General features: G+C 47.3%; 1 protein-coding gene across 2 annotated transcripts in view; it reads right to left on the bottom strand.

Moving 5' to 3' along the window:
* Nucleotides 1–566,540: 566,540 nt before the first annotated feature.
* The window catches only part of LOC146834646 (calcium-activated chloride channel regulator 1-like), a 1,200,823-nt gene continuing 1,190,647 nt past the window's right edge, over nucleotides 566,541–576,716 (bottom strand). For both annotated transcript variants that reach the window (XM_085602117.1, XM_085602118.1), the window contains exons 13-14: nucleotides 574,788–575,024; nucleotides 566,541–568,870 (exon numbers count right to left, since the gene is read on the bottom strand). In XM_085602117.1, coding sequence (XP_085458243.1) covers nucleotides 568,422–568,870; nucleotides 574,788–575,024 — 686 coding nt within the window. In that variant the 3' untranslated portion in view covers nucleotides 566,541–568,421. The remainder of the gene's footprint in view (nucleotides 568,871–574,787; nucleotides 575,025–576,716) is intronic.

Raw genomic sequence — 576,716 nt, 5'->3', positions numbered from 1 at the left:
ATTGTCCTACTCCAGACTCCATGAGACCCATTTTAGGCAAGGGGTACCCATGTCCTGTACTGTTCTTGAATGGGACTGGTTATGTAAGCATATCCAATGCTAAAGAGGCACATAGGGGAGTGGCCAAAAATGTTAATACATTTCTGAAATAGCATGTAAATATCTCTCAGACAGACAGTGAGGGAGGTGGGCTCTGATAAGTGGAATCTTGAACAATGCCGGAGTCACAGTCTCCATAATTTAGGCCCCAATAGTGGATGACCTAGCTCCAATGTCGGATCTCTTCCAAGCTTTGTCTGCGATGCCGGGTAAATTTTTCCTGTAGTCTTGATTTGTCTTTTACCTAGAAAGTATGTTAAAAATTCTTTGAATAAAGATGCTTTACAACATTTTTGGGTAGGCAGACTAAGGGTTTCTACTAATAGCTGTTTTATACAGTTGTTTGTTGTTATAAATATAAACGCTTACTTGCTTCAACAAAAGCAAAGTGCTGTGATGCTGTTTTTAAATAATACGTCTAAAGATATATTTAGTGTTTTTACATCCTTATAAAAAAGTAGGCATGAGATGCATAATAGCAGTCTGCCTCACTGTTAGTACCACTGATGTTGTCAACCACATCACATTCCTAAGTCACGTGCCAGAGATTCTGATCTAGCCTACTTGGTGAGGTTTCAAGAGGTCAGCTTTAACCCTACTGTTTTTTAAATGTTTCTATATATCCCCTTGCCCCTTGTTCTTATGGCTCAACATTCTACTATGTTGTTTGTTAGAAATCCGGTTTCTGGTTGGCAGACATATGCACCCTGCTCAAGCAGAAATCACCACTCTTGTCAGGGTAAGCTATATACACACTAAAAGATAACCTGTGCTCACCCTCTGGTAGCTTGGTATAGAGCATGCAGGTGTATCTAAAGAGGCAACATGCAAATTATTTATGCAACACACACAGTAACACAATGAAAACACAACAAAAATACTCAAAACAGAGTTAGAAGAATACATAATAATTATATGAGTAAAAAAAGACCAAAACAACAAATCCCCCCAAAATAGAACAGGAGTTATGAATTTTTAAAGAATACATGAAAATTTAGTGCTTAGAGCCCCAAAGTACCAAGCTGGGATATCTGGTCATGCTAGACCGGGGTAAATTCAAAGTTCAGGCCGACCGTGATAGAGGGCAGGTCGGCTACAGGACTCACGTTGGTCATGCCAAAAAAGTACATTGGATGGAGGAAGAGTTGATGTTGAAGACCCAATGCATGGAGCAGAGGAGGCTATGCATCGTTTTTAAATCCCTTGGATGTAGGTGATGTGTTGGTTCTGATCAAAGCAGTTGGCGAAGCCCCGTCGATGAACCCATTTGTGACGCAGGCAATGCGTCGTCCTCAAGCTGCGGTCCATTGTCAGCAAACCACACAGTGCATCGAAGTGATGACCTTTGTGGCTTTGAAGGCTACAAGGCTGTCCTACTGCAACTGGCTCACGAAATTCACCTGGCAAGACACTTGGGCCAAGACAAGATCTTTGCAAGGCTTGTTCCCCACTTTTATTGGCCTAGGATCAAGACTTCCTCAGATGCATTCTGTAGAACTTTTGTGGCCTGCCAGGCCAGTGGGAAGACAGGGCAGAAGCTTAAAGCCCCCGAGAATCCTTCACCTGTCTTTGGCACCCCCTTTTTAAGGGAGCGCATCACTATTGTTGGGCCTATGGATCCCTAGATTGCTCCAGGCATAAGAATTATCTAGGTTCTGGTGAATCATGTCACTAGGTATCCAGAGGCAATGTCCTCGGGCAGCAACTGCATCAAAGGAGATGCATTTTTTACGATTGGCACAAGGTCATAGATGCTCCAGATACTTCAGAACAGGGGGCAAACCAGCAAGCCTTTGAAGTCACTATGGATTCAATGAGATTGGTCCAGTCCTTTCCTCAGCAGGGCAGCGGGTAGCAAGTAGCAGACAACAGGCAGCATATCAGAGCAAAAAAGCAGTTATTCCAGAGCAGCAGTCCAGCAGAGTGTCATTTCTTGTAGCAGCACAGCATTTCTTCTTCTTAGCAGAGTTCTTCACAAGTCCAGAAGTGTACTGTCTTGGTAGGGTCAGAGCCCCAGTACATATACCCAGTTGTATCTTTGAAGTGGGTGTGACTTCAAAGAAGTGTCTTTAAAGTGCACAGAGACCCTTCCTTGGCAGCCCTGGATACAGACTGTTAGACCTGGCATTTCTTGGCGTGATTACCCCAGACGTTTTGCCTCTGCCTCCTCTATTTTTGATGCTGTGATGGATTTTGTTTGACTGGCTTAGAAGCTTTGGGCACTTTGCCATTGCTGATCAGTGTCAAAGTGCAAGTGCTCCCTGTGTAAAGTGTAATGGTAATTGGTTGTCCATGATTGGTATGTTTGCCTTACTAGTAAAGTCCCTAGTAAAGTGCACTATGTGTGCCAGGACTGGTAATGCAAATGCTACTAGTGGGCCTGCAGCACCAATTGTGCCACCCACACAAGTAGCCTTAAAGAGAGAACTCAGGCCTGCGACTGCAGTGCCTGCGCGCAGTTTGTTAAAATGCCATGTTGTCCTGACAAGTTCACCCATTTACCAGACTTTACCCTTCCCTTTTTCTGCACATCAGACACCCCTATGGTAGGCCCTAGGTACCCCCTGGGCAGGGTGCAGTGCATGTGAAAGGTAGGACATGTACTGAGGTGTGTACCATGTCCTGACAGTGAAAAACTCTCCATTTTGTTTTCACTGTTGAAAGGCTATCTTGCCCATAGGACAGAATGGGTAAGGCTGTGTAATATGTTTCCAGCCTATCTTCCCAAAGGCTTAAGATGGAGAGGTGAAGTTTAGTATGCCTGAACTCACAATTCAATAACACATCTTTTTGTGAATGTGGTTTTTGCATTGTGTGTTTAGAAACAACTCTTTTAGAAGTGGCTGGGTTTTTGTGCTCTAACATTTCTGTGTGTCTGTGCCTGGTTGTGGATTGACTGTCTGGATCGGAAAGTGATAGGATCTGGGGAATGTCTTGACCCAGCGGAGGTGGTGAGATAGCAACAAGCTGACCTGCATCTGGAGTGTAGGGGAGAGGAGTAGCTCCTGAAGGTGAAGAGGCCTGGGCTGCAGCCATAAAACAATGGCTCCATCCCCTGTTGAGTGATTAAGGATCCAGACCCCCTCTCTCAAAGGAATAAGGTGTCACTGGCAGGGAGACACCCAGAACTGGTTTAGACAGGGGTCAGTGCTCCCTTAACACAAATACTTCAAAGGCCCCAGGTCTTTGGAATGGAACTGTTCAAGATTGTAAAGGATTGAAACTACTTTGTGGCCAAGAGAAACCTCTGCCAAGAAAGAAACAGCTGAATAGACTGAAGGAAAGGACCGACCCTTGCTGTGTGTCTGGGGCTGGCCTGCAGTTTGCTGCTTTAACTAGGGAGAGGCTAAAGGGACTTTGCTGTGTGCTGTATCCCCTGCTTGAAAGGACTTGAAATAATTTAACCCCAAGGGCCCGAGGTGAGCTGGCTCCCTGTTGTGAAAACTCAGGAACACAAAAGTGTCCAGAAATGTCTCAGCGATGCTGTGTGCTTGTGCTTTGTGCAGCCTGAGACCTTCGTAAGCCGTGCCCTGTGATCGTGGGCACCTGAAGTTCAAGCGTGTCTCAGCGACGCTGTGTGAGTGTGCTTTTTGCAGCCTGAGCCCTTCGTGAGGATTGTCCTGTGATAGTGTGCACCTGGATTCCAAGTGAGTCTCAGCGACGATGAGTACATGGGCTTTGTGCAGCCTGAGACCTTTGTGAGGATTGCCGTGTGACCGTGCACACCAGAAGTTCAAGAGTGTCTCAGTGATGCTGTGTGAGTGTGCTTTTTGCAGCCTGAGACCCTCAGAAGAATTGCCCTCTGATCGTGGGCACCAGAAGTTCAAGAGTGTTTCGGCGATGCCGTGTGTGTGTGCTTTTTGCAGCCTGAGACCCTCAGAAGAATTGCCCTGGGATCGGGGTGCCAGGAGTCCAAGTGAGTCTCATGACACTGTGTGCGTGTGCTTCGTGCAGCCTATGACCTTCGTGAGGATTACCCTGTGATCGTGTACACCCGGAGTCCAAGTGGGTCTCAGCGACGCTGTGTGCATGTGCTTTGTGCAGCCTGAGACCTTCGTGAGGATTGCCCTGTGATCGTGTGCACCCGGAACTCAAGTGAGTCTCAGCGATGCTGTGTGCGTGTGCTCTGTGCAGCCTGAGACCTTCGTGAGGATTGCCCTGTGACCGTGCACACCTGAGGCTCAAGGGAGTCTCAGCGAGGCTGCATGAGTGTGCCCTGTTGCAGCCTGAGATCTTCATTATCGCCATCGGCCAGAATTAACCAAGACGCATCGGAGGCCCAAGTCACGAGAGGCGGAGAGGAGAGCGAGGTTGCACCCCCCAGGTAACGTGTGTCGGTGCCTGGGGTGGGGTGCGGGCTCAGAGAGAGACGCTCTCGGCCTCTCCCCTTCTTGTAGCGCGAGCCTCTGTTCCAAGTCGTATCGCGACCCGTACGTGCCAAGGAGTGGCAGTACCGGGGCCGGACCGTGGAGCTGCACTCTGGTTTACACCAGATCTGTGTTGGGGGCATATGTTGACGGAAACTGACCGCGAGTCAGTACGAGGGGCGGAGAGACCGTCTGAAGCACCATGATTGATGTTGGAGTGTATTACGCATTGCATTAATTCTGCATTACGAACTGCCTGATTGTTGTATAACGCATTGCATTCGTTTGCAGAACGAACTACCTGATTGTTGCATTACGCATTGCATTATTTCTGCATAACGATCTGCCTGATGGTTGTATTACGCATTGCATTCGTTTGCATCACAAACTGCATTATTCTTACATTGCAAAGTGCCTGATTCTTGTATTACGAACTGCATAGCATTACATTAGGACTACATAGCATCACCTAGAATTGCTCATTAATATCGTCAGAACTTACAAGAGCTGACTGACCTAATAACCGGCCAGGAGGTATATTACAAACACGTATATGTTGGATTTTTTTTTGTGTGGTCTCATCGTATATCTTTTTATATAAACTTATACTTGTTTTTATATGAAACTTGTGTGGAGTCCTTTTGTGGTGTCACCATTGGGTTACTGGGAGCGTGGTTGCAAATACTTTACACATTTGTCTTAAAGATATGCCTGGCTGCTCATGCCAAGCGACCAAGGGGGTGAGCAGGGGTTATCTGAGAAAGTGTCCTTTTTTTCCCTGACGTGGAAGCGAGGGTCCCTACTTGGCCTAAGTTGCCTACCTCATTCAACTAGGAAATCCTGGTTCTAACACAGACTATCAGCAGGGGGTAATCAGCCCTTTGTGTTGGAACAGGACACTGCCTATTCAGGTGAAAGTAGCAGCTCCCTCCTCTCTCTTGCCTAGGAAAAGCAAGGAAAATGCAGATGAGTTCTTTGTTACACCTAACTTTCATGTCTTTCTGACTGGCTTGAGGGAATGCACATAGTGTAGCTGTTACCCACTCCATACATGTATTGGAGACTGCTGCAGGCACAAAAGTCGCATTTCTAAAATAGCAATGTTAAATCCAACTTTACCAGTAAAGAGGATTTATCAATGCCATTTCAAATATATAAAACATAGAGCAAAACATGAGACAGCTACTCCTTTCTAATCAGGAATTACAACTCAAAAGGGTATTCAGGAATTCCCAATGTTACCCTATGAGAGAAGTAGGCCTCACAGTAGTGAAAAACAAATGTAGCTGTTTGCCACTACCAGGACATGCAAAACATAAGAGTACATGTCCTACCTTTTACTTACACAGCACCCTGCCCTATGGGCTACCTAGATCCTACCTTAGGGGTGACATGTGTAATTAAAGGGGAGTTTAAGGCTTGGCAAAGGGTTTTAAATGCCAAGGTGAGGTAGCAGTAAACTACATTCACAGTCCTTGCAGTGGTAGGCCTGAGACAGGTTTGATAGGCTACTTATGTGAGGGACACTATCAGTGCTGCAGGCCCTCTATTAGCATTGCAGTTACAGGTCCTGAGTATATGGTATACCACTTCAAAAGGTACTTATAAGTAAACTAAATGGGCCAATTGTGTACACACTAATGTTACCATGTTTAAGGGAGACGCACATGCACTTTAGCACTGGTCAGCTGGTGTAAGGTGCTCAGAGCCCCAAGGCCAACAAAAAGAATCAGTAAGAAGAGGAGGTAAGCAGGCAAAGGGTTTGGGGGAAGACCAACCTAAGAATGACATGTCTAAGAATGTTAATAATGCCCTGGTCATTCTGAGGCATTAAGAATTGGATCATAACAGACAGATTTATGCTTTACTGATAAGTAAACACCAGTAGCTGACCAACAACCACCTTGAACTGAGTTGCAGGAAGACTGGGAAGATTGTGCTCAACCCTAATATCCATCCTTGGTCCCATGACTTCTGCCCATTTTCTATGGTCAATTTCCAAGTACCTATGGCTCTGAATCTTGAAGTCATGTTTTATACATTTTACAAAAATCTTTGTTTCTTGCTGCACAAAAGTGAAGAAGCCCATTGGTGCTGATACCAGCAAGGATTCAATATCTTCTTTCAAGGTGTATGTTTCACGTTGGAGGTAATAATATATAGAGCAGCACCACAAATTGTGTGCATTTTGGCAGTGCTTAATTTATTAAAAAATAAGTGCAAGGACTTTTTCAGGTGGACATTGCAGCATTACAGCATGTACCACCCACTGCCCCTGCCAGTGCTGCCAATGACTGTACCAACACCACTAGGAACCATCACACTCCTACGAGTGAGACTATTCAGACTAGTGAGAGTCACCCAAAGCTATAAAAAGAAGTGGGTGGCAGCTAATCTATGTGGAATTATTAAATTCTCTATTGTGCTCTTCTCAAAATCAGACAAACAGTGACACCCTGTGGTGGACTGTCTTAAGTGGCACTATTGACAGTTAAGTCCTGGTGCAGAGCACCGGAAACCACTGGCTCAAATTAAGCACTGCATCTTGCCCTTCATAATCCACCTGAGTCAGAATTAAGATAGCTGCCGCCTGCAGTTTGGTACTCATGCCAAGCCTTGGTTGTTTACAGGCGCTATTGGTTGCTGTTTGTGTAAAGGGTTCAGTTTAAATTTCTCTGACTTGTTTATCAGCATTGTTTCTGGGCAAGGACAGACATTTCTTTCTTGCTTGAAGGTTTCACAAGGGACAATCTATCGGGCATGCACTTTGAAATTACAAAATCAAGAATGAGTGACACAGAGGAAGCCTGTGAAATCTGCTCCATGCTAGCATTAGAATTATCCCTCACCATCATGGCATGAGAAAGCAGCTCCAGTGCCTTATCATTAGTTATCAGGAACTATGTTTGCATTGTCATAGGGCCCGATTCACAGAACTAACTTAAGACAAAATCCTAAACTTACTACCATTTTGGTATTCACAGAAGGCACTTTCTCATTCTGGTATTCACAGAAGGCACTTACTCATTTTGGTATTCACAGAAGGCACTTACTCAGTGCCTTCTGTGAATACCAAAATTAGTAAGTGCCTTATGTGAATACCAAAATGGTAAGGATTTTGTCTTAAGTTAGTTCTGTGAATCGGGCCCATAGTATTTATTATCATCATTACATCCAGATTAGCTTTCATTGGAGGGAATGATGCGCTTACTAAGTATTACAGTATCATAACTTAGCATATAACACATCATATCAAAATATGACAATACACAAAATACCATAGCAGAACACATGCTATTTGATAGAAATCAAGCTTTATTTCTTATTTTTATCTAGCTGAGCAATATGAGACTTTCTGACAATTGACTCAGGTAAACCGAAAATAATACGGGATGAACAGAATCCAATGTAAACTCTATTATCTTTGGTGATTTAAGAGAGCCTTTGGCTTATGAGAGTTCAAATTCAAAGCATGTGTTTAAGCATCTCTTACATGCACTTCAGTTCAAGGCATTAGAAACACTACAATCGAGATGGAGAAAGAAGCAACAACTGAGTGTCATATCATAATGGCATGCATATTCAGGTCATCATTTGCCTACCTAACTGAATAACATAAGTCATTCCATTATTATACTTGACAGAGGCAGTCCTAATACGTTGAGACTCAGAAGTGCTGTATAATTTGATGTCTTATATCATGTCCACTGCATGGAAATTGTGTGGTAAAGTTGTTTATGCTTTACATGTTTTTGACTTGCTCGCCCTCCACTGGCATAGGTTTCACCTTATTTCTTACCAATGAATTGACTGGGAAAAGTAAAACAGCTATTTTGTTTATTCAGATAAACGAAAGCCTACATGATACAATGACTGTAACCTTGGATTATCTATTGACGTGAGTAGTGTAAAGTGATACCTTTCATCACCATTCATTTTTTGACAGGTGCCCTCCCCCTGGAAGTGACGCAGGAGCCGGAAGTCTCGCCCTGGAAGTCCCTCCCCGGAAGTTCAGCCCCCGGAAGTTCACCCCCGGAAGTCCTGCCCCTGAAGTTCAGCCCCTGAAGTTCAGCCCCAGAAGTGCGGCCCCGGAATTGGGGCAGGTGTAGTGTGTGTGCCCTCAACACAGGAAATAATGGATGTGTAGGTGTGTCATAGGTGTAGAACGGGGGTCAGGGGTGTCTAGGGTTAGGTATAAGCCACCCCAATGGGGCCTACTAGGGGTGTTTAGGGTTATGGGATGCGTAAGCAGAGACTTACCTGTGTGTGCCATGTTGGTGGGGCAAGCCGGTACATGTCTGGGCATCTTCAGCGGGTAGTTGTGGCTGTTGGCTGGTGTTGCTTCAGCAGTGGCATGGTGCGTCTGTGGAATAGGAGCCATAGAGGGGTGCTGGGGTCTTTTTGGAGGTAGACCAAGTCCCCAAGGAGGCGAGCCTGCTGCATATAGAGTTCCTGAGTGGTGGACTCTGCTGCAGGGCCTACCCACAGCCAGCCATGGGAGGAAATTCCAATGTCCCCACAAGAGGCGGGAAGCTAGACTGCGAGTTTGCAGATACAGTAATTTTACAGCCTATTTTTGAAAAAGTCTCTGATGTAAAGTGACACTAGTTATGAAAATAAAATAAATAAATAAATGCCAAGTCATGCCAAGGGCCTGGCAACATGTCCATGCATGGTTCTGTAACAGGGTAAAGGGTGCTGCCGCAACCCTAAAATGTAAGTTTGCTGGTGCAACATTTTGCACCGCCAAATTTTAAAGTCGCTGATGTAAAATGATACTAGTTATGAAAAGAAAAAATTAATAAATAAATAAAGACGTGTTATTTCGCTGATGTAAAAGGATACCAGGTATGAAAAGAAAAAATAAATAAACAAATAAAGACATGTGTTATGCAACTGTGGCTTCTTTCTACGGGGGAGTAATCTGTTAGGGTTGATAAACATGGTCATCATGTAAAGCATGAGCTGTGGCCCGGGTAACAGGCCCATGCATAGTTCTTTAACAGGGTAATGGGTGTTGCCACAACCCTAGACTGTAAGTTTTGCTGGTGCAACATTTTTACCCACTAATTTTAAAGGCTCTGGTGTAAAATGGTGCTAGTTATGCAAAAATAAATAAATTAAATAAATAAGACGTGTGTTATGCAACTGTGGCTTCGATCTACGTGGGAGTGAGGTGTCAGGACTGATAAACATGGCAATCTTGTAAAGTATGCACCGCGGGTATGGTAACATGGCCATGCATCGTTCTGTAATGGTAAAATGTGCTGCCACAGCCCAGAAAGGGATGGATGGAGCAAGTTCCACATAAGAGGCGGCAAACCAACCAGTCATAGTGATGTAACAGGGTAAAATAGTGCTGCTGCACCCCAGAAAGAGCGGGATGATACACAGCTCCACAAGAGCTGCAAACTAAAATGTTAGTTTGCTGATGTAACATTTTCAGCGCCTAATTTAAACGCCTTAAAAGAGTGCTAAGACACGAAGAGCCTTCTACATGGGGAACAGGTGTCAGGGACTGATAAGCATGGTCATCTTGTAAAAGAGTGGCGTGGAATACGCACATGGTGCTCTTAGGTGGAGGTAGTGCATGAGAGAGGCAGTGAGAGTGTGACATTTTTAAAGCTTTTACACCTTGGGAGGGTGTAGAAAAAAAAATTGAAGTGCACTGCGTAAACTCTTTTCCATGAGTTTCCCTCCTGTCTAGAGGACGACCCACATGGCCTATTTATCAGATTGTAACAGGTATAAAAATAGGGACATAACTTAAGCACACACTTGTACTCTGAAAATTGTCTGGAATACCTAATTGTATCTTTGCGGGTGAACAGGTTTTGGCGAAGACTACAGAATTAACTTGGCAAAGAGGGGTAACAGCCACGCTGATAAAACACATTTTATACTTAATGTAAGTAGCTATGGAATTTGTTTTTAATTTATAAGGCAGTTCTGGTATTTGTGAAAAACAAGGAATAACTGTAAATATAAGCATGCATATAGGTATTATTGTAGTACTATGTCATCAAGGCCTAACAGTTTAAGAGGCTAAAAATCACAAAATAACACAATGCCTTTTATACACATACCTTAAGTGTTGGTGGTCTTCAGGGTATGTAGGAGATGGTAGGGCTCCCCAAAATCCGGCGTCTGCTCACTACAAGGGGCCAGTTGTGGTATGTGCACTGGCTGCTGCTCTGCGCTCTACAAAGCCCACTTTAAAAAAAAAAGGGCTGCAGAGATGTGACAGAAGGGTGGGGTTCTCAGAAAAAGGAGTTGAGAATAAGCAGACAGCCCAAGCCCCCAGCCCTCAGACTCGTGGATGCCTGACACACAGGGTTGGTGGTTTAAAAAAAAAAAAAAGGAAATCTTCATCCAGTCCCTGGACAGCGTGGAATAGCTAGCGTGTGTCCCTCCTTAGACCACGGGCTCTAAAGAACTGTCAGTTGTAGAGGTATTGTGGAAGGAAACTTTTGTAAAGGACAGATAAGTGTGACCAGCAAACCCAAGGGGTTTTCAAGCACCAAATTGATCAGAATGGAGCAAGAATGGAGTATCCCAGCAAGACATGTAAAAAAACGAAGGCTTGACGCCGGTAACCTGTGTAAAGGTCAGCTAAGTGCCCAGTACGCCCTAGGCTATTACATGCAACATATGACTAGACTGAAGCAATGAGGGTGTATTCCATATTAGAGCAGTGTTTCTAAAAACTGTAAGGCCTAGTTTTCTTAATGCATGAAACCCTTGTAAGTCAGATAACTACGGCCGGCACTCCAAGGGGAATTTCGTGCAGATACACCTTTTCTATAGGAGCTGCTACCACCACCCCTATTATCTATGCAGCCCAGCCTGTCAATACACACTTCAAATAATTACATTTCAAACTCAGGTTTTCTTTTTTGTGCTTTCACAAGAGAAAGTAGGTGAGGCTAATTAAAACCAAACCCTCAGCACCTATTTCAGTGCCCAACCCGCACCAGAATAAGGCCTCTGTATAAATAGCAAATGCCCTGGGCTTTTAAAAAATGTGAAATGAACGGTGCTTGTCTCTGGCGCGTTTCGGCCACAAACGGTGGCCTTGATCACACGAAATACGCTAACCAGAAACGGAATTTAAAAGGAAAGGGATGCTTCCTGTGACATAAACGGCCCTAACAAACATAGAAGTAATACTTATACTGCGAGCGTCTGCTTTCCAATGCATGATGTAAACAGCTACATTGAGTACATATGTCGCTATGCTATTAATAACTCTTTTAGTGCCATAATTACATATATGGTTATACATCATTTTTTTTTTACCATATAAATGCACCCATTATAACATCAAATTGTATACCAACATGATGTACATACTCGCAAATGTCAAAGATTATACAATATTCATATATTCATATATATGCCAACACCTAAAATTCTAACATAAATATAATAAAACAAATCATAATATAACATATTCCCAAATGATTAAACTCAAAATGAATCCTAGCCGAAGTGCAAAGTGCATAGTGCAATTATTGTAAACTACATCGTTAGATACTAAAGTGCATAGTGCACACTGATGCACACTGGTGCAAGTTATTTAGACTTTAACATCAGTTTATAAAGTGCATAGTGCATACGTTGCTGTCAATATTGAAAACATATTAAAACAAACCTTGTATGTACACTGTGCAAATATCGCTACGCATTACTCAGATCTGACAACCAGACGATGTGTGACAATGTTATATCAAAGCGCTCACAGCAGCTAATGTCTTGAACAGACAAAATAAAATACATAGTGCATAGTGCAATCTGATGTTCAATGTATCATCAGAAACTAAAGTGCATAGTGCTTACATCGTTTCTAATATTAAAATCATATTAAAAACGATCAAGTATATAACCTGGGCAAACATAGCTATGCTTATGGCAAATGTACATATGTAACACGAATACTGATAGTACCTCTCTCTTGTACCTGTGTATTCATATAGCCATACACAACGACTTAGTGTGTATATATATATATATATATATATATTACCTACTGGCGGTCGCCAGTAGGTAGTTATAGTTAGGACAGTGTTTCCATAGGAAATCTCAAAATTCTATTTTGAATAACTTTGGCGCCGGTTGACGAATCCTCGCGAAATTTTCAAAACTAATGGGGCGCTCCGCTCAGCTCCTACCCTGAAAGTCTCGGGGTGATTCGTCAAGCAGGGGCTGAGAAAAAAGGGGGGTCCCAAAACGCGTTTTCCCCATGTATTTTTCCATAGGGACTTTAGTCGCAGCTACAGCCCGAACGGCTGAACAGAATTATGTGAAATTTGGCAGAGAGGTAGCCATAAGGTCCATGAAGTGCCTTTTGCAGGTTTGGTGTAAATCTGTTCAGTATTTCCTGAGAAATTAGCATTTAAATCAATATATATATCTGTAAGCGCGCAGCGTGCGCGCACTGAGCAAGTCCTGTGCGCGCACCCTGCCGTGCGCGAGCGCACTTCTGATTGGTTGTTAGATGTCAGTAAACATTCGAAACGGTGGAAATCAGGAAGCGGTGGCCGCCATTTTGTCTCTCACATAAAGAGGGGGTGATAAACAAAGGGGGAGAACTTGAAAAGGGGGCAGAGTGGGGAGATATTGACCCACTAGGCATTTTAAGGGGGTCACAGTAGGACCTTGTAGGGCCAAAAAAAAATTTATATTTTGAAAAAAAATATCGCCGAGTGCGCGCACCCAGCGCGCACCCGAAAAAAAACTTTTTAAAAAAAATAATAAAAAATCGCACTTAAGTGTTTAGATATAAGGTGGCTCTAAAAAGAGCCCTTGTGTTTATTGTTTGTTTTTTGGTACCTACAAGTAAGTACCGACGCAGAGTCTAAAGTTCAAGAGGAAGACTCTGTTGCCTTCATCAGTGAAGTGTACACCATCTCCTCTATAAATGTCTTGCATGTTGTAACGCAAGTTGTTGTGGTATATAGAACCCATACCATAGTCTCTGAGGAAAGCAGAAATAGATTTGTTGACGTGCTTCCTTGCTTTGTCAATCTGCGGACAAAATTGGTTGGACCAGTTCCACTTTTGCCTTTGGCATATGTTAGAATATACAAAGGCAGTTTGTGGAAAAAGTGACATCAATTGCACAAAGGTGTCCTTAATAAGCATTTCCAGACCTACCCCAGTTAAAGTGCCTAGGTCATTTCCACCACAGTGCACAATAATAAGGTTAGGCTGTGGGAGATGTAGAAAGGTTTTCACCAAAGGCATTAATTGGTGCCACTTTAACCCTCTCTGACCAATCCATTTGATGTCTACATTTGGCAAAGCAAGGTCTCTCACCATACCTCTTTTTTCTGCAAATTTTTCACTCCAGAAGACATAGCTGTGACCTACAATCCACACTGTGAACATCTTCAAAGGAGATCTGGATGCACTCAGGAGGTGTCTTTCAGTAGAAAGGCAAAAAGAAATGAAAGACAGTTGAAAAATGGGGGCACACATACTTTTTTTTATAAAAAGAACTCATTGGCTGTTTCAAACCATTCTACACTAAAAACTAGGCTGTATGTTTAAATTTTAAAAAGCATGTATTGTATTGGTTCAGAAAAATGTGTGAACAAAGAACATTAGTTTGGATTTGCTGTTAGGTTTGAAAAGTCAAGCACTCTTGCTCTTTGGAAATGAAACATTGTCTGTTGAACTTCTGACCTCTCTGCTCACACCTGTGTTCCATGACCTGTTGCTATGGTAGCAGGCAGAAGTCAAGTTGGGGGAAGGGTACATTTGGAAAGGGGTTGAAGTTTTCAACCAATAGAAATGTGTGATTTCATTTGAAAAAATGTGGGAAGCACTGAGATTTGAAATTAACATGTATATGTGTGAAAAAAGAGAGGGAAACTGTGCCATTAACTGGTTCTGCTGAGAGGAGAGAGGTGTTCAGCTCAGAGATTCTGGTCTGATAAACTGCTGTGTGACTGCCACATTTCTTTCACAACTAACTAATTTTAAAGGCGAGTTATGAGTTTGAGAGGGGGTGTTTGTGGTTAATTTTGATATAAATAAAAGAATTATGATTATTTGTTTAAAGTTGTGATTTACATTTTCTGTTTTGCGAGATATTTAACTGTTTTGAATATGTAAAATATTATGGAGTATGTTTTCACCATAAGTTAATGTGTACTGGTAACAATGAGGAATACTGTTTTGTGCCTACCATCAAACCATGAGTCTGTGTGCAGAGAAGAATTGTTGACAGAGATTTAATTTGTGTTGCTGATGAAAAGTAATACTTGCAGTTGAAAGAAAAGGACAGCTTCTTTTTAATTGTGATGGTTAGCATTTAGCAGAAATCACTTTGAAAGAAAAGAGAGGAAAATGGCAGCACATTCGAAAAAAGCATTAATTCTGTTAGAATTGATAACCCAGGAAAGGGGCAGCCTGTGTTTTGTGCCTACCAACACAGCATGAGTCTGTGTGTATATAGGAATTGTTGTCTGAGATTTAATTTGTGAAGTTGTTGTTCAGTAAGAAATGCAGTCCTAGGAAAGGGGCAGCCTGTGTTATGTGCTTAAAATGATGACATGAGTCTGTGTGCACACAGGAATTGTGGGCAGAGATTTAATTTGTGAAGATGTTGTTCAGTAAGAAATGCAGTTCCAGGAAAGGGGCAGCCTGTGTTATATGCCTAAAATGATGGCATGACTCTGTGTGCACACAGGAATTGTGGGCAGAGATTTAATTTGTGAAGATGTTGTTCAGTAAGAAATGCAGTCCCAGGAAAGGGGCAGCCTGTTGTGTTTACACAAATTATCCCTTAGCACACATGCACTATTACATACATCCCTGCAGTCTTCATGCAGTTCTGGAAGTCTCCTTGCTCATCTGTCTTGCACCAGACAATACACAGTGTTCAGAAACACACTCTTGGCACACACGCAGCAGCTTCTCCAACACTCTCATGTGTAGTACTCAGCTCTGTGTGCTGTTTCAGATAGCACTGTGTAATGCAAACACATTCAACGTCAGCAAGGCCTCATTTAAATTGATCTAGTATAATCACTCACCCTGTAACACATGGTCATTGTCTTAAGGAGCTGTTAGGACATGTGCTGTGTTCTGCTTCTGTAAATGATAAGGGAAATGTATCAGGCTGTAACAGTAATTTGGTACTATTCAGGGACACTGTTTTGTTCCAAAAAACATAGCATGAGTCTGTGTGCGCACAGGAATTGTGGGCAGAGATTTAATTTGTGAAGATGTTGTTCAGTAAGAAATGCAGTCCCAGGAAAGGGGCAGCCTGTGTTATGTGCGTAAAAAGATGGCATGAGTCTGTGTGCACACAGGAATTGTGGGCAGAGATTTAATTTGTGAAGATGTTGTTCAGTAAGAAATGCAGTCCCTGGAAAGGGGCAGCCTGTTGTGTTTACACAAATTATCCCTTAGCACACTTGCACTGTTACGTACATCCCTGTAGTCTTCATGCAGTTCTGGAAGTCTCTTTGCTCATCTGTCTTGCACCAGACAATACACAGTGTTCAGAAACACACTCTTGGCACACACGCAGCAGCTTCTCCAACACTCTCATGTGTAGTACTCAGCTCTGTGTGCTGTTTCAGATAGCACTGTGTAATGCAAACACATTCAACGTCAGCAAGGCCTCATTTAAATTGATCTAGTCTAATCACTCACCCTGTAACACATGGTCATTGTCTTAAGGAGCTGTTAGGACATGTGCTGTTTTCTGCTTCTGTAAATGATAAGGGAAATGTATCAGGCTGTAACAGTAATTTGGTACTATTCAGGGACACTGTTTTGTTCCAAAAAACATAGCATGAGTCTGTGTGCGCACAGGAATTGTGGGCAGAGATTTAATTTGTGAAGATGTTGTTCAGTAAGAAATGCAGTCCCAGGAAAGGGGCAGCCTGTGTTATGTGTGTAAAAAGATGGCATGAGTCTGTGTGCACACAGGAATTGTGGGCAGAGATTTAATTTGTGAAGATGTTGTTCAGTAAGAAATGCAGTCCCTGGAAAGGGGCAGCCTGTTGTGTTTACACAAATTATCCCTTAGCACACATGCACTGTTACGTACATCCCTGTAGTCTTCATGCAGTTCTGGAAGTCTCTTTGCTCATCTGTCTTGCACCAGACAATACACAGTGTTCAGAAACACACTCTTGGCACACACGCAGCAGCTTCTCCAACACTCTCATGTGTAGTACTCAGCTCTGTGTGCTGTTTCAGATAGCACTGTGTAATGCAAACACATTCAACGTCAGCAAGGCCTCATTTAAATTGATCTAGTCTAATCACTCTCCCTGTAACACATGATCATTGTCTTAAGGAGCTGTTAGGACATGTGCTGTTTTCTGCTTCTGTAAATGATAAGGGAAATGTATCAGGCTGTAACAGTAATTTGGTACTATTCAGGGACACTGTTTTGTTCCAAAAAACATAGCATGAGTCTGTGTGCGCACAGGAATTGTGGGCAGAGATTTAATTTGTGAAGATGTTGTTCAGTAAGAAATGCAGTCCCAGGAAAGGGGCAGCCTGTGTTATGTGCGTAAAAAGATGGATTGAGTCTGTGTGCACACAGGAATTGTGGGCAGAGATTTAATTTGTGAAGATGTTGTTCAGTAAGAAATGCAGTCCCTGGAAAGGGGCAGCCTGTTGTGTTTACACAAATTATCCCTTAGCACACATGCACTGTTACGTACATCCCTGTAGTCTTCATGCAGTTCTGGAAGTCTCTTTGCTCATCTGTCTTGCACCAGACAATACACAGTGTTCAGAAACACACTCTTGGCACACACGCAGCAGCTTCTCCAACACTCTCATGTGTAGTACTCAGCTCTGTGTGCTGTTTCAGATAGCACTGTGTAATGCAAACACATTCAACGTCAGCAAGGCCTCATTTAAATTGATCTAGTCTAATCACTCACCCTGTAACACATGGTCATTGTCTTAAGGAGCTGTTAGGACATGTGCTGTTTTCTGCTTCTGTAAATGATAAGGGAAATGTATCAGGCTGTAACAGTAATTTGGTACTATTCAGGGACACTGTTTTGTTCCAAAAAATATAGCATGAGTCTGTGTGCGCACAGGAATTGTGGGCAGAGATTTAATTTGTGAAGATGTTGTTCAGTAAGAAATGCAGTCCCAGGAAAGGGGCAGCCTGTGTTATGTGCATAAAGAGATGGCATGAGTCTGTGTGCACACAGGAATTGTGGGCAGAGATTTAATTTGTGAAGATGTTGTTCAGTAAGAAATGCAGTCCCAGGAAAGGGGCAGCCTGTTGTGTTTACACAAATTATCCCTTAGCACACATGCACTGTTACATACATCCCTGCAGTCTTCATGCAGATCTGGAAGTCTCTTTGCTCATCTGTCTTGCACCAGACAATACACAGTGTTCAGAAACACACTCTTGGCACACACGCAACAGCTTCTCCAACACTCTCATGTGTAGTACTCAGCTCTGTGTGCTGTTTCAGATAGCACTGTGTAATGCAAACACATTCAACGTCAGCAAGGCCTCATTTAAATTGATCTAGTCTAATCACTCACCCTGTAACACATGGTCATTGTCTTAAGGAGCTGTTAGGACATGTGCTGTTTTCTGCTTCTGTAAATGATAAGGGAAATGTATCAGGCTGTAACAGTAATTTGGTACTATTCAGGGACACTGTTTTGTTCCAAAAAACATAGCATGAGTCTGTGTGCGCACAGGAATTGTGGGCAGAGATTTAATTTGTGAAGATGTTGTTCAGTAAGAAATGCAGTCCCAGGAAAGGGGCAGCCTGTTGTGTTTACACAAATTATCCCTTAGCACACATGCACTGTTACATACATCCCTGCAGTCTTCATGCAGATCTGGAAGTCTCTTTGCTCATCTGTCTTGCACCAGACAATACACAGTGTTCAGAAACACACTCTTGGCACACACGCAACAGCTTCTCCAACACTCTCATGTGTAGTACTCAGCTCTGTGTGCTGTTTCAGATAGCACTGTGTAATGCAAACACATTCAACGTCAGCAAGGCCTCATTTAAATTGATCTAGTCTAATCACTCACCCTGTAACACATGGACATGGTCTTAAGGAGCTGTTAGGACATGTGCTGTTTTCTGCTTCTGTAAATGATAAGGGAAATGTATCAGGCTGTAACAGTAATTTGGTACTATTCAGGGACACTGTTTTGTTCCAAAAAACATAGCATGAGTCTGTGTGCGCACAGGAATTGTGGGCAGAGATTTAATTTGTGAAGATGTTGTTCAGTAAGAAATGCAGTCCCTGGAAAGGGGCAGCCTGTTGTGTTATCCCTTAGCACACATGCACTGTTACGTACATCCCTGTAGTCTTCATGCAGTTCTGGAAATCTCCTTGCTCATGTCTCTTGTAGCTGACAATACATAGTCTGCAGAAACACACTCTTGGGACACACGCAGCAGCTTCTCCAACACTCCCATGCGTACTACTCAGGTCTGTGTGTAATGCAAACACATTCAACGTCACCAAGGCCTCTTTTTCTTTGCTCTACTCTAAACACTCAGCCAGGTTGCAGATACTTATGGTATGAAGTAGCTGTTAGGAAATGTGCTCTTTTCTGCCTCTGTGATTTTCCAGGTAAAATGTGTAAGGCTGTAACAGCAATTATCACTTGATCTACCAGAGTAGTAAATGTGCTTTGAATTTGCAAATCAAATTCTGTTTTCTGCTTAGAAGCACACCATGAGGCTGTGTGTGCACAGAAATTGTGGCCACAGATATAATTTGTGTTGCAGTTGTTCTGTTAAAAAATGCACTTGCAGGAAAGGGACAGCTTGTTTTTTTTCAACTGTGGTGGTTAGTACTGTGCACAAATTAGCAAATCACAAATGAGAGACAAATGGAAAAACATTTGAAATAAATGAAAAGTGAAAAAAAATATTTAAATGAATTATAATTACAAAAAGGATTTTTTTTTAGTTCCTTGCAGGTATTGCTGAGCAACAGTGAAAAAAAAATGCCTTTAAGGACAAGAAAAAGGAAAGAAAAGCAACAACAAGTATATCTGGACAAAACTGGGGAAAAAAAAATAGCAGGAGAAGCTGGTGATGGCAAAAAGAAAAAGTCTACTGGTAAGCACAGCAGAGATTTCTTAAAAAAGATTTTCAAAAAACAAACAAAATGGCAAAAATAACTGTAAAACAAAGAGAGTTTTATGTACAAAGCAACAACACAGTCAACAGCAAAAAAAAAGCTAATGTTCAATCAGAAGTATGTCAAACAGATTTAACACGAAAATTAGATTTTAAAAACATTCGTCGAAAAATGTTTCAGAGAAGAGTGATGTTAAATTTGCTAAAGGATGTGAAAAAATATAAGAAAAAATCTAAATTTATTAAGAATTTTTTTTTTATAGAAAATATTGTAAGTAAGGCTTTGGAAATAAAAAGAAAACTTTTTATTCTAATTTTGAATAGGATGCGTAGATTAGAAAAATTAGTGAATGCAATGAAGTCACAAAGCAAAAGGAAAAGAGAAGTGAAAAAAAGTAACTTTTGTAAAGTGTTCTTGGGAGAATGGAAACACAGTTCAAGTACTGAACCATTTTTTAATGAAGAGAGTTATCTTCAAAGTAATAGTTTGTTGCATGCAGTTGACACTAATGGTAGAGCATATGAAGTTAAGGATGGTTGTGTGATGCAAAAAGAGAAAATGGTCCCTAGAAATGAGGAAGAAGTAATGGCTGCTGAGGCTATGGGGAGACGTCCAAAAGCCCCAGTGTACACTTGGAACTGTAGTAGTATTTGTACTGTGCGTAAGGAATCTATTGATAAATTACGTGACTTTCTAAGAGAATATAGTAAAAAGAGTGTAAAACAGAAGATGAAGGTGCTTCAAACACTAGATCCATGCAGAGTGAGAGAAAATACTGGTTTGCAGGGACATTCTCTGGCTTGTCTATCTAGAAAAGTGTGTAAAAGTGTTTTTCATCATTTTAGGATGCTGGCTGTTCATCATACTGAAATGAGAAAGTTTGTGAGAACATTGTATTTTGCTAAAAGTCCAGCAGTAAAGTTGAATGAGTTGAATAATGCTCTGTTCCGTGGATCTGTATCAGATGTAGTGAAGGTTACTGATGAGATGCAGTTTTGTTACTTTGGTCCAGAACAAGAAAGTGCAGAAAAGGACACAGTAAATGAGGAAAATGAGGAACAGAATGTAGAACTCATTATTACTAAAAATTTTGAGGATGAAATGACAAAATTTACTATCACCTCTAATGAAACACCAAATATTACTTGTATTTGTTGCCGCAGAAGTCATTATAAAATTCAAACAAGGAGTGTTGATCTGTATAAAAAAAGTGAAAATGAAGATAATTATAAGTGGAAGGATTTTGCAACATATATATTTCTTGAAAATTGTTTTGAATTGGGTGAAGATCAGCGTATTTGTAAATACTGTTATAATAAGTTAGAAGACAATAGAATGCCGACCAGAGCTGTACATAATAATTTAGAATTGGATGCTATTCCTGCCGAACTTTCTGAATTAAATACATATGAGTCTATACTTATTCAATGTGTTCATACGTTCCAGACCATAGTACGTATGGAGCCCAAAACTGGTAAATTACCTCCTTCTGATTTACTGAGAGGTTTAAAAGGAAGAGTGGTGTATTTGCCCTTGGATTTGAAAAAAAATATGGAAACTATTGATGCAGATACTTTGGAAACTGAACCATTAGTAATTCTGGTTAATGGTGTACCTACAAAGAATAAGAAGATTTGGCAAGAGCTGGTGGATGTACGAAAAGTACAAAGAGCAAATTTGTATTTGAAAAAAAATAATAAATGATATGAATCAATTTATATAGAAGAAGAAGAAGAAGATTTACAAGAAGACACAGAAATACCAACTGGTCAAATTGAAAAAGTGGACAAGTCAAAGGAAGAAGAAATTTATGAACATTTTAGCATACATCCTCTTCATTCAAAAGAAGTTATGGGAGACACTATTGATCTGTTTCAGATGAAGAAAGCAAAAGGAACTCCCGTGAGTGTATGGGAGGAGAGCTTGGAAGCTCGATGTTTTCCCCAGCTGTTTCCTACAGGAAAAGGAGGACGATACGATGAACGTCCAGAACAGATTCCAGCTTCTGAGTATCGGACTACAAGACTATATGCAGAAGATCCAAGATTTCGTCAAAGTATTGCTTATTTGTTCCATCTTTTATTTGAAAGCGACTTGTCTGCATTATCTTATGCAGTAAATCACATTTTAAAAAGTGGAGTACATTTACAAAATGTGTCTGCTAAGGATTTTATGGAGAAAGTGCTGCACCGAGATGATCATTTGGAAACACAACTGATCAATCTGATGGCTTGTCAGTGTGGGACAAATGAATATTGGTACCGACGCCATGGTGAATTAAAATGCATGTTACGGAATTTAGGAACTCCAACATGGTTCCTTACCCTAAGCTGTGCCGAGTACGCTTGGGATGATTTACTGGATTTTCTAAGAGAGGCAAATTCAAACATTAAAAACATTGAACATAAGACAGCTGGAGAATTGTGCTCTTTGGATCCAGTTAATGTTTGCAGATATTTCAATCATAGATTTGAGGCTATGATGTCCTTTATCTGCAATAAAAAAAATCCACCTCTTGGAGAAGTAGTGGATTTCTTTTGGAGAAAAGAGTACCAGGCAAGAGGTGCTCCTCATATTCATATGCTGTTGTGGATCAAGGATGCCCCAAAGTTTGGAACAGATACTGATGAAGCAGTGTTATCTTTCATTGAAGAATATGCAACATGTGCTATACCTAAAAGCACAGAAGAGAAAAAGTTAAAAGAGCAAGTTTTACGTTTCCAAAGTCATCGGTGTGGAAAATACTGTCGACGGAAGTACAAGACGAAAGATAAATTCTACACAAAGTGTCGATTTGGATTTCCTAGACCTGTTCTTTCAAAAGGAAGAGTCAACAGTTTTATGTCAGCTGTGCGACATACTATAACCAGAAAATCTCCCAAAAATACCTACAACCTAAAAAGAAATGAAGAGTCAAAATTTATAAATGACTTCAACCCAGTGATTTTATCCATGTGGAATGCTAACATGGATATTCAGTATGTGGCAGACAATTCTATTGCTGTTGCTCGGTATGTGACATCTTACATCACTAAATCTGAGAAAACAGAATTGAAGGAAATGTGGGAAGAGATTTCTCACGAGAAGACTGTCAGTAAGAAGCTGTACAGTTTCAGTTTAAAGATGTTATCGCATCGAGAAATTGGATCCTACGAATGCTCAGATAGGTTATCATCTGCAAGTCTTTACTCGAAATCCAGAAGAATAATTTGGGTAAGCTTAGTCCTTGCAGGAATGAGAAATCGGGTACTGAAATCTGTTGGAGAAATTGAATATTTGGCCGAGAATGACCCAGAAAGTACAGATATTTTGAAATCAAACATGTTGGACACATATTACCCAAAGAGAAGTCATCATCTTGAGAACATGCGTCTCTATGAAGTGCTGCAGAACTACATTTATTCACGGAAAGCCACAGAAGACATCAACAATGGAAAATATAAAGTCATTGGTGAGGAAGGATGTTTGGTGAAGCAAACAAAAGGAAGTTTGATAAATCACAGGAAGCTCAGTTGCGAAACTACTGACCTAAAGGAATTTTACTACTTGGCTCTTTTACAGCTGTTTAAACCATGGCGTTCAGAGGACGAACTACTGGGAGAATTTCAAAACTATGAAGATTCTTTTAATGCTAGCAAAGACAGCATAGAATGCAGTACTTTCACAACTTATGTCCAAATGTTAAATGAAGAAAATGAACAGGAAGCAAAAATTGCAGCTGAAGTAGCTAGAGACAGTTGTCAAGACAGCCAAAGTTCAGTAACACTTAGTCAAGATCCCCTAGGACAACCGATCATAGAAAATGAAGCTGCAGTAGCCATGACTGAAGTAGAAACGGCTATTAATCAAGCACAGGAAGATTCAAATCTTACTAAATCTGGAAGAACAACTGAATGAAGAACAAAAAGAAATTTATGAAGAAGTCATCAAAAAAATTGATCATGGATTACTACATGAAAAGAAAGAGTGCTCATGCACATCATTTGAACCAATCAGGATGTATGTGAGTGGACAAGCTGGAACTGGTAAAAGTTTCTTAATAAAAGTCATCAGAAGCTACCTACAGCAAAAAACAGCTTCAAATTTGTCTTGTGTGGTAACTGCTCCAACTGGGTTAGCAGCCTATAACATAAAAGGAATTACCTTACATCGCTTGCTAATGTTACCAGTGCAGTATGAGAACAAAATAGAATACCACAAGCTAACTGGAGAAGCATGCCTCGAAGTTTCAAGAGTGTTGAAGAAGATGCAAGTTCTCATTATTGATGAGGTGAGCATGGTTTCAAATTTAATGCTTGCCTTTGTGCATTTAAGAATGCAACAAATACTTAAGAGAGACTATGACGTGTTATTTGGAGGTAAACACGTCATAGTTTTTGGGGATCTTCTGCAGCTCACTCCAGTTAAAGGACAACTAGTGTTTAATACTGTGACACATGAAGACACGAAGAAGTCATTAGGAAGCATTGGTAATGCGAATATTTTGTCGTTCTTTGAGTACACAGAACTCACTACCAATATGAGACAAGCAAACGACGAAGATTATGCAAGTATTCTGAAAGATATCAGAATTGGACTACTCACAGAAGTTGGCAAAAAAGCATTACAGAGTCGGTTGCTACATAACTTATTTCCAAATGAAGAAATAGTTGCAGAGAAAATATACCAGAACATTGCAGAAAAAAATACTGTAATCTGCTTAATGCCAACACTACGTGAGTGCTCAATATTCAATGAGGAACTTTTGAAATTGGAAAACGAAGAGATTAAGAAAATGGAAGCAGAGGACAAAATTCAGCATGAAAGAATTACTTTTACATTAACAGGCAAACTGAAAAATAAATTGGATTCACTAGAGAAGAATATTTCCAAAACAGCTGGATTAGAAAAAAATCTATATGTTTGCATGAATTGTCGAGTGATTTTAAGGAGAAATTTGGATGTAGAAAAAGGTTTAGTAAATGGAGCTATGGGAAGAGTTGTGGGTTTTATTAATTACCAGAAAAAAGATGGAATTGAATGTTTAAAAATAAAATTTGATCAGATAGAAGAAGTTAAAGACATTTGTCGTTGTTCAGTTCGTTTCATGCTTGTGAAAGACTTATATGTACGTAGGAAGCAGTTTCCATTTTCTCTAGCATATGCTGTAACTATTCACAAGTCTCAAGGATTGACTGTAGATAGTGCTTTTGTAAACATTGGTTCTACTGTGTTCAAAGAAGGTATGGCATATGTTGCTTTGTCAAGAGTGAAAACATTATCTGGTTTATTTATGATAGACTTTGATGACTCAAAAGTTAGTGCTGATACAAACTGTGTAAAGGAGTATAACAGATTAAGAAGAACCTATGCTCCTCATTTAGTTCAGTATCCTGTGATTGAAAAACATGTTGTTTGTCGGAAAAGGAGATTTGAGAATATCTGTAATGTGGATGAACAGAACAAAAAAAAAAGGACAGTGATGTGATAGCAAGGAAAAAGAAAAAGGACAGTGTTGAAGAGGTTGTTGGTTGTCATTTTGAAAATAGCTCTGGTGTCAACTGCTATGCAAATGTAGTGCTCAATGTTGTATTTTATCTTGAAAAGTTGCTAGAACAGATAATAGTAAATCATGGAAAAAGATTGTGTTCTCTGCTGAGTCTCCTTTTTGAGAAGCTGAGTACTGATAAAACTGAAATAGAAAGTGCTACTGATGTTAGAAATCTTTTAGATGTATGTTCTGGATCTACACAGTTTAAAGAAAATGTCCAGCAAGATGCACAGGAATTCTTAATATATATTTTGAGTGTACTAGAAGATGAAGGAGTAGAAGTAGAAAACTTATTTGGTGTCTCTTACAAATGGGAACATTGCTTGAAAACTGTATGAACACATGTAGTAGTAATGTTGATTCAGAAAGGTTCGTATTTTTACCATTACCACAAAGTAAATCAGTAACTTTTAGTAAATTAGTTAAAGATGCCAATCACAACATGGAATGTTCTGAATGTAAATCTGACATGTTTTCCACGTTATTTTTACAGAAATATGGTCAGTATGTAATTTTAATGATGCAACGTTGTAGAGCTGATGGTTCAAAATTGGATACTTTAATAAAGAAGTTTACAGGACAGCAATTATCAATTTCTGGAAAAACTTTTGTTACAGTTGCAATAATTTTTCACGAAAGACCTACTGTAACTTCTGGACATTACACAGTTTTTCTTAAATGTGAAAAAGGCTGGACACTGTGTAATGATTCCCAATTGATTTTCAAGCAACGTTTGCCTTATGATTTACCCAATTCTTACTTTTTCTGAAACCTAAATTTTGAAAACTAAAAACTGCATCTGAAGGAAGCATTTTTTGTAATTTTAAAGGATTATAATTGAAGATATCACTTAAAAAGGATTTTGAAATTACTATTTGGCCTAAAGTAAAAGTAATAAAAACAATTGTGGACTCCTTTGACAGAAATTATTTTGGCATGTGTGCTTTTGCGACAAGGTTTAAAGACGGTTTGTCTAGAAATTTTTTATTCATCTAGAGAAGTAGTTGTAATATATATGTAATATTTCTAACAAGGTATATTTTAGTGAGGATAGTTTTGGGGCTTTTTTTAAACAATCTTTCAGATTGTTTTTTTTTTGCCCGCTGTTAAATGATGAATACAATTGTTTTCACTATTTTAAGTGAAAATAAAAAAATTCTGAAAACAGCAAAAAAAGGGCAAAAAATTGCTTTGTAAAATATGTAAAAACATGTAATGCTTTTTGTAATGTATGATTGAATATTAATACTTTTTTTCTTTTTTTGCAGAACTGGAAAGAAAAAAAAAAAAAAATCTGTTCCCTTGCAAAATACTTAAAAAAAATTTTTTTTTGAAAATGTTTATTTTTTTAAAAAATAAGTGAAAAATATTAGTATTACTCAATCCTCCCTTTTCATGCTTCCATTTCTTCACCTCTTTTTGTACATTAAATTTTATTTAAAAAAAAAAAACATTTTAAAAACCTTGGGTGCGCGCAGGGTGCGCACACCTCAAAACAAAAATAAAAAAAAATCCCTCCCAAAAAAGTTTTGGGGGTTTAGTTTATAAGTGGCTCTTGAAAGAGCCCTTGAGTTAATGGAGGGAAACAGGAAGAGAAAAACGAAAAAAAAGAAAAAACATCTATGGCCTACTTGCACTCATGGGCATCAAATTTTCTCTGAATGAGATCAAGACTGGTCTCAGACACAGAAATAAGTTTACCGCAATCAGTGCAGCATGTGGACAACCTAGCAAAACAAGGTGGTCCAAAACGAGGTGAAGAAGAAGGCAAAGGCACCACTGCAGCTGAAGTGCTCGCCTGAGCTGCCGAAGATGTGCTCGGCTGAGCTGCTGCAGATGTCGTCGGTAGAGCAGGTGGAGGGTTTGCTCCAGAAGCTCGACGAAAAGTTACTGGATGCATTTTGTTAACATGTCTCAACATAGTGTGAATGCTAAAAGAATATTTCTTGTTAGGATTCCCACGAGATAAGACTTTATCACAAAGTACACATGTAACTTTAGGTGCATTTACCTTTTCTTGTCCCTCTGGAAAAGTGAAAAACTGCCATATAAAGCTGTCTTTCTGCTTCCTGCTCCTCTGCCTCTCAAGAGTGTCCAGATCACTGTCTGAAGATGGTTGCTGTTCAGCCATTGTCTCTCAACAACAGAATAGCTCCTTCTCCAAAGGAATCAGAACTAATAATGAGGGGAGTAGGTGTGGTTTGGGAAGAATCTGGAACTGAAATTACTTCAAACCAATCAAAAGTGATGATTCTTGATCACATGACTTGCCATGAGGGGATTGGATGTGGTATTGAAACAATTAGAAACTGAAAGTAATGATAACCAATAAGAAGTGCTGTTTTATTATGCATAAACCCGAGGTGCGCGCACTGCGCAAGCTCCGAGCGCGCACCTCGTGATTACGTATGCGCGAACGCGTAGGAGCGCATGTGCATACGTCATATGCGTGTACCTAGCACGCATACGTTGAACACGCGTATACGCGACCGTTATTGCGCGTAATTTTAGCGTATGCGGATGTAAACCGCGTGGAGCGCGTAGGACGCACGCACGCATGCGTACGTACGTACGCATACGTACTGGGTGCGCGCTCCCAGTGCGCACTATGACGTATATTTGCGTACGTAAATAAGGTAAAAAACTTACGAAATTGTACTAGGAGCGCGCACCCCAAGAATTTATATAAAAAAAAAAAAAAGTGGAGAAAAATTAATTGCAAAAATTAAAAAAACTGTTCAACTTTATCCTAATTGAAATTAAAAAAAAAAAAAGATACAGATAATATATAAATGAATACATAGGAATTTTATTTTTAATAAATTTTTTTTTTTTTTAATTAAATAATACAAAAATTAGCATTTAAAAAACCTTACAAATTCACTGAAAAAACCAAAGGTTTCACACACGTTATAGTTAGGAATTAGCATTTAAAAAACCTTGCAAATTCACTGAAAAAACCATAGGTTTCACACATGTTATAGTTAGCTGGAAATTTCACTCGTGAAAAACCAATGAGATGTCATCAGTGATGTCATGAGTGATGTCACTGACCATGTCATGAGTGATGTAATATATGACGTCATCAGCAGTGCATTGCAGGGGCGCGAGTTATAGTTAGCTGAACTAACTATAACGGGGGAATTTCATTGATTTTTCACGAGTGAAATGTCCAGCTAACTATAACATGTGTGAAACCTATGGTTTTTTCAGTGAATATATATATATATATATATATATATATATACATAAGTGTGTTCGCAATTTCATGAATAATGCATTAGATTGTTTAAATAAGTATTCATGACATTCAGTTACCTTTCAGTTTACAGAGCTCTAATAATGCATCTTCACCGGGGAGTGTTTAGTGACAACATCTGAGGTTGTTAGAACAGTACAGGGAAAGTACATATAACTGTTTGACCTTTGAGATACTTATCGTTTATATGTTTAGTTTTCAGGAATTATACTTTCATAGCAAACAACAGACAGTTGATTATACAAAACCAGAGTTTAGGCATATCTATTCACAATTGTAAGTATGTGTATGTCTCTGAAAAACACAACACTTAAGCTATATCTTTGTTTGTAGGAATTCATTACAATCCGCAGACATTATTGACTAGTCAAATGACAAAGCAGAAATGGCTGAGTCCTGTTCCTATGCTTTCTATCTTTTCCCATTCCCCTTTGCCCACCTTTACCATGGGACCTCATATGTCGAGATATACATTATAGGCAGTGGCTGTGGTAAAAGGTTGAACTAGGTGTCACTTCCATTGGATATTGTGTATAAGGTTGGTGCGATCTGAGAGGCTAGACCACAACATCACCCACCCAAGCTTTGGATCCAGACACCACTCAAACAACATTTTTAGATTTAGAAACCAAGGCCAGGCAGGAGACTAGTTGTCATGGTCTGAGAATAAGGCCTTCCAATCAGAATTATTTATACTTAAACAAGTAATTGGTCCCATGCACTGTGAGTTCAAGCCTCACTCACATCTATAAATGTATATATGTATATATATATATATATCTGTAATGGATTCCGCCTTTCCTGGAAGCTCCGCCCGTAGATCGGTGGCGCGTGAAGCCAGTAAGGCACAGCTGGCGAACAATTCCGATCCAAAATGCAATAAATACGCGCTCTCAGAAGTACAAGGAGGATATTTAATTGAGGTACAGGCTACGCGTTTCGGAAGACAAACTTCCTTGATCACACGAAGAGCCGAATACAAAACACCCATTACATAGTGAAGGATACTAGACATAAACATAGGACAGCATAACAGCAAGTGTACTTCCGTGATTAGAAGTTTGTCGGCCATCTTGTAATGTCCACAGGTACATACATGCATATAATAAATGAAACTGACAATAATGCATATAGGTGCATAGTGCACAAGAAAACATAGGAAATCCTAGTTTACAATAGCTGTGTACAATCACAGGACACAGAAACGAAACAAAGCCAATGGGAACCAGACGTGGGGGCTCACACAAGAAGATGTAAATATGTGGGACGACACTATGGTAAATAAAACTATTGTTAATCTCACGAGCCGTACCTTGTCCAATTTAGAGAAGAAAACGCTATGTCTAGGTCTTACCTTTTGCCCTACTGCCATCTTCGACTATTCCGACACGAGAATAGACATTTTTAAGTTTATAAGGAAGTTAAAACTGAAAAAATGGCATGAACTGAAAGGGAATATGCAGGACAATGCCAGGGTTATGACTACCACTGAACAAATTGCCCTTACGATAGCTGATACCAATATGCTGCTCACCATGCAAGAACTTGAACAGAACACTGAAGGTGACAATATGAATGGCAATCATGAAATCCAAGATATTGTTATAGATAGAGCAGCTGCTACACCTTTCAAACCCCGTTCTATCTTTTATCCGAATCTCCCACACGATAGTGTGGATACTTTTCATGAGGTTGTCACTAAAGCTCTCATTGAACATAAACATGAGAAATCCAACCATAATTTTGTGTGTGGTAATCTCACATTTAAACAAAGATCTATTATCTCATCACTAGCAAATGACAAGGATATCGTTATCCGCCCTGCGGATAAGGGAGGGAACATTGTTCTACTTAGCAAATCCATGTACATAACGGAAGCACACAGACAGTTGAAAAACAACAGATTTTATGAAAGAACTAACACCAAGACTTACAATGACAGTATATTGGTTACCTGGGATAAACTATCAGCCTGGCAAAGAGAAGGAATAATTACGTGGGAGGAATACTTATATTTAAAGAAAGATTATCCCAAACTTCCGATTATATATTTCCTCCCCAAAGTACACAAAAATCCTACTGTTCCCCCAGGGAGACCTATTGTTTCATCTGTGGGAAGTGTTTTCGAAAATATCTCTAAGTATGTAGATTTTTTCTTGCAAAATTATGTTACCAAACTCCCCTCATACGTTAGAGATACTAAAGACTTTTTATGTAAACTTCAGAACATACAATGGCAAACCAACTATATTTTTATCACTATGGATGTTTCCAGCTTATATACCATCATTGATCATGATCAGGGGATTTGTGCGTGTACCCACTTTCTGAATGAGAGAAATATCATGTATTCTGAACATACTAAAATGCTCATTGATATGATGTTACTATGTCTACAGAATAACATTTTTATGTTCAATGGTGAACTGTTCAGACAGACCCTAGGGACCGCCATGGGTACTTGCTTTGCCCCTAGCTTTGCTAACCTCTTTTTAGGCCTATGGGAAGAGGAGGTGAGAAAAGATGTTGACCTCTCTCAGCACCTCAAACAGGTTAATACTTGGCTCCGTTACATAGACGATCTTTTTGTAATATGGGAGGGGAGCGAAGAAGAAGCAGTCGAGTTTATCCAGCAACTCAATAATAACACACTTAATATTGTATTGACATATAACATCAACAAGGAGGAAATAGATTTCCTCGATGTCAAAGTTAGAGCTGTCAACAATACACTTGAGACTAAACTGTTTCGGAAAGAAACTGCAGGGAACAGTATCCTACACGCTCACAGTCACCACCCTGAAACACTAAAGTGGAGTATACCATATGGGGAGTTACTGAGAGCAAGAAGAAATTGCAGTACTGATACGAACTATAAAATTGAAGAAATGATCATGCTGGATCGGTTTAGAGAGCGCGGTTACCCTAAATGGGTACTAGACAGAGCTGTCTCTAAACTCAAAGATATAGACAGAAAGAGTACCCTGAAAACTAAAGAGAAGCCTGCAGAATCATCAGAGACACGAGTTATTCTTACATACAACAGTAGCTCGAGCAGAATAAAGAAAATTCTCAATGACAACTGGAATATCCTTAAAAGTGACAGTATAGTAGGTCCTGCCATTAGCAATAGACCGAAAATCACATATAGGAAAGGACGTAGTCTAAGAAACATCCTGATGCACAGTGACATATCTGAACCACACCTTACATCCATGCATAACCTAAAGGGATTTTATCCTTGCGGTCACTGTAAGGCTTGTAAAACAAGTAATATGGTTAACGAATTCAGTGTACCACACACTCCCAAGAAAAATACCATATCACAATTCCTCACGTGTAGTTCCACCTATGCCATATATGTGTTAGTCTGCCCATGCCAGAAATGGTATGTGGGGAGTACTACTCACATGGCCAAGAAAAGGGTCCTAGAACATCTTAGGGCCATAAATAACAAAGACAGCCATTACCCAGTGGCTAGACACTTTGCTGAGTATCATTCATCTAACAGCTCATTACTCAAGTACTTTGTTATTGAACAGGTAGTGGGCAGTGTAAGAGGTGGTAACAGGGAGCTGGTACTCAGAAAAAGAGAATCCAAATGGATCTTAAATCTTGAGACAATGTACCCGCTAGGGCACAATATAGATGAGGAGTTAGCAACACACCTTATGGAACAGTGACATGTTTCTTTCTCTCTTCGCTCTTTATGCCTTAATTCAAGATGTATAGCTTGATGTTTTTGATGTTCATGAATCTGTAAATACTGCATGATACAACTGTAATTGTCATTTTTCTACTATATTATCTTTTTAACTTTGTTCTTTTTCTTTCTCTTTACAGGAGGAAAGGAAGGGGCCCTTTGGGTATTCTCTACACGTCACGGGTCACCTACCCTTTTCTTCCCTATCCCCAGAAGAAAAACATCACCATGTAGAGATAAGATTTTCTACTCACTTTTTTATTGTAGTTTGGATAGTGCTTTTCTATCCTTTTGTTTTTGTTGTTGCCAGTACTGAGACTAGTGCTAGACATGGGTTTGCATTTGTGATTCCATCTTGGATCACTTGCTCTTCTGAGCAGTAAGAGTGTTATAACCTGTTGGGTCATTTTTATCATTACTGTAGCATTAGGCCACTCGGCGCTAGTATAGCTTTCAGCTTTGATTTGGATTTCTATCCTGTTTATTCCACTTGCTGGTACATTGGGAGTATGGATTTAGGGCTTTTAGATGCAGTTGCGCTAAGCCACTTGGCGGTTATCCTTATCCCGTTATCTTTCTCTTTACTTTTTCCTTTCACTATGAGGAAATAGCAAAAGATTGTACACAGCTATTGTAAACTAGGATTTCCTATGTTTTCTTGTGCACTATGCACCTATATGCATTATTGTCAGTTTCATTTATTATATGCATGTATGTACCTGTGGACATTACAAGATGGCCGACAAACTTCTAATCACGGAAGTACACTTGCTGTTATGCTGTCCTATGTTTATGTCTAGTATCCTTCACTATGTAATGGGTGTTTTGTATTCGGCTCTTCGTGTGATCAAGGAAGTTTGTCTTCCGAAACGCGTAGCCTGTACCTCAATTAAATATCCTCCTTGTACTTCTGAGAGCGCGTATTTATTGCATTTTGGATCGGAATATATATATATATATATATATATATATATATATATATATATATATATATATATATATATATATATATATATATATATATATATATATATATATATATATATATATATATATTTGCAAGCATCACCCACCATACCTCTAATGCCTCCCAAAAGGTTGGAGGGGTTCAAAGAAATTCATTTTTACTTTTACTTACTCAGTGTCAATCACATTTTAATGTAAACCAATGTCATTTCCAGATGATAAAACCAATGTGGCATTGATTTCTCAAATTTAGGTGAGAATGCTACTAATTGGCCGGTTTCTTTAACCTCTTGAGTGCAAAGGATGAGATGATCTCGTCCTCAGCACGATTGAGGCTGGCTGAACTGAGGGCAGGACCATCTCGTCCTTAGCCCATAAGTGGCAAATAGAGAAAAATTTCCAATTTTTGTATACTTTTTCTGCCTTCTGCATGCAGATGCAGACTTTGTTTAATAGAAAATCGTATTCCCTCTCTTTGGAAAATTAATGGTTACATTTGGAAGCTGGACCACATATATCCATTTATGTAATTAAGTTTTGTTTGCCCAAAGAAAAACACATGCATGTGACAACACTTGAGGTCGTCGTTATAATAAAAACAAAGAGTCTAGTTTTCACGAAATTACAGTTTCATATTGAGCTACAGAGAGTTGGTTGCACAGAGATAGAGTTCAGCTACATCGATCCACAATTGTAAGCAGGCTTAGTTCTAAGAAAGAAAGAACACTTCAGCCATCTCTGTGTAGAAATTCATTACATTCTACAAACCTCACTGGCCAACCGAGTAATGAGGCGGAAGTGTAGTGCTACTTCTCTCTGTTCTACCCTTTGCCCAACTTTATCTCTTGCCATCATATTTCCAAATATATAATCAGTGACAGGAGTGGAGAGAGGCTGAACTATGCATCGCTGCTGCGCACAATGTTGGTGGGAATCTCATAAGTGGTGGAATCAATGAGCAGAAGTGAGGAGGGTCATCAAACTGCTACTGTGCTCCCGTCATGGTAATGCCATTGGAAAAACACCAGTCACTCAACCTAAAGTATGTCTGCTGAAGGTCAACAGAGCAACTTTTCAATGTATCCAAGGCCTACGGAGAATGATAGGAGCATGCTGTGTACCTGGTGCTTCAAACTTCATGCGTTTTACTTGATTCGACTTTTAGCAAGTGTGTGAAAACAAAAGTTGATTTGCCAAGTAAAGCATCTCTCTATACACCTGCACTGATAATGCCTGCATTCTCACAATGGATTCATCCTAGCATTCTCACAATGACCGGTAAATCTCTGTCAACAAATCAACAATGTATCCACCATGCATGCAAAGATGAAGCCAGGCATGAATTAATATTGAAAATGCAATTGGACGAGCAGATATGTATGCATGACTCCCAATCACCTGAGATGTAGTCGGCAAATATATGTATATTTTGTCTGTAGGGTCCAGAACAAGCTTGGGAAGGACAGGAGTTTCACCAGCAGTTTCATACTGGATGTCTGGACAGCCTGCTCTGAAAGTGTGGTCAAGGGAAACCTATGAAGAATCACAAGTAGCAACATATTTTGTCCAACCCTTTGATTTCAAATAACACAACAGAAAATGCTGTGACTTTGCAACTTATGTGCCCAGTTTGTGGTTTATATCACAAGTGTAACCCTTTTTCCCTCACTGAGTTTCATAAGACCGCCCTCTCTGTGGCATTTACTTACGTTTTGATCGTGTTTGATGCTGTGTGTGCAGAAGCGGATACCCTACCTGCTCCATGTGTTATACACATTAGAGGGACATGACGTGACATGTCAGTGTAAATGCAGCGCATACACTAAGAAAGCTAGCTGAGTGTCACTCTCCGTTTATTTCCAGCTCCTGCCACAACAGGGCAAACTATAAAGAAACAGAACCACAGCACACTAGCAAATCAAAAACAAACAGTAGGAGGAGGAGCCTAGCGCGCAACCAAGATGGCCGCGTAGGTGCGAAGCTCCCGAGGACCTCCGCGACCTCCTGAATTAATCCTGATTATATCCTGTCTTTGACGAGGGGACTGTGTCTGTGTACCCGAGCTGAGGTGGCACCCGTTTTCCGTTTTCGAATTGGACCCCGGACACTGGTGGGAGCACCGATCGAAGATTGCGGCCTTCTCCGCGCCGGCCCCCCGGATTGGAGTTGTGGGGCGATCCGGGGACAAAGCGAACAACAACGGCGGGCAGGGCTGGGCTACTCGCGTACCCCGCGCTTTCACTTTTGCTTTTGCGCCCTCCTTGCCCTCCAGCGAGGTAGGGTTGCGGAGCGGGGTGCGGTGGTGTGGCCTTGCCCCTGTGCCCGGCCGACCCGCCGGCTGTGAGTTGTCCTGCGGTGCAGTGGTCAACCCCCCCCCGGAACCTGTGAACTGGTTTATCGGCCCTTTCGAGGAGATTGGCACGACTTCGGGAGTGCGACATGTCCACAAAGCAAGATGGCGACCGGGCCAAGGTGAAATCGACCCGCCGCGGCCCGGCACAGCAGTCAAACAGTATGGACCGCTACACCCTCCAGAAGGGATCCCCAGAGGCACAGCGTACATCCCCCGCGGGCCCGGCTGAGGCGTCTGCTCAACCCGCGGATCTGACCCTCCGGGACGTCATGGGCGCCATTGCCGAAATGAAGGCCTCGGTGGACCAGCGCTTTGATACTCTGGCGCAGAAGATAGACTCGGCCTTGGTGGAGGTGGGCCTGGTGAGAGCCGACTTGTCTAAAACAAATGACCGGGTCGATTCCCTGGCCCACACCACCTTAAGTCTCACTACAGACGTGGCGGCCCTTCAAAAGGAGGTGCACCGGCTTGGCCAGGCGAGCGCCATGATGGACCGTCGATTGGAGGACGCCGAGGGTCGGGCCCGGAGGAACAACGTTCGTATTGTCGGGGTGCCGGAGGGACGGAGGAGGAGGCGGCGGATTTGTTTGTGGAAGACCTGATCCTCGCCCATCTCCAGCCCCGGGGGCTGAGTAAACTCTTTGCGGTGGAACGTGCTCACAGGGTCCCCGGAGGAAGACCTAAGGTCGGAGCTCCGCCGCGGCCTCTCATTGCCCGGATTTTTAACTTTCGGGACAGAGACGCTATCTTGCAGACTTCCAGGCTACAGGGACCGGTCAAGCTTGATAATATGGATGTGAATTTTTACCCTGACTTTACTCCGACGGTCCAAAAGCAGAGACTGAGTTTTCTCGGAGTTAAACGTCGCCTACGGGACATGAACCTTAAGTACTCAATGCTTTTTCCAGCTAAGCTGAGGGTAGAGGTGGATGGTCGCACGCATTTTTTTGACCGTCCCGAGGCGGCTGGGGACTGGTTGGATACTCTGCCTGGGGATCGGGGCCGGGGGGGTGGGGGGGGTGCGGTTGGCGGGGAGGGCGCACCGGATCAGAACTGAGGGGTGAAAAGTACCCGCTAGGGCACAATATAGATGAGGAGTTAGCAACACACCTTATGGAACAGTGACATGTTTCTTTCTCTCTTCGCTCTTTATGCCTTAATTCAAGATGTATAGCTTGATGTTTTTGATGTTCATGAATCTGTAAATACTGCATGATACAACTGTAATTGTCATTTTTCTACTATATTATCTTTTTAACTTTGTTCTTTTTCTTTCTCTTTACAGGAGGAAAGGAAGGGGCCCTTTGGGTATTCTCTACACGTCACGGGTCACCTACCCTTTTCTTCCCTATCCCCAGAAGAAAAACATCACCATGTAGAGATAAGATTTTCTACTCACTTTTTTATTGTAGTTTGGATAGTGCTTTTCTATCCTTTTGTTTTTGTTGTTGCCAGTACTGAGACTAGTGCTAGACATGGGTTTGCATTTGTGATTCCATCTTGGATCACTTGCTCTTCTGAGCAGTAAGAGTGTTATAACCTGTTGGGTCATTTTTATCATTACTGTAGCATTAGGCCACTCGGCGCTAGTATAGCTTTCAGCTTTGATTTGGATTTCTATCCTGTTTATTCCACTTGCTGGTACATTGGGAGTATGGATTTAGGGCTTTTAGATGCAGTTGCGCTAAGCCACTTGGCGGTTATCCTTATCCCGTTATCTTTCTCTTTACTTTTTCCTTTCACTATGAGGAAATAGCAAAAGATTGTACACAGCTATTGTAAACTAGGATTTCCTATGTTTTCTTGTGCACTATGCACCTATATGCATTATTGTCAGTTTCATTTATTATATGCATGTATGTACCTGTGGACATTACAAGATGGCCGACAAACTTCTAATCACGGAAGTACACTTGCTGTTATGCTGTCCTATGTTTATGTCTAGTATCCTTCACTATGTAATGGGTGTTTTGTATTCGGCTCTTCGTGTGATCAAGGAAGTTTGTCTTCCGAAACGCGTAGCCTGTACCTCAATTAAATATCCTCCTTGTACTTCTGAGAGCGCGTATTTATTGCATTTTGGATCGGAATATATATATATATATATATATATATATATATATATATATATATATATATATATATATATATATATATATATATATATATATATATATATATATATATATATATATATATATATATATATATATATATATATATATATATATATATATTTGCAAGCATCACCCACCATACCTCTAATGCCTCCCAAAAGGTTGGAGGGGTTCAAAGAAATTCATTTTTACTTTTACTTACTCAGTGTCAATCACATTTTAATGTAAACCAATGTCATTTCCAGATGATAAAACCAATGTGGCATTGATTTCTCAAATTTAGGTGAGAATGCTACTAATTGGCCGGTTTCTTTAACCTCTTGAGTGCAAAGGATGAGATGATCTCGTCCTCAGCACGATTGAGGCTGGCTGAACTGAGGGCAGGACCATCTCGTCCTTAGCCCATAAGTGGCAAATAGAGAAAAATTACCAATTTTTGTATACTTTTTCTGCCTTCTGCATGCAGATGCAGACTTTGTTTAATAGAAAATCGTATTCCCTCTCTTTGGAAAATTAATGGTTACATTTGGAAGCTGGACCACATATATCCATTTATGTAATTAAGTTTTGTTTGCCCAAAGAAAAACACATGCATGTGACAACACTTGAGGTCGTCGTTATAATAAAAACAAAGAGTCTAGTTTTCACGAAATTACAGTTTCATATTGAGCTACAGAGAGTTGGTTGCACAGAGATAGAGTTCAGCTACATCGATCCACAATTGTAAGCAGGCTTAGTTCTAAGAAAGAAAGAACACTTCAGCCATCTCTGTGTAGAAATTCATTACATTCTACAAACCTCACTGGCCAACCGAGTAATGAGGCGGAAGTGTAGTGCTACTTCTCTCTGTTCTACCCTTTGCCCAACTTTATCTCTTGCCATCATATTTCCAAATATATAATCAGTGACAGGAGTGGAGAGAGGCTGAACTATGCATCGCTGCTGCGCACAATGTTGGTGGGAATCTCATAAGTGGTGGAATCAATGAGCAGAAGTGAGGAGGGTCATCAAACTGCTACTGTGCTCCCGTCATGGTAATGCCATTGGAAAAACACCAGTCACTCAACCTAAAGTATGTCTGCTGAAGGTCAACAGAGCAACTTTTCAATGTATCCAAGGCCTACGGAGAATGATAGGAGCATGCTGTGTACCTGGTGCTTCAAACTTCATGCGTTTTACTTGATTCGACTTTTAGCAAGTGTGTGAAAACAAAAGTTGATTTGCCAAGTAAAGCATCTCTCTATACACCTGCACTGATAATGCCTGCATTCTCACAATGGATTCATCCTAGCATTCTCACAATGACCGGTAAATCTCTGTCAACAAATCAACAATGTATCCACCATGCATGCAAAGATGAAGCCAGGCATGAATTAATATTGAAAATGCAATTGGACGAGCAGATATGTATGCATGACTCCCAATCACCTGAGATGTAGTCGGCAAATATATGTATATTTTGTCTGTAGGGTCCAGAACAAGCTTGGGAAGGACAGGAGTTTCACCAGCAGTTTCATACTGGATGTCTGGACAGCCTGCTCTGAAAGTGTGGTCAAGGGAAACCTATGAAGAATCACAAGTAGCAACATATTTTGTCCAACCCTTTGATTTCAAATAACACAACAGAAAATGCTGTGACTTTGCAACTTATGTGCCCAGTTTGTGGTTTATATCACAAGTGTAACCCTTTTTCCCTCACTGAGTTTCATAAGACCGCCCTCTCTGTGGCATTTACTTACGTTTTGATCGTGTTTGATGCTGTGTGTGCAGAAGCGGATACCCTACCTGCTCCATGTGTTATACACATTAGAGGGACATGACGTGACATGTCAGTGTAAATGCAGCGCATACACTAAGAAAGCTAGCTGAGTGTCACTCTCCGTTTATTTCCAGCTCCTGCCACAACAGGGCAAACTATAAAGAAACAGAACCACAGCACACTAGCAAATCAAAAACAAACAGTAGGAGGAGGAGCCTAGCGCGCAACCAAGATGGCCGCGTAGGTGCGAAGCTCCCGAGGACCTCCGCGACCTCCTGAATTAATCCTGATTATATCCTGTCTTTGACGAGGGGACTGTGTCTGTGTACCCGAGCTGAGGTGGCACCCGTTTTCCGTTTTCGAATTGGACCCCGGACACTGGTGGGAGCACCGATCGAAGATTGCGGCCTTCTCCGCGCCGGCCCCCCGGATTGGAGTTGTGGGGCGATCCGGGGACAAAGCGAACAACAACGGCGGGCAGGGCTGGGCTACTCGCGTACCCCGCGCTTTCACTTTTGCTTTTGCGCCCTCCTTGCCCTCCAGCGAGGTAGGGTTGCGGAGCGGGGTGCGGTGGTGTGGCCTTGCCCCTGTGCCCGGCCGACCCGCCGGCTGTGAGTTGTCCTGCGGTGCAGTGGTCAACCCCCCCCCGGAACCTGTGAACTGGTTTATCGGCCCTTTCGAGGAGATTGGCACGACTTCGGGAGTGCGACATGTCCACAAAGCAAGATGGCGACCGGGCCAAGGTGAAATCGACCCGCCGCGGCCCGGCACAGCAGTCAAACAGTATGGACCGCTACACCCTCCAGAAGGGATCCCCAGAGGCACAGCGTACATCCCCCGCGGGCCCGGCTGAGGCGTCTGCTCAACCCGCGGATCTGACCCTCCGGGACGTCATGGGCGCCATTGCCGAAATGAAGGCCTCGGTGGACCAGCGCTTTGATACTCTGGCGCAGAAGATAGACTCGGCCTTGGTGGAGGTGGGCCTGGTGAGAGCCGACTTGTCTAAAACAAATGACCGGGTCGATTCCCTGGCCCACACCACCTTAAGTCTCACTACAGACGTGGCGGCCCTTCAAAAGGAGGTGCACCGGCTTGGCCAGGCGAGCGCCATGATGGACCGTCGATTGGAGGACGCCGAGGGTCGGGCCCGGAGGAACAACGTTCGTATTGTCGGGGTGCCGGAGGGACGGAGGAGGAGGCGGCGGATTTGTTTGTGGAAGACCTGATCCTCGCCCATCTCCAGCCCCGGGGGCTGAGTAAACTCTTTGCGGTGGAACGTGCTCACAGGGTCCCCGGAGGAAGACCTAAGGTCGGAGCTCCGCCGCGGCCTCTCATTGCCCGGATTTTTAACTTTCGGGACAGAGACGCTATCTTGCAGACTTCCAGGCTACAGGGACCGGTCAAGCTTGATAATATGGATGTGAATTTTTACCCTGACTTTACTCCGACGGTCCAAAAGCAGAGACTGAGTTTTCTCGGAGTTAAACGTCGCCTACGGGACATGAACCTTAAGTACTCAATGCTTTTTCCAGCTAAGCTGAGGGTAGAGGTGGATGGTCGCACGCATTTTTTTGACCGTCCCGAGGCGGCTGGGGACTGGTTGGATACTCTGCCTGGGGATCGGGGCCGGGGGGGTGGGGGGGGTGCGGTTGGCGGGGAGGGCGCACCGGATCAGAACTGAGGGGTGAAAAGTAGGCCTTGCTCTGGACAACATTTTGGTTACCATTCACTGATCGTGTATGTTCCCCTCCTATGGAGGTCGTACGGGGTCCGTTGGGGGCTTTCCCTCCTCCTCTGGGGGACTAGTTAGTTTTTCACCTATGGGGCGACAGGCACACTGCACTTTGGGGGGGCTGTCTGGGCTCATGCAGGGGTGCAGGGAGGGGGGAGTTCTGTTGGGATGGGTGGGTGGGGGTGGAGTGTTGTTTGTTTGCACCGCAAGGCGAACCCTTTACTGTATTGTTGTTTTTGAGATGCTCTTTGGGGGACGATTGATGGCTTCCATGTATGATGGGGGGTAGGGACCTGACTGTGTTATCATGGAACGTTAACGGACTGGGGGATAGGATTAAGCGTGGTGTGGTCCTGCAGTATCTGAAACGAATTTCACCAGATGTGATCTTCCTGCAGGAGACACACCTTATAGGTAATTCCTTTCACGCCATGAATCGGAGAGGCTATCGCTTGGTGGCCCATTCGGGCTTCACCTCGGGCTCACGGGGGGTGGGCATCATGATTAAGAACTCGCTCCCATTGGAGGTTGATGAGGTGCGCCATGATGAGAGGGGACGTTACACTGTCTTGGTGGGTAGAATGGAGGGCAGAGTGGTCGTTTTTGTATCAGTGTACGTTCCGCCGGGGTTGCAATCTACCACGTTTGCGGACCTGGGGCGCCTCCTCCTTGACCTCCCGGATGGGCTTCTGGTAGTTGGGGGGGACTTCAATGCGGTGGCTTCAGGGTCTATGGATCGTCATCCCCCCAGGGACCTCCCCCGGGCACAGGCGTGGCTGTCCGGCCTCTTAGATACACTAGGATTGGTGGATTGCTGGCGACTAAAGCATCCCGCTCAGCTGCAATACACCTTCCACTCGGGTGCCCATGGTAGCCTCTCGCGGCTTGATTATATCCTTGTTCCTGCGGCCTATGCTGGGAGGGTGGGAGAGGTGCGCCATTTGGCGCGGGGTATTTCAGATCACTCCCCACTACTGCTGCATCTGGATGTCTTCCCGAGGGGGGAGGGCAGGGTGGCCCCAATTAATGCCTGGTACCTGACCGACCCCACTATTCGAGCCGAATTGATCAAATCCTTGCAGCGGTACTTTGAGGAGAATGTGGGGTCTGTCCCTTCTGCCATCTCCCTTTGGGAGGCTTTTAAGGTAGTTCTTAGGGGGGAGGCCCTCTCCTTTATCTCCCATGCCCGGAGGCGCGAGCGGGAGGAGGTAACCCGGGTGGAGGCCGAAATTACTGAACTAGAGGGTGACCTGGGGAGCGGGGTGACGGACGCCACATTGCATGTTCTACACCTCAAGCAGGCGGCCTATAGGGCCCTCGTCACGGAGGCGGCCAGGGGCCTCAGTAGAGAGCAACAGGGGCGACTGTATGATGTGGGTGATAAGGCTGGTAAATTGATAGCGTGGTTGGATAAAAAGGAGAGAGCGAGTCGTGTGGTTCCGTTGATCGAGAGGATGGATGGTGTATGTGTCACCGAGCCGGACGCCATTGTCTCCTGCTTCGCGGATTATTTCCGCGAGGTATATTCCCCGGTTTCTCCCTGCTCGGAGGAGGATTCCCATGCCCTGCTTCGGGACATCGCGCTGCCCTCCCTTTCGGTGGAGGACAGGGATTCGCTGGACGCTCCTCCCACCTCGGACGAAATTGCCCTTGCTATCCGCTCGGTCGCATCTGGCAAGGCCATGGGCCCCAATGGCATTCCTATCGAGCTGTACAAGCTGCGACCGGATGTGCTGGCGCCCCACCTGCGCGCGATGTTCCTGGCGGCCTGCTCGCGGGGTTCCCTTCCGCCGGACCAGCGTCTGGCCACGATCGTGGTGATCCACAAGGAGGGGAGGCCCCGTGAGCGGGTCACATCCTATAGGCCTATCTCGCTCTTGAATGCGGAGCCCAAAATCCTCGCCAAGGTGCTGGCCAACCGGCTGGTCGGCGTGGTGGGCGACTTGGTCCACCAAGACCAGTCCGGCTTCATACCCCATCGTAACATGGCCCTTAATCTGCGACGCTTGCACGGGGTGCTCGCGCGTGTTCCGTTCGTGCGGGAACCGGCCATCTTGGCGTCCTTGGATGCCACCATGGCGTTTGATACGCTTGAGTGGCCATACATTTGGGCGATGCTGGCGAAGTTTGGCTTCGGACCGGGCTTCATCAGCTGGGTCAAATTGTTGTATTCCGGCCCATTGGCGCAGGTGGTGGTGAATGGACGAGTTTCGGCCCCATTCGCACTGGGACGGGGTACGCGACAGGGCTGCCCCCTGTCGCCTCTCCTGTTTGCACTGGCCCTGGAGCCCCTGGCGGAGTGGCTGCGGTGGCACCCTTCCATCCGTGGTCTCCGTTGGACCCCTGAGCATGAGGACCGTGTGTCCCTCTACGCTGATGATATTCTTCTATATCTTGCCTCCCCGCGTAAATCACTGATCGTCCTAGTTGATGTTTTGCGCTCATTCGGTCGCAACTCAGGCCTCGTCATCAACTGGGCGAAATCCTGTGTATATGTGCTTGCCGGGGAGGCTCCGGTCCTACCACGGGACTGTCCGATCCAGATCGCCTCCCAGGGGTTTCGGTACCTGGGTATATATATTACTCTGGACCCGGAGGCCCGCTACGAGCGGAATTTGCTGCCCCCCCTCCAGCGCTTGAAGGAGGACGTGGTGCGTTGGCGGCGTCTGCCGCTTTCGCCGCTTGGCCGAGCGGCCTTGTTTAAAATGATGTCGTTGCCGCGCTTTCTGTACGCTCTCCAGAACACTATGGATTTGGTTCCGGCGCGCTACTTCCGAGAGGTGGAGAGTTTGCAGCGTCGCCTGTTCTGGGACGGGAGGCCACGTATCGCCTTGGCTAAATTGACGCTCCCGTGGTACGATGGGGGGGTTGCCCTCCCGGATATTAAACGGTATTACTGGGCCTCCCAGCTAGCTGCGATTAATCATGGCCTTTACGGGCCCGCCCTGAACCCGGCATTTGAAATGGACAAGATGCTCCTGCCCGGTGGCGACTACAATCAGGCGCTTTACTCTGGCGTGCCGGACCCTCGCCTGACGGGACCGACGCAGGTCATGGTGCGTGTATGGCACGCGGCTAACGCAGCTATGGGGTGGAAGGACCGTTTGACCCGGGCGTCACCGCTATATGCATCGGCGAGGTTGGGCTCCTTGTGGACCTCGAAGGGCTTCGAGAAATGGGACACGATCGGCATCAGCACAGTGGGAGATCTCTGGACGAGGGGGGGATTCAAAACTTTCGAGATGCTGCAGACGGAGTTTCAGTTGCAAGGCAGTGAGTACTTCCGGTACTTACAAGTCCGCCACGCGCTGGGCTCCGTCTTCCCGGATGTCGCGTCCATTCCGGAGTCTTCCCCCCTGGAGGACAGAGTGCTGGATGGCCATGTCCCAGACAGCACGATCTCCCTCATATACAAAAAACTGATTAACGACCGATCGGGCCTGCTGACTGGCCTCCGCGAGGCCTGGGTTGCCGATGGGCTGGAATTGGACGACGAGGACTGGATGTTCGCGGTGGCTTCTCCGAAGGAGGTGGCCATCCCGGCTCGCCTTCGCTTCGTCCAGCTTAAGATCCTCCACCGGGTCTATGTGACGGGGCCAAGGCTTCTACGTATGGGCTTAGCTGAGGATGGACTGTGTAAGCGTGGCTGTGGTGCTTTGGCAACTTTCTTGCATATTCTGTGGGAATGCCCAAAGGTGGAGCGATTCTGGCGTGGTGTGCATGAGGTCCTGCGAGTGGTTACGCGTGTCGTGCTGTTGCCTGAAGCGAGGAGATGCTTGCTGAATGTGTGGGAGCCAACTGACTACTCGGTTCCGCAGACGCGGTGGGTGACTCTGGGATACATGATCGCTAAGCGTGACATTGCTCAATTGTGGGGATCCCAGAGGCCTCCGGCGGTGTCGGCCTGGAAAGAACACATGGATTGGTGTATGTTTCGTGAAAAGGTGGTGTATGTTGCGAGGGGTAAGCCTGGGGCGTGGGTGAAAATCTGGGGCCCCTGGAACGCCTATCGCGGGGGTATTTGCGAGCCGCCGCTGCTGCCGGCTGCTTCACCAGCTCCGTCCCCCTAGCCGACCCCCTCCCCCAGCCATGGGCACGTGGTTCCCCAGTCCCTGATCTGTTCTCATTCCCCTCTTCAGAGTTTGGCGATTGGTTGGGGTCCCCCACTTAAGGAGCGCGTGCTGTCACTTGGGATTGTGGGTTGCCTTGCGGGTGTGGTTGTTTTTGTGTTGTTGTGTTTTGACAAAAGGAAACCGTATTGTTGGTTCGGAGTTATGTGGCCTGCACTACTGATATCTCCTGATTTATTCTTTTCGCACCGCCAAGAGATTTTTCTGTATGTATGTCATATGCTACTGCTACTCTAGCGGCCGGCCAGAAGGTTGTAGGCCCATACTTGTAACTATTTGAGATTGTAATAAACGGTTTAAAAAAAAAAAAAAAAAAAAAACAGTAACAAGAACAGCATATACTCAATTAATCAGAATGCCTCTCACTGACTTATGCTCTATTGACTAACCTGCAGAAGGGATATAAAACCTATCTTCCCACACATTCTTGGACAGGGTTATATTCATCCTCCCGAAGGGCGTCAACTTCCCAGAAGTGTTTTACACCTGCTCTGGGATGTGAATTGCAAATTTGCCCTGGAGTCTCCTTTCAGTCTGCAAGTGTTGGTCTTTGCTAATGATCTCTAGCTGACAAAGCAAAGGCGTGCATCAAGTGTTGTGGGCAAAGGCTCGTGAGAAGGAACCACATGCCCAATAACGCATCATACAAGAAACCATTATCTCAACAGCACTTGCGCCAGTCTTCCTTCCTGGAGTACTTTCATTGCGAGCTTGCTTTCAGGCCTCCAAGCACATGGCTTGGCCTGGTGGTGAAGAAGTAAAGCACCAGCTGCAGTCTGCAAGCTCTCATATGCACACTTAACACACCTGCAGGGTAGGTGGCCCTGGACAAGCCTACAGCGACATATAGATGGTGGCTCAGAAACAAAAAAAAAGTGATAGTCGTTGTTGTAAACACACATCGCTTTGTATTGTTAGAGTGAAATGACAATGCCCCTGATGTACACCAGCAGCTTAGTATCTGAACTATTTGAAGGCATTGGGTCTTTGTTAAAATTTCATACTTTCACTCAAGGGTCTGGAAATATGCACAGTCATGGGGCTCTTAGAAGGGACAGTGTGTGAGAGGTCAGTGAAAGTATGACATTTTAAGGCTCCACTCTTATCAGTCCCTGACACCTGTTCCCCACGTGGAAGCCTCGGCGTGTCTTAGCACTCTTTTAAGGCGGTTTTGAAATTAGGCGCGCTTACCTCAACAATTATATGCTCTCCTCTTCTCGGTTGATATTGAGTACCTTCCAGAATCATTACAGAGCTTCCCTCAGACGAGGCACTCACTGTACATAAAAGGCGGTGCAAAAATTGATGACATTGAAGTGGCAGAAAAGGACATATTACTTGTATCAGGATTCATACGTTTTTGTGTTTTGTGTTGTGGCCTCTGAGGAGGTTTTCCTTGTGAATTGTATTTTCTTTTCTTTTGCAATGTCCTCTGTACTGTATGTCGCAATGTGAAACAGGCTGCCCAGAGGTTTAGAGGAAGTGATGCAAATGCCATTCTTAATTTAACCCCTTCACTGCTGCGGACATTCCGCCGCAGCGCTGGGGGGGGCAGGGGGGCAGCGCGGTGGGCCTGTGCTCATGACGGAGCCGCTCCGTCATGAGCCACAGTTGAGCTGTGCTCATGACGGAACGGTTCCGTCATGACTCCGCCCATTTGCGTTGTCCCCCCGCACAGGCGGGGAAACAGCGCCGCATAGGCGGAGCGGCCGCCAACGGGCGTGTCATGACAGTATTCGTGTAACATATGCACATTTGCCATAAGCATAGCTATGTTTTCACAGGTTATATACTTCATGATTTTTAATATGATTTTAATATTAGAAACAATGTAATCACTATGCATTTTAGTTTCTGATGATATATTGAACATCAGATTGCACTATGCACTATGTACTTTATTTTGTCTGTTCAAGACATTAGCTGCTGTGAGCGCTTTGATATAACATTGTCACACATCGTCTGGTTGTCAGATCTGAGTAATGCGTAGCGATATTTGCACAGTGTACATACAAGGTTTGTTTTAATATGTTTTCAATATTGACAGCAACGTATGCACTATGCACTTTATAAACTGATGTTAAAGTCTAAATAACCCAGGGCATGAGGGGGCGTGGCTTGGACGCCGAGCAAGATGGCCGCCTGAGCTCGGAGCTCTCCTGCACCACGGCGGACTTTTCCTCTCCTCTTCGTTAACTGCGACCGTTTCGTCTGGCTTCTTGCGGTCCCTTCGAGCGGATGTCATCGGGCTAAGGATGTGACCGCCAGACTTCCCCTTCAAGCAGTTTTTGCCCCGCTCTCGCTCCTGCATGTAAGTACCTCAGCGTGACCGCCATCTTATGATCGCCGCGACGCGCGTGCGAGGCTGAGGTGGGCCCAGGCATGTTTCTACTGTTATTTCCTCAGAGCCTGGACTTTGATGTTCCTGTTTAATGGCTTCTTCCCTCTGCCTATAATGCTTCTATCTCACCAATCCTCCAGCCTCTTGCCATTTTTCAACCAACACGGCTCTGTTTTTGGGATATGCTTGGAAAGAGCAATTGCCTCATGTTGACCTAAGGAGTGGAACGCTTCATTTTTTCTCATCAATGCTGCCTCACGGAAGACCCCTGCCTTTATATTCTCCTCACAAATTGTTGCTTCTGATGTGCTCTATTTGACGAATTATCTCAGTTTTTGCTTCTTTTTTCAGCCTTGAGGACTCCATATTTAGAGTGAAGTTTACCACATCCATACTGAGTCTAAGTGCTGGGTTTTCTCTGCAATTATTTTTCTAAGTCTCTGCGCATAAGGCATCCACGCTGGCTGGTGATTTCCCCGTTACTATTGGAAGTAGACTTTAATTACTTGTTGGAACTAACTCTGAATTTTGGTTTTTTCATGGTTTTTGCTGTTTTCCTTTACTGCTCCTGCTGACCTCTGTGTTTTCCAACTAAGAATATTTAAATTTTTGCTTTTCGCGCACGAGGCACTTTGCTGGGTTGCTTAATATTCATCCTGTCATTGGCACGTTCAAGCTTCTATGGGCAAACTACGTAACCCAAAGTTTGTGTTTGTGCCTTCGAAGAGCTCTCCTTCAGCCGCCTCTTCTTCAATGACAGGTCACTCTTCTCCCACAGATCAAATGGCGACAGTGTCTTCCAGCTGTTCTTCTCCATCACAGCCTGCCTTAAACAAGTCTTCTCCTTCTACTTCCTTGTCTAAGCGCTTGAAACAAGACTCTCCTCCTCCTCCACCTGAGATGCCTCCATCCCCTATATCGTTGGAAATGCTACTGGAGGAGATTCGCGCTTTGCGTCCGTTTGTGGAGGAGACCAATACAAAGATGCAGCTTTTTGGAGGCTAAATGGTCAAATATGGAAACTCGTGTGTCCTCCGTGGAACAGCAGGTTACAGAGATTCAGACTAATTCTCAGCGTATTTCCTCTCTGGAGAAGTCTCTTCTCATCCTCCAACAGCACACTGAGGATTTGGAAAATAGAAATAGGAGGAACAACCTGCGCATTTATGGCCTGCCGGAGTCTTTGGAAGGAGATGATCCTGTTGCGTTCTTTTCCTCTTTTCTTCTGAAACTTCTGGACATTCCTGCTACTACTTCTCTAAGTATCCAAAGAGCCCATAGGCTTGGCCCTCGTTCCTCCTCCTCAACTAAACCACGAGGGGTCATCATTCTCTTCCTAAAATTTACTGATCTTCTTCTGGTCCTCTCTGCAGCTCGAACAAAGCGTCAAGTATCCTGGATGGGTCAGAGAGTCTTTCTCTCTCAAGATGTCTCTAATGCCACTGCTGCAGGAAGGAAGGAATTCCTGTCTCTTCGAGCTCCTCTACGCTCTCTTGGGGCTAGATATGGTCTATTTCACCCCTGTACCTTCAAAGTGACTCACCAAAATAATACCTGGACTTTTCAAGACCCAGCTGAACTCAAGAATTTTATTCATATTCAGACTAGTGCTGTCATGGATACATCCAACCCCGCTAGTGGTTGATTATTTAACTTTCCAGTTTTTCTTGCAGGTTTTGCTGATATATTTTTATCTTGGCATGTGTTTTCTTCCTTTGATGTGGTTCCTCAGTGGTTGCCGGATTGGATTCCCTTTTTTCATATGTTGTTTGCCTTTGTGTTGTTTTCTTTAACATAATCTTTGTATTATCTGTTTCTCTCTTCCTCACCTAGATTGCTCGATGTTTTCCTCTTCATTCCATACGGTTCGTCTTACTCGTCTTCCGTCCTGGTGCAGTATGTTGCTCTCCTGGCTTAGGAGGTCACTCTTGTCGAATCCTCCCCTACCCCATAGTCATGTCCTTTTCCCCCCTCAGGTATGTGTTCTTCAGTCATCCTATTTGGATATGTACTGTCTCTTCTTGTACTTCTTCTTTCTTGCCTTTTCCCTTCTCTCCCTTCTCTTTCTCTTACTGTATCTCTCGAATTTCTTTTTGTCTCGCTCTTTTTTCTCATATATCGGTTGACACTTTTTATGACTTTTTTGTATTTATGGCTTTTCTTTGTTCCTTACATTTTTACTGTTTTTAATTCAAAGTTATTTCATGGAATGTGAAAGGTTTTGTTAACCCTATTAAACGACAGAGAATACTTTCCCATCTAGCTTCTTATAATCCTGATTTAGTCCTTTTACAAGAAACTCATCTCTCTGAGGCTGAGTCTCTTAAGCTGAAGAGAGGCTGTGTGGGAACGGTCTTATTCTCTCCTACATCTAATAAAAAGAATGGTGTGGCTATTTTGTGTCACAAGAAGCTCAAATGTAAAGTTCTTTCGCAAGAGAATGATGCTGAAGGCCGATGGGTTTTAGTTAAGTTGTTAATCAATTCTGTATCTTTGACTGTATTTAATGTTTATGGTCCTACCCACCCTGATTGCAATTTTTGGCCTTTAATCACTTCGAAATGTTTTCAATACAGTGATTCCATGTTTATCTTGGGGGGGGATTGTAATCAAATTGTTGATCCGTTTCTTGATCCCAAATCCTCTGCCCGCTTTACACCTCACAAATCACATACGTAATTTCAAGACACTATTTCTAAATCACACCTCATTGACTCATGGAGACTTTCCCATCCTGACACTCTAGACTACTCCTTTTTTTCACCTCCCCATGCCTCTTTTTCTCGGATTGACTACATCTACCTCTCTCAATCTCTTTCTCAAAATCTTCTCTCTTCGTCTATAGAACCAATAATTATTTCGGACCATGCTCCCATTGTCACAGTTCTTCGTCTTCTCCCTCCACATCCCAAGTCTTCTCGTTGGCGTTTCAATAATTCTCTTCTTATGGATCCTCTTTTTTCATCTTCCTTTCTCTCCTTTGCTACAGAATTCTTTTTGCTCAACTCCGATCCCTCTTTAGCCCCTCATGTTATCTGGGACTCTTTCAAGGCAACCGCTCGTGGTTTTGTAATAGACTTTGTTTCGAAGAAAAAGAAACGCTTCCTTAATAAACAGAAAGATTTGCTGGCTCATTTTAAATCCCTAGAGCATAAATTCTATACTTCCTCTAAAACAACTATTTTACCAGATCTTATACGTGCCAAACTCGATTTCAACAAAACTACTACCGATAATGCTTCTTCAATCTTACTACGGAGCAGTGCTCGTTACCACGGAGGTCGCAACAAATCGGGTAAACTTTTAGCTAACTATCTTAAGTCCCGTAGGGAGCGTAATTCTATAGATTCGATTTATTCTACCGATAATCTTCTCTTACACAAGGAACAGGATATACTTGCCCAATTCCAACTTTTCTATCAGTCTCTTTATACTCCTGAATCGCCTCCCTCTGTCTCTCTTATTCAGTCCTATTTCGATAGCATCCCTGCCCCCTCCACCTCTCATCTCAACCTCCCTGGTCTTGAGCATGATCTCTCTATTACCGAACTTGATAGTGCTTTAAAGACTCTAACTAAAGGTAAATCCCCGGGTCCTGATGGCTTCTCTGTGGAATTCTATCTGCATTTTTCAGACCTTCTGCTCCCTAAACTTCTCTCACTTTTCCAGTCCTTCTTTATCTCTGGCACAGCTGCTGGTACTTTCCACGAGGCTACGATCTGCCTTATACCCAAGGATGGTCGTGACCCCCAATTCTGTAAAAATTACCAACCAATATCCTTAGTTAATGTAGACTACAAATTATTTGCTAAACTTCTCGCCTTACGCTTAGATCCTCTTCTCCCCCATCTCATTGGCAAGGAACAGTGTGGTTTTGTTAAGGGCAGACTTACCTCGGATAATTCCCGCCTTTTCCTCAATGTCCTAAATAAAGTACCTTCTCTCACCATCCCTTTAGCCGCCATCTCGGTCGATACTGAGAAAGCGTTTGATAGAGTGGATTGGTCCTTTCTGTTTGCCGCCTTGCGGTGGCACGGCGTTCGCCCTAATTTTATTTCTCTTATTTCTTTACTTTATTCTGCCCCAAGGCGTCAGTTTTAGTCAATGGTCATCTATCCCCTTATTTTCCCCTTCAACGTGGAGTCCGTCATGGTTGTCCTTTGTCCCCACTACTTTTTGTTCTGGCCCTAGAGCCATTTCTTACGTCTATTAGGAATAACATATCTATTTCTGGTTTCCCTTATGACAAGACCCATTTGAAATTCTCTGCATATGCAGATGACATTCTCCTATTTATTTCTGATCCTGAAAAATCCATTCCTGCCTTATTGCTCGAGTTTAATTCCTTTTCGCAAGTCTCTGGTTACAAGATCAATTCTGATAAAACTGAGATTCTCCCTCTCACCAAAATTTGTCTCCCTCATCAGTTCTCTGCCACTGGCTTTGCATGGAATTCTTCTAAAATCAAATATCTCGGAATATGGTTTTCTAACTCCATTTCTTCATTCATTCGGTTGAAAATGTCTATTGTACTATCCCGTATTGATAATTTGTTATCCTCTTGGAATCCTCTCTTTCTCTCATGGTGGGGTCGGCTGGATTCGATTAAAATGATGATATCCCCCATTCTTATATATATTCTCTCCATGCTCCCCATACATATTCCTGATATTTATTTCAAACGCATCGACTCCTGTCTCTCTAAGTTTCTATGGAACCATAAAAAATCGAGGGTTGCTCTAGTTGCTCTTTGTAAACCAAAATCGAATGGCGGAGTCAATTTTCCGGACTTTCGTCTCTATCATAAGTCATTTTCTCTCCGTCAGGCCTCTAACTGGCTTTCTCTAACACCTTCCCCTCTTGCTCCTCTTTGGCTTTCTATTGAACGTTCATTGCTTTCTCCGTTCTCTTTATCTGAGGTTGTGCATTTTTCTGCTAAGAACTTAACCACTCCTCTCCCCTTGTTCAAGCACACTTCCTCTCTTCTATACGCTTTGGTCCGTCCTGATCCTATTACTCGTGAATCCTTTTTAGCCTCCCCTATCTGGTATAACTCGCTTATTCTCCTAAACAATCGCCCTATTTGCTGGAATGCGTGGAGATCAAAAGGTCTGGTGTGGGTTAACCAACTCTTTGATGGTTTTCTCCCATGCTCTTTTCCTCGATTCCGACTTTTGTTTCACTGCCCGGAATCCTTTTTCCGTAGATTCACTGTCCTCATGGCCCTTATACTTGATGTTTATTATTCCCTTCCTTCGTCGTCATCTCCCATATCTCACTCCCCCCTACTTCAGATTTTGTCTACTCTTCCCAAAGCCTCTCTTATTTATAAGTTTTTCTCCTCCCCCAATCCGAATCGTCCAAAATCTAAATTGGAGTGTGCTTGGGAGTTGGATCTGGGCTGTGACTGGCCTATAGCTCTTTGGGATAAAGTTTGGTCCAGGTCCTTAAAAATCTCTCGTTCTGCCTCCCTGACCCAATCTATGTTTTTTCTATACCACAGATTGTACCTTTCTCCAGTTTCTATTTCTCGCTTTTCTCTTGATAAAGATTCTAATTGTTGGACCTGTGCCTCCCCTAATGCTGATCTTTTTCATCTACTCTTTCTTTGCACTTCTGTTCTCACACTCTGGGGTCGGGCGTGGTCTTATGTCTCTCGCCTATTTTCGATCTCTACTCCCTACTCTATTCCTCTTCTCTTTTTAGGTAGTCTTTCTGATACTTTAGATATTCCTCCACACTCCTCTGGTCTATTAGATCTTATGCTTGCTCTGGCTTTTCAACACATATCTTTTAACTGGAAGGATCTTAATAAACTCTCTATACAATGTTGGTGGAACTCTCTCTGTCATTACCATAGGCTTGATGTGCGCTTTGCTGCTGCTTCCACCCCTACCCTTAATAGAGATTTATTTTGGTTGCCTCTCACAACATATCTTGACCGCATGGCTCTGAAACGTACCTCTCCTTTATCCTCTGAGAATTTTAAACCTCCATGAGCGGCTCTTTCTCTGTCCTTCTTCTTCTATCTTTCTTACATTTTTCCATTTACATCTATGTCTCCTACATTTAAATATTCCCTATCCTATAAACCTATACTTTACCTATTCTTTTGCCTGATTTTCTTCCTATTCTCTTTATAATGCCTTTTACCTATTCTTTTTCCTTTCCCTCCTTTCCTCTCTCCTCCTCTTGTCTCTTTCCCCCCCTTTTTCTGTCTATAAAATTTTTTTACAAAATGCTTTTTATGTTTCTTTTGTTAGCGAATATTGATCTGCTGTTTTCTTTTTTAATTCAACATGGACAATGTTATTTGAATGATCTGTATCTCGTTGTTCTCTCTAATTTTCTCTAATAAAGCATTTTCAAACTAAAAAAAAAAGCCCAGGGCATTTGCTATTTATACATAGGCCTTACTCTGGTGCGGGTTGGGCACTGAAATAGGTGCTGAGGGTTTGGTTTTGCTTAGCCTCACCTGCTGGCTCTTGTGAAAGCACAAAAAAGATAACCTGAGTTTGAAATGTTATTATTTGAAGTGTGCATTGACAGGCTGGGCAGCATAGATAATAGGGGTGGTGGTAGCAGCTCCTATAGAAAAGGTTTATCTGCACGAAATTCCCCTTGGAGTGCCGGCCGTACTTATCTGACTTACAAGGGTCTCATGCATTAAGAAAACCAGGCCTTACAGTTTTTAGAGACACTGCTCTAATATGCAATACACCCTCATTGCTTCAGTCTAGTCATATGTTGCATGTAATAGCCTAGGGCGTACTGGGCACTTATCTGACCTTTGCACAGGTTACCGGCGTCAAGCCTTAGATTTTTTACATGTCTTGCTCTAAACTGGGATACACCCTTCTTGCTCCATTCTGATCAATTTGGTTCATGAAAACCCCGTGGGTTTGCTGGTCACGCGTATCTGTCCTTTACAAAGTTTCCTTCCACAATACCTCTACAACTGACAGTCCTTGTGAGCCCATGGTCTAAGGAGGGACACACACTAGCTATTCCACGCGGTCCAGGGACTGGATGAAGATTTCCTTTTTTTTTAGCCACCATTTCACCAACCCTGTGTGTCAGGCATCCACGAGTCTGAGGGCTGGGGGCTTGGGATGTCTGCTTATTCTCAACTCCTTTTTCTGAGAACCCCACCCTTCTGTCACATCTCTGCAGCCCTGTTTTTTTTTTAAGTGGGCTTTGGAGAGCGCAGAGCAGCAGCCAGTGCACATACAACAACTGGCCCCTTGTAATGAGCAGACTCCGGATTTTGGGGAGCCCTACCATCTCCCACATATCCTGAAGACCACCAACACTTAAGGTATGTGTATAAAAGGCATTGTTTTATTTTGTGATTTTTACCCTCTTAAAACTGTTAGGTCTCTATGACATAGTACTACAATAATACCTATATGCATGCTTATTTTTACAGTTATTCCTTGTCTAAAGTTTTTCACAAATACCAGAACTGCCTTATAAATTAAAAACAGATTCCATACCTACTTACATTAAGTATAAAATGTGTTTTATCAGCATGGCTGTTACCCCTCTTTGCCAAGTTTACTCTGTAGTCTTCGCCAAAACCTGTTCACCCGCAAATATACAATTAGGTATTCCAGACAATTTTCAGAGTGCCAGTGTGTGCTTAAGTTATGTCCCTATTTTTATACCTGTTACAATCTGATAAATAGGCCATGGGGGCCGTCCTCTAGACAGGAGGGAAACTCATGGAAAAGAGTTTACATGTTGCCCTTCAATTTTTTCTCTGCACACTCCCAATGTGTAAAAAGCGCGCCTTTATAATGTCATACTTTCACATCTGTTACAATCTGATAAATAGGCCATGGGGTGGGAGCCCTCTAGACAGGAGGGAAACTCATGGAAGAGAGTTTACGCAGTGCACTTCAATTCTTTTTTCTACACCCTCCCAAGGTGTAAAATCGCACCTTACAAATGTCATACTCTCACTACCTCTCTCACGCACTACCCCCACCTAAGAGCACCATGTGCATATTCCGCGCCACTCTTTTACAAGATGACCATGCTTATCAGTCCCTGACACCTGTTCCCCATGTAGAAGCCTCTTCATGTCTTAGCACTCTTTTAAGGTGTTTTTTTAAATTAGGCGCTGAAAATGTTACATCAGCAAACTTCCATTTTAGTTTGCCGCTCTTCTTGAGCTGTGTTTCAACCCGCTCTTTCTGGGGTGCAGCAGCACTTTTTTACCCTGTTACATCACTATGACTGGTTGGTTTGCCGCCTCTTATGTGGAACTTGCTCCATCCAGCCCTTTCTGGGCTGTGGCAGCACATTTTACCATTACAGAATGATGCATGGCCATGTTACCATACCCGGGGTGCATGCTTTACAAGATTGCCATGTTTATCAGCCCTGACACCTCACTCCCACGTAGAGCGAAGCCACAGTTGCATAACACAGGTCTTATTTATTTATTTTTTCATAACTAGCATCATTTTAAACCAGAGCCTTTAAAATTAGTGGGTAAAAATGTTGCACCAGCAAAACTTACAGTCTAGGGTTGTGGCAAGACCTATTACCCTGTTAAAGACCTATGCATGGGCCTGTTACCCGGTCCACAGCTCTTGCTTTACATGATGACCATGTTTATCAACCCTAACACATTACTCCCCCTTAGAAAGAAGCCACAGTTGCATAACACATGTCTTTATTTATTTATTAATTATTTCTTTTCATAACTAGTATGATTTTACATCAGCGAAATAACACGTCTTTATTTATTTATTATTTTTTTCTTTTCATAGCTAGTATCATTTTACATCAGCGACTTTAAAATTTGGCGGTGCAAAATGCTGCAACAGCAAACTTACAGTCTAGGGTTGCGGCAACACCCTTTTCCCTGTTACAGAACCATGCATGGACATGTTGCCAGGCCCCTGGCGTGACTTGGCATTTATTTATTTATTTTATTTTCATAACCAGTGTCACTTTACATCAGCGACTTTAAAATTTGGTGGTGCAAAATGTTGCACCAGCAAACTTACAGTTTAGTGTTGCGGCAGCACCCTTTACCCTGTTACAGAACCATGCAGGGAAATGTTGCCAGGCCCCTGGCGTGACTTGGCATTTATTTTATTTTCATAACTAGTGTCATTTTACATCAAAGACTTTTTTTAAAATAGGCGGTAAAATTACTGTATCTGCAAACTCGCAGTCTAGCTTCCCCCCTCTTGTGGGGACATTGGAATTCCCGCCCATGGCTGGCTGTGGGTAGGCCTTGCACCACAGTCCACCACTCAGGACCTCCATATGCATCAGGCACGCCTCCTTGGGGGCTTGGTCTACCTTCAAAAAGACCTCAGCACCCCTCTAGGGCTCCCATTCCACAGACGCACCATGCTACTGCTGAAGCAACACCAGTCAACAGCTGCAACTACTCGCTGAACATGCTCAGACATGTACCGGCTTGCCCCACCAACATGGCGCACACAGGTAAGTCTCTGCTTGCGCATCCCATAATCCTAAACACCCCTAGTAGGCCCTATTGGGGTGTCTTACACCTAACCCTAGACACCCCTGTCCCCGTTTTTCACCTATGACACACCTACACATCCATTATTTCCTGTGTTGAGGGCACACACACACTGCACCTGCCCCACTTGCGGGGCTGCACTTCCGGGGCTGAACTTCAAGGGCAGGACTTCCGGGGGTGAACTTCTGGGGGGGCTGAACTTCCGGGGAGGGACTTCCTGGGGCTGGACTTCCAGGGCAGGACTTCCGGGGCGGGACTTCCAGCTCCTACGTCACTTCCGGGGGGCTGGGCACCTGTCAAAAAATGAATGGTGACGAAAGGTATCACTTTATACTACTGACGTGAGATACCACAATGAAACAAGATTCACACAATAAAACAAACATCCCCTACCAACAGTATTGGGAAGGAGGCATGACTAAATCTTCAGTCAAATAAGTAATGTTTAACCTCAAAAAGAAGTTTAGAATCTAATGGGAAGACCTGAAGGGTAAAATAAAGTGAAGAAGCGTACAATATGGTGAAGGAGAAGCCAAATCAGGGTTAAAACCTACCATGGGTGGTGCATGTAATTGGAGTGTGGATAAGAGACGTGTAGTTAGTGGGTCCCCGTACATCACCAATAAAATTGAGAAATCCACTGATATATGTCTCACTACCTCTCAGCAGATATAGCATAAAACAGAGGCCTCGATTATGTATGATAAATGAAAGTTAGGTCATAGTGGTCAGGTTCATGCAGGAAAATGGCTGTACAGGGGAAAAAATATAAGAGGAATTATGGTAGGAAATAGAATGGAATTAAATATTAAAATAGATGTGGTGGCCTACAGCAGAAGGTACCAGATCAGCTCGATCTCTCTAAACATGGTCATTTCTCTCCACACAATGGATCCCACACTGGGCCAATAGCTGACATCTGATTGCGGATCCTATAGATGATGCGTTCCAGGTGGGCTAACCTCATGAACTATATCAGCCATCTCTCTCATGGCTGGCTCTAGAAATGCCACAGTCAACTTGTGAGTGTGGTCAGAAAAACCATTAACATCAGAAATATCATGTAATGTGGCAAAGTGGGCAGAGGGTGGTATATGGAGTGTGCTGGTAAAGATGAATCTGCCTCATATATGCCACCAGTAAGAACGTAAACAAGGGCAATTCCATACCGCGTGCAGTAGGTAGATCACACCTATCCTGGTCGGGAAACAGCGTTTACAATGCTGGTAATACCACCCGGTAGTTACAACGCGGATGTTACATCGTCCGCGTTGTTACCACGCATGGCATTACATCACAAGTCGTTTCTACGACTTGCGCTTGATGCCGTGCAACACCAGGGAACGTGTTGGATTTTAAATTCAACACATTCCCTGCTGTTGCGCTAACTGGAGTAGGAATAGTAATTTATACTAGTCCTAAGTCCAGCGCGCGATCTAGCGCAAGTCATAGAAACGACTTGCGATGTAATGCCATGCGTGGTAACAACGCAGACGATGTAACCTACCGCGTGGTATTTGCCAGCGTAGTAACATCATACATTCATCTTGGTCACATCTTAAACAGCTTGAAGGACTGAGTAAGCCAATTTTGTGCAGTCCCAGTTCCAATATTCATAACATATAGAAGCTTAAGCCTTGTCTCTCGGACAAATTAGTCACTGGACAATAACAGGGGGCACTGCCTCAGGGGTCCGCTCCTTTTCCAATAGCAATGCCAAATGCTGCCAAACCGCTTTGTTCTAGGAAACAACTGACTGATGACAGCTCTCTATAGTTCAGAAATTCACAGATGAACTGGAGTCATTCTGGGTAAAGGAAGTTTTGGGAAATGCACTCAATGCGACACTCCATTTGATGTTATAACTTATTTGGAGACAGACCTTTATCATCAAGCAATGATTTGAATGTCAGTACTTTATTCGCTCAGAGCCATGACCAGCATTTATCTCTGGAGGAAAAGGTCTGCTAATAAGTCTGGGAACATAAACCAAAAATAGGAGCTAACTATATCTGGGACACAATACTTTTTTATTTAAACTATATTAAAACTCAGTTAATATGGCCCAAAGCTTCTAGGATCTGTCAGTGATACCAGTGGACACGGTTCTTGAGAATACCACTGTACAGTTAAGGAGAGATCGGCCTCGCACTATGATGGAAGTAAGAAGTTTCCTAATTATTTAAAACTTTGCTTTTCTTGAGGGAAAGGTGAAAATATTTTCAATCACAAGTAAAGTTACTTCATTTCATATGATATGTTCCTCATTTTCCCGTCTTCCTACTAACATGCATGTTTCACGTCTTCTATTTTTCCTGTTGCAGCTTGAGATACACAGGGTTATATTTACAACGATGAATAGGAGGAACAGCAGACGTAGCCATGAGGTATATATTAAGTAAGAGGTTTATTAGGTTGGTTACAGGATAGTAGTCACAGGTTGGTAGTACATTAGCAGAGCCCCACCAGGAGCAGCATCCTTGCTGCTCAGCCCACTCTCTCCAACTGTCACTCTCTCAAGTCCACCAGGCACACCAACGTTCCACTCTCTCATCTGCCATTCCAACATTCCACATACACATTGCATTCATACTGGCTGAGCAGCAGGGAAAGGAAATCAAGGTATAACAGTTATACTTATAATCAGGGAAATTATGACGACAGCAGCGCAGACTATTATTACCACCAATACCACATCATAGGAGGGAGAGTTGGGAATAGTTGATGAAGTGGTGGTAGTGGTGGCAGTAGGACTGAGAGTGGTCACGGGTGGAGCTGTGGATGTCGGTACGGTTGAAGGAATAAGCAGAGCTGCTTGGGCTGTATTTGATACATCGTTTTTGAGGGCTTTATCATCAATGGTGCGCTCTGCGAAGTAGAGGATGGTGCCATTTACCAGGGGCAGGTTCTCTGAAGTGAAAGAGAATGTTTCGACAGATCCAGCAAGTTGAGGTGTCAGAGTGGAGATGTTCACAGCAGTCGCCATCTCAAAGTTGTCTCTTAGTTCCCGGGAATTAATGCTCATTCTGACGTCATATGAAGCAGCTAAAACCAGTGAAGAAAATGTAAAATATATATATATATTTGGATGCATCTTGCTGTCCTGAAACATGTTCTAATGACAAAACAACGTTCAACTTCATAAAGGGCTATTATTCAGGGAACGCCAGGGCTTAATTTGTGCAGGTGGTTGCAGGTGTTGGGCACCTGCATTCATTTTTGGAGCCTAGTACCTATTTTTTATTAGGAGACTTTACCAAGAGGATGAAAGTCGGAAAAGTTAGAAAGAAGGTGGGAGTGAAAAATAGTGCAAAGTGGGAAGGCATGGATGGAAAACAGTCTGAAAGAGTGAGATGAAGAGGGAAGACGGCTAGTGGTGGAAGAATGAGGCCCGAGATGAAATAAAAGGTATGCAGGCTTGATATTCAGTAACCCGACATTTGATCTTGACAGCAATGGGCCACTAAGAGCAACTTCGTGCCATGGCATTGTTTGTTTTCTAATTGAGCAATGGGAATGATAGCAATGCTTCTTTTTTATAGCCGCTGTGGACTGCTTTGATATGGCTCTCACTACTGGTCTTTAGAAAGTGGCTAAAATCACACTCAGCACTGTTCACAACAATTTCGAAGACAAAAAACCTCACAAATGCTGGTGTTGTTCCTCCCAGTTTTAATTCCATTTTAGTGCAATCATTTGGTAATGCATTTGTAGTATCACTGTGATTCAGCCAATCTGATTACAGGCCCTTTTAAAGTGAGAATTACTTTATTTTTTGATAGTGTTATAGCTCGTTATTATACCACTTATCAATTCCTGCTAAAGGGTACATGACAGCACTTCCCGTGTTAGCATCCAGAATACAAAGGGCGTGTGGTGACGCTTTGTTATCCCTAGGTCTATTGCGAAATAATGCACTAAAAGCAGTCATAACAAACTTAGGCACAAAGCAGTGGATAACTGATGTCAGCCACTCCTCTGCTGCGTCACAGACCCTTTATACAAGTCTAATGAAGAGGAAGAATGTACTCCCAATTTGTGTCATGGGTGAACCCCTTTTGTGGTGCAGTTACAACGCAAAACATTTTTCAAGATTTACAATACTATGCAGTGCTTGGTAGGAATTACATGGACGCTGCAATGCATCCACTCATGTATTATGATGCAAACCCAGATTTGCTAAAGGCAGTATACCCGGGTTTGCATCAAAGTGGTGTGCCTATCCAAGAGAGGCGTAACAAGTAGAACTATCTTCATTTATCTGTGTTACTTTCTCCTTCCATGTGTGCTGCTTTCTGCAACACAAATAGAAAGGGAAATATGCCATGGTGAAAGGGTTGGCGCTAGAAAGCCTGAAGTGCACCAGTGCAACAAAAGTGCAGAAGTGCGCAATATCGTTTAAGATATGGTTCATTTCTGCGTTTTCCCTTTCATGCAATGCAGAGCAGCAAGTTCTGTCGCTGAGTTGCGTTGCATGAAAGGTTAGTAAATATGCTCTGTAGTGAACAAACTCAATATCACAGGTAAGCCTGTCACTATCTATGCACGCCTCCTAAATCAGTCTCCCGTTTATTCGCATATACTGCTTCAGTAGGCTGACAGAAGGATTTATTTTGCTCCACTTATCTATGCAAGTCCTTGTTTCTAGGATGTAAAGATGCTTTCACGTATGGGGCCATTTAGACCTATGAGGTAATGTAAGTGATAAAACGGATACCAATAGTTTAACAGACATTTGTTCACTAGTGCCAATTTGTGGTGAGCACTCCCGTTTGGACCACACAGATACCATCAACTTTTGAGCTGATGGTATCTGCCCATGCAAAGTTTACTAGTATGAAAAAAATGAGGTGAAATTGGACACAAAACCCATTTTGCTGCATTTTTAACAGAGAAGTGTACACTAGGTATCAAAAGCCCTGGGGAAGAGTTTACATGTGCGGGATGTTTTAGCACCCTCCATTTTCACTGTGCTGTACATAGTCTCATGAGATGTGTGAGGCAAACTCATGAAACTACCTCTGCAAGGGGCATAATAAACCTCATAACAGTGAAAACATTTCTCCTCGCTGCCCATCCCTACTCCTTCCCTGGGGAGGCGTAGTATTTTGACTCATTCCCAGGTTTACAAAAGGTTGTTAATCTGCTGCGTGAAAAGGGGTCATATTTACAAGGACATGAAAAAGCCACGCAGGGTGGCTTTTGGTGTCCTTGTAAATATGGAGAAGCAAACTGTGCTACCAGTGTGTCACAAAAAGTGACGTAACAGCAGCGCAAGAGCCTTGTAAATAAGCCACTACGTTTTCAAATTAATATCATGGTTACGCACCTGCGCGCTACGAGAGGTACTAGACCTGATAACGATTTTAGCAGCTTACACAGCAACCCCACACATTTTCCTACTCCCTGCTGACGAGAGGCAACTACCTCGAAACACGTGTCCAGGGATGGCACACGCCACGCATACTTGCATTCACACTCGAGCATAGGTGTATCCTCCGACGCTGACCTTCAGGGACCATTTTCATTGGGGGAACACGCCTGGTAGGTGTAGCAGTGTGCGACCAATCTGGTTTAACTTTATATTCAGGCTCCCTTGAGCCGGTGGAGTCGACGGACTCATGGTTACGCACCTGCGCGCTACGAGAGGTACTAGACCTGATAACGATTTTAGCAGCTTACACAGCAACCCCACACATTTTCCTACTCCCTGCTGACGAGAGGCAACTACCTCGAAACACGTGTCCAGGGATGGCACACGCCACGCATACTTGCATTCACGCTCGAGCATAGGTGTATCCGCCGACGCTGACCTTCAGGGACCATTTTCATTGGGGGAACACGCCTGGTAGGTGTAGCAGTGTGCGACCAATCTGGTTTAACTTTATATTCAGGCTCCCTTGAGCCGGTGGAGTCGACGGACTCATGGTTACGCACCTGCGCGCTACGAGAGGTACTAGACCTGATAACGATTTTAGCAGCTTACACAGCAACCCCACACATTTTCCTACTCCCTGCTGACGAGAGGCAACTACCTCGAAACACGTGTCCAGGGATGGCACACGCCACGCATACTTGCATTCACACTCGAGCATAGGTGTATCCGCCGACGCTGACCTTCAGGGACCATTTTCATTGGGGGAACACGCCTGGTAGGTGTAGCAGTGTGCGACCAATCTGGTTTAACTTTATATTCAGGCTCCCTTGAGCCGGTGGAGTCGACGGACTCATGGTTACGCACCTGCGCGCTACGAGAGGTACTAGACCTGATAACGATTTTAGCAGCTTACACAGCAACCCCACACATTTTCCTACTCCCTGCTGACGAGAGGCAACTACCTCGAAACACGTGTCCAGGGATGGCACACGCCACGCATACTTGCATTCACACTCGAGCATAGGTGTATCCGCCGACGCTGACCTTCAGGGACCATTTTCATTGGGGGAACACGCCTGGTAGGTGTAGCAGTGTGCGACCAATCTGGTTTAACTTTATATTCAGGCTCCCTTGAGCCGGTGGAGTCGACGGACTCATGGTTACGCACCTGCGCGCTACGAGAGGTACTAGACCTGATAACGATTTTAGCAGCTTACACAGCAACCCCACACATTTTCCTACTCCCTGCTGACGAGAGGCAACTACCTCGAAACACGTGTCCAGGGATGGCACACGCCACGCATACTTGCATTCACACTCGAGCATAGGTGTATCCGCCGACGCTGACCTTCAGGGACCATTTTCATTGGGGGAACACGCCTGGTAGGTGTAGCAGTGTGCGACCAATCTGGTTTAACTTTATATTCAGGCTCCCTTGAGCCGGTGGAGTCGACGGACTCATGGTTACGCACCTGCGCGCTACGAGAGGTACTAGACCTGATAACGATTTTAGCAGCTTACACAGCAACCCCACACATTTTCCTACTCCCTGCTGACGAGAGGCAACTACCTCGAAACACGTGTCCAGGGATGGCACACGCCACGCATACTTGCATTCACACTCGAGCATAGGTGTATCCGCCGACGCTGACCTTCAGGGACCATTTTCATTGGGGGAACACGCCTGGTAGGTGTAGCAGTGTGCGACCAATCTGGTTTAACTTTATATTCAGGCTCCCTTGAGCCGGTGGAGTCGACGGACTCATGGTTACGCACCTGCGCGCTACGAGAGGTACTAGACCTGATAACGATTTTAGCAGCTTACACAGCAACCCCACACATTTTCCTACTCCCTGCTGACGAGAGGCAACTACCTCGAAACACGTGTCCAGGGATGGCACACGCCACGCATACTTGCATTCACACTCGAGCATAGGTGTATCCGCCGACGCTGACCTTCAGGGACCATTTTCATTGGGGGAACACGCCTGGTAGGTGTAGCAGTGTGCGACCAATCTGGTTTAACTTTATATTCAGGCTCCCTTGAGCCGGTGGAGTCGACGGACTCATGGTTACGCACCTGCGCGCTACGAGAGGTACTAGACCTGATAACGATTTTAGCAGCTTACACAGCAACCCCACACATTTTCCTACTCCCTGCTGACGAGAGGCAACTACCTCGAAACACGTGTCCAGGGATGGCACACGCCACGCATACTTGCATTCACACTCGAGCATAGGTGTATCCGCCGACGCTGACCTTCAGGGACCATTTTCATTGGGGGAACACGCCTGGTAGGTGTAGCAGTGTGCGACCAATCTGGTTTAACTTTATATTCAGGCTCCCTTGAGCCGGTGGAGTCGACGGACTCATGGTTACGCACCTGCGCGCTACGAGAGGTACTAGACCTGATAACGATTTTAGCAGCTTACACAGCAACCCCACACATTTTCCTACTCCCTGCTGACGAGAGGCAACTACCTCGAAACACGTGTCCAGGGATGGCACATGCCACGCATACTTGCATTCACACTCGAGCATAGGTGTATCCGCCGACGCTGACCTTCAGGGACCATTTTCATTGGGGGAACACGCCTGGTAGGTGTAGCAGTGTGCGACCAATCTGGTTTAACTTTATATTCAGGCTCCCTTGAGCCGGTGGAGTCGACGGACTCATGGTTACGCACCTGCGCGCTACGAGAGGTACTAGACCTGATAACGATTTTAGCAGCTTACACAGCAACCCCACACATTTTCCTACTCCCTGCTGACGAGAGGCAACTACCTCGAAACACGTGTCCAGGGATGGCACACGCCACGCATACTTGCATTCACACTCGAGCATAGGTGTATCCGCCGACGCTGACCTTCAGGGACCATTTTCATTGGGGGAACACGCCTGGTAGGTGTAGCAGTGTGCGACCAATCTGGTTTAACTTTATATTCAGGCTCCCTTGAGCCGGTGGAGTCGACGGACTCATGGTTACGCACCTGCGCGCTACGAGAGGTACTAGACCTGATAACGATTTTAGCAGCTTACACAGCAACCCCACACATTTTCCTACTCCCTGCTGACGAGAGGCAACTACCTCGAAACACGTGTCCAGGGATGGCACACGCCACGCATACTTGCATTCACACTCGAGCATAGGTGTATCCGCCGACGCTGACCTTCAGGGACCATTTTCATTGGGGGAACACGCCTGGTAGGTGTAGCAGTGTGCGACCAATCTGGTTTAAATATATCAATATCACAGGTAAGCCTGTCACTATCTATGCACGCCTCCTAAATCAGTCTCCCGTTTATTCGCATATACTGCTTCAGTAGGCTGACAGAAGGATTTATTTTGCTCCACTTATCTATGCAAGTCCTTGTTTCTAGGATGTAAAGATGCTTTCACGTATGGGGCCATTTAGACCTATGAGGTAATGTAAGTGATAAAACGGATACCAATAGTTTAACAGACATTTGTTCACTAGTGCCAATTTGTGGTGAGCACTCCCGTTTGGACCACACAGATACCATCAACTTTTGAGCTGATGGTATCTGCCCATGCAAAGTTTACTAGTATGAAAAAAATGAGGTAAAATTGGACACAAAACCCATTTTGCTGCATTTTTAACAGAGAAGTGTACACTAGGTATCAAAAGCCCTGGGGAAGAGTTTACATGTGCGGGATGTTTTAGCACCCTCCATTTTCACTGTGCTGTACATAGTCTCATGAGATGTGTGAGGCAAACTCATGAAACTACCTCTGCAAGGGGCATAATAAACCTCATAACAGTGAAAACATTTCTCCTCGCTGCCCATCCCTACTCCTTCCCTGGGGAGGCGTAGTATTTTGACTCATTCCCAGGTTTACAAAAGGTTGTTAATCTGCTGCGTGAAAAGGGGTCATATTTACAAGGACATGAAAAAGCCACGCAGGGTGGCTTTTGGTGTCCTTGTAAATATGGAGCAGCAAACTGTGCTACCAGTGTGTCACAAAAAGTGACGTAACAGCAGCGCAAGAGGCTTGTAAATAAGCCACTACGTTTTCAAATTAATATTGCAATTTAACACACTTGTGTAACGTTTCTGATCTGTGCTAGTGCAGAAAACCTTGATCTGTCCATAAGCGTTTTAGAACTGAGCTCACTAGATGGTGGTTTATTTTCTACCTAAATCAACATTCTTGCAATGAAACAAAACAGTAACCATACCTTGCCCCTGGTCCAGATCACCTCCTGGGGCCGTACATGACAAATGGATTTTATTTTCAACGATTCGTGTCTCCAGGTCAGTAATTTTCGATGGCGGAAATAGATCTGGTATGGGCCCATTAGTAGGGACCCCAGATACTACAAATGAGCCTCCAGACGTGGTTCTGCTGAAGCTTTCCAGATTCGCCTGAATGTCCGCATCGGGAACTGTAGGCCTTGGTGGATTCATTTTGACGACACCTGGAAAATAATGATTCTCGTCTTCACTCTTGACCCATCAATACTGTCTTTATCTTAAGTGTTGCTCAAATATATTCTTGAACTGACTTTTAGTGGAGAAACGCAAACACATGACAAATATGGGCTTACATGCGCAATGACATTCATCTTTACGAAACAGATAATGGTGGAGGTAGCATGTGCACCTTAAGAGAGGTGGACCTCCATCACATTGTCTCCACATTAATGAGGTACGATCACAGAGACCCTCACATAATCTCCATTGTTGCACTCATCCATTACATTGACTTGGAATAGCTCCAGACCTCAGTTCCAGCAAGTGATCAGTTAAAAAAAAAGTCTATCATTCCCGCCAAAATTTTCAGATAATTGTAAAATATGTTCTAAAGTCCAATAAAAGAAGAAAGTACTATTTTCAGGGAATAAACTGCTGTTATAATCTAAATGCCTACATTCTCCCAAAGCTAAGGGGCCATAAAGATGGAAGACCAAGTGAGACAATATCCAGTAAAAGTTATCATTAGAAATAACAAAATCAAAATAAAATATAACAGCATTGTAGTTGACTAAGGGGCATTTACTGGATGAAGGGGTTTACTGGTTGTCTGTCAATTGCAAATAAAATAGTGTAAAATAGTGCAAGGGATGAAATGAAAAGAGAGATCAGGATTTCCCTTGTTAAGACACATTAAAAGTAAAAACACAAGTATTGGAGAAGCCAATAGGTCTGGCTTAAAGATACTAAGGGGCCAATCGCAAATCGTACCGACCGACATGGACCCGGACCGGATACCGACCAACACGAACCAGCGCCGTACGACTCATGCAGTACGATGCAACGCGTGTGAATTACAACCGACACGTACGGAATACAAGCCGTACGACCGAGCCGTAGGGTAAATAGTGGACCGGCCGGAAAACCAACATGATTTTCACCGACCGACACGAACCCGGAATTAACCCGACCGACCAGTACCCGCGATGTCTGATCCGCGCAGTACGATGCAATGCGTGTAAACCCAAGCCGCACGACCGACACACTCAGAAAACCGGGCCCACAAGTAATAGAGATCTCACGACCAACACGTATGAAACACAGAAGATAGGCAGCGTGAACGAGGTTGCGAAGCCCGCACGAGCCAACATCAGCATCCGTTTCCGTCAGATGAACGTCTCCTTCATGCTTACAAAACCCAAAGGAAAAAATACAAAAAAGGACCAAGCAAGCAATGACAAAGCCAATTAATATCAAATTAAAAAAACCTGGGACAAAGACACACCCACAACTCCAAATATATAAAGGACTACAATCACTACCATGATCCCTTGCAAACAGGAGACACAGCCAGCAGCATACACCATTACACAGCAACCACAGACAAACTCACAACTCACCCATCACACAACTCACACACTATCAGCACCTCATCCAAAAGCACACACACATACAGCCAGCAAAACCAACACCAACCCACCCTCACTTGCACCCTCACACACACATCCCTCACCACCACCACCCATCACCATGCCCCCAAAGAAGAATCCAAAGTTCACAGATAGTGAGTTAGAAGTGCTGGTAGACAAGATCATCAGAGTAGAGCCACATTTGTTTGGTACATTGGTCCAAAGGACCCCCATGTCACAGAAAACAAAGATGTGGGCGAGGATTGTGGACAAGGTGAACGCTCAAGCACCAGCAAGGCGCACAAAGGACGCTATCCAGAACAGGTGGTATGACGGGCGCAGGAGGATCAAGAAACTCATCGAAAAAGATCACGCCCTGAGTCAGTGCACCGGCGGTGGCCCTCCTGCCAAACCAGTCTACTTCAGGACCTGTGAGGTGAAGGTACGGGACATCCTACCACCAGAGAGCGTCCATGGTCTAACAGACATACCAGAGCCTGGTGAGTACACAAACAACATACCCAAGATTGTGTGGCAAGGGGACAGTGAAACCATGCACCGCAAGCAAAGCTACTGTAACCAATAGATAATCATCGCAAGATGTGTATGCCAGTCAGACAAACACAATACCTGCCATCTCATAGTGACTTGGAACTGTGTCATGACATGCACCAACCTACAAACAAATAGAGCAAGGCAGTGGCACAAAGCTAAATAGACACTGCCAGACAGTTTGCCACCACAAACACACTACCTCACAGTGCAGCTGACTGACAGGAAGGAATAGTGGGGATGCAGGTGAAGTGAGTGTATCACAAAGCATGATGGGCTTTGTAGTCACAGATAATGCTCCCCATCCTGATTGGCCCATCAAGACCTCTCTGAAACATGCCCACATCACAGGGAGTGGAAAATGACTGACAAGATGGCTGACACTGGGTCCTGCTGTGGGGAGCACAAGGCCCTGCTAGGGCTTGTGTGCAAATCAGAAGCAGAACACCACTGACTGACAGCCTGAAAGACAACTTGCACACCCTACAATGGAAGCACGTTTCATGATGGGAAGGAGAACTGACAGCCCTGACCATACTACTCAGCATGGGGAGACACCCCCCTCAACACAAACTCCACACAACTCACCGGGTACAATGCATTGACACACTCCTCATTGAAATATCAGCAAAGGATACCCCGTACTGGGTGCTGCTGTGTGAAGCACAGGGGCTCACTTGGGACTTGTAGCCAAACAAACACCAGAATTTCACAGTCAGCCATTTTGCTATTGCTGTCACACCCCCTCACAGAGAAGCAGAGTCAAGAGGGAGGAAGTATGGGCATGCTGGGAAGGGGGGTGTAGCCAAGAGTATTATGGGAGTCGCAGTCGCAGACAATCCACACCCACCCACATGGCCCAGCAATATCAAACTGAACCATACTCACCTCACAGGGAGTGGGAAGGGACTGACAAGATGTCTTACACTGGGCTCTGTTGTGGGGAGCACAAGGCCATGCTGGGAAATGGCCAACATCATACATCAGGACTACACCGTCAGCCATCTTGCCATTGCTGTCACACCCCCTCAGAGGGAAGCAGAGTCAAGAGGGAGGAAGTATGGGCATGCTGGGAAGGGGGGTGTAGCCAAGAGGATGATGGGACTCGCAGTCACAGACAACCTACACCCACCCACATGGCCCAGCAAGACCAAACTGAACCATACTCGCCTCACAGGGAGTGGGAAGGGACTGACAAGATGTCTGACACTGGGCTCTGTTGTGGGGAGCACAAGGCCATGCTGGGAAATGGCCAACAACAATATCAAACTCTGTCTGTGACAAGCTGGGAAAAAGCAGTGTACAGGCAGGCATCTGTTTGAAAAGTAGAAAATGTCATGTTTGTGAACCAACGATGCATGTAGAAACATAAATCACATTGTGTGTCTCTTCCAAACACAGGTGGTGCTGGGCACCCAGCACCAAATGACGAGGATACCTAGTCCCAGACTCTGGTGGACACTGAGCTCTCTGGTCTGACTCTCTCACTGTCCTCTTCGGATGACGACGACCAACCTGGCCCCTCCGGAGTGAGCCATCATGCAGCACCAGCAGCATCAACATCTGCCCCCCGTACCCACGCCTCCAGCATCTGGACACCAACAGGGCACCCCAGCCAACACGGACAGACCAAGGACAATCAACACCCACAGCACAGGGACACAGGACCCCCCAAATGCTACAGCCAACACCACCAGCAACACCACCCAAGGGGTCCCAGTGTCACCTGTGCGTACCACCGCTGGTCCTGGCTGTGTGGAGAGGGGTGCTGGGAGGGGTGGGAGGCACAGGGCGCACCTTGCAGAGGGGTCTGGACTGCATGATGACCCCCAACTGGCACGCATCTTAGATGCGTACCAGGATAGCACCAGAGGATTTGGCCAGGTAGTGGGGATCCTCAAGGACATGCCAAATACTGCAACAATGTGACCAACGTAAGGTGAGTCATGGAGATGTGACACATGTGAGGGGTGCACACCACTATGGCAACACAACAAATACTCACCATGGCCATGTTACTCATCACACACAATGATGTTGACCTGAAACACATAGGTATGCAAAACCACAACACCTATCCACAGTCAGTGGTAACAAGTCCACAGGTGAGGTAAGCAAATGTCAGTCAGATGTGGGAAGACAGACAACACACCTAACAAAGCATAGCACAGGTTCATTACACATCAGCAACATGTTTATTCAAAAATAGTTGCAAGGCAATTGTACGTTACGGTGGACACACGGTCACAGAGTGTCTGAGAATTGTAGTCCAGGGGTGTGTGGCACATCACTTGATGTCAATTGACTACTCCCACACTGCTGTCGGATTCTGGTTGTTGGGGGTCAGTGTTGAAAAAACAACAGGCAAATTACCCTGTGAAGGACAGACACAAGACACAGTCAAAAGCACAGCAGAACAGGAGGGAAATGCAATACACATGCACAAAACATGTCACAATAAACCTACACAAAAACAAGTTAGCAGTACTACCCAATTGTGGAGTACACACCACCTGAATGGACACATCACTGCACGCGTCCAGTCAAGTGGTACACAGACACACTCAGACATCAACAGAGCAGCCACAACACATTCCAGGCTAACTCCACTCAGACAGCAACAGAGCAGCCACAACACATCCCAGGCTAACTCCATACATTGACATAACAACCCTGTAAACTCACATTCAGGTGAAGAAGTTGTTGATGAGCTGTGAGCGGACGTCACCCTCATCCTCATCATCACTGGCATCTTGGCCCAGGCCGGGATCCTCCACAGGTCCTGGAGGTTGGTCATCGTCATCGTCATCCTGGATGAGAGGCACCTTCTTCCGCACTGCCATGTTGTGTAGCATGTAGCATACAAGGATTATTTTGCACACCTTTGCAGGTTCATATGGGAGGATCCCTCCGGTCTTGTCCAGGCAGCGAAAGCGGCTTTTCAGGAGGCCGAATGTCCGCTCAATCACCCTCCTGCTCCGACCATGTGCCTCATTGTGGGCCATCTCGGCTAGTGTCACAGGGATCCTGAGGGGTGTCAGCAACCACGGCATGTTGGGGTATTTGGAGTCACCTACACACACAAAAATGAACACGTATCTGAGTTTTGTAAGAGTGCGGAATACAACATTGACAAACACACACAATGATAAACAGTCAGTACACACCGACAAGCCAGGCATGCTGAGCTGGCATCTGTGACATCAGCGCTGCAATGCGACTACTCCTCATTATGTAGGCATAGTGTGCAGAACCAGGGAACCGTGCACACACATGTGTGATACACATGTCTGTAAGACATACCACCAGAGCATTGATCGAGTGGAAATGTTTCCTGTTATGGTATGCCTGCTCATGTGCCTGTGGTGGTATCAGGGCCACATGTGTCCCGTCAATAGATCCGATGACGTTCGGCATCCTCCCCAGTGTATAAAAGGCATCCTTTCTTTCAGGGAGTTCAGCTGGGCTAGGGAACTTGATGTACAGTTCAAGGAAATGCAACATCCCCTCCAAGACATCACGTAGCACACGACTAAACATAGTTTGCGACATCCTATCTGCTGTAGCCACAGTGTACTGGAAGGTACCAGTAGCAAAGAAGTGCAGGGCTGCCATCACCTTCACCTCTGGGGTCAGTGCTGTAGGGTATATCCAGCCAGGTAGCAGATGTGGCGCCAACTGCTCCGCCAACTCCTCAATCAGTGGCCTGGTGAAGCGGTACTATCAGATGCAGTCGCGTTCCTGCATGGTTGCAAGGTCTGGGAGCGGTCGATGGACAGCTGGTGCTCTGCAAAACAGAGATGAACAAAGGAAGATTGTCGGTTCATCCACCCATGTGGCCATGACCAGGCTCAATATCACCTGATAGATCATGACATTACACAATGTACTGAGGAGTGTGCTGTTGGGCATTGACACATATGTCACCTACATGACCATCACCTCACATCTCAATTCCACATTTTCACATGAGTCCCATGTAGCGCAATGGCCAATCATCTGGCTGTGTCACTCGACCTATGTACTGCTGTGACGTTACAGACACACACCACAGTGACAAGTGAGGCCTGATGTCTCCCAGGCATCACAGATCTTTGCCATGCAGATACCCAGGGTCCCTGTATTGCCACATCGACACTGGCATGGACATGGCGTAACACGTACACACCACAAGGCAAGCGTGAGTCCCACAGGTAGTGGCCACTGTTGTCCCTGCAGGCCGTACATGTACGTCTCTTAGACACACACACACCATCAAGGTTGATGCATATACCACATGGATGTGGAGACTGTCTCCCATTGGGCACATTTGATCAGGCACATCTGAGACACAACATGCACACAGACTGTGGGTGCACATCAGAATTGTGGCTACAGGTCTCACTGTGACATACATGCTAGGACTCAGGGTGTATGTGACATGTCCTAAACATATCCAACATGAAACTGTGTCCATGACGCATGCCCATTACTGTACATTTGCACATCACAGTGATAATGTGCATGACACAGAAAGGATTCTGCCCCCATGTACACATGCACAGCCTGGGAGTGGCTGAACAAAAGTGCCACCCAACAAACCAAATGTGGCCCCCCCAACACGCAGGGAATGCAGCCGTACATGCCATGGGACACTGTGTGGCCAATGCTGTAGTGTGGTATGTGTGCACAGGTGTCCCTGGCAAGTAATTGTGCGTTGAATCCATCGAATAGTCACACCAATGAGGTCTGACGCGGGTGACAATGCGTACGCATTGCACGGTTCATGACCGAGCCGTGCATACGCTTTGCCATTGACTGCAATGAGGTCCGACGCGAGTGACAATGCGTACGCATTGCACGGTTCATGACCGAGCCATGCATACGCTTTGCCATTGACTGCAATGAGGTCCGATGCGGGTGACAATGCATACGCATTGCACGGTTCATGACCGAGCCGTGCGTACGCTTTGCCATTGACTGCAATGAGGTCCGACATGGGTGACAATGCGTACGCATTGCACGGTTCATGACTGAGCCATGCGTACGCTTTGCCATCGACTGCAATGAGGTCCGACGCGGGTGACAATGCATACGCATTGCATGGTTCATGACCGAGCCACGCGTACACTTTGCCATTGACTGCAATGAGGTCCAGCGTGGGTGACTATCATGCATATGCGTCGGGCAGGCATGGTCCGAGACAGGCATACGCCTTGGCCATTGAATTGTATGGAGACGGGTGCATGTGTATTTTCAAAATACGCATTGTGCAGTCAGTTGACCGAGCCGGACGCACCCATTGGCTCTGGACTGTCATGGAGACGGATGCGGATTCAAAACTTGTACGAGTTGTGCGCTGGAAATTCAGTTGGATGCCTACAACAATGTTTCAATTACTAGTGTTTCATGAAGGTGAAGATTTGAACGATGCGGAAGGCGTGTACGAGTCGTACATTTCCATGGATTGGCCAGATTCATAGAATGCAACCGTGTTGTACCTATCACTTGGGACACATGGCACAGATTCTGCCTCTGCAGCACAGATATAAGGCTGGCTGGCCCCCAGGGAGCTCACTTGCCTGCACTACATGCTCCTGGACCACATCCCTGCTACCACTGCTGCTGTCTCTGCATCCTCTGGCTCCTTCTATGGCACGTACTCTGGAGAGGGCCCCAGCCTTCACTGAGGAGGAGAACCAGGCCCTGCTGAACAGGCTCCTTCGACAGTGGGAAACCAGGGGTGCAGGTGAGTGTGCAGTCCACTGCCTTCCTAATTGTGCATGTTGTCTGACTAGCAGTACTAGCAGTGTGTACACCAGTGGAAAGCATTCTCAATGACTACTTTCATCACCCAAAGTGTGTAGGTACATGTAATGAACAGGTGTTCTGCTGCTAAAGTGCATTAGTGTAAGCTTAAACTTCCCAGGTATTGTTAACATGTCAGACATGCAGGTGATTTGTCCTTCCCCATGGTTGCACTACCTGTGTAACTCATTTCCCTTTGTGATGATGACATGTATATCCAAATGTGTGCAGCACAAATATGGGGCATGTGTATTAATGTACTTTTAACTTTGTCATCCTCACAGGTTGATGCCGACCAGAAGCAGGAGATATGGCTGACCATCGCCTGGGCAGTTCGTTCGGTGGGGGACTACAAGCGCCGGATCCGCAACTGCCAGAAGAGGTGGCAGGACCTTCGGGGCTGGACCCGGAGGATAGCTAGAGTCCAGCTGAAGCTGTCAACTCCATGCAGGAGAGGCGGACACCGGACCCTGACCTCCCTCATGCTCCGGATCCTGGCGGTGGTCTTCCCGGACCTGGATAGGCAGCTGAAGGCAAGACAGCAGCAAGAAGGGGGTAAGTCCATGCCTAATTTGTGTACTATGTCTGACATGCTAATTGCAGTCTTTTGGCCTGGTCACACTTCCACATTACGTAGGTCTTGTAGTCCAATACTCAGGTCCCTCAATTGTGTGATGCACCCTACTCATCTGTTCCACAGGTGTGGACCCTACAGTCTGTTGCTTGTGCCACTAGGGCACTGTGTCCCTGCAGTCAGGTATGCTTCAGCTACCGGACAGCATATGTTCCCGTGACTCTGTTGTGTGTTTCATGGGTGGTTCAATTGTTTGCCCAATGCCTGGGATCTGACAGGTGATCTGTGTGCCCTTGATATGTGTTCCAATTGCTGGTCTGACTCGAAACATGTGGCTGGAGTATTTCAAACAAACCCATGCAGCAGGGGACTCTAATTTGGGGGCCTCAGGAGTATGTATATCAAGTATGCCACACTTGCTTAGCCACCTGACTACTGTCCAGGGCCAAACATTGTTTCACGTAGACCTGGGCAGTCATGCCTCCTCAAGGGCATTTAGAAACACTCTGTAATCCCACTCCTGTGTATCAACTTACAGGTTGTGCTTCGTGACATGTGCCTTCAGGTGTCTGCCTCTGTGTCATTATGGTGTGGCTTCCTGTTACATACAACTGGGTGTCCATGATTTTGAGGATCAGCAGGACATCTGAGATGTGACTGTGAGAGACAAGACCTGTGTGACAAATAGGTGTGCGATCATCTGACAGCGCACAATGGTGTATGCACCTGTGTACTTCAGGCAGCTAGGTTACATGCACAACGAACTGTGATGTGCTAATGTACATGGAGTTGTGTTGCAGAGACTCATGTGTCTGATTTGCATGATGTGGGGTCTTCTGGGTCCTGGATATGTTGTTTGCAGGGGATGGGCAAGTGCAGTTGTCATCTGCAGAGTTAGCTTTACCCCTGAGCTCTGATTGTGACACAGTGCTTACTGTTGTTGTCTGGATGCCCTGACCCTGTGACAGGAGACAGTGCTGACTGACTTTCCAGGCATGCCAGTGCCATGGCATTTAATTTGCTATGAGTGATCCTGTATTGTGTTCAAGTGTGCACCATGCACCCCATTGTAGCATTGACTATCAGGACATGAGAACATCATAGTGTGTGTTGCTGGCATGCATCACAAGCATGTGAAATGCCCATCCCTTCATCCGGACACCTGTACTGAGTCAGTGGCAAGAGATGTGCTGTGTGTATAGTGACATACTCCTACATGTTCACTTGCATGTCCAACTGATGTGTGGGTGGTGCATGTCGGGACATTGGGGTATTAGCATCCAACATGCAAGAGACGTATGGGTGCAAGTCAAGGAGGGATGTGTGTGCCATGGTAGAAGTTGAGAATGACAATTGGCTTGTTATAAACAGTGTTAGTATTTTGAGCAGTGTTCAGCTGATGATGCCAGGCCTTGCCCTGTGATGTGATGTACTCACTGTGGTGTGTGCAGTCAGTGCAGGTGACTGATGTTGTTCTCTTTCTTCCTATTCCTATCCAGATACATCCACGGCCACAGGAGGGGACAGCTCCATGGACCAGGAGGAGCTACAGAGCCTGACAGGGACAGAAGGAGAGGAGTCGGGGGGACCCAGTGGCACGGAGGGCGAGTGGAGCCACACGAGGAGTCGTCAGCACCATCCACCCCAGCTGAGGGCCACAGCAGCTCTGAGGATGACTCCCTTGTGGAGGCGGGTGTCAGCAGCCACCAAACCCCAGCTAGTGAGGCTGTCCCCGCCACCGCCACCACCATCACCACCCTCCCATCGGCTCCCATCCCGGTGGTCCATGGAGGCTCCCGTGTTCGGGAGCATGTCTCCTTTGTGCCAGGCACCGCACCCCCTGTCCCTGTGTCCCCTGCTGCCCTGAGTGGGTCTGTGGACATACTTAGACAGATCCATGTAGGGCAGACATCGATGCTGAGTGTCCTCCATGCACACACCACTCTGTTGACGCAACTGGTGTCGTTTATGGAGGGCATTTCGTCGGGCATGTCTGCCCTACAGAGGACCAATCAGTCCGTGGCCTCCTCCCTGATGGCAGTAGTGTCCCTCCAACAGTCCCGCACCCCTCCTACCCCTGCTCCATCTACGATTCCTAGCAGCCTACCTGTCCCAAGCACACACACATCTGCACATTCTCACAAAGCCACAAACACGGGCAGCACACAAACACCCAAACCAAGGGCTAGACATGCACACAAGCAAGCGCAGGGGACTGATACCACACTCACAGGGGATGGTTTGCAGACACACACACAGTCATCCACAACCACTCCGCAGTCCCCAGATACCTCTCCCTCCAAGACCCTTCCCTTGCCTCACCTGCAACACCATCTCCCCAGAAGCCCTTCCTCTGTGACCTTGGCCTCTTGCCCACCGACCCAGCAGATCCATCTTACAAGGGAAAGAGGAAGTCCCCACACACAGAGGGGAGTACCCCTCACACCCGGACACCCTCCCCCGGCGCAGTCAGACTGAGGCCCCTACCCGCAAGTCCCCCCAGAGCCGGAAGAGAAAGACCCCACCCTTGCCCCGCAGCTCCACGACAAAGTCTCTGTCCTCCATCCCCCAGGCCATCACTCCAGAGGTTCCCCCGCCACACCCTGCCCCAGGTTCCCCCACCCACAGATACACCATCCCCAAAATGCTGAGGCCCTCCCCCCTACCACTTGCTCCTCCACACCCAGTCAGATGGTTAGTGCCACTGATGTGGGGACCGTGTCCCCCCTCTGTCCTGCCGACCTCACCTGCACCCCATTCCACTCACATGGATTTAGGCACTGCAGTGGAGTCCACCACCACCCCGTCTGACTTGGGCACTGCAGTGGGGACCCAATCTACTCCATCTGACCTGCCCACTGAAGTTGTGCCGGCACCCACACCATCTGATTTGTGCCCCACAGTTGTGACGACTGCACCCACCACTTCAGTCAGCTCCACTGCAGTTGCAAGTGACTCTCCTGCATCCACCACCCCTTCACTGCCTCCTTCTGCTGTGCCCTGATCCTATCCCTGCGGTGCCTGGCCTGCCCCCATGTATGCCCCTCTGAGTTGATGTCTCCTGTCCTTCCAGTGCAGGCAAGCAACGTGTGACAGTTGTCACTCAAGTTCACTCCTTGTAATTTGATAATGGACTGGCCATTGGCCTTTTGTTTGAACAGACGTTTCAATTTTCATATGGTGAATAAAGCATTTTTCTTTATCCTTGTGAACTTCATTTAGCTGTAAATTAGGTTGATGATGTTTAGCATGCCCTTGCACCTGTAATGCTTGGTTTCCAATGTTGAATACTGAGGTGTTGATGTGAGGTACTCCATGTGGTCCATGAGATATGTATCCTATTCTGGTCGGTATCCATGTCATCCTCTGCAGCTAACTGGGTGTGTCATGATCAACAATTTGTGGACATCTCTGTGAAGATTTCATTTGCATGGTCACATCTGTGGCTTGCAACCATGCTCATATGATGTGCTTCCCATTATCCAATTTGTCTATTTCCCTGACTTTGGGCCCATCTCCACTGGACCTACAGGTGTGGGTATCATTGGTATAGGAGCAACTGGGTCCTCTGTGCAACTTGCTGTACATATGTGTTGAGTATGTGCAGATGACTTAGGGGAGACTCACGTACCCAGGCTGTTGTGACCAGAGCCTTCATTATGTGGTAACTGATGGCTGACTGACCAAGTGTTCTGCTGACATGACTGAGACGTGCTGTGACTATGTTTGACACAGCTGGACATACACAGGAGTTGGGTCCCCTCAGGCTATGTCACGGATGTGTTGTCCCGTGACATAGCCTGGGCCCATGGTGTGAGTTGTATGAGCATGTGTGTGTGTGTCCACATCCCTTTTCATACACAGGCAGTGTTCCCTTGATATGTTCCTGTTGTTGATGCTTGCTGAGTGGTACTGTGTTCATCCCACAACTTTCCCGTGGGCTACCAGATGTGTGGGTGCCTGACACACTACTGTTAATTGGTGGTTCATCATTGGGATTTGTCTGTTCTGAGTGGTGATGATGTGGTCAGACGCAGATGGGACACAGTCAGGGGTCCCCAAGGCACTTGTTTGTTCGCAATATCATGTAGTTGTCCCTAGGTGGTACCTTTCAGTGATTGAGAGATGTGTGTGTGTGTGTGACTGCTCTCACTTGTCGGGTTCAGGGCTGCAATGTTTGCAGGTGTCAGCATGTGTGCCTTGTGGTTCTCCTTGGGCTCTGCATTGCCCTGGGACTCTGGCAGGTATTCGGAAGGTTACGTGAGCTTTGACGTCATGGCCATGTGTTGCATACTGTGCAGTATGTCTGTCATTCACCAGGGTTGTAAACTGTCCTTGTATGATGAGTCTGTGCACCTTAGTTCCTCCCAACATTCCTGTGTTTGTCATGGGTGCATGTGCAATGTCACCTGTCCATGTGGGCTTCAGAGATGCACATTGGTGCAGTTCAGGGTGTGTGGTGTTGAGGGTGGACTGATATAAATGTTTGCATGGATGGACCCCTAGCTCCCTTTTGTCCATGGATGACGGGCCATGCTGAGTGATTTGTGTTTGTGTAGGTGTGATGTACATTTGTGGCACAGGACACATGTCTGGGTTTCCTAGTTTGTACGACATCTACCTTTGTCATCACAGTGGAGGTGTCATGCATGCTTGTGTCACCCCAATGCCTGGTCCCTGGGGGTAGTGCTGTTGTGTGTCAGTCTCTTTCTGTGTTAGTTGGTGTTCATTCCAGCTTGTGTCACGTGTTTGTTGTGCTTCCTCTCATCTCACAATGTCTGATTGCCCCCTAAGGGTGTCCCAATGATGGTTTACTCTTGTATGGCATCTGTGTCACTGTGGTTCAGCCCCCCTCATGTGTTGTGTAGTTGCCTGGGGATACTGAGACACACACACACACACATGTTGTGTCAGATGTGCAGTGTGAGGTTGCCTGTTCGTGTTTGTGCATCTGCATCAGTGCATTGGTATTGCTGTTGTGGGCCATTTATTGGATGCTGTTTCTGTGATTTTCCCTGCTGTCCCCGTGAGTCATATCACATCATTTTGCACATTCATCCTGGTTGTTAGGTGCCATTGCTGGCATGGAATGGGAGTTTGTGAGCTGACACCTACAGTCTACACAGGTTGTTTTGATTAGTGTGTCTATTTCCGAGATGTGTGTATGCTTTGTGATGGTCACTTCTGCTCTTGTGTCATTGTACACTGTATGCATTGTCAGCCCCCATGTGTGGTGCTTGTCTGCACATGGCCGAGAGTATGTTTTGTTTTCACTGCACCACATCTCTGTGGGTATGGGACACAACCACTAGTTTGCCCCAGAAGTGTTTAATGTGTTGGGAGCAGGGATCATACACGCTGTTTGGAATTTGCAGCTTTGACCATGATGACACTTACATTTTCGTCACTGTGATGAGGGGGGGGTATAGACCCCATCACCACAATGCTTGACATTTGCTGCAGTTTGGAATCCCACACTTAACTTTTGTTCTACACAGTGAGGGGGTGTTAGTTTTACATTGACACAGTGCTATAGTGATGCTTGCCTTGTGTAGGGCACACTCATTTGTTGGTCACACATGTGCTGTTAGTTACATTGTATGTTCAAAGTCATAATCACTGTTGTGGGCATTTGTCACAGACTACACACTGTTGTCATGATTTTAGGGGGGATCTATTTTGCTGACATACCTAATGTTGGAGTATTATGGATGTGTGGCGCATCACCCATCCTATGGGTGGGGGTGGCATGGGTGATGGGCAACATAAGCCCTATGGGTGGGGGTTGCAGGGGTGATGGGCAACAGGTCCCCTATGTGTGGGGGTGGCAGTAGTGATGGGCAACATGAGCCCTATGGGTGGGGGTGGCAGTAGTGCTGGGCAACATAAGCCCTATGAGTGGGGGTGGCAGGGGTGATGTGCAACATAAGCTCTATGAGTGGGGGTGGCAGGGGTGATGGGCAACAGGTCCCCTATGGGTGTGGGTGGTAGTAGTGATGGGCAACATGAGCCCTATGGGTGGGTGTGGCAGTAGTGCTGGGCAACATAAGCCCTATGAGTGGGGGTGGCAGGGGTGATGTGCAAAATAAGCCCATTTTGCCACCCCAATTAAAGACTCCCCAGGGAATCAAAGGGAAATGAATAATCCTCTTCCAATTAACCCAATTATTACAATTTGTACTCCAAGAGACGTAAATAATGGAACCAAGGGAAGTAACCCGTGCATCTATCAACCCAAGATTTATACGAAATTCTCCTTTTTGAAAGATCCAACTACGGCTATTTTTTCTAAGACCAGTGTGATAGAGGGTCTGCAAACACCTCTCTTGCCTCTTGACTCAACCAGTACTAATTTGTCATCACAAACCAAACCAGGCATGCAACAGACTATATTAGCTCAGCAAGGAACTGCCTTTAGAACAACCAGCATGGCCACCGATCCAGCTAGGCTGGTATTTCAACCAAATAATGAACCACCAAAAACAATAGAGACCCTTTAAGTGATAGACACCAAAACAAATAATGTTAGCACGCAATTAGACCACCAACTAGAAATGACTAGCAATGTAATTAGCTCCACATTAAACAGTCTGGAACATAAAAACCAACAGATATCGTCTTCTACACAAGATATACCGTTGCTTTTTGAAGATTTAAGCGAACCAACGTTCCAGTCGCAAAATGGCAAAAATGACAATGTCGACTTAAAAACACAGAGCTTACAAAACAAACAGCGTCAGACGATCGATATTCCATCTATGACAAATACAAAATCACCTGTTAATAAGAAAGTACAAGAAGATAAACCAACAGGAGTTCCCATGGGAAAACATCAACATGAGGAAATAGCAAAAGAAAAAACTTCTGAGAAGGAAAAAAGTAATGACATCAGAGTAAATCAACTATCCCCATGCACACTAATTCCGTATAGGGGTTCAAGAAAAGATCAAGAGCAATTATTAATAAACCAGGGGGAATTATCGTCACCTAAAAATATCCATTCAGATAACATCCACCAGATTACTTTAGAGGACGAATCAAATAAAAGTGATATGTCCTTTCTAGCCACGCAAGATTGGGAAGAAATGGTTGCTTCTTACAATCAAGAAACAATACCAGATAAAAACTCTCTGGTAGAAAAAAAACAATTAAGCAACAACATAATCTGGGAGGCCATGCTAAGTACAATGCAATATTCAACAGCGGCTCTACAATACCAGTCACATAAAATGGATTTACAGTTGACAATTTTACAGACTTTAGCGGATTTTACAGCGGGGATAGACAGGAAATTAGCCGGCCTGAATGATTTAATAAAGAGGGGCCAGGAAGGAACTTATGCTGTACAACAAGTCAGACAAGAATGCCCATGTGCACCAATAATTTACAAGTTATCTATACTGCCATCAATATTAGGAGATCTATTATTGGACTTAAAAAAAGCAATCATCGATCAAAAATCAATAAAAATCGAACAGCTGATGGAAAAAGATGTATCCCCACTAATTCAAAAAACTGAAATTTTTGTAGATAATAATTCTCCGCAAATACAAAAAGAATATCAAGAGCCGAGCGGGCGAACAGCGACTTTGGAAAAAACTGCTCTTGAAGTAAGAAAAGGCCGTAAAAGCAAAAGAAAAGGAAGAAAGAACAATCAATTAAACATAGCGCCCCAACCATTACTAGATCTTTCAAGAGAAAAGACTCCAAAATCCCAAAATTCTCCTGCTCAAACATCAAAATCAATCACGAATAAAAAACAACAAATAGTAATACGAGATGATAGCAGCTCGGAAATACTTTCCGTGGTCTCAGAAAATCAAAAGTCCTTATTAATTACTCAAAACCAAAAAGAAAGGACAGAAGGAATTAATCATAACCAAAATACAAATCCTCCAGGTAGAGAGAACTTACAAAAAGAGGAAGTAAATCAGACTTCAAATACTCAACTTAATCCTCAAGGGAATAAAACTGTGGTGCACAGAAAAATTACCGAAATGAATCCTAGGGCAATTGAACAACAAGTGGGGACTAACGACTTAGAAAAGATAGCACCGGTACAGAACTCCTGGGTAAAAATAAGTCACAAGACCGAAAGCTCATCCAATGATAACCATCAGTATGAAAATAAAGTAGAATCGAATAGTATTATACTCACCCGTTATATAATTCCAGAGGGCCAATGGATATATTAAACAGACAGAATATTTTACAGCTCTTACATTCCAATGCAAAATTAGAAAATATCATGTCCTCGGACTTATTATCAATTGAATTTTTACCAAAAAACAGTTACAACACAGAACCTACTAGAACAAAATGGCAAAGTTCCGAGATCACGAGAAAAATCTATTAGGAAAGGGAATGCTTTAAAAATTGGGGAATAGACATGGAATTGGTTATAAAATCACCGTATCCAACTCCTTTCCTAACAAAGAGAATAAATAATTCAAATCAGGCAATAAACTCAGTACTGAGAGGCGCAAGAAGTAGCACTCCGGGAGCTACTAGAGATGAGAATTTATCAACTACAATACCTACTATAGGTCCCCAACAATCTCAATCACAATTCTTAATAAATAAAAACTGGTTAGGAATACATCATACATTCACAATAGAGTCTAAAAGATGACCTGACCCGACAGCAACTCACCAATTACAAACTAAGCATGGTGGAATAAAAATATGTACTTGTAACATCAATGGTCTAGCAGCTAAAATGTCAGATCAGGAATTCATGAACTACATAGAAAAATTTGATATAATACTGTTAGAAGAGACATTGAAAGAGGAACTATTTAGCTTGAAGGGATTTGCATCACTTTCAGTCCCAGCAATAAAGACCTCAAATTTAGGACGTAGTTCAGGAGGTCTTTTGATATTGACCTCTGTAACAACTATTGGAGAGACAAAACCAGTAACTATTAAAATATCACCACCAAATGGTGTGCAGGCCATAAAAATAGCGCTGAAAATTGACAATCAAATGCAGACAGTAATAATAATTAACATCTACCTGCTCCCAAAAGGAAAGAAAAAAGCAATCTTAGAACTACCTGCGGAATTAGACAGGATGATGGAAGAGGAAGTTACGGACCACATAATTCTCGCCGGTGATTTCAATATGCACCTCATAGAAACGACTCAACCTTCAGATCTTATACAAAAGATATCAGAGGCATGGAATATACCAATGCAAGTTTTCGGCCCCAAAACTAAACTGACTTGTGGTGCTAAAAACCTTCTACAGGAATTGGAGTATCGTAAAATGAGGGCTGTGAATGGCCGTTTTAGCGAGGATCAGCCACCAGCGGCAACTTTCCACACGTTCAAAATTTCAGCACACTTGGACTACACTTTTGTGAGCCTAGGTCTCTTTAATAAAATAACTGTATTTGAGATTGGCAATAACGATCTAAGCTACCATTTTCCACAGGAACTAACCCTGGGAGCAATTCCAGCCGAAAAATTTCTAGCAACCACAACAATAGCCCAAATTGGTACCATCAATCTCAAGCGAATAAGGTGCAAGTCGGAAAATATAGATGTAATAGCGGACACCGCGAAACAGCTCTATGCACAAATGGACGAAGAAACTGGGAACCCTTTAGATCGTTGGTCCTACTACATTAAATCGCTTGGCGAGACTTTTTCAAATAATTTAAATAAGAAGGAAAACCCAGTGGCATATAACCCTATTAAAACAGCGAAAAGCCCTGAGTTCAAGAGATTGAAACGACTTATAAATCAATCACTGAAACAACTACGTAAACAACCATATAACTGGGAATTGCAGAATACCTTGCGACAAACTAGGAAAAAACTAAAACAAAGGAGATGGGAGGCTAAGCAAGAGAAAGATCATAAAGCTTGGGCCTTACTTTAATATGACGCAAAGCAACAAAACAGTGCCAAATTTTGGCAAAAGGTTACAATGCTGCTGAGACCAGGTCATCATGGGATCAGTTCCAATGTTACTGAAGCAGCATGTTATAACTATCTATTCAAGCACTTTATTGACTCAGAACTAGTTGTCGAAACTCAGACAACAAGCACAACAAGTAACAACTCTGCATATATAATAGCCGCAGCTACAAGTCATAATAAGATAAGCGAGGTTAAATTTGAAAACTGCTATTTGCCAGAACTGAATCAAGAACAGCAAACTAAAACAAACTCATTGTATTCAATTGAAGTGAACCCTGACATAGAACTACATCTAATTAAAAAACAAATAGCCAAAGGAAGGCAAATAGGAGCACCGGGCCCGAATGGACTACCTCCAATGCTATTCAAACAAGATCCCGATTTCTGGAGTAAAGTTCTTGAGCCAGTTTACAGGCATGCTTTAACAAGCTGGGCAGCTGAAAATAACATCATTCCTATAACACAGACTGGATTTCAAAAAGGCCAAGGAACGACAACGAACATAATGGCCTTGTCCATACTTATGGAAGCCGCAAAAGAGAATAAATATGCATTGTACCTCTGCTTCATAGACTATGCCGCAGCATTCGATCATGTGGACCGCGATACACTCTGGATCAAATTGGCAAGATGGGGGATTCCTTCCTCACTCCTAAATCAAATTAGACATCTGTACACAGACACGTGGATTAGGATAAAATTGCGAGAAGGTTCGCGTTTATCCAGAAGAATTCCAACAAATAAAGGCCTCAAGCAAGGATGTGTCCTTTCACCAGTGTTGTTTAACCTCTGTATGGCTGATCTGCCTGAAGAATTGGACAGATGTTCTTCTCATGGGCCATCGCTAGGAGGAAAAACCATGACAAATTTGCTTTATGCCGATGATTTAGTCCTACTCAGCCATACTCCTGTTGGGCTACATCGACTTTCTTAAAAATAAATTATACAAAAACTAAGATCATGGCAGTCAATTACCATAAAAAGTCACCTCTAAGGTGGTACGTCGATGGGCAAAGAATTCAGCAAGTAACTTCTTATAAGTATCTGGGTATCCTCCTGGACCATAACAATTCATGTAAACCACAGTTGGAGATCTTAAAGAGAAAAGGGATGACAACCTGTTTGGCACTCAAACCCTTAAAGAATCTGCTGCCAGACCTCTCTTTGGAGCCTTTCCTAAAAATATTAAGAGCGAAACTCCAACCTACAATCACATATGGGAGTGAACAAATGAGAGGAAGAGACGCTATGATGTTAAACAATATAATAACAACTTCATATCGTTCAATATTCCAACTTCCTAAATATGTTTCGCCGGCCCAACTTCAATTAGAATTTGGTATACAAAATCAAATAGTGGAGAGAATGGGAGCCTTTGTAAAAAGCTGGCATAAAATCAGACTAGCAGAAAAAGGCACGTTAAATAACCTTTTATGGACAGAGATTACACGAACCAATAAATCTCCAACCAGCAAATACCTCAAGGACTCAATTGGGAAACTAGGTTTAGAGAACCTATGGAATACTTCAACGACTCACACTGTTTTTAAAAAGTTAGCAACAAAAGCGACAAGAAGCATCTCCCTCGCATTAGACAAGGAAGCACTATCAAAACGAGCTCATGGATGGACAGTTCTTAACAATTATAAAAATAGCAAACCCCAAACCTACTTAAATATAGGAATAAAGATTCACACAAAACAAAAATTCTTGAAGTTAAGACTGGGGGTTGGTCCAATAAAATCTCTACTACCACCATGGAAAGAAAGAGAGCTAGATTCGAAATGTAGACTATGCGGACTGGGCGAAGAGAACATTATCCACATTATTTGCATATGTGACAAATTGAAAGACAGTCTGGCAGTACTTCTATGTTTTAATCCAACCATCACTCAATTAAACTGGCGTTTTACAAAATGTTTAGACATTGCAGAGAAAAGACTAATAATAAAAAATAAAAAAAATAAATGATGGGCAATATTCGCTTATTTGCACATTTTAAGAATATTAATCTTTTTTTTGCTTTTTTGTGTAAATTGCATAGTGATTTTTGGTTTTTAGAATATTGTTATTTTATACTGTACAAACACTGAATCAACATGTAACAGTCCCTTTTTGTTGTATAATTATTATATGCAATGATTTTAATTCATTATGCATAATAAATTTACTTACTTACTTACTTACTTACCTATGAGTGGGGGTGGCAGGGGTGATGGGCAACAGGTCCCCTATGGGTGGCGGTGGCAGTAGTGCTGGGCAACATAATCCCTATGAGTGGGGGTGGCAGGGGTGATGTGCAACATAAGCCATATGAGTGGGGGTGGCAGGGGTGATGTGCAACATAAGCCCTATGAGTGGGGGTGGCAGGGGTGATGGGCAACAGGTCCCCTATGGGTGGGGGTCGCAGTAGTGATGGGCAACAGGTCCCCTATGAGTGGGGGGTGGCAGTGGTGATGGGCAACAGGTCCCCTATGTATGGGGGTGGCAGTAGTGATGGGCAACATGAGCACTATGGGTGGGGGTGGCAGTAGTGCTGGGTAACAGGTCCATAATGAGTGGGGGTGGCAGTAGTGCTGGGCAACAGGTCCCCTATGAGTGGGTGTGGCAGTAGTGATGGGCAACAGGTCCCCTATGTGTGGGGGTGGCAGTAGTGATGGGCAACATGAGCCCTATGGGTGGGGGTGGCAGTAGTGCTGGGCAACAGGTTCCCTATGTGTGGGGGTGGCAGGGGTGATGGGAAACATAAGCCCTATGAGTGGGGTTGGTAGTGGTGCTGGCCATACAACCCCTATGGTGGCCTGTTGTTAGTGGCCAGGATGTGGATCCCCTGTGTGTGTGTGCCATTTTGCAGGTACATGTCGTTTGTTTGTGTGGTAGGTGTCTGACTTACAGTCTGCGCCGTCCGCGTCGGTTCCTGATCCGGTCATAGATGTAGAGTACTGGTATTGTTAGATCTGGGGGTCTCTAGTTGGCAGAGGTATTCACCTTAGACCAAATAGGGACCCTTGCTTCTAGTCAGGGTACAGGGACACACACGGTAGATAACCCCTGCTCACCCTCTAGGTAGCTTGGCCCGAGCAGACAGGCGTATCCCCAAGGCAATGTGTAAGGTATTTGCACGTAGACACCACAATGACCCCTCCTCCGCACACCACAAACTTAGACCACACAGGTGAATTATATCAAAAATAATATATCTTTATCTAGTTTCCGCAGTTGAAATCAAGCATCACGGGTTTACACAATAGTCGCTTTCTTAGTTGGTCGGGACCGTCAGACGATAGTCTCTAGTTTCTTGAGTGATTCGATACTCACTGAGAATGAATCAGTTTGTAGGCTCTCGATGTTTTAGGCAGCTACGTTGCTCCGGCGGTGTCACTGCGCTCGTTATACAAGCGCTCCTCGGGCTGTTCGGTGCAAGAATTCCACAACTCCCTCGACGAGCCCCCAGTGACGATGTCGACGTCACCGGAGTCAGCCACTCACAGCGCGGCTTCGTAGAGCAGGGAAATACGACTCTCGATCTGCTTCAGGCCTCCGGGTCGCGGCAAGGCACGTGCCGATGAGCACGTCGATCTTCTTGATGCGGCAACCGGTGTCGGGCCCGGCTCGGTGTGGTACTCTCTAGCAAGACAGAGAGCAGCCAGCCCACCTCACCGGCAGATGTTGAGAAGCTTGGTAGAACAGTCCACGGTCCCTGCGGCACACAGCAGCGCAGGTGGGACACAGCAGAGTCTTGAGTTCTTGGCAACCTTTCTATCCCTGGGTTGCGAAACAGGAGGCCAGCTCTTCTCAGGCCCTTGGAGATTCAGTTGAAGACACAGCACACAGCAAAGTCTTGTTTGGTCAAGCGGATAGGGTCAGCACACAGCAGGACCCCTTCTTCTCCTTAGCTTCAGTTGTACGCCAGAACAGGTCAGCCTTTAGAGCACACAGCACGGCAATCTTCCTTTAGTTCTTCAGCGGTCCGTCTTTCAGCAGAGGTTCCTCTCGATGGTCGAATCTAAAAATCTGTTGTCAGGGGTCTTGTACTTATACCCCTAGAAGTCTTTGAAGTCTTTGTGCAAGTGGGTCCTGAGCCCGGTCTGATCCAGTTCTGGGTGTTGCTGGAGCACTTTGTTTTCCTGGCTCCTACATTCTTTTCAGAGCGAGGGGCAAGGTCGTCAGCCGCCCAGCAGGAGGTGGAGCCAGCAGAGTGGCAGGCAGGCACAGCCCTATTCAATCCCAGGTGCTATCTCCTCCCTCCACTCTCCTTGCGATTGTCGCCATTCAGCAGAGGGCTGACTCAGCCAACCTCCCGGGGGATCCCCAGCCCCTGTCACTCTCAAACCAGACAGTCAATCCACAAGCACGCCCAGGCACACAGAAGGGTCAGACAAGAGAACAGCTACTCTCTAAAAAGTACTGTTCTCCAACTCAGGATTTAAAAACAATCTCTCCTAAAAGATGTGTTATTAAATGCTGAGCTCAGGGATATCAAACACTCATGTCTTATCTTGTTCGTATGAGAAGATAGGCGGATAGCCATTGGCACCCGCCTCCCTCATGTTAGCCTATGGAACAAGATAGCCTTGCAGTAGTGAACACACAAAATGGCCGGTGTTCACTACCAGAACATGTTACCTGCACTAGTACATGCTCTACCTTCTACACACACTGCACCCTGCCCAGGGGGGTACCTTGGGCCTTCCATAGGGATGACTGACGTGTATGAAAAGGGAAGGGTTAGGCCCGGCCAGTATGGACACTGGCCAGGGGGACATGGCAGTCCGGGGACTGCAGGCAGGCCTGCGGCGGCAAGCCTGAGACACTGTTTTAGGGCAACACAGGTGGGTGGTGCAATCAGCGCTGCAGACCCACTAGTAGCATCCGTCATCACCAGCCCTGGCACACACAGTGCACTTTACTAGGGACTTCATGGTGATACAGATATGCCAATCAGGTATATCCAATCGATACGATATTTTACACAGGGAGCACTTACACTCTGGCACTGATTAGCAGTGGCAGAGTGTCCAAAGCATCTAAACCAGCAAAACGAAATCCAGCACAGCATCAAAAATCCATGTAGCAGAGGCAAAAGATAGGGGAAAAACCCACGCCAAGGATGTCAGGTCTAACACGTGTCCCCTCCAGCTGAAAGCGGGGAGAACTACCCACCCTCTTGGGAGTTCTCATCGCTAAGGCGGAAAAACCCGGACAGACCATCAGCATTGGCGTGCTCTGTACCGGGACGGTGTTCCACCGTAAAGTCCATTCCCTGTAGGGAGATGGACCACCTCAACAGTTTTGGATTCTCACCCCTCATCTGCATTAGCCATCTGAGGGGCCTGTGGTCGGTCTGAACACGGAAGTGAGTCCCAAACAGGTAGGGCCTCAGCTTCTTCAGGGCCCAGACCACAGCGAATGCTTCCCTTTCAATAGCGCTCCACCTCTGTTCCCTGGGAAGTAGCCTCCTACTAATGAAAGCTACGGGTTGGTCCCCGCCCTCGTCGTCCATCTGTGAGAGTACTGCTCCCACGCCTTGCTCTGAAGCGTCTGTCTGCACTACGAACTCACTCGAAAAGTCAGGCGCCTTAAGCACCGGTGCTGTGCACATTGCAGTTTTCAGGGCATCAAAAGCAGTTTGACAGGCCTCGGTCCAATTCACTTTCCTGGGCTGATTTCTAGAGGTTAGTTCCGTCAAGGGGGCAACAATGGTGCCGTATCCCTTGATGAACCGTCTGTAATACCCGGTGAGTCCTAGAAAGGCTCTCACCTCTGTCTGCGTCTTGGGGGGTTCCCAAGCCAGAATGGTATCGATCTTCGCCTGTAGGGGCGCCACCTGGCCGCTCCCCACCTGGTGTCCCAAATACACCACTGATCCCTGCCCTATCTGGCACTTACTAGCCTTGATAGTGAGGCCTGCCTTCTGCAGCGCCCTCAACACTTCACAGAGGTGTTGCAAGTGTTCGTCCCAAGTGGAGCTGAACACAGCAATGTCATCCAGGTATGCGGCGCTGAATTGCTCCAGCCCGGTCAGTACCCGGTTGACCAGTCTCTGGAAGGTGGCAGGGGCATTCTTCAATCCAAAGGGCATGACTCGAAACTGGAAGTGCCCCTCTGGTGTTGAAAATGCCGACCTCTCCTTTGCCCCGTCAGTTAAGGCAATCTGCCAGTACCCCGAAGTCAAATCGAAGGTGCTGAGATACCGGGCAGCTCCTAACCGATCCACGAGCTCATCAGCTCTGGGGATGGGGTGCGCGTCAGTCTTGGTGACCGCATTGAGCCCGCGGTAGTCCACGCAAAACCGAAGTTCTGACGGGCCACCGGGTGTAGCAGATTTCTTGGGAACGAGGACCACTGGGCTAGCCCAGGGACTGCTAGAGGGCTCAATTACCCCTAACGCCAACATCTTGGAAACTTCTTCCTTGATGCTGGCCCTGACCTTGTCAGCTACTCTGTAAAACTTCTGTTTCACAGGCAGGCTATCTCCAGTGTCCACATCATGGACGTACCAATTGGTGACACCTGGTGTCAGGGAGAACAGGGAGGCAAACTGACCCAACACCTGGCGACAGTCGCTCTGCTGCTCCGGGGTCAGTGTGGGCGAGAGGACCACACCATCTACTGACCCGTCTTGCTCCTTCGCTGCCAGGAGGTCAGGGAGTGGATCACTATCCTCTTCCCCACCGTCATCTGTAGCCATGAGCATCGTCACTTCAGACCTCTCGAAGTGGGGTTTGAGGCGGTTCACATGCAAGACTCTAAGGGGCTGCCTAGGAGTCTTCATGTTGATCAGGTAGGTCACCTCACTCTTGCGCTCTACCACCTCATATGGCCCGGTCCATTTGTCGCGGAGCGCACAAGGCTCCACCGGCGCCATCACCCACACTTTCTGCCCGGGATGAAATTCTACCAGAGTGGTATTCTGGTCGTACCATCTTTTCATCTCCTCCTGGCTGGCTTCTAGGTTCTCCTGCGCGAGCTTCCTGAAGCGCTGCGTTTGGTTGCGGATGGCCAGCACATAGCTGAACACATCCTGGGGGGTTTTCCCATGGGATTTCTCCCACCCCTCCTTCACCAGGGTGAGAGGTCCTCTAACAGGGTGGCCATACAGCAGTTCAAAGGGGCTGAACCCTAAGGACTTCTGAGGCACCTCCCTGTAGGCAAACAACAGGCATGGTAACAAGACGTCCCACTTCCGTCTCATGGGCTCCGCTAGGCCCATAATCATACCTTTCAGGATGCGGTTGAACCTTTCAACCAATCCATTTCCTTGAGGGTGGTAAGGAGTGGTGAACTTATACGTTACTCCACACTCCTCCCACAGAGACTTCATATACCTAGAGATGAAGTTGGTACCCCGGTCGGAGACCACCTCTCGAGGGAACCCTACACGGGAAAAGATCCCCATCAATGCACGGCCCACCACGGGTGCTGTGATTGTCCTGAGAGGGACTGCTTCTGGGTACCGAGTGGCGTGATCTACCAAGACCAGGATAAACCTGTTGCCTAAGGCGGTCTTGGGATCCAGGGGCCCTACGATATCAATGCCCACCCGCTCGAAAGGGGTGCTCACTACAGGAAACGGCTGGAGGGGCGCCACGCACTTCCCTCCGCTCTTGCCACTGGCTTGACAGGTTTGGCATGACTTACAAAAGGTACAGACGTGCTTCTTCATCTGGGGCCAGTAGAAGTGGGTGACAAGCCTGTGATAGGTCTTGTCTTGCCCCAGATGTCCTGCGAGAGGCACGTCGTGAGCCAGACCCAGTAAGAAGTTCCTGAAGCGCTCGGGTACCACCAGCACACGGGCTGCACCGGGCTCAGCGAACTTAGGCTAACTATACAGTAAGTCATCTTCCCAGTAAATCAAATGTTCCTTGGACCCTAGGCCTGCTGCCTGGTCTGCAGCCTGCTGCCGCACACCAATGAGAGAAGGGCACTCCTTCTGAGCCTGGCAGAATTCCTCCCTGGAGGGGCCACCCTCTTGCTGCCAATGGGTCAGCTCAGGCAACTCCCCCAGTTCGGCCACCTGCTCCCCTGTAGGTTCCAGGGCATCCCCCTCAGGTTCCGCTTCCTCCTGGACCGTGGGAACAGTGGGGGCCGGTTTCCCGCGCCCACTGCCCCTTCCCCTCCTGGCAGGTTCCTGGGCCATCGTTCCAGGCTCCAGTTCTACCAATCCACCCTTACTGGCTGTCATGGCACGTGTGGATACACAGATCCACGCTGGCAGTCCTAACATCTCCAAGTGAGTTCTGTGCTCTACGTCCTTCCATGGAGAACTCTCCAGGTCGTTACCCAACAGACAATCCACCGGCAAGGCATCACTGACACAGACTTCCAAGGTACCAGAGACTCCCCCCCCATGTAAAGGGAACATGCGCCATCTTGCAGAGGCGAACTGAAGTGTCAGCTGCCACTACTGGGCGGAGCACATTGGGAATTACTTGCTCTTCAGACACCCACTGACACCTGACAGATGTCACACTAGCCCCGGTGTCTCTCAGAGCCTCTATCTCCCTCCCATTGATGGTCACCTTTTGCCCGTATTTCTTTAGTGTTAGCGGGTATCAAGGTATCCTGGACCATCTCTTGGTCTCCTAAAGAGACAAGGGTCATCATAGCTAATCCCGCTTCCCCACTGGAAATCAAATCCCCTCCCAAAGCTACACTAGCTAACCCTGGGACTGGAGCAGCAGCTGGTGCTGGGGGTTTATTGGGACATTTAGGGGCGATGTGCCCCACTTCCCTACAAGCATAGCAAGTAGGCGGTGGTCTGTTGCCCTTAGGGGGCCAAGACCTCTTCGGCTTGGGGGCTTGGGACTCCTTCTCCTGGGAACTGTTTTGGGGCCCTTTAGAGAACTCCTTACTGTTACCCTTGTCCTCCCCACCTTTCTGCTGGGGACCCTGTCCACCCTTGGCTGGCATACTTACCACCCCTTTGTTGACCCTGGTGCTAGTCCAGCGGTCTGCCTCTTTAGCAAGCTCGCTGGGATCAGTTAACTTGCTGTCTAAAAGATGCTGGCGCAGCTCTGGAACACATAGACTACTCAAGTGCTCCCAACTAATCAAGTGACACAACCCCACATAATCAGTAACTTTGCTGCCCTTTATCCAACCTTCCAGTGCACGCGTGTACATACTCACACACTCCACCCACGTACTCGAATCAAGTTTCTTGAAGTTCCTAAACTTCTGTCGGTACTGTTCTGGTGTAAGCCCATACCTGAGGCATAAGGCCTCCTTCATCGTGGGGTAGGTTAAGGTCCCTGCTGCTTCTAAGGGTGCTAAGACATCCCTCCCAGAGGCCTCAAAATGCTTCCACAAACCCGCTCCCCAACTTTTCTCAGGCACTTCATTCATCTTCAAGGCAAGCTCATAGGATCTAAACCACGCATAGATATCCTCACCCCTCTGATAATTCTGCACCAAATCTTTCGGTATGTATACTTTACCCGCCTGTACTGGTTGTGCGCTGCCACCATTCGGACTGGACGCCACCTGTTTGGCTTTAATGTCCAGCTCCCTCATGCTCAACTCATGAGCCAACTGGAGTTTCTTCTCTTCTAACGCAAGAGCATTCCTCCTCTCCTCCGCCTCTTTCTCACTGTCAAGGCGCAGTTTCCTCTCTTCCGCTTGAGCTTTGAGCTTAAAAAGTTCAATCTCATGGGCTCTGACCCTTTGGTTTTCCTCCAGCTCCTCTGGAGAGAGGCTCCTACTGGAATGGGCGCTGCCAGCCCTAGACGCTGGCCTATTCACTGGCAGATCATCGGATCCAAATCCGTGCTCTGGTGTGCCATCCCCTTCCGTAGTTTCCTCGGTTGCGCCATTCTTGGCCTCCCACCAGGCCCTTAGAGCTTTCTGTAGCTCCGTCTTGTTGGCGCTGCCCTTTGCTGGGCATCCAAGCTGCTTGCAGAATTGCTTTAGTTGCTCCTTCTTATACTCGAGCAACTTTTTCACCTCGAATTGCAACTCCAGCTCCTCGCCTACTCCGTTCAGAGACATGATGCTTCGTCGATCCTCCAAGAATAGTCTTCGCAAAAACTTCGTGCGATGCAACTGCTTACTAGATTAGTGATGTACAAAGAGTCACTGCAGGTCAAGTGCAAATACTGGTTCTAATCCGCACCGCTGACCACCAATGTTAGATCTGGGGGTCTCTAGTTGGCAGAGGTATTCACCTTAGACCAAATAGGGACCCTTGCTTCTAGTCAGGGTACAGGGACACACACGGTAGATAACCCCTGCTCACCCTCTAGGTAGCTTGGCCCGAGCAGACAGGCGTATCCCCAAGGCAATGTGTAAGGTATTTGCACGTAGACACCACAATGACCCCTCCTCCGCACACCACAAACTTAGACCACACAGGTGAATTATATCAAAAATAATATATCTTTATCTAGTTTCCGCAGTTGAAATCAAGCATCACGGGTTTACACAATAGTCGCTTTCTTAGTTGGTCGGGACCGTCAGACGATAGTCTCTAGTTTCTTGAGTGATTCGATACTCACTGAGAATGAATCAGTTTGTAGGCTCTCGATGTTTTAGGCAGCTACGTTGCTCCGGCGGTGTCACTGCGCTCGTTATACAAGCGCTCCTCGGGCTGTTCGGTGCAAGGATTCCACAACTCCCTCGACGAGCCCCCAGTGACGATGTCGACGTCACCGGAGTCAGCCACTCACAGCGCGGCTTCGTAGAGCAGGGAAATACGACTCTCGATCTGCTTCAGGCCTCCGGGTCGCGGCAAGGCACGTGCCGATGAGCACGTCGATCTTCTTGATGCGGCAACCGGTGTCGGGCCCGGCTCGGTGTGGTACTCTCTAGCAAGACAGAGAGCAGCCAGCCCACCTCACCGGCAGATGTTGAGAAGCTTGGTAGAACAGTCCACGGTCCCTGCGGCACACAGCAGCGCAGGTGGGACACAGCAGAGTCTTGAGTTCTTGGCAACCTTTCTATCCCTGGGTTGCGAAACAGGAGGCCAGCTCTTCTCAGGCCCTTGGAGATTCAGTTGAAGACACAGCACACAGCAAAGTCTTGTTTGGTCAAGCGGATAGGGTCAGAACACAGCAGGACCCCTTCTTCTCCTTAGCTTCAGTTGTACGCCAGAACAGGTCAGCCTTTAGAGCACACAGCACGGCAATCTTCCTTTAGTTCTTCAGCGGTCCGTCTTTCAGCAGAGGTTCCTCTCGATGGTCGAATCTAAAAATCTGTTGTCAGGGGTCTTGTACTTATACCCCTAGAAGTCTTTGAAGTCTTTGTGCAAGTGGGTCCTGAGCCCGGTCTGATCCAGTTCTGGGTGTTGCTGGAGCACTTTGTTTTCCTGGCTCCTACATTCTTTTCAGAGCGAGGGGCAAGGTCGTCAGCCGCCCAGCAGGAGGTGGAGCCAGCAGAGTGGCAGGCAGGCACAGCCCTATTCAATCCCAGGTGCTATCTCCTCCCTCCACTCTCCTTGCGATTGTCGCCATTCAGCAGAGGGCTGACTCAGCCAACCTCCCGGGGGATCCCCAGCCCCTGTCACTCTCAAACCAGACAGTCAATCCACAAGCGCGCCCAGGCACACAGAAGGGTCAGACAAGAGAACAGCTACTCTCTAAAAAGTACTGTTCTCCAACTCAGGATTTAAAAACAATCTCTCCTAAAAGATGTGTTATTAAATGCTGAGCTCAGGGATATCAAACACTCATGTCTTATCTTGTTCGTATGAGAAGATAGGCGGATAGCCATTGGCACCCGCCTCCCTCATGTTAGCCTATGGAACAAGATAGCCTTGCAGTAGTGAACACACAAAATGGCCGGTGTTCACTACCAGAACATGTTACCTGCACTAGTACATGCTCTACCTTCTACACACACTGCACCCTGCCCAGGGGGGTACCTTGGGCCTTCCATAGGGATGACTGACGTGTATGAAAAGGGAAGGGTTAGGCCCGGCCAGTGTGGACACTGGCCAGGGGGACATGGCAGTCCGGGGACTGCAGGCAGGCCTGCGGCGGCAGGCCTTAGACACTGTTTTAGGGCTACACAGGTGGGTGGCGCAATCAGCGCTGCAGACCCACTAGTAGCATCCGTCATCACCAGCCCTGGCACACACAGTGCACTTTACTAGGGACTTCATGGTGATACAGATATGCCAATCAGGTATATCCAATCGATACGATATTTTACACAGGGAGCACTTACACTCTGGCACTGATTAGCAGTGGCAGAGTGTCCAAAGCATCTAAACCAGCAAAACGAAATCCAGCACAGCATCAAAAATCCATGTAGCAGAGGCAAAAGATAGGGGAAAAACCCACGCCAAGGATGTCAGGTCTAACAGGTATGACCTGTGCGATGGGATTCATGATGTGTTCAGGTCGTACACGCTGCTTGTTGCTCCATCTCATACCCGTTGCAAGCTGGTCCATCTCGTAGCCGTGGATTGAGTTGTGGCACGAATCGTAGCTGATATGCTTGTTTTCTGGATGCTGTGACGTGCCGTACGTGGCGACCCATCCAGCGCGTAGGAAGCACACATCGTACTTGTCAGGGCGGAAACTGCTATGGATACTGCTTCCGGGCGACTCGGTTCGGCGTTCGGAGTTACGGCTCAGACGGAGAATGAAGTTTGAATCACAGCCTACGTGTCGGTCGTATTTTTGGCAGTTATGTGCATCGTACTTCATCTACAGGATGGACCGGCTACGGGTACATGTCAGTCGCACGGTAAGGCTACGGACAGCTCTCGGAGAGCTGTCTGACCCGGATCGGAATCGACCCCTTACACAGAGGAATTAAAGTTACTATCACAGGGGAAACATGTGTACTCACTTGTATTTGCTTGAATGAGCTCATTATAGCCAGCCTGAACTATTGGCTTTGGCAAAGCTTTTTACACATTAAAACAGATGAGTAGAAGTACAATGGGCAAAAAAGGTAGACAAAGAAAACAACCAGAACATTCATACAGGGAGGAACATCAGGATAAAAAAATAATCAAAATTCAATAGGACAGACACAGAGGGGAAAAAACAGCATTAAATGAAGCCAGATACAATTAATAAGAACAAAATATAAAAGGATAGCTTTCTGTACACACTGCATGCATGAGACACATAATTTAATGTGTGGTGATTTGAGGGACATTTAAAGTGTAAAATAGTCCCTTATGCAATGTAGTGCAATCACTCCATAGGTGGCATCATTATATATACTACTTAATCAATAACATGAGATGAGAGAAAAGTACTCTTCTTGGCAAAGTTAAAGTCCACTTTTTCTATAGTTCAAACAATTGACAACAGTAGGTTTGCAGACAGGGAAGATCAAACTTGGTCAACCGGATTGTGAGAGGGGAGACGCAACATGGACAAGGTGAGGTTGGGGTGGTAGTAAAGAAGCCTCATGAAGCAACGCAACGGGAAGAAGAAACTAAAGACTAAAAGAAGAAGCAACATGGAAAATAGTACCTCAAACACAGCACTAACAGCGGAAGGATAGTAATCAACTTTAGACTATCTCTACTTAGCCCATGCTCCCAAGGAAAGAAAAGGAAATGAATCAGGCACACGCTGCCCAATTAGTAGGCAGAACATAAGAATGATAATGAAGCCAAATAATTTTAAGCAATGGGCGGGCTCCAAGTCCCTTGTTGAGTACAATATGTCTCGTAAATCAAAGAGTATGCAGTGGATTCACTGTTTCAGGCAAGATCTAAAAAGGGCTTCATATGGTGAATTTAGAGTGCAGCGTAATGCATTTTTATTCTACAACATTATCATTTATAATTGCACAATCAGCTGACATACTGCATTGTGAGGCACACAACCAATGAAGCTTCTTTCTCTCAAACAAAAATGGTGACTGTGTGTGTCCCTTGACAACTCTAAACTGACTTTCAGGTGCAAGTATGACTGCCCCTTTTCACTGCATCCCCCCCCCATTTACCTGGATAGATAACCAGAAAAAGTAGTACTCTAAAACAGTGTAATTCCCAAAATGACCAAGGCAGAAGAGACTGCTGATGCAGCCAATCGTAGACCGCAGAAACAACTGTGGTTGCAGACACCACCCTCAACCATTTCTGTCAACTGGGCAGTTGTGGCCCGTGCAGGTAAGAGCGGTGGGGCCACGAGGGAAAATTAAATAAATAATTAATTTTACCTTGTCGTCGTCTGCTGAAATCCCCCCCACCTGGCCTCACCACTCTTACCTTCACGGGCGGCTGCTGCCTCTGAGGCAAATCTCTGGATGTGACTTATTGAATTTAGCACCTATGATTGTCAAATGTTATCATCAATTCCAATCCAGATAGAGATCTACCTCCACAGTGGCACTGTTCCCATGCACCAGGAAACGTATCCGTGAGTCAAAGCCTCGAAAAAGCCCCAGACCTGTGTGCGAAGATGAGGCAAAACACGCATTGGCTATTTTGTTGTTCGCTCTTCAAAGGAACAGGCATCAAAAGAAAAGAAAAATAAAAGGAACAGAAGAAATCCTTCAAATGGAATAACCTGGGATCCCTTTAGTGATAATGTGTGTTAACATAATAAAATAGTGACAAAACTATCACAGATGTGGCACATCATGCCGGATAATTTGCATTTTCTATCTTTCTAATTATGATTAGCAGGTGCAAACAGTAAAGCTCGGGTCTCCGAAATTGGGTATACCATGGGCAGCTTACAGGAGTGCTCATGTCAATGACGCTTTTGAATTGGAATCTTTAGGAGTTTGCATATGCATGTAGGTGCTGGAATTAAAATGTGTGAGTCTGAGATTAGAATCATGGTGGGCGTTTGGTCATATGTACCCTACTCTGTCTTCGACATCTGTAGACCCTCCATGAATCAAGACATATATTCTGCCTGGATTTTTAAGTTGATTAGTATGAGGCCAAGTCTTTTTGCTTGGTTGTCTCCAATTTATAAGGAACTCATTTGTTGGTGTTCTGCTGTTGCTTTGTATGCAGTGAGGGCTGGGTATAATGCTTTTTAATGCCTTGCAAATATGTTTCTAATTAGCATAATGTAGAAGTTGTGCTTAACCATACTGTGTTTGCCTTAGATGCTCCGACATGCAGGGCTGCAACTTTTAGCTGCCTTTAAATTTGGTTGCATTGTTGCCATGTGCATAGTGACAAAGGTTGTGTGTTTGTGTGGTAGTGTGTAAGTCTGTAAGAAAATGGTACTAATTTTAAATAGGCCCTCGCACTGTAACGTGGCCTGGGCTTCACTATTGCTACTGTGGAGTACTGAGTTCTTCTTTTTGGGCCTACACATTGTGAGGCATATTTACTGGTAAGGTGGCGAAGCGTGTCGTTAAGCCAAGAAGGCTAACGACACACCCCGCCACATTAGAAATGCAGGGCTGCACCATATTTACAAGATTATGGTGCAGCCCTGCTTTTCCCCCTGCGTTGGCACTAATTTTAACTGCCTAGCACCAGCACAGAAACCCTTGCACCATAGAGCAAGGGTACCTGCATTGTAGGGGAAGATTGTTTATGTGCAGGAAGTAAACAATCTTTAGATGTCGCTTCAAAACTTCTATGTGTGCTGCTTAATGCAGCACACATAGAAGTTGTAAAACGTATTTTTTGTAAATTGTTTGTTTATGTGCAGAAAGGGACACCTTCCTGCACGTAAACAACCAATGGCCTTTTGCTGTTTCCGTGTGTGCTGCACAACACAGCACACTTAGAAACAACAAAAATTAGGAGAAATGTAACATTTTTCCTCGTTGCGCCTGTTTAAGACCAGGTTTTCCCTGGTCTTAATTTTGGCGCTGCCCCATATTTACACTGCCCTTGTAAAAATGGGGCAGGGACAAAATCAATGGGTATTGCGGTGGAACACCCACCACAACACCCATTGCCCACCCCTTTCACACAAAGTATAGCATGAAAGGGGGCCTTATTTAAAAGGAGGCATTAAACCGCATTATGTGGCTTAACGCTGCCTTGTAAATAAGGTGAAGCCCATATTGCCACTGGAACGTCACTAAAAGAGACGTTCCTGTGGTGATAGGGGCTTGTAAATATGCTCCTGTGTTTGTCATCAATTCCAGTCTCTTTCATTTACAGAAGTGGTCATGTCTGTACACCTCTGCTCACATGTGGTGGTGAAGCATGAATATTCAATTTAAAGGCCAGTCATGAACTTATGGGTGTACCTTTGGGCTGTAATCACTGGAACTTTGTTGTGTTTTTATGATGTTCGCTTGTACTTGGCAGGGGCTGTGTTGTGGCAGTGTTTGGTGTGCGATACATTTCTGCTTTGTCCTAATTAGGCTCGGACAAAATTTCCATTATGCAGTGTAAACTTGCGTAATTTTAGGAATTTCATGTAATGTTTGTCACGTGAAATTCCCAAAATTACGCCACAAAGTTTAATTACCTTTCCTTTTTTGCAAAAAGTTGACACCAGTGCATTAGAACAATACAAACAACCAGAAGTTGCTATTGTTTGAGGGGCTTTTGTTTTTTGCATCCATAAATGTGCACAAGGACGCACTTTGTACTAAAATATAGTGCCAAATGTCGGTTTCGCATTTCCTGTAATTACTTGTAATTTCGCATAGTTTTTCCAAAATGTCGTGTCGTTATATAAGCAAATGAACCGAATTTCGAACACCAGTCTTAATGTCATTGTTTGCAGAGGTTCGTCTCCATGACTTTCTGATGGTCTTAACTCGTTTCAATGGCTTTACTCTATCAGGTTCTCCATCAGGTCTCATTGGTAATCAATTGAATTCAGTTTTATTGTTGATTATATAATATCATGCAATTAGTACAAATGTAAAAAATCATTAAACAAAGTAAAACAATTGAGATTTAAATCTAAGGCTTACAGCTCATTTAGGGGTGTCCAGGGGTCGCAACTTGAGACCCCTGGTTTGCGTCTTATGACTTTATGACTTTACCCTTTCTTCCTCTGGTCTGGAAGTACGCAAAGGCAGCTGCAAAAGCAGAGGTACTCAGATGTATTTTTGTTTAAAAACAAAAAGGGCTTCTTTAAATACAACTCCCAGTAACCAAGCTTTTCTGAGTCACTAAAACAAGTGTACATCGATACAAGGATGGTGTACCATCAGCCAGGCCAGATGCCGCCTAGCAACCGACTTTTATGATCTCTCTATCAAGGAGTGGCTGCCCCACCTCCAGTGAATTTACTTTCAATTTCTTTCTGCTATTGCTATGGAAGGAATTAGAAGTGCAGGAAAATACTGAGTCCTGCCAAAGGTCTCTCTCCGTGTTTTATTATGTTTAGCTTTAATGGGCCTTCATCTCTGGGAGTTGGCTGCACTATTCATGGTGTCTGGTCCAGTAACATTGCTTCCCTTAAGTCCCTGGTGTGTTTACTTGCTTCTAACTGTAAGCATTTTGCTTCAGTGAAAAGAGTTGCAGAATTGGATAGGCAAGTATCACTACATATGGGTTAAGAGCCTCAGCTGAAAGATTACTGCATAAGACTTAAATGTCCTTGAAAATGAACCTATTGAATATGCAGTTCACTGATAAGCTTCTATGTTAAAGCTCACCCCAAAAAGCTCAATTCCTGGTCTAGAAACGCACAGTGAGGAGAAATGCTTTATTTATCCTCGTTTTTGCTGTTTCTATGTGTGCTGCATTACAATGCAGCACACATCATTTTTATTTTGCCCAACGACGGTGCAAACAATGCAGCCAATTTACAACGTGATGCATCAAGGGAGATGCGTCACGTTGTAAAGCACTGTGTCACATTATACCTACACCAGGTATAATGTATGCAGGGTGGGCGTTCCCACAGAAAAAGACATGTAGAACTGACTCAGTGATATTTACAACATTTTACTGCGTCACTCTACGCCTTCACTGTGTCGAAATCCCTTTTTCCTTCTCAGACCAGGCGTAAGGAGTAATGCAGGGCTTTTGTTTGGGACTCACCTATCTGTTGTGGCACATTGGTGGAGTTGTGTAACTTTCATGAGCAACTCCAGCAATGCATTACCTTTGTGCGTCAGTATTTATTTTTATTTATTTTTTTTAAACCTTTATTTTCAAAAGTCAGGACACAGCTATTCAGCCGACAACCCGGAGGTTCGGCAGCATCGATATATAGGAACAGAGATGCGTCCCCAGTACCGTGAAAGGAGAAGTGCAAAGGTTCAATTTTAAGTAAACACAAAAACACACAACAAACCCCAGCAAGACAAGAACACTGAAAGCCCATGGTGAAGCCCCCCAGGGGAGGCCGGACCCCACTCATCTAGCAGTTACAGTACAGTGTAAAGAGGAAGAAGGGGGACAGCAGAGGCCAAAAAAGTCTTTAAACCATACTGAGCTGGAAAGAAGGTTAGGAGGAAAGCTGTTCCTCGGGAGGATCCAGATCCGGGGCAAGACATATTCCCCCCCTGTATTGATTCCACCGCCCCCAGATGGGGTGCCACTTCCGGGGGCGGCCTCTAGCGCAATAGACCGTCTTCTCCCTTAACATACTCCAGTCCATATTTTCTTTCCACATGCGTCAGTATTTATGACGCATCTGTTAATCCTTGCTCCATGGAGCACTGTATTGTAAATACAGCACATCCATGGTGGCGCAAGGACATTTGGCACTGGCGCAAGGAAACTGACGCATCTATGCAGATGCGTCAGTTCCTTGTAAATCTGCCCCATAGAAGTTAGGAAAGTGCCATTTGTGATTCCTGCACAGAAACAATCATTCCCTCAACACAAGCACCCTTGCACTATGGTGCAAGGGTGACTGTGTTGGCACTAGGCAGCTTACTTTAGCACTAGCGCTAGGTAAAACGCAGGGGCGCACCGTATCTTTGTAAATTGTGCGAATCCCTGCGTTTTCGAAATGGCAGAGCGTAGCGTTAGCATTTTGTACTTAATGTAATGCTCTGCCATTTTCTTGTAAATATGCTCCTCAGTTTGACCAATTAAATTTGAGTAGATGGGCGTGGCTCAGTGCAAACCAATGTCAGAGGCTCGCTGCAATATGTGAGAGCAAACAAGGTACACAGGTAACAAGTACGTACATATAGGTAAGGGAAATCTATGTGCACATCGGTGAGTGGTATAGTTGTTCATAGTTGTACACAGTTAATACCATTGTACATAGCTGTGCACACTATATAAGGGCAAGGCATACACGAGAGGGATCATGGCACACACAGGTGAGATGTGTCTAGGTGCACAAAGGTGAGAGAATGACCTACAGTGGGTCTCTTAAAATGGGGGCAGTAAATGTACAGAGAGGAGAAGTTGTTTTGTGAACGTAGGTACCAGCAGGCCAGTTGTTCATAAGCGAGGGGTGTCTGGGTGCACACATGTGAGAGAAAGTTCAGAGTGCACTTAGTTCACACAAGCAAGCAATTGAACATGAACCATTAGGCAATTCAGTTTGTGGCATGTGTTATGTATGTGGCTAACGTAATTAGTGTAAATCATCCAACAAAGGTTCAGGAACGCTGGAACCGTACCGTAGCTATACCAGATTTTTATGATAGCCAAATAAAATAAATATATTTAAAGTTAATCTAAATGCAACTTATTTTCCGAGTCGGCCATTAGTCTGAAAATCTGGCACATATCAAGGCTTCCTGGAGCTATGATGGATACTCCTGATGTATATAAAATAAAGCAGTATGAATTATTAACATTTACAGTGTAAGTATATGCCACACAAATCAATTAATAAACTATACATTCTCCTAGAACAGGCACCCAGGTTTTCTTGACATACAGGTAGTGATGACAGGAGAAATAAAAAGAATTGAGAATTGTGTGCGAGATGAGTTTATTCATATTTTGTTGGGCTAGTTGTACCTGGGTCTGTGGAGTCTGTAAGCAGACTGGCTGTGATAAAGTGATCCTACACGTGTTCTATCAAGGGCTAACTTCTGTTTATAAGGCTGTTCTGAGTCATTATTTAGCCTGGGGATATTGGTGGATATATGTTGGATTTGTCTTGGCATGCGGGCATTCTGTCTGGGAGTTTGAGGCAGTATTTAGGAATTTGAAGCTATGTTTAGGAATATGATGACTGTAGTGACCTGTGATGTCTTTTCCCCTGGTGCATGATGACTGTGGTCCTCGCTTTTTGTGGTTGCGCCACTGGCATATCATGACAGCAACCTATCCAGTATACGGATTGAAAACTAAAATGCATTTTAGCTAATTTACTATCATTCTTTGATTATCATTTATTGTGCGTTCTTTAAACTTCAGTCATATACTTTGCTCAACACAAACAGGTTCAACATTCACATGACATCTCTAATTTTGGTTTGTCTAGGGTCAAAGGTTATATGATGTCACTTTCTGTGATGTTATTGGGGGAGGGTCAAAGGACATGTGATGGCACTTCCACTTCCACTACCCCAAGCTTTTCTTGAATCGACGTCCATGACTTCAAATAATTTTCGTAACTGACACAAAGTAGTTCAGAGCCAGCAGTATCCATTTTACAAGATAACCTGTCATTTTAGAGCTCACCCCACTAAGTCATGATAATTTGGCCTTCCACCATAAGTGGATGCCCTTCTTATTGAAAGCCTCTCAGCTGGGAGAGACCCAATTATATAACTATCTAAGAAATTCACACATTCTTAAGCTGTAGAGTATGTTTTAAATGTAAATGTAAATGTTGTAGACTTGTAAAGCGCACAGCTGCCCCAGCAACGGGGCGTCCCGGCGCTGTAGACCGCTGGGGAACCCGTCCTGGCTATCCCTGTGAGATGGTCCCTTTCTGGGTATCTCCAAGGTGAAACCAGGCATCCCCGGCGTCTGTGGGGGGCCGTTGTAGAGATGAGGCAAGCTTAATGCCCAGAGTTGCCGAGTGTGTTCCTGGTTAGAGTAGGTACCGAGGCGAGAATTATCGAGTCGGTTTTGACCCTGGTCCACGACCCTGCCGCGTCGGGAATTGAACCCTGGTCCCTGGCCGATTCTCTGCTTACGGGTCTGCCGCCTCTACCCAGTGAGCCACACCTCTCCACAAGAAACCTCTCTTCTGATTTGAAACCGTTCGCAGATAATAATGAGTTTTACATGTAAATCATCATCATTTTGCATCATAGCTACCTTAGTAACCAGTACCATGGTTACAGTTGTTAGTTGCATCTGAGTGTAGGTTCTAGTTCTGAGCTAGGACAGTTACACCTAAGACATCAAGCTGAACAGATGTCCCTGCTTACCTTGAATAAACCTACTTCAAATCCTCTTTCCTGACTGAAGCATCATTACAATTTTGGCGACAGAGGATGGGATCACAGAATCAGTAAGGATCCACAAATTACATTTCCTCACTTCTTCAACCGGAAGAACATCTAACCAAATTGAGCAGTTGGAAGAGCAAGCAGAGAAAGGAATTGCTCAAAGGAATCAAACAACCTAAAAAAAAAAAAAGATGCACATTCAAGAAGCCTCCTAACTCTCCTCTAATACAAGTTTGTTCGTGACTACTACTCGCAAACTTAAAGAACACTTCATCTTTATTCAAACTGGAATCGTGGAGCAATCCAAGCTAAAACTGAAAAGACATCCGTTTTCTTAAAAAAAAAAAAGGAAGAAGAAGCAACATTTATGCATTTGTAAGGTCGGATTGTGGTTCTTACTTAAAAGTGACGTTGCAGCAGCCCACCTCGACCGCATCTTTCGAGCGGTGGCGATTCCCGAGGACGTTCCAACACCATTGTACCTCCATGTATGTTCGCCGGCTGCAGAAGCATCGCTGCGCAAGTCGGAATCTGAATGAAGATTCCTGCGGCGATCAACTGGTGTGACGCTTACTCAGCCCAAGGAAACCGTCTCGAGCTCCGTAAGGTATATGCGTCATCAAGCAAGATCACGTGACGTGATCTGTACGTAGCGGCCATTTTTGTTTGGTTTTTGTTTTGTTATCAGTATCGGTATCCAAGCAACATCGGACCGAGAAATTTATTACCACGGAAAGTTTAGCACGAAGCGCTTCTCATAAATACTAAATATAAAAAAAAAAAAGTCTGAGACAAATACAAAATAGATTTTATTCACAAGTGCAAGGCATCATTGGAGTGGATCTTCACGGAAAACATACGGTAACTAAAACATTAACTCTACGGTGATATGCACACCACATCTACTCATATCCATCACCATTGCACATCATTACAATAAGCATAATTGTTAAATTATGTATTGATAAAACACAGTAATATACTCCTTACTAGATAAAATGTGATTTTATACATTGATATTATTAATATGGTTGTACAGAGGAAAAATTGCATGTGTTTTATATGATATTGCAATTAATTTTAACAAGCTTAGGAGCATAGAAAATATACTTAAAGATGGCTAATCAAGGCTATGGCTTAGTTACCCCTGTTCCTTTCCTTACACGTCCTGGAGAACCTGTTTTGAAGTGGTTAGATTGGAAGGAATATTTTCTTAATTATATATCTGCCTTAGAAGAAGAAAGTGAAGATGAATGTTCTACATCTAGAAAAAGAAAAAATGCTTTTGCACAGTCTAGGACCAGAAGGTTCAAGGATTTACTACCAAATGGAAAAAAGCGAGAGTGGGAGGGAATGTGTTTCTTGAGGCCCTAGAAGATCTCGACGCACATTACCAACCCACTGTTTGCGTAGGGATTAGTAGATACAAGTTTTTCCAGAGGAAACAACATAAATCAGAACCTGTTGAAGATTATGTATCTTGTCTGAGACAATTATCTATTAATTGCGAATTTGGAGAACTTCAGGACAGTTTCATTAGAGACCAACTTGTTATGCATTCCAATAATTCTGCCATACAAGAAAAACTATGGGTATGTGGTGACGCACCTTTAAAAGAAATATTAGCCATAGTTAAAAAAGGAGAAATGTCCAAAGCACAGGTTGCACTTAAAAACAAGGATGAGAATAATATAGTTAGCAAAGTCTCTAGCAATATAGATGATAACAAAAAATTTGACAGACGTAATTTCAAGGATTCCAATAAGAAAGGATCTACTTTTTAAAAAAACTTTCAAGATGACAAACAGCTCACATGTTACAGATGTGGGTACAAAGGCCATAACGCTAATGAAAAATGGTGTCCTGCATTAAAATCAAAATGTGGTTACTGCGGGATTATGGGACACTTTACAAGAGCATGTAGAAGAAGAATTAAAAAGGGTAACAAAAGGGTAGTAAGTTGTATTGAAGACAAAAGCGAAGAACATAATGATGGAGGGATTTCATCTAGTGACGATAGTTTATTATGTATTATCGACATAAATGATGAAGATAATGTTGTACTAAATGTAAGCAGTTCTGAAAAAAACAAAACAGTTTGTGTAGTAAACATAGGGGGTGTTGATCTACAAATTGTACCAGACTCTGGTTCACCTTATACTATCATACAGCGCAATGTTTGGGAGAGCAAATTTGCAGATGTCTTGGAATCAGATTTGAAGCCTCCAGATATCCAACCAGTAACATACACTGGTGAAAAAATACCCATGGTGGGTTATGTGGAGGTTAATTTCAGGTTCAAAGACAGAAATGCAATTTGTAAATTATATGTTGCAGAAAAAGGACCATCCGTATTAGGAGGATGGATTGATCAAGGTGAACTTGGGATCATTATCAACCCAAAAAATGAAAAACCAAGTTATGCTTGTTGAAGAGTTTGACACTGGTTTAGCTAATGAGGTGGTTAGACAATTTGCTAATGTTTTTTCTGGTAATGTAGGAAAACTGTGCGGGTTCACACACAAAATAATACTCAAAGACAATGCGATCCCATGTTGCCATAGAGAAACATTCCCATCAACATAAAAGAGGGTGTTATGGCTGAATAGGATTTATTAGAAACAAAAGGGATAATAGAGCCTGTAGAAAGCTCTGAATGGCTCGCTCCGTTAGTCGTAGTACGCAAACCGGATGGGCGGTTGCACCTGTGCATTGATTTGAGAGATCTAAACAAAAACATCGTGGTTGATAAATTCCCATTACCAAGGATTGATGAATTACTTACGCAATCTAAGGGAATTAATTGGTTTTCGACTATCGATTGAACATAGGCGTACCATCAAATTCAGTTACACAACAGCAGCAACAATTTAACAGCATTCATAACTCCTTTTGGATGCTATCGCTTCGTTTGCATGCCTTTCGGCCTTGCTTCTGCTGCTGCCGTGTTCCAACGATTAATGCACAAATTATACAAAGGGTTGAAAGGCATAACATATTTTCAGGACGACATATTAATCATGGGACGAGACAGAAAAGAACATGATGAAAGGTTAAAAAATGTCCTCCACATTTTAGCTGAAAGAGGTCTAACTGCTGAACTAAAAAAATGCAAATTGTGAATGAAATCCGTCACATACTTAGGACACGAGGTAAGTGGTGACGGTATTTCCCCCCAAAAGAGCCTGATTGAGGCTATAAAAATGGCACCAGTACCCAAATCTAAGGACGAAATAAGATCATTCCTTGGGATGGCTGAATTTTACTCAACATTTGTACAGAATTTTGCGGCAAAAACTTATAATTTGAGTCAATTGCTTAAAATCAAACAAAAATGTTTGTGGAACAATGAACTTGATGAAGATTTTAAGAAAATAAAAAATTACCTTGTCTCAGCCTTTCCCCTACAAGCCTTTGACAACCTGGCGCAAAGTATCATCACAACTGACGCAAGTGGAAAAGGTTTGGGAGCAGTCTTGTCTCAAATAAATGAAAGGGGTGAAGATGTAACAATTGCATTTGCTTCTCGCTCCTTGTCTCCAACAGAAGAAAATTATTCTGTGATAGGAAAAGAAATGCTAGCCACAGTGTGGTCAACAGAGAAATTCAGGCAGTTTGTGTGGGGCACTAAATTCATCATTCGAACCGACCACAAGCCACTACTAAAAGTTTTAACTTCTGATGGTGTATTAAAGGCAACCCCAAGAATTGCAAAAATGAATATAAAACTCTTGGATTTCACTTATGAGGTGGAATACCTCCCAGGTAAAAGAAATCAGGTTATGGACTATTTAAGCAGATCTCCACTACCACATGAGCCTCTGGAACACAACGAATGGGATAATTTTAATGTAGCAGCAATATATGATCATACTAGTGCAATTTCAAAAGAAGAATGGAATAATGAGTACAAACAGGATGAAGTTCTAATCAAAGCATTAAACTTCATTACTCAAGGATGGCCCATCAAAAACTAATGTCAGGGAGAATTGAGAGCTATGTGGGAATTACAAAATGAACTATCCATTGACAATTCTGGATACGTCTGCAGAGGAGAAAGAATTGTTGTTCCTGCATCCTTACAACAGAAAATATTGGATTTAAACCATGAAGGTCAGTTAGGTATCCTTAAACTAAAATCTAGATTGAACATGCTATACTGGTGGCCGGGTATGGATGGAGAAATTGAAAAATGTGTCAAACAATGTTCCATCTGTCAAGATTCTGATAAGACTCAGCGTGTACTCAAACCCACTCTTGGCACCAGGCAACTTCCGTACCATCCTTGGGAAAATCTCAGTATAGATTGGCTTGGTCCAATTGATGATGAAGATGGCAACCACAAATATGTACTCGTAATTATTGATGACTACTCAAAATGGCCAGGGATAGAGATCACAGAAAACTTTGACACAAAACAAGTCCTAACATTTCTAGAAAGCATATTCTTATGTGAAGGAATTCCCAAAATAATTCTAAGCGATAACGGCCCACAATTTTCCTCCGACAAATACATCTAATTTCTTGAAAGAAATGGTATTAAAAGTAAGAAAACCCCTGTATATAATCCTGCTAGGAATGGCATTGGGGAAAGATTCAATAGAGTCATTATGGGCAGCATACAGGCTTTATTGAATGTTGGAAAAAATTGGGAAAAAGAACTTACTAGCACTATCTGGGCAAACAGAATCACCCCAACTGGCACAGGGTACAACCCTTTTAGAATATTGCGAGGAAGAGAACCATTCTCTAAAGACAATGTCGCGTGGAACACCATGAAAACTTGTGGTAAATGGTCACCAGCGGTTGTCAGGTCCAATTTGAGGAAAATGCATGAAACTAGTAAAAGCTATTTTGACAAAACACACAATACACAGGATGTGAAACTTAAGAAAGGTGATTGTGTTAAAGTGAAACTCAGTTCAAAAGTTAAAAAAGGACAGAGTAAATATTCTTTACCTCTACGTGTGGTCAAACCTTATTCCAGGTCGGCTGAACTTAGTGATGGAAAGATTTGGCATTATAATAAACAGTCAAAATATAGTAATATAAATCACAAGGAGATAGTGGGAAAACTACTTCATCAATGAATTGGATGTGGGATGAGGTTACAGACACCACAATTGCTAATCAAGACTCTCATTCTCAATCCATCAATAGTGCCCCCACTACTGAAGCCCAATCTTCTGGCAAATTCACACATTCTGCAAGCAAAACTGGGAAAGTAACACGCTTTGGTAGAGAGACAAGATTACCAACAAAATATGGAAACTCCGCTATGTAATCTTTTTAATTTTGCACAGAAGGGAATTCAGTATACAAACATGTATCTCAAAAGATAATCCTGTATCGCAAATGTTTCATATACTATTCTTTTTAATAACTTTCTTGTACTTTTGTTATCCTGAATTATATCTTAATAACATAATTAATTTTGTATAATAACTTAGATTTTAAGAGTATGTATTAATTAAAGTTTTGCATTAATTAAAAGAAGGAGATGTTGCATCATAGCTTTAGTAACCAGTACCATGGTTACAGTTGTTAGTTGCATCTGAGTGTAGGTTCTAGTTCTGAACTAGGACAGTTACACCTAAGACATCAAGCTCTACAGATGTCCCTGCTTGCTTTGAATAAACCTACTTCAAATCCTCTTTCCTGAATGAAGCATCATTACAATAATACGCCTCAAAGGTCACAAACCCTGTTAGTGGAAGGTTGTAAACAGCAGTAATAACTTGCTTATTTCCAAATTAATACATACTTTTGGATTCTTTTTGCCTTTTTTGTACATAAAAATTACAAGCTCATATTTTTAGTGAGACAATGGTCTCTAGAGAAATTGCACTAACAAGATTAAAATTAGCAAGACACTTGTATCGCTGTTCACTAAAGTTCACCTCATTGTTATGTCTCACGTACAGATAACTTTAGCAACCTTTAGTCTCTAATGCATTAATTAAATATATAGATATAGTGGACTTTGGGTCAGCCCCTTTTCTTTATTGATGTCTTTATTGTATATCTCGTTCCCTCAATTCTTTTCCTATTTGATGGCTTTACTTCCTATAATATGTTTGTACCACCTCTGGAGCCTTTTTTACCGTGTTCTATTGGATGACTTGAGTTCCACCACTGCTTACATTAGGGAACTACCTGTTTTAGGTGTCTATGGGTGTGCATGATTTTCGTTCCTCTCGCTACCCTCCCTCTAGTCTGTTGCTTCCTCATTCATAAGCACCCACTCCAACTCTCCGTATTGTTCGCCCAATCCTGAACTCATCCATTGCTTCCCTCACATTTCCTCACCCTGCTCTCCATTTTTGTAAATTTACCCCCCTCCATTGCTGCTTCCTGCTCCCTGTTGACACTGATCAGTGGCCTTTAATTGCTCCCTCTCCCACTGTTCCATTCCTCCCTCTCCTCATCTCTTTTTTAAAATTAATTTTCACTTCTTAGGAGAGCCTAGCAACTGCAATTGGTACTGGGCTACCCCTTTTGTAAATTAACTTTTGTGCACGTTTTCTCATTTTTTAGTTAATTTTGCAAGATAGGCATCTGCGATCATGGAACAGTAATCACAAAATGGTTGCCCCATTGTGTTGTATGTGCATGCATGCATGCACGGTGACGCATGCGCACACATCTGTCTGGGACCGTCTTAGCGCCATGAAGCATATGTGAACATAAGTGATGACACATGCGCACTTATATACCATTGCTGTTTATACAGGTATGTTCCCCTGCCTTGAGTGCCTGAATCTGCATGTATCTGGTATACTGTTTTTTTTTGGGCCGTAACATCTTAATAATATCAGACCTACATGTGCAGACACCTCACACTTCATTGTGCCTACGTTGTGGCTGCTCCATTTTGGAGACTTCTCTAGTGCTATGTGTAAAGATCACCCCAACCAGTGTTGGGTATGTAGGTTCTTTATTAGGAGCCCCTCACATCCACCAGCAAAAGGATCTTGGCTTAACTGCCAGATCTAGAACATTATTCATCTCACCTAAAGAACATGGAATTCAGTCCAACATTCTGTGGCAGCATTAGCTAATGGGAATCTTCTAGAAGATACCACACACCTTCCCCCCAACAACACAAACAATAAGATAACATTGCTAAATTGCTGATCCTAAACAAACGACTGATAAAACACAATACATTATACAACTCCATGAAGAGGAGCAAGGAAGAAAAACCTACATGATTCAGTTTCAAAAACACATACAAAATCTTTGGTAAAACCAGATAGGAAATAACAAAATAAAGAAATAAAATAATACTGAAATTCATCAAAGCATACAAAATGGATGCACACTTGCTAACTTTATGAAAGATGACGACCCTTTAAATGCCTCAGCTGGGTTCAGGTTCCAAAACCTCCCATTTTCTACCTTCACGGCATTGTGATATTTATTCACTATTTCGAAACGACCAAAGAATTCAGAGATTCAGCCAGTTTTCACTGGATTTTCTACCATTACTTGGTCACCCACATTAAAACCATGCTGAGTGACAGCCTTACGCAAATCTTAGTTGGACTTACGAATCGCAACAAACTTCATTTTTTTCCTCAACCCATTATTCGCATCCCACTGCACACAATTTCCTTTTCCCCAGGTCACCCACCAATTACACTTTTCCGTGTTTGCTATCCTTCCTCTAAATATTTCAAAAGGAACCTTCCCCGTTGTAGAATGTGGAGTAAACCTAACAGCATATAAGAAACTCTTGAGACCTTTTTTCCAATTCCTACCAGCACCCAACTCCAATCGCACACACTCTTTGATTGCTCTGTTAAACCTTTCTACTGTTCCATTCCATACAATGAGCATTTCCTGTGTTTGATTCCCTTCGTTTTGAGACATTCTTCCATTTCTCTAGAAACAAACTGTGGACTTTTGGCTGGAAGCATGATATCTGGTAAACCTTCTTTACAGAGCATTTAGTTTAGAAAATGTATAATTCTCTTTGTTTCTATGCTGAACCCAACTCCAATCTCAGCCAATCGATAAAACTGATCACTGAGGACAAGGAGATAACAATTAGTACCCTGATCATGCAGCAGACCTACAATGTCCACACAATGGTTTCCCACAGTTTTGTGGGAGCTTTTCTGATCTGCTTGGGAAGATTCCTTGTTTTGTATAACTTATCACTGCTCACATAGTCCAAACATTCTCCTATTACCCTCTCAATTTGCAGATCTATGCCAGGCTACCAATAGTTCAATCTCATCCTCGCCCACCTTGGTGTCCTTCATGTCCCAGCGTCATGACTTTCTCCCTTAATATTCTGGAACCACCAATCTCATACCTCATAACACCATTCCTCCATTCTCATATGATAACTCATTTTTCTCTTTCCAGTACCCTTTCACTGCACATCTTTACTTGAGTATAAACTCCAGCCCTCATGTAGGGCTTTTATCAACGTTTGTAACACGGAATCATGGCCCACTGCCTTTAACCATGCTTCTTCTGAAATCACTCCTTCAGAGATCACACACACTTTCACATATCACCCTTACTCTCTTCAATTACAGAGGTAAGTCTAGATAAACAGTCAGCTACATTATTCCAAACTCCTAGGACAGACTGGATATCAAATGCATAATCTTCCAATCTTACAATCCACTGGCATATGCACATGGAAATTGAAGCAAATGTTTTTCTTGCAAATGACTTCCACCAATGGTTTATGGTCTGTCAATACTGTGAATAACTTTAGCCACAAGATTTCTTTCAATTTATCTCACTTTGTGCACCACAGGCAAATAACCCATTTTGAGGCTTATTTGATGCACATACCCTTTCAAGCATCCTAGCTCCAATAAAGAACACTTCAAGAAACAAATCCCAGTTGAGTTCTCATTTGCAGAATCTTTTGTGCATCCTTTCCCAGTACTTCATTTATGTAATCTTCTCTGAGTCTAACTGGAGGAGGGGTATTGGGATTTCTAGATCTGTCTGGTGAGGCAAACTGAGCACACTGTCTCCTTTAATAGGAGTATACACTTTCCCTTCAATCCTACTACTCTGAAACGTTATTTCTGCTTCAAAAAAACCTTCAATTCCATGGTTTGTCCACCATAACCACCAGGTAGGATGTCCGGTTTCTTAAGAGATACCACTCAACTCTTTTCCTCTCCTCCAGTAGACACTGACAAGATAAAATATTCTATGATTTCTGTAGGTTCAGATAAAATGCCATTTAGCTTGCTAGATCCCTTTTGTAAGAGGCAACATTTGGCAAAGTGTCCTTTCTGTGCACAAATTTTGCATACCACTTTAAGAGCAGTACACTTCTTAAACAAAGTAACATGCCCAGGAGAACCACACCTGTAATACACTCCCTTAAATTTCGTAACTGCTGAAAGCATAGTTTTGTTTTCCTCCTCTTCCTTTACCCCCACCTTACAGATATCAGATTTCTTGTTTTTCTCCAGTTCTTCCACACAGGCCAAGAAATGTAACACACATTTGGCAATCGTAATTACTTCATTTGACGTGGAATCATCCATCAACCATAATTCTTGTCTTATCTTGTCAGAACGACAGCGCAGCATGAACTGATCCCTTATGCGTTCTTCCACTGTGGCCCCAAACATACAAGATGATGCAATTTTAATAAGACTGGTCACATATTCTTCTACAGTCTCCCCACTTTTCTGCTCTCTCATTCCAAAATGGTATCTCTCTAATACCGTGCTGACCTTAGGCAAATAATGTGAATCCAATTTCTTTATACATGATTCAAAATTCCTCCTTCTCATCATCTCTTTGTAGGTCAGGTACATTTTCAAAGATGTAATGCCCCTCAAATCCAAAGCAATGAATCAAAAGAGACCCACACAACTTTTCATAATGCACAAACGTGTTTTCCAATTTAGACCATTTGATGGTAGGTTCACCTGGTGAGTTTAAAAAAAATGGGGGAGGCACAATGTTCTGCATTTGTGATACCTGTGAATGAGGCAAGTAGTGCAGAACAACCTACTACAGCACAAATAAAGTTTAGTAGTAAATGTAAACAGCACCTAAGGCCATATATGACAAAAACACTAAAATAATGCACAAACAGAGAATATGTTGAACTGTTAGCACACCAGTTTTTTCCCCCTCAGGATCACATGAGTGGTGGAGCCAAATGTCACTCAAACAGGAAGGACGTTCCATCTGTAGATCTGTGCCTTAATGAGTCACAGCAGGAATCCTCCACATGATCATGTGGCTGGGGGTACACTGCAATCGGTCTTGGTCAAAGCAGAGAAAACACTGGGAGGTTCTGGTAAGGAGAAAGAGAGAAATATGCCTCATCTTCAAGTAAACTCAGAATAATTTGAGGCTTTCGATCCAAGAGCTAGGGTACTGAACGAAGATTTATAAGCATAGGAAGTTGTGTATGCATGCGCAATCTGCAAACGTAACAATTTTAGAGTGACGCATCTTTCTCCATACTGGCGGCTTTATGAGCCTGTGCTCACTGCACTGTGTGTAATTCAATATGAATGCTGTCTCCTTGATGTTTCCTTCACATGGCGCAGCTTAATCAGCACACACACACACACACACACACACCACCTTCACCATTAGTCTGTGTCACTAATGCAGCATGTGCAATACCCACAAGCACCACTCACACAGTCTAGGCTGCCCTTCAGCACGCATGTACATCACTTTTTAAATTGTTCTCCAAGAGACCGTCAGAACCCGTGCACTGCACATTAAAAACAGAGTCAGCAAACTCCTCTCCCCGCTATCCAATATTTCTTACCAACCAGACTTGGCCCACACAGCATATAATATGTTAAACAAAAAAGAAAATCAAGCTAGCTTGGCTGATGAGGGGTGGTGCCCCAAAACCTGTCCCAGGTTCTGGTCCAGGGAGGACCTGACTTGGCAGTTCGGGCTGGATTGTTTTCATGAGGGGCAGGGTCAAGACTGATTTGCATATGGCTGGGTCTGAACTGGAGTGTCATGGTGAGCAAAAGAATGATGGATTAAACCCGTATCTTTGTGACTGGGGGTGAATGTTTGCCTTGCTCAGCATTCGGTTCATCATTTGTTCCTTTTGTTTCTGTTGCCCTAAGTAGAAAGGGTATGCCCAGACATGGTAACTACATCAGCCTGGTTGTGGCTGAAACTGCTATGGTGACTGCATCTGCCCCAACATGGCTTCTACAGGTACCATAATGCTATGACAGACCAGTGTGGCATCTACCTGTGTCAGAGCTAGCAGAGAAGCCATGTCGGGGTTGTCTTCATCTCCTTAGCCAAAAGCCACACACATAGTAATCCAGGCCAGACAGGTCTTCCTTGTGACTTCTTAAAATTACCTTGAAACGTCATGGGCCTCTGTGTGCGGAAGGAAGACAAATCAATTTAGGATGAGTGCAGAACACTCAGAGACTAATTTGTCACTCACTTCACCACCAGGGTTAAGAACACTAGAAACACATGTACTGATCACACATTTGATTTTTGGGATACTGGAAACTGTGCCTGAGCCTGATTCAAGCTTCATCCATAATTGCTGAGGGGACAATCATACTACAAGCCACGTCAGTGGGAGTAGAATGAGGCAAATCAGTGGGTATAGGGCTGAAAGAGAGAATGATAACTAGGTTCTCTGTCCTGTGTACTGGATTAAATTCTATAGTAGTGTTTCCTAACCGTGAGTCATGAACCCATTTTTGGTGGTTCGAAGAAAGTCCAAGCAATAAATAATGATGCCTTTAAATTATGAATTTATCTTGTCATATTTGCTCTGCTTTAAAGACAGAGGTCAAATGCCATGCTATGTCTTCTGACAAATAAGTGTTTTTTTAATATGGGATTGGCGTTTACAAACGTGTCTCATTTTGCAGTTAGAAAAAAAAGTAAAAACTTGCTGGGCTACAGGTGTGTGAAAGGAAAGGCTGTAGAATGTAATTTGTTTTAGGACACACCAACATGTAAATACCTGTAAATGAACTGTGAGCATTCAGCAGTTAGAAAAGCAAACAGGAAACATATTTTTTGTAATACTGAAGTGTGATGGAAACAAAAATTTTAATGGGATCAAAACAAATTCAGACACTTTACTTGGTGGTGCACAAATTATAAATATTGACTGATACCCGATGTTGTGTGCAGTATAGTTCTATCCTTAAAACTGTATGTATGTGCAAATTTGTTGTCCATTTCAATGGTAAACGTGTTGTAAATGACAGTGCGCTACCACGCAAAGCTTTATTTACATAAAAAAATCACCATCCTCACGTCCATTAAAGCCAGGTGTGTCGTCCTCACGTCCATTAAAGCTAGGTGTGTCGTGAAAGTTTGTTGTTCTAAAAATTGGGTTGTGGTTCTAAAAGCATAGGAACCACCAGAGTAGTGTTTGGTTCTGCTGTGAGATAACATACATACTTTAATTTTTTTTTTAATGACTAGCACTGGGCTGGACATTAGAGTTATTGTGTCTGTTGAATGATTTTTGAGTTCTGACCTCATGTGCCCCACGCTACTTCTGTGAGAAGCCTGTGACAGCCAACCCTCACTCCCTGAGAGTCAAGTGTGGAAAGGGTTGTACTTGGCTCAGTTTGCAGAACCATAGCAGGATAGATTCCCAGAACACCAGTGGCAGACAACCTTAACCATAGAGGTTTGAGTGCCCAGAAAGCCCCGGTTTGCGCTATGGACCTCCAAATAGGGCATTTTCTTTTGCCCATGCTAACTAACTGACCAGCATTAGCAAAAAGCATTTGCAAAACCAAAAGGCTAGATCGATTAGCTTTGTGAATGTTTGTATTTCTTGTCTGAGCCAATCTGCCAAAACTGAGAAAAATATAATTTCAACTTCACAAAGGCATTAGAATATGATGCTTAGTAGTCAGCAAGATTGTTATCATGTGTATTGATTAAGACAATGTTGAATAGGCTGTAACATTACATTTCATTTCATTAATAGGTTGCTCCTCTGCAAGAGCATGTCAGGCTGCAATATTTTTACAATGATATAAACATTTTCTTAATGTAGTTTAATTGTGTATCGAGCTGCAATGCTGCTGATGACCCGGTAAGGAACTTCAGGCAGGATAATAGCTCCCAGAAATATTGAACTACTGAAGCTAAGACACCTAAAGAAATATGTGTGAATTGTTAAATTGTTTGCAGTCATATACCATAACTGCAGACCTTGTCTTCCCCTTCCTACCAGAATACAAGGGAAAATCGTCAACTAGCGGACAGAAGTTAACCTCTAGGTACAGAGAAACAGCTTGTGAAGTATATCATTTCCTTAATAATGTGAAATACTGGTGTTATACAGGCATCTAAAATTGATATACAAATAATATTTCTGTTTTTATACTCTATATTCATTTTGCTTCTTACCATTTTCAACGTATCCTGGTATATACAGAGCAACGGAGCAGGGCTTCTGTGCACTCTAAGTCCAAGTTTGGTGGTCTTATCCTTCCCCCGAACACTCACTTTTAAGCTGTATCTACCATTTCCACTGACAGCTGTGAAATACCTTGAATAAATACCATCATTCTTTGCGATATCACCACCTACAAGGAAACATAATGCGTCTAATGAATACCTTCATACAATACTCATGAGTTATCATTGTTAAAAAAATATACATATAACTAGGGTGTCCAGGCGTCCTAGATTTTCCCAGACAGTCCCGGTTTTTCGCCAGCTGTCCCGGCAGATTTCAGGAAATTAAGCTCATGTCCCGGTAGCTTATAGGAAGTCTAGACATGGGCTAATAATAATTATTTTCCATTCTTTTGGATGACTGATTGAAACATATTTCTTGTATCAATAGTGTAGGTTTCAGGGTGTGCACCCAGATCCCACTATTCACTGTCTGAGCCCAATACACAATTCTTAATGAAGGAGCAGTCAACAGGCCCGAAACCTGCAAACTCCTAAAAAAGGCCACAGAATCTATAGGCAGGAAAATGCTAACTGTCTAAAAGTGTCATTTTCAAAATTGTAATCTAAAATGTGACTTTACCATTAAAGAGGATTTTAAATTACAATTCATTTGAGAATAACCAGTACTTTTCAATCTGCCCCCAAACTGAAGTTAGCACTTAGTCAGTGAAATAAGATAACTCCATGTTAGACTGTGAGAAAGATAACCTTAGAGCAGTGAAAATTGACTATGGGAGTTTTTCTCTGAAGTGACATGTAGAACTTAAACCTGGGGGCACTGCAGTATGCCACTCCCTCACCTGCTGCTCCAGGCCCTGGACTTCTGCCTCGAGAGCCAGTGCCGCCATCAGCCTCAGGCAAACTATATTTCCCAGCAATCTCCAGAAGGTGGGTCTAGCTCTTTTGGCCTAGCTCTTTTTCACACCTCCCGGAGCTGATTTATGCCTTCTGCGGCTACTGCCTCGTGGGACGTGTGTGGGTGGCACCCGGGCAGAGCCTGGGCCAAGGACAGGCCCGTGCGTGCCTGTCAGAGACCGGAGAAGGCTGGGATGGGCCACCCCTCATCCATCATCAGTTTCAGGTACAGTGCCCAACAGCCTTGTTCCCCTGACACCATGCACCTGTCCTTGCAGTCTAGCTTCTTCCAATTCCCTCTCTCCCTGCCTGACTCGACATAGCCCTTGCCTCCATCTTTGCTGGGACCTCCCTTCTGCCATCTGCAGGCCTGCCGCTCCCCGGCCTTCACCTCCCATGTTGCTCCCTGTTGCGCTGCTGTCTTTCCCTACGGACTCCACCACCACCCCCCTCCTAGTGGCCCTGCCCTCCAGCATGCACGGACCTCGCTTTGAGCTAGGACTCCTACCACCAGAGACCACCTGCGCTTCACCTCATACAAACTTAGAGCCCTAAATCGCTATTGCCAGAACAACTGCTGCACCAAGGCCTCCCCAGGACTACCAAAGGCCCTTGCAGGGCAGGCTACTGCCTGTTGATCAACGCACGCTCTCTTGGACAACACCCTACAGAAATCTGGGACACCATCGCCACTCACACCCCAGACACCATCTTCATCACAGAGACCTAGCTGAATCCTGCATCAGCATCCGACATCACCACAGCCATCCCAGCAGCATACAAGATCACACAACGAGGCCGGAAGAATAGACACCACGGTGGCATTGCCATAATCTACAAAGAGACATGCAAATGCTCAACCACCCCTGACGACACCACCTCATTCATGAAGCACCTCAACTTCCACCTCCAAACAAACAATAAAACCACAATCTGAGGCACCCTCACCTACAGACCTCCGGGACCCCCAACCCTTCTGCAATGCCATCGCCGTCTTCTTCTCTCCTATCGCCATTGACTCCAATCTGTACATTTTCCTAAGAGACCTCAACATTCACCTTGAGAACACTGATGACACCAACATGGCTGATCTCCTAGAAAGTACGGCCAACCTCAGACTCAAATTTGAAACAAAAAACCTAGGCAATTAACTGGTCATACACCGACCTACAGCAGGCTCATTGATATATTTATATAAACTACAGTGCACTAAACAATTATTAAAATGTTTCAATTTGTATTATTATAAATCCATATTAAAAACTTTGTGAATCAAAATATATAAAACATCCATAATCACAAAAATTCAAGAAAAGTTTATACAAACAATTGTGACATAATTCAATATACAAAATCCAACCATAAAACACAAAAACAAATAGACATGAAAAAGCGTATTCTAATTAAAATATGGTGGCTAATTGTTGGACAAGTTCTTAGTTTGTCGGACTCAAGCAATTGGTCACTGACCCCACCCACATCGCAGGACACATACTCGACCCTATCTTTGCAGCTAGCAACAGAGTAAAATACATCCACTCTTAAGAGCTCACCTGGACTGACCACCTCTGCGTCCACCTCTTCATCTCGGGACCCCTCAACACCCTCAACTCTACCACCAGCGAAACACAGAGCAGTTGGTCCAAGGTATCAGAACAATGTTGGACCAAAGCTCTCAACTCCCACCTACTCACCACCACCGAGGACACAGAAGAAGCAGTGGACAACTTCACAAAATGTATCACAGCAAACCTGCCAACCCCAAGAAACGAACACAACACCCCATCTGGACAGAAGAACTAAAAACCAAGAAACACAGCTGCAGACAGACAGAAAGAATATGGCGCTCCACTAAGACCCTCGAGGACCGAATAATCTTCAAAGCTGTCCTCAACCGCTATGCCACCTCCTAAAACACACCAAGAAGGCCACCCTAGCCACTCACATCAATGACAGCTAACCTCCTTCTTGTCTGCTGTTGCTGCCGCCGCACTGCCGCATTGCTGCTCCGCCCACTGGTTCGTCCCTCAGCTGTTCAGTCAGGCTTTGGCTTCCGGGGTGAACTGGCTCCCATGACGGCTCCCTCAACAGCTCCTGTGATGGCGTTACTATTCAGCCATTGATTCTCCACGATTTTCCGCTTCGGCCCCGGTGCTTAACGACAGTGCCACTTCTAGTGCCAGTATTCACGTTGGGATCGGCGGCTGGAAAGGGAGCCTCTCGGCACCGCCCCTAGTACCCGGGCAATTGATTACAGGCTTTTCAGGCTTATCATTCCAGCCCTCCTCTCCATCGTCTTTGTTGGTCGTAATGTTACTTATGCAGACTACTTTGCATGGGATTCTAGAAATATTGGTATCAATAAGGTCAAATCAAGTGGACAAATCACATTTTTTGAATGATATTCGACATGATTGAAATCCTCTAAAAATAATCTGGGTGGTTCCATGAAAACTCAATTATCTGCTGCAGTAATGGCTACAGAGCCTTTGGGGATGCATAGTGTCATTCCAGGGAAACCCGAATGCCAGTTAAATATGGAGGGATCTGTTTATATATCTAAATACCCTATGCTTTTGAGGAAAAAGCAGCATGGTTTTATTCCCTCTAAATTCACCGCAAGGTTGTATCGTGCAATGGGGGTCAGGCCTTGGAATGGATTGCTTGGGTCCCAAGCCCCACGTGTAGGCAAAAAGAAACACCTGCATATGAAAGGGAAACATAGTAATGACACCTGTCCCCAAGCCCAACATCCCAGTCCTCAAGGTGGTAGCACCGCGAATGTACTCCCATGTAAAAAGACACATAAAAAGGTAAAACATAATGTAAAAACCAGCCCTATTACCAGTCCAGATCTCCTTCCTGTTTCCCCTGTAGTTCGCTCTACCACCTCTAATAAAGAACAATTAGCAACCCGCAATAAAACGGCTGAGCCTCAGCCTTTGAACAAATTGCCCAAAGAACCCCCTTCTGCCTCTGAATCCTTTATTAGATCGCAACTAGGAAGCTCAGAACTTTTGCTCACTATTACTTGTCATGGAAAAAAAGGAAAGAAACTTCCACCCTTGAATTGCTCCAAAATTCTGCAGTTATTCCAACAAACTCCTTCCCTCTCAGGGATAACCTCGTTGGACCTAGTGTCTGTGGGGTTTCAATTGGGCGACCAAGGTAGAGAAGTTTCCAGAGTTTCTTTCATTTCTCCTGTATTGCGGATCTAGTACTTAAGGCTGATGAAGACCTAGCAAAAGTAGGTCTACGGGCCCTGTGCCCTATAAAAAAGAGCCCTCAATCATTAGCACCTCAGTCGGGTTTGTTTACACCCGCCATTTTAAATATGCACAGAGGGTTATCTGCAACTCAATGGGAACGATCTATACCATATATACCGCCCCTATGGCCCGAAGCTACACTGCAAAGTAGCCATCCACCCACCGATTTGAGAGTGGTTATAGTAAACGATAGGCCATTCTCTCAGTCCAGGCAATTAGTATGGGCTCAAGGTAATAGGTTCTCTACCCTGCCGCATCTGCCGGAGGAAGGTGATTGGAATATTAGGTCCACCCTATCCTAGAACGAGGAGTCCTCTCAAAATCTAAGAATCCTAATTTGGAATATCCATGGGTTCAAACGTTTGAGGAACAGCAGTGTATTGGAAGAAAGTTTGAAACCCTTCCATCTGGTATTCCTTCAGGATTCTTGGCTAAGAGAGGACCAGTCAGTAGAAGGCTTCATGGCTTTGAATAGTAAAGGTCACTCTCGGGGTAAGGGGAGAGCATCCGCAGGCGTACTAACACTAATATTGACTAAGGTGATCAAGAGACCATTAGAGGTCATAAATGTTTCAAGTGGTCTGCAGTTATCAGTTGTGGAGATGGGCATGTGTAAAAATGTTCTTAGTTACTTTTTACTCAGAAATGTCTATATCCATAAATAAGACCATCGGAAAATGAAACGCTGGTTGGAATTATTTGAATCTCATTTCCAGCATTTGGTGGCAAAATATCCAGAAGCAGTGATAATAATGGCGGGGGATGTAAATGCTCGTCTCTTCCCCGTACAGCTAGACCAGCACTTGGAGGAAGCATTGGATTCCTACAATATTCCTATAGAACAGTTTCCCCCAGGTACCATAAAAAAAGAGGCTAAAGTGCTGAGTCAAAGGCTGGCAAGCCATGGTCTGATTTATTTAAATGGTTGTTTTAAAAATGACTCACTAGCAACAGCAACATTCTGGCAGGGCTACTCTCTGGGCCCTATTGATTACTTATTTACGTCCCTTTGGCCTCTTTAAGAGTTTTGAGGTGGCAAAATATGAGGGCAGTGACCACTGGGCAACTATGGCAGTTCTCGATTTGTGTGAACCAGTATCCCCTGAGAGGGTTTTGTCTTTGGAGATGTCCTACCCGCGTAGGCTCTCAACACGTTTAGACACTCTGCATCTTCAACAATTAGCTTCTCTTCAGTTAGAAGAGATGATCCTTACCCACCCTATCCATGTTAATGATGTAGTTGTGTGGTATAATAATATTGCGCAATGAGTTTTGGGCTGTATTTCAGTGAAAATATGTGAAAAGGGCATTCAGACACAATCTTGCCTAAAGGGCCTTACGGGCTGGTTCGATCTGGATTGGCAAAATCTGAAACGATTGGTGAGACAGAGAGCAAAGAGTGTTAGGCTTCATTGCGTTCCTTCAGTCACTCAAGAGCTGGACAAACTTAAACGGCAATATAAATCCCTTGTGCAGACAAAAAAGGTAGTCTTTTATTACAGTAAGTGGGAGGAGATGCAGGAAATGATGTCATTAAATGATCAGCAAAAATTCTGGACAAAGGTTATTGAGTTTAATGGTCAAAACAGGGGCACTCTGGCCTGTATGATTCCGGAAGCCCAGTGGGCTACTTATTTGACGGAGTAATATAGGGGACCTTCAGGCTCAGACAGCCCTCAGCATATCTGCAGGCAAACTCTCCCAGTCATCTTGTTTTCAGTAGAGAAAGTTAAGACAGGTATTGAGAGAATAAAACTCTCACACGCTGCCGTCCCTGACAATGTCCCAGCAGTAATAATCAAAACAAATAGTGTCTGGTGGGCTACAATTTATTCTACTTTGTTTTGCTGTGTTACAGGGACTGGCCTTTATCCTTTTACTTGGAAGGGGTCCACAGTGAAACATATTTTAAAAAAGTGGAGTGGTTCAGACCCGATGCACTATAGGCTTATAAACCTCCTGGATATTTTATTAAAGATATTCTCCAAGATTATCCTAGCCAAACTTGAAGACTGGGTCACTGAAACTAAGAGAATCCCACTAGAACAAGGGGGCTTTCAGGAGGGTCATTCCACCATAGACCACTGTTTTGCTCTGTGGGCTATTACTCGAAAGGCTCTGGAGGAAAATCAAAGACTGCAGTTGTTTTGTAGATTTCTGGACAGCCTTCTGTTGACAGGGATATTCTGTGGGGAAAACTTGCTGCTTGGAGCCTACCACCAAACCTTCTTGGGGTTCTTCAATCCTTGCACTCTGGTAACTGGGCTCAGGTCAAGTTAGACAAGTCGGTTTGGTTGTCCCAAAGAATCCCTATCGACAACCGCCTGCACCAGGGGTGTGTTTTAGCACCCTTACTTTTTAGCCTATTCTTGGCCGACCTCCCAACTGTTACTTCTCAATCAAAGTCTTTTTTGCCTAAAATTGGGGACCAGCATATTGCTTGTCTGCTTTATGCAGACGATTCAGTATTATTGGATTATACCCCAATTGGTCTGCAGAGGAAACTTAATGCTTTGGCATCTTATAGTAAGCAGGATAAGCTCTGCATTAATCTGGAAAAGACCAAGATTATGATCTTCGGTAAAAAAGTGCAACGTTTTAGCTGGTATTTAGGTTCACAGGTGGTGGAGCAAGTGGATCAATATAAATACCTGGGTTTAATTTTTAGGAGAAATTTGAGTTGGAGTGCGCATTGGGCTGTCATTAAGCAGAAAGCCCTATTTCAGGCAAGCTGTCTGTCCAGCTTCAATGGTAGATTTGTAGGGCAATCCAATATCCCATTACAAAAGAACTATGAAGGGAAGATACCACCGTTAGGCCTATATGGGGGAGAGGTCTTTTCTTTTGACCCAACCTATGAATGGGACAGACTGGAAGGGGTAGTGTTTAAAAGACATCTATCTAACCCTGGGCAGACAACTACGCTACGCTTGCGAAGTTTGCCTAGTTTGTTCTACTTCACACTACGCGAATTGCACGTAACACAGTGCAAAATCGCGTAGCGTAGATTAGTTGGCTTTTTTTGCTCGCTCGTGGTCCTCAACGTCAAGTTGGCGACCGCGAGCAAAATGACATCCCGGCGAGACTTTTTCCTCGTCCGTGATCAGCAACATCAAGTTGCCGATCGCGTGCGTGGAAATTAAACCTCCCAGCGAGATTCTCAACGCGGGGAGGTCAGGTTTCTCATTGCGAGTGGTCGCGTATGCTCGTGACTGCTCGCGATGAGAAACTACCAGTCCGCGTTGAGAAAGCTGCCGCTCGAGTAAAAATCTACTTGAGCGGCAGAAAACGACCGCTTGCACTGTGCAAGATGCCGTTTGCAATGATTGCACAGTGCGGACAAACATCCGGCACTGTGCAATCATCGCAAACAGCGGACTGCGCAGTTCGCGTAGTGCTACGTATATCTTGCATAGTGCGAAGTGCACTTTGCGTAGCTACGCGTAGCGCTACTACGCGAACTACGCCCAGGGTTACTTCTATCACTCCCCCAAGGTACCATGGTTCAGGCTATAAGGAGAGAGTGCAGTCTGGTCTCTTGGAATATGGCGGGCACTACTCGGGCCCTAAGATACTTTAGCACACTGTTGGAGGTTGATGAGGTGGTTAAAATCTTCAAATTGTGTTGGGAAGAGATCCAAAGTAGTGAAAGGATGTGGGCAGAGGCCGCCAGAAACAGAATAATTGCAATTAAGAACCTCCATTTAAAAAGTTACATCTTGGCTTCCTTTTCCAGGCAAACAATCACTGAGAGAATCCGCTGCTATGGCGTCAGAATCAATCGATCTAGTGTATTTAAGAAAAAAATAAATAAATAAGGCTTTTAATGACAGCTTAATCGGTAAATAAATAAACAAATACTGGCAGGGGCAGACAGATTTTCTTGAGATCCTGCCACAGATGCTGCTACCTAGTTTTTGACTCCACTTCTTGCCTCTTGTTTCCAGCACTCCACACCACCTCTCTATTAATTACAGTCTTGGAAGTTTCTTTTTATCTATGATGGCTCCATTTGTCACTGGTTTTTTTTCTGGTTTTTTTTTAATTGTCTTTATTGGTTTTTTATAATTTAAGCATATGACAAGTTATCATCTATAATATACAATATTATACTGTGACATTTACCATCTTGACACTCGGTGGGGAACCAGGTTACTTTGCATTCTGGTAACAGGTGTAGGAACAAATTCTCTGTAACGATCCTTGTATATTATCCACAATGTGCTTAACAAATAAAACAACAGACTTTCTTTGTCCCCATATTTTCACACCAACTAGTGCGTTATTAACAAAGAACAAGAAAACAGAAAACTATGCAATCTCTAATATTCCATGTGGACATAGTGATGCAGGATGTGTGTATGCTAGGGCATCTGCAGGTGTGTATATTTCTTAAAGTTGACGTGTGTAGCGAAGGGGGGGGGGGCGCAGGAGGAGCCAGAGGACCACAGGCAACACTCTCTTGTCCACCCACAGGGGTCCGAGGGCCCGTCTATCTAGGTTAGGCCCCAGCCGGGGAAGGGTCCAGCTCACGCTTATCAGTGTATCATCCCTTTGCCACCGAAGCCAAGGATAAAAGATCACCTCAGCCCCTCATGGGACAGGATTCATTCAATCTGCTCTCCACAAAGGACAAGTATTCTTGCCAATGCATGGGTTAGTTTGGGAAGTGTTATGGTGTACCATCAGTGTTTGTGCTGTGTGTTCCACCACCAGTCGATCTATTGAAATTAAAGAATAAATCATCCATTAGTTTCTCGCTTGCCACATTCGGCCAGGATAGTGTTTTCCCTTATTTATCACAGTTACCAGACCCAGGCTTAAGAAACTAATCTTAAGGGTAAGAGTGGGATGTAATCCAATTTACTCATCCCACCCACATAGGACTAGGGTGCAGAATAGTAGTGGTCTCTTTGAAAGATAAATGTACCCTTACGCATATCCTTGTGGACTGCGTCTTTTATTTCGCAAATTGAATCAAGTTTTTAAGACCTCTGTTTTTTAAATAGGATGTTCTTCATTGGAACAAAGTGGCGGTGTTATTGTATGAGATGCGACATTTAGATGTGGCAGTTGGGATTGCTCGGTTTTTACGATCTTTCAAACAGAATTTTAAGGATGAAATGTAATGGCTTGGGGGGCGGGCAGCTAGAAGGGGGGCTCTTTTAAAGGTTTTAATTGTTAAGTGTGTTTTTTAGAATGTTTTAAAACAAATGTCTAAATAAACGTGTTTCTGAACCTGAATGACAGCTCCAATAATTGCAAGGAACTTTTCAACATAGTCATGGAATTCACCACCCCTCAAGCAACAGAAACCAATATCACACCCTCGCAAGATGTCTGCGACACCCTTGCAGACTTTTTCCACAACAAAGTTAACACCATCTGCCAAGACTTCACAGCCCAACCCTTTGCTGCAGACAGCATCAACTTCCTCATGCCAACTGATGACTACCCACACCAGCTCACCTCGAGGACCCCCTTTACTGAGAAGGAAACAGTCCATTATGAGATCATTCCACTCTGGGACCCCTGTAGACCACTGCCCCACCACGCTTTCAACCTTGGCAATCAGCTCATCGGCAAAGAACTCCTCGATCATCACAGCCCACTTCAACCACAATTGGAAACACACCAATGTGAAGCCTCTGCTGAAGATGCCATCCGCGGACCAAGGAGAAGTGAAGAACTACCGTCCCATCTCTTTGCTCCCCTTCCTAGCAAAGATCATTGAGAAGGCAATCAGCATCCAGCTAACCAGACATCTGGAGAACCACGACCTCCTGAACCCCTCCAAATCCAGATTCTGAAAAAAACAGCACGAGACAGCTCTAGTCAGAGCCACAGAACACATCTGAATTTTGCACCAGTGAGAAACAGTGGCCCTCATCCTCCTCGACCTCTTAGCAGCTTTCAACACCACACACTGATCAACAGGATCCATTAGAATGGAATCCAAGGAGCAGCCCTCAAGTGGATTGCATCATACCTCACAGGAAGAATGCAGAAAATCCTCCTCCCTCCCTACTCATCATGCCCTAAGAAGATCACCTGCGGTGTGCCTCTAGGCTCAGCCCAACCCTCTTCAACACATACAAGACCCCCCAGCCGGCATCATCAAATGCCACGGAATCAACATCATCTCCTACACCGACAACACCCAACTCATCATCTCTCTGACTAACAACCCAAGAACCATCAAAGACAAGTTCCAAAGATGTATGAGAGATGTTGCTTACTGGATGAAGAACAACTGTCTCAATCGCAACACTGACAAGACAGAATTACTAATCTTTGGAAAAGGCAAGGTCACACACACAGGAACAATGAATGGTGACCTCCGGAGCTGGCCCCCACACTGGTACCTACAGAACACACCTGCAACCTCAGCATCATCCTTGACAACGAGCTATCTATGAAGAAGCAAGTCAGCGATGTCTCCAACGCCTGCTTCCTCACACTCCGTATGCTCAGTAAGGAATTCAGATGGCTCCCAACCAGCACCAGGTGAACTGTCACGCATTCTCTTGTCACCAGTGATCCAGCACCAATCAGGGATCAATAATCAATGAATTCACAACAACACATTCAACAGGCCCATAACACAACTCAACCCACATGGATCCACTGAACTGACGCTGTAATTTTAGTTTGAAGACTAAATGAACACTAAAATAAATCAGTTGTTCATTATATAGGCTCATACCTAATACTCTAATTAACTAACTGAGCCTGCATACCAACTTCTTTCCTCTGGTCGATGGACCTAAAGTTGAGGAGTTGATGGTAATAAAAATAACTCTCTATCTATAATTATCTAAATATCCACAAACTAGGTGTTAAGTTAATTTTGTTTATCCCCAAATAGTATAAGAATAAAGCTCATACATGTACAGAAATCACAAGCCAAACAATGTACTATTCAGGGGAGAGAGAGAGAGAAAACTTATCAATGCAAAATAGTTTCAAACTCATATCAAAATGAATAAATGCACATGAAGGAGTGGATAGATAGGCGAAGAGACAAAAGTTTCACTGTCAAAATACATTTGCAAATGATTATGCAAAGTACGAATCATCTAGCTAATACTAACCCAGGAAATAAAGAAATACCACCCCTGAGATAAGTTACAGGGAACAACGATCATCAAGATGCTTGGCAATAGGAGAGGAAACAGGTAGGCCTCAGCAAAACTTACAGCAACGGTCTCCCTCTAAGCTTCTCCCGCCGACCCAACCACACCTCTAAAGGCACCCAAGTTATACCCTAAAACCTACATGTCAAACAGACAGTAGTTGAAACACTTACTAAACTTCGGTCTCTCATTGGTTGATTCGGAGAGTGTTCTGTCACACCACCATAGTCACGATCACATTTTCTAAAACACTCTTTGTTTTCTATTCATTCACACTATACTATCCCCACATTTCCTCAAGTCTGTAACATGTATCTGTTTTCTACATTCTTATTACTCAGCATTGCTGCTTTTGATGGAAGAAGTTTGAACATTTCCTTTATTTCCCACAGTCATCTTTTGCGCTTCTTGGCAGACACACAGCATTCTTTAGCGAAGGTCAGCTACTGCCTGTCTCTCTTCTCTCTGTCAGTGCTCGATTTTCAGCATATTATGTCGTTCTTTTCACCAAATTAACTCTTTAACATTCATGCAAAGATATATGCCTGTATGTTTCTAAAGTAAATAGAACACAAACATTATTAATTTCACAAAATATACTTCTCACTGTTAAAGTCCCACCATTGTACTAATCCCAAGGTTATTTTTCATAGCAAGAGCATTAATGTGCAAAAGCAGAGTTATTTTATTTTACTTTAGAAGCAAGATGCAAAATGCGGCCTAGTCTAACATGCATTAATCTTAGTGCACGCATGCGCAAAGCATTGTATTCGTGTTGGTGCACATTAGTCACACATTACACTATTAGTAAGTGTTACTGGGGCATTAATCTGAACAGGTTTCGTACTTAAAATCCTGCTCCATCACCAGCAGACTTGACTACAGCAACTATCTCTATGTAGGAATAACTGCCCAACTCATGAGAAAACTCCAGATCATCCAGAACACAGCGGCCTAGCTCATCCTCGACCTCCCCAGATAGACGCACATCACTCATCACCTCAGGAAACTCCACCGGCTACCAGTCATGAAGAGATGCCAGTACAAGCTAATCACCCATGCATACAAGGCATTACACAATGAAGACCTACTTACCCCAACCAACGTGTGACCTTTTACCAGTCCACCAGGTAACTCAGAGTCAGATCGCTCACCCTAGCAGTCCCCATCGCATCCGTCGGACCAACAGTGGAGGCTGCTCATTCTACCATTTGGAAGCCAAGACGTGGAACGGCCTCCGCATGTACCTCAGAGCCTTACCATCGCTTCATCACTTCAGGAAGGATCTTAAAACTTGGATGTTCAACCAATAGGAGAACTAGCAGCATCATCCGACAGTGCCTCGAGACCCTCACAGGTGAAGCACCAGTGTTCTACAAATCATGGTTGATTGACATAGCCTATTTTTTAAATAACATGCACCCTGTTCAGTAAGCCTGTAGAACCTACCTAGCAAAAGGTTTATATTGTCAGATCAAAATGGCAGTTTAAAACTCCATTAGAGGCTCCAGCAGAAGGCCTGAGATATGTTAAAAAAGGCTGCTGTAGTGGGCAAATTAAACTTGGCAACTAGGTGTAGGCCAATTTTACCATGTTTTAGAGAGTGAGCACAAGCTCTTTAGCACCAGTTGTGGGAGAAACTCTGCGAGATTCTGTGTAGTTTTTCCAAAGAGTGAACAATATGCATATTGTGATGCTCTCACTGCTATTTAGCACCAGTTGCAGGAGCAGTGCACGAACAGCACCATGTGGTGTGCAAGAGCACATGGCCATTCAAGTTGATTTTGCTGTCGCTCGAGAAGAAAATGTACTCGATTGGCAGCAAATCTATTCAAGAATCATCCCTCTGAATGTGACCACTCACGACAGTCCACAACAGTCCGTGATAGAAAATCATACTAGGGGAGGCCCAAATCTCACTCTCATTTCTGGAGCCTTGCAGTTTGAAATTCCACAATGCGGTGATTGGCAGAATTTGGCCGGAACTCCATGTTACCAGTGTAACGCAGAGTTGTCAAATTCCGCTAATTCCACTTTTGGAATGAAACATTCCGCCCAACCCTGTTCAGCACTGGGATGCAGGGTCCAAATGCCAAAAAATGAGTTCAGCAAAGTGAGGGAGTGAAGGAGAAAAGTTTGGGAGAATACATCACCAATGATGTCAGGACTAACACAAATTATTCTTCAAACAAGTTTGAGGAGAATGACCTCTTTAAAAGACAATGCCTCATTAGTAGACTTTGACTGGTTCTTTTCCTAAATAGCTCTGCCTGTGTAGATAATGTCTATGCTTAATAGTCTTCCCACCTGTGCAGTTCCTGGCATCTGAAGACAAGCTGTTCTGGAGGCTGTGTCCACATCGAAGGCACCATTAGCATAGGAGTTTCCATTAGGGGCAGCAACGTTGATGGCTGGAATGACAGTCTGCCATGTCACTACAAAGAATGTGTCATTCCCCACAGTACTGTCAATAGCCACTATGTTGTTCAAACACTGGTTCTTTACCAAGCTGTTGCAGAAAGAAAAGAAGACACTTCTTTAGTATGTAATTAGGACTTCGCAAAGCAATGATTTGTACAGTTAGTGTACATATAGAAGGACCAATTCACAACACTGTATGCTGATAGTCAATGTAAATAATTAGGGCCTGATTACCCCTTTGAACTCATAGGTTTATCACTACACTTTCCAACTATTCACGTTGTGATTATTGTATATTTATATCTAGGTGTAGAGGACAAGTTCCCACCCTCTCTGTATAGTTACTTCTAGAAATGTTGCACCTGTATGCAGAGATCTCCCAGTGGGAAAGAATAGGAAAAAATATTAAAGCTTATTATTCCTAAAACAAACATTAAAAATATTGTAATGTATAATATAAAGGAAAGTTAATTTAAAATATGTTTTTTAGGGTAGAGCTCATAAAATAAAATGTTACAGCACATTAACACAAATTAAATGTGTTTTGCATTATACATTTACTTAAATATATGAATTTAATTTAGAACTAATAATTTTTAATTAATACTTTCTGTTAAATGTTGTGTTTAATTATTTTATTTCATTTTGAAATCAAAAATGTAAAGTGTATAATTCATTTTTAAAACGATAGACAATTATATATAATTTTCATCACTATATAATTTAAATGTCAAACTAATGTACTTTATGTATCATCATTTGCTTTGGAATGTTATTTCAATTCTCTACCTCCATTGTTTTCCATCGGGAATGTATTGCAGTATCTGTCAGTGGCTGTGTGTGGTTTCACTTACTCTAAGGATGGGCTTGAGTACATTTGAGCCCATTTTGACACTTTAGGGTTGAATTGGTTCAAGAAGTGTTTTTGTGAACGAGAATGGAGTTACTCATTTGTGAGTTTGTGCTTTTTATTAACAATGCCCTTCCAAACCCCTCCTTAAATTTCTCTAAAATCCTCCCATTTAATTATTCCTCATCTTCACACCACTCCCACTGGTCCCTCCCAAATTTACTACAAAATCATGTGTATGCAGAGACCTCCGCCACCGTGGCAGGTATCTCGGACAGAAAAGATAGGAGAGGTAGAGGGACAGGTTTCTTACCGTAGGTTAGTGAATTGCATTTTTTAGCATGTGAGTACACTGCCGTAGTACTACTCCACCAATTACAAAATGCAGTTCGTAGGTTGGACCCATTGTGCTTGCTTTATCACATAGTTTTACCAAGTCTAAGTTTAATGGCACAGATTCTCCTATAAATAGCAAAGCTTCTTGTCACCTATTTTATTGTGTATTCTGTCTAATGACTGACTAATACATTATTTTGCTTAACGCATGCAGGGCTTTATTCATAAAGTTAAAGTAACACTTTTGTGTAAATCTACAATAGCTTGCTATTCACACTTTTTTTACTAGTAATAGCTTTACACCCGCGTAGTCTCCGCACATAAACAGATAGGACAGTCCTACCTTGTATTTTAGTTAACCCAAAGCAGAGGAAAATGCAATGACAAAAAGAAGCTATGCATTATTAGAACATCTGAATGTTGAGTGCTCTATTGAATACAAAGGGGTGCTTCAGGCTTTTAATGGCTGGTAGAAGCCCGGAGCATCAACATTTCAATGTTTAACTTTTGTTTGGGATTTCAACCTCCTCGAGCTCCGTGAAGCCTCTGTTTTAAAAATTAGAACATTCTGCCCTCTAGTGGTGGAATGTTCTAATAGCCTTAGAGTTGTCCTTAGCAGGCTCTACCGGCCATTAAAGGCCCACTCCCTTGTTAAAGGTCCTCACCTTTGGTTCGGGTCTTTAACACTGGAGCAGGCCCTTGATAACCGGTTGAGTCAGCTACGGCGGGCTCTAAGCCTATATTGACTAGATACAGTGACATCTGTCCAACCAAAACATAGTTTGAAAAAATATGATGCGAAAAGGTGCATGATTTGAGAGTATCTGCAAGTTAAATAAAGGGAAAATCAAACCTGCACTCATTTTACAGTAAAGTAATTTGCAAGCACCCATTCACATAAAGCAACATATTATAGTGATACTAAGTGTAGGAAATGTGCCTTTTCTATGTGGTCTCCTGAGACTTTTCACCTATTGCTGGACCATATATTTTTGCAGGCTTTACCCCTGTGCACTTTGCCACCACTAAACAGTAGTAAAGTGCCTCTTTAAACATAATTAAATTGGCTTATTAGTAATTGGAAACTTTAACGTACCATTACGTCCTGAGCATATGTTGTCGAAAGTGCACCCAGGACCAGGAAGGGTAAAATGCCACTTGTGGGCGCCGTACTTCCTGTGCCACCAATAAGTGTCATTGTAAAAATGGCCTCAGGCCTACCTTGTATAGCCTGACTGCTGCAATGTTAATCTGTATTGTGATGTGTCAAAATAATCAATATTAACAGGAAAAAACCTTCCTTTAAATATTAATATGTCACCCCTGTGTAGACAGAAAGGCAGGGCGCATGGTAGTTAAAAGCAGAACATGTATTTATTTAAAGTTAAAATGTCCTTATAGTGGCTAGCAATCAAAAGCTATTTTCACTTTAGGAAGGCTGACTAAGCCATAGAGATAGACTGGGAAGTAATATTAAATACTAATACTGCTAACTTAGAAAGAAACCAACTAGAACAGTAATTAAATATTTCTTTTTATTAGTTAATAACAATCCAATTCAACGGTGAAGCCAGATTGCTAATAAATATTATGGTAAGGTAACTTTTAAAAAGTCACCCTTTACCTGACTGAAACATCAGACCGAAAGTTAGCATAAGTCACTCCCAACTTCCAGCCAGTGATTAGCCTTCAATAGGTGTGAAAAAGAGGTGTGAAATGCCTCCCAGAAGCAAACGATACTCTGACCTGTATGGGCAAAGTTGACTCTTGTCAGTTCAACAGAATATGCAGAGATGGGGCTGTGGGCTTCCTTTTGATAGCATAGTGTCAAATCCTGCTGGACAGGTCATTTTAGCCACATGTAAAACTTATGGTGCACTTGAGAAGGAGAGAACAAGATGACAATACACTTCTTGTGTATTTCCTGCCTGGTTGCTGAAGGACCCTGCTTTTGTCCTACAAAAATTCTGTCTCTGGGTTTGTTGTGGGTGCAGTGCCTGCTTCAAACTGGATTTTAGTGTTGGGTGTGGGAGGGTACTAGGATTACTATAGTACACTTCCCGGTCACACCCCCAGACTTTAATGTGGCTGACGATCTTGCCCATCTTAAATTTGCTTTTGGGGCTTATTTGTAGTAGGGCTACTACAAAAGTAGGTAGGTTGGGGCCTACGTTGGTTAGGGAGGGACCAGGAGTTACACATACCCACTAGCTAGAGACAGGCATAAAAGTGTCACCTCCAGGCATCCACATCAGAACACTTTCTGTATCTGCTGAAAATCAGAAGAGGAATGGACCTGCTGTCTGTGACTTGAGAGGAGCCCTGAAGACTTGGACCTTCTCCTTCTTGTACCCAGGACAAAGATGTGGACTCAGAGGGTCGCAAGGACATCCTCCAGTCTATGCTACAGTAATACAACAAGCTATGATGATAACAGCTTACACACACACACACATTAGAAACTGTAAAAAAGAGACAGTACTGCTTCCCGATGAGTTACATCCTGCCCTCTGCGTTGTGACCAAAAGATGTAACGGCATCTGCACGAGTCACAAAGAGGGTAGAATGCTGTTTTGATGCTTTCTTCCCTTTGTAGCTTACAAGCACGTGCAATGTGTACACAATGACAATTGTGAATCAAAATACACAAGCCCTATTCACTATATGGCAGCGAAAATGCCTGTAGTTTCTGTAGGCATGTTTATTATTACATGCAATGCAAGCCTGAATCGGAGCTAAGATGGTCACTGTGCTATGTTGATTAGGCTAAGTTGTTTTAGCTCATCTAATAAAATGTGTGCTTGAACTGCCATGTAGTTCCTGAACATTTCTGTTAAAGTAGAAAAGGAAAATCTAAATTCTTTGATACATACAGTGCTCATAAATATGGCATCTGAGATATAGCTGTAAGGGGAATTTACTTGTAAAATGAAATAAAAAATAAGGTAATAAGCGCAATCAGCTACCCAATGGGTGTCCCGGTGCTAAACAAATATCTTTCAGAGTTGAAACATTATTCAAATATTCTGCATAATGATAAGAGGTGAGCATGAGCAGTCCCCTCTTCACTTCATAGACCTCCACGCATATGAACGCCAGTGTCCACCTTTTAAGATCAGGCTGCTGCTGTGCAGATAGGGTAAAAGGGAATGGGTTACATGTGAACACATGAGCACAAACCTTTGCATGTTGCAGAAGGGACTCTTCAAGGATTGGTATTGACCTTATTTTGGCCTTGTAATCTGAGTCAGCATTAATAGTGTAACTCTGTAGTGCTTACTGAAGGTCTGTGGTTCTTAAAGTATTATAGATTATAAGGGAAATCTGCACTAGGGTACAGTTTCACCCGATTCAGGCCTACAGGGTCCAGCGAGGTATCAATCTAGTGGTAAACATGCACCCCAGTGTATATTTACCAATCCTAGTATCAGACCTACACTCCACTATGGCACTTTAAAAATGTTTATACTCCCCTAGCTCAGCATATAATTAGATTTCAGACCCCCCCTCCCCCTACTAAGCCAGGTTAATTTCTCTGCTCTCCAGCAGGAGGATCAAACGCCTCTGCACAAAATAGAGTCATTAACACAATTTTTAGGGTTAGGAAGAAGGGATACGAGAGTCCACAGGAATTTTTCCACCTTCTCATTTGCTAGAAACCATCTGAGGGTGCTCTTTTGATGCCCTACCCCTAGAGATTGAAAGTATGTGTCTATCCCTTGACCGTGGGAAGGTGGTCAATTATTCATTTTGACTTACAGGGGAATGCCATGTGTGGCAAATATGTTTTCTAGCTTTAGAATTAAATCTTCCTGTTGTAGTGGAGTGGATCAACTCTGTATATGGATCCCGGGTAGTGTTGGAAAGTCTGAGCTCAGCTGAGTCCAATGAGCAGTGATGCTGGAACGATTTTCAGAGTGCTGCCATGAATGTTATGTCAGTGAAGCCATGGGGTTGTGAATAATCCAAGTGTTTACTCTAAGTGCAGCAAATGGCCTATGCCTATTCAGCCAAAGAATGGTCTACGAATAGAGTGTGTCCAATTGTGCATTTTGGATCATAATGCATTTAAAATGAATGAACCATGCAGTGCTAGAACACGGCCATTTACACAGAACACATTTTCTATAGAAATTGACTGTTAAAATGGCCACTAAGTTTCTATCAGTCATTTTAGCTTTACTACTAAACCTATGTAGCGCACAAACAATAACATTTTGACCTCGAGTGTCAGAGCATGTGAGCTATGTCTACATGAAACCAGTAAAGTGCCTTGGTTTGTTTTGATCTAAATAAAATCTTTGTTTCCATCACACCTCAGAATTACACAATAAATGACTTCAATTGAAGGTTTCCTGTTGTTGATACATTCTGAAATAGTTGTAATGTTCACGTACAAGTATGTATATTTTAATGTGTGCTGGATAACATTTGACATTTTGCAGCCTTTCCTTTTATACATTTTACCAACGAAATGGTCAGTTGGTTCACGTTCTAAATTTCCCTCAATTTGCAATCATGAAAAGGGAAAGTAAGCCCCAAACTTTATTTTAAATAAGCAGCAATTCGTTAAAAATCATTGCATGACACTTGACCTGTGTCACTGAACTCAAAACAAAGGCAACAAGAGCTCCTTGGCGAGTGTGATGCACAGCTTGCAGGAGACTTGGTACCAGATGGAACAGGAGTATGAGGCAGCTTCCTCAAAACCGAATTCCATCTTCTGACACTGATAGTTTGATACAGATATTGTACTTGGCTAGGATCTCCCTTCTGGTTTTCAGTGTTTGGTTTGTCTGTTCCTTCATGGTGGGCCACCAGTTATTGTTGCTGATGTCTTAATTTATATGCCAAAAACAATTGTCTTCTTGGGACGCATGGATGATTACTGCTATTGAAAGGGGTTTGGGCCTCAAACTATAAGCTTCTATGCGGAAATTACATCTTGTTAGGCTGCAGTCTCAGCCAGGTAATGGCAGAATAAATAATCTTTGGGACTTTCGTGTCTTGGCTGGCACACAACACAGAGGAATACTCCTGAAGCTGCAGAATCAACTTCCCAATCCTAAGTGGTGGCTTAGACTTGGATGCTTGGAACAATGCTATGAGAGGTTTGCAATCAGTGCATACTCAGATGGTGTTTCCATTAGGTATAGAAGAAAGTGGCGGGGCGTGGCTTGGACACCGAGCCAAGATGGCGGTCCCGTTTTAGCTCCGCTCGTACGCGGAGCTTTCTCTCTTCAAAGAGCCTCTTTCAGTCTGCACAGGGGTCCTGTGTTTCCTCCCCCGCTGAGATGAAGTGGCGGTGAGTGTGAAACACGGTTTTACAGACCTGCAACATCTTCCTGGCACCCTGGAGCCGCGGTGGTTATTCTCCTCATAACAATGCGAACGGCCGCCATTTTGTTTTCGCTGCATTCACCACCCGTTTTTCATCTCGTGACCGCGCTCCTGAGATGGTGTTCAGCTGCAATGTAAGGAACTTTGCATAATTCCTCCTCAGAATACTTGCTAACGGTTTCTAACAAACTTCCATGCTGTCATAAGCTAACTGTTTCTTTTTTAAGGAATCATATGCTTATATTCTAGAATCACCAGCCTCTCCCTTGCTAATGTTTTTTTTTTTGACACAGCATTCTTGTTATGCTCATATTTTAAATGAGAGTACCTGCCAAATTTGATGCTGTCATCCTAACATAATGGTTGGTTTCTAGTACGACGCTGGAATGTTTGTCTCAATAGCTATCTCTACTTCTATATTGCACAGCGCCTGGATTTCTGCTCTTTCTCATATTGACTGGCTGAATCAACTTACTCCTACTGATATTGCTCTACTCTTCATTGGGATATATTTATAAATCTGCTACTTTTTAGTGATTTATACGCTTCCTCTGTCTGGTAATTGCATCAAGGAACATCTCTTACTCGTCCAATCCTTCTAGTGGATGGGCCGACAACGCCCTGCCCTATTTACGACGCATCGTCTTCTCCAACAATCTAAAATGGCTACTGATCATCCTAAAGCAGCCTCAACAGGTGCAAAACCAAAAAGACATAAAAATGATCCACCTTCCCCTATTCTATCCTCACAGAATCCAGTTCTAGACTCTATTCTAGATGAGGTTCTTGGTCTACAACCTTTTATGTCCAAAAACTGAAACAAATAGAGGACCGATGGATTATTATGAAGGGAAAGGTGTTGGAACTCGAGCAGCGTGTGGGAGATCTTCAAGATATCTCTGTTGAAATCCCTATACTAGACGAAGAAATCCACAAGCTGAATCTTCACACAGAAGACCTCGAAAATCGTAATCGAAGGAACAACCTACGTCTTTATGGTCTTCCAGAAAATATTCAAGGGCCAGACATGGTATCTTTTTTGCAGAAATTCCTTCCAGAACTTTTAGGTCTTCAGTCTTCTCCCCCTCTAAATATACAAAGTGCACATCGTCTGGGTTGTATTCACCCTAACTCCAACAAGCCTCGTGGTATCATAATGCTCTTTCTGGAATTTACTGAACTCATGCATGTTTTGAAGGCTGTAAAACTTAAACGTCGTCTTACTTGGTCAGGTCATAATATCTTCATCTCCCAAGATGTCTCCAATGCAACGAACGCTCACCGTAAAGAATGAGATGAGACACTTAAACATCCAATATGGCATACTTCACCCTTGCCTATGCAAAATTACGCATGAAGGAAGCTCGCGCTCATTCGATGATCCTGAGAAGCTCAGACTTTTTCTACATAACGTTTCTTCTTGTAACATGAATACTAATGTTTAACTTTTCTTTTCCGTAACAAATTGTTATCTATTGTTTTAAAGATTTATATATCCTGTTAGTCTACTATTCTCTTTTATATTTTCTACCTTCCCAATAACCTTTCACCCTTCATTCTCTTAAATATTTTTATTGTTTGCATTATACTGTTCTTTTTACTATTTTTTTTCTTCACTTTGCTTTTCCTCCATTGTTCTTTTTTAGTTATGAGGCCTTTTCTTACCTACTTTCTTCGTTCCGCAGTTGTTTGTTTTTGGCGTCACCATGCTCCTCTCTTGCCTGATGCTGTTCTTTCTTCAGATCTGGTTTCTTTTCCTTGATCTGTTTACTCTTCCTGTATACCTATCTCTTACTTCCTCTTTCGTACTTTTATTCTTTCATATATGTTTGTCTTTTCCCACATTTCTCCTTGATCTGCTTACTCTTTATTTTCTTCTTCTTCTATTCTTTCCTCCTCTTCCCTTTTTCTCTATTTTTCTTTATGTTTGCATTTCTTGTTTATTGTTGTTCCATTTGTTGCATGTGTCCATTAGTGCTGTTTATTGTTATATAACAATTTTTTTCCTTCCGTCTCATGTATGGTGTCTATTTCCTTCCAGCTGTTTCCCTGAAGTACATCATCTGTTTACATGTCCTACCCCTCCATCACTCCATTATGTGTAATTTTGTCACGTGGAATGTTCGTGGTCTTGGACACCCCGTCAAAGGACAAAGGTTATTTTCTCATTTATCAAAATTAAATGCTCAGGTTGCCTTTGTTCAAGAAACGGATTGTAATGAAATTGAATCGCTCAAGTTAAAAAGACAATGGGTGGGTCAGGTTGTGTTTTCTCCTTCAGCTGGTAATAAAGGGGGTGTTGCGATATTGTTTCATAAGTCATTACATGTACAAATGTTATCTACACAAAATGATACAGATGGACGATGGGTAATGGCTAAGGTTGCCATCCACAATAAAGAACTAATTCTTTTGAACATTTACTGCCCAGTCAGACCAGATCCAGAATTTTGGAACTCTATTAAGATTTTACTTTCCTCCATTGATTGTCCGAATATTGTAGTTGCTGGTGACTTTAATCAATTGATAGATCCCTATTCTGACAGACAATCTAAGTGTAAATTCAATCCAGATAAATCCCACAAAGCCATTCAATCTGCCATTACCTCTCGTTCATTATACGATGTTTGGAAAACTTGTAACCCAGACTCTCTTGAATTTACTTTCTTCTCAAATGTTCACCAAACTCGGTCTAGAATGGATTATATTTTGGTTGGTAAATCCCGTCTCCCATCTCTCCAGTCCTCGGAGATTGGATCTATTTTTATTTCTGATCATGCTCCTGTCGTTTCTGTTTTAGACCTATCCTTAAGTTCCCCAAAATGTAGTCGTTGGAAGTTAAATAACTTTCTATTATCAGATACCCTTTTCATCACTGAAGCCACCGCTTTTATTAATGAATTTTTCACACTCAATAACCCTTCCGATACCTCTATTTCTAATAATTGGGATGCCTTTAAGGCCTCTTTTTGTGCTTTTACTATTTCTTTTGTAGCAAAGAAAAAGAAACTTGCACGAAATAAGTATACAACGTTACTGCAACAACTCAAATTATTGGAACATACATATTTTTCTTCTAAATCCCCTTCTGCTCTTCACAAACTGATTAAGGCCAAATCTGAACTTAATAAACTGGCTACAGTTGACACTTGTAATGTCCTTCTTAAAATTAAATCTAAATATCATGGAGGCCAAATTAAAGCTGGTCGGATGTTGGCCAATTACTTAAAAATTAAATCTGAGCATAAGAATATTGGACCCATTTTAAATGAATCTACAAACTGCCTGGCAACATCGGACGAGGACATTGCAAATATATTTCATGAATATTACCAATCACTTTATTCCGATGATACAAATCCCTCCATTCAAAATGTAAATACTTTCTTTTCTGGCCTTCCCACTCCTCCTTCCCTACCTGACGAGTTTGACCTATTAGAGAGAGATGTTACTCTTCAAGAGATTACTGATGATATTAAGTCTTTAAAAAAATCAAAGGCACCAGGACCGGATGGCCTTTCTGTTGAATTTTATTCTGCTTTTTTATCTATTTTTTCTCCCAAACTCCTGGATCTCTTTAATTCCTTCACTACCAATTCCAGAGCCTCGGGTTCCTTTATGGAAGCCTTGATCGTTCTCATTCCCAAACCTGATAAGGATCACTCCCTTTGTAAAAATTATCATCCCATATCATTAATTAATTATGACTGTAAGATATTCGCTAAAATTCTTGCCACTCGTCTTGAGTCTATTATCCCATTGCTGTTTAAAACTGATCAAACTGGTTTTATTAAGGGCAGATTGGCCGCAGATAATGCTCGTATGTTTGCTAATGTAATTTCTTTTGGTAAAAAATGTAAATCCCCACTTGCTGCGTTATCCCTGGATGCTGAAAAGGCTTTTGATCGAATCAATTGGCAATTCATGTTCAAAACACTTCAATGATTTGGATTTGGTCCTATTTTTATTGCTTATGTTAAATTGTTATACTCTTACCCCCGCACCAGTATCTTTGTAAATAATCGTTTCTCAATTTTTTTTTACTTTATCTAGGGGTACACGTCAGGGCTGTCCTCTTTCTCCCTTGTTATTTGTTTTATGTCTCGAACCCTTTCTTGAACGTATCCGTGTTAACACACTTATTTCAGGCCTCACATATAACTCTATGGAAACCAAAATGTCGGCATATGCTGATGATATCTTAATATATATGTCTAAGCCCCAAACTTCCCTTCCTCCCTTTTTGGACGAGGTTCAGTTATACTCCAGTATTTCTGGATATAAGTTGAACTTCTGAAAAACAGAAGTATTGCCGTTGAATTCCCTATGTTACCAATACATGTTTGCTGATACTAATTTCACTTGGTGTCCTACAAAAATCAAATACCTTGGTATCTGGTTTTCTGCTACTTTGTCTACCACAATTAGACTCACGTTTAATGCTCTAATTACCAAAATTCAATCTCTCCTGCTTTCTTGGTCCCCTCTCCATTTGTCCTGGTGCGGTAGATTGGACACTATTAAAATGATGATTGTTCCCCATATTTTATATACATTATCTATGTTGCCCTTTCGAATCCCTGTTTCATATTTTTCACAGATTAATTCCATTTGCACAAAAATTTTATGGAATAAAAAACATCCACGCATTTCTCTTACAAAACTTAAACGCCCGAAATCTGAAGGAGGCATGCGTTTTCCTGATTTTAAAGCCTATCATTCTGCATTTTTGATTAGACAATGTTTTACCCTATCCTACGAATTTGCTGATATCCCTATACCCAGATGGATTGTTTTTGAACGCTCCTTATTGAAAGATGTTTCTTTTCGTAATGTAATTTATATGTCTAACTGTACTTTCATATCAAATAATCCTATTTTAAAATATTCCCAAAATCTACTATATAACATACTCGTTGATGGTCTTGACCCGTTACAATGTTTTTTATCCTCTACTATTTGGTATAATAAATACATCAAATGCAAAAGTAAATAATTCTACTACAAACATTGGAAGGAGAAGGGAATTATTTTTGTTCATCAATTAATTCACCAAAATTCTGTTCTTCCCTTCCCTGAATTACAATTGCGATATCATTTACCCACCACCTTCCTCCATGAATATACTTTAATTTCTACAGTATTGCAGTCCCACTTAACTTCTTTTGATCTCTCCAATGTTTACACTTCACTTGTTCCTCCTACACCACTATATAATATTTCTCAAGAGCACAAACCTAAAGCCGCACATATTTATAATTTATTGTCATTTCATGTTACTGAAAGACCTAAATCCCCTATAGAATTAGCTTGGGAAGCGGACGCATCCTTCTCAATATCGGTCTCTGCTTGGGGCAAATTATGGTCTAAGTTATTCAAAATTTCTGCTGCTGCTCGGAGAACTCAATCTCTCTATTTTATTTACAATAGAGCAGTTATTACTCCTATTTGTATATCCAAGTTTTCCCCTTCCTCTTCACCCCTTTGCTGGTCTTGTTCTGAATTTACTGGCACGTTAAGACATCAAATTTATGAATGTTCCAATGTATTGTCCTTTTGGCATCCTGTTTGGTCTACATGCATGAAAATCTTTAAATGCAATATTACGTTATCATCGCAAAATATTTTTCTAGGTTTATCCTCTCCTGACTTAGATGATTTTACTCCCATATCTTTATTATTCTATCTATTTATTGCATTAGCTTTCAAAGTTATTTTGTCATGTTGGAAAGATAATTCCAAGTTATCCTCATTGTCTTGGTGGAATTATATTTTTGATGAACACCGAATTGCTACTGTTTCCTCTTCTATATTATCTCAGAAAATTAAATCAGAACTTCTTTGGTTACCTTTCACATCTTATCTTGCTACACATGCACCTGTTTTTTAAACTATTTCTCCTTCTTAATTTCATATTTCATTCTATGCATTTGCATCTTTTTTTTCTCTCTTTCCTTTTACTTTTTTCTCTCTTTTTTCTATTATTGTTTTTCTTTTTATCTATAGTTATATATTGAATACTTATGTATTATTTAAACTATGTGTATTGCCTTGCCAATGCTGTTATCTTTCTTCTTGTTTTTTGTTTATCCTTAAAATTCAATAAAATACTTAAACAAAAAAAAACAAAAAAAAAGAAAGTGGCAGCGTCCCCCAGAGAACTGCAATGGTTTCTCTCTCAATTTGGGAGTATCTCTGTTCATGGCCAGTGAGTTACCGCCTGGTGTAGGTGACGGGAGCCCAGATGGCATTATGCAGCTTTTGCATCAAGACTGTGCAAAGCCCTGTGGGGCTGGCCGCTCACTAACAGTTCTGTTTTCTTCTTTGGGTCATAGTCCTTCATTGTTGTTTCAGTCAAGAGGGCAGGTATGGTGTCATTGAATGCTTTTTGCTCAAGTGGTCCCCATGACCACAAAGAGACTGATTTCAGAAAGGTCCCGTAGCACAGAATGAGCGTTTGTATGAATCTCCCACAGTACATGACCATGGCTATAACATTTCTTGCTTCGAATACATAAGTTTGAGGGAAGGCTTCCTGGACATCCTGTACCTTCCTTTGTGACACTCCTTCATTTAAGAAGCGATATCCAAAGAAATCAGTGTAACTTTTGAGGGATTTGCTTCTTTCGCAGTGTAGGGTCAGCCCAATTTGTTTGATTCCTTTGGGCAGTGCTCACAGCCAGCAATAGTGTTGTTGGATGGTTTAGCAAACATCAAAATGTAATTGCTGGCATTTTTCACTCTATACTGCTCAGAGAGCAATTCTTGGATGCCATTTTAAAACATCTCTTCTACTCTCGAAACGCCAAAATTCAACCTGCGGTAGTGCTCTGCCCAATATGTGTTGAGAATCTCGTTATATATCGTGACAGTTTGCAGAGTCAGATTTGATGGCAGCTAGACTTGACATCAATCCTTGGAAATCATTTGGCTCCATTGATGCTGCAAAGTCGCGGGATACCCATATGTTCTCAATGATTCCTGCAACTTTTTCCAACTTTCTTTCCAGTTGTGACCTTATGTGGAACAGAATTCTGCAGTGGTGTAGTGCAACTTGTTGAATGGTGGGGCCTATGTGGAGTTTGACACCCTTCTTCTTGAAGCATCTGATCCCTTGAAAAACTTCTTTAAACTCATCAAGCATTAACGAGACGAATGATCTTGAATGTAAAATGCAATTGCAATTAGCTTTAAGTACTCAGCCACACTGCAATTGATTAGAGCCACCACAAAATTTCCAGAAGTCTTTCCTGCAATTGCCAAGCTGACCAATTCCAACTAGACCTTCCCTGGATACTGCTGCTTGACTCTGCAGGACTGAGTTTTGAACCCACAAGTGCTGTCCCCGAGGTCCTGAATCCTGGGCTGGTGTCAAGGTGTACTTCTTCTGATGTTTCCTGAAACATCAAATTTGGAAACGTTTTGCTCTAAGAACAGATGGTAGACCGGAGACCTATATGCCCTGCTAATCCGTCGAAGGTGCACTGCAGTTCAGCCTAAGTTTTAGGTTACTTCCCCTACTAGGTTCTACTCTGCAGCAGCAAAACCAATCCAGCTGCACTTTGCGGTGAAGGTGTCTTGCCTTGTGGAGCCCTCTTTGGCTACATACTGCAGCCTTGCACCACTGGAAGAATCCGAGCTCCAAAAAAGGGAAAATGTTCAAAGGAAGAACTCTTCACCGTGCAAATGCACAAAAAGCATCTGGTCGGCAAGGGTCCTGGATATGAAATTCAGATTTCTCCTGCTCTGAGTTTTCTCACCAAACACCAACTGCTTCACTGAAATCTCAGACATTGGCAATCTGGTGACATGGAGCCCTCTTTGACCCCTGCCTGCTGCCTTGCTCAGAGGAGGATTTCTTACTTCTATCCCAGAGATTAAGGGGCCTATTGGGATATCTGGCGGATCGCCACTGCCGGGCCGGCGCTGGTCACCGTTGGCCCGGCGGTGGCGATCCGCCCGCCAAATATCCTTTTTCACCCCCTTCATATTAGTATGGCGAGGGGCACCACGGCGGACGGAAAGACCGTCTGCCGCTTTTCTGCCAGTCGCATTGCCGCCGGGCGGAAAAGGCAGCCAATATGGTGGCGGTGCCTTGAAGGCACCGCCATCCATATTAGCATGCCTGCGGTGACATGCCTTTCCATGGCGGAGACTCCGCCATGGAGAGGCTTGTGGAGAATGCCGGTTGGGGCGGTGGATGCCTGCACTTGAGGGGTACCCATGGTGCCCCCCCTTCATTGGCATGCAAAAGTTTGCAGGCACCACGCGGTGCCTGTCACGTTGTGCATGCCAATGCACTACATGCATATTTTGCATTGCATCGGGTGCTGCTGACAGCACCGCCCGCTGCAATGTAAAATGTGCTGGATGCGACTGCCAGGGTAGCGGTCGCATCCTAATTGCCATAGCGGGACCGCCGCACCTCTGGCGGTTGGTCCCGTTTACCGTTACGGTCGTAATAGGCCCCTTAGTCTGAAGGTAAAACTTTTCACTGGGATGAACCAGGTCCCTGTAGCAGACCTGCGCTGCATCACGGTCAACTTTAACTTTTGATTTTGCTTCCCAAATGAAAGCAACCTGATAACCTCAAATGGAGCATAACACTTTTTGGCTCTGTTTTGGACCTTAAAACTTAAAAATTCATATCTCCGGTCTAATTTTTTATGTCATATGTTTATTAAATATTCTCTATTTTTAATATTGGTTTGTGATTTTTTTTTGTGTTGTGGTTTTGCTTTATTATTGGTTAAGTGTTGTATAAAAACTTTACACATTTACACTATGAGTCAAGCTTGTACTCTTTTTTGCCAAGCTACCAGAGGGTTAAGCATAGGGTTATATATTGACCTATAGTGACCTAGAATTGCGATTATTCTTTGAAGAGATTTCTCATCCCCTTCAATAATTATTCCATGGCTTATAATCATTATCTCTTCAAAACTGAAAACAATCTACAAAAACAATCAGTTTTTGAGTTGCAGTCATTACAACTACTGTTGAGGAGAGGGTTGCTTTTTCCTTGCCTGCATTAGGACCGATGGCACTGATGGTGAGCCATTTGCACGTACCACTTACATACATTCTTCAATAAGTGTATGCACTCAGCAGAAACCACAGTAATCAATGTGTGCACACCATCTTTTGAGGCCCCTCTAGTGCACAAATAAATATTTTCATAAGAAAAAAGGATTGAAAAAGAATGAAAGGCAGGAATTTAAAGCCAAAGGGAGAAAAGGTAGTGCTGTGTGTAGGACAGGTTACATTATGAGTTGATGGGGTGATTGTTCTAGTATCCCACAACAGCAGAAGACAAAATGTATGTTGGCTTTAGGTAATTTTGAAAAACAATGCAAATGCCGTAGAAAGATGCTGCAGTGAGCTGGTATGCTTGAGTAGCATGGCATAAATTGGCCCTTGGATGCCTGACCACAAAAGGGGTAGTGGCTAGTCTGAGGCTGCTTTACATTTGACAGCTGAGCCAGCAAAGGAGACATGCCCTGGACCTGTCAGAAGCAGGCCGCTGACTAACGTTGAAGCCTGGATGACACCCAACACCTTGAGTGAAGGTACCACCTTGTTAGATCATGGTCCCTGGAGATGTATCTGGGACATATGAGTGTGATCTGTCTGTGGGAAGCTCAGGCAGAGGAGGATATGTGGGACTGAGCGCCGAACCTGGGCTAGGCACCTCTGGAGCCAAGCCATTCATGGCGAGCTGGCTGTGAGCTGCTGTTCACGTTGTAGAATATGGTCAGTTTGTCACTTGAAGAGTAACTTAACAGTAGGCCTATCATATCACTGAAATCCCTATACTGAAGTCAGTTCAAAACACCAAGCCTATCAGACCACTGATTGACCCAAAAAGAGAATGAGACCCAGATCACTGTGGCCATAAGGGCCAGCTGTATGGGGACACCCCACAAGCCATTACCACACATGCCTTTACAACGCATGTGTCTTTACTACGCATGTCTTTACAATGAAAATGTAGGCATTTTACAGGTAAATAGAAACCAAACTTATACTTGTGGAGTGCGAGTCTTTTGGCGTCTGAATCTGGACACTTCTCTATTGGGTTAAAAAAGGGTCCTGCACCCATTCACTCATACCAGCCTAGAGAGGCAGATGGGACCAGTCTTTTTGCAGGTCTTTTTAACTATATATATATAGTTTCCATGGATGCAGTGAAAAAGAAAGGCAAACAACGGCTGGCTGCAACCTGACTGGAAAGTTGCTGCTGTCATTTTATATCTTAGGAAATGGTCCGGGGTATGAAAATTTTAATGAAATGTAATAGAACGGGTCAGGGTAGAGGTGTCCTGATCCCCATGTGTGCAATATAGGGGTCTGTGAGGGACCACTGATGGGCAAGAAAATTCCCCCAAATGAATCTTTTTCCCACATGCAGGGATCTGCTGTTGCTCAGGCACGCTCCCATATAAAATAAGGCCAGATCCGTAAATCTGGCCATATGCCAAAAAAATACATCTACTCACAGACCAACTCATATACTAACATACACACTCACAAACCCACTCAGACACACACCCACTTAAAGACAAACAGACATATACACACATACTCATAGACACACCCACTCTAAAACCCACACATATCCACTCACAGTCACTCACAGACCCACATAGATACTCACATACCCATCCACAGATCCATAAACATACTGATATCACCACTAACAGACCTACACAGATACTCACACACCCACTTAAAGACCCACTCAGACACCCACTCACAGACCCACACTGACTCACACACCTGCTCACAAACCCACTCAGGCACTCACACACCAAATCACAGATCCATTCAGACACTTGCCCACTCACTTACCTACTCATACACTCACACACTAATACATCTTACTTACAGACACATACATACCCACTCACAGACCCACTGAGACACTCACACACCCACTCACAAACCCAGTCATATACTAACACACCAAACCACTGAGACACTCATCTTCTCACAGCTCACAGACTCAATCAGATATCCATAGATCCATTCAAATACTCACAGACCCATTCACAGAAGCACTCATATACGCACAAATCTATTGACACAACTGCTCACATACCTACTCACATACACACTTACAGATGTGCTCACATGCCCTCTCAGAGACCCACTCACATACCAACTCACAGACCCACTTATACACCCACTCAAACACCAACTCACAGACCCACTCAAACATCTACTCAAATATCCACTGAGATACTTATATACCAACTCATACACCCACTCACATACATACACTTCCAGACCCACACAGACACTCACACACCGACTTACAGGACAGTTCACAAACACACACCAACTCATAGACCCACACAGAAACTCATACACACACTCACAATCTTACTCAGACACTCACATACCTACTCACAAGCCCACTCAGATACTCACATACATAATCACAGACCCACTCATATACTCACATAGCTACTCACAGACCTGCTCACACACCTACTCACATACACTCTTGCAGATCTACTCATACACTCACATACCCACTCACAGATCCACGTATACACTAATTCATACACCCACTCATATACCCATTAGCAGACCCACTCACACACCAACTCATAGACCCAATTTTATACCCACTTATAGACCCACTCACACATCTACTCAAAGACCCACTGAGACACTCACATACACATTCACAGACCCACTCACACACATCGACTCACAGACAATCACGCACCAACTCACAGACCAATTCACACTCATGTATCCACTTGAATAACCAGTCACATACTCACACACCTACTCACACAATCACTCACACACCCATTCATATATTAACACACATCACTCACAGACCCATTTATACACCTAGTCACAGACCCACATAAACTCACAAACTCGCTCATAGATCCACATAGATATTCATATACTCACCCACAGACCCACTCACATACTCACTCACCTACTCACAGACCCACTCATACATCCACTCACTGACTGACTCACATACCTACTCATAAATCCACTGAGATATTTAAACATCTACTCACAAATCCATTCACATACACATATACTCACAGATCTAACCAGATACTCATGCACCCACTCACAGACCAATTCACACACAGACATACCCACTCATAGATCCACGCAGACACTCACATACACACTCATATTCCCACTCAAATACTCACACACCTATTCACACACCCATTCACATACTCACTCATACACTAACACACCCCACTTACAGACCCACACAGATACTTACATACTCAATCATAGACCCACAAAGATATTCACACACCTACTCACAGACCCACTCAGATGCTTACACACCAATTCAGAGACTCACTAATATACCCACTCAAAGACCCACTCACAAACATACACATCTACTCACAGATATACACAGACACTAATAAACCCCTTTACAGACCAATTCATACATTCACACACATAAAATCACAGACCCATATAGACACTCACACAACTACTCACTGACCCACTCATATATCCACTCACATACCCACTCATAATCTCAGTTACGTACTCACACAATCACACATACCCATTCACACACTAACACATCCCACTCACAGACCTATACAGATACTCACACACCCATTCATGGACCCACACAGACACTTACAAAACCGCTCATAGATCTACTTATTCACTCACATACCCACTTACAGACCCACTCAAAAACTCACACACCCACTCACACACTTCCTCACACATTCAGATAGCTATTCACAGACCCACTCACATACCCATTCACACATCCACTCTCAGACCCATCCACTTATACATAGACACTGACAGATCCACAATTGAGACTCACACAGAAATCCACATACCTATTCAAATATTCATATACCCACTCACACTCCCAGCCAAACACTCACTCAACTACTCACAGAACCACTCAGACACACACCCCTACTCACAGACCAACTCACACACTTATTGTTAGAATCACACAGATATACACAAATCAACTCGCAGACCCACTCAGACATTCACATACCCACTCACATACCCACAAATACATTTACCCACCCACTCATAGATCCACACAGACACTCAAAAAGCCACTACCAGACCACTAACACACACACTCCCTCTGACAGATCCACACAGATACTCACACACCCACTCAAATTCTCATGCACCCACTCAGATACCCACATAGACACACACACACACTCATAGACCCACTTAGATACTCATATGGCCACTCACATTCCCACATACTCACTCATCCACTCACAGACCCACCAACACACACAATCAGAACCCACAAAGACACTCACTCTACTACTCACAGGAATATATGACGTTGCAATGCAAACAATTGCAATGCATGCTTTTACAACCTGTTTTTTACATTGCAACTACCATTACATTGCATGATTTTACAACACATTTTAAAAAACTACCATTACAACGCATTCCATTACAGTGCATACCATTCCAACGCATACGATTACAATGCATAATACTTTTAGGGTAAATGTTGGATAGTTTAGGGGTAAAAATACTATTCCTACTCCAGTGAGTGCAACAGTGGGGTAAGTGTTGGATAGTGTAGGGGTAAAAATTACTATTCCCATTCCAGTGAGTGGAACAGTAGGGAAAGTGTTGGATAGAGTAGGGGTAAAAATTACGATTCCCATCTAACCCATACCCACCCTAAAAATAAAAAAAAATCTCTATTACTTACCACCTACTCAGACACTCAGACAACCACCCACATACCCACTTAGATACACACACATTCACACATACACTCACACACCCATTTAAAGACCCACTTACACACCCCCTCACAGACCCACTAAGATACTCACAGATCTACTCACAAACACATACATCTACTCACAGAATCACACAGACATTCATACACCCAATTATAGACCAGTTCATACTCACAGACCCACTCACACATACACATCCACACACAGACCCAGACAGACACTCATATGCCTACTCACATACCAATTCCCACACTCACACAACCATTTAGAGACCCACACAGATACTCACACCCACTCATTGACCCATTAATACACTTGCATACCTACTCATATAACTGCTCACATAGCTACTCATAGCCCAATTCAAATACTCATACACCCACTCATAGATCCAAAGATGCACACATGCAAAGTCACTGAACCTTTCATATACTCACACACCTAATCAGGTAATCACTCACGTAGCCGCTCACACACTAACATACCCTACTCAAAGACCCTCTAATACCTACTCACAGATGCACACAGACACTCATATACCTTTTCCTGGACCTACACAGACACAGACCCACTCACAGACCAACTCAGAGCCATACATACCAACTTAGAAACCCACTCATATATGTATTCATAGACCTACTCATATACTCACACACCCACTCACCCACTCACAGAGACCCACTCTTATACCCACTTGCACACCCAATCATAAACCCATTGAGGGACCCATTCACAGACCCACTCAGAGACCCACTCATAGACCCACTCACAGACCCCCACACACATATGTACTCTGAGACCCAAACAGACAATCAAACACCTACACAAAGACTAATTCACATACTTCCAGAAAACCTCAGTCACATATATCTCCTTGTTGACCCAATCACATACTCGCATACCACATGACCTACCTACTCACACACTTATACATATACACAAACATACTATCACACAGCTACTCATTTACTAATACACCCCACTCACATAGCTATTTATATACCCACTCACAGATTCCTACACTCACATACTGTTGGACCCGGCCTCGTAGAATGGCCCTCCGTGCCCCCGCACCACCGAAACCTGGTACCTGCAGCCCAAGCACACGGCCCAGCCGACCCTTCCCACCAGGACACCCGCACCAACCCCGGACATCCCCGTCCATGGCCTCTCTCCTTTCGGCCACCCCGGGCCCGCGTGCCCACTCCATGCAACAAGATGGCTGCCCGGCCCCAGCGCGACCCGGGCCTCGAGGCGCCACTCCGGCTGGAGGACATCACGCTTCCAGGGGATGAGAGAGGGAGGAGCAGTTTCTATCGCACCTCTAACTCCCCTGGGACGATGGGTTTCGATCGGCCCTCCGGCCTCCCTGCGGGCTGGCTCCGTGCCTGCTGGGTGTCTGGGACTCCTCCCGACCCGGCCCTGAAAGGATCAAAAGACAATAGCAGGAAAACCCCGACAAGCGGCCCCCAGGTGACAAGACCCCTGCCTGCGCAGACTCCGGACATCAAAGAGGGGTCGACCTATAACAAGGGGTGCTCTGAGACTGTCCGGCAGATTCGACGCTGGAACAACGAGAGCCTGCCGACGCGGTCGCGGCTCCTGGAACTTGAACCTACCTGAGCCCTGCTGAGTGACTCGCGGCTCCCTGAAGATCGTAAGACCTCCGAACTTGTACCTGAGCCCTGCTGAGTGACTCGCGGCTCCCTGAAGATCGTAAGACCTCCGAACTTGTACCTGAGCCCTGCTGAGTGACTCGCGGCTCCCTGAAGATCGTAAGACCTCCGAACTTGTACCTGAGCCCTGCTGAGTGACTCGCGGCTCCTTGAAGATCGTAAGACCTCCGAACCTGTACCTGAGCCCGCTGAGTGACTCGCGGCTCCCCCAGACTCTCACGGTCCCGCCGGACCCCGACTCCGACCACGTATCCCCCAGCTCGAGGATTGTGAGCTGTGCGCCGGATACGTCCCTGCTTTGAACCGTTACCAGAGACAGTCCCGCTACCCCCTACCTTTCCGAGACTCTTGAGCCCGTGCTCACCTTGTACATATTTGCAGTGATACCTATTTGATAAAGCTTGTTTTCTGAGAATACCCAGTGTGGTCTCTCTGTGTCGTGTGGTGCCAGAAGTACGATCCTAGTTGCGAGATTCCTCCCCCTGGGGAATCTCACGCCAGTGCCCGGCTACGATACTACACGGGTGGGACTCAGGGTAGTCAGGACCCCCCTTCCGGGCTCCTCTGAGGTCGCCGTCTAACACATACCCAATCAGAGACCCACACAAATACTCACATGACAACTCACACAACCCAGGCAGATACTTACAGGTTCACTCAGAGACCCACTCCTATACCCACCCACAGACCCACTCAGACACTCACTCACAGACACACAGAGATGTTTATGCACATACGTACAGTGTTATTGAGACACTCACATATCCACTTATAGACCCATTCACATGCTAACACACATACCTACTTACCAACCCACTTAGACACTCAGGCACCTTCTCACTGATCGACTCACACACTCACTCACCCATTCGCAGACCCATACAGACATGGATAAACCGACTCATAGACCAACTTAGTCACACCTACTCATACTCACAGACCCACCTAGACACTTATATACCTACTCACAGATCCACAGAGACACTCACACACCTACTCATATTCCCACTCAAATACTCACACACCTATTCACACATACACTCACTCATACACTAACACACACTCTTACAGACCCACTCATAGACCCACACATATACTTACATACTCAATCATGGACCCACAAAGATATTTACACACCCACTCACAGACCCACTCAGATACTTACACACCCATTCAGAGACCCACTCATATAACCACTCACAGACCCACTCATAAACATACACATCTACTCACAGATATACATAGACTCTCATACACCCACTCACAGACCAATTCATATACTCACACACATAAAATCACAGACCCATATAGACACTCACACAACTACTCACTGGCCCACTCATACACCCACTCACATACCCACTCATAATCTCAGTCATGTACTCACACAATCACTCATAATCATTCACACACTAATACATCCCACTCACAGACACACTCACAGACCCACACAGATACTCACACACCCATTCATGGACCCACACAGACACTTATAAAACCACTCATAGACCTACTCACTCACTCACATAACCACTCACAGACCCACGCAAATATGCACTTACAGACCTACTCAAAAACTCACACACCCACTCACACACCTATTCACACATTCATATACCTAGTCATAGACCCACTCCCACACCCACATACCCATTCACACATCCACTCTCAGATCCATCCACTTATACATAGACACTAACAGATCCAACATTGAGACTCACCCACAGATCCATATACCTATTTAATTATTCACACACCCACTCGCAGTCCCAGCCAGACACTCACTTAACTACTCACAGACACACTCAGACACTCACCCCCCCACTCACAGACCAACTCACACACCTATTAATAGACTCACACAGATATAAACATACAAACTCACAGACCCACTCAGACATTCACAAACCCACTCACATACCCACTCATACATTCACCCACCCACTCAGAGCCACACAGACTCTCACAAAGCTACCACTAGACCACTAACACACACACACATCCTTAGACAGATCCATAGATACTCACACACCCACTCAAATACTCATATTCCCACTCAGATACCCACATAGATACACACACACACTCATAGATCCATTTAGATACTCATATGCCCACTCACAGACCCACATACTCACTCATCCACTCACAGGTCCACTCACACACACAATCACAGACCCACACAGACACTCACTCAACTACTCACAGTAATATATGACCTTACAATGCAAACAATTACAACGCATGCTTTTAGAACATGGTTTTTTCATTGCAACTACCATTACATCGCATGATTTTACAACACGCTTTTAAAAACTACCATTACAATGTATTCCATTACAACGCATAGCATTATAACACATACCATTACAACGCATAATACTTTTAGGGCAACAGTAGGGTAAGTGTTGGATAGTGTAGGGGTAAAAATTCCTATTCCTATTCCAGTGAGTGCAACAGCAGGGTAAGTGTTGGATAGTGTAGGGGTAAAAATTACTATTCCCATCTACCCCAAACCCATACCCGCCCTAAAAGTAAAAAATCTCTAGTACTTACCTTCTACTCAGACACTCAGACAACCACTCACAGACCCACTGAGATACACACCCATTCACACGTACACTCACACACCTACTCACAGACCCACTCATATAGATACTCAAAGACACACTTACTTACCCATTCACAGATCCACTCACACAGACCAACTCACACACCGATTTAAAGACCCACTCACATACCCACTCACAGACCCACTAAGATACTCACAGACCTACTCACATATACACACATCTACTCACAGATACTCACAGACATTCTTATACCCAATTACAGACATATTCATCCTCACAGACCCACTCACACATACACATCAACTCACAGACCCAGACAGACACTCATATACCCACTCACATACCAATTCCCACACTCACACAACCATTCAGAGACCCACACAGATACTCACACACCTACTCATTGACCCATTTATACACTCACATACCTACTCACATAACTGCTCACATATCTTCTCATATACCAATACAAATACTCATACACCCTCTCATAGATCCAAAGATGCTCACATGCAAAATCACTAAGCCATTCATATACTCACACACCTACTCACATAATGTATTTTGATTTATTTATTCTGAAGGTTTTATATAGCGCTAGCTCCACCCAAAGGTATCAGAGCACTTTACATCATCAATGGTAATACACAAGAAAGCAGCAATAGCAATGCACAAAACCAATTCTACAGTTGATCAGACAAAAATAAATGGGAACCATTTGGAGTACAATGTGTGAGGAGCGCAAATAAGATATACAAAACATCAATTGAAAGAACAAGAATGTTGTTATAGGTAGCTATTTTACAGTGTGTCAAGGAGGACTCAGTGGACATCGTAGGATGTGGGGGAATATAATGAGGGGAGTGAGGAGGGAGGTGAGTGGGTGTGCGGGGTAGGTGGGGTTGCTTTAGGCAGGAAGAGGGACAATGTTCAAAAAGGAGAACAGGGGGCTAATTTCCCCAATATTTAGTGAAGAAGTGTATTTTAAGGTTTCTTTTCAAGTTGGCATAGGAGGGGTTGCATCAAAGGTCTTTGGGGAGGGCGTTCCAGATGGTTGGGGCCTTGCCAGAGAAGGAGCTTTTTTTGAGTAGAGGGGTATGAGAAGAAGAGTGTTGGTGCTTCTCAGTGTTCGGGCGCAGACAGCTTTTTTGAGTTTAGTTGATTGGTAAGTTGGAGTCTTCTGATAGAGGGCTTTGTGTGTAATACAGGCAATTTTATAGGAGGATCTACCTTCGATGGGAAGCCATTTGAGGGCCTTGAGGGCTGGTGAGATGTGGTCAAAATGTTTACAGTTTGTTGTAAGTCTGGTTGCGAGGTTTAGGGTGGATTTGATGGGGGCAAGGTGGATTTTGGGAGTACCAGAGAGAAGGGCGTTTCCGTAGTCGATTTTTGATAGGACAAGTGATTGTGTAATAACTTTGAAGTCTTCAGCTGGAATAAAGGGTTTGATTTTTTTGATATGCCGGAGTGTGAAAAGTGCACTTTTAGCTGAATTCTTAACATGGGAGTTTAGTGTAAGATTATTATTGATGGTGATGCCGAGTGATTTGACAGATTCGGCGAGGGAGGGAGGGCAGTTTAGGGCATTAAGGTCAGCAATCCATGTTTGAATGGGGAGAGGGTTGTTTTTGGGCGAGAAGAGGATGATCTCAGTTTTGTTAGGGTTGAGTTTAAGATGGTTGTTGTGGAACCAAGTTTGGATCTTGGTTAGTGCTGTGTTGAGGTGCAGGATGTCGGAATGGGATTTTATTTTATAGTACAGTTGGGTGTCATCAGCGTACAGGTGATAATTGATTTTGGCTTGTTGAAGTATCAGGGTAAGGGGTTCCATAAAGAAGTTGAAAAGGGCAGGAGAGAGGATGGATCCTTGCAGGATAATCACTCACACACTAACATAACCTACTCAAAGACCCACTAACACCTACTCACAGAGGCACACAGACACTCATATATCTTCTCATGGACCCACACAGACACAGACCCCCTCACAGACCCACTTAGAGCCCTACATACCAACTTAAAAACCCACTCATATATTTATTCATAGACCCACTCATACACTCACTTACCCACTCACAGAGATCCACTCTTATACCCACACACACCCAATCATAAACCCATTGAGCGACCCATTCACAGACCCACTCAGAGACCCACTCATAGACCCACTCACAGACCCACACACACATATGTACTCAGAGACCCAAACAGACAATCAAACACCTACACAAAGACTAATTCACATGCTTCCAGAAAAACTCACAGTCACATATATCACCTTGTTGACCCAATCACATATTCACACACCACCTGACCTACCTACTCATACACTTATACATATACATAAACATCCTATGACACAACTACTCATATACTAATACACCCCACTCATATACCTATTTATACACCCACTCACAGATTCACACAGACTCGCACATACTCAGTCACAGACCCACACAAATACTCACATATCAATTCACACAACCCATTCAGATACTTACAGGTTCATTCAGGGACCCACTCACAGACCCACTTAGACACTCACTCACATACAAACAGAGATGCTTATGCACACACTTACATTCACTGAGATACTCACATATCCACTTATAGACCCATTCACATGCTGACACACATACCTCCCTACTGACCCATTTAGACACTCAGGCACCTACTCACTGATCAACTCACACACTCACACACCCATTCACAGACCCATACATTCATGGAAATACCTACTCATAGACCCACTTAATAACACCTACTCATACTCACAGACCCACTCAGAAACATATATACCTACTCACATATCCACATATATACTCATACACCTACTCACAGATCTACTCAGACACTCATACACCTATTCAGAGAGCCACTCAGATGCTAACACACCTACTCATAGACCAAAAGACACTTACACACCTACTCACAGACCCATTCAAATATTCACATCCATTCACAGTCCTACTCAGATATACATACACCCACTCATAGACCCACTAACACACAAACATCTACTCACAAACCTACTCATATACTCATACACCCACTCACAGACCCACACAGATATTCACAGACCCACCAAGATATTCATACACCCACTGACAGATCTACAAATACACTCACACAACTAGTCACAGATACATAGACCCTTACATACCCATTCAGAGACCCACTCAGAAACTAACACACCTACTCACAGAACCAAAGACAATCACACACCCACTTACAGACATACTCACAAACTCACACAAATGCTCATACATCTACTCAAGGCAACACAGACACTCACATGTCCACTCACAGACCCACACAGATAATCACACGTATACTCTCAGACCCACTCACACACCCACTCATAGACCCAGACAGATACTCACATACCTACACATGGACCCACACAGACACTCACGTATCCCCTTATAAACATATTGATACACTTACTCGTAGATCCACACAGGCACTCATACATTCACTTACTGACCAACTCATATACTCCTGTACACAGACCCATATAGACATTACATACTGACTCAAAGTCCCACACAGATACTCACATACCCACTCACATACCCACTCAGACACTCACTCATTGACCCAGACAAAAACACACACATCTACTTGCAGACCCACTCAGACACTATTAAAACCACTCATACATCCACATACTCACAGACCCACTCATAAACCCACACTCATGTATCCATTCACAGATCCACGCAGGCACTCATACACCCACTCATAGACACACAAAGGTCCTTAGACCCCTCTCACAGACCTACTCAGACACCCTCACACCCACTCAGGCTCAATAAGACATTCACACTCCCACTCACATACCCACTTAGATACTTGCACACTCTCAGATCTACTCATATACTTACATACCCACTCATAGACCCACTCACTTACACAACCACTCAAAGACCCACACAGACACTCATACACCCACTTACGGACACTTCATAGACACTCATCTATCCAACTCTCAAATGCACTCACACTCACTCACAACCACTCAAAGACCCACACAGACACATACATACCCACTCACTGACCTACTCACCCTCTCATAGACCCACACAGATACTCACATATCCAATCAGAGCCACCCTCATACATCTGCTCACTGACCTACTCACACACTTACTCATGGACCCACACAGATACTCACACATCCACTCAAAGGCCCACTGAGATACATACACACACTCAGAGATACAGTCGTCTACTCATATACCCACTGACAGACCCATTCACATACCCACTAACATACCCATAGCGAAAACCACATATCTACTCATTGATACAGATAGGCCCTTACACATCTACTCATAGAGATACTCTAATACCCACTCACAGACCCATGAAGATACTCACACACCCACTCACATACCCACTCAGACACTCACACACCCCCCTCCATGACACATACACACTTACACACCCGATCACAGACCCACAAAGATACTCACACATCCACTCACAGACCCAAAGACACTTATAAACCTACTCACAGACCAACCCAGACACTCACACACCCACTCATAGAATCACTCAGACACTCTGACACCTACTTACTGATCCACTCACATATTCATACCCACTTGAAGACCCATACAGACAGTCACTTAACTCACAGATCCAGCCTCACACACCCACTCATAAACCCACTCAGACACACACATATCTACTCAGAGACCCACTCAGATACTCATACCCACTCACTCACAGACCCACTCACATACCCACTCACAGACCCACACAGACACTCACAGATCTATTTGCTGAATACTCCGACACTCAGATACTTCCTTACATACTTACTCAGACATTCACCCATTTACTCACAGACCCACACAGACACTCACACTTCCACTCTCAGACCCACACAGACACTCATACCCCTACTCAGTCATTATTACACCTACTCAGAGACCCAGAGACACTCATATACCCACCCACAGACCCACTCAGACACCCACTCACAGATACACAGAGATTCTTGTGCATACTTATAGAGTCACTGAGACACTCACATATACACGTACAGACCCACTCACATACTGATATACCCACCCACCCACTTGAGTTTGAAACACTCAAACACCCATTCACAAACCCACTCACAGACCCACTCACACACCCACTTAGGCATTCACATACTTACTTACAGATCCACACATATATTCACAATCCTATCCATAGATTCACTCACCCTCCCACTGATAGACCCATTCACATACCCACTCACAGACTCACTGAATAAATCACATACCTACTCACTGATATACATAGACCATCTACTCACATACCTACTGAGACACTCCAATACACACTCACAGATCTACTAAGATACTAAAGCATCTCCTCACATATCTACTTAGACGCTCACCCCCCCACTCACAGACCCATTCAGATACTCACACACCCACTCACATACCCACTTAGACATTCACACACCCACTCTCGGACCCACACAGGCCCTTACACACCTAATCACAGACCTACACACATCTACTTACAGACCCAAAGACACTTAACAAACCTCTCACAGAATCACTCAGATACTCTGACACCCACTTACTGACCCACACACATACTTATACCCACTTGCAGACCCGCTCAGGCACTCACATATCTACTCACAGACTCACTCAGATACTTGTACACTTACTCACAGACCCACATAGACACTCACACATCTATTTCCTGAAAACTCAGACACTCACATACTTCCTCACAGACCTACTCAGACATTCACATATTTACTCATAGACCCACACAGACACTCGCACTTCTACTGTCAGACCCGCTCACATACTCATACCCCCACTCAGCCACTTTCTCACCTACACAGAGACCAAAACACTCATACACCCACCCACAGACCCACTAAGACACCTACTCACAGATACACAGAGATGCTTACACATACTTACAGTCACTGAGACACTCACATACCCACTTACAGACCCACTCACATGCTGATACACCCACTCACAGACCCACTCAAACACCCACTTAGATATTCACATACTTACTTAAAAACCCACATAGATATTCACACACCTAGATAGTTCCACTCACCCACCCACTCACAGACACACCTACTCATAGACCCATTTAGGCACTCCTACTCACACTCACAGACCCACTCTGACACCTATTTATCTACTCACAGACCCACATAGACACTCACAGACCAACTCACAGATCTATGCAGATACTCACACACCCATTCAGAGACCCACTCAGACACTAACCCACCTACTCACAGAACCAAAGACACTCACACACCCACGCACAGACCTACTCAGATACTTATACACCTACTCACAATCCTACTAAGATACACATATACCCACTCATAAAACCACTGACATACTCACATATCCACTCACAGACTAATTCATACTTGCATACACCCACTCACAGATCCACTCTGAAACTCACACAAACGCCCAGTCACCATTACACCTATTCTGAGACCCAGAGACACGCATATGCCCACTCACAGACCTATTCAGACCCTCACACACCCAGTCACAGACCCTCTCAGACATTCACATATCTAATCACAGACCCACTCGGACACTCTCATACCTATTCCCAGATCTACTCAAATACTCACATGCCCACTCACTGACCTATTCATACACCCACTCACATACCCGCACATACACTCACATACCTACTCACATATCCACACAGATACTCACAGAACCACTCAGGCATTCACACTCTCTCACAGACCAATAAAGACTGTCAAATACCTACTCAGGGACCCACTCAGATACTTATACACCCAAAGACCCACACATATACTCACACACCCACTCAGAGATGCAGTCACACATCCATTCACAGACCTACTCACACACCCTCTCACAGACCCACTAAGGCATTTACATACCCACTCACAGACCCATTAACAAATACATACATCCACTTACAGTTACACACAACCATTCACATACTCAATTACAGGCCAATTCACACTCACACACGTACTCACAGACCCACTCATACACACATACACACATACATCCACTCACAGACCCAGACAGTTACTCATACTTCTACTCACATATCAATTCCAACATTCACCAAACCATTCATAGACCCACAAAGGCACTCACACATCTACTCACAGACCCAGACAGACACTCATATACCTACTCACATACCAATTTCCACACTCACACAACCATTCAGAGACCCACACAGATACTCACACCCACTCATTGACCCATTAATACACTCGCATACCTACTCATATAACTGCTCACATACCTACTCATAGCCCAATTAAAATACTCATACACCCACTCATAGATCCAAAGATGCACACATTGAAAGTCACTGAATCATTCATATACTCACACACCTACTCACATAACCACTCACATACCCACCCCTCCGTCTGCATAGAGGTCGACATGTTTCAGCTGGTTATAGGTTCTTTATCCGGCCTTCATCAGGACAGGTTGGATCCCTATCCTACACAGCACTGAAGGAGACTTACTATAGTGGCGGCGGGCCACTCTTGACGAATGTGTGACTATAGAGGTCGCCCTCTTCTCCAGTGCCATTTTTAGCGTTCTACCTAATCAACTTGTTTCCAATGGAAGAGTAATGTTACCAACGACTCCATACTCACAGGTGGAGTAAAACCCAATAGAGTGGGTATATTAGAGGGGTTTAGTTAGGAAAAACAGCATAGGGATCCAACCTGTCCTGATGAAGGCCGGATAAAGAACCTATAACCGGCTGAAACATGTCGACCTCTATTCAGACGGAGGGGTGGTGAGCACTTAATCCACTCACACCACCATCATCCGTAGGTATATTTATCATACCATTTTTAGCTCTGACTAGGGAATCAATGAATAAAAATATTATACTGATATCCCTAAGCCAGTTTTAAATCAGCATTCTTCTGCACTTTCATAGGATCCTGTCTTTTTCCTTTGTTTCTTTATCACTGTTGTATTGTGTACCCCTCCCTATTGCTCCGCCTCTAGCGTTGGTCTGTGCAGAGGTGTTAGTAGCAGCCATATGATGAAGCATGCCACAACTTGTTGTGGGTTAGGGCAGTTTTAACAACTTAGGTGTGCTCCCCTGGCTAACTACGTTCGTACAAACAGAATAAGGATGACTGTTATTCGCTCTACCTCTTTGTGTGTGTTTGCCACATAGACACTCACACACCGACTCACAGACACACTCAGAGCCTTACATACTGACTCACAGACCCACTCATACATTTACTCACTGACTCACAGAGACCCACTCTTATAGCCACTCACACACCCACTCACAAACAGACTTTGAGACCCACTCACAGACCCACTCATATACCTATTAACTTAACAGACCCACATACACCTCTACACAGAGACCCAACCAGACACTCAAGCAATATACAAATACTAATTCACATACTTACAAACTCACAGACCCACACAGACACACACATCTAATTGTTGACCCCATCACATACTCACACATCTACTCACATACCCATTCACACATTCACACACCTACATGCACACCCCATTACATAGCCACTCATACACTAATACATCCCACGCACAGACCTAGTTACACACCCATTCACTGGTCCACACAGAAACGCACATACCTAGTCATTGACCCACACAAATACTCACACACTTTCTCACATACCTACTCAGATACTCATATAGCTACTTAGAGACCCACTCATATACCTACTAACAAACCCACTCAGATACACACTCATAGACACACAGAGATGCTTATGTACATATTTACAGAGCCACTGAGACACTCACATGCCCACTTACAGACCTACTCACATGGTGAAACACCCACCCACTCACAGTTCCTCTGAAACACTCATACACCCACTCATAAACCCACTCACACAGCCACTCACACAGCCACTTAGACATTCACATATCTACCTACAGACCCACACAGACACTTACACACCTACTCACGGAACCATGCACATACTCACATACCTAATCCAAGATCCACTCACATATGCACTTACAGACCTACACAGAAATGGACACACCTACTCATAGACCAGCTTAGGCACTCCTACTCACACTCACAGACCCACTTAGATACTTATATACCTTCTCACAGACCTACATAGACACTCACACACCCATTCACAGACCCACTCAGATACTCGCTCACCCATTGAGACCAACTCAGACACTTACACACCTACTCACAGACCCAAAGACACTCACACATCCACTCAAAGACCTACTCATATAATTATACACCAACTCACAGACCCACACAGACACTCGCAGACCCACTCAGATACTCATATACCTACTCACAGATCCACACAGACACGCACACACCTACTCATGGATATACACAGACCCTTATACACCCATTTGCAGATCTCCTCAGATGCTCTCATACTATTGGTTTAGCTCCTATAAACCTATATTGGATCTGCACGTTTAGACAACATACACTGTGGGATTGGTGTCTAGATTGATTCCAAACACCACCATCAAGTATGTTCACCTGTATACCATCTAGCTCACAATGCCACTGTAAACTCCTCTTACCAAGGAAAGAACAGTTCTTGGCAACTATCCAACATGACAACTCTGTCCCATCAGGGATCGTGGCAACACTACAGTACTTTTTGCTCAGTCACTTGTGCTCACGTTGTCTCAGAGAGAAATACAGAATAAACGGTGGGGACGTTTTCCAATAAGCATTTATTGAACCAGCAACATTCTAGTGTAAAATAGGTGTGCTGAAGCAACCATAAGACAGAAAGAGATATAAATGATTCTAAGCACCAATGGAGTAAAAGGATGGTAGATTCCTACCATAGTGCTAAAACAATGAATACAGGCAGGTATAAAAACACCTACACACACCTAGAATGTCTGTAGATGTAGACCCAAGAATCCCCTAGGCTGAAGCCAATCCCATTACCTGAAGTGAGACACTGTAGGACCCCATCTTGGTCTTGAGATGGATGCCCCACGAGGGATGTCAGACCACTGCGAGCTGTAGTGTCTGCGTGTAGGAACCTCAACGTCTTGCATCAGTGTGTCAGCAGGGAAGTCTTTCTCCTTTGTCTGCCTTAGCAAAGGTGTGGTGTTTATATACCCAAAAGGTACCCTCAGGGGATTCTACCTTGCTGTGTCAGGTCGGTAGAGGATGACGGAAGGGATGACCCTTATATATAGTTTTTATACAGAAGATGGTAATCTTGCTTGTGATTCTGAGAATTGTCATGCATAATTAATTAGGGTAGATTTCGGGGTAAACCACACAATATTTTATGCAGCACTTAACTAGGTAAAAGGTCAATATCAAAACCCGTTAAGTAGTGTAATGGTACAGTAAATGTAGGTGAACCGATTGAAGAATACTCTGGGCTATATTGGGGTACTCTATGAAACATAACATCCACTCCTCATCTGACCGGATATACTAAAAAGGAAATGCCCTTCTAATTCAAGCATAAAAAACAGTTTAAAATATTTTCAAAAAGTCCATAAAAATGCTTTAAAAAAGTCCTTTATATATGGTAAAAGCTCTCTAAGTTCATTAAAATATGCTCATGTATATGGTTTGAGCAACTGAGAATGTCTGAAAGCCATGGTGCTCAGCAAGAGAAAAGTACTAGGACATTGTTTTGTTTAAAATCCAGTTTTGGTTGTTTTGGAAAAAGGCTAAATTCTTCCCAGCACATGGAGAGCCAAATGTTTATGTGTCCTGTGTGGGAGATGCAACATCACTGCTGCTTGCCTTCGCAGACAGTCCCCGTAGCACCTCACAGATCAGGTCAATTGAGCAAAGATGATCTTCCTCGGTTCCCACAATAATATGCAGAGCATGTGTGCCTGTAGTGGAGCCAGTATCCGATCCAACAGGAGCTGAAGCGTCTCGTGGGCGCTCTAAGAATGCCAATATCAACATAGGAATACGCTTGGTACACTGCAGTACGTGGGCCGTTAACAGGTCCAGCAATGCATCCACGTCCGGTGGCGCAACCAATGGCAATGTTAGACAGAGAACCAACACGCATTCTTATCTGTAGAACAAGCAGCGGAGGACAGGCAAAACACAATCAATCCAGACTGGTTGAAATGATAGGAACCAAGACTCACTTAGTTCCCGAAGTCAAGGTGTGCCAAGATGGAGTACCATGTGATCATGGTAACGGCTACAAGAGCGTTTCTTACATCTCCTTGGTGACTGGGATGTCTATTGGTAGCAGAAAAATTAAAATCAGAATACCCGCTACCAGTAGCAGGATTAGCGGAAGTCCTCCTAAAATGCTTCAGAATACGGAGTGTATGAAGGCTGGAATCACTCCGAAAACAGTCTGAAAGGTGCTTAACAGTCCAGCACCTATGGTCTTAAATAGGTGCACTATACCCTTCGTATCAAACATGTTAAAGATAAGTTGTACTATTTTTCCGAAAAGGAAAGGGCAGTTAATTCGTATTAGTGCCTGTAACTCAACTGAAGACCTTGCAAAATGGAGATCAAAAGTCTCTCGGGCGGAGGTTAATGGTACATCTTTCTTTAAAAGCATGGCTTTCATTCAGCTCAGAGTATCAAACCATATGAAGGAAACATTCAGCGAAGGCCAAAACGGTGCCTCCCTGACTGCGGGTCGGTGGAACCAATACTTGCATACAGCAAGTAACCCTGGAACTTACGGTGAGAAGATATGCGATGCCTGGAAGCATCCCAGAAAAACCTTGATCATTCAGCATTAAGTAACTCCCATTCGAGAGCAGCAGGAAAACTGGATTCATCATGGCAGCTGGGGAACTTTTCAAATGACAGGATATGTTAGCAACTGAACCATTACAGGCCCTGTGAGCCATAATGTTCTGGCAAACGAGAGAACCACTCAAAGAATTTTCGCAGTCTGTACCACTGAGAAACACTTCCATGTCCCTGTTCCTGCATCTAAATCTGTACGCTAATTTCAAAGATTCATGGACGAATTCCCGACCCTTTACTTCATACCTGCCCATCTGCTGGTGTTCTAGCCAATAGTGAAACTGGAAAGTTGTTATTGGCAATGTTATATGGCAATGAATTAACCATTCTGTGTACTGTGACTCTGCCACAGTAAAAGGTAATTGGTCTAATTTATCAATGCGCAGCATTGTATATTTCGCATCCATTTGTGCCATTGTTATCTGCTTTTCAGTCAAATTATATGCAGAGAACAGAGACGTTTTGTTGATATATCGCCAGGGCTCATAACCAGAGCACAAAGATTGTAGCGTCCAGCTTAATGATATAATAGAATGTAACTGTGATTGTCCATGTTGTAAGATGGTCAGATCCTGTTCTAGTATATCTATAGCGAAAGATATAATATTGCTCAGTGAATAAATCTGGATATTAATGCGGTCATACCATTATAAACCACTGCTAAGGCCTTTTCTACGTTAATTCTGTTAAATTTATACAATCTCTCTGCAGCTTCTTCTTGAGAGTTTCCAAATTTCATTGTAAGTGGCTGTAGGGGGGAAGGTTTGTTTTTGGCAAAAGAAGACACCAGATGTGGCAGGGGTATGTGTTATTCTTTAATTTTTATGTTTTTTAAAATTAATATTCAGAGAGACATTATATATATAATCATATACAAAATTAATTCATTTGTTATACATTGTCGATAATTATCTATTAATCCAAATTAATACTGTTACAAAAGAAAAAAAAACAGGAGAGACAATACATCAAATACATTTATATTAGCACAGGTTTAATCTATATACATTACCCTACCCCTTCTAGCCACTTCGCAACTGGAGCCCATAATATTATACCCCATTTTTTAGCCAGGTAACCCTTGCCAGTATATAAAGCCTGTTCAAGTTTATATACAGCTATAAAAGGGGCCAGGAATTCATGAAAGCATGGGGGCATTGGATCCTTCCATCTAGTTGCAATGAGTAGCCTAATTATAGTAACTGAAATAAATATGATACTGATCTGAGCTTGATCTAGCTCAGCACTACTGTCATATCCAATCATCATAAGCGAAGGGGTTAGTACCACCGTTTTACCAAGGATCCTCTCCCAGAACTTTACCAGTTCGGTTTTTATCAAATCAAGCTGTGGACACCCATAAAACAAATGAATCTCTTCTGCTGGTCCTACCCCACATCTAGGGCATTTGTCGTCCTCCCTTTTCCCCCATTTAAATAATTTGTCCAGAGTAAAATACAGATTATAAATCGTTTTATAATACTGTGACTTTAAATTGGTGGGTAGGAGCGTTTTCTTTACTAACTGTAACATATCAATATCAACATCTTCATTCTCTAATCTACTGGCCCATTTAGTTTCAGTTTTTTCAATTTCATCCAAAGCTTGCTCCATCATCATACTATATAAGGGTTTAATTTTACAGGCGGATCTCCCCATGGTTTCAAACAATGCAATTATAGCACTAGAGATTGCCTGTCTTCTTTTACCAAAACCCCCCTTTATTTGTAGATATTTACGATAGTGCCCATTCGGAATTCGGAATTCCCTTTGTAACTCGCAGAACAGACATAATTGGCCATTTGGCTGAACATCTCCCACTATCCGTAAACCTCATTTTGATGTTATAATCCTTTTTCGGGGAGACCGGGAAGAAAACAAAACCATTGTATTGTAGTGTATGTATTACTTATAAAGCGCACTGTGACCAACATGGTATCCTGGCGCTAGTTATTACCACTGTGTAAGAAGAAACAACTCATCGAAATCTGAAGCTGAAACAGGTTATTAATGGGGGAACAACCAGGTTTTCAGTAATCTTCTGAATTGGAATAAGTCAGAGTGAGATCCTAATGGAGCTGGTAGTTTGTTCCACACCTGAGCTGCATTTGCAGTAAAAGCACGTCCTCCTTGTCGAACTTTTTGAAATCTGGGTTCTTGGACATAATTGCCTGTGGGTGATCGGAGGTGTCTGCCGAGAGTATATTTTATTAGTTTAGCTGGTAGGGGTTTAGGTCCTTTGCTGAATAGTGTCTTATGAACAATACAGAGAGATTTAAAAATAATTCTCTGTTTAATGGGCAACCAGTGGAAATCATTCAACGCCTTTGTGGCAGAAGAGTGTCTAGGTCTGTTCAATGTTAACTTTGCTGTAATTATCTGAATACACTCTAGCTTCTTTAATAAATAGCTGGGGGCTCCTGATAAAAGGGCATTGCAGTGGTCCAGCTTACTTAGTATTACACCTCTATAGATCAGTGATCTGGCTGGCAGTTCGAGCAGAGGATATAGCTTCCTGAGGGCCCGGATCAGTGCGAAGTAAGTCCCGGTAAGCCCGTTCACTTGTGTTGCCATGGACAGACCTTCATCTATCATCACACCTAAGTTTCGTACCGCCGCTGGGTTGCCCAAAGGCAATTCCGTGGGTAGAGGCCAGAAGTTAGCGGATAGAGATACCCGGATTTTATTAGACGAGCAATAGAGGAGCTCAGTTTTGCTTCCATTCATCTTAAGTGAGTTCGCATTCATCCAGTCAAAGATGTCAAGACACATGCCTGAAAGTTGCATTGTGTGTCCCCCTGGTCTTTATTCAATGACAGAATTAGCTGAGTATAATCTGCATAATTAATCACCTTTATCCTTTGGGACTTGATAAGAAAGGTGAGGGGTATGATATAAAAATTGAATAAAATTGGGCTGAGGGAAGAGCCCTGGGGGACACCGTTTGTTGTCATTCTAAATTTGGATAAAAAAGGAGGGAGAGAGACTGCCTGACAGCAGCCTAACAGATAGGATTTTAGCCAGTTTAACATCGGGCCCCCCACACCCACTGCCATAAGCCTAGACAGGAAGTGTGGTGGTCCACCATGTCAAACGTAGCTGGCAAATCTAGGAGGAGCAGTACAACTGATTGTCGGTTGTCTACTATCCTCCGTATTTCATCGGTATCGCAAATTGGATCAGCAGTCTCAGTTCCATGACCAGGATGGAATCAAAATTGTTCTTCTCCAAGCCATGCATAGTCCTCCAAATATTGTGATAGTATTGAACTTACATAGTGCTCTAAACATTTTATTGGAAAGGGAAGAAGAGAAATAGGTCTAAAATGATTTAGATCGGAAGGGTCAGAGAGGACTGTTTTCAGAAATGGCTTAACCATGGCTTTTTTTCCAGAAGTTAGGCACATTCTCGGTTTCAAGGGAGTGGTTACAAAGTTGTAGGAGAGGACCTGCCATCTCATCTTCCCATTTTAGCTATTGTTTTGGTGGATTAGGGTCCAACGGAGACTCTGATTTCATGGACCTATACAAAGTTTTAAAAACCTCGACAGAAACAGGATCCAGCCTAGTCAATGTCACGGAAGTCGAGTCTGAAGGTAGAGGCAGCCCGGATAGAGCAAAACTATTAGTTTATGAGTTGATGTGTTTTAACGCCATAGGTTTCTCAATCCGATCTAAAATTGATTTTATTATGTTTTCAAAATATGCCGACAGAACACCACATAGTTTCTGCGAGGGTATAATTTCTCACTTAAAACGGGATGGGTTAGTGAAGTCTTTTAGTATTTCAAATTGATTTTTTTTTTTTTTTAGGGGCTGTAGTGATCAGCTCGCAGTAATAATTAGTTTTCACTTTTCCTAACTTATTTTTATATTCCTTTAGTGAAGCTTTTAGACTGATCTTATCTTCCTTAAAATAGTGGTGCCTCCTTTTCCTCTCCAGATGTCTACAATTTAGTTTGGCTTCTTTTAGAATAGGATCGTGCCAAGGTGCTGGAACCCTCTTTCGGGTTTTTGAGGTGGTCAGGGGTACAGTTTCGTCTAAGGTTTTTAAGATTTCTCTTTCAAATCTATGATAGTTCACTTCTATAGAGGCTACTGGAGAGAAGTGTGCTATGTTAACAAAAGGTTTAGATTTAATATTATTAAGTTTATGCCATGCTCTGCTTTCTACTGAGTATACGGCTGATTTACCCAGGGAGCCTTTCTTACCCACCTGCTGTAAGGAAAGTCTATCCTTGGATTCCCTTCTTGTCCCACAACGGTGTACCCAGAGACTTCCTCTAGGTTGCCTTTACATCTTGGGGTTCTGGGACTAAGCAGCACGTCTCTTCAGCCACGAAGCGGGGATTAGGAAAAAATAAACAAACAAAGGTCTTGTTTTAATAAAGGGTCCTAGACTTCACGTTTACTGTGTTACCTCCACTGTTTTCGGAATGTGAGGGAGCGGAAAAGTGAGGGTAATGCCCCTAGTGCAAATAAACCAAGTCACTCATGCTCTACCTCCTCGTGCCTTCCCAGCGCCCCCACCAGAACGCTTCCCTCAAAGGCACTTGCCTTGAGCCACGACCCGTATCCAGGGTCATGGCATTGGGACCTGGGGCGTCCGGGCTTGGTCACCATGTACACATGACTCAGTTTGTCTTCTTCTCTTCCAGTGTGCTCAGCTCTCTCTCCCTACTCCGAACGATCCCATCCTCTCTTCCTGTTCGAGACCAGCTTTTGCTTCCGCATCTGCATTTTCTGGGCTCGTCCCTAACGGTGACATCTTGGCGTCTTCCTCGGCTTTCCCTAGCGACACTAGATCGCTGGGCATTTCCTACCAGAGAGGTGTGTCAGTACGCTTCTGGTGCGCCTCATCCTCTTCACACATCTCCCCCCTCAGGAATGGCCGTTGGGGCCAATAGGAAAATGGGTGTCGGGACAGGAAGTCAGCTCCTATTTGATTCACCCCTGGCACATGAATTGTCTGGAACGAAAAAGGTTGTAACAATAGGAACCAGCGAAGCATGCGGGGGTTAGTACCTTTATTGCTTGCTAGCCAAATAAGAGGTGCATGGTCAGTAAGTACGAGAAATGGGCGCCCCAGAAGATAATATTGTAGAGCTTCTATGGCCTATTTGATGGCCAGACACTCTTTTTCGATTGTGGAATAATGGGTTTTACGGGGAAACTATTTTCTGCTGATAAAGAGGAGGGGTTTGAGATCATCGTTTGAGTCAGGTTGGTATAGAACAGTACCCAGACCTAGTCCAGAATCATTGGTTTGTCGAACAAATGTTTTGCTGAAGTTGGGACAATGTAAAAGCGGTGCTGTACATATGGAAACTTTTAAGGCTTGAAAACAAATTTTGGGCTCTGGTTTCCATGTGGGTATACGTGATGGGCATTTGTTCGTCAGGAGGTCAGAAAGGAGACTGGCCATGGCTGAGAAGTAAGGGATGAACCTACGGTAATACCCAATGAATCCCAAAAAGGAGCGTATGTCTCTCTTAGTGGTGGGGGTGGGAATTGTCCTGATTGCATCTAGTTTGCCTATTTGGGGTTTTATGAGCCCTTCCTGTATAGTGCAGCCTAGAGATTGAATGGTGTTTGTGCCTAACAAGGACTTTTTCTGGTTTATGGTCAGGCCTGCTGTTTGGATGGCTGTGAACACTGAGGCCAAATGCACCAAATGCTCCTCCCAGGTAGGACTGAAAACGACTTTGTCATCCAGATAGACAGCTGTGTAGTTTTTATGTGACCTAAGAATTCTGCCAATTAATCGTTGAAATGTGGCTGGTGCCCCATACAAGCCAAAAAGGAGTACTTTAAAGTGGTAAAGACCTGAAGGGGTTGAGAATGCTGTTTTTCTTCTGGCTTGTGGGGCCAAGGGAATTTGCCAATACCCCTTTGTGAGATCGAGGGTTGGCATAAATCTGGCCTTTCCAAGTCATTCAATCAAATCATCAATTCGGGGCATGGGATAAGTGTCAAACTTAGTAATCCCGTTCACGTGTCTAAAGTCGATGCAAAAGCGCAATTTGCCATCTGGTTTGGGAACAATTACCACAGGGGAACACCAGTTACTCTGTGAGGGTTCTATTATCTGGGACTGTAGCATGGCAGTTACCTCTCTCTCTACAGTTTATCTTCGTGCTGCCGGGATGGAGTAAGGTTTTAACCTTACTATCTTATTGTCTAAGGACACTATGTCATGCTGTACTAGGGAGGCCAACCCTGGGGTTGTGGAAAAAAGGCCTGGAAAGGAATCCAGCAAATCAAGTAATTGGTATTTTTGTGTGGGAGTCATAACATCCCCAGTTTGCACTGCTTCTGTCTTTGGTTCTTGACGGGACAGCAAAGGGATGTCTACCTGCTTAGCAGTACTCACATAGGATATCTTCTGTTCTGTGTATACGGGGTTCCTCCCATTTTTAGGTTGACATGGTATGTCTGTTTACACCCTGAACAAAGGGGTAAAAGGACGCTGTATGTAACCGGGGTTATTTTCTTCTCTATGACAAAGGGATCCTGCCATTGAGCCAGTAGTTTGTTGTCTGTAGAAGGGAGCAATATGAGCACCTTATTCCCAGGGGTGAACTCCCTCAGGCAACTTCCTCGGTCACAATACTTCTTCCCTGTCTCTTGGGCTTTCTCCATGTGTTCGCGTACTAGACCCCACAGCTGTGTTAATGTGTCTTTTAAGCTGGCGGCATATTCCAGCAAGGGCTTCCCTTCCTCATCCTCGCCCTCCCAGCGTTCCAGCGCCATGTCTAAAAATGACATGGTTTTTTCCTGAATAGTAGCTCGAAGGGGGAGAAACCCATAGACTGCTGTTCATGTGACCGTATTGCACACAGGACCAACGGCAGCTACTGATCCCAATCTTTCCCCGTTTCCGAGATGACCTTGCAGAGCATACTCTTGATGGCCTGTTATAACGCTCCACCAGGCCATCGGTTTGGGGATGGTACACCGTGGTCCATATCTGGTCGATGGCAATCACTTTACAGATATGTGTCATGAGGCGGGACATAAAGGGGGTCCCCTGATCCGTTAGGATTACTGATGGGAACCCTACCCTTGAGAAGAAAGAAATCATGACTTCGGCTACGGTTGTGGTGGTCATACTAGACAGAAGGAATGCGTCTGGGTACCAACTAGCGTAGTCTATTATAACAAGAATGTATCAGTGTCCCCTTGTAGAGGAGGTTAGGGGCCCTACTAGGTCCGTACCGACCCGCTTAAATGGGACGTCGATTACGGGTAATGTATAAAGGGGGGCTTTCTTTACACCGCCCATATTCGTGTATTGACACCTCACACATGTAGTGCAGTGTTTCATGACGTCCCTATACACACCAGGCCAGTAAAACATTTCCAACAATCCTTGCCATAATGCCCCCCTCCCATCTGGGTGTGGGCTAAGTGCAGGACTTGTCCTCAGAAGGGTGAGGGAACCAGTAATTGGGTAGTGTGGTGTGAGTGTCCTTTTATAGCCCTATACAACAAGCCTCTTCTTAGAAAAAAATAAGGTCCTACCTGCTCAGGTTTCTGTTCTTGGGTATGCTTCCAGGCGTGTTTGAGAGTGTTGTCTTCCCGCTGGGCTGCCCGAACACTGGCCGGGGTTAGTCTGTCTGTTTCTGTGTGAGAGAGAGCAAAAGCAGACTGTGGCTTTTGTAAACAATTATGGTTCCTCTTTTCCGTCCGTCTCTCCTGTCTACTTTTCCTGTTCTTTATGCTTGTGTTCTCTATGTTGCTTCCGCTAAATGGTGCCTCTTGTCGCCATGCAACATGAGCCCCTTTTGTTCTTTCTAAATATTGCTCAAATTTGGGATGATCTGTCCCAATTATGATGGCTTCAGGTAGGGAAGGTATACCTCCAACCTTTCTTAGATGGGGATCATTGTCAACATTTAACAGGACCTCAGCTACAGGATAGGCCTTAGTGTTCCCGTGTACACATGTGACGCATACTTGTTCTTTCTCACTCATCTGTGGCTGGGATACCAAGGAATGGTCTACCACCAGGACATGGCATCCGGTGTCCAACAGAGCCTGTTGTGTTCTTCCATTGAGGAGGACTTCTTTCCTATACTGGTGGAGCCCCTTTCCTGTCACATATATGCGGTCTCTGGAGTGCCCTATCTCTATAGGCTCAGCTGTCGGGGTTCGATGGGGGCATTGCCTGGCTATGTGTCTCCACTCTGCGCAATGGTAGCACTGGGGTCCATGTCCACTTGGAACTGGGGGGGTCTAAGGGGCATACGGGTAGTTATTACTGGTATTGCTTTGGGCATGGAGTGCCCCTAGGCTGATTGTAGGGGGTGCGTGGTGTGTAAGCCTTAAAGTCCGGGGACCTATGAAAGGTGCAAGCGAGCTCTGCTGCCATTGTGGTTGTGAGTTTGGAATGTTGCTTAACCCATGTCCGGGCTATGGTGGATAAGGTGTCTAGGAATTGTCCTAAGTATACCTTCTCGGTGAGCTTGTCTATGCTGGATATGTGGGGTGTTAGCCACTTATTACCCAGATCCCTGATCCGGTAATACAGAGCATTTGGATTATCGCCAGAGGTCCACCCTTCCTTTCTGAATTTGGCTATATAGTATGCTTGGTAACAGCCTAATCGCTCCAGTATAGCTTTTTTTATCTCTGGGTTGGCAGCCTGGTGGGCGACCTGCAATTCTCCTGACAGAAGAGGCGCTATATACTGGCACCACCTCTCCGGTGGCCAGGCTGCAGTAGTGGCCACTCTCTCGAAATTTATAAAGAAATAGTCCGGGTCAACCCCATCTTAGTACTTATGTAGTACTGATCTCAGAACGTTAGGTCAGACCCTAGGACTAACGATGGCGTCTGTGAGTCTTAGGATGGCCGTGTCTTGTACTTTCTGATTGTTAGAGATTAGGTAGGCCTGTTCCTTTAGGGCTTTCTGCAGCAGTTCCCAATCTCTTTGGGCGGTTTGTGCTTGTTGCTCTATCACAAGCGGCACAGGTTGTGTCATGGTTCGACACTGGGGGGGTGGGGGGGAATGAATGAATCCCACTTCTGACACCACTTTGTAGGGGGCAAGGTTTGCTTTTGTTGGAAGAAGACACCAGATGTGGCAGGGGTATTTTATAATCCTTTTTGGGGGAGACTGGGAAGAAAACAAAACAGTAACAGTGAGGAAAGTCTATCCTTGGATTCCCTTTTTGTCCCACGATGGTATACCCAGAGATTTCCTCTAGGTTGCCTTTACATCTTGGGGTCCAGGGGGAAAGCGGCACGTCTCTTGAGCCACAAAGCGTGGATTAGGAAAAAATAAACAAACAAAGGTCTTGTTTTAATAAAGGGTCCTAGACTTCACATCTACTGTGCTACCTCCACCGGTTTCAAAATGTGAGGGAGGGGAAAAGTGAGGGTAATGCCTGTAGTGCAAATAAACCAAGGCCTTCCCACTGCCCCACTAGAACGCTACCCTCAAAGGCACTTGCCTTGAGCCACGACCCGTATCCAGGGTCGTGGTGTTGGGACCCAGGGTGTCCACTCCTCTCTGTTGGCCACATGACTTGGTCACCGTGTACACACGACTCCGTTCATCTTCTTCTCTTCCACTGTGCTCAGGTCTCTTGACTCCGAACGATCCCTCTGGCTCTTTATCTCATCCTGTTCGAGCCCAGCTTTTGTCTCCGTGTCTGCCTCTTTCCGGCTGGGCCCTGACAGTGACATCATGGCGTCTCTCTAGGCTTTCCCCAGTGACTCTAGTCAGCTGGGCATTTCCAGTCCATGAGGTGTGTCGGCACTACCTGCAGTACGCTTCCCCTGAATCTTGACTGACACCTCTTCGTGTCTACAGGCCAAACTAACCATCCCCTCTAATTGGGGTCTGTTGAAATGTATGAAATGCCCTGCATGATGTTATCTAGTGTACCATCCCCCATTTCTGTGTAATTTTGCCAACCGCCAAGTGTGAACACGAGGGAATACTTGGTGTGTTCAAATCCTTAATCTTGGCTACCACAAGGCTAACCCAAGGCGACACTGTACAGGTTGTACAGTATCATTCAGGAATATGATTTGTTGTGGTATGAGGCATAAATAGTGCCTCCGTTCCCTGAACCTGCCAGTCCTTAGTACCTCGGGCAGATTCTGTCTTTTGTGTACTTCCATAAGTCGAAACCTTGTTCAGACAGTTGGGCAATAAAGGATGCAGAGTTTATCTGTTTCGTGTTAATTAGCATACTTTTCTTCGTAGATGTTGGTGCAAGCTTATAATATTATGAGCGTGGATTTGATGTATTAAACCCAGAAAAGTAAGCAAACTTCTGTGCAAATGTTTTTGAACTACCTTTCGGTGGTGTTGGGCAATGTTACCATTGGTGATATGTGAAAACATTTTGTGGTGCACTCGTTTTATGCAGATAGTGATGACCATAATGTTGATCACAGTACATAGTGTTAAAATCAATGGTGCCATCAAACATTTCATTCTTTGTAAATGCTGCAGACAGTTCTAAATCAGACAACATATATTTTACACTTTCAAAATCCCAATCGTCAGAGTATGTGCTGGAGGTGATTATATAATTTAAAGAAATTTTGAACACATGCGGTATTTTCAAAGGTTCAGCAGGACTAAATACATCATATGAAACCATATCTCAACCTATACCTTTAGCAACTGGAACTGCTGTAATGTTCACATGAGACAGGTCTCTTTGTTCACAATGTGATGACGTATGAGGCTTCAGTACCAAGTTCACATGTGATGCTGTGGTGCGTTCTGGAACATAGGGCCCGATTTACAGAACTAACTTAAGACAAAATCTGGTAGGCAATGAGTAAGTGCCTTCTGTGAATACCAAAATGAGTAAGTGCCTTCTGTAAATACCAAAATGGTAGTAAGTTCAGGATTTTGTCTTAAGTTAGTTCTGTGAATCGGGCCCATTGTGTACATTCACGAGCAAGAAAAAGGCAGTCACTAAACCTATCCAAAACAGTAGGAAAAGTATTCCAGTGAATATCCAGAGACTAGGTATGTCTTTTTCAGAAAAATGTAGAAATCATGAAGTTGTTTTTTGTGGGAAACTGGAGTTGGCGGTGACTCAGGTTCACTTGGATCAAGAGAAAAATTGTCAAAATCGAGGAAGTAGCCAGATGCAGTTTGATCTATCTTTGGTAGCCCAGCAGGTTTTGATGAACTGGCAGATGTCTCCTATAGAGGCATATTGATGTAGATGTTTGTGTTAGGCCGAATTGATATTTGTGTTTCACTTGAATTTTGTTGTTCAACTTCAATAGGAACAAGTTCCATTTCATTGTTAGTAACTTCATTAATTCGTATTGTAGACTCTTCAAATGTTATAAGTCTTTCTGTCTGAACTTCCTGTATGGCAGCGAGAGGAGAGCGGCAGCTACCATGGAGCCCACGTGACCTGCTACTCAGGATCGGCCACATAGTGTGGTTTGATCAGATCAATGGAGACAAATCTCTTTTCTTTTTTGCCAGCAAGAGGCGGAAGAAGTATAGCTCTTGTTCCTTCAACAGCCAGGACACGTACAGGCTTTCTGTAGGATGGCCCAAATTCTTTCTAGTCCACAGTCTTTTCTCTGACCAGATCCCCGACTTTTGGGATCTAGGCAGGTCTTGCCGTGACTGATTTGACTCCTCCAGAAGCAGTGCGTTTTACTTGCACATTGCTTTGTAATGCCCAGAATTCATTGAGATCCTGTAAAACCACTGTACTTTTATAATCGAGATCAGGAAATAGGACTTTGTGAGGTGTGACACCCCCTAGGGAACTTCTTGGCATATAATTGAGTGCCCTCTGGACCCCATATAGGTGATTGACCCAACTACCACCGAGCCTACTACCCTTGCTGTTAAAGATTACTTTAAGTCCCGGTTTTTCCTCTCAGAGTTTTATGATAAGCCAAAAAGGAACGAGAGGAACGTGTATCAGTATCTTGATACCTGTCAAGTTTCTTAATGTTATCATGATTCCTAAGGTTGTACATCCTTTTGGAGAGCTCCCATTGAGGAGGCCTACCCCTGGATTGTGACCTATTCTCTCTATTCTTTAGTTTATTTACTATCCCATTTCCTCTTAGAAGAATCAGGTGCTTGGTTGGTGTTATCCTTTTCAGGTACACCCAAGAGTTGAGGTTTTGCTGCTCTAGCTCACAAACTGTCTCTGTTGGACCCGGCCTCGTGGCGTGGTCCTTAACCCCCTGGATGGTGCCCGTTCCCCGCCCCGGCCGTCACGGGCCACCCGTCTGAACTGCACCAAGGCCCTTCACCCGGAGCTGCACGTGGACGCATACTCCTCGTGGCTCCGCCATCTTGTTGGCATCCACGTCACACCGTGCACCAGCCGGCGCGACCCCGCTCAACCCGGCCTCGACCCCAGCGAAGCCCCGACATCGAGGCACCACGAACTAGCCAGGGGGTGCCGCAGGAACCATTCATCGCCCCGGCGGAGGACAGTATCGATGGGACCCCCAACTGTCCTCCCCTCTCAAGGTGTGATCGCCCTGCAACTCCCATGGGCCTGGCGCCTCTCCTGCTGGGCGTCTGGCCACCTCCACCCGGCCACTCCGCCCCCTCGGGCGCATAGGTCCGGACATCAAAGGGCTCCAGACCTATATCTGGGGCGACCCCACCACAGCTCGGCAGTTGTATCCCGGAGTCGAGAGCCCTGCTGATTGAATCGCGGCTGACCCTACGGAGAAGAACTCTTGTCGGAACCATCACGAGCCCTGCTGACTGCGTCGCGGCTCCCTCCTGTGAACCCTTTTCTGAACCACCTGGAACATCGGAGCCCTGCAGACGCCGTCGCGGCCCAACCTCGCTGGAACCTTCCTCGGAGCCCTGCTGACGACGTCGCGGCTCGAGCTGAACAGAGACCATCTTGAGAGCCCTGCTGATTGAATCGCGGCTCTCCACGAACTGTACGCCAGAGCCCTGCTGACGCCGTCGCGGCTCGACCCCTCCGAGATCGGAGGTCCTCCAGCGTGAGGATAAGAACTGGGCCCCAGGTACCCTCGTACCACATTCCTGCCAAAGACTGTCCCGCTACCCCTACCCTTCCAAAGAGACATTGAGACTTTTGGTGGATCCCTCGATCCCTTCGTGTAAATATTGAGCTCGTAACCTTTTTATTGATGATAAAGAATTGCTTGTCTTGAGACAACCTCCTTGAGTCCGGTGTGGTGGTGTTACTGTGCTAGTACGGGATAGGAGAAGGATCTCTCAGGAGACTTCTCGGCAGCGCGCGGCTACTTCGTGCAGTGAGAGGGCCCCCCCTGGGTGGTCTCACCGACTCCTCGGGGTCCGCCTTCCAACATTTGGTGGCCAGCGACGGGATCCGAGCCGAACGCAGTACGTACCAGCCAGTACCCACTAGCTACCCATCCAAACGAATAGCATCATGAGCAGCCAGGAAAACAACGCGACAATGGAGTTCCAGCCCGAACGGCTGGAAGAATATACGCACAAAGAATTAAAACAGTTCTGCAGAGACAAAGGCATTGCAACCACCAGCCTCGGTACCAAGGAAGAGATGCAGAAAGCTCTGAGGGCATGGTTGGAGGCTGGGGCAGGCCCCTCCCAGGAAGAAGGGCCCTTGCCCCTGACAGAGACCACAGCAACCGCACTGACCCCGGCAACCGGAGGAAGAAAGAGCCTAGAAACCGGCCTCTCCGAGGAAGAGATACGAGAGCGGGAAAAGGTCCGGAGCCACGAACTAGAGCTCGCCCGACTGCGGCTGGACGGCGAACTCCAGCTGGCAGAAAAGAAACTGGCCCTCGAGCAGCTACGCCTTCAAGAAGAAATAGAAGAGAAGAGACGACACCGGGAGTTGGAGGAAAAGAAACTAACTCTTGAGCACGAGCGCAGTCTCAAGGAGCTCGAGATCAAGGCCAAGAACGGAGGGACCAACACCCCCAGTACTAGAGACACTCTACCGCCCCCCGAGGCCAAGGTGCATATCCCGAAGGAGGTCGTCAAGGAGTATTACAAGAATGACGATATCCAACAATGGTTCAAGGCCTACGAGGTGGCCATGACCTCCCATCGGGTGCCCCGAAAAGACTGGGGCGCAGGCCTGTGGGGGCGATTCCTGAGTGAAGGGCGGGACACGCTGCTCCAGCTACCGGAGGAGGTGATGACCTCCTACGATCACATGAAGGAGGCCCTGCTCACCCGATACGGGCTAACAGCGGAGATGTACCGCCAGCGGTTCCGAGACTGCAAGAAAATCCCGGGTACCACATGGGTGGAATATGTGGACTTTTTCAGTCGGGCCCTAGAAGGGTGGATCAAAGGCAGCAAAGTAACCACCTACGGACAACTGGTCGACCTCATCGTCTGGGAACACCTTTCCAATAATTGCTTCGTGGAACTGAGGCAGCACCTCCTCGACAGCAAAATGACCGACCCGCGAAAACTTGCCGTCGAGGCCGATCGATGGGTCAACTCCCGGGTCCCCCGGAGCTCAATGGGGGAGTACCAGAGGAACCCCAACGGACCCCCACGCCAGCGCGGTGGGGGGGGAGGGCCGAACAGGAACCGAGACCCTCCCGCTGGGGCCCCCAGGAGCCCCCCTCGAGGGCCACCGCAGCCACAGCTCTCCCCGAGCCTAGCGCGAAGGGTGGGCCCGGCCCGACCCGGACCACGGCCACCCGTGACCTGCTATGGCTGCCAACAAACCGGACACTTTGCCAGCGACCCGGCCTGCCCCCTGAACCGAAGAAACGGGGCCGGCGGGCCCCCGCCCCGGCAGCTGACAGCCGCCGCCTTGGGGGGAGAGGAGGAAGAAGAGGCCCTCGACCGAGAAAACACTGAGTGGGAGCCGGCGGCCATGTCCCTGGTCTGCCTGGGTAGCCGAGAGATGGTACCCTGCACCCCCATCCCAACCAACACCCAGAAGTACCGGCAGCAGGTCACGGTCAACGGACAACGGGCCGAAGCCCTTCGCGACACCGGCGCCAGTATCACCGCGGTCCGCTGCCACCTGGTGACCCCTGAACAGATTCTACCGAATGTGCTGTGCCCGGTGCGGACGGCCGACAACAGTGAAAGCCTATGCCAGATGGCCCTGGTCCCCTTCGAGTGGGGAGGGGTGACGGGCCTGCTGAAGGTGACGGTGCGCGACGACGCCCCGGTTGACTGCCTCCTGGGGAACGACTTGGAGAGTTCCCCCTGGGCTCAAGTAGAACGACGAGAGCACCTCCAAATGTTGGGACTGGCTGATTGGGCCTGCGCCATCACCCGGTCCATGACCGCCCAGGCCCCCCGCTCCTCCTCGACCTCCGGGACGGCCCGACCCGAGGGGCTCACACCCCCTCCCGCCAGCAGCGAGGAGGAGGCGGACACCGACCCCGGGCCCAGCGAATCCTCCCCCGAAGAGATGGCTTCTCCGAGCGCCCTACCAGAACTGACGCAATGGCAACATGAAGGGGGCCCCACCCGAGAGCAGTTCCAGCAAGAGCAGCAGTCCTGTCCCTCTCTCGAAGGGGTCCGACAGCAGGCGACCGCGCAAGCCAACGGTGACCAGACCGGCACCCACTGGATCTACTGGGCCGAGGGCCTGTTGTACAGTGAACAGAAAGTGGCAGAACTCGGGGCCGGCCGCGTGTTGGTGGTCCCCCTCCGCTTCCGGGAGTTCCTTCTCAACCTGGCCCATGATGTGCCCCTCGCCGGACACTTGGGGCAAGACAAAACGTACAGTCGTCTGGTGACCCACTTCTACTGGCCTCGGATGCGGAGAGATGTGGACAACCACTGCCGGTCCTGCCAGACCTGCCAAGCCAGCGGGAAGACGGGGGGTCGGGTCAAGGCCCCCCTCCAGCCCTTTCCCGCCGTCAGCACCCCGTTTGAACGAGTCGGAATCGACATTGTGGGACCCCTGGATCCCCAAACCGCCCTGGGCCACCGCTTCATCCTGGTCCTCGTGGACCACGCCACCAGGTACCCGGAGGCGGTCCCGCTCAGAACTATAACGGCCCTGGGGTAGGCCGGGCCTTGATGGGGATCTTCTCCCGAGTGGGATTCCCCAGCGAAGTGGTGAGCGACCGTGGCACGAACTTTATCTCCAGGTACATGCGGTCCCTGTGGCAACAATGCGGGGTCACATACAAGTTCACGACCCCATATCACCCTCAGGGGAACGGGCTGGTTGAGCGGTTCAACCGAACATTGAAAGGGATGATCCAGGGCCTGGAAGAACCCCTCAGGCGGAAATGGGATGTCCTGCTGCCCTGCCTCCTGTTTGCCTATCGGGAGGTCCCGCAGAAGTCCCTGGGGTTCAGCCCGTTTGAACTATTGTATGGGCACCCGGTCCGCGGACCACTCAGCCTGGTCAAGGAGGGCTGGGAGATGAAGCCCCGAGGCGCCCCTCCTGACGTCTACCGATACCTCCTGACCCTCCGAAACCAGACCCGCAAGTTCCGAGCCATAGCCGAAGCCAACCTCGAGGCCAGCCAGGAGGACATGAAGCGGTGGTACGATCGCAACACTTCTACGGTAGAATTCGAGCCAGGTCAGAAAGTATGGGTCATGGCCCCGGTCGAACCCGGCGCCCTCCAGGACAAGTGGACCGGGCCCTTCAAGGTGGTGGAGAAGAAAAGTCCCGTCACCTACCTGGTCGATCTGGAGTCCCCCCGGAACCCCCTCCGGGTCCTACATGCGAACAGGCTAAAACCCCACTTCGCCCGGACCGAACTGAGCCTGCTGCTAGCGACCGACGAGGGGAGCGAGGACGACTCCGAGCCCTTGCCCGACCTCTTGCAATCCGACAGCCACGATGGATCGATCGAAGGGGTCCAACTCGCCTCGTCCCTGACCCCGGAGCAGCGCAACGACTGCCAGCGATTACTGCGGGACTACGCAGCCCTCTTCTCTCTCACCCCGGGGGTGACCCACTGGTGCGTCCACGACGTCGACACCGGGGAGAACCCCCCCATACGACACAGAGCCTACCGGGTGCCTGACCGAGTGCGGGCCTGCATCCAGGCCGAAGTAGCGAAGATGCTGGCCCTGGGGGTCATCGAGCCTTCCGACAGCCCGTGGGCCAGCCCTGTCGTCCTGGTGCCCAAGGCCGCAGCTCCCGGTCACCCCCCCGGAGTTGCGATTCTGCGTGGACTACCGAGCCCTGAATGTAGTAACCAAGACAGACGCACACCCGATACCCCGGGCCGACGAACTGATCGACCGCCTAGGGGCCGCTCGCTACTTGAGCACGCTGGACCTCACCGCCGGGTACTGGCAAATCCAGCTCACCCCCGGAAGATCCGCCTTTTCGACCCCGGATGGGCATTACCACTTTCGGGTGATGCCCTTCGGAATGAAGAACGCCCCGGCCACCTTCCAAAGACTAGTGAACAAGGTTTTGGCCGGGCTTGAGGCCTTCAGCGCGGCCTACTTAGATGACATTGCCGTGTACAGCAACCACTGGGCCGAGCACCTTCTCCACCTGAAGGCCGTCCTGGCCGCCCTTCAGCGGGCCGGGCTCACAATCAAGGCCAGCAAATGCCAAATCGGCCACGGATCCGTGACCTACCTGGGCCATCAAGTGGGGAGCGGGCAGGTGGCCCCCCTCCAAGCAAAGATAGATGCCATCCAGACCTGGGAACCCCCCACTACCCAGACCGCTGTCCGGGCCTTCCTGGGCCTCACCGGATACTACCGGCGGTTTATCCGGGACTATGGGAGCATTGTTGGCCCCCTCACAGAGTTAACGTCCAAAAAGCAGCCCAAGAAGGTACACTGGACACCCCGCTGCCAAACAGCCTTCGACACCCTAAAGACAGCCATGTGTACTGCTCCGGTGCTGCAGGCCCCGGACTACCAGAAGGAGTTCGTGGTACAGACGGACGCCTCCGAGTATGGGATCGGGGCCGTCCTATCCCAAGCCGACGAAAAGGGGCTCGACCGACCAGTGGCCTTCATCAGCCGACGACTACTGCCCCGAGAGCAACGCTGGAGCACTATTGAGCGTGAGGCCTTCGCTGTGGTGTGGGCCCTCAAGAAGCTCCGGCCCTACCTCTTTGGCACCCACTTCCGGGTCCAGACCGACCACCGGCCCTTGCAATGGCTAATGCAAATGCGGGGCGAGAACCCCAAGCTGCTGCGGTGGTCCATCTCGCTACAAGGGATGGACTTTGACGTCGAACACCGGCCCGGCAATGACCACGCCAACGCCGACGGCCTGTCCCGCTTCTTCCGCCTTGACGAGGAGAATCCCCAAGGAGATGGGTGACTCTCCATGCCTTCGGCTGGGGGGGACGCCTGTTGGACCCGGCCTCGTGGCGTGGTCCTTAACCCCCTGGATGGTGCCCGTTCCCCGCCCCGGCCGTCACGGGCCACCCGTCTGAACTGCACCAAGGCCCTTCACCCGGAGCTGCACGTGGACGCATACTCCTCGTGGCTCCGCCATCTTGTTGGCATCCACGTCACACCGTGCACCAGCCGGCGCGACCCCGCTCAACCCGGCCTCGACCCCAGCGAAGCCCCGACATCGAGGCACCACGAACTAGCCAGGGGGTGCCGCAGGAACCATTCATCGCCCCGGCGGAGGACAGTATCGATGGGACCCCCAACTGTCCTCCCCTCTCAAGGTGTGATCGCCCTGCAACTCCCATGGGCCTGGCGCCTCTCCTGCTGGGCGTCTGGCCACCTCCACCCGGCCACTCCGCCCCCTCGGGCGCATAGGTCCGGACATCAAAGGGCTCCAGACCTATATCTGGGGCGACCCCACCACAGCTCGGCAGTTGTATCCCGGAGTCGAGAGCCCTGCTGATTGAATCGCGGCTGACCCTACGGAGAAGAACTCTTGTCAGAACCATCACGAGCCCTGCTGACTGCGTCGCGGCTCCCTCCTGTGAACCCTTTTCTGAACCACCTGGAACATCGGAGCCCTGCAGACGCCGTCGCGGCCCAACCTCGCTGGAACCTTCCTCGGAGCCCTGCTGACGACGTCGCGGCTCGAGCTGAACAGAGACCATCTTGAGAGCCCTGCTGATTGAATCGCGGCTCTCCACGAACTGTACGCCAGAGCCCTGCTGACGCCGTCGCGGCTCGACCCCTCCGAGATCGGAGGTCCTCCAGCGTGAGGATAAGAACTGGGCCCCAGGTACCCTCGTACCACATTCCTGCCAAAGACTGTCCCGCTACCCCTACCCTTCCAAAGAGACATTGAGACTTTTGGTGGATCCCTCGATCCCTTCGTGTAAATATTGAGCTCGTAACCTTTTTATTGATGATAAAGAATTGCTTGTCTTGAGACAACCTCCTTGAGTCCGGTGTGGTGGTGTTACTGTGCTAGTACGGGATAGGAGAAGGATCTCTCAGGAGACTTCTCGGCAGCGCGCGGCTACTTCGTGCAGTGAGAGGGCCCCCCCTGGGTGGTCTCACCGACTCCTCGGGGTCCGCCTTCCAACAGTCTCTACCTAATTCGGCCTAGGTATCTTCGATAATTTTAGTTATTAATCGCTCCTGTTGTAAAGGAGTGAAATCTCTCAGGTGTTGGCATATCGCCACCGCTGCTGCCTCCCCTTTAATGTTTGCCAGTATAAAACTTGTTACCTGGGCAAAATTTCCTAACAATTTCATCCCTAAAGTTCAGAGCAGGTTCTGCTCCATACTCATTCTGTATTTGTCTTAATACATGTGGTATTACTGCTATTGAAGGGATACCATGTGTTCTGGTATATATGGCAGTGAAAACTGTACCTCAAGCGGTACAATCCTCTATCTGGGGAGCTATGCCCATTGAAAAGCAGATTGTTAGCATTCTGTGTTTTTCTTGAGGGCTTGTGTGTGGAAATGACGTTTGTTTACGTCTAGTTGGCACATTACCCATAACTGCGTGTGGCATTTGTGGAGTAATTTTAATAGCGCATCCCTGAATTTGTCCTGCTGTTGTAGCCCTTTTTGACTGAGGTGTGAGTGTTCTCATAACAAACTTTGTCAGGTTTCTGTAAAGCTTTAATATTTCTTTGTTTAGTAGACTTAGGTCTGCTACTGGCATTGTGTTAATGTCTGGAGGCGGTGTGTAAGCCGCTAAGTCCGGCCAAGTGGCTCCATCTCTGCTGAGTGGACCGAGTCTTACTTTATCTGTTGTGTGTGGGAGGGCGCCTTTAAACCAGTTTATGTGCTCCTGGTAGGTGAGCGGAACTTCAATGTCCTTGTATGGACAATATTACTCTGGTGTTTCATCTTCAGTGTAAGAATGAAATGTGTTTGTGCATGCATCTGCTGATGTGAATTTGACCCATGAATAGAATACATCTGTTCTATATGATTCGCGTGCCTCAATCACAAATGTTACAGTACCATCCCTAGCTGTGACTCCATAGTCTGCTAGTTTTTAAGTAAAGGCAGTTCTGACATTTTCTGAAATCTTTATTTTGCCTTCTTGTTCTCCTTCCCCCACTGCATTTGAACATATGGTGGCACAGCGATGTCTTCATCAGCTATTGTTGACAAAGTTTCAAGTAAACTGGGATGAGGTTTTATGCACAATAGGAACTTGTTGGAGGGAGGACCACCGGGGAGTCAGGGGGCCCACTCCGGGGCACCTTCCTACCGCAAAGTTATAGCCGAGCGCCGCTGAGAAGCCTCCTAGGAGAGGTCTTTCTCCTATGCTCGTACTAGGCCCAGTAACACCACCACACAGGACTCAGTATCAGTTGCTTATCTAGGTACTTTATCAATAGTAGCACATTCGAAATATTTACAGGGGGATCGAGAGATCCAGAAAGAGTCTCAATGTCTTTGCAGGGACAGGGTAGCGGGACAGTCTTAGTACCAGCCTGGTACGGGGAAGCTCTGCGCCAGACCTTGCGTTAGGCCGAAGGTGGCTCCGGGGACCGGAGCGGCAGGTGCTGGTCTCAAAGCAGCTCGGACGTGGAGAGCCGCGACGGGGTCTGCAGGGCTCGGGTGGTAGTTCCGCTTGGGTCGAGCCGCGACACAGTCAGCAGGGCTCCGGTGGTAGGTCCGCTTCGGTCGAGCCGCGACGAGGTCAGCCGGGCTCTGATGGCAAGTTCAACAAGGTCGGGCCGCGACAGCGTCAGCAGGGCCCCAAGGGTTCGTGAAGGTCTTTAAGCATGGTGGAGCCGCGACGTAGTCAGCAGGGCTCAGAGCGTGGTTCCAGGATGAGTCTTTCTCCGTAGGGTCAGCCGCGATCCGATCAGCAGGGCTCTTGACTCCGGGATACAACTGCTGTCCTGTTGCAGGGTCGCCCCAGATATAGGTCTGGAGCCCTTTGATGTCTGGACCCTTGCGCCCGGGGGGGCGGAGAGGCCGGGTTGGGAGCGGCCATATGCTCAGCAGGAGAGGCGCCAGGCCCAGGAGAGCTGTGGGGCGATCGCACCTAGGTGTGGGAGGACGGTTGGGGGTCCCATCGATACTGCCCTCCGCCGGGAGTGGGAAAGTGTTCACGTGGTACCCCCTGGCCAGTTGTTGGTGCCTTGATGTCGGGGCTTGCTGGGGCCGAGGCAGGGTTGAGCGGGGTCACGTAGGCTGGTGCGCAGAGTCACGTACAATCCAAAATGGAGGAGCCCCGAGGTGCAGGGGACCTCGTGCGGCTTGGCGAGGGGGAACAGGACCACGCCACGAGGCCTGCTCCAACAAGCGTCCCCCCCAGCGGAAGGCAGGGAGAGTCACCCATCTCCTTGGGGGTTCTCCTCGCCGAGGCGGAAGAATCTGGATAGGCCGTCGGCATTGGCGTGGTCGTTGCCGGGCCGGTGCTCTACAGTGAAGTCCATCCCTTGCAGCGAGATGGACCATCGCAACAATTTGGGGTTCTCGCCCCGCATCTGCATTAGCCACCGCAGGGGCCGGTGGTCAGTCTGGACTCGGAAGTGGGTGCCGAAAAGGTAGGGCCGGAGCTTTTTGAGAGCCCATACCACGGCGAAGGCCTCCCGCTCGATGGTGCTCCACCTCTGTTCTCGGGGCAGCAGTCGGCGGCTGATGAAGGCCACAGGTCTGTCGAGGCCCTCGGTGTCCATCTGGGAGAGGACCGCCCCAACCCCGTACTCCGAGGCATCTGTCTGAACCACGAATTCCTTGCCGTAGTCAGGGGCCTGTAGTACAGGGGCAGCGCACATTGCCGCCGGTTTCAAAAGCGGTCTGACAGCGGGGTGTCCAGTGCACCGTCTTGGGCTGCTTTTTGGAAGTGAGCTCCGTGAGGGGGCCCACAATACTGCCATAGTCTTTGGTAAATCGCCGGTAGTAGCCCGTGAGGCCTAAGAAGGCCCGGACAGCTGTTTGGGTGGCGGGGGGCTCCCACGCCTGGATGGCATCGACCTTCAACTGAAGGGGCGCCACCTGGCCACTCCCCACCTGATGGCCCAGATAGGTCACTGATCCTTGACCGATCTTGCACTTGCTGGCCTTAATCGTGAGCCCGGCCCTTTGGAGAGCGGCCAGGACTTCTCTGAGGTGTCCTAGGTGCGCGGCCCAGTGGTTGCTGAAGACTGCAATGTCGTCTAAGTAGGCCGCGCTGAAGGCTTCTAGTCCGGCCAGGACCTTGTTCACCAGTCTCTGGAAGGTCGCTGGGGCGTTCTTCATACCGAAGGGCATCACCCGAAAGTGGTAGTGCCCATCGGGGGTGGAGAAGGCGGATCGTTCCTGGGCGCCGGGGGTGAGCCTGATCTGCCAGTACCCAGCGGTGAGATCCAAAGTGCTTAGGTAGCGGGCGGCCCCTAAGCGGTCGATCAGCTCGTCTGCCCGTGGCAGGGGGTGGGCATCGGTCTTGGTGACTGCCCCTGTAGTCCACACAAAATCTGAGTTCCGTGGGGGTGCCGGGGGCGGCGGCCTTCGGCACCAAGACCACAGGGCTGGCCCACGGGCTGTCGGATGACTCCGAGGGCGAGCATCTTGGAGACCTCCGTTTGTATGCAGGCTCGGACCCGGTCGGGCACTCTGTAGGTGCGGTGTCGCACAGGGGGGCTGTCCCCGGTATCCACGTCGTGGACGCACCAGGGGGTCACCCCGGGCGTGAGAGAGAAGAGGGCAGCGAAGGGTTGCAGCAGCTGCCGGCAGTCATGGAGCTGTTCTGGGGTCAGGGTGGTGGAGAGTTTGACGCCCTCCATGGAGCCGTCTTGGTCTGAGGACCCCAGGGGGTCGGGTAGGGGCTCGGAGTCGCTTTCGCCCCCATCGTCGGTAGCCAGCAGCAGGCTTAGTTCGGTTCGGGCAAAGTGGGGCTTGAGCCGGTTGGCGTGTAGGACCCGGAGGGGGTTCCTTGGGGACTCCATGTCGACCAAGTAGGTGACGGGGCTCTTCTTCTCAACCACCTTGAAGGGCCCGGTCCATCTGTCCTGAAGGGCGCAGGGGTCCACGGGCGACATGACCCAGACTTGCTGGCCCGGCTCGAACTCGATGGTCGAGGCATTTTCGTCATACCAGCGTTTCATGTCTTCTTGGCTGGCTTCGAGGTTGGCTTTTGCCAGGGCCCGGAACTTCCGAGTCTGGTTCCGCAGGGTCAAGAGGTACCTGTAGACGTCGGGGGGGGGGGCATCTTGGATGCTCGCCTCCCAGCCCTCTTTGACCAGGCTGAGGGGTCCTCGGACGGGGTGCCCATACAACAGTTCGAAGGGGCTGAAGCCCAGGGATTTCTGTGGAACCTCTCGATAGGCGAACAGGAGGCATGGCAGCAGGACGTCCCATCTCCTCCTCAGGGGCTCTTCCAGGCCCTTGATCATTCCTTTCAAGGTTCTGTTGAACCGCTCGACCAGTCCGTTCCCCTGGGGGTGGTAAGGGGTGGTGAACTTGTAGGTGACCCCACATTGTTGCCAGAGGGATCTCATGTATTTCGAGATGAAGTTCGTACCCCTGTCGCTCACCACTTCTCGGGGGAACCCCACCCTGGAGAAGATGCCCATCAGGGCCCGGCCCACCACTGGAGCTGTCACAGTTCGGAGGGGGATGGCCTCTGGGTATCGGGTGGCGTGGTCGACCAGTACCAGGATGAAGCGGTGGCCCAGGGCGGTTCGGGGGTCGAGGGGCCCCACGATGTCGATCCCTACCCATTCGAAAGGGGTGTGGACGGCTGGAAATGGTTGGAGGGGGGCCTTGACTCGACCCCCAGTCTTCCCGCTGGCTTGGCAGGTCTGGCAGGACCGGCAGTGGTGGTCCACGTCTCTCCGCATTCGGGGCCAACAAAAATGGGTCACCAAGCGGCTGTAGGTCTTATCTCGCCCGAGGTGTCCGGCGAGGGGCACGTCATGCGCCAGGTTCAGGAGGAACTCTCGGAATCGGAGGGGAACCACCAACACACGGCCGGCTCCTAGTTCGGCGACTTTCTGTTCGCTATATAACAAGTCATTGTCCCAATAGATCCAGAGGGTTCCCGTGGGGTCCCCCGTGGCCTGGGCGGCCGCTTGCTGTCGGGCCCCCTCGAGGGACGGGCAGGCTTTCTGTTCTTGTTGGAACTGTTTGCGGGTGGGGCCCCCGTCGTGGCGCCACTGGGCCAGCTCGGGGATCTCGCTGAGGGAGGCGGCCTCGTCGGGGGAAAGTTCGGATGGCCCGGCCTCATTGTCAGGCTCCTCCGTGCCGGAGGAGGGTGGCAGTTCTGGACCCGCAGGCTCGACGGGGGCCGTTGCAGCGGCTGGTTGGGTGGTCATGGACCGGGTGGTGGCGCAGGCCCATTCGGGCAGCCCTAGCATCCCCAGATGCTCTCGGCGCTCCACCTGGGCCCAGGGGGAGCTCTCCAGGTCGTTCCCCAGGAGGCAGTCCACTGGAGCGTCGTCGCGGACAGTTACTTTCAGGGTGCCTGACACTCCTCCCCACTCGAAGGGGATCCGGGCCATCCGGCACATGCTTTCGGTGTTGTCCGCGGTCCGGACAGGGCATAGGACATGCGGCAGGATCTGTTCGGGGGTCACCAGGTGGCAGCGGACAGCGGTCACACTGGCCCCAGTGTCACGGAGGGCTTCGGCCCGTTGCCCATTGATGGTGACCCACTGCTGGTACTTCTGGGTGTTGCTCGGGATGGGGGCTCGGGGCACCATTTCTCGGGTGCCGAGGCATACGAGTGACATGGCAGCCGGTTCCCACTCGGGGGACCCGACGTCGCGGTTTTCCTCCTCTTCTTCTCCTTTCGCCAGGGCTGCGGCAGCTATTTGTCGGGGAGGGGGCCCAGCGGTCCCGTTTCGTCGGTTCACGGGGCAGGCCGGGTCGCTCGCATAGTGGCCTGTCTGTTGGCAGCCGAAGCAGGTCACTGTTGGTCGGGGTCCAGGCCTGGCGATGGGGGTCCCCCTACGGACCAGGGTCGGGGACGTGTGGTTGGTGGCTTGGCCTCATGGCGGGCTTCGGGGCGGCCCGGCTGGGAATTCTCGACTGCGGTGGGACCCTCCTCCTCCGCCCCACTGGCGAGGAGGTCCCGTGGTACTCCGTTGGTAGTCCCCCACGGGGTTCCGGGGGACCCGGGTGTTGACCCATCGGTCGGCTTCGGCGGCGAGCTTCCGGGGCTCGGTCAGTTTGCTGTCATGGAGGTGTTGCCTTAGTTCGACAAAGCAGTTGTTGGCGAGGTGCTCCCAGACAATGAGGTCGAACAGTTCGTTGTACGAGGTGACCTTGCTCCCTCTTATCCACCCTTCAAAGGCTCTGCTGAAGAAGTCCACGTATTCGACCCATGTGGTACCAGGGAGCTTCTTGCAGTCCCAGAAGCGCTGCCGGTACATCTCGGCTGATAGTCCGTAGCGGGTGAGTAGGGCCTCTTTCATGTGGTCGTACGAGGTCATCACCGCGTCGGGGAGTTGCAGCAGGGTATCCCGGCCCTCGCTGAGGAACCTCCCCCATAGGCCGGCACCCCAATCCTTCCGGGGTACCCGATGGGAGGTCATGGCTACCTCGTATGCTCGGAACCATTGCTGGATGTCGTACTTTTTATAGTACTCCTTGACGACATCCTTGGGGATATGAACCTTTGGCTCGGTCAGTGGCAGAGCGTCCCGGGATCCGGGGGTGCTGGTCTCCCCCGTTTTGGATTTCAGTTCGAGTTCCTTGAGGCCCCTCTCATGCTCGAGGGTTAGCCGTTTCTCTTCTAGTTCTCGATGCCGTTTCTTTTCTTCGATTTCCTCCTGCAGCCGTAGTTGCTCCAAGGCCAACTTTTTCTCCGCCAGCAGGAGTTCACCGTCCAGCCGGAGTCGTGCGAGTTCCAATTCGTGTGTCCGGACCCTCTCTCGTTCTCGCATTTCTTTGTGGGATAGGCCGGCTTCTGGGATGCTTCGTCCCCCATCTGCCGGGGTCATGGTCGGCGGCAGGTTTTCGTCCCGGGCCGAGGTCCCTTCGCCTTGGGGTGGAGTGGCCTCGGATTCTGCCCAGGCTTTCAGGGCTTTCTGCATTTCTTCCTTGGTGCCCAATCCTGTGGTTGGGATCCCTTTGTCCTTGCAGAATTGTTTAAATTCTTTGTGGGTGTATTCTTCCAACCTTTCTTGCTGGAAGGTTGCGGCCACGGTTGTTTCTTGGCTGCTCATGGTTCTCTTTCTTTTTCCGTCTGGTTAGGCAGCGGGTGCGTTACTTGCCTGTACGATTGCGTCTGGCTCGGATCCCGTCGCTGGCCACCAAATGTTGGAGGGAGGACCACCGGGGAGTCAGGGGGCCCACTCTGGGGCACCTTCCTACCGCAAAGTTATAGCTGAGCGCCGCTGAGAAGCCTCCTAGGAGAGGTCTTTCTCCTATGCTCGTACTAGGCCCAGTAACACCACCACACAGGACTCCGTATCAGTTGCTTATCTAGGTACTTTATCAATAGTAGCACATTCGAAATATTTACAGGGGGATCGAGAGATCCAGAAAGAGTCTCAATGTCTTTGTAGGGACAGGGTAGCGGGACAGTCTTAGTACCAGCCTGGTACGGGGAAGCTCTGCGCCAGACCTTGCGTTAGGCCGAAGGTGGCTCCGGGGACCGGAGCGGCAGGTGCTGGTCTCAAAGCAGCTCGGACGTGGAGAGCCGCGACGGGGTCTGCAGGGCTCGGGTGGTAGTTCCGCTTGGGTCGAGCCGCGACACAGTCAGCAGGGCTCCGGTGGTAGGTCCGCTTCGGTCGAGCCGCGACGAGGTCAGCCGGGCTCTGATGGCAAGTTCAACAAGGTAGGGCCGCGACAGCGTCAGCAGGGCCCCAAGGGTTCGTGAAGGTCTTTAAGCACGGTGGAGCCGCGACGTAGTCAGCAGGGCTCAGAGCGTGGTTCCAGGATGAGTCTTTCTCCGTAGGGTCAGCCGCGATCCGATCAGCAGGGCTCTTGACTCCGGGATACAACTGCTGTCCTGTTGCAGGGTCGCCCCAGATATAGGTCTGGAGCCCTTTGATGTCCGGACCCTTGTGCCCGGGGGGGCGGAGAGGCCCTGATGTCGGGGCTTGCTGGGGCCGAGGCCGGGTTGAGCGGGGTCACGTAGGCTGGTGCGCAGAGTCACGTACAATCCAAAATGGAGGAGCCCCGAGGTGCAGGGGACCTCGTGCGGCTTGGCGAGGGGGAACAGGACCACGCCACGAGGCCGGCTCCAACAGAACTATTTGTTCTTCAAGCTTGAATAAACCTACAGCCAATACATAGGATATGCCTACTCAGCTGCGCCCTGATTGTTCCCTTCCCACTCCAGATATCTCTGGGTAAAGGTGAGTAGGGGTCTCTGAGAAAAGCACAACTGAACTACTCAGATTTGAACGTTACATAAGAACCAGACCAACATTGGAGGCACCATGTCTTTAGTTTCTATAAACCTATATAGGATCTGCACATTTAGACAACATACACTGTGGGATTAGTGTCCAGACTGATTCCAGATACCCCCACAGTATATGTTCGCCTATATACCATTAGCGCACAGTGCCACTTTAAACTCCTCTTACCAAGGAGAGAATAGTTCTTGGCAACTACCGAACAGGACAACTCTGTCCCATCAGGGATCGTGGAAACACTACAGTATTTTTCACCTAGTCACTCGTGCTTACATTTTTTTCAGAGAGAAACACAAAATAAATGGTGGGGACGTTTTTTAATAATCATTTTTTGAGCCAGTGTCACTCTAGTGTAAAATAGGTGGGCTGAAGCAAACATAAGGCAGAAACAGATATAAATGATTAAAAGCACCAATGGAGTAAAAATATGGTAGATTCCTACCATTGTGCTTAAACAATGAATACAGCAGGTATAAAAATATGTGACCCTAGTAAGGCATACTCTTACGATGCAACCCTAACTAGATGTACCTATGCATACCTAGCATGTATGTAGGTGTAGAGCCAAGAATCCCCCTAGGCTGAAGACAACTCCATTACCTGAAGTAAGAGACTGTGGGACCCCGTCTTGGTCTAGGGATGGATACCCCTCAAGGGTTGTCAGACCACTGCGGGCTGTAGTGTCTGCTTGAAGGAACTTCAGCATCTCACGTCAGTGTGTCAACATGGAAGTCTTTCTCCTTTGTCTGCCTTGGAAGAAGTGTGGCTCAATGATTAGAGCGGCAGACCCTGATGCAGAGGTCTAGCCCGGGACCAGGCTTCAATTCCCCGCCTCGGCGGGTCTTGGGCTCAAAAATTCCACGGACCTGATAATTCTCGCCTCGGTGCCTATTCCAATCATGGAGTCCCACTCTGCAACTCTGGGCAATAGCTTGCTTAATCTCCACAACGGCCCCCACAACGCTAAGGATGCCTGGCCTCCACCTTGGGGGTGCCCAGGAGTGGACGCCTCACAGGAAAAGCCAGGATTGGTTCCACAGCGGTATTCGTACGAGCGCCTTGAGACCCTTGCGGGTGAGTAGTGCGCTATACAAGTATCTTATTTACATTTACATTTGTTTATATACCAAAAACGTACCCTCAGGGGATTCTACCTTGCTGTGTCACGTCGGTCGAGGATGAGAGAAGGGATGACCCTTACACAGTGGGCTCGATTCACAGAACTATTTTAAGACAAAATCCTAAACTTACTACCATTTTGGAATTCCCAGAAGGCACTTACTCATTTTGGTATTCACAGAAGGCACTTACTCATCAATGAGTAAGTGCCTTCTTTGAATACCAAAATAGTAAGTGCCTTCTGTGAATACCAAAATGGTAGTAAGTTTAGAATGTTGTCTTAAGTTAGTTCTGTGATTCGGGCCCTTAGTTTTTATGCAAAAGATGGTAATCCTGTTGTGATTCTGAGAATCTTAATGCATAATTAATTAGGCTAGTTTACAGGAAAAACCACACAATATTTTCTGCGGTGCTTAACTAGGTAAAAGGTCAATACCAAAACCTGATATGTAGTGTAATGGTACAGTTAATATAGGTAAAAGATTAGAAGAATACTGGGGCCTATATGGGGTATCCTATGAAACATAAGAATACCCACTCACAGATCTATTGAGAAACTCTCATACCTACTCACATATCTACTTAGACATTCATGCACCCACTCAGACACTCACACACCTATTTACAGATATACTCAGACAGTCGCACAATCACTCAGAGACCCACAGACACTCACAGACCATGAAGATACTGCATATCTACTCCTAGACCCACATAGACATTCACATATCCACTCTCAGACCCACCTACACACCCACTCATTGACTAAGACAGACGCTCATATACCTACTCACTGACCCACACAGATACTCACATATCCACTCACAGACCTATTCACACACTTACTCATAACACACATAGACACTCACACACCCAATTACTGACCTACTCATATACAGATTCAGATACAAACACACAGATATTACACACCCACTGAAAGGCCTAAACAGACACACACACCCCCACACACAAACCCACTCAGACACTCACTGACAGACCCAGACAAACACACACACATCTACTCAAAGACCCTCTCAGACACTCATATAATCACTCACACCTGCACATACTCACCGACCCAATATCAAAGCCCAGATACTCATACCCACTCACAGATCCATACAGACATTCACACCCATTCATAGTTATATGAAAAAGGCCCTTACACCCTCACTCACAGACCCACTCAGACACCCTTAGAACCACTCAGGCCCACTGAGTCACTGCTACTCTCACTCACATATTCACTCACATACCCACTCAGATATTTAAACACCTACATATAGACCCACTCAGATACTTACATAATCACTCAGAGATCTATACAGACACTCACACATCTACTCACATACTCACACAGACATTCACACATCTACTCATAGACCCTTCACAGACACCCACATATCCACTCTAAGATGTACTCACACACTCACTTAGGCATAGACAGACACTCACATACCTACTCATAGCCCACACAGACATACACATACCCACTCCCTGAGCCACTTACTGACCCACTCACACATCCACTCACAGGCCCACACAGACATTTACACACCCATTCAAAGACCTATGTAGACACTCACATACCTACTCACAGACCCACTTATGCACTCACATACCCAATCAGAGACACACTCACACATCTGCTCACTGACCTACTCATATACTTACTCATAGACCCACACAGCCACTCACAAATCCATTCAAAGACCCACTGAGACACACACATACTCAGAGATACACTTGAATACTCACACAGCCACTGACAGAGCCATTCACACACCCACTCAGAGACCCAATGATTAAATCACACACCTACTCACAGATATACACAGACCCTTACATATCCACGCACAGACCCACTGAGATATTTTATTACCCATTCACAAGCCCACTAAGACACTCACATACCCATTCACATACCCACTTACACACTTACACATACACACTTACACACCCATTCACAGACCCACTCAGATACTCACATACCCACTCCCAGACCCATGCAGATACTTACACACCCACTCACCGACCCACACAGGCATTACACATCCACACATAGACATACTAAAACACTTATACAACCAGAGACCTGCACTAATGCTTACATATCTACTCACAGACCACACAGACACTCACATACCCACTCACATACCCATACAGATACTCACATATCCACTCTCAGACTCACTCACATACCCATTCATAGACCCAGAGAGGCACTCACATACCTACTCATAAACCCACACAGACACTCGCATATCCACTCACAGACCTATTCACATACTTAGTCATAGACCCACAGACACTCACAAAGCTATTTATTGACCCACTCATAGATCCATTTACAGACACATTCAGACATTATACACCAAATCAAAGGTCTGCACAGACTCTCAGACACCCACTCACTGACCCACCCAGACACTCACTCACAGACCCAGACAGACATATACACATCAACTCACAAACCCACTCAGATACTCATATAACCACTCATACATTCACATAGACACTCACAGACCTACTCACAGACCCAGACACACATATCTATTCACAGATCCAAATAGACATTTACACACCCACTCATAGATACACAAAGGCACTTATACCCCCACTCATAGAACTACTCAGACTCTTAAACAATTACTCAGAGACCCATACAGACACTCACATACCTACTCACAGACCCACACAGACATTCACACACCCACGTACAGATCCATCACAGACACTCACATATCTACTCAGATGCATTCACACACTCACTCAGACCTGGACACCCATATACCCACTCATTGACCCACATAGACACGCATATATCCATTTACTGATCTACTCATATACCGTCTCACGAACCCACACAGACACTTACCCATTCAAAGATGTATATAGATACTCACACACCCACTCACATACCCACTCAGACACACACTTACCCAATTAGAGACACACTCAAATATCTGCTCACTGCCCTATTCACATACTTACTCATAGACCTAAACAGCAACAAACAAATACACTCAAATATGCACTCACACACCCATGCCCACTCAGAGATACACTCGTATACTCACACACCCACTGACAGACCCAATTACACACCAACTCACAGACCCACAGATTAAATCACACACCTACTTACAGATACTCACAGACCTTTACAAATCTGAGATATTTTAATACCCACTCACAGATCTAAGACACTCACATAGTCACTTACATACCCACTTGGACACTCACACACCCACTCAAAGAACCACTCTAACATACACACACATTCCCAGACCCATGCAGACACTTACACACTTACACACCCACTCACAGACCCACACAGGTGCTCTCACACTTACTCACAGACCCAGAGGCACTCATATACCCATATACAGACCACCTCAGATACTCACAAACCCACACACAGACTCACTCAGATACTCACAAATCTACTTACTGATCCACTCACACACTCACACCTACTTGCAGACCCAAACACTCACATATCAACTTGCAGATCTCGACTCTCACACATGCACTCATAACCCCACTCAAACACCCACATATCCAGTCACAGACCCACTTAGACACTCATACACTCAATCACAGACCCCATTAGACAGTCACATACCTAATCACAGACCTACTCAGATACTTTCTCACCTATTCACAGGCCAACTCACATACCCATTTACTGACCTACTCACACACTCATTCACATACCAAACAAACATTCGCATACCCACTCAAATACCTATATACTCACAGAGCTTCTTGGTTACTCACACTCACTCACAGACCCACACAGACTATCAAACACTCAGATACTCACACAGCCATTCACAGACCCACATAGATATTTTACACCCACATACAGACCCACTCAGATACCCATTGAGATATGCACTCATACATCCACTCACAGACCTATTCACACAGTCACATACCGATTCACAGGCCCACAAAGAAAGATGCACACAGACATACACACACTCAGTCACTGACCCACTCAAAGACCCACTGAGATATATATTCCCACTCAAACCCACACAGCTATTCACATACACTCAGTGACCCAGTCAGACACTCACATCTCCACTCACAGACCCACACACATTCATATACCCACTCATATACCAACTCATATACCCACTCAGAGACACTCACACACAGAGCCATACAAAAACTCACATACTCACTCACAGATCACTCAGATACATGCACACCTACTTAGATACCCATTCAGATACCTTCTCACAGACCCACTCAGACACCCACATACCACGTATTGGCCCAGTCAGACACTCACATACCCATTTACAGACCAAACAGACACATATCAACTCACAGATCCAGACACACATTCTCATTTAAAAACCTACTCACATACTCATATACCTACTCACAGGCCTGCTCAGATATGCACACACCCACTCACACTTGCTCACACACTCACACATCTACTCCCAGACCCACAGACACTCACATGCCCACTCATATACCCACACAGACATATCCTAGAACTACTCAGACACTCACAGGCATCCACAAAGACACATACAGACTGTTACATACCCATTCACAGACACACTCATGTACCTACAGATGATCATATGCCCACTCACAACCCTTTTTGTATTCTCACACGCCCACTCACAGACCCACTCAGACTCTCACACACCCATCACAGACCCACACAGATACACACAAATCCACTTACAGATTCACTCACATTCACACACCTCCTCAGAATGCACTCACATATCTACTCACGGACCTGCTAACACACTCACATATCTACTTACAGACCCACAGACAAACTAATGCACTAACACATTCACTCACCGACCCACTTAGGCCCTTTTACTCCTACTCACAGATCCACTTATCCACTCACACACCTACTCACATACCTCAGACACTCACATATCTACTCACAGACCAATACAAACACTCAGACACCTACTCACAGACCTACATGGATGTTCATACCTATTTACAGACCCAGTCAGACACTCACCCCTACTCACAGACTCACAGACACTCATGTGCCACTCATATAACCACTCACATACCCTCATACATACTCATACACAAAGCCACATAGACATTCATGTATCCACTCCCAGATCACTCAAACACATACTCACCCACTCAGAGACCCACTCAGATACCCACTCACAGACATACTCAGGCACTCACATACCTACTTACTGACCTACTCACACACTCACACACCTACTCACAGACCCACACAGACATTCACATATCAACTCACAGATCCAAATACTCACACAGCCACTCATAAACTCACTTGGACACTCATATACCCACTCACAGTCCCACTCAGACATTCACCCACCCACTCACAGACCCACACAGACACTCACACATCTATTCACAGAACAACTCAGACACTCACACACCTTTTCACAGACCTATTCATGTATCTACTCACAGACCCACACAGACAACTCACTCCTACTCTCAGACCCACTCAGACACTCACCCACTCACAGATCCACTCTGAAACTCATATACCCAATCAGAGACACACTCACATAGCTGATCACTGATCTACTAATACATTTACTATAAGAACCACACAGGCACTCATATACCTACTCACATATCCATACGGACACTCACAGACGTACTCACAGACCCACTCAGATGCTCATGTACCCACTCACAGATCCACAATGACACTCACACATCCTCTCACAGATTCACATAGGCTGTTACACCTCTACTCACAGACCTATTCAGACACTCATACACCCACTCACAGACTTACACAGACATTCACATACCCAATCACAGACTCAGAGGCACTCATAAACCCACTCACAGACTAACTCAGACACTTGCATTTTACTCACATACTCACTCAGATACTCATATACTCATGTACTGACCCACTCACATACTCACACCTACTTGCAGACCCATACAGATACTCACACATTAACTCACAGATCCAGATATTTACATACCCATTTATAATCCCCCTCAGATATTCACATACTCACTCATAGACCCACTCAGACACTCACAGACCCACTCACTGACCCACTTACACACCTACTCATAGACCCACACAGATATACATCTATTCACCAAACAACTTAGACACTCACACATCTCCTCACCTAACCCACAGAGACACTCAAACTCCCTGTAAGAAACATTCTATTGCTGATGTAATACTCTGAGGTAATTTAGAATGTGATGCTCTGGCAGTTGATGAAGCCTGGAGCTGCTGGAGGTTCCTGTTATTTGGAAATGAGATAAAGAAGCTTAATTTACACATGTCTACATATTTTGGCAACGAGTGACTGCGCAGGGGGCAGATAAGACATTGGGAACCTCCACCCCTGGAGAGCTTATTTGAAGTTCTATGAAGATGTACAAAAAATGCTGAGAACTGTAAGTAAGGACTCGTTCACTTGAGAAAGCTACCACTTACGTATTTGGCTTGTGAAGATGTTCCAGCATGTTCATAATCATTAAAGGATGTGTTTGGACTTTTTATAAACTTACTAAGCCAATTCTGAATGCCTGAAGACTCATAGTGACCGTATTGTATGAGTCAAGCAGCGTCTGTCAGCAAGAGAGTGTATTACAAATATGTGTCAATCGTGAAGAAATTGACACTGGTGTATTTATTAGTAAATAGCCAATAAGTGAGTTTCTAACATGCGTGTTCGTTTCGCTTGAGCGCTCGAGCGCATTCCTCGACATCAACCCTGCTGTGTTCCACAGAGTAGCGTGCGCATTCATCACGCGTTGAAGCTTCCCTATCAATGTCGATTTTATGGTCGTCTGAGTCTTTTAACTGCTAGCGCTTGCCTGTTGTGTGCTTTTGATTGCAGTACACGTACTCTGCCTGATTGTTAAAATAACGTTTCTTCAGAATAACATGTGTGCACTGCGTGTTGAAGTTTCCGCCTATTGCCCGCCTATTGATCTTACTGCCTGAGGTCCTTGACTGCTAGCGCTTGCCTACTGTATGCTTTTCATCGTAATGCTGCCCGATTTATTAAAGAGAACAATGCTTACCTTTTTAAGTGTTCTCGATGTGCGCTGCCGGCTCTAATAAGTTTCCTGAAAGAGGCTTCCTGCATATGCCTTTGTTAGTCAGAAGACGATAGTAAGAGAAATAGAGAGAGGACTACATAACGAAAGGATTAGAGAGACACAAAAACAGGACTACATGTAAGAGACGAATAAATAACTCATACTGCTTGTGAAGGATTTTGAGAGCAAGCACCAAGACTACATAATGAAAGAAAAAAAGAAGTCATAGTGCCTATGAAGAATTTTGAGAGCAGGCATTATTATTATTATTTTAAATTGTTGCTTTAAGTAGTTATATTAATTAATTATTTTAATTAATTATTTCGGTAAATGTTTTTAGTTTGTTTTATTGAGTTTTCTTTTCAGGATGACTGAACAAAGTATGATGGCACTTCCTATATTTTTATCTATACCTGGGAACCAACAATTCCGTGGAAAAGGTGGAAGAATATGTTTTTCACTTACTTAGTTGCGTCAGGAGGAGACAAATATGGACCAGTTAGGAGACAAGCGATTCTTTTACATCATCTGGGAACTAAGGGCAGGAGGATATATGATGATTTGCCTGAAGCATCGTTGGGTGTGGGTGATGGTCAAGCTGCACATGTTTTTGTTATGTCTTTAATGATGCTTGACAAACGTTTTGTACCAAAGATAAATATTGTATTTGAAAGTCATAAATTCTTTTCAAAGGTGCAAAGAGTAGATGAGGATATATTAACTTATGTGGCAGGTTTGAGGGGATTGGCTGTTACGTGTCAATTTCATGATCTAACAGAAAGTTTGTTTAGATATCAAATTGTCCGTTGGACAAATAACAAGCGTGTAGAGGACAAATTGTTGGCAAAAGATTCTAATTTGGAGGAGACTATTCAAATTGCTAGAAGCATGGAAAATGCAGCCTTGCTGCTCAAGGGCATGGAGTCGGGGAGTGAAAAAGTGAAAGAAGTCAATGAGGAAAATGTGGTTGAAGTGAAAGGAATAGAACTAAAAGGAAATTAAAACTGGTCGTGTAAATGGAAGGACAGCCAATGGAGCCAGTACTGAAGCTAGTACCAGTGCTAAAACAGGAGCATATGGAGGAAAGATGTTGGTAAATGATTCAAGAGATGTGAGAAAGATAACTTGTTATAGATGTGGAAGTCCAGGACACATTGGTTCAAGAACTAGGTGTGCAGCTAGGAATATGATTTGCAGAAGTTGTGGTAGGAGGGGTCACCTGGCTAAAGTTTGTAGAACAAAAAGGATCACAGGTGCAAGGAGTTAAAATGATAGAGGATGTGTGTGAAAATATTAAGGAGGTGATGTTGTCTATTGATTCAATTGTTGAGCCTGTGAGTGAGGTGCCTATGTGTGTGCATGAAGGAGGTGATACTAAAGTAAAGATGGAAAGCACTTGTAAATTAGATAAACCTCATTGTGAAGTGAATCTTGATGGAGTGATTGTTCGGATCTTGGTTGACTCAGGAAGTCTGTTTACTCTTGTAGGCAAAAGCACTTACTTGGAATGTTTCAAAGGAAGGATGGAAGACTTACAAATGTCTGACATGAAAGCTGTAGGATATGGTGGCAAGACGATAGAAATTCAGGGTATGAGATGGATGAATATTGGATTCAAGAATAACATGGTGAGAGGAGGAGTATATATTACAGGTGATGGTTCAAATCTTCTTAGATGGAGACATCAAAAAGATTTGAACATTATTCTGAATCTGAATGCTCATGAACCTGTCAGCGTATTTGAAACGTGTGCAAGAAGTTGCAGAAAAGGAAAACATTTTACAGAAATTTCCTCGTGCCTTTTCGGATAAATTGGGATTGTTAAAAGGATTCACCCATAAAATCATTTTGAAGGAAAAAGCTATACAAGTTGTACATAAGGTAAGATGCATACCACACTTGATGAGAGAACCATTACAAAAAGAACTGGATAAGCTACTTGTAGAAGGAATTATAGAGCCAATCGAATCTTCAGAGTGGTTATCTTCGGTGATTGTAGCTCCCAAGGATGGTGGAAAAATCAGTTTATGCATAGACTTGAGGGTACTCAATCGCAATATATTGGTGGATAGACAACCGTTACCCAACATTTCTGAGATGCTAACTATGATGGGTGGTGGTAAATGGTTCCGTGTTCTCGATATATCATTGGCCTATCATCAAGTGAATTTGCATGAACAGTCTAGGCCGTTAACTTCATTCATCACTCCACTAAGAGCTTTTTGTTATCGGAGAATGCCATTCAGACTTGCTTCAGCTTTGGCTGTTTTTCAAAGGATAATACAAGGAATTTTTAAAGGGATGCAGAAGGTTCTTTGTTTTCAAGATGACATATTGGTGGTTGGAGGATCTGAAGCTGAACATGATGAGAGGTTGGATGAGGTATTATTAAGGATTGAGAAACATGGTCTGACCATAAAAAAAGAAAAATGTCAGATAATAAAAATGTGGTTGATTATTTGGGACATGAAATTTCCGCTACAGGTATTAAGCCTAAGAAAAGCATTGTAAAAGCAATATCTGAAGTACCTAGGTCTTAGAATTAGGAAGAGTTAAAATCCTTTTTTGGGCTTGTACAGAATTGCTCTAAATGTATAAGTAATTTTACTGAAAAAGTTGAATCTTTGAGATTATTGTTGAAAAATACAGCATTGTATGATTGGGGGAGCAGTGTGAACTTGCTTTTACTGCCATTAAGGCTTCAATCAGCATGTCACCTGCATTGCATCATTTCAATGTGAATAACAAGACCATTGTGACAACTGATGCAAGCAATGTGGGATTGCTGGCAGTGTTGTCTCAGAGAGTGGATGATCAAGAAAGGATAGTAGGATTTGCTTCCAGGAGATTGCAAGGTTCTGAGAGGTCATATTCTACTCTAGAAAAGGAAGCTTTAGCATGCTGTTGGGTGATAAATCATTTCAAATATTATTTGTGGGGTTTACCCTTTACAGTTAGAACTGATCATAAACCTTTGTTGTTTACATTCAAATGTGATAAAGGACTTGAAGGTGGAGTGACTCCAAGAATATCAAGGTGGTTGTTGTCAGTGCTGGACTTTAACTTTGTGGTGGAATATGTCAAAGGAAAGAGAAATTTGGTTGTGGATTGTTTGTCTTATATGCCTGTTGAAGATGATTTGGAGGGCAAGGATAAAAAAAATGTTGATTTGGATATTTGTGAACTTACTGGATTTGCTTTAACTGAGGATGATTGGTGTAGAGCAGCTGTAGAAGATGATGAATATGGTAAGTTCAAGAAGGTGAGGATAGTCAAATAGTGAAACAATATGGTATGATTAAGGCTGAATTAAGTGTTTGTGGATTCAAGTTGTTACGTGCTGGATGTGTAGTTCCCCCAAGCAGTCTAAGAGCTACATTAATTGATATGGGGCTTGAAGGACACTTGGGCAGGAGTCTGACCAAAAGAAGGTTGAGACAGTTTTTTGGTGGCCAGGAATGGATAGAGAGGTGGAGGAAAAGGTGAGAGATTGTGTAGCATGTTCTAACAGTGATAAGAGCAAAGTAGTGAGATAACCGCCTCTGTGTTGTATGGAGATTCCTGAGAAACCATGGGAACATTTAGCAATGGACTTTGATGGTCCAGTGGAGCAGTTGGGAAGACAGTCTTGATTTTTACTGGTCATTGTTGATAAACATAGTAAATGGTTTATTGTCAAAACTATGGAATACATTACAACAGAGAATGTAATGAGAGTTGTACAGGATGTCTTTATGGAAGAAAGTATTCCAAGAGTCATTACTACTGATAATGGAGTGCAGTTTGTGTCATCTGGAATGGTAAGGTTCTTGGATTGTCTGGGGATTAAACATGAGAGAGTGGCATTGTTTAGGCCTCAGGCGAATGGTTTGGTTGAAAGGATAAATCGTATCATAATGGAAAATCTTCAACTTTCTTTGGCCAATGGATTGCCTTGGAGATAAGAACTAAACAAGATATTATGGGCTCACAGAGTGACTCCACACTTCACTACAGGTGTTTCACCATTTATTGCTCTAAAGGGTAGACAATCTGCTACGAAGGAATCACCTATGTGGTTGCAAGATAAGAAGAGAGTTTGGGTGGATCGAGAAGCTATGAGATCTAGAGTGAGGGAAAGACAGTGTGTGAACAAACATGTATGATCTCAAAAAGGGAGTGAAATCCACTCGTTGGAGGTGTAGAGACTGGGTAGTAACAAGAAGTGGCGGCATTGTGAACAAAGGAGAGAGTAATTTTCCTCAACCCAGTAGAGTGGTTGATGTAAAAAAAAAATGTGTTGTGTTGGAGGGTGGAAGTGAATGGAGTTTTGGTAATCTAAACAAAGCTCATGGTCATAATTATTCTTAATGTTCATTGTATAAGTGAGAGCAAAGCTAACGGTCCTAATTATTCTTAATTCTTAATTGTTCTTAAAGTTCACTATATAATGTCATGTATTTCTATGTGTTGTATATTGTTGTGTTTCTTTAAAAGGGGAAGGTATGTAAGAAACATTCTATTGCTGATGTAATACTTTAAGGTAATTTAGAATGTGATGCTCTGGTAGTTGATGAAGCCTGGAGCTGCTGGAGGTTGCTGTTATTTGGAACTGAAATAAAGAAGCTTAATTTATACATGTTTGGTGTAAATTACTACACTCCCATTCTTGTATCTACTCAGATACTCACACACCCACTCAGTCACTAGTACATCTACTCATAGACCTATTCAGACACTCATATACCCAGTCACAGATCTACTCAGACATTCACATACCTAATCACAGACCCACTCAGACACTCTCACACCTGCTCACAGACCCAGTTAGACAATCACATACCCACTCACTGACCTATGCACACACCCATTCACATACCCATACATACACTCACATACCCATTCAATATATCCACACAGACCCTCACAGAAATACTCAGGCACTAACACACACTCACAGACCCTTACAGACTGTCAAACACCCACTCACAGACCCACTCAGACACTCACATACCCACTCATAGACCCACATAGATAAATACAGACTCACCTTCAGACCTATTCAGATACCCATTCAGAAGTGCACTCCCACATCCACTCACATACCTATTCACACACTCACATATCCACTCACAGGCCCACAGAAAAACTCCTACACCCATTCATAGATACACATAGACACACACGCTCACTCACTGACCCACTCTTATACCCATACAAATACCCACGGAGACACTCACACTCTCATTTACAGACCCACATAAACATTCATACACATTCACAGTCCCAGTCAGACACTCCCACTCTGACTCACAGACCCATACAGACACTCACATACCCACTCACAGATCACTCAAATACATGCACATCTACTTGGAGACCCATTCAGATACCTTCTCACAGACCCACTCAGATACTCACAAACCACTTATTGGCCCAGTCAGACACTTACATACCCACTCCCAGACCCAAACAGATACTCAAATATCAACACACGGACCCAGACACATATTCCCATTCATAAACCCACTCATAGTATCATATACCCACTCATAGACCCACTCAGATACTTATACACTCACTCACACACCCACTCACAGACCCAGACACACACTCAAATGCCCACTCATATACCCACACAGACACTCACAGAACCACTCAGACACTCACACTCCCTCATAGACCTATACAGACTGTCACACACCCACTTACAGATATACTCCGATACTCACGCTCTTATTCAGAGACCCACACAGATGCTCACATGCCTACTCTCAAACCTATTCTGTCACTCACACACCCACTCACAGACCCACCTTTAGACTCTCATACACTGTTGGAGGGAGGACCACCGGGGAGTCGGGGGGACTACTCCGGGGCACCTTCCTACCGCAAAGTTATAGCCGAGCGCCGCCGAGAAGCCTTCTAGGAGAGGTCCTTCTCCTGTGATCGTACTAGGCCCAGTAACACCTACACTACACCGGACTCCGTATCAGTTGCTTATCTTGGTTCTTTATCAATGGTATCACATTCAATATGGTTACAGTGGGATCGAGTGATCCAGAAAGAGTCTCAATGTCTTTGGAGGGATAGGGTAGCGGGACAGTCTTAGTACCAGCCAGGTATGGGGAGGCTCTGCGCCAGACCTTGCGTGCTGGTCTCAAAGCATCTCGGACGTGGGGAGCCGCGACGGTGTCTGCAGGGCTCGGTTGGTAGTTCCGCTTGGGTCGAGCCGCGATACAGTCAGCAGGGCTCCGGTGGTAGGTCCGCTTCAGTCGAGCCGCGACGAGGTCAGCTAGGCTCTGATGGTACGTTCAACAAGGTCGGGCCGCGACAGCGTCAGCAGGGCCCCAAAGGTTCGTGAAGGTCTTTTAAGCACGATGGAGCCGCGACGTCGTCAGCAGGGCTCAGAGTGTGGTTTCAGGATGAGTCTTTCTCCGTAGGGTCAGCCGCGATCCGATCAGCAGGGCTCTTGACTCCGGGATACAACTGCCGTCTTGTTGCCGGGTCGCCCCAGATATAGGTCTGGAGCCCTTTGATGTCCGGACCCTTGCGCCCGGGGGGCGGAGAGGCCGGGTCGGGAGCGGCCAGACGCCCAGCAGGAGAGGCGCCAGGCCCATGAGAGCTGTGGGGCGAGCGCACCTAGGTGTGGAAGGACGGTTGGGGGTCCCATCGATACTGCCCTCCGCCGGGAGTGGGGAGGTGTTCACGTGGTATCCCCCTGGCCAGGGGTTGGCACCCCGATGTCGGGCCTCGCTGGGCTTGAGGCCGGGTGGAGCGGGGTCACGTAGGTGGTTACGTAGAGTCACGTACAATCCAAAATGGAGGAGTCCCGAGGTGCATGGGACCTCGTGCGGCTTAGCGAGGGGGAACAGAACCACGCCACGAGGCCGGCTCCAACATACACCCAATCACAGACCCCCACAGATACTCACACACCCACTCACAGATCCACTCAAACATTCATACCTACTCAGAAGGCACTAACACATCCACTCACAGACCTGCTCACACACTCATATATCCACTTAGAAACTCATACATCCATTCATAAATATACACGTACACTTACACATTCACTCACTGACCTACTTAGTCTCTCTCATACCCACTCACATACCTACTTATCCATTCATACACCTACTCACAGACCATCTCAGACACTCACACACCCACTCATAGACCAACACAGACACTTGGACACCTACTCACAGACCCACATAGATGTTCATACCCATTCACAGACCCAGTTAGACACTCACACCCCTACTCAGACTCACACAGACACACATGTATCACTCATATAACCACTCACATACCCACTCATAAACACTCACACAAAGAGCCACATAAATACTCATACACCTACTCACAGATCACTCAAACACATACTCACCCAATCAGTAACGCTCTCAGATACCCACTCATAGACCCACTTACTGATCCACTCACACACTCACACACCCACTCACAGACCCACACTGACACTCACAAATCAACTCATAGATCCAGACACTCACAAACCAACTCATAAACCCACTTGGACACTCTCATACCCACTCACAGTCCCACTCAGACATTAACACACCCACTCACTGATCCACTTACATACCTATTCATAGACCCACACAGACACTCACACATCTACTCACAGAAGAACTCAGACAGTCCCATACCTTTTCACAGACCTATTCACATATCAACTCACAGACTCACATATATACTCTCTTACTCTCAGTCTCACTCAGACACTCACATAACCACTCAGGTACTATCATACCTCCACTGAGACTCAGACACACTCACACACCCATGCAAAAACCCACAGACACTCACACCCACTCACAGATCCACTCAGACACTCACATACCCATTCAGAGACACATTCAGATATCTGCTTACTGATCTACTCATACACTTACTACGAGACCCACATGGATACTCATATACCCACTCACATGTCTATACAGATACTCACAGACCACTCAGACACTTATATACTCACTCACAGATCCACAATGATACTTACACATCCACTCACAGATTCATTCAGGCCCTTATACACTCATGCACACACTCATAGACTCACACAGACATTAACACACCTAGTCACAGACCCAGAGACACTCATAAACCCATTCACAGACTAACTCAGACACTAACACACCCACTCACAGACTCACACACTCACTTACTGACCCACTCACATACTCACACCCACTCACAGACCCACACAGACACTCACACATCAACTCACAGATACAGACACTCACATACCCAGTTCTAAAACCCCTCAGATATTCACATTCCCACTCACAGACCCACTTAGACACTCACAGACCCACTCACTGACCCACTTACACACCACTCATAGACCCACACAGACACTCACACATCACTCACACACCTCCTCACAGACCCACAGAGACACTCAAACTCCCATTCTTGTATCTACTCAGACATTCACGTATCCACACAGGCACTATCACACCTGCTCAGAGACCCAGAGACACTCACATACCCACTCACAGACCCATTCATACACTCACACACTCAGTCACAGACCCACTCAGACATTCATATACATCACAGACACACTCATACACTGTCGCACCTACTTACAGACCTACTCGGACAATCATACACCCACTCAGAGATCAACTCACATATCCACTCACAGATCCACTAAAACATCCATTCACAGAAGCAGAAACTCACACCCCTACTCACGGACCCTCACATACACTCACACACAGAGCCACATAGACATACCCACTCAAGATCACCCAGAGACCCACTCAGATACCTACTCACTAACCCACTCAGACACTCACACACCTATTTACTGACCCACTCACACACCCACTCACAGACCCACACAGACACTCACATATCAACTCACGGACCCAGACACTCACACATACACATATAAACCCACTCACTCACCTACCCATTCAGACACTCACACACCTTTCACATACATTGCACCCTATCCATGGTGATACCTTGGACCAACCTTAGGGGTGCCTTACATGTAAGAAAAGTGAAGATTTGACCATGGCAAATGGGTGACGGGTCAACAGGGTAAACAACTGCATGCAGACACTGCAGTGACAGGTCTAAGACACCTTTGAAAGGCTACTTCTGTGGGTGCCACAACCAGTGCTGCAGGTACTCTAGTAGCATTTGATCTACAGGCCCTGCATACACATGTACACATTACCAGGTGTGAGAAAGAGGGACTACACTCTTGGTTCTTACTTGCAAATGCAACAATGGATCTGCCTTCCAAGGACTGGAACCTGGATTCCACCGATAAAAGGAAAAAGACATTCAGTATCCGTCCGAATGTAACACCCATCTGTCATTATTTAAAGCCAGAGGACAGCAATTCGGCTGATGGACACCCGGAAGGAGAAGACAAACCAAGCCCTGGAAGAGGAAAGGAGGAAAAAGAAAAGAAGTACAAGATCCAGAGAGAGGACACACCCACCATCCGCTGGGAGCAGCCGAAGGACACCATTGAGATCACGCAAGCCAGAGAGAACAATCCCGAGATCACGCAGAAGGACAGAAAGGATGTCAAGATCGAGGAAGCTCCAGAGAAGTGGAGCCGGCCAGAAGACACTGAAGGGCAGCCGCACCTCTGGACAGTTGTAACAGAGCAGATAAGTCCTTATGGGACGGGTGTACAGTGTACAGGGTTGGAGGGGAGGGAAGTCACGGTGGAGGACATGAGCACTAATTCGGCATAAAGGAGCCTCTCGCCCTTGTTTCTCCACATCTCTGAGGAAACAAACCCTTGGCCATCTCAACGATAAAGATATAGAAAAGGGCAGAACCATGGTGAGAAAACCTGGAAGACTTTGTATTTAAATGCAGATTGCCATAAACTCTGTTAGGTGAGAAAACCTAACAGACAAAATAAAAAGAACAGAGAGCTCTCGTAACCTTTTCCATAAGAGGTAGATATCATCCTTAAGACCTCTCCAAACCAGAAGGAAGAAACAGACCCTTCTGTTAACCTGACCCTCTCCCATCCCATTATTGTTTTGGCTCTTATAGTAATTTTCTTTGGTTTATACCTTATTCCTTTAAACCCTATCACGGTTTTCACTGAGGGTGTGGTGAAGGGTGGATTCAAAGCACCTATATAGTGAAAAAAACGATATACTTACTGCGTCTTTCTGTCTCCTTTTCTGAGCCACCGGGTGGTGCTGAAGAAGAAAGGACAACTCTAGAAGGGAAGAAAAAAAAAGAGGAAAAGAAGATCTTAACCGCCGACATTCAATTTCTGATTAATCAATGATTCATTAAAACCTCCATCATTAAGAAATACATTCAGCCTCCACGTCTGTTTATCCAGCCTGCCCTCCCAAGATGGTGTCAGAAGTGGGATCCAGTGACATGGAGGCTGTAATCACCAAAATGGCGGAAAGCCAGGAGAAATTGGAAAGGGTAATGGACAAATTCCTTTCCGAGGCCAAAGAATATAGAGAAAAGCTACACTAGGCCTTGACAGGTCAGAGTCAGACACAACAAACAACAATAGGAAAACTAGTAGAGGCCATGGGAAAACAACGAAGTCACATCTCTCTACCATCAGTAGTTATGCAAAAGTACATAAGTGGTGAAGACTGGGACTATTTTTTCAAGAATTTTGAGTGGATGGCCCTGGCAGCCACTTGGCCTGTGGAAAAGTGGCAATAATATTTGGGACCACTGTTGTCAGGAGACCTACTGGCTGCCTACCAGGCCGCCAATCTACCAGGAGTTACCACTTATGCTAGAATCAAGCAGAGCATACTAGAACAATCAGGTATTGACGATGAAACGTATTGGATCAAATTATGACAGATTAAGGAGGGTGCAAAAGAGACTCCAAGGACATGGCAGACAGATGGCTAAAACCCCTCACCACCTCTGAAGAAGAGATAGTGGGGAAATTCTTCCTAGAACAATATTTATCATCTCTGCATCTCCCTGTACAAAGGTGGGTTCGCCAACATGCCAGTCTTACATTGGAAACATCTGTAGAGATATCCAGCACATATAGCAGGGCACATGAGATACAGAAGTGTTGCGACTAGACATCATGGAGACAGGGAGGAAGTGGGGGTCCATGACCACCAAGACCCACTCCTATGAAGAAACCTGAGGCCGTCACTATTATGCCCGGACCGCCTAGTTTCAGACCCCCTTCCACGGGCCCTCAGTGCTTTGAATACAGGGGCATTGGTCACATAGCCAGATTCTGTCCACAGAAAGAAGAACCAATGAATATAATGGTTGTGAGGTCCTACTATTGTTCAACTCAAGACAAAAGACCACCTCCTTACCACTGCAAACTATCTATGAATGGACGACCTGTCACAGCTTTAGTAGACACAGGCTGTCTACAAAGGGTGTTGAGACCTCAAAGCCTTCCAGGCAGAATAACCCATACTATGGGCAATGTTACTATCCAATGTGTACATGGAGATACAAAAAGATACCCCACCATGGATGTGTGTGTCCAAAGACAATCTGATCCTGCATCTACAATGAGAGTAGGTTTAATACCTAAATCGTCTGAACAATTGATCGTCAGGAATGATTCTCCGGGTCTACAAAGTCTGGTTCAAGAAACCCAAAAGGAGGGAGAGGCATGGTGAAACACAGATCCCTTCTCCCAAGACGAGGATCACGAATGGCCTCCCCCAAGACTCCGAAAAGCCAAAAACAGAAACGAGAAGAAAAGAAAAAACCTTTCCGAGTTTTTCCAGCCATGAAAGATGAGATCCCTTGGGAAACCGATAGAAACTTTCATGACGCCAGAGATAAGATCTGGTTCTTCATGAGACTTGGAGTAGAGCCACAGAGCATGAAGACCTTCTACAAGTAGGCTTGCAGTTTTTCCTTCAAAATGGTCTACTCTATAGGAAGGGGGGCATGTCAAAAAGCCTAATTGGGGGTTCCTGGTCCTTACCGGGAGAAAGTCTTGTATCTCGCTCACAGTCATCTTTTGGGTGGCCATATTAGTAATGAGAAGACAGAGAAAGCCATATTAGAAAAATTCTACTGGCCGGGTATATACCACCAGGTTAAGAAATGCTGTTGTGAATATTCCATTTGTCAAAAGAATAGCTGTAGTAGACCCACCAGAGTGCCCCTGAAGCACCTCCCCATCATTCATAAACTATTTTGTCGAGTTGGCATGGATATTATAGTCCCTCTTTTACCATCTTGAAGTGGGTGTCGTTATTTTTTGGTCCTAGTAGATTGCAATACCCTTTTCCCTGAGGCAGTGGCTTTAAGACAACGGCCTCTTACAAAGCTAAAGCTATGGTAAATATCTTTTCCCGAGTAGGATTCCCAAAGGAAATATGAACTGACCACGGTACGCTGTTTGTATGTAAACTAATGAAACAAGTGAGCACACAACTAGGGATTAAACAAATCCGCACTGTGGCCTACTATCCACAGACAGATGGTCTTGTGGAACTTTACAATGCCATCTTAAAATGTACATTGGAAACGCTCCTAGAGTTAGAAACCCAATAATGGGAAGAGATTCTACCCCTTGCTTTATTTCCCATTTGGTGCAAGGTGCAAAAAAGTAACAGGTATTCCCCATTTGAACTATTATACAGCAGGCAACTACGTTCTTTGTTAGATATGATTCATGAGGAATGGGATAATGAGACGGATGGAACAAAACCCTTGGTAGAATATGTATCAAATCTAAAAATCCCTTTAGTTCAGGTTCGTACTATAGTCCAAACCAATTTGGAGGAGGCACAGGCAGCTGAGAAAAGACAGTATGATTAAAAAACGATATACTGATCATTTAATAGAGGTGATTCTGTCCTCCTGACGATGGCTTCCGCTGATCAAAAGCTACTGGGTCAGTGGCAAGGCCCTTTCGTGGTACTTGAGAAAGTGACTCCTGTCATGTATCACATTGAGCTTGATGCCAATAGGGGAACCTCCCAAATGTATCACATAATTTTGATTAAAAGTGGGAGGGAGCTCTTCCAGTACTGGTGGGGTTACCCCAAGAAGCAATTCTTCTCTTTACCCAAAGCATATGCCCTAGTCTCCCACGACCCTTTAAAACTAAATTGACACACAAACTTCCGTTGCTAAAACAGGTGTTTTCTATTTTTTCCAGGAAGAATGACCTTAATAGAAAAAGCCATAAAAACCCCTCCAGGAAAGAAAGTACGCCTAAGAGCCTATTGCATACCTGAAGCCAGGAGACATACCATCAAACAAGACGTTCAGCAGATGCTACATAGGCTTCATCAAACCATCCATAAGTGATTGGAATTCCCCCATTGTTTTAGTGCCTAAACCGGATTGGTCTGTGAGGTTTTGTATAGACATCAGGGAGATCAACAGACTATCAGAATTTGACACTTATCCCTTACCCCGTATTGACAAAATGATTGAAAGAATAGACAAGGCAATATATATTAGCCATTTATAAGGCTATTGGCAAGTCCCACTCAGACAGCAAGACAAGGAGAAAAGAGATTTACCCACTCCTTATGGTTTATACCAGTTCACTGTATTACCTTTTGGCCTTCATGGGGCCAGGACACGTTTCAACAGATGATGAATGTGATTCTCAGACCCCATGAAAGGTACTTGCAGCCTATGTTGATGACATTATTATCTATAGTGTTAGACCCGGCCCTCGTAACATAGTCAGACCTGACCCCTGCACCTCACACCAGCCCCGAGCCCACGGCCTAGCCGATCCTTCCCACCCGAACACACACACCCGACCCGGACTTCCCCCGTCCGTGGCCTTCCTCCTTCGGCCACCAGGGCCCGCGTGCCCACTTCATGCACCAAGATGGCCGCCGGCCCCAGCGCGACCCTAGCCTAGAGGCGCCACTCCGGCTGGAGGACATCGCGCTCCCCTTGGGATGAGAAAGGGAGGAGCAGTTTCCATCACACCTCCGCGCTTCCCTGGGAAGGTGGGTTTCGATCGACCCGCCGGCCTCCCCGAGAGCTGGCTCCACGCCTGCTGGGTGTCTGGGGCTCCTCCCGACCCGGCCCTGAAAGGATCAAAGGACAATGGCAGGAAACCCCCAACAAGCGACCCCCAGGGGACAAGACCCCTGCCTGCACAGACTCCGGACATCAAAGAGGAATCGCCCTATAACAAGGGGTGCTCTGGGACTGTCCGGTAGATTCGCCTTGGAACACCTGAGCCCTGCTGAGTGACTCGCGGCTCCCCGAAGATCGTAAGAACTCCGAACTTGTGCTGGAGCCCTGCTGAGTGACTCGCGGCTACCTGAAGATCGTAAGACCTCCGAACTTGTGCTTGAGCCCTGCTGAGTGACTCGCGGCTCCCTGAAGATCGTAAGACCTCCGAACTTATCCTCGAGCCTGCTGAGTGACTCGCAGCTCCCACAGACTCTCTTGGTCCCGCCGGACCCCACGACGACAAGCGTATCCCCCAGCTAGAGGATTGTGAGCTGTGCGCCGGGTACGCTCCTGCATTTGATTCCTATCCCCAAAGACTGTCCCACTACCTCCTAACCCCCCTCCAAGACTTTGTGAGCCCGCGCTCTACTTGTATATATTTTGCCTTGCTGATCATAAAGATCCTACAACTCCGATCTGATAAAGATTTGCTCTTAAGAACTCCTCGTGTAGTGTCTCTCTGTCGTGTGGTGCCGAGTGTACGATCCTAGATACGAGGTTCCTCCCCTGAGGAGTCTCCCGCCAGTGCCCGGCTACGATACCTCGAGGGTGGGTCTCAGGGCAGTCAGGGCCCCTTCCGGGCCCCTCTGAGGTCGCCTTCTAACATTGGTGGCAAGCGACGGGATTCGGGCCCATAATCTAGAGATCGTACCGTGATCGGCTGACGCACTACCGACAAAGATGGCAGAAGGAAACGCCGTGGTTCTCATGGAAGACGACGCCAGTACCATGTTCCAGGTGGAACAGCTGGAAGAGTACACTCACAAAGAACTAAAGCAATTCTGTAAGGAACTCAAAATCGCTACCACTGGTCTCAACACCAAAGAAGATATGCAAAAGGCACTGAAAGCTTGGGTGGATTCTGGAGCCTCCCGCCCAGAGGGAGCGGGAGAGCCCCACGACGAAGCTGGACCCTCCCAAGGAGAACGCAGCAGCAACCAGGTGCGAGGCTTCGTACCAGACGGGGGCCTATCCCCGGAGGAACTCGCAGACAGAGAAAGAAGTCGCCATCACGAGCTCTAATTAGCCAAACTCAAAATTGAGGGCGAGTTGAAATTGGCCGAGAAAAAGCTAGCAGTAGAACAGTTGCGAGTACAAGGAGAACTAGAAGAGAAGAAACTCCAACGAGAACACGAGGGAAGGAGACTTCAACTGGAACATGAACGCAGCTTGAAGGAAATAGAACTGAAAGCAAGAAGCGAAGAAGCGCGGCCCCCGGGGAACCGGGAGGCGGCCGCCCCGACGGAGCAGAAGGTCCACATCCCCAAGGATGTGGTCAAAGAATATTACAAAAATGATGACATTCAGCAGTGGTTCCGGGCCTACGAGGTCGCCATGACCTCCCATCGGGTCCCGCAGAAGGATTGGGGGGCGGGGTTATGGGGACGATTCCTGAGGGAAGGGAGAGACACCCTGCTCGACCTACCCACCTCCATGCAGACCTCCTATGAACACATGAAAGTGGCCCTCCTCACAAGATACGGCCTCACCCCGGAGATGTACCGCCAGCGGTTCCGGGACTGCAGGAAGATCCCGGGTACCACCTGGGTGGAATATGTGAAATTCTTCAGCCGCGCCTTCGATGGGTGGATCAAGGGCAGCAAGGTAACCACCCTGGAAGAACTAACCGACCTTATGTTGTGGGAACACCTGGCTGCCAACTGCTTTGTGAAACTACGCCAGCATCTGCTCGACAGCAAGCTCACGGACCCAAGAAAGCTGGCTGTCGAGGCGGATCGCTGGACCAACACCCGGGTCTCCCGGGGCCCTGTTGGAGAGTACCCCCGAGCCAGTCAGGGACCACCCCGCCAGAGAGGGGGGGGAAACCAGGGAGGGCAGAGAGAATCCCAGGCCAGTCCCCCGAAGTCCCAACCGCCACCTTTCCCGGCACCCCCACCAGCTGTATCCGGCCCCCCCCTGTGACGGGGGCACCGGGTAACCATCACTTGTTTCCGTTGCCAGAAGCCCGGGCATTACGCCAACGACCCTGAATGCCCCATGGCCCCACGCACCACCCAGGCAGCACCCCCCGTTAGACAGATAGCCAATGTAGCCCTAGGGGAGGAGGTTGAGGAGGCCGAGGAGTGGGAACCCGCCGCTATGGCCCTAGTATCCTTAGGAGATAGAGAGATGGTCCCTGGGAGCCTCCTACCGTCCAACACAATGAAATATGGGCAGCTCGTAACGATCAATGGCCACCAAGTAGAAGCCCTCCGTGACACCGGGGCCAGCATCACCGGTGTCCTTAGCCATTTAGTCCACGAAGACCAGGTCCTCCCCAACGTATTTTGCCCTGTCATTTCAGCCGACAACACGGAAGCCTATGTAAGGTGGCCCTGGCGCCCTTTGAGTGGGGAGGGGTGGTCGGTAAACTGAAGGTCACAGTGAGAACCTCCCAGCCCGTCGACTGTCTCCTGGGGAACGACCTGGAAAGTTCCCCCTGGGGACAAGTTGAGCGCAAGACCCACCTAGGGATGATGGGCCTCCCTGAGTGGGTGTGCGCCACCACTCGATCCATGGCGGCTCGACTGACCCCCCTGAGGGGAGTCGACGACGCCCCGACCCCTGAAGATGGGATGGTCCCGGCCGAGGGTCCCCACATCCCCCCACCAGAAGAGTCGATCGCCAGTGACGAACCCCAGCCTTCCGACTCCACCCCAGACACCGAGTTAGGCGATCTGCCCGAATTAGCCCAGTGGCGCCACGAGGGGGGCCCCTCCCGAGAGGAGTTCTACCGAGAGCAGGCTACCTGTCCCTCCCTGGTCGGGCCCCGGCAACAGGCAGAGGCCCAGGCCGCGGGCGACCAGACGGGGACGCACCGGGTGTATTGGGAGAATGACCTTTTGTACAGCGAACAGAAGTCGGTGGAGCTAGGGTCCGGCCGGGTGCTGGTGGTACCCCTACGCTTCCGAAACCTCCTCCTGGGCTTGGCCCACGACGTTCCACTCGCAGGCCACTTGGGTCAGGACAAAACATACAGTCGCCTCGTGACTCACTTCTACTGGCCCAGAATGAAAGCGGTGTGGAAGCCCACTGCAAGTCCTGTCCCACGTGCCAGGCCAGTGGGAAGAGTGGAGGGAAGCGCAAGGCTTCCCTCCAACCCTTCCCTGTCGTCAGTACCCCTTTTGAGCGGGTCGGGATCGACATTGTAGGACCTCTGGACCCCCCAACGTCCTAGGGGCACCGGTTCATCCTCGTCCTGGTGGACCATGCCACCCGTTACCCTGAGGCCATCCCCCTGCGCACCGTCACGCCCCCCGTGGTGGGCCGGGCGTTGATGGGGATCTTCTCCTGCATGGGTTTTCCCCGCGAGGTCGTGAGCGATCGCGGTACCAACTTTATCTCCCGATACATGAGGTCCTTATGGCAACACTGCGGGGTGTCCTATAAGTTCACCACCCCGTACCACCCCAAGGTAACGGCCTGGTAGAGCGGTTTAACCGGACTCTGAAGGGGATTATCGCAGGCCTGGAAGAGCCCCTCCGGCGTAAGTGGGACCTCCTGCTCCCCTGCCTCCTCTTCGCATACCGAGAAGTTCCCCAGAAATCCTTGGGTTTCAGCCCCTTTGAGCTACTCTACGGGCACCCCGTCAGGGGGCCCCTCAGCCTGGTCAAGGAGGATTGGGAGGCGGCGCCCCGAGACCCCCCCCCGAGATGTGTTCCGTTACGTCCTGACCCTCCGAAATCAGACTAGGAGGTTCCGGGAGATGGCAGAGGCCAACCTGGAGGCGAGTCAGGAGGAGATGAAGCGCTGGTACGACCAGAACGCCGCGCTAGTCGAGTTTCAGCCGGGCCAGCTGGTGTGGGTCATGGCCCCTGTGAAACCCTGCGCTCTCCAGGATAAATGGACCGGGCCCTTTAAATTAGTTGAGCGGAAGAGCCCGGTCACGTACTTGGTAGACGTCCAGTCACCCCGGGACCCCCTCCGGGTCCTCCACGTGAACCGCCTCAAGCCCCACTTTGTGCGGACGGAGCTGAGCCTCCTACTGGCCACTGATGACGGGTCCGAAGAAGAGTCCGATCCTCTCCCTGATCTTCTGCGCACCAAGGAGAAGGACGGCTCCGTAGAGGGAGTGAACCTCTCCCCGTCTCTCACTCCCCAGCAACGTGAGGATTGCCGCCATCTCTAAGGGCAGTTTCCGGACCTCTTCTCCCTGGTCCCCAAGGTCACCGACTGGTGTGTCCATGATGTGGATACCGGGGACAGCCCGCCAGTGAGGCACCGAGCCTACCGAGTCCCTGATCGGGTCCGGTCCTGTTTCCAAGCCGAAGTCTCGAAAATGTTGACCCTAGGCGTGATCGAACCCTCAGACAGCCCCTGGGCCAGCCCCGTGGTCCTGGTCCCAAAAGCAGCTGCCCCCGGGGTCGCCCCGGAACTCCGCTTCTGCATGGACTACCGGGGACTCAATGAAGTCACCCGAGCCGATGCCCACCCCATTCCCCGAGCCGACGAGCTCATTGACCGGCTCGGGGCTGCTCGGTTCCTCAGCACCTTCGACCTCACCTGCGGCTACTGGCAAATTGCGCTCACAGAGGGAGCCAAGGAGCGGTCCGCCTTCTCCACCCCGGATGGGCACTATCGCTTTCACGTGATGCCCTTCGGGATGAAAAATGCCCCGGCCACCTTCCAGCGACTGGTAAATAGAGTCCTGGCCGGGCTGGAAATATTCAGCGCTGCATATCTCGAAGATATTGCAGTTTTTAGTTCCGAATGGAGTGAGCACCTCCAGCACCTCCGAAGGGTGCTAACCGCCCTACGCCAGGCGGGCCTCACCGTGAAAGCCAGCAAATGCCAGATTGGGCAAGGTTTGGTAACCTATCTGGGGCACCAGGTCGGAAGCGGGCAGGTCGCCCCTCTACAGCCCAAAATCGACGCCATCCTAGCCTGGGAACCACCCGCTACCCAAACAGAGGTCCGAGCCTTTCTGGGCCTCACGGGCTACTACCGGAGATTCATCCGGAATTATGGCAGCCTGGTCGGTCCCCTCACGGGACTCACGTCCAAGAAACAGCCCAAGAAGGTGCAGTGGTCCCCTGCCTGCCAAGAGGCGTTCAATGCCCTGAAAACGGCCATGTGTACGGCCCCCATCCTCCAGGCCCCCGACTACTCCAAAGAGTTTGTGGTACAAACTGATGCCTCCGAGCATGGCATCGGGGCAGTCCTCTCCCAGGTAAATGACCAGGGTCTAGACCAGCCCGTGGCCTTCCTCAGCCGAAGGCTGTTGCCCCGGGAACAGCGATGGAGTACCATCGAGCGTGAGGCGTTCGCCGTAGTCTGGGCCCTCAAGAAACTACGCCCTTACCTGTTCGGCACCCATTTCAGGGTCCAAACCGACCATCGCCCTTTGCGATGGCTCATGCAGATGCGAGGAGAAAACCCCAAGCTTCTGCGGTGGTCAATCTCCCTCCAGGGGATGGATTTCACCGTGGAACATCGCCCTGGTACAGACCACGCCAACGCCGATGGCCTCTCCCGGTTCTTCCGCCTCAGCGAAGAGAACCCCCAAGAAGATGGGTAGTTCTCTCCGGCTTTCAGCTGGGGGGGACGCGTGTTAGACCCGGCCCTCGTAACATAGTCAGACCTGGCCCCTGCACCTCACACCAGCCCCGAGCCCACGGCCTAGCCGATCCTTCCCACCCGAACACACACACCCGACCCGGACTTCCCCCGTCCGTGGCCTTCCTCCTTCGGCCACCCCGGGCCCACGTGCCCACTTCATGCACCAAGATGGCCGCCGTCCCCAGCGCGACCCTAGCCTAGAGGCGCCACTCCGGCTGGAGGACATCGCGCTCCCCTTGGGATGAGAAAGGGAGGAGCAGTTTCCATCACACCTCCGTGCTTCCCTGGGAAGGTGGGTTTCGATCAACCCGCCGGCCTCCCCGAGAGCTGGCTCCATGCCTGCTGGGTGTCTGGGGCTCCTCCCGACCCGGCCCTGAAAGGATCAAAGGACAATGGCAGGAAACCCCCAACAAGCGACCCCCAGGGGACAAGACCCCTGCCTGCACAGACTCCGGACATCAAAGAGGAGTCGCCCTATAACAAGGGGTGCTCTGGGACTGTCCGGTAGATTCGCCTTGGAACACCTGAGCCCTGCTGAGTGACTCGCGGCTCCCCGAAGATCGTAAGAACTCCGAACTTGTGCTGGAGCCCTGCTGAGTGACTCGCGGCTACCTGAAGATCGTAAGACCTCCGAACTTGTGCTTGAGCCCTGCTGAGTGACTCGCGGCTCCCTGAAGATCGTAAGACCTCCGAACTTATGCTCGAGCCTGCTGAGTGACTCGCAGCTCCCACAGACTATCTTGGTCCCGCCGGACCCCACGACGACAAGCGTATCCCCCAGCTCGAGGATTGTGAGCTTTGCGCCGGGTACGCTCCTGCATTTGATTCCTATCCCCAAAGACTGTCCCGCTACCTCCTAACCCCCCTCCAAGACTTTGTGAGCCCGCGCTCTACTTGTATATATTTTGCCTTGCTGATCATAAAGATCCTACAACTCCGATCTGATAAAGATTTGCTCTTAAGAACTCCTCGTGTAGTGTCTCTCTGTCGTGTGGTGCCGAGTGTACGATCCTAGATACGAGGTTCCTCCCGTGAGGAGTCTCCCGCCAGTGCCCGGCTACGATACCTCGAGGGTGGGTCTCAGGGCAGTCAGGGCCCCTTCCGGGACCCTCTGAGGTCGCCTTCTAACATATAGTGATTCATGGACCTAGCACATGGACATCTCTATACTGTTATACAAGCATTAGACACCCATGGCCTAAAAACCAACCCAGCTAAACCTGATCTAGCTGCCCAGAAAGTCAGGTACCATAGATTCCTTTTGGGGAGGGTATTTATAAACCCCGAACCGAAAAGGGATTGGCCATTTCACATGTCCCTTTTCCCAAGACCAATTGAGATCTTAGGGCCTTTCTGGGTATTCTGGGTTATTACCGGAGGTTTATTCCAAACATCTCTCAGACTGCGGCCCCGTTACTGGATTTGCTTCGCAAAAGCCATAAAAATCCAGCATGAATTACGACAACCCTCTTTTGAGATACTACAGGCATTTGAGTCGTTAAAAAATACCCTCACCTCAGAACCCGTGTTAACTAGTCCGGATTATTCTCGAATCTTTGTGTTACAAACTGAAGCCTCTGGATCGAGGCCTTGCGGCTGTCTTGTCGCAGAAAAATAGAGAAGGGGAAGAGAATCCAATCATGTATATAAGCCGTACACTCTTCCCACCTGAGAAAAACTATGCAGTCATAGAAAACTAAGCCTTAGCCATCAAATAGGCCATATAGACCTTGAAGTATTGGAAGGTCGGGAATGTATTCTTTTCACCGATCATGCCCCTCTTGAATGGCTAGCCCACAATAAAGGGAATAATGAAAGGGTGTTGCTGTGGTTTCTGGCTTTACAACCCTTCCATTTTCACACGCAACACCGAAGAGAAACAGAACAGGTGAATGTGGATTTCTTGTCAAGATATCCCCAGGATATTAATCTTTCTAGTAAGGCAGCTAGGGAAGGTGGATGTGAGAAAGAGGAACCCATCTATTAGTTCTTACCTGCAAATGCAACAAAGAATCCGTCTTTCAAGGACTGGAACCCAGATTCCACCTACAAAAGAAATAAGGCATTTGATATCCCTCCGAGCATAACACCCATCTGTCAAGTGTTATAGCCAAAGGACAGCAATTTGGCTGATGGACATTCGGAAGTAGAAGACAAAACAAGTCCCGGAAGAGGAAAGGAGGAAAAAGAAAAGAAGGGCGAGATCCAGAGAGAGAATACTCCCACCATCTGCAGGGAGCTGCCGAAGGACGCCATCAAGATCCCGCAAGCCGGAGGGAACAATCCCGACATCGCATAGAAGGACCGAGAGAACGTTGAGATTGAGAAAGCTCCAGAGAGGTGGAGCGAGGGGTGGTGGATCGCGCAGGACGACACTGAGGGTGGCCGCAACTCTGGAGATGGAGCAGGTAAGTCCTTACAAGATGTGTGGACAGTGTACTGGGTTGGAGGGGAGGGGAGGGAGGGCACAATGTCAGATGGGAGCACCAATTCTGTTTAAAGGAGCCTCTCTCCCTTGTTTCTGTGCAGCTCTGAGGAAACAAACCCTTGGCCATTTCAGGGATAAAAATATAGAAAAGGGCAGAACCAGGGTGAGAAAACATGGAAGACTTTCTATTTAGATACAGATTGCCATAAACTCCGTTAGGTGAGGAAAACCTAATGGACAAAAGAAAAAGGACAGAGAGATCTCGTAACTTTCTCCACAAGAAGTTAAGAATGACTCTAGAAGGGAATAAAAAATAGAGAGGAAAAGAAGATCTTAACAGCCTGACGTTAAATTTCTATTTTTATCAAAGATCCATTAAAACCTCAATCATTAGGAAACACATTCAGCCTCCGCATCTGTTTATCTTGACTGCCCTCCCACACTATGGACTTATTAGTAAATCAGATATGGATTTTCCAATCAGTAACACAATTTACCTGGAGCACTTGCACTTTTATACTGATCAGCAGTATTAAAGTGCACAGAAACACTAAACCAGCAAAAACAGTATCCTGAGTACCACAAAAACCAGGAGGTCAGAAGTAAAAAGACAGTGGAAACATGCCAAAAGATGCCTGGGCTAACAATGTCAAGCAAGCAATGTGACTTACCAACCCCCATCTCTGCCAGCGCTTCTCCCCTTTGAACCACATCTCCTTCTCCTCCTGCAGCGGCACTTGGGGTGGCGGCACTCTGTGTGGCTAAAAAAAAACATTACACATTTTTTAGATGCCAGGTACGCCTTCATTTAGTTTTTTTATCAAAAAAATACAACAGAAATTCATCACCACAGTTTGTTTAGCACTCTGCAGTATCTTCTATCAAAAATATCACTCTAGGCATTTTGTTGGGTCACAATGTTAGAAAAGCCAGGTAGTCATGCCAACCAAAAATGTTTCATAATGAGGTGCAGAGCTATGGCCGATGATTATGATGACTGGGGTGGAATAATAATGGTAATTGAAAGAAATATAGTGTTGGTTGGCAAATGCAATCAGACCTCATTCTTTCCAGCCATGCTGTACTGTCATGGGAACTGCTGGTATACTGTGACAGCACACCATTGGGGGGGTCCATGACCATGGCCACTCTCTTGTTAACTGCTAGAGCTTGAGCAAGAAAAAGAAAGCCTTCTTAACAAATATACTTGGTTAATATTATTTATAATACTAGCTGACTTGGGTCTGCAATTCTCACAGTAGAGTACGAAAAATCTGTTCTTAGTCTTACAGTGCCACAAGATATATAGGAGAGAGGGAAAGATGAACAAGGCAAGGCAAAATTAAAAGTAGTTTAATATTGTGCAGAGGTAAAAGTTAGGGAAATAATGTTAATAAATTGTGAGACTGACTGGGCTGACCTGAGCCCTCAGCAGTGGCGCTGGTGGCCGGTGCCTCCTCCCCATCTCCTCCCGAACCTGCCAGTGCGCTGCCCCTCTTCTCGCCCTTGGGTGCTGATGTAAGAAATAAAGAAGCTAAAAACATAGATTAGTGGTACAGTTAATCTCCACAAAATTATTATGACAGTCAAACACAGTAACATTTACTAGCATCGACTATCTCTTAGTTGGCCATACTAATCCTAAAATCCCTATTCCAAATTTCCTTAACAAAACTACATTTGAACTAAGACACATTTCTCAACCCCCTTGAAGGACCAACTCAGAATCCCTTTTTTGCAATGCATAAATGCATACTAGTACTACATAACACTGTGAAATTGCTTGGGACTGAACGAGCTACATAGAGAAAATTAAAGAGTATGCTAAGTCACTGATATTGCTAATTCACTATGGTGACTGGAGGTTACGAGAGTCTACAATGGCTTCTTAAATAATCAGCCAAAGTTAGCACCGACAATTATGAATAGGTAGCGCCAAGCACCTGCGCAGCTCACACAGGATTACATAATAATATTCCTAATGTAAAAACTAAATGTAACTTACCTCTGAGTGTGACCAGCATGCTAATCAGAAAAGAAATGTTAGCATTGAAGAACACAAACACAACAAATAATTAATACTCACTTAGCCCTGCAATATCCATGCCTAGCAGGTCAAGTAGGTCCAGCTCCCAGTCTAGAATATCCTCCCAGTGCTGTGTCAGTACATGGCTTGTGCACCACACACTCCTGCCAACCCTGTCCCAATTCAGCCGACGTTCTAGCCTGGGGTATCCACTGCAAGGCATGCTGCCTGCTGCCAGCATGGAGGGGAAGTGCCAATGCATGAAAAATCACTGTGCTGCCACCTCCACTTCACAAAAGATTGCCTGGGGCTGCATCCCTTGGTAGCACCGTCGTCCGCAAGGTAGCCGGCTCCTGCTGCTGGCAGTTTGGGGGCTTGGAGCTGCTGCTCCCCTGGTTACACTGCTCTGCCATCCTGTTGGATGGGGTAAAGAAAAGAAGCAGGGGAAGGAAGGAAAGAAGGAAGGAAGGAAAGAAGGAAGGAAGGAAGGAAGGAAAGAAGAAAGGAAGGAAGGAAGGAAGGAAGGAAGGAAGGAAGGAAGGAAGGAAGGAAGGAAGGAAGGAAGGAAGGAAGGAAGGAAGGAAGGAAGGAAGGAAGGAAGGAAGGAAGGAAGGAAGGAAGGAAGGAAGGAAGTAAAGGGAAAATAAACAAAAATACAAAAAGTCATGAACAAAATAAAAAAAAATGCAAAATACACAGGCACAAAAACACACACTAATACAATAAATAAGAAGCATTGGCAATTCAAATTGGTCTAGCATTTTTGAGAGTTAGAGCTATTAGTGCTATAGATGAGAATGTCTTTTACTCATGTATTTTGGATTGGAGTGAATGTATGTGGAGTGGAGTGGAATTATGTGGTTTAGAATTGTGTGTTTGAGGAATTGTGTAAAGTGGATTTGTGTAATGGAATTTTGTAGCTTGGTGTGTAATGGAAATATGTGGATAGTAATTATGCGGTCTTGAGTGTACTGGAATTATGTGGAGTGGGAAGGTGTGTCAGAGTGTAAATATGTGGAATGCATTTTGTGTGGTGGAGTGGTATTTTAGAGAATTTAATGATGTGGTATGCTGTTGAATTATATAGCATGATGTGGAATCCTGTGTGGATTGGATGTATGTGGTGTGTTGTGCTGATTTAAAATATCTGGTTTGTTGTCAAATTATGTGGAGTGGAGTGGAATGGAAATGTGTAGAGTTGAATTGTGTGGCATAGAAGTGTGTGGCGCTAAGTGGAATTATGCTGATTGAAATTGTGTGGCATGGTGTGGAGTGATGAAACATAATTACAAAAAAAGGCAGCCTTTCATTGCACACAAATTTACAAAACCTTATAATCTGCAAAGACTTGTCCAAATATCAAAATTCTACGGGGCGCTTGAACAATGCACATTTATAGGGAACAGTCTTCCAGTGGAAGGAAACATATTGGCCTTAGTCTCAAACCAATAGGAGGAGAGTTCAAAATCCTCAGCCAGCAGCCAAGCACAGTCCCAGATGGTGCTAATGTACAGCTTCTGGAGGGGAGTGAGAGGAATGAACAAAAATAGATGTGGGACGGATTGGGCTAGTTAGAAACAACCTTACCACTCTAGTTCTAAGGCCATCCTACTGCGGTAAGAAGGGGACATGGAGAAAGATGTATAACACAGTGGTGCTGGAGATGTGCAGACAAACTTTGTTACACAGAGTAGCTCAATGCCTTTTGAGTATGGTTACTCTCTGAATTTGGCTCATGTGGTGGGAATGTATTGGTAGCAGGTGAAGCCCTTGGTTTCTAAGTTACATAGCCCCGATTTAGACACTGTCAGTGCTGATGGTGCAGATGGTGGTTTGTTGGTAATTAAGAATCTATTGACTCACAGGTGTGCAGAACACTAGCTTAGGCTTTGGTGCTGAGGTTGGAATATTAGTGGCAGGCATTGAATGCCTTTGAGGTCAGTAGACACACTTCACTGGTCTCTTTAATGGCTTTCTAGTGAATCAATACCTGGAAAACTCCAGAAGCAGAGGGAGGAGGCTGGGCAGAGCAGCGAAGGAAGCAGGTGACATTGATGAGATAATTTAAGGCAAGCTCGATTCCAAACCACTTTGCAGCAAAAGCAGGACAGACTCATTTATTTACCTTACCATCTGATGGAAACTATAGCAAGATGCACCAAGTGACATAAATAATGTTTTCCCAAAATGCTGGTTCTAATGAATCACAGGAGGATGTGGCTCACTTGGTTAAACTTAAGAACGATACACAACATTTCAAACCTTTGACAATGCGTGCATTGGAACTATTCAACACTCATTTCACATGCCACATTATCCAGTGATCACTTTAAATGTAATTGTCAGCGAGTGCTGTGGTGCCCAAAACGTCACAACCCAAAACACGCAGAAAGAAGGGCCAACTATTGCAACAACTGGTCACCTCAATTGAAATCTAGGCAGTGCTTCAACGTAATGCCTTGATCAGTGTGAGCATATGCTGAGACAGTCACAAGAGACGCACACAAAATAAACAATAAGCAGGGAGAGCCCAATAGCAGTGTTTGAGGAGCAGCTGGGAACCTGAATTTTTAGTGGCTATGGCGGAGCGAGGAGAACTCCAAGATCTGAGGGAGGAGGCTGGGCAGAGCAGCGAAGGCCGCAGGAGGAGGGAGGAAGAGGCTCCTGAAGCGCGGGTCAGTCGAGGCCGTGTTACAATGCCATCTGCTGCTGCTCCTGGGCCCCAGCCATCTCCTCTGTGATCCTCCACAGGGGCACCATTATATGGCTTCAACCCCAGGCCTCACTGAAAATGCTGGCACGCACAGCTGGATTGGTGGTGACATCAACGTGGTGAGAAAGCGCTTGGCATGATGGGACATGTAGTGCCTGCAACTTGTCTTCTTCATTTGCTGAGAGCATTTTAAAGCGAAAAAGAACTACGGGGCATATTAACAACGGCCAGCGATCATTATCGCTGGCCGTGCTTAGCGATAATTATATTATCGCAGGCTATCTCTGGTATTTATCGCCCTGGTAGCGCGTTATTAACAACGCGTTACTCCAGGGCGAAAAAAATTCCAGAGATAGTGAGGTTGATAGCCCTTTTGCAGGGAACATCGCTGGTTTTCCACAAATCTAATGTGTGCTAAAATCATGTGGGCTGCCTTGTAAATATCGCGGGTAAACATCAGTGATATTTGCAAGGTAGTCCATCTTGGGTACGCCAGGTAACGCCCACTTTGCATCTCATTGGAGATGCAAAGTGAGGTGTTGGGAAAATGCATGTTAGCACCCTCTTGTAAATAGGGCGCTGGTTTTATCTCTGCTTTTTTGGATTTGTAAGCCAAAAAAGCGGAGATAAAGCCCTTTTAAATATCCCCTTACATATCCCTGAATTCATAAAACAGTATTTGATTTCTGTAACCGGGTGAAAAGACGAGAAGCCGCAGGGAGACAAGAGGAACGGCAAAATGAATAGTCATTTTATGGACTAAGCACACAGTGACGTGGAGGTAGGTGGGGGGGTATGCAGCACATGACAGGAGGTGGGAGAGTGGTGAGAGGGGTGAGGGACAGGAGAGCAGGAAACAAAGAAATAAAATAGTCCCCCAAATGAGTGTAACTATACAATAGTTAGTCCCTGCTGTGGGAGGAAACAAAAGAAAAGGAGGGACAAGAGAAAGGATTGATCACTAGCAAGCAAGTATTTTTAAAGAGCACTGAAACAGACAAATGAAAGCAGTGGGCGGGCTGTAAGCCCACATATAAGTATATATAAGTATATAAGTATATACTAAAAATATATACAAGAAGTCCCGAATGTTCAACCTAAAAATGAGGGGTAGATTAATTAAGAGGGCTGAGGATTTAAAAAAATAGGAAGTGATCCAAAACAGACCCTGCACCATAAACAGAGTAAGAAAACAAGATAGCCTCGCCCATGCGAACTGCATGGTACTGTTCGAGCATGATTTTGAACGCAAGGACGTACTCCGCAGCATGAACAGGCACACCGGGAAACTATGCTCGCCCGGAAATCCATGTAGTGCGGCAGAGTTTATTGACACTCCACGGAGTCATACTATGCGTGACTCCGCGAATTCCGCCCGGGTAAAATTTTAAAATCCTAGAAACAGTATGTCTAATATTTTAATAACGTGATGCAAAAAATGTAAATCTTTCAGTACAGCTGAACACAAACGTTTTACCTCATTACTTTACAGCAGGCTGTGCACAGAAGTCAGGAAGGCTACCAATCCAGGTAATAAAAATGGAATGGACAATGTGAAAACAATTTTTTTTTCTACAAGTTAGCCTCAGGTAAGGCCACATTAGTATTAAGTTGCCAAATGAATGCTAACTTCTGACAGCACCTTTATTTCCTTACAATGAAGCAAGTCTCATGAACTAGCACTTGCCCTTAAGCAAGGAAACATTCCTGCCCATACCGAAAGCCAACCACAGTGACTAGTAAGCATAATTTTCCGTCTTAAACAAGAAGCCACAAGGGAACATTTTCCTACCTAATTCAGGAGGTTGAATGACCACTGCAGTGTTTTTTTCTCTCCAGTTATTGCAAAATGCAGTATTAGGCAGGGCATGTGACTGCCAATCACACATAATTATCCACAAACAAATAATATCACCCTGCATAAACCAGAAACCGATCACAAGGAAAGAATATTTTCTCTCATTAAAACCAATCTCAAACAAAGAACATTTTCTTGCTTAATTGAAAGCCAATAATGAAGAAGGAGCAATATATCTCTCTCAAATCAGTCTGAAGCAATGAACATTTTCTTACCTAAGCTGAAAACCAATCTCAAGCAAGGTACATCAACCTGTCTAAATCAGAAACTACAATTTCTACCACAACGTTGCCTCTTCACTAGTCAGCTTGTGGAAATTTAGTTCGTAACTGAACATTATCTGCGCCATCTTGTCTCTCTCCAGCGCCGCACGCAGAAACACACGGCGGCCATTTTTTTTACACCATGGCCCCTCTCCCCGCTCATTGCCGATCGCCAGCGCGTCCCTCTGGCGCTGCGAACACCCCCCCGTGCGCTGGCCACCCCCGCTCTCTCATACATGGGCCATAAACCCCCTCCTTCTGCGTGACCCTGCCATGGAACCACATCCCGCGCCTGACCAACACCTCCTTTCATCCCATACATGGTCATACATCCTTTTGATAACCCCCTTCCTCTGCGCCCGATTGTCCGTACCGATCCCAGGCCATCACCTAGCCCTGCGGATGTAGTTTATTGCCCCTACTGTAAGGGAGACACCCTACATCAAAGGGATTACGGTAGATCCACACCCCACCCCCTGAGACCCGACCAGTCGCACACACCCCCAGGAATTGGCAGAATGTCCAGCTGTGTGATAGCCATCTCCTCCCATGGGTGGGTTGGGGACTTCTACTGTAGATATGTGTGGGAACAAGCTTGAAGTGCGGATTCCAAGGATGTCTTTCCGTACATCAAAGTCTCAACAAGAATGTATCACATGTAATAAAGCAATAAACCTGTGTATAAGAGGCCAGGCCTCAGAGATGTGGGGAGAGCACCTCGAGAAGATTCCCTGTTGGTCTGATCTGATGTGTTCTCCTCTGGAGAGAATAAAACTTTGTTTCCTGCCTTCCAGTCTCCAGCGCCTGCCTCTTTTGTTGGTTAATCATCGAATGGTATAAGAGGCGATTACCGCCGGGCAATACTTAAGGTTATGTTGTTCACTGATTGCCCTTTTTTTTACAATTGGCGCCCAACGTAGGGCCCATCAGCGACACGTGGATCCAGTGGGAGAGGTCCCGACGACAGAGTGAACGACTGCAACGATCGGAAGAGCTCCTGCCTGATAGACCCTCGTCTGGCAGCCGATCATCCGAACTTCACTAGTTCCGAACCGACCTCTCTCGAGTGATCTACGGTCCTGACTGGGAACCATCAGGAGTGCCGCGGCAAATACGGAGAATAGAGGACGATCGGGCGCTGGAGGCGGAAGACGAGAAACAGCCCATGCGGTCCGGGTAAGGTCGTGTAAGAACGACAAATTGCGAAACGATGATGGTTCTTTGAGACATTCGCTGCTTACAAACGAGGAAGAGTACAAATACTCTATCTTCCTTTGTGGACAGTGAAGGGTGGGTAACGCGGACTTTTGTCCCCCTTTTGTAATCTGTCATGCCTATCTTTTCTCCCCACTGATTGTTTGATTGATTGATTGTCAGGGTAGCTCCCTTTTTCTTTGATTATCAGAGTAGCTCCTTTTTGAGGCATTCCCTGTCTGCAAACGATGAGGGATAGAAATAGTCTCTCTCCCTTTGCAGATAGTGAAGGATAGGTAACGCGGACCTTTGTCCCCCTTTGTAATCTGTCGTGCCTATCTTCTCCCCACTGATTGGTTACTTGGATCTAGTTCTTTTGAGATATTCTCTGTTTGCAAATAACGTAGAATAGAAATATTCTGTCTAGTCTTTGCAAGCAGTGAAAAGATAGGTAGTGCAGACTTTTGTCCCCGTTGTAACCCGTCATGCCTATCTTCTCCCCACTGATTGATAGTTGGTTCCGCCCGGACCGCTTATTAGAGGTAGCTCGTCCGGCCCCACCGGAGGGCACCCCTAATAAAGAGGACCCATATATAAAATACGGACTAGCCGCTGTACCTTCCTAGCAAACTATGGCATAAAAATCGCTATAGAAAAACAAAAGGAATCGAGCAAAACCAGTAGGCCACTGATGGGATCCTTTTGACCCTGCAAAAATAAGAAACACTAGGAAAATAGCCCTTCGCGAAAAATATGAAACTAGAGAAAGGAGCCAAGCTCACGGTCGAGATGGCCACGAGGTAGCTCGGCCCGCCGTTCTCGCTGCCAAAGCATGTCTGCCCTACCACCCTCCACGTCCAATAAAAACGACAAAACCCTACACAAATGGAAGTCTGCTGATACCCACCATCGGCGTCGCCGAACTGGGCTAGATCGCGCACAATTGGGCTATGTCTTTTTCTGGTTATGCAGTAACATCCTTGTGCTCGTTGCCAGATTACAAATATGTACAACACTCCAACAAAGTAGTATGACTAAAACGCTTTAATAAACTTGTAGGTATAGGCAACGCTCCAACAGGGTAAACACGTTAAAACACTCTTTTAAACAACTATTTACATGGCAGCCTGCTGCAACATCCATCCCAAAGCATTCACCATCCGCGTGACATAGTCCCCGCCCCTCCTTCTTTGAAGTAGCAACATTGCTGTCTTTTAGTCTGCTTTGGGCTATAAAAAGGGCCTACCAAATCCATCCGCCTGTGAGGCGGCATCAATGGCGGACCGTTGTGCGAAGAGGCCGGAGGCGACACGATGCGCCGAGACCCGGACGGCATCGAGGTGGTGTCCAACAAGTTGTTGTGCTGGCCTGGTCGTCCTACAATGCAGCGCCAAAAGACGGCGTGGGGTGCCCTGGGGGGAGGCGACACGAACGGGCCTCCCCTGCCTCCCCAGGTGGAGGCTCACCAGTAGCAGTAGGGCACCCCTTAACGCTTCACTCATCGGCCAGTCGCAGTAGGGCACCCCTTAACGTTTCACTCACCGGCCAACTGCAGCAGGGCAGCCATTAACGTTTCACCTGCCGGACGACCACCCAGGCGGAAGTTCCTTTCTGCACCAAGTTTTCCATTGGCGTTCCACCCAAGAAGTGGGCTCGTGCAGTTGGTTGGCCGGGGGACCCACTCCGGTGGCTGTGGTGGAGAACTGCTGCTGCCACACGACTCTCAAAAATGGCGGCCGGCTCTTCGGATTCGGGCCTGGTCCACTAAGATGGCTCTGGGCTACCTTGGAACTCGGAAGCTTGCCTGCTCGGGCGTGGACCGCGCCCTTGAAGACGTCCTCTCAAGCCTTGCAGATTCTACGGGAGTCATTGGCCCTCGACTCCCGCGGACTTCCGGTGGGGGCAACCGCCACTATTGCTCGATCATTCCACATTAACTTGCCTTTGCCCCGGGCGGCAGCCACCCTGTCCCCGTTTGGTGCCGTGAGAGAGACTGATTCAGGGCATCGGCGGAGAGACACGCCTGCTGCCTCGCTCTCCGAAAGGACCACGGCGTTGCTGCGAGATGGTGGTGCCCTCATGCTGACGCCAGCTTCTGTTTGAATTACCAGGAGACACTGTAGTCTACCAACCCGAATCAGTTCTGGTGGAACCTCAGCATGATCCGGTAGGAAACAACTTTGCTTTCCCCACCTTCGAGTCACGATTCATGCTGTCTGTTCTCTCTGTTGGCGTTAATGAAGATTTTTGGACTGCCGAAAGGGATTCTGGTCCGACCGTTAGTTAGTGGAAACATTTAGACTGTACCCTGGACCCACCCGACCTCGCCCCAAAATGGCGCCGATGTAGGAGGGGCCTACAACTCCTTATGGCATTCCAGGTTACTTGGCATTGAGGTTAAGGGATATGTATACGGTCTCTTTTTCTTTTTTTTTTGCAGATGGCGGGCGGGGAACGAGGAGGGTACTGAATGGGCATGCGAACAACCTTATTGATGCTGGTCTTCTCATTATTGATCATTTTTATTTTGCGTTAAGGTAGTGTTGCTCATGATACTCGACGCCTCTTGCACCGTGGCCGGCCTATACGGTTGTAGGCCCATATTTGTATATTGACATTTTCACAATAAAGGGTTTTCGAAGGAATTATGGAATCCGCGTCATAACAATCGCCTAGGCTGGTAAGGTTTTGAATAACGGCTGTCATTCCCAAACAATAGAAGACAGATAATGCAGACCCTTTTCCTGAATTTTGGATCAGTGAAAATTTGTATCCATCACACCTGTCTTTTTCCAGAGTTGTTAGAAAATGGTTGACTGTAACTTAAGGTATCTGCCGAATGTAAGGTATGGTATTTTGTCCCATAATATACGACTAATTGAGAAACAAATGCACGAAGAGGGAACTCGAATTTAGGGACAAATAAAATAAAGCATTTTTGGTATGGTAGAAAGGAAGGGTATAGTACAATGCGAAAAGGATAGTCAAGATCTGTGGTATTATACGTTCCTGCAGCTAGTCTGGTACGTGGTAAGTAGAACTTTTCCGTGTTTATGCGCGCTGATGTGCTTTGAATGCTGCCCCCCCCCTTCTTTTCTTCTCTGTAGGTTACATCGGAGTTCCGACTGAAGAATGGAGTGGACATGGACCGCACCGTGCTCCATGTAGGGAAAGACATAGACAAGCGCTGTGAGATGGTGCGTGGAGTGCAGACCATCACTGAGAACGTGAAAAACTGTATGGTATGACTGTGCGTACGTGCCCTGATTGTACGGTATGAATGTGTATGTATTGCGTATGCCTGGGTCACTGGAGAGAACGTCTTTGTATGACTGAAATGCTTGCCTATCGATCAAGGAGATGGGAAAATAAACCCGAATATGGTAACTCCCCGTTTGAAGAAACGACTCTCCCTCTCCCGGAAGCTAGTAAATTGGACTAACTAAGAGAAGTTAAGAATACCGCAGGTCGGGGTTCATCCGAAACCCCCCCCCTCAGCCCAGAAGTTAGGGATACTGGCATACTTTATATTCACCACTTCTTCTTCCATCCACTTAGAAAATCAGAGTTGTACCATTGAACGTCTGACCGATACTCCTCCTCTGCCTCAGTTTGGATCACCGCCTGCCCAGGGGTCGGAAGACTCCACCGTGAGTATAAACACGACTGGACTGATGTCCGGCCGGAAAAAGAGGAGTAAGTAGTTTTCAAAAATGAGGCCTCCAACAAAATTGCCCACAAAGGGAGGGGAGTAAAAGGTACGACCACCCCCCCCCCGCGCAGCACGCATAGAAAAAAGGATAGGAAAGGAAAGGTTCCCTTACCCAATATAGCTCTGTGTCTTCGTCTTAGGTTTCTGTGCTTGATGTATGTACTGTTACACCCTATCCAGTATTTGTGTGTACGTGAACGTTGAATTTATGTTTTCCCCCAGCTTGTGTTTTTTTATACGTAAAAGTGACCCGTGCTGCCCTATGTTGTGTGTACACCAAGTAACCTATTACCGTACACGTTTCTCTCTCTCTCGTTTTATGTCGTACGTGTACCAAATAGCCTACTTGATGCGCACGTCTCTCTCTCTCTCTCTCTCTCTGTCTCTCTCTCTCTCTCTCTCTCTCTCTCTCTCTCTCTCTCCCTCGCTGAAGGCTCCTTTGCCCTCTTTTTGAATAGATGACGACACTGTACCTCGTCAGTATATGCATAATTGGCCTAAACACGACAGTGTTCGAACAAATTGACAGAAGCAAAACGACCGTATTTTTGCCACACTACTACCTCTCTTTTCTGTAAAAATGGAGAAAGAAAGGACAGGTGAGACGACTGATGTCTCCCAATCTGGCCCTTATAACGGGAACTATATGTCAGTGGTTTTTGTTGTTTTAGGGCTCTAACGACTCCACCTCCTTCGCTCAGAATCGCCCCGCCCATTGCACAGAAATAGAGCGTCTAAGGACCCCGTCCTTTCAGAATAGTCCCAGTTCTGTACTAGCCGTCCCTGGATATTTTAAGCAATACAGCTGATGACCTTGTTTTTAAAGATACATCGCCTAAACTGATAAAGGTTAACTATTGTCTCCAGCAAGAAAAATGTTTAGTTTGTGTTCCTCCCCGAAACAGATATTTGTGAGCCCATGACAGTAGCACCTCGCACTTTTTCCATAAACTTAGCAGTCCCTGGGGAAAAGTATGAATCAACAGGGCTTGTGTTAGAAAGACGAGTCTCTACCGGAGAAGCTGGTTCGAATTTTGATAGACCAGGAAGTTGATAGACGTCAGACTCCTTGCCATGTCTATAAGGTACAGGAATCAACACCTAGCAGACCTGATGATGGAAATTTGCAGGAACACTCGCAAACCCGCACAACAGCAATGATTAATGAGTTAGTAGCATACACTGACATAAGAGTTAATAGACATCAACGATAGAGTGACCGATAAACGTTTCCCCGACTACTTGGGGTCGGGAGAGAGAATTAAGTGTGTATACGTCTTCCCTACCAGTTCTCTAAGATTTTGTTTCTTGTACTCGTTCAAAGATAACGTGCGGTCATCGGAGGAGAGGGGTCGGACGTGACGCACAGCCTGGCTGCGGATCATGGAACATCTATGGCGTCGACCAAGGGGGAGCCACGGAGCAAAAAGATGCGAGACGAGGCACCATTCTCAGCATGGAAAGCGATAGAAAGAAGGGCTATCCCGAAGCCCCCGCTCACTGATCAGCTCGTGCCTGTAGTCCCAGCCCGTCGAGCCCGATTGATGGGCTCAGTGCTAAAAGATTCTGCTCTCCTTGGTCCGCTTTTTGATCCGATCCCACTCCACCCCCTCTTCCCTCGGCCTCCCAAAAGCACGCCCCTATCCCCCCCCCCTCTTTTCCATATGGGATTTTGAACTTGACTGGACAAAAGAAGAACGAAATGCGGGTACCCCACCTCAAGGTACCTATGATAAGATCAGTTAGGGAACAGGACAAAACAGGACTGTGATCCGAGAGCAAAGAATGGTCACACCCTGCAACGTGAAAACATGGATTTGAGCTGGACCTTAGCTCCACCGCCGGTGCTCAACAGTGCCAACGAAAGAAGAAGAACAATGAGAGCTTACCAGTGATGGCTCGCTATAATAGGACACTGGAAAGAAGAACTCCCTTCCCTGACTGTAACTCATGTTGAGTTGAATTCCTCTCCCAACCGCTTTCGTATTGACTATCTTCCAATCGAGTTTTCATGATATTACATCGGTCACTTCCAACTGTACACTGATAGTTAAGAAACATTAACTTTGTATAATGACAATTGTATAACATCAGCCGTGCACATGACTATGCTGTCTAGTTTGATCCACACGAAGTCTAAGCCTTAAGTAATGCACGTGATATTCCTTGTTTTTGCAAGAACATTTTTTGCGGTATCCTGTTTGTGTTCAAGCGAGCTTCCCTCCTCCTATCTCCGGGTCTGACATATGTCACAGCTGATGTAATTTTGTATGCACCACCTCCTCGCCTATCACATCAACTACATGAAATTATGTACAATTGTGCCAGATCATTCCTGTCTGTCCTAAAAGACTCTGAACTTTGAAGCAGAACGAATGAAAGCCCTGTGTGAAGTAGAAGTACGTGGTATTATGGGGATAGATCCGAACTAAACAAACTGGCGAGATATGTTAAAAGGGAGGACTGTGGAAATTTAGTTCGTAACTGAACATTATCTGCGCCATCTTGTCTCTCTCCAGCCCCGCACGCAGAAACACACGGCGGCCATTTTTTTTTACATCCCTCTGGCGCTGCGAACACCCCCCCGCGCGCTGGCCACCCCCGCTCTCTCATACATGGGCCATAAACCCCCTCCTTCTGCGTGACCCTGCCATGGAACCACATCCCGCGCCTGACCAACACCTCCTTTCATCCCATACATGGTCATACATCCTTTTGATAACCCCCTTCCTCTGCGCCCGATTGTCTGAACCGATCCCAGGCCATCACCTAGCCCTGCGGATGTAGTTTATTGCCCCTACTGTAAGGGAGACACCCCACATCAAAGGGATTACGGTAGATCCACACCCCACCCCCTGAGACCCGACCAGTCGCACACACCCCCAGGAATTGGCGGAATGTCCAGCTGTGTGATAGCCATCTCCTACTGTGGGTGGGGTGGGGACTTCTACTGTAGATATGTGTGGGAACAAGCTTGAAGTGGGGATTCCAAGGATGTCTTTCCGTACATCAAAGTCTCAACAAGAATGTATCACATGTAATAAAGCAATAAATCTGTGTATAATAGGCCAGGCCTCAGAGATGTGGGGAGAGCACCTCGAGAAGATTCCCTGTTGGTCTGATCTGATGTGTTCTCCTCCGGAGAGAATAAAACTTTGTTTCCCTACTATATTCAGTCCTCCACACACGTTCGGCTTTCCTGCATATAACTTTCAACTCTTTCAACTGTGGACAGTACCATGGCGAAGACGCCTGCACTCTTCTTAGTTTGATAACTCTCTCAGGGGCCACTATGTTTACAGCCGCTGCTATCCATTTATTGAACTGGCAAGCTGCCTCATTGTTGTCTAAATCCTGGGTAGGCGGACAACTATTCAGAGCTTGTTCTAAGTCAGCCCCTTGGATTTTGTTCCAGTATCGAATTTTAATACTAGCTGGTTTATTTTTGTCAAGCTGGGGTGATGGTGAATACTGAATGTTGAAGTAGATCACAAAGTGGTCGGTCCATGGGAGGGGCACCGTGTGAGTGGGTGTAACATCCAAATTGGTGGCAAAAATGCCATCAAGAGTATGGCCTGCCGAGTGTGTAGAGCTCATCACCTTCTGATGAAAACCATAACCGGCTAGGTTATCAAGCAGCCGGCTGGTTTCTGAGTTATTGTTAAGTTCCAGGTGATAGTTGCAGTCCCCCAAAATAATGAATGAATGAGAATCTGTGCATGATTCAAGCAGAGTCTGTAACGCCTGCGAAAAAGGGGCTCTAGGGCCCGGCGGCCTATAAAGAAGTATTCCCTGAAAGGAGGAGAAGTTATTGATTTTCACTGTAAAGCGCATTGCCTCTGCTGGCAACTGAAATATGGGCTCTATATACAGTTTGAAATGATCACGATAGACAATGGCTATCCCACCTCCTACACTGCCCGTCCTATCTTGACTGGCCATAGAGTACCCCGCCGGAAGGGCCTATTCCAATCCGCGTCAGAAGACTGGTTGGCCATGTCTCCGTCAGGAAGACTAAATCCGGCATAGAGACCTGGAGCAGATATTCAAGCTGATATTTATGCATACTCAAGGATCTGATGTTTAACATCAGACTTTTTAAATGCAGTGCCTGCAACACCGTTGCAGCTTCGATGGTTCCAGCTGTCAGCAACATTGATATTATCTAGAGAGGTTACATCAGTCCTGACCTTCTCAACGTACCTTCTCCCCCCTGTATTGCCCCCCACAGTGTCAACTGGGTCTTTAGGTAGCCGAAAACCACAGTGAGTACATAAAAGCTCTTCCCAACCCTCATCTATGAAACACATTTTTGGCATGCAGCACTCACCTCTCCTAAGTGCCAGAATCTGAACTCTACTAAGGGGGTGAGACCCCAGACGACCAGGGGCTCCGGGCACCGACGGGCGCAGACAGGCTTGCCTTTGGCGTGTGTGTAGACCAAATGTGGTGCTTTGTACATGATATTTAAGACACAATATTTATGTCAGACGATATTCTGACTACTGTATTCTAGTACCACTAACAAGACCACGATCTGAAAATCCTCTGTGTGTAAACTTCATGCTGCATCCTCCTCTAAAACACTTCAGGAACATCACAAAACTTAATGTCTTCAGACACAAGCTTGACTAGAACAGATATCACACTGAATAAACCCAAAATCCCCACTTAAATCCCATCTAACGTGTACTCTAGTGAACTACCTTGAAAGTCCCCAGCCCTGACGATCTGTCAAAACTGTTTCAAACTCTGAATACCACCTCATACAAATACAACTTCATTCACTCATTTACAGTGAAGCCTTGATGCCACCATTTAACATCATTAACATGTCCCTCTACTAAGGTTCCTTTGTATTCAACACAGAATCCATTCTTCCATTCCTGAAGATGGATGCAGATGACCTTGCAAATTATCATCTGACACCATTCTGATATTCTTTGGGTGGATCATCGAGAAGACCATTGACAACCAACTCCACAATAATATTAAAAACAGTGCCTTCTACAAGAGGGTGTGATGCCTTACAGGTCTATTACAATGCTGATCCCTTTTTGCTCTTCCTTCGAGACACCTCTATAGTCTTATGCACCATTGACCATCAACCCATCCTTTGAGCCCTCACATCCCACAAAGGTAGAGCATCGTATCGGATGTTGACTGATGGATGGAGGGCTTCACATAATGCAGTGGGGCAACCTTCCAAGGGAGTGGAATTTGTGAGAACAAAATAAACTAGAACTGTACTAATATGGTGACTGCACCTTCAGTGCATACTGGGGTGAAACCAAAATATGAAAAGATACAAGTGATTGGGTGAGACACCAGCTAGGTCTCCCTTCGCCTCCCCTTCGGCTTGTTCAGTGCTTTTTCTACTAAGATATTTGTTCTCTTCAATAGTGACTCTGCTCTGGAGCAATGCCAGATATATTCTCCTTAAAAACGGTACCAAAGAACCACAAAGAGCTCTGGTGTTTGAAGTGTAATTCCATACTGGGTCTCCCTTTTCAAAAAAACTCTCCCTTAAAAAAAAAAGTGAGTGCATCTTATCAACATATCTATTAACAATATGTGCACCCTTAAGAAACACTCCCCCTAAATATTCTAGGATGGAAGTAGCTAAAGGCAGACTAGACATTCCATACAATAAAGAACACATCTCTACACTGTGCAGAATAATAATTGAAGAGGAAGTGCCAGTTAAGGAGATTCAGGGTAAAAGCCACCTATGTGAGAAATGTGGAGGTTAACAAAGGGATCAAAAATACCAACAAATTTCCTAGTTCCCTGTTATTTAGGCTGTGTTACACACTCGCCAAAGTATAAGAATGTTTCCCAGTGATCGATCCTAAATGCGCCTGATGCAAGGCAAAAGGTGCATGTAGGCACTTAGCTGTAGAATTTCCTAAGGTGAAAGAAATTTACTTAAAAATGCTAAATTGCTTAGACACTTTAATGGGAGATAAAGTAGAGAAAGAGATGAAAACTGCACCAACTGGTCTTTCTTTTAACTATAAAGAAAAGTAGAGCCAGTGAAACATTATAATTTATATGGCAACCTTAATGATGACAAAACTATTAGCTAAAAGGTGGGATGACAAGAATCTGCGCAATGGCATGGAGAATTGAAATAATGTATGAAAAAATGTATTATTGGCCAGCCGAAATTTTAATTCAAAAGTAAAATCTTGACAACAGTAGTAACAAATTATTCGAAAATGAAAATAAAAGACTGCTAAGTACATGATTGCAGAGATCCGTTTTGAGAAAATGGATTTCTGGTTGGCAGACGTATGCACCCTGTCCAAGCAGGAACCACACCTAGTCAGGGCAAGTCAGTAACACACTCTAAATTAACCTGTGCTCACCATGTGGTATTTTCACACAGAGCAGTCAGGCTTAACTTAGATGCAAAGTGTAAAGTATTTGTGCATAACACACAGTAACAGTGCAAATGCCACAAAAGGGCACCATACAACTTGAGAACAATAGCCAATATTTGTATGAGTAAAATAAGTCCAACATGGCAAAATTCCAATAAGCAGAACCAGAGTAATACATGTTGTAAGATTCAATGAAATTATACTGATTAGATTTATAAAGCACCATACAGGGACTTCTTGTCACACTGGACCGTGGTGAATTCAATGTTCTGGCCAACTGCTGTGGAGGGCAGGGCAGGTATAGGACTTACAGAGTTCCTACTGCAAAAAAAAGCACCTTGGATGGAGGAAGCTTCGTTGTCGATGACTCAATGAAAGGAGCAGAGGAGGTGATGTGTCGTCGTCGATCACTTGAATGCCTGCGATGTGTCGGATCCGATCAGCGCAAAGCCGTCAATGTCTGGATTCTGATAGATCAGCACAGGAAATTACTTCCAAGGGCCCAGGACTGGATTGGCACCACTTGGCAAGGCAGGACTCACAAATTGCAGAGTCCAGGTGGTGTTGCAGAGTTGCAGAAAGTCTTTGATGGCCCTGAGACTTCAGAAGATCCTTACGTTCTGGGAATGTAGAGAGTCAGGTCCAGCCCTTTTCACTCCCAGGAAAGAATCTGCAGGCAGCAGGTTATCACGCCAAAGCAGTTCAGCAAAGTGGCAGTCCCTCCTGGCATCCCAGCAGTCCTTCCTTGTAGAAGGTCCTCAGTTCCTGAAGTGTTCTGAGTTCTAGGTGTCAGACGTCCAGTACTTATAACCAGCTTACATTTGAAGAAGGGGGGCTTCAAAGCAAAACCTTTGAGTGCACAAGACCCTGCCTACCCTTCCCTGGTCCTAGACTCACTACAGGGGGTTTGCAACACTTTGTCGGGGGACAGGACTTAGCCCTTTCAGGTGCAGAGTGTCAGGTCCTCCTTCTCATCCTGCCACAGGATGACCTATCAACATGCAGATGGCTGTTCAGTCACACCTATGCTTCCTTTGTGTGTGGCTGTCTAGAGGGAGTGTAGTAAGCTAGCTGTCATCCACCCCAGATGTGTATTCCAGAAACAGGCAGATGCCAGCATGGTTTAAGTAAGAAAATGAAAACTTTCTAAAAGTCAAATTTTCAGAACTGCAATTTTAAAAACAAACTTCACCATAAGTTGTGTTTTAAAATGTGAATCCAGAGAGACAACATTTGGGTTTCCTTTCTTTTTCCAATTGGAAACTATACTTATAAAAGGTGATACGGCAGCACCAATGTTATCCTATGTGAGAGATATGGCTTGCAGTAGTGAAAAAACTAGCATTTCACTACCAGGACCTGTAGAATGTAAAGGTACATGCCCTGCTTCTTAATGACATTTTACCCTGCTGATGGGCTTTCCAGTGCCTACCTTAGGGGTGACCTACTTGTAATTAAAAGGAAGGTTTGGCCCTGGAAAATGTATGTTAACTTTCCAGGATGAAATGGCAGTTTAAAACTGCACACACAGGCTCTGTAGTGGCAGGCCTGAGTCATGTATGTTTAAAGTGCTACCTAAGTAGGTGGTACAATCAGTGCTGAAGACCCACTAGTAGCATTTGATTTCTATGCCCTGGGCACATGTAGTGCCATTTACTAGGGACTTTTAAGTAATTGGGGATAAACCAATTTTTATCATGTCTTAGGTGTAGAGCACATGCACTTTAGCACTGGTTAGCAGTAATAAAGGGCCCTGGTTCCCAAAACCAGCAAAAACGAAGTCAGCAAAAACAGTCCAAAACAAAAGGTCAGAAGGTAAAAGGTTAGGGTAAACTACGCCAAGGATGCCCGGTCTAGCATCAGTTGATTACATTTGGTACACCTGCAACAAGCAATCTCAATCATCATAGAAATGAAAAACGAAAATAATGTTCCAGGGTAGGTTGTTTCTCCTGTGACAATAAAAGATGATACAAAAAATAGCATAGGAGTTGCTTGAATATTAATAAATCATGCAGGTATTATGGACTGATATGGAGGTAGCTAAAATACCCCCACCATATTTGAGTCCAGAATGACCCAGCTTCACCCTCTGTTTAATGGCTAATTAGATTCTTCATTGGCATTCTGAGACCTATCATGACATGGCAATATCTCGCTTATGCTGGCAAAGTCTCCGGGCCACTCATTTCACCATAAACTAAGCTCTTTAATGGAGGACAACTTGACCATATAATATTTGCCTGGGCCCACCCAATCTTTTGTAAACTACTAAATGCAAAGGTGGTTTTATTACCTCTAAAGGCTGACAACGGATTGAGAATTATAAGAATCACATCAATATTATATTTGGGCAAGAGGGAGCGCATGCTTTAAGGAACTCTGTCTGGTGTCTGCTGGGACTTCACTGTGAGGTCTACCATTCCCCATGCTGCCTGGCGGGGGAGTCCGCAGAGGGGAGCAGCTGAGTGCTAGATAGTGCACACTTTCATACTGCACCTCAGGGCGCTTGCGGGGTGGGCCTGTCTGAGCCCATTAGAGCTTGGAAAAAGCTGGGCCATCTCTCTAACATCTACTTTTAGTAATGGGCAAATACAAAGCGTTGAGCAGCATAGCCACAAAAGGAACCTTCATTGACAAATTATTGGAGCATGCAGTGGGAGTAATTGCCAAGAAAATTGAGTTTGCAGAGCATAGCTGGGAGGTGGAAAGTGGCATAGTTTTGATTAACCCTACCAACCAGGTATGCCATGCTTCAGCAGCACTTATTGATTTGCTGTGTGTCTGAATGAAGCTGCTGCAGATTTTTATTAACCCTGTGTTGCATATGGAATCGGTGGCCAAATGCAAAAAGTGAAGGCAGCGCAGGCTCTCTTCAAAGATAAGCTCAACATTCTTTGACATACGTACCAACACTGAGCACTGGATGTTTAAAAAGCTGGATATATTCAGCAAAATTAGTGGTGACATTTGTGAATCTATAAGAGAACTGTTTCAACTTCGAGTAGATCATGTGTGACAGCTGGAATCCATGCTAGAAGAGGTTATAGACCAACCAAATGTATGCAAGAGGTCTCCTTTATTGCATTTGCCTCAGCCGGTGCCACAAAGTGATCTATGTCTCAGCCCCATGAAATATTACAACTGGCCCCACCCTACTCTGTTTTGCTGCAATCACTTGAGTGCTCAAGGAATTGTATGTCCACATTAAGGAACATTGTGGACACAGATGCTGCTGACTGCATTATCCAAATCACCACATAGTCCAAATTCACAGGAGACTCTATTGCCTCAGGCCCATTTCTCAGTTTACCACCAGCTGCTTGTCCATATGTAATGTTGCTTTGGGATGTGCCCCAACTTTCCCTGGATGCACATGAAGACCATCATCAATTTAAAAACAAGGTCATATACTGGTTGTTGAGGAATTTAGATTTTAACACCTTAAAAGCGGACAAAGTAATCTTCTTAAGGAAGGTTTCCTGGATAGGTCCATTGCCTAAGTCGATCAATGGTGAACGCACTGTCAGTTTTCACAATCCACAATTGGTTACCTAGCTTTTATTTTGTAAAACGAAAGTTCTCACCAACCACAGCATTATTGACGTTCTTACTTTAGGTTTCTTTTACCACCCACCGCCTCTTACCCACGTTTCTCTGAATGTATTAACGCTGTGACCAGAGCAATCTTGAGTTTTAATAAACCATTACATAACAGATGCCAGCCCCCTAGAGGGCCTGGAACAGGAGATTGACTCCCAACTGTCTTGCAAAATCTTTCACCTAAGACTCTTGATTTTGCAAGTTCTGCCAGGATAATTTCGAAACACCCAGACTTGGAAGTCTGTAATCTTCTAAAGCTACTTAGTTGGAATGTAGTGGGAGTGAATGGAGCTCCTGGACTGGGTGAACATTATTAATATTTTTGATATAATACTGCTACAAGAAACTTGGGCCCCTAGTGCTCCCCTTTTTGAGGGATACCAGTGTTTTTCTGACCCCACAACTCCCTCAACCTCTGGGAGAGCAAAGAGGGGTTAGCTGCGTGGAATAGATGATTTCTTAGTTACTTGATTACCTAGATTATCCTGGAATACAGGGGTATTCAAGCGCTACAAGTATATTAGCCGCGCCACCCCACTGCTTTTAAGCAGTGGAAAGCAGAAACATAAAATGAAAGTAACTTTGCGTTATCATTTTAGGCTGCTTCCTGTTGCTTTGCAGGTGGGTGGGGCTCCTCTGCTCTTGGAGCAGGGCAGGGGAGGAGTGGTTTGCCCCTCCTAAGTGCGCAATGACCGATTGGTCGGCCCTCTCAAGCCGCCCCAAACCAGTCATGCGCACTTTCCCCTCCTCCATGCGGGCTGCATTACAGCCTGCATGGAGAACACACCCACCCCTACAGCCCCTGGCTGAGTGCTGTGTCACGCCGTTCAGACCAATCACAATGCTGCATTGCAGTGTTGTGATTGGCTTAGGGGAGGGAGCCTGGCTGCTTGCTTTCTGTTCCTTTCAGAGATGGAGGCAGGAGAGCAGAAGCAGAGAAGACATAGGCTAAGTTTTATTTTCGCTCTCTAACCCCCCCCGCACCGTCGTGCGACACCCCTTCCCCCAACCCCCCATGCCCGCCACCCACAGGCAATGACGGCAGCCACTGAAATTGGCAAGCTGTAGATTGATTTTAGTTGTTCAATTTTTACAGTGACAATTTTACTTATCATGGTACTGCTAATTTTCCTGTTTTATATAAGCTTATTGGTGATCGTAGCTTTTCAAGGGGTGGATATGCTTCTTTGGGAAGATTTTAACGGAGAGATGTCAGAAATAACCCCCTTTTACCAAAACTATTTTTGCGAGATAAAGCTCAAAACCTTTAGGTTATAGCCAAGTTCTCTGGGGACAATTAACCACCTTTTTTGGAGTGTGAGCTGCCAATTGATATCCACTATATTGCCACCCCAGATAACCTGGCTCTGAAGGCGAAAGATAAGGGCCTAAGATTAGTTTGGAGCATTTATGATCTTGATGCGCTCTTAGGCAAATTGATAAATGGCGATGGAGCTTTATTTGATATTTGCCTTGATGAAAGCATCAGTAGTTGAAACATAGCTAGTAGTTTCTTTGAACTCAATTACATAATTAAGTGCTCCCTTCTAAAACCTCTTCTTAGGCGGATTGTTACTCATCCAAGATGGTACATTAGAGCTGGCTCCCTTTCGATCAGACAGCTACAGGAAGCGCAGACTAAGCAACCTAGGGACAAGGAACTAGCAGTAGCCTGTTAATTGAATCAGGGCAAGCAATAGTTTATGTTCAGATCTTGGGATCCACATTACTCCAGACCAGTTCTTAAGGCATTTCAAAAGTATGTATCAATATGATCACAAAGATACATTTGATGGTACTGCTGTGGAGGGTGAAATGTGTTCTACTATGAAAGGGTTAACATTTGATATTTATGTAGTTGTGGAAGCATTAGGGGATAGTCCTTCAGGTAAGGCCCTAGGCCCAGATGAGGTTGCAATAGAAATTTCTTATACCCATGGTGCTACAGACCAATCTCTCTGTTGGAAAATGGCCCTCTCTGATGGGTCACCCCAAACATTTAGCCTGATATCTCCTCATTTTGCTGATTCTTTTTGTTGGCTTTAGGACTCTGAATACTTTACCGCTGCTCACCAGTGCTTAAGTGAACGTGCTTCTCCCTTAAACATGGTAACATTTGTGTATACATAATTGGCATATAACATTTACTTATAAGTCCCTTGTCAAGTGGTATACCATACACCCCGAGTGGGACTGCTATGTCCTGACGTGGGTCCCGTGTTGCTCTCCAAGCCACTGGAGTCAAGCTATCCTAGCTGATGAGGGGTGAAACCCCGAAACCGGTCCTAGGAGGCTTATTTCCAGTCCAGGGAGGATCTGACCTGGCAGTTCGGGCTGGACTGTTCCCAATGGGCTCAGGGTCAAGACTGATTTGCATATGGCTGGGTTCAAATTGGAATGGCTTGGGGAGCAAAGAAATGATGGATTAAGGCCCAGTTCTCTGTACTGTGGTGAATGTATGACATTAGTTTTACATTCTGTCCATCAATTGTTCGTTTTGCACTTTTAGAAAGTGGGCATTTCTCCTCTCCCTCTGCTTTGTGTTGCTTGCAGCCTTTCTCGAATACACGTCTGAGGTGGGTGACAGCTACACTTTGTACATTCTTTTTAGCCAGTATCAAACACAGGAAGGGTAGGTGTGTCTGAGTCCCCATCTACATACATCTGCATTCTGATGGGTCTCCCTGGGCAGGAGGTAAGGGAGAGCTAACACTTACACTTCAACAGGTAGTGTCCTGTCTCAACACAGAGCACTGTTTTACCCCCATAGATAGTCTGGAGACAGGGCTGGGTTGAAAGGATACTTGTGCACTTCAAAGACCACTCTTTGTAGTCAATACCCATTTCAAAGACACATTTGGGTGTAATTCCCGGGCCTCTGAACCCCACCAAGACAGTACTCTTCAGGACCTTGAAGAACTCTGCTAAGAAGAAGGACTGCTGTGCTGCTAAAAGGGCTACCATTTTGTGGGAGTGCTGTTCTGGAAGAAATCCTTTTCTACACTAATTTGCAGTGACTCCAAGGTCTTGCTGACTTGCCCCCTGTTCTGAGTTCTCAGGGACAGTAAAGACTTCCTACAAACCTGCAACAGCACGTGGACTCTGCCGTCTGTGAGTCCTGCCTTGCCAAGAGGTGCCAATCCAGTGAGCTTCTGCTGTGCTGAGCTAACAAAATCGATGCAGTAATGACTGTGTGCCAATCCAAACCCGCATTGCCCTTTGACGCGCACCCATTAGCTAATCGACGACATCACTTCAACGGACTTCATAGATTGATGACAACAAACAGCGTGGCTCGACGATGATGCATTGCCTAAATCATCATAAAGGGGTTCGAGACTGAAGCCTTCATCGACTGCGTGAATCGGAACCAACACATTGCCTCCATCCTCAGGATCGACAATGATGCCTCAACTCCTCCTCTCCTTGCCTCACCTCCTCCTCTTCTTGCATCGAGTCTTCAACGTTGTGCTTTCTTCCATCCATGGTACTTCTTCAGTGGGTCCTGTGTGAGTCCTATAGCTGCTTGCCCTCCATTAAGGTCGGCCTGAACTTTGGAGTTTCCCCGGTCTAGTGTGACCAGATATCCTGGGTTAGCGCTTCAGGACTCTAAGCACTATATTTTGATTTAATCTTTCAAAATTCATAACTCTGGTTCTACAAATTGATTTTTTTTTGTCATTTTGGTCTTGTTTTACTCATCAAAATATAATCTAATTTTGTAAACCTGTATGGAGTATTTTTGTGAAGTTTTCATTTTGTTACTGTGTGTGTGGTGCACAAATACTTTATGCATTGCCTCTTTAGAAAAGCCTTACTGCTCTGTGCAAAGCTACCAGAGGGTGAACACAGGTTATCCTTTAGTATGTATCTTGCTTACCCTGACTAAAATGGTAGTTCCTCCTTGGACACGGTGCATACCTCTGCCAACCAGAAAACCCATTTTTAACATTGGTAGCAGCGGTGGGATTGGACTTGTGTTTGTGCAACACCATACAGCAATTCATTATTCACTAAGACTCTATACAAAGACTGATTCAAACTTTTTAATTTCTCCCTAATTGACCTTTTTGTTTCTTGATTATGTCTCACTCTGGAGAAGCAGCACCTGCAGGAACTGATTTCGAGCTGACCAGGTTAGAGGTGCACACTTTGCCTTAGCTGAGAGATTTTTGCAAGGATTTAAAATTTTCTAAAAGAGGCTTCATCCGGAAGGTGGAGCTACAGAAAGCCTTGAGAGCCTGGGAAGAGACCCAGGCTGCAGTGGATAACAATCTAGAGAAGGAGCAGGAAATTCCAGAGGAGGGGGATGACCTGATTCTTGAGTCTGATATGGCTCTGGAACTGCGTAAGGAGGAGGTCAGCAATGTGCTGGAAGCCATAGTGATTCCCAGAGTAGGGAGCAGTGTCTCCTTCAAGAACCTGTCCCCAAAGGAGCTGGCAGACAGGAGGGAGGAAAGGAAGCTCAAGCTGGAGCTTGCTAAATTTAAGTAGGCTCAAGAAGAGATGAGGCTGGCCATGCAGGAGAAGAAACTAACCCATCAGTTCAATCTCAAAGAGCTGGACAGTAGAGCTCTACAAGTGGGGTCTAGCAAGAGCAATGGTGGCGGCATACTTGCAGTGTGCATTGGTAAGTCCAGAGTCAGGATACCAAACAATTTGGGGCCCAGTAATGTGGTGGAGGATGACATAGAAAAGCCTATGAAGTAGCTCTAAGAGTGCACAAGGTCCCAGAGGAGTTCTGGGGTGGTAGTTTATGGAAGTATATGCCCACAGTGGGGAGGGTCACACTCCTTGCACTAGAGGTAGAGGACCAGACATGATACACGGCTGTGAAGGCCATCTTATTCAGGAAGTTTGGGCTGGACCCTGAAAAGTATAGGCAATGGTTCAGGGCCAGCCACAAACTGTCCACACAGACCTGGGTGGGTTTCTTGGATTATGCTAGTAAAGCACTGAAGGGCTGGGTGAGGGGCAGCAAGGTAGATGTTTAGTCAGGGCTTCCAAACTTGAAGGAGCATAAGCTTGACGTTTGATTTCTAGAGCTGCACCAACACCTAGATGATAGTAAGCTTTCTGACCCCAGTAGGCCTGCTGAGAAGGTGGATATCAGGGTCAGCACCAGGGTGTCCAATAAGATAGTGTGGTTCCCATTCATCTCAAATGAGGGAGCGGGAGGTCTAGAGAGACCCAGACATGGCCTGAGTATGGAGGAAGTAAAGGGTTCCCATGTCCCTCTGAGAAGAGGGACGGCAGTCCCGGTGTGTCATGGCCCCCGGCACCCTGTTTCCAAACTCGCTGCTTTGATTATTCTTAACTAGGACGCAAGCAGGTAGACTCTCTCTGTCCAAAGAAAGTACCCACTGGTGGGAACCCAACAGGGGTGCCCCCTGTGGCCTTAGGGGAAAATAGTCCTCAGAGGCAGGTCATAGACCTTTCCATGATCTTCCTCAGCTGTGAGATTGACTCAGAGGGTGAGCTGGTGATCCCTGAGGGTGTGAGATACCTATTTCACCAGGTAGGAGCAAATGGGGTCCTAAACACTGCGTTGATGGATAGTGGGACTAGCTGGTCCAGGGTTGTAAGCGAGCTAGTCTCCCCAGAGCAGTACACCAGCCGGGTGTGTAGAGTGAATCCAGCCCAAGGGCAGGACTTTTTCCACCCTATGGCCCTGATCTCACTAGAATGGGGTAGGTAGGTGATCCAGAGAAGGGTCATAGATAGTTCCCCAGATATCCATTGGCTGAATTCTAGGGCATAAGTTGGCCCCAGTGTCAGTAGAACTGGGAGGGGCAGCCTCCACAGGCGCCCTGACAGTTCAGTTTTCTGTGGGTACCACTCTCAAACTTAGGCTACAGATGGAGGGGCCATTGGAGAAAAGACTCACCTCTAACTCCTGTTCAGCCCAAGGGTACATACCCTGGGTTGAAGGACCAGTTGCTGGATACCACCCCATATCTGGTGAGAGGTGGAGTTGAAACAGGATACAAGGCACCCTGGGCTATTGCTCCCCACTCTGAGAAAGCAATGAGGAAAAAGACCCCTGGATGGCCTGGGACCTCTCTCTTGACACTGACAACTGTCAGTGGCCTCTGTTGGTTGCTGTCCTTTTGGGCAGAGTTTTTCCTTGGGTTGGGGACAGAAGTCAGATTCAAGGGGTGGAACGGGCCACATCACTTTGCTGGCCATGGTAGTACTATCTACCTACTGGGATGCATCTGTGAGCAAATTAAAGATGGGTGCCAAACAGAAGGGGCTCACAGATAAGGAAAATGACTCCACCTGGTTTAGCTCAGTGGCCCCAGGGTGCATAGACAGAGGGATCCAACTGGGTTCAGAGAGGCAAAAAACTGGCAAGTACTCCCTGTAGTAGTGGGCCATGTTCCATCGCTCTAACTAAACCTGTCACAGGCCTGCCACTGCAAGGCCTGTGTGGGCAGTGTACTGCCACTTCGACTTTGTATCTGAAACAACTTGCCAAGCTTTAAATAGCCCTTTCATTACACACGTCACCCCAAGGTAAACCCTAGGTAGTCCTAAGGGCAGGATGCTGCTTAAGTAAAAGGTAGTACATGTACTTGTAAGTTTTGTATGTCCTGGTGGTGACAAACAGCTAAATTTGTTTTTCACTACTGTGAGGCCAACTCCTCTCATAGGTTAACATTGGGATTTCTTTAATACACTTATATGCTGTAATTCCTGATCAGACAGGAGTAGCGGCATTATGTTTCATATCTTAGGAATGGTAATGACAAATCCTCTTTACTGGTAAAGTTTGATTTAACATTACTATTTTAGAAATGCTACTTTTAGAATGTGAGCAAGAAACGTAATTGCAGCTGCACACCTTCCTTTATGTCTTTAAATTTTTGCTGGTATTGCCAAAACTTTTAGAATGTGGGCATTTCTCTACTCTTACTGTGTTGTGTGTATCTTGAAACCTGTCTCCAATACACGTCTCGGGTGGGTGACAGCTACACTTTTTGCATTCTGTCTAGACAGCCACAAACACAGGAACGCTAGGTGTGTTTGAGTAGCCAGCTACATACATCTACATTCAGGTAGGTTTTCCTGAGCAGGAGGGAAGGGAGGAGTTGACACTTACATTTCAATAAGTAGTGTCATTTTCCTACACAAAGCTCTGATTTAGCCCCCCCCCCCCCCCCCCCCCCCCCCAGCTAGTCTGCTAGTCTGGAGACAGGGCTGGGTTGAAAGGGTACTTGTGCACTACAAAGACCACTCTTTGAAGTCACTCCCACTTCAAAGGCACATTTGGGTATAAGTACTGGGTCTCTGACCCCACCAAGACAGTATACTTCTGGACATTTGAAGAACGCTGCTAAAAAGCAAAACTGCTGTGCTGCTACAAGGACTGCCACTTTGTGGGACTGCTGATATGGAAGAACTGCTTTTCTACCCTGATGTATTGCCTGTTGCCTGCTACTTTTTCCCTCTTGCCTGCTAAGGAATATGACTGGGCCCATCTCACTTGAACCCAGAGTGACCTCAAGGGATTGATGGCTTTCCCCCTCTGCTGAAGTCTCAGGGACATCAAAGACTTCCTACAACCATGCAACAGTAGCTGGATTCTGTCATCTGTGAGTCCAGCCCTGCTAAGTGGTGCAATTCCAGTCTTGGACCCTTGAAAGTGAGCTTTTCCTGTGCTGATCCAACAAAACCGACGCCTTTGCCAGAACCAAAGCATTTTCCTCGCCGCCTATGCTGATCAATGACATTGTTTCGACAGACAGCGTGACTTGGCGGTAATGGACAGTGCGGCTCGACGACGACGCATTGCATGCATCACAAAGGAGTTAGACGCTGGAGCCTTCATTGACTGCACAGATAGGAACCAATACTTTGCCTCCATTCACTGGATCAATGACGATGCTTCATCTCCTCAGCTCCTTGCATCAAGTCTTAGACGTCAACAGTTTCTCCATCCAAGGTAATTTGTCAATGAGACCTGTAGACAGCCTGCTCTCCATCGCAGTCAGCCTCAACTTTAGATTTTCCCCAGTCTAGCCCGACCAGATATCCCCTGTTGTCACTTTAGGACTCTAAGCACTACATTTTTATTTAATCTTTTAAAATTCATACCTCCGGTACTAACAATTGTATTTTTGTCGCTATGATCTTGTTTTACTCATAACAAATATATAATCTAAAAGATTTTTGGCAGCGTTCATCGATTCAAGGAATACCTGGCCTAGTTGTATCTCCTGAAGATGTAAACAAATTGACCACGTAATTGTTTTTTTGTTTAATTTAACTGTGAATCTAGGGTCCAAACCAATAACCCCTCTCTTGGAGATATATAAGATACAGTGCCTTCCTATTGCCTCATAAGGTGCTGGTATCGTGTTCTATACCAACATTAAAATCTTACAAGCCAATGAGAATATGTTTTGTCAGTGTGTACTTTCCCTACCTCCAAGTACACAACTCTTTATCTGCCATGAGGAAAAGAGGTTGGGCTATCTTGAAGATAGTATTAAGCTGGACCCTGCTCTTTTGTGGATCTTAATATGGAGTAACATAAACGCAACACATAACCAGTATGTAATAAAAGATTGCCTTAGTTGTGATAAGAGTAGGAGAATTCCCTGGTTATCGTATATGAGACGGAGTTTACTCCGCTTTATCTTTTTTGTAAATTTTATTCCAGATACACTAAATTATTTCTCATTCCCTATTGAAAAGAAATATCTTCAGAAAAAGAAGCTCCCCCTATGTTTTTTCAAACTTTAATAATTACTGAAATTTGTCTAGCCATTGGATCAATTTATAAAACCCATTGTGTTATAACACAATACTGTAATGTTTTAACTATGTTTTATGTACTTTATCTGTTTGACTTCTATGATTACACATATTATCGAATCAAGTATTTTGATAATTATGTTTTGGCAGGAGTGCCCTACATTAAGAAACTAGACATTTCCTGTTTTAGGTGGTGGAACCATTGCCAATTGTGGAACTGTTTTTAAAAATCTATATTTGTGTGCAATAAATAGTAATGACTATTAATAATGTTTTGTGGTATCCAATCTGTAAATGATGTGTTAATATGATTGCAGTTGAAATGAGGTATAGAAGTGTGTTTTGTTAGCATAATTTAGTTGCCCTGCATTTAAATGAACACTACATCTCCCATAAACTGGATGCTGTTTCTGTCATTAACTCATGCCCCCTGCATATCATCGCTCTTAACAACTGCTGAGGAGGGAAGGCAGTAGATGTAATGGTTTATCCACGGTTATCAATAAAAAGCTTTCAATTAATTTTCTAGTGTTCCTGGTCTTTCCGCTATAGTTCCTCTTGGTAAACGGGTCTTAATCATTGGTATGAAATAATATTTTTGAAATGTTTGATATTTTGTTCAGGCATCTCCAGATGGCTGTAGCATAGAAGATGCTAGGTGCTTTCTTACAATGGGATAGCGCTTATGTATTAAAATATTGATGTTTTTCCTTCTAATTTGCTAAAGAGTTGTTACTTATGATCATGCTATGATAAATCTGCAGCTTTAACAATTTTTTATGCAGGAATTGTTCATAAAGACATCTTGATTTTACTGCTCACAGGTAACATAGAATGATATTTGAGTTTTCTGACTACTTTGTATGATTATGCATTTGATTCTTAATAGTATTTATTCTATACTGCTTCGTTTTGTGATTTTTGTAACAAAACCCTTTACCTTATCCTCTGATCTAGAACTCAGGTATTGAGTGGTCGCAGTTACTAATTTTGATACTCTGCTAAACTGATGTTGATGAGTATTGCACTGGGTTTTGCCCCTTCAGTACGGCCAGATTTTATGCTTTTTTGATCATCCTGTTTTTGGACTTTTTACTGTGGGTGAGTCTCACTACCAGTGTTTCACCCACTTGTAATCACATAACAAACCGACTGTGCGTGTTTATCACCAGTGTCCACCTTTTAAGATAAGGCTGCTGTGAAACAGCAAGGGTAAGGGGCACTTGGCTGGTTACATGTGCACACTTGTGCACACACATGTGGACAGCGCATGGGAGACTACTGTCATGCACAGCCCTGTAACAGCGCACAGGTAGCCTGTGAAATGGGGACTCTGCGGTATTAGGTATTCACCTGGGATAGGCCTTATAAGCAGTGTACACTAGTAGGGAATATCAGTGTGCCTCACTGTTTTGACTGTAGTGGCGTCCCAATATACGCATAGCGAAGAAACTACCTTAGAGTGTAGTTTCACTTCCCCTTGGCCTACAGAGACAATTGATGTCCTGAATTGGAGTGTAACCTGTGTGCGAAAACCAAATATGTAACCTCCAAAATGATGACTGTATATCTTATGGGTCATTCAAAGTTTCCGTATTTTCCTGGCTCAGCTCAGAATCAGATCCCAGGCCTTGCATCACCCTACTGTGCCCAGTTAATTACATTTCTCTCCAGCCGCAGGAACAAAGGTCACCACACTCAAATGAAGCAATTAGCAGTACTTCTCCCAGCTGCTGAGGAGGAAAGGGGTGGGGCGAAATGATCCTCATCAATCACTCAGCTGACGCACTGTACCATGGATGGGTCTGTCCAAAGTCACTGAACAAAGGAGAATGCCCAGACAACTGGAGCCAAAGTAAAGGGTGGCTTTCTTTGAAATTCCAGTGCGCAATTACCTGGCAGGAATGTCAGCGAGGGGTGGAGCTGAGACCCCAGGAGCTAATGTGACCAGTGGCTCCTGGATGATGCCATCTTGGACTGTCCCAGCATGCTGAGCAGGAGGTTTGGAACAGGGGTGGAGATGTGAAGTGGCACCACATGATTGGCCAGGGGTACCTGCCTTTGTGAACCTTCCTCTTCCCTCCCGCGACCTTGGCAGCCTTTCACACCATCACGGCCTCACCGACACAGGCCCGCTTTAGACCTTTCTTGTTGACGTACTCTACTGCCGCCTCCAGGATACACTACGGTCAAGTAGGTCACACATTTGGAACTGAGTCTTGATTACACCATGGCAGGGAACATTATTTAAGGCAGAGTTTCTGTCACTATACTCCTTTCGATGTGGTGCCACCAAGTCTGTGCATAGCATTACAACCACACGTGTCTGTGGGCCTACGCGGACTACTGCCCACAGCCAACGCTGCGCAAGAGTAGATCACAGAATTGGAACTGAACATCGTTTATCCAAAGGCAGAAAACATATCATCGCACGCAAGGTGAGGCGTAAGTGGACGACGCGTTGCAGTCTGGAGGGAATAGGATCATCGTTACGGAGGTGATCAAACACTACCGACAACTGCCCTAGTGTCACTAACTCTGTGCATCGCGAGCCAATGACAGGTGGGTGTGGGCCACTGCTGACCGCTGCCTCCGAATCTTGATTTAGCGATGGCAGAGTTCACATCAGTGTACCGGCATCATCACAGGCTGCATCCCCTCTCAGCACCAGTGCCGCTAAGTCTGTTCTCCGACATTCATGGACACTCTCTGGTCGTACATTTGTGGCGTCTGAGTCTATGGACTAGGGGCTAGTTTTCATCCTCATGTAGCTGATACCGAATTGGTGGTGAAAACGAGGCTGTCGCTTTCCACTCCACCATTTGCTGCTTCTGGATAACATCAGACCTTCCGCATCAGGCCCTGGAGGACACCTTCCTCTGTCCCCCGCAAGCCTCCGCCACATTCACCTTCGACATCGATGAGGCCACGCTCACTGTCCGTGGATCTACCTGAGTGCACCGGAAGTCACCGTCCCGTGGCAGGGTGCCTGTGCCAGCCGCTGTGCATCTGGGGTCACTAACTATGAGCTGGTCAGGTCCAGGACCCCTCCTTCGGAGATATTGGATGGCCTCTGAGGTGATGGCGATGGCCTAAGGGTCATCGATGCCATGTGTCTGTGGCCATGCGCTGTCCGCTGTCTCCGGCCTCAACTGCAGCCCACGAGGGCTCACACACCAAATCGAGTCCTGACCGGCCCAGACGCCGTCATCTGTCAAAAGTCGAAACGGTGGTCCAGACAGACTTACGGAGTTGCTCACACCTGTCGTGGATGCCATCATCAGACTGATACCCTGCTAGGCACTCCAGGTGCCACTGACTTGCACCCCAAGCCATCGTCTGTTACTGATTGAGTTTTGTGCTGTGGAGAGGTTGTGCAGCGATGTCATTACAAGCAGTGTGGGAGACCGGGGATGTTGATGAGGAAGATGATGCAGGTGTAACACACCCCACTGCATCTGCATCAGGAATATCTCGAAGGGACACAATCCGAGACTTTTTCTTCACATGGGCGCGCTCAGCTGTAGTGCCCATACCTCATTGCACTGCAACTCACGGACACTTCTGTTTGCTCATTGTGTGCCCTCTGGACTTGCTCAGGATACCTCCATGATGCTCCGCAGTTGTCCCTGTGATGCTGGTTGTGGGAAGTTGGCCTGGGATATGCTGTCCACTAGTTATAGTGGGCACCCTGTACCAGTACAAACAACCCCTTATTGGTTATAGGTTAAAGATAACCTTTTTTGAAAGCTATCCTAGTGGTAGCTATGGAGAGCAGCCTTCAGGCTAAATTTTGAAGGAATGTAAAGCAGCTTGTTTTAAGAGGTCTATATTCTCTTGAGTGGCTAAATGGAAGACATCTACACCAGGTATATATATAAAATATATGTATTTATTACTAAACACAGCCTCCTAGTCTCTTCATGAGACTAGAGGTCAAAACACATAAGTTACACTTTATAAATGACAGTAAAAGAGCAAGAATACACGTCAGGCCCTAGGGGCAAGCCAAACCATACACTAAAATAGTGGTATAAGAACCACGACTTAACTAGACACAAGGCCTAGAGCCGGTAGAATCGCTGGGACCCCAAGGAACCACCCAAGGTAGTGACACAGGGGACGCACGGGGGCAGTGTGCAGTGTGAGAACACAGCCGCGAGCTCACGTTAGCTTCTATGGGGAAAGTCATGGTTAGATTTTTAAAGATTAGGGACACTTAGAAATGAGTCAGGACCAAACCCTTTGGGACTAAGGAAGTTCTAGGGCCAACACCCACGTGAGCACCAGAGTACTCATGTTACCTCACCCAGGGAAGCCGGGTGCATAGGTGTCAAATGGTGTCGGGTCGCGGCATCAATTTCAATGGGAGCTGGCAAAGAAGTGCTTCTGCCGGGAAGATGCGAAGAGTCAGAAGAGATCCAAGCCTGGATCGAAGTCGAGAAGAATCTGAAAGCAGAGGGGACAGAGTCTGGGTCACTAGCCAATGACCAGGAAGGCGATCGGCAGATGCCCACCGATGCCGGGTGATTTCCGGTGAAGAAGGTGAAGCTTGACTCTTCAGCCACGAGGACCAGGAGGCATCGAGGATGGACAGGAGCTCGATTCGAGCTGTCCCATAAAGGATGTCGGGTGCAGCAGTGTTGGTGCCCGGATTGGACACAATAAGCCTTGGCAACAGCAACCTACGCAGAAAGGAGAAAGATGCTTCGGTCCAGACCAGCAAGGTCTGAGGGACTCACTACTTGGTTGGGAGTCAGGGCAAGTCTGGAGCAACCAGAAAAGCCCAAGGAAATTCAAAGTTACCCCCTCAGAGACCCACCAGTCGATGGACCAGGGATTGCGAAGGGACCTCGAGAGGAAACACAAAATGGTGGCCCATGGGTCACTCAGGGTGACTAGGCCAACAATCTTCAGTGGATCTTCTGCTTGTACCCCAAGCACAACTTCAAGAGACGTCAAGAAGTCAATGCACTTGCAAAAGTGCACGGTGACCAGGAGTTCCGGTTCCACACTACTCACGAGGGCTGTGGGTCTAAGCGTTGCTGGGGACTCAGGTTGGCCTCTGAGATGTCTGGAAATCCTCTTCCTAGGCTGCAAATACTTCGGAGTCTAGTGGGACCTTCAGAAATGCAGACTGGCAAAATGCTTAGTTGGTGCCTGCCAAGCAGGGGAGTCACTCCTTGACTCCAAGGGAGATTGCTTCAGTCCTCTAGTCTTTAGCAGAGCGTTGAAGTTCCAGGATTCGGCTTCAGAGTTTCGTCCAGGGATATCTAAAGTTCTGGTTACAGAGGTTCCTTACTTATACCTAAGGAAGGGGTTGGACTAGCTCTAGGGACCCATCTATGGGAGGGTTTGGAAAGAGGGGTGGCTGCACCCATTTCCTTTGTCCAGTTTCACGCCAGAGCAGGGGCTGCAAGTCCTGAACCAGTTTGAGCTGGACTATGCACAGGGACACCAAATGTGCCCCCAGTGCAGGACTTCAAAGCACTCAGAAAGGGCTCACACCCAGCCCCAATACACATAAGCCTGTCTGGGAGGTGGTTACATCTCCCTGTGACAGGAAACCTATTGTCCAGGTCTCCCCTGCTGGAGTTTCGGTCAGCAGCAGGAGGCTAGACCTGTATCTGTGGCTGCAGCACCCATTTTGTGATGTCAGGGCTCTGTTAAGTTTCCACCGGTTATACCAGTACTGCCATGTCTCTCCCTCTAGAAGGGTGGGATCATACTCCCACACCAGTTACTGGTGTTAGGGTATGATTCCAAGGTGTTTGATACCAAACACGATGTGTTTCTGTGCAGCCAGTCCAAAGTTAGCATTTACCGTTTGGTTATAATGCACGTAAGAGTATATGGTCAGGCTGCACCACTGACAACCCCGGAGAAGAGATTCCGAAGGCTGCAGAGGGACTCTGCTCATGCATGGGTACCCTCTCACAGAAAACCAAGCACCCTGCCTTCAGGATTGATAAGGCCTGCCATAAGGGTGACTGATAGGTTTCTATGTGCAGTGATAGATGAGATATAGTGAACCTATATCTCAGTAAGGGGTGTATGCACCACCTTACCCAGGTTGCAGTAGCAGACCTGTGGTGTCATTTTGGGTGGCTTTCCCGGGTTGGCATAGTACATGCTTTAGCCCCTGGTAGGCCTCTAGGGTACCTATGCCCTGGGTGCATAGTATACCATATACTAGGGACTCACAAGGGTACCTCAGGATCCAATCTGTGGTGTACCTAAAGTACATGCAATCAATTTAGAGAGGAAGCAGCTAGGCTGGGGCCCTGAATAGCAAGGTCCCAGCCAGACTAAAGTTGAAAACAGTGAAACACCAGCAAAAAGTGGGGGTATACATGTGAAGCAGATCCTGCTCTCCTACAAACCCTCCCCCCCCCCCAAACGCAGGGACATTAAACTAACCTTGACCGGTTGAGTCTTCATGTTCTAAGTGGAAATATCTGGAAAGTCCATCTGCATTGGCATGGTTACTCCCAGGTCTGTGCTCCACTGTATAGTCCATCCCCTGTAGGAAGTTTGGGGTTTTCACCCTTCATCTGTTTTAGCCATAACAGGGGCTTATGGTCTGTCTGAACAATGAAGTGAGTACCAAACAAGTATGGCCTCAACTTCTTCAGAGCCCAAACCACATCAAAGGCCTCCCTCTCAATGGCTGACCAACGTTTCTCTCTGGGGTCAGCCTTCTGCTTATGAAAGCTACTGGCTGATCCTGATCTTCATCATTCAACTGTGACAGTACAGCCCCTACCCCCAACTCAGATGCATCTAATTGCACAATGAACTTCTTGGAGTAACCAGGACTTTGCAGAATGGGAGCAGTGCACATGTCCTGCTTCAGCTCATCAACTGCCTTTTGACAGCTAACTGTCCACTGAACCTTTTTGGGCATTTTCTTGGAAGTAAGGTCATTCAATGGGATCACAATGGATCCATAACCTTTTACAAATCTTCTGTAATACCCAGTCAGGCCTAAGAAGGCTCTCACCTGAGTCTGGGTAGTGGGAGCGACCCAGTCCATTATGGTCTGGATTTTGCTCTGCAATGGTTGAACCTGGCCTCCACCTACAAGGTGGCCCAGGTACACAACCTGACTCTGCCCTATCTGGCACTTAGTAGCCTTGATAGTTAGGCCTGCCTTTTGCAGGGACTCCAAAACATTCCTCAGGTGGACCAGGTGATCCTCCCAGGTGGAGCTAAAGACAGCAATATCATCTAGATATGCTGCACTACAGTCTTCCAGGCCTGTAAGGACTTGATTCACCAAACTTTGGAAAGTGGCAGGTGCATTCTTCAAACCAAAGAGCATTACCACAAATTGATAGTGCCCACTAGGGGTAGAAAATGCTGTCTTTGACTTTGCATCATCAGCTGGTCTGATCTGCCAGTAGCCAGCTGTCAAGTCAAATGTGCTTAGAAACTTGGCTGAGGCCAAAGTATCTATTAGCTCATCTGCCCTTGGGATAGGATGGGCATCAGTCCTAGTAACTGCATTGAGACCCCTGTAATCCACACAAAACCTAATCTCTCTCTTTCCATCCTTGGTGTGAGGTTTAGGCACAAGGACTACTGGACTAGCCCAGGGGCTATCTGAGGGTTCAATGACTCCCAAATCCAACATCTTTTGGACTTCGGTCTTTATACAGTCCCTGATATGATCAGGTTGCCTGTAGATCTTATTCTTCACAGGCAGACTGTCCCCAGTGTCCACTTCATGAGTGCACCAGGTAGTCTGACTTGGAGTCAGAGAAAACATATGTCTGAACTGGCTGAGAAGTTTTCTGCAGTCAGTTTGCTGCTGGACAGTGAGGCTGCCTGCCAAGGCTGCACCATCTACTGATCCATCCTCAGGGTTCTGAGAGAGCAGGTCAGGGAGTGGGTCACTCTCCTCCTCCTGTCCCTCATCAGTAGCCATGAGCAAGCCCATGTCTGCCCTGTCAACATATGGTTTTAGTCTGTTGACATGATTTACCCTATGGGGACTCCTGGGGGTTCCAAGGTCTACCAAGTAGGTAACCTCCCCTTTCTGTTCAACAGTTGTATGGGGGCCACTCCATTTATCTTGGAGTGCTGCTGGGGCAACAGGCTCCAAGACCCACATCTTCTGCCCTGGCAGGTAAACAGTCAGTAAAGTCTTTTGGTCATTCCAGGCCTTTTGTAATTCCTGGCTAGCCTCAAGATATTTAGTTGCCTTTTTCATATACTCAGCCATCCTGGAGCGGAGACCAAGTACATAGTCCACTATGTCCTGTTAAGGGGGTTTGAGAGGTAACTCCCATCCCTCCTTCACCAGGCACAAAGGACCCCTAACAGGATGGCCAAACAAAAGTTCAAAAGGGCTGTAACCAACCCCCTTTTGAGGCACCTGCCTGTAGGCAAATAAAAGGCAGGGCAAAAGGATATCCCATCTGCACCTATGCTTTTCTTGAGACCTTTGATCATGCCCTTTAAGGTTCTGTTGAATCTTTCAACTAAACCATTGCATTGTGGGTGATAGGGTGTGGTGAATTTGTAATTCACTCCACACTCCTTCTGTATTGCAGTCAAGTAACTGGACATGAAGTTTGCGCCCCTGTCTGATACTAATACTACCTCCTTAGGAAAACCCACTCTAGAGAATACACCCAAGAGGGCCCTTGCCACCACAGGTGTGGTAGTGGTCCTAAGTGGAATGGCTTCTGGGTACCTAGTGGCATGGCCCACTACCACCAGAATAAATCTATGCCCAGATGCTGTTTGAGGATCCACGGGACCAACAATGTTGATCCCCACCCTCTCAAAGGGAACCCCCACCATAGGTAGTGGTATCAGGGGGGCCTTTGTGGTTCCACCTGCCTTCCCACTGACTTCACAGGTTACACAGGAGCGAAAAAACTCCTTGGTGTCTTCAGACATGTGGGGCCAATGAAAGTGAGGAACAATTCTATCCCAAGTCTTGTTTTGGCCCAGGTGTCCTTCTAGGGGAATATCATGGGCTACTATCAATAGGAAGCCCCTAAACGTCTTTTTTTTAATTAATTTTTTTAGTCCTCATATCACCATTGTATGGAAATAACAGCCTGACAGCCATTGTGTACCTCCCCAGGCTTTTGTGATAGTTCAATAGCCCTGCGCACGTGCCCTTCCAATGCCCTGGATACACGAACCGCACAGGTGTAATCACTGGACAGATAGAGTTAGATTTTAGATTCTTCTGGAAAGCCTGCCAAATCTTAGAATATGTATTGAACTCCAAATCAGTATCCATTCTGCAAATTCTTTTTACTGCCTGTATCCAGTCTATCCCAAGGGTGGGGGGGGGGGGGGGGGGGGGCAGCTTCAATCCATTTTCTGCTAATATCTCGCCTTGCGAGGAGAACTAGATAGAAGAGCAGGGCCTGCTTGTCATTAGTAAGGGGCAGCTTATCCTCTACTCCTAACATTATTAAAAGTAAGCTTACTTTTATATTAGTGCATAAAATTTAATTTATGGTCTTTTCCACTGTAGACCAGTACTCCTTTAAGAAAGGGCATTCGTAGAACATATGCCTATCGTCTGCACTCAGTACAGCGCATCTGCGACATTTTGGGGGAACATCTGTTACAAACTTTGCTAATTTAAATTTACGGCCTGTTAGCCGTGAAGAAGTGATTTCTTTTTAAGTTTGACGATTTGACTACTTTATAGAGCAGCTTAAAAGGAAAGATGCCACAGCTTTTGTAGCTCCGGAGTCTGCATCGCTTCATCCCATATCTCATACGGTGCTTAATTTTTTTCACCTTTAAAATCAGGAATGTCTGATACCATCCACTCACTTCCTTCTTCATTATGATTTCATTTTGCATTTTTTTTTCGAACTCCCAACAGCCTTCCGCCTTGTGCCTATTCGCAACCCCCCAAGACAACAACTGAAAATACTTAAACCTTGAAAGGGACCCCTCTGTCTTAGTCCAAAGTATTTCCCAAGGCACCACCTCATTTATCACCATCAGCTCCCCCCAAGACTCTATTCCTGCCCTCCTAAGTGGTATGGTCAATTGATCTTGCAAGCATTCCAGCGTACCCGGTGAATCCCAAATTGGTGGCCCTCCTGAGTAATATCCAATTCCTAGTATATTCCTGATTCTGACCCACAAAATTAGTGCTGCCTTCAACATCTTTAATTTTTTTATATTTTTTTATTCTTTGCCCAAATTTAAACAAAAACCCTTTACCGCCCCACTCTTTAATCATCTCCTCAAGCAAACCACCCCACACCCTGTGCCCTGGTGCACATAATAGGATTCTGCAATTCTTGAACTGGAATGCCATACAGTATAACTTTACACCTGGTAATGCGAACCCTCCATTAGCTAATTTGCGCCGCAGTTTCTTCCAGGACATTCGTGCTCCCCTATCTGCCCAAACGAAACTGCCTAGTTTACCCTGTATTTTACCTATTAAGCTACTCGGGAAGGTGAAAGGTATACAGTTAAAAAGAAATGTGAGCTTTGGCAGTAGCACCATTTTTATCAGGTTAACCCTTACATATACCGTTAGTGGGAGATTTCTCCACCTGATTAGGACTTTCTCAATATCCTTTATAATTCTCTCAAGATTGTGTTGTGGTATGTCCTGCAATGCATTGAGAACATTGATTCCCAAGTATCTAATCTCTCTCTGAACACTCCCCCTCCAATCTGGGATGTTCCAACACATAATCCCTTTTTTTCCCTATTTACTAGGTAATCTGACAGGACCCCAAACTCGTCTGCCAATTGTTCTACTCTTGGAATAGTGGTACCAGGGTCTGCTGTATATATTATTAAGTCATCTGCACATAAAGCGATTTTTTTTTCAAATGCTCCCACACGGAAGGCATTAACCTGGTCATCTTGATGGAGCGCCTGAGCAAATGGCTCAATATATATGTTAAACAACAAGGGTGAAATAGGACAACCTTGTCTCGTCCTCCTAGTGATCATGAAGCTCTTGGTAAGAGGTCCGTTAAAAAAAATCCTTGCCGTGGAATGAAAGTATAGCGCTTTTAATGCAGTTAAGAAAAAGGGCCTAAACCCCATAATCTCCAAAACCACCCATAGATACTCCCAGCAAACTCAATTGAACGCCTTGGCGGCGTCCAATGTGGCGACCGCCAAAGGAGCAGATCTCTCTGTAGCTATATCAATGCAGCCTATTAATTGCTGAGTCAGCTCGCACATTTGCCTCCCTGGGATAAACCCCTTTTGATCTTCATGTATCAACAGAGAAATTACTCTGGATAATCTCCCTGCTAAAATACTGACAAAGATTTTATAGTCAGCATTTAGCAGGGAAATTGGTCGATACGATTCCGCCGTAGCCGGGTCCTTAGCAGGTTTTAAAATCAGAACTATGGGAGCTTCCCTCCAAGATTCTGGAACCTGCCATCCCCTCTATAGATCATGTTAAAAAGACTTTCCCAAACCGGTAATATTTAATCTAATACTATTTTATACACTACTGATGGGTGGGCATCGAGCCCTGCCGCCTTCCCATTTTTAGATCTTTTAAGTGCTCCCTTTATCTCTTTACTTGTGATTGGGGCTGCCATCATTTCTTTTCTTTCTTCATTCATTATTGGAAGATCAAGCAAACTAAGCCACCTTTTTAACCTATCAGGGTCATGGGTGATATTTTCTGTGTAAAGCTGGGAGAACAATACTACTATATGTGCCTGCATAGAATCCCAGCTATCCAGCTTCTCTCCTACATTGCTTTTTAGCTCCTTAATATCGTATCTTGATCTCTCCACCCTAGCTTTCCAAGCAAGCAAGGCACCTGCTTTCTCTCCATACTTGAATTCCTTTATGTTTGCTGCTTGCCATCTAGCCTTGCACTTTCGTTCTATCCTAATTTTAAATTCTAACTGTACCTCTTCTAATCTCCTTTCAATCATCTCCTTCTCCTATACCTCGCTTATAGAATACAAAGCCTCCTCTAAAATCCTGATCTCTTTTTCCAAATTCTCTACTTTCGTCCGTTCTTCCCGTTTTTTTTACAAATGTAAGGTTTTTAAAATCCCCCGTATATATGCCTTAAAGGCATCCCATACAATTCCAGGGGAGGCAGTATCTTTATTAATTGCGAAATACTCGATTACTGCTTCCTTCAGAGCCATCTCCACCCCTTCTTCTAGAAGCACAGCTCGCTTTAAGGTCCATCTCTTAGGTGGTTGTGGCCTGGATGCTTGTACGGTTACCATTACAGGTGAGTGGTCTGAAATATGAGCAGGGAGATGTTTAATCTTTCCAATATTTGTTTCAAAAGCTCTGTCTGCTAAAACGTAATCTAACTTGGAGAAATGGTGGTGCTTTTTGCTGTGGTACGTATACTCCCTCGCCTTACCCTTCAAATATCTCCAAACATCTACTAAATCAAAGTCCTGTTTCATACATTTCAGCACATTTCTCATTCTAGGAACATATGCGCTCTCCTTCCTAGTCGAGCGGTCAAGTACAGGATCCAACAAAACATTAACATCCCCACCCACTATTGCAAGAGCCGAAAAACCGGCAAACCTCAGTTCTAAATACACAATATGTTGAGGGTTATCCTCATTGGGCCCATAAAATCCTACACAAAAGAAATGCCTGTCTGCCGATTTTAAGCGGGCTAGAGCCCACCTATCAGAACTATCCGTGCTTGACTCCTTAATCCCTTACAACATTGCGTTGATCTGAGGTGATAACATTTTGGACCCAACCATGCCTCCCAAACAGCTCCTTTTTCATTTGCAACTAGATATGTTTGCTGTAAAATAATAATTTGCGCTTGACTGTTTTTTAGATATTCTATTACTTTCCTCTGTCTGGGTCTGGACCTAAGACTATTCACATTCCATGTGAGAATTTTGATACTCGGAATGTTAGCCATAGTCAAACTGCTTCCCAAGAAATTTCACCCTCGCTCATTACCTAAACTATTGAAACTTTTCTGCATAAAAGGTTCAGAAGACCTTTTTCTTTTTTCCACTGATCCCCACCCGTGCTCCCCCTCCACCCCACCCTAGCCCCCCATACCCACCCTGGGGAACCCTCCCAGTCTTTTCAGGCATAATAATGCCTATGGGCTTACCATCAGGGGAATTCCGCTAGTACATCTCTAAAAATTCAGAGAGCGATCTATTCTATGCCTTGTCGATCATTTAGAGCTATTTCCCTTGCTAATTCTGTCGATTAATGTCTCCACATCTTCCACAGAACGATAATTGTACATTTGATTGTTCCACATAATACGCTGCATTGCGGGAATTTTAGCTGAACTTTTGCTCCTAGCTTGCGGAGCTCCTCCATCTTTCCACCTAACACCCACTGCCTCTGTTCTTTGGTCTTGCACACGTCAGATCTCACAAGCAGGGAATAGTCATTTATCACATAGGGCCCATTTTTTTAAGCACTGCTGAGTATCTCCTCCTTGATAGCATAGGAGAGAAAATTTACCAGAATCTTCCTGGGTTTGGTTCTTTGTTAGTTGCGCCGAAACGGCTCTCTATGTGCCCTCTGGATTTCACTCTCGAGATTTATCTCCTCTTTTTCTTTTAAAATCGTTTTACGTAGGAGCGAGATTATGAAACCCTTCATGTCTGACCCTTCTTCGTTTTCAGGAATATTTAGAAGTCTTCAATTATACCTCCGAGAATGGTTCTCAATTCTCTCTAAATCTTCTCTTAAGATTTGATTTTGTCTTCCAAGTTTAGAGATCTCAGTCACGTTTTTCTCGACATCCTGCTTCACTGCGCCAACGTCTTCCTCCAGCTTCTTGGTGCGTATGGTAACTTCATCCAAATTCTGTGTGAGCTCAGAGCAAGAAGCTAGTATGCCCAATTGATTGGCCTCTGATATCTCAAAGCGCTTCTTAATATCGTTCAATAGAATGCCTGCCAGCGATATTCCTGCCTCTTTACTTGCTTCGGACAGTTCAACACCTGTATTACCCAAGATGTTCTGCCTGTCTTGATTCCCTTCTGGGCACGGGGCTTCCTGTTCTTCTGATAGCGCCAGCACTGCAAACCTATTGCTAACTGAAACTGTTATAATATCACCCTGGAGGGTCCTATTCTCGCCTCTCGGGGTACACAATGCCACCAGGTCGTCAGTACCATCAGCACCCTTAGCCGAGTCAGTAGTAATATTTACTCTTTCAGTGTTTCTTTCAGGTTTACACAGTTCTACCCGGTCATCAGTACCAACCGCACCTTTGCCCTAATTAGTAATAATATTTACTGTTTTAGTACTTCTCTCAGGCTTCTCGGATATACACTCAGAGATATGCTCTTCCGGACTGGGGCTTAAACTCCCTGCTCTGTTTTTCTTCATGCTTGGAAGGACTTGGAAGAAAGATTTAAGCGAGGGGGTGACTTTGACTCTCGTGGGCAGAAAAAACAGATTTTTTAGCACCCTTCTCCTCGTTAATGTTCCCACCTATCGTCTTCCCTGACCCCATACCCTGCGAGCTTACTCTTTGCCACCCCCTCTTTGCTTTAATAACAGTCTTAACTCCTTGTGGTAACTCAGGCAGGGCGTCTGGTGATATAGGAAGAAGATTTGGCTTACCTCCTATGTTCCTAATCCTTAGCGTGTATCTGAAGAGGGCCTCACCTTCCTTGTTATTTCTTGTCTCCATATGCAGAAGTCGCCCCCCACTCCTACTCAGCTCTCCAGCTTCCGGGTGCTTCTGCTGCTTCTGCTGCTCAGCTCTGCTCCGTCCTCCCTCTTTAGCCTCCGCCTCCTTTGTGTGCTGCAGGCACGCTCTGCTCGTTCTGACTCTGCCTCCTATTCCAGCCTGCCGGATCCACTGGAGGTTTCCTGCTGCCTCGCCCCAGCGCGTCCCCAGGGACCTGCGCTCCGATCTCTGACCCCTTCCCAACAAGGGAACACACTCCGGAACCATCGCCTGGGGGTCCGCAAGTATTGGCTCCTTTTCTTCCGCTTCCCCGCTTATGCCAATTTTGGCTTGAATCTACCGCTCTCCCTGTAGTATCTCCCGCTGATGGCGCCCGCGGCTGCTAGCGTCTAGCTAGTAGCCGCCATGTTCCCCTCGGCGATGTTCCAAAATTGTGTCTGTAGGCTTTTGGAAGTCCCTAAACTTCTAAGTTATTACCAACCTCCTGGAAGCACCAGGCTTGGGGTCTCTACTCTCTGAATATAGGAGTCCATCATCCCATTAAATTGTATGGGTGCCACTAGCATTCCCAGCAGCCTCATCAGAAGCTTGCTTTCTGAGGGGTTCAAGAGAGGGGCAGGTTTTCTGCTTCTGGCTCAGATCAGACCTGGAAGGGCCCCCTGTCCCCAAGAACTCAACCTGGTCAGGTTCAAGCTTCTCTGGGACAGTTGCTTCTTCAGGTCCAACATCATCTCCCTCAGGAAGCTGATCTGAATTCTGAATCAGGGGGAAGGCACTGCCTTGACCCTACTGCTCCTCCTCTTGGGAGGCACCTCGTCCATTCTTCCAGAATCCAGGGCTTGTTCAGTTTTAGACATGTTGGCATGTGACCTGGTCACAGCAAATACATGTGAAGGGATCCCTAGGATTTCTGCATGTGCCCTGAGCTCCACTTCAGCCCATGCTGAAGTTTCTAGATCATTGTCAAGCAAGCATTCAGCAGGGAGGTCTGCACTTACTAAAACCTTTTTGAGGCCAGTCACCCCTCCCCAGGAGAAATTAACAACTGCCAAGCAATGGTCTGTCCTGACATTGCTAGCATTGGTCACTTGGTACATTTCACCAAGTATAATCTGCCTAGGATCCACAAAATCTTTTGTCACCATGGTGACACTTGCTCCTGTGTCCCTGAATGCAAAAGTCTCTTTTCCATTAATAAAAGGGTGCTGTCTATATTTGCCCAGTTACTCGGACTCACAAAGGAGGACATGTCCATGCCTCCATCACAGATCAGGACAGCCTGAGTTGGAACTCTGACTAGGCCAGAGTCCATCTCAGAACCCAGGGTTAACCCTTATTCTGAGTATTACCACCACCAATTGTTGCTGCACTAGGGGGAACAGTTGCCTTAGGGTCAATGGTGGCTGTATTTGAGTCTTTGGACTTGGTGCAATCACTAGTCCAGTGAGTGTTTTGTTTACATATCTTGCATCATGGTTTCTTTTGGCCTTTTCCTTTGTTAGATTGGGATTTTCCCAGTGAAGAAGATTTTTGGGGACCTTGTGGAGACTTCTGGTCTTTACCCTTCTCCCCACCCTTGTCAGAGATCTTTGAATGTTGCTTCTTCTGGTCACCACCTTGGTTCTGAACCTTCTGTCTAACCCTGGTTCTGACCGATTTGCCTGCCTTTCTTTCCCAATTCTTGGGGAGAAGTCAGGGGAGAGGTCAGATCAGAGTCCACGAGGTACTGATGCAACAGCTGATTTTGACAATTATTAAGGATCTGCTCCCTAATAATTAAGTTGTACAATCCTTGAAAGTCATGCACCTTGCTGCCAAGCAACCAGCCCTCAAGAGCCTTAGTAGCACGATCTACAAAGTCCATCCAGTCTTGATTTTGTGCCTTTTGGGTATCTCTGAACTTTAACCTATCTTGTTCAGTGGTTAGGCCAAACCCTTCAATCAATGCACTTTTCAGACTGGAGTAATCATCAACATCCTCCTCTCTAACAGTGAGGAGCTTATCTCTACCTTTGTCTGCAAAGGAGAGCCACACGATTGCTGCCCACTGCTCATGGGGGACCCTCTGAACTTTACAGGCCCTTTCCAGTGCAGTAATCCATTTGTGGATGTCATCCCACTCTGGTAGGGAGGGACAATCTTGTTTAGGTTTCTCTGGTCATCTCCCTAACAATAGGGATGTTGCTGCCAGCATGTTACTCTAGTCCCATCTATTGTTTAGCTCTATGGAGCTCTATTTCTAGGGCTATCTGTGCTCTTCTGATTCTAATCTGAGCTTCCTCATACTTGAGCTGTCTGTCTTTCCTCTCCTGAGAGGTTTCCTTCCTATGAGAGGAGACAGAGATCCCTATGGCGGCGTCAGAATGGTTAGACTCCTGAGAAGGAGATCTGGACCTTCTAGGCACATTCCCAAATCTACCTGGTGTAGGAAAGAGAGGGCCATCATGGCCATCTTCCTCATCTTCAGGAGAAGTTGCATTTTTCAGGTCAGGATCAATGTCATCCTCCTGGCCAGCTCCAGAGGTCGGGTCAGGGGTGTCTGAACCCCTAGGTCCTTCCTCATCAGTTGCCCCACCCACTCTACCTACCCCATTAGACCCTGAGGTCTTTCTGAGATCATCTAGGAGGAGTACCTCTATGATGTGTTGGGTGTTTGTACTCTTGCCTGTCTTCAACTTCCTAGTACTAATGCTCTCAATTCCAAGAATGGGAGTTTGCCATACTTGGAGGCTAGAAGCCCACTGGCTTCTGGCAGGGACCCACTGGTGAGGTGTGGTGTATGCACTACCTACTCTAGTGTGGCCTACTAAACTCTCTTGAGTTATAGAAAGGGTGTGCTAAGCCCTTGACACACAACTCTAAGTTCAGTAGAACTTACTATATTCTAAAGCTTGTATTGTATATACCTTTTTTACCTTTAGTGGTTTTCAGTTAGTCACTCAATTGAGATTATCTGGTAAAATATTAGCAAGCTGGAATCCCACACGCTGCACACCAATGTGAGAAGTCGGCCTGGTATATGCTGTCCACTAGTTATAGTGGGCACCTTGCACCTGTCCAAACAGCCCCTTATTGATGATAGGTTAAAGACAACCTTTATTGAAAGCTATCCTAGTTTTAGCTATGGAGAGCAGCCTTCAGGCTAAGTCTTGAAGGAATGTAAAGCAGCTTGTTTTACCAGTCTATAATCCCTTGAGTGGCTAAATGAAAGGGGACCACACCAGGTATATATATGTAAAATATATGTATTTATTCCTAAACACACCCTACTAGTCTCTTTATGAGGCTAGAGGTAAAAGCACATAAGTTACACTTCAAAATATTACAGTAAAGTAGCACAATATACGTTAGGCCCTAGGGGCGGACCAAACCATATACTAAAATAGTGGTATAGGAACCACAACTTAACAAGACACAAGGCCCAGAGCCTGTAGAATCGCTGGGACCCCAAGGAACCACCCAAGGTAGTGACACAGGGGGGCCATGGGGGCCGTGTACAGTGTGAGAACACAGCGCGAGCTTCCGTTAGCTTCTATGGGAAAAGCAGCGGTTAGATTTTTAGAGTTAAAGGACACTTAGGAATGGACTAGGACCAAACCCTCTTGGACTTAGACAGTTCTAGTGTCAACACCCACAGGAGCACTGGAGTACTCAAGTTGCCTCACCCAGGGAAGCCGGGTGCATAGGTGTCAAATGGTGTCGGGTCGCGTTGTCGTTTTCAATGGCCGCTGGCAAAGAAGTGCTGCTGCCGGGAAGATGTGAAGTGTCTGAAGAGATCCAAGCCTGGATCGGAGATGTGAAGAAACGGAAAGCAGAGGGGACAGAGTCTGGGTCAATTGCCAGTGACCAGGGGCACGATAGACGAATTCCCACAGATGTCAGGTGTTTCAGGTGAAGAAGGTGAAGCTTGACTCTTCAGCCACGAGGACCAAGAGATGTCGAGGACAACCAGGAGCTGGATTCGTGCTGTCTCACAAAGTATGTCGAGTGTTAAAGCATCGGTGCCCGGATTGGACACAACAAGCCTTGGCAACAGCAACCCACGCAGAAAGGAGAAAGATGCTTCGGTGCGGACCAGCAAGGTCCGAGGGACTCCCTCAGAAAGGAGGAGTGAGGGCACATCTGGAGCAACCAGGGAAGCCCAAAGAAAATCAGAGTCACCTTCACAGGGACCCACCAGTCAACGGACCAGGGATCGCGAAGGGACCTCAAGCGGGAATGCAAGGAGCGGGCTCACGGAGCACTCGTGGAGTGTAGGTCCATAATCTTCAGTGCAAAAGGGGCTCAGGGTCTCAAGTAACCCAATGCACAGCCTCAAGACTCATCGGGAAGCTGATACACTTGCAAATGTGCACGGTGTCCAGGGGTTCCGATTCCACAGTACCCACAAGGGCTACGGGTCTCAGCTTTGCTGGGGACTCAGTTTGGCCTCTGGGAAGTCTGGAAATCCACCACTGGTGTTGCAAAGTCTTCAGGGTCCCGCGGGAGCTTCGGAGATGCAGACCGGACAGATGTGTCTTTGGTACCTGCCAAGCAGGGGAGTAACTCCTTTACTCCAAGGGAGATTCTTCTGTCATCTGGCATTGGCGTCGAAGTTCCAGGATTCAGTTTCAGAGTTTCGTCCAGGGATATCTAAAGTTCTGGTTACAGAGGTTCTTTCTTTATACCCAAGGAAGGCGTTGGACTAACTCAGGGGACCCACCTATGGGAGGGTTTAGAAAGAGGGGTGGCTGCACCCATTTCCTTTGATCAGTTTAGCGCCAGGGCAGGGGCTGGTAGCCCCTGCAACCGGTTTGAGCTGGACTATGCACAGGGCCACCAAATGTGCCCCCAGTTCAGGACTTCAAACCACTCCTGGAGTGCTCCCACCCAGTCCTAATCCACAAAGGCCTGTCTGGGAGGTGGTAACACCTCCCTGTGACAGGAAACCTATTGTCCAGGCCTCCCCTGCCGGAGTGTCGGTCAGCAGCAGGAGGCCAAACTTGTGTCTGTGGCTGCAGCATCCATTTTGTGATGTCAGGGCTCTTTTAAGCTGGTACCGGGTATACCGGTGCTGTCATGTCTCCCTCTAGAAGGGTGGGATCATACTCCCACACCAGTTACTAGTGTGGGGGTATGATTCCAAGTTGTTTGACACCAAACATGACATTTTTCGTGCAGCCAGTCCAAAGGTAGCATTTACCGTTGGGTTATAATGCACTTAAGAGTATATGGTCAGGCTGCATCACAGACAACCCCGGAAAAGAGATTCCGAAGGCTGCAGAGGGGCTCTGCTCATGCATGGGCACCCTCTCACACAAAACCAAGCACCGTGCCTTCAGAATTGATAAGGCCTGCCATAAGGGTGACTGATAGGTTTCTATGTGCAGTGATAGATGAGATATAGTGAAACTATATCTCTGTAAGGGGTGCATGCACCACCTTACCCAGGCTGCAGTAGAAGACCTGTGGTGTCATTTTGGAGGGCTTCCCAGGGGTGGCATAATACATGCTTCAGTCCCTGGCTGGCCTCTGGGGTACCTATGCCCTGGGTTCATAGTATACTAAATACTAGGGACTTATAAGGGCACCTCAGAATCCAATATGTGGTGTACCTAAGGTACTAGGAATCAATTTAGAGAGGAAGCAACTAGGCTGGGGTCCTGAATAGCAGGGCCATAGCCAGACTAAAGTCGAAAAACAGTGTTACAGCAGCAAAAAGTGGGGGTAGCCATAAGAAGCAGATCCTACTCCCCTACAGATTGGGCCTGAGGTTTTACCGCTGGTGAGATGAACAGTTGTTATTGTCCACAGACTCCCGGCTGCCCTGGCGGGTGTTGAAAACATTGTCTCTTGAGTCACTTGACACAGGGAAAGGGATGTTTGCTGGGGTCCCCCCACAGCCTGGCTACCAATATGAGCTCTCCAACTCATTTTCTTGTTGCTCTGCTTTAGAGACAGGCTGTGTTGAGGAGTTGACTCTCCACAGCCATAACACATTTCTCGTGACTGTTTCTTGACCTTTTTGGGTGGTGTTCATGGTAATGGCTGAGCAGATGATTGTCCAGATTCCAGGTTCAAATGGAGTTCGAAACTTCCACCCCAGTCTCCTGTTCTCTATCAATACTTTATCTCTGGGGGATAGTACTAGGAGTCTTCCCTGCTGCCTCTCGCTGGCATGTAGGTTGGTCTGAGTGCGCCTGGCCTGGGTACATGCTGGATCATATGGAGATGGAGCTCAGCCTGGGGAGACTGGGTTGGTGTCACACCGGTGTCTGTTGAGCAATAGGGACCATGGGGACCATTGTGTGGTGCAATGAGGTGTCCCTTGTTATTCCCTTGGCAACTGGTGCATGCTCATTTCTTGGTTGGCGCCTTCAGCAACAGCAATTCTGAGGGTTTTGTTCAGGGTGCGCATGATGCGCTCAACTTCGCCATTTGCTTGTGGCCATTGAAAGGTAATTCTGTGGTGTTTGATTCCCGGGTTGTCCAGAAGTTCTTTGAACACCGATCTCTGGAAAGGTGGGCCGTTGTCTGTATTTATTTCATGTGGGAGACCAAACAGCGCATAAGTTCTTTCCAGCATCAGGGCTACATTTGCTTAGGCTGTGGATTCTACTACCTCAACAATGGGAAACTTGGAGTAGCTGTTGACCATGACAGTGGTAATGTGTCCATCTGGGAAACTTCCAAAGTCTAGGCTCACCTGGGACCACAGGGTGATACTCTGTTCCTCAGTGATGGTGTGCATTGGTGGGTCTTGGAGACTCATGAGCTGACATGAGGGACAGCGTTTCATGGCTTTGTCAGTGGCTGCCTCTAGCCCAGGAAACCAGATATTCTCTCTCATTGTGGACGTCATTCAAACTGTCCCTTGATGTCCTCCATGAGCTACGGCTGTTACCTTGTCTTGCAGGTTTTCGGGTATGATGATGCGGACCCCTGGCAGCACTAATCCTTCTGGATTGCTGCTCAGCTCATCACATTTTTATCAGACTCTCCTCTTTTGGGCCAAGCCAGTCATCGGCCTCTCTTAAGAAATCCTGCCACAACCCTCAATGGAGGGAATCTATAACCTTCATTAGGATCGAGTTTGACTTCGTGGCATCGCTTTTTTCCTGAAGGGTGAGTGCTCGTTGGCATCCACCTCGTGTCACCATGCTGACGTACTCCTCGGTGGCTTCTGAGCTGTCATGGATGTGCTTGGCATGGGCTGGTGGGAGTCGGGTGAGGTAGTCAGCTGGTTTCTTGGCCGCAGGTTGATAAGTTATTTCCATGTGGTTGTTTTGCAGTTGAATGGCCCTGTGCTCGATCCATGAAAGAGGATGTGGGACTGTGCTGTGAAATAGAGGGACAATCGGCTGATGGTCCATGACCACATGAAATGGCCTACCACTGAGGTATAGATGGAAGTGGCCACACACCCATTTGATAGGCAATGCTTCTCTCTCTATTTGGGAGTATCTTGTCTCAGTTGGTGTTAGACCTGACATCCTTGGCGTGGGTTTTTCCCCTATCTTTTGCCTCTGCTACCTGGATTTTTGATGATGTGCTGAATTTCGTTTTTGCTGGTTTAGATGCTTTGGACACTCTGACACTGCTAATCAGTGCCAGAGTGTAAGTGCTCCCTGTGTAAAATATCATATTGATTGGATATACCTGATTGGCATATTTGTATCACCATGAAGTCCCTAGTAAAGTGCACTGTGTGTGCCAGGGCTGGTGATGGCAGATGCTACTAGTGGGCCTGCAGCGCTGATTGCGCCACCCACACGAGTAGCCCTAAAATGGTGTCTCAGGCCTGCCACCGCAGGCCTGCCTGCAGTCCCTGGACTGCCATGTCCTCCTGGCCAGTGTCCACACTGGCCGGGCCTAACCCTTCCCTTTTTGTGCACATCAGTCATCCCTATGGAAGGCCCAAGGTACCCCCCTGGGCAGGGTGCAGTGTATGTAAAAGGTAGAGCATGTACTAGTGCAGGTATCATGCTCTGGTAGTGAACAGCGGCCATTTTGTGTGTTCACTGCTGCAAGGTTATCTTGCTCCATAGGCTAACATGGGGGAGGCTGGTGCCAATGGCCATCGGCCTATCTTCTCATAGGAACAAGATAAGACATGAGTGTTTGATATCCCTGAGCTCAGCATTTAATAACACATCTTTTAGGAGAGGTTGTTTTTAAATCCTGAGTTGGAGAACAGTACTTTTTAGAGAGTAGCTGTTCTCTTGTCTGACCCTTCTGTGTGCCTGGGCATGCTTGTGGATTGACTGTCTGGTTTGAGAGTGACAGGGGCTGGGGAGCCCCCAGGAGGTTGGATGAGTCAGCCCTTTGCTGAATGACGGCATTTGCAAGTAGAGTGGAGGGAGGAGATAGCACCTGGAAGTGAATAGGGCTGTGCCTGCCTGCCACACTGCTGGCTCCACCTCCTGCTGGGCGGCTGACGACTCTGCCCCTCACTCTGAAAGGAAAGCAGAAGCCAGGAAAACAAAGTGCTCCAGCAACACCCAGAACTGGATCAGACCGGGCACAGGACCCACTTGCACAAAGACTTCAAAGACTTTTAGGGGTATAAGTACAGGACCCCTGACAACAGATTTTTAGATTCTACAATCAAGAGGAACCTCTGCTGAAAGACGGACCGCTGAAGGACTGAAGGAAGATTGCCTTGCTGTGTGCTCTAAGGGCTGACCCGTTCTGCTGTGCAACTGAAGCTGAGGAGGAGAAGGGATCTTGCTGTGTGCTGTGACCCTACCCACTTGACCTAACGAGACTTTGCTGTGTGCTGTGTCTTCAACTTTGAATCTCCAAGGGCCTGAGAAGAGCTGGCCTCCTGTTTTGCAACCCAGGGACAGAAAGGTTGCCAAGACTTCAAGACTCTGCTGTGTCCCCCCCCCCCTGGGCTGCTGTGTACTGCAGAGATCGTGGGCTGTTTGTCAAGTTCCTGAAACATCTGCCCCGTGGAGTGCGCTGGCTGCTCTCTGCTTTGCTTGAGAGCGCCGCGCTGATCTTTGCCTGAAACCGGCGGCCGCGTTGAGAAGACCGACGTGCTCTTCGGCACGTGTATTGCTGTGGCCAAAAGATTGTGGGCGTCCCCAGTGCTAACTGAGCTGCTGTGAGGCTTGGCAGCGTCTCGATCGACCCACTGACACTGGGCGCCTTAAAATACCCTGCCCGCAATTCTCCGCCGCGGCCCGGGGCCCGAAATTGATCAGTAGCTGCTTATCCCCTCTCCGCAAAGCCGCGGAGAAAGAAGCGAGGAGGCCGCGACCCGATTGGTTGCTGGTGGAGGCTTGGCCGGAGGAGCCGCGCTGCGAGTGGCTGCCTCCCGGTGGCATCTGACATCGTCACTGGGGGCTCGTCGAGGGAGCCGCGACCTGATTGGCCCATCGCTCGGGAGCTGCAGAAACCCTACACCGGAGAAGTTGCTCCGAAGCCCTGAGTCATTGCGCCCCTGCCCGCATTCTGGTGAGTCTGTGCCGGGAGGAGGAACCGTGCCGGGAACCTCGTTAGCTGTAGGGGCATATTCTTTTAATCACATCTCAATCCCCGAACGTCCCGCATAGCTCGTGGGACCCGGGGACTGCCGCCCATTGTGCATTCCCGTGATTACAAGCGAGAAGAGCAGCCTGAGAGGAGCGTTTCGGTTATGAGCGCAGGGCACAGCTGGAGAAACGTGTCTTAAGTACTGAGAGCCTACAAACTTATTCTTTTTGAATACTAAGTCACACAAGAGACTAGGGACTATCTTTTTATTTTCCTAACAACCAGAGAAAGCTGAAGAGAACCGGAAACTAATGTGCAATGCTATGGTAGTTGATTTTTATTGCTGAAACTAGATGAAGATATATTTTTAATATACTCACCTGTGTGGTCTACATTTGTGGTGTACTGGGGGGTCATTGTGGTTTTTACTTGCAAATACTTAACACATTGCATTGGGGATAAGCTTGTCTGCTCGAGCCAAGCTACCTGGAGGGTGAGCAGGGGTTATCTACAGTGTGTGTCCCTGTACCCTGACTAGAAGCAAGGGTCCCTATTTGGTCTAAGGTACTTACCTCTGCCAACTAGAGACCCCCAGATCTAACAGTTGGCGTGAGGGCTTTGCTAGGGAACACAAGGGATGCCCATTTTCCTGGCTCCACCTCTTGTGTGAGGATGGCTCCCAGGCCTATGGGGCTGGTATCAACCAGGAGTTCTGTCTGTCTATTGGGATTGAAATAGGCCATTGTTGTTTTGCTCAGTAAGGCTTCTTTTACCTTTTGGAACGACTCCTTCTCTTTCTGGCCCCACTGCCAGGGAGCATCTGCTTTCGTCAGGGCATGTAGAGGCTCAGCAATAGTCGCTAGGTTCAAGATGAACCGACCAAAATAGGTGTCCATGCCCATGAAACTTCAAACTTCAGATACTGTTGGTGCTGGGGCTTGCTTGATGGCATGCGACTTGCATGGATCAATCTGGACTCTGTCTTGGTTAAAGACATAGCAAAATAACTTGATAACATTTTGAAAGAAGGAGCACTTCTCATGATGGAGGGTGACATCATGCTCTGACAGTCTCTTCAGTGCTGCTCGGAGGTGTCTATGGTGCTCCTTGGTAGTTGCAGAGTGGATTAGGATGTCATCACTCACTGTTAGAAGGCGACCTCAGAGGGGCCCGGAGGGGGCCCTGACTGTCCTGAGACCCACCCTCGGGGTATCGTAGCCGGGCACCGGCGGGAGATTCCTCAGGGGAGCAATCTCGTATCTAGGATCGTACACTCGGCACCACACGACAAAGAGACACCACACCGAGAGTTCTTAAGAATAAATCTTTATCAGATCGGAGTTGTAGGATCTTTATGATCGGCCATGCAAATTTATACAAGTGGAGCGCGGGCTCACAAAGTCTTGGAGGGGGGGGTAGGAGGTAGCGGGACAGTCTTTGGGGATATGGATCAGATGCAGGAGCGTACCCGGTGCACAGCTCACAATCCTCGAGCTGGGGGATACGCTTGTCGTCGTGGGGTCCGGCGGAACCAAAAGAGTCTGTGGGAGCCGCGAGTCACTCAGCAGGGCTCAGGTACAAGTTCGGAGGTCTTACGATCTTCAGGGAGCCGCGAGTCACTCAGCAAGGCTCAAGCACGTGTTCGGAGGTCTTACGATCTTCAGGGAGCCGCGAGTCACTCAGCAGGGCTCAAGCAGAAGTTCGGAGGTCTTACGATCTTCAGGGAGCCGCGAGTCACTCAGCAGGGCTCAGGTGTTTCCAAGGCGGATCTGCCGGACAGTCCCAGAGCACCCCTTGTTATAGGCCGACTCCTCTCTGATGTCCGGAGTCTGTGCAGGCAGGGGTCTTGTCACCTGGGGGTCGCTTGTTGGGGTTTCCTGCCATTCTCCTTTGATCCTTTCAGGGCCGGGTCGGGAGGAGTCCCAGACACCCAGCAGGCATGGAGCCAGCCCTTGGGGCGGCCCGCGGGTCGATCGAAACCCACCTTCCCAGGGAAGCGCAGAGGTGTGATGGAAACTGCTCCTCCCTTTCTCATCCCAAGGGGAGCGCGATGTCCTCCAGCCGGAGTGGCGCCTCTAGGCCAGGGTCGCGCTGGGGCCGGGCGGCCATCTTGGTGCATGAAGTGGGCACGCGGGCCCGGTGTGGCCGAAGGGAGGAAGGCCACGGACGGGGAAGTCCGGGTCGGGTGTGCGTGTTCTGGTGGGAAGGATCGGCTAGGCCGTGGGCTCGGGGCTGGTGTGAGGTGCAGGGGTCAGGTCTGGCTATGTTACGAGGGCCGGGTCTAACACGCGTCCCCCCCAGTTGAAAGCCGGAGAGAATTACCCATCCTCTTGGGGGTTCTCTTCGCTGAGGAGGAAGAACCGGGAGAGGCCATCGGCGTTGGCGTGGTCCGTACCAGGGCGATGTTCCACGGTGAAATCCATCCCCTGGAGGGAGATTGATCACCGCAGTAGCTTGGGGTTTTCTCCTCGCATCTGCATGAGCCATCGCAAGGGGCGATGGTCGGTTTGGACCTTGAAATGGGTGCCAAACAGGTAAGGGCGTAACTTCTTGAGGGCCCAGACTACGGCGAACGCCTCGCGCTCGATGGTGCTCCATCTCTGTTCCCTGGGCAACAGCCTTCGGCTGAGGAAGGCTACGGGCTGGTCTAGGCCTTGGTAATTCACCTGGGAGAGGACTGCCCCGATGCCATGCTCGGAGGCATCAGTGTGTACCACAAACTCCTTGGAGTAGTCGGGGGCCTGGAGGACGGGGGCAGTGCACATGGGACCATCGAACGCCTCTTGGCAGGCAGGGGACCACTGCACTTTCTTGGGCTGTTTCTTGGACGTGAGTCCCGTGAGGGGACCGACCAGGCTGCCGTAATTCCGGATGAATCTCCGGTAGTAGCCCGTGAGGCCCAGAAAGGCTCGGACCTCCGTTTGGGTAGTGGGGGGTTCCCAGGCTAGGATGGCGTCAATTTTGGGCTGTAGAGGGGCGACCTGCCCGCTTCCGACCTGGTGCCCCAGGTAGGTTACCGAACCTTGCCCAATCTGGCACTTGCTGGCTTTCACGGTGAGGCCTGCCTGGTGCAGGGCGGTCAGCACCCTCCGGAGGTGCTGGAGGTGCTCACTCCATTCAGAGCTAAAAACTGCGATATCGTCGAGATATGCAGCACTGAATTTTTCCAGCCCGGCCAGGACTCTATTTACCAGTCGCTGGAAGGTGGCCGGGGCATTTTTCATCCCGAAGGGCATCACGCGAAAGCGATAGTGCCCATCCGGGGTGGAGAAGGCGGACCGCTCCTTGGCTCCTTCTGTGAGCTCAATTTGCCAGTAGCCGCAGGTGAGATCGAAGGTGCTGAGGAACCGAGCAGCCCCGAGCCGGTCAATGAGCTCGTCGGCTCGGGGAATGGGGTGGGCATCGGCTCGGGTGACTTCATTGAGTCCCCGGTAGTCCACGCAGAAGCGGAGTTCTGGGGCGACACCGGGGGCAGCTGCTTTTGGGACCAGGACCACGGGGCTGGCCCAGGGGCTGTCTGAGCGTTCGATCACTCCTAGGGTCAACATTTTCGAGACCTCGGCTTGAATACATGACCGGACCCGATCAGGGACTCGGTAGGCTCGGTGTCTCACCGGTGGGCTGTCCCCGGTATCCACGTCATGGACACACCAGTCGGTGACTTTGGGGACCAGGGAGAAGAGGTCAGAAAACTGCCCTAGGAGCTGGCGGCAATCCTCACGTTGCTGGGGAGTGAGGGATGGGGAGAGGATCACTCCCTCTACGGAGCCGTCCTTCTCTTTGGTGCACAGGAGATCAGGGAGAGGGTCCGACTCCTCCTCGGACCCGTCATCAGTGGCCAGTAGGAGGCTCAGCTCCGTCCGCACAAAGTGGGGCTTGAGGCGGTTCACGTGGAGGACCCGGAGGGGGTCCCGGGGTGACTGGACGTCCACCAAGTACGTGACCTGGCTCTTCCGCTCAACCACTTTGAAGGGCCCGGTCCATTTATCCTGGAGGGCGCAGGGTTTCACGGGGGCCATGACCCATACCTGCTGGCCCGGCTGAAACTCGACCAGAGTGGCGTTCTGGTCGTACCAGCGCATCATTTCCTCCTGGCTCGTCTCCAGGTTGGCCTCGGCCATCTCTCGGAACCTCCTAGTCTGGTTTCGGAGGGTCAGGACGTAACGGAACACATCTCGGGGGGGGGGCCTCGGGGCGCCGCCTCCCACCCTTCCTTGACCAGGCTGAGGGGCCCCCTGACGGGGTGTCCGTAGAGTAACTCAAAGGGGCTGACCCCCAAGGATTTCTGGGGGACTTCTCGGTAGGCGAATAGGAGGCAGGGGAGCAGGACGTCCCACTTACGCCGGAGGGGCTCTTCCAAGCCCGTGATCATCCCCTTCAGAGTCCAGTTAAAACCGCTCTACCAGGCCGTTTCCTTGGGGGTGGTACGGGGTGGTGAATTTATAGGACACCCCGCATTGTTGCCATAAGGACTTCATGTATCGGGAGATAAAGTTGGTACCGCGATCGCTCACGACCTCGCGTGGAAAACCCATGCGGGAGAAGATTCCCATCAACGCCCGGCCCACCACGGGGGCTGTGACGGTGCGCAGGGGGATGGCTTCAGGGTATCGGGTGGCATGTTCCACCAGGACGAGGATAAACCGGTGCGCTTGGGAAGTAGGGGGGTCCAGAGGCCCCACGATGTCGATCCCGACCCGCTCAAAAGGGGTACTGACGACAGGGAAGGGTTGGAGGGGAGCTTTGCGCTTTCCTCCGCTCTTCCCACTGGCCTGGCACGTGGGACAGGACTTGCAGTGGGCTTCTACATCTGCTTTCATTCTGGGCCAGTAGAAGTGAGTCACGAGGCGACTGTAGGTTTTGTCCTGGCCCAAGTGGCCTGCGAGGGGAACGTCGTGGGCCAAGCCCATGAGGAGGTTTCGGAAGCGTAGGGGTACCACCAGCACCCGGCCGGACCCTAGCTCCACCGACTTCTGCTCGCTGTACAAAAGGTCATTCTCCCAATATACCCGGTGCGTCCCAGTCTGGTCGCCTGCGGCCTGGGCCTCTGCCTGTTGCCGGGGCCCGACCAGGGAAGGACAGGTAGCCTGCTCTCGGCAGATCTCCTCTCTGGAGGGGCCCCCCTCGTGGCGCCACTGGGCCAATTCGGGCAGATCGCCTAACTCAGTGACCTGGGCGGAGTCGGAAGGCGGGGGTTCGTCACTGGCGACCGACCCTTCTGGTGGGGGGATGTGGGGACCCTTGGCGGGGACCATCCTATCTTCAGTGGTCGGGGCGTCATCGACTTCCCTCAGGGGGGTCAGTCGGGCCGCCATGGATCGAGTGGTGGCGCACACCCACTCAGGGAGGCCCATCATCCCTAGGTGGGTCTTGCGATCGACTTGTTTCCAGGGGAAACTTTCCAGGTCGTTCCCCAGGAGACAGTCGACTGGCTGGGAGGTTCTCACTGCGACTTTCAGTTTACCGACCACCCCTCCCCACCAGGGCTACCTTACATAGGGCCTCATGTAGGTAAATAAATGTTACCGTTTCTTAAATACCGAGCCGTACCGAATCGGTAAATTAGAATCGGTAAGTTATATGTAGGTAAAAATTCGGTAACAGTTACCGATTCGGTAACATTCGGTAATCACGAATCGGAATTCACCGAATCGGTAAATACCGAGGTGGTATTTACCGAATCGGAAAATACCGAGGTGGTATTTACCGAATCGGAAAATACCGAGGTGGTATATACCGAATCGGAAAATACCGAATCGGTATGTACGGAACCGTTAAGTGAAATCACATGACTTGACGAAACAGCTAATCCCGTGCAACCACAGCCCACCCAACCAGGAAGTGGCCACACCCAGGCAGGTGTACATAATTAGCCGACCCTGGAGAGGCTTGGAGTGCAGAGGAGAGGCAGGGAGCCGGTGCCTGTGCGAGCGGGAAAACGAACATCATGTCCAGCCAGAGAACACAGAGAGACGGAGGGGAAAGGAGGAGGAAGCTGAAATTTAGCCCCAAGGAACTCCAGGTGCTGGTGGAGGAGGTGGTGAAGCAGCACCAGAAGCTGTTTGGAAGGCAATCCCTGCAAGTGCCTGAGGCTGAAAAGCGCAACATATGGCTGGCCATCCAGGCCCATGTGAATGCCGTGGGAGTGACCCACAGGGACATAGAGGTCCTAAAGAAGCGCTGGTATGACCTGAGGATTGTAACCAAGAGGAAGATGGGCGACATCCAGAAGGAGGCCAGCCAGACTGGAGGTGGAACCAACAGGGCACCTGCCCTCACCGAACTGGAGGAGCTGGTGGGGGCCACAATCGAGCAAGAGAGCGTCGTGGGTCTTGGGGACGCCGACAGCTCTGCCAGAGCCGCCACACAACAAGGTAAGACGAAAGCACAGCAATGTAGCACCCCCTATCCCTATCCCACATCCCCCAATGTGAAACGAGAATCACACTGCAGTCCACACGTGTCAGTGCAGACAGGCAATGCATTCCGGGAGATGTAGTCAGGGAAACACCAACCATGACGTAAATGTTACAGGGCAACAAGGCATGTCACGCACTCGAGGCACAAGGAGACAGAGGACATTTTGGAATGTGAAATTATGTATTGTGACGCTTTCAATGCAGCCCTTCGGGGACACTGAGCCAATGTTGTATTTCTGTCCACAGATGTGACATCATGCAGGACAGGGCATGCTGCAGGAGAGACGGCACACCGGCCACAAATATCACCTCTAGCCAGCACAAGTTCAGACCAGGGAGCAGGCCCACTGGCAGCCGCACCACCAACACAGGCAGCCTCGCCGCAGCCAGAGCCAGCATCACCTCACCCAGAGCCAGCATCACCTCACCCAGAGCCAGCATCACCTCACCCAGAGCCAGCATCGCCACTCATGTTCGAATCACCGGCCACATCTCCGCTTGCAGGTGTGGGAATGAGGAGGCGTCCAGCAGCCAGGCTACGAGCCTTAGACACCTCGTCAGACGACAGCATGGGCCCTGAAGAACTCTCCAGGCCCCAGGAAGGGAGCCATGCCACTGTGCCCCACACCTCACAGGCAGCACAGACGGGAGCAAGAGGGCGCCGCAGGTCGCGTGTCCAGAGTCCACCAGCACCCATTGACGGCCATGGTGTCTTCTTGGGTCTCGAGGGCCAAATGTTGAAGCAACAGCGCCTGCAAACAAAGGCAGTCATGACAGTCCAGAGGCACATGCGGGTGATGAAAACTACATTACTCAACATGGACACTAACATCAGCGGCATGGCTGCGGGCATTCGGGACATGTCCCAGTCAGTCCAGCAGTTGTGCAGCAAATTGGATGCTGACATTGAGGCACGGCGCCGGGAACGGCAGAGAAGGGACACTACCAACAGGGCACTCAACCGTCTGGCAACTGCGACTTCTCTACTGTGCCGGCGCTCTGTGACGATGCAGGAGGGCCTAACACACTGCTGCAGCGACCTGTCTCGGGGGATGGTGCAGGTGACAAGTGCACTAGGGGTGCTATTGACTAGTCAGGCGTCGACAACTGCTGCAGGGGATGCTGCGGAGAGCATCGACACCAGCAGCAGGAGCAGCAGCACACCCCCCGTCCCAGAAGCACGCAGGAGCAGCAGGCGGCTTGGGGTTGGCTCTAGTGAGGATGCACAGGCCATGCCATCCACCACTGCAGCGCGTATGCGCAAACATTGATGTGGCCCTGCTTAGCCACTTCCCAATGGGTGACGTAACCCTGGACATACTCCTTGTATAGATGTTATATTGCCAGATTGGCTTGTTCATGTGTTCATGGCGTGGTGCCACATTAAAACCACGTCATGACTAATCACAACTGGCTGTGTCCCCTTACTTACTCAGAAATAGTTGCATGTGATCTCTGCCCGTCTCTCTCTCCCATCGATTGCAGTTGGCACTCTAGCTGCGTTGCCCTGTGGCTGGCCTGACTCATCCTCGTTGTCCTCAAAATATGTTAGTTCCACATCTGTACCTTTTTTCGTGGCAAGGTTGTGCAGCATTGCACAAGTGGCAATAATCTTGCAGCAGGTGATGGGTGTGTACTGGCGTGCGCCTCCGCTCTTGTGGAGGCAGCGGAACCTGCTCTTCAGTAGTCCAAACGTGCGCTCCACCACATTGCGTGTTGTTTTGTGTGCCACGTTGTATCGTCTCTCACTCTGGGTTGCTGGGTGTAGGTAGGGAGTGAGGATGAATGACCGGCATGCATATGCACTGTCGCCTATATGAGTTGAAGGGAAACATCAGTCACATGCCTCTTTACACTATGATTTGCAGGTTGCAAGGGGCGTCACTGTTACTCACCTAGCAGGTATCCCTCTCCAAATTCTCCGGCACTCAGTCGTGTGTAGATCCCACTATTCTGGAAGATGTACGAGTCGTGGGTGCTCCCAGGAAACTTTGCAACAATATCTGTGATGATGTTCCCTGCATCACAGATCACCTGCACATTGATGGAGTGGGTGGACTTCCTGTTCCTGTAGATGTGCTCTGTGTCAGCTGGTGGACAGATTGGGATGTGTGTACCATCAATACAGCCGATGACATGGGGGAACTGTGCCATGTGATAAAAGTCAGTTTTAGTTTTCTGCAGTGCAGCCTGTGTGTTGGGGAAGCTGATGTAGTGGTGCATTCTCTGCATCATGGCATCCAGGAACTTCCTGAAGAAACGTGACAGGCAACTCTGGGATACACCACCCACCGCAGCTATCACCACCTGATAACTGCCGGATGCCAGCAGATGTAGGCTGCAGAGCACCTGCACATGTGGGGGTATGGCGTGCGCCCTTCTTATTGGCTGGTCCAGGAGTGGGTGAAGGTCCCTGATTAAGTCCATGATGGTTTCGGGGTGTAGCCTGTACCTCTCATGTATCTCTGCATCAGTCAGGTGGAATAGTGTGATGCGCTGTCTGTAGATGCGTTCCTCCCGTCGCCAAACCCTCAGTCCTGCTGCCTGTAGACGTAGGCGCCTTGCAATGACATACATAGCGGCCATGTTGTCCAAGCTGTTGCATTTTGGGATTGCTAATATGCACTGTTGATGGTTACCACCTGCTTTCAATCCGTGTTAATTACCGACTCTTATTTACCGATTTTCTTGGATTTCTTAATTACCGAGTGCTCCTACATGTCATTATCATTTTTACCACTTCATATTTACCACTTCATATTTACCGATTCGTTAAGTATGTATTCGGTAACTCTGATTCGGTATTTTAGAATTCGGTAAATATGATTCGGTATTTACAGCCTCATATTTACCGAAAAGTCGTTTTTGGACTCCTACATCTCACTTGTCTGAATACCGGTCGGTAACGGCATATTTACCGAAAATCGGCCGTTACCGACCGGTATTTGGCTACCTACATGAGGCCCATAGGCTTTCCGTGTTGTCTGCGGAAATGACCGGGCAAAAGACATTGGGGAGGACCTGGTCTTCGTGGACTAAATGACTGAGGACACCGGTGATGCTGGCCCCGGTGTCACGGAGGGCTTCTACTTGGTGGCCATTGATCGTTACGAGCTGCCCATATTTCTTCGTGTTGGAGGGCAGGAGGCTTCCAGAGACCATTTCTCTATCTCCTAAGGATACTAGGGCCATGGCTGCGGGTTCCCACTCTTCGGTCTCCTCAACCTCCTCCCCCAGTGCTACATTGGCTATCTGTCTAGCGGGGGGTGCTGCCTGGGTGGTGTGTGGGGCCATGGGGCATTCAGGGTCGTTGGCGTAATGCCCGGGCTTCTGACAACGGAAACAAGTGATGGTCTCCCTGGTTTCCCCCCCCTCTCTGGCGGGGTGGTCCCTGACTGGCTCGGGGGTACTCTCCTACAGGGCCCCGGGAGTCCCGGGTGTTGGTCCAGCGATCCGCCTCGACGGCCAGCTTTCTCGGATCCGTGAGCTTGCTGTCGAGCAGATGCTGGCGCAGTTCCACAAAGCAGTTCGCAGCCAGGTGTTCCCACAACATAAGGTCTGTTAGTTCTTCCAGGGTGGTTACCTTGCTGCCCTTGATCCACCCATCGAAGGCGCGGCTGAATAAATTCACATACTCCACCCAGGTGGTACCCGGGATCTTCCTGCAGTCCCGGAACCGCTGGCGGTACATCTCCGGGGTGAGGCCGTACCTTGTGAGGAGGGCCGCTTTCATGTGGTCATAGGAGGTCTGCATGGAGGTTGGTAGGTCGAGCAGGGTGTCTCTCCCTTCGCTCTGGAATCGTCCCCACAACCCGGCCCCCCAATCCTTCTGCGGGACCCGATGGGAGGTCATGGCGACCTCGTAGGCCCGGAACCACTGTTGAATGTCATCGTTTTTGTAATATTCTTTGACCACATCCTTGGGGATGTGGACCTTCTGCTCCGCCGGGGAGGCCGCCTCTCGGTTCCCCGGGGGCCGCGCTTCTTCGCTTTTTGCTTTCAGCTCCATTTCCTTCAAGCTGCGTTCATGTTCCAGTTGAAGTCTCCTTCCTTCGTGTTCCCGTTGGAGTTTCTTCTCTTCTAGTTCTCCCTGCACTCGCAGCTGTTCCACCGCTAGCTTTTTCTCGGCTAATTTCAACTCGCCCTCAATTTTGAGTTTGGCTAATTCGAGTTCGTGATGGCGACTTCTTTCTCTGTCTGCGAGTTCCTCCGGGGATAGGCCCCCGTCTGGTATGAAGCCTCGCACCTGATTGCTGCTGCGTTCTCCTTGGGAGGGTCCAGCTTCGTCGTGGGGCTCCCCCGCTCCTTCTGGGCGGGAGGCTCCAGAATCCACCCAAGCTTTCAGTGCCTTTTGCATATCTTCTTTGGTGTTGAGACCAGTGGTAGCGATTTTGAGTTCCTTACAGAATTGCTTCAGTTCTTTGTGTGTGTACTCTTCCAGCTGTTCCACCTGGAACACGGTACTGGTGTCGTTTTCTGTGAGAACCACGGCGTTTCCTTCTGCCATCTTTGTCGGTAGTGCGTCAGCCTTTCACGGTACGATCTCTAGATTATGGGCCCGAATCCCGTCGCTTGCCACCAATGTTAGAAGGTGACCTCAGAGGGGCCCGGAGGGGGCCCTGACTGTCCTGAGACCCACCCTCGGGGTATCGTAGCCGGGCACTGGCGGGAGATTCCTCAGGGGAGCAATCTCGTATCTAGGATCGTACACTCGGCACCACACGACAAAGAGACACCACACCGAGAGTTCTTAAGAATAAATCTTTATCAGATCGGAGTTATAGGATCTTTATGATCGACCAGGCAAATTTATACAAGTGGAGCGCGGGCTCACAAAGTCTTGGAGGGGGGGGGTAGGAGGTAGCGGGACAGTCTTTGGGGATATGGATCAGATGCAGGAGCGTACCCAGCGCACAGCTCACAATCCTCGAGCTGGGGGATACGCTTGTCGTCGTGGGGTCCGGTGGAACCAAGAGAGTCTGTGGGAGCCGCGAGTCACTCAGCAGGGCTCAGGTACAAGTTCGGAGGTCTTACGATCTTCAGGGAGCCGCGAGTCACTCAGCAAGGCTCAAGCATGTGTTCGGAGGTCTTACGATCTTCAGGGAGCCGCGAGTCACTCAGCAGGGCTCAAGCAGAAGTTCGGAGGTCTTACGATCTTCAGGGAGCCGCGAGTCACTCAGCAGGGCTCAGGTGTTTCCAAGGCGGATCTGCCGGACAGTCCCAGAGCACCCCTTGTTATAGGCCGACTCCTCTCTGATGTCCGGAGTCTGTGCAGGCAGGGGTCTTGTCACCTGGGGGTCGCTTGTTGGGGTTTCCTGCCATTGTCCTTTGATCCTTTCAGGGCAGGGTCGGGAGGAGTCCCAGACACCCAGCAGGCGTGGAGCCAGCCCTTGGGGCGGCCGGCGGGTCAATCGAAACCCACCTTCCCAGGGAAGCGCAGAGGTGTGATGGAAACTGCTCCTCCCTTTCTCATCCCAAGGGGAGCGCGATGTCCTCCAGCCGGAGTGGCGCCTCTAAGCCAGGGTCACGCTGGGGCCGGGTGGCCATCTTGGTGCATGAAGTGGGCACGCGGGCCCGGTGTGGCCGAAGGGAGGAAGGCCACGGACGGGGAAGTCCGGGTCGGGTGTGTGTGTTCTGGTGGGAAGGATCGGCTAGGCCGTGGGCTCGGGGCTGGTGTGAGGTGCAGGGGTCAGGTCTGGCTATGTTACGAGGGCCGGGTCTAACACTCACATTCATGACCCCTTTAATGCCTGACAGTGTCTCTCTGATGGCATCTTGGAAGACTTCCACAGCAGACGAGATCCCAAAATTCAGCCTCTTATATTTGCATAATCCCTGATGCATTGATAAGGTGCTGATGTAGTGGCTCTCCTCCGCTAGCAACAGCTGGTGGTATCCTGCGTTGAGATCCAGCTTAGAAAACCACCTTGACCCATTCAAATCAGCAATGATGTTATACATTGGCGGAGTGATTTAAAAAAAAAATGCATTGACTATACAATTAATTAAAATCATAACAGTAAAAAAACATAAGAGCGAGCAGATAAAAGAATGGTCACAGTAAAAATGTAGAAGCTACCAATAAAATGTTTTGTTCAAGTACTATATCCCCTCCCCGCGGCTCCCGCTCGATCTGCCAGCACGGTGGTCATTATCATGAGTCCGTGCACGAAGTTTCTAAGGCACTTGCATAAACCTTGGTGTTTTTCTACTTCAGCAGTCTGTTGGTCAGCAATCTGTGGGTTATTCTCCTTGGCCCTTCGATTTGGAGCCATTTATGTGGTATGGTCTCTGTATGATGGGTGAGTAGGGTCAGGGCTCTACACTTGTTAGGGGTGTGGCTGCTTTATCCCCCTTGTTATACCAAGCTGGATATCCTGGTTGGATTGTGTTCGTTTGCAGCCTTTAGAGCCATTCTGATCAGATGAGTGAATTTCCCCAGTCTCGCCAAGTCCATTGTGGTTGTTTTAGAAAAGCACAAGGCTGATGCTTCTGTACATGTCTTGGTTCCCTTGGTAATACAAACTGGGCAAATAAGTTGTCGGCGTTTGTTCCGAAGGGTGGGGCAACAGCACAGAAGATGTAGCCAGGATTTCGTCCTATAGGAGCACAGTCTGCAATTTGTGAGTTCCCCCTTGCGAGCTCATGCAGGGTTAAAGTCGGTGATTCCTAGTGTGCATAGTCTCATGGAGAGAATTTTGGTTCAGACTTGTGGTGTCAAGGCCTCGTCTAGGTAGGGTTGTGCCTTGCCTACCATGTAGGAGCTGTTCAGCGGGGCTAGGTGGGGACTGGAACGGAGAGATTCAAGATCCAGATCAAATGAGGTTTCGCAGACTTGTCTGTTTATGGCTTTTTTCCAGGCATTTAGTGGAATTTCCGTCAATGGTTTGCTCTTTTCCTCGATCTTTAAAGTCTTGAGCGCTTTGCCGAGACTGGTGTGCCATACTGAGCTTGGCCCCTCAAAGATGACTCTCAGTTGATTTCTTAAGGAATTTGTTGGGTCCCTTATAATCCTTAAGTATAGTTTTATGATCTCCCCTTGGCACATCAGGTCTGGCCTTACCAGGCCTAGCTCCAATCTTAGCCTTGAATTCCTTGCCGACCTTTGGATAGAGAAAACTGATTTATATGCTTTGGCTTGGGTTGCGATGAGAAAGGCATCCTGTGACCCCGGAAAAGCCTGGCGGCCATAACTAATGGCTGGCAGCAATTTTGCCTTCATGGCAGTTAGTATTGGGCCGGCAGTGGAGCTTATCAGGTGTAAGCTCAATTGCTTTAACAAGAATGTCACCTTATTTGGCCTTAGAAGACTGTTGTTTCAGGTGTACAGTTTCCTTGGCCCGTTCCATGAGACAAACCCCTAGATAGTTGTACTCTGCCACTGTGCTGATTTGCAGATCTCCCATTAGCCGCTGCGCTTTCTTTTTCAGGTGGTAGCTCCCGAAAAGGACGACCTTTGTTTTTCCCTGGTTGACTATAAGATTGTTATCTTTGTTGAATTGGTTCAGTGCGTTTAGGGTTCTCTTTAGGCCCACCCTCGTGTGGTCCATATAGCAGCGTCATCGGCATATTGTAGCACCGGCAGCCTCATTCTGCCTAATCCCGGTGCTACTAGGCTGGCTCCTTTCAGGGCGCCCCCCAAATCCACCGTATACAGGTTAAAAAGGATAGGGGCCAGTACAAATCCTTGTTTCAGCCCGTTATTCATTATTATTTTGGGGGACACTGTGCCAGGGCTGGTTTTGACCCACACCCAGGTGCCTTCGTATAGTGATCTGCCTTCAGTAGGTTGGGCAGAATGCCCTATTTTCTAATTTCCGCCATAACCTATTTCGTACCACTTTGTCAAAGGCTGTGCTGTAGTCAATGAAGCAGCAAAAGAGTGGTGGATTTTTCTCTTTTGCTGCTTCAGTTGCTAGGTGTGCTAACGCCTGTATGTTGTCCATTGTCGATGACTGTGGTCTGAAGCCGGTCTGGTAGCAGGGAATGATGCTTTTTTCTTCGGCCCAGGTCTCCAGGACCTTCAATATGAGGTGGGCATAAACCTTGGCTTCAAGATCAAGCAGAGCAATGAGCCTATAGTGTGATGGCTTTAATCGATCCCCTTTTTTAAAAATTGGGACTAGTATCGAGCCCCTCCAAGAATCAGGGGGTTTTGCTGTCATTAGAGCATGATTATAAAGAGGAGTGAGGATGGTTGCCCAGAGATCAGGGGCCTTTTTGAAAACCGGCGCGGGTACCCCGTTTGGCCCAGGGGCCCTATCGTTCTTAAGTATCTTGATGACCATTTGAGGGTTTATATGGGCTGACGGTATGCAGCGCATCTGTGCCTGGACTCCCTGACCCTCAGGTGGGTTTCAGGGGCTAGAGGTTGTTTCATCAATCTTCGCGCTGGGTTGGTGGAGATGGTCCACCCCGTAGTTAGACTCTTCTGTGTTGCCTATGTTTGCATGGGCGATTGAATATAGATATTTTACGTGGGCCAGTCAGTCTTGCTCTTCCACTCCATTTTCTCTTTGAACTCCTCTGCTACTTAGTCGGTTTCTGTGTCTCCATAATCCTGCTGATTCTTCTGTTTAAGCAGGGAGAACACTTTGATCCATTCCCTCTCTGTGTGGGCTTTTTTGTGTTCCCATCATTTCTTTCTTAGGGCTGCCCTCAATGATGTGATCGAGGTCCCATCCGTTTGTGTGCCCCCTCTTTTCTTTATTGCAAGTGCCTTACGGAAGAGGCGTTTGCTGTCGTGTATATCCTTAGGATGCTTCCAGCTGTTGGTTGCTTTTTGGACCTTGAGTGCTTGTATCTCCTCAACAGTGGTCTCCTAGTTTTTTATCGGTGAAGACGACATTGCTGGGATCTCATCCAGTTTTGAAGCTTCACGCCCGTCTCGTCTATCCATCTGATTTTCATCCCCTCTGGACACTCCGATGGCTTGGAACTTAAAGGCTTGTGGCCTGTGATCACTTTCCGACCTATCCTCAACTGTAAAGTCTTCCCAACTAGCCGCCATTGCTTACTGACCATGATATAGTCTATTCTCGAGATGTCCCAGAAAGTCGGCTGTGGTTGCCCAACGTTTGAGTGTATTGCTTTCACAGCGTAAGTTGAAGATAGCTTATGATTGTCGAGTAAGTCATGAAAGGGTGCAGCCCTTCCTGACCCTTGATATGGAGGTGCAGCATTGTCGAGGTCCGTCAGGTTAAAGTCCCCAGCTAGAATAACCTGATGAGTTTTATATTTATTTAGGAGGTCGTCTATTTCCCATGTCAATGCCTCCAACTGATCTTTCATGATGGTCTGTGCCGGGTTGGCATAGCAGTTTATTATTAGGAGGCGCATTGGCTGTGAGGTGTATTTCAGGCCTTCGATCTGGAGGGCTTGCAGTCCGGGTGAATTTAGGTTTATTCACTACAAGGGAGCTTGCGTGTTTTATATAAACTGATAGACCACCAGACGGGCGACCGAAAAGGTACTTTTTTATTGCTGGAACATAATGTTCGTAGAACCCTACCAATGGTGTGCTAGATAATACCCAGGTCTCTTGATGGCAGAGTATGTCTCCTGTTTCCAGGAATCGCTTCAGGTTTTTGTTCTCGTAGATCTTGCTGCTCCCGGCGATGTTCCATGAGATTATAGTTAGGTTCTTCTTGGGAAATGATCCTTCCTTAGCCTCGCACCTGCCAGGCCTGGTCTCGCTGCTCTTAGGAATGTTTCCGTGTACTTCCTGTGGTACCGGATTGGTCCTAGAGGGAGGGGATAGCACTGATAACCCTTTGGTTGTTTTGGCATGTGATCTTGATTCCCGTACAATCCTTCTGTCCCTTCCATTTATTTTTGGGGAATCCTGAGCTATTTATCCACTGCAGGACCGACCAAGGGCCCTTGTCCATCTTGCCCGGTGCTAAGATGTATGGGTATTTTGGGTTGGGTAGATTCTGGGCATCGATACCCCACTCGAAGAGTTGTGTTGAATTGTTCAAAATGGCTTGTACTGTTTCCCTTTTCTTCAAGCCCAGTACTGTTGAATTTTCGGAGTGATATGTCCCATCTTATGGTTTGGTTGGGAAGTTGCATATCATTGCAGAGCCGTATCTTGCCGGACTGCTTTGGTTTTAAAGTTATGACCATCGGGGACACCCATGGGGTTAGACCGGATACTTTCTCTATCACCCCTAGGTTTTTCAGTTTGCTTAGCTCTTGGTCCACCAGTGGCTTCACAATTTTGTCGATGTGTAGCTTAACTTGTGGGGCCTTAAGGCACCAGAGCTCTTGGAACAATTCGGGGAATTGATTTATTAGTTTGTCTGTGTGGAATCCCTCTGGCAAGCTTGGCGGAGCCTGAAGCTCTCAAAGTCTGGGTTTAATAGTGGGTCAAAATGTGCATTGAGTGATGTTACTTCTGCCTCATAGTCAGTCGTATTACCGAGGTTAGGGAGGTCCTCTGGCCACGCTTGTCTAGAGGATGCATTAGGTGTAGTTCTGGAGCATGTTATCTCCGCGGGGCAGTTCCTGGTGGTTGTTACATCTATGACCCTGAATTTGCCTTTACTTCTAAACTGTGTCGCTTCTAACTGCAACTTAGTCTCTGCTCTGAATCCACACCTTAGGCCTGTGATTACCACCATCAGGCTAGCCAGAGTCAGAAGGAGATCATATTTATGATCTGGCTTGACAGCGCAGCGCAGTCACCAATTATGCAAGGGTCACCAAGAGAGGGGGATTGACTGCATCCACATGTTGGGAGCCAGGAGTACTTGTCTTCATTGGCCAGATGCTGTGTTTTTCCATTAAAAACGGAATTTCCATCCACGCAGCTGTGATCATTTCATTTATTTATCCAGCTGCCTGGGCTTGAACTTTCAGAGGTACACATATGACATTCTAATGCTGTTCACCATTCTGTTTAGATAACTAGTTAATTTTTTTTAGTGTTTGTCTTTCCCTAGCAACAGCACAGTTGGAAGGAGGACAGCCATGATGAATGTATTGCAGTCCCAGCACCCTCCCATTCCATCGTTAAAGTTAGATTTGAGAGTGCATATTTGTGTTTGAGAGCAGTATTGGATGCTCAGGGTTACACTAAACTACATGACGTTTTTGGTGTGGATTGGCAGTGCAACTGTAAGCTGAATTTATGTGATCAACAAAAAAGAACTTTGAGGGTACTACTGAGAGAGGGGAAAAGGCTGCATTCACATGTTGGTTCCCCCTGAGTAGAAGTTTAATGGAGCTGAATTTGTGCGCTTTCAATAAAACGACTCCTTGTATGGCACTTTTTGGCTTGTGGTAGTACAGCAGTACTGAGCTGGTTATTATGACAAACCAAAGATCATGGCTGTAGGCGTAATCTGTTTATTATTCCATGTTATGATGAAGGCCCTAGGACTGACATATTTATTGTGAAAAGCATATGTTAAAGTCAATAGGAACTTAAGCATGGATTGCTATTACTCTAAATTAAATCCTACAGGTAGTTATTTTTATTACATGGAATCTCACAGGCAACTTTAGTAGGCAAGCGGTTTGGTGTTGGTTACTGCCATGTCTGCTGGGGCAAGGTGGGCAAATGAAGCACGGATATGGGGGATTAGAGAACAACCAAATGTATCCTTGATCGTACACTCTACTGTACTTCTCCGTTTGTTTCCCAAGTAACTTCCCCTACCACCCCAGCCACTCCCTCTGATGACTCGCTTTCTTTACTCCAGGCTGGTAGAGTGCACCATCAGGGTCCTAGGGCCCCACGCTATACCTCCCCCCAATTTAAATGTCTACTAGGTCTCGAACATAAACATTAGATCTCCTAAATCAGTCTACTCAGTTGACACTCCTGCCCTCCAGACCTCGTGATGAACACTTGTGGTGGCGCAGTTCCGCCTGCCTCAAATATTCCCGTCTGGGACTAGGAGGGGATTGGGGTTCATGTGCATAACCTTTGGCAGTGCCCGATTGTTCTGATGGTTGCACTATCTGTTTGATGTGTGACATAACTCAAATGATGTATTACCCCGGATGTGTCGCAGTGACCATGGTTCGTTTCTGCCCCTCCACTTGTACTGAGTAAATGGCAAATGAGGTGTCAGTTTTCCATCATTATTTCTGCCTATCACCCAGTCTCCTTTGCCAATGGTGCTTTCTCTTTATTTTCTCCTGTCTGTGTACACCCTCATCATCTCCTTATTGGTAGCATCTATGTTCTGAAGTTTCTTTAAATCCACTTTTCGTTCTGCTGTCCATTTGGGAAACTTTGTTCTCATTGCTTGACCAAACATGATGGTGGCAGGCCTCAATCCTGTCGTTGAGTGAGGGGTCATGTGAAAGGCACTTAGAACTTGACACAGCACCTGGTTAACTGCCAGTCCCTCAGCAGAGGCTCTTTGCACCATGCCCATGAATTGTTCAATCACACCATTGGCTTGAGGCCAAAACAGTGTGAATTGTTGATTTTCAATGCCTAGGTGCGTAAGGAAATCTTTGAATTCTTTACTATTGAATGGAGTGCTATTATCAGACTTCAAAATTTTGTAAATTTCCCTAATTGCAATATGTAATCAAGGGATTTTATCATTATTCCAAGCCCTGTGGATGAGATGCATTGAACCAGTGTTAATCAAGAGTGTTTATCCATGAGTACCATCAGGTATTTGCAATTCATGAGAGGTCCAAAGAAGTTGATCGCCACCCTCGCCCACACAGTTGTGGGGAGATCTGACATTGTTAGTGGATGTTGAATTGTTTTTGGGATAGGCAATTGCAGATGTGACACTCTTTCAGTTTATCCTCCACATTTGCATCTAATTCCGGAAACCAGATTCTCTTTCACAGTGCTTGTTTGATGGCTGTTTTGCCACAATGTCCCTCATCAGCCAATTCAATGCCCCTTTTTCTTAGACTTTTAGGAAGTACAATTCTTGGCACTCTCAGTATCATACCTTATTGGGTCACTGCTAGTTCTTCTTTCTTGAATATTGTGGAACTTATGAAGTTCTTCAAATCCCCTCCTTTTCGTGTTTTGAGTCTCCATGTTTGCATGCCAATAAAATGTTTGACCATGGCCATGTCTTTATAATCATGAGTGGCAGCAGCGACTTGATCCATGGATAGTCCCAGGAGAGTGCTCGAACGTATTAGAAAGTTGAAGTGTTCTTCAGCTATGGAAGGTTTTGACGTTGTCAGCTGCAACAGAACTTGTGAGACATGGTCACCAGGGTTTTGTTCCTTCCCCGGCTTGTGAACAATATCAGAGTCACATTCCTTTAACCGCAACCCCCATTGTTCAATTCTCTGAGGCACCTTTGCTTTGAGATAATGAGTAGTACCCGATGGTCTGTGACTACAGTGAATCTCTTGCTTTAATGAAAAACATGAAAATGTTCACATGCCCAGACTACTGCTATACTTTGTTTTTCTGGTTGTGAGTATGCTCGTTCAGCATTGGAAAGGCTTCTGCTTGCATATGCAACAATGTGTCTCTGAGCATTAGTCTTACCACTATGCTGCACTAAGATGGCTCCAAGCCCTACAGGGTCCACGTCCACTGTGACGTCTGTGTGGAGTTTAGGTTTAAAGTATGCCATGATTGTTGCTTTCTCAATGGTAATTTTAACCTCCACATTGGTGCCCAGGAATATCATCTGCAACATCCCTCTGGGTTCATCCCTCAGCCCTGCACTGTTCAATGCCTACATGAGTCCCCCCCGGGCAACATCGTCAGATCCCACAGGTTGAACATCATATCCTATGCAATGACACCCAACTCATTCTCTCTCTGTCTGCAGACCCCTCCACCACGATGGCCAATTTCTGCCTCTGCATGACCAGCGTGTCAGACGGGATGCAAAACAACTGCCTGAAACTCAACACAAACAAAACGGAAGTATTGAACTTCAGGAACAACATCTCCATGTGGAACGACTCCTGTGGCCTTCTGAATTAGGACCCTCACCCACTCCAACAGATCACCCCTGAAACCTTGGCATCATACTTCACAGCAAGCTCATCATGAAAAGCCAGATCAACTCAGTCTTCTCTGTCTGCTACCTCACCCTTCGCATTACCAGAAATGTCTTCAAATGCCTCCCTGTCAGCACCAGACGTACCGTCACTCAAACCTTCATCACCAGCTGCTTGGAATACAGAAACGCACTCAACGTAGAAATAAGCACACACGCCAGCCAGACTCATTTTCCCAAACAGACCCACATCACCCCTCACCTCAAGAAACTCCACTGGCTCCCTCTTCACAAGAGATGTCAATTCAAGATGCTGACTGATGCCTACAAAGCCTTGCACAATCAAGGACCAGCATACATCAAACACTGCCTGAACTTCCACCAACCCTCCAGACACCTGGCCTCCTTCTCTCTCTCCCTCACACATACCCTCTCATCTGCCGAAGCAACGGTGGAGGATGCTCCTTCTCCTACCTCACTGTGAAGTCCTGGAACAACACTACCCTCCACCTCCAGACCTCACCCTCTCCTCAGTAATTAAGAAAGGACTCAAGACCTGGCTGTTCAACTGATTCCACCCACAACAGCAAGGCTGTCAATGTTTGGATACCCTCGCATGTCACTAGCAGCACTCTACAAATCCTGATTGACTGATTGATTGAGTGTCCTGGTAACTTTGCTTGCCTGTTAGTGACCATTGGAAATCCACATTCTCTTTAGTCAAGTCTTGCAGCGGTGTGCTTAAAGTGACATAGTCATGTATGCATCTGGCATTTCTGGGAAGGATCACAGCATGCTCACATCTTGAGGAGGACTGGTTGTCATCAGAACCTTCACTTTGTCTAGGTTCAGGAGTCATGTAATTTTCCTGGAAAATGTGCCCAAAGAACTTGGAATTCACATTTGTTGGCATTTAGTGTAATTCCGGTGTCTGTAAGTAGCTGATAAACTTTGAGGATTGCCTTGTTTTCATCGGGTGCTTCCTAATATTAGAACATCACCACTGTAATTAAGATTTTGTACCAGCTAGATGCCGCGACAAATGACTTTTTAAAATATTTCTGCTGCTGAGGAGATGCCAAAACTCAGCCATTTGTCTCTGAAAAACTCCGCCATGTAGCGGAGTTAGCTACTGCACCTTCAATTGTTTGATAAAACAACTTTACCTTTACATGCTAAAAATCATATAACCAATTCACAAAAGTGAGCTTTGAAAAATATCAGGCAATGAGAGAGGTGATGATTTTGGGGCCCCCCTTAACCTAGGGGGAGGACCAAGCAGATGCCCTGAACACAAAGAGCATATCATGCCGATATGATTCGGTGGTGGTCCCATTCTCCTAGGACCACCCCAAGCAAAGTTATGGGCAAACATACAATGCCAACAATAGGCCCAGAAAAGCATTATGGGGCGAGATTCTATAGTGCACTAAATATTATAGTATTAGCTCTCAGCTGAGCCGGGAGATCCTGCCTTGTTTTGATATTGGATACTATAATATTCACTGCACTCTAGAATCTCGTCCCATAATGCTTTGTAGGACCTCTTATTGGGATTGTACTTTGCCCATAACTTTGCTTGGGGTGGTCCTAGGAGGATGGGACCACCACGGAAACGTTCAGCATGATGTGCTGTTTGTGTTCAATGCATCTGATTAGTTCTCTCCCTAGGTTAGGGAGGACCCCAAAATGATCACCTCTCTCACTGCTTGCTGTATTTTTATTTTCTCTTTTGTGAGATGACTATATGCAACAGTTAATTGTTGTTTTATCACAGGTGTGTGAGGTTTCTGTTTTATTAATTGAGATGAGACGGAACTGAGTTGTGGAGCGGAGTTCATGGATTTTTTGTTCAACTCTGCAGAATTCCGCGAAGTGGTACTCCGCCAGCTATGCCCACCCTTTCTTTAGGGACCATTAACCAGATGGAAATCATGATGTCACTTCTTTAAGGGGGAATTTAGTAAAGATGTTGGTGCTTACAATCTCCATCCGTCAACTAATAACCTACGGGTGGTATGGAGACTAGGGCTGGGTGGAGCGCGCATGGTTGCACTCCCTGGAATTCCGCGAAGTTGCCAGAAAACTCCGCCAAATTCCGTGGAGTTCTGCAAATGTGTGTAGTATTGCTTGCCCTGTCCTCAGTTTGTTTAGATCAAGCTTGCCTCGCAATCTAACAATTCTAAGAGCCTCAGGCAGAGATAAGGAAGACTCACATAGGAATGAAGTCAATTTTCCACTGTTAGAGTTGAAATCTGCTGCGCAGGACTTGCTGTTAGAAAAAACAACATTAGGCTCGCCGAGGGAGTGTTGCTCGTCTTACATAATGAAAGCGATGTAAAGGTATGCGAGACCCTTCTGTTTTCCTATTCCTAACATCATGGGCATTGTGCTTTGCACAAAATCAAGTCAAATGAAATCAATGAACTGCTGCTTCTAAACGAGATCCTGCAGCATGCTTAGAATCAGAGCTGCAATGTGGTGCCGTGTTTTTCATTTTCACTTTTTGCATTAATGAGGTGCAAAAGTTAAGTTATCACACCACATCTTCTTTAGTATTTGAGGGCAAAGCATGCAGGACCAGAAGGCACAGGGGGGAAAGGAGTAGTCGCACGGCTTGTACCTCTCTTACCTGCGTGCCTTGCTGCAGATATTCGGAGCCAACACACCCGCCACCGCTTTCTGCCTCCAGGGCTGCCATTTTCTCATGCTTCACAGATTTCCCTGGAGCTACGGGACGCACGAGAAAGGGAAGCAAACATCACGGGGCAGAAGTTCTGTCCCTCTTCTTTGCCGACATTGGCTCGGCTCAACTGGGGTTCGAGCGCTGATTGGGCAAGCGACTTGTCGATTCCGGGGTCAGGAATCCGATGCTTGCTGAGACTTCTGCTTGGACTTGTGGCTGTCTGGCAGAGTCTGGGGACAATGAGTGTCTGTGAGCCTGTCGGGAGCACGTTAGGGGCCATGAGGGCAATGTTTCCCACTAGCACTAGTTACCCTTGGCTTGCTACTGTCAAGAGACATCATATTCATAGCCCACTTTTACATTTCAGGGGAAAGCTTATCCACACCCCTATATTGTCCTCATGCCAATGGACTAGTGGAGCGTAGTAACAGAATGATCAAAGATGTTTTACAATTGGCCATGGTTTCCTCTAAGCCCATCATTCAGTCAATAAAAAATATGCTATGGTCCTATCACATAACTCCCAACGGTGTGACAGGATATTCTCCATTCTGTTTGCTAAGAGGTCATAAACCTGGCTCCACACTTACCCCAAATTGGATTTTTGTAAATAAATCTTTGCAATGGAATAAGCAGGAGGCCAGGGAAAATAGTTTGGTTCATCAAAAGAAATACAAAGAGGACTATGATAACAGAGGGGGTGTTAAACAACATCAATTTGTGGTGGGACAATGGGTACCAATAAATAAAACCCAACACAAACCAAAACAAATACAACAAATACTATGGTCCTGAGAAAATAAAGGAGGTCAAGAAAAATGTGGTAGTAATATATAATAGACAGACTTGTCCCACACCTTGCACAAGACATACACAATGACAGAGTCAAAGACAATAAGGATCAGCATAGGCAATATGAGATCAGGCATAGTAGAAGAAATATATGTTCACCCACATGGCACAAGGACTATGAAATGTAATGAGGAATTGATAGGTCGGCAATTATCTACTCAGCATGAAAGTAAGGAAGAACGTTTGCTGTTTTCTCCTGTTTACCTTCTATTTCCCTTCCCTCTCCTCCCTTCTCTTTGGTTCGTTTTCTCCTCTTTCTTTTTATTTTGTAGGTATAGAGATGTGTTATAATCTTCCTACTTATAGTTGTACTACATGTTAACAAATGTTAATTAAATTCAAGCATATGCTAAAAATAAATTATGGTATTCTAGTAGTATGCCTCATGCCTTCCTGTAATCCCCAGAACAATGGAACCGTCATAGAACCCCTTGGAGTGCACTTAGAATGTTGAAGGCTGTTCAGGGCTTTGTGACTGAGAGAGCTTTGTGGGGTGGTTAGGAACATTGTGTATGAAAATAAACATGTTTCCCTTATCTTTGGCTTCATTGTCTTCACATTATTTCAACAACACAAGAAGAATCAGTAAAAATAGCACCCAAAAAAACCCTCAAAGCACCAATGGTTCTTATCTGGACGCGCCGGACCGGGACAAAGTCACAAGTTCAGTTAGACGGCAATGGAGTGTGGACAGGCTACAGGGACTCACTTGGGCCCACTGAAGAAAAGTACCTTAAATCCTGGTTGAGGAGCTGTGTGTAGTCTTGTGTCAAGGATGCCCCACACAGCCAGGGCAATGCAATTTCCGGGTCAGGAGCTGCAGGACTGCAATGCAAGGTCTTTCTTTGTCATTGAGGAGGCTGCCACCAAGGTGGATTGCGCAGTGAAGTCCTGTGCCGAGGATTCGTTACGCACCAGCTGGTTTCAAGGAATTAGCAGGACTTGCAACGCAAAGTCCTCTGTCATCGCCAAAGCTGCCTTCGGTAGGGGGTTTGGGATGTAAGGCCCTGGGTCTAGAGTGCGTCGCACTGCAGCAGTTGTGATGAGGCTGTGGGCTGCAATACGATACAAGGTACTGGCACTGGAGAAATCCATGCATCAGAGGCAACGCGTCGGTTCTGCTCGTGGTTGCAATGTGCAGCAGAGGAGATGTGATGGTTCTGCTGTATCCACAGATGGGCTGCCAGAGTACCTTCAGGCCCACTTCCAAGGGTCCAGGACTGGGGTGGCACTTCTTGACAGTTGAAGAGTTCAGGTGTTGTTTACACAAAAATAGTCCTTAGAGTCACTCTGGTGGTTCTGAGTACAGGCTGCAGGCTGCAGGTCCAGTCCTTCTCATCCAGGCAAGAACGCAGTACAGCAGCAGGTCAGCACAGCAGGCAACAGTCCGTCGTGGTAGAAGTCCACCAGAGTGGCAGTCCTTTCAAAAGCGATCCAGTCCTCCTTCCTGGCAGAATCTTTCAAAGGTCCAGAAGTGTACTGAAGAGTTGGTGTCTGAGGTCCAATATGTATACCTGGTGCATTCTTTGAAGTGGGAGAAACTTCTGCAGGATTTCCTTGAAAGTTCTTTGGTTTCAGTTCTTCCCTTTGCTCCAGACTAACTACAGCGGTATGCAGCCTTTTGGTGAAGGCAGGACATCCTTTTCAAGTGCAAGTAGGGCTGTGCTCAGATCCGCCCTCCAATCCTGCCACTGGGGAGACATTCAAGCACACCTATGCACTTTATACACAAAGTCCAACTGACAGCAACACCTAGTCATATAACCCAGAGACAGGTTAAGGGACAGAAATGCCAGCTTTCTAGAAAGTGGCATTTTTTTGAAGTTCAAAATTTGACTTTATCATCAAATAGGATGTTCGCATTTGGTGGATGATTTTACTGCATGTAATAAGGTAACTCCAATGTTAAACTATGAGAGAGGTAGGCATTGCAATACTGAAAAACAAATTTAGGAGTTCTTCATGCTCAGGACATGTAATACTTATAAAAGTACATGTCCTACTTTTTAAATTCATTGCACCCTGCCCTGTGTGTGATTTAGGGCATACTCTAGGGGTGACTTATATGTACTAATATGAAAGGTTTAGTCCTGGTGAAAGGATTATTGTGCCTGGTCAAAATGGTAGTCTAAACCTGAACACACAGACTGCAGTGGCAGGCCTGAGACGTGTTTACAAGGGCTACTTAAGTGTGTGGTATACGCTGTACTGCCAGCCCACCGGTAGTATTTAATTTATATGCCCTGGGTACATGTAGTATCACTTTATAAGTAAATTAAATATGGCAATTGGGGATGAGCCAATGTTACCTCATATTAAGGTGTCTTAAGGAGTGAGCACACACACTTTAGCACTGGTTAGCAGTGGTAAAGACCTAAGGCCAACAAAAATGAGGCCAGAATACTATGAGGAGTAAGGCAGAAAATCTGGGGGATGACCACCCTAGTGCTGACAGGTCAAACATGGAGGTAATGAACCAATCACTTAATGGTAATTTGAATTATCCATAGGGTAATCCTCCTCATCTTAGTAAGGTACCACTCCCCTGCCCTTCCTAAAATCCAATTATATTAGCTTGGAAAAGAACAGGAAGCTTAGCGGATAGAAGGATCTTTATGCGCATGACTCAATAAAATAGGGGAAAGCTTGGGTAGCGATCTCAGTTCGGAGATGGGAGAGGCCTCCCAAAGTCATTACTATGACGAGGAGGAATATCCAAAGGGTAATGAAGATTACCAGTCAGTAATTTGTTTATTCATTAGTGTAAAGAATTCCATCAAAAATTCAAAATTTAAGTGCGTTTTACTATGATTTTTAATTGTGTTGTTCATTTGATTGATGTAATATAGACACATATGTACACACAGACACACAGAGACACACGCACATACAGATTTACATCCCAATGAATTGACAAGTGTATGTGCATGTGTGTTCCAATCTGTGTTTAACTGTCAAGTACATGCAAATAGCACTCTATTCTTAGTCATAAACATAAATAATTTCCACGAACACAAAAAACACTGCCATTCTTAAAACACATGAACATAACACTCACGCAAAATTCCTTACACTCATTCAATGTACAGCATTTGCAGCACAGCAAGACATACACTGCTGTTATCAGCTCTCCACTTACTGTCATTGCCAGTTCCTGTCTTGTTACTTTTATACTGCTTCACTATTGATGCTTCATGCTTCTTAATCCCTGCTTCTATGTTTTCTTCTATATTTTTAGAGCTCCAGTTAGTTTGTTCCCCTAATGTTCAATTGTTTGTTTTTCAAATGATCTGCTCTTCCTACTTTGCCTTCTGCCTTTACATGGCACCCGCACCCTGTTACAGGATTTTGCTTCTTTGTCTCGACATCCCCCTGAACTGTTCACTCCTGAAGCAACTGACGCTCCTTGTTCAGATCTCCATGCTTCTAGGACTCTGCCCTTCTTATCCACTCTCCTTTCTCCCACCATTCATTCATCACTGCTTAACAGCCTCACCACCTTGCAGTCATGCCCACTCTTTTGTCTGCACGCTTCTGTCACCTCTTGCTTCTGTCTCATTCCTTTCAGGATTTGCTAACCTACTCAGACTTTCAACTCTTGTCTCCCCCATCTTTCACCTTGATCATCTATCTGCCACTGCTTTGCCTCTTACGACCAGTCTCTCTATACATTTCTGACACTGCCAACTCCTGATTTACAACTCTATAGTCTTCTCTCAGCTGCTCCTGCCCTACTCTGTCTTCATTCTCTTCTGTTTCCCTGCCTTCTATGACTTCCTACACCCTCCTCAGTGCATTTTTAGACCCACGTCTCGGTAACTAATATGTCATGCTGAAACTCCTATTTTTAATTTATTCTACTTTCTCCTCCTGTTCTGCTGTCCCTGTAAATTAGAGCCCATTGTTCTTCAGGCTCATCTGACTGCTTGACCAGCTCACTCTCACCTCTTGGAAATTATTTCCGATTTTTTCTGAGTTCTCCATTCTCTATGCCCACACCTACCAGCACTGCACACTCCTGTGCCCCACTTCACTGTCCCCATGCCCTAACATATTGCCCACACATTTTGATGGTTATCAATGTTTCTCCAATCTTGCAAGGCCCTCAACAAGAGGTTCTGCTTCTGGGGGGCTGACGAGCTGGATAAGAACGAATACAGAGGGTACCCATCAAAGCGATTGAGATACATGATAATAGTTTAAAGCTATAGTTATTAATTCCACTAGTAGCTTGCACATAATACAGTTTAACAATAATAATTTTATCAATATACCCAATTCGAAGTTCCCACCATTATTTAATTTTATTTTTAATATAATGGATAACTTAGCTCAAAGGGACATTCACTACCCTTTGTTTGGCTGGAGAATTCAATGTGCACTTGAGATCTACTTAAAATTTCCCTGTAAGTTTTTTAGTACATGAACCAAATCACAGGGTAGCAAACTATTTGCTTTTCTCACCTCAGTCAACATGACTAACTCATTTGCACTTATAAAGCCTAGTTGTAGCGAAGTCCCTACATTCAAGGGCTGAGGGAGTCCCTCCGTTATTGATTATGTTTTTATTTCCAATAACTTAGGAGACCTGCTCCAAAACAGGGCACAGTTGTCCCATCAACCTTTAGGGTAATCATGGGCAATGAACTCTGCTCCGCTAGCGGAGGTTGCAGAGATTATCTAACTATGCATTACATTAAAAACACGGCATTCATTTAAAACGTCCGATTCCGCCAGGTAGCGGAGTTAGCTACTGCACCCACACATCCCTTTGATATAACAACGTTGCTTTACATGCTCAAAAGCATAAAACTAATTCACAAAAGTGACCTTTGAAAAATATCAGGCAATGAGAGAGGTGATGATTTTGGGGTCACCCCAAACCTACGGGTAGGACCAAGCAAATGCCTTGAACATAAAGAGCATATCATGCTGAACGATTCGGTGGTAGTCCTATCCTCCTAGGACCACCCCATGCAAAGTTATGGCCAAAAGTACAATGCCAAGCAAAGGCCCAGAAAAGCATTATGGGGTGAGATTCAATAGTGCACTGAATATTATAGTATTAGCTCTCAGCTGAGCCGGAGAGTCTGCCTTGTTTTGATATTGGATACTATAATATTCACAGCACTCTAGCATCTCGTCCCATAATGCTTTGCAGGGCCTTTTGTTGGGATTGTATTATTGCCCATAACTGTGCTTGGGGTGGTCCTAGGAATATGGGACCACCACTGAACCGTTCAGCATGATGTGCTCTTTGTGTTCAAAATATCTGTTTGGTCCTCCCCCTAGGTTAGGGGGACCCCAAAATCATCACCTCTCTCACTGCTTACTATATTTTCATTTTCACTTTCACGAAATGACTATATGCATTTTAGCATGTTATGATAGAGTTACTTGTTGTTTTATTAATTGGGATGAGATAGAATGGAGATAGAGAGCGGAGTTTCACAGCGTTTTTGTGCAACTCTGCAGAATTCGACATAGTGGTACTCCACCAACTTTTCCCACCCTTAATCAACAGTTGTCTTCCAGCTCCAGTTGGTGATACCCTTTATTCAGGTCAAGCTTGGTGAACACTTTGACACCATTAAGTTGGGTTATCATTCCTCGGGTGCCTTTCACATTCAATAGATTTATTTTGTTGGAGCATGATAACGAAGATAAGCACATCTCTTTTGATGTCCTTCTTTGGCACCATAACTATTGACGAGACAAGGGTGGGCCCTGTGGAGTGTTCAAGGATGACAAGTTTCAGTAGGTTTGCTATTTCATTTTCCACAGCTCTCTGGAGATAAAAAGCAACTTGTTTGTGTCTTTGTCCTACTGGGGGAATGCCCTAATTGATAAGTGAAGGAAATTTAGTTTACATTTAGTTATTTGATATCAGTTCCAATTCGGCCGTTGCTGCAAAACTGAGGAGACAAGCACTAGACAATGTCCCTTGAAGTACATGGAATGTTGTTTGAACAGACCTTGCCTTGGATCGTCACTGTGAAAGCTCCATGGCTCCATAGTGGCCTGGATGCAGCCCTCGTGTACACTCATATGACCAATGACGTGAGGACTGGTGGTGGCTTGAGATCTCTAAATGTATCCTAAGGCATGATGTTAATGCATGCTCCACTGTCAATGATGAACGGTACAGGGTGTGCATTTATTTTCAGTTGAACCATCGGGCATTTGGTTTTGACTCCTGCTTGTCTCACTTGCATTGCCTCTTCATCACTAACATCAATGGTGGCTATTCCCAGTTTTTCTACTGTGTGGAGACACAGGCTGTTTGGTGAGGACCATTTTCACTCCACCTTGAGGAAATATGCTTTTGCTTCTCTCTCCCGGTACTGGATCATCAACTGAAACTTTCTGGTGCACTTCAGGGAACCACCTCCCCCAAACATGTGAATCCTCTTTCAGGACTCCTGTATCTTTAGTTCAGAGTGTAGGCAGGTCAGTTCTTGCCAGCCCATTGCATTCACTGATGCCCCCCTGTTCACTATAAAGTCTACCAGCTGGTCCCCTTGTTTTACTGTGTGAGGTTTGGGCATTTCCACTGACATCATCAGTAAATATCCCTCCTTTTAACTTTCACTCAACATGGATACTGATGATCCACTGGACAAGGCCTTGGATGACCTATGACTGTGGGTTGATTCACCTCGTCATACATGGTACTTCCTCTTCACTTTTTATCTCTCTCTTCCCTCTCTATTCTGACTCCACCTTCTTTGCGTGTGCTCGACATACAACATTAAAGTGGTTTTCTTTCCCACACCCATAGCATGTCTGCCCCAGTTCGGGACACTTTTCTTCATGGGAAAATTTAAAAACTAGATAGCACTTTTTTGTCGAGTTGCTGGATGTTGAATTGCGCCTCTCAAGGCCTGTCTTGTGCGGCAAGTGCTGTTTTCGTGTGTGTGGAGCCTGCCTCCATTGCAGATGATTGACTTGCCAATCTGTCTTCTGCCCTTTTGGGCAGCAGCATTTTGTCAAGACTGAGTGTTTCCTGAACCATATGTTTCCTAAACGAATTGGACAGGCATTTATCTATGATTGGGAGGCGCATGACTTCTTTATCATTCAAGTCACTAAATTTTCAGTGTTTTATGAGGTTTAAAATCTCTCTGCAAATTCATCCATCGTTTCCCCTGGCTGTTGGTGTACTTTGTGGAAAATGTATCTCACTTAGTCAAAATTTGGTGTTGGGTCGAATTTGTTGGACATGGCTTCTTTAACTTCCTGGTATGATGCTGTGTCCTCACTCTTTCTTCAGGGCTTCTTTGAATTCATCCCCTGCCTGGTTCTTGAGGTATTCGATGATCTTTACATTTGCCTCCTTTATCGGGGCATCAATGAAATCATCAAACATTTTACTCTAGATCGCCCACATTGTGCCAATGTCCTGTTTCTTCATGGTGTCAGCTGCCGTGCGCCACGGTGACACCTTTGCTCCATGGTGCAAGGGTATCTCAGTGAGTCTAGCATGGGTTTTGTACTCAAAGGAACCCGTCCAGTACAAAATACTATGCACAGACTCACTTTAACCCTTTTCCCACTTTGTATGTGTGTTGTAAAGTGCAGCACACACGCAAAGTCAGCAAAGGAAGGAGAAATTAAAGCATTTCTCCTTACTTGCGCCTACTTGAGAAGAGCACGTTTTTTTTAACGCTAAACCCAATATACTTTTTTTAGTAAATTGGGTTTAGCATGAGAAACCTTGTGTGGTTGCATGGAAATGCCCATGCACCACCCTAGGAATGCCCCCATGGCACAAAGTAATGCAAAGCAGCGCTATTCGTTGCTTCGCATTCTTTTCCGTTATTGGGAAAAAAAAAGATTTTGCACCGATTTGCCCCACTCTTGTGATGCAAACTTGGTGCAAAATCTTAGTAAATCCCCCCCCCAGACTATAGTGAAAACACCTACACACACTAGGGTAGACTATGAGTTAGGGTACCCCTATGATTGGCATGACCTCTCCTATAAGGCCCTAGTACATAATAGGGTTGGGGGATGAAAACTACCTTTAAGTGCCAAGTATATAATACACATTGCAATTTAGAGGCCAGCAGCCCTTGCTGCACTTGCATGTGTGCACCACTGAGAGCCAGGGCTCATTTTAAAAGCAGCCCAGTGTTGCAGAACTGCTTTTAAATGTAAATTGTGCCCAAACTCAACTTTGCTGTAAGGGGCACTTACACATTGATAAACTACAATATTTTGGCATGTTAGCTACCCCCAGGGTCGCCCCTAGGTGTCCCAGGGGTGGAGGGGGGTCAGGTACTTATAATGAGGACACTTATAAAAGAGGTTTAATATGCTCTGGGGATAAAGAAATTGCAGATTTCACTTCCTTCACTTTAGTAAAGTACTTCCCAAAATCGATGTTTGTGCTAGGAACACTGTGGAGTGAGGATCCGCATTATTTTTGTATATTCAGGACCCCTAAAGTCTCCTCTTGGTGTCCCTGGGGTGGGAGGTCGGATAGGTATAAGCAGGGTCTTTATAAAAGCTGTTTTATAGGCTCTGGTGTTGGAGAAATTGGACATTTCCTTTTCCCTGTTGTAAATCCCCAGACACATAGGTTAACATTGCAATAGTTTATGAATTAATAACTATGGCAAGGGACAACTTATAAGACTTTCTTGCCTGTAAGCCAAAATGTAGCCTTCCAGTGGTCTGCCCTGATTGATCAGAGTTAAGTTGATTAGCCAGGCTGCTTTGGTGAGGTGATCAGTGGCACCCAGGGAGAAAGGTTGTCTCTTGTAAGAGGACCCTGCTCTACATGAATGCCAGAGCAGGGGGGAGGTGTCATAAAGCATCAGCTTCAAAGGTAGACAGAGATAACCAGGTCCATCTACCCCCTTCCACTCTGGCAGGCTTAAGGAAGGAATATTCAGATGTCAGAGGGAGGGGAGCTCTGGAAATGAGCCATCATGGAGGTTGGCTTAGCTAGCTCTTGCTTCTCTGCTGAGACTTCAGCCATGATGAATTTTGGAAGAATAGTGTTTTCTGGGAGACCATTGTGCCAAAGATTGGAGGAAATGGTCAAGCTCTGGGTTGTTGTCCTGCGCCTCATTGGACAGGGGTGCCCTCCTGCTTTACCCAATAGAACACTTAATAAGTATCTGAGAGGGGCAGAGCATCTCAGTTCTGCTGCTTGAAACAAGAGAAGAAGAAGGGTCCATGCTGGAAGTTTGATTTGCACCAACCAGGCCCTGCACTCTGACTGACTGCAACTGCTGAACAATCTGGATCTACAGCCTTGTGGACCTAGCTTGCTTCAAGAGGAATAAAGAGTGGACTCCCTGCAAGTTACAGGTTAACAGAGCTCACCTGGACCATCACCACCAAGAATCCCCAGCCTTGAGTGCGTCTAGTGGATTTGTAAGGGTGTTGTCCAAGTGAATTGTGGGACCTGAAGTCCCAAACTTTCAAGGACCATCTTGGAGATTCCAGGTCCTTGTATTGTGTTTTGGGCACTTTGGGACCCAAAAGAAACGTCAAGAAAAAGTTCCAGAAGTTTGGAGCAACTCTGGGAAAAAAGCTCCATAAGTGGACCGACTCGACATGGCCAGCCAAGCCGGCGACTCTCAACTGTGAGCCGGCCTGCCCCTCAGGTTCGTTCCACTGAAAAACTCTGGAGGTCTGACTTCCAGAGTTTGACTGGGAGCTTGTCAAAAGCCAAGCCGGCGAACCCTCACCAAACCCAGCCTGGTGAAGAGGGACCCTGGGCAAAAGAAGCTCTGTAAAAGTTTCTAAGTCGAAGGTAAAAGACTTGACCGGCTCCACCGTGAGAGTCAAGCTGCCTACCTTCAACCATGAGTCGGCCTGGATGCCTGGTTGGCCCACTGGATAGCTCCAGAGGTCCGACTTCCATAGTTTGACTGGGAGCTCTTCAAAAGGCAAGCTGGCGAACCCTCACTGAACCCGGACTGGTGAATAGCACAGAGTGACCCTGGCAGAAAAAGCTTCAGGAAATTTCTAAGTCAGAAGGTAAAAACTTTGAGGTCTACTGCAAGGGGTAGCTGCACAGGGCTCCATTGCGGTCAGCCTGAGAGTTTGACTTTGTCCCAGTCTAGCACGACCAGATGTCACAATAGGTGCCATAGGTTTCTATGTACTTTAGAGCGCTGAATCATTAAAAATTCATTTCTCTGGTTCCCTAAATTGGATTGTTTTCATTTTGGTGTCATTTTAAAGATACAAATATTTCTTATTTTTATAAATTGGTGTTGGGTTTTTATTGTATATTGTGTCTTAATTATTTACTGAATTGGTGTTTTTAAATGCTTTCCATACCTTTCTCTGAAGTTACGCCTGCCTGCTTGCAGCCAAGCAACCAAGGGTTGAGCATGGGAATCATTTTCTGAACCTATTCTGAGCCTCAGACTTGATTAGTGGCCTTATTGCTAGTGGTAGATGCATATTTACCACTACTAATAATCCACTTTCCAGCGGGGTATAGTGCTGCAATACTTGAAGTGACACGCACTCGATCTTGTATTGCTCCAGGAGACACATATCCACGGCTCCTCTTATTGTGCACTCAATAGACCGAGATACAAACTGATAGCTCATGCAGGTTACGCTTGGGGAGCCAGAGGGGTGGGTATCTTGGTGCGCAGTTCCCTCCCCTTCTAGGTACACAACGTCACTCGTGACCCCCGTGGCAGATTTGTCACGGTCTCTGGCCAGTGGGAGGGCAGGTCCCTTAATGTGACTTCCCTATATATACCACCCAGACTTCATTCCTCTACCTTGACTGACTTGGGCCCCCACATGCTTTATTTGCCTGATGGAGCTGTCTTAGTGGGAGGAGACTGTAATGCCGTCTTGAAGGGCGAGCTGGATCGCCTGCCCCCCAGATGAGAGGAATCATCGGGTAAGCTATTACAGGATTTTCTTGAGACCCTGGGCTTAATAGATGTGTGGCGAGTATGTAACCTCACTACTAAACAATACACCTTCCACTCTGGGGTACACAGGAGTATGTCCCGTATTGATTATCTTTTGTGTAAAGCCGCCCAACTCCCCACATCTCCTTTCTCCACAGGGGTATTTTAGATCATTCCTCAATCACGGCATGCTACAGAGGGATTCCACACTCCACGAACCACAAAATGGTCCTCAATCCCTGGTGCCTGAAAGTCCCGGCAATATGTGCCAAACTGATGGTAGCCACCCATAACTACTTCGCTGAAAATGACAGCTCAGTTGACACAGACGTCACACTATGGGAGGCATATAAGACTGTTTTCGGGGGTTGCGGAGTGGCGGGGCCGCGGGACATAAGTAAGTGGCTACTCTTGAAGGCGAATTAGGCGCGACCGCATCACTGAACACCTCACACAAACTAGACCTGAAACAAAAACAATATAGAGACATCGCAGAAGACGCGGCTAAAACCCACTATCGAGCCACTCAACACCACGTGTATGATATTGGGGATAAGGCCAGTATGCTATTGCCGTTGCTTGATCGGCGTGACATGGCCAATAGTTGGGTGGCTGGGATAGTGAATCATTATGGGGTGAGGTCACAAGACAGAGCCGGGATCGCAGGGGCTTTTGCCACTTACTTTGAACAAATCTATGCTCCCTCATCCGCATACAATGCAGCCACAGAGCTGCTCTCCACCCTGCCTCTACCCATGCTGGAGCCGCAGGATCAGACAGATCTTGATGCCACCTTGGCGGCTGACGAAGTGTCCAAAGTGATTGGTACACTACAATCCAGAAAAGCAATGGGCCCCAGTGGTCTCCCTATCGAGCTCTACAAAATTAATGCCTGATTGATTGCCCCCTTCCTCGTGTGAATGTACGAGAAGAGTGTGGACTTGGGTACTCTACCGACAACGCAGCGACTAGCAAACATCTTAGTCATACATAAAAAGGGAAAAAACGCCGAAAAGTGCAGCGCCTACCGACCTATCTCCCTTTTGAACCAGGAGGTCAAAATACTTGCCAAGCTTCTTGCCCTACGCATCACACCAGGTCGCCATAACTTAATACACCCAGACCAGTCTGGTTTTATACCCGCTAGAAATACAGCGCTGAACCTCCGTCGTCTATTTGATGTCCTTGGCAGGGCCTCTACCACACAGGAAGACTCAGTGATTATGTCATTAGACGCCATGATGGCTTTCGATATGATAGAATGGCTTTTCCTATTCGCTGCACTTAAACGGTATGGTTTTGGTGAGCGGTTTCTATCCTGGGTGCGTCTGCTTTATTCCAAACCCCTGGCCCGAATCACGGTCAATGGAGGCCGGTCAGTGATCTTTGAACTAGGAAAAGGTACGAGACAGGGGTGCCCCCTATCGTCCCTGTTATTTGCTTTGGCACTCGAACCTTTGGCACTCTCGATTAGAGGTGACCCCATGATTCGGGGCTCAATTGGTCACCGGAATGGTTGGATAAAATTTCACTCTATCCCGACGACATTCTACTTTATCTAGCCAGACCCCGTTTTTCAATTAAAGAGGTATTACGTGCCTTTGCTCTCTTTCAAAAATATTCCGGGTATACCATTAACTGGAACAAATCATTTACCTATGTCTTGAGTGGAGATCCCCTGGCTCTTCCCGCTGGCTGTGAGGCAAGGGTGGCCACGGACAGATTCCAATATCTCAGCATCTATATCACAAAGGACCCAGCATCTTTCCATGACCAAAATCTTACTCCCCCCTTTCAATGCCTCCAAGCTGACGTGCAACATTAGAAAACACTACCCCTCACACTACTGGGTAGAGCCACCCTATACAAAACGATGGCTCTCCCCCGCTTCCTTTATGCCTTACAGAATATGCCACATTTAGTCCCACCACATTATTTTCGTTCTATTGACTGAGAGCTATGCACTCTACTATGGAATAATGCTACACCCCACATTGCCCACTCTAAGCTCACTAAAAGCTGGTATGATGACGCCATTGCCCTGCCCGATTTCAGAGCCTACTATTGGGCCTCACAATTAGTGGTCCTTAATCACTGGATCCACATGCCCTTCACTGAACCAGCCAATAGGATGGACTGACAGAATATGCTGCTCGGGAAATATTTGAGGGCATTATGTGGTGGGAAAAAACATGCACCCAAACACACACCGACCTCCTCCACTGTTTCCTTTATGGCATACAGTAACAGCGGCTCTGGGCTGAAAAGGGAAAATTGCACAAGCTACTCCACTGCTTGAGTCCTGCCAACTGGGTATGCTAGCAAAACAGCCCGGGTTCGACAAATGGGACTTAATTGGCCTTTCCAAAGTTGGAGACCTATGGGCACAGGGTAGAATCATCCCATTTAGTGATCTGCAACAGCATTACCAACTGCAGGAGGGGGAAACCTTCCGGTATCTTCAAGCACGCAGCGCATTATATAAGGCAATACCTAAAGGCACAGACCTGCCAGCATCACCGCCCTTAGAAGATAGATTATTAGACGACTACCTCCCAGACAAGGCCAATTCCTTCACATGTCACAAATTCCTTAATAACTCACCTGACTACCTTGACAGAATACGCGCAAAATTGACTGATGACATTGGGGACTTGACTGACGAGGACTGGAGGGAAGCCCTGGCTTCGCCCCGGGAGGTGGCAATCCCCTCCCGTTTCAAACTTATACAATTGAAAATACTTCATAGAGTATACTATACGAGCACAGCACTGGTCAAAATGGGTCTACTTGACTCTTGGACTTGCCCCCGGGGTTATGGCCGTATTGGCACTTACCTGCATCAATGGTGGGAATGCCCCATCCTCCAGCAGTATTGGAAACGAGTTGTGGCAACCATGTCTCAGGTCTGTCACATACCTGTTGAGGCTTCTCCACGGCTCTGCTTTCTAAACATCTGGGATGCTATGGACCATTCTAGAACTAACAGAATGTGGGTCTCACTGGGCTACATGGTGGCAAAAAGTAATATCCCTAGAGCATGGAAGGGAGGGAGAAAGCTGCTACGTACAGACTGGGAGTCTGACTGACTGGTGTATGCAGGCTGAGAGGGTTATTTATGAAAGCAGGGGCTGCCCGCACAAATGGACAAAAATATGTGGCCCATGGAATGAGAGTAGAGGATTGCCATGTACCCCCTTTGCCGATGCCCCCCCACCAACCTTGGACAATGCAAACATGTAAAATCTTGAAGGCGTAACGGCGACCTCGTAACTACTGAATGTCACTGATCCAGTGTAATGCTTTCAATTTTACTGTATACAGATGTTATTGGCTTGGTAGTCCTGATAACGGCGATTCACTGCACTTAATTTTGTTTGTATGATTTTTATTTTCTCTTTTCTTTTCTTTTTTTTGGTTTTCAAATAAAAAGATTTTTAAAAAATAATAATAATCTACTTTCCAACAGGCACAGCAAGAACAAATCTGCTCCTTGTTATACCTCCCATTTCCTGACATTAAAAAGGCATGTACAAAAGCTGAAAGGAAATGGAGGCGAGATTATGGAGAATCCAGTAAATCAGAATATAGAGAATCCATGAAGATCTACCACTCCAAAATCAAAAAGGTACAGGCGGCATACTACGAGGCAAGGATCGATATTGCCTTTAATGCCCTGCATGAAATGATCCAGATTGTGAAAGCACTGATGAAACCCACTACCTACATCCCCACTCCTGATCCCTCAGCAGCACGCTGTAATGACCTTGCAGGTTCCTTCTTAAAAAAGACCACATATATCTACATCACACTTCCCGAACCTAGCAAGGACTCTAGTCCTAGTTTAATCAATAACAATATAGTTGTGGAGGAAAATGGCCTATTGGACTTTCCCAATTTTTTACCCTGATTAGCTTCACACTTACATTGAATAAAGTCAAATTAGGCTCTCACTTGATCCAGCGCCTCAGCACATTCTCTCTAAAGCGGCTGACATTACGTTCCCGGTGATGATGAAAATGGCCAACCTATCTCTGGAAACAGGAGCAGTGCCCCCCCACATGGAATCATGACATGGTCAAGGCACTTCTAAAAAAAATCCATCCTGGACCCTCTCTGTCTAACCAATTACAGACCCATTTACTTACTACCTGGTCTGAGCAAAGTGGTTGGGAAACACATAAACAAGCATGTTTCGGGCTTTCTTGAAACAAACCATATCCTGCACCCCATGCAGATGGCGTTTCCTCCCCTAAGCAGAGCACAGAGATCACCCTTCTGGTCGTAGTAGAGGAGTCAAAAACGCTGCTTGACTGGGGAGGTACGGGCCATCATCCTTCTCTATCTCAGTGCAGCATTCGACACAGTGAACCATTTTAACCTCATTCATAGAACTCACAGTGCAGGTTTTATGGGCCCAGCATTAAACTAGTTCACCTCCTTCTTGAAAGACAGGACTTTCCCAGACTTTGATAGATTTTGCTCATCAGACATTTTCCCTTCGAGGTGCGAAGTTCCGCAGGGCTTGTCCCTGAGCCCGATGCTTTTCAATATATACACGTCCATTAGCATACATACAGTCATTCAGGATGTCCCTAGTTTCATATGCATATGACACTCAGCTGGTGTTCACCCTACCCGTAAGTGTGACTCCCAATCACTCACACTAGGACCTCTTCTGGAGACACCAGCTAGCTAGATAGCGTATCCCTGCCTCAAACTAAATGGGGAGAAAACAGAGCTGATGGTACTGGGCAACTACCTCAATACCCACCTCAACCTGGGTTGGCCTGTTTGCTTAGACGCTCCCCCTTCCCCCAAGGTGGTTATTAAAAGCCTGATGATATAGCTGGCAAAATGTGTATATGTTTATTAGTGTTACCGCTGAGCACTTCTTTTGTTCATAGATTTTGTCGATTTGTTAATCAGAATTTATTCGATATGCGTCCTGGTACAAAAGTGAAATGTCTGAGATTGCACTATCCAATTATATACCGCAAACTATTTGCCAAAGATGAAACACCGTCTGTTGACTCTGGTCATACTTAACTTTCGAAACCCAAAGTTTTCTTCTCCATTGGGGCACTAGAGGGCGCACTGCAAGATGGCCGCTCTGTAGAGCAGCTCCGCCGACTGAGCTATTAATTCACACCAAATCCTTGCCTTCCTGCCATTGATCAATGCCCTACCCTCTGGAGACAAGCAGCGGAGTGCTGTGGGCAGCATTAATCAGGCTGAGCTGCTTTCTCCATGATCAAGAAACCGAGAGAGGAGCTTGTGACTCATCGGGCCTATGCCACCAACATGGCGGCCCGGGACAGGTTCTAAACGCGGAGCTGCAGTAAGTTCTGTGCTGTACTGACCGTGGCAGAGGTGAGTCGGAGGGTAATCTCGTGGCCTGGCTAGTGGGCTTTGTGGGCTGGACAGGGAGTGGCGAGCGCCCTGGTGCAGGACATCGTACCACTTGGAGTGCGGGCCCGCTTCTGACTCCGGCCTGTGCAACGCACTGGTTGCAGGCTGTGGAGGGTGATGTCGATCTCCTGCTGGCTGGGGCTGCTGGCCTGGCCTGCGGTGGAGTTGCTGCTAACTGCCGCTGTGATTGAGCCAGAGCACCGGGTGAGTGCTGCGATGCGCGCCTACTTCTCCTGTGGTCTGCCTCGCTGTCATGCTCTGCAAGACCTCTCTCTCTCATACCGGATGGACCTCCCCTGATATCTGCTCTGCAGCCTGTAGACAAAGCCCTGGTGCGGAAGCTGCTGAGCGCCGTGCGCACTAAAAACTGGTGCTGCCTATGATCCTGGACGAATGGTCAGGGTGGTGTGTCCCACTTTGCGGTTGATCGACACCGGCCTGCCCCGGAGACAACCTAGGGGCCCTCCGCTTATCTTTACTGTATGGGCGGCTCCCCCAAGGGGGGCTGTTGGAATCCTGGAGCGCCTGTGATTCCCGTTGGTTGGTGACACTCACCTCCTCTGCTTACCTGCTCCTCTGCTGTAATCATCGTTTCACTCGCCGCATACAGCGGAGTGGTGGGGTGCAGCCTGGCTCCGGCCGGGCTACACATGAACTTCTCCTCTCTCTGGCATTGACGCTGATGTGCTGAGGTGCGGAGCGCGCTCCTCCCTGTGGTGCCCGGTGAGGCCGCTCCCCGCCCTTCTCACTCCCGGGCCAGGACTCCTTTGAAGCCTAAGTGTGGGACCTGAGGAAGTACGATATACCTGCACCATCAGCACTGCTGGCAGTGGTGGCTGGGTGTTGTGGTGGCACACTGCAGATTATGGGAAGCTGTGGGGGCCTACTGGCGGCTCTGTAAGTTCCATTCCTGCATGACTCTTTCCCATACCCTTGCTGCTCACCCCCCCATCCGTTGCTCACCCTACCACTGGATACTGGATACTGGATCACAACACTACGACTGAGCACGCCTGACTGCTCCTCATGCTGTGCCTTTCTCCTGATCTTCTGCCCTTTCTCAGGAACTGGACGGTGGGCGGCCTATTCATAGTGACGCTCCCACCCCTCTGCTGTACCTTGGCCTAGTGGCCTCGCTATGGGGAATTCTGAACGTGGCCAGCCACGCCTCACCTTCGAGCCTCGCAGATCAACCAAAAAGTCTCAGCAAGCTGTTTCAGACTCGGAAATTGATGTGCCCGGCGATCAATTTACCAACATTGATAAAACTCTCCTCACAGTCCAAGCCTGTCTACAGTCCATTAACGGAAAAATTGATAATCTGAACTTGCGCATGGACCACATGTCACAGAAACTGGATAAACATGCACTGCGCCTGGGGGAGGCAGAAACGCGCATATCAGATGCTGAGGATGGCTTGTAACAGGTGACCACAAGAGAGACCTCCGTGGAGAAGGGGCTGGCTGTTATACAAGCTTGCAATGAGGATTTGGAGGCCAGATCAAAACAACATGCGCATCACTGGCCTGCCAGAATCAACAAACACGGGCCGTCTTGAGACTTATGTTGAGAAACTTCTTCAGTGAGATTTTTGGTGCTGAACATCTGTCTCAGGTCTAAATAATGGAGCGGGACCATCGTTCTCTGGCTACTCATCCCCCTCCAGGTGCGCCTCCGCGCCCCATCATTTCCCACTTACTAAATTACCGGGACCGCAATGCCGTCCTCCGTATGGCCCGAGAGAAAGGTACAATAACTCACGAGGGCAACACCCTTGCCTTCTACCCCGATTTCACTGCAGCTGTGCAGGAGGCCTGAAGGGAATAACAACCTGTCAAAGAGCTTCTCATCTCGGCACAGGTATCCTACGCCATGCTCTATCCAGCGCGGCTGCGCATCGATGACAATGGGAAGCCCAGTACTTTCACTACTCCGAATTCAGCAATGGACTTTGCTAAGACACTCACTCGGGTCAGCCGGAACCCGCCACTGTGGCTGACAATGACGGCGGGGCCTACGGTGAGATAGCAGATGAACAATGAATCAATCAGGTCACTGAGTTGTGGATGGTGTACATCCCCCATTTTGCTCTGTCCTTGACCCTGATTACTTGCTGTAGTGGGACCTGACACATGGGACATGAAAATTAGGCAATGGCCTGAATTGTGCTTTTGTTACCTCCCCATTGTCTATGACTTGCACTGCTTATTATGTGGGTAGTCCTTGTATTATTATTTGACATTGCACAACACTGGATAGGAAATACTATCACCCTTGGTCGGCCACCTCCCACCACACCAGGAGGGGTATTGTGCTCCGGCGCTCCCTCATGGGTGTTCTTCATATCTGTTTACTCCCTTGGTGCTGCACTCGGGGACTGTTTTGGGAGGTTTGGGATGGCTTTGTCATGTTAGGGTAGCTAAAGTGGGTGGGGGTGATGGGGTGGCGGGACTCTAAATGGTTTGTTTATGTGGCCGTTTACATTATTATTGTGTGAGAATTGCATATGTACCTTCCAGCACTGTAGTTATATCATGCTCAATGTATAACATGTTCATACTCTGCATTCCGGCCACACCGTAATTACCCGTCTAACATGGAATGTGCAAGGGGTCAATTCATCTAAAAAGATCCGTCAGGTCTTAGCATACTTGGATCGCGATGAGGTCACAATTGCCCTATTGCAGGAGACGCACCTGGCCCAGCGGTCCGATATGCAAGTTGAGGCGCAGTGGTCTGGCTATCTTTTGGCCTCCCCCTACTCCTCCTACTCACGAGGAGTGATTACGCTAATCAAGAAAAATCTTCCCTTCACCATGATCAAAACCAGTGTTGATGAAGCTGGACATTACGCCACCGTGCACGGAAAGCCAGTGGGAAGTTTAATCACCATTGTGAATACGTATGGCCCAAATATAGATGATCCCGCCCTTTTTGAGCGCATCATTTCCATGCTACGGGACTGGCCTGACGCTTTGATATTATGGGGGTTGACCTCAATACACATTTTGTCCCCAGCAGAGATAAATCGAGCTGCAGAGCTGGTCAATCTCCAGCGCGGCCCAGGTCATTAACGAGGGAATGTCTGAAATGGGACTGATAGGCGTATGGCATCATCAAAATGCAGAGAAGCAGGAGGGTACACACGTTTCCACTGCACATGGTAGCTGCTCTCGGCTAGATTACTGGCTGTTGAGTGAAACGGCGGGAGGCTGGGTGTCCCAGATAGAGGGGTTACCTCGCACATTGTCTGATCATAACCCAGTCCGCATTACCCTGCACTTTCCAAGCACTGCACATAGATCGTTCACCTGGCGCCTTCACCCTGAGACCCTGATAGACCCCCTCTATGTCACGACTAATGGCGAAGCCATCACGCAATACTTCACCCACAACAAGAGCTCGGTTGACAATGCACTGACTCTTTGGGAGGCATTTAAAGCCACTATTTGGGGCACTTGCATTGGCGCGTCAGCTCGCATCTTGCAAGATCTGCGTGGACAGCTTGCCAATCTTGAAGCCACACTATATGGACTTGAGCGTGACTATGAGATCTCACCCTGTACTCAGACACTGCCATCGATTAAAGAGCTCACGTTGGAATATAACGAGCTGGCGGAGAGGGAGATTAAATATATTTCCAGACGCCATGTTTCCCACACTTATGGGGAGGGTGGGCGACCAGGGCGTCACCTGGCTAACAAGATTAAAGTTTGCATGGACCGGCACACTATTCTTAAGATCACTGACACAACTGGCCAGGACTACCACACCACTCCGGAGATTTTAACACAGTTCAGAACTACATATGCAGAACTGTACACTACACAGGGGGCGACTGACTGTAATTATCTATATGCGTACTTCTTAGATATCGCCATCGCCTGGTTATCGGATGGGCAGAGGGAGTTTCTCAGCCAATCGATTACAGAAGAGAATGTTCGTGCAGCGATCAAAGCTCTCCCAAACAAAAAGGCCCCTGGCCCTGATGGCTTCCCTAGCAAATTTGTTAAAGAATACGCAGAAGAACTAACTCCCTACCTCCTGGAAATGTACTCCGAAGCTTACGACACTGGCAAATTGCCGCCAACCCTTCGGGAAGCTCTGATCATTACGCTACTTAAGAAAGATAAGCCGCCCTCTCGTTGTGACTCATATCGGCCGCTGTTACTCATCAACACTGATGCCAAGATACTGGCCAAAATTCTGGCCACCAGGCTACAGCCGCTTATGCAGGGCCTGGTCCTTCCAGACCAGTCCGGTTTTATTCCCACTTGATCTACCTCACATAATTTGCGTACTCTTTTTGCTATGTTTCATCTTCTTGACCATGGGCTAAAGGCAGCGGCTGTCATACTAGACACCGACAAAGCCTTTGATTCTAAAGAATGGGGTTACCTGTTTTACATTCTGTGACAAATGGACTTCCCTCCTATCTTTGTCAACCGGATATGCCTGCTGTATACTGACCCTGTGGTACGTATCCGAGTGGAGGGTAGCATATCGGATCCTATATGCATCACTAGAGGGACGCGTCAGGGTTGCTCCCTCTCTCCCCTTCCTTTTGCATTGACACTTGAGCCTCTCACTTGTATTATTAGGCAGTGACATCGAGCCTCTGCCCTCCGCTTTGCTCACCGCCCAATCAGCATTTCATTATACGCTGATGACATGCTGCTTTTTATACAGGAACCACACACTTTCATGGCACCAGTGCAGGGGGAGTATATGCGGTTCAGTTTGCTCTCAGGCCTACATATTAACTGGGCTAAATCGGTGGTAGTACCGCTGTTCAGAAGGCACCTTAGCTCACAAACTTGAATTCCCACTTGTGTGGTCCGTGGACCCCGTGAAGTATTTGGGGGTGTGGGTACACAGAGACCCCGACATGGTTATTCGCGAGAATTACGGCCCTGCATGTGTGAAATTGGAGCAGCAGGTGGACAGATGGGTGAAGCTCCAACTATCACTGGCCAACCGTATTGTCCTTATTAAGATGGTTGTGCTGCCCCAATTTTTATATCTCTTTAGTAACATACCGATTCCACTAACTAAGCATTTTTTTAAAACTGTGCGCTTTCTACGCCTCAAGCTCGTTTGGGGGGGTACATAGGCCCGTGTGAACTGGGAGACACTTGTTCTGGATTAAAAGCATGGGGGCTTCAGCATGCCTGACTTCTATCTGAACTACCTATGCGTTCACGCACAATATGCGCACTACTGGTTTGGCTCTCATGACTATATCCCACATGTGGTGGTGGAGGACGGAGACGCCCACCCTGTTCCACTGAGCTCTATGCTGACTCACTCTAATCGGCAGACACCCCGCTCTGAAATAAACACTGCTGATACCACTATAGTGGCCTGGCAGACACTAGGTCGCATGGCAGGGAAGTTACCGTTGTACTCCTCTCTACTACCTCTCGTGTTTCATTCAAATCTGTAAGTGGCACATGAGGTGGGATCTATGCTCACTCTACAATTGGTAGGAATAGTCAAAATGCGGGATCTATTTCCCAACGGTGTCTTCCTATCTGACGATGATCTAAGCTTCATACAGCATAAGACGCCATTATTTATATTCCTATTCCACAGGTAAAAAAAAGCAATACAGGTCCACTACCACACTTTCCCTGCGGAAACTCCAACATTACAGACTCTACATACTCTGCTTGTTTGTCCAACACGACGTAAACTCCTTACTAAATTATATTGATCCGTGTTAGACCTGGCACCATTGGCGTGAGTCTCCCTTCCATTTTTTCTGATTGCCTCCTCTGTTTTCATATGTTTTGCTGGTGTAGATGCTTTGGGCACTGTGCCACTGCTATTCAGTGCCACAGTGCCACAGTGCAAGTTCTCCCTATGTTAAATTGATATATTGATTAGTGACTCCATGATTGGATTATTTGATTTACTTGTCAGACCCTAGTACAGTGCACCAGGGGGACCCAGGGCGTGTAAATCAAATGCTGCATGTGGGCTTGCAGCACTGGTTGTGCCAGCCACAGAAGCAGCTTGTAAAGTGTGTCTCAGGTCTGCCACTGCAGAGCCTGTGTGCAGTCTCTGACTGCCATGGTGACTAGCCAAGTGCACCCACTTGCCAGTCCCTAAACCTCCCCTTTTCTTCATATCAGACACCCCTATGGTAGGCCCAAGGGCAGGGTGCATTGTAAGTATAAGGTAGGACATGCCCTGGTGTGTGTGGCATGTCCTAATAGTGAATTACAGCCATTTTCGTTTTTCACTATTGCAAGGCTACCTGTTTCCCGTAGGCCAGAATGGGCAGTTTGATTATTACATCTTAAAATCCTAACTGACTCAGGGAACTAGGTAGAAATTCGAGTTTAGAATGCCTGAACTCAGAATAATAAAATACATCTTTATGTGAAGTTGGTTTTAACATTCTGTGTTTGAAAATACCACTTTTAGAAAGTAGGTATTTTCTTGCTTAACTGTCCAAGACTGCCTCTGTTAGGTTGTGTATTGTGTGTCTGGTTTTGTGAGTGACAGGGGTGGGGGATTCCAGGAGAGAGGGTGAGTCAGCACAGGGCTGAATAGAGAGATCTGCATGTAGATGGGTGGGAGGAGCTGCACCTGGGACCTGAATAGGGCTGTGCCTTCACTCCACAATGCTGGCTCCACTTCCTGTGGTGCGTCTGATGTCCCTGGCCTACACTGTGAAAGGAAAGGAGTCTTGTCAACAAAGTGCCCCAGGACTGACCAGAACTGGTTTGGACTAGGCAAAGGCCTCTCTGCCTTCAGAGAACAAAGAGAAAAGTAGTGTAAATATGGGGACCCAGACCCCAAGACTTTAGATGACTTCTGGAACAACAAGACAAAACTCTGCCAAGGAGAAGAACCAAAGGAAGCTGTAGGAGTTGTACTGCCACCCTGCCAGTGTGCTGTATTGCTGGATTGGCCTACAGTGGTGTCTTCAGTGCCAAGGAGAGGAGAAGGAACTTTCAAAGGACTGTCATCATCTTGCAGAATATTACTCCAAGGGCTTGAACTTGTGCTTGCCTCCTGCTGAAGTCTCAGGGACAAAAGACATCACCACCAGCTCCCCTCTGAATTTCCTTGCTGGGAATTCTATCTGCAGAAGCCTGCGTGTCGCTGGGAGCTGGAAGCGCGATGCAACAAGAAGAAGCGTGTCGCCGCCGCAGCTGTAGTCGTCGCATCGCCGGAGAAGCATGTCGCCACAGTGAGGGTCACCGTCGCATCACCGGAGAAGCGTGTCACAGGGCTTGTTGCAGCTCCAAAGTACAGAGTCGCCACAAGGCTGCCAGGGCGTGCACGCAGCGCCTTCACATCGTCCCATCAAAAGCGCCATTTTGTTGCATTGCACCGGATTGTTGCATCGCATTGAAGCGCCATCTTGCCGCATCGCAACCGGGCTGCAGTACGAGAATCTACCCATCACCTCCTCTCCGGTAAGGATCAAGACGCATACCCTAAGCTGCGCAAGCACTGAGGCGCGATACATCGTCTCCCCCGAAGCAAAGAACCGACGCATCTCCAACGCTGCGAGCCTTTTGTTTATTTTGCGTTACGCATCCAGGTACTTTTGTGAGAACTGTGTTGCATTTACCATCAACTTGAACTAATTTAATTCTACCATCTTTAATTCAATTTTGAGTACAGTATTGTGGATTTTTGTCGTTTGTGGTCTTGTGTGGTGTCCATCTGTAGTATTTTCACTGTCTTACTGTATGTGTTCCCAAATGCTTAACACACTCCTCCGAGATAAGCCTGTCTGCTCGTGCCAAGCTACCAAGGGGGTGAACAGGGGTTATCCAGTAGTGTAATCCCCTTTCCCGGACTTAGAAGCAAGGGTCCCTATCTGGTCAAAGGTACCTACCTCTCGAACTACAGACCCCCAGTTCTAACATTGGCGGTCAGCGGTGAGGATTTGGACCTGCATTTAGGACTCATATACAGTGATTGGTGTACACTACTAGTGAGTGCAGACCAAACGCGACCACATACATTTTTGGTAGATGTTTTTTTCCTTGGACTGCTCTTGTAATCTGCCTAGAAACGAACTATATTTAGCATCTTCCACCTTTGCACATGCCCAGTGAGTTTTCAGCTGTCCTTGCAGCTGTTAGTAGTATGTAACTGTCAGGATGTGTTTACTAGCATTGGCAAACTGTTAACTCCTCCTACTTGTCGACTGTGCATTTCTATATGACCTTATATGTACATAAAACCTTCTCCTGTACTTGTACCGCCCTCTTTTAAGCCCCTGTGTGGGTATAAAAGGACCATGCTCCTTCTGTTTGGTGTGCTACTTCATTCAATACCGAAGGGTGCTGTGTGAATGTAGTTCCACCTCATGAGGTTTATTAAACTTTGTATTTTCTATTCCAGTTTCTGTGGCAACTTCTTCCTATTGGTCTGAGGACTCTGTGCAGAGAAGGGCGAACCCCTTGCACTGGTAGACCTAGCTGAGGTCCACTTCTACAAATTGGTGCCCGAAAAGGGGCTCATCGGCGACTCGGATGCCCAAAGGATTGGTCGCGACGAAGGATTGGAATCTCGCTCTGGACGCGCTCGCTGCCCGATGAGACCCGAGTCTTGGCAACCACAGCGTTTTTCCTTTCTTTCTGATCTGACCATCCAGGTGGTGCCGGTCCTAGACTGAGATCTCTTCTGTTGATTCGCCGTGCAGTGACCATTTGGTCGATTTTAGAACTTGGCAGTTGGAACCTGGACACCAAGTGATTGGTAAGTGTCATTCTGCGGAGCTTGCTGTTGGTTTTTATGCCTGGGATTGGTAAGGTAGTTTAGTAACACTTACTGCGGGTTTTGCATTTTGGAATTTGTGTTGGCCAACTTAGATTTCTATGTGATTCATATATAAATTGCAATTTATATAGGCAGGTAATGAGGAGAATTTCTCTATCTGAATTGATTTGAATGGCACATCGTACTAAAGGTACCTTAATTGCTACTTTGATTATAATACTGCATATTCTGCACTATTTTTGGCATGCCTGTTTTTAGCACACTTCGTAGGATGTGTTGCTTTTGTAGTGGTACCAATTTGAGACTCGATGAAGCACAACAGGCCCCCCCGGAGGGGACGCCTAATAGGGATATGTATATTAAGTATGGTCTTTCTTCTATAATGTACAGCACATTATGGAATAAATACACTCGTAAGGATCCTGAGTTGCGTTGGCCTATGCATGGGTCATTTGATTTACGAAAGATTGAGTATGTGGAACAATGTATGTTTAAGCGAAAGACTAGGCAAGATATGTTTGACTGTGTACGAATGTGGGAGAAAGAAGTGCGTGAACGAATGAAGCGTGAGCAAGCCTTGATTGAAAAAGAACAGCGAAAGAACATTTATGCGAAAGCATTAGAGCTGAAAAACAAAGAAATAAAAGAGTTAAAAGAGAGAGAAGATAGGGAGCACAATTTACAGGTAACTGGCCAATACGCTGTTCGGCGGCCCCTTTATCCTATACTTAATAAACCACAAGATGATTTCTTATTATTAGATCGTCCTCCACCTCCATATACTGTTCCTTCTGCCCCTCATGAGTCAGATCAGGACTCCCGTTCCGAGGAACACAAGGCACGAGAAACTCGTTCTATGTTGACCGCTGAGCGTGTGTCCCAGCTTAGATCTGCTGCTCGTAAAGCAGTTTGTGGCACTACCCCCGCCTCTGAACTTCTAGATAGTATGAAAGGGTGGCAGGAAAGGGAGCAGCTGTATTTTACTGAGGTGTTCGCCACAGAGGTCCTTGAGCTGTTTAGGAAATATTCTGAGGAGTTAGAGCCCGAAGATGTAGCAGATAATTGTAAGCAAATACGTGATGGTTTTTTTGTTTTTCCCCAGGTGAATGATACAATGAGGCGTTTGGTTAAACTGCGTGTTGATGCAGTCCGTTTGCGAGAGGAGAAAAAGGCTGCAGACGTAGCTGCACAGACTTCTCAGACCGGCATGGCACAAGCTTCTATCTCCGGAACAGATAAGACTATGATAGTTCATGCGAAACCTATGCGGGAGGCCGCGCCTTTGTATGTTCCTCCTAAAGGACAGGGTACAAGTGATGATAAGGCTTCTATCGATGCAAAGGGTTATTTTATTTATAATTGGGTTTACACTCCTTGCAATAGGACGGATGTCATGGCACTTAAAACTGCATTGCCTGATCCGCGGAAAAATCCAGCCGCTTTTTATGAGGAAGTTGAGGGTGCTATTAGCTCTTGTACTATGACTTTGCCTGATATTGATTTATTTTTCGGATTGATATTACCACCTGATATGTGGAGAACTGTTCGTAAAATTGATGATCGTGCAGCTTTTGGGGCATTATGGAAAGACTTAAACCAAATGGATGTAGAAAGGGAACCCGCAGAGAAGCTATGTCAGTTCATTTTAGATCTTCCCGCAGCTATATTAGTTAAGTTAAAAATGATTATTCCCCCTAAAAAGATAGATTGGACTGTTTTAGTGTCCTGTAAGCAAAAGGCAGATGAATCGGTCTCTGATTTCTTTACACGTTTTGAAGAAGCATTCCATGATTTTACTGGCCAGTCATTGACAGATGACACGGGCAGACATCTGTTTGTCAATAAATATGTCACTAACCTGTTGCCAGGAATAGCTAGTCGCCTAAAAGCCAGTGAGAGTTCATGGACTACCTCTTCTCCGGTTTCTCTCTTGACTATGGCTCAGTATTATGAACTCAAGAAACAGTTTGCAGCTATATAGTGCTGCAAGCCCAATCGCACAGCTTTGCTTTAAAGAGTCAACTTACAACTTGTTCATTTTCATCATGTTTATTCCACATTATTCCAATTTAATCAAATTAGATACGTGATGTGGTAAGAGGCCTGGATGGGCACAACTGCCTCATATGAAGCAAATGGGCCTTTGGACAGAGTCATCGTGATTAAGAAACTTAAATTGGATTAAATTGTAATAATGTGGAATAAACATGATGAAAATGAACAAGTTGTAAGTTGACTCTTTAAAGCAAAGCTGTGCGATTGGGCTTGCAGCACTATGTAGCTGCAAACTGTTTCTTGAGTTTACGCACGTGCAAGGAGGTGAGGCACGTTTTACCCAGTCTGCACGCAAACAGGAATAAATGGAGAAACATGACTAATGGACATATAAAAAGGTGTGCAACTGCTTCTCTTTTGTGCATTGTCAGTATTATGAACGCCAGGAATTAGAAGCAAAGGGTAATGAGGATAAAAAGACTAAAGAATTAAAAACAAAGGTTATGTTGGCTCAGGCTTATGGTCCGCCTTTTAGAGGTAGTGATAGAGGTGGACGTGGATCTTATGGTTTGTCTTTCCCTTCTTATACTCGTTCGAATTTGTCTGTTGACCAGTGCGCGTACTGTAAGAAATTTGGGCATTGGGCTTCCGATTGTCCAGCACTGCGTGCTCAGCAGTGTCCACGTGGTCGGGGACAAATGAGAAATCGTTCAGGATATTCAGGGCCTCGAGGAAGCACAGGTGATCGTGCTAGGTTTGATGCGAATATACGTGGACAGGATGGGTTTAACACTTTTGATAGAAGGAACCAATATCAAATGTCCGACTATGTGCCGTCTGATTCTCAAGATTCTGCTTATGCATAGGATTGCCTAGGATGGGGTAAGCAATCAGTTGAAGTTCCAGTAGACCAGAGGGGTCCCTATGTTACAGCACATTTTTTGGGTTCTACTGATCAATTTCTGGTTGATACAGGAGCTACTCGTAGCGCCTTGTCTAAACAATTGGTTCAAGGGCTCCCCTGTCTGGCTTAACCATTACATCGATAGGTTTCGATGAAAAACCTTCCCTTTGCCCACTGTCACAACCACTTGCATTCCATGTGGATACATTTACTGTTCCATGTCCATTTTTGCTTTCCCCGAATACACCAGACAATATTGTGGGTCTTGATATGCTCAAGTATTTCAGAGCTACGATACGATGTTCTCCAGAAGGTGTACGTGTTATCTTGAATGACAACCATCCTGTGAAGGAGAGAGCTTGTCTTGTTAAAGAGGATATTGCATTAGCTTCACTCCCTAGTAATTTGTGTGCTACTTCAGACACTGATGTAGGGCAAATGGTTATTCCACCAGTACATATTAGTGTCAAGGAGGGCGCTGTGCTGCCACGTTTGCCTCAATACAAAATTTCACAGGAAGGCGAAGAAGCACTCATACGTATTGTCCATGATCTCATTGAAGTGGGGGTTGTTGAGGAAGTTCCTTACAATGTTTGTAACAGTCCGATTCTTCTTATTCTGAAAAAAGATACTGACACTAGGATTTACCGATTCATTATTGATTTGCGAGAAGTTAACAAGATTGTAGTACCACAATACCCCGTGGTTTCTGACATAACGACACTTCTTACTTTGGTTCCTCCGATAGCAACTACATTCTTTGTGAAAGACTTGAAGAATGCTTTCTTTTCGATCCCTATTCATCCCGATAGCCGATATTTGTTCAGTTTCACTTTGAATAATCGATCGTATAGATTTTGTAGAGTTTCTCAAGGCTATACAGAGAGTCCTAGTATTTACAGTCAAGTATTAAAAAGACAACTTGATTCTTTCATTTTGCCTGAAGGTGTGGCTCTCATACAATATGTCGATGACATCTTGTTGGCAGCCGATACCCCTGAACAGTGTGAAAAATGTACTTTGTCCTTGCTTTCTTTTCTTGCTTCCCATCATCACAAAGTGTCACGAAAGAAATTGCAATATTGTAGACCGAAGGTAACTTACTTAGGTCACATTCTGTCTAAGGAGGGCCGTGCACTCACACCAGATCGCATTCAAGCTATTTTAGACACACCAGTACCCCGTACTCAGAAAGATGTCCGTGCATTCATTGGTCTTACTTCTTTTTGTAGGCAATGGATATTAGGGTTTTCACACATTGTTAAACCCTTGCTAGCACTTTTGACTAAAGATACTCCAATGCCCCTCCCATGGACAGATGAATGTGAGACTGCTTTCTGACAGTTACGGCAAGCTCTTTGTTCAGCACCAGTGTTAGGTACTCGAGATTATACGAAGCCTTTTACACTCTATGTACATGAGAAAGATGGATGCGCATTATCAGTTTTAATAAAGACACACGGTGACAAACAGCATCCCTGTGCATATTTTTCAGCAGTGCTTGATCCTGTTGCTCGTGCGTTACCTGGATGCTTCCGTTCAGTTGCAGCAACAGCTGTGTCAATACGTCAGAGTGAAGGGATAGTTTTGTCACATAAGCTATTGGTGCTAGTACCCCATGCGGTTGATGCCTTTTTAAATCAGACGAAGACGCAGCATTTAACTAGTGCTCGTCTGACAGGATACGAATTAACATTGTTGGCCCCTCACATTACACTAAAGAGATGTGCGATACTAAACCCAGCCACTTTGTTGCCATACCCGGTGACTCAGTCTCAGTCACAGGAGTCTCATGATTGTATATTCCTTACTGAGGAACAGACAAAGGGTCGTGTCGATTTGCAAGACACGCCCCTTTCAAGTGTTGATGGGGAACTATGGGTTGATGGGTCCTGTTTGAAGTTACCAGATGGTACAATGTCAGCTGCATATGCAATTACAACACTTCAGACGGTAGTTGAGACAGCTCGTATTCCACAGAAGTCAGCTCAGGCAGCTGAGCTAATAGCTTTAACACGATCGTGTGAACTTAGTACTGACTTATCTGTGAACATTTATACAGATAGCCGCTATGCTTTCGGAGTGGCTCATGATTTTGGGCTACTCTGGAAGGAGAGGGGCTTTCTTACATCCCACGGGATGCAAATAGTGCATGGAGAATTAGTACATAATCTCTTGACTGCTTTAACATACCCGAAGAGAATAGCAATTGTTAAATGTAGCGCACATAAGAAAATATTTGATAAGATAGGACAAGGCAATGCTTTTGCAGACCAAACAGCCCGTGAAACTGCCATGCAGCGAAGCACCACGTCTATGTACGAAGTGAAGTCACAGGCTGAACGCTGGCATGATACCAGACAGGAAGTGCTAGCTATGCAGAGATCTGCTTCTGCAGAAGAAACTGAGCAATGGTCTAAGGAGGGAACATTGGACGATGAGGGCTGTTGGAGGAATAAAGAGATGAGCAAGTGGAGATTGCCTACAGCCTATCTACGACCTATGATTCATATGGCAAATGGGCCGGCACATGTTGGAGCCTCCTCAATCACGAAATTGCTCACGCAGGTTTGGGAGCATCCAGAAATTGCCGGCACAGCTAAAAAGATGGCGCAGTCTTGTCTGATTTGTCTTCAGCATAATCCTGGTAAAGGGACACAAACTCCTACAGGAGGGTTTGCTATGCCAACCGCACCTTTTGAAGTTTTGCAAATGGATTACTTCCAGCTTGAGCGCTGTAACAACTTAAAGTATGTTTTGGTAGTGGTATGTGCCTTCAGTAAATGGATAGAGGCATACCCTACGAAGGACAATACAGCTCTCACTACAGCAAAGGTGCTTTTGAGGGAATTCTTCCCTAGATTTGGTGTTTGTATACTCTTATGGAGTGATAACGGACCCCATTTTATTGGGCAAGTTGTTGAATATGTCCTGAAGGGATTAGGGATAAAGCAGAAATTCTATGCTGCTTTCCATCCACAATCAGCAGGGCTAGTGGAAAGGTATAAAGCCACACTTAAATTGAAACTGGCGAAAATACTGGCTTCCACATCCTTGAATTGGCCAGACGCATTACCTTTGGCACTGTTGTCCATTAGGTCAGTGCCACATTCGCGATCTGGTCTTACCCCATATGAGGTGGTGTTTGGAAGGCCTATGAACATTTTGGGGAATTCCTAAACCACGAGAAGCCCTTCTTGATAGGTCTGCAGGTGAAGGCCATGGACTTTGACCGGGAGACCAGGTGATGATCCGATCATTTCAGAGGGAGCAGCTTGGAACCAAGGTGGCGCGGCCCGGAGCAGGTGCTCCTTTCAACGTGAACTGCAGTCCGAGTGATGAACAGGAGGAACTGGGTGCACTCCAACCGCTGTATGAAAGTGCAGTCTACCTTGGTGGATCCTGCTGCCTTAATTGACCATCGGGACATCCTGGATACAGAGAGAGGCCAAGCCGTATCACCTGACGAACCTGAGGAAGTCTTCCCGGACCACACGATTCCTGGAGTATTCCGATACCAACTGAGACCACGGAAAGAGCCTGCATCGTCGAAATAGACTGGTTGAGCAACCTCCCTGGGTTAGTGAAACGGAATGCCGATGTGGCAAGGGTAGAGGATCAGTCCAGTATAGTGTAGCGACACCCGTCTTTCTTCGGTGAAGAAACCAACGGCTGCCCATGGATAAGAGCTCCAACTATTGTTTTCAACGACAAGCTGATCATGTCCACAATGAGATCAACTGTTGCTAATAGAAAGATCATTTGTGCTATAGGGTTTGTTGTTGCTATGGTGGCTGTAGCAGTAATAACCTGGTTCATTGAGAAAGTGGCTCTTGCTCGAGAGCTTTTGATCGGCACTACTCCAGTATCAGTTGAACACCTCTATTTTACGCTTCCCTACCATGAGCAGAAGCATCGACAATCTTATTTACCTTTATCCAGATGTTGCATCATACTCATAATGCCACAAATACTACTGTTGGGTGTGTGGGATGATACCTGCACATCAAAATAAAGGAGGAACATCTTTTATTCCTCTTCCCTTTTCTCAAAATGGTTCTTGTCAAGCTTGGTATGCGCTTTTGTTTGCATCTGGAAGACGTACAGTAGAAGGGCTTCTTTTTCGCCTTAATAAAGTATGCTACCAAGATAAAGATGGTTATCCTCAAGTCAAAGCGACCAAATGGGAATGGGAAGAGTATCAACCGGACAATATTTCAACACCATGGTGCCGATTCTGATCCTGGAAAAACCGGGTACGAACCGTCGGTCGGAGCGTTTTCTCCGTCCGACTCGTACCCGGGAAAAAAACATTACAAACATGGAAGTACGATTCGCACGGAAACACCATTTCCGTACGAGTCGCACAAAACACCGACCGACGAAAATATACATACAAATGTGATCCGGGGAAAGCGCTGACGTGACGTCGGGACGCTTTCAGGCAGCGTTTCACGAACCAGGAAGTACGAACCGCACCGACGTCACCCCGCACGGATAAAATTCTCCGCCTGCCAAAAACTGCCGGGAAATCAGGACGACGCGCGCAAGGAGCACCTGTATGCGACGGACAGCCATGCACCCGAACCTACGTGGCATCCCAGCCCTCATAGCAGTCCACCTGCTCTACAGGAACCGACGCAGACGCTGCAGAAGGTCAGAACAACACCCAGGGGCAAAGGGAGGGGGGCAGGGGCAGGACACAAAACCCCCACCCAAGTCACAAATCATACATGCCCTGGACATACCTGACTTTCAAGGCCTGGTCACTTCGAGGGGGTGGGGGCGTGTCCAGCAACGGAAGTGGATGTACACGCGAACCGGCAACACAACAAGTCTGGTACGTACCGTACCCACGCCTTAAGAGCGTGGGTACGAGTCGTACCACGCCCACCCCTACGTCACCCCAATAATGGCGGTACGGCCCGTACCCATGTTCCAAAGGCCTGGGTACGGGCCACACCCCCACCCGTGTATGTACGGCGCGTACCATCACCCCAACAGTGCATGTACGGACCGTACCCCCACCCATGTATGTAAGGACCGTACCCACACCCGCGTACGTATGGAGCGTACCCCCCCCAACAGTGTATGTACGGACCATACCCCTACCCGTGTATGCATGGAGCGTACCCAGACCCGTGTATGTTCGGAACGTACCCCCACCCGTGTATGTACGGACCGTACCCACACCCGCGTACGTATGGAGCGTACCCCCACCTCAACAGTGTATGTACGGACTGTACCCCTACCCGTGTATGCATGGAGCGTACCCAGACCCGTGTATGTTCGGAGCGTACCCCCACCCGTGTATGTACGGACCGTACCCCCACCCGTGTATGCATGAAGCGTACCCAGACCCGCGTATGTTCGGAGCGTACCCCCACCCGTGTATGTACGGACCGTACCCACACCCGCGTACGTATGGAGTGTACCCCCACCCCAACAGTGTATGTACGGCCCGTACCCCCACCCGTGTATGCATGGAGCGGACCCAGACCCGCATATGTTTGGAGCGTACCCCCACCCGTGTATGTAAGGACTGTACCCCCACTTGTGTATGCATGGAGCATACCCAGACCCGCGTATGTTCGGAGCGTACCCCCACCCGTGTATGTACGGACCGTACCCACACCCGCGTACGTATGGAGCGCACCCCCACCCCAACAGTGTATGTACGGACCATACCCCCACCCGTGTATGTATGGAGCGTACATGGCCAGACACAGGAGGGGTGGGTGCAGAGTCCTTCCAGCAGTGCCCAGACACAGGAGGGGTGTGTGCCTATCATTCCCAGCAGTTCCCAGACATAGGAGGGGTGTGTGCAGAGTCCTCCCAGCAGTGCCCAGACACAGGAGGGGTGTGTGCAGAGTCCTCCCAGCAGTACTGTTAGAAATGAGGGGGCTCTGGTTGACGCAGGTGTGAACCCACAACAAGCAGGGACCCTTTACTTCTTGTCAGGGCGAAGGATGACTCCCCAGAATAACCCCTGCTCACCCTCTAGGTGCGTGGCGCGAGCAGTCTAGGCTAAGTCTCAGGCGTACACGGTTAAGCAAATGCAATTACACATACAGTAAACCCCTTGCATGCACCACAAACGGACACCAATCAGGAAGTATATAAAAATAAGCTTTTATGTAGATTCAGCAGATGCAAATACAAGGCCCAGTAAGGTTGAACGGATGGGGCCACAATTCTTGGAAATACGGTCAAGTTCTCTTGGTTTTACGGAAAGTTCTTTAGGCGGGCACAAGGTAACTGTAGGCCTCAGCGCACTTCGTGCTGAGGCAGCGCCCGGGGAGCACACAGCAGATGACAGGGAAATAAGAACGTTGCGGACCCTGGATCCGATGCGAGCTCGCGGTCGAGTTCGTAAGTACAGTACCTTGTTTCTTGACGCAAAGGCGGGTGCGGGATTTCAGCGGCTCTTCGACAGAAGAGCGAGGCGGCGTCCGGGGCTCCCACACTTCACGATGGGGGTCTGATCCTCAGGCTCACGACAGGAGCGGGGTGTTGCATGTGGCGGGTGAACAAAGCGGGGCAGCCGGGCACGCCGATGCGTCCGGGCCGTCCGAGGCTTGGAGATGCTCACAAACGCCGATTCCGGCGGGAGGGTGAAGGTGCACAGCGAGCCTCCACGAGCGAGGTGACGGGGCAGCCCAGCACAGCGTAGGGGGAGTGGCTCCGATCGAGCGAGGCTCTTCCCAAGGCGGGGGCGGCTAAGCGGTCCTGGTCACGGCTCAGGGAGGGACTGGGCACGAGGGTCACAGCTCCGGCGGGGGAAAGGACACCACAGTCCAGCAGCAGGCGAGTGAAGATCAGGTAGAGCCCAATGGTCCTGGGGCTCAGTTCAGGGGGCAAGCTCAGTTCCAAGCCCTTGGAGATCGTTTTGGAAAAGCACAAGTCTTGAAAGTAAAAGTAAAGTAAAAGTTTTCAGCAACAGTTTCTCTTCTCTCCTTTGGCAGCAAGGTCACCACTGCAGGCCAATCCCCCAGGATAGGGACAGTCTTCCTCCTACAGCTTTCCCGGTGCCTCCTCCTCAGGCAGAGATTCTTCTTGGTCAAAAGCGGATCTAGTTTCTTAGGAGCAGGGCTCCTCCATTTATACAGCAAATCTTTTGTTCTCCCAGGCCAGGGGGGCCCTTGCCTAGTTCAGTCCGGTTTCTGAGCACTTTGTTTACGTGATGCAGGCTTCTTCTTTCAGAGTGCAGGGCAGAGTCATCAGACGCTCCACAGGGGGTGGAGCCGGCATCGAGGTAGCGGAGCACTGTCCTATTCAGAGCCTAGGAGCACTCCTCCCACCCATCTACCTGTCGATCGTCCTATTCATACCAGGCTACCTAGCCCTGCCCATCTGGGTTCCCCCAGCCCTGTCACTCACACCAGCCAGACATCAGATACACATCATGCAGAGGCGGCTGAAATGTTTAGGCAAGCAAAGGCCAACTTTCTAAAAGTGACATTTGCAAACCCGGAATATTAAAATAAACCTTGCGAAAAGATGTACCTTATCATTCCGAGTTCAGGCATACTAAACTCGATCTCCTACCATGTTCCCTGGGTCGGTTAGGATCATAGGGTGTAATAATCCAGGCCGCCCATACTGGCCTATGAGAACAGGGTAGCCTTGCAGTAGTGAACAACAAGATGGCGGTAATTCACTACTAGGACATGCCACGCATCCCGGCTTGTCCTACCTCAGGCGTACAATGCACCCTGCCCGTGGGCCTACCAGAGGGGTGACTAACATGCAGCTAAGGGAAGGTTTCAGGGACCGGCAAGTGTGGGCACTTGTCGGTCGGCGTGTCAGTACCAGACTGCACGCAGGTTCTGCGGTGGCAGACCTTAGATCTATTTTACCGGCCGCTTCGGTGGGTGGCCCAACCAGTGCTGCAAGCCCACCAGCGGTGTTCGCATTTACATGCCCTGGCGCCCCCGGCGCACTTTACTGGGGTCTGACAGCAAATCAAACAATCCAATCATGGAATCCAACCAACATATACAATTTACATAGGGAGCACTCGCACCGTGACACTGGTTGGCAGTGGCACAGCGCGCTGAGCGGCCAACACCATGAAAACACATGAGGCACAGCGACAAAAAGAGGAAGGGAGACTCACGCCAAGGTGCCAGGTCTAACACGTGTCCCCTCCAGCTGAAAAGTGGGGGGAACTACCCTACCCCAGGGAGTTCCTCATCACTAAGGCGGAAAAATCTGGACAGACCGTCAGCATTGGCGTGATCTGTACCAGGGCGATGTTCCACCGTGAAATCCATACCCTGTAGGGAAATGGACCACCTCAACAGCTTGGTATTCTCACCCCTCATATGCATCAACCATCTGAGGGGCCTGTGGTCCGTCTGAACCCGGAAGTGAGACCCAAACAAGTAGGGTCTTAGCTTCTTCAGCGCCCAGACCACAGCAAATGCCTCACGCTCAATAGCACTCCACCTTTGTTCCCGTGGAAGTAACCTCCTGCTAAGAAAGGCTACGGGTTGATCTAGGCCCTCCTCATTAATCTGTGAAAGAACAGCCCCCACACCATGCTCTGAAGCGTCTGTCTGAACGATAAACTCTTTGGAGAAGTTGGGAGCCAAGAGCACGGGCGCCGTGCACATAGCAGTTTTCAAGGCCTCAAAAGCTTTCTGACAGGTGTCAGTCCAGATCACTTTCCTGGGCTGCTTCTTCGAAGTCAGCGCTGTCAAGGGGGCAACCATGTTGCCATACCCCTTGACAAACCTCCTGTAGTACCCGGTGAGACCTAGGAAGGCTCTCACCTCCGTCTGGGTTTTGGGCGCCTCCCAATTCAGGATGGTTTCTATCTTGGGCTGAAGGGGTGCCACCTGGCCACTCCCAACTTGGTGTCCCAAGTACACCACGGAACCCTGCCCGATCTGGCACTTACTCGCCTTGATCGTGAGGCCTGCCTTGCGCAGCGCCATCAACACTTCCCAGAGGTGACGCAAGTGTTCCTCCCAAGTGGAGCTGAACACTGCGATGTCATCCAGGTAGGCTGCACTGAACGAATCCAGCCCAGCCAACACCTGGTTGACCAATCTCTGGAAGGTGGCAGGGGCATTCTTCATCCCAAATGGCATAACCCGGAACTGGTAGTGCCCATCTGGGGTGGAAAATGCTGACCTCTCTTTGGCCCCCTCGGTCAAGGCGATCTGCCAATACCCCGACGTTAAATCAAACGTGCTGAGGTAGTTGGCAGCCCCTAGCCGATCGATGAGCTCATCAGCTCTGGGGATGGGGTGTGCGTCGGTCCTAGTGACCGAATTGAGTCCTCTGTAGTCCACACAGAACCGGAGTTCGGGTGTGGCTCCCGGCGCTGCAGCCTTTGGGACCAAGACCACGGGGCTGGCCCAAGGACTGCTAGACGACTCAATTACCCCGAGGGCAAACATCTTGGAGACCTCCTCCTTGATGCACGTCCTCACCCTGTCAGTCACCCGGTAGGCCTTGTGCCGCACAGGTGGACTATCCCCAGTGTCCACATCATGGACGCACCAATTAGTGACACCAGGGACCAGGGAAAACAGGTCAGAAAACTGTCCCAGCAGCTGGCGACAATCATTCTGTTGCTCAGGGGTCAGGGTGGAAGAGAGGATGACACCATCCACTGACCCATCTTGCTCCTTGGCTGACAGGAGGTCAGGAAGAGGTTCTGTCTCCTCTTCCATTCCAGCATCTGTTGCCAAGAGCATGCCCACTTGGGACCTCTCCAAGTGGGGCTTGAGGCGGTTGACATGTAGGACCCTTAAGGGGTTCCTCGGAGACTTCAGGTCCACCACGTAGGTAACAGGACTCTTGCGCTCCACCACCTCAAAGGGACCGGTCCACTTATCCTGGAGCGCACACGGCTCCACGGGGGCCAAGACCCATACTTTCTGTCCAGGCTGAAGCTCTACCAGAGTGGCATTCTGGTCGTACCACCGCTTCATCTCCTCCTGGCTGGCTTCCAGATTTGCCTCAGCAAGTTGCCTGAATCGCCTAGTCTGATTCCTGAAGGCCAGCATGTAACTATATACATTCTGGGGAGGTTTCCTGGGAGATTGCTCCCAGCCTTCTTTGACCAGACTTAGAGGTCCTCTGACTGGGTGACCATACAGAAGCTCAAAGGGACTGAACCCCAGAGACTTCTGTGGCACCTCACGGTAAGCGAAGAGAAGGCATGGTAAGAGGACGTCCCACTTACGCCTCATGGCTCCTTCTAGGCCCATTATCATGCCTTTGAGGGTTCGGTTGAATCTCTCAACCAACCCGTTTCCTTGGGGGTGGTAAGGGGTGGTGAACTTGTAGGTTACACCACACTCTTGCCAAAGAGATTTCATGTACTTGGACATGAAATTGGTACCTCGGTCAGACACCACCTCTAGAGGGAATCCCACTCGGGAGAAAATTCCCATCAGTGCACGTCCCACCACGGGGGCCGTCACTGTCCTCAGAGGAATGGCTTCCGGGTACCGGGTGGCATGGTCCACCAGGACCAGGATGAACCTATTGCCCATCGCTGTCTTGGGGTCCAGTGGCCCTACAATGTCAATCCCCACTCGCTGGAATGGGGTACCGACCACAGGGAATGGCTGGAGTGGAGCCTTCTGCTTCCTTCCACTCTTTCCACTTGCCTGGCAAGTCTGGCATGTCCTGCAGTGAGTATCGGAACTCCTGCGCATTTGAGGCCAATAAAAGTGGGTGACAAGCCTTTCAAAGGTCTTGTCCTGCCCCAAATGCCCGGCCAATGGCACATCGTGAGCCAGCCCCAGTAGGAAGGCTCTGAAGTCCTGGGGTACCACCAGCGCACGGGCTGACCCAGGCTCAGCAACCTTAGGCTCTGTATATAGGAGGTCGTTCTCCCAGTAAACGAAATGCGATCCTGACTGATCACCTGCGGCCTGGTCTGCAGCCTGCTGCCGCATACCCACGAGAGAAGGGCACTCCTTCTGTGCCTTGCAAAAGTCCTCCCTGGTGGGACCCCCTTCCTGCTGCCAATGGGTCAGCTCCGGCAGGTCTCCCAGTTCAGCTATCTGCTCCCCTGTAGGCTCCAGGGCATCCCCCTCAAGGTCTGCTTCCTCCTGGACCGTGGGAACTTCAGGGGCCGGCTTCCCGCGCCCCTTGCTCCTTCTCTCTGAGGCCGGTTCCTGGGCCTCCCTCTCAGGCTCCAGGACCTCTTGAGTACCTCTACTGGCTGCCATGGACCGTGTGGTGACACACGCCCAATCCGGCATACCCAACATCTCCAGGTGAGCACTCCGCTCCACCTTAGCCCAAGGTGAGCTCTCCAAATCGTTCCCCAACAAACAGTCTACAGGCATGGCGGGCCTCACAGCTACCTGAAGAGTACCAGAGACCCCCCCCACTCAAAGGGAACCTGAGCCACCTTGCAGTGTCTCTCTGTGTTGTCAGCGGCAACAACGGGATAGAATGCATTGGGGACCACCTGCTCCTGAGACACCAGGTGACACCTGACAGCTGTCACACTGGCTCCTGTATCTCTAAGAGCTTCCACTCTATGGCCATTTATGGTCACCCACTGCCTGTACTTCTTAGTGTTCTCAGGCAGCTGGGTTGGAGGGACCACCTCACGGTCTCCTAGCGAGACCAGGGACATCTCTGCGGGACCCCACCCACCTTGGACATCCCTCTCCTCCCCCAAGGCTACACTAGTCACCTGCCGGGGTGGAGCACCAGTGGGTGCTGGTTTACCAAACAATGGACACTTTACATCAGAGGCAAAATGCCCCAAATTGTTACACCTGTAACATCTTACGGGCCCCTTTGGAACAGGAGGACCTGTCGGGGCCCCGGTCGGTTTCTGGGGTGGGGGAGGCTGAGAACCCTTCCCTTGGTTCCCTTGGGGACTATTTTGGGGCCCTTTTTGGAACTGCTTCTGTTTACCCCTGTCCCCCCCACTCTTCTGCTGGGGACCCTGCCCACCTTTGGCGGAATCTCCCACGGTACCCTTGTGGACCCTGGTACTGACCCAGCGGTCCGCCTCCTCAGCAAGCTTCCTCGGGTTAGTCAGCTTACTATCTATCAGGTGCTGGCGTAGCTCAGGAAAACAATTACTGGACAAGTGCTCCCATGCCATCAGATCAAGAAGCCCTTGATAATCATTCACCTTACTACCCTTTACCCAACCATCCAGCGCTCTGCAAAAGAAAGTCACATACTCCACATACGTACTATTGGGAATCTTAGTGCAACCCCTGAACCTCTGTCTATATAACTCAGGGGTCAACCCATACCTAGCCATCAATGCTTCCTTCATATGGGCATAAGAATTACGAACATCAACAGGTAAATCTAACAGTGTGTCCCGCCCTTCACTCAGGAACCTTCCCCACAACCCCGCTCCCCAATCTTTCTCAGGGACCCGGTGGGAAGACATGGCTACCTCGTAGGCTCTGAACCACTGCCCGATGTCGTCATTCCTGAAGAACTCCTTCACTACATCCTTGGGAATATAAACTCTTGGTTCCGCCGGTACTGGCGGTGTGCTGCCACCAGAGGGATTAAGCTCCAAACTTTTTGCTTTCAGCTCCAGCTCCCTCAGCTTCATGTCATGCTCTAATTGTAGTTTCTTTTCTTCCATGGCTAATCTTTGTTTTTCCATATCCATCTGCCCATGAAGTTTTGCCATTTCCACCTCGTGTGCCCGGGTTGCTGCCCTGTCCGCCAACTCTTCTGGCGACAGGCATCTGCCAAACTCATGGACACTTTCTGGTGGAACCACTTCCACCTGATTCTCTGGTGCCTTTGACTCATACCAGGCCCTCAGCGCCTTCACAAATTGGGTCTTGTTTTTCAATCCAGTTTGGGCAATCCTGAACTTGGAGCAAAGACCTTTCAGGTCTTCATTGGTACGATTCTGAAGTGCGTCTTCCTCCCAATCTACGTCTTCAAATCCAGAGATTATGGAAGCCGCCCTTCCGGCTGAAAGTGAACCAGGCATGGCTCTAGCAACGGAGACTCTTGGCAAAACAAAAACAAATGCTAGCCTTGTGGCTGTGTTACTGGTCTGCTCTCACTACGTGGTGATCAGTGATTCACTATACGCAAACCACAAATGCAAATCCGTAAATCCCACCGCTGCCACCAATGTTAGAAATGAGGGGGCTCTGGTTGACGCAGGTGTGAACCCACAACAAGCAGGGACCCTTTACTTCTTGTCAGGGCGAAGGATGACTCCCCAGAATAACCCCTGCTCACCCTCTAGGTGCGTGGCGCGAGCAGTCTAGGCTAAGTCTCAGGCGTACACGGTTAAGCAAATGCAATTACACATACAGTAAACCCCTTGCATGCACCACAAACGGACACCAATCAGGAAGTATATAAAAATAAGCTTTTATGTAGATTCAGCAGATGCAAATACAAGGCCCAGTAACGTTGAACGGATGGGGCCACAATTCTTGGAAATACGGTCAAGTTCTCTTGGTTTTACGGAAAGTTCTTTAGGCGGGCACAAGGTAACTGTAGGCCTCAGCGCACTTCGTGCTGAGGCAGCGCCCGGGGAGCACACAGCAGATGACAGGGAAATAAGAACGTTGCGGACCCTGGATCCGATGCGAGCTCGCGGTCGAGTTCGTAAGTACAGTACCTTGTTTCTTGACGCAAAGGCGGGTGCGGGATTTCAGCGGCTCTTCGACAGAAGAGCGAGGCGGCGTCCGGGGCTCCCACACTTCACGATGGGGGTCTGATCCTCAGGCTCACGACAGGAGCGGGGTGTTGCAGGTGGCGGGTGAACAAAGCGGGGCAGCCGGGCACGCCGATGCGTCCGGGCCGTCCGAGGCTTGGAGATGCTCACAAACGCCGATTCCGGCGGGAGGGTGAAGGTGCACAGCGAGCCTCCACGAGCGAGGTGACGGGGCAGCCCAGCACAGCGTAGGGGGAGTGGCTCCGATCGAGCGAGGCTCTTCCCAAGGCGGGGGCGGCTAAGCGGTCCTGGTCACGGCTCAGGGAGGGACTGGGCACGAGGGTCACAGCTCCGGCGGGGGAAAGGACACCACAGTCCAGCAGCAGGCGAGTGAAGATCAGGTAGAGCCCAATGGTCCTGGGGCTCAGTTCAGGGGGCAAGCTCAGTTCCAAGCCCTTGGAGATCGTTTTGGAAAAGCACAAGTCTTGAAAGTAAAAGTAAAGTAAAAGTTTTCAGCAACAGTTTCTCTTCTCTCCTTTGGCAGCAAGGTCACCACTGCAGGCCAATCCCCCAGGATAGGGACAGTCTTCCTCCTACAGCTTTCCCGGTGCCTCCTCCTCAGGCAGAGATTCTTCTTGGTCAAAAGCGGATCTAGTTTCTTAGGAGCAGGGCTCCTCCATTTATACAGCAAATCTTTTGTTCTCCCAGGCCAGGGGGGCCCTTGCCTAGTTCAGTCCGGTTTCTGAGCACTTTGTTTACGTGATGCAGGCTTCTTCTTTCAGAGTGCAGGGCAGAGTCATCAGACGCTCCACAGGGGGTGGAGCCGGCATCGAGGTAGCGGAGCACTGTCCTATTCAGAGCCTAGGAGCACTCCTCCCACCCATCTACCTGTCGATCGTCCTATTCATACCAGGCTACCTAGCCCTGCCCATCTGGGTTCCCCCAGCCCTGTCACTCACACCAGCCAGACATCAGATACACATCATGCAGAGGCGGCTGAAATGTTTAGGCAAGCAAAGGCCAACTTTCTAAAAGTGACATTTGCAAACCCGGAATATTAAAATAAACCTTGCGAAAAGATGTACCTTATCATTCCGAGTTCAGGCATACTAAACTCGATCTCCTACCATGTTCCCTGGGTCGGTTAGGATCATAGGGTGTAATAATCCAGGCCGCCCATACTGGCCTATGAGAACAGGGTAGCCTTGCAGTAGTGAACAACAAGATGGCGGTAATTCACTACTAGGACATGCCACGCATCCCGGCTTGTCCTACCTCAGGCGTACAATGCACCCTGCCCGTGGGCCTACCAGAGGGGTGACTAACATGCAGCTAAGGGAAGGTTTCAGGGACCGGCAAGTGTGGGCACTTGTCGGTCGGCGTGTCAGTACCAGACTGCACGCAGGTTCTGCGGTGGCAGACCTTAGATCTATTTTACCGGCCGCTTCGGTGGGTGGCCCAACCAGTGCTGCAAGCCCACCAGCGGTGTTCGCATTTACATGCCCTGGCGCCCCCGGCGCACTTTACTGGGGTCTGACAGCAAATCAAACAATCCAATCATGGAATCCAACCAACATATACAATTTACATAGGGAGCACTCGCACCGTGACACTGGTTGGCAGTGGCACAGCGCGCTGAGCGGCCAACACCATGAAAACACATGAGGCACAGCGACAAAAAGAGGAAGGGAGACTCACGCCAAGGTGCCAGGTCTAACAAGTACCCAGACACAGGAGGGGAGGGTGCAGAGTCCTCCCAGCAGTGCCCAGACACAGGAGGGGTGTGTGCAGAGTCCTCCCAGCAGTGCCCAGACGCAGGAGGGGTGTGTGCAGAGTCCTCCCAGCAGTGCCCAGACGCAGGTGGGGTGGGTGCAGAGTCCTCCCAGCAGTGCCCAGACACAGGAGAGGTGGGTGCAGAGTCCTCCCAGCAGTGCCCAGACACAGGAGGGGTGTGTGCCTATCATTCCCAGCAGTGCCCAGACACAGGAGGGGTGTGTGCAGAGTCCTCCCAGCAGTGCCCAGACATAGGAGGGGTGGGTGCAGAGTCCTCCCAGCAGTGCCCAGACACAGGAGGGGTGGGTGCCTATCATTCCCAGCAGTGCCCAGACATAGGAGGGGTGTGTGCCTATCATTCCCAGCAGTGCCCAGACATAGGAGGGGTGTGTGCAGAGTCCTCCCAGCAGTGCCCAGACACAGGAGGGGTGTGTTCCTATCATTCCCAGCAGTGCCCAGACATAGGAGGGGTGTGTGCAGAGTCCTCCCAGCAGTGCCCAGACACAGGAGGGGTGTGTGCCTATCATTCCCAGCAGTGCCCAGACACAGGAGGGGTGTGTGCAGAGTCCTCCCAGCAGTGCCCAGACGCAGGAGGGGTGTGTGCAGAGTCCTCCCAGCAGTGCCCAGACGCAGGAGGGGTGTGTACAGAGTCCTCCCAGCAGTGCCCAGACGCAGGAGGGGTGGGTGCAGAGTCCTCCCAGCAGTGCCCAGACACAGGAGGGGTGTGTGCCTATCATTCCCAGCAGTGCCCAGACACAGGAGGTGTGTGTGCAGAGTCCTCCCAGCAGTGCCCAGACGCAGGAGGGGTGTGTGCAGAGTCCTCCCAGCAGTGCCCAGACGCAGGAGGGGTGGGTGCAGAGTCCTCCCAGCAGTGCCCAGACACAGGAGGGGTGTGTGCCTATCATTCCCAGCAGTGCCCAGACATAGGAGGGGTGTGTGCAGAGTCCTCCCAGCAGTGCCCAGACATAGGAGGGGTGGGTGCAGAGTCCTCCCAGCAGTGCCCAGACACAAGAGGGGTGGGTGCCTATCATTCCCAGCAGTGCCCAGACATAGGAGGGGTGGGTGCAGAGTCCTCCCAGCAGTGCCCAGACGCAGGAGGGGTGTGTGCAGAGTCCTCCCAGCAGTGCCCAGACGCAGGAGGGGTGGGTGCAGAGTCCTCCCAGCAGTGCCCAGATGCAGGAGGGGTGGGTGCAGAGTCCTCCCAGCAGTGCCCATATATAGGAGGGGTGTGTGCAGAGTCCTCCCAGCAGGGCCCAGACACAGGAGGGGTGTGTGCAGAGTCCTCCCAGCAGTGCCCAGACATAGGAGGGGTGTGTGCAGAGTCCTCCCAGTAGTGCCCAGACACAGGAGGGGTGTGTGCCTATCATTCCCAGCAGTGCCCAGATGCAGGAGGGGTGGGTGCAGAGTCCTCCCAGCAGTGCCCAGACGCAGGAGGGGTGTGTGCAGAGTCCTCCCAGCAGTGCCCAGACGCAGGAGGGGTGTGTGCAGAGTCCTCCCAGCAGTGCCCAGACATAGGAGGGGTGTGTGCAGAGTCCTCCCAGCAGTGCCCAGACATAGGAGGGGTGTGTGCCTATCATTCCCAGCAGTGCCCAGACACAGGAGGGGTGGGTGCAGAGGCCCCCAGCAGTGCCCATGGAAAGAAAAAGGGTGGAGTACCCACAGATCCAATTGCCACAATTGTCAGTCAGGTGCACAAAGACCCTGCAGTACATGTAACACATGTGTGCGAGGCTGGGAGTACACATATGCATACTGCCTAAAAGGGAACATGTCCACATGAAGTCATGTCAACAGACTACACACACAAGTACAGTGATCACCAAGGATGCCACGAATGATGCAGGTGGAGACATCGCTCTGCATGCATGGCCAAAGTTGAAGGGGTCCGTCACACACCCAGCTAATGTAGACACAGCTCAGCGCAACATATTGGAAACACCCTGCAGGGAAGATGTAAGGGTACACAGAGGAAGGAACACACCTTGGGACAATTTCACCATGCAGTAACTGCTTACATGAACAAAGAAACTTAGCTAACACCTTGTGATGGCACACAGATACCAGGGTCCCCCCTATGACCAGCACACCACTACATTTCCCACACACCCAACACATGATCACCACTCAAAATCATGGAGCAGCCCCACCAACAGCAATACCACAAAAGCAGTAGTGTTCTAAGGAAAAAAAAATGGCTTTATTCAGCAGTATCAAAAAATGTTTGGGTGGATAAAGTTCAATATTTACAAAGCCCATAGGGCAGTCCATTAGTCGCAGCTGGATGGGGGACACAGTGGGACGCGTGTCCCCTAGCTTGCCTGCACAGTTCAGACCACCCTGTCTTCCACAGGGGGGGGCATCATGTGGGGGGGGGAAGGACCAGGCACCGTAGGGACAGGAGGGGCAAGGGCAGGCGTTGTGGGTGCAGGGATGGAGGACTCCACCACAGGGGGTGGGGCAGCGCTAAAGGAGGTGGTGAGGATGGCGCTGCACACGTCAGCAAGGTCCCCCAGCGTATCCCCTGCACCCGAAGGAACCACAGGCCCCAAGGAGGGGGGGGAGGAATGGGTCGCAGCGCCACTGGGGGAGGGTGTGGACAGGGGGGGCCACTCAACTTCCCTGACCGGGGATTCCTTTGCCCGCTTGCTGGGTGGTGTCACTGTTGGGCTCAGGGACAGAGCGGCCATGAAGGAATCTTTGCTGGATTCGTGGCCAGGAGAGCTGAGGGGAGTGGATTTGGAGGGAGTGGATTTTGCGGAATGCGGACTCCCACTCTGGCTGCGTGACTTACGTTTGCCCCTCGACCCAGTGGGTGTGCCTACCTCACCCTGTGTGTGCGTGCCAGGAGGTGTGCGCTTGCCCTGCCCTGCTGGTGTTGTGCCTGTGTCTGGTGGGGTGCGTGCATGCTGACGTCTGGGTGTACGTGGGACAGGCATGGGAGTGGGAAGTGTGGATGGGGCAGGGGTAGGGGGTGGGACGTAGCGCTGCAGGAGACCCACTGCTGCAGTCAGTGTCGAGTCTATGGACCTCAGCAAGTTGCGTTGGTCAGACTGCGCGGCTGAAATGCCCTCCAAGTATGCCTCCATCTGGTTCAGCACTTGGCTGTGGCCATGGAGGACATTAAGCGTCGCAGTCTGACCAACCCGCAACTGCCGCAGGATGTCCACAGACTCGGCATTGGTAGCAGCAGTGGAGACAGGGGCAGGGGGTGCGGTGCCTGGCAAGAAGGAGACACGTGCTGACCGAGCACGGCGGGAAGGGACACGAGCAAGTGGGAGGCCGGTGATCGGAATGGAGGGGGCGGCTAGTGATGGAGTGCTGGTGTCAGCTGTGGGACCAGCCACCGCCCCCTCGGAGTGCTCAGCCTCGGACCCGTCTGCGTCATAGTCGGTGGTGGATTGACTGGACAGGTCCTCCGCTGCACTCCCGTCGGCCTCCGTGCCACTCGATGTGCCAGACATCTCTGCACTGCTGGCACTGGTGCTCGCTCCCTCCTCACGGTCCGTGCCAGTGTCTCCCTTGGTGTCCCCCGACGATGCTGTGAGCAAGGTGAAGAGACAGGAAATAATCAGACACCTGTATACATATGTCACATGAGTCAAATCCACATAGGTCACAGTGCATAGCCTGAAAAGCAACATGAGTAACATCTACAATACAAGGCACATATGTAGGCCCTGCAACACACAGTTGGTTGACCCACCATGCCACTGACCAACTATGGAGAGCATGACACAATAGCAAATAACATGATATGGATTTGGACAGAGGAGCCAGGCACTGGGGACAATCCAGCACAGCATCTGCAGCACACAGCGTTGGCGTAAAAAGGGATGAGCAGGAACCATGTCTATTAACTGTAGGCACATGCTGCAAAGGCAATACTTAAAAACATGCCCAACATTAATGGGTCACTGCACCTTGAGTGTATAACCAGACAAACATCACACACTGGCCATACCTAGCAAGGAGACTTCAGGTCTAGACATGTAGGCCTTGCCCGCACCAACCACCCCCTACATGAGACAATTTATTGAGACACAGGAAGCACTTACATCTCTTAGTCTGGAATAAAAACACATGGCCTTCAAGAAATCCTGATTGGACACCAAATACCCCTGGTGCGCCGATACAAATACATCATCTACAAATGGCCATCATCAGATCATTTTACAAAGACACACAGGCACTGACCCCCGTGAGTATGAACAAGGGACATTTGGTCAGCCTGTACAGTGGACACATGTAGCAGAGTTTACGTAGACACAAATGGTGCCAGGGTACAATGGCACAGAGCACAACCTATGCTGTAAACACAGAGATTGTCGACATTTTTGGATTACACACATGATACTTAGGAAAAGATGCCCCAGGGGACAGTAGTGCCCACACTACTCCATGGTCCTGAATGGTAATGACTGCAACACAAGCCACCATCCCTGCACTCTGCATATCTCACACTCATGCACATCATGTCACAGGCCACAAAATAGGACATGCATGCTGTAAAGCAATACACTTTAGAGACACACTCCTATGTCTGGACTCAGCATCAGTGACAACTGACATGGACCCCACAAGTACTGAGCTGGACAGGACACAGGCAAGGTCCCAAAACCTGTTACACACCACCCCCACACATGAAGCTGCAAGCATTGGGCACATCGATAAACTGGCAGCCTAGATAACCTTGTGCAAGTGTGACTATACACAGACCAGGGTACACATGGCAAGGAGGGGAAGGGAGGAAGGACAGCACCGCTACACTTTGGGGACCAAGAACTGCACTGCACATGTAAACCCTGGCAGTGTATCCATGCAACTGTGCACTTACAAATGTTGGTGACACACAACAAACACACATGTACCTACCCCCTTCCTGCTGCTGCTTTTCCCGTAAGCGCCTGTCCATGTCAGGGAAGACGACCGCCAGCACACGCTTGTGGATGTGGGTCAGACGGCGGCGCCCATGGTTCTTTTGGCTCACAGGTGAGTCCCCCAGCAGGACCCGTGCGATCCTCCGCATCCAGCACCGGATATCCTGCCAGCATTTCCTCACCTGGGCTAGGCGCCGCTTCCGACCATCCGTCTGTCTCACGGCACTGACGGCGTCCTTCCAGATCTGCTCCTTGGCACAGGCGCCTACCTGTGAGGATGAAAAAGTGAGACAACATCAATACACCTGCGACATGTCACAGAAACACACATTAGAACAATTTGGCTGGTTTTAACAGGGCATAGAATGCATCAAACTCATTACACCTGTGTCATAGGGACACTCTCCTCTGTGGAAGGCAAAAAGCACTAGGTGGCTGTTGGACCCGGCCTCGTAGCATGGCTCTACTGGTCCCCGCCCCACCTCACCTGGTACCTGCAGCCCCGAGCTCACGGCCTAACCGATCCTTTCCCCCAGAACACACGCACCCGACCCTGACATCCTCGTCCATGGCCTCTCCCCCTTCGGCCACCCCGGGCCCGCGTGCCCACTTCATGCACCAAGATGGCCGCCCGGCCCCAGCACGACCCGGGCCTAGAGGCGCCACTCCGGCTGGAGGACATCACGCTTCCCGAGGATGAGAGAGGGAGGAGCAGTTTCTGTCGCACCTCTGAACTCCCCTGGGACGATGGGTTTCGAGCGGCCCTCCGGCCTCCCTGAGAGCTGGCTCCACGCCTGCTGGGTGTCTGGGACTCCTCCCGACCCGGCCCTGAAAAGATCACAAGACAATGGCAGGAAACCCCGACAAGCGACCCCCAGGTGACAAGACCCCTGCCTGCACAGACTCCGGACATCAAAGAGGGGTCGACCTATAGCAAGGGGTGCTCTGGGACTGTCCGGCAGATTCGACGCTGGAACAACGAGAGCCTGCTGACGCGGTCGCGGCTCCTGGAACTTAGAACCACCTGAGCCCTGCTGAGTGACTCGCGGCTCCCTGAAGATCGTAAGACCTCCAAACTGTACCTGAGCCCTGCTGAGTGACTCGCGGCTCCCTGAAGATCGTAAGACCTCCGAACTCGTACCTGAGCCCTGCTGAGTGACTCGCGGCTCCCTGAAGATCGTAAGACCTCCGAACTTGTACCTGAGCCCTGCTGAGTGACTCGCGGCTCCCCGAAGATCGTAAGACCTCCGAACTTGTGCTTGAGCCCTGCTGAGTGACTCGCGGCTCCCTGAAGATCGTAAGACCTCCGAACTAGTACCTGAGCCCGCTGAGTGACTCGCGGCTTCCACAGACTCCACCGGTCCCGCCGGACCCCACGACAACCAGCCTACCCCCCAGCTCGAGGATTGTGAGCTGTGCGCCGGGTACGTCCTTGCCTTGAACCTTTTTACCAGAGACTGTCCCGCTACCCCCTATCCCTTCCGAGACTCATTGAGCCTGTGCTCTCCTTGTACATATTTGCAGTACTAACCTGTTTGATAAAGATTGATTCCTAAGGACACACGGTGTGGTGTTGTGCTAGAAGTACGATCCTCGATACGAGATTTCTCCTCCTGAGGAGTCTCCCGCCAGTGCCCGGCTACGATACTTTGAGGGTGGGTCTCAGGGTAGTCAGGACCCCCTTTCCGGGCTCCTCTGAGGTCGCCGTCCAACAGTGGCATTGTAGAGTACACAGGTGGCATGAGGGGTACGACACAATCAATCATCCAGGCTCACACTGTGCATCACAAGCGACACCAGGATTATGTGCAGCACCTCAAAGCAGTCACATGCCACAGGCCACTGAGGCACCCTCAGCAGAGTACACAGACACACACAGCCACAGGACAATCACCTGCCATTGACAACTGCAGCTACACACCTCACTCTGCACATGTGCCACTAGACTGGGGGGTGTCACAGGTGTGGGGCTGGCCCATCACCACAGACACACAGCACTGCTCCCTGCTCACATCAGATGGGCAGGGTATATCCATCCCACATGCAGCTGGGGTGCTACACTCCACATATGCACTCACCCACATGACAGGGGACTTACACACACACACCAATGTCCAGGGGACAAACACATCATTTGGACACTCTCAGCACATGTACACTAAACAAACACATATCTGTGGGTACTGCCACCTGTCACACTGGGGGGACCACAGATTCACATAAGGACTGTAGTAACAACATTCCCAGGAGGATTAGACAGGCAGAATGTGTAATGCCACATGCAGTGATTGTCACAGTACACACAATGCAAGTGAGGAGAGCAGACATGCACCACAGCATGCTCTGGCTGCGAGACATTAGGCATTCCCCCACCCGGGACCCACCCTACAGTACATTGCATGTGTGTTACACCTGGACACAATGGCAGAAGTCACAGTCACAAAAAAGGGGCACAGTCTTTGCTAGTGGACTCAGCACTCACCTGAACCCCTGGTCGACCATACAGCATGGGGTACTGTGGGAGGATCACATCCAGCAGGGCTTGGTTCTCCTCCTGGGTGAAAGGCTGGGCCCTCTCCACAGACCTGGACATGGTGCCAGGGGATTCACGAGCAGCAGCAGTGTAGTTGAATCAAAGGATGTGCAGGCAAGTGCTCTCTCATGGGACCTGGCTGCCTTATATCTACCTTGCTGCCCTGTTTCATTCACAGGAGTACAGAGTGATTGGTCACTCACATTTGCATCCTATGTTTCCTCCAATCCCTTTAAACCTACCACAGGCAGTGGCTTTGCTCTTTTTTTTTATTGAGCATCAACTCAACAACCACTTTGCAACAATGTAGATTCTTTCAAACCGACTTTAGCTGGGCACCTGATGAAATAAATTCAAACTTTAAACTCGGTCTCCATGACAACCAACATGCATGTAGGGCTTTATACTTGTCCCTCATGTGTCCCCTATGTAATTTGGACATTCACACACAGGTACGGTGAGTTCCAGGGCCCTAGGGCACCCCAAATGGATTTGCTCGCGTATGCGTACCCATAGTGATACGCCCCGTACAGACGCGTGTACGGGCCGTTTCACTATGGCTTTGCTCGCGTATGCGTACCCATAGTGATACGCCCCGTACACGCGCGTGTACGGGCCGTGTCACTATGGCTTTGCTCGCGTATGCGTACCCATAGTGATACGCCCCGTACACGCGCGTGTACGGGCCGTGTCACTATGGCTTTGCTCGCGTATGCGTACCCATAGTGATACTCCCCATACACATGCGTGTACGGGCCGTTTCTCTATGGGTAGGCCTACGGCAGAACTCCCATAGTGATGGGGAACGTACACATGCCCTCCGAGCGCATGCACGGTGCATTCCACACCTGCCAGTGGTGACAGGCAGCACACAGAAAGGAATAGAGCTGACATACTTGTCCAAGGCTGGACATCAAGGCATTGTCTGTGCAGTACTACATGTGTGGGGCACAGGTGTGTCAGGCTGTAATGTGGCACATTACTCCTGAGTTGTGAAGGCAATAGATGTATGATGAGATGTGTACAGATGTCATGTGTGATGGTGGACTATGTGCCAGACATCCCCTTCACTCCTTTGACATGTGTGCATGTAGTACAGAACACTTGTGAAAAGCGTCACTGCCATGGCGCAGTCAACAACACACGCAACTGTCCCCTGATGCCAGCTACAGGGTTTTTCACACCTGACATGTGACTACCCGCGTTGCATGATGTGACTATGTCATGTATGTGTCGTGTGTTCCCATTAGCTTGCTGTAGGTGTTTGGTCAAATGCATCTGCAGTTGCGGCAACCAACATGTGTCTGTGTGTAGATGGCCATGGCACAGTGTTACGCATACCACGCCACATGTGGAATCCGACGTAAGGTGTGTGTGTATGCATCGACACGGAGTTTCAAAACAAGGACATATCTGCATACTCTCAATGTATGTGGGATCATTATTGAAATGTAATCCTTCATGGCAAGGTGTGTGGTCTGTCCTTTTTCCATTACATGTGACCTGTGCCTCTAGTGTTCCGCAACCTGTCTGTACAATGAACATCCTTCCTCTGCACATATTTGGTTGTCTGTAACTCCTGTAATGCGTCTGCCTGCTCACTTACACTGGCCCACAGCTAGTTTCATGGCATGGCATTATGAGGTTGAGAATAAACGTTTGGAGCTGTCTCTTGGTAGGAGTGTCACATGGCTGGCATACATGTCCAGGGCATATTGCACAGACCTGACTCTGTATGTAGCATATGTGTATTGCCTGTTGACCATGTGCTGAGTACATTGACATTGGTGGTGTACTGTACTCACTCTTCGTTGTCCCTTCTAATTCACTGCAGGGCTCCGCCTCTCCCTCGAGCAATTCCGGACTTGGCTGACATGTGGGAAAATGACTGTATACGCCGCTACCGCTTCCCCCAACGTTTGATTGAGGACTTGACGACACGGCTGGCAGCACACCTCCAACCGCTACACAGGTATCCTGGTGCACTGACACCCAAGGTGAAGGTGATGGCAGCCCTACATTTCTTGGCCACGGGTACCTTTCAAAATACCATTGCCCATGTGGGTGGGATGTCCCAAACCATGTTAAGCCATGTTCTGCATGATTTTTTAGAGGCCATGTTGGAGCACCTTGATGAGTTCATAAAATTCTCAACTCCTGAGCAGTTGACAGCTGTCAAGCGTGAGTTCTATGCCCTGGGAGGGATGCCCCATGTCATTGGGTCCATAGATGGAACACATGTGGCTTTAGTACCACCACAGGCACAGGAGGTAGCCTTCCGTAACCGCAAGCATTACCACTCCATTAATGCCATTGCGGTGTGTCTTGCCAACATGGTGATTTCACATGTCTGTGCTCGTTTTCCAGGATCAGCACACGATGCGTACATCATGAGGCGTAGCAGGGTGCCTGAAATGATGCTGCAGCTGCGCAACGAACGAGCATGCATTGTTGGTGGGTATACTCTGCCAGTCCTGTATTTAACGTCATCTTCCTGTCTTACTGCTTCTCCTGACCCACTCTTGTCCATGATGTTTCCATGTAGGCGACGCTGGCTATCCCAACATGCCATGGCTGATCACGCCTCTCCGCAACCCCAGCACGGCTGCCGATCACCGCTACAACAACGCCCATGGGCGGACCAGGCGAGTGATAGAGAGGACGTTTGGCCTCCTGAAGAGCCGATTCCGTTGCCTCCACAAGACCGGTGGCGCACTCCCATATGCACCGGTGAAGGTCTGCAAGATATTCCTCGTGTGCTGCATGCTGCACAACATGGCAGTGGAGAAAGCTGTGCCACTCATCCTGGATCCAGATGAGCAGGACCATCCACCCGTGGAGGATGAAGGGCTTGGGCATGAGGCAAGTGATGTGGAGGAGGAGGAGGCGGTGGAGGACATGCGGAGTCGGCTCATACGCGACTTCTTTGCTTAGTGGTGAGTTCCAGTGTCTGAGTGTGCACGCATTGGGCTGTGTGTGGCATGTGTTGCAATGTGTGTGTCCATCTGCATGTCTTCCAAGTGAGTCTGAGGTGTGTTTGGATGTGTCACTCGAGTGATGGTGCAATAGAAGAATGTTTTTCCAGAGTCATCATTGTCACCTAGCATGTTGACAACCTAATACGTGTCGAGTACATGCACATGCATGCGGATGTACTTCTTTTGGCTGACTTCTGGTGTGTCTCCCATCCACAGGTACTTGCGCATGCTGTCTGCTGGTGGCATTGTTGTGCTCCTGCTATTCCTCATGATCACAGCAACATGTGCTGAATCAGCGTTACATGCACAGACAAGTTTGAAAATCTCCTTCGGGTAAGGGATGCAGCACGGCTTTTTGGGAGTGGTATTTGTTTTGAATGTGTGTGCACTGCTCCTGTTCATGTTTGGTTACTTTGCATACATGTAGAATCACCATGGGGCACATGACCTGGAGCAGAATTCACCTGAATTGATGTTCAGACTTGGTGACAGTCATCTGTAATGGGATTGTGGATTGTGATGAAGCCATCAATGTGTGTAACACTGCCCTCGGAAACATACGGGTTGCACCGGGTTGACATGGTGTGTGAATTCCCCATTAGGGGATCAATGGTGTATAGCAGGCTCTCCGTGAGCAGCAGAGGGTGTTTAGCTGTCACCCGTCACTTGTGTGCCAGTGCCATAGATTTCCAGCATCTGTGGTGCTAAGGGGGGTGCCAGTGTTGGTCCCACGTCTTCATCCACATGACCTGTGTATGTGTAGACAGAGTTGCATTAGCATTCCGACACACATGACTAATAAAGGTGTCCCTCTGCCTCCAAGGTGCCTCATCTCTGTCAATGGTGGTCTGTTGCCAATGTGCATGCGGCATGTCTGGCATTGTTCTCAGAAATAGTGCCTATGAGTCTATGTGTAGAGTAGCAAGATGCAAGCTGTTTGTCAGGGATTAGATTCTGTATTGTGCATGGTGTCCATGGCTGTGTAGGTTTTGTGGCCTGTCAGTCTCCACGACGGCCACTGTGCCGCATGTGAATCCATTGTGTGTGTGTGTGCCATGTTGAACCAGACATTCCTTCCTTGACATGCACCTTTTGCATGGTTCCTTCCTGAGATCCTTGTCTTTGTGTGCTACTTGTGGCATTGTTTCCTTGACATGGCGCATGCTGCTGCAGGCCCTGCTGCAAGGGCACCCAGTGTCCACGCAAACCAGCTGGTGACCATCATGGATTGCTTGCTGACATGTGCTATGCTGATCAGCAGCATCTGTGCCTCATGCGGCAGCACACTCTGCATTATGCACAAGATCCCCAGTTCCATCCACCTCAAGGCAAGAAGGAGACCATCCCACAGGTCAACTATGACATCCGTGTCTACTCCTACCCTGCACTCTACGGACATGTGCGTTAGAAATCCCATGATACTTGTCCACATCCAGGGTGCATCTGCACAGCTCTGCTACTACATCCAGCGACCAGGCCACATCAACGTCAAACAGAGATGGGGGGAGTGGATCACTGCCAGCTGCAGGATGACCTTCTCAATCCACGCACACCCTCAGGATGCAGCCCACACCCACAACACAACCTTGTGGCACTGTGATCCAACACCCAATTGTGCCATCTCCATGCATCCAACCTTGGCTGGCCCACCATTCGCCACATCCACCTGACTCCCGCATGCAGGACATGGATCTGCCACGTGTCTACACATACCTGGGACTCCCACCCCAGGACACTCCACATGATCCCTGACCTCTGCGCATGACTGTTGCTCTTCTAAATAGGTCTGTGGGCACAGTTGTGCGGGCACCCCCTCAGCTGGTTGGGCCCATCACGGGTGAGTATGGTGCTCCATGTCTGTCTTGGATGGTACGTTGTGACCCATGTGTGTCCTGTGCCAGACTCAGACCCCAGGGTATGGTGGTTCGGAGTTAATTCAGAAATCAGGCATGGTTTGACTTTACAACACACACATGTAGTGGATTAATGCAAAATGAAGGCATCATCTTGTGATTGTGATGAATTTTATTAGTGCTGGGGTACGTGTTTGGGGTGGTGACAAGAGGTGCTTGGCGGGAGTGTAGAATCCAAAGTTCACAGGGGGAGTTGGTGTCCTTGCCATTGACAGTCATCAGAGTCTGTGCCACAGCCTTTGTCAACATTGGTCAGACAGTGACCATCAAGGCCATGTGGCAGAGAATGTCCTTTGCTGCTGTGCTGCTGTTGGGCCATAGGGCCAGGTGCCAGGCCAGGTGACCTGCGAGATGGTGATGTTCCGCTGACTCTCACGGTCTTTTGCGTGGACGACCCGCCTTCCTGCGGGGACCCTCAGATGCCTGGCTTGACGGTGCAAGGGACGCTCCGTCAGATGATTCCTCCTCCTCCTCCTCCTCCCTCCCTGGGGCTGGTACTGCTCTACGCCTGCTGGCACAGGGAGGGTTTGCCAGGCTTTGGGTGATCTGACGGAGGGATTGGCTCATGTCCCTGTGCACCGCCAAGTGCTCTGCATGTCTTGCCTCCATCCTGGCATGATGCTCAACCTGCAGGGCCTTCATCTCATTGAGGGTCTCCACTACCTGGGCGGTGCCTCTGGAGTCACGCCGGAATGCGTCCAGGATGGTTCTGACGTGTGCCATAGCCGGGTCCTGAGCCAACTGGGCAGGTTCGGGCCTCCGCCGTCCTCCACTCCCACCACCCCTGCCCACTTGCGCCTGGCCTGCCGTTGTGGGCACATCGAGTCTCCGGGACCCCTGAGTGATGGCATTTGCAGGGTCGCCTGCCTCCTCCTGGGTGCCCGAAGAACTTTGTCCCTCCTGGACAGACTGGCTGCGTTGTTGTGTGCGGGCAGGGCTCCTGGGTGTCTCCTGGGATGTGGCAGGAATGGGGGTGGTGGTTGTCACAGTTGTACCTGACGCAGGTGCTGCAGGTGGTTGGACACCAGAGGGGCCAGGTTGGTCTGGGTCATCCACGGAGTGGTGAGAGTCGTCGCTGGCGTTGGGGTCCTCTTCACGCAGAGCCTGGTCCTGTGAGTCTTCCCCCCCCAGTGTTGGGGGGAGATCGATGACGTTGACCTGTGTGTGAGGGAGACAGTGTTAATTGTGTTATATGCGACATCCATGTTTCATTCTTTTTTGATTTGGCACAGTTCCTCTGGGTGGTTGGATTTGGCTAGCATTCCTCACACAGTGCACTTGTGCATGGGTATGTCCCTTGGCCACAGCTTTCGACACTTTACCTATGTGTGACACAATCTTAGTTGATGCATATTTTGGGAACGCAGTCAGCAGTGTAGTGAGCGGGCGTAGCAAGCCATGCAGAGCCGCCTTACGTGTTGCACTGTACGTGGCCAAATGGTGTTTTTTCCATGCTATTTGAGAATGCAGGTAGGTAAATTAACAATTTGTGACAGGGTTCTGACGAACACAGTGGGTAGGTATACTGGGTGTACGGTTCTGTTTGTGCCTGCAGCACGGATGTACTCGTGCACAGATTGACACATGGCCTAGTGTTCATCAAAGGTTCAAGGGGGGGTTAAGGCACTGCCAAACCTTGTCTACATGCACACAGTCCACCTGCTGACGAGCGGACATGGCCACAACACCCAAGGGTGATTTGGTCTCCCTCTGTCTCCCTTACTCCCTCCCTCTGTCAGCCTCCCCCCACTGTCCGTCTCCCTCTGTCTCCCTTTCTCCCTCCCTCTATCAGCCTCCACCCTCTGTCCGTGTCCCTTTCTCCCTCCCTCTGTCAGCCTCCTCTCTCCCTCTGTCTGTCTCCCTGTGTCCACCTCTGTTTCTGTCCCTCTCTCTGCCCCTCTCCCTCCCTCTGTGTGTCACCCTCTTTCACCTCAGCCCAGCTTCCTGGCCACACACAGTTTGCAGGTCTTGCAAAAGCCATTGGCTTGTTCATGTGGGTTTGTTTCTTCTCTGCGGGCACCCATTGGGCGGAGTGTGTGAGTCTGCGCTGCTGCTGTGGCGGTGTGTGTTGACACTCTTTCAGTGTGCTGCGTCTTCATTGGCTGCTGTTATGTGCAAATTGTGCCTTCATACCCATGTCTTCCTGCAACGCGGCCACCATTAGCAGGCAAAACAGTACTGTGTGGGGACACACTGTTGGTATGGCTGTGCCCTAAGCCATATGGGCTGAGGGCATTGTTGTGTGCTTCAGAGTTGCTCTATGTTAGTTTTGAGGCCCACCCTCCCGGCATCGGGGACATCCTGTCTTGTGTTTGTGTTTTGTGTGGCCTGTGACTTGGCCTGGCCTTGCTTGGGGCATGGTGCATGGAGGCGCTAGTGGCATGTGTGTGTTTTTGGAGTGTGATTGTGTCCGGTGCAGGCTTTGTGGGGGTTGCGTGCATGAATGGTATTTGGGTTCTATATGGCGTTCCCCCCATGTGAGGTGAGTTGTTTGTGTACTCACCAGGCTCTCGGACTCCTTCTAGTCCGTCTACTCCCAACGGCTCCAGCGTGGTCATCACCTTCTCCTCCCAGGGATGGTAGTGTACCGGTCTGCGGGATGGCCCTCCTCCAGTGATGTTGGCCTGGTTGTGCTCATCCATCATTTTGCGGCGGACCGTCCTCAGCAGATCGTACCACCTGGCTTGGCACTCATGCCTGGTCCTTCTGGTGGACCCAACAGCATTCACGGAATTGACTATCCTCTCCCACATGGCAGTTTTTTCTGATATGCTGGTCCGTCTGACCAATGTTCCAAAGAGCTGTGGCTCGACTCTGATGATTTCGTCGACAAGGGACTCCAGCTCGACCTTTGTGAACTTTGGATTCTTGTTGGTGGGCATGGTGTGGGGTGTGGGTGTGGATGGTTGTGGGGGTGTGGGTGTGGATGGTTGTGGGGGTGGGGGTGTGGATGGGTGTGGGTCTGGATGGTTGTGGGTGTGCAGGTGTGTGTGTGTGAATGTGATGAGGGTGTGTTTGTGATGGTGGTTGTGTGAAGGAGTGCAAGTGTAAGGTGTATTGATGGTTGAAGTATGGTGCAGTGCGTTGTCTCTGGGGTCTGGCAGCAGTGGATCTGTTGCAAAGGATCATGGTTTGTGTGTGTTGGGCCTTTTTATTGGTCCATTTGTGGGTGTGGCTGTGTTTGAACTTTGGGTGGGTGTGTTATAAGGAGTGGTAGTGGTTTGGGCCTCTGTTTATCTGTTTGTCAGTTGCAGGTCAGTGTATAGGATGTATTTGGCCTTGTTGGATATGTTTTGTGGTGTTGTGTGCCTCGGATTGACTGTCCTTGTGTATTTTTGGTTAGTTTTGGTTCAGTAGGAGTGTTTTTAGCGTCTGTACGGTGCGTACATGGGCCATGTTGTTGTACAGTGCTGTCCTTTGCTATGGCTTAGTACGACTCATACATGCCCGATGTTGGGTGAGGGTGCTGGTGTGTGGGCCTGGGGTAGGGTGCGTATGAACATGGGCAGGGTGTTGGTCCGCACCGTCCATCAGTGGTGGTGTTTCGCACGGTACATACAAGGGGGGTTGGGTGTAGGGTCTGTACATACACGGGTGGGGGTACGGTCCGTACATACACTGGTGGGGTGGGGGTATGGTCCGTACATACACTGGTGGGGTGGGGTTACGGTCCGTACATACACTGGTGGGGTGGGGTTTTGGTCCGTACATACACTGGTGGGGTGGGGGTACGGTCCGTACATACACTGGTGGGGTGGGTGATATGGTCCGTATATACACGGGTGGGGTGGGGGTACGCTCCATTCATACAAGGGTGGGGGTACGGTCCGTACATACACTGGTGGGGTGGGGGTACGGTCCATACATACACGGGTGGGGTGTTGGTACGCTCCATTCATACACCGGTGGGGGTACGGTCCGTACATACACTGGTGGGGTGGGGGTACGGTCCGTACATACACGGGTGGGGTGTTGGTACGCTCCATTCATTCACGGGTGGGGGTTCGGTCCATACATACACTGGTGGGGTGGGGGTACGGTCCGTACATACACTGGTGGGGTGGGGGTACAGTCCGTACATACACTGGTGGGGTGGGAGTACGGTCCGTACATACACGGGTGGGGTGGGGGTATGCTCCATTCATACACGGGTGGGGGTATGGTCCATACATACACTGGTGGGGTGGGGGTACGGTCTGTACATACACTGGTGGGGTGGGGGTACGGTCCGTACATACACGGGTGGGGTGTTGGTACGCTCCATTCATACACGGGTGGGGGTACGGTCCGTACATACACTGGTGGGGTGGGGGTATGGTCCGTACATACACGGGTGGGGTGTTGGTACGCTCCATTCATACACGGGTGGGGGTTCGGTCCGTACATACACTGGTGGGGTGGGGGTACGGTCCGTACATACTCTGGTGGGGTGGGGGTACGGTCCGTACATACACTGGTGGGGTGGGGGTACGGTCCGTACATACACGGGTGGGGTGGGGGTACGCTCCATTCATACACGGGTGGGGGTACGGTCCGTACATACACTGGTGGGGTGGGGGTACGGTCCGTACATACACTGGTGGGGTGGGGGTATGGTCTGTACATACACGGGTGGGGTGTTGGTATGCTCCATTCATACACGGGTGGGGGTACGGTCCGTACATACACTGGTGGGGTGGGGGTACGGTCCGTACATACACGGGTGGGGTGTTGGTACGCTCCATTCATACATGGGTGGGGGTACGGTCCGTACATACACTGGTGGGGTGGGGGTACGGTCCGTACATACACTGGTGGGGTGGGGGTACGGTCCGTACATACACTGGTGGGGTGGGGGTACGGTCCGTACATACACGGGTGGGGTGGGGGTACGGTCCATACATACACGGGTGGGGTGGGGGTTCGGCGAGTACATCCGCGGCCGGGGGGCATTTTGCACGTACATGCGGGGTCTGTGGTGGGGTGTTCGGCACGTATGCGGACACGTGTCTCCATGCTTGCTGTGGGAGTTCGGTCCGTACGGTGTTTTTTGCATACAGTTGTAAAATCAAAAGGACGGGAGTGATCGTACTAGCGCGGTCGGACTTCATTTTTCCGATTCGTACGGTAAATCGTCCGGGGATGTGTCGGACACATTTTCCGACCCAAGGACGTGTGGGGAAATGTTCCGGATGCGATTTGTATGGAGTTTTTCCCATGCGAATCGTACTTGGCAGTTTGTACGCTACTTGTACGATTCGTACGGTAAAAAATCCAGATTCAATTCGGACGGGTGAAATTTTTCCAGGATCCGAATCGGCACCTATATGTCTTCACAAATATGAGAACTTTTACCAGTAATGAACAATTTGTGATTTCTGTTACTAGAGCTAAAGCAGATCAATGTGTAAGCAGTATTGGGAGAATTCCAGTGGGGAAAAGCGAATGTACTGTAATTCTGACTATTGAAGGTGTAAATAACAGTAGTTGTATAGCCTCACATAATACCTACTTTATCTGTGGTAGCCACAGATATTATCAACTACCTGCTGGGTGGTCAGGTGTGTGCTATGTGTCCTTTCTATTTCCCCCTGTGTTTCTGGCACCTGCATCATACCACCGGGACCTTAAATTATTCAACGATATCTCTAGAAATAGATATAAAAGGACAATAAGTGCTGACGAAGTAGACCAAACTGATACCACTCTGCAACAATATGTCGATTTTAATTTAGGTTTTTTCTTCTTTGTGGGTGCTGCATTATACAGTAGGAAAATAAGACGATTGACTAGAGTTGTGGAAGCTGTTACCAATCAGACAGCTATGGCACTTGGGAACATTACGGAGGAGCTGCAAATTGCAAGGATTGTAGCTCTCCAGAAACGAATGGTTCTTGATGTGGTTCTGGCTGATCGAGGTGGTGCATGTCGCATTATCGGTAGCAGCTGTTGCGTATTCATACCGGATCACTCAACTTCAGTATATGATGCAATATCAAAACTGCATAAAATTGCTACAGAAATTCATCCAGAGACTGGTACTTGAACTTTTGCTGGATGGTTTTGGACTCTTGTTTCTGCTTGGGGCTGGAAGCTCCTGACTATCCTGTGTGTAATGATTACGATACTTTTTACATGGTGTGTACGTATCCAATGTGGTCCAATGCTTTGCTCCATTTGCATCTCTGGCTGTATACCTGTCAAAAGGAATGTTGCAGAAACAAAGGCCCAACAAATGTTGAATAAAGAGGTGGCCGAAATAATGCTAATAGATGTACGGGATGCATATTTAGATTACCCCAGAGGAACGAATGTCTTCAGCTAATGCTAAAACAGTCATCTGTTGTAAATTGGCAGCGATTGGATTAGCATTAGCGGAATCCATCTTGTATTTAGAGGCTATCTTGTCCATTTTGTGGAATCCATTTTGTATTTCTAGCAGCCATTTTGTTTGCCATGTGCTGCCAGGTGCTCACCATGTGCTCTGTCCTCACTCAGTGTTGACTTCTCTTGTAATCTGCCTAGAAACGAACTATATTTAGCACCTTCCACCTTCGCACATGCCCAGTGAGTTTTCAGCTGTCCTTGCAGCTGTTAGTAGTATGTAACTGTCAGGATGTGTTTACTAGCATTGGCAAACTGTTAACTCCTCCTACTTGTCGACTGTGCATTTCTATATGACCTTATATGTACATAAAACCTTCTCCTGTACTTGTACCGCCCTCTTTTAAGCCCCTGTGTGGGTATAAAAGGACCATGCTCCTTCTGTTTGGTGTGCTACTTCATTCAATACTGAAGGGTGCTGTGTGAATGTAGTTCCACCTCATGAGGTTTATTAAACTTTGTATTTTCTATTCCAGTTTCTGTGCCAACTTCTTCCTATTGGTCTGAGGACTCTGTGCAGAGAAGGGCGAACCCCTTGCAGTGGTAGACCTAGCTGAGGTCCACTTCTACAGGCACCACCCCGTCAGATGGCGAGTGTAGCCCTGGGAGGGGAGGAGATGGGTGCCCAAGGTGTGTGGTGTCTCGCAGAAATGTCTCTTGTCTCATTAGGAGACTTTGAGATGGTCCCTAAAACTCAGCTGCTTGATAACATTAAAAAATACAGGCAGTGGGTGACCATCAATGGCCATAGAGTGGAGGCTCTTAGAGACACAGGAGTCAGTGTGACAGCTGTGAAGTGTCACCTGGTGTCTCAAGAGCAGGTTGTCCCCAAGGCCTTTTACCCCATTGTTGCCGCTGACAACACAGAGAGCCACTGCAAGGTGGCTCAGGTTCCCTTTGATTGGGGGGGTCTCTGGTACTCTTCAAGTAGCTGTGAGGCCAGCCATGCCTGTGGATTGTCTGTTGGGCAATGATTTGGAAAGCTGCCCTTGGGCTAAGGTGGAGAAGAAGGCTCATTTGGAGATGTTGGGTCTGCCTGAGTGGACATGTGTAACCACTCGGTCTATGGCAGCCAGTAAGGGTGTTGAAGAGGTCCTGGAGCCTAAAAGTATGGCCCTGGGACCTGCCTTAAAGAGAAGAGGTAGGGGGTGCGGGAAACCAACCCCATTGTTCCCACGGTCCAGGAGGAGGCAGACCTTGAGGGGGATGCCCTGGAACCTACAGGGGATCAGGTTGCTGAACTGGGGGTCCTGCCTGAGCTGACCCATTAGCAGCAAGAAGGGGGACCCTCCAGGGAGGAATTTTGTGCAGAAAAGGAGAAGTGCCCTTCTATTGTGGGTTTGAGGCAACAGGTGATCAGTCTGGATCACATTGGATCTACTGGGAGAACGACCTCCTGTATACAGAGCCTAAGGTTGCTGAGCCTGGGTCAGCCCATGTGCTGGTGGTACCCCTGCGCTTCAGAGTGTTTCTACTGGGCTTGGCTCATGATGTACCTTTAGCTGGACATCTGGGGCAGGACAAGACCTTTGAGAGGCTTGTAACTCACTTTTATTGGCCCCAGATGCGGAAGAGTTCAGACTCTCATTGTAGGACTTGTCAAACTTGCCAGGCAAGTGGGAAAAGTGGAAGGAAGCAAAAGGCTCCTCTCCAACCTTTCCCTGTAGTCAGTACCCTCTTTGAACAGGTGGGCATTGACATTGTGGGGCCACTGGACCCCAAGACAGCCATGGGCAACAGGTTTATCCTGGTCTTGGTAGACCATGCTACCCGGTACCCGAAAGCAATCCCGCTCAGGACAGTGACAGCCCCCGTGGTGGGACGTGCACTGATGGGGATTTTTATCCGTGTAGGGTTACCCAGAGAGGTGGTGTCTGACAGAGGTACCAACTTCATTTCCAGTTATATGAAGTCCCTGTGAAAGGAGTGTGGTGTTACATGCAAGTTCAACACTTCTTACAACCCCCAAGGAAATTGGCTGGTTGAGAGATTCAACCGGACCTTTAAAGGCATGATTATGGGTCTTGAGGAACCAATAAGGCATAAGTGGGACGTCCTCTTGCCATGCCTTCTTTTTGCTTACCGTGAGGTGCCACAAAAGTACCTAGGGTCCAGTCCCTTTGAACTGTTGTAGGGACACCCGGTAAGAGGACCTTTGAGTCTGGTCAAGAAAGGCTGGGAGTTATCTCACAGAAAACCTCTCCAGGATGTATACAGTTACATGCTGGACTTCAGAAACCAGACTCGGCGATTCAGAGAGCTTGCTCAGGTGAATCTGGAAGCCAGCCAGGAAGAGATGAAGCGGTGGTACGATCAGAATGCCACTCTGATTGAGATTCAACCTGGACAGAAAGTTTGGGTCATGGCCCGTATAGAGCCTTGTGGAGCACAAAAGTGATGTCACCTACTTGGTGAATTTGCGGTCTCCAAGGAACCCTTTGTGGGTCCTGCATGTTAACCACCTGAAGCCCCACTTAGAAAGGTCCGAAGTGGGCATGCTCCTAGCGGCGGATGATGGAACGGAGGAGGAGACCAAGCCTCTTCCTGACCTCCTGTCTGTAACAGAGCAAGATGGGTCAATGGATGGTGTCAACCTCTCTGCCACACTGACCCCTGATCAGCAGCAAGATTGTCGCCAACTGTTGGGACAATTCTCTGAATTGTTTTCCTTGGTTCCTGGTGTCACTGAGTGGTGCGTCCATGATGTGGACACTGGGGACAGTCCTCCTGTGAAGCACAAGGATTACAGAGTGACTGACAAGGTCAGGGCTTACATCAAGGAGGAAGTCTCCAAGATGTTTGCCTTAGGGGTGATTGAGTCCTCCAGCAGTGCTTGGGCCAGCCCAGTGGTCTTGGTCCCAAAGGCTGCCTCGCCTGGTGCCACACCTGAACACAGGTTCTGTGTGGACTACTGAGGATTCAATTCAGTCAGCAGGACTGACGCGCACCCCATCCCCAGAGCTGATGAGCTCATTGATCGGTTAGGGGCTGCACGGTACCTTAGCACGTTTGATTTGATGTCTGAGTACTGGCAGATCGCTTTGACTGACAGGGCCAAAGAGAGGTCAGCATTCTCCACACCAGATGGGCACTACCAATTCTGGGTTATGCACTTTGGGATTTAGAATGCCCCTGCCACCTTTCAGAGGTTGGTCAACCAGGTGTTGGCTGGACTGGAAAATATCAGTGCCACCTACCTGGATGACATTGCAGTGTTCAGCGCCAGTTGGGAAGAACATCTGCGCCACCTCTAGGAAGAGTTGATGGCACTGCACAAGGCAGGCCTCACAATCAAGGCGAGTAAGTGCCAGATCGGGCAGGGTTTCGTGGTGTACTTGGGGCACTAGGGAGTGGCCAGGTGGCACCCCTACAACCCAAGATTGATACCATCCTGGAATGGGAACACCCAAAGACTTAGACACAGGTGAGAGCCTTTTTAGGACTCACGGGGTACTACAGGAGGTTTGTCAAGGGGTATGGCAACATTGTTGCACCCTTGACTGAGCTGACATCTAGGAAGCAGCCCAAGAAAGTGAACTGGACTGACACCTGTCAGAAGGCTTTTGACGCCTTGAAGACTGCCATGTGCACAGCACCCATGCTTCAGGCGACCAACTTCTCAAAAGAAATCATTTTTCAAACAGATGCTTAAGAGCATGGTGTGGGGGCTGTTCTATCACAGAATAATGAGGAGGGCCTAGACCAACCTGTTGCCTTCATCAGTAGGAGGCTACTTCCATGGGAACAGAGGTGGAGTGCAATTGAACATGAGGCATTTGCTGTGGTCTGGGCGCTGAAGAAGTTGAGACCATACCTGTTTGGGACTCACTTCTGGGTTCAGTCAGACCACAGGCCCTTCAAATGGTTGATGCAGATGAGAGGTGAGAACCCAAAGTTGTTGGGGTGGTCCATTTCCCTACAGGGGATCGACTTTACGGTGGAACACCGCCCTGGTACAGAACACGCCAATGCTGATGGTCTGTCCAGATATTTCTGCCTTAGTGAAGAGAACTCCCAAGGGAAAGGGTAGTTCACCCCACATTTCAGCTGGAGGGACACGTGTTAGACCTAGTACCATTGGTGTGAGTCTCCCTTCCATTTTTTCTGATTGCCTCCTCTGTTTTCAATATGTTTTGCTGGTTTAGATGCTTTGGGCACTGTGCTACTGCTATTCAGTGCCACAGTGCAAGTGCTCCCTATGTTAAATTGATGTATTGATTAGTGACTCCATGATTGGGTTATTTAATTTACTTGTCAGACCGTAGTACAGTGCACCAGGGGTGCCCAGGGCATGTAAATCAAATGCTGCAGGTGGGCTTGCAGCAGAAGCAGCTTGTAAAGTGTGTCACCGGTCTGCCACTGCAGAGCCTGTGTGCAGTCTCTGACTGCCATGTTGACTGGCCAAGTGCACCCACGTGCCAGTCCCTAAACCTTCCCTTTTCTTCATATCAGACACCCCTACGGTAGGCCCAAGGGCAGGGTGCATTGTAAGTATAAGGTAGGACACGCCCTGGTGTGTGTGGCATGTCCTAATAGTGAATTACAGCCATTCTCGTTTTTCACTATTGCAAGGCTACTTGTTCCCCATAGGCCAGAATGGGCAGTTTGATTATTACATCTTATAATCCTAACTGACTCAGGGAACTAGGTAGAAATTCGAGTTTAGTATGCCTGAACTCAGAATGATAAAATACATCTTCTAGTGAAGTTGGTTTTAACATTCTGTGTTTGAAAATACCACTTTTAGAAAGTAGGTATTTTCTTGCTTAACTGTCCAAGCCTGCCCTGCTAGGTTGTGTATTGTGTGTCTGGTTTTGTGTGTGACAGGAGGTGGGGGATTCCAGGAGAGAGGGTGAGTCAGCACCGGGCTGAATAGAGAGATCTGCATGTAGATGGGTTGGAGGAGCTGCACCTGGGACCTGAATAGGGCTGTGCCTTCCCTCCACAATGCTGGCTCCACCTCCTGTGGTGCATCTGATGTCCATGGCCTACACTGTGAAAGGAAAGAAGGAGTCTTGTCAACAGAGTGCTCCAGGACTGACCAGAACTGGTTTGGACTAGGCAAATGCCTCTCTGCTTTCAGAGAACAAAGAGAAAAGTAGTATAAATATGGGTACCCAGACCCCAAGACTTTAGATCACTTCTGGAACAACAAGACGAACCTCTGCCAAGGAGAAGAACCAAAGGAAGCTATAGGAATTGTGCTGCCCCCCTGCCAGTGTGCTTTGTTGCTAGGTTGGCCTACAATGTTGTCTTCGGTGCCAAGGAGAGGAGAAGGAACTTTCAAAGGACTTTCATCATCTTGCAGAATATTACTCCAAGGGCTTGAACTTGTGCTTGCCTCCTGTGGAAGTCTCAGGGACAAAAGACTTCACCACCAGCTCCCCTCTGAATTTCCTTGCTGGGATTCTATCTGCTGGGAGCTGGAAGGGCGACGCAACAAGAAGAAGCGTGTCGCCGCCACAGCTGTAGTCATCGCATCGCCGGAGAAGCGTGCCGCCAACGCATCTCCCCAGAATCGTGTCGTCGTCTCAGCTGTCTGCTGTGGCATCACCGGAGCAGCGTGTTGCCACCGTGAGGGTCACCGCCGCATCACCGGAGAAGCGTGTCGCAGGGTCTATCGTGTCGCCGCAAGGCTGCCAGGGCACATCGTCGCATCAAAGGTGCCATTTTGTCACATCGAACCGGATTATCGCATCGAGTCGTCATCTTGCCATATCGCAACCGGGCCGCAGTACGAGAATCTATGCATTACCTCTTCTCTGGTAAGGATCAAGACGCATCCCATACTCTGCGCAAGCATTGAGGCGTGACACGTTGTCTCCCCCGAAGCAAGGAACCAACGCATCTCCGACACTGCAAGCCTTTTGTTTATTTTGCATTACGCATCCAGGTACTTTTGTGAGAACTGTGTCGCATTTACCATCAACTTGAACTAAGTTAATTCTACCATCTTTATGTCAATTTTGAGTACAGTATTGTGGATTTTTTGTTGTTTGTGTTCTTGTGTTAAGTCTATATAAAAAATACTTATTTTTAAAAAACCTGTGTGGTGTTCATCTGTAGTGTTTTCACTGTATTTCTGTATGTGTTCACAAATGCTTAACACACTGCCTCTGAGATAAGCCTTTCTGCTCGTGCCAAGCTACCAAGGGGGTGAGCAGGGGTTATCCAGTATTTTAATCCCCTTTCCCTGACTTAGAAGCAAGGGTCCCTATTTGGTCAAATGTACCTACCCCTGCCAACTAGAGACCCCCAGTTCTAACAATCCGCTAGAGCGAAGAAGCCTCTATTAAACAACAAAACTTTGGAGAAATGGAATGCACATTTAATTCTGCCACTGACACTGCAGGACTGGAAATATTGCTGTCAGCTTACTGGGGCCCTTACCTCCAATGGTAACCTCTGTATAATCCATTTCAAGTACATACAGCAATTGTACTATACTCCACATAAGTTATTCAAATATGGGCTTAGAGACACTGATAAATGCAAGAGATGTGGAGTTGCGGATGCTGACTTTTGGCACCTGGCCTGGGAGTGCTGCAAGGTAGCGGTGTTCTGGAATAATGTGATTTGCACACTGTCTAAGATGGTCGGACTGGAATTGCAGTTTTCTCCACACGTACATCTGCTGGGCTTGGTGCCGTCCCTGAAGGGGGCTACAGGTAAACTAGTCAGGGTGGCTTTGCTCATGGGCAAGAGGCACGTGGCAATGACGTGGGAGGGCCCAGCTGGGCCGTCGCCTGCACGATGGCTTCAAGATCTGCCGCTTTGCCGGGATAATTTAGTGCTATATGCGGAAGGACTCCCCACCATCTCTAGACCTAATGACATATGGGAGCATCTGCTACAGTACCTGCAATCTGTTGAGCAGGTTGAGTCCCCAGGTAATGCGGAATACTTAATGTACTAATATTTGTTTATATGCATGCTACTTTGTTATACTACGCATATCATTTCTATACTGCAAATGCTGGATATATGTATCACTGCCACAAGTTGTTAAGTGTGTTCTTCAACAACATGTGCTCATTGATGATATATGTGTAAACTGCATATGTTTCAATAAAAACCATTGAAAAAAATATGTTTTCGTCTCCAATAATTATCAGAGTTTAACACATGTTGTGCTATCATCAATATTTATTTTCCATCAATTTCTTCATTGACAATTCTTATTTGTACTCCATCTTAACATATGATAGTTGCAATATTATACATCCTTGATGAATACCAAATTTTGCCCAGTGCATTTCGGGGTCGATAACCCTTCATCAGGGGCAATCCAGAAAAAGATCTGTGAACAAAATAGGCTGATGTCAGCTTAAACACAGCCCTCGATGTAGTTAAAATTGAACAATTAGAGTGAGACACCCCCATGCAGAACTCTATGCATGAGACTTAAATGGAAATGTAAATTCCAGAATAATAAACGCGTTCGGTAATCAAAGACTAGAACAATGACCTCATCCCAGATGAGCACAACATATGTTAAACTCTGATAATTATTGGAGAAGAAACCTTTGTGTTTCAAAAGTTAAGTGCGACTGGAGTCAACAGAAGGTCTTTGGCAAATAGTTAGTGGCAAAATCCTTAGGCATGGTGGGGCAGGCCACAAAACTCTCTGCATGCTGCTATGGCATTTTCAGAATGCTCTGTAAAATACTACACCTACTCCCCCTCCACTCCAGAAGGCTCGTGGCCCAGACACTTATCCTCTCCCACCTGCACTACAGGAACTCACTATACATGGGAGCCCCTAAAATTGGTCATCAAAAAACTTCAAGTGGTGCACAATGCATCAGCCCGAGCCCTGCTGTATCTTCCTAACCACAACTCTGCCCAACAGGCTGTGGCTACCCTGCATTGCCTACTGGTTGAACAAATGGTACAATTCAAATCCCTATGTATAACTCATAGGGCATGCCAAACAAAAGGCACTCCTATCGTCCGACCTCTGGTATCCCATTACATGCCCAATAGAGCCTTCCGGTCCACCAACACTTGCCTGGTCACTGTTCCATTTATAAAAAGAGCAAGAAGCAGAGGTTGATACTCTGGATACAAGGTGGCCCTATTATGGAACACCCTCCCCCTCACAATAAGGCTCACTGACAATGAACTCAAATTCCGTAAACTTCTAAAAACCTGGTTATTGGATAACTAACCTGGCCCAGTTCTCTTTGGTGGTATCTATCGCATTGCTTGCACTGGGATGCCTGCGGATTGCCATGCACTCTACAATGCACATAGAATAGAATAGTATTTATGGAGCTCATTACGATGGCGGACCGACTTCCGTCCGTCCGCCATTGTTTCGGATTTGGGAACGGCTGCCCATGAGACGGCCTCCCCACAATCCGAATTACGATGCGACCGCCATCATGGTGGTCGCATCACCTATATTTTGCATTGTGGCAGGGATGCTTTCAATAGCCCCCGCTGCAATACAGAAATAAAAGCTCTTGCATATCCCTGCGCCATGTGGCAGGCACCATGCGGGGCCTGCCACATGGTGCAGTGATATGTAGGGGGGCACCATAGGTGCCCCTCAGTGCCCTTGACCCAGACCCAGGGATTAAGGGGTGCCTGCTACGGGCCCCCAAATCCATTTCCGCCATTCGTTTTGCTGCGGTTTGTCCACCTCAAAACAAATGGAGGAAAGGGATATTATTGTTGGGCTATGTTTCTCTTCTGACAGGCGGTCGAAAAAGGACCGCCTGTCAGAACCGTGGTGGACGGTCTTTACGACCGCCACGCTTACCCAATGATTCCCTCCCCCCCCTCCATCATAATATTGCGGGGTTAAACAGCAGTACAGCTGTCGGTGGCTGTCGGTGGCAGGCCTTTCGCCATCGTAATGAGCCCCTATGTGTCTATCTATCTATCTTTATTTTTTAGTTTAAAATTATACAAAGTATCCTTTCATTTAACACTTAACACCAAGCCAAAACTGAAATATAAAATGCAATCTACAAAATACTCTGCTCAAAAGCACAAAATACAGGCCGATATATAAGTAATATTCTTGTTTAAACATACATTCTATTGGTTCATCATTGAAATACCTTTGTCTGGTCAATTCTATTAAGGACCCTGAGTTCTATTCCCCCTCCTGCATGCACCTTGTCTCTTACATCAATATAAAGAATATATGACAGGCAGCAAGAAATTGGGCTCTCCATTGATAGAATGTTTTTGGCTATGTATATGAAATACACATTTGTGCAATTTCATCATGTACGATTCTTGCAATACCCACATTATAAAACTTTGCCCCAATTGCCCTGAAAGTTAAGACAGCTACCAAGCATATGTTCGAAAGCCGATACTGGGCCCGAGCACCGTGGACAATAATAATTTTCTCTACTTTCTCACTTATACAATTTTGCAGGTGTTTAACACAGATTGAATAATATCTTTTATTGCTGTACTTAACGTTTTGCTGGATCATTGCACCCAGCTCGTCCCCCTACTTTGTTGCATGATTTCCCAAGTCCCCAGGGTCGACCTGTATAAAAATCCTATAACATTCCTTCAGAATCTGAGTAGAATTCACATGCTTCATTAGAGGGCCAGGGATCATATTAAACTGATTGCTATTGATTTTCAATACAAAATATCTAAATTGAAGAAATTTGAAAAATGGTTCTTTGGGTAAATCATATTTATCTTGTTACGAGAATGAATGAATTGTGTCTTTATCACAGATTTCTCATTATGCCATAATCTAGTGTTTCTATCAATGAAGATTAAGGGGAGGCTCTGCGAGTTCCACTAATGTGTATAATAATGATACCAATACATGTTTACTATTTTAGTCCAGTTCTTTCATAGCCCAATAGCATTTGTAACCACCTAAATATGGGCATTCTTAAAATAGCTTAGTTCAGAATAAATAAATAGATAATTTTTTGCTAGGTGCCTGATTCAGTTCATACCTTTACGTTTGTTAGCATGCATGTGTTGTCGCATGATTATTGCAACTAATTAAAAAATAAATGTTTTAAGAGAAGAAAAATAATAATCTTTAAAATTGGAGAGCAACAGGCCACCTCTCGAGAGCAGTAGTATTTGGTATTTTATAAGTATGCAAGAATGTCTGTATTCCCAAATAATACATGTGCTAGTTGAGTCTACTCTCCTAAATCATTTATCATGGAAATTCAATTGTATAGTTCAAATCAAATCCAGTATCCTAGACAATATTAATTTAATGATGTTACATCGCCCTATTAAAATGAGAAGAAATGTAGTCCAACTTTTCAGATCTTATCTAACTTAATTTATTAAAGTTTCTTAATTTATAGTGATAATGCGTTCTGTATCCATGGTCAGATTAATATCCAAATATATTGCCTATGGAGTAACACTGGGGTCAAGAAAAGGTACCTGCTGGTTGATTTAGATTTGGCTTTTCCTTTTATTCATTATATACCCAGATATTACTCTGGAATTCTTTGCCTCCCCTTTTATGGATTCTATATGGGAGAGGTTATGACTATGGCAGTTTCATCAGCATAAGCTAGTATTTTACGGAATGATCAGAGCACTGTATAGGTGAAATTTCCTGATTTCCGATTAATTTGATTAAAAAAGGATCTATATCTGAATAAAAAGAAGTAGAGGAGAGTTAGGATAACCTTCCCGAAGCCACACGTTACTACAATATTATCTGCAGAATCTCCCACTAATTGTAGTTTAGCTGCTGGGTGTCTGTATAATGCTTTAATAGAGTTAATAATATGTTGACTGAAGCCCAGAATATTCTACTGATTGACTCAATTAATCTCATCAAAGGCCTTTTCGGTGTCCATCAGTGTATGGTGTACTTTCACATTCTGCAATGTCAAGTAATGCAGCAACCCTATTAATGTGATCAGTTGTGCTCATACCAGGGATAAAACCATTCTGCCATGGTGTCACAACCTTGGCAATCATCCTACTGAGTCGTGGAGCCAATCTTTTTCAATATTTTTTTGAATCACTATTTATTAAAGATATTAGTCAGTATGACCCAGGTTAGGTTGGATCATTGTCTTTTTTAGGCAACAATACAAAATGCATCTTGCTCCATAAATAAACTGTTAGATGTCCCTTATGAATTTCTTTCATTTAGGAAAGCTTTGGGCTACATATTTTTAGAAAGAAGCCCCAATAAAATTGCAAAGGGATACCATCAGGTCCCACGGCTTAACACATGGAGAGGTTATTGACAGCGACTTTCAGCTCTTCTTTTTCTTTTATTATAATTTTTTATTTATTTGATCGTTAGCAAAAGTCATGGCATATAACATATATAGAGATACATTAGGGAAATAGACAAAAATACTAAAACATAACCAAGAAACATAGCATAGGCTTTGAGATCCGTCATAGAGTCTAAAAGAAAAAAAACAAAGATGAAGAGCACGATAGAAAATATACCTATATACCTATGAAGCTGAAATTGGCCGATCCCATCTGTAACAGTTATCATTGAGACCATTCCTTGATAGGGGCCCACGTTTCAGTACCCATCTCCCGCCTCCTTTCCGCCAGATCGAGTACGCATCACTGATTACTTTAAACCGCGTTTTCTTAAAATAACTCGGTTCCAATATCCAAACTAGAATGCCCTTTTCCGCCTCCCCCAGACCTATTTCATAAATAGTCGAACTGTTAGCCAACGGGACCCCAGCCCTATCCCCTACTAAGAGTACTCCAAAATGTTGCAGCATGGATGACCAGTAGTACAGCAAAATATTGGGAACTGCCCAGCCACCCCGGTCCCTAGGGAGACACATCCATTTGGCAGCCCTGCCTGATCGGCGATAACCCCAAAGAAATCTAGAACAGATCCCTTCAGCCCTAATCAGACATTCTTGAGAAAACTCTAGGGGGATAGTTCTAAATAAATACATAAACTTTGGAAGAACCAGCATTTTAAGTATATTACAGCGGCCGTATAGTGAAAGCTGTAGATGGTCCAGTCTTTCTAGTTTAGTATTTAAAGATTTAACCACTGGTAAGATGTTCAGATCGGGGATGCTATCAACTGAAGCAGTGATTTTAACCCCCAGATACGTTGCTTCAGTAACTACAGGAACATCGACAGGACACAGAAATGCTGAATGTAGGATCTGCGTCTTCTCGATATTCACTTTATACCCTGATGTTGAGCCAAATTGCTCTGCAAGAGTTTTTAAAGTCGCAAAGGCCAAGGCAACATCTCTGGTTATGACCACAATATCGTCCGCGTAAGCTAGCATTTTATAGTCTGTATCATTGACCCTAATCGGCAGAATATTTTGATTCCCTTCAATTTTACTAAGAAAAGGGTCAAAGTACAGAGCAAAAAGCAAGAGGGAGCACGGACACCCTTGTCTAGTGCCCCTTCTAATGTTAAATGTCCCTGTTTCCTGACATGAGATATGGATTGTTGCATATGGGGAGATATACAATGCCTGTAGTGCCAGAATAAATTCAGTGCTGATCCCTTTCAAGCGAAGCACTGCCCATAAAAAGCGCCAGGAGACCCTGTTAAACGCCTTCTCGGTGTCCAATGGGATCACCTCCAAGGGCGACCTTGTGGCCTGCGCCCAATCCAACAAAGCGATGACCCGTCTGACATGGTCAGCCGTATCCCTTCCAGGAATAAACCCATGTTGACGAATGGACACTAGCGAGGTGATGGCTTTCGCGAGTCTAGTGGCTAGGATTGCCTTGCTATCCGTAATAATAAGTGAGATAGGACGATAGTAGGAGGGATTTAGCTCAGGCTTTCCTTTTTTCTTAAAGAGAACGATGGTTGTTCGCCTCCAGGATTCGGGTATAACACCCCTTTGTGGTCCCCGAAATACAGATAAAACATCCTGTCGAATTTCTTGAGAGAAAGCCCGATAGAATTCGGGATAGCGTCAGGGCCAGCGGCCTTTCCATTGGCCAAAGATTTTATGGCCGTTTTCACCTCCTCCCATGAAATTGGTACTGAGAGAGCCTTATTCTGTTCTACTGTAGTTTTTATAGTATCAATGTCTTGAATAAACTCCTCCATCCAGGACTCACTGGGTACCATAGTCCTTTCCTCCGTATATAGCTGGGTGTAAAAATTTTCAAACACCTCCATGACCCCCTCCTGTGTATCCTGAATCTGACCATACTGATCTTGGACTCTAAGAATTCAATTTGCAACATTTCTCTGCTGTAACTGTTTAGCAAGAACGCTACCAGAGTTTTCCCCGAATTCATACATCATAGTAAGATATTGCATATACTTTGCGGCCTAATCTTCCCCAAAGTGTTTTAATAATTTTGATTTGATAATGGCCACCACTTGTTGACTTTGATCAGTATCATGACCATCCGTAATATCCTGCATTAACTCCAACTCTGCTACCTGTAGTTGCTCAATGTGCCCCTTAGTCTGCTCCTGAGTGGTCTTCAAGCGATAGGCAGCAAAGCTCTTAGTTTCACCCCGTACTGCAGCTTTGAATGTATCCCACACTATACAATCTGAAGCGGACTTTCTGTTAATACTTAAAAATTTCATTATACATTTAGACATTTGGTACCAATAGGCTTGATCCAGCAGTAATTTCCTTTCGAATGTCCATGGCCTTGGAACTCGATCCATATGCCCCCAAGGACATTCTACTATCAACGAATTATGGTCAGATAATATTCTTAGGGTAATTTCAACCAAGGTTCCCTCTACCAGCTGGTCAGACATAAAAAAATAGTCCAGACGGACCATTTTATTATGGGGGGCTAAATAATAAGTGAAGCCATAATCATCTTTTTTATGCCTAACCCAGGCGTCCACTAATCTGTGTTCACATACTAGAGTTCGAAGAGCCTTAAAAACTCTTGGTTTCCTCCCCCCGATATTCTTGGTCACTTAGAAGATTAAAGTTACCTGCCAAATGAATATTTAAATCGCCACAGACAATCAGTGGATGCAGCCAGAATGCTAGCTCGACATTTAAGAATTTCATAATCTCTGGGTCGTCTAGATTTGAGCAATAAATCGAACAGATAGAAATAGGCCTATTGTTGATCATAATTTCAGCCACTACCCATCGACCCGCTCTATCCTCTTTCACTTTTTTACAGATCACAACTCCTGCCTTACCAATATACTCCTCTAATCATAGATGATTGTTTTATGAACCGCGGGAGGGACAGACTCGTAGCTGAGATTGTCAGCCAGGGCACAACTAAGGCTCCATTACGATCCAACCCGTTCTAGGTTCATGAGGCATTTTCCTCATATACATATAAATCTACATACATACGATTAGGTATTGTATATACGTGCATTATTTACAGCATTTTTTCACTTTTACGTATTTACTAAGCACATGCTTCTAAGTTGGGAGGGATCTTTTTCCTGTCCTGATGAAGATGCCCAGCATCGAAACATGTTGACCCACAAGGAGTAACCACACATTACGTAGGCAAACTCCGCACTTTTGTTTTTACTAGCACCAGCCCTCTCGGGACAAATTAAAGTTTTTTCTGTCTCCCTGGGCCAGTTGCTTTTTAACATACACATGTTCACAACTACAATAGACCCTCCCTTTACATCACACATAGTACTTCATCAAAAGTGCTCCCACGTAGTCGTAGGTCGTAGCACGCCCCGTCCCGCAGCGGGGCGGGAAGACCCCAATGATGAAGCATGACACCATGGGCCATTCTTGGTGTGTGAGGGGTATTTAAACAACACTGAGTGTGCCCAACCACGTTTAGGGACACTCATTCACCATTACCCCTGTTATCTGGTCTTTTGAGTACCTCCTTTTATAAGGTGGATCCTTTTGTTTATAAACTGATACCTAAGTGGAGGATGTATCCACCTTAGCGCTTACCTCTACACTCCCTAATCTTGTTATACTTGATATGTTCTAACAATAGCCATTGCAAAAAATTCACTTTCAGATCTAGACCGAGCCATGGTCTCATGGCTCCCTTCTACCCCCAAGATATTCATATCGGATGTTAAAGAAACCGGAATGCCGAGTATATGGTTCAGAAAAAATTCGACATCCCGGAGGAATTTAGTCAAATTGGGGCAGGAAAACAACATATGTATTGTATCGGCAGCCCATGCTCCACACCTACTGCATGACTTACCCCGTGGACCTGCCCATTTAGAGATCTTCCCCGGAGTATAATATAAGTCAAATGCCGACATGAAATGTTGGGTCCTCAGGCTGCCAGTAATTAAAATTTGGTTGGCAAATTCCAGAGACAGCTCTAAGTCAATACCTTCTTTACCAAACTTCCTTCCCTATCTATCAGTCTGGGTAAGCAGGTCGTCAGGAAGACCAGCCAGCAGCATTAGATCAATTGTGCCAATACGAGATCTATTCCCTATAGGGTCGACCAGGGGTATTTTACCCATGTTTGCATCTGTTTTAGCCATGATTTTACCCTGGCATCTCCTGATCTGATAGCCCAAACCTTTCTTGTAAGTTATAGAAGGAGGTGATTTGTCCCCCACAGTAGACATCCCCCAGAGCATTAATCTCTAAATTGCCCCAACTGGACGCGATTGGATCTTGAAAAATTGAAGGTAAGAGTCTAAATGACGAAAACGGGGTATAAGCATTAATATTTGAGATGCCGAGCTTCCGCCGTATCTTTTTCCAGATAGAATAGGCTGATTGAATGATTTTAAATTAGTTTTTTTTATAATAGCTCGGCTCTAGAATTTTGAGTTGACTAGCAAACTCACCCAGTGCTACCTCGTAAATGGTAGGTCTAGCAGCGGCAGGGACTACTGCGTTAACCCCAGCCAGCAATATCCCCATATGCTGTAGTAATGCAGCCCAGTGATAGAGGAGAAGGCTGGGCATTCTCCATCCCCCCCTAAGTGTGGGTAAGATCATCCATATAACTGCTCTTCTGGCTCTGCGATACCCCCAAAGGAATCTAACTCATACCCTCTCGGCCTTAGAAATACAAGATGCCGGAAATTCTAAGGGTATGGTCCGAAACAAGTATAAAAAATGTGGGAAAAACCGTCATTTTGATGACATTTCATCTGCCATGCATTGATAAATGTAGATGATCTAGTCTCTCAAGTGTCTTGCTAATATTTCTTATTATTGGCAGAATGTTTAACTCAGGTATATGCTCCACTGAGGCCATAATCTTTACACCTAAATATGTTGCTGTGGATACATTTGGAACTTCTTCAGGAAACGATGTGGCTGAGTGTAGGATTTGGGTTTTATTGATGTGTAATTTGTAACCCGCGACAGAGCCAAATATCTCTGGTGACTCCTTTAATGCCGGGAGAGCTGCTCTTAAATCGGACGTAAAAACTGCAATATCGTCAGCATGTGCCAATGTTTTGAAAGCAATACTGTTAACCATAACAGCTTTACTCGATGTATTTACGTCAAGTTTATTCAAAAAGGGATCGATGTAAATTGCAAATAATAGAGGGGAGCAGGGACAACCCAGCCGAGGCCTCAGGAAGTACATATAGTGCCTGCACTGCTTGTATAAAATCCTTAGGTAGGCCTTTTCCATACAGGGCCGACCAAAGAAACCCCCAGGAGACCCTGTTGAACGCTTTCTCTGCGTCCAGCAGGATCATCCCGAGAGGTGCCTTCGTAGCCTGAGCCCAGTCAAACAGAGCTATGGCACGCCTGATGTGGTCCGATGTGTCTCGACCCGGGTTAAACCAGTGTTGGCGAATGTTAACCAATGGAGTAATGACCTTGCCCAGCCTTAGGGAAATTATTTTAGAATAGATCTTACTGTCAGAGCATATCAAGGAGATTGGTCTGTATGATGATGGACTGAGCTCAGGTTTATCCTTTTATTATCAACTATTATAGTGGTTTTGCACCAGGAGTCGGGAATCTGGCCCTTCCGGGCCAGTTGAAATAAAGATTCAAGCACACCTCGAAGTGTTTGCCGAAACGTGTGATAGAATTCGAGCGGTAACGCATCAGGACCAACAGCCTTAACAGCTGCTAGCAAAGTTAGAGCAAGCTCGATCTTGTCCCCCATAATTGGAGCAGACAGCATCATGCTTTGTTCCGGGGTAACCTTCAAAGTTTCGTAGTCCCTCAAAAATTCCTCCCCAGATGTCGCTTCTACATGTCTATCAGCGGTATATAGCTCCTGATAGAAATCCTGAAAAACCTTCAGGACCGCCCACGGTGAATCCTGGATCTGGCCTGATCGATCCTGAATACGAGGAATTCTATTAAAAACTCCCCTTTGTAGTATACGTTTCGCCAACAGCCTGCCTGAATTCTCCCCATATTCATATTTGTCTGCCCGTTGCTGAGCGAATTTAGTAGCCAATTCATCACCCAAAAATTGGTGTATTCTGGCCTTTGCATCTGCTATCTGCTGCAAGCATTCCTCCGATTTTTGCATATCCCTGATTACCCGCATAAGCTCTTCCTCCGCCTTCCATAGCTGTTCCATCCAGCCATTAATCTTCTCTTTGACCATCCTTTGTCGATAAAGGGAGAAACTAAGAGTCTGCCCCCGTACTGCCGCTTAAAAGCGTCCCAAACTATTACTTCAGATACGGAGCCCCTGTTGATGTTAAAAAACTTGGTAATCCATTTGGTCATATATTGACAGTATGCCTTATCTAGCAGTAACTTCCTGTCAAATGTCCAAGTCACCGGAGGTCGTGAGAAGGAACTTGTCATAAACTCAATCACTAGCGGGTTATGATCTGATATTATCTTTGGGAAGAGCTCAATATTGGCCTTTTCTGTGATTTGATCAGAAGCAAAGAAGTAATCCAATCAAACAAATTTGCGGTGAGGGGCAGAAAAATATGTGTACCCCGGCTCCATCTGCCTATGCCAAATATCGATCAGTCCATGTTCCCTGACTAACCCCTGCAGAGCCCTAAAAGTCTTACCCTTCCTTCCCTGATAAAGAATGTTACTGAAGAGGTTAAGACAGCGGTTCAAATGGATATTAAAACCACTACAAAGGATTACCGGAGTAGGCCATAAAGCCAATTCTATGCTAAAAAAATCCATAATTTCTGGATCATCCAGATTTGACCCATACAGAGTGCAGATGGTGAGAGGGACACCTAAAATTATAACTACGGTGATTACCCATCGGCCTAGCTTATCTTCCTTGATACACTTCCTAAATGCGATGCCATGCTTGACTAAAATAGCAACCCCCCCGGGGGTGTAGTGGCTTTGCGGGAACATGCAAGGAGATCAAAACCGAGATCCTTTAGCCACCCACGATTGTTCCAGGGAATATGTGTTTCTTGTAAACACAGTGCATCTATATTCATATATCTTATAAGCTTGGAAAGTACGCCTCTTTTTTTCCTATCGTTCAGGCCAGAAGTGTTTAAAGAGCATATTCGGATTTTACTTTTCTCAGCCATCCGCGCTTAGGATGTAAATAATGCAACACAGCAGAAATGCAGAGAAAATATATATATTTTTTTCCTTTTTTTTTTTTCCTTTCCTCCCTCTCTCTCCCCCCTTTTTTAAGGGAGTTCCACAACATAATGTATTTGCAAAGTCTCGATTCAAACTAATGCCATGACAAATCAAATAGAATAGTGAATGTGCCCCCCACCCACCTCTCAACCCCACCACCCTCCCCGAAATCCCACCCTACTTCTACCAGAAGCCCTCCCCCTCCACCCTCCCATCCCCCACCTTCTCACCACATGAGGCATGGGGACCGACGGTCCCTGGTGATGCAGAACTGGCCCAGCGCCCCCTTCACTGGGTTAGAGCCCCCCCCCCACTCCCTCCCAAAAATGTTATGTATCATGTCATGAACGAGTAGAATCAGAAACAGAAACAAAACGCAAGAAGGAAAGACAAATCATACTGAAATTGTTGAGCACGGCAGAGACCCCCGGGATCAAACAGATACAATGCAATGCAAATCAGATTCCGCCCACAGATCCCTGCAGTGAAAGCATAAATTCTTTAGCTTGAATTTCAGACTGGAAATAATGTGCCTGCCCCTGAAAGACCACTTTCAGTTTGGCCGGGTTAAGCAAAAAAACCTGAGCCCCCTTTGCCTGAAATAACGGGATTAATTGGCGCATTCACCATCTCTTTTCAACAGTCGACTGACAAAAGTCAGGTCTCACAAAAAATGTGCAGTTTTTGCCAACCATTTTCCAATCTGGCCTGGCTAAATTATACAGGGCCTCCCTTGCTAAAAAATAGTTAAGACAGATCTGGATGGTCGACTATCACCCTGACCCTCTTTTCTGTGCTGAATAAAGGGGAAGCGATGAGCCCTTTGCAGTTGCGTTTTCCAGTCCCAGTGACAAAGTTCGGGGAAAGCCTCCTCAAAAAGTTCAATCACGAACTAGCGGAAATCTGCCCCTTCCTTTTTCTCCGGGATGCCCAAGATTCGGAGGTTATTCCTCCTGGATCGATTTTCCAAGTCAATCAATTTCAGATGCATGTCGTCCTCCTTGGCTTGCATAGACTCGGTCAGGATCTTCTGTGCAGCCAGCTCATCCTCCAACTGGGAAATTCTTGTCTCTGCCTCTCCAATTCTTGTCGCAAAATCGGAACACGTCTTTGTGCCCCTATGTATTGCATTCCGAAGTTTCCGACACGCACCTTGAGTCCGAGAACTCTCTGCTCTTGTTTCCGCCTGGTTGGCCCTTATAGACTGATTTATGGTGGAGAGGGTAATTTCCTCAGGTTCGTTTGAATTGAAGCTGGTTGCTCCAGATACCGCGGCTCCTATAGGTGTGTCTTTTCCTTCCAAATTTGATAAGAAGGAATAATCCCAGGTCATTGAACCATTCACGGACCCAGTCTGCAAGGATAGAGCAGGCTGGTCTTTAAGTTTTCTAACTGTTACGGGACTTATTAAAGATTTATCACTCTTTTCCTCCCAATGAAGACTACTAGTATCACTTTCTGCTCCCGCCCAGTCTTTTGCACAACTATCATCCCCGGAGGAGTTGGAGTGATCAGACAGGGAGTAGAATTTGTCCGCTAAATCCTCCTCCCTACATGTCAGCATACTGTCGGCCTCCCTGCTGAGGATACCCCGATCCACAGCCCCTTTAGAAGGACCATTACTAGTGGAAACTTCATGTATCAGAATGCACTGGGCTGATTGATCGGGCAATGTAACGGCTATCATGCTACCAACCTCCCCACTCTCACCAGGGAGGCTGTCTGAACTAGTACCATCAGGTCCTTGGTCCAAAGTCCCCCCATCGGTTCCCCCTTCTGCAGGCTCACCCTGATTCAGCTACGTCGGAATTAATACAGCATCCAGAGCCAAATGGGCAGTTTCAGTGGCGGGTGAAGGATGATTGATTTTCATGTTAGTTTTGACTCCTTCTGCTGGTAGTTTCTTCGTATTTTGCACTTTAAACAGAGTGGGACTGTCTGCTTAGTACGAGTGGCACCGCCTTCCCTACCCTTGGGTTGCACACCAACACTCGTAGTTTCCATAGCAGACCACCACCGTCTGCCAACACCAGGACTTCCTCCTTGAAGAGGAACAGTTTTTTCCAAACTGCCAGAGACCACCGGTGGCCCCCTCGCCTTAAGGCTCCTGGTGGCTGACTTCACCTGCAATGGATGAAGCTGCGCCGGTGGCCAAAGCAAGAGAGGCTGACAAACTGGGGGGTTTTCGAGTAGTTAACCTACAGGGCAGCGGGACCTCCCACAGCCAAAGTAACGAGCGCCAAATCATTGACAGCAGGGATTGGAAAGGTTACGCCTCTATATTACCATCACCATCTATCTTTCTTGCCAAAGCTTGACCATAACTCCGTACTAAACACACAGTTTAAATAGATTTGGATTGGTCGCTGCTTTCATGAAGTCCAGTGATGTGGTGGAGTCATTCGCCTTTAAACAACTGCCAGCGGAATCAGCCCTTCGCATGACTTGGGGATCGAGCCTACAAGCCTTACGGAACTAATCAGCCTCTCACAATGTACCACCGCGGCTCACGGCCGGAAGTCTTTTCGAGCATTTCCCGACCACTTGAAGCACTTGAAATCACTTGAAACACTCACCGCCTCTATCAAAGCAAAGCCCAGCGGCTGCTACCGGTGTTGTGTAATATCTGGTATCCCCAAGGTATCGTGTATCCCCTGCACTTCGGGACTTTTCGGAAACGAAACTCGGCCCGGGCAGGTTCAGACAGAAGCAGCTGATCACTGCTCGGGCTGAGTTAGGGGATACACGATTCAACAGGATGCCAACCTCGTCTCTGGCGATAAATCCCCTGAAATTTTTGCACGAAGAGAGACAGACAGAAATAAATGGAGAAAATGAATCGTAATGGAAATAGCAATTAAGTGAATAAACATTGTGTAATGTTCTGTCTTCCCACACAGTGATGTACAACAGGCAAATGCAGGATTCAACCTTTATTTATTTATTTTAACATCTACCCTCTTCCCGGGTCCTTTCTTCCCTATGTGGTCCTTCTCTTTCATCCTCTTCGTTGATATGATCTTCCTGCATACTCTCTCCCTTTTCTCCGTTCGGTGTTCCTTCTTCGTCCCTCATGTCCTCTGGGGCTGTCACTCCTTCATTGTCCTCTCGGGGCCACTGTAGGATTTTGTTGCACTTGGCCATGCGGTCTTGGGACCATACGTTCCCATCACTGAGTAGTGCTGCTCTGTCATACACCTCTTCCACTCTCAGGGGTTGAGAACTGCCAGCTTTACTCTGACCCACTCCCCTTTTTCCAAAGCTGTCTCTTTCACGTTCTTTCTGTGGTTGTAATGGTCAGTCTATATCTTCCGCGCTTTCTCCAGGTTATGTTGCACCACTGCAGGTGACCACTTGCTTGTGATTGTCTTTTCCTGCCACGCGACATTGTCTTTCATGAAGGGTTGCCTTCCACGTAAAATTTGAAACGGGCTGTACCCTGTGCTAGTGGGGGTGATGCGATATGCCCATAGTGTGCTTAGTACCTCCTTTTCCCAGTCCTTGCCCCCGGAGATGGCTGCCTGTATAGAGCTCATTATCACCCTATTGAACCTTTCTACTTGGCCGTTGCTGGCAGGGTGATATACCGCTGTGTGTTTAAGTCGTATGCCATTTCTTTCTGCGAATCGGTTCCATTTGTCCGAACTAAATTAGGGTCCGTTGTCGCTTATAATGGCTCTGGGGATGCCTTCCCTGAGGAATACCATTGTTAGGAATCGAATGATTGTCCCTGTGTCCATTTCTTCTTGAATGTGTACCTCTGGCCACTTTGAGTATTTGTCCACTATCACACATATGTACTTCGGAATTCCTATGTTGTCAAGTACCGGCCCCAAGATGTCTACCACCACTTCTTCCCAGGGATTACATGGGTTCGTGAACCTCCCTAGAGCCGGTCTCATGGGTTTCAGAATTTTGTCAGCTCCTTGGCACTGCACACAGTCTCTGACATGCCTCTCCACCTGTAGGTCCATGCCTGGCCACCAATATGTCTGTTTAGTTAGTGCTTTCGTTTTCACAATACCCAGGTGCCCCTCATGTATTATCTTCAGAAGATGTGGTATTATCTCTGCTGGTGGTACCACGCGGTTTCCTCGGTATACAAACACCCCATCATTTCCCACCGACAACTCATCCCTGACTTCATAAAATTGCCGAATTTGGGGCTTCTGGTGTCTCCTATCGGGCCACCCTCGCACTATGCATTTCTTGACTTCTTCCAGATCTCCATCTGCTCCGTAGGCTTCCTTCCATTCTCTCCTACTTATTGCCCTTTCCGGATCCTCCATCAAGGCTACCATCTCCTCATCTTCTTCCGTGCCCGTGGTGGCACTCTCCTTTGCCGCCGCCCTGCTGAGATAATCCGCTATCTTGTTCCTTGATCCTGGTATATATTCCACATCATAGCGATATTCCAATAGTTTCAGCGTCATCTTCGCTATTCGGGGAGTCGCGCCGGCATGGCCGCTGGACGTTAATACCTTCACCAGGGGTTTGTGGTCTGTCTTCAGCAGGAATCGCGTGCCCCACAAGAACTGGCGATACTGCCCCATGGCCCATACTGCAGCCAGCATCTCTTTCTCAATCACGCTGAACTTTTGTTCTGAATTCGTCAGTGATCTAGATGCAAAGCTGATCGTCTCCTTATTGCCATCTTGTCTCTCTTGCATGAGCACTGCTCCCAACCCCTTTTCACTGGCATCTGTCATCAGTATCGATTTCCCTAGGGGATCGTACCCTTGTAGCGGGATAGCCTGGCTTATTTCTCATTTGACTGTGTCAAACTCTTCTTGCGCTTCTTCCGTCCATGCGAACGCTGTTTTCTCCCTCGTGAGCTGCCTCATGTGGTGCGTTTTCATGGCAAAGTGTTGGACGAAGTTACTATAGTATTCCGCCATCCCTAGGAAGGATCGTACTTCCTCCTTGGTGGCAGGTGGAGGAGCATCGCATATGGCTGTCACGTTCCCCTTCTTTGGTGTTATCCCACTCTCTCCAATTTCATGCCTTAGGTAGGTGACCGACGACATGCCGAAATGGCACTTCTCCTATTCTGCTGTTAGTTCGTTATCCTCCAGGATCTTAAGCACCACCTCCAGCTTCTCGTCGTGGTCTTCTTGTTCCTTCCCCATCACTAGGATATCGTCTTGGAAGTATTGTACTCCCTCTATGTCCTTGAACAGTCTGGACATTAGCTTTTGGAAGACTGCCGCTGCCAATGCCAACCCAAAGGGCATGCGGCAGAACTGATAACACCCGAAGGGAGTTATGAAGGACGTCAGTTTCTTACTCGTGTGGTGCAGGACTACCTGATGGTACGCCGACTTTAGATCGATGGTGGAGAACCACTTCACTCCTCTTGTTCGTGCCAACATCTCCTCTATGCGTGGTAGCGGGAACTTCTCCACCACAATACACTTGTTGAGTTCTCTGAGGTCCACACATAAGCGCACCTTGCCTGACGGTTTCATGGCCACCACTAACGGTGCCAACCATTCCGCGCTATCGATGGGTTCAATGATACCTTCTTTTTCCAGTCAGTGTAGCTCCTGTTGCACCGCCTCTCTCCCAGCAATCGGTATGTTCCTCACTTTGTGTGTGCCCGGTTGGACGTTCTCCTTAAGCACGATTTTGTGAGTAAACTTTTCCAATTTTCCTATATTGTCCCCAAATATTTTCGGGTGCGCGCTTCGCAGTCCCGCTTCCTTTGACCATTTTCCTTCCAACGCTACTAACACTTGTGTATCTCCTCCCGGATGCAGTTGTATGCCCAATTGCCCTTGGTCCATCCACCCCAGGACCGAGGGTCCCTTCTCTGCAACGTACAATTTGCACTGGGCGCTGCGTTCTTTGAACTGGAAGAGCAGTCTTCTAAATCCCACCCTTGGGATAGGTTCCCCGTGTAGGTGACAGGCCGTATGTCGGGTGGTTCCAGATGCGGACCTACTGTCGGTTCCAATTTCGCTTCCCACACCGACCTTTGGACGATCGTGTAGGGGGACCCTGAATCCGCTACTATGGTGATTTCCACTCCTCCGATGTGGATGTCGCACTGGGGTTTTTGAGCTCTTCTGCCGTCGATGCCTAGTACTTGGTCTTCCACGCACAGGACTTCGTCGTCTTCTTCCTGGCCCTCTTCTTCCTCTCCTGGGTCTTGTGCCACATATTTCACCGCGCGCTGTCTCCACTTCCTGCGACACACCTTCGCGTAGTGGCCGACCAGGCCGCAAAACACGCACGTAGCTCTGAAGGTGGGACAACGTTTGTCGTGCGCCGCATGGCTCGGGCTCCCGCATCTGTAGCACTTCGACGTTCCTTCTTTGTCCTGTTTCCACATTTGTCCCGGCTTTCCTTTCCCTTTGTACGTTCCCTTATTTTCTCCTGGCGCCGGTTTTCCTCTACCATATTGGTCGGCGTCTTCCACCTTGTTTATCGTTGGTCTCGGGCCTGGTCTCTCTTCGCCATGTCTGCGCAGCGCTTGGTCAGTTCTGCTCTTTCACGATGGCTATCACTTCTTTTAACGTAGCGTCTCCGCTTGCCCACAATTTATCCTGCACTATTTTGCTTGTTGTGTGCATGACAATTTGGTCCTTTATAAAGTCGTCGTGTAGAACTTGCACGTTATCGCCAGCTTCCTTAATGCCGCCATGTAGTCGTCTATCTTTTCTCCCGCTTCTTGCTTCCTCTGCTGGAAATTGTAGCGGTCGATAGTTGTGCAGACTGCAGGGCGATAGTGGTTGTCCAAGTCCTCAATGGCGTGTTTGAACACATCATCGTCCGCTGGTAGACGGGTGACCGGTGTTAAGTTTTGGAATACTCGTATGCCTTCTGGTCCCAGATTATGCATCCTTATGTATCCTTTTCCTCCGGCTGCTGGAGAACGCTTCTTCATTCTCGACTTCCAGTGCTTCGAGGTAATTTTTGAAATATTCTCTCCAGTCCTCCCATTTCATTTGAGGCTCCCCTGGTCTTGGTAGGAACGGGACCGGCATCGTTAGCGCTGATGCCTGTGCACACATCTTGGTTTCTGCCTGTTTCCTGGGACTACCTGGTGCTTCCGTCCCTTTTCCCTTTCTCTGGGTCGTCTGGGCCTCTTCAGTCCCTTCTGCGCCGTCCCTCCCCGATTCCGCCAGGGCCTCTTCTGTCTCTCGCCCCTAGGTCACTTACCGCGCTTCTTTGCACTTGGTTGGCACTCCTGCTTATTCTCGTGCCTCCCTCTGGCTCGCATCTGCCACTGCCGCGCTCTCTCGGTGTCCTGGAGTCTGTCCTGTGACCCCCTGGTGTTCCTGCCCCTGTAGGGCATCGTCTCCTCCGGTTCTCCTGCTGTTGGGGGACTTCCTCTCTCCTGGGTGTCCTTCAGGGTCCTCTGCGTCCCAGCCTCGTCCCAACTGTAATGTTCTGTCTTCCCCCACAGTGATGTACAACAGCCAAATGCAGGATTCAACATTTAGTTATTTATTTTAACATCTATTACACCTAAGAACTCCGGACATCGGCTCCGAACGCTTCGTTCGTCTCTCGCGCATCTCGCACTCCTTCGCGCATGCGCAGACGTGCCCAATATGGCCGACACGCTAATGCGCGTGATGACGTAGTGCCCGGTCAGCTAGACCGCGACACTACACATTGTGAAAGCAAAGAAACTATTGCTGAAGCATATCGAATCGTAACAAAATAAAATGAGGGGAAGAGAATATAAACAACAGGGGGTTCAAATAAGGGAAAAATAATATAAAAACGAACAAAAGATTAAAGGGTAAAGGTAAAAAAAGAAAGGCAATGAAAAAAGCAAAGTATTAAAATGGGGAAAGAAAGTGTTTTGATTTTCATATAATGAATATGTTACAAGGTGTTAATGACAAACATATAACTTGCACAATAATAACAGTGCATGTTTAGTTTGACTCATATAACATACTTGGCATTTTACCAGCTGCCCTATCTTTTTGTGTCCATGCTAATTAAACAAGCATTGGCAACGCAATTTGTCTCATACTTTTGTGAAAGTTAGAGCATATTGGCGATGTAAATGACAATCTTTTTTACTTATTTTCTAGGTCGAGCCTGGGCAGCGCATGCGCTACTCTGTGGCATGATGTATTGAAGCATGGAATAGAAGCCCCGTACACTCTCCTCCCATATTTGCCTTTGGCTTGTGTCATTGTCCTTCGTAAATGCTGGCTTCTGATTCGTTAATAGGCTTGTAAGTTCCTCCTTGGTACCGCCTTGTCTTCATTTGCAACCTCCCATGAGGACTGGCCCTTTTACTTCAGTTGTTACACAGTACGTCTTTTTTAGTCTGTAAGCACTATTTTCTTTATTGAGTTTCTTCTACTGCGGGCACAACATGCTTTACTGCAACATTCAGTGCGCCATGCGTGCTTTCACTTTCCGAGCAGCCAGGGATAACGGTGGCCGCTTCTTTAAATAGGTCTCGCATTTACAAGACTTTGAACTATTGGCATTGTAAATGACAATGCCTTTTATTCATGTGTTAATTAGCAAACAGATAAATAAAAGTAATTGGCAATTACAATGCCAATAGCTTAAACTCTGGCAAATGCGACACCTATTGCATTGCAAATGCTTGTCATACATGGCTCCTGGTGCACACTGGTGCACACATTCTGATGTTTGTTTCTCACATTGCTGGTTTTCGTACGCCGATACTGGTGCACGCTTGTGTCTCAGGCTACACAGCACACATTCTGGGACTAGCTCACGGCATACGTTCTGGTGCCAGCTTCTTACGTGGCAGGTTTTTGTACAGGAATTCTGGTTCACGCTCATGTCACTCACTGCACAACACACTCTAATGCTGGTTTTCCACATAGCAGGGCAGGTTTTCCTACACAAATCCTGGTGCGCGCTTGTGTCGCATGCTGCACAGCACACTCTAATGCTACTTTTCCACATGTCTGGTTTTTATGCACAGATTCTGGTGCACACTAATGTCTCATGTTGCACAGTACACACTAATGCTGGTTTTCCACAGGGGTATTTTTCATGCACTTATCCTGGTGCACGCTTGTGTCTTACGTAGCACTGCACACATTTTGATGCTGGTTTTCATACACAGATCCTGGTGCATCCTTGTGTCTCATGCATCACAGCACATTCTAATGCTGGTTTTCCACATAGCTGGCTTTCGCGCACAGATCCTGGTGCACACTCTTGTCTCACGTTGCACAGCACACACTAATGCTGGTTTTTCATAGGGCTGGTTTTATTGCACGGGTCCTGCTGGAAGCTAATGTCTCGTGCTGCACAGCAAACTCTAAAGCTAGTTTCCCACATGGCTGTTTTTCGCACACGGATACTGGTGCACGCTCATGCCTCACACTGCACAGCACACTCTTAATGCAGTTTTCCCACACGGCTGGTTTTCGCACACGGATCCTGGTGCACTCTCATGCCTCACACTGTAAAGCACACACTAATTATAGTTTTCATGGTAAGTAGACATAATATCGAATTTTAAATATCGAATAACAATAATATCGAAGTAATAATATCGATATAACATTAATATCGAAGTGTAGAATATCGATGTAATTAATATTGTTTTTTTTTTGTTTAGTAAAATATCGAAGTATGAAATATCGATGTAGTAATATCGTTAGTAGATAATATCGATTTATTAGTTTTGTTAGAAATATCGAAACATAATATATATAATGTTTAAAATGTCTATTTAGGTGCTGATTACGATCCGGTAAAAACCGGGTACGAACCGTCGGTCGGAGCGTTTTCTCCGTCCGACTCGTACCCGGTCATTAAACTTTACAAACATGGAATTACGATTCGCACGGAAACACCATTTCCGTACGAATCGTAAAAAACACCAACCGACGAAAATATACATACGAATGTGATCCGGGAATGCTGCGACGTGACGTCGGGACGCTTTCAGGCAGCGTTTCACGACCCAGGAACCACGATTCGAACGGACAGCAGTCCGGACGGCAATATTTTCACGGCACCCAAAAAGTGCCGGAAAAGAGAAGTACGGCGCGAAACGACCAGAGTAGGTGGCCCGGTACGTGCCGTACCCCCCCCGCCCCCGTACGTACACGCCGACCCCCCCAGCCCCCGTATGTACGCGCCGACCCCCCCAGCCCCCGTATGTACGCGCTGACCCCCCCAGCCCCCGTATGTACGCGCCGACCCCCCCCAGCCCCCGTACGTTCGAGTCGTACCCCCCCAGCCCCCGTACGTTCGAGTCGTACCCCCACCCGTGTATGTACACCCGTGTACGTGTTGAACCCCCCCGTGTATGTACACCCGTGTACGTGTCGAACCCCCCGTGTATGTACACCCGTGTACGTGTCGAACCCCCCGTGTATGTACACCCGTGTACGTGTCGAACCCCCTGTGTATGTACACCCGTGTACGTTCGAGTCGTACCCCCACCCGTGTATGTACGGTGCGGACCCCCAGCGCTTACGCGCTGGGGGTACGCACCGTACATACACGGGTGGGGGTACGCACCGTACATACACGGGTGGGGGTACGACTCGAACGTACACGGGTGTACATACACGGGGGGTTCGACACGTTCACGGGTGTACATACACGGGGGGTTCGACACGTACACGGGTGTACATACACGGGGGGTACGACTCGAACGTACGGGGGTTGGGGGGGGTACGACTCGAACGTACGGGGGCTGGGGGGTACGACTCGAACGTACGGGGGCTGGGGGGGTGGTTGGACTCGAACGTACGGGGGCTGGGGGGGGGTCGGCGCGTATGCGGGCACATGTCTCCATGGTTGCTATGGGAGTTCGGTGCGGACGGTGTTTTTTCCATACGGTTGTAACATCGGACGCACGGGATGGATCGTAATTCCGCGGTCGGACTTCACTTTTCACATTTGTACGGTAAATCGTCCGTGGACGTGTCGGACACATTTTCCGACCCGAGGACGTGCGGGGAATAATTCCCAATGCGATTCGTATGGACTTTTTACCATGCGAATCGTAATTGGCAGTTTGTACGGCACTTGTACGATTCGTCCGGTAAAAAGACCGGATACGAGTCGTACGGGGAATTTTTTTACCGGATCGTAATCGGCACCTTAGTGTATATTGAATGACTAAATAGTTTCATTATATGTAAAATTAATTTATTATTTTTTAAAATGTAATTAATAGTGTTAAGTAATTTATTGTATGATATGTTTTTGGAGCGGGATGTTGGGTTATTAGGGGCTAAGGGTGGGGTGTGTTTTAAAAATATTGTCTTAAAATCAGATAATAATTTAAAATTTGTAAATGTTAAATAATAAAAAAATTCTAAATTGTAATGTAATTTCGAAATTATATACTTTTAATTTTGAAAATTATTTTGAAATTATATTTCTGTTTTAGGAGCGGGATGTTGGGTTATTAGGGGATAAGGGTGGGGAGTGTTTTAAAAATATTAGTGTAAAATCAGATAATAATGTAAAAATATTCAACATTGAAGATTTAGAAATTTCTAAATTTTAATGTAATTTCGAAATTATATATTTTAAATTTTGTAAATAATTTAGAAATTATATTTTTGTTTCATGGGTGGGATGTTGGGTTATTAGTGTATAAGGGTGGGGAGTGTTTTTAAAATATTAGTGTAAAATCAGATAATAATTGTATAAAATTAAATATTAAAGAATTAGAAATTTATACATTTGAATGTAATTTTAAAAATATTAGTTTTAAATTTTTAAAATAATTTAGAAATTATATTTTTGTTTTATGGGTGGGATGTTGGGTTATTAGGGTGTAAGGGTGCAGAGTGTATTTAAAATACTAGTATAAAAATAGATATTAATTACTAAAAATGTTATAGTCAATAATTTAAAATTGTGAAAATTTAATGTAAATTCGAAATTATATAAATTTGATTAGAAAATCTAATTGGAAATAATGATTTGTATTTATGGGTGGGATGTGGGGATATTAGGGGAGAAGGGTGGGGAGGTATTTTTTAAAATAATAGTATACAATTATATATTTTTAAAAATAAATTGAATAGTAAATATAGTGAAATTTAAAAATTTAAATAACAATTATAATTAACTAATTGTATATTTGAAATTTTTAGGGAAATATATTTTACATTTTTGATTGGGAATTAGAGTTAATAGGGGATAGGGGTGGGTAGTGTTTTCAAGATAATATAATTAAATTAGATTGGTTTTAAAATATATTTCATAGTTAATAAATTTTAATTCTAAATATTTTATGTGATGTTATAATTATATAAGTGCATTTCTAAATATAATTTGGTAAATATATTTTGGTTTCATTGGTGGGATGTTGTGTTTTTATAGGATAATTGTTGGTGTTTTAAAAAAAAAAAAATTTAAAATCAGAGAAGCAACACATTTTTTATAGGTTTAAATACTTTCTAAATTTAGAACTTTTAATGTAATTTAGAAATTAATTATATATAAATCATCAATTTCATTGTAAAGATATTTTTGTTTTGTGAGTGGAATGTTTTTTTCATAATTGAAAAGGGTGGGGAGTGTTATCAAAAGATTCATATTTTAATTATGCTTTAAATTAAATTAATATATGTAAATATATTACACTTTATGAACATATGTAAAATGTAGAAAATATATTAGGAGAATAGTTTATTTTAAAGTTTCTAAGTTAGATGTTTGGTATAGGAGTGTGATGTTTGTTTATTAAATTACATATGGTTAACTGTCCAGCACCTTCTCTGACTTTGATCTTACTGGAGTGGGAATAGTAAATTTTATTGGGTTAGTGTGCAGTACCTTCCCTGATTTTAACATAATTGGAGTGGTAATATTAATTTATATAGGGTTAGTGTCCTGCACCTTACTTGACTTTAACCTAAGTGGAGTTGGAATAGTAAGTTATGCAGGGTTACTGTCCAGCACCTTCTCTGAGTTTATGTTAACTGGAGTTGGAATAGAAAATTGTATAGGGTTAGTGTCCACCACCTTCACTGACTTGAAACTAAGTGGAGTTGGAATAGTAAATTATATAGGGTTAGTGTCCAGCACCTTCCCTGACTTTATGTTAAGTGGAGTGGGAATAGTAAATTATATAGGGTTAGTGTCCAGCACATTCCCTGACTTTAATGTAGCTGAATTGGGAATACTAAATTGTATAGGGTTAATGTCCCGCATCTTCTATGACTTTAACCTAATTGGAGTGGGAATAGTAAATTATATAGGTTTATTGTCCTGCACCTTACTTGACTTTAACCTAAGTGGAGTTGGAATAGTAAGTTATGCAGGGTTACTGTCCAGCAACTTCTCTGACTTTGGTGCCGATCACGATCCGGCAAAAACCGGGTACGAACCGTCGGACGGAGCATATTCTCCGTCCGACGCGTACCCGGTCGTCAAAATTTACAAACAAGGAATTACGATTCGCACGGGAACACCATTTCCGTACGATTCGTAAAAAAGCCCGACCGAACAAAATAAACCTACAAATGCGATCCGGGAAAGCGCCGACCTGACGTCGGGACGCTCGCAGCCTGCCATTCACGAACCAGGAATTACGATTCGCACCAACGTCATCCCGCACGGTGAATATTTTCCAGCTGCCAAAAACTGCCGGGAAATCAGGACGACGCGAACAAGGACCACCAGTACGCGACGGACAGACAGGACGACGCGAACAAGGAGGACCAGTACGCGACAGGACGACGCGATCAAGGAGTACCAGTACGCGACGGACAGACAGGACGACGCGATCAAGGAGGACCAGTACGCGACGGACAGACAGGACGACGCGAACAAGGAGGACCCGTACGCGACGGACAGACATGGACCCAAACCTACGTGTCATCCCGGCCCTCATAGCAGTCGACCTCCTCTACAGGTTCGGACGCAGACGCCGCAGAAGGTCAGAATAACTAAGGGAGGGGGGAAAGTGGGGTGGGGTGGGGGTGGCGGGACCAGGGCAGGCCACAAAACCCCCACCAAAGTCACACAGCACACATGCCCAGGACATACCTGACTCCCATGCCCTGGTCACTACGAGGGGGTGGGGGCGTGTCCAGCTAAGCCAGCAACCGCCACAACGGAAGTCCGTCACAACGCGAACCGGCAACACAACCAGACAGGTACGTCCCATACCCATGCCTGAAGAGCGTGGGTACGAGTCGTACCATGCCCACACCCACGTCACCCCAACAATGGCGGGACGGATCGTACCCACGTGGCAAAGGCCTGGGTACGGGCCGCACAAGCATCACATAGCGTGGGGACGGATATGTACGGACCCTACCCCCACCCCGTATGCATGGAGCGTACCCCCACCCCAACAGTGTAAGTACGACACGTACTCCCACCCGCGTACGTATGGAGCGTACCCCCACCCCAACAGTGTAAGTACGACCCCTACCCCCACCCGCGTACGTATGGAGCGTACCCCCACCCCAACAGTGTAAGTACGACCCCTACCCCCACCCGCGTACGTATGGAGCGTACCCCCACCCCAACAGTGTAAGTACGACCCGTACCCTCACCTCGAATGCATGGAGCGTACCCCCACCCCAACAGTGTAAGTACGACACGTACCCCCACCTCGAATGCATGGAGCGTACCCCCACCCCAACAGTGTAAGTACGACACGTACCCCCACCTCGAATGCATGGAGCGTACCCCCACCCCAACAGTGTAAGTACGACACGTACCCCCACCTCGAATGCATGGAGCGTACCCCCACCCCAACAGTGTAAGTATGACACGTACCCCCACCCGCGTACGTATGGAGCGTACCCCCACCCCAACAGTGTAAGTACGACCCCTACCCCCACCCGCGTACGTATGGAGCGTACCCCCACCCCAACAGTGTAAGTACGACCCCTACCCCCACCCGCGTACGTATGGAGCGTACCCCCACCCCAACAGTGTAAGTACGACCCCTACCCCCACCCGCGTACCTATGGAGCGTACCCCCACCCCAACAGTGTAAGTACGACCCCTACCCCCACCCGCGTACGTATGGAGCGTACCCCCACCCCAACAGTGTAAGTACGACCCCTACCCCCACCCGCGTACGTATGGAGCGTACCCCCACCCCAACAGTGTAAGTACGACCCCTACCCCCACCCGCGTACGTATGGAGCATACCCCCACCCCAACAGTGTAAGTACGACCCGTACCCACACCCGCGTACGTATGGAGCGTACCCCCACCCCAACAGTGTAAGTACGACCCCTACCCCCACCCGCATACGTATGGAGCGTACCCTCACCCCAACAGTGTAAGTACGACCCCTACCCCCACCCGCGTACGTATGGAGCATACCCCCACCCCAACAGTGTAAGTACGACCCCTACCCCCACCCGCGTACGTATGGAGCGTACCCCCACCCCAACAGTGTAAGTACGACACGTACCCCCACCTCGAATGCATGGAGCGTACCCACATCCGTGCATGTCATGAGCGTACATATTGTGAAATTGGAGAGGTGGGTGCAGAGTCCTCCCAGCAGTGCCCTGAGACAGGAGGGGTGGGTGCAGAGTCCTCCCAGCAGTGCCCTGAGACAGGAGGGGTGTGTGCAGAGTCCTCCCAGCAGTGCACTGAGACAGGAGGGGTGTGTGCAGAGTCCTCCCAGCAGTGCCCTGAGACAGGAGGGGTGTGTGCAGAGTCCTCCCAGCAGTGCCCAGAGACAGGAGGGGTGGGTGCCTATCACTCCCAGCAGTGCCCAGTCACGGGAGGGGTGGGTGCAGAGTCCTCCCAGCAGAGCCCTGAGACAGGAGGGGTGGGTGCAGAGTCCTCCCAGCAGTGCCCTGAGACAGGAGGGGTGGGTGCAGAGTCCTCCCAGCAGTGCCCTGAGACAGGAGGGGTGGGTGCAGAGTCCTCCCAGCAGTGCCCTGAGACAGGAGGGGTGTAACACATGTGTGTGAGGCTGGAAGTACACACATGCATACTGCCTACAAGGGAACATGTCTCCATGAACTCATGTCAACAGACTCCATACACATGTACAGTGATCACCAAGGATGCCACGAATGTTGCAGGTGGAGACATGGCCCTGCATGCATGGCCAAAGTAGAAGGGCTCCGTCACACACACAGCTCATGTAGACACAGCTCTGCGCTAAAGATTGGGAACACCCTGCAGGGAAGATATCAGGGTACACAGAGGGAGGAATACACCCTGGGACAATTGCACCATGCAGTAACTGCTTACATGAACAAAGAAAGTTAGCTAACACCTTGTGATGGCACACAGATCCTAGGGTCCCCCCAATGAGCAGCCCACTACTACATTTCCCACACACCCAACACATAAACACCACCCAAAACCATGTAGCAGCCCCACCAACACCAATACCAGCATAGCAGTAGTGTCAGAATGAAAAAAAAAATAAAGCTTTATTCAGCATGATCACAGTGTCCGTGGATTGCAGGCAGTTAAATATTCACAAAGCCCATAGGGCAGTCAATAAGTCTCAGCTGGATGGGGGACACAGTGGGATGCGTGTCCCCTAGCTTGCCTGCACAGTTACATGCCGTCGTCTTCCACAGGGGTGAGGGCATCAGGGGGGGGGGAAGCACCAGGCACCGCAGGGACATCAGGGCAAAGGGTAGGCGTTGTGGGTGCAGGGATGGAGGACTCCACCACAGGGGGTGGGGCAGGGCCAAAGGCGGAGGCCAGGATGGCACTACACACCTTTGCAAGGTCCTCCAGGGATTCCCCTGCACCTGAAGGATCCACAGGCCCCAAGGAGGGGGGGGGGGGGTCAGAGGGATGGGTCGCAGCGCCACTGTGGGAGGGTGTAGACAGGGGGGGGAATCAAGCACCCTGACCGGGGACCTCCTTGACCTCTTGCGGGGTGGTGTCACTGTGGGGCTCAGGGACAGAGCGGCCATGAAGGAGTCTTTGGGGGAGAGGTGGCCAGGAGAGCTGAGGGGAGGGGATTTGGAGGGAGTGGACTGGGTGGAATGCAGACTCCCACTCTGGCTGCGTGTCACACGTTTGCCCCCCGACCCAGTGGGTGTGCCTACCTCACCCTGTGTGTGCGTGTCAGGAGGAGTGCGGTGGACCTTCCCTGCTGGTGTGGTGCCTGTGTCTGTTGATGTGGGTGCATGCCGACGTCTGGGTGTACGTGGGACAGGCATGGGAGTGGGAAGTGTGGATGGGGCAGGGGTAGGTGGTGGGAGGTCGCGCTGCAGGAGACCCACTGCTGCAGCCAGTGTCGAGTCTATCGACCGAAGCAAGCTGCGTTGGTCAGCCTGCGATGAATGAATGCCCTCCAAGTATGCCTCGATGTTGTTGAGGGTCTGGCCGTGGGCATGGAGGACATTAAGGATCGCAGCCTGACCAACCTGCAGCTGCCGCTGGATGTCCACAGACTCGGCATAGGCAGCAGCAGTGGAGACAGGGGCAGGGGGTGCGGTGCCTGGCATGAAGGAGACATGCGGTGACCGGGCACGCTGGGAAGGGACACGAGCAAGTGGGAGGCGGCTGATGGGAACGGAGGGGGCGGTGCGAGGTGTTGTTCCGCTGTCAGCTGCTGGTGCAGCCTCCGCCCACTCAGAGACATCCTCCTCGGACCTGTCAGCTTCGTATTCTGACGTGCCAGTCGACAGGTCCTCGGCCACACTCTCCTCCGCCTCTGTCCCACTCGATGTGCCAGCCTCGATGTCACGGCTGGCACTGGTGCTCGGTCCCTCCGCCTGGTCTGTGTCCATGTCTCCCTCTGTGTCCCCCGACGATGCTGTGGGCAGGGTGGAGAGACAGAAAGTAATCAGACACCTGTACACATCTGTCACATGAGTCCAATCTACATAGGTTACATTGCATAGCCTGAAAAGGAAGATCCCTAACATCTACTAAACAAGGTACCGATGTAGGGCATGAAACACACAGTTGGTTGAGCCACCATGCCACTGAAATACCATGGAGAGCATGAGACAATAGCAAATTACAGGAAACGGAGTCTGACATAGCACCCAGGCCCTGGGGACAATCCAGCACTGCATCTGCACCACACAGCGTTGGCGAAAATAGGGATGACCTGGGACCATATCCATGAACTTGAGACACATGCTGCATAGGTAATGCTGAAAACATGCCCAACATGACTGGGTCACTGCACCTTGAGTGTATGTCCAGACAAACATCACACACTGCCCAGACCCAGCAAGTAGAAGGATTTGACATATAGGCTTTGCCCGCCCCAACCACCCCCTACACGAGGCAAATAGTTGAGACACAGGTGGCACCAACATCTCATAGTCTGGGTGATAAACACAGGGGCAGGCAAAATGCAAGATTGGACGCCAGACACCCAAGGTGCGCCTGTACAAATAATGAGGTACCAGTGCCCATCCTCAGATGAGTATAACAAGACACACAGGCACTGGCAACTGTGAGTATGAAGAAGGACATTCAGGTCAGGCTGCACAGTGGACACCTGTACTAAATTTCACGTCTATATACATGGTGCCAGGGGACAATGGCACAGAGCACAACCTAAGCTGTAGACACTGAGAGTGTCCACGTTTTGGGATGACACATACAACACCGAGGAAAAGGTGCCCCAGGGGACAGTAGTGGCCACACAACTCCATGCTCCTGAATGGTAATGACTGCAACACACGCCACCATCCCTGCACTATGCGTATCGCACACTCATGCACCGCATGTCAGAGGCCACTACATAGGACATGCGCGCTGTAAGGCATGACACTTGAGAGACTAACTCCCATGTCTGGACTCAGCATCAGTGCCAACTGACATGGAACCCACATGCAGTGAACTGGACAGGGCACAGGCAAGGTCCCAAAACCAGTTACACACCACCCCCACACATGATGCTACAGGCATAGTTCTCGTGGACAAAGCGCCAGCCTAGATTACCTTGTGAAGGAGTGACTACACACAGACCAGGGAACACATTGCAAGGAGGGGAAGGGTGGCAGGAGCGCAGCGCTATACTGGGGCAAACTGGATCTGCACAGCACCTTTAAACCCTGGCAGTGAATTCATGCTACTGTGCCCTTACAAATGCCGGTGACACACAACAAACACACATGTACCTACCCCCTTCCGGCTGCTGCATCTCCTGTAAGCGCCTCTCCAAGTCTGGAAAGACCACCAGCAGCACACGCCTGTGGAGGTGGCTCAGACGGCGGCGCCCGCGGTTCTTGTGGCTCTCAGGTGAGTCCCCCAGCAGGACCCGTGCGATCCTCCGCGTCCAGCACCGGATATCCTGCCAGCGTTTCCTCACCTGGGACAGGCTCCGCCTCCGACCATCCACACCCCTCACGGCACTGACGGCGGTCAGCCAGATCTGCTCCTTGGCAGTGGCGCCTACCTGTGAGGAAGAACAAGTGACACCACATCAATACACCAGCCACATGTCACAGAGAGACATATGAGAAAAAATTAGCTGGTTACAACAAGGCATGTTATGCAGCCAACGCATTGCACCTTTGTCATAGGGATATGATCCTCTGGGGAGGGAAGAAGCAGTACGTGCCATTGTAGGTACACAGGTGGAATGATGGCAATGTCACAATCAATGCTCAAGGCTCACACTGTGCATCACACCCACCCCTCCTGGCTCAGGGCACTGCTGGGTGGACTCTGCACACACCCCTCCTATCTCAGGGCACTGCTGGGAGGACTCTGCACCCACCCCTCCTGTCTCAGGGCACTGCTGGGAGGACTCTGCACCCACCCCTCCTGTCTCAGGGCACTGCTGGGAGTGTTAGGCACACACCCCTCCTGTCTCAGGGCACTGCTGGGAGGACTCTGCACCCACCCCTCCTGTCTCAGGGCACTGCTGGGAGGACTCTGCACCCACCCCTCCTGTCTCAGGGCACTGCTGGGAGGACTCTGCACCCACCCCTCCTGTCTCAGGGCACTGCTGGGAGGACTCTGCACCCACCCCTCCTGTTTCTGGGCACTGCTGGGAGGACTCTGCACCCACCCCTCCTGTCTCAGGGCACTGCTGGGAGTGTTAGTCACACACCCCTCCTGTCTCAGGGCACTGCTGGGAGGACTCTGCACCCACCCCTCCTGTCTCAGGGCACTGCTGGGAGGACTCTGCACCCACCCCTCCTGTTTCTGGGCACTGCTGGGAGGACTCTGCACCCACCCCTCCTGTCTCAGGGCACTGGTGGGAGGACTCTGCACCCACCCCTCCTGTCTCAGGGCACTGCTGGGAGGACTCTGCACCCACCCCTCCTGTCTCAGGGCACTGCTGGGAGTGTTAGGCACACACCCCTCCTGTCTCAGGGCACTGCTGGGAGTGTTAGGCACACACCCCTCCTGTCTCAGGGCACTGCTGGGAGTGTTAGGCACACACCCCTCCTGTCTCAGGGCACTGCTGGGAGGACTCTGCACCCACCCCTCCTGTCTCAGGGCACTGCTGGGAGGACTCTGCACCCACCCCTCCTGTTTCTGGGCACTGCTGGGAGGACTCTGCACCCACCCCTCCTGTCTCAGGGCACTGCTGGGAGGACTCTGCACCCACCCCTCCTGTCTCAGGGCACTGCTGGGAGGACTCTGCACACACACCTCCTGTGTCTGGCCAGCACCTCAAAGCAGTCACATGCCACAGGCCACTGACGCCACCTCAGCAGAGTACACAGACACAGGACATTCACCTGCCATTGCCAAATGCAGATACAAACCTCACTGCACATGTGCCACTAGATCGGGGGGGCTCACAGGTGTGGGGCTGGCTCTGCACGTCAGACACACAGCACTGCCCCCTGCTCACATGAGATGTGCAGGGCATATCCAGGCCTCACGCATCTGGGGTGGTCCACTACACATATGCACCCACACAAATGACATTGGACTTACACACACAGATGTCCAGGGGACGAACACATCATGTGGACACTCTCAGCATAGGTACAGTGGACAAACACACATCTGTAGGTACAGTCACCTGTCACACTGGGGTAACCACAGAATCACAGGAGGACTGTAGTAGCTCCATACCCTGGAGGATTAGACAGGCACAATGTGTAATGCCACATGCAGTGAATGTCACAGTAAACACAATGCAAGTGAGGAGAGCAGACATGCACCACAGCATGCTCTGGCTGGGAGACATCAGGCATCCCCCCCCTGGGACCCCCCCTACAGTACATAGCATGTGTGTCACACCAGGACACCATGCCAGAAGTCACCGTCACAACAAAGGGACAGTCTGTGCCAGTGGCCTATGCACTCACCTGATACCCTGGTCGCCCATACAGAAGGGGGTACTGTGGGAGGATCACATCCAGCAATGCCAGGTTCTCCTCCAGGGTGAATGGCTGTGTCCTCTCCACAGCCCTTGACATGGTTCCAGGGAATCAGTAGCAGCAGCTGGGTCGACGAATTCAAAGATGTGCAGGCAAGTGCTCCCTCATGGGACCTTGCTGCCTTATATCTGCCTTTCTGCCCTGTCTCATGCACAGGAGTACAGAGTGATTGGTCACTCACATTTGCATCCTATGTTTCCACCAATCCCTTCAAACCTAGCAGTCTGTGTGTACTCTATCGGTTTCATTCTCCTGCATGATGTCAGCCCCCCAAACACATTGCAACAAAGTAGATTAATTCCAACTGACTTCTGCTGTGCACCTTCCAGAACAAATTCAAAATTTGAACTTGGTCTCCATGACAACCAGCATGCATGTAGGCCTTAATACTTGTCCCTCATGTGTCCCCTATGTAATTTGGAGCTTCATACACAGGTACGGTGCTTTCCGGGGCCCTAGGGCACCCCAAATGCATTGCAACAGCCCGTACACGCGTGCCTACGTTCACTATCACTATGGGTGTGCTTGCGTATGCGTACTCGTAGTGGTACGGGCCGTACACACGCCTGTACGCTCCCTATCACTACGAGTACGCATACGCGAGGCCACCCATAGTGGTAGGGCCGTACACACGCCTGTACGCTCCCTATCACTATGGGTGGCCTCGCGTATGCGTACTCGTAGTGGTACGGGCCGTACACACGCCTGTACGTTCACTATCACTATGGGTGTTGTCGCGTATGCGTACTCATAGTGATAGTGAACGTACAGGCGTGTGTATGGCCCGTACCACTATGGGTGGCCTCGCGTATGCGTACTCGTAGTGATAGGGAGCGTACAGGCGTGTGTACGGCCCGTACCACTACAAGTACGCATACGCGAGGCCACCCATAGTGATAGGGAGCGTACAGGCGTATGTACGGCCCGTACCACTATGGGTGGCCTCGCGTATGCGTACTCGTAGTGGTATGGGCCGTACACACGCCTGTACGTTCACTATCACTACGAGTACGCATACGCGACAACACCCATAGTGATAGGGAGCGTACAGGCGTGTGTACGGCCCGTACCACTACGAGTACGCATACGCGAGGCCACCCATAGTGATAGGGAGCGTACAGGCGTATGTACGGCCCGTACCACTATGGGTGGCCTCGCGTATGCGTACTCGTAGTGGTACGGGCCGTACACACGCCTGTACGTTCACTATCACTACGAGTACGCATACGCGACAACACCCATAGTGATAGGGAGCGTACAGGCGTGTGTACAGCCCGTACCACTACGAGTACGCATACGCGAGGACACCCATAGTGATAGGGAGCGTACAGGCGTGTGTACGGCCCTACCACCATGGGTGGCCTCGCGTATGCGTACTCGTAGTGATAGTGAACGTACAGGCGTGTGTACGGCCCGTACCACTATGGGTGTTCTTGCGTATGCGTACTCGTAGTGGTACGGCCCGTACACATGCCTGTACGCTCGCCATCACGATGGGTACACATACGGCAGCACTCCCATAGTGAAATGGTAACGTACACAGGCCCTCTTCGCAGCAGTACAGTGGTTTTCACACATCACAGTGGTGACAGGCGGCACACAGGTAGGGATAGGGCGGACATGCTTGCCCATGGATGGACAGACTTGTCCATGGATGGACATACTTGTCCATGAATGGACATACTTGTCCATTAATTGACATCGAGGCATCGTCTGTGCATTACTACATGTGTGGGGCACAGGTGTGACGGCCTGTGATGTGGAACATGACCCCTGAGTCGAGAAGGCACCAGATGTATGATGAGATGTCTACAGATGTACTGTGTGATGGTGCAATGTGTGCCAGGCATGCCCTTGACTCCTTTGACATGTGTGCATGTCGTACTGCACACTTGGGGTGAGCGTCACTGGCATGGCACGGACACCAACACACGGAAGTGTCCCCTGATGCCCGGTACAGGGGTTACCACACCTGACTTGTCACTACCCACGGTGCACAATGTGACTATGTCATGTATGTGTGGGGGCTTCCCATCAGGTTGATGTTGGAGCACCCTCAAAAGCTGCAGCCGTTGCAGCAACCAACATGTGTCTGTGTGTAGATTGACATTGCACACTGTTCCGCACACCATGCCACATGTGGTATCGGATGTGAGGTGCACATGTATGCATGGGACACGGAGTAGCGTGACAAGGACATGTCTGCATCCTCACAATGAATGTGTGGTGAGTCATGACATGTGCACCTTCATGGCAAGGTGTGTGGGCTGTCCTAGTGTGATGTCATGTGACCTGTGGCTCTAGTGTTCCGCTACCAGTCTCTGCAATCGGCATCCTACTGCTGCTGATGTGTGGGCGTATGTCACTCCTGTCTTGCGTCTGGCTGTTCACTTGCATTGGGACACAGCTATTCCCATGGCGTGGCATGGGGAGGTTCTCAATCTCCGTGTGTAGCTGGGTCTTGGTAGGAGTGTCACCTTGCATCCATACGTGTCCTGGGCATGTAGCACATACCTGACTCCCTATGTAGCATATGTGTATTGACAGATTAACATGTGCTCAGTACATATGATTTGTTGTCGTAGTGCACTCACTCTTCCTTGTCACTTCCAAATTACTGCAGACCGCCGCCTCTTGCCCGACCAATTCCGGACTTGGCTGCCATGCAGGAGAATGACAGCATCCAGCTCTACCGCTTCACCCAACCGTTGATTCTGGAGTTGACGGCGAGACTGGCAGCACACCTGCAACCGCAGCACAGGTATCCTACGGCACTGACACCCCAGCTGAAGGTAATGGCAGCCCTACATTTTCTTGCCACGGGTACCTTTCAATATACCATAGCTAATGTTGGTGGCATGTCCCAGAGCATGTTCTGCCGTGTGCTGCATGATTTCTTAGAGGCCATGTTGATTCACCTGGATGACTTCATCAAGTTCCCAACCCCTGAACAGATGACTGCGGTCAAGCGTGGATTCTATGCCCTGGGAGGGATGCCCCATGTCATTGGGTCCATAGATGGGACACATGTAGCTTTGGTACCACCACACGCACGGGAGGTGGCGTACCACAATCGAAAGCACTACCACTCCATTAATGCCCTTGTGGTGTGTCAGGCCAACATGGTGATTTCACATGTCTGTGCTCGTTTTCCAGGATCAGCACACGATGCCTACATCATGAGGCGTAGCAGGATGCCTGAAATGATGATGCAGCTGCGCAACGAACGGGCATGTGTTGTTGGTGGGTACAGTCTGTCTGTCCTGTAATTTTGCATAACCTACCAGCACGACCGCTTCACCAGTTCTAACGATGTCCATGTGCTTCCCATGTAGGGGACGCTGGCTATCCCAACATGCCTTGGCTGCTCACACCTCTCCGCAACCCCATCACGCCGGCCCAGCTCCGCTACAACACCGCCCATGGCCGGACAAGGCGAGTGATCGAGAGGACGTTTGGCCTGCTGAAGAGCCGTTTCAGGTGCCTACACAAGACCGGCGGCGCACTCCCATATGCCCCGGCGAAGGTCTGCAAGATCTTCATGGTCTGCTGCATGCTGCACAACATGGCAGTTGAAAGAGCTGTGCCACTCATCCTGAATCAACATGACGAGGACCATCCACCCGTGGAGGACGAAGGGCTTGGCAATGGGGCTAGTGATGTGGAGGATGTGGAGCCGCAAGAGGACATCCGGACTCGGCTCATACGCGACTTCTTTGCTTAGTGGTGAGTACCAGTGTCTGAGTGTGCACGCATTGGTCCCCGTGTGCCATGTGTTGTGTCCACCTGCATGTATGGCACGTGAGTCAGAGGTGTGTGTGGGTGTGTCACTGGAGTGATGGTGGCAGTGATGGTTGTATTTCCTCAGTCATAATTGTGACCTAGCATGTTGTCATCCATACATGTGTCGAGTAAATGCACATGCAAGTGGCTGTGCTTTTTGTGGCTGACTACTTGTGTGTCTCTCTTCCCCAGGTACTTGCGCATGCCGTCTGCTGCTTGCATTGTTGTGGCACTGCTATTCCTCATGGACATGACATCGTGGGCTGACTCAGCGTTACAGGCACGGACACGTTTGGAAGTCTCCATAGGGTAAGGGATGCATCTGGGGTGTATTGGGTGTGGCAGTTGTTCACGATGTATGCACATTGCCCCTGTCGATGTTTGGTTCCTCTGCAGCCATGTAGCATCACCATGGGACACGACATGCAGCTGTGTACACCTGAATAGATGGTCTGCCTGGTTGACAGTCATCAGTGATGGGATAGGGGATTGTGATGATGGCATCAATGTGTGTGACACTGCCCTCGGACACGTACGGTTAGCATTGGCTTGACATGGTGTGGGACTTCCACATCAGCGGATCTATGGTGTATGGCAGGCTCTCCGTGAGCAGCTGTGGGTGTTTAGCTGTTAGCCGACGCTTGTGTGCCAGTTCCATGGCGAACACGCTTTTGTGCTGCAGAAGGGGGGTGCCAGTGTTGGACCCACATGTTACTCCACATGATGTGTTCATGTGTACTTCAAGTTGCCTCTGCAATCCCGAAAACATGACTAATAAAGGTGTCCCTATGCCTCCAAGGTGCCTCTTCTCAGTCAATGCTGGTGTGTTGCCACGGTGCATCCAGCATGTCTGGCATGGTATTCCCTGATTGTGGCTATGTGTCAATGTGTCGAGTAGCAAGATGCAAGCTGTGTGTGTGGGCTGAGACTGTGTATTGGGCATGATGTCCATGACTGTGTGGGTATTGTGACATGTGCCATCCCCATGCATCCAACGTTGTCCAGGACCCCATTCTCTGCATCCACCGGACTCAAGCTTGCAGGACATGGTTCTGCCACCTGTCTACACATACCTGGAAGCCCCCCAGGACACTGGACTGGATCCCTGACCTCTGCGCATGACTGTTGCTGTACTCAATGTGTCTGTCTGCACGGTTGTTCGGCCACCCCCTCAGCTGGTTGGGCCCATCACGGGTGTGTATGGTGCTCCATGTCTGTCTTGCCTAATACACTGTGACCCATGTGTCCTGTGCCAGACTCAGGCCCCAGGGTGTGGATGGTTGAAGACAAAAGATGACTCAGGCATGTTTAGACTTTACAAGACACATGTTAGGTAATAATGCAACCAGCAGGCATCTACTCTTCATAGTGTGATTTATTATTGGGGGGGGGGGGACAAAGTGAGGGGCTTTCCGGGAGTTTGGAATCCAAAGTTCTGTAGGGGAGTTGGTGTCCTTGCCATTTGAAATCCTCAGAGTCCATGCCACTGTCTTTGTCAACATTGGTCAGCCAGTGACCATCAGGGCCATGTGGCAGAGAATGTCTCTTGATGCTGTGATGCTGTTGCTCCATTGGGCCAGGTGCCAGGCCAGGTGTCCTGGGAGTTGGTGATGTAGCGCCGACCCTCACGGTCCTTTCCGTGGACGACCCGGCCTCCTGCGGGGACCCTCAGCAGCAGGCCGTGACGACGTCTGGGATGCTCCATCGGATGTTTCCTCCTCCTCCTCCTGATCCCTCCCTGTGGGTGGTGATGTTCTCCGCCTTCTGGCACAGGGAGGGTCGGCCATGTTGTCGGCCATCCGACGGAGTGTATCGTGAATCCCCTGGAACACCGTCACTTGCTCAGCCTGTCTGTCCTCCATCCTCCGTTGGTGTTGCAGTAGACTGGCATGTTGCTGGGCCTGCTGGGTCTTGATCCCCTCGAGGATGGACACAACCTGGGCCATGCCCGTGGTGTCCTGCCGGTATGTGTCCATGATGTTACGGACATGGGCAAATACCGGTTCCCCAGCCAACTGGTCAGGCTCGCGCCTCCGCCGTCCTCCACTCCCACCACCCCTGCCCACTTGCACCTGGCCTGCCCTTGTGGGTACATCGGGTCTCCGGGACCCCTGAGGGGTGGCATTGGCGTTGTCACCTGCCTCCTCCTGGGTGCCCGGGACACCGTGTCCCTCCTGGCCAGCCTGGCTGCATTGTGGTGTTGGGGCAGGGATCCTGGGTGTCTCCTGGGATGTGGCAGGAGTGGGGGTGGTGGTTGGCACAGTTGTACCTGACGCAGGTGCTGCAGGTGGTTGGACACCAGAGGGGCCAGGTCGGTCGGGGTCGTCCACAGAGTGGTGAGAGTGGTCGCTGCCGGTGGGATCGGGCTCCCGCAGATCCGGGTCCTGTGAGTCTTCCCCCCCAGTGTTGGGGGGTGAACCACGACGTTGACCTGTATGTGAGAGAGACAATGTTAATTTTGGTGCATGCAACATCCATGTTTCATCTGTTTCAAAGTTGGGACATTTCCTCTTGGAATTTGGATCTGTCTTGCATTCCACTCACAGTGCACTTGTGCATGGGTGTGTCCCTTGTGCACCACTTTGGCCCCTTTAACTATGTGTGGCACGGTCTTACTTGCTGCGTCAAGTGTGACTGCAGTCAGCAGTGGAGTGGGCAGGTGTGGCGAGCCATGCATTGGCGCCTTGTGTAGCACTGTACATGTGCACATGGAGTGGATCCACACACTTATATGATCCAGGTAGCTGTCGTTGTGCTCGTGAACAGGTTGTGACATGGCCCTGTGTCTTGCCATGGTGAAGAGGGGGGGTTCTGGGACTGGCCACCCTTGTCTACATGCACGCAGTCTACCTGCTGACGAGCAGACATTCGCACACGCCACACGGCTGATTTGCTCTCCCTGTGTCTCGCTCCCTCTCTCTGTCCCCCTCTCCCTCCCTCTCTGTCCCCCTCTCCCTCCCTCTCTGTCCCCCTCTCCCTCCCTCCGTGTGTCAGCCTCCTCCCTCTGTCCGTCTCGCTCCCTCTCTGTCCCCCTCTCCCTCCCTCCGTGTGTCAGCCTCCTCCCTCTGTCCGTCTCCCTGTGTCTCCCTCCCTCTCTGTCCCCCTCTCCCTCCCTCTCTGTCCCCCTCTCCCTCCCTCCCTGTGTCTCGCTCCCTCTCTGTCCCCCTCTCCCTCCCTCCGTGTGTCAGCCTCCTCCCTCTGTCCATCTCCCTGTGTCTCCCTCCCTCTCTGTCCCCCTCTCCCTCCCTCTCTGTCCCCCTCTCCCTCCCTCCGTGTGTCAGCCTCCTCCCTCTGTCCGTCTCCCTCCCTCTCTGTCCCCCTCTCCCTCCCTCTGTGTGTCACCCTCTGTCACCTCAGCCCAGCTTCCTGGGCACACACTGTTAGCAGATCTTTGAGTGGCCCTTGGCTTGTTGATGTGAGTTTGTTTCTGATCTCCAGGCACCCATTGGGTGTGATGTGTGTCTGTGCGCTGCTGCTATGGTGGTGTGTGCTGCCACTCTTTCACAATGTTGGCTGTTCATTAGCTGCTGTCATGTGCAAAACAGTGCCTTCACCCCCATGTGTTGATGCAAGGCGTCCGCCATTTGCTGGCGAGTCTTTCCTGTGTGGGGACACAGTGTTTGTCTGGCTGTGACCTGGGCCATATGGGCAGAGGGCATTGTTGTCTGCTTCTGAGTTGCACTATGTGATTTTTGGGGCCCACCCTCCCGCCATCCGGGTTACCGTGTCATGTGTTGGTGTCTTCTGTGGCCTGTGACTTGACATTGTCCAGCTGGGTGCATGGGGCATGGTGGCAGCAGTGGCATGTGCGTGCTCATGGAGTGTGGTTGAGTCATGCGATGGCTTGGGGTGGTTGCGTGCCTGTTAGTGATTTTGGTTGTGGATGCCGTTCCCCCCATGTGAGGTGCGTTGTTTGTGTACTCACCCGGGTCTTGGAGTCCTTCTAATCCTTCGACTGCCTCCACCGGCAGTATGGCCATCACCCTCTCCTCCCAGGGATGGTAGTGTACGGGTCTGCGGGAGGGCCCTCCTCCGGTGGCGTTGGCCTGGTCGTGCTCCTCCTGCCTCTTGGCTCGGACCCTCCTCCGCAGATCGTACCACCTGTTCTGGCATTCCTGCCTGGTCCTTCTGGTGTCCGCAACAGCATTCACAGCATCGACGATGGTCTGCCACATGGCTGTTTTAGCTGCCATGCTGGTGTTTCTGACCAATGTTCCAAAGAGCTGTGGCTCGACTCTCGGTTACTGAACTTTGGATTCTTGGTAGTGGGCATTGTGAGGGGTGTGGGTGTGGATGGTGGGGGGTGGGGGGTGTGTGTGGATGGTGGGGGGTGTGTGTGGATGGTTGTGGGTGTGTGGGTGTGGTTGTGCAGGTGTGTGTGTGTGTGAATGTGATGAGGGGGTGTTTGTGAAGGTGGTTGTGTGAAGGTGTGCAAGTGTAAGGTGTGGTGAAGCTTTTAGTAAGGTGCTGTAAGTTGTCTGTGGTGTCTGGCAGCAGTGAGTCTGTTGCAAAGGCTCATGGTTTGTGTGTGTGGGCCCTTTTTATTGGTCCATTGGTGGGTGTGGCTGTGTTTGAAGTTTGGGTGGGTGTGTTATAAGGAGTGGGGGTGTTTAGGGCCTCTGTTTGTTTTTGGCAGTTGCAGGTCAGTGAATGTGTGTTTTATGAGTGTTTGTTGGCCATGTTTAGTGGCTTTGTGCCATTCGAATAGTGTATTCTTGTGTTGTATTGTATTGTCCTGGTTGTGTACGTGCGTTTTGAGCGTGTGTACGGTGTGTAGATGGTCCATTTGGTTGTACGGTGCTGTCCTTGTGTGTGGCTTGGCACGACTCATACATGCGGTTGTGATGTTGGGGCATGGGGTGCGCTTCGTACTTAGGAGGTTGTGGTGGGGGTGCGACTGGAACGTACTGGGGTGTACTTAGACGGTGGTATGACACGTACTGGGTTGGGGGTACGACTCGAACGTACTGGGGTGTACTTAGAGGGTGATACGACACGTACAAGGGTGGGGTTAGACTCGAACGTACTGGGGTGTACTTAGACGGTGGTACGACACGTACAAGGGTGGGGGTACGACTCGAACGTACTGGGGTGTACTTAGACGGTGGTACGACACGTACAAGGGTGGGGGTACGACTGGAACGTACTGGGGTGTGGGTACACGGGGGTGTGACACGTACAGGGGTGGGGGTATGACTCGAACGTACTGGGGTGTACTTAGACGGTGGTACGACACGTACAAGGGTGGGGGTACGACTGGAACGTACTGGGGTGAGGGTACACGGGGGTGTGACACGTACAGGGGTGGGGGTACGACTCGAACGTACTGGGGTGTGGGTACACGGGGGTGTGACACGTACAGGGGTGGGGGTACGACTCGAACGTACTGGGGTGTACTTAGACGGTGGTACGACACGTACACGGGTGGGGGTACGACTGGAACGTACTGGGGTGTGGGTACACGGGGGTGTGACACGTACAGGGGTGGGGGTACGACTCGAACATACTGGGGTGTGGGTACACGGGGGTGTGACACGTACAAGGGTGGGGGTACGACTCGAACATACTGGGGTGTACTTAGACGGTGGTACGACACGTACACGGGTGGGGGTACGACTGGAACGTACTGGGGTGTGGGTACACGGGGGTGTGACACGTACAGGGGTGGGGGTACGACTCGAACGTACTGGGGTGTACTTAGACGGTGGTACGACACGTACAAGGGTGGGGGTACGACTTGAACGTACTGGGGTGTACTTAGACGGTGGTACGACACGTACAAGGGTGGGGGTACGACTGGAACGTACTGGGGTGTGGGTACACGGGGGTGTGACATGTACAGGGGTGGGGGTCCGACTCGAAGGTACTGGGGTGTACTTAGACGGTGGTACGACACGTACTGGGGTGGGGGTACGACTGGAACGTACTGGGGTGTGGGTACACGGGGGTGTGACACGTACAAGGGTGGGGGTACGACTGGAACGTACTGGGGTGTGGGTACACGGGGGTGTGACACGTACAAGGGTGGGGGTACGACTGGAACGTACTGGGGTGTGGGTACACGGGGGTGTGACACGTACAAGGGTGGGGGTACGACTGGAACGTACTGGGGTGTGGGTACACGGGGGTGTGACACGTACAAGGGTGGGGGTACGACTGGAACGTACTGGGGTGTGGGTACACGGGGGTGTGACACGTACAAGGGTGGGGGTATGACTGGAACGTACTGGGGTGTGGGTACACCGGGGTGTGACACGTACAGGGGTGGGGGTACGACTGGAACGTACTGGGGTGTGGGTACACGGGGGTGTGACACGTACAGGGGTGGGGGTACGACTGGAACGTACTGGGGTGTACATACACGGGTGGGGGTTCGACACGTACACGGGTGTACATACGGGGGGTGTACATTAACGGGGTGTACGACTCGAACGTAAGGGTGCTGGGGGGAGTGTTTGGCGCGTATGCGGGCACATATCTCCATGGTTGCAATGGGAGTTCGGTGCGGACGGTGTTTTTACCATACGGTTGTGAGTTGGGACGCATGGGTAGGATCGTGATTCCTCGGTCCAACTTGACTTTTCACATTTGTACGGTAAATCGTCCGAGGACGTGTCGGACACATTTTCCGACCCGGGGACGTGTGGGGAATGATTCCCGAGGTGGTTCGTATGGACTTTTTACCATGCGAATCGTAATTGCCAGTTTGTACGGCACTTGTCCGATTCGTACGGTAAAAAGACCGGATACGAGTCGGACGGGCCTTTTTTTTACCGGATCGTGATCGGCACCTAAATGTTAACTGGAGTTGGAATAGAAAATTGTTTAGGGTTAGTGTCCACCACCTTCACTGACCTGAAACTAAGTGGAGTTTGAATAGTAAATTATATAGGGTTAGTGTCCAGCACCTTCCCTGACTTTATGTTAAGTGGAGTGGGAATAGTAAATTATATAGGGTTAGTGTCCAGCACCTTCCCTGACTTTATGTTAAGTGGAGTTGGAATAGTAAATTATATAGGGTTAGTGTCCAGCACCTTCCCTGACTTTATGTTAAGTGGAGTGGGAATAGTAAATGATATAGGGTTAGTGTCCAGCACCTTCCCTGACTTAATGTTAAGTGGAGTTGGAATAGTAAATTATATAGGGTTAGTGTCCAGCACCTTCCCTGACTTTATGTTAAGTGGAGTGGGAATAGTAAATTATATAGGGTTAGTGTCCAGCACCTTCCCTGACTTTATGTTAAGTGGAGTGGGAATAGTAAATTATATAGGGTTAGTGTCCAGCACATTCCCTGACTTTAATGTAGCTGAATTGGGAATACTAAATTGTATAGGGTTAGTGTGCAGCACCTTCCCTGACTTTAACCTAATTGGAGTGGGAATAGTAAATTATATAGGGTTAGTGTCCAGCACATTTCCTGACTTTGATGTAGCTGTATTGGGAACAGTAAATTATATAGGGTTAGTGTGTAGCACCTTCCATGACTTTAACCTAATTGGAGTGGGAATTTTAAAATATATAGGGTTAGTGTCCAGCACATTCCCTGACTTTAATGTAGCTGCATTTGGAATAGTAAATTATATAGGGTTACTGTGTAGCACCTTCCCTGACTTTAACCTAATTAGAGTGGGAATAGTAAATTATATAGGGTTAGTGTGTAGCACCTTCCCTGACTTTAACCTAATTGGAGTGGGAATAGTAAAATATATAGGGTTAGTGTCCAGCACATTCCCTGATTTTAATGTAGGTGAATTGGGAATAGTAAATTGTATAGGGTTAGTGTGCAGAATGTATATGTATTGTGTCAATGAAGTATGTATTTTCATTTAATGTTGGTAAAAATGTGGTTATTAACATTTTTAAACTATTAAATTAGCAAAATTATACCAAGGTGCCGATTCCGATCCTGGAGAAATTTTCCCCCTACGAATCGTATCCGGATTTTTTTCCGTACGAATCGTACAAGTAACGTACAAACTGGCAAGTACGATTCGTATGGGAAAAAATACATACGAATCGCATTGGGAAAATTCCCCGACACGTCCTCGGGTCGGGAAAAGTGTCCGACACGTCCCCGGACGATTTTCCGTACGAATCGTAAAACTGAAGTCCGAGCGCGCAAGTACGATCCGTCCCGTGCGTCCGATAGTACAACCGTATGGAAAAAACACTGTATGGAGCGAAATTCTATAGCAACCATGGAGACATGTGCCCGCATACGCGCCGCCCCCCCAGCCCCCATATGTACGCACCGTCCCCCCACCCGTGTATGTACACCCATGTATGTACGAGACGCACCCCCACCCGTGAATGTACACCCGTGAATGTACACCCGTGTATGTACGAGACATACCCCCACCCGTGAATGTACACCCGTGTATGTACACCCGTGTATGTATACCCGTGTATGCTATGCGCTGGGGGTCCGCACCGTACATACACGGGTGGGGGTACGTCTCGTACATACACGGGTGTACATACACGGGTGTACATACATGGGTGCACATTTACGGGTGGGGGTACGTCTCGTACATACACGGGTGTACATACACGGGTGTACATTCACGGGTGGGGGTATGTCTCGTACATACACGGGTGTACATTCACGGGTGTACATTCACGGTGGGGGTACGTCTCGTACATACACGGGTGTACATTCACGGGTGTACATTCACGGGTGGGGGTATGTCTCGTACATACACGGGTGTACATACACGGGTGTACATTCACAGGTGGGGGTACATCTCGTACATACACGGGTGTACATACATGGGTGTACATTCACGGGTGGGGGTACGTCTCGTACATACACGGGTGTACATTCACGAGTGTACATTCACGGTGGGGGTACGTCTCGTACATACACGGGTGTACATTCACGGGTGTACATTCACGGGTGTACATTCACGGGTGGGGGTACGTCTCGTACATACACGGGTGTACATTCACGGGTGGGGGTATGTCTCGTACATACACGGGGGGCTGAGGGGGACAGCGCGTACATACAGGGGCTGGGGGGGGCGGCGTGTACCGGGCCCCCTATACCGCTCGCATCGCGGCATACTTACCTTTTCCAGCACTTTTTGGGTGCCATAAAAATATTGCCGTCCGGACTGCTGTCGGTACGAATCGTACTTGCTGGTACGTAAAAACATGCCTAACTCCGTCCGGACGTCACGTCTGCGGTGTCCCGGATCACATTCGTATGTATTTTACTGTCGGTCGGTGTTTTGTCCGACTCGTACGGAAATGGTGTTTCCGTATGAATCGTACTTGCAAGTTTGAAGGGTTTTTTTCCCGGGTACGAGTCGGACGGAGAAAACGCTCTGACCGATGGTTCGTACCCGGTTTTTCCAGGATCGGAATCGGCACCTTGATAGTAATAAATTATGAAATTAAATGACACATTTTATATTTTTAAATAAGCTTTATTTTTGTTGAATACAGTTGAGAGATTATTGTATTTTTGTTTTTACAAAATGGAGTATACATTAGTAGAGATACAGCAAATATGCATATATTTATTTATTTTTCAATGTTTTAAGGAAAATAAAATTTGTTGGTATCATCACATTTTATAACAGAAGTATTGATAATTGCAAAAATCACACATAACATTTATAACTTTTTTACATTGTTTGCAAATAAACATATTCTCACAGTATTGATATAATAAGGTTTTTTTTGGATATATAAATAAAATAAATCATTGCATTTTATTTTCAGAAGCAGTTTGTGACATTTTTATGTACATAATTACTAAATGACAAAAAGTATATTCTTATGGCATGTATTTTTAATGTTGATTAATAATATTATTCTAGGAAATATTAATATTATACATTTTTCCATTTTATAATTATATGAAAAAAAATATTTTTCAACATGTAAGTTTTGTAACAAAAAATGTACATTATAAAATAACATTTTTTATAGTGTGTAGAATTGTAAAAAATAATTACTGTATTATAATCATAATAATAATGTATTTATAATTATTATGAATATAATTTTTAGAGGTATTGTTTATTAGAAATTCCTTTTTCTAAATTAAGATAAATGAATGTTATATTTATAGATGATTATAATGCTGTTTTGTATTGTTTTAATGTATTTACACTGATTTAAGTAGGTATTTGACTTTTAATGGGATTATTTTGTAACCGCTAAGGGGCCGATTCCGATCCTGGAAAAATTTCCCCCGTACGAATCGTATCCGGATTTTTTTCCGTACGAATCGAACAAGTAGCGTACAAACTGCCAAGTACGATTTGCATGGGAAAAACTCCATACGAATCACATCGGGAACATTTCCCCACACTTCTTCGAGTCGGGAAATGTGTCCGACACATCCCCGGACGATTCACCGTACGAATCAGAAAACTGAAGTCCGACCGCGCAAGTACGATCACTCCCGTCCACTCGATTTTACAACTGTATGGAAAAAACACCGTACGGACCGAACTCCCATAGCAACCATGGAGACAAGTGCCCGCATACGCGCCGAACACCCCACCCCAGACCCCGTATGTATGCGCAGAACACCCCCCCAGCCCTCGTATGTACGCACCAGACCCCCCCCATCCCCCGCATGTACTCGCCAAACGCCCCCCCACCGCAGATGTACGCACCGAAGCCCCACCAGTGTATGTACAGAGCGTACCCCCACCAGTGTATGTACGGACCGTACCCCCACCCGTGTATGAATGGAGCACACCAACACCCCACCAGTGTATGTACGGACCGTACCCCCACCCGTGTATGAATGGAGCATACCAACACCTCACCAGTGTATGTACGGAGCGTACCCTCACCAGTGTATGTACGGACCGTACCCCCACCAGTGTATGTACGAACCGTACCCCCACCAGTGTATGTACAGAGCGTACCCCCACCCGTGTATGAATGGAGCATACCAACACCCCACCAGTGTATGTACGGAGCGTACCCCCACCAGTGTATGTACGTACCGTACCCCCACCAGTGTATGTACAGACCGTACCCTCACCAGTGTATGTACGGAGCGTACCCCCACCCGTGTATGTACAGAGCGTACCCCCACCCGTTTATGTACGGAGTGTACCCCCACCAGTGTATGTACGGACCGTACCCCCACCCGTGTATGAATGGAGCATACCAACACCCCACCAGTGTATGTACGAACCGTACCCCCACCCGTGTATGAATGGAGCGTACCAACACCCCACCAGTGTATGTACGGAGCATACACCCAGCCCCCCCTGTATGTACGGTGCGAAACACCACCACCGATGGACGGTGCGGACCAACACCCTGCCCGTGTCTGTACGCACCCTACCCCAGGCCCCCACACCAGCACCCTCAGCCAACATCGCGGATGTACGAGTCCTACCAAGCCATAGCAAAGGACAGCACTGTACAACAACATGGCCCATGTACGCACCGTACAGACGCAAAAAACACTCGTACTGAACCAGGACAAACCAAAAAAACACAAGGAGAGTCAATTCGATGCACACAACACCACAAAACATGCCCAACAGGCCCAAATACATCCTATACACTGACCTGCAACTGACAAACAGCTAAACAGAGGCCCAAACCACTACCACTCCTTATAACACACCCACCCAAAGTTCAAACACAGCCACACCCACAAATGGACCAATAAAAAGGCCCAGCACACAAGAACCATGATCCATTGCAACAGATCCACTACTGCCAGACCACAGAGACAACGCACTGCACCATACTACATACATCAATACACCTTACCACCATCACAAACACACCCTCATCACATTCACACACACACACACCTGCACAACCACACTCACACCTCCACAACCATCCACAACCACACCCCCACAACCATCCACACCCACACCCCACACCATGCCCACTAACAAGAATCCAAAGTTCACAAAGGAGGAGCTGGAGGTCCTTGTCGACGAAATCTTCAGAGTCGAGCCACAGCTCTTTGGAACATTGGTCAGATGGACCAGCATATCCGAAAAATCAGCCATGTGGGAGAGAATCGTCAATTCTGTGAATGCTGTTGGGTCCACCAGAAGGACCAGGCATGAGTGCCAAGCCAGGTGGTACGATCTGCGGAGGACGGTCCGCCGAAAAATGACGGACGATCACAACCAGGCTAACATCACTGGAGGAGGGCCGCCCCGCAGACTGGTACACTACCATCCCTGGGAGGAGAAGGTGATGGCCACGCTGCCGCCGGTGGGAGTAGACGGGCGAGAAGGAGTCCGAGAGCCTGGTGAGTACACAAACAACTCACCTCACATGGGAGAACGCCATACACAACCAAAATACCAATCATGCACGCAACCCCCCCCAAAGCCAGCACCGTACACAACCACACTCCAAAAACACACACATGCCACTAGCGCCTCCATGCCCCATGCCCCAAGCAAGGCCATGCCAAGTCACAGGCCACACAAAACACCAACATAAGACAGGATGTCCCCGATGCCGGGAGGGTGGGCCTCAAAACTAACATAGAGCAACTCTGAAGCACACAACAATGCCCTCAGCCCATATGGCCTAGGGCACAGCCATACAAACAGTGTGTCCCCACACAGTACTGTGTTGCCTGCTAATGGTGGCCGCGTTGCAGGATGACATGGGTATGAAGCCACAATTTGCACATAACAGCAGCTAATGAAGACGCATCACTCTGAAAGAGTGTCAGCACACACCGCCACAGCAGCAGCGCAGACACAGACACTCCGCCCAATGGGTGCCCGGAGATAAGAAACAAACCCACATGAACAAGCCAATGGCCTTTGAAAGACCTGAAAACTGTGTGTGCCCAGGAAGCTGGGCTGAGGTGACAGAGGGTGACACACAGAGGGAGGGAGAGGGGCAGAGAGAGGGACAGAGACAGAGGTGGACACAGGGAGACAGACAGAGGGAGGGAGGAGGGTGACAGAGGGAGGGAGAAAGGGAGACAGAGGGAGACGGACAGAGGGAGGAGGGTGACAGAGGGAGGGAGAAATGGAGACAGAGGGAGACGGACAGAGGGAGGAGGGTGACAGAGGGAGGGAGAAAGGGAGACAGAGGGAGACGGACAGTGGGAGGAGGGTGACAGAGGGAGGGAGAAAGGGAGACAGAGGGAGACGGACAGAGGGAGGAGGGTGACAGAGGGAGACGGACAGAGGGAGGAGGCTGACAGAGGGAGGGAGAAAGGGAGACGGACAGAGGGAGGAGGCTGACAGAGGGAGGGAGAAAGGGAGACAGAGGGAGATGGACAGTGGGAGGAGGCTGACAGAGGGAGGGAGAAAGGGAGACAGAGGGAGACGGGACAGTGGGAGGAGGCTGACAGAGGGAGGGAGAAAGGGAGACAGAGGGAGACGGGACAGTGGGAGGAGGCTGACAGAGGGAGGGAGAAAGGGAGACAGAGGGAGACGGGACAGTGGGAGGAGGCTGACAGAGGGAGGGAGAAAGGGAGACAGAGGGAGACGGGACAGTGGGAGGAGGCTGACAGAGGGAGGGAGAAAGGGAGACAGAGGTAGACGGACAGTGGGAGGAGTCTGACAGAGGGAGGGAGAAAGGGAGACAGAGGGAGACCAAATAACCCTTGGGTGGTGTGGCCATGTCCGCTCGTCAGCAGGTTGACTGTGTGCATGTAGACAAGGTTTGGCAGTGCGTGAACCCCCCCTTCAGCCTTTGATAAACACTGGGCCATGTGTCAATCTGTGCACGAGTACATCCATGCTGCAGGCACAAACATAACCTTACACCCAGTATACCCACCCACTGTGTTTGTCAGAACCCTGTCACAAATGGTTAATTTACCTACCTGCATTCTCAAATAGCATGGAGAAAACACCATTTGGCCACATACAGTGCAACACGTACGGCAGCTCTGCATGGCTTGCTACGCCCGCTCACTACACTGCTGACTGCGTTCCCAAAAGATGCATCAACTAAGATTGTGTCACACATAGGTAAAGTGTCGAAAGCTGTGGCCAAGGGACATACCCATGCACAAGTGCACTGTGAGAGGAATGCTAGCCAAATCCAACCACCCAGAGGAACTGTGCCAACTCAAAAATGAATGAAACATGGATGTCGCATGTAACACAATTAACACTGTCTCTCTCACACACAGGTCAACGTCGTCGATCTCCCCCCAACACTGGGGGGGGGAGACTCACAGGACCAGGCTCTGCGAGAAGAGGACCCCACCGGCAGCGACGACTCTCACCACTCCGTGGATGACCCAGACCAACCTGGCCCCTCTGGTGTCCAACCTCCTGCAGCACCTGCGTCAGGTACAACTGTGCCAACCACCACCCCCATTCCTGCCACATCCCAGGAGACACCCAGGAGCCCTGCCCGCACACAACAACACAGCCAGTCTGTCCAGGAGGGACAAGGTGCTCCGGGCACCCAGGAGGAGGCAGGCGACACCGCAAATGCCATCCCTCAGGGTTCCTGGAGACCCGATGAGCCCACAACGGCAGGCCAGGCGCAAGTGGGCAGGGGTGGTGGGAGTGGAGGATGGTGGAGGCGCGAACCTGACCATTTGGCTCATGAACCGGTTATGTCACGCGTCAGCAACATCCTCGACTCATTCCGGCGTGACGCCAGGGGCATGGTCCAGATTGCGTCCACCCTCACAGACATCAAGGGGACCCTCGAGGAGATGAAGACCCTGCAGGCCGAGCAACATGCCTGTCAACAGCGACACCAAGGACGGATGGAGGCAAGACAGGCTGAGCTCGTGGCGGTGCAAACGGACATGACCCGTGTACTCCGTCGGATTGCCAAAAATATGGGCAACCCTCCCTGTGCCACCAGGCGAAGAACATCACCACCCACAGGGAGGGATCAGGAGGAGGAGGATTCATCCGACGGAGCATCACAAGCATCGTCAAGGCCTGCTTCTGATGGTCCCCGCAGGAGGGTGGGTCGTCCACTCAAAAGACCGTGAGAGTCAGCGGAACATCACCATCTCCCAGGTCACCTGGCCTGGCATCTGGCCCTCTGGCCCAACAGCAGCACATCAGCATATGACATTCTCTTCCACATGGCCTTGCTGGTCACTGTCTGACCAATGCAGACAAAGATTGTGGCATAGACTCTGATGACTTTCAATGGCAAGGATACCAACTCCCCCTGTGAACTTTGTATTCTACACTCCCGCCAAGCACCTCTTGTCATCCCCCCAAACACGTGCCCCACCACAAATAAAAATCATCACAATCACCAGATGATGCCGTCATTTTGCATTATTCCACTACATGTGTGTGTTGTAAAGTCAAACCATGCCTGATTTCAGAAGTAACTCCAACCATCCATATCCTGGGGTCTGAGTCTGGCACAGGACACACATGGGTCACAATGTATCATCCAATACAGACATGGAGCACCATACTCACCCGTGATGGGCCCAACCAGCTGAGGGGGTGCCCTCACAACTGTGCCTACAGACCTATTTAGAAGAGCAACAGTCATGCGCAGAGGTCAGGGATCATGTGGAGTGTCCTGGGGTGGGAGTCCCAGGTATGTGTAGACACGTGGCAGAACCATGTCCTGCATGCATGAGTCAGGTGGATGTGGAGAATGGTGGGCCGGCCAAGGTTGGATGCATGGAGATGGCACAATGGGGTGTTGGATCACAGTGCCACAAGGTTGTGTTGTGGTTGTGGGCTGCATCCTGAGTGTGTGCGTGGATTGAGAAGGTCATCCTGCAGCTGGCAGTGATCCACTCCCCCCATCTCTGTTGGATGTTGATGTGGCCTGGTCGCCGGATGTAGAAGCAGAGCTGTGCAGATGCACCCTGGATGTGGACAAGTATCATGGGATTTGTAACGCACATGTCCGTAGAGTGCAGGGTAGGATTAGACACGGATGTCGTAGTTGACCTGGGGGATGGTCTCCCTCTTGCCTTGAGGTGGATGGAACTGGGGATCTTGTGCATAATGCAGAGTATGCTGCCGCATGAGGCACAGATGCTGCTGATCAGCATAGCACATGTCAGCAAGCAATCCATGATGAACACCAGCTCGTTTGCGTGGACACTGGGTGCCCTTGCTGCAGGGCCTGCAGCAGCATGCGCCATGTCAAGAAAACAATGCCATAAGTAGCACACAAAGACAAGGATCTCAGGAAGGAACTATGCAAAAGGTGTATGTCAAGGAAGGAATGTCTGGTTCAACATGGCACACACAAACACAATGGATCCACATGCAGCACAGTGGCCGTCGTGGATACTGACATGCCACAATACCTACACAGCCATGGACATCATGCACAATACAGATTCTAATCCCTGACAAACAGCTTGCATCTTGCTACTCTACACATAGACTCATATGCACCATCTCTGAGAACAATGCCAGACATGCCGCATGCACAGTGGCAACAGACCACCATTGACAGAGATGAGGCACCTTGGAGGCAGAGGGACACCTTTATTACTCATGTGTGTCGGAATGGTAATGAAACTCTGTCAACACATACACAGGTCATGTGGATGAACACGTGGGACCAACACTGGCACCCCCCTTTGCACCACAGATGCTGGAAATCCATGGCACTGGCACACAAGTGACGGGTTACAGCTAAACACCCCCTGCTGCTCACGGAGAGGCTGCTATACACCATTTAGCCCCTAATGGGGAATTCACAAACCATGTCAACCCGGTGCAACCCGTATGTTTCCGAGGGCAGTGTTCAACACATTGATGGCTTCATCACAATCCACAATTCCATCACAGATGACGGTCACCAAGTCTGACCATCAATTCAGGTGAATTCAGCTCCATGTCATGTGCCCCATGGTGATTCTACATGTATGTAAAGTATCCAAACATGAACAGGAGCAGTGCACACACATTCAAAACAAATACCACTCCCAAAAAGCCGTGCTGCATCCCTTACCCTAAGGAGATTTTCAAACTTGTCCGTGCATGTAACGCTGATTCAGCACAAGTTGCTGTGTTCATGAGGAATAGCAGGAGCACCACAATGCCACCAGCAGACAGCATGCGCAAGTACCTGTGGATGAGAGACACACCAGAAGTCAGCCAAAAGAAGCACATCCGCATGCATGTGCATGTACTCGACACGTATAAGGTTGTCAACATGCTAGGTGACAATGATGACTCTGGATAAACATTCTTCCATTGCACCATCACTCGAGTGACATATCCAAACACACCTCTGACTCACTTGGCAGACATGCGGATGGACACACACATTGCAACACATGCCACACACGGCCCAATGCGTGCACACTCAGACACTGGAACTCACCACTAAGCAAAGAAGTTGCGTATGAGCCGACTCCGGTTGTCCTCTACTGCCTCCTCCTCCTCCACATCACTTGCCTCGTGACCAAGCCCTTCATCCTCCACGGGTGGATGGTCCTGCTCATCTGGATCCAGGATGAGTGGCAAAGCTTTCTCCACTGCCATGTTGTGCAGCATGCAGCACACGAGGAAGATCTTGCAGACCTTCACCGGTGCATATGGGAGTGCGCCACCGGTCTTGTGGAGGCAACGGAATCGGCTCTTCAGGAGGCCAAACGTCCTCTCTATCACTCGCCTGGTCCACCCATGGGCGTTGTTGTAGCGGTGATCGGCAGCCGTGCTGGGGTTGCGGAGAGGCGTGATCAGCCATGGCCTGTTGGGATAGCCAGCGTCCCCTACATGGAAACATCATGGACAACAGTGGGTCAGGAGAAGCAGTAAGACAGGAAGATGACGTTAAATACAGGACTGCCAGATTATACCCATCAACAATACATGCTCGTTCGTTGCGCAGCATCATTTCAGGCACCCTGCTACGCCTCATGATGTAGGCATCGTGTGCTGATCCTGGAAAACGAGCACAGACATGTGAAATCACCATGTTGGCAAGACACACCACAAGGGCATTAATGGAGTGGTAATGCTTGCGGTTCCTATACGCTACCTCCTGTGCCTGTGGTGGTACCAAAGCCACATGTGTTCCATCTATGGACATGGGGCATCCCTCCCAGGGCATAGAACTCATGCTTGACACCTGTCAACTGCTCAGGAGTTGGGAATTTTATGAACTCATCCAGGTGATCCAACATGGCCTCTAAAAAATCATGCAGAACACGGCTGAACATGGTTTGGGACATGCCACCGACATGGGCAATGGTATGTTGAAAGGTACCCGTGGCAAAGAAATGTAGGGTTGCCATCACCTTCATCTTGGGTGTCAGTGCAGTAGGATACCTGTGTAGCGGTTGGAGGTGTGATGCCAGCCGTGTTGTCAAGTCCTCAACCAAATGTTGGGGGAAGCGGTAGGGGTGTATACAGTCATGTTCCCTCAGGTCAGCCAAGTCCGGAATTGGTCAAGGGAGAGGCGGAGCCCTGCAGTGAATTAGAAGGGACAACGAAGAGTGAGTACAGTACACCACCAATGTCAATGTACTGAGCACATGTTCAACAGGCAATACACATATGCTACATACAGAGTCAGGTCTGTGCAATATGTCCTGGACACGTATGCCAGGCAGGTGACACTCCTACCAAGAGCCAGCTACAAACGTTGATTCTCAACCTCAATATGCCATGCCATGAAACTAGCTGTGGGCCAGTGTAAGTGAACAGGCAGACGCATTACAGGAGTTACAGACATCCACATATGTGCAGAAGAAGGATGTTGATTGTACAGACAGGTTGCGGAACACTAGAGGCACAGGTCACATGCCATAGAAAAAGGACAGACCACACACCTTGCCATGAAGGATTACATGTCAAGACTGATCACACATACATTGAGAGTATGCAGATATGTCCTTGTTTTGAAACTCCGTGTCGATGCATACATACACACCTTACGTCGGATTACACATGTGGGCTGGTGTGCGTAACAGTGTGCCATGCCCATCTACACACAGACACATGTTGGTTGCAGCAACTGCAGATGCATTTGACCAAACACCTACAGCAAACCTATGGGAACACATGACACACACATGACATAGTTACAGCGTGCAACGCGGGCAGTCACATGTCAGGGGTAATATTTCGTGTACCTGGCATCAGGGGACAGTTGCGGGTGTCGGTGACTGTGCCATGCCAGTGACGCATGGCTCAACAAGTCTGTACTACATGCACACATGTCAAAGGAGTGAAGGGGATGTGTGGCACATAGGGCACCATCACACATGACATGTGTACACAGCTCATCATACTTTTATTAGCTTCACACCTCAGGAGTATAGTGCCACATCACAGCCTGACCCACCTGTGCCCGACACATGTAGTACTGCACAGACAATGCCTTGATGTCCAGCCTTGGCCAAGTATGACAGCTCTATTACTTTCTGTGTGCCGCCTGTCACCACTGTTCGGTGTGAAACGCACCGTACATACGCTCTGAGGGCGTGTGTAGGGTCCCTATCACTATGGGAGTGCTGGCGTATGCGTACGCCATAGTGATACGGACCGTACACGCGTGTGTAGGGTCCCTATCACTATGGGAGTGCTGGCGTATGCGTACGCCACAGTGATACGGACCGTAAACGCATGTGTAGGGTCCCTATCACTATGAGAGTGCTGGCGTATGCGTACGCCACAGTGATACGGACCGTACACGCGTGTGTAGGGTCCCTATCACTATGGGAGTGCTGGCGTATGCGTACGCCATAGTGATACGGACCGACCCTACACACGCGTGTACGGTCCGTAGTACTATGGCGTACGCATACGCCAGCACTCCCATAGTGATAGGGACCCTACACACGCGTGTACGGTCCGTATCACTGTGGCGTACGCATACGCCAGCACTCCCATAGTGATAGGGACCCTACACACGCATGTACGGTCCATATCACTGCATTTGGGGTGCCCTAGGGCCATGGAACGGACCGTACCTGTGTGTAAATATTGAAATAACATAGGGGACACATGAGGGACAAGTATAAGGGCCTAAATGCATGCTGATTGTCATGGAGACCCAGTTTAAAGTTTGAATTATTGCATAAGGTGGCCAGCAGAAGTCGGTTGGAAACAATATAGTTTGTTGCAAAGTGGTTGTTGACTTGACATCATGCTCAATTATTAAACCATGCAAAGCCCCTCACTGGGGTAGGTTTAAAGGGATTGGAGGAAACGTAGGATGCTAATGTGACTGACCAATCACTCTGTACTCCTGTAAATGAAACAGGCCAGCAAGGCAGATATAAGGCAGCCAGGTCCCATGAGAGAGCACTTGCCTGCACATCCTTTCATTCCACAACACTGCTGCTGCTCGTGATTCCTCTGGCACCATGTCCAGATCTGTGGAGAGGGCCCAGCCATTCACCATGGAGGAGAATATGGCGTTGGTGGATGTGATCCTCCCACAGTACACCATGCTGTATGGTCGACCAGGGGAGCAGGTGAGTGCAGACTCCACTAGCTTAGACTGTGCCCCTTTTTTGTGACTGTGACTTCTGGCATTGTGTCCCTGTGTGACAGACATGCAATGTTGTTTCGAGTGGGTCCCAGGGTGGGGAAGGCCTCATGTCTCCCATGCAGAGCATGCTGTGGTTCCTGTGTGCACTCCTCACTTGCATTGTGCTTACTGTGACAATCAATGCATGGTGTATGCCACATTCTGCCTGGCTTCTCCTCCTGGGAATGTTGTTGCTACAGTCCTGATGTGATTCTGGGGTCCCCCCAGTGTGACAGGTGACAGTACCCATAGATGTGTGTTTGTTTAGTGTACCTGTGCTGTGAGTGTCCAAATAATGTGTTCGTCCCCTGGACATTGGTGTGTGTGTAAGTCCCCTGTCATGTGGGTGAGTGCATATGGGGAGTGTTGCACACCAGCTGCATGAGGGATGGATATACCCTACCCATGTTATGTGAGCAGGGAGCAGTGCTGTGTGACTGCCGTGCTGAACCAGCCCCACACCTGTGACACCCCCCAGTCTAGTGGCACATGGGCAGAGTGAGGTTTATTCCCGCAGTTGGCAATGGCAGGTGATTGTCCTGTGCCTGTGTGTGTCTGTGTACTCTGCTGAGGTAGCGTCAGTGGGCAGGGGCATGTGACTGCTTTGAGGTGCTGTACATAATCCTTGTGTAGCTTATGATGCACAGTGTGATCCAGGATCATTGATTGTGTGGCACCCCTCATGCCACCTGTGTACTTTCAATGCCACGTAGTGCATTTTGCCTTCCACAGTGGATTATGTCCCTATGACAAATGTGCAATGAGTTGCCTGCATACCATGGCCTGTTCAAAGAAGACAAATTGTTAATATGTGTGTCTCTGTGTCATTGCTCAGGTGAATTAAAGTATTCTCACTTTTGCATCCTCACAGGTAGGCGTCCATGCCAAGGGGGAGATATGGAAGCAAGCCGTCAGTGCCGTCAGGAATACGGAGGGTCGGAAGCGGCGCCTAGCCCATGTGAGGAAACGCTGGCAGGATATCTGGTGCTGGACGAGGAGGATTGCACGGGTCCTGCTGGGGGACTCACCTGAGAGCCGGAAGAACCGTGGGTGCCGGCGTCTGACCCACATCCATAAGCGTGTGCTGGCGGTGGTCTTCCCCGACTTGGATAGGCGCTTACAGGAGAAGCAGCAGCAGGAAGGGGGTAGGTACATGTGTGTTTGTTGTGTGTCTCCAGCTTTTGGAAGTGCGCAGTTGCATGGATACACTGCCAGGGTTTACATGTGCAGTGCATAACCAGTTCCCCAAAGTAAACCGGTGCTGTTCTTCCTCCCTTCCCCTCCTTGCCATGTGTTCCCTGGTCTGTGTGTAGTCACTCTTGCACAAGGTAATCTAGGCTGGCAGTTAATCCAAGTGCCCAATGCTTGCAGCATCATGTGTGGGGGTGGAGTGTAACAGGTTTTGGGACCTTGGCTGTGCCCTGGCCAGTTCAGTCATTGTGGGGTCCATGTCAGCTGGCACTGATGCTGAGTCCCAACATAGGAGTGTGTCTTTAAAGTGTACTGCCTTCTAGCATGCATGTCCAATGTTGTGCCCTCTGACATGATGTCCATGAGTGGGAGTAATGCATAGTGCGGGGACGGTTGCTTCAGTTGCAGTCATATCCATCCAGGACCATGGAGGTGTGTGGCCACTACCGTGCCCTGGGGCACCTTTTCCTAGGTATCATGTGTGTCATCCAACTATCTGGACATTCTCTGTGTCTTCGGCATAGGTTGGGCTCTGTGGCATTGTACCCTGGCCTCATCTGTATTGACGTAAACTGTGCTACATGTGTCCACTGTACAGTGTGACCCAATTTTGCTTGTGCATACTCACAGTGGGCAGTGCCTGTGTGTCTTGGAATGACAATTTGATAATGGTTGATTGTCAATGATATATGTGGACAGGCGCACCAGGGGTAGTTTGTGTACAATCAGGATTTAGTGCAGGCCATGTGTTTTTATCCGAGAGGAAGAGGTGTAAGTACTTCCTCTGTCTCAATCACATTGTCTCAGGTAGGGGGTGCTTTGTGCGGGCAAGGCCTACATGTCCAAATCTGAAGTCTCCCTGCTAGGTCTGGCCTGTGTGTGATGTTTGTCTGGACATACACTCAAGGTGCAGTGACCCAGTCATGTTGTGCATGTTTTAATGTATTAGCTTTGCAGCATGTGCAAAAAGTTAATAGACATGGTTCCTGCTCATCCCTTTTTTGTCAACGCTGTGTGGTACAGATGCTGTGCACGGTTGTCCCCAGAGCCTGGCTCCTCTGTCCTATTTGATATCACGTAATTTGCTGTTGGGTCATGCTCTCCATTGTTTCTCAGTGGCATGGTGGGTCAACCAGCTGTGTGTTGCAGGGCCTACATATGTACCTTGTGTTGTAGATGTTACTCATGTTGCTTTTCAGGCTATGCACTGTGACCTATGTAGATTTGACTCATGTGACATATGTATACAGGTGTCTGATTATTTCCTGTCTCTTCACCTTGCCCACAGCATCGTCGGGGGACTCCGAGGGAGACACTGGCACGGACCGTGAGGAGGGAGCAGGCACCAGTGGCAGCAGTGCTGTCTTGTCTGGCGCATCGAGTGGCACGGAGGCCGAGGGGAGTGAGGTGGAGGACCTGTCCAGTAACACCACCGACTATGATGCTGACGGGTCCGAGGCTGATCTCCCACAGGGGGCGGAGGCTGCTCCCACAGCTGACAGCAGCACTCGATCTCTACCCGCCCCCTCGATTCCCATCACCGGCCTCCCACTTGCTCTGGCCCCTTCCCGCCATGCTAGGTCACCACGTGTCTCCTTCTTGCCAGGCACCGCACCCCCTGCCCCTGTCTCCACTGCTGCCGCCAATGCCGAGTCTGTGGACATCCTGCGCCAGTTGCAGGTTGGTCAGACTGCGATGCTTAATGTCCTCCATGGCCACACACGAGTGCTCACCCAGATGGAGGCATACATGGAGGGCATCTCAGCTGCGCAGTCTGACCAACGCCAGTTGCTGAGGTCCATTGACTCGACACTGACTGCAGCAGTGGGTCTCCTGCAGCGCTACGTCCCCCCCTACCCCTGCACCATCCACACTTCCCACTCCCATGCCTGTCCAAAGCACACCCAGACGTACCCATGCACGCACTCCACCAGACACAGGCACCACACCACCAGGGAAGGCCAAGCTCACACCTCCTGTCACGCACACACAGGGTGAAGTAGGCACACCCACTGGGTCGGGGGGCAAACGGAAGACACGCAGCCACAGTGGGAGTCCACATTCATCACAACCCACTACCTCCAAATCCACTCCCCTCAGCTCTCCTGGCCAGGATTCCACCAAAGAATCCTTCATGGCCGCTCTGTCCCTGAGCCCCAAAGTGACACCACCCCGCAAGCGGTCAAAGGAGTCCCCAGTCAGGGTGGTTGAGTCCCCCCCTGTCCACACCCTCCCCCAGTAGTGCTGCGACCCATCCCTCTGCCCCCCCCTACTTGGGGCCTGTGGTTCCTTCTGGTGCAGGGGAGACGTTGGGAGACCTTGCAACCGTATGCAGCGCCATTCTCACCACCACCTTTGGCGCTGCCCCACCCCCTGTGGTGGAGTCCTCTGTCCCTGCACCCACAATACCTACCCTTGCCCCTCCTGTCCCTGCGGTGCCTGGTCCTTCCCCCCACATGATGCCCCCCCCTGTGGAAGCAAAGGAGGTATGAACTGTGCAGGCAAGCTAAAGGACACGAGTCCCTATGTGTCCCCCACCAGGAATTGGACTATGGACTGCCCTATGGGCCTTGTACATATTCAACTTTTAATAACAATTCTTTTTTTAATGCTGAATAAAGCTATGTTTTTTTCCCTTTGCACACTACTGCTTTTCTGGTATTGCTGTTGGTGGTGCTGCTGCATGTTTGGGGTGGGATAATGTGTTAGGTGTCTGGCAAATATAGTAGTGTGCTGCTCATGGGATGGACCCTGGTATCTGTGTGCCATCACAAGGTGTTAGCTAAGTTTATTTGTTCATGTAAGCAGTTACTGCATGGTGACATTGTCCCAAGGTGTGTTCCTTCCTCTGTGGACCCTGACATCTTCCCTGCAGGGTGTTTCCTAAATGTTGTGCTGAGCTGTGTCTACATATCCTTGGTGTGTGACGGATCCGTTCTACTTTGGCTATGCATGCTGGGCAATGTCTCCACCTTCATCATTTGTGGCATCCTTGGTGGTCACTGTACTTGTGTGTGGAGTATATTGAAGTTACTTCATGTGGACATGTTCCCTTTTACACACTATGCATGTGTGTACTCCCAGCCTCGCACACATGTTACATGTTCGGCAGGGTCTTTGAGCACCTGACTGACAATTGTGGGCATTGTATCTGTGGGTACTGCACCCTTTTCTTCCATGGGCACTGCTGGGAGGACTCTGCACCCACCCCTCCTGTGTCTGGGCACTGCCGGGAGTGATAGGCACCCACCCCTCCTATGTCTGGGCACTGCTGGGAGGACTCTGCACCCATCCCTCCTGTGTCTGGGCACTGCTGGGAGTGATAGGCACCCACCCCTCCTATGTCTGGGCACTGCTGGGAGGACTCTGCACCCACCCCTCCTTTGTCTGGGCACTGCTGGGAGTGATAGGCACCCACCCCTCCTATGTCTGGGCACTGCTCGGAGGACTCTGCACCCACCCCTCCTGTGTCTGGGCACTGCTGGGAGTGATAGGCACCCACCACTCCTATGTCTGGGCACTGCTGGGAGGACTCTGCACCCACCCCTCCTGTGTCTGGGCACTGCTGGGAGGACTCTGCACCCACCCCTCCTGTGTCTGGGCACTGTTGGAAGGACTCTGCAGCCACCCCTCCTGTGTCTGGGCACTGCTGGGAGGACTCTGCACCCACCCCTCCTGTGTCTGGGCACTGCTGGGAGTGATAGGCACCCACCCCTCCTATGGCTGGGTACTGCTGGGAGGACTCTGCACCCACCCCTCCTGTGTCTGGGCACTGCTGGGAGGACTCTGCACCCACCCCTCCTGTGTCTGGGCACTGCTGGGAGGACTCTGCACCCACCCCTCCTGTGTCTGGGCACTGCTGGGAGTTATAGGCACCCACCCCTCCTATGTCTGGGCACTGCTGGGAGGACTCTGCACCCATCCCTCCTGTGTCTGGGCACTGCTGGGAGTGATAGGCACCCACCCCTCCTATGTCTGGGCACTGCTGGGAGGACTCTGCACCCACCCCTCCTGTGTCTGGGCACTGCTGGGAGTGATAGGCACCCACCCCTCCTATGTCTGGGCACTGCTGGGAGGACTCTGCACCCACCCCTCCTGTGTCTGGGCACTGCTGGGAGTGATAGGCACCCACCCCTCCTATGTCTGGGCACCGCTGAGAGGACTCTGCACCCACCCCTCCTGTGTCTGGGCACTGCTGGGAGGACTCTGCACCCTCCCCTCCTGTGTCTGGGCACTGCTGGGAGGACTCTGCACCCACCCCTCCTGTGTCTGGGCACTGCTGTAAGGACTCTGCAGACACCCCTCCTGTGTCTGGGCACTGCTGGGAGGACTCTGCACCCATCCCTCCTGTGTCTGGGCACTGCTGGGAGTGATAGGCACCTACCCCTCCTATGTCTGGGCACTGCTGGGAGGACTCTGCACCCACCCCTCCTATGTCTGGGCACTGCTGGTAGGACTCTGCACCCACCCCTCCTGTGTCTGGGCACTGCTGGGAGGACTCTGCACCCACCCCTCCTGTTTCTGGGCACTGCTGGAAGAACTCTGCACCCACCCCTCCTGTGTCTGGGCACTGCTGGGAGGACTCTGCACCCACCCCTCCTGTGTCTGGGCACTGCTGGGAGTGATATGCACCCACCCCTCCTATGTCTGGGCACTGCTGGGAGGACTCTGCACCCACCCCTCCTGTGTCTGGGGACTGCTGGGAGGACTCTGCACCCACCCCTCCTGTGTCTGGGCACTGCTAGGAGTGATAGGCACCCACCCCTCCTATGTCTGGGCACTGCTGGGAGTGATAGGCACCCACCCCTCCTATGTCTGGGCACTGCTGGGAGGACTCTGCACCCACCCCTCCTGTGTCTGGGCACTGCTGGGAGTGATAGGCACCCACCCCTCCTGTGTCTGGGCACTGCTGGGAGGACTCTGCACCCACCCCTCCTGTGTCTGGGCATGTACGCTCGGGACATACACGGGTGTGGGTACGCTCCATTTATACATGGGTGTGGGTGCGCTCCGTACATACACTGGTGAGGTGTGGGTACGCTCCATTCATACACGGGTGTGGGTGCGCTCCATTCATACACGGGTGTGGGTACGCTCCGTACATACACTGGTGGGGTGTGGGTACGCTCCATTCATACACGGGTGGGGGTACGATCCATTCATACATGGGTGGGGGTACGCTCCGTACATTCCCGTACCCACGATCTGCAGGCCTGGGTACATACAGTACCCACGCCTTAGGAGCGTGTGTATGGGTCGTACCACGCCCACCCCTACGTCACCCCAACAATGGCAGTATGGCCCGTACCCACGTTCTACAGGCCTGGGTACGGGTCGTACCAGCATTGTTGAGGTGATGTAGGGGTACGCGTGGTACGACCCGTACCCACGCTCTGAAGGGCTGGGTACGGTGCGTACCCCTACGGCACCCCATTGGGGGTCTGCACCATACCCAGGCCTTCAGAGCGTGGGTACGGGTCATACCACGCGTACCCCTACATCACCCAAACAATGCTGGTACGGCCCGTACCCAGGCCTTTAGAACGTGGGTACGGGCCGTACCGCCAATGTTGGGGTGACGTAGGGGTGGGCGTGGTACGACCCGTACCCACGCTCTTAAGGCTTGGGTACGGTACGTACCGGTATTGTTGTGTTGCCGGTTCGCGTCAACATCCACTTCCGTTGTGGCGGACGCTTGCGTTGCTGGACACGCCCCCACCCCCTCGAGGTGACCAGGTCCTGCAGGTCAGGTATGTCCAGGGCATGTGTGATTTGTGACTTGGGTGGGGGTTATGTGTCCTGCCCCTGCCCCCCACCTTTGCCCCTGGGTGTTGTTCTGACCTTCTGCGGCATCTGCGTTGGTTCCTGTAGAGCAGGTGGACTGCTATGAGTGCTGGGATGACATGTAGGTTCGGGTCCATGGCTGTCCATCGCGTACAGGTGCTCCTTGTGCGCGTCGTCCTGATTTCCTGCCAGTTTTTGGCAGCCGGAGAATTTTATCGGTGCGGGATGACGTCGGTGCGGTTCGTACTTCCTGGTTCGTGGTTCGCAGCCTGAATGCGTCCCGACGTCACGTCGGCAGTGTCTCGGATCACATTGCTATGTATTTTTTCGTCGGTCGGTGTTTTTTACGATTCGTACGAAAATGGTGTTTCCGTGCGAATCGTACTTGCATGTTTGTAATGTTTTTTAACCGGGTACGAGTCGGACGGAGAAAATGCTCCGTCCGACGGTTCGTACCCGGTTTCTCCAGGATCGGAATCGGCACCTTAATGTTATTTTGGGTCATTTTGGACTGAGGAAGCTCGCGGTTGGAAGCTGCGTCGCGTTGAGCAAGGTAAAGGGTGTTTTAAGTATTATATGTTATTAAATACTTATGTTTAGGGTAGTTAGGATGTTTATAGTGTATTTATTGTTATTTTAACTTGTTTTGGTTGTTTTGGAGGTGTTAGTAATGTTTTAGTTATGTGTGGTTGTTTACTGGTTGTGACGTAGTTTTTGAAGTAAAGATTGTGAGTAAATATGTGTTGTTTTGAAATGATGTGATTGTATTTAATTCATGTATTTGGGTGTAATTGTGTGGGTGGGTATGTTTTCCTCTTTTTTCAGGTTAATTTTGATCGATGTTTTGTCGAAGACCAAGACGCGTTTTTTTTTTTAGTGTGTGTGTTAATTGATTTAAATAATATTGTTAACACACTTTTTAACTTTTATCGGGATTTCATGGAGCGCTTATTTATATTTTTGAAATATTTTCGGGTTTTTTAGGGTTTGGATATTATGCTGGAAAGAGAGACGTGTTTTTTTTTTACAAAAGTGTGTTTTAGTTGATTAAACTAATAAAGTTATCACACTTTTTTTTCGGGATTTCCAGGACCATTTTTAATATTTTGACCTGTTTTTCGGGTTTTTGAGGGTTTCAAGTTTTTGGATTTGTCGAGAATGGATTAATATTGGACCTGTTGAATTTTTGAATTTTTTTGGGGGGTACTTTTTTATTATTACTATGGATTGACAGACAAATGGAAGGAGTATTACTTGGTGGAATTCATCTTCTGGTAAGTTATTTTTTTAAATTATTTGGGTGGGAAATGTTATTATAGTTTATTGTTATATATATTATATTTAGATAAATAATATTTAATTGTACATATATATTTCCTATATGAAAAAGAAATGTATATGACAATTAGATATTATTTATGAAAATATAGTATTAATATATGTTTGTAATTGTTTATTGTATTGACCAATTTCGTTTATTAGCTGTGGGTATGTTTATTATAAAATGCTTTTGGCTATTAGTGATAGGTAGTCTAGGCCACTTGTTGATGGGTATAGGGTTACTTGGCTTTGTAGTAGATCAAACATTTGTTTGGTTTGTTTAGTTAATTTAGGACCTATTTGAGTAACAGATTGTTGCATCTGTAATTCTTGGTAGCTTTGTTCTTTTTGTAGAGATTCCAGGAGTTTTTGTATGGTAGGTTTCACTCTGCTTGTAGTTGCTTGGAAGGCATTATGCCATCCTTCAACACTATTGTTTGTTTTGGATTGTTTAGTTAAGGTACTTAGGTATACATTCCACCAAGAAATGTGGAACTTTGGTTGTCTTCTATGTCCTGATCGGTGTAATCTTCCCACCCAGGTGTCCTCAAAGTAGTCTAGAAGTTGGCTTAATTTGTCTTCGTTCTTTTTGTAATAGGGACTTTCTATTAGAATATTATAGTGTTCTGCTACATCTTTCACAGGTACGTATGCTAGTGCTATTAGTTTTTTAACCTGGTAGGCAAAAGAACTATCTGTAGCATATTGTACACTTAGGGTGGATTTTTGCAGATGTCTCCATAGACTCTGGTTAAAATGATAATAGCAACCTTGGATTGCTGTGTGTGGATATTTTTTTAGTATTGAATTGATCATGGCTAATTCGAAATCAATAATTATTTTTTGTGGGAAATAATTATTGGTTTCTTCTTTTATTTTGGTTAGCATTTCTATGTATGTCGTTTGCTGTTTATTTGGTAAGAGGGCATAGATGAATGGAATGTTAGAATGTTGGTACAATCCATGCACTGTGTACAGCTGGTAGAATGGTTTTGGACAAAGTTTAAAAGTTCCATCCATCATCCAAGTGTCACATTGTTGTAATTTCACTAAAGTGTTTGCAGTAGCAAACATAATTATTCTTTTATCAGGAGATTTGTTATAAAAAAAAAATGTTTCTTTAGTGTGAGTTATGCTTAATTCTGGGGGAATGATTACTGTTTCAAATGTTTTAGGGGTAGGTAGAGTATTTGTAGTTTGTTTCTTCTGTCTAGCAATAGCTCTTTTTAAACAATCAATTGAGGGTAATTGTGCTGATGCATGGTGTGGTATTTTTAATAATTGTTCTTTGAGTATTTGGGTGGTGGGATTATCAGTGCTAGTACTTGCTTCTTTAATGTTTTCAAGAGCATTTCTAACTTCTATCTTTGTTATATTGGGGGGGTGATTATGTTCTTTTACAGAAAGAACAGTGGTTTATTTTGTAATAGTTCTCCCATAGCATTTGTTTGAGTAGTATTTGCTACATTTCCAAAACATTTTCAGACCACTTTGCTTTTCCTGTGTATATACATAACCCATATAACATAACAACATTTTGGTGCCGATTCCGATCCTGGAGAAATTTTCCCCGTACGAATCGTATCCGGATTTTTTTCCGTACGAATCGTACACGTACCGTACAAACTGGCAAGTACGATTCGTATGGGAAAAAATACATACGAATCGCATTGGGAAAATTCCCCGACACGTCCTCGGGTCGGGAAAAGTGTCCGACACGTCCCCGGACGATTTTCCGTACGAATCGTAAAACTGAAGTCCGAGCGCGCAAGTACGATCCGTCCCATGCGTCCGATTGTACAACCGTATGGAAAAAACACCGTGCGGAGCGAACTTCTATAGCAACCATGGAGACATGTGCCCACATACGCGCCGTCCCCCCCCAGCCCCCGTATGTACGCGCCGTCCCCCCACCCGTGTATGCACACCTGTGAATGTACACCCGTGTATGTACACCCGTGTATGTACACCCGTGTATGTACAAGACGTACCCCCACCCGTGAATGTACACCCGTGAATGTACACCCGTGTATGTACACCCGTGTATGTACGAGATGTACCCCACCCATGAATGTACACCCATGAATGTACACCCGTGTATGTACGAGACGTACCCCCACCTGTGAATGTACACCCGTGAATCTACACCCATGTATGTACACCCGTGTATGTACCCCCACCCGTGAATGTACACCCGTGAATGTACACCTGTGTATGTACGAGACGTACCCCCACCCGTGAATGTACACCCGTGTATGCACACCCGTGTATGTACGAGACGTACCCCCACCCGTGAATGTACACCCGTGAATGTACACCCGTGTATGTACGAGACGTACCCCCACCCATGAATGTACACCCGTGAATGTACACCCGTGTATGTACGAGACGTACTCCCACCCGTGAATGTACACCTGTGAATGTACACCCGTGTATGTACGAGACGTACCCCCACCCGTGAATGTACACCCGTGTATGTACACCCGTGTATGTACGAGACGTACCCCCACCCGTGAATGTACACCCGTGTATGTACGAGACGTACCCCCACCCGTGAATGTACACCCGTGAATGTACACCCGTGTATGGGGGTCTGCACCGTACATACACGGGTGGGGGTACGTCTCGTACATACACGGGTGTACATTCACGGGTGTACATTCACGGGTGGGGGTACGTCTTGTACATACACAGGTGTACATACACGGGTGTACATACACGGGTGTACATTCACGGGTGTACATACACGGGTGGGGGTACGTCTCGTACATACACGGGTGTACATTCACTGGTGTACATTCACGGGTGGGGGTACGTCTCGTACATACACGGGTGTACATACACGGGTGGACATACACGGGTGGACATACACGGGTGTACATGCACGGGTGGGGGTACGTCTCGTACATACACGGGTCTACATACACGGGTGTACATACACGGGTGTACATACACGGGTGGGGGTACGTCTTGTACATTCACGGGTGTACATTCACGGGTGGGGGTATGTCTCGTACATACACGGGTGTACATACACGGGTGTACATACACGGGTGTACATTCACGGGTGGGGTACGTCTCGTACATACACAGGGGGCTGGGGGGGCAGCGCGTACATACGGGGGCTGGGGGGGCGGCGTGTACCGGGCCCCCTATACCGCTCGCATCGCGGCGTACTTACCTTTTCCGGCACTTTTTGGGTGCCGTAAAAATATTGCCGTCCGGACTGCTGTCGGTACGAATCGTACTTGCTGGTACGTAAAAACATGCCTAACTCCGTCCGGACGTCACGTCCGCGGTGTCCCGGATCACATTCGTATGTATTTTACTGTCGGTCGGTGTTTTGTCCGACTCGTACGGAAATGGTGTTTCCGTACGAATTGTACTTGCAAGTTTGTAGGGTTTTTTTCCCGGGTACGAGTCGGATGGAGAAAACGCTCCGACCGACGGTTCGTACCCGGTTTTTCCAGGATCGGAATCGGCACCTTTATTTTTTTGAGACGTTATAAATTCTGCACCTTCAGTCATGTTGTTCTGTATTATGCTAGGGGAGATGAAAAAATATGTTGTAAATATAAACAAGGTTACATATATTTTAAATATATTTACATTTTAGTGAATATACTCACAATGTTTACTTTGATGTGTAGAAAGATGTTCATGAGCTGATTTTAATTTTGGAGATACATTTTCTGTTGGTAAGAGAAAAAAAGTAGTTAATAGTTGGATTAATTTTTTTTAATGTGATACTATTTTAAGGGGAAAGTTAAATTTTGGCTGCGTATTTTAGGCTGTTTAATGATTGAGAATTATATACTTACTTATTTCTTTGGTCCAGTAGGTGATTGTGTAGATTAGAAGGTAGTTTTGGATGGTTTTGTAGTTTTCTGTAGAGGAGAGAAATAAGTAATAAAATATGTTTTAGACTTTATTTTTTAATTAATAATTCTAGGTGGGTAGGAAAAATTTAAAATATACTTACATTGATTAATATTAGAGTTGTGGGGATGTCGAAAATATATTTGTCTGTTTAGAAGGTATCTGTAGAGGAGATATGAATGTAATTAAATAAAGCGTAGTAAATTCATTTTTAGAAATAGTTTCAGCTGTAGCATTCTAGTATTGTTGTATTTTAAATAGAGTTTAACTTACTTTGTGTAGTTGTAAAATTTTCTTTTGGAGTGTAAATCTTCTTTCAGGAAACAGTTGAGTAGAGTTTCACCTTATTTGTTCTTTTCAGTTTGTAGTGTGAAAGAGATGTTGAAATGTTGTGTTTTTATAGTGTGAATGTAATTAGTTGCTTTATTTCATTGGTTTAATTTGAAATGTGAGCATTTCATTGGTCTACCTTGATGTTTTTTTCTTTTTTGGCTGTTTGTTTCCATGTAAGGGAAACGCTAATTAGCAACTTATTAGTAGTAAGTGATGGTTTATTTGTAGTAATAAATGCTTTAAAGATATTTTTTATTGTGGTCTAATGCAAGTATAATAATTATAAAATTATTTATGTTGTAAAATGTATTATTATTGTTTATGGTATGTTTATTTTTAAATGTATGTGTTTGAACAAGAATATTTTATGTTATTTAAGTGTTTTATTATGTATTACAATGCAAATGTCTGTTTTGTGCTAAAAGTGTATTTTATTAATTGTTTTTTAGATAGTCGATATTGTGACAAAATCTATATTTTGATTGTCTATATTTCGGGTTTCGATAATTTTGTTTTTTAGATAATAATTTAAGGTTAGACGATATTGTTGTTAACGATATTTATCAATTCGATATAATGAGATACGATATTTTTTAAGACGATATTGTGTACTCGATATTTTAGTATTTTTTTTAATAAGTATAGTGAGTCGATAATATTGTAGTCGATAATTTTTCAACGATATTTTATGTAGTCGATATTTTGGTTATCGATATTATGTCAGTGATCCAGTTTTCATATATGGACCCTGGTGCACGCTTGTGTCTCATGTGGCACAGCACACTCTAATGCTGGTTTTCCATAATACTGTTTTGAAGGCACAGGTCTTTGTGCACACTTGTGTCTCACGCTGCACAGCACACTTTAATGCTGGGTTCCCACATGGCTGTTTTTCACTCACAGAACCTGGTGCACGCTTATGCCTCATGCTGCACAGCACAATCTAATCTAAAGGTTTTCAAATGAGTTTCTCCTACTGCAGGCAGAACAGGCTTTCCGGCAACATTCAGCGCGCCATTCGTGCTTTCACTTTCCAAGCAGCCCGGGACAATGGCTGCTGCTTCTTTGCAAGCAAATAGGTCTCGTATTTACAAGAGTTTGAGCTATTAGCATTGTAAATGATAATGTTTTTTAATTATGTGTTAATTACAAAACAGATAAATAAAAGGCATTGTTATTTATAATGCCGATAGCTTAAACTCTCGCAAATGCGAGACCTATTGCATTGCTAATGCATGTTTTAGTTTGCAGTGGAGTGATCAGTTAGAAAACGAGAGTTAAAGCTATTGGCGTCATAAATGTAAATATGTATGTGTTCTAGATTAGAGCCGGTGTATGTGGTGTGTAGTGGAATTATGTGGCTACCATTCAGATAATGTGAGCATTTAAGAAGCAGAGGTGCAGTTAGGATGGATGGGTTGGTGGAATGATAGCTATTTGTATGAATGCTTGAATGGATGGATAGCTGTATGAGTACATGCATGGATGTCTGGGTGATCAGTTGAATGAAAAGATGGTAGGTGATGCATGGGTAGGAAAGTTACAGATGGTTGATATGGAAAGAAAAAGATGGATACATAGGGAAAATACTTATAAAAAGGAAAGTTTTGTACTTTATTGGACCTTTGGTCAAGACTGGATGATATATCAGGCTACATTGTGGCCCAGATCTCAATAAACATAACATCCCATTTACAATTCAGAAGTTGGTGGTGGTTTTGTGCCCTTACCCCGAAACTATGCTTCGTTGTCAGCTGCTTGGAAGCCTGTCTAATCTGTAGTCTTCCAACACAGTATTACATTTGGACGCTGGTTTAACCCATTCAAATTTTTTTTACATTTTTTTTAAACTTTATTTATCATTTTGTCACAAAGGTAACATCATATTCAGTAGTGTACACAGTCATCATCAGTAGTTAATAAAAAGGCCGTATAGATGCATGTTTTGGAAACAAACTACGGAAAGGTCCAGCCCAGCGTCAATACAGTGGTTATTACATTGTAGTTCATTCAATCAGTGGAGTGCAACACCTCATCACAATGTGGAATTGTCATAGCCGAGAACATAGTACATAAAAGCTATAAACTTGGTATAGAATACGCTCCGGGAGGGCCGGGAATCAAACATTGCGTTGGTTAGATTGTGAGCTAGAACCCAGCTACCCATCCCAGGTGTGAACTATGCCTTGCTCCAGCAGTGAGGCAAAGTCTCGCTGTCGAGATGTGAGGTATTTTCTGAAAGGACCCCATATGTCTCTGGGACTTGATGAAGAGGGCACTGTGGTGGAATATACCTCGCTCTTTGTGTTGCAAGAAGCCAAGCTACCCAACCAACTCTGAACTGTAGGCAATGTCTTGCGGCTCCAGTGTATAGGCACTTCTCGCTTGGCCAACAAAAAACTAAGGGTCACAAATTTGGGAAATTTTGGGAAAGTTCTCCACGTAGCCCAGTAGCGCAATTTCGGGTATAGGATCAAGTGTCAAGTTAATCATGTTACCCAATATCTTGTGTACCACCTCCCAGTATGGTTGCAAGTGAGGGTATGTCCACGCTAGGTGTGCGAAGTCAGCCTGAGGGGCAGCGCATTTGCGGCAGGAGTGGGGTGTGGACAGGTCTAGTTTGAGGACTCTGGCCGGTGTGATGTAAATTCTGCGTAGAAACTTGTACATGCTTTGTACAGTTTGGAGATAAGGTGGAAACCCAGCTCACTTTCAATGACCAGCGATAAGGGGTTGAACGATTCTGGTTCGAGGGGAAAGCCAGGCAGCGTGGCGGGCATAGCAGATTTTATCCGACCCAGCACAAACCTGTCCATAAATGTGGAGTTAGGGAAGCGGGTGTCGTCACTCACCATAAAGGCATGGCCATCTGGGAACAAGTCCCTAGTTTTTGTAATAGCAAATTTGGTTAAGGTGCGTTGCCCTACCCGCTCACCCATAATTGGAAGCCAGCGGGCGTTGGGGAGTGGTAAGGCTGTTGAGTACAGAGTGGCCGTGTTGGTGACCCGCCAAAGCTTCTCCCAGGCCCAACTAGTTGTGGAGACTGTCTGAATGTCATTTGGGTCTCTGGGGAGGCCTTTGGGTAGGACCATGGATAATTGTTCGGGGAGGACTAGGTCAGACTCTGGGCGAAGGAAAAGGATCCTGGCGTCTGGGTGATACCAAGCATATGCGTAGCTTCACTGAGCTACTAAATAATGCAAATGGAGATCCGGCACTCCGTATCCGCCTCTGTCGTAAGGGAGAGTGAGCACTTGCCAGCAGACTCTGGCCCGTTTGTCACCCCATACCAATCTTATCAAGTGTGATCTGTGACAATAGTCTAGCCTCACAAATCAAAAGTATAACTATACACAAAGCATGCTCCAGAAACATTTTGCATGCCTTGCAAGGATGCAGATTACAGTTTCAGGTGTTCAGCATGTATTGTATTAAAAAGCACTCCTGCCAAACTTGTGATGCTGTACCTGCCCGGACAGCTCACCACCCCTGCCCTACCTGGAGCTCCAAGGCCATGCGCGTTGCCTGCTCCAGATTCGCCAGACCCACTTTCACCTGCGACTGCTGCAGCAGCGTGGACCCCATGGGCTCGTTGCTGCCTTCCAGGGCCTCCAGCAGCTCAGCCAGCACCGGAGGCAGAAGGAAGGCAACAACTGGATTCTTTTCACCAGCGCAGCACCCGTACATTGCCACCTTAAGGGCGCCATATTAGTTAAGATACTATCAACGCTGAAGGTAATCAACTTAGGATGCGCTATCTTGGTTAAGGGATCGCAAACTGCGTAATCATGGTTGAGGGCTCGCAAACCTAATACAGCGGCAGCAACACAAAACAAGTACTAGTGAAAGAAGCGAGATGGCTCTTAGCAGAGGCACTGTCACACGGAGGGCAGACTTCATGCATTTAAGTTCACAGCCTCCAGGCGAGCCTCCACTTTTTATTCTCACCACTGACTGATGAGAGAAATGGGGGATTGTGGGCTGGGAATGAGAGAAATGCAAGGGTGGGTGGCTATACATAGGAGCTGGGCTTTACATTTGTTGCACAGTGATAAAGCATGGCGTGCCGCACTGCAACAATAAGAAAAAATAGTTCTCCCCAACAACAGATGAAGAATGCAAGCGGAAAGAAACTGTATTTAGGCGGTGCTCCTCTACGAAAAGCTGAAGTGAGGTATCGCTGCATGAACCACTTAGGAGGAAACAAAGAAGAGGGACACTGGACTGAACTACTGGTAAGCAGCAGGCAGGAGCAAACTCCTTAATCAATATAATAGGTCATCCAGACAGCACATATGCGTTCCCTAGGCTCAACCTAAAAAGCAATACAACTATATATTTTTTTTTCCTTTTGAGATTTACACCTAAAACTAGAAGCACACAAAGCAGTCCTTTAAAAATATGCATTTCTTCTATGATTGCAAGAAATTGGATTCATATTTGGGGTGGACAACTATACATCTCAAGAAATAATCACAACTCGAGACAGCGTGGACCTTCAAAGTCACTAATTAACCTAAGCTCCACCCGCTGATAGGAATGATGTGGATATGGCTTAATTTAGGGCAATGTGTGATTATTTATCCACTGTCAGAACAGTAATAAAGTAAAAAACACCAAGCAATAAAAATACCAAACCGAATTATAAAAATATAAAATTTAATAAGCAAAATGACACCAAAACAAGACTAATCCATTATGGGATACAACAGATATGAATTTTAAAGATTAAAGTGATAATAGCACTGAATAGGATTAAACACCATTGATGGACAACGGCCACAGTAGAGTTTTTCCTTGGGACTCAGTCTCTGAAATTGAAGTCAAAATCCTTCAGTGGGTCAAGCCGCCAGGCTGTATCCGACGGTGAGTTCCATGAGGCTGACTACCTTATCGATCAGGGCCCTCTGATTTGCTGCTGCGGAGAAGCTCCAAGTGGGAGAAACCACTTTCTTCAAACCAGCGTGGCTATGCCTTGGGTGGATAGACTGGGTTTGTGTGTTCTGGTCCTCCTGAGAACTGGAAATCTAAAACCTTGTAGGTCCCAACTTTTCAGAGGTTGTATGACAAGTGCAGTTAGACACAGCTCAGGTTCCCAGGACCTGAGAAACAACAGTTGGGAGTTAAGACTCACACCAGGAGAGGCCATCAGCAGGTTCCAAGTCAGGTCCAGTTGTTTTTGGTCAGCTGGGCACTTCATGGAAAAGTCCTCTTGCAACTTGTTGTGGCCCTACAGCTACACATGACAATAGGTGTCTACTTTTTTGTCCCGGTTACAAGGGAAAGCAAGTCCAATCCTTCAAGGCTCTGCTCTAGTTATAGAAATCAGGTCCGGTCCTCTTCTCTTCTTCCACAGGTCCATAAAGTGTGATTAAAAAGGGTGTCTCAAGGTTCCAAATTAATGCTTGGTACTAACTAGTGTATTGCTCCTAATGGCGCACAAAGTGAATGGGTAAAAGTTCCTAGGGGTAACCCTACCCGCTTTTGAAACTGTTCCTGTTTGCCCTTCTGTAAACAATCCCACAGTGCCCCCTCACTCTCAAAATCCAAGATGGAGAAATCCTTTTCTCTTTATGCACTGCCCTCCCAGATGTATGACCAGGGAAATCAACACTCTCCTTCTCTGAGGTCACCCTACACCAGTTCTGGAGGTAGCATTTGGGGCCAGCCTAATAAGAAGGACATAAGCCCGGACATCTCCAGGTGTTACCAAGCATTTGCCTGTTACAGGGGACACCCCTTCGAAGTAAATTAAGTTCCTGGGCCAACCCCACTGGTCTTTCTGCCAGGGGAAGAGAAAAACAAGTCCTGATTCCCAAGCCATTGTACCTGCCCTGTGATCATTTTTCATACCGTTCATCACAGCTTAGTTCCTGGCTGTGCCACTGCATATGAGAGAAAGCAAATTAGCCAGAGCAGCTTCAAGCAGGGAAAAGTTTACTTTCTAAAATATACCTTTCCCTAATATTCATTAAAAATACGACTTCCCACCATTGAGTTGGGATTTTAATAACTAATAGAAAATAGTTGTTTCATCATTTTTGTAGCTGGACCCTAACTGGAGATACCAACATTTATTTTTACAATCGCTTTCCAGTGTTTCCCTTTGGGATAGCAACAGCATTCTCACAGTACAAATAGCTTTTGGGTGCAAGTCACTATAGGGGCATGTTAATTGTATATTTCTACTGTTAACTGTATATTTCTACTGTTCTAATTTCACAGACCATGCACACTGCCTTGTGGGCTATACGGCCTACAGAGGAGTGACTTTTTGATATTTAAAATAAATTATTTTACCTAACAAAAATGTTTTTTTGAATGAATGCACAGTAGATGTTTACAGTGCAGCAGTCAGGAATACACAGGGTATGCCTGAAGCCATGTTTGCCCTGCCGCTGTAGTTGCTGGCACTTTAGGCACTGCAGTCCTCTAGTGCCATTACATTTCCAGACCCTGTGTTCACTTTCTACATCATATAGTAGGGACATCCAAACAAGTGAGGAATAAGCCAAATTAACCATATCTAAGAGGGCGCACAAGCACTCTACTAGCAGGGGTAAATTGCACAGAGTTGTAAAGCCAGCAAAGCAGATATGGGAAAAATCTGGAGGGACGCCACACAAAATATGGTAATTTCCTACAATGATTATTAAAAGGAAGAATAATTTTTACAAATGAATAAAGGGCATTTTACACAAATACCTTTTCAGGTGCCAACACTTTGCTGTTTCAGAATAGTAAACATAACCACATGATATTTGTTTCTGGTGCAGCCCCAGTGTCAAGTCTCTCTTTATTATGAGAGATGTAAATCATCACTTTTTAGTCTACATTGAGCATTCTGGGACTTTTAGTTTCTCTTTTAAGATTGACAGTATGGCTGATAAATTGCAGCATGCAAAGCGCTCTTGTAGTTTAAAAGAGAAGACTGACTGGCTTGGGAACACTAAAAGTGCTGTGTGGCAATGAACAGTGTAATGGTCAACAACCCAAAGAGAATCCTGACATTCAATTACCTGCAGCGCAAGCTTCACTTTAACACATAAAAGTAACGGTCAGAGTTTATAGGTGTACTAGGCGGTTGCTTCAGGTGCATAGTGAAGGGCATGCCAAATTCAAGGGGAAACATTGCAAATTTAAAAAAAAATGAAAGCTAAAAAATATCCTTAGCCTCAATATGTTATTTGGTTTTAGGTGGTGGATACTCCCTCTACTTGGTCTGGTTAGTAACTATCAGCCAATCTTGGGTGCTACTGGTTACAGCACATTCTCCCTTTGCTCTATAGCATTTTGTATTTCACATTTAGAAAACATTTGAAATGGGTAAGTAACGAGACATTTCCATATTGGTTAAGTGAACACAATATTGTTTTCTAACAATGTGTACCAATCTTTGTGTTTTCCAATATGTTTTTGTATGGGGGTTGCAAACAAAATTGCTCATGCATTAATATATATTTGTCCCCACTTTTCAAAGGTTTCCTTTTAGCCACTGACCAGTTTAAATGGCCTATTTGTTAGACGCCTAGAGTCTTGTTTTGCATTTTTGATATCATTTCACAGCTTTCACATTTGGTTCCTTTGGAGTATTCCAAATATAATGGCCTGTACAGCCTATAATATTTGGTAGCCCCTATTTTTCTGAAGATTGAACTTGCCAGGATACAATTTGACATGGCCTTATGTTGGCTCTACAAACACATTACTTTTTCTACCAGATAGAATCCTTGCTTGAGTTTTCCAACATCTTTTCCTAAAGTGATACCACATATTACAGCTCATGCATTTCTGTAAAATCTGATTTCCCCTACTTTTCAACCCATGTTGCCTTTTATTTGATAGCAGACTGCAGTATATTTTCATATTTGTGATTTCATTCCACAAGCTGTCACATCAGGGTCCTTCTGGGGATATTAAATATAATGGTTTACAAGGGCTGGAATATTTGGTGTTCCCTATGTTTCTCGGGTTAGAGCTTACCAGGATTCAATTTGACATGGCATACTTTGGGCTAGATGAACACAGTATATTCCTTCCAAATAGCACCCTTTTCTGTGTTTTCCAACATCTTTTACTGTGGGGATATCACCTATTACTACTCCTGCATTGCTGTAATTTCTGATATCGCCCACTTTTCAACGGTTAGCTTTTAGCCACTGACCAATTCAAGTTACCTTTTATATGATAGTAGATTACACTAATTCTTTGCATTTTTCATTTGATTCCACAAGCTTTCACATCTGGTTCCTTACGGGGATACCAAATATAATGCCTTGTTTGGGCTATAATATTTGGTATCCCTTATATTTCTTGGGTTAGAGCTTACCAGGATTCAATTTGACATGGCATTCTGTAGACAAAGTATTTTCCTGCCAAATAGCACCCTTCCCTGTGTTTTCCATAATATTTTACTGTGGGGATACCACATATTACGGCTTCTGCAGTGCTGTAATATCTAGAATCCCCAACATTTCAAGTGTTACCTTTTAGCCACATATCAACTTAAGTTGCCTTTTATTTGCTAGCAGACTGCTATATATTTTCACATTTTTGATTTCATTGCGCAAGCTTTTACATCTAGTTTCTTCGGAGGATACCAAATATAATGTCTATAGTAAATTATCTCTAAAAGAGTGGGGGTCCAAGGGATGTAGTTTAAAGACTCAAACAGTTCACAATCCCCAATTCAACACATGTATACAAAAAAAGAGAACTGAGAGTCAAAGGAAAGTTTAGTAACTGTAACATAACCACTCGACAAATATTGATCAAGGTGTTGCTAATACCAGCTAAGTACGTAGTGTGTCCATAAATGTGTGTATGCGTGAGCAAGATTCCCATCACCCACAACAAGTGGCTCGCTTCATCATTTGGGAACCTGGGAACTTGACCAAGGAACCATCTTCTACCAGATTGATGTAGATATTGGTTCAGTGGATGTCCCAAATGTGTCAGTTGATATCTTTCTGAGTCGAGGGAGCCACAAAGATGATGATAGGGGGTGATGTATGCAGTGCAAGTGGTAGATGAGTGGTGATTTAAAATTGGTTGCCAAGGTACAAATATGTGTTTATTCTGGTGCTACCTTGATACCAAATTAAAACAAACAGTGCTATAACAGTTTAAACAAATAACTGTGTTCGAAAAGACTGGTCTACATGTTTCAGCTCTTGGATATATTCTATCCCAGCTTTCGTCAGGACCAGAAAGCTACTGCATAATAACGGTGTAGTGAATACAAGAAACTCAAAAAAACATACAACCTGGACCTTGTTCTTGGTACAGGTAAATACCTGTAGAAACAACAACAGTGATCAATACAAACAAATAAGCAGAGTGGTAAGGTGTTACAGTAAAAGCCGCAAACACATTGGATATGTCGGTTTTATCAAAATTACCATATAGTGTACTAAACAACTCTACATCCATCACCTCAAGTGGAAAAATGTTGGAATTGTAACTCACCCGAATAATTCTGGGTATGTGCCTCACCCCACCTGGCAACTGCTCAGGTATAGGAGGCACCGCTCTAGGGAAAAGTGTAAGCGTAAAACATTACATCACCAATGCTTACGAAATGTAAAACACTTAAACATGCGCGCAACCTTAAAAACAAAGCGGAAGAGTCACGGTCGACTGAACGTCGAGAAAAGATTGTTTACAATCGTATCTCATTTTTTTGCAAACGGAGTGTCATGACCGCATGTGCAGTTTGCTGTAACAATATTCTTTATCAGTCACCAAAGTCTATGGAGTGCTCAATTGCTACCGCTAGACTGCGTGGGTGAGAGCAAGTGACTGCTGTGAATGCCGCAAGAGAGGGGGTTATAATAATACGGCATTCTGTTAGCGGAAGATTGCCGATTCGGTGTTCGTTAGCATACAGGAAAAACCTCTAGTCGGAACCAGTAACCTATGTAAGCCTCGAGACACCGTGACCACTTTAACAAATGCAACATTGTAGCGTTAGGGATGATTAGAAGATTAATTTCCGCGTGTACACCTTACCTCTCCGTCGGTACCTCTCGCGGTGTGTGAGCGAGAAGGGGAGGTGTACATCAGTGATAGAGAATCCTATTTAAGGATTCGCCGCGCGTCACGGCTCTCATGTGCGTGGTCTGCGCTACAATATGTCCCTGACTGATGACGCCGCGGCGTATTAACGTAGAATACGTTGTGCATCGGGAGTTGTAGTTTTTTAGTCTTACCCTACAGAACTTGATGCCTGTGGTGCAGTATGATCAAGGCCAGATGCTCAATTTGGTCTATCTGCAAAGAGTTTGTTTAGCGTGTTCTGCATAGGGTTTGCATACGGTTTGTTTGGCTTTTTCCGCAAATAAATCATGCCGTCTGATTACAGTAGTGGCGCTCTCAGTGTGTGTAATATTTAAGGGAAATCGAAGGAAAATCGAAAATTCACATGCAGGGTGCTGAAGCAAGATCCTATGTACGACCCGTCATTTAGAGCGAGGTCCATGGTATTTGGTCATTCAGACCTCCACAGTCACTATGCATTTTGAACACCCATTTTTGTTCCTTTATGAAGAGGAATTTATGGATGTCTGTGATGTGGGATGGAATAAAGGGTTGGTGACAGTGATGAGGGTTTGATGATTTGGAGGAAGCTTGGCGCTCGAGCGTGTACGTGATTGGTAGAGTGAAACAAAATGTACGGTGCCACTAGGTCAGGGGTGACAAACCCAACGAAATACCCCTGCAATGCGTAGGGCGAGACCTACAACAACAACTGGAAATGAGATCCTGTGCACACGTATGGGTAATTGGCTGGTCCTGTATGTATTAAGTAGATGCCAGAAAGAGTCGGACAAAATCTTTGTAATGGATAAACACTGGTCGACATCAAGTGTGTTGCGTGCAACAATTCTTTAATTGAAAGTTTCAGTGTGATGTACAAAAGAAAATAGATCAGCCGACACGTGTTTCGTCACAACGAGTGGCTGTTGTGACTCATCAGGGCTAAGGAGAAAAGGAAGTGGATACATAAAAAATACATAAAAAATATATAATAAATGCAGAATGAAGGTAAACGAACACAAACAGGAAATGGAGCCATTGTAACAGAAAAGGGTAAGAGAGCCAATAAAGATCGGCGCGACAAATAGTGTCAGTGAGGGAGACGGAGGATTCTAAAGTGTGACGGGAAAGGGGTGCCAAAATGAAACGAATGGTGAAGCAAGGTCGTGTTGGACACAGAACTGGCAGGCAAATAATGTGAGGAGTAAATCGGTCGTGGAGACATAGTCTAGCCCGAATGGCTGGGTTAGGTGTCTATAACACAAAACCATGAAATAAGATAGAATGTGTCATCACTACGCAATGTTGCATTAAAGTTCAGAAGTTAATAATCAAACTAAGGGGCGAAAGAGTGAATACATAAAGAATAAAAGAAAGTACCTAGAAGGCACGGAGGTGGATCAACGTGGAGTGAGTTGGAGGTTGTATAAGATGTCTATAACGGTCAGGTGATCAATAGTGGGTGAAGTGCGAGGTAAATAATAGTATTAAGCTGACCGTAGTGAGTCATGCCGGTGAGACGATAAAGAAAGGCATGCGAGAAATATTAAAACAGATGGCGAACAGTTCAACGGAGAAATTCATCTTGTGAAATCATTAACAGGTTGACACAATCAAACGTGTACTGTAGTCGATTGAACACACATGTTAAACTGGATAACGGTCAGAAGGTCATATTGGGTAAACAAGCTCAAAACTAGGCTGGATGAATCATACAAAAAATGACGGTCCTGAGCGCAAAAGAAAAGCGTGTTATGCAGAAAACTCAGTTAGCGATAATAGTCGACCATAATGTAACAGTGAGTAGTTCATGAAGTATTGGAGCGCGTTATTACGACACAAAACAAAGCAGGTATCAAACAACCAATTGGTGGCAATACAAGAAATATGTAAAATAGCTCGTAGGAGAAAATATCCTGGTGAAAGTAATGGAAACGTGACAGGAGCACAAAGTAAGTAGTGAGAAGGAGAAAGGAAATGAGGGAAGAGGCAAATACCTGTACGGGAGTAAAAGTATGTTTTACAAGGACCTCGATGTGAAATCGCTCGAGGAAAAGGACCCGCTGAGGAGACGGCGGGAACTAAGGTCATATAGTTAACGCTAAAGTAGCAGGATCTGTAGAATGAAAAACCGGGATGTCTGTCAGTACAGGTATGAAAGTTCCCTGTGGGGAAGGGAAAGGATTAAAGAAGTGAATGGTCTTACCGGTAGAGGAGCGAACTCGGGTGCGGGATCAGCTCGTGATTCCAGGGAGCGGAATGACGAGTAGCGGTAAAACCGGAAGTTAAATAGTCTAAAGAGAAACTAGAGCGGCAGATGGTGTATCCGGTTGAAAAAACCGGAAGTGAGGACGTGGATAGGTCGGGATGGGTCGGAGGGTGCACCTGCATGAATTGTGTATACGGGGGATAGAAGGTCAGAGGAGATAGAGATGGCATTGACCGGGGAGGATGAAAGGAGATAAGAATAGTAAGAGTGTAATTAAGTGTGTAGAAATTAAGTAAAAGAGGAACAGGAGTAGTAAAAGCAAAGAGTATGACAAGTATAAGTTTAAGGATGGTAAAGGGAAAAGGAGGTGAACTGAGGATGCCAAAGGCCGGTGAGAGTCACTGGTCATGAATTATACAAAGTGCAGGATACAAAACACAGGATATAAAACACCTAAAACGAGCAAAAGGGAAAATTTAAACCAGACATGCACATGTGAGAAATGACAGAAATATCACTGGGTTCTGATGTGGACACGGATAATGTGTCGATGGCGAGCCAGAAGGGCTGAGCAGAAAGCTTTTACAAGGTAGGGTACGGTACATGAAGTATGAAGAGTCAAGATCCTAAAAAGTACTGCAGCTCATGGTCAATGTTAAGACCGTGTTTGACCGACTGAAGACGCATGATCCATGATGCTTCCTGTCTTCTCAGTCTAAGTTCACGGTTACCACCCCTGACACTGTTCTTGGCAATGTCAATACCAAAAAAGGTCAAGCTCTTGCGTGGACCTTGAGTTTTGCATGTGGATATGTGAGAAGCCATGGGGTACTTGGCATCTTGGTTGTGCATGGCTCTGACATGTTCGCTGATGCGTTCTTTTAATGGTCTGACAGTACTTCCCACATATTGTAATTTACAGGTGCATTGCAGGATGTAAACGACAAAGTTGGTATTGCAGTTAATGTTAGTGGTGATATTGTATTTTTTGCCATTCCATCCACTGAAATCTTTGGTACCGTTCTTAGCCCATTTGCATGTTCCACAACTTCCACATTTGAAAAAGCCGACCGTGTGAATGGTGAGCCATGAGGAGGTTGGAGTTGAACGTGGTGTGGTAGGGCACAGTCTGTTCCCAAGGGTTCTTCCTCTTCTGAAGGTAATCTGTGGGTGTGCTGTTATATTGTTCCTAAGTGCTTTGTCGGTGAGTAGAGTGTTCCAATGTTTATTGAAGCTTTTGCGCATGGTGGTGCTGATTGCATTGTACTCAGTGATCAGTCTCACGGTTTGATTATCTGTTACTTTCGAGGTTTTGGGTTGTAAGGTCATAGCTCTTTTGATATTCTTAATCCTGTTGGTTGCTTTCTTGATGATCATGGGCTTATAGCCACTTTGACAAAATCTGTGTTGCATGTCATTGAGACAGTTTTTGAATTCAGAGTCTTCGCTGCAGTTCCTCCTGGCCCTGGAGAATTCTCCGTAGGGGATTGTACGTATTTGGTGTAGGGGATGAGCACTGTTGGCATGAAGAATTGCATTGCAAGATGTCTCCTTGCGAAACAGCTTGCTATGTAGGGTGTCATTTTTTACGTACAATTCAATATCAAGAAAAGAGATACAGGTTTTACTGGCCAGGCATGTGAATTTCATGTTCATGTCGTTAGAGTTGAGGTAGTTACAGAAGCAATCGAGTTGATCTTGTGAGCCCGACCAGAATAACAAGCAATCATCAATGTATCTACCCCAATAGACGATGAAATCCGTCCATTGGGCTGCTTTCTTCCCCCATAGCCAGTCAGTTTCCAGTGCTCCCATGTACAGGTTGGCAAAAGATGGTGAAAATTTGGAACCCATTGCTACTCCCTTGGTTTGTTTATACCATTGGTTGTCATACAGGAAGTAATTGTTATTGAGTATGATCTCCATCATATTTGAGATCATATTGGTGTGTTCCCACAATGATGCCGAACGGTGTTGAAGAGATTTGGTCACTACCTTTAGGCCTAGGTCTGGTTCGATGGAAGTATACAGAGAAACTACATCCAGGGTGGCCATGATCATATTGGGTTGCCATTGTATGTCTGTGAGGATGCTACGAATGTGTTTCGTGTCTTGAATGTAGGACGGCAGATTCTTCACAATGGGGTTAAGAAAGAGGTCAACATATTGTGAAAGTCTTTCTGTGGGACCATCTATGCCTGAGATTATAGGTCGGCCTGGAGGGAAAGGTGCTTGCTTGTGAATCTTGGGGAGGGTGTAGAGCACGGGGAAGGTCGGTTTGGTTACTTTCAGGTACCGTGCTTCGTCTTCATCGATGATACCTTGAGTCTGCCAGGCTAGTATTTTTTTGTTGATGAGATTGTTCAACTGGCCAATTGGATTGTGGTTGAGATGTTCATAGCAGGTTTGGTCTCGGAGTTGTTCCATTATCTCATTGTGGTAGTCAGCGTGGTTCATGATGATCACATTGCCCCCTTTATCCGCTTCTCTTATGATGATATTGGGGTCAGCACTGAGTGTTTTGAGCGCAGATCTCTCTCCTTTGGTTAGATTATCTTTGATCCTGGTTTTTTTGTGCATGAGTCTTTTTTCGTATTTGTCAAGATCTTCGAGTACAAGATTGTGGAAGACATCTATGGCATTTCCACCTGGAAGAGTGGGTGTCCATTTGGATTTAGTTTTCAAGCCACTGGGTATAGTGCCGTAGGGATCAATGTCTAAGTCTTGTAGTAGTGATTCCAGACTGTATGGTGGATTATCTGATTCAGTAAGGGAGAGGAGAAGATGTGTATCATTAACATCCTTTATGGTCTGAGTGTCCAGGGGACAGATATTGGTTCTCCCTGTGGTGTCAGATATGGGCATCAGTTCAAAATGTTTTTTAAGTTTCAAGTTTCTGATGAATTTGAAGAGATCTATTTTCGATCTACATAAGTCTCCTGATTCATAGGGGTTGAAATTGAGACCTTTGTTCAGTAGAGAAACCATGTTCGTGTTGAGAGGTGTAGAGGAAAGATTAACTACTTGGATGTTAGTATTGGTTGTTACTGTTTCTTGCCGTTGCCCGATCTCAATTTCTTTTTGTATTGATCGTTGTCCTGATCTTTTCCCTCTACGGGTTTTCTGTCTCCTGTACCTGGTCTCTGTTGAGTCCTGGTCTCCCGTCTGATTGCTTGTACTTCCCGTAAAAAACTACTTGAAGACGTGGGTATGGGATTGGACTGTCCTGTGGTTTCTGGATCACTATCACTAGTGGGTGCTGTATTGAGAGAAGATGTGCTAGAGGAGATAGAGGATCTGGAGATGTTCACAGCTTTGGTAGAGTTGTGTACCAGTTGGTCGTACTTGCGTGCGAAGGTGAAGACACGGCCCTCTTTGTAGTCTGCTTCGTCTCTTCTGAGCTGTCTGGTTTTCCTTTCCTTTATATCGTTCTGGTGTTTAGCCAGTATTTCATTAAGTATAGCGTAATTCTTTTCGGTTGCGTCTTTCAGGTTGAGCTCTTCTATTTCTTTTTCAAGAATGATGATTTCTGATTGGAGTTTCGTCACTTTTCGTTCTGCATTTTCTATCAGAATGTGAATGAGAGTATTGGAGTTGTTAGTTAGAGCTTCTTCCCACTTTCCCAACAGATCATCATCCAGATCATCAAATGTGGGGAAAATTTGTGAGCGTAGTCCCCTCGGGACTCTGTTCAGCCTTAGGTACTGTTTCAAGGTGGCGCTATCCCACCACCGAGAATTCTCCGTCTTCTTCAAACGTTCTAGTCTGATGAATTTATCCTTAAGTCCTTCCTTGCGTTGAGAGTTATTGTTGGAGGTAGCACTGGTTAGAGGTATACCTTTGGCTAAATTTTCGAAAAGATCTGATGCGACCTTGTCTCTATCCAAGTGTGTTGCGTGCAACAATTCTTTAATTGAAAGTTTCAGTGTGATGTACAAAAGAAAATAGATCAGCCGACACGTGTTTCGTCACAACGAGTGGCTGTTGTGACTCATCAGGGCTAAGGAGAAAAGGAAGTGGATACATAAAAAATACATAAAAAATATATAATAAATGCAGAATGAAGGTAAACGAACACAAACAGGAAATGGAGCCATTGTAACAGAAAAGGGTAAGAGAGCCAATAAAGATCGGCGCGACAAATAGTGTCAGTGAGGGAGACGGAGGATTCTAAAGTGTGACGGGAAAGGGGTGCCAAAATGAAACGAATGGTGAAGCAAGGTCGTGTTGGACACAGAACTGGCAGGCAAATAATGTGAGGAGTAAATCGGTCGTGGAGACATAGTCTAGCCCGAATGGCTGGGTTAGGTGTCTATAACACAAAACCATGAAATAAGATAGAATGTGTCATCACTACGCAATGTTGCATTAAAGTTCAGAAGTTAATAATCAAATAATCAAACTAAGAGACTTTGTTCCTTCAAATCTCCAGAACATCTATGGGGAGTATTTTCGCTCCCAGTCTGGCGAATCTTTACGTCCATCTTTTCGAACAGAATTGTGTGTTAACCAATCAGAATCCCTTTCGTGCACAGATTGCATGCTGGAAGAGATACATAGATGATATTCTAGTGGTATGGCATGGGTCGGTAGCCACCTTGCTAGATTTCCATTCTTGGCTCAATGCTCAAAATAACTTCTTGAGATTTACAGTGACTCACGACAAAGCCAGACTCCCCTTCTTAGATATCATGATCTATCCGACATCAGGAGTGCTGGGAAGTGAACTGTATAAAAAACCTCAGACAAAAAATTCTTTGCTCAGTTTCCAAAGTCATCACCCCAAGTCCCTCCGACACAATCTCCCAGTTGGTCAGTTCCTACGTATCCGTAGGAACTGTTCAGATTTGGATAACTTCCAACTCCATGCTGAGGCACTCTCAAGGCAACTGAAAGTCAGGAAATACCCCACACATTTAGTGAGACAGGCCTGGAAACGGGCGTCCAACAACAACAGGGACGCTCTCTTAGAACCCCCGGTGGTCAAGGCACCACTTACAAGAATGACTTTTGTTACCACCTTTAGTACACTATCAAATAGTGTCCAGAAGTCGGTGCGGAAACATTGGCGCATCCTTAATGTGGGGAATGCAAACATCCCACTACCTTTGTTCTCTTTCAAGAGAGGAACAAATTTGCGCGACAATCTTGTACATACAAGACCGAGGGTAAAAGAGAAAGGGAAAACACCAACATTATGGGACTTACCACCAGTACAGGGCCACTACCCATGTGGCTCGTGCACAGCTTGCCCACAGACACAGCCAACCAAATCTGTTGATTTAGGTCTAGAAAAACCTTGGATTCTACGGCGACACACTAATTGTAATTCAGAAAGGGTAATTTACCAGATCACATGCCCCTGTTCACTTAGATACATAGGGATGACCACACGTAAGATCAAGGTCCGTATCAGTGAACATAAAAGCACCATCAGGTGTAAAAAACAAGCCACAAGACTAACCAGTCATTTCCTGTCCCTCAACCACAGACCAGAAGATCTGCGTTGGGTTGTTTTAGAACAACCCTTTATTCCATCCCACATCACAGACATCCATAAATTCCTCTTCATAAAGGAACAAAAATGGGTGTTCAAAATGCATAGTGACTGTGGAGGTCTGAATGACCAAATACCATGGACCTCGCTCTAAATGACGGGTCGTACATAGGATCTTGCTTCAGCACCCTGCATGTGAATTTTCGATTTTCCTTCGATTTCCCTTAAATATTACACACACTGAGAGCGCCACTACTGTAATCAGATGGCATGATTTATTTGCGGAAAAAGCCAAACAAACCGTATGCAAACCCTATGCAGAACACGCTAAACAAACTCTTTGCAGATAGACCAAATTGAGCATCTGGCCTTGATCATACTGCACCACAGGCATCAAGTTCTGTAGGGTAAGACTAAAAAACTACAACTCCCGATGCACAACGTATTCTACGTTAATACGCCGCGGCGTCATCAGTCAGGGACATATTGTAGCGCAGACCACGCACATGACAGCCGTGACGCGCGGCGAATCCTTAAATAGGATTCTCTATCACTGATGTACACCTCCCCTTCTCGCTCACACACCGCGAGAGGTACCGACAGAGAGGTAAGGTGTACACGCGGAAATTAATCTTCTAATCATCCCTAACGCTACAATGTTGCATTTGTTAAAGTGGTCACGGTGTCTCGAGGGTTACATAGGTTAATGGTTCCGACTAGAGGTTTTTCCTGTATGCTAACGAACACCGAATCGGCAATCTTCTACTAACAAAATGCCGTATTATTATAACCCCCTCTCTTGCGGCATTCACATCAGTCACTTGCTCTCACCCACGCAGTCTAGCGGTAGCAATTGAGCACTCCATAGACTTTGGTGACTGATAAAGAATATTGTTACAGCAAACTGCACATGCGGTCATGACACTCCGTTTGCAAAAAAATGAGATACGATTGTAAACAATCTTTTCTCGACGTTCAGTCGACCGTGACTCTTCCGCTTTGTTTTTAAGGTTGCGCGCATGTTTAAGTGTTTTACATTTCGTAAGCATTGGTGATGTAATGTTTTACGCTTACACTTTTCCCTAGAGCGGTGCCTCCTATACCTGAGCAGTTGCCAGGTGGGGTGAGGCACATACCCAGAATTATTCGGGTGAGTTACAATTCCAACATTTTTCCACTTGAGGTGATGGATGTAGAGTTGTTTAGTACACTATATGGTAATTTTGATAAAACCGACATATCCAATGTGTTTGCGGCTTTTACTGTAACACCTTACCACTCTGCTTATTTGTTTGTATTGATCACTGTTGTTGTTTCTACAGGTATTTACCTGTACCAAGAACAAGGTCCAGGTTGTATGTTTTTTTGAGTTTCTTGTATTCACTACACCGTTATTATGCAGTAGCTTTCTGGTCCTGACGAAAGCTGGGATAGAATATATCCAAGAGCTGAAACATGTAGACCAGTCTTTTCGAACACAGTTATTTGTTTAAACTGTTATAGCACTGTTTGTTTTAATTTGGTATCAAGGTAGCACCAGAATAAACACATATTTGTACCTTGGCAACCAATTTTAAATCACCACTCATCTACCACTTGCACTGCATACATCACCCCCTATCATCATCTTTGTGGCTCCCTCGACTCAGAAAGATATCAACTGACACATTTGGGACATCCACTGAACCAATATCTACATCAATCTGGTAGAAGATGGTTCCTTGGTCAAGTTCCCAGGTTCCCAAATGATGAAGCGAGCCACTTGTTGTGGGTGATGGGAATCTTGCTCACGCATACACACATTTATGGACACACTACGTACTTAGCTGGTATTAGCAACACCTTGATCAATATTTGTCGAGTGGTTATGTTACAGTTACTAAACTTTCCTTTGACTCTCAGTTCTCTTTTTTTGTATACCAAATATAATGTCTCATGAGGGCTATAATATTTGGTATCCCCTATGTTTCTCGGGATAGACCTTACCAGGATTCAATTGGACATTACATTCTGTTGTCTGGGTGAACAAAGTATTTTCCTGCCAAATGGCATCCTTCCCTCCATTTTCCATAATATTGTACTATGGGATACCACATATTACGGCTTCTGCATTGCTGTAATATCTGGTACCATATGTAATGGACTCTATCGCCTATAAAATTTGGTATCCCTTGTGTTTCTCGGGTAAGAACTTACAAAGATTCAATTTGACGTGGTCTAATGTTGAATGGCTTAGCATAGTATTAGTTTGCCAATAGGCACCCTTCCTTTTGCTTTACAACATTATTTACAATGGGGATACCAAATATTTGGGCTCACGCATTGCTGTAATATCTCGTATCCCCTACGTTCCATGGGTTACCCTTTAGCCATTGACCACTTGAAGTTGCCTTTTATTTCATAGCAGATTACAGTATCTTTTCACATTTTGTAAATCATTCCATAGGAATTTACATCCAGTACGCTTACCGAATATATTAGCCTATATGGCCTATAATATTTGGTATCCCCTGTGTTTCTTGAGTTGGAAATTACCAGGGTTTAATTTGATATAGTCTTATGTTGGATGGGTGAGCACAGTGTTGCTATGCCAAGTAACACCCTTTTTTTTGCTTTAAAACATAGTTTACTATGGGGATGCCAAATATTATGGCTCACTCATTTCTGTAATATCTCTTATCTCCTATGTTTCATGGGTTACCCTTGAGCCATTGAAAAGTTGAAATTGCCTTTGTTTGATAGCAGACTACAGTATCTTTTTTACATTTTGTACATCATTCCACAAGATTTTGCCTCCGGTACCTTTAGGGGATACCACTTATAATAGCCTATACAGCATACAATATTTGGTATCCCCAGTGTTTTTCGGGTTAGAAGTTACCTGGATTCAATTTGACTTCACCTTATGTTGGATGTGGGAGCAAGGTATTTCTATACCAAATAGCACCCTTCCTTTTGCTTTCTGACATATTTACTAAGGGGATACCAAATAGTTTGGCTTACGCATTGTCATAATATCTCGTATCCCCTATGTTTCATGGTTTACCCTTTAGCCGTTGACCAATTGAGTTTGCCTTTTATTTGATAGCAGGCTACGGTATTTTTTCACATTTTGTACTTCATTCCACAAGAATTTGCATCCGGTACCCTTAGGGGATACCAAATCTAACGGTCTATACGGCCTATAATATTTGGTATCCCCAGTGTTTCTCGGGTTAGAAGTTACCAGGATTCAATTTTACTTCGCCTTATGTTGGATGGGGGAGAACAGTATTACTATATCAAAGAGCACCCTTCCTTTTGCTTTCCAACATCATTTACTATGGGGATACCAAATCTTATGACTCAACCACTGCTGTAATATCTCATATCCCCTATGTTTAATGGGTTACCCTTGAGATATTGACCAAATGAGTTTGCCTTTTATTTGATAGCAGACTATAGTATCCATTCACATTTTGTACATCATTCCACAAGATTTTGCATCCGTACCCTTAGGGAATACCAACTATAAAAGCCTATATGGCCTATAATATTTAGTATCCCCAGTATTTCTCGGGTGAGAAGTTATCAGTATTCAAATCAACTTCCACTTATGTTGGATGCAGGAGCAAGGTATTTCTATACCAAATAGCACCCTTCCTTTTGCTTTCCAACATCATTTACAATGGGGATACCAAATATTATGGCTCACGCATTGCTGTAATATCTCGTATTCCCAATGTTTCATGGGTTACCCTTGAACCATTGAATAGTTGAAATTGCCTTTTGTTTGATAGCAGACTACAGTATCTTTTCACATTTTGTACATCATTTCATTAGATTTTGCACCCGTACCCTTAGGGGATACCAACTATAATAGCCTATACAGCGTATAATATTTGGTATCCTCAGTGTTTCTCGGGTTAGACGTTACGTGGATTCAATTTGACTTTGCCTTATGTTGGATGCAGGAGCACAGTATTTCTATAGCAAATAGCTCCCTTCCTTTTGCTTTCCGACATAATTTACTAAGGGGATACCAAATATTATGGATCACACATTGTCATAATATCTCGTATCCCCTATGTCTCATGGGTTACCCTTTAGCCATTGACCAATTGAATTTGCCTTTTATTTGATAGCAGACGACAGTATCCTTTTTTTACATTTTGTACATTATTCCACAAGATTTTGCTTCCCGTACCTTTAGGGGATACCACTTATAATAGCCTATATGGCCTATAATATTTGGTATCCCCAGTGTTTCTCCAGTTAGAATTTATCAGGATTCAATTTGACATCACCTTATGTTGGCTGGAGGAGCAAAGTTTTTCTATACCAAATGGCACCCTTCCTTTTGCTTTCCAACATCATTTACTATGGGGATACCAAATATTATAGCTCACGCATTGCTGTAATATCTTGCATCCCCTATGTCTAATGGGTTACCCTTTAGTCATTGACCAATTGAATTTGCCTTTTATTTGATTGCAGACTACACTATCTTTTCACATTTTGTACATAATTCCACAAGATTTTGCATAGGTACCCTTAGGGGAAACCAACGATAATAGTTTATACTGCCTAAAATAATAGTTGGTATCCCCAGAGTTTCTCTGTTTAGAAGCTACCAGGATTCAATTTGACTTCGCCTTATGTTCGATGCTGGAGCAAGGTATTTCTATACCAAATAGCACCCTTCCTTTTGCTTTCCAACATCATTTACTATGGGGATACCAAATATTATGGCTCACGCATTGCTGTAATATCTCATATCCCCTATGTTTCATGGGTTACTCTTTAGCCATTGACTAGTTGAAATTGCCTTTTGTTTAATAGCAGACTACAGTATCTTTTCACATTTTGTACATAATTCCACAAGATTTTGCCGCCGGTACCCTTAGGGGATACCAATTATAATAGCCTTTATAGCCTATAATATTTGGTAACCCTAGCATTTCTCGGGTTAGAAGTTACCAGGATCCAATTTGACATTGCCTTATGTTGCACGGAGGAGCACAGTCTTTCTATACTAAATATCACCCTTACTTTTGCTTTCCAGCTGCTTACACTATGGGGATACAAAATATTATGGCTCATGCATTGCTGTAATATCTCGTATCTCCTATGTTTCATGGGTTACCCTTGAGCCATTGAAAGTTGAAATTGCCTTTTGTTTGATAGCAGACTACAGTATCTTTTCACATTTTGTACATCAATCCACAAGATTTTGCATCTGTACCTTAGGGGATACCAAATATAATAGCCTATACGGCCTATAATATTTGGCATCCCCAGTGTATCTCGGGTTAGAAGTTACCAGGATTCAATTTGACATCGCCTTATGTTGGATGGAAGAGCACGGTATTTCTATACCAAATAGCACCCTTCCTTTTGCTTCCCAACATCATTTACTGTGGGGATACCAAATATTATGGCTCACGTATTGCTGTAATATCTTGTATCCCCTATGTTTCATGGGTTACCCTTTAGCCATTAACTAGTTGAAATTGCCTTTTGTTTAATAGCAGGCTACAGTATCTTTTCACATTTTGTACATAATTCCACAAGATTTTGCATCCGTACCCATAGGGGATACCAACTATAATAGTTTATACTGCCTAAAATAGTTGGTATCACAGTGTTTCTCTGGATAGAAGTTACCAGGATTCAATTTGACATCGCCTTATGTTGGATGGAGGAGCACAGTATTTCTATACCAAATGGCACCGTTCCTTTTGCTTTCCAACATCATTTACTATGGGGATACCAAATATTATGGCTCACGCATTGCTGTAATATCTTGTATCCCCTATGTTTAATGGGTTCCCCTTAAGCCATTGACTAGTTGAAATTGCCTTTTGTTTAATGGCAGACTACAGTATCTTTTCACATTTTGTACCTCATTCCACAAGATTTTGCATGCGTACCCTTAGGGGATACCAACTATCATAGATTTTAGGGCCTAAAATAGTTGCTATCCCCAGAGTTTCTCTGTTTAGAAGTTACCAGGATTCAATTTGACTTCGCCTTATGTTCGATGCTGGAGCAAGGTATTTCTATACCAAATAGCACCCTTCCTTTTGCTTCCCAACATCATTTACTGTGGGGATACCAAATATTATGGCTCACGCATTGCTGTAATATCTTGTATTCCTTATGTTTCATGGGTTACCCTGTAACCATTGACTAGTTGAAATTGCCTTTTGTTTAATAGCCGACTACAGTATCTTTTCACATTTTGTACATAAGTCCACAAGATTTTGCATCCGTACCCATAGGGGATACCAACTATAATAGTTTATACTGCCTAAAATAGTTGGTATCCCCAGTGTTTCTCTGGTTAGAAGTTACCAGGATTCAATTTGACTGCGCCTTATGTTGGACGCGGGAGCAAGGTATTTCATTACCAAATAGCACCCTTCCTTTTGCTTTCCAACATCATTTACTATGGGAATGCCAAATATTATGGCTCACGCATTGCCGCAATATCTCGTATCCCTTATGTCTCATGGGTTACCCTTTAGCCATTGACCAAATTAATTTGCCTTTTAATTGATTGCAGACTACAGTATCTTTTCACATTTTGTACATAATTCCACAAGATTTTGCATTGGTACCCATAGGGGATACCAACTATAATAGTTTATACTGCCTAAAATAGTTGGCATCCCCAGTGTTTCTCTGGTTAGAAGTTACCAGGATTCAATTTGACATCGCCTTATGTTGGATGGAGGAGCACAGTATTTCTATACCAAATTGCACCCTTCCTTTTGCTTTCCAACATCATTAATTATGGGGATACCAAATATTATGGCTCACGCATTGCTGTAATATCTCATATCACCTATGTTGCATGGGTTCCCCTTTAGCCATTGACCAGTTGAAATTGCCTTTTGTTTGATAGCAGACTACAGTATCTTTTCAAATTTTGTAAATCATGCCACAAGATTTTGCATCCGGTACCCTTAGGGGAAACCAAATATAATAGCCTATATGGCCTATAATATTTGGAATCCCCTAGGTTTCTAGGGTTATAACTTATCAGGATTCAATTGGGCATGTGTTTTATTTTGGCTTGGTGAGTACAGTATTTTACTGCCAACTAACACCCTTCCTTTTGCTTTCCAACATAGTTTACTATGGGGATACCAAATATTATGGTTCATCCATCGGTGTAATATCTTGTATCCCCTACGTTTCATGGGTTAGCCTTTAGCAATGGACCAGTTGAAGTTGCCTTTTATTTGATAGCAGACTACTGTATGTTTTCACATTTTTAAATCATTGCACAAGATTTTATATCCGGTAGCCTTAGGGATACCATATATAATGTCCTCTACCACCTATAATATTTTGTATTCCCTGTGTTTCTGAAGCTAGAAATGACCAGGATTCAATTTGACATAATCTGATGTTGGATGTGTGTGCACAGAATTGTTCTTCCAACTGGCACCCTTCCTTGAGTTTTTCAACACCTTTTACTATGGAATACTGATATTACGGCTCATGCGTTCCTGTAATATCTTGTATCCCCTACTTTTCAATGGTTAGCTTTTAGTCATTAAGCAACTGGTGTTGCCTATTATTTGATACAAGATTGCAGTTTTTTTGTGCAATTTTGATTTCATTCCACAATCTTCCACATCTGTTTATTTTGGGGGATACCAAATATAATGGTACATACTGGCTATGACATTGACATCCTCTATATTTCTCAGGTTCGAACTTACCAGGATTCAATTTGATATGGTCTGATGTTGGTTGAGTGAGCACAGTATTGTTCTGACAACTGGCACCCTTCTTTGGGTTTTCCAATACCTTTTACTTCTGGGACACACAGATTAGGGCATATGCGTTGCTGTATTATCTTGTATCCCCTACTTATCAAGGGTTACCTTTTAGCCACTGACCAACTGGAGTTGCCTTTTATTTGATACCAGATTGCAGTCGCTTTTCGCAATTTTGATTTCCTTTCACAATCTTTCAAATTTGTTTCCTTTGCGGATACCAAATATGATGGCCTATACAAACTACAGTTTTTGGCATCCCCTATGTTTCTCTATGTTAGAACATATCAAGATTAATTTTGACATGGTCTTATATTGGCTGCATGAGCACAGTATTTTTCTGCCAACTGGCATTTTTCTTTGAGCTTTCCAACATCTGGTGACACTGAATATTACGGCTTATGCAAGGGTGTAATATTTGTATGCCCTACTTTTTATGGGTTACCCTATAGCTATTGAATAACTGAGATTGCCTTAAATTTGATACCAATAACAGCATCTTTTCGCATTTTTGATTTCATTCCACAATTTTCACATTAGTTTCCTTTGGGGATACCAAATATAATGGCCTATATGGACTATAGGATTTGGTATCCCTATCTTTTTCTGGTTAGAACTTATCAGGATTCATTTTGACATGGTCTTATGTTGGCTGGGTGAGCACTGTATTTTTCTGCCAACTGGCACCCTTCCTTGAGTTTTCTAACTACCTGTTGTTATGGGGATACAACATATTAAAGCTCATACATTGCTGTAAAATCTCATATCCCCTACTATTCAAGGGTTACCTTTTAGCCATTGACCAACTGGAGTTGCCTTTTGGATGATACAGATTGCAATCTCTTTTTTACATTTTTGATTTCATTCCACAAACTTTCACATCTGGTTCCTTTGTGGATACTAGATATAATGGCCCATACGGACTACAATATTTCTTATCCCCTAGGTTGTTAGGGTTATAACTTACCAGGATTCAATTGGGCATGGGTTTTATGTTGGCCTGGTGAGTAGTTTTTTCCTGCCAACTAGCACCCTTCCTTGAATTTTGTAACATCTGTTAGAATGGGGATACCAAATATTGTGGCTTTTGCATGGGCTGTAATAAATCGTATCCCCTACTTTTCAAGAGTTACTCTTTAGCCATTGACCAACTAAAATTTCGAGAAGCCGGGTCAGTAAATGGTGCTCAATAATGTAAGTGTAGCACCCTGCATTAACCTGGGTGACCCTTATGGTGATTTTAGGTGTTCAGATAACCATATAAAGCTCTCTAAGTGGTAGCTGTGGAGAGCAGCCTTCAGGCTTAATCTAGGAGGAGTGCAACACAGCCTGGGTCACCAGTATCTAATAATTTAGTATAGGCTAAATAAAAAAGAACCACACCGTGTACTTATAAAAATAGATATTTATTAAATCACTCACTAACACGTTACACTATCTCCCACCCAGAGAATTTCACAATGCACACAATACTTTGGACATAGAATAGCAGTTAGCACCAACACACAGTGGGCCCCAGAAGGGAGACAGACCATATATCAAATTAATGGGAAGTGAACCACGACCTAAGGTGAGACTGGACCCAAGAGATGTAGAAGAGTCAGGGACCCAAGGAACAACCCCAGGTAAGAGTTGAGGAACCCCCCCAATGGTCAGGTAAGAAGGAATACTTGACCATACACTCTATACTGATCAGCGGGTACGTTGCGGTTGCAGTCTTACCACAGAAGGACGAAAGAGTCTGTTGGAACTCAGAAGTTAGTTCGAGATGAAGAGTACCTGAAAGCAGAGGGGACAGAGTCTAGGCCACACTGGGACATCCAGGAGGCATGGAAAAAGGCCACTCGAGTTCAAGAAAGCAAAAGGTGAATGAAGAGGCTTCAAGCTTGGGTACACTGAAGCAGTAGCAGATTTGGTCCGTCCAACCAACTGCATCAGCACGGGTCACTTATAGCGGGGACAGATCGTCGACAGAACCTCTCGATGTGTACGACTCTGTTTGGCACAAGTCAGTCGGGGTAACCATTGTGGTCACCAGGTGATTGAAGTGATGTAGAAACACTGTGCACAGGCATTTGGTTCCAGGACGTTCTACGAAGTATACTGGTGTCAACTTGACGGATCGGACAGCTCAGGCCTCAAGGGAACGCAGAACCACCGCCTGTGTTGCAGAGTCTCTTGGAGTCCATGGGAGCTCAGGTTCTTGTTGCACTGCCTGCTGATGCAGGGGGGTTACTCCTTCACTCCAAGGGAGATTCCTTTGGATGTCTTTAGATGTCCACAGGGCCAGGACAGCACCTGTATGGAGCACGGACACTGATGTTGTAGCGAGTTAGCAGGATGATGAGGTCAGGAGTCGACAGAGTCTTCTCCATTGCAATCTTGGTCCGGAAGCAGAAGGACGATGCCATCAGTTCAGAACAGTCAGCACAACTCCGCCAAGATGTCCAGACGGTCAAAAAAGAAGTGGATTTGAATCTGAATCGAATCCCACAATGAATCTAGGTGCTCTCACACAGGTAAGCCGTTAAGTACCCGAAGGTGAGGGTTAGGATGATTCAGGAGTCCCTCCCAGAGAAGGGTCAGACAGTGGGGGTGATACTCCCATGTCCTTTGTCCAGTTTCACACCAGAGTGGGTAGCCAACTGCTCCCTGATCTTGTTTGAACTGGAGTATGCAAGGAGGGCTCCAAATGTGCCCTTCTAGCAGACTATGTGGCTCTGTCAAGCGCTCCCCCCCCCCGGCCCAATACACTAAGTCCTGTCTGGGAGGTGGTCACACCGCCCTACAACAGGAAACCTGTTGTCCTACCTTACCCTGCCCGGGCTTGTCCCCTCAGCAGCAGGGCAGAATCATGTCTGTGGTCGGCAGCAGCCTTAGGTTGCTGTCGGGCTCTGTTAGATCAGTCCCGGGAGCATGGAGGGCCTCCCGGAGGGGCCCTACTGTGGATGTAATCATACCGCCAACACCGGATACCATGTTGGGGTATGATTCCAACCTGTTTGATACCAAACATACCAGGTTCGTTCCAGCCAGTTTAGAGATGGTCATCGCGCAATGACGCAATGCCCCTCTATATGTTACATGGCGGATGCACTTACAACCCGGGAGAATGGACTCCATAGGGCGTAGGGGTGTCCTGCTCATGCGGGGCACCCTCACACTTAGAACCAAGCACCCTGCCCTCAGGACTGAAAGACCTGCTAAAGGGGCGACTTTTGGGTCTCAAGTGCAGTGAGTTAGAGATATAAGGAAACCTATATCTCTCGTGAGTGGTGCATGCACCAACTCACACAGGATGCAATGGCCGGCCTATAGTGGTGGTTTTCAGGGTCCCATCTGGGTGGCATAATACATGCTGCAGCCCATAGGGGACCTCTGGGGTACCCATGTCCAAGATACCTTAGTACCATATACTAGGGACTTACCAGGGTGGCCCAGTAGCCAAATAGGGATGTACTGAGGTACTTACCATAACCATTTTAGGGAGATAGCACAGTGATTGGGGTCCTGATTACCAGGATCACAGTCAGACTAGTCAGGAAACAGTTGAACACCAGGAAAAAGGGGAGTGACCATGAAAGCAGATCCTAATTTCCTACAGCAGTTTATAGAACGTTTTTCAAATTTTGATAACAGTACACAAGCTTTCACATTCAGTTCCTTTGAGGGGGCCCGGTGGACACCACATGCAGCTCCAGCACTGCACAGCGCACACCCGCAGCCCGAACCTGGTGGAGAGTCGGGGGTGATGGTGCACTGTCTAGAACCTGTTGGAGCTTTCACTTGGGGTTGATACCAATGCTACCATGAATGCGAAGCCCAAAACTGCTAAGAACCCCACCCCAGGCATTAGGGATGCAGCGGGCCCTTCCGCACCCCCCTGATAATGGAGTTGGCACTCTGAGCCACTCTCCACAGTCACTCTGTCCACTTTGAATAGATATTGCAAGCAATTCTGGACACATAAGCTGCGCTGAAAACCAAGGTCGATGCAGTGTTTATGGATGTGAACCTGCACTGTATGGATCACAGGAAACTGGTGGACAGCGTGGATGTTGCTGAATCGACATTAAACATGATGCAACCCACATAGCAGGAATTCCAAACCCAACTAAAGTACATGAGGGCAGAGGTGACCATTCTACAGTGGAGGATGCAGAGGGCTGCTCGAGGCATACTAATGTATACTTCTTGGGATTTCTGGAGTGCTTGGAGAGCCTGAGTATGGAACTCATCCTAGAAAAGTGGTTGATGACCAAATTGCTGACAGGCAATATACCCACGTTCTTCTTTCTGCAGAAAGCACATTGTCAACCTGGGAAGTCGTCACCACCAGGGGCTCAGCCAAGTCTTGTAATTGCGAAACTACTTAATTAGAGGGACAGAGACTTGATTCTGCAGTTGTTTTGGATGAAAGGTCCCTGACACTTCAAGGGCAGCAGCATCACTGCTTACCCAGATTTTACTGTGGAGTTGCAGTATCTTTGCAACTCACATAAGATGGTCATGCAACACTTCCGGGAACTAGGCCTGAAGTATGCTCTTCTTTATCCTGATAAACTGGTGATCGATGACGAGTGAACCCATTCTTTCTTGACTCCTGGATATGCATATACCTGATTTCATGCTAAGGGAATTGCGAAACCTATATCGGATGACCGGAACACTGGTAAATAGCTGACGTCGCAACTGAGGCATAGGAGGAGCGGGAACCCAGAGCTGCCCCTTCATGGCATAGGCAGCCAGGGAGCGAGCACAGGCAGGGGAAGTGGTGCTACAATATGGCCAGATCTCTTTTGAGGCGTTGCCGTCAAACCGTGACTCTGACAGTCAGATACTAATGGCTCCATGGCCTCTGCTGGGGAGAACTACCAGGAGCCTGAGTTGATGCCATGGCTGGTGGATGATATGCTATGAGGGGCAGAGATTTGTTCTTTGCTGTGTGATAAGTGGTGTGGGCTGCTCACTGGTGACTATTGGAGACACCTTGGGGCCTCATGAGAGAGGGTTGGGCGGCCAGCTCATTGGATATGGCCCTTGTGTCCAGGAGCCCTGAACTCTCCAAAGATGACATGTATTTTATTCCACATTTCTCTGTGGTTGTTGCTCATTCGTTCAATGGTTATGGCTGGTCACTCAGAGGAGTCCTGGTCAGGGAGGTGGGGTTACAAATCTTGTGTTTTCTGATGACAAATAGATAAAGTTTCCTACATATAATTCTGTGGTATGGCCCAGTACTCTACTGGTCTCTTGATTGTCGATGGGGCATTTGTTTGGACCCGCACACTGGAGTTGTGGGGAATGGGAATCATGGAATACGACGCAGCACTACTCACTACCATACCCAATGGGGACACCTCCGAACCACACTACCCCACACTATAAATTGCTGACGTGGAATGGAAAGTACATTGCAACAACCAAAAGAGGCACTGAGTTCATACATATCTTAAGCGCCACTGCAAACACATAGCTTTTTTGCAAGAGATGCATTTGACACTGGCAGAGTTACAAAAAGTACATGCAAATTGGAGGGGACAAGTATATGGCACTATGACACTGACATATGGACGAGGGTCATGATATGGATTGCCCTAGGGGTCCCATTTGTGAAAGACATACACAAAGTTGACACTGAGGGTAGGTACATGATGGTGTAAGGACACTAGGACCATGTCCCCTCATGCTGGTGGTTGTTTATACCCCAGCAGTAATCATGCTGCTTTTTTCAAGTCTCTTCACCGAGCTCTTTTCTGGAACTCACACAATCACAGCATAGCTGGCAGAGACTTTAATTGTGTACCGTATGTTGTCCGGGACTGCTCCACCCCTCCACTGAATGACGCTATGTGTGTCAGGGTGTCACAATACTTTCGGGACTGGATGGTTAACATTAGCGGGTTCGATATGTAGCACTTGCACCATTCAGACACCAGTGACTTCTTGCTTTATTGCCTGGTCCATGACCTCCAAACCAAGCTTGATCTTTTTCTCTGCAGTGAACCATTGGGCACGCAGATAATTATGATGGAGTTCTTGGCGTGAAGCCTCTCAGATCACTGCCCACTGCTGGTGACGTTACAGACTTGGAGGTTATAGACCGAGGCACTACAGAACCCTCCCTTCAGGGAAGCCCTATCAATACATATTACCCAATATTTTGAACTTAACACAGGCACCACCCTCTCCAGAGCATTGGAGTGGAATGCCCAGAAGGTGGTCATCAGAGGACAATGCATTGCCACTACATGGGGGGTTCATAAGGCCCTGCACGTGGAGCTTCTTGACATGGAGCAAGAGTTGAGACTACTTGAGACTGAGGTGTCATGGTGGGCTGACGCGATGGAAAGATTCAAACAGCTGAGAAAGAGTCACAGGGATCTAGAGGCGCGGTTGTGGAAACATGACTATAGGCACTGCCTTGCCCTTCTCAATGCAGAGATGGATCGCTCAGGCAGGTTATTGGCATGGCTGGTTATGGATAGGAACAATCAAGTTGGAAGGTGGTATGGTGGTTTCAATGCAAGTGGCCATTAATGCTGCTTTTGCAGAGTACTATTGCTCCCTGTATGCAGACATAGACAGCCCCCCCCCCGTTGACAGGTTCAAGGGGGTTCTTCATGGTCTACCCTTACCCAGATTGATTCCGCTTCAATGTGCCGAAGTAGATGAGGCCCTTCAAATGGATGTGATATGGGTGGCTATCACCCAAGTTGCCTGAAATAAAACTCTGGGTGCAGATGGACTCAAAATAGAATATTATGCCACTTTCAATGCACACCTTTCCCAGAATCTCTTGGAAGTTTTTAATTAAGAAAGGTAGAAGGGTCAGCTTCTAGACTTGCTCCATGAGACCCTGATAGAGGGATGAAAACCAGGCCGGGATCCCCAGAAGTACCATCATATTAGCTGATCTCCCTCTTAACCGTAGACTATAAGATAGTTGAAAAGGCCCTGGCCAATAGGCTGCTCCCTTTGGCTAACACCCTAGTGCACATAGATCAATGTGGGTTTATTCCAGAATGCAATACCATCCTCAACATACCACGACTACTTCATCTGATGAAAGCTGCCTCGAGTGAGATGAGTGAACAGTTGCCGGTTTTGCTTGACATAGAAAAGGCGTTTGACATACTGGGGTGAGATTACCTACTGGCAACGCTAGAGGAAATTGGCATTGGGCCAGGCCACCTTAGCTAGATTCACGCCCTCTATAAGAACCCAACAGCAAGAGTCGAGATGGGACAGTTGATATCTGACAGCTTTGACATACATAAAGGCACCAGGCAGGGTTGTCCCCTGTCCCTGTTGATTTTTACTCTGGCTATGGAGCCCCTGGCCTGTTGCCTGCACTTGTAAGTGCAGCTTTGGAGTCTCCTAGAACATAACGAACACCATATCATCTCTTTATAAGCAGACGATGTCCTTATTTATCTCTGTGATGCCACTGTCACATTTCCAGCCCTGAAGGAGACACTGGAGGAATTTAGAAGGCCTAAGAGTAAATTGTGCTAAGTCTTGCCTGTTCGCCATGTGTCCAGTTCCAGAGGATAACAGGAGGACCCTGCTGTGGTATTGTCTGGAATGGCACGTGGACATGCCCAAATTCTTGGGTGTACAGATCTACCACTTGGACAAGGACCTTGTAGAGGGTAACGTTGTAGGAAGCTTGCTCTGTATATACTATACCAAAGTGAGGTATAGTCTGCACAGAGTCCAGTGGAACACCAAAGGTAGGCAGAGCTAAAAGTATATAGCACCTTACTCTCTATTTGTGATAGTGTGGGCAAGCAGTAAGGCTGTATCAGAGGGTAGTGTTAAGTATTTGTTGAACACACTCAGGCAGCAAATTATGTCACACACTCAAAGACTGAACTTAGACCACTTTGTTTGTACAAACAACATTATTTAGTTATTTTGTTTCTAGAACCAAGCCAAGCCTGGTGCAGGTAAGTGAAATAAATGCTTTTTTAAATCTTATGCAATGTTTTAGAATTGAATTCAGGTTCAAACGCAGTTGATTGAATTACAGGTAAGTCAATGTTTCTAACTTACTTTTCAGTTACTTTCCAGATTACTATGTATGTTACTTTTTAGATTACTTTTGCTAATCAGTGTGATATGCCTAGATATCACACTGAGACATCTCTTAGACAATAGGTAAGAAAATCACTTTTAGAACACATGCAGTTTTTCAATGTTCCATACATGCCAACTCCAAACAATTTTCAAGGGAATACAGTCAATGTATACCTATAAAGAAAAATGAAGTAAACAGTTTGCAGGTAAGTACTGGTTTGTGGGAGTTGGTAGTCTGGGGTAAGAATCGGAGTGCTGAGGCCCAATGTTATCCAATTGGGATAGGAGCCCTCCGGTTGGTGGCTGCTCACGAGCAGGCCTCAAAGTTGTGGGAGCAAAGCTGCTGGTGTTAGGCTCAGGGAAAAGGGGGATCCGAGTTAGCACCCGAAGTACACCTGCAGCGGCGCAGGGGCAGCTGGGTGCAGGGTGATGTTTTGGCATCGGGTGCCCTGTTGTTTTCAATGGGGATTCTCCGGTTGCAACAAAGACTGCAGGCTCAGGGACGAAGATCTTCTGGAGAGGACCACTGGTTGGAGAGGTCTTTTGGGATGCTTGGGGATGCTGGGACAGCGTTGGTTGGGCCACCCAAGGCCGTGGGACGTCGGGTGCAGGGGTTTTCAAAAGGCGTCAGTTTTCCTTACCAGGTCTGGTGGCAGGGATCCTCCAGAAAGGGGCTGCAAGCTTCGCTTGGAGATTCGAGGCAGGTCAGAGATCACCAGATCATCAGACCAATGGCCGGGGAGACTTCCTCGTGGTATTGGGCCACTCAAACTCTGTCCGTTGGCGTCGGGTGCAGAGTGGTGCAGACTCGTGGTTTTGGCTGGGGCCTGAGTCTGTGGGTGAGCAAATCCGGGGCTCATAGGAGACAAAGTCTTTGGCTTGGAAGGCAGGGCAGGTCCTCAGGGTTCTTGAGGTTGCTGCAGCACACAGCAGGATTTTGCTTGAGCAGGTTCGAGGTGGGGACAGGCTGGTAGGGCTGGGGTCAAGACAGTGGGCATCCTCCTCTTGTTAGTTTCAGTCCTACTTCTTCTCTTCTTCTTCTCTTCTTCTTGTCGAGTCTTATCTATTCCTATCTATTCTTGTATGAGGAAGCAAGGTTCAGGGTTGCTCCTAAATACTAGATTTAGGGGAATTACAGGTAAGTAAAGGTTGGGACCAATTATACCACCCTCCAGTGGAAGGTGGGCATATGCCTCACTGTGGTTGGCTGAGTCCCCCCATCTGCAAGATGGTGGGGAATGAGAGTTGTGCTTCACCTCGCCTCCCTCACCTGAAGGGTGGGGTTGGCAAAGGTAGGCACACCTCCCTTCCTCACTTGGTTTTCCCGCGATTCTCCTGCCCAAAGTGGGGGTCAGAACCAGTGGAGACCAGTTGCTGAAAGCATCAAGTGGCTTGGGGAATCTCACAAAGGTGGCAAGCCTTTGAATCTTCCCCTTCGTTAACCCTGCCCATCCTGGGGGAGGAGGCACCTTGTCCCAAGAGGTGCATTGTTTCAGGCCCCCAAGAGCAGCAGGTTCTCGAACCAGGGGTCCAGAAACATATCTGGTGGTGGCAGCTGAATTCAGCCACTCAGACTGGACACTAGTGGTAGGTTAGTTTTCAGGGAGCATCTCTAAGATGCCCTCTGTGTGCATTTTCCATTAAATCCCACACTTTAATGTGCTGAGAATTCAGTATAGCCATTATGGTGCTGTGGAGTTCGTAATGACAAATTCTCAGCACCGTATACTATTAATGACAGCAATGCACTTACAATGTCTGAGAATGGACTAAGACACTGTAGGGGTACAGGGCTCATGCACCTATACCCTCACAACTGGTATAGTGCACCCAGCTAGAGGGGTAACTGACCTATGCCAGGGCAGTGGGTTTTAGGCATGGCACACGCATCGACTTTTCACTTTGATCTCCACCAAAACATGCAGCCTGCAAAGGCAGTGTGTGAGTGTGAACGTACAAGACCTCTAAGGGTGGCACAATAAGTTCTGCAGCCCTTAGAGGCCTTATCTGGTCACAGACTGTGCCCTGGGTACCTGTGGTACCATTTACCAGGGGATGACCTATGGCCAGAGATGCCAATTGGGTTTGGGTTCGTTTTGAGGAAAGAACACAGGCCCTGCGAACCTGATTAGCAGGGACCCAGGGCACATCAAGTCAAAAGGGCATCAGTAGTCTGGCAAAAAGTGGGGGGGTTACTGCAACAGAAACCCAGCTTCTCACACAAGCCCCCCTCTCCTCAGCCAAACCTGGGAGAGTCTTCCTAGTCTTTCAGGAGAGGAAGAGTAGAGGAAGTGGTTTGAAAGTTGCATGGTCTACTCTGTCTTACATCCTTCTGTCCAGGTCAGTTTCTTTGGCCAGCTGGCCTACCTCAACAGTCTCAGGACCTAATTCCCAATGCTCCTTTCCTAGCTCTTTAGTGTCTTCACCCCATCTTTTAAGTTTGGGTTCAGAGGTGCCTACCTCTGCAAATTCTAACTTAGCTATGGCAAAGCCAAGCTTACCCACAGAGGTTACCCACATCTTGAGCAACCCCACCATGACCAATAGGGTCAGGGGGCCTAACTTGCTATTTGGCAAGGGGGCTAGGCCATCATGTCAAGGTCAGTGCCGCCATGAAGGCTAACACCCAGCAGAGGCTACTAACAGCTGTCAGTGCCCAGAACCACACCTCCCTTACTGGGATAGAATCTCTCTATTCTTAGAGTTATGTTAGGTGACTAAAATGGAGCACTATGAAAATAGGAACAATATTAAAGTACTAGAGTATCCATTGATGAAAACGAATACATTCTTCCCACAATATAACAATGATCGTGGTAGTAATCTTTAAATACACTTAAAATAATAGCTCCTCTCCAAAAAAATGTCGTTGGGCAAATAATCAATGTAGGAATCTCTATTGGTATGAAAATAAGGTATATCAGAGAGATTTGAAACATTATTTCAACCCAATGGATGATCTTACTATTTTTTTTTTTTTAAACGATCGAATGAACAATATATGTACTGTTAATTGAGATGGTTTGTTATCTTTACAATATACCGATTGACATGGCAAACATGAGTGATCTCAATGTGACTAATAGTAAAGAATTAGAAAGAATTACTCTGCAAATGCCATATTAGTGACTAAAAAGTTTATGAAGTCGGATTTAAAACTCTGAGTAATTGAGTATATCTATATGATTAGATTGTGAATGAAATCGTATAGAATAGAGTAAAATATGCTAACTATTGGAATTCTAGCAGCAAAAAAGATGATAAGATGTGAATAAATGTACATGATTGTAGACGTCATGATATGATAAAATGTAAGCTTTTGAATGAAGTCTAGATAACTTTTTATATACGGGTGTTATAGTGAATTTGCCTGATGAACTGTATGGTAATCAATGTCTATTCCGTACTCTACTAGGGGTCAACTATTTTCAATACATCTCAGTCCTGAAGATGGTCTCATCGACGCAAGCCTAGAGACCGAAACGTCGACATAAACACTTTTCCTTCTCTAATTAATTTTATACTTAGATTATGAGAAAGTGTTGACAATTGGAATTGTGAAGGTTGAATTATTTAATTGTGGCCTTCTTTTTTCATTGTATGTATTTTTTTGAGTACCCTTTATGAAATTTCAAAGATAAAATGTGATTATTTTTACACCCGTTTTTGCTTCTTTTTTTATATACAAAATATCCTGTATGTCTATTGAAGTGAAAATCAAATATAAAAAATGTGCTGTTGAACTAATTTTGAGTTACTCATTAGGCAGGTAATCATTACATCCTTCTCACAACAAAGATACTGAACAACCGAATTAAACTTTTGACAGTTGTGACACCATCCCTTGTTGGGATCCCAATTCTTACCTTGGTACCCAGTTTTGGTTGTGAGATGTCTTTGGGCCCATCCTCCTGGACAGGTTTTTTGGGGGCTACCTGGGACTCCTTACTTTTATCTTTAAGAGGTTCACTGTCTTTCCTCTGGGGAGGTTTTGTAACCGCTATCTTTTGGTCACCCCCAGTGGACGTCCTAGTTACCCTTGTCTTGACCAAATGGTCTGCCTTCTTTCCCAATTCTTGGAGAGAAATTGGACCTAGGTCTACCAGATACTGATGCAACTTTTCATCAATGCAATTATTTAATATGTGTGGTTTCATAAACAAATTATTAAGACCATAATAATCTTGCACTTTGCTTCCAGTCAACCAGCCATCTAGTGTCTTAACTGAGTAGTCTACAAATTACGCCCAGGGCTCTCTCTAGGTTTTCTGAGCCCCCTGAATCTAATTCAATCTAAGAATTCAATACTCCCTCAATCAGAGTTCTCTTCATGAGGTCATGAGACCCAGCATCTGTCCCACTTAGGCTCAGAAGTCTGTCTCTGCCAGAGAGAAGTTCCCAAAGGAGAGCCCCGAGTGAGTTTTCTTCACCCTTCTGGCTTCACAAGCCCTTTCAAAGGCTGTGAACCATTTGGTGATATGATCACCCTCCTCAAACAAGGAACAATCCATTTGGGGATCTTGGGATCATAGGATCCTTTTTAAAAAAATATTTTTTAGATTGCTGCCATCATTGATGGGTGCTAGGCCCATCTCTGCTCTTTCATTTTCTAGAGCTAGGTCTAATCTTTTGGTCAGCCTGGTTAGCAGGATGTCCTCCTCATTGAGGCTTTCCTCAATGTCCTCAGTAGTGCCTGATCCACCTGTGTGGGATTTAGGTACTGAGAGGTTGATTCTTGGAGTTAGGGCCACTGGGGCCCTTTTCTCCCTAAGAAGTGGGGGAGGTTGATCGACCTGGTCATCCTCTCCCTCTTCTTCCTCATCTGATTGGTCTTCATCATTTTCAAATGGGTGGTCCTTAGCATACCCAGCCAACAGCTCCTGTAAATTTTGTATGGTGGTATGGGACCCCATGGCTATGTTTTTAATTTTACATAGGGACCTTACCTCCTTGAAAGACAAGTGAAGGTAAGGGGTGAGGTCAAGCTCCTCAGCCAGGTCCTGTTTATTTTATTTGCTTCTTTGAAAGGTTTTATATAGCGCTGGCTAGAACTGGGGATATCAGAGCGCTTTACATGAGTATCAGACCATAGTTACAGGTTACATTGTTACAAAGGTTACACAGTTATTAGAGCATAGCTATATAGTTACATGTTAGGTCGAGACAAGCAATAAGGACAATATGCATAAGGGAAAAAGAAGGCAAGGGGAGAGATTCATTGTAGAGGGGGTAGGAGCAGGGGAATTAGAAAGCGAACGAAGGAGGGAAAGAGGAGGGGGAGGGTGAGAGACACAGCATGAACGAAGAGGGGTAGGGTGACGGGGGCACAAACCGGTAGACAAGTCATAGCTGCGGCCAAAGTCCAGTAAGCTGTGATCCCAGGGGAAGTGGTATAATTCACCCAACTCCGTTGCGAGAGGCCCCCTTCATGCAATGGACTCTCTGAGAGGGGTCTCTGAGACTCCAAGGCCTACCTACTGGATCCCTCCCCAAAAAGGGGAGAGGGAGTGCTTTGACAAGGGGCGCCATACTATACCTCAACTGTGAGTGGCTCCCTTGATGCTGTGGACTCTCTCAGAGGGATCACTGCGACTCCAGAGTATAAGTAATTGGATCTTTCCCCAACAAGGGGAGAAGGAGTGCACAAGGGACAGGGGGCTAGGCGGCGTAGCAGGCAAGGGGAGGGATTACGGGGAGGGGGGATTGGAGCAGAGGAAGTAAACATAGAATGAAAGAGGGAAAGCGGTAGGGGAGGGTGAGAGAGAGCATGAAAGGGGGGAGGGTGAAGGAGGCACAAACCGGTAAATGGGTAAAAACCTCGTCCAAGGTCCGGTAAGGTCCGGTAAGCTATGATCCCAGGGGAAGTGGTATCATTACCACGTCTCCGCTGCGTGAGGCTTCCTTTACGCAGTTGACTCTCTCAGAGGGGTCTCTGAGACTCCAAGGTCCTGTATGGCATTGTTGTTATTTTCACAAACAGCTGGGTTCTTGTTTTGAGACATTGTTAAAAAAAATTCTAACCCCACTAATCCTAGCTAAATTGACTTTTTATTTTTCTAAAATTCTACAGGGAAATAACCAAGGCCCTAGCCAGACTTTTAGTAATTGTGCAAAAAAAATGCCAATTTGAAAAATCAGAATTCTAAAGACATTTGTTGTGTAAAAAAGTAGTCTAACAAATGCAAAGTTGTATATACCACCACTGATCCACCAATGTAGGAAGCTGGCTCTTTATATACTATACCAAAGTAATTTTGGGATTTTGTCTCTAAGGAGTTGGGATAGGTGTCTGATTTGGCACTCTCCCCAGAGCCTACACTGGCCCTGTTGGGCTACTCCAATACCTAAGGGGGCTCGTAGGTTGGTTGACAAGGGCTTGCTGCTAGCTAAGCGCAGGATGGTGATGTGTTCATCGCGAGGACCGATCCCTACGATAGCTCAGTGGTTGAGCGACATGCTTTACTGTAGCACGCAAACGGATAATTTCAGTGACCTTCTCCCACCACGTAGTAGACCTAAGAACTTCTGGGCGTTGTACAAAACATACCTAGCAACCAGAGATAGGGATACTACATCAACTGAAGTTGTGAAGCAAGAGTTAAGAGAGAACAGTTCTGATGAATAGCTGCTCGGGTTGGGCCTAGTCTTTACAAAACGCCATGTGTGTTGCATGCTGATGTTGTGAGGGAAGCATTCGTTTGGTATCTCCATGATTTAATTGTAAGTTAGTCCAAAGCTGGGGTGCTGGAAATGGGGCGGTGGGTGGTGTGGACAGATAACGAGATGACATTGGATATAACCTGTCTGCTGACCTTTGGAATTGTGCTGTATGTTCTTTGATCACCCTGTGTTACTGTAATTGCCATATCAAAGTAACTGAGTCTCATGTTTGTTTTGAACAAAAAACTAAAAAAGCCTTTAAAAAAAAGGCCTCCTGCAGCTTGTTGTCTGTCTGGATCCACACAGGAGGTCAACCATGGAGTCCACTTTTTTGTCCTGGGGACAAGAGGAAGTGGGTGCAGTCCTTCAGGGCTCCTCTCAGGTCACAAACAGATGGTCCAGTCCATTTCTGATCTTCCTCAGGTCCAGAAAGTGCTCTTAGAATTGCAATTCTGTATTAGGTTTTTAAAATATTTTTAAAGCATGGCCAAGCATGGTTATCAGAAATGTATAAACTCAAAGTACAAAGAAACAAAGGAAAACATTACCATTAAACATATTTCACCTTCCTCCACTTACTTAAGAGAGATAGGATTGTTCAATGGTATCAAATGTCCCTAATATGCATCTTATATAAATCTTCTTTACCTCCTCAGCACCTTGAGCATATTCGTTATTCAAAGTCTAAAGTTCTGGTTGTGACTGTCAACCAAGGGCTGTTCATATGTTCAAAAGAAAGGAAAATTAGGAGATAGACAGGAAAAGCCAGGCTGACCATATAGATTACAAAATAGATTGCTGGTCCTGCAGACAATAGATAATGCATTCATAAGATGCAACAATAAACAGACATTGGGTCCAGTCATTATGTCTATGTGGGGTTGATTATTTCTATCATCTCATATTTTGGCCACTGCTAAAAAAGTATCAGTCCAGCGCTTCAGATGATGGGTCAGGTCTGATAAATCGTCTGCATAATGTAACAGGATAAGCTTTATAGAAAAGCCTAATTGGATAGAAGAGTTGATTAATGATAACAGCTACCTTATGACAAAAAATATGAAGAGCATGGCACAACCACAATAAATGTGCCATATGTCCTCCTCTGTTACCGAACCTCCAGCTATTAGAGGAATTCAATACATTTGCATGGTGAAACCTGTGGGGAGGCCAGTTCCAGTTATGCAGAATCTTGTAATAGCTACATTTTAGTGTGGTTTCTCGCATCCCTCAGCCATGGGAGTAAAAGAGGGATGGCCATGCCTCACTGAAATACTCTGAACCCAAAACAGTTTGCCATCTTGTCTTAAGAGTATTCCTCATTGCCTTAGAGTGAATCTCTTCCAAATATGTTGAATAAAGTCTGGAGATGACCCCCTTAAATTCAGCAATGAATAAAAGAGTCTAGCAATGGCTGTGTAAGAGAGTTTTGAACTCAGGCAGTGCTTTAATCGGAGGAATCTCCAAAATGGAGACGTTCCAAGGTGAAATTATGCTTCTAGAGCTTCAAAGGACTTTACTTTGTCATCATCTATTAATCATCTCAGTTGGACCTTGTCCTTTTTGGAGGGTTATCCACAAACGTTTAGCTTTCGTCCTTCTATTTTTTCTGATGTGTTTTTGTTGGTTTTTAGGACTCTGGGCACTTTACCACTGCTAATCAGAGCTAAAGTGCATATGCTCTCTGTCTAAATTGTATTGTGATTGTTTTATCCATGATCGGCATATTTGATTACTGGTAAGTCCCTAGTAAAGTGCATGGTGTGTGCCCAGGGTCTGCAAATCAAATGCTACTATTGGGCCTGCAGCACTGATTGTGCCACCCACATCAGTAGCCCTGCAACCATGACAGACCTGTCACTACAGTGTCTGTGTGGATAGTTTTAAACTCCAATGTCAGATAGCGACTGCACACCTTCCCTTCGTGTCAGATTCAGTTTAAACTAATTTTGCGAATACGTGCGTGCAAGCAGCGTGCTGTGACCGTCCCTGCACAGCATCTGTATATGAATGACAACTGCCATGGGGGGCGACTATCCCGCCCCCAGCTGCTGCACTGCTAAACTGAGGAAACTTTCCTCTGAAAATACGCTGCATTTTAACCAAAGTACTCCATAGTAATCAATAGTAATCCAAACGTATGTCGTTGTCTGAGAATCCCAGTTATGCAATCTTTTAAAGTCACTCCAGAGACAGTGATGTCAGGTTAGAATGTTTTATTTAGCATTTTCAAATGTCTAATGCTGCTGTATGCTTAAACATAGACATGTGCTTTAAACATTCCTTCGAGCTGGCATTTGTAAAACAACCCAATGCATTTCGAACCGTAAAAGTTCTTCATCAGGGGTACTGTAACAAATCAAAAAGAGCTGCATAAACAATCATGTTACATTGACAAGGTCTGAAAGTAGTACACAACTAGAGTGAAAAAATTATCCCCAAATTTTACATAACCCCCCTCCATCTTTCTCCCCTTGTGATTATAACTAAGAATAACAAACACTGCAACAAAAGATAACAAAGGAAAATGATCTCCCATCCTTTCCACCAAAACATTCTAACCTGACATCACTGTCTCTGGAGTGACTTTAAAAGATTGCATAACTGGGATTCTCAGACAACGACATACGTTTGGATTACTATTGATTACTATGGAGTACTTTGGTTAAAATGCAGCGTATTTTCAGAGGAAAGTTTCCTCAGTTTAGCAGTGCAGCAGCTGGGGGCGGGATAGTCGCCCCCCATGGCAGTTGTCATTCATATACAGATGCTGTGCAGGGACGGTCACAGCATGCTGCTTGGACGCACGTATTCGCAAAATTAGTTTAAACTGAATCTGACACGAAGGGAAGGTGTGCAGTCGCTATCTGACATTGGATTTGTAATATTTGACGTCCCGCATGCGAGGTTGCACCCCAACAGAGCGCTAAACATCGAAGAAATTTTGAAGCCTTTTAAGTATCACTTCGGAGACTGCACAATATCTAATCATCTCGAGTACATGGCTAACAGCATCATTTTGTTTGGACTGCATCGCCTATACAATCAGAATGAAGCAGCCTTGTCAATTCACGATGGATTCTCATTGACAGTGATCGATGTACTTATTTATTATGTTGGATTTAACACATTTGTTTATGTTCTGTTTTTTTAGTCCATATTATTTCGCTCTCAAATAGGTACCTTCAGTCATTTTTGATTCGTTTGAATCTGGTTGGGTTCATTGGTTTTGGTTCACAGGGGCAATGTATTATGGGAAAGGGAGGCACTAGTCTTTCGTATCAACGCATAGAGGGCATGGGAGGTCACGTGGTTTGTTTCAATCAGGGTGATATAGGGAAAACGTGTGTGTGTGCAGGCTTTAAATAAGGTCAGTATAGGCGGAAAGTCGATGACTCCCTGAACACGGAGAATGATATGCGCACTTGAAACTGCTGGTCACGGCTAATGAGGTAAACGAATACAGTGGGTTTTCCATGGAAGTTGGTGGAAAGGATGGGAGATCATTTTCCTTTGTTATCTTTTGTTTCAGTGTTTGTTATTCTTAGTTATAATCACGAGGGGAGAAAGATGGAGGGGGGTTATGTAAAATTTGGGGATAATTTTTTCACTCTAATTTTTTCACTCTAGTTGTGTACTACTTTTAGACCTCGTCAATGTAACATGGTTGTTTATGCAGCTCTTTTTGACTTGTTACAGTACCCCTGATGAAGATCTTTTACGGTTCAAAATGCATTGGGTTGTTTTACAAATGCCAGCTCGAAGGAATGTTTAAAGCACATGTCTATGTTTAAGCATACAGCAGCATTAGACATTTGAAAATGCTAAATAAAACATTCTAACCTGACATCACTGTCTCTGGAGTGACTTTAAAAGATTGCATAACTGGGATTCTCAGACAACGAAATACGTTTGGATTACTATTGATTACTATGGAGTACTTTGGTTAAAATGCAGCGTATTTTCAGAGGAAAGTTTCCTCAGTTTAGCAGTGCAGCAGCTGGGGGCGGGATAGTCGCCCCCCATGGCAGTTGTCATTCATATACAGATGCTGTGCAGGGACGGTCACAGCACGCTGCTTGCACGCACGTATTCGCAAAATTAGTTTAAACTGAATCTGACACGAAGGGAAGGTGTGCAGTCGCTATCTGACATTGGATTTGTAATATTTGACGTCCCGCATGCGAGGTTGCACCCCAACAGAGCGCTAAACATCAAAGAAATTTTGAAGCCTTTTAAGTATCACTTCGGAGACTGCACAATATCTAATCATCTCGAGTACATGGCTAACAGCATCATTTTGTTTGGACTGCATCGCCTATACAATCAGAAGGAAGCAGCCTTGTCAATTCACGATGGATTCTCATTGACAGTGATCGATGTACTTATTTATTATGTTGGATTTAACACATTTTTTTATGTTCTGTTTTTTTAGTCCATATTATTTCGCTCTCAAATAGGTACCTTCAGTAATTTTTGATTCGTTTGAATCTGGTTGGGTTCATTGGTTTTGGTTCACAGGGGCAATGTATTATGGGAAAGAGAGGCACTAGTCTTTCGTATCAACGCATAGAGGGCATGGGAGGTCACGTGGTTTGTTTCAATCAGGGTGATATAGGGAAAACTTGTGTGTGTGCAGGCTTTAAATAAGGTCAGTATAGGTGGGAAGTCGATGACTCCCTGAACACGGAGAATGATATGCGCACTTGAAACTGCTGGTCACGGCTAATGAGGTAAACGAATACAGTGGGTTTTCCATGGAAGTTGGTGGAAAGGATGGGAGATCATTTTCCTTTGTTATCTTTTGTTTCAGTGTTTGTTATTCTTAGTTATAATCACGAGGGGAGAAAGATGGAGGGGGGTTATGTAAAATTTGGGGATAATTTTTTCACTCTAATTTTTTCACTCTAGTTGTGTACTACTTTTAGACCTCGTCAATGTAACATGGTTGTTTATGCAGCTCTTTTTGACTTGTTACAGTACCCCTGATGAAGATCTTTTACGGTTCGAAATGCATTGGGTTGTTTTACAAATGCCAGCTCGAAGGAATGTTTAAAGCACATGTCTATGTTTAAGCATACAGCAGCATTAGACATTTGAAAATGCTAAATAAAACATTCTAACCTGACATCACTGTCTCTGGAGTGACTTTAAAAGATTGCATAACTGGGATTCTCAGACAACGACATACGATTGGATTACTATTGATTACTATGGAGTACTTTGGTTAAAATGCAGCGTATTTTCAGAGGAAAGTTTCCTCAGTTTAGCAGTGCAGCAGCTGGGGGCGGGATAGTCGCCCCCCATGGCAGTTGATAGTTTTAAACTGCCATTTCTACCTGGAAAGTGCACCCACTTGCCAGGCCCAAATCTTCTCTTTTACTGCATGTGAGGCACCCCTAAGATAGGCCCAAGTTGGCCCCATGGGCAGGCCGCAGTGTATTTGAAAGGTAGGACATGTACTGGTGTGTTTTACATATCCTAATAGTGAAATACTGCTAAATTCGTTTTTCAATATTGCAAAGACTATCTCACCCATAAGTTATTATTGGAGCTGCCGTGTAACCTCTAACTTCCAATTGGGAACAGATAAAGGCTTGAAGTTTATGGTCCCTGAACTCACAATTTAAAAGTGCATCTTTTAGAGAAGTTGGTTTTTAAATTGCTTGTTTGACAATGCCACTTTTAGAAAGTGGGCATTTTCTTGCTTTACCATTGGGTGCCTCAGCCTGCCTGTGGCATCCACGTCTGAGGGAGTGTGACTGTTGGGCTGTTTGTGCATTCACTTCCGACAGCCACACAAAAGGAGCTGAGGTGGGCCCTGCATATCCTGATGGCCCATCGCCTTGCAGATCGGTCTTCCCGAGCTATAGTAGTGGGAAGAGTTGTCACTGAAAACTTGAACAGGGCCTCACACAAAGCTGTCTCCATGCCCCCCCCCCATCCCCTGTAGTGTGCCTGGAGCCAGGACAGGTAAGGGCAGGGCCTTCTGCACTACACAGGCTTTCATTTGAAGCTTGCCTACTTCAAAGGGAGAAGCTGGTATTAGTACTGGAGCTGTGACACCATAACTTCACAACACTTCTGGACTAAGATGACATTCTCCTAAGAAAAAGAGCTGGAGAAGCTTTCAAAACGGACTGCCACTTTGCTGTCTGCTTTGGTATTTTGGCCTGCTGCTTGCTGCTTTTTTCTTGGTCAATGAAAGGACTGGACTTTGCTTTCTACATCCTGTTTGCCAAGGTTTTCCAAGGGCTTGTGTGTTCTTGAGTCCTGTTAAGATGTCTCAGGGCCATCAAAGACTTCATCTGCAGCCCCTGAACTCCTGTGCTGGGAGTTCTCACCTGCCAAGTGATGACAACTTCAGTTCTGGGCCCTTGGAGGTAATTTTTCTGCAAAGAACCAAGAAGATCCACGCATCAACTCTCAGTGCCTGTTTTTCCCGACCAAAGCATTGGCGTGTGCGGCCGCAGAATCGACGCAGTGCCTGCCGTGCGGCTGAAGCATCACTGTAACTCGAGTCCCAAGTCCCAAGCATCATTTTACAGAAATCCGTGGTGCACCCCTCAACTTCGAAACGGGCCCTGCTGTGCGGCTGAAGAAAGCAACACATCACCTGCATCGCAACTGGGAAATCAACGCAGCGCCTGTTCTGCCACTGCCTCATCGACCCAGTGCATCCGGATTTTCCTCGCATTGTCCCTGTGAGCCAAGTTCTTCATTAACGTGGCCCTGCAGTAAGAAATTAAGGGCACGTGTCCGAAAATCGACGCATCCCCTACCTTCACAGTAAGGAATCAACGGATCACCTCCCCTGGCAGAAAGGAATCAACTAGAGCAGGACTCTCTTGCGTACACTTACCGTGTTGAGAGTCCTGCTCTGGTTGCATCTGGGTTCTTACTTGGGGGCATAATTAGTGCAGAGATGTGCTAAATTTGGCAGTGCAGTGCTCTGACATTTTCACAGAGCAGGGCTGTGCCGTATTCACAACAATACAGTGCACCCCTGTGTTTTCCCTAGCGATGCGCTAAATTTAGCTGCCTAATGCCAATGCAGGCACCCTTGCACCATAGTTCAAGCAGTTCAATTATTTTTTTATGTGTGGAAAGGTGTCCCTTCCTGCACATAAACAATCACTAATAGCAATGTGTTACTTCTATGTGTGCTGCAGAATCCAGCACACATAGAAGTAGCAAATCGTCATTATTCATATATCGTCATTATTTAATGATTGTTTATGTGCAGGAAGTGACACCTTCCTGCACATAAACAATCATTAATGTTATTTTACTCTTTCTATGTGTCCTGCATTCAGCAGCACACATAGAAAAAGAAAAGGCGAGGAGAAATAAAAGTATTTCTCCTCGTTTTGCCATTCAAATCCTGCTAATGGATGGCGTTAGTTTTGCCGCTGCCTCAGAGTTACACCTCCTTGTAAATATGAGGCAGCGTCAAATGCAATGGGTGTTGTGGTTGAATGCCCACAGCAAAATCCATTGCACACCCCTTTCACGCTAAATGATGCCTGTAAAGGGGCCTTATTTACAAAGCGGCGTTAAGCCATGAAAAGTGGCTTAATTCTGCGTTGTAAATATTGAAAAGGGTATATCGCCACCAGAACACCGCTGAAAGTGATGTTCTGGTGTTGATATCCCTTTCAAATATACCCCTGGGTTTCTCTTCCAGCAGCGTGGGAGGCCCTGTATAAATTACGGAGTGATTGACTGTGCCAGGGCATTTGAAACAGCAAACCACCATGTGGCTTGAGCTGCATGGTGATTGGTTGAGTAATCACATTGTGAGTGTGATACAAGGCCTGTAATTTGCTTTCAATCGCTGGCATACAGCGAGCTGCAGGGTATATTTTCAGACCAATAATCACTAACAGAGTGCTAGTGTGTCAGCGATCTATACAACACAAATAGTGCATGTGTGATAGGCTGAGCATAGCCTGCCAATCATTCAAACATGCAGTTTGTGTTTTTTCCTGTCACTATGAGGGTCTGGTACTGTGGTGCTAAGCCGTTCTGTACAACTTTAGTCTAACGAAGTGAAATTGGAACACGTCTAATGTTTCACTTCATGAACCCCTATGAAGTGAGCCATCTCTGTTTCAGAGCTTGTGGCTGGAGTATCTCAACAAGGCCAGTATGGAAATATATGCTTTGTAAAGTGAACAATGACTCCCAGAGTGATCTCTTGATACTGATGCCAATGTGTACTGTTAATTAACTCAAGGGTGCTCATTTTATTTATTTGGGCAAAAGGTAGGCAAGTGAAAATTTTGTTTACCTTGGCATAATCGAAAAACTTTCCTGCATTTCAAGTCAGACTAATTCCACAAAATGCCCATGATTAAAGTATTACACCATGTTACATTTATTTAAAAATGTGATTGTGGGAGCACGGGAACAATTTGAATGAATAAAACATGAGTGGCTGTTCGCATCACATGCAAGTGTTCACTTTTTTAGTGTCATATGGGCCATGAAAATGAATGTAAGGAAGAATTTCATGCAAAAAAATCTTTTCTGAAAGGAAAATTGTTGGGGCAGAAAAGTCCTCTGCATGGTAATGGATGTGTACCCCTACCCTGAGTGCCCCTACCCTGAGTGCCCAACTGTACTGTTGTCTGGATCCCTACTGCTGATCTTTGCTGTCATAGGCAGACACGGATCACATGTGCATGCCATCACATAGGCCTGTCTCACAGATTGTGGTCTTGTTGAACTTGGGATTCCCAAAGCTCTACCCTCATAGTGGTGAAAGGCTACCACGTTCACCAGGAGTATAACAGGCCTACGCGGTGGTGGCAGTATACTGTGTAGTGATCAGCAGTAGTTAACAGGTACTTTTTACCCTGTCACTGGATTGAGGCCTACAGGTTCACTCACCTTTTTAAAAGTTCCACAGCTGTGTGCTTAACTCACCGTTACCCTACATCAGGTAGATGTGGAAGTGCTACACAGCGCAAGAGTTGTGACTCGGCTCTGGGTGTATGTGTGCCTGGGAAGGGTACAATACAGGGATAGGGCAGCGCTGAGCAGTGCTTCACGAAATGTGTATGTGCTGGGTGTGTGTGTGTACCTGCGAGGAGAACAGAACATGAAGGATGTAGTGTTGTGCAGTGCATGCATGGTGAATGCATGTACTGGGTATCTGTGTACCCACAAGAAGTACAGTACATGAACGAAATGGTGTTGTGCAGTGTGCACATGGTGAATGTGTGTGCTGGGTGTATGGGTCCCTGTGGAGGCACAATACATAGAGATGATAGTGTTGGACAGTGTGTGTGCTGTGGCTGTGTACGTGCACTGAGTGCTTGTTTGTCTGTAATGGAGGACCCTAGGTTCCCTTTTGGAATTCCCAGGCATGCGTGGTAAAGACATGAGGTGGTAGAGAAATCTTCACAGACAGATTTGTGTATTTCTGCAGTTCTGTGAGCTAGGTAGGACACACTTGGGAAAGGAGAGCTAGGCCCCACAAGGGTGTTCTTTGATTCAGTGAGACAGTGAGTTAGTATAGAGGTACATGATGTAGGGTTTGGTAGAGGGACAATGAGAGAGTGATAAGATAGAATAGGTGATATGATGATTGAAAGAGAGACATAAGACAGAAAGTTTATTCTTTGACTTAATTACCACAAAATACCTGGGAGCATAAGACTTAAGGTGGGGTAGGTGGGTGTGTGGTTTAAGATTCTCTGAAGTGTGCATGCCCATCAGACAAACACAAATCTGTTCTTCTGGTTATCTTGATCATTTTACCAGGGGGCCCTTTGGATGCTGGAGGTCTTGGGCAATCGGGCAATTTGCCCAGCCCTAAAAATGACCCTGCAACAAGCACCAGAAATCCAAGAAAGTTCAGAACTGGTGCAATTTCTCACATAATGATATGAAAGAACATGAGTGCACCCATGAGCAAGGGGCAAAAGCTATGTTTATCGGGGGAACGTAGTGTGGTGTGCAACAAAGGCTTAAAGATGCTATGCAGCAAAGGACTGGCTGGTATTCTGCAAGATGGAAGTGCAGGATAGCGTGCTTCAGCCCAGGAAAGTGCAAGCCGATGTACTTTGGGAGCAATGAATGCTGTGCATTTAGGAGGACAGGGTGATTGACAGTAAGGAGCACAGACTTGTATACATTGAAGGACATAGTGTGATGTGGAGCAGTCAGCACAGGCTGATGTGCACATGCTTAATGTCCATTGGTAGATGGGCACATGGTGATATCAGAGCCTTCTGCACAACAAAATAGTATGTATGGGTGTTGGTCTGAGCATAAGGAGCCTGCGTGTCTGAACGCTTGCGTGCATGGGTGTCTGTATATTTGGTGATCAGCAGCAAGCATAAATACCTTCTCTCATTGACAGGAAAGACTGCACCCCTCCATCCATGACATTTATTAGATTTTAACAGAGAAGAGATTTTAGCTCTAGGTTTTTGTAATATCGAAATCCATAGATCGACAGAGGGACCTCTAACTTTAAACCAACACTCCCCTTTACCAGTATGCATTCTTTTAAAACAACGGCTCCATCCTTTAGACACAATGACTATTGAAGGCTTTTAAATACCACTTCCAGGCAGTCTATATACAGTCACACAGGCACACATTGATCAGACTGTTGGCAGGTGTGCATAGGGCCTGTGTCTGTTAGTCTGTCTGCATGAGTGGTATTTGTGACTACATATATCGCATGTTGGTCTGTGTTCACAGATACCTTTATGTTTGTGGTTCTCCATACAGGTGGCTTTATGTCTGTGTGCATGGTCGTCCATATTTTCCTTTATGCAGATGTCTAAATCTGGTGTCTCTAGGGAAAGTAGTACAGAGGTTCTGTGCGAGATAGGGAAGTAAAATCAAAAGATGTCAAGCGTGGCTCTTGCTCAAGCATATTGAGCTAAGGCCCAGACCCCAACCCACCAGCCTGACTGGGATCCTACTGCTACTGATGTCAAAGATGCCTGCCTGTTTTATGGCAGAGCTGGTTTAAGTATACCATTTGCGTGACATCAGCAGAGTGAGTGTGGGTTTCTTAAGGCCCGTGTACATGTGCACTGTTCTTCCATTGTTGTCTTGTAGTTCTGGCTCTTTAATGAGTCTCTCTACAGACCAAAATGCAATCTGCACAAGTCTTATACCCTTAATAGAAACATAGTGCACATACGCAGCACAACATGTCAACCCTTACAATGGCTTTACAACAGAGGGCCAATGCCAGTATTTTATTTGATCTGTTTTGTTTTAGCTCTACTATTAAAAAAATACAGCTGTTTCATAGAAAACTGATGATGTGGGTCTGTTCCGACCAAATATCAGGTAGCCACCCTGTGTGGGCTCTAGGTAAGTGCCCATTTTGACTATGCTTTAAAACATGATTGTATCCTCAACCATCCCGGTCTTTGCTGGACATATACGAGAGGCCCAGAAGCAGTGAGTTCACCCTGCATGTCATCCTGCTGCCTGCAGGCAGTGCCCTCACCAATGGTAGTGAGGCTCCAGAAGAGTCAGTTCTGAATGTTCATAAGTCATATCACTATCATTCAGTGCAGCAGGGTGTGCATGACAGCCTTAGCCCAGCCCGCCTTGCATCTTTCTGTCTCCTTGCCTCACTCTCTTACTTTGAAACAGCAACGGTTCTTTCAGTTTCAGTATTGATAATGCGGGCAGAGTTGAGGCCACATATTTACGTGCACTTTCATAAATGTCAAGCTTAACTATATTTTTAGCAAATAACAGAAACTGAAGGAGCTGGGATTTCAGTTGGGGAACTAGAGCACATCATGGCCTGGCTGGGCCCTGCTCACCCCCTCCCCCCATCCGTGGCTACGACTCCGAAGCATCATTTTGGAACCTGCACATCCCTGCAAGACTGACGCATCACCGCTGCCTGCACCAAAGCCATGGACAATGCTCATCAAATGCACAATGCAACGATCTTGACTTTCAACAAAGCCCCGACTTTGCGCAGCACCTCTGTAAGAACTGTTTCTGTAAATCTCGGACACCGCATCACCGACATCCGTGCTTCACTATCCCGACTCTAATGCGTTCCCGGCCCTGCGTGGCTGTCGACTGACGCATCACTTTCAGCCCAGTGGTTCGACTGCGACACCATGAAATTGACTTGCAGCGCTCTTGACATTTACACATCACTGAGGCTGCACCGCCTTCAGAAACCAACGCCTCGCACCGGGAACTGGCCCATCAGCTACTTTGCGCAATGCATCGCCCCCGAGTGCCAAAACCTCAATGACCTTGTACTTCCCTCGGAACTGGCACATCACCTGCACCCAAGATGCCTCCTCTTCCATTGCACATCGCATCGTCCCCAAGCATTGATGTATCCAAGGTACTGTCAGCGGGTCTGCATGACTCCTGTCTCCAGCCCGCGCTCCATCGTGGTCAGAGAACTTTTGGATTTGCACCAGTCAAGAGCGACTTGATAGCCCCAGTTGGAGTTGTTGCCCCGGTTACTTACCGTGAATCTTCATTACTATGAGTATAGTCTTACTCCCCACATGAGTTATACAGTGAGCTGCAGCTCCACAACAGAACCCTCCAAGCAATTTTACGCTCCAATCCTCCCATCCCTCCCCAACATGGACGACCATCTTCACCCTTGACCCAGTACAAGATGAGGCACGGCCCACCCCACTTCCTGTGCAACTACCATGCCCAGCAAGCAACCACATGAAGCTGATAGTCGAACAGGGAGGGAGGGATGGGAACTCATGTGGTGAGAAAGACTATACTCAAAGTAATGAAGATTACTGGTAAGTAACTGTGGCATTACCTCCTTGTAAGTCTTCCTAGCCACCGGAGTTACACAGTGAGCATATACCAAAGCCAAGTGGCTTCATGGTCACCAACAAGAAACCACATACCAAAGGTTGAGGCAACCAACACATTTTTAATCCAAACAAAAAAACAGAGGAAAAAAAGACAGACACCCAACAGAATGAGCTCCAATCAAGTGCAGAGCAAAGCCAGCCAGTAGAACAGCCTCAGCAAAATCCCTAGCAGCAGGACCTCCAAACACCACACAATAGTCGTCCATGAATATGTGCGGAGAGGGCCACGTAGAGGCCCTACATATATCCTCAATCTCGACCCCCTTGAAAGAGGCCCACGAGAAAGACAGACCATGGGCAGACCGACCCTGGATCCGGGCCGACACCTCCAACCCCTGGGAACCATAGGCCAGAAGGGTCATCTGCTAAATCCACATACTCCGGGTGGAAAGAGAAGGCTTATGACCCTATCTCATTGGGCCAGGCACCGGGGAGACAGTCAGCAAATGACCTCCCTGGAGCGGTTGGCAACTAAGGGGACCTTGGCCAAGAACTTAGGAACAGGGCAAAGGACAACACGATCCGGCAAGACACGTAAAAAAGGAAGAGAACCCAAAAACGACCCCCAACTCTCCAATCCAACCAGCGGACACAATGTCCACCAGAAACACCAACTTCGTGGTCAATAATTTTATGTCCACAGACTCCAAGAGCTCAAGAGGAGCCACATGAAGGGCCTGTAACACCAACAGGAGATCCCTGGCTGGGGCAGGAAAATCACTCCAGGCCCAACGCAAAACCATGCGACAGAGTATCCAGAACCCATCGGGTCCACTGAAACAGACGCCAGGCCTTTAGAAACACACCACCTAGAAAAGGACCCCCAATGTCGGAAATAAGACTGAAGAGTCTGCCAGTCATTGGGAACCCTAAAGCAAGTCAACCACTTCCTCGGAGTAGGAACGGGACAAGAGGCTCACCCCCTGAAGATGGAGCTGACACAGAACCCCCACAGGAAGACGTGAATCCATCAGCGGACAAGGAAGATCAGGGATCGCCCAACACTCCTGAACGGCCAGCTCCCTCAGAAGAGGATACCACGGGTGGTGAGCCCAGTCCAGCACAATCAACAGAACAAATGCCTTGTCCAGGCCAATCTTGCAGAGAACCCGGGCAATTAAAGGGATCGGAGGAAATGGTAAAGCAGAGTGTCGGGCCACCTGAATGACATCGCATCCACCCGCCATGCCTCTGGACAGGGAATAATCATGCAGAAGCTGGGCAGCTGAGCATTGTCCTTGGCTGCAACAAGTCCACTGTCAGGCACTCAAACTTCATTTGCAACATATGGAACACCTCCTTTGACAGTGAAATCGAAGACATGGGGGAAAACCATGCTCAGTTGATCTGCCCCACAATTCTCTCTCCCTGGGAGATACACCACTCACAGAGACAACACAGTGGCTTCCGCCCAGGTCAGAATCTCCTGAGCCAGGAGCCACAGGGACAGAACTCTGCAGCCCCCCTGGGGATTGAGGTAACCCATCACAACCTGATTGTCCGTCCGGATCAGAACATGATGCGCCCGAACGGCCGATGCAAACTCCAGACAAGCCATCTGAACCACCTTCAGCTCCCAGAAGTTGGACGAGCAACTAGTCTGCCGGCGATTCCAGAGACCCTGTACTGACCAGGGATCCAACGTGGCCCCCAGCCCAACCGGTGGGCATCTGTCGTCACCACCTGGGAAGGGGACATCTGAAATGAAGACCCCTGGTCAGTTTGGACTCCACCAACCACCAACCCAGGGCGATCCAAATCTGAGGGGACACTACCACTAGCAGATCGTCAGCAGCAGAACAAGGGGACCAATGGGACAGGAGATGGTTCACCAATGGGGACAGATGCAAACAAGCCCATGGCAGTACATTTGTCGCTGCTGACATCAAACCCTGCAACCTCAACCACTGATGCGCCGGGGCAGAATCCAACGCCAGCAGACAACCCAGGTCCCTACTCATGGCCAGCAAATACACAAGCCCCTTGACCATGTCCAGGTGACCCTCAATAAACACTAACTCCTGGGTGGGAACCAGATTCAACTCTTTGTGGTTGATCAGGAAGTTGTGCCTCTCCAGAATCTCACAGACCCTCTGGACGTGAGAAGTCCCCTTTGAAAAAGAAGAGGCAGAAATCAGCCAGTCATCAAGGTACGGGTGTTGGACCCGGCCTCGTAGAATGGCCCTCCATGCCCCCGCACCACCGAAACCTGGTACCTGCAGCCCAAGCACACGGCCCAGCCGACCCTCCCTACCAGGACACACGCACCGACCCGGACATCCCCGTCCATGGCCACTCTCCTTTCGGCCACCCCGGGCCCGCGTGCCCACTTCATGCACCAAGATGGCCGCTCGGCCCCAGCGCGACCCGGGCCTAGAGGCGCCACTCCGGCTGGAGGACATCACGCTTCCAGGGGATGAGAGAGGGAGGAGCAGTTTCTATCGCACCTCTGAACTCCCCCGGGACGATGGGTTTCGATCGGCCCTCCGGCCTCCCTGAGGGCTGGCTCCGTGCCTGCTGGGTGTCTGGGACTCCTCCCGACCCGGCCCTGAAAGGATCAAAAGACAATAGCAGGAAATCCCGACAAGCGACCCCCAGGTGACAAGACCCCTGCCTGCACAGACTCCGGACATCAAAGAGGGGTCGACCTATAACAAGGGGTGCTCTGGGTCTGGCCGGCAGATTCGACGCTGGAACAACGAGAGCCTGCCAACGTGGTCGCGGCTCCTGGAACTTGGACCCTCCTGAGCCCTGCTGAGTGACTCGCGGCTCCCTGAAGATCGTAAGACCTCCGAACTTGTACCTGAGCCTGCTGAGTGACTCGCGGCTCCCTGAAGATCGTAAGACCTCCGAACTTGTACCTGAGCCTGCTGAGTGACTCGCGGCTCCCCGAAGATCGTAAGACCTCCGAACTTGTACCTGAGCCTGCTGAGTGACTCGCGGCTCCCTGAAGATCGTAAGACCTCCGAACCTGTACCTGAGCCCGCTGAGTGACTCGCGGCTCCAACAGACTCTCACGGTCCCGCCGGACCCCGACTACAACATCGTATCCCCCAGCTCGAGGATTGTGAGCTGTGCGCCGGATACGTCCCTGCTTTGAACCTTTACCAGAGACTGTCCCGCTACCCCCTACTCCTTCCGAGACTCTTGAGCCCGTGCTCACCTTGTACATATTTGCAGTGATAACCTACTTGATAAAGATTGATTTCTCAGAATACCCGGTGTGGTCACTCTGTGTCGTGTGGTGCCAGAAGTACGATCCTAGATACGAGATTCCTCCCCCTGGGGAGTCTCCAGCCAGTGCCCGACTACGATACTTCGAGGGTGGGTCTCAGGGTAGTCAGGACCCCTTCCAGGCTCCTCTGAGGTCGCCGTCTAACATTGGTGGCAAGCGACGGGATTCGGGCCCATCACCTAGAGATCGTACCGTGAACAACGGAAGCACTACCGACAAAGATGGCAGAAGGAAGCGCCGTGAGCCCCGCAGAAACCAACGCCAACAGGGTGTTCCAGGTGGAGCATCTAGAAGAATACACACACAAGGAGCTAAAGCAATTTTGCAAAGAACTTAAAATCGCTACCACTGGTCTCAACACTAAAGAGGATTTGCAGAAAGCACTGAAAACTTGGGTGGAGACCGGGGCCTCCCGCCCGGAAGGCACGGGGGAGCGCCCTGACGAAGCCGAACCCCCCCAAAGTGAAAGCAGTAGCAATCAGGTGCGAGGCATCGTACCAGACGGGGGCCTATCCCCGGAAGAGCTCGCGGACAGAGAGAGAAGCCGCAATCATGAACTCGAGTTAGCCAAACTCAAAATCGAGGGCGAATTGAAGTTAGCGGAAAAAAAGCTAGCAGTAGAGCAAATGCGTGTACAAGGCGAACTAGAAGAAAAGAAGCTCCAACGGGAGCACGAAGGAAGGAAGCTCCAACTGGAGCACGAACGCAGCTTGAAGGAACTCGAGCTCAAGGCCAGAAACGAGGAAGGGAGGCCCCCGGGAAACCGAGAGACGGCCTCCCCAGCGGAACAGAAGGTCCACATCCCCAAGGATGTGGTCAAGGAATATTATAAAAACGATGACATTCAGCAATGGTTCAGGGCCTACGAGGTCGCCATGACCTCCCATCGGATCCCGCAGAAGGACTGGGGGGCAGGGTTGTGGGGGCGGTTTCTGAGCGAAGGAAGGGACACCCTGCTCGACCTACCCCTCTCCCTGCAGACCTCCTACAGCCACATGAAAGAGGCTCTACTCACAAGATACGGCCTCACCCCAGAAATGTACCGTCAGCGATTCCGGGACTGCAGGAAGATCCCGGGCACCACCTGGGTGGAGTATGTAAACTTTTTCAGTCGGGCCTTCGATGGGTGGATCAAGGGCAGCAAAGTCACCACCCTTGCCGAACTCACTGACCTCATGTTGTGGGAACATCTGGCTGTGAACTGCTTCATAGAACTACGTCAGCATCTGCTTGACAGCAAGCTCACAGATCTTAAAATCGCTACCACTGGTCTCAACACTAAAGAGGATTTGCAGAAAGCACTGAAAACTTGGGTGGAGACCGGGGCCTCCCGCCCGGAAGGCACGGGGGAGCGCCCTGACGAAGCCGAACCCCCCCAAAGTGAAAGCAGTAGCAATCAGGTGCGAGGCATCGTACCAGACGGGGGCCTATCCCCGGAAGAGCTCGCGGACAGAGAGAGAAGCCGCAATCATGAACTCGAGTTAGCCAAACTCAAAATCGAGGGCGAATTGAAGTTAGCGGAAAAAAAGCTAGCAGTAGAGCAAATGCGTGTACAAGGCGAACTAGAAGAAAAGAAGCTCCAACGGGAGCACGAAGGAAGGAAGCTCCAACTGGAGCACGAACGCAGCTTGAAGGAACTCGAGCTCAAGGCCAGAAACGAGGAAGGGAGGCCCCCGGGAAACCGAGAGACGGTCTCCCCAGCGGAACAGAAGGTCCACATCCCCAAGGATGTGGTCAAGGAATATTATAAAAACGATGACATTCAGCAATGGTTCAGGGCCTACGAGGTCGCCATGACCTCCCATCGGATCCCGCAGAAGGACTGGGGGGCAGGGTTGTGGGGGCGGTTTCTGAGCGAAGGAAGGGACACCCTGCTCGACCTACCCCTCTCCCTGCAGACCTCCTACAGCCACATGAAAGAGGCTCTACTCACAAGATACGGCCTCACCCCAGAAATGTACCGTCAGCGATTCCGGAACTGCAGGAAGATCCCGGGCACCACCTGGGTGGAGTATGTAAACTTTTTCAGTCGGGCCTTCGATGGGTGGATCAAGGGCAGCAAAGTCACCACCCTTGCCGAACTCACTGACCTCATGTTGTGGGAACATCTGGCTGCGAACTGCTTCATAGAACTACGTCAGCATCTGCTTGACAGCAAGCTCACAGATCCCCGGAAGCTGGCTGTGGAGGCCGACCGCTGGACCAACACCCGGGTCTCCCGGGGCATGGTAGGAGAGTTCCCCTGAGCCAGTCAGGGACCACCCCGCCAGAGAGGGGGAGGGAACCAGGGAGAGCCGAGAGAGTCCCAGCCTAGCCCCCCGAAGACACAACCTCCACCTTTCCCGGCGCCCCCCCACCGGTGACAGGGCCCCCTGGGAGACGGGGACACCGGGTGACCGTCACATGTTTCCGTTGCCACAAACCCGGGCACTACGCCAATGACCCAGAGTGCCCCATGGCCACCCAAGTCTCCCCTACCACCCCTGCGAGACAGATAGCCAACGTAGCCCTGGGGGAGGAGGTTGAGGAAGCCGAGGAGTGGGAACCCGCAGCGATGGCCCTAGTATCCCTGGGAGATAGGGAGATGATCCCTGGTAGCCTCCTACCCTCCAACACACAGAAATACGGGCAGCTCTTCAAGATCAATGGCCACCAAGTAGAGGCCCTGCGGGACACCGGGGCCAGTATCACCGGTGTCCTCAGGCACCTAGTCCCCGAGGAGCAGATCCTCCCCAACGTCTTTTGCCCCGTAATATCCGCAGACAATAGAGAAAGTATGTGTCAGGTAGCCCTGGTGCCATTTGAGTGGGGAGGGGTGATAGGTAAACTCAAGGTGGCCGTAAGAACCTCCCAGCCGGTCGACTGCCTCTTAGGGAACGACCTGGAGAGTTCTCCCTGGAAGCACGTCGAGCGCAAGGCCCACCTAGGAATGATGGGACTCCCCGAGTGGGTGTGCGCCACCACCCGATCTATGTCAGCCCGACTCACTCCCCGGAGCGAAGTCGGGAGCACCCCGATCGAAGAGACCAGTACAGTCCCCGCCGAGGGTCCTCCCGTCCCCCCATCAGAAGGGTCCGTCGCCCGCGACGAACCCGCACCATCCGACCCCGCCCCGGTCCCAGAGTTGGGAGATCTACCCGAGTTGGCCCATTGGCGCCACGAGGGCGGGCCCACCCGGGAAGAATTTTGCCGGGAGCAAGCCACTTGTCCTTCCCTGGTCGGGCTGCGGCGCCAGGCCGAGGGCCAAGCCGCAGGTGACCAGACCGGGACGCACCGAATCTATTGGGAAAATAACGTCTTGTACAGTGAGCAGAAGTCGGTGGAGCTGGGATCCGGACGGGTACTGGTGGTACCCCTCCGCTTCCGAGATTTCCTCCTGGGCTTAGCCCACGACGTCCCCCTCGCCGGCCACCTGGGTCAGGACAAGACCTACAGCCGTCTCGTGACCCATTTTTACTGGCCTAGAATGAGAGCAGCGGTAGAAGCCCACTGCAAGTCCTGCCCCACGTGCCAGGCTAGTGGGAAGAGTGGGGGGAAGCGCAAGGCTCCCCTCCAACCCTTCCCGGTCATCAGTACCCCTTTTGAACGAGTCGGGATCGACATCGTGGGACCACTGGACCCCCCCACCTCCCAAGGCCACCGTTTCATCTTGGTCCTAGTGGACCACGCCACCCGCTATCCTGAGGCTATTCCCCTACGCACCATTACGGCCCCCGTGGTGGGCCGGGCCCTGATGGGGATCTTTTCCAGGGTGGGTTTTCCCCGCGAGGTCGTGAGCGATCGCGGCACTAATTTTATCTCGAAATATATGACGTCCCTGTGGCAACAATGTGGGGTGTCCTATAAGTTCACCACCCCGTACCATCCCCAAGGGAACGGCCTAGTAGAAAGGTTTAATAGGACTTTGAAAGGGATGATCGCTGGCCTAGAAGAGCCCCTCCGGCGTAAGTGGGACGTCCTGCTCCCCTGCCTCTTGTTCGCTTACCGGGAGGTCCCCCAGAAGTCCTTAGGGTTCAGCCCGTTTGAATTACTCTATGGACACCCCGTCCGAGGTCCCCTCAGTTTGGTTAAGGAAGGGTGGGAGGCAGCACCCCAGACCACCCCCCGAGATGTGTTCCAATACGTCCTGGCCCTCCGGAACCAGACCAGGAAGTTCCGAGAACTGGCCGAGGCCAACCTGGAGGCAAGTCAAGAAGAGATGAAGCGCTGGTACGACCAGAATGCCACTCTGGTCGAGTTCCAGCCGGGCCAGCAGGTGTGGGTCATGGCCCCCGTGAAGCCTGGCGCCCTCCAGGACCGATGGACTGGGCCCTACAAAGTGGTTGAGCGGAAGAGTCAAGTCACATACTTGGTGGACGTCCAGTCGCCTCGGGATCCCCTCCGGGTCCTGCACGTGAACCGCCTCAAGCCTCACTTCGAGCGGACAGAACTGAGCCTCCTGCTGGCCACCGATGACGGGGCCGAAGATGAGTCGGATCCCCTCCCGGACCTCCTGTGTGTCAAGGAGCAGGATGGCTCCGTGGAAGAAGTGAACCTCTCCCCAGCCCTCACTGCCCAGCAACAAGCGGACTGCCGCCAGCTCCTAAGACAATTTTCCGACCTCTTCTCCCTGACCCCCCGGGTCACCAACTGGTGTGTTCATGACGTGGACACCGGGGACAGCCCGCCGGTGAGACACCGAGCCTACCGGGTTCCTGACCGGGTCCGGTCCTGCATTCAAGCGGAAGTCTCGAAGATGTTGACCCTGGGGGTGATCGAGCCCTCTGACAGTCCCTGGGCCAGCCCCGTGGTCCTGGTCCCGAAGGCAGCAGCCCCCGGTGTCGCCCCCGAGCTCCGATTCTGCGTGGACTACCGGGGGCTCAATGACGTTACCCGAGCCGATGCCCACCCCATTCCACGAGCCGACGAACTCATTGACCGACTAGGGGCAGCCCGGTTCCTCAGCACATTCGACCTCACCTGCGGATACTAGCAGATTGCGCTCACCGAAGGGGCCAAGGAGCGGTCCGCTTTCTCCACCCCCGATGGGCACTACCGCTTCCGCGTAATGCCCTTCGGGATGAAAAATGCCCCGGCCACTTTCCAGCGACTGGTGAATAGGGTCCTGGCCGGGCTAGAGCAGTTCAGCGCGGCATATCTGGACGACATCGCTGTCTTCAGTTCAGAGTGGAGTGAGCACCTCCAGCACCTCCGGAGGGTGCTAACCGCCCTGCGCCAGGCAGGCCTCACAGTAAAAGCCAGCAAGTGCCAGATCGGGCAAGGATCCGTAGTCTACCTGGGGCACCAGGTCGGGAGCGGCCAGGTCGCCCCTCTACAGCCAAAGATCGACGCCATCCTGGCCTGGGAACCACCCATCACCCAAACGGAGGTCCGAGCCTTTCTGGGACTCACGGGCTACTACCGAAGATTCATTTGGGGGTATGGCAGCCTTGTCGGCCCTCTCATAGAACTCGCGTCTAAAAGACAGCCAAAGAAAGTGCAGTGGACGGCTGCCTGCCAGGAAGCTTTCGATGCCCTAAAAAAAGCCATGTGTACTGCCCCCGTCCTCCAGGCTCCCGACTACGCCAAGGAGTTCATAGTCCAGACCGATGCCTCCGAGCATGGCATTGGGGCCGTCCTGTCCCAAGTGAATGACCAAGGCCTAGACCAGCCTGTCGCCTTCCTCAGTCGGCGGCTGTTGCCCCGAGAACAGAGATGGAGCACCATAGAGCGCGAAGCCTTTGCCGTGGTCTGGGCACTCAAAAAGCTGCGACCCTACCTGTTCGGCACCCATTTCAGAGTCCAAACTGACCATCGGCCCTTGCGATGGCTCATGCAGATGCGAGGAGAAAACCCCAAGCTACTGCGGTGGTCAATCTCCCTCCAGGGGATGGATTTCACCGTAGAACACCGCCCTGGTGCGGACCACGCCAATGCTGACGGCCTCTCCCGGTTCTTCCGCCTCAGCGAAGAGAACCCCCCAAGATGATGGGCAGTTCTCTCCGGCTTTCAGCTGGGGGGGACGCGTGTTAGACCCGGCCTCGTAGAATGGCCCTCCGTGCCCCCGCACCACCGAAACCTGGTACCTGCAGCCCAAGCACACGGCCCAGCCGACCCTCCCCACCAGGACACACGCACCGACCCAGACATCCCCGTCCATGGCCACTCTCCTTTCGGCCACCCCGGGCCCGCGTGCCCACTTCATGCACCAAGATGGCCGCCCGGCCCCAGCGCGACCCGGGCCTAGAGGCGCCACTCCGGCTGGAGGACATCACGCTTCCAGGGGATGAGAGAGGGAGGAGCAGTTTCTATCGCACCTCTGAACTCCCCCGGGACGATGGGTTTCGATCGGCCCTCCGGCCTCCCCGAGGGCTGGCTCCGTGCCTGCTGGGTGTCTGGGACTCCTCCCGACCCGGCCCTGAAAGGATCAAAAGACAATAGCAGGAAATCCCGACAAGCGACCCCCAGGTGACAAGACCCCTGCCTGCACAGACTCCGGACATCTGAGAGGGGTCGACCTATAACAAGGGGTGCTCTGGGTCTGGCCGGCAGATTCGACGCTGGAACAACGAGAGCCTGCCGACGTGGTCGCGGCTCCTGGAACTTGGACCCTCCTGAGCCCTGCTGAGTGACTCGCGGCTCCCTGAAGATAGTAAGACCTCCGAACTTGTACCTGAGCCTGCTGAGTGACTCGCGGCTCCCTGAAGATCGTAAGACCTCCGAACTTGTACCTGAGCCTGCTGAGTGACTCGCGGCTCCCCGAAGATCGTAAGACCTCCAAACTTGTACCTGAGCCTGCTGAGTGACTCGCGGCTCCCTGAAGATCGTAAGACCTCCGAACCTGTACCTGAGCCCGCTGAGTGACTCGCGGCTCCAACAGACTCTCACGGTCCCGCCGGACCCCGACTACAACATCGTATCCCCCAGCTCGAGGATTGTGAGCTGTGCGCCGGATACGTCCCTGCTTTGAACCTTTACCAGAGACTGTCCCGCTACCCCCTACCCCTTCCGAGACTCTTGAGCCCGTGCTCACCTTGTACATATTTGCAGTGATAACCTACTTGATAAAGATTGATTTCTCAGAATACCCGGTGTGGTCACTCTGTGTCGTGTGGTGCCAGAAGTACGATCCTAGATACGAGATTCCTCCCCCTGGGGAGTCTCCCGCCAGTGCCCGACTACGATACTTCGAGGGTGGGTCTCAGGGTAGTCATGACCCCTTCCAGGCTCCTCTGAGGTCGCCGTCTAACAACGGGAATACCCAATTTCCCTCCCTATGGATGAGCCCAACCAAACCAGCCAGGACCTTAGTGAAGACCCTCAGGGCAGAAGACAAACCAAATGGCAGTACCTGGAATTGCAAATGCTTTGGTCCCACAGAAAACCTGAGGAACCTCTGGGACGCAGGATGAATTGGCACGTGGAGGTAGGCATCGAGCAGATCTAAGGAAGCTACCACATCCCCCTGAATCAGTAAGGGAAGAATCTCCTGCAAAGACAGCATCCTAAACTGAACATGAGGGACAAACGAGTTCCCCCTTTTTAAATTCAGCAGAGGACTGAAGTCCCCTGAAACCTTCATTACCAGAAAAAGAATGGAGTAGAGCCCTTGACCCCTTTGACAGGCTGGAACAGGATGAATGGCCCCTTTCTCGAGAAGATTCTGATCACCCTCCATAAGCACCTCCCTCTTTGGCGCAGGTGATGGCGAGGGAGTGTAGACAAAAAATTCTGGGGTTGGAGAGTCGAAGAAAATCGAGTAACCCTCCCTGGCAATTCGCAGGACCCATTGGTCAGAGACCAACCTTTCCCAAGTCTCCACGAAAGTCAACAATCAACCCACCACAGGGGGCTGACCCACAAGGCCACACGGATAGTCGGAACTTTCTGTGAAAAAAAATGGGCAGGAGTAGGGGCAGTAGGGGGGACACCCATGATGCATGGCCCCCACATCCCAGAATGAGCCCACTGAAGCAGGGTTTCCAACCTCCAAAAATAGCTCGCTCTGCCTTACGTCGCCGGAAAGCCCCAAGAGCACGCTTTAGGGCCGAATAAGGCACAACCTCACCCCACTTACCTGCAAATTGCGCTCGGAGAGTCTGGAGCGCAGAACAAAAAAAAACAGGAAGTGGGGTGGATTGGAGGAATGAAGCTTAAAATTGTTTGGAAGGTTCTGTTGTGGAGCTGAAGCTCACTGTGTAGCTCAGGTGGCGAGAAAGACTTACGAGGAGGTTATGACTTCTAAGCACTGCATTTTGAGTTAATCTTGATAAATTGACTTGTGATTGTTGGATGTTTGTTGTTTTGGTCTTGTTTTTCTCAGATAAATATTGGCTATTCATCTAAACTGGTGCAGAGTACTTTTTGAGATGTTTTAGCTGTGTAACTGTGTGTGTGCATAAATAATTTACACATTGCCTCTTTAGTTTAGCCTGACTGCTCTGTGCCAAGCTACCAGAGGGGGAGCGCAGGTAAACTTTAAGTGTTTACTACCCTTACCCTGACTGGGACTGTGGTTCCTGCTTGAACAGGGTGCATATCTCTGGCATCCAGAAACCCCATTTCTAATAGGATGGAAGAAGCATGTTGGCTTCAAGCTGCAATGAAGAAAATATTTTAGTGTAAGAATATGGATTGGTCATCGCCCTGCTTCTTTAGAAGCAGCAGTAGAATGTTTTTTAAAATACTGAGTTACTATACTATAAGAACTAGGGTTATTGTTTGAGTGGGATGAAATGCTACTCAAGCAACAACCAGAATCCTTGTCAGCATGAACCACAACAGTCACTGAATTAACCTGTTCTTAGCCATCTGGTAGCTTGGCGCAAAAGTTTTCAGGCTTTACTTGGAGTCACTGTGTAAAGTTTTTATGCGGCAAACAGTAATAAAGTGAAAACCCAACCCAATTTTGAAAAATGAGAAACATTTTAATAAATAAAATAACATCAAAACAAATTGAAATCCTAGCATTACAACCAGATTCTTTTTAAGTTTTCAGTGAAATCTAGCAGCTAAAAGATCAAAATGCCAACCGCGCGTATCTGTTTGTGTGAGACTGGGACAAAGTCAAAAGTTAAGATTGCCCACGATGGAGCACAAGACAGATACACAAGGTGGATTGGGCATGGTCTCGGCTGAACTTCGGACTGAGATTACATTTTGAAGAAAAAGTCCAGGAGATGGTAGAGTTCACCAGGGCAAGGAAGTAGGCTGCATCAATAGAGGAGTCGTCATTGTCAGGGAGCGCTGAACAAAGTCTCTGTGAAGCCATTGATAATGGTAGGAAAAAGCTCTGAGTAGAAGAAGCAGGATGTTCAGGCTGAGGAGTTTGTCGTCATCAATGGGGAGCTGGTCACCACCAAGAATGGTTAAAGTTTTTACCTTCGGACTTCAACAAGGTTTTGGAAGCCAGAAACATCCAGTGTGACAGAGCTACAATCTGTAGCAGAAGAGGGCTCCATGAGGCCATACACTGTCACTGAGAGGTCCTGGTGAGCAGAATTTGCTCCTGAGTGGAATAATGAAGCAGGAGCTACTGCAAAGTCAGGCCAAATGGTAATTTTCCTTGGGCAGATCAACTGACAGGTAGCTCCTAGTCTTCTGTCAGTTCTTCTAGTACTTTCAGTTAAACGTTTTCAAAGTCCCACGGTTTAGGGCTAGGCAGGAGCAGGACCTTTAACACCAATTCCAAGAGAGACCTGGCAGGCACCATTTGGTGGGGATGGGGGGGAGATTAACACTCACTCCAGCAAAGATGAGGTATAGATTTCAAGGTCTCTGGAGCTTGTTATGCCCCTGAAGATCACACAGAAGGCCAGCCAACTATCCCTTGGACTCATGTCTGGTGATCCTGCGGTCATGGAGATGGTCCAGTTCTCCTTCAAGGTAGACCTCTAGCAGCAGGGAAGTCCTCTGGGAAGCAAGGCATTCCTCAAGCAGCAGAGCAGTCCTTTGGTAGTAGCAGTTCAGACCTTCGGTAACCAAGGCAGGCCTCAAACAGCAGGGTCCTCTAGGGGTCCAGGAAGTCATTCTGAAGTCTTCCATAAGTTCAGAAATGTATTGAATAGGTGTTATGAGGTGTAACATTTATACCTTGGGCCAGCCTTTGAAGTGGGGGAATTTCCCATGCAACCCCTACATCTGGTTCTGGAATGTTCTTCCCTTAACCTACCAAGGCTCCAAGAAGTTTGGGGTGAAAAAGGCCAGTGCCAGGTTCCTTAGTGTGTGTTCTGGAGACAGCCCTTTGAACTGAAGTTAGGCAGGGAACAGCTCTGCCCCCAGCCATCCTGGCAGGGTGGCCAAGTCTGCCAACACCTAATCCCCTTTTGTCTCACTGGGAGGAATACACAAAGACCAACAGCTAAGTAAATCGCAGTCTTGTGACCAGCCAGCCAAGTACCACGCATCAGGCATTAGACTAACGCATTTCAATGTGGGAGTCCGCATCTCTGCACAGAGATGCATTGTTATGCATTTACAGTGCCTGCCTAGCCAGCCGGAGCTGAACATTGCAAATTAAACCACACTAACAGAGTAAAGCTTGTTAGCTAGCAGCAGTGCATCTGCACTGCTTGTGGCAGGCTTGGGGGCTGAGACAACTCACTCAGCTGCCTACAAAGTATAACATAGTATTCACCAGACAGCACCTCTGATTAACTCAGGATGTCACGAGCGCCATTGCCCAACCGCTGCTGCTGAGAAAGCCTTGAAGGGCACACTGTGTGAGACCCACACCTGTAGGCCGCCAGCGCTGCATAGTTTAACTTTGGAAGCTTGCCAGCGCAGCTGGGAGCCTGCTGCCAGTGCTGCAACTCCCACCGCATTGTACCTCTAGGGCCAGACGGGACCCAGCAGCGTAATGATCACCCGTACGGACTCCCAGCTTACTCGCGGTGGCGGCTGGAGTGGTGGTCTGGTGCCTTAGCTCTGCATCCTGGCCCCCAGTTCCCTGATTTTCAGTCTTCAGAGCCTGGCAGCTTTCTGTAATGTAATTCCTTTTGTAATTCACATATTTTCCTCTGATATCAAGGTAAGAGGTCCTGTGTCTTTCATAAAGCTACCTATTAATTTGGGCAAGGCTTCCTGGTGTGATTGTGGTCACTGTGGGGCCCCAATACACTGCAGAGCCCTTGTGGTGTGCCCAGAAGAAGAAGGAGCCAGTGACAAGTGATCCTTGGGAGGGGACGCAGTGCGTGCAGCCTCTGCTTCCAAATCATCAGTGTAATGTAGCACCCCCTCATTTTGTCGGAGTAGGGGCTGCGAGGGCAGAGTGCATGATCCTGTAAACTAGTCCAGTGCCATTCGATGGTCTAGAGGAACCCTTGCTCTCCTCTGAGAGGCGAGAACCTCCACTGTGTAGGACTGAGTCCCCCGTAGCCTGGCTCCACCTGACCGAAGCTGTCAGCAAAACTCTGGGCCAGTCCGTACACATCTGTAGCCCCGTAACAGCAGGATCCCTCTGCAACCCCTAGAAAGGTGAGATATGCCACAGATGTAGCAAGAGTTGCAAGAAGTAGCACCTATGTATAAGGGCAGTGACCTGTCTGTGATGTTATATGTGCAGGAAGGGAGAACGGTGTACTCCAATTAATAACACAGACCCCTCTTGGGAGATAATTCGGTAAAAAGGGTCCATACATGAGCAATAAGAACATGCTGGGTGACTTCTTTCTCAGAATAAGGGATACGGATGCTTGAAAGAACCAAAAATGCAGCTACAATGCACGGTGTCAGCAACATGTACAAATAGCCTCTCTCATGAGTAGACAACGTGTGGAGCCTCATGTTTCATATAACGGAATACATTACATGTCTTCTTGTCTTTAAAGCAACTTTTATTTATCATTGCATAATCTGTCGTATCAGACATCTTCAGTAAGGTCTGGCTTTGTAGTCAAAAGTACAAAGAAAAGTTAAACTATATGCCCCAGAATGCAACTTTATAATAGATAAGAAACGTCATAAATGGCTGAAAATGTAACGCATTATGAGGCTACTTTTGGAAAGTAGTTTACCTGCCTTGGAACAACTTAATGTTGCTCTATAGCTATCAGCTCAGGTCTCCCTGCCCTTCACATGTGTGAACCCGGCTCCCAAACGTATTCTTCTAAATCAGCAATGCAGCTTTTGTTTGTACTTCATGCTGTTGTTCATATTTGCATTTTTTAGAAGATATTTCTTCCTTCTGCTTGTGCTCACATCACCCATACTGCAGTCTGTTAATATCATGGTTATACGCTTAACTACAATGAAGTTCCATGGTCACTAATGCCCTTCCATTTCTGGTACTTTATGGTTTAAATCTTTTTATTTTTAAAGAAATGCCAGGCATATGAAGTATACATTATTACCCGTGTTGCAATGGACATCAATGCTAAAGCCCTCTGCATTCTTTAAAAGAAGAGGATAGAGAGGCAAGCAGAGAGAGAACAGTTCTACATATAAAGGAAAACAGAAAAAGAAACATTCCCTTCCCTAGCCCACCCCCACCCACTATGTTTGGTTGAGTGCACCTGTTTATACTTTGGTATTCACTTCTGAGAGCTGCAAAAGTCTTAGTTATTTAGGGCACGTCAGTTCTCTAAAGTCTTGAGATTGGAGGGATATATGGGCACCATAATTTCTCAAAGGCCTCTCCTTGGTTTGCATGTGTCAAAGATATCCTTTCCATGCCCAGTATATTCAATTACTTATGTACCCATCCTGTAGGAGTTGGCAGTTGCGACGTGCCCCAGTGTGCTAAATTATTCTGTGTAGCTGCATCCAGCACTAACCCTATCTATCTGCCCGTCTAGACTTCAGTGGATATGTTAAGGGGTTTGGTAGCCCTAGTAGGATGTAAGCCGGAAATCTAGGTATTTGCGTTTCTAAATGTTTGGCAATCTCATCTAATACTTGAGTCCAGTATGAATGGAGTCAGGGGGGCAGTCCCTTAACACATGCACCAACATCCCCTGAGCCCCACAGCCCCTCCAACACCTGTCGCTGCGGTCCGAATACATTTTGTTGAATCTGGATGGAGTGAGGTATCACTACGTGGTAATTCTGACAAAGGTTTCGGTGAGGGAAGTGTTTGTGGCAGTGTATCTTGCTCTGAAATATATATCACCCCATTTCATCTCCGTGAGCTGTCTCCCCAGTTCAAGCTGCCATCTATGTTGATTGGCTTTGTACGTGTGTTTATTACGTTGGGTAAAAAATGCATATATGTCTCTGAAATTAGCCGCCTACCTGTGGTATGGGTGACTAGCCAGTATTCGTAGGCTGGTAGGGTCCTCTGTATGGCAGATTTATTACTGAGATGTGTTAACCAGTGACGGAGCTGTAAGTAGTGTAGTCTTTCTGTTTCAGGAAGGGAAAATACCCCACTCAATTGCTGAAAGGGAATCACCCCTTCTTCGTCTCTCATGTGCCTCATGGAGCGACACTCAGAGTGTTTCCACTCCATGAATACCCCGGGATCGAGCTCTGGAGTAAAGTCAGGGTTTTCGAATAGTGGCGTCAGAGGAGAAGGGAAAGAAGTCAGACCACATTTGATATTTGCCTGATCCCATGCGTTCGTTGTCTCTCGAGTGAAGGGGGAAAGATATAGGTTCCTGGGTCTGTGGACTTTCTTGAGAAAGACTTACCCGCTACCGCTTTATCTTGAAAGAGCCAATGTTTCTCTGACACGGACTGGTACCATTCCACTAGGTACCGTAGCTGTGCCGCTTGAAAGTACATGTGTAGAACCAGGATACCCAAGCCACCATTTTTAGGTGACAAACAGCACACTTTTTCCTGGACCAGATGTACTGGGAGGTTTCAGCTTGTAAGGTTCCAATTATCCCTTTAGGTGGCTCTAGGGGTAGTGTCTGAAATAAATAGAGGATCTTTGGGCAAATAGTCTTCTTAACTGCTGCGATACGACCCAGCCACGAAATCTGATGATATTTCCAGCTAGTTGTCTCTTTCCTGATTTGTCTTCATAAAGTGTGGTAGTTTATTGAGGAGATTTGTTGGAGGGTAGGCGCTAATTTAACCCCTAGATAAGGGAGTGCAACCGACTGCCACTGAATGGGGTATAGTGTTTGTAAACTTGTCACCAATTCCTGGGGTACTGATAGGTTTAGTGCTTGTGATTTCTCTACGTTAACCTTAAACCCTGATGTCCATCCAAATGCTTCCAGTTCTTCCAGGAGTGTTGGCAGCGTGGAGGCAGGACAACCCAACGTAAAAAGTATATCGTCTGCGTATAAACTCAGCTTATGCTGTTCCCCCCCAAAGGTAGCACCGACTATCTGGGGACTATCTCTTACTCTTTGGGACAGAGGCTCCATACATAGAGCAAATAAGAGAGGGGATAACGGACAACCCTGTCTCGTGCCTCTGCTTATTTGAAAGGATTCTGAGGTGTGGCCATTTACCCTCACTGTCGCCATAAGGGAATGGTAACAGTTCATAATTTGCGTTTTAAATTTATCACCTAGGCCGAAATGCATTATTACTTGTTCTGGATAGGGCCAGTGCACCCTATTGAATGCCTTTTTGGGATCGATGGCTAGCAGCATCGTCTCCTCTGGGATCCTTGCAGCTTTTTCAATTATATGTAATTATATGTAAAATGCCCTTGGTAGTGTCACTGGTTTGTCTGTATAGTGGGTAAGAGCGGACTTAGTCTGTGTGCAAGAATGCCGGTGGATAGTTTAAGATCTACGTTTAGTAGAGAGATAGGCCTGTAGGAGCTACACTGCTGTCTATCTTTCCCCGGCTTGGGCACCACCACAATGGAGATAGCTAGCATTGATGCAGAAATTGCAACTGGTTGTGTGAAGGAGCCAATCAGCCTTGTTAGTATGGGGACTAAAGCGTTGCAAAATGTCTTATAGAAAATAGGGGGGAATCCGTCGGACCTGGTGAGTTAGAGAATTTTAGGTGGAAGATGGCTTAAATTATTTCCTCTGGCCATATTTTCTCCTCGAATGTCTCTGCTTGCTCCGGGGTAATGCGGGTTGTGTTTGCTCCTTGGAGGTAGATAGCTAGGGTGTCTAGGTCTTGTTCTGTGTATAGCTTTAAATAGAATTCCTTGAATTATTCTGCTATAGCTTTGTTGCTAGTAATAAAGCCTTCTCTCTGGGACTGTATTGATGGAATTCCCGTCTCCTGGCGTTTCATATGCAATTTGTTAGCTAAGATTTGGCCACATTTGTCCCCTCCTGTATAGTATGAGTGTCGTAGGCAGAGTGCCCCATACTCAGCTAGATCAAGGACTAGTCCTGCCAGCTGTGCTCGTAGTGTGGTTAACTGATGCCACACACTTGGGGCCCCTGTGCGATGGTGGATGTGTTCTAATTCCTTAACCTGTGACGAGAGACTATCCCTTTTCTCCCTTCGTAGTTTGTTGTCGGCAGCTGCGATGGAAAGGAACTCCCCCTGATCAAAGCCTTCAGTGCTTCCTGTAGTGTCGCTATAGACACCTTGAGAGTATCATTAAGTGTGAGGTAGTTTTGGATTGCTGTTTGAATCTTGAGATATTACTGTAGGACGCAGCTTCATCGTTTCATGAAAGCGCCATGTCCGACGGGGAGGCTGCATTGGAGGTAGAGACAGTGAAAGAATCACCGCTGAATGGTTCGAGAGGGTCATTTGGAGAATTTCAATCTCTGTAGTGGAGCTATGAATCTCTCTAGTACCAAGGAAGTGATCTAATCTCGCACATGTTTTATGCGCGTGTAAGAAGTAAGTATATTCCCGTGTCTTTGGGTAAGAGTCTCTCCATATGTCACTAAGTCCCAGATCTCTGAACCATTTATGACCTCCTTTCGATAATGCTCCAGTCTGCCTATGTCTTTGTGTCAATCTGTATAGATCTGTATTTAAAATTAAATTAAGGTCTCCCCCTATTAGAACCTTTGTATCTGTTGTGGAGAATGACTCTGCAAGTGCTTTCGTAGGACAGTTTCTTGACCTTCGTTTGGTGCGTATAGAGATACCACAATGAATGTCTTGTTTCCTAAGGTGAGCTGGTACTCAAATATTATACCTCTTAACTCCGTTTCCCTATGTCCGATTGTTCTCTTAAAGGATTGCACCACTAGTATAGCCACCCCAACCTTTTTAAAAGTGGTAGAGGAGAAGAACTGATGCGGGTAAGCTCGTGATCGGAGTCGGTAACAGTCCCTGGGTAGGAGGTATAGTTCCTGAATCAAGCATATGTCAACTTCCAAGTTCTCCAGGTAGGATAGAACTGCCTTTCGTTTGACTGGACTATTAAGGCCCATAACATTCAGGGTTCATATTTTGAGTGTTGTGTCAGACATCAGAATTTAAAGGAATGGAGGGGAGCTATTGATGTGATTGTAAAGTACCGTGGCCCAATCTGAGCCTCATTTGAAAAGTGTGTTGTGAAATGTGATGCATGTCTTATGGTGAACCCAAAAATAAACCCCAAGCCCCAAAGCACACAATTATACATATTAAGATAGAAAACTGTTGAAACTTAAGTTCCTGAGTCAGACCCTGGTCTCCCAGGCCAGGATTTCGAAGTAAGGGGTCCATAGTGTGGCCAATAGTCCCGTCCCTCCCCAACCAGCCCCAACCAAACTGCGTGCTTCTTTGATGCTCAGCTTAACCGGAACCATGTGGATCATCTGTTTCAGCCAAAACCTCTGGGATGCATTAAAGGGACGCCTGTTGCCCCTCAGCTATCTTGGCCGGGTTCGGGCACGTCGGGCTCTTCTTCACTCCTCGATGCCTCCCTTGATTTTTTACGGTCGCTAGATTGTGCCCATGAGGTGTCCAAAGTCTGCTTTTTTTTCTCTGTGTCTGTTCCAAGGATCTGGCAGGTCTCAGACAGAAAGCATAACTGATGGAGCCGGACCTTTAATCCAAACATGATACGGAAGGGGTGACCCCAGGAGTAAGCTATCCCTCTGTCCCACAGGTGCTGTGTGACAGGCCGGAATTTGTGCCGTCTTTGTAGTGTAATAGGTCTTGGAACAATACTGGTGACTGTCCACGGAAGCTAAGTGGTTGCTTCTCATGAGCTGTACGGAGTATGTTCTCCTTTATGGGATGATGCCTAAAAGTCAGGGTGGGCTCAACCATATTTCAGGGAGCTCTTGGATAGATGTGGCCAGGGGGAGTTAAAGATTAAAAATCTGCCGCCAGCTCCCAGTATCCCTTTATTCGTGGATCTGACGGGGATATTAAAAAATAAGGGTTAATGCGGGCAAACAGGAGATTTATGGTCCTGTGACCCTAGTGCCAACATGTTTCAGTCCTATATTGGCCAATTTGGTCCGGGACTTTCTTCAGGGCTGAGAATGCAATAATCCTCCCTTTTAGAAGGAAGGAGGGGGGAAAAGTCTCTACCCTGCTTATATTTTTAATGCAGTTAGCTGCTCCCAAACTGCCTACTAATAGATAATTTATCTTTGATTAGTATTCACTCCATCCCATCTTAGGAGAGCAATAGTGTCTCAGGGAACTCCGAGACTGGGGTAGCCCTTTAGTCAAATTGCCCATCAAGGGTCCTGCCCCACAGCGTAACCTGTCAAGTTCGGTTCCCCGGGCTTGTGCAAAATAAAAGCAGGGTAGGGACTTCCCCCCTCCTTCCTTGTCCAGGAGGATTATTGTATTCTCAGCCCTGAAGAAAGTCCCGGGCCAACGTGGCCAATATAGGACTGAAACATGTTGGCACTAGGGTCACAGGACCATAAATCTCCTGTTTGACCCCCATTAACCCTTGTTTTTAAATATCCCCGTCAGTTCCACGAATAAAGGGATACTGGTACCTGGAGGCAGATTTTTAATCTTTAACTCCCCCTGACCACATCTTTTCAAGAGCTCCCTGAAATATGGTCAAGCCCACCCTGACTTTTAGGCATCAGGGTGACCCGATGATGAAGCATGACACCACTAGCGTGTGTGAGGGTAATTAAAACAAAAGGATGTGTGTCCTTCCCCACTCTCTAGTGGAGATCAGCTCATCACTTTGAAAAGATCTTTCCCATCCTTTACCAACCAGGGTTACTCTCAGAGAGCAGTGAACACTGGTCATAAGAGTGTGCAGTACAATTTGTGAAGTAGTTTATACACACGGGAGGACGTACTCCCATTATAGGAATCCTCTCGACCCTTCCGGCACTGGGAGTTCGCTCCCCGTGTATGCCATAGTACACTCCTACATAAGTAAACATATTGTTTACCTCGGATTTTGAAGCCACTCCTTGTAGTCGTATGTTATTACGTCTGGACCTGTTCTCGAGGTCTTCAGTATGTGCTTGCAACTTGAGGTGTTGCTCCTAAAGTCGAATGACCTCCTGCTGGAGCATATTTGTTTACTCCTCATGCCTGTCTGACCATTCTTCTAATGTTACGACGCGATCCCCTAGTGCGTTTACGTCTTTTCAGACGTCTCGCAGATCTTGCGTAAAATGAGTTGGCCTAACGGTAAGGGCGGTTGACCTCAAATCTGGGGAACCGGGTTCGAGTCTTGGTAAGGACGCAAAACATCCTGTGATTCTGGGCAAATTGATGTATCTACCCGTGCCTAACAAAAATGAATATGTCCTCATGTAACGCAACTGGTGCTCGTGTAAAGCTCTCTGATACCAGATATCTTCAGGTCAAGTTCGCTCTATATAAAACTCCGTTAAAAAAAGAAAGTTCTTGCTTAAGCTCTTGCGTCTCTAAGGGAGGAGAACAAAGATTCCATGAAAGATCGAGTTACTGGCTCATCAGATGTAGCTTCATCTCATGGTCGCGGCTGTTCTGAAGGGGTGCCTCGGTCCCCAGTGGCTGACCCCGCTGGCCCTGCCAGCATGTCTTTAATTGTGCGGTCTTTTTTGCTGCGGGCAGACACCATTTTTGTTGTCGTTAGGTGAGACCTGGTAACAATGAGAGACTTTGGAACACTTCTGCTGTGCTACCTGTTGTTTATTTTGTTTGTAGTTTGACTCTTAGTTTCATCTATTTTATGGTGATTTTCTCTGCTCGTGATTTCGAGCTGATCCGGTTCTGCCTGTCTTTGAGTCACAGTCTGCCTTTAAAAGCTAGTGGGTACGTAAGGAGTGTGTATTGGTCAGTTCCACCTGTGGCTATGTCCGCTACAGACAAAGTTATTCCCTGAAATTGGTACAGGGTACCGCCTCAAGAGTGGGTCCAGTTGGCGTTATCAGAGAAGGGAGCCCCTCCTTTTAGTCCCTCAAGGGGTCCACCCATTCCAGAGTGGTGTGATATGGTCCTTATTACTTATTGGTTGCTGCGTTTCAGACCCTGTAGGGCCAGTCCTGACCTCTCCCCACTATTTCCATTTCTCTGTTTTAGTCAGTTCAGTGGGGTCTGCTCTCCTTCTGCCCACAGGATCTCAGCTAGGTAGTTTGCAGCGTGGTGGGGTCACAATCTGAATTGCTGCCGGCAGTTGTCAGGGGATGGGCCTCGCTCGCTGATCCCCACTTCCAAATAGTCAAAACCCCACCTCTCACCTCGAGAATCTGGTGCTGTCTGTACCGGACTGCTACTGGAATCTTGTTTTGGTAGGCATGCCTCGCTCCGGTAAATCGATCTCTGTTCCCATTAGGAATGTCGCTGATGCTGGGCAGACCCTTTCTGTCTACACTTCTGTAGATCACGACTCTGCGATGAGGATTGGGACGGGCTTCTCCATCGAGTGCATTCCTTCGTCGACCCCACTCTCCCCCGGGGCAGCGCCATGAGTCACTGCAACAGCCAGGGCTCCGCCGCAGGGCTAACCGGGGCTCAGTCACTGCTGGTTCCCATCATTTGATTCCAGCGTCACACGTGCTGGGGCCCCAGCCTCTGGTTACAAGCAGTCCTCAGGGGTCCGGCCGGTCCCTCTTCTCATTCTGGTTACTCCCTCGGGTGGCAGGGAAGGGTCTCCACGATCGGCCTCTGCCGGGCCTCGAATTGGCCAAGCGCAGGCCCATCCGTGTCGCTGCTGCATGCTCCCCCGGGATTTCACTGGATGGGCGTTTCCCCTTTCCGGCACCAGCACCTCCGGCACCTCCGGAGCGATGTCCAGGTCCTGTTGGGCTGATTATGTGCTATTAGGCGGCCAGATCGGCGGCGGAGACGGAGAGACAGGATCGAGACGTCCTATCCATCCGCCATCTTGGCCATGCCCCCATTTTTGGTACTTTAAAGTAGTTTTAAAATCTTTTTAGAGTTTCTTGTTGCTCAAATGGGTGTGATTTCCTGATATTTATATATGTTTCCCTCGTCTTCATTGTTTCATTTTGCTCGCAAAAAATGTGTCACACATAGTCATCAAATGTCACTCATAAATACACTGAAATTATGAGAATGCTACACATAAGCAATCTGAAACCTTGGCAGCTATGTATGACACAGGCAGCAGGCACTAAATGTGCTCTACCCTTCTACTTGTCTCTGATCTACCCTGACATTTATGGGCAAAGCTTTCGGCATTGGAACTGGGTATCCAGGTTCAAGTCTCAACATCTGTTCAACATTCTGGGATTCTGGGCAAATCACTTAACCTCCCCATGCCAAAATAAATGTGATCATGTTTAATGCAAATATAGCTGATATAAACCACCCCAATGCCTTAGCATTGAGTTTGCGATATATAAAAATTGCAGAAAAATGCACAAAGAGGTAAAAACTAAACCATAACATAATAAGGAGACAAAATCATACCCATTTAGTGACTGATTTTCATGAAGTGAAACCAGAAAGCCTGGATAAATCACGGCTTTCCTGCTTAAATTTAGTGATCTCAGGTATATATTTTATTTCACAAGTACTTTCTAATACGTGAATTCAGAATACCAGCTGCACAAAAGCCTAGTGTGTTTGATTTAATAGACCATAATGTTGCTTGACAGTGATCTGGGATGCAGACAGGGTTCATATAAAAACTGTCCTGCCCCTTATTTTACTAATAGCACTGTCACCAGCGTAGGGGCGGGGGAGAAATGGTTCTAAATCCATGTTTAAGAAACTATCACTTTTAATAAGTTCTTTTAAGTGCAACGCTGTCATAAGACCTATTAATATCTAAGCTTCCAAATGTTAATTCAAACATTTTCGAAGTCCAGCTCGTGCACTGGCTCAAAGAGCCAAGGCTGACCCTTGGCTAAGCTGTCCAAGTTAATTGGTTGTATAATCACCTCTGGGTTGAATAGAGAATCAGACAGGGTAAGATTGGGAAGGCGGGCAGTCGGGTATTGGCTGATGGGCCAGTGCTTCAGGGGCACCTGTGGGCTGTGTTTTTTGGGCCTCTGTAAACTGGTCCAACAGACTTACTGTCTTCCCCAGACCCCGCCAGGCCTCTGTAATGTGGCACCAGCATCACGTGCACTCTCCTGACCTGCTGTAAATTAAGACTGGGGGCCTGGTGTTGCTCTGGCCTTTTGGGCATTCTCGCCTCGGCCCCCTGCCTCATGGGGACTGTCTGGCCAGATGCAGTGTCATCCCCTGCTGGGCCATGATCTTCAGGTTACTAGAGGGTGTGAATATGCAAGGGCCTCCTTTACGTGAGGGTATGCAGGGGCCTCCATGGGGGCAGAGGGAGGAGGTGATTTTGTGGCCTTTGTGTCATTCTCATCTCATGCTATGGTAGGCTGGGAGGGGGTAAGAGTACGGCCAGGTGTTGTCACCCCTGTCCCAGTGTCTTATAGTCCTTGTTTGGAGTGTGGGGCTTAAATTATTGGATATGGCATTAAGGGCAGTCCTGAAGCGCTGTACAAAACTGTGCCTACAAAAGCACAGAAAGCACTGAGTGGAACAATGTCAGTGCTGTAAACGAGCATTTACAACAAGGTTTAAACTAACAATACAGCGCAGGAAGATGTCAGCGAGGCCTAAAGTAAGTGCACTCATGTAGCAAAACCAGATGGGCCCCGATTGGAGGTAACTGAGTAAAGCTGAATTAAGCAGTGTATTATATCATGAACTGAATGTCCTTAAATACAAGCTTCTTAGATCTAATTATCAGAGACTCCTATGCTGTCAGACAGAAAAGATGTTATGCAGCCATAGAAAGGGGTTCCTGAACCAGTGTGCCTCTAGAAGCGTTAAAATATTTTAATTTAGCAAATATTTCTCAAAAAAGTAGTCTAATGAGACTAACCAGAAGGTGCTCCATGAAATGGACAATCCGGGAATGCGGGCCACGTTTTTGGGGAGTGCTCGGGCCGAATTGTGATCCCCATCCGACCCTGGAGTCAGAGAGTTGTCTTATGAGATATCACCACCAGGCACATGTCTACACGCAAATAAGGAAGGCTTTTGCTGTTTCTGTCCATGTAGCATCTATCAGGCTTTGAATATGTTTTTTTTATTAAATAGCCAAAATGTTTCCTTTCTACATTTTCCTGTCATGCATTCTCTCTCGTTCTTTTTCAATCCTGAAATTATTCATTGTTCTTTCTTTAATTTTTGCATTATTTCCTAGCTTTCCCCATGACTGTGATAGTTTAACTCGTGTTGATTTCATTCCATTTCCTTAATGTTTTCTTTTTGTTTTGTATTTGAGAAAACCCTTTATTTTTCTCTTTTGTTTTACATGTAGTTAATATCTCGGGCTGTCCCTTCAAATGGTCAGAGGTCACGGCAGAGTAAACAAATGAAAGAGTTAAGTTATTTATTGACACCCTTTTTGAGTGTCCCAATGGTTGGCAAGGTTTTAGATTGCTTACGTGTGACATTTCCATAATTTCTGTGTAATTATGAGTGACATTCAATGACTATGAGTGACGGGAAACAACCTTTACAACGCAGTCATTGCATCGCACTACCTTTACAACGCAGTCATTACAACTCAACATCCTTTAGATCGCATACCATTACAACGCAGCCAATACATCGCATGTCACTACAACGCATACCATTACAATGCATACCATTACAAAACATAGGGCCCGATTCACAGAACTAACTTAAGACAAAATCCTAAACTTACTACCATTTTCGTATTCACAGAAGGCACTTACTCATTTTGGTATTCACAGAAGACACTTACTCACTTCGGTATTCACAGAAGTTAGGACTCCTAACTTTAGGACTCCTAAATGCCTTCTGTGAATACCGAAATTCTTAAAATTTGGGATTTTTCTCAGTTTAGGAGTCCTAAAGTTTCTCACCATGGCTGGTGATGCTTGAGAGTAGTGTAGCGTAATGCTAGAGCTGAACTAGAGCGTACAAAGCGAGTAAGGGTGCCTTTTTTTTTTTTAAGAGGATTTGCAGTCTGGGTGTTGCTACTCCCAAGATGATTTTAAAAAAAAAACTATAGGGTCAAATACTTCATTTTATTTTCAACACCCCATTTTTACACAAATTCTCTCAAAAGCCATTACTGTGCCAAGACAACATCCCCAGGAGTTGACCACATTTTTTTTCAAGATGCACAATATGTTCCTCCCATAAGTAAATATTTACCTCCACTTTGCCAAGGCCTGTGTTTTGTCCTGCTTGCTCACATGTTATCTCACTCAGGCTCACTACCCCCATTATTCATTCTCATTCACTTTCCCTTTTACTCAAAATTGCTCACTTGCACTCACTCTTCAACATTCGGTATCACATTCTTACTCTCACTCAGTCTCACCACTTTTTCCTACTCTGATTGCCTCATTCTAACTTACAGTTTCACTTACTCTACGTGACTCATTCTCACTCACTTTCTCTCACTTTCATCGACATACACTCTTTCACTCATGCTCAGTTACATTCAGGCACTCAATCATTCACACCCACATTTACTTACTCGCACTCATTCTTCTTTGCAGGACACGTGAATACACATGTGCTATACTATGTTTGAGCAGCTAGCTGGCTGACATGAATAAGAATTATTTATTTATTTATCTCACTTGTAAAGCGCACTGTCACCTAACAGGCATCCTGGCGCTGACAATCAAGAGTGCACAATTTGTGGATTAGAAGGAGCCCTTGTGGGTTTCCGTGAGTCACATCAGATTCTCTTGAAGAGTTCCTTTGTTTCTGAGCCCTGCTTAACACATGTGTACAGGAGGAGCCCTATATTCATGTCCTCAATGTTTGAGACAAAAAATACTCATTGATTTCTGAACGAGAGTAAAAGCGTTAAGGTAACATGTCGTTCCTGCTTATATTTTGCATGCTTTACATAATCCTGCATTCCCTATGAGTATTTGCTTTTCCCAGAATGTTGTTACTTTTTTTCAGGCACTGCATAATTTGAAATGAGTCACATCCAGGTGCTTATAATGGGGCAGAAATGGGTTGTAGCTGAAGACAGTGCGAGTTTCACTCGGTGGGGCAGAAGGGTGTTCGGTGGGGATAGGATGTGGTATTATGGCCAGAGCTACCAAATTTGGAACTGGGGAACCTGGTTCAGCCTTCATGCCTTGTCCATCAGACCACTCCTGAGGGAGCACCCATGATAGACTTTAGAAGGCCCCACTAGACCTTAGAAGCCCTGGTCTCTTAGCACCAGCAGGTGAACCCTACCGGTGGCCAGTTGGGTAAACTTGAAGCCCTGTCCACCCCAATTCATACGAAGTTCACCACCAGTATTGCAGGTCTACAAAGCAGCACACCCTAGAGCTGCAGTGGCTTTGTCACGCAGTAGTTTTCCTGCAATAATAAAAGTCTCCCACACAACTCCCATGGTTTTTGACACATTCATAGATTTACAAGGACTTGTAATCCTGGGAATGCGGCAAAATCTTGCGCTACCCCAGAGGTGGCATAACTAGGAGAAATATATTTATTTCTCCTTGTTTTTTCCTCTTTCAAACTGTGCGTTATTCTGCAGCCCACATGGAAAGATGAAAAAGCCTCTCAAGATTGTTTTTGTACAGGAAGGTGCCCCTTCCTGCACAAAAACAATCCTGCATGCAAAGGAGGCACCCTTGCACCATGGGGCAAGTGTGCCTGCGTTGAAGCTAGGCTGTCGAAATGGCGCCAGTACAGGGGGAAAAGACCGGAATGCACCATATTGGATAAATACGGCACATTCCCGTCCTTTCCCTGTGACGCAGGGCAGCGCAGCAAAGTAACTTGCTATGCTGCCCTGCGCCACCATTCCCATAAATATGTCCCTAAGCTCACAAATAGTAAATTGACCACACTAATTATCTGTGTAAGAGCATGTATTGATAAACACAATGAGCCACTGACCTTTTTCTTAGACCTTGTTGAGTTGCCAAGCACAGCAGCAGATCTAATCTTAGATACCTTACTGGCATGCTTAGAGAGACACGGTTTTACTGATGAGTGTTTAAAAAGTCATTTGGTTCAGCTCGTAACAGATGGTGCTTCCAATATGATAGGTAGGAAATCCGGTGTGGTAACTCTTCTGAAACTGAAATATCCACAGTTGAGTGTATGGCACTGTGCTAACCACAAGCTGGAGCTTGCTGTGGGTGATGTTTGTAAAGAAGTCGCAGGCATTAATCAGCTCAAAGTTTTTTTTGATAAACTATATACCACCTACCATGCCTCTCTGAAAAATCAGAGAGAGCTTGGGGAATGTGCTCTGGAGGTAGAAGTAAGACTTCTGGCAATTGGAAAGGTGCTAGATGTACGTTGGGTGTCCTCAAGTGAAAGATCTGTGAGAGCTGTTTGGAATAACTACAAAGCACTTAGAAAACATTTCATGGAATCTTCCGAAGACTCAACGAGGAGTGACATTGAGCAGAGGAAATATGCTGGTTTAAACCGTTTATTAACCTCCCTGGTGTTTGTTGAAAATATGGGCATTTTATATGATGCTCTCACAGAATTGGGTGACATATCCAGAAGGCTGCAGCGTCGTGATATGACCATATATGAGGCCGATCGTTCAATACAGATGCAGATTTTAGTGTTTGAATCAATGGCTGATTCACCTGGGCCCTTTGTTTGCTACAACTGCATTAGATGCTGCTGAACGGATGCAGTTTGCTGGTATAGGACTGCAACAGAACAAAGGCTGTGTTAGCATCAATAGGGCACAGTTCTTTAGGAGCTTAGCAAATAACCTGCGAAAAAGGATGACAATGTCTAATGCATCAAATGTTTCTAGATGCACAACCACAAACAATGATGAAATAGAATACAAAGAGTTAGTACATAGAATGAAACTCCTACAACCAGTTTATTGGCCAGATCCAGTAGACATCTTATACGTTGAGGGAGAATTACAAAACCTTTGTAGCAGGTTGCATGTATTTGATATGAACCACAGAAAGGACCGTCCCTAGTTGTGTCTTAAGAGATGCCCAATTTAGTGGGGGCAAATCACAAAAATTGACGGACTGGCATCACACACCACCAGGTGTCATGCTTCATCATCTGCCAGTCCTCGCCCTCTAAAAACCGCGTTTGATAGAGGGCGGGCATACACCTGAAGACAGGGATGCACTTCTAGACTAAGTGGGGGCCCAAACAAAAAAAGGAGTGAGTGAATTTAAAAACCATCATAGTATACCTGAAAAAAAAAAATTCTATGGGGTTACTATGTGGGATTAAAATATATAAGTGCGGTGAGTGGGGACCTTATCATCCCGTCGCCGCTGTGAATCAGTGATTGTCAATAGGGGGTCAACATGTTTCTGCCTGTATTGTCCACTTGGGTACGTGGCATTCGTCAGGACCTTAAATATTGGGCTCCAATCTTACCACTGGGGGCATAGGCCTATAGCCAGCTGCCACCTGTTTAGAGAAACCTGTAAGAGAGAGGGGGTGAGACAAAGATAAAATACTCAAAATGGTTGTCATTCGGTAGACCTTGATGTGTCACAGTCACGCTCCATACTTACTGCTCTCTCCTAAAGTGAAAAGGTGAAAAATGTATATGAGTGTCAGGCATCTGTGTTCACTCTGACATTCATGTGAAACAAATATAGAAGTCTTACCCTATTGGAAAAACCTATTTGCCCCATGGGAGGGGAAGGGGGGAAATCCTTGTGGCCACATTCTGGTGGGAGACGATAAAGGATGAAGACAAAAGGGTTAAAAACCAGACTGGTTGGGAAGGTATATCAAAGATACTGAATTAGTTAGCAGATAAAACCGTCAGGGCGTGCTTGGTCTACTATAGTTTCAACCTGTTGGAAGAAGAAATCAGAACAGTGACTTACAGTTCAAGGCGTACTCCCCGCTAGAAAACCTAGTGCTGCATGCGTCCAGCCTCCTCCCCGGTGACATTAAGTGTAGTGCGCAGCAAGCTTTTATACTGTTGGGTGGGGTCGTGGCATGCGATATGGGTTTCAGGTGAGCGTGGCGCACAGTGATGATGCTGCATTTCCTGTGTCCTGAGCGAAGCATGCAGAAAGGACTGCACGTTGCCTGTTTGTTGTCTGACCCTCGTTGGGGTGTGTCAGCACATGGCGCTGCTCTATGACACGCCGCTTCCTGTGTCCCGTCATTACCTCAGATGATTGCCTGGGGTGGGGCGGGACCAGCTGTGGTCCAATGAGAGCGCCTGCCATAGTTTCTGGAGATATTTACTGTGTGTAGACAAGTTATATAGAAATATGGGGAACATGTGCCCTGCTCATGAGTATTATTTCATGACGGGAGCAGTTACGAGTATTTACACAGAAGAAAGGAAGAGAAAACAAACCCAGATTGTTTACAGTCAGGGTGGCGGTGTGGTTAAACCTACAATTAGTGCACAAGTTGATTTTACAGCTACCGCATGATTGCTGATCAAGATGATTCTAGTTTTAGGGAGTAAGGGAAAGTGCGTGTAGCTCTATTCACATGTATTACTGTGTCTATTGTTTGTGTTTTTGTCTTTATAATGGGTACTGTTAAAGTGTATGTTTTAGTGAGCGCTAAGGGAAGTTACTTCATTTGTAGCCATGGGATATCATCGTTCAATCCGTTTTTCCATGTCCCAAGGCGAAACACCCAACGCTGTTCTCTAACATGTAAGACATGTGAGAGGCAGCCATTGCGCTTCTGTACTACTTCCAGTACCGTCCATCTTAGATCTTTATCAGAGTGTTCTTTCTCAAGGAAGTGTTTTGTTAATTTGGTGTTATCTTTCTTCCTTCTGATAGTGCTCCGGTGCTCACTAATTCTGATCTTTACACGCCTAGTAGTCATGCCAACATACATGAGTTGGCAAGGGCATTTGAGTAGGTACACTACATTTTCTGTGTTGCAGTTAGAGAAGTTCTTCTGAGTCCATGGCCGCTCAGTACCTATGTCCACTTCTTTTGTGGTGGCCGTGAATTGGCATGATACGCAATCGCACAATCATTCGTGGAATGGGTAAACAGCATTGATCCACATTTGAGATTCACACAACATCGACAAAGAAAGAGCAATATTCCTGGACCTTGAAATCAACCTATCTTCAGAAGGCCTACGCACAAGAGTTCACAACAAAGCAACCGACAAAAACAGCCTTCTGCTTTTTGAAAGCTTCCATCCCAAAGCCCTAAGACAAAACCTCCCGGTAGGGCAATTTCTGCGCATCCGCAGAAATTGTTCAGAAATTTTAGACTTTCATGAACAAGCAGACACCCTGGAAATGAAACTCAGAGCAAGAAATTACTCCAAAAAATTGGTCAAGAATGCCAAAAAAAGAGCTCGAAACAACAACCGGGCAGCTCTTTTAGAAAATACGCCAAAGGAGCCGGCGAACCGGATGGTGTGTGTCACCACCTTTACCCCAGCGTCCAACAAAATTCAGAACATTATTCAAAAGAAATGGCGCATATTAAACACCAGCGACAAAGTCTGGACCCAACCCCTATTTGCGTACAAACGCAGTAGGAACATCAAGGATGAACTAGTCCATACAAAACCACCAGCCGCTACAGATGACAACCAACTGACACTATGGGGCCACCAACGACCAACTGGACATTACCCCTGTGGTGATTGCGTATCATGCCAATTCACGGCCACCACAAAAGAAGTGGACATAGGTACTGAGCGGCCATGGACTCAGAAGAACTTCTCTAACTGCAACACAGAAAATGTAGTGTACCTACTCAAATGCCCTTGCCAACTCATGTATGTTGGCATGACTACTAGGCGTGTAAAGATCAGAATTAGTGAGCACCGGAGCACTATCAGAAGGAAGAAAGATAACACCAAATTAACAAAACACTTCCTTGAGAAAGAACACTCTGATAAAGATCTAAGATGGACGGTACTGGAAGTAGTACAGAAGCGCAATGGCTGCCTCTCACATGTCTTACATGTTAGAGAACAGCGTTGGGTGTTTCGCCTTGGGACATGGAAAAACGGATTGAACGATGATATCCCATGGCTACAAATGAAGTAACTTCCCTTAGCGCTCACTAAAACATACACTTTAACAGTACCCATTATAAAGACAAAAACACAAACAATAGACACAGTAATACATGTGAATAGAGCTACACGCAGTTTCCCTTACTCCCTAAAACTAGAATCATCTTGATCAGCAATCATGCGGTAGCTGTAAAATCAACTTGTGCACTAATTGTAGGTTTAACCACACTGCCACCCTGACTGTAAACAATCTGGGTTTGTTTTCTCTTCCTTTCTTCTGTGTAAATACTCGTAACTGCTCCCGTCATGAAATAATACTCATGAGCAGGGCACATGTTCCCCATATTTCTATATAACTTGTCTACACACGGTAAATATCTCCAGAAACTATGGCAGGCGCTCTGATTGGACCACAGCTGGTCCCGCCCCACCCCAGGCAATCATCTGAGGTAATGACGGGACACAGGAAGCGGCGTGTCAGAGCAGCGCCATGTGCTGACACACCCCAACGAGGGTCAGGCAACAAACAGGCAATGTGCAGTCCTTTCTGCATGCTTCGCTCAGGACACAGGAAATGCAGCATCATCACTGTGCGCCATGCTCACCTGAAACCCGTATCGCATGCCACGACCCCACCCAACAGTATAAAAGCTTGCTGCGCACTACACTTAATGTCACCGGGGAGGAGGCTGGACGCATGCAGCACTAGGTTTTCTAGCGGGGAGTACGCCTTGAACTGTAAGTCATTGTTCTGATTTCTTCTTCCAACAGGTTGAAACTATAGTAGACCAAGCACGCCCTGACGGTTTTTTCTGCTAACTAATTCAGTATCTTTGATATACTTTCCCAACCAGTCTGGTTTTTAACCCTTTTGTCTTCATCCTTTATCGTCTCCCACCAGAATGTGGCCACAAGGATTTCCCCCCGACCCCTCCCATGGGGCAAATAGGTTTTTCCAATAGGGTAAGACTTCTATATTTGTTTCACATGAATGTCAGAGTGAACACAGATGCCTGACACTCATATACATTTTTCACCTTTTCACTTTAGGAGAGAGCAGTAAGTATGGAGCGTGACTGTGACACATCAAGGTCTACCGAATGACAACCATTTTGAGTATTTTATGTTTGTCTCACCCCCTCTCTCTTACAGGTTTCTCTAAACAGGTGGCAGCTGGCTATAGGCCTACACCCCCAGTGGTAAGATTGGAGCCCAATATTTAAGGTCCTGACGAATGCCACGTACCCAAGTGGACAATACAGGCAGAAACATGTTGACCCCCTATTAACAATCACTGATTCACAGCGGCGACGGGATGATAAGGTCCCCACTCACCGCACTTATATATTTTAATCCCACATAGTAACCCCATAGAATAAAAATTGTTCAGGTATACTATGATGGTTTTTAATTTCACTCACTCCTTTTTTTGTTTGGGCCCCCACTTAGTCTAGAAATGCATCCCTGTCTTCAGGTGTATGCCCGCCCTCTATCAAACGCGGTTTTTAGAGGGCGAGGACTGGCAGATGATGAAGCATGACACCTGGTGGTGTGTGATGCCAGTCCGTCAATTTTTGTGATTTGCCCCCACTAAATTGGGCATCTCTTAAGACACAACTAGGGACGGTCCTTTCTGTGGTTCATAGCTTTGGTTGGAGGCTGACCGTTCTCTAGTGCCCTAACGCCTCTAGTTCCCTCCCCGGGCCAGACCCTGGGTGTAACTGTGGTTCTTTGCTTTGTACAGCCTCTTGGCTGTGGGAACATTAACTAGGGCCTACTCCACAACTGGGAGTCTTTCGAGGACTGTATTGGATAAAAGCCAAACGTCCCATATACTATAATTACATTGGAAGTCCGTGGTGTAGCCACAATCCACCTCCTTAATAATGGAGACGGAAGTCATGTTTGATGAAGGCACCTTTACAGAAATACTGAGAACCCCCTCACTACTGGCAGAAACAGTAGTAGCATGCACCGTAAAAAGCTCTAACAGCCAAGAAGAAAGAACAGATAAGAACAGCTCTTCATGGAGCTTTTATGACAGAATACCTGAGGAAGAACACCGTTCCCAGGGGCCTGATAGTCACCAACGAACCCAGACTCTTTCTGAACAATAAAGAATTCAGGATCAACTGGTCCGGTATAGCCTGGAAATGTACCAAGGACTGGCTGGCGCTCATTATTAACACGGCAAGACAACTGGCGGATGCCCTTCTTGTTGAGATCCAGCAGAGCGAGAGTCGACTTAAAACGACTATTGATATCAAAATCTTTAAGAAAAAATTAGACGATATCAATAACGACCATCAAGAATACCGGAAATTCCTCACCCAGTCAAAGATTACCAAACTTCAAAAGGATGTCTTGAAATTCAATAGGGATACAGTCTACCCCTATACGACTGATGAGTACTACGACAAGGCTCCAGAACCCCAACCTACAAGGAGACGACAGCAGCAACAACGCCCCCGTCCAACTCCCCTGAACTGGACTTTCAGTTCAGGAGATGAGCGCAGAACATCAGAAAGCGGCGAAGAAGACAATGGAGGTACTACCAACCAAGGTCAACAACAAAGACCGCACCGTAACCAACAGATGTACGCCCCTCCAATGAATCCGTATGGATTTTGGCAGCAACCACCGTTCTATCCGCCGAACTTTGGCTATTATCCCGGCCCACAACCTTTTTTATCCAGGGGCAGGGGACGAGGCAGAGGAAAACAGAAACAATAGAGAGGACCAAGAGTACACTGGGAGGAAACCGCGGAAGACCAACTAGGCGCAGTAACAAGGAGCCGGGGCAAAGGCACCACAGCCTCAACGAGCAAACAGACACGAACATAGTGAACCTGAGTAATTACCAACTATCAGGACCTGAACAATCAGTACTACAGAAAGGTGTAGGCTTTGTACCCACTCCCCAAAATGATCCATTTACCCTACATACCGAAATGGCACATTTTTTTCGGAAAATCAGACTCAGGGCCTTCTTTGGAGACTCTGAAATAAACAAACCGAAGGACGATGGACATACTGATCTAAGAAATAAATCTACCTTTTGCCCACCTATACAATCCATTCCATGCCAGGTTCTGGCTTTTGAACAGGCAGTATTGGCAGAAATTGAAAAGATCGATTTTCACAATCTAAAAGGCTTCCAAAACCTAACCCGGGAAGAAAAATCCGCGATGTCAAATCTCAAAACCAACAGAGACATCACGATTAAACCAGCGGATAAAGGTGGGGCCACAGTGATCCTGGACACAAACGCATACGATCAAGAGTGCCTGAGACTATTAGCCGATGCAACCATCTATGAGGTTTATCAGACGGACCCTACTGGACGCCTAATGATCAAAATAAAGTCCATCATGGTAGAAGCCACCGCCAACAACTGGATTACACAACATGAAGCAGACTTCCTCATTAATGAGAACCCTAGGATGCCCAGGTTCTATACCCTGCCGAAGATACATAAAAACAGGGTCCCACCACCAGGAAGACCCATAGTCTCAGGGATCGGTTCCATATTAGAACCCCTATCCCAGTTCTGTGACTGGTTCCTGAGACCTATTGTCCAAAATTCAAGAACCTACCTACGGGACACCAAGGATGTTCTCTGTCTCCTACGTGACATGCCTATCAATCATATGGAAGACACCCTGGTCACCATGGATATTGAAGTGCTATATACCAGTATACCACAGGAGCGCACTTTACAAGTGGTAGAGCAAATAATTCTAAACCAAGATTGGAACTATGTCACACCACAACACTTCATAATGGAATGCGCAGAACTGGCACTATGTGAGAACTTTTTTGAATTCAAGGACGTGATATACCACCAGATCAAAGGTACTTCAATGGGGAGCACATTCGCTCCCAGTCTGGCATGCCTCCACGTACACCAATTTGAGGAGGACCATATCTTTAAGGAAACCAACCCCTACCTTGATCAAATCAAAATGTGGAAGAGGTACATCGACGACGTTCTGATCGTCTAGAGGGGTACCAATAAAGAAGCACAATCATTCGTGGAATGGGTAAACAGCATTGATCCACATTTGAGATTCACACATACCATCGACAAAGAAAGAGCAATATTCCTGGACCTTTAAATCAACCTATCTTCAGAAGGCCTACGCACAAGAGTTCACAACAAAGCAACCGACAAAAACAGCCTTCTGCTTTTTGAAAGCTTCCATCCCAAAGCCCTAAGACAAAACCTCCCGGTAGGGCAATTTCTGCGCATCCGCAGAAATTGTTCAGAAATTTTAGACTTTCATGAACAAGCAGACACCCTGGAAATGAAACTCGTAGCAAGAAATTACCCCCAAAAATTGGTCAAGAATGCCAAAAAAAGAGCTCGAAACAACAACCGGGCAGCTCTTTTAGAAAATACGCCAAAGGAGCCGGCAAACCGGATGGTGTGTGTCACCACCTTTACCCCAGCGTCCAACAAAATTCAGAACATTATTCAAAAGAAATGGCGCATATTAAACACCAGCGACAAAGTCTGGACCCAACCCCTATTTGCGTACAAACGCAGTAGGAACATCAAGGATGAACTAGTCCATACAAAACCACCAGCCGCTACAGATGACAACCAACTGACACTATGGGGCCACCAACGACCAACTGGACATTACCCCTGTGGCGATTGCGTATCATGTCAATTCACGGCCACCACAAAAGAAGTGGACATAGGTACTGAGCGGCCATGGACTCAGAAGAACTTCTCTAACTGCAACACAGAAAATGTAGTGTACCTACTCAAATGCCCTTGCCAACTCATGTATGTTGGCATGACTACTAGGCGTGTAAAGATCAGAATTAGTGAGCACCGGAGCACTATCAGAAGGAAGAAAGATAACACCAAATTAACAAAACACTTCCTTGAGAAAGAACACTCTGATAAAGATCTAAGATGGACGGTACTGGAAGTAGTACAGAAGCGCAATTGCTGCCTCTCACATGTCTTACATGTTAGAGAACAGCGTTGGGTGTTTCGCCTTGGGACATGGAAAAACGGATTGAACGATGATATCCCATGGCTACAAATGAAGTAACTTCCCTTAGCGCTCACTAAAACATACACTTTAACAGTACCCATTATAAAGACAAAAACACAAACAATAGACACAGTAATACATGTGAATAGAGCTACACGCAGTTTCCCTTACTCCCTAAAACTAGAATCATCTTGATCAGCAATCATGCGGTAGCTGTAAAATCAACTTGTGCACTAATTGTAGGTTTAACCACACCGCCACCCTGACTGTAAACAATCTGGGTTTGTTTTCTCTTCCTTTCTTCTGTGTAAATACTCGTAACTGCTCCCGTCATGAAATAACACTCATGAGCAGGGCACATGTTCCCCATATTTCTATATAACTTGTCTACACACGGTAAATGTTGGAAGGCGGACCCCGAGGAGTCGGCGAGACCACTCAGGGGGGGCCCCCACACTGTACGAAGTAGCCGAGCGCTGCAGAGAAACCTCCTGGGAGGTCCTCCTCCTATCCTGTACTAGCACAATAACACCACCACACCGGACTCAAGGAGGTTGTCTCAAGATGAGCAATTCTTTATCAGCACGTTAGAAGGTTACGGGTTCAATATTTACACAAAAAGGGGATCGAGGGATCCGCAAAGGTCTCAGGGTCTCTTTAGAAGGGAAAGGGTAGCGGGACAGTCTTTGGCAGGAGCTTGGTACGAGGGTACCTGGGGCCCAGTTCTTATCCTCAAGCTGGAGGACCTCCGGATCTCGGAGGGGTCGAGCCGCGACGGCGTCAGCAAGGCTCTGGCGTTCAGTTCGTGGAGAGCCGCGATCAGGTCCAGCAGGGCTCTCAAGATGGTTTCTACTCAGCTCGAGCCGCGACGTCGTCAGCAGGGCTCCGAGGGAGGTTTCAGCGAGGTTGGGCCGCGACAGCGTCAGCAGGGCCCCGATGTTCCGGGGGGCTTCAAGGTTTCAGCAAGCAGGAGCCGCGACGCAGTCTGCAGGGCTCGTGGTGGTTTTCAGCAAGAGTTCTCCTCCGTAGGGTCGGCCGCGATTCAATCAGCAGGGCTCTCGACTCCGGGATACAACTGCCGGTCTGTGGCGGGGTCGCCCCAGATATAGGTCTGGAGCCCTTTGATGTCCGGACCCTTGCGCCCGGGGGGCGGAGAGGCCGGGTTGGGAGCGGCCAGACGCCCAGCAGGAGAGGCGCCCGGCCCAGGAGAGATGGAGGCCAATCGCACCTTGGTGTGTGGGGACGGTTGGGGGTCCCATCGATACCGCCCTCCGCCAGGGCGATGAGGTGTTCACGTGACACCCCCTGGCCAGTTCTTGGTGCCTCAATGTCTGGGCCTTGCTGGGGCCGAGGCCGTGTTGAGCGGAGTCAGGAGGACTGGTGTGCAGGGTCACGTGGCAGGCAACAAAATGGTGGAGCCCCGAGGTGTATGTGACCTCGTGCGGCCCGAACGGGTAGCTCGTGGAGGCTAGGGCGGGGAACGGGCCCAACCCCCGGGAAGTCAGGACCACGCCACGAGGCCGGGTCCAACAGGCGTCCCCCCCAGCCGAAGGCAGAGAGAGTCACCCATCTTCTTGGGGATTCTCCTCGTCAAGGCGGAAGAAGCGGGACAGGCCGTCCGCGTTGGCGTGGTCATTGCCGGGTCGGTGCTCAACCGAAAAGTTCATCCCTTGCAGGGCAATGGACCATCGCAGCAGCTTGGGATTCTCGCCTCGCATTTGCATTAACCACGCAAGGGCCGGTGGTCGGTCTGGACCCGAAAGTGGGTACCGAAGAGATAGGGCCGGAGCTTCTTAAGGGCCCACACTACGGCGAAGGCCTCGCGCTCTATGGTGCTCCATCGTTGCTCCCGGGGCAGCAGCCGTCGGCTGATGAAGGCCACCGGGCGGTCGAGTCCCTTCTCATCAACCTGAGACAGGACGGCCCCCATCCCATATTCGGAGGCGTCCGTCTGTACGATGAACTCTTTACTGTAGTCAGGGGCCTGGAGTACAGGGGCAGTGCACATCGCTGCCTTGAGAGCCTCGAAAGCAGACTGGCAGCGGGGAGTCCAGTGCACCTTCTTGGGTTGTTTCTTCGAGGTGAGCTCTGTGAGAGGCCCAACAATGCTCCCATAGTCCCGGATGAACCGCCGGTAGTATCCAGTGAGGCCCAGGAAGGCCCGCACAGCGGTCTGGGTAGTGGGGGGCTCCCATGCCTGGATGGCATCGATTTTTGGCTGGAGAGGGGCCACCTGACCGCTCCCCACCTGATGGCCCAGGTAGGTCACTGATCCTTGGCCGATCTGGCATTTGCTGGCCTTGATCGTGAGCCCGGCCCTTTGGAGGGCGGCCAGGACGGCTTTGAGGTGAATTAGGTGCTCGGCCCAGTGGTTGCTGTACACGGCAATGTCATCCAAATAGGCCGCGCTGAAAGCCTCGAGCCCGGCCAGAACCTTGTTTACCAGTCTCTGAAAAGTGGCCGGGGCGTTCTTCATGCCGAAGGGCATCACCCGAAAGTGGTAATGCCCATCCGGGGTAGAAAAGGCGGATCTTTCTCGGGCGCCGGGGGTGAGCTGGATCTGCCAGTACCCGGCGGTGAGGTCCAGCGTGCTCAGGTAGCGGGCGGACCCCAAGCGGTCGATGAGTTCGTCGGCCCGGGGTATAGGATGGGCATCCGTCTTGGTCACAGCATTCAGGGCCCGGTAGTCTACGCAAAATCGTAACTCCGGGGGATGGCCGGGGGCTGCGGCCTTTGGTACCAGGACGACAGGGCTGGCCCACGGGCTGTCGGAGGGCTCGATGACCCCCAGGGCCAACATTTTCGCTACCTCGGCCTGGATGCATGCCCGTACTCGGTCGGGTACCCTGTAGGCTCGGTGTCGCACGGGGGGGCTGTCCCCGGTGTCGACGTCGTGGACGCACCAGTGGGTCACCCCCGGGGTGAGGGAGAAGAGGGCTGCATAGTCCTGCAGCAGCTGTTGACAGTCGATACGCTGTTCCGGGGTCAGGGAAGCGGCGAGTTGGACACCTTTGAAGGATCCGTCGTGGACGTTGTTCTGCAAGAGGTCGGGTAGGGGCTCGGAGTCGTCCTCGCTCCCCTCGTCGGTCGCCAGCAGCAGGCTCAGTTCGGTCCGGGCAAAGTGGGGCTTGAGCCTGTTAGCATGTAGAACCCGGAGGGGGTTCCGGGGGGACTCTAGGTCGGCTAGGTAGGTGACGGGGCTTTTCTTCTCCACCACCTTGAAGGGCCCGGTCCACTTGTCCTGGAGGGTGCAGGGCTCAACAGGGGCCATGACCCAGACTCTCTGGCCTGGCTCAAACTCGATGGTAGAGGTGTTCCGATCGTACCACCGCTTCATGTCCTCCTGGCTGGCCTCGAGGTTGGCTTCAGCCAGGGCTCGGAACTTGCGGGTCTGGTTTCGTAGGGTCAGGAGGTATCGGTAGACGTCGGGAGGGGCGCCTTGGAGCTTCGTCTCCCAGCCCTCCTTGACCAGGCTGAGCGGTCCGCGGACCGGATGTCCGTACAATAGTTCAAACGGGCTGAACCCCAGGGACTTCTGCGGGACCTTCCGATAGGCGAACAGGAGGCATGGTAGTAGGACATCCCATCTCCGCCGGAGGGACTCTTCCAAGCCCTGAATCATCCCCTTCAGGGTTCTGTTAAAGCGCTCGACCAGCCCGTTCCCCTGAGGGTGATAGGGGGTTGTGAATTTGTACGTGACCCCGCACTGCTGCCACAGGGACCGCATGTACTTGGAGATGAAGTTTGTGCCCCTGTCGCTCACCACTTCGCGGGGAAATCCCACTCGGGAGAAGATCCCCATCAAGGCCCGGCCTACCACGGGGGCCGTTACAGTTCTTAGCGGGACCGCCTCCGGGTACCTGGTGGCGTGGTCCACGAGGACCAGGATGAAGCGGTGGCCCAGGGCGGTCCGGGGGTCCAGGGGCCCCACAATGTGGATCCCGACCCGTTCGAACGGGGTGCTGATGGCTGGAAAGGGCTGGAGGGGGGCCTTGACCCTATCCCCCGTCTTACCGCTGGCTTGGCAGGTCTGGCAGGACCGGCAGAGGTTGTCCACGTCTCTCCGCATCTGGGGCCAGTAGAAGTGGGTCACCAGGCGGCTGTAAGTTTTGTCTTGCCCTAGGTGTCCGGCGAGGGGCACGTCATGTGCCAGGTTGAGAAGGAACTCCCGGAAGCGGAGGGGGACCACCAACACGCGGCTGGCCCCGAGTTCTGCCACTTTCTGTTCACTGTACAACAGGCCCTCGGCCCAGTAGACCCAGTGGGTGCCGGTCTGGTCCCCGTTAGCTTGTGCGGATGCTTGTTGTCGGACCCCTTCGAGAGAGGGACAGGACTGCTGTTCTTGCTGGAACTGCTCACGGGTGGGGCCCCCTTCGTGGCGCCATTGTGCTAGTTCTGGTAGGGCGCCGAGGGAAGCAATCTCTTCGGAGGAAATGTTGGAAGGCGGACCCCGAGGAGTCGGCGAGACCACTCAGGGGGGGCCCCCACACTGTACGAAGTAGCCGAGCGCTGCAGAGAAGCCTCCTGGGAGGTCCTCCTCCTATCCTGTACTAGCACAATAACACCACCACACCGGACTCAAGGAGGTTGTCTCAAGATGAGCAATTCTTTATCAGCACGTTAGAAGGTTACGGGTTCAATATTTACACAAAAGGGGGATCGAGGGATCCGCAAAGGTCTCAGGGTCTCTTTAGAAGGGAAGGGGTAGCGGGACAGTCTTTGGCAGGAGCTTGGTACGAGGGTACCTGGGGCCCAGTTCTTATCCTCAAGCTGGAGGACCTCCGGATCTCGGAGGGGTCGAGCCGCGACGGCGTCAGCAGGGCTCTGGCGTTCAGTTCGTGGAGAGCCGCGATCAGGTCCAGCAGGGCTCTCAAGATGGTTTCTACTCAGCTCGAGCCGCGACGTCGTCCGCAGGGCTCCGAGGGAGGTTTCAGCGAGGTTGGGCCGCGACAGCGTCAGCAGGGCCCCGATGTTCCGGGGGGCTTCAAGGTTTCAGCAAGCAGGAGCCGCGACGCAGTCTGCAGGGCTCGTGGTGGTTTTCAGCAAGAGTTCTCCTCCGTAGGGTCGGCCGCAATTCAATCAGCAGGGCTCTCGACTCCGGGATACAACTGCCGGTCTGTGGCGGGGTCGCCCCAGATATAGGTCTGGAGCCCTTTGATGTCCGGACCCTTGCGCCCGGGGGGCGGAGAGGCCGGGTTGGGAGCGGCCAGACGCCCAGCAGGAGAGGCGCCCGGCCCAGGAGAGATGGAGGCCAATCGCACCTTGGTGTGTGGGGACGGTTGGGGGTCCCATCGATACCGCCCTCCGCCAGGGCGATGAGGTGTTCACGTGACACCCCCTGGCCAGTTCTTGGTGCCTCAATGTCTGGGCCTTGCTGGGGCCGAGGCCGTGTTGAGCGGAGTCAGGAGGACTGGTGTGCAGGGTCACGTGGCAGGCAACAAAATGGTGGAGCCCCGAGGTGTATGTGACCTCGTGCGGCCCGAACGGGTAGCTCGTGGAGGCTAGGGCGGGGAACGGGCCCAACCCCCGGGAAGTCAGGACCACGCCACGAGGCCGGGTCCAACAGGCGTCCCCCCCAGCCGAAGGCGGAGAGAGTCACCCATCTTCTTGGGGATTCTCCTCGTCAAGGCGGAAGAAGCGGGACAGGCCGTCCGCGTTGGCGTGGTCATTGCCGGGTCGGTGCTCAACCGAAAAGTTCATCCCTTGCAGGGCAATGGACCATCGCAGCAGCTTGGGATTCTCGCCTCGCATTTGCATTAACCGCGCAAGGGCCGGTGGTCGGTCTGGACCCGAAAGTGGGTACCGAAGAGATAGGGCCGGAGCTTCTTAAGGGCCCACACTACGGCGAAGGCCTCGCGCTCTATGGTGCTCCATCGTTGCTCCCGTGGCAGCATCCGTCGGCTGATGAAGGCCACCGGGCGGTCGAGTCCCTTCTCATCAACCTGAGACAGGACGGCCCCGATCCCATATTCGGAGGCGTCCGTCTGTACGATGAACTCTTTACTGTAGTCAGGGGCCTGGAGTACAGGGGCAGTGCACATCGCTGCCTTGAGAGCCTCGAAAGCAGACTGGCAGCGGGGAGTCCAGTGCACCTTCTTGGGTTGTTTCTTCGAGGTGAGCTCTGTGAGAGGCCCAACAATGCTCCCATAGTCCCGGATGAACCGCCGGTAGTATCCAGTGAGGCCCAGGAAGGTCCGCACAGCGGTCTGGGTAGTGGGGGGCTCCCATGCCTGGATGGCATCGATTTTTGGCTGGAGAGGGGCCACCTGACCGCTCCCCACCTGATTGCCCAGGTAGGTCACTGATCCTTGGCCGATCTGGCATTTGCTGGCTTTGATCGTGAGCCCGGCCCTTTGGAGGGCGGCCAGGACGGCTTTGAGGTGAATTAGGTGCTCGGCCCAGTGGTTGCTGTACACCGCAATGTCATCCAAATAGGCCGCGCTGAAAGCCTCGAGCCCGGCCAGAACCTTGTTTACCAGTCTCTGAAAAGTGGCCGGGCGTTCTTCATGCCGAAGGGCATCACCCGAAAGTGGTAATGCCCATCCGGGGTAGAAAAGGCGGATCTTTCTCGGGCGCCGGGGGTGAGCTGGATCTGCCAGTACCCGGCGGTGAGGTCCAGCGTGCTCAGGTAGCGGGCGGACCCCAAGCGGTCGATGAGTTCGTCGGCCCGGGGTATAGGATGGGCATCCGTCTTGGTCACAGCATTCAGGGCCCGGTAGTCTACGCAAAATCGTAACTCCGGGGGATGGCCGGGGGCTGCGGCCTTTGGTACCAGGACGACAGGGCTGGCCCACGGGCTGTCGGAGGGCTCGATGACCCCCAGGGCCAACATTTTCGCTACCTCAGCCTGGATGCATGCCCGTACTCGGTCGGGTACCCTGTAGGCTCGGTGTCGCACGGGGGGGCTGTCCCCGGTGTCGACGTCGTGGACGCACCAGTGGGTCACCCCCGGGGTGAGGGAGAAGAGGGCTGCATAGTCCTGCAGCAGCTGTTGACAGTCGATACGCTGTTCCGGGGTCAGGGAAGCGGCGAGTTGGACACCTTTGATGGATCCGTCGTGGACGTTGTTCTGCAAGAGGTCGGGTAGGGGCTCGGAGTCATCCTCGCTCCCCTCGTCGGTCGCCAGCAGCAGGCTCAGTTCGGTCCGGGCAAAGTGGGGCTTGAGCCTGTTAGCATGTAGAACCCGGAGGGGGTTCCGGGGGGACTCTAGGTCGACTAGGTAGGTGACGGGGCTTTTCTTCTCCACCACCTTGAAGGGCCCGGTCCACTTGTCCTGGAGGGCGCAGGGCTCAACAGGGGCCATGACCCAGACTCTCTGGCCTGGCTCGAACTCGATGGTAGAGGTGTTCCGATCGTACCACCGCTTCATGTCCTCCTGGCTGGCCTCGAGGTTGGCTTCAGCCAGGGCTCGGATCTTGCGGGTCTGGTTTCGTAGGGTCAGGAGGTATCGGTAGACGTCGGGAGGGGCGCCTTGGAGCTTCGTCTCCCAGCCCTCCTTGACCAGGCTGAGCGGTCCGCGGACCGGATGTCCGTACAATAGTTCAAACGGGCTGAACCCCAGGGACTTCTGCGGGACCTCCCGATAGGCGAACAGGAGGCATGGTAGTAGGACATCCCATCTCCGCCGGAGGGACTCTTCCAAGCCCTGAATCATCCCCTTCAGGGTTCTGTTAAAGCGCTCGACCAGCCCGTTCCCCTGAGGGTGATAGGGGGTTGTGAATTTGTACGTGACCCCGCACTGCTGCCACAGGGACCGCATGTACTTGGAGATGAAGTTTGTGCCCCTGTCGCTCACCACTTCGCGGGGAAATCCCACTCGGGAGAAGATCCCCATCAAGGCCCGGCCTACCACGGGGGCCGTTACAGTTCTTAGCGGGACCGCCTCCGGGTACCTGGTGGCGTGGTCCACGAGGACCAGGATGAAGCGGTGGCCCAGGGCGGTCCGGGGGTCCAGGGGCCCCACAATGTGGATCCCGAACCGTTCGAACGGGGTGCTGATGGCTGGAAAGGGCTGGAGGGAGGCCTTGACCCGACCCCCCGTCTTACCGCTGGCTTGGCAGGTCTGGCAGGACCGGCAGTGGTTGTCCACGTCTCTCCGCATCCGGGGCCAGTAGAAGTGGGTCACCAGGCGGCTGTAAGTTTTGTCTTGCCCTAGGTGTCCGGCGTGGGGCACGTCATGTGCCAGGTTGAGAAGGAACTCCCGGAAGCGGAGGGGGACCACCAACACGCGGCTGGCCCCGAGTTCTGCCACTTTCTGTTCACTGTACAACAGGCCCTCGGCCCAGTAGACCCAGTGGGTGCCGGTCTGGTCCCCGTTAGCTTGTGCGGATGCTTGTTGTCGGACCCCTTCGAGAGAGGGACAGGACTGCTGTTCTTGCTGGAACTGCTCACGGGTGGGGCCCCCTTCGTGGCGCCATTGTGCTAGTTCTGGTAGGGCGCCGAGGGAAGCAATCTCTTCGGAGGAAATGTTGGAAGGCGGACCCCGAGGAGTCGGCGAGACCACTCAGGGGGGGCCCCCACACTGTACGAAGTAGCCGAGCGCTGCAGAGAAGCCTCCTGGGAGGTCCTCCTCCTATCCTGTACTAGCACAATAACACCACCACACCGGACTCAAGGAGGTTGTCTCAAGATGAGCAATTCTTTATCAGCACGTTAGAAGGTTACGGGTTCAATATTTACACAAAAAGGGGATCGAGGGATCCGCAAAGGTCTCAGGGTCTCTTTAGAAGGGAAGGGGTAGCGGGACAGTCTTTGGCAGGAGCTTGGTACGAGGGTACCTGGGGCCCAGTTCTTATCCTCAAGCCGGAGGACCTCCGGATCTCGGAGGGGTCGAGCCGCGACGGCGTCAGCAGGGCTCTGGCGTTCAGTTCGTGGAGAGCCGCGATCAGGTCCAGCAGGGCTCTCAAGATGGGTTCTACTCAGCTCGAGCCGCGACGTCGTCAGCAGGGCTCCGAGGGAGGTTTCAGCGAGGTTGGGCCGCGACAGCGTCAGCAGGGCCCCGATGTTCCGGGGGGCTTCAAGGTTTCAGCAAGCAGGAGCCGCGACGCAGTCTGCAGGGCTCGTGGTGGTTTTTCAGCAAGAGTTCTCCTCCGTAGGGTCGGCCGCGATTCAATCAGCAGGGCTCTCGACTCCGGGATACAACTGCCGGTCTGTGGCGGGGTCGCCCCAGATATAGGTCTGGAGCCCTTTGATGTCCGGACCCTTGCGCCCGGGGGGCGTAGAGGCCGGGTTGGGAGCGGCCAGACGCCCAGCAGGAGAGGCGCCCAGCCCAGGAGAGATGGAGGCCAATCGCACCTTGGTGTGTGGGGACGTTGGGGGTCCCATCGATACCGCCCTCCGCCAGGGCGATGAGGTGTTCACGTGACACCCCCTGGCCAGTTCTTGGTGCCTCAATGTCTGGGCCTTGCTGGGGCCGAGGCCGTGTTGAGCGGAGTCAGGAGGACTGGTGTGCAGGGTCACGTGGCAGGCAACAAAATGGTGGGGCCCCGAGGTGTATGTGACCTCGTGCGGCCCGAACGGGTAGCTCGTGGAGGCTAGGGCGGGGAACGGGCCCAACCCCCGGGAAGTCAGGACCACGCCACGAGGCCGGGTCCAACAGTAAATATCTCCAGAAACTATGGCAGGCGCTCTCATTGGACCACAGCTGGTCCCGCCCCACCCCAGGCAATCATCTGAGGTAATGACGGGACACAGGAAGCGGCGTGTCATAGAGCAGCGCCATGTGCTGACACACCCCAATGAGGGTCAGGCAACAAACAGGCAACGTGCAGTCCTTTCTGCATGCTTCGCTCAGAACACAGGAAATGCAGCATCATCACTGTGCGCCACACTCACCTGAAACCCATATCGCATGCCACGACCCCACCCAACAGTATAAAAGCTTGCTGCGCACTACACTTAATGTCACCGGGGAGGAGGCTGGACGCATGCAGCACTAGGTTTTCTAGCGGGGAGTACGCCTTGAACTGTAAGTCATTGTTCTGATTTCTTCTTCCAACAGGTTGAAACTATAGGAGACCAAGCACGCCCTGACGTTTTTTTCTGCTAACTAATTCAGTATCTTTGATATACCTTCCCAACCAGTCTGGTTTTTAACCCTTTTGTCTTCATCCTTTATCGTCTCCCACCAGAATGTGGCCACAAGGATTTCCCCCCTACCCCTCCCATGGGGCAAATAGGTTTTTCCAATAGGATAAGACTTCTATATTTGTTTCACATGAATGTCAGAGGGAACACAGATGCCTGACACTCTTATACATTTTTCACCTTTTCACTTTAGGAGAGAGCAGTAAGTATGGAGCGTGACTGTGACACATCAAGGTCTACCGAATGACAACCATTTTGAGTATTTTATCTTTGTCTCACCCCCTCTCTCTTACAGGTTTCTCTAAACAGGTGGCAGCTGGCTATAGGCCTACGCCCCCAGTGGTAAGATTGGAGCCCAATATTTAAGGTCCTGACGAATGCCACGTACCCAAGTGGACAATACAGGCAGAAACATGTTGACCCCCTATTAACAATCACTGATTCACAGCGGCGACGGGATGATAAGGTCCCCACTCACCGCACTTATATATTTTAATCCCACATAGTAACCCCATAGAATAAAAATTGTTCAGGTATACTATGATGGTTTTTAAATTCACTCACTCCTTTTTTTGTTTGGGCCCCCACTTAGTCTAGAAGTGCATCCCTGTCTTCAGGTGTATGCCCGCTGTTGGACCCGGCCTCGTGGCGTGGTCCTTAACCCCCTGGATTGTGGCCGTTCCCCGCCCCGGCCGTCACGGGCCACCCGTCTGGACTGCACCAAGGCCCTTCACCCGGAGCTGCACGTGGTCGCATACTCCTCGTGGCTCCGCCATCTTGTTGGCATCCACGTCACACCGTGCACCAGCCGGCGCGACCCCGCTCAACCCGGCCTCGACCCCAGCGAAGCCCCGACATCGAGGCACCACGAACTGGCCAGGGGGTGCCGCAGGAACCATTCATCGCCCCCGGCGGAGGACAGTATCGATGGGACCCCCAACTGTCCTCCCCTCTCGAGGTGTGATCGCCCTGCAACTCCCATGGGCCTGGCGCCTCTCCTGCTGGGCGTCTGGCCACCTCCACCCGGCCACTCCGCCCCCTCGGGCGCATAGGTCCGGACATCAAAGGGCTCCAGACCTATATCTGGGGCGACCCCACCACAGCTCGGGAGTTGTATCCCGGAGTCGAGAGCCCTGCTGATCGAATCGCGGCTGACCCTACGGAGAAGAACTCTTGTCGGAACCATCACGAGCCCTGCTGACTGCGTCGCGGCTCCCTCTTGTGAACCCTTCCTGAACCACCTGGAACATCGGAGCCCTGCAGACGCTGTCGCGGCCCAACCTCGCTGAAACCTTCCTCGGAGCCCTGCTGACGACGTCGCGGCTCGAGCTGAGCAGAAACCATCGTGAGAGCCCTGCTGATTGAATCGCGGCTCTCCACGAACTGTACGCCAGAGCCCTGCTGACGCCGTCGCGGCTCGACCCCTCCGAGATCGGAGGTCCTCCAGCTTGAGGATAAGAACTGGGCCCCAGGTACCCTCGTACCACCTTCCTGCCAAAGACTGTCCCGCTACCCCTACCCTTCCAAAGAGACATTGAGACTTTTGGTGGATCCCTCGATCCCTTCGTGTAAATATTGAACTCGTAATCTTTTATTGATGATAAAGAATTGCTTGTCTTGAGACAACCTCCTTGAGTCCGGTGTGGTGGTGTTACTGTGCTAGTACGTGATAGGAGAAGGATCTCTCAGGAGACTTCTCGGCAGCGCTCGGCTACTTCGTGCAGTGAGAGGGCCCCCCCCCTGGTGGTCTCACCGACTCCTCGGGGTCCGCCTTCCAACATTTGGTGGCCAGCGACGGGATCCGAGCCGAACGCAGTACGTACCAGCCAGTACCCACTAGCTACCCATCCAAACGAATAGCATCATGAGCAGCCAGGAAAACATCGCGACAATGGAGTTCCAGCCCGAACGGCTGGAAGAATATACGCACAAAGAATTAAAACAGTTCTGCAGAGACAAAGGCATTGCAACCACCAGCCTCGGTACCAAGGAAGAGATGCAGAAAGCTCTGAGGGCATGGTTGGAGGCCGGGGCAGGCCCCTCCCAGGAAGAAGGGCCCTTGCCCCTGACGGAGACCACAGCAACCGCACTGACCCCGGCAACCGGAGGAAGAAAGAGCCTAGAAACCGGCCTCTCCGAAGAAGAAATACGAGAGCGGGAAAAGGTCCGGAGCCACGAGCTAGAGCTCGCCCGACTGCGACTGGACGGCGAACTCCAGCTGGCAGAAAAGAAACTGGCCCTCGAGCAGCTACGCCTTCAAGAAGAGATAGAAGAGAAGAGACGACACCGGGAGTTGGAGGAAAAGAAACTAACTCTTGAGCACGAGCGCAGTCTCAAGGAGCTCGAGATCAAGGCCAAGAACGGAGGGACCAACACCCCCAGTACTAGAGACACTCTACCGCCTCCCGAGGCCAAGGTACATATCCCGAAGGAGGTCGTCAAGGAGTATTACAAGAATGACGATATCCAACAATGGTTCAAGGCCTACGAGGTGGCCATGACCTCCCATCGGGTGCCCCGAAAAGACTGGGGCGCAGGCCTGTGGGGGCGATTCCTGAGTGAAGGGCGGGACACGCTGCTCCAGATACCGGAGGAGGTGATGACCTACTACGATCACATGAAGGAGGCCCTGCTCACCCGCTACGGGCTAACAGCGGAGATGTACCGCCAGCGGTTCCGAGACTGCAAGAAAATACCGGGTACCACATGGGTGGAATATGTGGACTTTTTCAGTCGGGCCCTAGAAGGGTGGATCAAAGGCAGCAAAGTAACCACCTACGGGCAGCTGGTCGACCTCATCGTGTGGGAACATCTTTCCAACAATTGCTTCGTGGAACTGAGACAGCACCTCCTCGACAGCAAAATGACCGACCCGCGAAAACTTGCCGTCGAGGCCGATCGATGGGTCAACTCCCGGGTCCCCCGGAGCTCAATGGGGGAGTACCAGAGGAACCCCAACGGACCCCCACGCCAGCGCGGGGGGGGGAGGGTGGAACAGGAACCGAGACCCTCCCGCTGGGGCCCCCAGGAGCCCCCCTCGAGGGCCACCGCAGCCACATCTCTCCCCGAGCCTAGCGCGAAGGGTGGGCCCGGCCCGACCCGGACCACGGTCACCAGTGACCTGCTATGGCTGCCAACAAACCGGACACTTTGCCAGCGACCCGGCCTGCCCTCTGAACCGAAGAAACGGGGCCGGCGGGCCCCCGCCCCGGCAGCTGACAGCCGCCGCCTTGGGGGGAGGAGAAGAGGAAGAAGAGGCCCTCGACCGAGAAAACACTGAGTGGGAGCCGGCAGCCATGTCCCTGGTCTGCCTGGGTAGCCGAGAGATGGTACCCTGCACCCCCATCCCAACCAACACCCAGAAGTACCGGCAGCAGGTCACGGTCAACGGACAACGGGCCGAAGCCCTTCGCGACACCGGCGCCAGTATCACCGCTGTCCGCTGCCACCTGGTGACCCCTGAACAGATTCTACCGAATGTGCTGTGCCCTGTACGGACGGCCGACAACAGTGAAAGCCTATGCCAGATGGCCCTGGTCCCCTTCGAGTGGGGAGGGGTGACGGGCCTGCTGAAGGTGACAGTGCGCGACGACGCCCCGGTCGACTGCCTCCTGGGGAACGACTTGGAGAGTTCCCCCTGGGCTCAAGTAGAACGACGAGAGCACCTCCGAATGTTGGGACTGGCTGATTGGGCCTGCGCCATCACCCGGTCCATGACCGCCCAGGCCCCCCGCTCATCCTCGACCTCCGGGACCGCCCGACCCGAGGGGCTCACACCCCCTCCCGCCAGCAGCGAGGACGAGGCGGACACCGACCCTGGGCCCAGCGAATCCTCCCCCGAAGAGATGGCTTCTCCGAGCGCCCTACCAGAGCTGACGCAATGGCAACACGAAGGGGGCCCCACCCGAGAGCAGTTCCAGCAAGAGCAACAGTCCTGTCCCTCTCTCGAAGGGGTCCGACAACAGGCGACCGCGCAAGCCAACGGTGACCAGACCGGCACCCACTGGATCTACTGGGCCGAGGGCCTGTTGTACAGTGAACAGAAAGTAGCAGAACTCGGGGCCAGCCGCGTGTTGGTGGTCCCCCTCCGCTTCCGGGAGTTCCTTCTCAACCTGGCCCATGATGTGCCCCTCGCCGGACACTTGGGGCAAGACAAAACGTACAGTCGTCTGGTGACCCACTTCTACTGGCCCCGGATGCGGAGAGATGTGGACAACCACTGCCGGTCCTGCCAGACCTGCCAAGCCAGCGGAAAGACGGGGGGTCGGGTCAAGGCCCCCCTCCAGCCCTTTCCCGCCGTCAGCACCCCGTTTGAACGAGTCGGAATCGACATTGTGGGACCCCTGGACCCCCAAACCGCCCTGGGCCACCGCTTCATCCTGGTCCTCGTGGACCACGCCACCAGGTCCCCGGAGGCGGTCCCGCTCAGAACTATAACGGCCCCTGTGGTAGGCCGGGCCTTGATGGGGATCTTCTCCCGAGTGGGATTCCCCAGCGAAGTGGTGAGCGACCGCGGCACGAACTTTATCTCCAGGTACATGCGGTCCCTGTGGCAACAGTGCGGGGTCACATACAAGTTCACGACCCCATATCACCCTCAGGGGAACGGACTGGTTGAGCGGTTCAACCGAACATTGAAAGGGATGATCCAGGGCCTGGAAGAACCCCTCAGGCGGAAATGGGATGTCCTGCTGCCCTGCCTCCTGTTTGCCTATCGGGAGGTCCCGCAGAAGTCCCTGGGGTTCAGCCCGTTTGAACTATTGTATGGACACCCGGTCCGCGGACCGCTCAGCCTGGTCAAGTAGGGCTGGGAGATGAAGCCCCGAGGCGCCCCTCCTGACGTCTACCGATACCTCCTGACCCTCCAAAACCAGACCCGCAAGTTCCGAGCCATAGCCGAAGCCAACCTCGAGGCCAGCCAGGAGGACATGAAGCGGTGGTACGATCGCAACACTTCTACTGTAGAATTCGAGCCAGGTCAGAAAGTATGGGTCATGGCCCCGGTCGAACCCGGCGCCCTCCAGGACAAGTGGACCGGGCCCTTCAAGGTGGTGGAGAAGAAAAGTCCCGTCACCTACCTGGTCGATCTGGAGTCCCCCCGGAACCCCCTCCGGGTCCTACATGCTAACAGGCTAAAACCCCACTTCGCCCGGACCGAACTGAGCCTGCTGCTGGCGACCGACGAGGGGGGCGAGGACGACTCCGAGCCCTTGCCCGACCTCTTGCAATCCGACATTCACGATGGATCGATCGAAGGGGTCCAACTCGCCTCGTCCCTGACCCCGGAACAGCGCAACGACTGCCAGCGATTACTGCGGGACTACGCAGCCCTCTTCTCTCTCACCCCGGGGGTGACCCACTGGTGCGTCCACGACGTCGACACCGGGGAGAACCCCCCCATACGACACAGAGCCTACCGGGTGCCTGACCGAGTGCGGGCCTGCATCCAGGCCGAAGTAGCGAAGATGCTGGCCCTGGGGGTCATCGAGCCTTCCAACAGCCCGTGGGCCAGCCCTGTCGTCCTGGTGCCCAAGGCCGCAGCTCCCGGTCACCCCCCGGAGTTGCGATTCTGCGTGGACTACCGAGCCCTGAATGTAGTAACCAAGACGGACGCACACCCGATACCCCGGGCCGACGAACTCATCGACTGCCTAGGGGCCGCTCGCTACTTGAGCACGCTGGACCTCACCGCCGGGTACTGGCAAATCCAGCTCACCCCCGGCGCCCAAGAAAGATCCGCCTTTTCGACTCCGGATGGGCATTACCACTTTCGGGTGATGCCCTTCGGAATGAAGAACGCCCCGGCCACCTTCCAAAGACTGGTGAACAAGGTTTTGGCCGGGCTTGAGGCCTTCAGCGCGGCCTACTTAGATGACATTGCCGTGTACAGCAACCACTGGGCCGAGCACCTCCTCCACCTGAAGGCCGTCCTGGCCGCCCTCCAGCGGGCCGGGCTCACAATCAAGGCCAGCAAATGCCAAATCGGCCACGGATCCGTGACCTACCTGGGCCATCAAGTGGGGAGCGGGCAGGTGGCCCCCCTCCAAGCGAAGATAGATGCCATCCAGACCTGGGAACCCCCCACTACCCAGACCGCTGTCCGGGCCTTCCTGGGCCTCACCGGATACTACCGGCGGTTTATCCGGGACTATGGGAGCATTGTTGGCCCCCTCACAGAGTTAACGTCCAAAAAGCAGCCGAAGAAGGTACACTGGACACCCCGCTGCCAAACAGCCTTCGACACCCTCAAAACGGCCATGTGTACTGCTCCGGTGCTGCAGGCCCCGGACTACCAGAAGGAGTTTGTGGTACAGACGGACGCCTCCGAGTATGGGATCGGGGCCGTCCTCTCCCAAACTGACGAAAAGGGGCTCGACCGACCAGTGGCCTTCATCAGCCGGCGACTACTGCCCCGGGAGCAACGCTGGAGCACTATTGAGCGCGAGGCCTTCGCTGTGGTGTGGGCCCTCAAGAAGCTCCGGCCCTACCTCTTTGGCGCCCACTTCCGGGTCCAGACCGACCACCGGCCCTTGCAATGGTTAATGCGAATGCGGGGCGAGAACCCCAAGCTGCTGCGATGGTCCATCTCGCTACAAGGGATGGACTTTGACGTCGAACACCGGCCCGGCAATGACCACGCCAACGCCGACGGCCTGTCCCGCTTCTTCACCCTTGACGAGGAGAATCCCCAAGGAGATGGGTGACTCTCCATGCCTTCGGCTGGGGGGGGACGCCTGTTGGACCCGGCCTCGTGGCGTGGTCCTTAACCCCCTGGATTGTGGCCGTTCCCCGCCCCGGCCGTCACGGGCCACCCGTCTGGACTGCACCAAGGCCCTTCACCCGGAGCTGCACGTGGTCGCATACTCCTCGTGGCTCCGCCATCTTGTTGGCATCCACGTCACACCGTGCACCAGCCGGCGCGACCCCGCTCAACCCGGCCTCGACCCCAGCGAAGCCCCGACATCGAGGCACCACGAACTGGCCAGGGGGTGCCGCAGGAACCATTCATCGCCCCCGGCGGAGGACAGTATCGATGGGACCCCCAACTGTCCTCCCCTCTCGAGGTGTGATCGCCCTGCAACTCCCATGGGCCTGGCGCCTCTCCTGCTGGGCGTCTGGCCACCTCCACCCGGCCACTCCGCCCCCTCGGGCGCATAGGTCCGGACATCAAAGGGCTCCAGACCTATATCTGGGGCGACCCCACCACAGCTCGGGAGTTGTATCCCGGAGTCGAGAGCCCTGCTGATCGAATCGCGGCTGACCCTACGGAGAAGAACTCTTGTCGGAACCATCACGAGCCCTGCTGACTGCGTCGCGGCTCCCTCTTGTGAACCCTTCCTGAACCACCTGGAACATCGGAGCCCTGCAGACGCTGTCGCGGCCCAACCTCGCTGAAACCTTCCTCGGAGCCCTGCTGACGACGTCGCGGCTCGAGCTGAGCAGAAACCATCGTGAGAGCCCTGCTGATTGAATCGCGGCTCTCCACGAACTGTACGCCAGAGCCCTGCTGACGCCGTCGCGGCTCGACCCCTCCGAGATCGGAGGTCCTCCAGCTTGAGGATAAGAACTGGGCCCCAGGTACCCTCGTACCACCTTCCTGCCAAAGACTGTCCCGCTACCCCTACCCTTCCAAAGAGACATTGAGACTTTTGGTGGATCCCTCGATCCCTTCGTGTAAATATTGAACTCGTAATCTTTTATTGATGATAAAGAATTGCTTGTCTTGAGACAACCTCCTTGAGTCCGGTGTGGTGGTGTTACTGTGCTAGTACGTGATAGGAGAAGGATCTCTCAGGAGACTTCTCGGCAGCGCTCGGCTACTTCGTGCAGTGAGAGGGCCCCCCCCCCCCTTGGTGGTCTCACCGACTCCTCGGGGTCCGCCTTCCAACACCCGCCCTCTATCAAACGCGGTTTTTAGAGGGCGAGGACTGGCAGATGATGAAGCATGACACCTGGTGGTGTGTGATGCCAGTTCGTCAATTTTTGTGATTTGCCCCCACTAAATTGGGCATCTCTTAAGACACAACTAGGGACGGTCCTTTCTGTGGTTCATAGCTTTGGTTGGAGGCTGACCGTTCTCTAGTGCCCTAACGCCTCTAGTTCCCTCCCCGGGCCAGACCCTGGGTGTAACTGTGGTTCTTTGCATGTATTTGATACCAGCCAGTACATCCTTGGTTTCAGAGAGTACAAACAAAATAAAAATTGCATCTCTGAAAGCCTGAAACCATTAATGCACATTATAAACACCTTTTGTACCTCAACTGCTAAATGTGAACGGGGCTTTAGTGTAATGAATGATGTGCGGAACAGAATATCAATCAATCGTCCGTCTTCTACAATGTTCATAAATATCGTGGGGCCACCTGTCATAGAATTTAAACCTGAATTTTATGTTCAGAAATGGTTAGAAAAAGGGAGGAGAAGTGCAGATGAAAGAAGCTGCATGGCTCGGAGACAAATGTTTTATGATTCCACTTATAAGCGTATTTGGAATATTCTGTGATTGAAAACATGTCCCACATTGTAAATGAATTAAATATAAACAACTTATATATTAACCCCTTGCATGCCCGCCCCTTTCCCCGCCCAGTGCCGCGCCTTGCATTAGCGGGCGGAGTTCATGACGAGCTGGACTCGTCATGGGCACAGCGCCACCGCAGCCCATGACGAGTCCAGCTCGTCATGGGCACTGAAGGGGTTAAACCTCAAATAAACATGTTTATTGATTCTTTGAATTAAATAACGTTATAAGCTGTAACTGGTCAGTGAAATGCCAAACGTTCAAAAATTGGTATGTTTTGGTATTTCTAGCCACACCTCCGACTCCGCCCACTAATCCAATCCTTGGGTTATTCCCGCCCCCTGAGTCTCCGCCCACAGTTCCCCTACTTTTTTTTCCCCACTTCGACCACTGAATGTAACATACATTTTCGTAATAGTGTGCACCTTTTCCTTTTTTGTTGCTATTTTGCTCCAACCTAGTTCCAAGGTCCAGACTAGATGCATCCTGTGGGTACTGGTATTAAGGCTACCTCCTTGGCTTGGACCATCTGCCCCTGGTTCAAGTGCCTGCCACGGATGCTGCTAGTGGTCCAGCTCATGTTGCTGGTGGTGAGATGCTAGATTATTGGGTTATTTATTTAAAACGCGCTTATTGACAAGGAGTCATACATCCTAAGACCATAAAAGAGGCTATGTCCAATGCAAGTAAGCTGGTGCTCAGGTGAAATTAAACTGCTGAAGATCCCAAATGTGTCAGAAGAAATGGGAGGTATTTCGCTTGAGGGCTGCTGAAAGTGCGAGCAGAAGCAAGGGGAGCCAGAACCATAAAGGTCCTTCATTTCATGTCATTGTAAAGGTCACGTGGTCTTTCTGATCCCAGCAGAGGGTATGTGGGGCCCATGGAGACCCCTTACCAAGCTGATGTATCTGGTGCTATATTATTAGAGGAAAACCTCTCTAGCTCTTATGAGTGACCGTGAATGCAAATGTAAAGTTCACGTGCGTTTGTATTGCTATGATGTTTGTATGACTGGGAACCATTCTGGAATGATCATGACAGGGACACAAGTAAGGGAGAGGTAGGGACCATCCACAAATAACTATTCAGCGGAGGCCAGAGTACCCTGGGGCTAGCATTACTGTTGAGCACTTTAGGCTAACTTATGAAAATATGCATAACTTACGACTCTCTTAAGTTACACCACATCTCTTGTTATGACTGCTGGGTGTTCACTAGCGTTCCCTTACAAAACATGTGGAACATGCGACTGCCTTAAGACACAATTCTACATATAAGGAATGTTCTACAAAAAAGGTGCCTATGACTGTTTTCGTAGCACTAGGTGTGCTAAATTTGTAGAAATGTAAGAAATATGCCCGTTTAAGCAATGTCCAGATTTTTAAATGCAGTTTAGAAATGCTATTGTTTTTTGTTGCATATTTATATAGCGCGATCTCGACCCGAAGGTATTGGAGCGCTTTGCATGAGCACCATATTTACATTACACATTCAGGCACGGGAGATTAAGTGATTTGCCCAGAATCACAGGATGTGGACGCGAACTCAAGGCTCGAACCCCAGTTTCCTGCACCAAAGTCTTCAGTTTAGCCGACGGACCACATGCTCTCCCCTCACCCCTGCTATCATTTGCCACTTAAAAAAACGTATTTTCTCCTGCGTGCCCTTCTTGTCCCTCACCCCTGTGACACCTGTGGGGATGAATATGAGACGTTATTTCGCATGCCATTACTTCGCATGCTTTTACTACGCGGTTATTACTTAGCAATAACCGTTACTACGCAAGTTTTTAGTTCGCATACCATTACAATGAAAGTGTTAATATACGCGAACTAAAAACGTACGTAGTAATTAGAATGGCATGCAGAATAACGTGTCATACTACCTTACACCTCTAAAACACTACCAATACACTAAAACACTACACTACACGTTTGAAACACCTCCACACTACCCTAAACCCTAAATCACTACTCCCTGCACGAACATATACATTCCCCTACTCCTGTCCCTACACTCATTCACTACCCAGCACAATCCCCCGACACTACACTTAACCCTAAAACACTACCCTACACTTCACTGACCCACAACACTACCCTAAATCCTATAACACTAACCCCCGACACTACACTAAACCCTTAAACACTACCCTACACTTCACTAACCCACACTACCCTAAACCCTAAAACACTAACCCCCCACACTACACTAAACCCTTAAACACTACCCTAGACTTTACTAACCCACAACACTACCCTAAACCCTAAAACACTAACCCCCCACACTACACTAAACCCTTAAACACTACCCTAGACTTCACTAACCCACAACACTACCCTAAACCCTAAAACACTAACCCCCCACACTACACTAAACCCTTAAACACTACCCTAAACTTCACTAACCCACAACACTATCCTAAACCCTTAAACACTAACCCCAACATAGCCCCACTTACCTTCCATCTTCCTCCGTCGCAGCAGACCCTCGGAGCCGTGACGACATACAAAAACGGCACCCGCCCACTACGCATGCGCTGTAGAACGCATGCGATGTAACAGCATGCGTACTAAAGGAGACGCGTTGATACATCGCATGCGTACTAACGCTTGCGTAGTAACGGTACGCGTAGAAAAATCAGCGTACTAATGGATGTTTCCCTGTGGGGATGGTTACTCCTTCCACAGTTTTCGCACCAGCTGCATCTCAAGTCAGCGCCTAAAGCTGATAGATGTGTGCATTACTGACAGCAGCTCGGCTCGGTGCGCTGCTGCTTCTGCCTGCTAAAAGCCGAGGCTGCCTTTCCTGGGGTGGGCGGGGCTGATCGTGGGCTCGTCCGAGGTGTCCAATAGGCAGGACGTCCGGAGTCTCCCGAAGCCAGGGGAGACACGATCCCGAGGGGATACCTGATATTACACAACACCGGCAGCACGCAGCAATATCCTCGCTCAGTTTTTCGGTTTTCCAAATCTTCCAGGGAGAAGCAGAAGACCTGGAGTGGATTACCACGAGACCAGGCAGATTGAAAGTCGAGAACTGAAGAGGCAGGGCAGCTCAGCACGACAGCGCCCTCCACTTAATCCAAATGTGCCTTCATTGCCTCTGATTCTGTCCTCCCTCAGGCCTCAAAGAGCTGACGCCACATCAGAACAAAAGAGCCCCGATGGATGCGGGTAGGGGGAGGCCTGGGAGCTACCAGCTCACACGTCCGAGCTCTCGGATGCCATCTTGCCTCGATCCCCACACTTTTTTTTAGTTGAGCCGCTATTTTAATTTTTATTAATTAGGTATTTCTTCGCTTGTTCCCTGTTATAATATCCTAATGTCTCAAGTTATTTATGGTGCTCTCCTCTTGTATATCATGATCCCAAACAATTTTTTTATGACAGAGAATATGTTTCCTCTCTAAGTCTATTAATTGTTTATATCTTTTATTTATCCAAGTGAAGTTTCTAATGCATCGCTATTGTAACTCAGGGTGACTGCCCTGACTTAGGCCTTAAAGACATTCCAGACTAAGTCAATATTCACATCAAAATGGTCAGCAATATGTTGTTCTGTAGACTAGATATATTCTGCATCCTTGTGTAAAGCCCTTTCAAAGAAGATTGTTATAAGATACTTCTAGGTTAATTATATTGCGATCCGATATAATTTTAGGATGTTTACAAATTTCAGTACATTGTAATAAAATTTGTGATGCTAAGAAATAGTCCATTTTTGATTAATTTATGTGAATATAAGAATAATAAGTATATCCAGAATCTGAAGGATGAAGATTTGCCCAGGCATCATATATATCATGTGCATGTATTAAATACTGTATTGCTTTGTGTGCTTTTTGTTTTTTTTCCCTTATGTACCTTAGATGTATTTGTTTTCAATATTGAATCTGAAATCCCCACAGACTATATGTAATGAATGCCAATGTGCTTATTGCTGATTACAAAATTATGTATGTGAGGTTCATCCTAATTATGACCTTATACACAAAAAATGATAAATTGAACTGCTGCCAATAGTATTTATGCAATTACCCATTTGAACAGCCTGTCAGATTTCTTCCATATACACTTGAACAGACCATGTTACATCAGCATTGCCACTCCTCAAGTTGGAAACATTTGTGAGGCATTTGTTACTACTAGATACTCTATATCTGTCAAAACAATTTCATATTCTGATATACAGTATGGGTTTATTGGATATTATCAACCAAGCTTCAATGCTACTTCCATCCTGTTTTCCTGTCATTGAGACCCCTATTATTAGCAAAGGTTTATTAGCAAAGGTATCAAATCTTACCCATGTTGTAGCAAGTCTGATCACTGGCATGTATTTGCTCTCATAAGCACATTTCTCAGCTTTTCTTTTTATTGTAGTGAAACCCATCACCTTCATCACCCTCGCCATCCACTTCCTGCCCACCCATGAGCCTTCCTCCCTCCTCTGGTCTCCTCCACCCCACCTTACCCATCTCTTACAGAGCCCACCGCAAAGTGAATATGCACCCTGCAGAGCCGGATGGATTCTCTGTGCCTACCTGCCAAGCTCCGAGCAGACCAGTCAACATCCTGATTCATATAATCTTAATACTGATCCAAAGATTGTTTTATTTTCCCCCATCCCTTACATAATTGTTCTTTGCATTTTTTTTATTTTTAGTTCAGTGAGTCTAGGAAAGTGTGAGCTTTGATTTCAGAATTCAACAAAGTTTTTGTCATCCATTTTCACCTTGATCCTATGGACCACTGCCTACTCTGAAAAAATTAAGCTTATACTTTTCATTTTGTTTTCCTTTAAGGAAAAGGCGTTGCATTTAAAAAATGATGTATTTAAAAGCAATCACAGACATGGTGGTCTGCTGTCCCCAGCAGGCCACCATGTCTGTGATGCCTAGTGAGTCACAAAGAACAACCTACCTCATTAATATTCATGTGTAAGATCTAATTATGATCCACTAGGAATCGGTAATTTGTGAACTGGCCTATCAGTACTTAGGTGGGCTAGCAAATCGGGACCAGTATTCTGCAACCAGATCTTAGTACATTTAGCCCATGGTTATTTAAATTGCCCTCAGGCTTGTGATTCGCTTGCAGAAGGGTATGTATTTTCAAGCATAACATATTCAGATCATTTTAAGAAGACAACTATTTACATACATACATTAACTACAAAGAATACTCTTAATTTGCTGTCCTGTTCACTTTATGAGTCCGTTTACACCACACAGCACCTCAACAACAAACACCGCATGGCTTTCACTAAACACAATGGTGGATCCAATTAACAAAGGTAAATCTGTGAGCAAATTTTCCCTCACATGAAAAGTTTTGCCTTTCCCCTAGGTGTCCCTGCCTAAATGGAATCCACTAGCTTCAGGTGAAGATTTACACCTTATAGTAGGACTAGATGTCCCCACACACTTACTTGAGGGGTGGAGAGATGTACAACTGAAAATGCTACAGAGAAGTTCATACAATTAAGTTTATAGGTATATGTATATGGCATACATCTGCCAAATGTAGTCTAGTTGGAAATCTTGCCTAAGCTTTGTAGAGCACTGAATGGTAAAGAGTAGAGAAAAACCTGAGGTAAAAAACACAAATATATTCAAAATTGGAACAGTAAGCTCATAAACAGTATCTAAACACTGGCTCTGCTCTCTTCTGCCTGTGCTGGAAGATGTTGTGTAGCTAGACACCAGATACATTAGTGGTGTATGTCATTGTGTGTATGTGTGCTTGGGACATGCAAATTGTTAAAATGTGTCCTAGAGTAGTGTTAGGTGTAAGATGATTTTTTTCTGTATTTTCATTAAATTTACATACCAACTATTTTTATGTACATACATCTTTTAAGATGTATATTTTAATAACAGGATTTGTATAGGTTTTGCAATGCGGTACTACTTCACATACTGATAAATGCCTTTAGTGAATTTGGCCCAATAAAATTATATATTTGTGTAACCAGATTATAATTTGAATAGTGTTCCAGTTTGAGGTTTGCAGCTTGATGAATGGACACATACATGCATGTGTGTGGGTAAGTTAGTGTGTGAATTGTTGGATAGAAGATAGATACGTAAATCTGAGTGCATTTCTGCATGGCTAAGTATATGTTTGGATGTTGGCAGTAAGAAGGATAAATACATGAGTCAGGGTGGATGTCAACATGGGTGGATGGATGCATGCGATTCTGTGCTTTGATGAAAGGATGGGCCAGTGAGAGTGTGAGTGGCATGCTGTTTTCCCTTTTGTCTATAATACCTCTCTGTTGGACCTGGCCCTTTTTGCAAGGTTATCCCCAAACTTTCTGCCTTCTTCCTCCTATTTTTTCTGAACGCTTTTGTTGGTTTTAGGACTTTGGGCACTTTACCCCTGCTAACCACTGCTAAAGTGAATATGCTCTCTGTCTAAATTGTACTGGTGATTGGTTTATCAATGATTGGCATATATGATTTACTAGTAAGTCCCTAGTAAAGTGCACCAGGTATGTCCGGGGCCTGTAAATCAAATGCTGCTAGTGGGCCTGCAGCACTGATTATGCCACCCACATTAGTAGCCCTGCAAACCAGTCTCAGACCTGTCAATGCGGTTTCTGTGTGTGCAGTTTTAAACTGCCATTTCGACCAACCTTCCCTTTTAGTACATGTAAGGCACCCCAAAGGTAGGCCCAAGGCAGCTCCGTGGGCAGGGTGCAGTGTATTTAAAAGGTAGGACATGTGTTGGTGTGTTTTTGTCAGAGCCTTATATCCTCAGGATTGTATTGATGCAAATATGGCCCACCTCCTGATATCCCCAATGTCTGGTATAATAATAAATACCGACACTAGAGGCGATCAAGCAGGGAAAGGTAAGGAAAGGATTCTACAATTTTACACCTACCCACCATAGAAGGTTGGTGTTGTAACAGGGCTGGATAGATAGTGCCTCCAGTGTACTCTCAACAAACAACCTGTGCTGTAAGAAACAGAAATAGAACAAAAAAGTACTGGCAACATCCATTTTGTTTTCGATTGCAGGTATAGGAAGAAATGCAGCACGGTTGTATTTATCCATACACAAAGAAAGGAAGAAAAGGAATTTGCACCCTTTAGTAATCCAGAGTCCACGAGGCCAAACTCTTGTACATCAAAAAAATACGATCAACAGTCAATCAGAATTGGGATGATCACCGCGGATTGCTGTACCACCAACTTATTGTTTCAATAACGCAAACAACCCCATTTCTTCAATCTCAATGAGCCTTTGTATTTAAACAAAAATTACACAATTCTGATAATTCCCTGATCCCCTTCACTCAGCATTAGCTACTGGAAAATGCAGCTGTCCAACTCGAGTGAAATGGGGAGAATACTCTTGTCCCCATCACTCGGCATGAGCTAGCGGAAAGTGTAGCACTCCAACTCGAGTGACAAGGGGAGGAAATCATGGTTCTAAAACTGCTTCTCCAATACGCATTAGGAGGGGCCAAATATCCTCGAACAATGCGCGCTACCAGCGTGTGCAAATGCAGGGAATGTTTTCAAATACTCGAAAACAGCGTACCGTTGTTTAACAAATAACTGTTGGTGAGGCAAGCACCCTTACCGAACCTTCGGCCGTACACAGAGTTCGAGCGTTCAGAATTATCGGCACCGGTCCAAGTCAGGAAGTTCATTTATGTTGACTTCCTCGTCATTTTGGCGCACCTGTGCAAGCGCCGCACGTGTCGTTGGGAGTTGTAGTTCTTCCCCGCTCGTTCTTGCGGGCACACATACGTGCCACAAGTACTTCTGGGAGTGTTAGTTCCTTAACAAAGTGAAACAAATGCTATTGTTCCTACGCGCTGCAAACCTCAGCGCTGATGTGCTCTGATAGTTTTACATGTCCTAATAGTGAAATATTGCTAATTCCGGTTTTCACTATTGCAAGGCCTATCCCTCCCATAGGGTAACATGGGGATTGCCTTGAAATTTCTTTTAAGTTTAATTTCCCACTGGGAGCAGATGGGATTTGGAGTTTTGGGTCTTTGAACTCACAAATTAAATATACATCTTGAGGTCAAGCTAGTTTTTAAATTGTATTTGAAAATGCCACTTTTAGAAAAACAGAACCTGGCCACCAGTTTTCAAGACTGCTGTTTATTTCAGCAGACTAAGAGTTTATCCAGGCGGGATGCAACGTTCTCAGATTAAAACGTTTGGACCTCCTATGCTTTTATTTGAAGGCCATCACTCTGTGTTTGAAAAAATGTTGTTTTCTCCCTCGTATTTCTGAAATGAATTCTCGTGTGTCTATGAGTTTCAGCGCCCAGCGCCCGTTTTCAAGCTTTCATTATTCTTTTGGTCTCTCTCGTCTTCTTCAGATGCTGACTCACTCTGGAAATCGTTCGGTTGGTCTATTCGACCAATCGACCAATCTGAGAATGCTGCATCCCGCCTGGATAAACTCTTTGCGAACATTCAACCGCGGGTACTTTGACTTTGCGAAAAGTACCCAGACACCCAAGGCTTTTTTTTAAGGAAAGGCCAGTCAAATTGATTGGATAACCTCCTCTAAAGTACAGGTTACACTGTGGTTCAGCCCTGACGATAATCCCCAAAGACACATGGGGATTGGAAACGCGTCGGCATTTTCCTTTTGCATCTACGAGGGATTGTATTTAAATAGGACTCTCAAGAGGGTTGCCAGATTCGTGAAACAGTTGCATTAATTCACACAGCTACCATTACTGTTGCTGCTTACATAAGGCATTTTACATTAATGGTTTCCTAGATTCATATCTATATTACATTCAAAAAGCATATGTGTTTTTTGCAAGTTGTACATGTGTGGCCGCCACTACATTTGAGCACGATTGGCACACAAACTGTCCTACCAATGTGGCACAGATAAAATCTATGAAACAGTAGGCAAAGCAACGCATGCTTCATGGTCACTGATAATGTAGGAGAGTCTGCAGCTCATGAGAGTTAAAGCTTTGCACATGTTTGAGACTTTCCTGTTGTGTTTCTAGTCGTAAGTCGTAGGGGAGCAAGACCACTGACTCAGTGAAATTGCTCTCCTCCCTTGCAGCTCCACCATTAAGTGGGGCCATCCCCCGAACCCCTGCACTCTCGAGTGTTAGTGTTCGAGGCCCTCCTCCACCCACAAGTTTCACCTGCGCCTGGTGGTCCAGTGGACCTCTGTCTCCATTCTCTCGCTCCACTTTTTCTCTCCTTTTTCACTCATTTTTTCCCCTCATTTCTATCTCCCCCTTCACTCTCCTTCTGGGTCTTTCCTCTGTTTTCTGTCTTTTCCCCTCATTTCAAGCTCCCCCTTCACTCTCCTTCTGTGTCTTTCCTCCGTTTTTCACTCGTTTATTTACCCTCATCTCAATCTCCCCCTTTCACTCTTCTGTGTCCTCTGTGTCTTTCCTCCACTCTTTCTTGCACTTTTGCTGCCTTGTTTGCACTTTTCTCTCTCTTTTTGCCTTTTTCCTTTTGCCTTTTCCAGCCCGTTTTTCCCCGCCTCTGCTGCCCCCGCGGCCCTTCCCCCCAGCACGACCAGTGTGACCGGTCCAACCCAGCTCCCCTCCCCACTTCCGCCTCCCAGCTGTCCAGCCCTCCCCGACCCCTACTTAATGGCGGCCACTGCACGTCTGCAGACCGGCCGTGCCGCCGGCACGCCAAAAACAAGCCTGTCTGTGCCCGTCCGTGACCCGACTGCGACCAGCACCAGGAACCCTTGATCTCTGCACCGCCAACGCTACGACCCAGCGGCACTCCACGCTCTCAACCCAGGCCGCGAACAACAACTGCAAGCTAGCATCACCAGCTGACACCCACGGACCCTTCAGCTGTCACCGCTGCCGCCATACCTGTAGCACCGCCAAGACCACGGACCCAGCGCAACCCGCCCGCAAGAACACAACCGAACCGAAGACCCTGCAATGTATCCTCCTCAACGTCCGATCCCTCCACAAACACGCCACTGAAATCTGGGACCTCCTCGACAGCATCACCCCGGACATAGCATTCTTTACCAAAACCTGGACCAACACCACCTCGGGACCGGACATCACCATCGCTATTCCCCAAGGATACAAGATCTCCAGGAAGGACCGCCCCACCTGCCCGGGAGGAGGAATAGCCATCGTCCACAAATCCACCCACTGCCTGAGTACACTCCCCGACGAGCCCACAGACCTGATGGAACACCTTCACTTCAAGATACCTCCACCCTCCGAGGAACCCTCATCTACCGACCCTCTGGACCCCGCGGACTTTTCGCCAACTCCATCACAGACATCATCTCCCCACATGCCATCGCGTCCACCAACTACACCCTACTGGGAGACCTCAACTTCCACCTCGACAACCAACTAGACCCCAGCACCACATCCCTCCTGGACAACCGCCACAACATTGGACTTCGCCAGATCGTGACCGAACCCACGCACTCACCAGGACACACCCTCGACTCCCTCTTCACAACAGGAAACTCCATCACCTTCACCCACACCACCGAACTCCCATGGACTGACCATCGATGTGTCCACTTCACCTTCAGAACACCCACCATCCACAGACACCGGCACCTGCTCCCACAAAGAAACTGGACCAGAATCACCGACGACCAGCTAACCTCATCACTCAGCAACTCCACCCCAGCCATCGTGGAAAACGACGACCCCAACACCGCAGCCCGAACCCTACACAGATGGATCTCTGACAGAACCAACACCATAGCCCCCCTCAAGAAAAACAACAACACCAAGAAACGCCAAGAAAGCTTGATGGTTCACCACCGAACTTCGAGAGTACAGACGCACTTGCCACTGCCTCAAAAAGGCCTGGAAAAAAAAAATCCACAGAAGACCACTACAGCTTCAGAGCTGCCATCAACGCTCACCACCAACTCATCAAAAAAACGAGGAAAAAAGTGATTGAAGACAGAATCTCCACTCATGCACACAACAGCAAAGAACTCTTCAACATCATCAAGGAGTTCGCCAAACCCATCAGTGAGTCCACTGACATCCCTCCCTCACAAGACCTCTGCGACAAACTGAGCACCTTTTTCCACCACAAAATCAAGGGAATCTACGACAACTTCGACGAAGACAACCAACACACTGAACCCTCACCAACCTCCCCCAACACCCTGAAGCCAGCGATCGACAATTGGACAGCCCTCATCACCGAAGACACACTAAAGACGACAAATTCAATCCACTCCGGGGCCCCCACGGAACCCTGCCCCCACCAAATTTTCAACAGAGCCGCCGACACCATTGCACCCATGCTCTGCCACACCATCAACCGCTCCCTGGCAACCGCCTCATTACCCAACGACTGGAAACACGTTGAGATTAACCCCCTCCTGAAGAAACCCTTGGCGGACCCCTCCAACCTCAAAATCTACAGACCCATCTCCCTGCTCCCGTTCCCAGCTAAAGTCATTGAGAAAGTCATCAACAGCCAACTCGCCACATTCATCGAAGAGCACAACATCCTCGAATCCTCCCAATCCTGCTTCCGAAAAAAACACAGTACGGAAACCACCCTCCTCGCTGCAACAGACGACATCTGCACCTTACTGGACAAAGGAGAAACAGCAGCCCTCATCCTCCTCGACCTCTCAGCGTCGTTCAACACAGTCTCTCACCGCACCCTAATACGCAGACTCCACGACGCAGGGATCCAAAACAAAGCCCTCGACTGGATCCGCTCCTTCATCTCCAGCAGAACGCAGTGGGTCATACTCCCCCCTTCCTCTCGGACCATACACTTTCCACCTGCAGAGTCCCCCAGGGGTCTTCCCTCAGCCCTACGCTCTTCAACAGCTACATGGCTCCGCTCGCCCCCATCATCAGAACCTATGGACTCAACATAATGTCATACGCAGATGACACCCAACTCATCCTCTCCCTATCCAACGAACCCAACACCGCCAGACACAACTTTCGAGAAGGCATGGAAGCCATCGCCAAATGGATGGAAAACAGCTCCCTACAACTAAACACCAACAAAATGGAAGTACTCATCAAGGGCCCAAACCCCGATGCCTGGAACAACACCTGGTGGCCCCCCGCCCTCGGAAGCCCGCTTACCCCCACGGACCACGCACGCAACCTGGGAATCATCCTGGACTCAGAGCTCAAAATGGACCGCCAGATCAACTCTGTCTAGTCCTCCTGCTTCCACACCCTCCGCCTTCAGACGTTCAAATGGATCCCTCTCAAACACAGAAAGACCGTCACTCACGCCCTGGTCACCAGCAGGCTCGACTACAGCAATGCACTCTATGCCGGAATAAACAAAAACCTCACCCACAAGCTACAGAACATCCGAAACGCCGCCGCAAGACTGGTACTCAACCTGCCAAGACACTGCCACATATCCCAGCACCTGCTCACACTCCACTGGCTCCACATCGAAGCTAGAGTCACCTTCAAATGCTAACCCACGCTCACAAGTCCCTCCACGACACTGGAGCAGCATACCTGAGCAGCCGACTCAAATTCCATGCACCCCAAAGGACCCTACGATCAGCCCAGCTCTCCTATGCCGTGGTCCCCCGCACCCGAAAGACCAGATCAGGAGGCCGCTCCTTCTCCTTCCGCGCGGACTGAGCCTGGAACGACCTTCCGCTCCACCTCAGACAGACATCGCTCCCCATCTTCGCAAGAAACCTCAAAACCTGGCTCTTCGACAGACCCCCTCCTTGATGGACTGGAACCTGCGACCCCCACCCCCCGGTACCTTGAGACCCTTAAAGGTGAGTAGTCGCGCTTAACAAACACATAGTTGATTTATTGATTAACTCTGGTTAACATTGCACTACAAGAACATAAAAACAACCATTGTGCAACATATTTATTTTGACATCATTCATTTTTGGGAAATCATAACATTGTTCTACAGTTACCACAGAACAGGTAAGCCCATGTATTTTTTTATTACTTCTAACTGGGCTGTTTGTCACAAATAATAGTTACTATTGACAGTGCATTGAATTGTATTCATGCCATACCTGACTAGCACAATAACCTGGTGTGTCATTTCGGTGTTTAGCCAGATTTCTTAACGTAACTTGGTTCATTCAAGATTCAATAAGGTGGTGAGAATGTCCTACAGTTTTTATTCACGTGCGAATACAAGGAGTAGAAGGAAAGACGACCAGTAGTGGAATGAAGTACCTAAATGCCTATCCCAATTTAGACACTACAATGACCAGGCAGAATTTGTGAGTAGATTATTTACTCTGAATGCGAAGCAATGTAAATGTAAAACCAGACTTAACACCATCTAAGAATAATATCTTGATGATTTTTTATATATTAAAACTGTAATTTTAGATGGGAGAGTCTGTGTTTAAATATTGTCCGATGAACTACGTCTTCCAGAATAAACTGATTCACATTGAGTCATACTTGGACAAGTTTGATGTAAAAGAAAAGGTTTTTTACAAAAATTGGTGGTCAGATGGGAGTGTAAAAAATTATGAGCTGTAGAAAGGGATGCACAGGCTAAGAATTATACTAGATGTACAAAAACCGAAAACTCTTGACTAAATGTATTCTGCAGAAGACACTGAAAATCCCACGATCCTTACTAAACCAATGATATGATGAATGTCACATCAAGAGCATAAAAACCAATAAGTGAAGACCAGTGGTGACCGTGAACAAACCTGTTGGTTGAAACGCGTTGGTCGCTAATATGTGTGTGCCAATACATGATTCGTGATGTGCCCCATCGTGTGCGGTATTAACCCTTTAGGGGATTAGCGTAATAGCTGTCAATATTTATAACTATCATGTGTTCACAGGTTAAAAAGTGTGCACCCTTTAGTCAATACATACATTATTTTATGTATCCTCCACTTAAAATACATATTTGGATTTACAGCAAGCAGTAGTAGTTACTCAAGGAGGTTCTCCAGTCCAGTGGCTGTCACCCCTGCATCAAAAGTGGTGATCATTATCATATGTAGTTCACAGTCATAAATTAAAGATTGGCCTAATCATTCAAGAGGGGCTCGTAAACTGTGGGTATTAACGTGCCGCTAAAAAAGACATACCATGCTTCCAAATCTCCTAGCCGGATACTTACCATGCGTTCTTCAGAACTCACCCACTTTATGGCTATGCTGGATCTGGTCAAAACAAGCGCCCGCCTAGTGCCTTCTGCTATTCGTTTTACTTTTAGTACGGAATGTAAAGAACCCCAGTAAGTATGCTTTGGGTGTTTTCTGTATGTGCAGATTGGCAGTTCCTATAAATCTGTCTGTTACTTTGGCCATGAATTGTCTAATCAGTGAGTAACTTAGTCCCATACGAATGAAGGTGGCTGCGCATACATTGGACTTACGGCATCTGTAGTTGTGGGTGCCTTCTATTGTATGTCATTTTACAGGCTTAAGATATTTACGCAGCAGAACAAAGGAGTTTGCACGCCTTGACTTGAACCCGTCCGTCCACGGTATCAGTTCATGTTCTTTTCGACAATCGATTTTGTTGCCTCACAGAAAAGGCGGAATTAGTGGGTAGACCTTTTTATAATCTTTAAAATATAATATTTTCCAGTCTTTTAAAATCTTTTAAAACAATTACAGACGTGAGTGCGATTAATTCAAATCAGAATAAACATTTGCATCATTGGCCATCTTTCTTACAGTCCTGTTTCCGGTCTCCTTTTGTTTCTGTTGCAACTTAAAATACATAAAGTTATGCTTACGATTAGGGAAATAATCACAACGGCCGAACATACTATTATTGTCAGAAAAACAACATCTTGGGAGCCGGAGCTTGAGTCACTTGACGGAGCTGGTGGGGTGGTCGTTGGTGGAGCTGTGGATTGCGGTACATTTGAAGGAACAAACAGAGCTGCCTGGGCTGTATTCGACACATCAGACTTGAGGGCAGTTCTGTCAATGGCGCGAACTCCAAAGTAGAGGATGGTGCCATTTACCAGGGGTAGGTTCTCCGGAGTGAAAGAGAATGTTTCTACAGACCCGGCAGGCTGAGGGGTCAGAGCAGAGACGTCCACAGCCGCCGCGTTCTCAAAGTTGTCTCTTAGTTCCTGGGGATTGATGCTCATTCTGACGTCATAAGAATCAGCTAAAATGAGAACAAAATGTACCGTTAAAATTATGTAGATTCATTTCATGTTTATTAAGTGAGTTTTTATAATCTGGGTATTTTTTCACATGCTGGATACAAATATACATTTGACCGTCATGATTGCATTTATATGTATACCTGCAATGTTAATGCATGGTGTATATCTTGTCATGACAACTTTTGTATGGTGCTATAAGGCTCCTTGAATGTATGTTTCAGGTTACTTCACTGCCCACTACAATGTCAGACACATCATCCATAAGACCACTAGGAACTCGTCATCAGGCAAATGTATAACCAGGTGAAAAACAAAGAGAGATAATTAATAATTGTCTTGACTTTGCCCCAGTGCACGAGGCATTTACTGGCATAAGCCTCTTGAAATATCTCCCAGAGTTGGCATATAAATTGGGTTCTGTCTGCAGACAATTCATGACAGGATATTCTCGCTCTTGGCATAATCAGTGTCAACAAGCTTGCATCTAAGTGGAAGGAGGATATTTTTCTTAATCCAGGCATTCAAACTCTCCTCTCTTTCATGGGGTCACAATATAAATTATAGGAAGAACGTTTTGGACCCTGATTTCGAGGTGGGTGGAAAAGGCATAGACTCTAAAAACTGGTGATTGTCCTGCATGTTCACGTTCTCACTCCCGCCTTGTTTTGAGTGCAGTGTTGCTGGTTTCTAGTTGTCTCTGCCTTCAAGAAATTCATTGGGCAAACCCAAACAGATAAGAATATCATTGGAATGGTCGACCTATTTAGCAGGCCAATTTGACACTGTTATACCTGGCTTTTTGAGTGGGCTTATCCCCAGACTTTTTGCTTTTTTTGCCTCCTATTTTTTACCCTGTTTTTGTTGATTTTAGGACTCTGGACACTTTACCACTGCTATTCAGTGCTTTAAGTGCATATGCTCTCCATGTAAATCATGTTTATGGATTTGTCTTTCCATGATTGGCTTATTTGACTTACTGCTAAGTCCCCAGTACAGTGCACTGTCTGTGCCCAGGGCATGTAAATCAAATGCTGCTAGTGAGCCTGCAGCACTGATTGTGCCACCCACACAAGCAACCTTTCAAAGGGTTCTCAGACCTTCCACTGCAGTGTCTGAATGCAGTTTTTACTGCCATGTCGACCTGGCAAGTGCACCCACTTGCTAGGACCTAACCATCCCTTTTCTTACATTTAAGACACTCCTCAGGTAGGCCCAGGGCACCCCTAAGGGCAGGGTGCAGGGTATGTGAAAGGTAGAACATGTATTGGTGTGTGTGACGTGTCCTGATAGTGAAATACAGTGCATTTTGGGTTTTTTTCACTATTAAAAGGCTATCTGTCTCATAGGATAGAATGGGAGTTTATTTATAACGTCTTATACGTATAACTTCCCATTGTGATAAGATAGAATGGTGGAGTTTGGTATCTCTAAACTGAGAATTTAATAACACATCTTTTAGTTAAGATGGTTTTTAAATTGTGTGTTTGAAAATGCCACTTTGAGAAAGTGGGTATTTTCTTGCTTAGCCATCCTGTGTGCCTCTGCTGGGTTGTGGATTGGCTGTCTGGCTTTGGAATGACAGGGGCTGAGGATGTGCATTCACTGTAGACAGCCACTTTGAGGGGGGGAGTTTGAGGTGTGTCCTGCCTTTCCCGGATGAATCAGGGCTGGGCTGAATAGACCGGGGTTGCATTTAGAGTAGTGGGAGGAGATTTCATTGCACCTGAATAGGCCCTGTCTGCCTTACACAATGCTGTCTTCACCTCCTGCCAGGAAGCTGGATCAGAGAAGAGAGAACTGGTTTGGACTGAGCTAAGAGTCTATCTTCCACAAGAGAACAAGGGAAAATGTGGTATAAATATTGGGGCCCAGACCCTAAAACTTTAGATTACTTATGGGCTCAAGAGGAACCGCTACCAAGGAGAAGACCTGGGAAAACTTAAGAAGTGCTTCCCCTTTGCTGTGTGCTGTGTGAGGTTGGCCTACAGTGGCTGTTTCTGTCATGGAGAGGACCATACATTTGCTGTGTGCTGTGTGTATCCTGCTTGAAGAAGATCTCCAAGGGCTTGGTGTAGAGCTTGCCTCCTATTCTGAAGTCTCAGGGACACAAAGACTTCATTTCCTCTTTCCTCTTGCTTCTGCTGTTTCAGCTGCCACAGAGGAAAATAGCAACACCTACGCCGGCGAGTGATGCCGCAACCTGCAACAAAGCCGTGGGTTCCGTTTGTGAAGTGCACAACGCACCGGCCTGCGGTGCACCGCAGGCCCAACCCCTGCCGACACCGCACCGTACCGACTCTGATGCCGTCATGAGGCAGCTGCCTGCACCAGAGCTGAGGGCACCACTCATGACGCTCACAATGCACCGTCCTGACTCGCATCGCAGCCCGACCTCACCAATTCCGGTGCTTCATCATTGCAGAGCCGATACCTCAAGTGGGTGACCTCCTGAGTCCATCCACCCCGCATCGTCGTAAGGAACCAACACCTCGTCACCACCCCGATGTCACCTCCCCAGCAACAGTAAGGAACCGAAGCCTCAACTCCTCTGCATCACAGTAAAGAACCAACACATCACCTCCCCTGTGGTCATAAGGAACTGCCACCAACCGGCACCAACGAAGCATCACCTCCCCGTCTCTGTACACCATCTTTGTTTTCATCGTTTACCAAGATACTGTTCTTTAGGGTCCGTGTGACTCAGCGCTGTACTTTGCGGTTGCCAGCCATCACAAAGTCGTAAAAGCCCCAGGTGGAACTATTTGTTGCTACATGCTTTATTTTTGCGAATAACCTATTTTTGGTGATATCTTGAGATACGTATGGTGGAATTTTGTTATTTTGGTCTTGTTTGGTTTAGAAAAAGATTTCCTATATTTCTAAACTGATGTGGTCTCCATTTCTAGTGTTTTCACTGTGTTACTGTATGTGTGCACAAATATTTTACACACTGCCTCTGAGATAAGCCTGTCTGCTTTTGCCACATGCCAAGGGGGTGAGCAGGGGTTCTCTAAGGGTGTAGCTCCCTTATCCTGACTAACAGCAAGGGTCCCGACTTGGACAAAGGTGCAAACCATTGCCAAGTAGAGACCCCCATTTCTAACCGACACCAATCCAGCCAGCTTTATTCCAGTCCACGTCTGCTGTAGCAATTACTGTGGCCCCAGTCAAGAGAACTGCAAACATTTCCCAGATGCACTGGGAGACAACTCCTGGCATCAGGGACATTTTTTCATTATTATTTGTCTGATGAAAGACCACCAACCTACACAACCAGTTTGTTCACATGGGCATCTCTGGGTCACAAAATATCCCTACATATCCACAACATATGGAGTCTCGCAGAGTTCCATAATATCTCCTGTTATCTTCAACCTTTACATAAAACCCCTTGGGGCTCTATAGTAGCATCAAGAGTCATCAATATGCCAATGATACACAACTCTACTGGAAAGTGTTCTCTGCTTCAGCCTTCCAACATTTCAAACATGCACATCATCCAGACCTGGATGTACAGTGCTTACCTGAATCTCAACCCAAATCAAGAAAGAATTCCTATTATTTGCCAATAACAACAAATAAGATGCTGCACAAACCTGGCTCCATGACACAAACCTTGATGGCTTCGAACCCCAACTTTCAGCGAATACGAAGTTAGTTGGATTAATCTTGGATGCCAATCTCACCCTCATGAAAAAAATTGCCAAAAACATAAAGACAGCCTGGTATTTTCTCTCTTTACTAAAGAAAGTCAAATAATTTCTTCCGAAAAGCAACTTCTTAGCTGCTGTTCAAGCCCTCATACTTTCACATCTGGGTGGAAGACTCACCTGTTTAGAGAACACTACATCACAATAAATAACTGTCCTCAACTCAGCTTCCTTTCCTATTAGTCAATGACTTTATGAGTGTCTTTGACCAAGTACAGTGCTCTGTTGCCTTTTGGGTAGGTTTGTGCTATAGAAATACCATGTGTGTGTATATATATATCTATATATATCTATATATATATTCACTGAAAAAACCATAGGTTTCAGACATGTTATAGTTAGCGGAAATTTTACTGATAAAAAACCAATGAAATTCCCCCGTTATAGTTAGTGCAGGCAACTATAACTCACGCGACCGCAATGTTCTGCTGATGCTAATACTGTATTTAGACACTTATTTGCCCATGTCTTCTTCCATAAATTTTTAGCTATACATATATTAGAAATATTTTTTTTTCATAAAGACACATATGTCATCAGCAGAAGATTGCGGTCGCGTGAGTTATAGTTGCCTGCACTAACTATAACGGGGGAATTTCATTGGTTTTTTATCAGTAAAATTTCCGCTAACTATAACATGTCTGAAACCTATGGTTTTTTCAGTGAATTTGCAAGGTTTTTTAAATGCTAATTCCTAACTATAACGTGTGTGAAACCTATGGTTTTTTCAGTGAATTTGTACGTTTTTTTAAATGCTAAGTTACTTTACGCCATTCGTGGCGTGCACGCCCACTTAACGCAGTTCGTTCCGTGCACGCACGGTGCGCTTCGCGCACCGTGCGCGCACGGTGAGCACGCGGTGCGCTTTGCGCACCGCGCGCCCACTTTACGCAGTTAGTGCCGTACACGCAAGGTGGGCACGCAGTGCGCTACGCGCACCGCGTGCCCACGTTACGCACCGTGCGCACATGGAGGACATATTATGCGCTTCCTTGTGATAGGTAATCTGTTAAATTTAATTTGTAAGTGATGACAATAATATGCCATGCACAGAGTTTTTTTTTTTTTAATTAAAATTTTTAGCGTAAGCGCACCGTACGCGTACGGTAAGCGTAATCGGTGAAATTTTCAAAAAATAAAAATTTACCGTTTTTTGCCTTTGAGGACTCAACTAACATGGCTATGTGCATGGGCGCTGTCTAAACAGCCCCTTTATATGTTTTTTGCCTTTATTTACAGCCCCCCCCTCAGAGTGCGAGAGAGAAAATGGCGGCCGCCGCTTCCTGGTTTCGACCGATTCGAATGTTTACTTAGATGTAACAGCCAATCAGAATCGCGCTCGCGCACGCCACCGTACGCGTACGGTAAGCTTACGGTAAGCGTACCGTAAGCTGGCTCAGATATATATATTGATTTAAAGGCTATTTTCTCAGAATCTACTGAACAGATTTACACCAAACCTACAAAAGGCACTTCCTTGACCTGAGGACTACCTCTCTGCCAAATTTCTAGTAATTCTGTTCAGCCGTTCGGGCTGTAGCCCTGTCTAAAGGTCCTATGGAAAAATGCATGGGAAAAACGCGTTTTGGGACCCCCCTTTTATCTCAGCCCCCGCTTGACGAATCCCCCCGAGACTTTCAGGGTAGGAACAGAGCGTAGCGCCCCACCTATTTTGAGAAATTCGCGAGGATTCGTCGACCGGCGCCAAAGTTATTCAAAATAGAATGTTGCGGATTTCCTATGGAAAAGGGGTCCTAACTATAACTACCTACTGGCGACCGCCAGTAGGTAATATGTATATATATATATATATATATATATATATATATATATACACACACGCATATATATATATTGTTACTGTGTTTTGCCAAATCGGCTCCCATCCTAGAAGCAGGAACTACTTTGGTGACCAAAGGCTGCCACTACCATACCAAACGGTTGGTCGTAAGCTTGTCAAACTATAGACAACTCTGTTAATGGAGGGTGGTCTTACACCGCTTTAGAGAGGTAAATTCATAGCAGGGTTGCAAGTTATCCACAAAAGATAAAGGTACATTAAATTTGCCTAAATGTGAATAATTTCAATATAGTCAATAGTTATCCTGGAAAGCTGGTGTGATTGTGGCCCTGAACATATTGCTTAGTATGTGGGACTTTGTTTTACAGACAGGATCCTCATAATAAAAGAAAAGTGTAAACACACCTTGTCCCTCATCCAAATCACCCCCAGGTGCCGTCCATGACAAATCTATCTTCTGCTCTGCTATTCGGGCCTCAAGGTCAGTAATTTTTGATGGAGGATATATATCAGGTTGATATCCTGGTGGAATCGCAGACACCAAGAAAGAGCCCCCAGAGGTGGTTCTGCTAAAGCTTCCCAAATTCGCCTGAATGTCGTCATCAGAGACTGCAGGCCTTGACGGATTTGTATGGACAATACCTAGAAAACAAAGATATTTTTCTTCACATTTGAGCAACCAATACTATTTTTATTTTACAATTCACTCAATACATGACATCAATGAGACAAATACCAATATATAACAAGCTACAGAAGCAAAGAAAGGTTCCCATATCCAATTTAAATGGTACTATTGGTTAATAAACTAGACTGGTCACAAGTTTTAATAAATTGGAACTGGGGGTTTCAAATTGTGAACCAACTATTTGTGAATGAAAACTGATTATGTGAACTGATCTATGAACTATTAGTACATAATTCAAAGTTGTCTGAGAGAAACTATATCAAAGAAACCCATCAATCTTGTTGATTCAGATTACAATTATTTTATTCCATTGTCCAATTTTCGATTCAATTTCACTTTCTGGTAGTATTCTTTCCATTATTTTCAATAATATTGCATAATTAAAAAAAATTACTCATCCAGCAAAAACGTATTTCACGATATAATCGCTTCTTCAGGGCTGATTTCACAAATTTGATGCTTGTATCTCACCTGTCAGATCTTCTTCACAATTCAGCTTGAAAACATTAGACTGGCCTTCACAGTATTATTAACTAGATTAACCCCAGTAGCACACATGATCCAAAGTAGTCATCAATGCCCATGAAAAGGATATCTCCTCGCTACTGTAATGCCACAGATCCAATTCTATTAGCCGAGTTTCAATTTGTGACCTCCTGTGATTGGCTGCAAACGTAGGAGTGGTGTCCTGCAATGGACAGGTGACCCAAATTATATTTCCAAGAAGGAACCTTTTTAGGTCGAGCCTAGGCAGCACACATGCGTGGTTTGCAAGACCTGTTGTATTCAATAAAACAAGTTTGTTCCCGCCTGCTGCTCACCATAGGTTGACTTTAGTGTCGCTCTTCGTTGCTGCCTCCTAACTGGTTCACGCAGCCAATACCTCACTTCCATTTAAGGCTGATGAGCACCGGCCACGTGCAGTTTCCTTCTGCTGTGATTCTTAATATGTTGTTTGTGAGAACTTTTTTTGCAAATGTTTCCTGCATGTCAGTGTCAAAGTCAAGGCAATGGGAGGCTCAGCCTGTGACTCTTGTGCACCCCACACTTTTCCTCCCCCAGCTCCTCTTATGATCCATGTCCCTTATACCACTTAGCACACCCGCCCTCTCTTCCTCAGTGTGTTGTGGCCACAGTTGTCCCGCACCTCCCTTGGCTCTGGTATTTTAATTGTTTCCTGCCGGTGCACATCAAACAGGGCCGGACTAGGAACAGAAATCGGCCCTGGCAAACTGCTCAGCTGGTCCCTCCTGGAGTGAGGGGGTGTGCAGCCGAGCAGTTTGCGAGGGCCAGTTTCGGCCGAATTTGTTACAGGGGGCCGATATTGCCGACCCCTGGTAACAAAAACGGCCCCCAGGGGGCAAAAAAACGGTCCCCACCCTATCGGCCTACCGGGGAAATGCTCGGTGCCCGCTATGGCCAGTCCAGTCCTGACGTCAGAGCGAGGGCGACGAAAGGGTCAGCCTGTGACTCTCATGCATGCCGCTCTGCTCCTCCGCTACCTCCTCTTATGCTCTGCATCCCTTCTGCAACTTAGCGTGCCACCATCCTCTCCTGATCAATCAGTTATGGCCATAGTGTTGACACTCCAAACCCTCGTTGGCTCCGTTATTGCAGCCCCTGTTCCGTGTGTGCAGGACAAAGCG

Source organism: Triturus cristatus, chromosome 4_2 (genome assembly GCF_964204655.1).
Source record: "Triturus cristatus chromosome 4_2, aTriCri1.1, whole genome shotgun sequence".
NCBI classification, from domain to species: Eukaryota; Metazoa; Chordata; class Amphibia; order Caudata; family Salamandridae; genus Triturus; species Triturus cristatus.
This window is presented reverse-complemented; position numbering and strand designations above follow the sequence as displayed.